The following is a 471,650-nucleotide window of genomic DNA, read 5'->3' as shown; positions in this document are numbered from 1 at the left end:
AATGGGTTTATCAGCCTGTAAAAAAAAATTAAAACTGGAAAGAGGTGAAAAGTGTTTGATGATGAACAAAGGTTATATCAGTCAGTCTGTGAAAAGCCATTACAGACTTAAAGTTGAATAAAGCAGCTTGAGAAGGGAACTTGTTGGAATGTTAATGGGAGAAATGGGAGACAGCCAAGCTTTAAGGTTGCTAAAATTAATGTTCAAATCCGAGGACACCAGGAGGAAGATGAGATTCTGGGTGTAAGTCTCCGAGTATGTGTTGGTGGCGGGGGAACCCTGCCCAATGTCAGCAAATCACATGCGCATTACCCACAATTTTCCGATTTGTGTTGATGACACTTGCTCTCCTGACGAAGGAGAAAGCCTCCGAAAGCTTGCGATTTTCAAATAAAACAGTTGGACTATAACCTGGTGTTGTAAGATTCCTTACATATGACAATGATGAGGAAGCAGGGTATGACAACCAGGACACCTTCCCCGTGTAATTGCTTCATCCTGTCCTATCTTCCTCTGCCCCAAGCCCTGCCAACTCACCACCCGCAAAAAAGTTTCAAAGAACATTTCCAATCTGCAGAAATCACTCCATAAAATTTCCAGACTCTTCAAGCTCACAAACTCCTAATTTCTACCTTGATGAGGTGATCATGGCAGTTGATGTGCCTCATTTATCTCAGTTTAACATACCCAGAATGCAATAGCAGTGCAAATCCAGGAAACTCAGAACTGCCACACCACCAAGGGCAGAACAGACCCACCAGAGGTGGCGGTACAGTGATATACAGTCAGGAGGGAGTGGCCCTGGGAGTCCTCAACATTGACTCTGGACCCCATGAAATCTCATGGGATCAGGTCAAAAATGGGCAAGGAAACCTCCTGCTGATTACCACCTACCGTCCTCCCTCAGCTGATGAATCAGTCCTCCTCCATGTTGAGCACCACTTGGAGGAAGCACTGAGGGTAGCAAGGGCACAAAATGTACTCAGGGTGGGGGACCTCAACGTCCATCACCAAGAGTGGCTCGGTAGCACCACTACTGACCGAGCTGGCCGAGTCCTGAAGGACATAGCTGCCAGACTGGGCCTACGGCAGGTGGTGAGCGAAAAACTTACTTGACCTCGTCCTCACCAATCTACCTGTCGCAAATGCATCTGTCCATGACAGTATTGGTAGGAGTGATCACCGCACAGTCCTCGTGGAGACAAAGTCCCGTCTTCACACTGAGGGCACCATCCAACATATTGTGTGACACTACCACTGTGCTAAATGGGATAGATTCAGAACAGATCTAGCAGCTCAAAACTGGGCATCCATGAGGCGCTGTGGGTCATCAGCAGCAGAATTGTATTCCAGCACAATCTGTAACCTCATGGCCTGGCATATTCCTCACTCTACCATTACCAATAAACCAGGGGATCAACCCTGGTTCAATGAGGAGTGTAGAAGAGCATGCCAGGAGCAGCACCAGGTGTACCTAAAAATAAGGTTCCAACCTGGTGAAGCTACAACTCAGGACTACATGCATGCTAAACAGCAGAAGCAACATGCTATAGACAGAGCTAAGCGATTCCACAACCAATGGATCAGATCAAAGCTCTGCAGTCCTTCCACATCCAGTCGTGAATGGTGGTGGACAATTAAACAACTAACGGGAGGAGGAGGCTCTGCAAACATCCCCATCCTCAATGATGGCGGAGTCCAGCACGTGAGTGCAAAAGACAAGGCTGAAGCATTTGCAACCATCTTCAGCCAGAAGTGCCGAGTGGATGATCCATCTCGGCTGCCTCCCGATATCCCCACCATCACAGAAGCCAGTCTTCAGCCAATTCGATTCACTCCACGTGATATCAAGAAACGGCTGAGTGCACTGGCTACAGCAAAGGCTATGGGCCCCGACAACATCCCAGCTGTAGTGCGGAAGACTTGTGCTCCAGAACTAGCTGCGCCTCTAGCCAAGCTGTTCCAGTGCAGCTACAACACTGGCATCTACCTGACAATGTGGAAAATTGCCCAGGTATGTCCTGTCCACAAAAAGCAGGACAAATCCAATCCGGCCAATTACCGCCCCATCAGTCTACTCTCAATCATCAGCAAAGTGATGGAAGGTGTCGTCGACAGTGCTATCAAGCGGCACTTACTCACCAATAACCTGCTCACCGATGCTCAGTTTGGGTTCCGCCAGGACCAATCGGCTCCAGACCTCATTACAGCCTTGGTCCAAACATGGACAAAAGAGCTGAATTCCAGAGGTGAAGTGAGAGTGACTGCACTTGACATCAAGGCAGCATTTGACCGAGTGTGGCACCAAGGAGCCCTCGTAAAATTGAAGTCAATGGGAATCAGGGGGAAAACTCTCCAGTGGCTGGAGTCATACTTATCACAAAGGAAGATGGTAGTGGTTGTTGGAGGCCAGTCATATCAGCCCCAGGGCATTGCTGCAGGAGTTCCTCAGGGCAGTGTCCTAGGCCCAACCATCTTCAGCTGCTTCATCAATGACCTTCCCTCCATCATAAGGTCAGAATGGGGATGTTCGCTGATGATTGCACGGTGTTCAGTTCCATTCGCAACCCCTCAAATAATGAAGCAGTCCGAGCCTGCATGCAGCAAGACCTGGACAACATCCAGGCCTGGGCTGATAAGTGGCAAGTAACATTCGTGCCAGACAAGTGCCAGGCAATGACCATCTCCAACAAGAGAGAGTCTAACCACCTCCCCTTCACATTCAATGGCATTACCATTGCTGAATCCCCCACCATCAACATCTTGGCGGTCACCATTGACCAGAAACTTAACTGGACCAGCCACATAAATACTGTGGCTACAAGAGCAGGTCAGAGACTGGGCATTCTGCAGCGAGTGACTCACCTTCTGACTCCCCAAAGCCTTTCCACCATCTACAAGGCACAAGTCAGGAGTGTGATTGAATACTCTCCACTTGCCTGGATGAGTGCAGCTCCAACAACACTCAAGATGTTCGACACCATCCAGGACAAAGCTGCCCACTTGATTGACACCCCATCCACCACCCTAAACATTCACTCATTTCACCACTGGCGCACAGTGGCTGCAGTGTGTACCATCCTCAGGATGCACTGCAGCAACTCGCCAAGGCTTCTTCGACAGCACCTCCCAAACCCGCGACCTCTACCACCTAGAAGGACAAGAGCAGCAGGCACATGGGAACAACACCACCTGCACATTCCCCTCCAAGTCACACACCATCCCGACTTGGAAATATATCGCCGTTCCTTCATCGTCGCTGGGTCAAAATCCTGCAACTCCCTTCCTAACAGCACTGTGAGAGAACCTTCACCACACGGACTACAGTGGTTCAAGAAGGCGGCTCACCACCACCTTCTCAAGGGCAATTAGGGATGGGCAATAAATGCTGGCCTTGCCAGCGACGCCCACATCCCATGAATGAATAAAAAAAAACTTTCACTCTTGCATATGCAAATGAGACCAGTAGCTACCCAGCGTTCAGATTGCGAGAAGGCTTAAAAAGCACAAGGAAACTCAGGGGAGTCATTTTAAAGGTGCACAAGTGGCGGAAGCAGCTTCCATCCAAATTTCCTTGCAAAAAAAGATTCCTGCGCTGCTGCTGCAGATAAACTATGCCAAAAACTGAGAAAAAAATTCACCCTGCTGCATTCAGATGAGAAAAAATTGAAAGAAAAAGAGATGCGATCAATATTATGTAGTGCGTCTGAAATAGAGGTAATTGCCATTAATGTTGGATCAGTAACTGCAATCACTGGTACTTTTATCGGTAAGATTTCTCCACATGGGACGAGGCAGGTAAGAGTCTCTATGCCTTTCTTCGCCACGTTCAGCAAGTTTCTCTATCTGGCTATCTTGGTTGCCGACTCTCTTTTCCAGTCTTTTCTGGGGCTATGGTGAAGTTCTGGTTTGTGACAGGGAATAGGAGTCTGGCTCGGAAACCACTGGAGTAGGGCTGATGTGTGCTTTGTCTGCAGGGTCACGCTCACAGTTGCTGGCACTAGGAGAGCTGATGCAGGCACTCTTCAAATCTCTCTGCTCTAAACCCAAACAATGTGGGCACCCGGCGAATCTGAAAGCTAATGAAATAATTCAACCCGCCTTGTGTTCAGCAAAACAATGCTCTCTGCACGTCAGTAAAAGTGATGCTTTATTTAGCATTAATCCCAATCCATCTGTCCACAAGCCCACTGGAACCATTTAACAAATAATTTTTGGCATGGTTCTGTTTGAGTTCAGTATAAATTCTCAGACAGACCTTCATCCTGCACTGACACGACTGGATACTGGTAAGAGCGTTTACATCGCTGGGCAATTCTATCGGAATCGTTTACTTTTTGTAAAATAACTAGAATTTGAATGTTTTATTAATAAAACTTGTGTTTCTCTCTTGTTTTGTGTCTATCAACTATCATATATTTGCTGTTGAAGGCTATTTAAGAAAGTAGGGGTCTTCTCCAATTGCTGCCTGGTAGAATAACTAGATATAGATAACTGTAATGAACAGATTTGGGAATGGGTGTGTGCTTGGGGAATGGGCTAAGGGGTGGACTGTTTTGAGTATGAAATAGGGTGTGTCACTAACAGGTTAAGATTAAACAACCAATAATGAATGCTATAGATCTCAACATTAATACATAGAAGCTAAGACGGAAGTACTCTTGTTATTTTTAATGTTGCATAGAAAATCAATTAAATTTAATTCAAATGAGTAAACAGTTTATGATTCTTCGAATGATACACAAGCCCCGATTTTAACTCGGGACAGGACTTGAGTGGGCAGGGGCAGGGACACATGGGAAACTGTCCAAACCTCAGCAGCATGAGGCCTGGGAGATTTTAACTGCCCACAACCTTCAGGAAGCGATGGCTGGCTGGCAGGAGGCACTCAGGTAAGAGGTTGGGAGGGCCTCTCAGTCGGGGGAGGGGGGTACCCAGGGCTGGGGAGGCCTAAACTTTCCTTGTGGAGCCAGGAGGGGCACTCCTACTCCTACTGGCCCCACAAGGATAGTAAACAAAAGGAAAATCATTTACCTTTTTAGGCCTCTTCTGGTTATCTTTGCATGGCGGGGAAGCCACAATGAATTCCCCACCACAGACCTCCAGTTAAATTTGCAGACGCGCCTCGATAACATCATCGGAGCCCAATCCGCATATTTAAAGAAGGACTCCGCTGGCTTTGGGTGGGTGTCCCTTTCGCCTGCACAGAAGAGCAGGTTATAATTGGAACCTATGGGAAGACAGCTGGACCTAAGTGTGTAATTCCCATGGGGGGCATTTACTGCCTACCCGGTTTCTGCTGGCGAGCAAGATTAAAAATAGCTGTAGAATTTTAGAATCTAAAGTCAATAAAGAATCTAAGGTCTTCTGATGGGCTTACTATAAAATCTTAAACAGCATTTCTACTTTTAACAAGAAATTATATCAAAATTATAAGAATAATAATGGGTACCACAGGAGTAACACATAGGCTGGAATCTATATGTGGTTTATATATATAGAATAACAAATACCAGGCAGTGAGTCACAGTCTGGAATCTAAACAAGGTGTTGAGATAGTTTATATAAAGAATGACAGATACTCAGGAGTGATTACACGGCAGCAATTAATCAAGGAAGAAAACAGAAAATGCTGGAAATATGCAGCAGGTCAGCTGACATTTGTAAAGAGAAAAAAATGCAATTAATCAAGGAGTTTAAATAACATTATGAACTGTGAGAGAGATGCTTGAGATATTTGTACCCTGTGATTATATTATTGACTTTTGCTTGCTTCAGGTTTTTTACAATTTTGGGTAGATTTTTATGCCAACAGCAATTGTCAGTGCATAAAGTAACTGCTGATGTGCTCGTATTGTGTAATGATATTCATACTGTAGGATTAGCCACGGTGACATTATTATTGGAATATTATTGAGAAATAAACTGCAGCTTATTACCAAAAATGTTTTATAGCCAGCAAGTGCTACACCATTACAGTTTTGCTTGGAATATTGTGAACTTCGGATTATCCTTGTAGTTCTGTACTATTGTCTGACTCTATTACAAAATTGATCATTTGCAATATACTGAAAAATCTTTTTTTCAGATGACAGATGATGGAAATTAGTCATGCATTTGGAAAGCTGAAAAGTTCTTTCTGTTCTCACAGTTACAGAACTGTCTCAATGGTAGCAAGTGGCAGAAGTCTCTCGGGTACATGCTGAGGAATATATTGAGATACATTCAGCAATTGGTTTGCTTAAATTTTGGGGAGGGTCAATTTACATGATTTACTTTGAGAGGAATCAAAAAGAGAAAAAAGGAACAATTTATGTTTTAATTCTATTAACAAGTCTCACTCATCTGTTCTGTGGATGTTTGACCTAACTAACAAACAACAACTGGATAGCAATTACTTATTCCTGATTAGAAGTATAAAATATTGCGATTTGGTTCAATAGTTATCAGACAGATGTAATCAGTTTACTCCTTTCTGTTTCTTCTATTAGAGTGGTGCAGAATCACATCCACTCCCAGCAACAATGGCATCTGAACAGAACCCAACTCCCAAGCAGCACCCCACCTCCACAGCTGCCCACAAGGTTAGTTCATTGCTTTCTTTCTACCTATCTATCTATCTATCTAGCAAGCAATTTTGTGTCCTGTCTATTCTTTCTTTTTCCACACCCACTTTGTTCTGCTTAAACTGGGACAATGGGATGATATCTCTGAACTGTATGCTTTTCCATCCAAAAATCATTTCAATTGATTTCCCCATTTCTTATTCCAAGTAGTGAAATGACCGGCCTGAATCTCATTTTATTGCACTATTTCAGATTGTCCTGTTTGAGCAGGAGAATTTCCAAGGTCGCTTCCATGAGTTGAGCGGCCCCTGTCCCAACTTGAAAGAGGCTGGAATAGAGAAAGTTGGTTCCCTTGTGGTGCACATTGGACCGTGAGTATTTGGGGGATTGCAGGAGAATCTAGAGAGCTTGAGGTCAAATGAACAAATATACTGGAGAAATATGAATCAGATTAGCCGCGTAAGGCTGCAAATGTGGGCATTGGTGGGCTACACTGGACAAATTTCTGTAACTGTGCACATATGGCTAACTGGGGACACCACTGGATTAAAATGGAGTCTGGTGACCCTAACTATGCTGTACTTCAATCAGGCTGTTAAGCAAATATGGATAAAGATGGGAAAACCAGAGTAAAAATTATAGATAGTCTAATCTAGACACAACTGAGAACTATATGAAAATTATAGACCAAACTACGTAAGGCAGAGAAATACAGTTGACTATGAGGACTCACAAAGGGTAGTAGAAATCTGGAATTCTCTCCCCCAAAAGGCTGGGACGATTGGAGCTTTCAAGACTGAGATTGATAGATTTTTGTTACGTAAGGGTATCAAGGGATATGGAGCTAAAGCGAGTAAATGGAGTTGAGGTACAGATTAGCCATGATCTAATTGAATGGCGGAGCAGGCTGGAGGGGCTGAATGGCCAACTCCTGTTCCTATGACTCCTGGGTGGGAAGAGGACTGTAAACAATAAAGGCACTTTAAGTAAAAACAAGAAAACAAAAAGAGGGAGAGTGGGTGGAAATTACTTCAAAAGAAAATGAAAGGAGATAAAAGGCCAATGAAAGTAGAACAGAGGGTCATGAGCACAGATGGCAGCAATAAGACTTTGAAAAACACTTTTATCTAATGTGTGGACGTCACAGCTAATTACAGCCGAGTAAAAGCCAGACTAATTCAACAAAAGAGAAGGAAGGTAAGCAATACTGCAAACACCCCTAGCTTGCTCTTGCGCAACCCTGGTGGCCAGTCCCAGAGAGTAATTGGGAGCAGCTCTCCCACCGACCAACTTAGGTGTTTGGGGTGCAGAGAGGCTCGAAAAAGGAAAAGGGGTGAAAATTCTCTCAAAACCAGGAGTGTATAATCGCCCTTCTGGCTCAGTAGGTAAGTGTCATGTAGTATTGTGTCATGGTATTGAGATGGACAGACCAGGAAGGTAGCAGTGAGATACTGGCTTCAACGTCAATGGCCAAGGTCCCGGTCTTGATCATGAGCATGATCCAGTGACCCTGCCTGGAATGTGTGCATGTGTGGACAGTAGGTGAGAATAAGATGGGAAATCACATGTCACACCCCACAGTTGAATAGCCATCTGGTTGGGTAACTGGAAGGCTGCCAGGAAACTACACCCCAGCGCGAGTCAGCACCTTCAGGAAAGGAGAGGAGAAAATTGGAAGCAACAGAAAATTTGCACTGATCTCACAGCCACGAGAACAAGATGTCAAATTAGCAGGTTTAAGAAAATGAAAATATAATGCTGGAAATGCACAGTATGTAAGGTTAACCTACCCTCTCTCTTCCAAATGCTGGCTGATCTGCTATGTGCATTTCTAGCATTTTCTGTTTCTATTTTCAGATTTTCAGGGTTAATGTTTTTTTATTATTTGTTCATGGGATGTGGGCGTCGCTGGCAAGGCCAGCATTTATTCCCCATCCCTAATTGCCCTTGAGAAGGTGGTGGTCAGCCGCCTTCTTGAACCGCTGCAGTCCGTGTGGTGAAGGTTCTCCCACACAGCGCTGTTAGGTAGGGAGTTCCAGGATTTTGACCCAGCGACGATGAAGGAACGGCGATATATTTCCAAGTCGGGTTGGTGTGTGACTTGGAGGGGAACGTGCAGGTGGTGTTGTTCCCATATGCCTGCTGCCCTTGTCCTTCCAGGTGGTAGAGGTCACGGGTTTGGGAGGTGCTGTCAAAGAAGCCTTGGCGAGTTGCTGCAGTGCATCCTGTGGATGGTACACACTGCAGCCACGGTGCGCCGTTGGTGAAGGGAGTGAATGTTTAGGGTGGTGGATGGGGTGTCAATCAAGCGGTCTGCTTTGTCCTGGATGGTGTCAAGTTTCATTAACCCTCATCCAGGCAAGTGGAGAGTATTCCAACACACTCCTGACTTGTGCCTTGTAAATGGTGGAAAGGCTTTGGGAAGTCAGAAGGTAAGTCACTCGCCGTAGAATGCCCAGTCTCTGACCTGCTCTTGTAGCCACAATATTTATGTGGCTGGTCCAGTTAAGTTTCTGGTCAATGGTGACCCCCAAGATGTTGATGGTGGGGGATTCAGCAATGGTAATGCCGTTGAATGTTAAGGGGAGGTGGTTAGACTCTCTCTTGTTGGAAATGGTCATTGCCTGGCACTTGTCTGGCACAAATGTTACTTGCCACTTATCAGCCCAAACCTCGATGTTGTCCAGGTCTTGGTGCATGCGGGCATGGACTGCTTCATTATCTGAAGGGTTGCGAGTGGAACTGAACACTGTGCAATCATCAGCGAACATCCCCATTTCTGACCTTATGATGGAGGGAAGGTCATTGATGAAGCAGCTGAAGATGGTTGGGCCTAGGACACTGTCCTGGGGCTGAGATGATTGGCCTCCAACAACCACTACCATCTTCCTTTGTGATAAGTATGACTCCAGCCACTGGAGAGTTTTCCCCCTGCTTCCCATTGACTTCAATTTTACTCGGGCACCTTGGTGCCACACTCGGTCAAATGCTGCCTTGGTGTCAAGGGCAGTCACTCTCACCTCACCTCTGGAATTCAGCTCTTTTGTCCATGTTTGGACCAAGGCTGTAATGAGGTCTGGAGCAGAGTGGTCCTGGCGGAACCCAAACTGAGCATTGGTGAGCAGGTTATTGGTGAGTAAGTGCCGCTTGATAGCACTGTCGACGACACCTTCCATCACTTTGCTGATGATTGAGAGTAGACTGATAGGGCGGTAATTGGTCGGATTAGATTTGTCCTGCTTTTTGTGGATAGGACATACCTGGGCAATTTTCCACATTGTCGGGTAGATGCCAGTGTTGTAGCTGTACTGGAACAGCTTGGCTAGAGGCGCGGCTAGTTCTGGAGCACAAGTCTTCAGCACTACAGCCGGGATGTTGAGGGGGCCCATAGCCTTTGTTGTAACCAATGCACTCAGCCGTTTCTTGATATCATGTGGAGTGAATCGAATTGGCTGAAGACTGGCTTCTGTGATGGTGGGGATATCGGGAGGAGGCCAAGATGGATCATCCACTCGGCACTCCTGGCTGAAGATGGTTGCAAACGCTTCAGCCTTGTCTTTTGCACTCACGTGCTGGACTCTGCCAACATTGAGGAACGGGATGTTTACAGAGCCTCCTCCTCCCGTTAGTTTTTTAATTGTCCACCTCCATTCATGACTGGATGTGGCAGGACTGCAGAGCTTTCATCTGATCCGTTGGTTGTGGAATCGCTTAGCTCTGTCTATAGCATGTTGCTTCCGCTGTTTAGCATGCATGTAGTCCTGTGTTGTAGCTTCACCAGGTTGGCACCTTATTTTTAGGTACACCTGGTGCTGCTCCTGGCATGTTCTTCTACACTCCTCATTGAACCAGGGTTGATCCCCTGGCTTGTTGGTAATGGTACAGTGAGGAATATGCTGGGATATGAGGTTACAGATTGTGCTGGAATACAATTCTGCGGCTGCTGATGGCCCACAGCGCCTCATGATTGCCCAGTTTTGAGCTGCTAGATCTGTTCTGAATCTATCCCATTTTTTTTTATTCGTTCATGGGATGTGAGCGTAGCTGGCGAGGCCGGCATTTATTGCCCATCCCTAATTGCCCTTGAGAAGGTGGTGGTGAGCCGTGATAGTGCCACACAACACGTTGGATGGTGTCCTCATTGCGAAGACGGGACTTCGTCTCCACGAGGACTGTGCAGTGGTCACCCCTACCAATACTGTCATGGACAGGTGCATCTGCGATAGGTAGATTGGTGAGGATGAGGTCAAGTAGGTTTTGCCATCATGTTGGTTCACTCACCAACTGCCACAGGCCCAGTCTGGCAGCTATGTCCTTCAGGTCTTGGCCAGCTCGGTCAGTAGTGGCGGTACCGAGACATTCTTGGTGATGGACATTGAAGTCTCCCACCCACAGTACATTCTGTGCCCTTGCTCCCTTCAGTGCTTCCTCCAAGTGGTGCTTAACATGGAGAAGGACTGATTCATCAGCTGAAGGAGGGCGGTAGGTGGTAATCAGCAGGAAGTTTCCTTGCCCATGTTTGACCTAATGCCATGAGATTCCATGGGGTCTGGAGTCAATGTTGAGGACTCCCAGGGCCACTCCCTCCTGACTGTATATCACTGTACCACCACCTTTGGTGGGTCTGTCCTGCCGGTGGGACAGGACATACCCAGGGATGGTAATGGAAGAGTCTGGGACATTGGCTGAAAGGAATGATTCTGTGAGTGTGTCTATGTCAGGCTATTGCTTGACTAGTCTGTGGGACAGCTCTCCCAATTTTGGCACAAGTCCCCAGATGTTAGTGAGGAGGACTTTGCAGGATCGACTGGGCTTGGTTTGTCTTTATCGCGTCCAGTGCCTAGTGGTCCGATGCCGGGTGATCCATCCGGTTTTATTCTTATTATGACTTTCTATAGAGAGATTGTACAACTGAGTGGCTTGCTAGGCCATTTTAGAGAGTGATTAAGAGTCAACCACATTGCTGTGGGTCTGGAGTCACATATAGGCCAGACTGGGTAAGGACGGCAGGTTTCCTACAATAAAGGACATTAGTGAACCAGATGGGTTTTTACAACAATCATGGCCACCATTACTGATACTAGTTTTTTTTAATTCCAGATTTTATTTAATTAATTCAATTTAAATTCCCCAGCTACCTTGGCGGGATTTGAACTCATGACTCCGGATTATTAGTCCAGGCCTCTTTTGCATGTTATCTCTGAAAATACAAGCATAGACCTGTCGACGATATTAGTAATGCACACTTAACGTGATCAAGAGCAAAATACTGCGGTTGCTGGAAATCTGAAATAAAAACAGAAAATGCTGGAGAAGCTCAGCAAGTCAGGCAGCATCTGTGGAGAAAGAAACAGAATTAACGTTTCAGGTCGAAGACCTTTCATCAGAACTGGAAGATGTTAAAAGATTTAAAGTTTTTGAGCAAGTACAGAGCCAGGGAAAGGGGGGAGGATGGAGAGGGGAGGAAACAACAAAAGGGAAGGTCTGTGATAGGGTGGAGGGCACGAGTGATTAAATGACAAAAGGGATGATGGTGCAAGGCAGGGAAGGAGGTAATGGGACAGGTTAAGAAGCAAAAGATTGATCAGGAGTAGCTGTAAATGGCAGCAGCAGAAACATTACCAGCACTAGCGGACCAAAAAAATGGGAGCAGTGGTTATGATCTGAAGTTATTGAAATCAATGTTGAGTCCAGAAGGTTGTAAAGTGCCTAAATGAAAGATGAGGTGCTGTTCCTCGAGCTTCCGTTGAGTTTCATTGGAACAGTGTAAGAGGCCGGGGACAGAGAGGTCAGAGTAGGAGCGGGAAGGGGAATTAAAATGGCAAGCGACCGGCAGATCAGGGTCACACTTGCGGACAGATTAGAGGTGTTCAGCAAAGTGATCACCCAGTCTGCGTTGGTCTCCTCAATGTAGAGGAGGCCACATTGTGTGCAGTGGATACAGTATACTAAATTGAAAGAAATACAAGTGAATTGTTTTTTCACCTGGAAGGAGTGTTTGGGGCCCTGGACGGTGGGAAGGGAGGTGGTGAGGGGGCAGGGGTTGCATTTCCTGCGCTCGCACAGTAAGGTGCCGTGGGGAGGAGAGCGGGTGTAGGGGGTGATGGAAGAGTGGACTAGTGTGTCGCGGAGGGAGCAGTCCCTTCGGGATGCTGAAAGGGGAGGGGAGGGGAAGATGTGTTTGGTGGTGGGATCGCGCTGGAGGTGGCAGAATTGGCAGAGGATGATACGTTGAATGTAGAGGCTGGTGGGGTGGAAGGTGAGGACAAGGGGGACCCTATCATGGTTCTGGGGGGGAAGGGAAGGGGTGAGAGCAGAAGTGTGAGAAATAGGACGGACACGGTTGAGGGCCCTGTCAACTTCAGTGGAGGGGAATCCTCTGTTGAGGAAAAAGGAAGAAATATTGGAAGCACTGGTGCAGAAGGTGGTATCGTCAGAGCAGATGCGATGGAAACGGAGAAACTGGGAGAAGGGAATAGAGTCCTTACAGGAAGCGGGGTGGGAGGAAGTGTAATCAAGGTAGCTGTGGGAGTCGGTGGGCTTATAATAGATATTGGTTGACAGCCTATCCTCAGAAATGGAGATAGAGATGTTGAGGAAGGGAAGAGAAGAGTCGGAGATGGATCATGTGAAGATGAGGGAAGGGTGGAAATTGGAAGCAAAGTTGATGAAATTTTCCACTTCAGGACGAGAGCAGGAAACGGCACTGATGCGTCATCAATGTACCGGAAAAAAAGGCGAGGGGGTGACCTGAGTAGGACTGGAACAAGGAATGTTCCACGTATCCCACAAAAAGGCAGGCATAGCTGGGACCCATACAGGTTCCCATAGCGACTCCTTTTATTTGGAGGAAGTGAGTGGAGTCAATAGAGAAGTTGTTCAACGTAAGAACAAGTTCAGCCAGGCGGAGGAGGGTGGTGGTGGATGGGGACTGGTTGGGCCTTCGTTCAAGGAAGAAGCGGAGGGCCCGCAGGCCATCCTGGTGGGGGATGGAGGTGTAGAGGGACTGGACATCCATGGTGAAAAGGAGATGGTTAGGGCCGGGGAACTGGAAACTGTTAAAGTGGCGGAGGATGTCAGAAGAGTCGCGGATGTAGGTTGGAAGAGATTGGACAAGGGGAGAAAAAATAGATTCAAGAAAGAAGGAAGTAAGTTTCAAGGGGCAAGAACAGGTTGAAACGATAGGTCTTCTAGGGCAGTCTCTTTGTGGATCTTGGAAAAGAGGTAGAAGTGGGCTGTGCAGGGTTGGGGGTCTATGAGGTTGGAGGTCGTGGAGGGAAGATCTCCAGAGGAGATGAGGTCAGTGATGGTCTGGGAAACTATGGCTTGATGTTCGGCGGTGGGGTCATGGTCCAGGGGGAGGTGGGAGAGTTGGTGTTCAGCCTCCGTAAGGTAGGGGTCTGTTCGCCACACAACATTGCCGCCCTTGTCAGGGTTGGACCTGAGAGAACAGAGTGCTGCGAGTTCAGAGGAAGGTAGTTAGAGTGAGTGAGGGAAGTAGAGAAATTGAGACGGTTGATGTCGAATTGAGACGGCAGTTCACAATGCAAAGATCAAGAGAGAGTAAGAGGCCAGAGGGAGGGGTCCAGGTGGAACGAGAATTATGAAGACGGGAGAAAAGGTCCGCAGTGTGAAGGGAAGACTCTTGGCCAAAGAAGTGGGCGTGGAGGCAAAGCCGATGACAGAAGAGCTCAGCATTGTGTCAAGCTCGAAATTCATTGAGGTGGGGGCATAAGGGGATGAAGCTAAGGCCTTTGCTGCAGACTGATCGTTCAGGGTCAGAGAGGGGAAAGTCAGGGTGGATAGTGAAAACACGACAAAGGGTGAGACTGGAGGGAGGAACATGTTCATATGACATTGCTCTACCCATTATTTTCATGAAGGTGTCAACCCATTTAAACACCTCAAGTGTATTTGTAGTAGGAAACTGAAATATGAAGGTCATCACTTTACGAGACTCCTAAATTGAATACAAGTTTCTGGACTCTGCAGTTGGTAGTAACACCACTAGACCATCTGTCACCAAATAAATACACTCTGTTGTTGCAAGGTGGATAACATCCATTCATGTCTGACACCAAATCTGGTTTGTTTTATTTCCAGGTGGGTTGGCTATGAGCAGGCAGGCTGCAAGGGTGAACAGTTTGTATTTGAGAAAGGAGAATATCCCCGCTGGGATACTTGGACAAACAGCCGCAGGAGTGATACCCTCGGTTCCATCAAACCCATAAAACTGGTATGTTGGTATTGGTCGCACAACTAAAACAGAAGAAAACTCCAACAGAACGGAATCAGACCATCAGAAATGTGGAACTCCCAAATAGCTGTCTGGTGTGGTACTCAGCCATATAGATAAGGAAGGTAGCAGGTGGAACTTCTGGTCTATGCTGAGTTAGCTGATCTCAGCCAAGGCAGCAGTTGAGGCGATACAATTAGCCTTGGCACTCCGGGCTAGGGAGGAGAAAAATCAGATTGGTGGGGGGTCATGTTCCTCATCATTATTCAACAATCCCAGATGGAAGCTGCACATATGTGGAGATTGGGTGTGGAAAGTGTCAGGTTGACATTTGAGGCTCCTCATGGTTGATCAGCTTGTCAACACTTTCCATCAAAGCTCATGAAAGAAGAATGGCAACTTGAATGAAACAAGGGAGGTCTGCTGTTACTTTTCGAACTGTACCCTAGCATGAATCAGCACTTGCAGGAGAGGAGGGAAAGAAAATTGAAAAAAAATGTAACTGTAGAAAACCTCGAGGGTGCATCCCCTCATAGGCACCTGTAATGAGTTTAACATCAGTGCAGTTGGAGGGACAATGTTAGTCATCCCTTGCACGATGCAGGAGTTAAGGGTCCTCACACTTCAAACATGTTCCACTTGGTCAGATTCCAAAATGGAAAATATTTTCAATGTTGTCCCACAGTTTGGAGATTCTCTTTACTATTTAGCAGGGTAATAGTTAATATGTGCATCCTGCTGTTGTTGTTCTAACTCTACGGAGATTATATTTATTGGGTATTGTAACACTGCAGATTCTGTTCAGGAGTTCTTCAGTGGAAAAACCAAATCTTCACACAGAGGTTTCAACTTCAAGCCTCCCAGCTACCTCCTTGCTGCTTTGCTGATCTATGCACCCCTCAAGTTGAAATCACTAAGCTTTATATAACCTGAAATAGAGATGGCACAGGCTTGATGGGCCAAATGGCCTCCTACTGTGCTGTAACCATTCTATGATTCTATGATTTTATTCACTGTTAACCTCCTTCCTTCTATGGTTCACACAGTCACATGCTAAAACAGATGAGTTATGATGCAAAGTATTAAAATCAGAAAGTCCTTATTGTCTCACAATCATAGTCAAGAAGCCCTTAATCATTTACCTGGACTATTGGAACTCAGGACTATAATTAACCAGAACATTATATAACTAAAGTAAATAACTATACAGTTTTTATGAGAACAATTATTATTTCCACCCCAAAATAAACACCTCCATTTGTTACTGTACAAGATGGGTAGTTCCATCATACCATGCATTACATAACTATATGAAGTTCCTTTTTATTAAGGAGGATAAGGGTTAAAGTGCTAATCACTTTTTGCATACTGGAATTTCTGGCTTGTTGGCAAATAATTCCTTGTGGCATTTTATTTGCCAGTGTCAAACAAATGATGAGAAAATGATAGCCAAATGCAGCAGAAATAGTTAGTGACTGAACTTTACATTCAGTTTAATGGTTAGTAAAGTGGACTAGAAGACACTACAAATGTTACCACTCTGGACAAAAGTTAGAATGGCCTGATGGCCTAGTTAGTAAATGCACCTCCTCAAGTAGTACTAAACCATGCAGATCAGGAAGGTCCCAGCTTCTATCTCTAGTCTGTGATCTTATCTTGGCAGCAATCAGGTTCCAAAATTTGCTTTATTATCCCTAGGCTATAGAGGGGAGAAATTGGGGTTCTCATTCCTGATCTTGACCCATTGACTCTTGCTGGAAAGTATACATATGGACACTGCATGAGGATGGAGTTGAAGTTGACTAATTAAGGAAAACCCAAAAATGTTTTATAAATACATAAAGAGCAAGAGGATAACTAAGGAAAGAGTAGGGCTTATTAGAGACCAAAAAGGTAACCTATGTGTGGAGGCAGAAGGTGTGGGTATGGTTCTTAATGAATGCTTTGCATCTGTCTTCACAAAAGAGGAGGTCGATGCAGAGATTGTAGTTAAGGAGGAGGAGGAGTGTGAAATATTGGATGGGATAAACATAGAGAGAGAGGAAATATTAAGGGGTTTAGATAAATCACCAGACCCAGATGAAACGTATCCCAGGCTGTTTAGAGAAGCAAGGGAGGAAATAGAGGAGGCTCTGACCATCATTTTCCGATCCTCCCTGGCTACAGGCGTGGTGCTGGAGGATTAGAGGACTGCTAACTTTATACTGTTGTTTAGAAAGGGAAGAAGAGATAGATCGAGTAATTATAGGCCAATCAGTCTAACCTCGATGGTGGGCAAATTATTGGAATCAATTCTGAGGGACAGCATAAATTGGCATTTAGAAAGGCACGGGTTAATTAAGGACAGTCAGCATGGATTTGTTAAGGGAAGGTCATGTCTGACTAATTTGATTAAATTTTTTGAGGAGGTAACAAGGAGGGTCGATGAGGGTAATGCATTTGATGTATTGTACATGGATTTTAGCAAGGCTTTTGACAAGGTCCCACATGACAGACTGGTCAAAAAAGTAAAAGTCATGGGATCTAAGGGAAAGTGGCTAGTTGGTTCCAAAATTGGCTGAATGGCAGGAAGCAAAGGGTAATATTTGACGGGTGTTTTTGCGACTGGAAAGTTGTTTCCAGTGGGGTTCCGCAGGGCTTAGTACTAGGTCCCTTGCTTTTTGTGGTATATATTAATGATTTGGACTTGAATGTGAGGGGCTTGATCAAGAAGTTTGCAGATGATACAAAAATTGACTGTGTGGTTGATAGTGAGGAGTAAAGCTGTAGACTGCAGGAAGATATCAATGGACTGGTCAGGTGGGCAGAAAAGTGGCAAACGGAATTCAATCCAGAGAAGTGTGAGGTAATGCATTTGGGGAGGGCAAACAAGGCAAGGGAGTACACAATAAATGGGAGAATACTGGGAGGTGTAGAGGAACAAAGGGACCTTGGAGTGCATGTCCACAGATCCCTGAAGGTAGCAGGACAGATAAGGTGGTTAAAAAGGCATTCGGGATACTTTCTTTTATTAGCCAAGGCATAGAATATAAGAGCAGGGAGGTTATTCTAGAACTGTATCAAACTTTGGTTAGGCCACAGTTCTGGTCACCACATTACAGGAAAGATGTGATTGCACTAGAGAGGGTACAAAGGAGATTTACGAGGATGTTGCCAGGACTGGAGAATTTTAGCTATGAGAAAAGATTGGATAGGCTGGGGTTGTTTTCTTCGGAACAAAGGAGGCTGAGGGGAGATTTAATTGAAGTATATAAAATTATGACGGGACTAGATAGAGTGGATAGGGAGGACCTACTTCCCTTAGCAAAGGGGTCAATGACCAGAGGGCATAGATTTAAAGTAATTGGTAGAAAGATTAGAGGGGAGCTGAGGAGAAATTCTTTCACCCAGAGGGTGATGGGGATCTGGAACTCACAACCTGAAAGGATGGTAGAGGCAGAAACCCTCAACTCATTTAAAAAGTACTTTGATGTGCACTTGAAATGTCGTAACCTACAGGGCTATGGACCAAATACAGGAAAGTGGGATTAAACTGAATAGCTCTTTCTCGGCCAGCATGGACATGATGGGCCGAATGGCCTCCATCTGTGCCGTAACTTTCTATGATTCTATGATGGCCCCAAAGTCAAATAGCCTACAGATGCTTATTGTCAAGATTCACACATCAGGAATAGACACTTAGGTAAGGTACTGGAAGGCTGCTGGCAATTGTGAAACCACACTCTATTATGAGGCAGTGACTTCAGATAGGAAGGGAGAAAAAGGAGAAAATTGAAAATAAAAGTTAAAAGCTAGTCAATAAATGATTCATAGATGTTGTGAATGACTGAACTCCTATTCTGGAAAGGACTTACCCTTTTGTATCATTGCGCCTACAGGATGGGCATGAACACAAGATCATACTTTTCGAAAACCCTAACTTTACTGGAAAGAAAATTGAAATCATAGATGACGATGTACCAAGTTTCCACGCTCACGGATACCAGGAGAAAGTGTCATCCATTCGTGTTCTGAATGGAACGTGAGTATTGGGAGAGGACTTCTAGAAAAACTATTGTTTTGACATCTTTTTACTCCACTTGATATCGAACATATAGGGAGTAATTTTCCAATGATGCATTGGGGACGTGCCACCAGCGTGTTGGGAAATTCTCCCCATTGAGTGATTTCACAAGACAAGTGATTATTTTCTTAACGCACGGTGTAGTGTTGCTCAGTGCCACAGCTACTTTTAGCATGCCTTTCACCAAGAGAACACATATATTGGACAAACACTAATGTGAATAGGGCTGGCAGCTTTTCCCAGTTTCAAATCTGGATGGGTGCAGGTTGGGGGACAGCATCATGGCTCTGGTTCCAACCTCTGCTTTGCTGCTGATGAAAGTTCTCTGAAAGCTTTAATGCCTTCATATCATGAAACACAGAAGTAAAAAAATGGATTTCTATTCTTTTTTTTTAAATATTTTGGATTTAGTTTGTGTTTTAAATTTTTCAGACTTGCCACTTGAAACCTGGACTATCCAGTACAAAACTAGACAGGTGGCAGTCCTAAAGGTGAAAGAAAAGAATGGAAGACAGATTGTGCAAGGCCTCTGGCATGTTCAGGAATTATGTTGATGTCAGGAGTGCAAAGCACTATGTCCATAGTTCTGACAAACTGTTAGAAATGCTAGAAAGACAAGCTTGGATGTGTTGTCTCTGTGCCAGGAATGAGAGTTCTAAATGCAAAGTTTTTCACGTACAGATTTATAGATGAAATGATACTCATAGACAACACACGTGATGATACAGAGGCTTTGGGAAGCCTCACATTACAATTACTGAGCTGAATAGCAGGGTGGCCAACCCTCAGTGATCCATCACTTTGCATTACAATGGTCTGGTTATTATACCCTCAGCTCCAGGCCATTACATCATTGACATCCCATGACCTTTACCTTTAGTTTACATTAACTTCCATTAGCTCAGCATTCCAGAGACTCGCTGACTCTATGGTAGAGATACACGGCCTTCATAAGCTACCTGTCTAACTACATTTAGGAGAAATGGTAAAGCCAACTCCTAATCCACCAGAAGGTCATAACTACACAAAGAACAAACAACTATCTTTATGATTCCAGCTTGTACCAGCTACAAAGGGACCTTGAAGGTCTGGGCTGATTGGACATGTTCCAGATAATACCTGTTTCAGCAGTTTTCTGCAGACTGTCTTTTAATCACAAAATGGAGTCCTCAGTATAAGATGTAAACTAAACATAACCTAACATAGCCACACTAACACTTAGCTCCGATAACACACGCACCAACAATATCAGTTCAATCACCACTATTTTCATTATTACAATCGCCTGGAATTTCCATGGAGGTTCTCTGGTGGGAGATTGGTGGAACCCCTGGAGAAACATTGTAAATGACCATATATGGCATTTCTCCAGGGTTTCCACTGAAGTTACTGTGAGAAATCAGGAGAGCCCCATGGAAATTTTCCCCCGATTCTTTTTTTATTTTGAGAGGTTTTTTATATTTTAGTATCACCCTTATGATTTTCTTTTCTATTTTCCTCCCCTAAAAAGCTCATTAAAAGAAAGACTTGCATTTATATAGCGCCTTTTAAGACCTCAGGGCATCCCAAAGTGCTTTACAGCCAATAAAGTACTTTTTGAAGTGTAGTCACAGTTGTAATGTAGGCAAACACTGCAGACAATTTTGCGCACAGGAAGATTCCACTAACTGCAATGAGATAAATGACCAGATCATCTGTTTTAGTGATGGTTGAGGGAAAAATGTTGGCCAAGACACCAGGAGAACTCCCCTGCTCTTCTTCGAAAAGTGCCACGGGATCTCCTACGTCTACCTGAGAGGACAGACGGCACCTCGGTTTAACATTTCATCCAAAAGGTGGCATCTCCGACAATGCAGCACTCCCTCGGTACTGCACTGAAGTGTCAGCCTAGATTATGTGCTCAAGTCTCTGGAGTGGGGCTCAAACCTATGCCCTTCTGAATCAGAATCGAGAGTGCTACCACTGAGCCATGGCTGTCACCTCATTAGCTCCTCACATGAATCACTTCAATCAGTTGGGAGAATTCTATAGTCCAGTCTACAGATATCTTATTGAATGCCAAAAAATTCTGTGCTTTAGTTGGCCTGCAAATTGATGTCTTGTATTTATTGGTCTGGAGTTCTTCTGCCTTGGAAGGGTTAAATCCTTATTTGGAGTACCTTGACTGGGAAGAAAAGAGTGATTTAATATTTCCAATTTCACCCTCCTTTCTGGACAATGCTGACTCTTGCTGGGGTACATTTCCACCCAAGTGGCCATTTTTCATAAGCTAGACAGTGACTATCAACTGGGTATTTAACCATTCAATATAGTCCTGTCCTCACCTGACCTCCACACAAACACACACATGCCAGCAGGAGCCACTGGATTGTGATAAAGAAGAGGACACCTTGCTGATTTTCCCTCCCTCGCCGAGGATTGGCGAGGCCAACTGTAGCAGCTCAAGTACTGTCCTAGCTGAGATCAGTTAGTTCAGCAGTGACCTTGGGGTTCAGGAACGAGGGGTGGAAGTCTTTTCTTTGGACTTCCTTTGCCTGGGAGGAGGCATGAGTTTTGTGGTATTTCTCTTCTTTCAGTAACTCCTGTTTACATATTTCTTCCAGATGGGTCGGCTACCAGTACCCAGGCTACAGAGGCTATCAGTACCTGTTTGAGAAGAGAGAGTACAAGGACAATAACGAATTTGGAGCCCAGCAGCCTCAGATCCAGTCTGTCAGACGTATTAGGGACATGCAGTGGCACCAGAGGGGAATCTTTCATCCCACTAACTGAATGCCACCTCTGCTCCTAAGCTTCTTGCTATCAGTTTCTCACTGATTTGCTGTTAAATTCCTAATCACAGGTTAAATGAACGCTTCCCCACAGCATTCTGTATGAATGCAACAGCTGAGCCAATTCAATAAATTCTCGCACTTCAAACTCACCTTCTCTATCATGCGTTTTTCTTTTTATACGTTGACTGACTTAACAACAGAGTGGAGCTGGAGGGAAGGATACCAAGATTAGTTTTCCCACAATATTGATCCTGTTGGATACGGACAACACCAAGGTTTTGTGGAAAAGATTCTCTCAATGATTCAGCTGGTTACGGCAGCATGTTACTGAGTCATACGAAGAAGAATGCTTACCAATCTATATTGAATAAGCTAATCTCAGCTGGGGAGAGGGAGACAGTAAAGGGGCTACAATTTACCTCAGCATCCTTGGGTTATGAAACAAAAATCAGCCTGGGTTCTTATTCTTGATCACTATCCGGTGGTCTGTGCGTGAAAGTGTGCATCTGGTGTGGGTCAACTGTGATGCTTCCTACAGTGGAATACCTTGGGCAGGATGTCAGACAGTGATCAGCACCCAGTAAACCAAAGCTCAGTGTAAATCAGCATCTTTGTGAGGGAGGGGGGGAATTACGGCTATCTACCAATTTAAATCCATTTGTGTATCTTGCAATAAGGAAGAGATTTATTTAACCGGTAGGCTATAACTCACTGGCAAACCCAAAAAAGACCAGAGGGTCCCAATGTATTCTGTATATACCATATAACACTATATAGCTGTAGAACTATCTTTTGCAATACAAAAATTGACTATTTACATTGAGTTACGTCAAAACTACAGCACAGAAACAGGCCATTCGGCCCAACTGATCTATGCCGGTGTTTATGCTGCACACGAGCCTCCTCCCTCCCTACTTCATCTAACCCTATCAGCACACCCTTCTACTCCTTTCTCTCTCATGTGCTTATCTAGCTTCCCTATATAATTCCCTATGCTATTTGCCTCAGCTACTCCTTCTGGTAGCATGTTCCACATTCTTACCACTCTTTGGGTAAAGAAGTTTCTCCTGAATTCGCTATTGGATTTATTAGCGACTATTTTATATTAATGACCTCTAGTTTTGGACTGCCCCACAAGTGGAAATATTTTCTCTATGTCTACCCTATCAAACCCTTTCATTATCTTAAAGATGTCTATCAGGTCACCCCTCAGCCTTCTCTTTTCTAGAGAAAGGGGCCCCAACCTTTTCAGCTTTTACTGATAAGTACATCGTCTCAGTTCTGGTATCAGTACTTCATTGTCAGCAAAGCGCTTTGGGACGTCCTGAAGTTGTGAAAGGCACTGTATAAATGCAGGTGTCTTTCTTTACATGTATCCGGCTCTCAATCCAATTACTTCTTACACTTTCTTATCAGTCGAAGGCTTCAGCGATTGGTGCACACCTGCAGTCCTTCACAGTGGGTGGGCCAGTGATCACCTGGGCTGGGGCAATCCGAGGCTTGTGGGGGTGGGGGGGGGGATATGATCAATGACGGACAGGAAAAGACCCTCTGGTCCATCTACCCTGTCCCACAGAATTGGAATGCCTTGTGAATCACAATACATACACTCCCCACCCCACCCAACCCATGTGATCTCCTGCGAGAGACAAAAGACCAGATAAAAATCCAGGCCAATTTGGGAGTGGGGGAGTGAGAAAATTTGGGAAATTCCTCTCCAACCCCCCCACCCCCCCCCAACTTCAGCGATCAAAACTAGTCCAGGAGATCACCCTGGTCCTGCTAATTCTATGCATTATACTATCTACCTTTTGTACGAGGTGATCTCCACTCTGCCCAGAAACAGGTCCAGCTCTCGCTTGAAGGAATTCAGCGAATCGACATCTGCCATAAGAGCTGGCAGCCTGTTCTAGAGGTCCACTATTCTCTGGGAGGAGAACCACCTCCTGACATCTAACCTAGTTCTAGCCTTTGCATAACTTAAGAGTTGTGACCGCTGGTCCTCTCTAACCTATTTAGATGTTGTGGACTTGCAATTGGACAAGTCTGTAACTTGGTAACTTGCAGGTAGACATTGCTGACCCAATAGGGATGAGGCAGAGGCTTGGTAATGTGAGAGGTAGGCAGGAGTGCACCCAGAGATTGCTAACCTTAGAGGGCGGAGGGGACGAGGTTCTGGTAATGTTAGGGGTGGGAGCCAGTGCCACAGCACCTCCTACCTCCACCCCTCCCCTAGGCTCTGAGTTTGCTAATGTCTTCAGTGATTGGTACTGATGGGGCTAGAAGAAGGGAGGGAGGATCCTCATGTGGAGCATAAACATTAGCATAGACTAGTTGGGCTGAATGGCTTGTTTCCATGCTGTACATTCTATGTAAAGTCCTAAATTCAAAATTCAATCTTCCTTGTGAATCTTTTTTGCACCCACTCCAATGCCTCTATACCCTTTCTATAGTATGGAGAATAGAACTTTGCACAGTACTCCAAGTGTGGTCTAACCAAGGCTCTATACAAGTTTAATATAACTTTCTCTGCTTTTCAATTCTATCCCTCTAGAAACGAACCTCAGTGCTTCATTTGTGTATCTGTACCCCTGGATCCCATTGCTCCTCTATCCCATTCAGACTCTTATTATCCAAGCAGTATGTGGCCTCCTTATTCTTCTCACCACAAAGTATCGCCTCACACTTATCTATATTGAAATTAATTTGCCAATTACACACCCATTGTGCAAGTTTATTAATGTCCTCTTACATTTTGATGCTTTCCTCCTTTGTATTTGATCATCAATGCAAAGCTGAGCTATTCAATTAGATGAGTATGTTTTCACACAGTTCATCCTTGAACAGGATTCTAACATTGTGCTAAATTGTTCTTAAAGGGGCTGGACCATTACTTAAAAGATCCAAGGCTGAGAAAAGGTGAAACCCACAGCTGCACACCTTGCTAATTGTTATGTGGCCACTGAGTGTCAGTGTAGGGCTGTGATTAAGAATAATCTGGGCTAGACATTTGTAACAGACCAGAGTGCAGACTGAATAGTTTCAGTTCAGCTCTACTGAGCAAGAATGGTTTATTCAGACCATGTACAATGTATCCTATCATGGGCTGCATACAACCTTCAGAAGAATAGTCCTGAAAATGTCTTCTTGCTCCCCACAAAGGCAAATCAAGCAAAGCAAATCAATCCATCCCTATACTCCACAAAATTCATCCTTGACCAGGTCCCCTCCTTAGGAAGGCATTTCTATGGTCCCAGCAGCTGAGGAACACTGAATGTTCTATTATCGCTTACTAAACCCCAAATAATCCTCAATCCTGTCGCTGGCCAGATATTCATCCAGTTCTTTTTATAAAAGGTACAAATGAACACAACATTAACTGCTTCCGCTGGTGGTTTATTCCACACATCCAGTGCTCTGTGATAAAATGCAAATTCCTTCTAATGATGAGAAAGCTTCTGGTATTAGCAGCAGTTATGGCAGTCCAAACCATACAGCACAGAATTGTCATAATACCCAATATTATTACTATCTGTGGTTTTAGATATGAACTATAGAGAACATTAAATATAAGCTGATAATCCAATATTTAATTTGTCATCCAATTCAATGTAAAACATTTCTCCTTGTTACTGTAAATTTCAGTGAATACAGGAAACATTTCACATCAGTAGCTTTGCTATTTGGGTCTGACATGCAGGAAATTGATGATGAATCTGGGATCTGATATATAGGGTATCAGCAGTGACTGAAAACACTGCCTCATGTTGGGCTGCTTTTCATGAATGTGACCTTCTTTTATACTAGCAATTCTTCATGTGTGAACATAGACAGTAGAGCCTATATTTTCTGATTGATGTTATTTTAACGTCGACAGTAACCTATTTAAAATAAGTGAATTACCGCCAGCATCATAATAACACCGATTGGAAAATCCAGGCTTGAGCGTCAGCAGACTATTCCACTGCAGGGAAAGAAGGCATCAAGCTGAGTTCTCTGCTCACCTGGAGACTGTACATGTACACTTTCCAGCAAAGATCGCTGGGTACCAATCACAGTAGGAACTTTGGTTCATTTATCTCTCTCTGGTCTAGTGGCATTTAAACCTATTAGAGTGCCACAACTATTGCACCACTGAAATCAGCTAACTCAATACAGACTAGAGATCAGAAGTGCTTGTGCACAATGTTGACAGTTTTCCTGAAACAGTCCTCTTTCTCCTAACCTCTCTCCTCATTTTCTTAGTGATAATTTTAAATTGATGAACCCTTTGTTACAGACGACCCAACCAGAAGAGTCTTCCACTATTCACTATCAAAACTTTTCATAATTTTAAAAACCTCCATTAAATTTCCTCTTAGATTTCTCTGCTCCAGTGGAAATGGTCTGACTATCTTGTCTCTCTTCATTACTACAGTATCCTGATGAATCAATGCAGTATGCTGTCTTTAACTTTAATGCCCAAAATTGCACGATGTACTCTAACTATGGCCTAATCAATGTTTTATATATACTTATCATTACTTCTTTACTCTTGTACTCTATGCCCAGATTTTAAAATGCCAAAACACTGTTGGCCTTTTTGATGGATTTACATACCTGCATTTGCACTTTCAGGAAATTATATATTTGACCCCCTGAGTCCTACCTTTCATCCACATCCTTCTATTAAGTGTGCAATAGAAAGATGTTGAAGGATGTGGATGAACGGTAGGACTCAGGGGGACAAATATATAATTCCTCCTAAAATGTATTATGCACATTAAATGGCATCTGCCATCTGTTTACCTCATGGTAAATAAAAATCTGGAATTAAAATACTAGTATCAGTAATGATGGCCATGAAACTACCGGATTGTCGTAAAAACCCATCTGGTTCACTAATGTCCTTTAGGGAAGGAAGCCTGCCGCCCTTACCCGGTCTGGCCTATATGTGACTCCAGACCCACAGCAATGTGGTTGATTCTTAATTGCCCTCTGAAATGGCCTAGCAAGCCACTCAGTTGTAAAAATCTCGCTACGAAAAGTACTGCAGCGGTTCAAGAAGGCGGCTCACCACCACCTTCTCAAGGGCAATTAGGGATGGGCAATAAATGCCGGCCTTGCCAGCGACGCCCACATCCCGTGAACGAATAAAAAAAAACATTCTCACTTCCACCATCATTTGTAAAAATCAATGCAAAATATTTATTTAATATATACGCGATACCTTGACCCTCCACAATTGGACCTCCTTCCTTCACCCCTAAGCAGTCCTATACTTTCTTTAACTATTTTTTTACTTTTTATATGCTTACAAAAGACCCTACTATTTCCTTTTATATTATCTGCCAACATTTTTTATATTCCCTTTTAGCCCTTCTAATCTCCCTTTTCACCTCCCGACTACATTTTCTTTATTCCTCATGATTATCTTTAGTACAGTCAGTCCTAATTTTATCATTTGCCTCTCTTTTAAGTTTGTGTTTAGTTTTAATCTTCTCTGCTTATACATGGAACTCTGTTCTTTGATGTACCACCATTCACTTTACATGCATCTCATTTTTAAAGATTTCCCAATGCTGATCTATTAACTTTTCTGCCCAGTTAATTTGGATTTGATTTCTTTTTATCTTAATGAACTTTGCCTTATCTTTGATTCTTCATTATCCTTTTCTATTCTTACATTGATCCTAACTACGTTGTGATCACTGTCTCCCAATTGTTCACCTTCTCTCATATCAGTTATTTGCCCCACTTCATTTCCCTGAACTACATCAAGCAATGCTTCTTTTCTTGTTGAACTAGAAACATATTTATCTATGAAGTAGTCCTGGATACAATCCAAAAAGTGTTTCACACTTTGACCATATGTATTACCTTTATTCCAATCTACCTTGGGGTAGTTAAAATCACCCAGTATTATTGTCCTGTTCTTACATATTTCTCTGAACTGACTGCAGATCTCCAGATCTCCACCTCTATCTTATCTCCTGTGTTTGGTAACCAAAAATGTACCATTTCCCTTCCTATTTCACAGCTCTATCCATATGGATTCTGACTTAACACAACCCTATGACATCTTTACATTCTAATGCAGGGATAGAATCTTACTAACACTGCTACCCCACTCCCTTTTCTTCCCTCCCTAACTCTCCCGAAAATGTTATAACCAGGAATTTTAAGTTCCCACTCCTGCCTAAACCTAAGCATTGTCTCCATTATACTGTATAAGGACGTCAGGATTATACTATGTCAGGAAGCGGACTTTTTCACAGTAAGCGAATAGAAGAATAATCATGGGAGATTTTAACTACCCCAAATAAACTGGCAAGAAGAGGTAGGTAAAGGGGTACAGGGAGTGGAGTTTTTACAATGTGTGCAGGACTCCTTTCTTACCTAGAATGTAAAAAGCCCAAGAGAGGAAGCGCTGCTTGATCGTGTAATGGGAAATGAATCAGAACAGGTAAGAGAAGTAAGGATAGGGGAACATCAAGGCAATAGTGATCACAATATAATAAGGTTTACGATAAAGATTATGAAGGACATAAGTAAGACAAAGACCAAAGTAATAAATTGAAAAAAGCCTGATTTTAAGGGGATAAAAATGGAACTAGGGAAAATAAACTGGAAAAATTTACTGATAAAGAACAGCAGTGGGAAGCATTTAAAATAGTAATCAATATAGTCCAGGAAAAATAGATCCCACTAAAAAGCAAGAATGAACTAGCCAGTAATGAACACCATGGAATAATAAAGAAATAAGGGCAAAATTGTAACTAAAGAAAAAGGCATACACTAAGTACATAGACAAAGGAGAGAATGACAAAAGGGAATATGAAAAGGTTAGGAAAGAAGTCAAAAGAACTATTAGGAAGGCTATGAAATTAAAGTATCAAGGAATATAAAAAGAAATAGTAAAGTATTTTACAGACACATAAATAACAAAAGAAAAATCAGGATAGGGATAGGACCACGAAGGGATACATACAATAAAACCACAGGTAATGACAGCAAAATGGCAGAAATGTTAACTAATTATTTTGCCTCAGTATTTACCAGGGAGACTAACATGGTGGGCATGACATTAGAAGAAGAGATCAAAAAAGATATAAAGACATTTAAGACAGAAAGGGGGGAGATAATTGATAAACTAATCAAACTTAGAGAGGATAAAACCCCTGGTCTGGAAGCATTGCATCCAAGCATATTAAAAGATGTTAGGGAAGAGATAGGAGAGACGCTAGTACATAAATATAAAAATTCATTAGAAAAGTAAATAGTGCCAGAGGACTGGTAGACAGCTAATGTGATTCCTATATTTAAAAGGGGAGACAGAACAAGTCCAGGGAACTATAGACCAATTATCTTAACGATGGTGGTAGAAAAGATAATGGAATCTTTACACAAAGATGTAATAGAAAAATACTTAGAAACCCTAAATATAATAAAGAATAGTCAGCATGGATTTCAAAAGGGAATGTCATACTTGACCAATCCTATTGACTTCTTTGAAGAAGTAATAGAAAGGGTGGTCAAGGGTAATGCAGTAGATGTAATATGTTTGGATTTTCAAAAGGTCTTCGATAAGGTACCGCATGGTAGACTCATGACTAAGGTCAGAGCTTGTGGAGTTAGGAGACAAGTAGCAGAATGGATAGCAAGCTGGCTAAAACAGAAAACAGACAGTTACTCAGATTCAAAAAAAGTGGGAAGTGGTGTTCCACAAGGATTGGTGCTGCGATCACTGTTGTTCACCATTTACATAAATGATTTGGACTTGAGAATCGGAAGTACAATTTCAAAATTTGCAGACAACACCAAATTGGGGGTATAGTTAATATTGAGGACGACTGTGGCAAAATACAGGAAGACATCAATAAACTTGCGGAATGGGTGTGTAATTGGCAAATGAATTTCAACATAGGTAAGTGCGAGGTGGTACATTTTGGTAGGAAGAATAAGGAGGCCACATACTCCTTAGTAAATACGAGTTTAAATGGGGTAGAGGAGCAGAGGGATTTGGGGGTACATATACACAAATCACTAAAAGTAGTGACGCAGGTTAGTAAGGCCATAAACAAAGCAAACAAAGCACTGGGGTTCATTTCTAGAGGGTTAGAATTGAAAAGCAGAGAAGTTATGTTAAATTTGTTTGGACCTTGGTTAGACCAAACTTGAGTACTGCAAACAGTTCTGGTCTCCAAATTATAAAAAGGATATTGGGGCACTGGAGAAGGCGCAAAAAGATTTACTAGGATGATATCAGAACTGAGAGGTTATAACTATCAGGAAAGATTGTACAGGCTGGGGCTTTTCTCTCTAGAAAAGAGAAGCCTGAGGGGTGACCTGATAGAGGTTTTTAAGATTATGGAAGGGTTTGATAGGGTAGATGTAAAGAAGATGTTTCTACTTGTGGAGGAGGCTCTGTTTACCCAGAGACTAGTTAGAATTTTTTTTTATTTGTTCATGGGATGCGGTGTCACTGGCAAGGCCAGCATTTATTGCCCATCCCTAATTGCCCTTGAGAAGATGGTGGTGAGCCACCTTCTTGAACCGCTGCAGTCCGTGTGGTGAAGGTTCTCCCACAGTGCTGTTAGGTAGGGAGTTCCAGGATTTTGACCCAGTGACGATGAAGGAATGGCGATATATTTCCAAGTCGGGATGGTGTGTGACTTGGAGGGGAACGTGCAGGTGATGTTGTTCCCATGTGCCTGCTGCCCTTGTCCTTCTAGGTGGTAGAGGTCGGGGTTTGGGAGACGCTGTCGAAGAAGCCTTCGTGAGTTGCTGCAGTGCATCCTGTGGATGGTACACACTGCAGCCACAGTGCGCCGGTGGTGAAGGGAGTGAATGATTAAGGTGGTGGATGAGGTGCCAATCAAGCAGGCTGCTTTGTCCTGGATGGTGTCGAGCTTCTAGAGTGTTGTTGGAGCTGTATTCATCCAGGCAAGTGAAGAGTATTCCATCACACTCCTGACTTGTGCCTTGTAGATGGTGAAAAGGCTTTGGGGAGTCAGGAGGTGAGTCACTTGCCGCAGAATACCCAGCCTCTGATCTGCTCTTGTAGCCACAGTATTTATGTGGCTGGTCCAGTTAAGTTTCTGGTCAATGCTGACCCCCAGGATGTTGATGGTGGGGGATTTGGCGATGGTAATGCCGTTGAATGTCAAGGGGAGGTGGTTAGACTCTCATTACCACAAGGATAGTTGAGTTGACGAGCATAGATGCATTTAAGGAGTAGCTGGATAAGCACATAAAGCAGAAAGGAACAGAAGGATATGTTGATGGGGTTAGATGAAGAAGGGTGGGAGGAGGCTCGTATGGAGCATAAACACCAAAATGGTCCTGTTGGGCCGAATGGCCTGTTTCTGTGCTGTACATTCTATGTAATTCACACGAAGGGTAGTGGAAATCTGGAACTCTCTCCCCCAAAAAGCTGTTGAGGCTGGATTTATTGAAAATTTCAAAACTGAGATTGATAGGTTTTTGTTAGGCAAGGGTATTAAGGGATATGCAACCAAGGTGGGTAAATAGAGTTAAGATACAGATCAGCCATGATCTAATTGAATGGTGGAACATACGTGAGAGGCCGAATGGACTACTCCGGCTCCTATGTTCCTGGTTTTGTTATTTAATTTTTTTTGATATCCCTTGCCTCTTCTACAGGAGTGTTTTAATCTCTCATTACCTCATAGTACAATTGTCCTGTTCAGTAAATGCATAATGTTACTGTGTCATCCTATAAGGATGCATTATTATTGCCTTATGCTGTAAATGTTTCATGTCACTGTCCAGACCTATACTTGTGTAATGTTGCTGTCCTGTCTTGTAAGCGTATAATACTGGTATTCTATTAAGGATATAATAATGTTGCCTTATCCTACAAGTGTACAATATTACTGTCTTTCCTCTAGGTCTCTAATGCCGCCTATCCTGTAAGTGAATTATGTTGCTGTCCATATCTGTAATTTTATAGTACTACTGTTCTTTCTTGTAAATGCATTATGTTGCTGTTCTATGTTGTATGTGCATAATGTTCCTGTCTTATTCTGTAAGTATTTAGTGTTTATATCCTATCCTGTAAATATATAATGTCACTATTCTAATGCTGTATCTGTACAAGGTCACTGTTCTACCCTGTACTGGTTTAATGTTATGTTACTATCCTACCCTGTATCTGTATTATGTCATTGTTCTAGCTTGAATGTGTATAATGTCATTTCCTACCCTGTACATGTTTAATGTTGTTGAACAATTTTGCTATACTGCAAGTGTATGTTTATATATGTATAATGTTGCTGTTCTATCTGTCATTACAAACACTAATCTGTTGGTTGCAGCTGTCCGTAATATAATCTTGTCACACTCAGGTCTCTTTAAGCATCCTGAATCTTCATGTTATCAGAAGGCTATACACCATTTCCAAAATTAAAATGTTTTATGCACCAGAGCATACTTTATTCACTCCCTCTGAAGGAGTAGTAATATTTCTACACTGCAGCTGTTGGCAGTAATCCCTCCTATATTGTGATTCTACCATCACCAATCTGTTAAGCCACAATATGAAATAGAAAAGAATTTGCAATAAATTCTAAGCAGAGTCACATTCCTATTACCTTGCTGATACTGACATTCTTGACATGTATAGGCAGAGTAGACTGCAATCACGCTTTTACATGGACCTGCAATCTAATCCTCCCTCTCTTCACATACCTGTGGGACAGATACTGATTATTGAGTTCATCACTCCAGTATTTCAGCTGACCTAGGGGAAGACAAAAGCAGCTGGGTTAGAAATGAAATGAAGCAATTTGAAGAGAAATTAATTTAGAAATGTGCATTTTTATAATACAACAAATTTTAAAAAACATACTTCTCCTTTAAATGGGCACAATCTTTAACAAAAAGTGCCTAGCAATTTTTTTCTGCGTTTGCCAAACACTGCAATAAAACTCATGCCAAAAGATGTCACAGCACTGCAAAAACTGACATTGATGTATAGAAGTTTCAGATGCTGTTGGGTGCCTTTTTGAATGTATAAAAATAGCTGAAAGCTCTCCTAATGGCTTGGTGGATGAAGGCATTGCCTTTGTGTGGTACTCAACCATTCAGACCAGACAATGCAGGTTCAATCCCTGGCTTTTACTGTGTTAGTTGATCTCAGCCGGCATCAGCATCTAGGGATACTACAGTCGGCCTCACGGGAGGGGAAATTTCAGCCAGGCTTCTTACTTCCGATGGCAAACCAATGGTTTCTGCTGGAAAGTGGACGTTGGGTGAAAACAGAATCAAGTCAGCTGTGCTGGTTCAAAATCACGCAGGCCTGGATTTTCCTCCTTGGGTGGAGCTTCAGCAGGATGGAACTTCTGCCAGCCCTTCTGTGCCCACCCCAGCGCAAAACCCACTTTCCTGGGCTGGGGCTTAATAAATTACAACAAGATTCCTGCTGCCAAGTAGGAGCCTGCCAGTGGAACGAGCAGAATCCCGCTGCTGTGGCACCAGAAGATCTAACAAGGGTTAGAAGTGCCCCGAAGATTGGAACAAAGACTCCCATTGAGGGCCTTGGACAATAAGGTAAGTCTCAGGGACTATCTGGAGGGAGAGGAACCTGCTACAAGGCCCTCTCCCTCCAATTGGGTATTTACTGCCACTTCGCAGCTTCCCAGGCCCCTGGAAGTGGTGATGGAAAGCAAGAAAATTCTCCGGGATCTCAGGCCCCCCCCCCCCCATCCCCATCCATCACCATTTGCATGCAGTGGACAGGAAGGACCGAGTAGCGGTGGTCCCAGCAATGGCAGGGGAGGGAAATCCTGGTTGGGCAGCGAGGTGTCGGTGAGCCTCATCTCCGGAACTTTCTGACATTCTCCATTATATCCCGTCTAATATAACGCAGGAGAATTTCCCCCTTCTGTCTAGGATTACACGTGATAAATAGCTGCCTGGGCAAGTTACAGAGTTGCTGCCAAAACCATGCCTCAATAAGGAGTCAGGCCACACAGGAGAGGAGGGTAAGGGGAGAAAATTAGAGGTATTAACAGCAGTACAATATGCCTCCAGCATCAAGCTGTATAAATTATTTTCACACAGCAGTAAAATGTATGAGCCTTGTTCATTCAACACCATATTTGGTTTTTGGGGCTTCTGTCAAGATGTGATTTTTATTTACATCTGATTCAGCAGCTGTTTGACGTAACAGATCATTTAGGAATGTTTTATGCTTCCAGTTCAGTTTCATTGTACTACCAAATGTCAAGCACTTGTTAACAGCCCTGGTGCTGTTATATGTAAATTATTACCAATCACTAACTGGCTTCAGGATCTGATTGAGGATTTACCAAAAAAAACACAAATGAATCATTGTGCTTGCAGCCACCCACATTCTGTATGTTTGCAAGTAGCTGTTCAACAAAGTGTTTTTAGGAAACACATTGTAAAGTACATGGCAGCTACAGGACAATATAGTTCATAGCCCATTACGATAGGAAAATAAAGCCTGCTTTGAAGGACCTTGAAGGGCAAAAATTTGGCAGATGGAATATAATGTGGGAAAATGTGAAGTCATCCACTTTGGGAGGAAAAATAAAAAAGCAAAATATTATTTGAATGGAGAAATACTACAAAATGCTGCGGTACAGAGGGATCTGGGTGCCCTTGTACATGAAGCACAAAAAGTCAACATACAGGTGCAGCAGGTAATCTGGAAGGCAAACGGAACATTGGCCTTTATTTCTAGGGGGATGGAATATAAAAGCAGGGAAGTCATGCTACAGGGTGCAGGGTGCTGGTGAGACCACACCTGGAGTACTGCGTACAGTTCTAGTGCCCTTATTTAAGGAAGGACATACTTGCATTGGAGGCAGTTCAGAGAAGGTTCACTAGGTTGATTCCAGGTATGGAAGGGTTGTCTTATGAGGAAAGATTGAACAGGTTGGGTCTATACTCATTGGAGTTTAAAAGAATGAGAGGAGATCTTATTGAAACATACAAGATTCTGAGGGGACTCGATAGGGTAGATGCTGAGAGGATGTTACCCCGCATGGGGGAATCTAAAACTAGGGGGCATTGTCTCAGAATAAGGGGTCGCCCGTTTAAGACGGAAATGAAGAGGAATTTCCTCTCCCAGAGGGTTGTGAATCTTTGGAATTCTTTACCCCAAAAAGCTGTGGCGGCTGAGGCATTGAATACATTCAAGGCTGAGTTAGACAAATTTTTAATCAGCAAGGGAGTCAAAGGATATGGGGAAAGGACGGGAGAGTGGAGTTGAGGTAAAAATCAGATCAGCCATGATCTCATTGAATGGTGGAGCAGGCTCGAGGGGCCGAATGGCCTACTCCTGCTCCTATCTCTTATGGTCTTATGGTCTCTTTATAATCATACTGTGTGCATCCATCAAGAATGGGGACAAGGTCGATGTATGTACTCCAAATACTTTGCCCTACTCATTCTACCTCCTCCCTGATAAAATGAAGACTAATTGTAATGTCTTATTCCGTACTCTCAGAAACTTAAAACTGTGGAACTTCTCACCTCTTCTACTCTTTTCAACCTTAGTGGTGCCCTGCACCATGGATCTTGGTCTTTCAATGAAGTTTCTCAATAAAAAAAAAGATCTGGTGGAAACAGGAGATGTTCTCCACTCAGCAGGGAAGTAGTGATTGAGAGCGGTTTCATTAAGATGGGTAAGCCCCAAACAACTCTCCCACATCTTTGAGCATCTGACTCAGATCGGTACTGGGGATACCGATGAGCAAATAACCCACCGACCATTCCTTGTCGCCACAGTTGATACTTGGCCTGAGAAGATCAAGAAAGGCACCTTCTCTCAAATAAGAAAAATAAAATTAGATGTTCGCTGCTCACTAGATCCTATGTAATGCCTCTCTAGCCTGCAACACTGACCTTTTTTGTGTTTATCAAAATGAGGGATATCAATGCTGAGGAATAGAATGTTTTCTACTATTGACATCCAGTGTCAGTATCAGGCACTCACAGGCAAGGTAAATATGATGGGTTAGATGCTGACCAAAGCTAAGCCACTGCTCTGCCCAAACAATTTGCTTCAGCCCCAATCTCAGAAAAACAACCTCTATTGCACCAGTATGACATTTCCAGTTCTCATACAAGCCACCCTTTAGCCTATTTGTGTAGAATGCCAACTTAGCATCATTTAGTTTCATACTAGGGTCAGCTTTGTGCATTGGTTGAGAAAATCGTAACTCACCTCACATACAACCCCTACCTTGGCAAAGAGAGGAAACTTTTATCCCGTCAGCGTGGTCTGGATTCAAGCCCAGCTCCCATAGAAAAGAAAGGCTAGGTCCCAATACTTACGGGGAAGCGGAGGAAGCCAAAAAACGGCCGAAGAACCTGGCAGGGCCGGAAACGCAGAGGTTCTGCTAAATTTAGCGGCAGGATCTCATTAACATTCTTTGGATCTGTTTCCCGCCCGGCAGCTGGTAAGAGTGACAGCCTGGCCGGCGGCCGGGAGAGAAAACCAGCAGCAGGAGGCCGCAGCTTGGGGACGGTCCCTGGCAGTTGGGAGGGGGGGGAAGGTCGGCCATCATGACAGGGTGGAGGAATAGCGGACATCACGGCGGGGGTTGGGGAGAGAGGACATCACAGCAGGAGGAGAGAGAGGCCGCGATCAGCAAAGGGGAGGCCAACGGTTTCCTTAAGGGGTCGGGGGGAGTCCTGCTCCTCCTGGCTCACAAGAAGTGCTGTAAAAGGCACTTAACTTGTGGAGCCAGCAGCTCCCACCTCCCTTTCACTGCCAGGTTTCCCAACCCCTGGGAAACCCGCAGAGCAGGAGCGAATTCTAAATTGGGTTCCCAACTGTACTGTGGGAGTCCTATTTAAATATGCTAATGAAATGTCCCGCCTCACCACAGCGGACGCCATGAAACCCACCACTGTAAAAACAGCAACGGGCTCGTGCACGGTCGCATTTCGCACATTTGATGGTTTAACCACCACAACCCCCCCCCCCCCCACCCGACCCTCTCCATCCCGTCATGGTGGGGCGGGGGTTAAAATCAAGGCCATAGTGTTCAAAGTGACAGTGTCATCCACTCCCCTCTGTTTAGACCATTTAAATAACTTGTCAAAATGATGAATTTTATAATTCACATAAAGCCTTTTAAAGCTCAGAGCTCTCTTTAATGTATAAACTCTTTAACAGCTAATAAATGACTGCACAATTGTAATACAATCTAGCTCAGTATTATAGCACTTTGCAGCAAGTGTCAAGTTTGTAAATGAAGTTCAGGACAAGTACTTGTAAGAGATCCTGAATATGGTAAGAACTCAAACATTTCGATGGATCCGCCAACATTTTTATTACTTGTTGACAGCTATATTTAACGAAGGAACCATGGCTATAATTTGTGTTTAAACAGACTAGACATTAAATCCATTTGCACAAGCTTTTAGGGAAATTAATCTCTGTTGGCTTCACAATGTTCCCCAGGCTAATGTTCAAAGCAGTTTCATAGAATCATAGACTGATACAATGCAGAAGGAGGCCATTCGGCCCATTGTGCCTGTGTCGGCTCTTTGAAAGAGCTAGCCAATTAGCCCTGCACTTTCCCCATAACCAGGCAAATTTTCCCCCTTCAAGTATTTATCCAATTCCCTTTTGAAAGTTATTATTGAAACTGCTTCCACCACCCTTTCAGATAGTGCATTCCAGATCATAGCGACTCACTGCGTAAATTTTTCTTCCTCGTGTCGCCTCTGGTTCTTTTGCTAATTGCCTTAAATCTGTTAGAGAAGGAGGAGGCTGAAAATCCTGTAGCACAGAGGGTGGCGCTAAGCTAAAGAGGCATAGTGGTTCCTTTAAGAGGCTGAATCCAATTAATTCAAATGTTGTTTGATTTGGCATAGTTTGCTGAATGTTTTTGATATTAATGGATTCCTTTTGTCTCTGGTCTATCACTAACAGGATGTACTTCAAAATGGGACCATTTTGATTAATTGTGAAGGATACCATTAATCCTCCATTGTGCCAGCCAGGAGATCAAAGAACAGAAACACAAATAACCAACCCGTGCCCCATGCACTTCACTTTCCCAATTTGCTGTGCCATTATATGAGTCGGGTGCTTATAGGGGCTCTGAGATATGAATTTCACCTGTAAAGTTTTTTTTAATCAAAGCCTCATGTTCAAAATTTATTGAAGAGAGCTGATAACTCAAACTCCTTTATTTGTTTTGGAAGCAGAGTATAAAGTTTAGCTAAGCACAGTGTTTGTTATGCTTACCTGATGATTAGGGCTTGCTTCTGCATAATTTTACTTTTTAATAAAGACAAATTATTAGATTATAGCTTGAGCCAAGTGGTCTGACAGTGTGGTATTTTGCACCAGTTGAGAGAGACCTAGGCCCCGATATTAGCAGGGAGGGGAATTGGCAGCAGGGGGGGGCGATTGGGCACATGGGTAACCCGCCCAAAAATCCGTCCGTTCCCCACGCAGTTGCGGGTAAATTGGAGCCACTTAACGTGGCTTCCAGGGTTTGGCGTCCGAAACCTGCGCAGCGGGCGGACTGCGCACCCGCATCACAGGCTGTCAGCTGGAGGAGCTCTATTTAAAGGGGCACTCCTCCAATGGCTGCTCCTGGAGCAAACACCCAAATAGCACAATGGAGCAGCCCAGAGGAAAGGCTGCTCCTAGATTCAGTGATGCCTCACTCCAGGTGCTACTGGATGGGGTGAGGAGGAGGAGGGATGTGTTCTACCCGGCGGATGGGAGGAAATGGCCTGCCTCTGCCACCAAGAAGACGTGGCTCGAGGTGGCAGAGGTCACATCTCCTGCACCTGGATCCAGTGCAGGAAGCGCTTCAATGTCCTAACCAGGCCAGTTAAAGTGAGTACACTTACTCATTCTCCTACATTCCATCTTCTACATTCCATCTTCCACATTGCCGCTCCCAACCCCCAACTCATTCTGCACTGCCAACATTACTCTATCACATCATTCCTCATATCCACTCAATGCTCATCCTCAACCTACCTGCACTTCCTCACCACTTCCTCACCTCCCCAGTACTCACCCCACCACTACCACTCAACCCAATCCTCATGCAATGTCATGGCTCTGTCTCATACTTACGCTCTGATGCATCTCTTTCACGGTCAGTCGCACCCAAACCAATGCATTAGTTGGTTGGCCACGCCCCAATCACTCACTCACGCGTCTCTACTTTCTCCCCTTATAGGAGAAGAGAGCCCACAATGCACGGGAGAGGGCGAGGACCGGAGGGGGGCCGCAACAGGTAGTCGTGCTCACAGACGCGGAGCAAGAGGCGCTGGAGCTGAGCCGCACCTTCAAGTGGCTGTCCGTCGAGGACGCTGAAACTGGCACTCGACAAACGTCCGGTGCAGAATTTTAACATTCAGCACATACAATATCAATTGATGTTAACATGCCTTGCCATCTTCAGTACCTCAACATCTGTCATCATGCTTAATATTGCCTTCTATTCTCTTACAGGGCCTTCAGCGATCGCTGTGATGGCGGAGGACGATTCCCTAGAGGACCTGCCGGCCTCTGAGGGTGCACCATCACATCTGAGCGAGCCATCCACCAGCACAGATACACACATCTCGTTGGTTCTCCATCCGCAGTTAGTTGGGGTCGCACATGGTGAGTTACCACACACATGAGCATGAGCAGACGCTGGTGGCAGGAGCAGGGGCAGCTGTGGAGTGTCCACGTCGGTGGGAGCACTCTTCTCCAGGCTCTGCTCAGCTGGACACAGATGCTGAACCCTGGGGGCCATCCATTAAAAGGAGAATGATCGAGGGGCAGCAGCACATTTGCGAGGTGCCACGTGCACTCTCCACAATTGCGCAGAGGATGGAGGAGTCCAACTCATGCATGAGTGGAATGGTGGCACTGGTAAGGGAGGGCATATCTGAGATATTGTCACAGGGACGTGAGGGCATCTCTGAGATGGTGTCGCGGGTAGCGCGGGAATGTCTGCGATGGAGGGAAGGCTAGACTTCATGGAGCTTCAAGCACGGCTCGCAAATGGATCCATTCAGGCCCTGACAACAGCCCTTCGGACTCAGGGTGAACAACATTCTGCTGCCTGAAACAAGCAGGCAGATGCTCTAGCACTGGCCTTACAAGGTTTCACACATGGCCTCCAAACCGTCATCCAGCAGAGTGGTAGGAGTGGTGTGGGCCTGGCCCAGGGGAGGGATGATGGCGAAAGAGGACATGGAAGTGGGGACGCCACTTAAAGTGCCCCCACGTCTCACCCATTGCCCCCCTCTCAATCAGTACCCACAATGCTGCCTCCTCTCCAGGTGGCCGAGTCTGCCCCTGCACAGGTACAGGTGGAGCAGTTTTTGGAGGGGCTCTCACAGGCACCGAAACCCAGGGGCCTTAGGCCCAAAGCATCTAATCGGTCAAGGCATAAACAAGAGCAACCTGCCACTACCTCTGCTGCAGCCACAGGGAATGCACCACATAGAAGTAGTCGGAAGTGAAAGGCGAAGGTTTGTAAGTACAAAGGGGATGCACAAGGGTGTTTGACGGTTGGTCATGTTTTTTATTTATATTTGCATTTTGTTAAATGCACATTAAATATTATTATTGTCACCACTTTTGCCACGTCTTGGCCATTCTTGACTGGCTTCTGTAATAAGGCCCTTTCATGAGGTTCACCATGAACGCTGACGCCGCCCTCGATGCCTTGCCGGCGACGCCCACATCCCAGGAACAAATAAAAAAAACTCATTGGGTCACTCTACAGTGGGTGTATGTGTAATTGCAGGACTGTTTTGTGCGGGGAGCGGGGAGCGGAGGGCTGATGTGGCCGCTGCTTTGTCCAGGTGGTGAGGACTTCACACTGTCTGACGTTAGGAAAACCGTTCACATATCAGTGACTCCCTGGTCTCAAGAGCAGTCAGGTGAGCCGCTGTTCTGCCCATGGGTTGCTCCTCCCCCTCCTCCTCAATGTGGGTGGCAGATATGGATGGGGCCTCCTCAAGCAGCACCCCTCTCTGTTGTGCCATGTTGTGCATGGCACAACACACGACTATAATGCGTCCCACTCTGTCTGGTGCGTATTGAAGCATTCCCCCAGAACGATCAAGGCACCTGAAGCGTATCTTGAGCAGCCCTATAGCATGCTCAATTGTACACCTGGTAGCTGTCATTATATCGACGCTGTTGCTCAGTGGTGGGGTTCCTCAGAGGTGTCATGAACCACATGTGCAGGGGGTAGCCCTTGTCCCCAAGGAGCCATCCCTTGCGGGTGTTTGGTGTGTGGAAGAGGGGCGGGATATTGGACTCCCGGAGGATGAAGGAATCATGGCAGCTGTCAGAGTATCTGGCGCACACATGAAGGAATCTCTTGCGGTGATCACAAACGAGCTGAGTGTTGATGGAGAGATAGCCCTTCCTGTTGATGAACAGTCCTGGTTCGTGTGGAAGTGCTCGTATTGCTATATGGGTGCAATCGATTACACCCTGCACCTGTGGGAAGCCAGCCACAGCGTGGAATTCCACTGCCCTCTCTGTCTGGCTGAGGTCGTCCATGGGGAAGTTGAGGTAATGCGAGGCCCTGCGAAACAAGCCATCGGCGACCTGCCTTATGCACTTGTGTGCAGACAACTGAGAGACCCCAGCGATGTCCCTGGTGGTACCCTGGACTGATCCGGAGGCGAAGAAGTTGAGGGCTGTGGTGACTTTAACAGCGACAGGTAAAGTGATGCTGCTTGGCCCAGCCGGGAACAGCTCGGCATGAAGGAGGCGGCAGATACCTGCGACTACCTGGCGACTGACTCTGAGCCTCCATATGCGCTGCTCCTCAGAGAGGTCCAGGAAGCTGAGCCTTGGTCTGTAGGTCCTGTTGCGAGGGTAGTGCCTCCTGCGACGTCGCTCTCTCTGTTGTTGCCCTCCGTGCTCTTGTGGAGGTGCCTGTGGCACTGCACTGTGTTGTGGAGCTCCATGTGGCGGAGGTGGATACCATGCCTGGCGAGGCTGGTGATGTTGCTCATCCTCGGATGAAGTGATGAATGCAGCCATGGCGCCCCCCCATCCTGACGGTGTGTGTTTGAGGGGGTCCACAAAGCAGGTAAATATGCACAGCAGAGTTTTGGGTGGAAAGTAAGAATTTTGAGTGGAAACACAAAGGTTTTGAAGCCAAAACTGTGTCTGAAGTGACAGAATGCCCTGCAGCAATAAATGAGGTTTTCTCCCCACCTGTCAAATACTCATTTGCATCTCCCACTGGTTGCTGGCTGAAACATGTCTGTTGCAACGGGGAGTGTTTCCCACAGCACGGGAAACACGCTGAGGATCCTTCAAAATTGCACCCCTGCCAAAATGTCTACTCAATCAGGTACCTCAAGTACTTTAACTATGTGTTCAAATATGTAAATCATCATCCCGCCGGCTTTAATTGCCGGTGGGAGTCCCCCTTTCGGGTGGTGCTCACGCACCCGAACGCATCACTGGGGAACCCGGAAGTCAGCGGGTTGGAGCCGGGCTCCGAACCCACTCCGGATTTTTACAAGACCCCCCACCCCCAACACACCCGCTCCGCCATCCGAAAATAGGCCCCCTAGAGTACACATTGGGTCAGAAATCACGCTCCCCGCAGCTCCAGCGAATTAAAGTAACAAAGATACTTACTGCGGGCTCTGTGGTGTCGAATTGTTTGATTTTGAACTTTAAAAAAATTGTGCGCTATCAACCCAGCCTCTGAGCAGCGTGGAACAGTCTATGAGAATAGAAGCCACGCCCACAAAATCTTTCAGGAAGAGAAGTCATGCCCATAGATTCAGGTGTCATTGCTCAAGCAGACTTCACTCATTTAAAGTTAGTATTCTGGACGTAATTGCAAATAAAAATTTTAATTCTTTTTAATACAGAACATAATAATTGAATTAAATTAGAGAGAGATAGAAGGTAAAAACATCTTTTTTTAAATTTTTTAAATTTTTTTTTAATGACCAAGAACTATGAGTCAAATGAGACTTCACATTTTTAAAAGATAATTTTTAGTTGTTTAGCAGTCATCAAGACTTTTAAAACTTAGTTTAGACCTGGTATTTTTAAGTGTATCTATTTGGTGGTGTAATTAGTTACTTTCCAGCTGGGCAGATGAGCAAGTTTGCAATTTTTCAACGATTTCTTTAATTGTAGCATGAGATGGCCCTTTAATTCTAAGCTGTCAAATTGCTGGTGAACCAATAGGAGCAAGTTCACGATTTCCACGTTTTACTGCGCATGTGCAAATGCGGGAACTTGCTCCTTCAATTCGCCATTAAAAACGGAGAGTGCTGTTGAGCTCCTCCGTTATTTCGGGAGCGATTTCTGGCTCATTATTTCCGATGAGTGCTCCAAAGGTAGAAGAGTTTATTGGTCAACCTAACCCTAACCCTAAACCGAGCCCTAACCCTAATGCAACAGTATCCTAGATATTTTTCAGATAAGATCGAGATTCAATTCATAGGAAACGTAAGCATACCTGTGGAAGCTGACGTTCACGGAAAGTATGAATAAAAAGCATTGTAAGTATCACAAATTGTAACATACACCTCACTGTAAAACTGTCTTATACACCATGCACCCTGCACTGTAACACTGTCTAATACATCATGCATCCTGAACTGTAACACTCTGATATACACTTCACCCCCTGACTGCTCAGTATGCACAAAGTAGTGAGGCATTCAAAGTAGGAAGATGTCAGGTTTAATTACCAAACTTTAGCAAGTAGGGTGATCTCAGTCAGGATAACAGTTGAGGGTCGCAATTGCTCTGAACAAAGGAAGCAAAAATCAGCAGAGGTTCCCACTCTTTATTTTTATCCAGCCACCCCTGCTAGAAAGTGTCTACTTTGCACAAAGACAGGATCAAGCTTGGCTTTGATATCTCCTGTGTTCAAATAGCCAGCCAACACTCACTGTTTAGAATGGGCACTTGTGAGTGTAGTTTCACTCCAAAAAAAGGAATAATGGAAACCAATAAATCATCTGTGGTTTACAATATTCCACCTGAGATAATTACAGGCAACCAGTGTTTGCTGCTGTGATGGTAGATGGATGTGTTTTAAAAAACCATAGAAGGCATTCGGCATTGTGAGGGTTAATTTGCTGATTGAAAGGTGAGTGTAGTTCTGACAATGATTCCCGGTTTTAACTCATATGCTGCACCAAAAATTAGGCCCACCGGCTGACACCCCCCCCCCCCCCCCCCAGATCCGACTGGGAAATCGGCAGGAAGTGGTGGAAAATCGCATTGCCTGGAGGCCACCTGCCGATAGCAGGTAGGTGGCGGGATTGGTTGTTGGAGCTAACCCCTGGGCGTTTAGCGATGATGTCATCGGGACCTGGCATGGATATGTAAAAAAGTGCCCCACCAGCTTTGGGCCGCCTGCTCAGTAGACCATGTTAAAATCAGGAACAGTCATTTCCTGGTGGCTTCCAGGCAAGTAAGTAACCTGGACAATTTTAACTGCCTACCCTCCCGGTTTCCGCCAGGTGCATGGTGTTAAAATCACACCCTATGGCTTTTGGTGCAATGTCACCAGCATTGCCTTTAAGGACACCTAATCCTTCTCAGAGAACCTGTAATGTTTCACTGTCATTAGAATTCTGTTTACAAACTTGTCACTCAGATTCCAGGAGCAGATGGCTGCTAATTACATTAGTGGTACCCTTACAGTTCTCTCTGCACAGCTTTATCTTTAAAACAATCTCTTTAATTTTACATTTTCATGTAAAATGATTTTGGGACATTGAGGACACAAATCTACAGTCAAGTCATTCTAACTACCTCCCCACTTACTAGTCTCCAGTTTTTTACAACTTTATTTTTATATTTCCTCAATTCTTTACACTTTTTTCAATGCATTTTCCATTCTATGGTGGCCCAGAAGTACACTGCAAATGATCCACAGTCTACAAAAAACAGGCACAGTCCAATATCAACAGCTCACTAACACCCCATAACCGCTAGCAACACATCCATCTGTATGGAGATTTCTGTATGTGGCAGCATTTGCAATGGGGCTACTCATACTGGTCTGCCTTGATGCCTCAGTAGATAAATGCAATAGGTGATGTGGTATAGAGCCAAAGGATTCAAGAAAGCCCCAGGTTTAATCCATGGTGTATGCTGATTTAGCCGGTCTCAAATCGGATGGTACTGGCACACGACAATCTGCCTTAGTGTCTCAAAGTTGCTGGAAGGGGAGCGGGGTTATCATCCAGGGTTCCTGGTTATTATTGTTATCCAGTGACTCCTGTTGGAAATTCCATGCATAAAGATTCCAGGTGAGGACAAGAATGAGTTTGGCTGTGGTATCTCTCACAATCACACAGTTTGCCAATGTTCATTATTTGCTGTCATTGAGGATCAATGGTGGAGTTTATAGTCAGTTTTATTTGTAATAAGTATAAAGGAAATAGGGCAAAGATCAATTTTCTGGGGAAGTAGAGGAGAGGGTGGATGGACTAATGCAGAGAGCAGAAGAATACCCAGTGTTGTCATAGATGCAGGAATAAACGACATAGGGAGGAGTTAGTGTTGCTCAAAAGTGAGTTTAGGCAAATTGTCTGGAAATTGAATGATAAAGCTGAGTTTTCTGGATTATTGCCAGTCTTTGGTAAACACAACGGCCTAGAATTTCCACGCCATTTTTGGCATCATTTCAGCATATAATCGAGGCAAGTAACTTTTTGGCATCTAAATGGGGAAGAAGCCATTTATTGCAGTTTTCCGTCTCAAATCGTTCCCTTGCAAATTCCCTTGCATTTCTTCGCCCTTCCCGCAATCCAACTGCCGAGACTTGAGTGAGCTATTATATTATATTATAATGAGGGCCAGTGGCACTGCAACTCCGTATTTCCTGCTTTTGCACTCGCAAAGCATTGGGGTTAGTTCAATTGAGAATGATAAGGCACAGCTATTGCCAGGAGCAGCTGAGACAGGTGGAAGTGAGGAGTTTCTGAGCCTGAAGAGTGTGGAGAGTTTCAGTAGTGATTTCTGCAGTAGGGAATGACTTTATGCAGCTATGTTTTCTTTTGGCATTCTGCCTACACAGCCCTGCCTACATGTTTCTCACTGTTTTTGACAGTATGAGACCTCTAGGAGATTTTCATCCCCCCACCTCCACCTGAGGATCTTCTCAGGAGCAGGTATGGCATTCCCTATGGGCCTCCCCTTGTATGCCATCATCATGGAGGAAGAGGTGGAGCAGGATCAGTCATGTAACATTTAAGGAGGATTAACCCCACCAGATATTATCCCTCCTCCCCCCACCATAAAATATGCAGACAACACAGGTTACCTTAGTGAAGAGATGCATATAAAAAAGAAAGACTTCCATTTACATAGCGCCTTTCATGACCTCAGGATGTCCCAAAGCGCTTTATAACCAATTAAGTACTTTTAAAGTGTAGTCACTGTTGTAATGTAGTAAACGTGGCAGCCAATTTGCGCACAGCAAGGTCCCACAAACGGCATTGAGATAACGACCAGATAATCTGATTTTTTAGGTATTGATTGAGGTATAAATATTGGCTAGGACACCGGGGAAAACTCCTCCACTCTTCTTCGAAATAGTGCCATGGGATCTTTTACATCCACTTGAGAGGGCAGACGGGACCTTGGTTTAATATCTCATCTGAAAGATGGCACTTCCAACAGTGCAGCACTCCCTCAGTACTGCACTGGAGTGTCAGCCTAGATTTTGTGCTCAAGTCCCTGGAGTGAGACTTGAACCCACAACCTTCTGACTCAGAGTTAAGTCCTACCCATAGCAAGACTATGCTTCACCAAGAGACAACTGGGGAACTCTGCCACCTTTTGCAAGAGGAGTCGCAACCATGGTCATCTGCCTGTACTGTTGTCTCTGTGGCTATGAAGGTGATGACCACACTCAACTTTTATGGTATAGATTCATGTTTGGCAGCCCTGGGGCATCTCTGTAATATCAGCAGGGTGCAGTCCAGGCATGCATTTGTTCGGTGATGGATGCATTTTGCATGAGAGCTGGAGAATTCATTACCTTTAGCATCACACCAAGGCAGCAGCAAGATAGGGCCATCCAATTTTACAGGATTGTTCTTTCCCAGGTCCAGGGTGCAATAGATGGCACTCACGTTGCTTTGTAAGCTCCTTTGAAAACCCTCGCAATTACCCCAACAAAAAAGGCTTCCATTCCCTGAATGTACAAATAGTGTGTGACAACAGGCAATGGATCCTACACATCAACACAAGATATGCTGGAAATTGTCATTTATCCTTTGAACTCTGGCCATCTCCTCAGGGAAGAAAATGATGCCAAAAGATGGCTTGTGGGTGACAAAGTCCACCCCCTGTTCTCACAGATAATAACCTGACTAAGAGTGGCCCAAACAGCAGCAGAGGAGCACTACAATGAGAGAGATGCCCCTACAAGTAGCGCATAGGAGTGTTAAAGGCATGATTTCACCGGCTAGAATTATAGCTCTTTTAAAGACTGGGGACCCCAGGCTCCTCAGCCGAGGGTGGTTGTTTGCCACCAACCCACCACCATGCCCCACCCATCCACGCCTCCCACCCGTGAACAGCACTCTTCCTCTTCCTCTCTTCCACTGCCAGGACTTCAATCTCACTAGTACCCTGAGACTCACATAGTAACAATCCTGATGACTGTTTAACTAATTTTTCATGAATGGGTATCTCTGTGCTGGTACTTGCACAGGTAAGATGTCAGGATGGAGTTGGTGAGGATATGGCAACAGCTGTGGATCTGGAAGTGCCCAGGCAGTCATTAGAATGGTTGGCCTCTTCAAGTCACTATGATGTAACAGACAGAAAAGCTTTTTCAGTTGTGCACGCAGTGACATTTATTCTTAAAGAAAGTGCAAATGAGTGTACAGGGCATTGCAATACTTTGAGAAAACACCATGAAGCTGAAACTACATATGATGAGCTTTGCCCAATCTTTACCAATCCTCCTTTGCCAGTTTGCCTCTAACCTTGCCCTCTCCTCCAGGCTCTCCTGTTCATCTGCCTATGCATCTGCCTCCTCTTCCTGTGGATTTAGGGTTTTCAATGATGGTAATCCTCCACCAGTTGTCTTTCTGTGGTGTTAATTGTATGTCATTTTTCCTCTGGAGGTACAGAAGAGAATGTTACAGGCCTGTGAGTGTTATGAAGACCTGCCCGATATGAGGACAGGCATGCATGGGATGGATAAATAGTCTAGAGTTTGCTTGATTACTGTTGAGGATCAAGGAGTGATTTTGCAGAACTTTCCTTCATTAAATTTAATGGTTGGGATAGAGTCCACGGGCATGATTTTTACCTGGAGCTGGGAAGAGAGTGGGGGGGGGGGGGGGGGGGGGGCGGTGGGGGGAGGTAGATTTTCATGCGGGAAACCTGGAAGTGAAGTGAGCGCGCAGGAATCTGCGATCGCATCTCAAATGGAGGCAAAAAAATTTACTTCCGGGTTTCACGACTGGCAGCCAGCCTGATTGACAGGCTGACTGCCTGTCGGGTGGGAAAGCAGCCGGAGAGAGATCAGTGTCCAAGGGGTTGGATTGTGGGGGATGGGGGGGTTGTCGGGGAGAGATCAGTGTCCTTGGGGGTTGGATGGGGGTGGGTGATCGGGGGTGGTGGGGGGGGAAGGTGAGAAATCAGTGATTGGTGGGGGGGAAGATGAGAGGTCGGCGATCGCAGCGGTATGGGAGTGTGAGATGTTGGCGATCGTGGTGGGGGGGGGAACGTGAGAAGGTGGCGAAGATGGGGGGGGGGATCGTGAGAAGGCGGCGATCGCGGGGGGGAGCGTGAGAAGGTGGCGATCATGACGGGGGGGACGTGAGAAGGTGGCGATCATGGTGGGGGGGACATGAAAAGGTGGCAATCGCGGGGCGGACATGAGAAGGTGGTGATCGCGGTGGGTGGGGGGGGGCACACGTGAGAAGTCGGCGATGGGGGGAGGGGGCGGGTGCTCGGCATCCGTGGGGGTCGGCTGATCGCGGGGATCGATCATGGCAGGTAAGCTTGTTGGGCCCGGAGGAAACACTCCTGCTCCTCCTGGCCCACAAGTAGTGCAATAAAGGCACTTACTGGAATGAATTGGCCCTTCTCACCTCCTTTTACCGGGCAAGATTCATTAGCCCCAGGAATCCGTTCTGGTGTCGTTAACTTTAAAATTAAATCTCATTCAGTTAAAAAACGCTACTTAACGTCTCTTAACGACGTTAAGTAGCCATTGACGTTAAGTGCCATGCTAAATACCCGCCCACCAGCACTAATTGGGAACGCGACCTTGTCCTGTGCATTCTTCGCAAGCCTCCAAATGCGCCCATGTTGAACCCAGAAGTGGGCGCGTTGGAGCCAGGTTGTGGTCGCAATTTAAAAAACTGCAATTTTGACCTCCCACCAGCCCCAATCCACCCATTCTTGGGGGTTAAAATTCCCCCCCATGATTGTACATAGTCTGTTGAAGGATCAGGTTTAATACTCATAATGACCTTTTCATATTGCATGCCAACTGACTTACAAGAGTGTTTCTCTGGCACTGTGCAAGTGAAGATTTAAGGAGAATATTTTGCTTTTATCATGAATAAACAGTTATTTACTGTTATACGCCAGAAAATAACAAACTCAAAACAAGGTGATAGGTGCCTGGCATTTCGCTTCTGAATTTTCCCATTAAATCTAAATCCATTGGCATTAACAAAGGAAATCAGCCAAGGACCCCAATGTAAAAATGCTGCTTTCGATTCTTGTCAAGAAGTTAAATTGACACATAATTGGCAGAAGTGGCAGATATTCATTCATCCAAAATTTGCTGAGGTGGCCCAACAACTATTTTGCAAATTCTGATTTACAGACTGGGACATTCAGGTCATGTTAAATAGCATAATCAAAACTAGTGGTGAATTTTTAAGGATGGAGAGGGGTAAGCCACACATTACCAACATAGTAACAAACAATAGTGGACTCAGGAGGATGAGCCACGTACTGAACTCTGCGAAATGAACAGATGATTTTCTGTGATGTTTTTAAAATATCATAGATTCTATCAAATTATCAGAAACACTTGTAAAGTTACCAAGTTTACACATTTTATGGATAAACATTACATTTATTTTTTGGAATTGAAGCACAAACTACAAAAGAAACATTCACCAGTATAAATGTACCCTGGTATTTAATCCAATGGGCATCACAAAGTGTCACAATAAATTCTGACTATACCTCTTCTTGCCTTTCCAAATAAACCATTATCGAGAAAGAAAAAAAGACAGCAGCTCTGTCCCACCCCTCAACAGAATTAGTGATTTCAGCATAGTTCCCTAATGTTCCCTGATTGGCGGGAAAAGGTTGGGTCCAGAACAAATAAGCAGGAGGACGTCTGCTCCTTGAGTGGAAGTTTGTTGATTATAATGTTTTTTCAAGTAACTTGGTCTTTCTCAGTTGTTTATATGCAATTTACTTGGTAAACAGGGTATAGCAGGATTCGTGGTAATGGATGTTCTTTTTTGTCTTGTGCATTTTCATTTGCTATCCATTATGGAGCAATAATCTATTCATTATAATTTGATCATGAACAAATTTCTTAGAAAGGCAAAGGTGAATTAATTAAATGAAGTAAAATACTTTTGAAAAAAAACATTTCATTTTTCCCTGCAGCCTACCAAATACAGGCAGAAAATAGGTTTCCAACATAATAAAAACATAAAAATTACATATTTCACAATAACATGATAAAACTTACATAAAAATTGTTTTTTGTGTCTTTGAATGCCCTCCATTAATTTTTTACATGGAGGTCTCAGGTTTTCTCAAAAGCCTGGGCTTGCAGTTGATATTTTCCCCAGAACTATTACTCTGTTTGCTGTAGGCCCCTACCACTTATACCCCCTGTGCCTGGAGTTTCCAGGATACTACAGTCTGAGCCAATGCAGTATTCAGAATTTCCCAGAATACATCAGCATGATTATTTCTGTATACAAAATTGAAGCATGTGTTTCTTCATGGTGTAATAGGAGTTTTGAGTTTGTTTTTCTGAATGATTTGACAACCAGCTGGAAAATATTTTTTTATACTTTAAAGTAAAATTTCACACCTAAACTATTATGTAGAAAGAGAGGCTGTATGCCAATATTTGTTTATAAGCCCTGCCTCCCTGTAGTACATTATAACAGAAAAACATGAGATAATTGAATTTTTATACAAAAACCTAACAACAATATACACCATGAACTTTAGGACTTTTATCTGAGAGAATTTATGTTTATCCAAGGAAAATTCGAGAATTTTTTTAATGATTGACAACACAACTAGCCATTCATAGCACGCTATAATTTGTTGTTTCTTAGCCAACCCCTCGCCTCTTTCCAAGTCATTGAAAATTGTTGACAGACTAAAGATAGAAACCATTTTCGGCTTGAATATAAAAATAAATGTGTTATCTTTTATGAAAACATGGAGGCAGTGTCAAGCATTTACGTTTGAACATTCCCATCCCCCAGAGAGTTGGTTCTTTATTTCTGCCTCCCCTCCTTTTTATCTTCACCCCACTGCTGTAAGACCTGGCCCCTCCCCTCATTGCTGCCAAGCCCTGTGTGCTCCTGCCCTCCAGTGCTGCCAGATCCTAGGAATCTCCCAGATCTCCCTTCTGTGTCAAATTTTGTTTGATTCTCACTCTTGTGAAGCACTTTGGGATGTTTACTACGTTAAAGACGCTATATAAATGCAAGTTGTTGTTCTGCCATACCCACATTCCCCTGTGCAGTGCCAAACTCAGGACCCCACAAAGATCCCAAAATCCTGGGTCCCTCTCCCCAATGCTGCCAAATCCAAGGATCCTCAAGATCCCCCACACACCAGGACTCCAGTGCTGCCAAACCTCAGAACCACCACCTCAATACATCCAAATCCCAGCACCTCCACTGCAAATCACCAGGACTCCTCCCAAATCTGCCACACAGGATCACCCCTTTCCCCATTGCTACCAAAACCTAGACCCCTTTTCCCAATGCTACTATATCCCACAACTCTTCCTTTTCCCAATGCTGCTACATGCCAGGTACCTACCTTCAAGCTAGTAAATTGCCTACTATCTTTTTGTGTACCTTGGATTTTAAAAAAGATTGGAGATAAAATTCAGCACATAAGTAAAGACAACATTTAATAATAATCAAATCCACTGATTTATAGCTTTCAGAGAAAAATGAACAGAGTTACAAAAATTGATTTCCAAATACTGGTAAAAATCCTAGAATATCACCTGATAAAAATTCAATTTAACTAATTCACTCACCCTAAATCAGTAGCCATAATACATTAAGTGTTACATGGCATAACATCCCTGTTATTATAAAACAATATATCCTCTAACTCAACGTGAGCAATTCCATTGGAGGTCTGTTGGCAGTATTATAAAAATGGTACGACTGCATACATTTCAAGTTGTCCATCACACTGCGCGTCATTCAAATTTCTGTAGTTCATTGGCTGAAATTACATCTTCATGGTACAGTGACAAATTACAACTATATAGGTAGACACCATGCCAACTGGCAAGTATAAAGGGAGCATGGAATCCACTAATTGTGAAATTATAAGAAACACAAATCAAGATGGGCAGTCAGTAACAGGTGCCAATAAAAGAAACTGAATCATTCAAATCATTCAGAATGTTTTTCCAAAATGTTGTTTATGCTATTTTCTTTTCTCACAAACTAAAGTAATCAGAATTCAAAATAGGTGGACAGAAAACCCATGGGTGGGTGGGGGGAAGGGGGTAGGATAGGGAGGAAGTGATATGATCTGCCTCCAGGACTGACCTTTCCATATGAATAGTGCGTGCCTATGCCAATAGGGATAAAGAAAAGAAAGAACTTCTATTTATATAGCCCCTTTCATCCTCAGGACATCCCAAACTGCTTTACAGCCAATGAAATATTTTTTGAAGTGTAGTCACTGTTGCAATGTAGGAAACGTGGTAGCTAATTTGCGCACAGCAATATGATAATGTTACTGACTGCCCATCTTGATTTGTGTTTCTTATTATTTCACAATTAGTGGATTCCAAGCTCTCTTTATACTTGCCAGTTGGCATGGTGTCTATCTATATAGTTGTAATTTGTCACTGTACCATGAAGATGTAATTTCAGCCAATGAACTACAGAAATTTGAATGACGCGCAGTGTGATGGACAACTTGAAATGTATGCAGTCATACCATTTTTATAATACTGCCAACAGCAATACGATAATGACCAGAAAATCTGTTCTAGTGATGTTGGTCGAGGATATGTCTCGGGTGTGCAAGTAGTTGGTGTGGAAACCTCTGAATTCCGCCCCCTTTGTTGGTGGAAAAAATGTAAGTGAAAATAAATTCTTGGTACGCAGGGTCCAGTTCTGGGCCTGGATCCTCCAGTTGGTCCCCACATGCACTGTTGCACAGCCCAGATACACCTGGCCTTGCCAGAGGTGCCAGCTGATGATGTTTGATTGGCCTCTGTTAGGCCAGAGATGTGAGAACTTCCAGAGTTGGGAGTCCCTGCCATCCACCCTCCCCCTTTTGTGCCAATGGACTTTCTTGGGGAGGGTGGAGACTCCATCCCCACAAGGCCAGATAAAAACTCAGACAATGTCCTAACCTGGCATAACTGAATTCTGACCTAACTTGCTGCCCTTCTGCTGCATTCTCAGCATCATTATGGCAGGAGTGAGCCGGAAGGGCTGCAGATTTTCAGCCCCAAGCCTTCTAACATAGTAAACACGTAAAAATATTTCCAATAACATGAATAGACTAACATGTAAAATTGTGTTTTGTACCTTTGAGTGTCTTCATTAGTATTTTTACTTGGAGGCCTCAGCTTCTTGCAAATGACTGGGCTTGCAGCTGATATTTTTTCCAGAGCTAGCACTCTGTCAGCTGATACGAGTTATCAAATACACCTGTGCCTCAAGTCCCAGAATGCCACAGTTTGAGCATATGCAGCATGTAGAATTCTTTTCAGGTAAGGTTTGGCATTTAAACTATTATCAATTGAGTAATTTTTACTTCAGAAAGTGTACCTAGCTCAGAGGTACAGTGAGAAGAAAGGTGTAGGACAGGCTAAATGGCCTGGCATATGTACAGAGCATGATAAGATAGTTAGCATATAATGAATAAAGTGTGTATGTGCAGTGGAGCACAAAGAATTAGCCTGAACTTGGCTGACAGGGAGTCTGAGATAAAACAGAACAAAGACAGCTGGTGTGAAGTACAACTAACTTGAATAAGTGTTAGCTAGGGCTAGAATGATTGTAAGATAATCTTAGAATTAGTTTTAGATAATCATAAGATGAACAATGTGGAGAGATAGTGCCAGAGTTAGTCAAGTAAATGCAGAGGACTGATATAGATAAGAATTCGGGCCCTAGTCCACACAGTTTCACACCAAAACCAGTCACGTGACATCTGGGTTAGTAAGAGTGACAGTTGCAGACAAAGAAACAGTACAAGTAGGTGTGTTTCAAGAAAGTGTTTAATTTACATTAAATATGTAGTGAAATCCTGTTAGGCCAACTCAGCGTTCGGAACAGCCTGGATTGGTGACGCTCCTAGCCCCTGTGAGACTCCTACGGGTGAGTGTATAGATGTTTACCTTATTTGTATTATCCATGTGTGCTATCCAATAAAATATGTCAAGTAGATCTGATTCCTGAGTTTCAAACCTTTATTTGCAGAATGTGGATCACTTTGCCACAAAAGGGTGTGATTACAGCGTCTCTGTTTTCATTTGCTTATATTGAGAATTCAAAAAGAGAATATATTTATTTTTCTCAGTGCAAATGTTGAAACACATTTTTTCTCATCTTGTAAGAGGATTTCTGAGATTCTATCATTTTCAACTTTTTTTTACTTCAGAAAGTTTAGCTGAAAAAGGGAGACTAGTAGAGAGGGAGAGAGATAGAGAGACAAAGGATTATTACAATACCCATGCTTTCTTTTGTTTATACTGAGAATTCCAAAATAATTGTTTACAAAAAGATTTGATTATACAGCTGTTCTAGCTATACTCAGAGCGTACTGTCTTCTGGCCAAAGAAAATTATAAACAACAAAAGGCACAAACAGCTGAAAAAAATGTAATGGCTTTTTATACACTAAGCCATTAAATAAAATTATGTAACAAGTATTGTTTGTAATCATTTTTTTGCTTCTTCACATGAGTGTGTGTGGCAGGGTTATCTATTTATGCAGCTTATATATTTATTAAACCTTCCATTTATTTACTGTTCCAGAGAGATAGGGAATTTATACAGTAGCAGTGCATAAGGAAAACACCATTTTCTTAGGAGCAATGAGAAAACACTTTGCTATTTCCAGGGAGACTTCTTACAAACTTCTTTCACTACAGATGTCCTCCAGCACTTCTACATTTCCATACTTTGGTACCCTCTTCTTTAAAACAGCATAACCTCTAACTCATTGTAAGCAATTGGAGATCTGCCAGTAATATAAAAATGGTATGACTGAGTACATTTCCTGTTGTCCATCACATTTCGTGTGATCTTATAGGGTCATAGCTCCATCTTCACAGCAGAATAATGCATCCTGCATTACATGGAAAATCGGTCCTGTGTTATAAAACAGCATATCCTCCAACATCATAAGTAAATCACTAATAATTCTAGTATGTCTTGTGTATAATGCGCTTCTGTCACACCGTCAAAGTGCCTCAAAGCTTCAAACTGTCAGATCTAAAAGTGTCACACTTGAACGTGTGTGTGACAGTTGCACCTAATTGGCCCAATTATTGTTTTCATAAAACACCAACAAAGCACAACCAAAGAGGTACAACATGTACCAAGCCACAATTAGCTTAAAAAAAAACTACCAATCAAAAATTAACAGTCAACACACAACTGCCAATAGATTAGAAGAGGAACCAATGAAATGGCTCAAATTATTTTTTGAAACTTGTTTGGATGCCATCTTATTTGTCAGTTACCCCTTCATAATTTCAAATAAATGTAAATAAATTTGGAAGAAACATTAAACCAATGCCCTATCTGGCCCCTCAGGTGGGTGTAGAAGATCCCATGGCACTATTTGAAGAAGAGCAGGGGACTACCTCCCGGTGTCCTTGCCAATATTTATCCCTCAACAAACATCACTAAAAAAACAGGTTATCTGGTCGTTCTCACGTTGCTGTTTGTGGGATCTTGCTGTGCGCAAATTGGCTGTCGCGTTTCCTACATTACAACAGAGACTACACTTCAAAAGTACTTCATTGGCTGTAAAGCACCTTGGGATGTTCTGAGTTCGTGAAAGGCGCTATATAAATGCAAGTCTTTCTTTCAAAAGGGAAGGTTATGCTTGACCATCCTTATTGAATTCTTTGAGGAAGCAACAGAACGAGTAGACAACTTCCTTCCAAATTACAAACATGCCCCAGTTTGTTTAGTCTCTCTTGATAATTAAAGCCTCACATCCCTGATGATATAGTGAATCGCTTATGCACCCTCTCCATGGCCTTGACATTTTTCCTAAAGTAGGGTGCCCAAAACTAGACACAGTATTTTAACCAATGATTTGTATAGATTGAGCATTACACCTTTGCTTTTGTATTCCATGATTCTATTCACAAAACCTAGGATCCCATATTTTTAAAAAAGTTTTATCAAGTCCTCCCACTTTTAAAGATTTGGACCTGCAAGTCTCTCCATTCCTCTATTTTTTTGAAGTTTTACAATTTAATTGTATTTCCTCTCCTATTCTATTCTTCCTCCCAAAATGTATCACTTCACATTTCTCCACATTAAATGTAATCTGACATCTATCTAGCTAATCTGTCTATGATCTCCTGAAGTCACTTATAGTCCTCTTCACAGTTAATCACACTCCCTATTTCTGTGTTGTCTGCACATTTTGATATCCTGCCCCCTATAGCCAAGTCCAAATTATTTACGTAAACTGAGAAAAATACTGGTCCCAACACTGACCCCTGGGGGACAACAGTGTTTACATCGCTCCAGTATGAAAAACATTCCTTAATTGTAATGCTCTATCTTCTAACCTTTAACCGACTTCCTATCTATGCTGCCACGTTAATACCATGTGACTTAATTTTATAACAAGCCTCCTATATGGCACCATATCAAATGCCTTTTGAAATTTTATATACACAACAACCACTAAATTCCCTTTATCAATACATTGTCATTTTCTCAAACTAACTCTATTAAAGTTGACTTGCCTTTTACAAATGTGTTGGCTGTCCTTAATGAACCCAAATCATTAATTAACTCCTGCCCTTTATAGACAAATTGCTCCACACCAAATGCAGATGTGCTAGTGTCAGGCAATGCCCTTTATAATGCAAGCCTTTTGTTTGCCACATGTTCACCATTACTGGGCATAAATATAGTCCCATTTCCCTAGATTTGGTATTAATGAACCCCCAGCAGTCTCATATCTCATGGCCATATTTGGCTCTTTCTGACTGCATCACAGGTCCTTATCCATATTAGTGATTTACTGCTTTGTGTCCCAGATTATTGCATTTACAACATTTAAGTTCTTTACCATCTCTCCTCTGTGATCTGCATGGCCAACACAGGTTCACGGTGCAGGTTGATCATCCACTCTGTGATCTTTCAAACTAACGATATACAAATGCTTCTTGGAAAAAGAGTAGGCACCTAATTTCTAATGGTTAGTCTTTCTTGGAATTGCTCTTGGTAGGCAGTCCTACTGCAGAGTTGCACCTTGCCTCTGTATCTGTTGCAGCCAGGTCAAAACAGTAATTGATATATCAAAAGTGTCCAATTCTTATACCCGTAAACCCTTTGAAATACAGTCTAGCATTTGAGAGGTCAATCTGAGGCACTTTACTTACACAGTGAACATCAAGCTTCATAATACATTCACAAAATCATCCAGTGATGTCTCACAAATGCTTTCTAGGTTAGGGCTATCCTGATCACATTATTTTGTGGAACCAAGTGAGGCCAGAGCTGGATAAAGGAGGAGATGCAATGAAGGAGGATGACATGGTTTATTGTATCAAATGCTACAGAAAGGTGTAGGAGGATGTCAAGTGAGGACAAATTATGGCTCAGGATGACACCTGCCACAGTCTATTCACACTCACTATCTAGAGACCACTTGGATGAAATATCCAAGGATGGCTGGTGTCTGTAGAACTGTATCCTAGCAAAAGTCAGCACTTTCAGAAGAGGGGAGAATATGGGCTGGGGAGGGGGGAGAACGGGGTGGGGGGGGGGAAAGAGTACAATCATTGTGAGATGCAAAGTTACATCTATGTGGTAAACACATAGGCCATCCTAACTATGAGTCAGCATTGCAGATGGTGGAGAAGTGTCCTTAGAGTATGTAATATAGTATATTTTACATATGATTTTGATTTTGCAATGAGAGTGAATGCTTCCAGGGGACAGAGGAAACAGTTAGATTTTTTTAACATAAAAAAGAAGTGAAAGTTATATTCAAACGAGTGTTTTTTTCTCACACAAGGTTTGGGTTCCCCATGTGGATTCTGTTTATAGAACATATTTGACTTGTCTTTTTTAAGTTTAAATTCATTGTGATTTAGAAGTATTTTGCTGATTTTGGGCAAACTTACCAATGTAGATTTAGAGCTGCTGTGTGACACCATGTTCGGATGTAACATCATACCACAGGTGGAAAGTTACCTGAAATCAGCAAATAAAAAAGAAATTAAACTTTCAAAAATTGATCTCAAGAAGTGGACGGCCCACCGAAAAATTCAAATTAAGTCACACCTGTTCTGGTTCCTCATAGTGGTTCAGCCAGTGTGGTACACTCTAAACATTCAGACTATGAAGGTCGCAGGTTGATTTGAGCCAACATGGTAATAGCCTCAACCATTATGGAATTGTACCCCAGCAAGATTCTGCACCTCAATGAAAGGTGGGAAGAAAACTGGGGGGGGGGGGGCAGAAAGAAAAAAAACTTGTTTCTTTCTTTCAGTTTTCCCCTTTCTCTCCTGACTGTATTGACTTATACTATGGTACAGCTCCATGGGTCCCATATTTCAATCAGTATCGTCTAAATGATCAATCTTCTTGTGTGAACTATGATCCTGATGTCTGCACAGGTGGCTTTTCCAGCAAGTCACTGGTCTGATGGTAAATAAAAACTGCTAGTTGTTGGTTTATGCCACCACTGAGCATTAATCACCAATATAACCTAACTTAAAACCTAAAATGTACAGATCTGACTACTCCATTCTGTAGTATAATTGCATTTTGTTCTTAAATTTTGCCTTACCATTGAAATGAGATGTTCTTTCTAATTAAAATTTTCCAATCGCTCCCAGTAAATAATACATTTTGGGAGTTTTTTTGTATGTGGTAGGTTGAATTGAATAATACGCACACTCCTCTTTGTGTATTACAGTCCTTATCTCATTGAATACTATCAGTTATAATTAAATCTGACAAAACCTTGATAATGTCGCTCTTCCTGACACCAACCTCAATGTACCATTTTAAATCTGAAACAGGCTTCACAAGCTCCTCCAGTCTGCTTCAGTGGCAAAGCAAGTGAAGCACAAAGAGCCAATTTTTTGTTTCTCTTTTCTAAAGTGTATTTTTTGTTCTCTAAAGATAAAGCCATATAGCTGTTCTCAAATTCCTGTATTTACTGTAGAAGAAGCCTCAGTCAGCGAGTGACCCTGATCCTGCAAGCCTCTGATTAAAAAAAATAAAAGAACTCCAGTTCCACGTTTTCAGAGAGATCCTTTCTTGACACCAGGAGGAAGTGGAAAGCTTCAGTCTCTGCTCATGGCCACTGTACAACAGAGAGCATCAGTCTGCACCAAGAAAAAGGGGACAAAATAAAGACTTTTGGAGCAGAGAAGATCTAAGAAAAAGGACCTTCTCTTAAAAGCCATCCTGGAGGTTTCCTATTCCAGGAATGAGGACTGAAGCCTGGCTGGTTCCCAGATGATACAGTTGGGCAGAGTTTCTGGCTGTTAGCTCCTTGAAGAAGCTCTTGATTTTTCCTCTCTGTAAAGCAGGGCTTCTTGTTTCCCTCCCCGGGGAGGTTGCAGTGTTCCCCTCCCTGCCTTGTGCCTGTCCCTGGCTGATTGTGGGTGCCCGTGTCTCTCCGCTGTTGCCCTTCTCTGAGAGCCTCCCTTGCCTCTGTCTCTCTCTCTTCCACCAAGATGGCGGACTTAGAGGCTGTGCTGGCTGATGTGAGCTATTTAATGGCGATGGAGAAAAGCAAATCGACTCCAGCCGCCAGAGCTAGCAAGAAAATTGTACTTCCAGAGCCCAGGTAAGAAATGCAAAAAAGAAAGAATGAATCCTGAGGAGAAAATGTCTTCAAATCTGAATTTAAAAGATACAGCCCGTTTGTCATGTCAAGCGTAGCACCTCCGAATTACCATCAAAACACAGCAGCAGCAGCTGTCATTTATTGCAAGAATTCTTAACAACAATAAAATATTAAAACCTAAATACGTTATTAACAGAAGCTAAAGAGATCAAACGCGCCTAACCTCGGTGCATATCCAAAGGGACTGAATCGACAGTTAGATACGAGACATTCTCTGCATCCCCACCGTTAATATCCCAATTTGAGTGAATCACAAATTTGCTTTATTTATTTTTTTTAAATTTTAAAATATTTAATTAAAATCAATTTAAAAGAATAACGTAGGTGAAGTGATTCTTTATATTTAAAACAGCATCATGCCAACAGGGTCATACATATTTTTCAATCAACAAATATATTGCCAATGCAAAAAAGGTGTGCAAATCCAAAAAGATATAGGTTGGAATTATTTATTTTGTTCCTGTCTAGCTATCACGTGAGTCTTCTGTCCATCGTTTGCATTAACACATCCCCAGTAAGAATTATATCTGAGAATTTGTTTCATCTGATCAGCAATAATTTGAATTAAAATGCCCAGGTCAAAATGAAAAACAGCTTCACAAAGAAATTAAATTGGAGAAAATGGTTTTCTTTTTTTCCTAAAAATAGCACTAATCAAAATTTAAGATTAGGTGTTCATGCAATGTGTCTGAATCGTGTAAAATATTTTCTTTTAAAAAGCTTATGTAAAGTGAGATTAAATGTGAACACAATATCATGTAAAATCGGATACTAAATTTGGTATATAATATGCAGCAAAATCCATTTATGGAGGAAAAGGTGCTATATAAATTTTTAATTTTTGAAAATAGGCCATTCAGACTAGGAGTAAGGAGATTGTGTAGGTTTTATGGTTCCTTCCTGTCTGATTTGAACAAACACAAGCACGGAGCAGAGCGTGCATTGTGTGTTATGAGAGAGAGTTTGTGGATCCGTTGCTTCTTAACTGTGAACAATAATAATTTGGAAATTCAAATTAAAGCAAGGACATTGGGAAATGAAATGAACCGGGAAATGAAATAAAGAAGTGTAAATACAGTGCATGTGTGTGTGAGTTTGTGTTTGCTGAATGTTTATAGTGTTCGGATTGTTACATACTGTATGCATGTTACATTCAGGTCTGTAATTCAATCTGCCCTTAAAGACTAAATGTTTGAGAAAGAGGAGGTAAACTGATACCAAATTTGCCTAAATTGCTGATAATTGTTCTCTACTACACTTAAAGAACAAAGCTACTTTGTTGTAAATATAATGTTCTGTATATGATTGTGTGTATGTGTGTACAAAATATATATATGAAACTATACACAGATTATGTATATCTGTTACATGTAATGTCTGCTGCAGGACTTAATAAAAATTAAAGTTATGTCATTTTTTTTCCAGCGACCCACTTGTCAGTTTTGATCAAATTTTCAATTCAATTGACCAGCCTTGCAATTTTTGTTCTGGATATAATGCACTCACAGGAAACAAAACGAGTTAGCCGATTTCCAGAGGGGGAATTTGGCTGTTGCAATTTAAAAAAAAAGAAATATCAATTTTAAAAGGGTTTTTTATAAAAAGGCTTTAAATGCGTGTATCAAAGTAAATATGAGGTTGTCTGGATGACATAATCTATTATGCATCATTGGTGATGGTTATAGAAGTATTCTCTCTAATCCATATTTTGAGCCTGCGAGTGAAAGGCTTTTTCAGGTTTTTTTGAAAAAACATTTCTTTCAATCATTAGATTTTTTTTTTACTAAAATGATAGTCTGGGGGGAGGGATAAAATCGTATAATGTTGAATATTACTAAACTAGGAGTTAAGCAAATGTAGATTCCAGGAGTGAACCCCTGTTTATAATATAATTTGAATGACTAAATTACCATTGTGCTTTCACAAGCATGAAAGGCCCTTAATTCACAAGCGCTGCGGGAGTGAGTTTCGAAGAGCTCTCTCGCTAATGAAAGAGGAGTCTGAATGCATCATTCTCCCCTTGCTGTGATAGTTTGCAATACTTATTCTTTGGCAGTTGTTGGGCTGGGTTTAAAGTCAGCTTGGAAGTTCCCCTTTGGTCCAGTGAGAGAGAGCACCGCCAGTGTAGCAGGAAGCAGTATAGATCAGAATGTCCAAGGTTTAGTACCTGTGTGGAGTTAGCTGATATAATTTGGGGTGTTATAGTCGATCTCAGCGCCTTGTGATTAGGGACGCGGAAAATCAGCCAAGGTTCCTACTTCTTGATTACCCGGTGGTCGCTGCTGGAAAGTGTGTGGGGTCAATGATGCCCTCCATGATTGAATAGCATATTGACCCTGTCTAAGCTCACAAATAGCTTAGGCGAGGCACCAACTGGCTGCCGGTGTTCATGGTACTGCACCCCAGCACAAGTTAATGTATTCAGTTTTTCATGGGTCTATGATTCTGCCGCTGGAATGAGAGCCAGATTTAGTGTAAACAGCTGGCTGCTGAATTGGAACACTGTCAGTATTAAAGGGGCGTCAGAGAGCTCACAAGAATGACTGATGTATGAAATGGTGATTCAGGGTTTTCATTTATAGTTGGAACTGGGAATATTGATGGGATGGAACACAGGAAGTTTTACTCTTCATCTAACTTGTGTTTTCCTGATCTCTCAGTCATTGAAGAAGGCAGCTTAGGTGGAGCATTATTCTGCCTTTAGGTACCTGAACTCGGAGTGCCTGATGGAGAATTGCAGAGGGATTTTTACTCTGGATCTACCCCATGGCAGAGGCAGCTTTATTTTTCATTTGAATGTGCTGTACTTGACCTGGGAATGCTTGATGCTAACACTGAGTGTACATGGCTGTTTCATCGGCCAGTACGGTCAACCCTGGCATTGATGAGCACAATATTTCACTAAAAAATAATATATATATTTTATATATATATTATATTTTATATATATATAAAAAGTTCCCCTTTCTCAGCAATTTTCTCTCCTCTCCCTTTCCACAACTGCTGATTGTCCTCCAAGTTATTTACATCTGAGTGTCATCAGTAACTGCTTGACTATGGGGGCAGTGTGTGTGTCATCACAGCCAAGCAAAATTTTGTCTCCATCACATGACCCATAAACTTTTCCCCCTCCCTAACTCAGGGGCACTGAGGTCTGTTTTTGCATCCGTAACACTGACCAGCCAAGTGCCCAACAGCTGGGGAACAGGCCATGGCATTGGGAAATGCAGAACTGGGCAAATTTTAACAATTTTTTAAATATTTGATTTCAGATTTATATATATATATCATCCGTGTGTATATATATATATATATATATATATATTTTTTTTATATATATATATATATATACGGATGATATATATATAAATCTGAAATCAAATATTTAAAAAATTGTTAAAATTTGCCCAGTTCTGCATTTAGATAGGAATTATTCTTCATTGAAGCCTCATGCAGAAATGTATTTATCCACGCCATGCCTGCAAATACATTACAACAATATCTCGGGTTTCTGGAACATCCCTTTAATTACTATTATTATTTGCTCCTTTAAAATAATGAATTTTTTGCTTCCTCTAGCTTTCCCAATGCCATGGCCTGTTCCCCAGCTGTTGGGCACTTGGCTGGTCAGTGTTACGGATGCAAAAACAGACCTCAGTGCCCCTGAGTTAGGGAGGGGGAAAAGTTTATGGGTCATGTGATGGAGACAAAATTTTGCTTGGCTGTGATGACACACACACTGCACCCATAGTCAAGCAGTTACTGATGACACTCAGATGTAAATAACTTGGAGGACAATCAGCAGTCGTGGAAAGGGAGAGGAGAGAAAATTGCTGAGAAAGGGGAACTTTTTTTAAAAAGGGCAGAGAACAAAATCTGCCATATTAAGCTGTCATCTTCACAGTTTATACAAGTGCAATTCTATTCTATTCAGGAGGTGGACAAGAACATTGTAGAGAATCCATTTTTCTGCCCCAGTGGGACATGCCTCTCACATCTTTGCTCACCATAGACTTACCACACCGTTGGGACCCCTGAAACAACACAGCAATTTTGGCTACAACCACCAATTTTCTTAAATAATTCAATTTTTTAAAAAAAGAAGCAGGACTGACTACCATAAATATCAAGTCTGATCTGTTTTTATAGCTTTGAATTGCCTTCTACAGGGATTTTGAAAATTCCCGCAGAGCCAGCAGAATGCAGGGTGAAGCCTATGATGGTGCAAAACTGCTACAGCCTCCCACAGAGAGTTAATTGTGCATTTAATGGCAAAATGGGCTTCTCTCTTGTTTTCAAAATGATTTCCTATCAACCTTCAGCTTGGGAGATGTAAAAGTCATCTTGATAGAATATCTTTCCCTGCAATTCCTTTTGTGAATTTTTTTTGTAGCAGATGTCGATAAGTGGTTTGTCCACTTGTGCCATTGTTGTCTGTCCTACACCCCTAGATTGTGGTTCTACAATGACAGGAACCCACCAGTAAGGAAATATCAATACCTTTGTAATAGATGTAGTGAGGGAAAAATTTGGTTCCAGCTTTGTGGCCCTCCTTTCCCACATATAGAGCCACAGAAGTTTACAGCACAGAAAGAGGCCATTCGACCGAGAGTGACTGTGCTGGCTCTTTGGTGGAGCAATCAAAAACTAATTCCACTATTCTCTCTTCTCATAGCCCTATATTTTCCTCTGCTACAAACATTTATGCAATTTTCTGTGCAATAGTCTCTGCCTTAAGCATTCCCTGCAGCAAAGCATTGCATACTCCAACATATCTCTGCGTAGGAATTTCTATTAACCTCTCACTCTCTTACTGACAATTTTAAATTGATGGCACCTTGTCTCCCTGGCCACAGGAAATATTCCTTCTCTGTTCGCTCTATCAAAGTCCTTCATAATGTTTTTAAAAACCTCTATTAAATCTCCTTTTAACCTTCTTTGCACCTGTGGAAACAATCCCGCTATTTCAAATCCCTTTTCCTAATTATAGTTTCTCACCCCGGCCTCCTCCTGGTGAACCTATGCTGTTTGCTGTTTATGGCTTTAATGACCCTTCTATAACGGGGCGTCTAAAACTGTATACATTATTTTAACTAGAGCCTAACCAATGTTTTGTACAAATTTATAATTTTTTAAAACTCTTATATTTTATGCTGTTATTTATTAAACCCAATATACTGTTGTTTTGTTTTTCTATAGCTTTTTCTCCTTGCACTCGCACGTCCAGAGAATTATGTATTTGCATCCTTAGGTCTCTATTAATCCACATCCTTCAGTATCTTTGCATTGAACGTTTACTCCTGTTCATTGTTTTATCGTCCCAGGTATTAGCTCACACTTATCCTCATTAATTTGCATCTGCCATCTGTCTGCCCATTCCACTAACTTGCCTATGTTTTCCTGAAGACTTTTACATTTCTCCTCGCTGTTTGCCAAACCCTCTACTTTTGTGTTTTCAACAAATTTTAAGATTGTGCCTCTTATGCTCAGGTCCAAATCATCTTTATATACCAATAACAAAAACAAGTCCATCACTGACCCCAGGGGTACACCACTTCCAACCCTTCTCCAATCCAAGCAATACCTATTTACATTAACTCTTTGATTTCTATCCACGTGGCTACACTTCTTGTACCGTATGACTGATTTTTTTTTTAAACAAACCTATTGAAAGATACCTTGCTGAACACCGTGTACACTACACTTGCTGCATTCACTTTATATATTAAATTAGCTACTTCTTCAAAAAACTCTATTAAATTTTTCAAACATGGCTTGCCTTAAAAAGTCCGTGCTGGCTGCCCTTGACTAACCCTTGAATATCTAAATGCTCACTAATTTTATCTTGAATTATGGATTCTGAGAGTTTGCCCCTAACTGACATTAGACTAACTGGTCTATGGTTACCCAGTTTATCCTTCCCTCCCTTTTTGAACAAAGGTGTGCATTGGCTACTCTCCAGTCCAGTGGCACAATTTGCATATTTAAGGAATGAAAAATTGTGGGCAAAGCCTCTGCCATCTCCTCTCTGACCTCTTTCAATAACCTCGGGTGTATGCCATCAGGGCTCAGTGACTTATTCACCTTGAGTTATGCACTGCCATGGCACACAAGGAATGGCACAGTGAGCAAGTGATCTGTTCACAGGGTTATGCCAATGATGCTGTGTGTGTGTGCCCATTAGGAACCTGCTAGGGGACGGGTTTGATCCTTTGTATCCCGGGGGAAGCGGCTTGCTGCCTCTTATCTTCCGAAAGGGATGCGATCAGGAACTGTCGATGTAGACCCAACTAACTGGCACACCATAGTGCACCGTGTTTGCACAACAACATGCTAGGCTGCTGGGCCATTGCAGCTTTCTTGTCTACTACATAACCAAAGGGGAGGGAGCGATTCTGAGAAAATTGTGGGACTTGCCCCTTCAACCAACGTGCAAATTTCATGACAAGTTGAAACATTTTTTTGAAGATTGGCAGAATTCTCACTCATGTAAAACAAGCAGCAACTTGATTTATATTGCTCTGTTAATGTAGAAAATAGGGAGGAGAAAGACAAAATAGGTAAAAGAAATAAAGAAGCAGATGGCGAGCCACGGTGCGAGAGTTACATGGAGTTACATTGAGTCTACAGCATAGAAACAGGTCATTCGGCCTAACTGGTCTATTCTAGCGTTTATGCTCTACACGAGCCTCTTCCCTCCCTACTTTATCTACCCCTATCAGCATACTCTTCTATTCCTTTCTTCTTTGTGTGCTTATCTAGCTTCCTCTTAAATGCATCTATGCTAGTTGCCTCAACTGTTTCTTGTGGTAGTGCGTTCCACATTCTTATCGCTCTTTAGGTAAATAAGTTTTCCCAGAATTCCCTATTGGATTTATTAGTGACTATCTTTTGGATTCCCCCACAAGTGGAAACATTTACTCTGTTTACCCTATAAAACCCTTTTCATTATCTTAAAGACCTTTATCAGGTCATCCCCTCAAACTTCTTTTTTCTAGAGAAAAGAGCCCCAGCCTGTTTAGTCTTTCCTGATAAACATATCCTCTCAGTTCTGGTATCATCCTTGTGAATCTTTTCTGCACCTTCTCCAATGCCTCTATATCCTTTTTATAATATGGAGACCAGAACTGAGCACAGTACTCCAAGCGTGGTTCTATATAAGTTTAGCATAACTTCTCTTTTCAATTCTATCCCTCTAGAATTGAACCCCAATGTTTGTTTGCCTTTTTTATGGCCTTATAACCTGCGTCGCTACTTTTAGTGATTTGTATACCTGTATCCCGAGATCCCTCTGCTCCTCTACCCCATTTAGACTCTTATTATCAAAGCAATATGTGGCCTCCTTATTCTTCCTACCAAAATGCACCACCTCACACTTATCCATATTGAAGTAAGGAGAGATGACTGAAAGGTCAAAAAGATGAGTTTTGAAAAGGTTCTTGAAGTGGACAGAGAAGTTAAGAAGCAGAGGGGTTAAGAAAGGGATTTCCAGAGAGTATGCCACAGGTGGCTGAAGGCTCTGCCATCAGTGATGGGGCAAAGCGAGGGGGGAAACTAAAAAGACCAGTCAGCAGAACGAAAGTTGTGGGTAAGAATATAATGCTGAAGGAAGTTGCAGAGACAGAGGATAGCAAGGCCATGGAGGGATTTTACTTTGATGTTGTCGTTGGCTGCATGAGACCCTTACATTGGTAGCCGGTGGTACTGCTGCGTCACCAACCTTAATATAAAAGCAGCTTAACACTAGAGTAAAGTCCTGGTGGTTACAGATCGGTCAGTGCTGGTGGTTGTGGTGCGAGCAATTTGACATGATGAACTAACAATAGCATATCATACAACATGAAAGTGCATTGGCATAAGTAAGATTTCTCCTATAGCTTATTGATATCAATACAGTAAAAAAGCCCAGCATTTTTGGCCCTATAATCAATAACGAATATCAGAAAACTGAAGGACTTTAATCCTTGGTGGATTTTTATCTTAGTGCAGTGCTCTATTGCTGTCCAGTCAGTGGAGGATTCGATTGCAGCTGGTTAAATCAGATGACTAAACGATATTTAATCTGTAAATAAGTGGTGAAAATGAATTTGATGGCCAGAACTTTACACAAATAATTGGTACATTTGGTGGTCCAGGCCATGCCCTCTAAATGTGTCCAATTAAGAAGGATACGATTACACATTGAGTAATGAGATTGGAGCTGTATGCAGTTGTGCTTTCCAATGCCAGGACCTCAGCCGCACTATTCTGATAGCTGGAGGGATCAGGTGTTACCCGCAGGGAAAGAGGATAAAATCAACCCAAGGATAATGGTTAATGGGGGCGGTGGGGTGGGGGGTGTCATTGTTTGCTAGGAGAGAATAAAATCAGAAGAGGAGTCATTACAGGGGGGGGGGGACAAGCAATTCCCAAGAGGAGGGGCAGGAGCTGGTGTACCTCTTAAGTGGCCAAATACTGAGATCAGCATTGACTAAGACTGCCCCCTTGGTTGGTGAGGGCTTGTGGCATGGGGGCAACCATAGAAAAGTAAAAAGAATGAAAAATAAATATCTCCAATTTTTTTTAAAAAGGAGGTACCATATTTTAGGACAATTACTGTATTATTGAAAGCAAAACTGTGCAGCATTCTCCCTCCCCCAATCAACCATAATTTGTTACTTATTTGTCTTTCGGAAGCTAATTAAAGAAAATCATATGTCGCAGTCAGTAGTAGAAAGTGTGAGAATTCATGTAGTTTGTTGGGCGTTAACATGTTACTCTTTAATGGAAAAATTGGGAGATTTATATTTTTTCTTTTTTCCTAATTTTCAGCATACGCAGTGTTATGCAGAAATACCTGGAGGAAAGAGATGAACTGACCTTTGAAAAGATCTTCAACCAGAAAATAGGTGAGTGAAAAAATTGCACATGTTTCAATAATAATCGGTATATACTGCAGGGGGTTGAATTTCTGAGTTCTGTTTTTAATAGTGTCATACAAATATTAGACATGTTATCAAAGGAGGTGTAAAGTTCAACCCTTTGAATGCATTTTACAGATCACACATTTTGTTTCTCTCGATAATTTTTCTTAACCTTTTTCGAAACTTCTCTCCTGAAGTTGCGACTTTTGCTGGGGGATGGCTCTGCGTGCACTGGCACCTCACCCCAATAATCATTCTTTATGCATAGCTTAGAATGATTTTTTTTTGAAGGTTTCAACCATGCAGAGCAGTACAGTGGAGCCTAACCCACACATGCAAACTTTCTAACAGGAGTCACTAGATAATTGGGCATAGAAACACTTGTTTATTTCCCCCCTCACCACTAGCATGGGAGCACTGAGGCCAATTGTAGTTTTCCCTGACCATTTTCAGCTGGATCAGGATAGCCTAAGAATTGAATCAGGGACCTTTCTGGCCTTAATTAATGTCTTAGGGGCTTGCTAACTTAAACCAACATGTGAGCACCAATTGTTTTTAATTGCCACATATCTGAATAAGGATATTCTGTCACATTTTAACATTGAGTATTGTCAAACAGGGTGAGAATAAAGAGCATTTTGAAAAGGCTGTTTATTGACCAATGCGCTGGAGCCCTGACAAGTAAATTTAATGAATAGGCGCACCAGCATGGTTAAAATGGCAAAATAGTGGGAGAAAGAAATGGTCCTAATTGGACCAATCTGAAGTATCTTCAGTGGTGTTCCCATGTTTACTGACCTACTCACCCAAGGCTGCTGCTTTGTTGCCTCCGGAATGCTAGTTTGTTACTTCCAGCCTGCTGGTTTCTCGTCCCTAGACTGGTGGGTCTGTGCTCAGCCTGCTAGTGTGCTGAGCCTGGCAGCTAACTTCGAGACCTGGATCAGTCCTGCAGCTTCCATTTCTGATGCCAATACTGACTCACTCCCATACATTGCTGCTTCCCTGCTGAATGTCACCAATGTCCTACCAAAGGCCATCTCTATCCTGCACAATTACGATAAATGACTAAATTCTATACTCAAAAATTAACAAAATAACGGCTTTGACATATCCAGGGCTATGGATGATTATTGAGACGCTATGAACTCAACTACTGTGACGCACAGAATGTTTTACTGCTTACTCAGTTGATTTTTACTGGAAAACGTTTCATGGAGACTCAAATGTTCCATCTCAAATCTCAATGTCCTCTTGTCAGAGAGCACTGCTTAGAGCATCAAAAGCCAACAATAGATCTGGAATCACTAATATTAGAAAGCATTGATTATTCTCCAAACTGTTCTTCCAGTAGGGCACATAGGTAGTTTATTCTGTGCCTCAGTTGTTAAGAACAAACACAAGAATGGAACAGGAAAAAGCCATTCGGCCTTGATATAAAACCTGGTCTATTATCAACTTTACCAAACCCATATGTCTGACAAAACGCTCTGTAAAATTTATTCTCTCTCAAAAGCAAATTAAGTAATACTACAGAACACCTATCTAATCTTAAATCCTACAATATACATTCTAGACCTTCTTTGATATGCCATTTCCAAAGACTTAGCAGTCAAGAAACCACAGAGATGGATCCTCAATCCTGTTACTAACCAGACATTCATCCAGTTTTTCTTTTAAAGCTGTTGGTTGACATACCATTAATCTGGGATTCCAACCCACATATCTATTGTTCTGGAATTCTTGTGTTCACCAGAATTTAGCCTTTCGAAGACTATTGTTTGGATAAAGGTGCATTTAAAGATACAATTTCTCAGAAATATCCCAATATATTATTATTTTTCAATTCTGCAAGGGTTCAGTTCTATATAGTGAAAATCTCTATAATTCTGGAGAGTGTAGAGGCATGGACCTTGAGTTTGTGTTTAATATTATCGGGCATTTCAGGGGTTACAGATCAAACAGCTAGATTAGAGAACGAAATGTGATGGAAGGGCTGAAAATGTGTTTTTGGACAGTTTAATATCCCTGATCTTCATATCAAAACCTGTCTGGAAAAGTTGCTTCGTCGTACTTCTCCAAAATTTAGGAAACTGCTCATATGCATTGGAATTTTAGACAATACCAATGGGAAGGGGACTGGTCCATTGCAATTCTATACAGTGCGAGCATTTGTCAAGGAAATTGTTCCTTTGGAATTTTGTATTGAATGAGAAGTGGTTTGATCTGTTGGAATTTTAAATAAAGGAAGTGAATGTGAAAGGGGTTTAGTCCTTTAGAATTTTATACAACCCTCAAACTCTCTCTTCCTCTGACTTTGGCCTCTAGTGCATTTCACCCTCCCTGTTGGTGGCCGTATCTTTAACAGCCTAGGCCCCACACTATAGAATTCTCTCCCTAAATCCCCTCTGTCTCTCCACCACTCTCTCCTCCTTTAAAACCCACCCCTTTGACTAAATTTTTGGTGACTCTTCCTAATATCTCCTTCTTTGGCTCGGTGTCCATTTGTTTTGGTTATGCCTCTGTGGAGCGGCTTCGGGCATTTTTCTACATTAAAGGCACTGTATAAATGAAATTTGTTGTTGAGTGACTCAAATTTTATATAAATGGAGTAAATGGGAAGCGGTTTGTTTAATCTTTTGGAATTCTGTACAATGGAAGTGAATTGGAAGGGTTTGTTGCAATGACATTTTCTGTGGTTGGATCATACACGTCCTAATTTGAAGTTAACTTTACTATTATCTACACTGAATATGTATATTAGAAATTCTAGAAATTTTTAAGGATAAACAAAAGTCGTATAGGAATTGTAGATTGTGTGTAGATATGGTCTTGAGCAGCTTGTTAAACACGTAACTCGGTGGATCTAAAAAAAGAAATCTCTGTAAAGCGAGCCCTGATAAACAAGTTTTGCTGATTTTAGATCCACAGCCCCCTCCTCTCCTATTGCACCTGTGAACGAGGGCCTCGATAAATAATGCAGCTGATGCAGTTCCACAGGCTCCCCACCGTCCATTGTCTCTAAGAAGAAATCTGCAGAATGGAGTAAATGGCAATGTTGCTGTTGGAAATCACTAATGAGATAGCAATTTGCAGAGCTTTACTGTAAGCAGTAATGCGACAAACAGGAAAGGAAAATCTAGAGGAAGAAAGACTAGCCTCTATGTAATAGCAAGAAGTGATTCAGTGGAAATGTTTAAAGTTTAACAACGAGATTTTTGCTGAGATGCATAGTGTAATAATTCATATATATTTGCTAAATTGAGCACTTACTATTTTGCATTGTATTTCTAGCAGAAATGGCGACTGCAATCTGGGCAGTTGCAAGATTCATAATCGTTAGACTTCCTTTGCAATTCATTGAACAGAAATGTTGATTTTCCTAATTACTTAGTATTTCTTCTGCCCTATTTTACAGTCCTAAGTCAGGTTACTAAATAATTGTTTCAAGTTTCGAATCATGTTTCACTCTCCTATGTCACGTTGTGCAATGTTTTGGTCATTACAATTTATCTGATGTTGCTTGTTAATTTTTAATGAAAATGTATCAGAAATTGGTGCACAGAACAGTGCAGTACTGTTCAGGCATGCAAATAAAGCAGGTAGCCCTTTAGCTTGCCTCAGAGATGCTGGGGAGCATTGATAGTCCACAGAGTGAACAACATTTTGCAATTAATGCAGCTGTTGATGGAACTAACTTAACTAACTGTCCTTTCTTTGCACAATCCAGAGTACCATTAAAGCCCCCTCAGTATTGTCATACTATCTGAGTTAGAATGTTCAGTGTGTGGTGGATACACATAGGGAGACGTTGCTTGTGTTTCTGTGCATTTAAAGCCATTTTGTTAAATCCAGTACAGTCAATACTGTACACCAGCACTACAGTATCTTCCTGAAAAAGTTCAGCAGCTGTCTTGGCTTCATTTTAAAATTAATTTTCTCTCTTTATATTCATAAATGTTAGTACATAATCAGTTTCCTGATGCACACTTTTAAAGAGGCAGTGTCATTCTTTTGGTCCTATCTTGTGTAAGAGTAATTGTGTTAGCCTTTACTTTTTGATTTAAAATGAAAATGCCAAGCTCACATTTTTCTGTTAAGTGCTTGGATAAGATTCTGCTGCAATGGACAGCGATTCTGCTGCTGCTAGAAAAGACAAATTTTGCAAGTTATGCGTGGGCTTAATAAAAACATAAATCAAAGCTAGACAAGGGATCTAATTCCTGTATGAGCTTAACACTGTCCATGTTCAAAGTGGACATTATTGGGGAGGTGAGGATAACAGTACAGCTTAATAGAAATTTAGAAGAAATTGATGAACCTGTTTGAAAAACAAGTTTTCAGCACCCACAGAACACAGATGCAGATCACAGATCTGAAGTAAGACTTGAAGGTTGATAACAGCAATAAGCAGTGTTTAGGATTTATTTAAAAAGGTGTTGGCGGGCAATTTCAACATCTGACAACTGCAACAATCTAATTTCAATTTTGCTGCCTAAAATTATGAAACCCAAAAGTCGTGTAGTATGTGAGTATGCATGCACATATAGAATTGTGCTTCTGACATGATGGGTATGCATGCTGTTACTAAGGATTCAGGTGTCTGCACTGCTGATGAGTGTAGCAGTCAGCTTCTGATTTATAATGGTTTTTAAAAATGAATTTTGTGGGGCCTTTCCAATTCCATGGAATCCAGGCTACCTGTGAAAAACATCCACCCCTACAAATGGCTGGTTTCCCAAACCTGTTGGTGGAGTTTCATGTGTGAGATGCTGTAGCTGGCTGTGCTAGTCACTGAATTGACCCAGCAAACTCTCTCAAAACTACATCAGCATCTTTAATCTTGTCAGCATTACATGTACAAATAATGGAAGGCCATCCAGCAACAACACAGGGAGCTGTGCTGACTCAATAGCAGGCTCCACAGAAGGAGCTATTATGGTGGTGGTGGTGGGGGGTGAGCATATAGTCTGAACTGTGTTACACAAGGAGCTGTGTGGACTAAACAGTGAATTGCAGAGGGGTATCTTTTCACAAGGAGCTGAACAACTGCACAGTGTCGTACACGGGGACTTGGATGAGCTGAACCATGCGTTACATGGGAAGTTATATGGACTGAACGGTGTTTAAAGAGCTGTATGCATTGTGCAGTATGTAACTCAGAGTTCTATGGATTGAATAATGCATTACATGGGCCAGTTGTATAGATCGAACAGGGAGCTGTACAGACTGAACATTACCTGGGGAGCTGGATAGACTGATTAATATGCAGTAAGTTGTGTTAGTCTATTGTACAGTAAAAGCTGTATAGGTTGATACATGACAGAGTTACAAGTAAGATAATTTTCTGATGTATATCAGTAAAACTCAAAATAAAATGGAGACAGTATGGAGGAAGGTTAAGAATGGCTGATTTCACTTCCTGTGGCAGCAGATATTTCTATCTTTGTAATTCAGCACTTTCTCCATCTGTAGCCCTGTTTATCTAATGTCCATCTGCAACCTTAAATAAATGATGCAAGTAATGATTTATTCATTTAAAGGAGAACTGGAGCAGCTGGCTTATGGCTGCTTCAGAACATGAAAGCCATAAAAATGTTACGAATGCAGAATTAGCTGTTTTAAAACACCTCTAGCAAATGCAAGGCAGCTCTTGCATGGTTTAAGTGTCTTGCTAATGAGTCTGATTCCTTTTGCACTGCTCACTGAAAAGCCTCAAGCCGTACGGGATGACAGTAATGCAGCGGAGGTCGCTCGCCGTGTAGGGTTATTCACCCAAATTTATGGTATTCAATAGACTTCTAAAAAATCTACTGGAAACAAAATTCAAAGTGGGATAAAAACTGACTGGGGGTAACTTTAACTTTGGGCGATAGTGTAAAACGGCTGATAATCGGATCAGCCGCCCGTTTTACATCCCTAACGAATTTAATTTTCAATGAAGTTAATGGAACCTGTTCTTACATATGTTGTACGGTTTATCATAATTTAATCGCCTGAGGGAAAGTTCTGCACAAAGTGATCAAACAAAACTAAAGAGTATTCATCAACTCTCACGTCTCCATTATCTAGCCCTGACCTGCTGCCTTCCAACTTTCTTGCCCTTCCCCACAAGACAGGAACCATTGTGTCCTGTGGCGTACGCTGTTTCTGCCCTGGATCTTTAGTTGCAAATAAATATTGTATAAAGTGGTACTTCCTTAAGTTCTGTGTAGAAATTAATGGTTTTTCTAAAAATTATGTTTGAAAGTTATTTATCACCCCTATGGAGGTGCCTCTGCCCCACTGATGATTCCTGGACCAGTAGGCAGGCAGCTAATTTGCCAATGGGGCAGTGGAGCCAGGTACCTGCTGCTGGGGCTGCAAAACCAGATGCCTGCTAATGATACTCTGGAACCGGTTGCTGGAAGATGCACAATAACACACCTCCTTCCATTTTATCTTTTTTTTTAATCGTCCACCCTATGGGAGGAGATGCTCAGCCTCCAGTTGCCATTTTGTCCTCCCACCACTGTGGCGACTGTAGGAATACTGTTTAATAGACCTAGATTTGCATTTCCGAGTGCAGTGCCTCTTCTATAATGTGGAAAACAACCTGCACAAATGAGCCTTTTTATATTTCACCACCACACGTACAACATATTATCCATAGCTGTGTAATATAAATCATATCGTATCCTTCATCCCCTCCGAGCTCATCTGGTCCATGAGACCCGCCTCCTGCTCCCTTGACCCAATTCCCACCAAACTGCTGACCACCCAACTTCCCTTCCTGGCCCCCGTGTCAGCTGATCTTGTTAGCGGTTCCCTCTCCTCAGGTATTGTCCCCTATCCTTCAAATCATCACCCCCCTCAAAAAAAACCACCCTTGACCCTTCTGTTCTTGCAAACTACCGCCCCCATCTCAAAACCTCCCTATCCTCTCCCAAGTCCTTGATCATGTTGTCGCCTCCCAAATCTGTGCCCATCTTTCCCATAACTCCATGTTTGAATCCCTCCAATCAGGTTTCTGGCCCTGCCACAGTACTGAAACAGCCCTTACCAAAGTCACAAATGACATCCTATGTGTCTGTGACCATGGTAAATTATTCCTCCTCATCTTTCTCGACCTGTCTGCAGCCTTTTGACACAGTTGACCACACCATTTTTGTCCAACGCCTCTCCTCCGCGTTCAGCTGGGTGGGACTGCTTTCGCCAGGTTCCATTCTTACCTATCCAGTCATAGCCAGAGATTCACCTGCAATGGCTTCTCTTCCTGCTCCCGCACCCTTACCTCTGGAGTCCCCCAAGGATCTGCATCCAGTACTGGATGAGCAGAAATTTCCTCCAACTAAATATTGGGAAGACCGAAGCCATTGTCTTTGGTCCCCGCCACAAACTCCGTTCCCTAGCCACCGACTCCCTCCCTGTCCCTAATGTTTGAGGTTGAACCAGATCGTTCGTAACATTGGCATCCTATTTGACCCTGAGTTGAGCTTCCGACCATATCCGCTCCATCACCAAGACCGCCTACTTCCACCTCCGTTATCTCGCCCGTCTCCGCCCCTTCCTTAGCTCATCTGTTGCTGCAACCCTCATCCATGCCTTTGTTACCTCTAGAGTTGAGTATTTGAATGCTCTCCTGGCCGGCCTCCCATCTTCCACCCTCCATAAACTTGAGCTTATCCAAAACTCTGTTGCCCGTATCCTAACTCGCACCAAGTCCCGTTCACCCATCACCCATGTGCTCGCTGACCTACATTGGCTCCCAGTCTGGCAATGCCTTGATTTTAAAATTCTCATCCTTGTTTTCAAATCCTGCTATGGCCTTGCCCCTCCCTATTTCTGTGACCTCCTACAGCCCTACAATAGAAAAGCTGAATATTTTTTAAAAGGTGAGAGACTAAGAAATGTTGGTAGCGAAGGATTTGGGTGTCCTTGTATGTGAATTGCAGAAAGTTAACATGCAGGTACAGCAAGCATTTAGGAAATAGCATGTTAGCCTTTATTGCAAGGGAGTTGGAGTATAAGAGTAAGGAGGTCTTGCTGCAATTTTATACAGGGCTTTGATGAGACCACACCTGGAGTACTATGTACAGTTTTGGTCTCCTTACCTAAGGAAGGATATACTTGCCTTAGAGAGATTGCAACGAAGGTTCACTAGATTGATTCCTGGGATGAGAGGATTGTCTTATGATTAGAGGTTGAGTAGCATGGGCCTATATTCTCTGGAGTTTAGAAGAATGAGAGGTGATCTCATTGAAACATGTAAAATTCTTCGAGGGCTTGACAGGGTAGATGCTAAGAGTCTGTTTCCCCTGGCTGGAGAATCTAGAACCAGGGGTCATTGTCTGAAGATAAGTGGTTGGCTATTTAGGACCAAGATGAGAAAAAATGTCTTCACTCAGCGGGTTGTGAATCTTTGGAATTCTCTACCCCAGAGGGCTGAGGATGCTCAGTCGTTGAGTATATTCAAGACTGAGGTCTGCAATTCCCTCCCTAAACCTCTCTGCGTCTCATAGAGTCATAGAGTTTTACGGCACGGATAGAGGCCCTTCGGCCCATCGTGTCCGCGCCGTGCATCAAGCCCTGTCTACTCTAATCCCATATTCCAGCATTTGGTCCGTAGCCTTGTATGCTATGGCATTTCAAGTGCTCATCCAAATGCTTCTTGAATGTTGTGAGGGTTCCTGCCTCCACAACCCTTTCAGGCAGTGAGTTCCAGACTCCAACCACCCTCTGGGTGAAAAAGTTCTTTCTCAAATCCCCTCTAAACCTCCCGCCTTTTACCTTGAATCTATGTCCCCTTGTTATAGAACCCTCAACGAAGGGAAAAAGCTCCTTAGTATCCATCCTATCTGTGCCCCTCATAATTTTGTACACCTCAATCATGTCCCCCCTCAGCCTCCTCTGCTCCAAGGAAAACAAACCCAATCTTCCCAGTCTCTCTTCATAGTTGAAGCGCTCCAGCCCTGGTAACATCCTGGTGAATCTCCTCTGCACCCTCTCCAAAGCGATCACATCCTTCCTGTAGTGTGGCGACCAGACCTGCACACAGTACTCCAGCTGTGGCCTAACCAGTGTTTTATACAGCTCCATCATAACCTCCTTGCTCTTATATTCTATGCCTCGGCTAATAAAGGCAAGTGTCCCATATGCCTTCTTTACCACCTTATCTACCTGTTCCGCTGCCTTCAGGGATCTGTGAACTTGCACACCAAGATCCCTCTGACCTCTCTCTTCTCCTTTAAGACACTCCTTAAAACGTACCTCTTTGGCCAAGCTTTTGGTCACCTGATCTAATATCTCCTTATGTGGCACAGTGTCGAATTTTGTTTGATAACACTCCTGTGAAGCGTCTTGGGATGTTTTGCTACTTTAAAGGTGCTATATAAATGCAAGTTGTCGTTGTTGTTGTAGTGTTTAAGAACTGAAATGTTAAGAGTTTCTTGAACTGCTATTACCCTCTTCCAGGACAAGCTGCTCTGCAGTAGACACACTATTTGCTACTGCGCAGTCTTTTCTCAAACACTTGTTAACAAAAGGAAAAACAGCCTTGGATTTATGTTGTGTCTCAGGAAAAATTTGAAGTGCTAAATATATAGTGGATCATTTTGAAGTACACAGACTGTTATTATGTAGGCAAATGTGACAGCCATTTTGCAACAGCAATGCTCCACAAACAGTAATGAGATAAATGAACAGTTAATCTGTTTATATTTGGTGCTATTAGTTGAAGGAGGAATGTTGGCCAGGATACCGGGAGAACTCTCTGCTCCATGGAATCTTTAATATCCACCTGAACCACTGGAGCAGGCAGTAGGACTTCAGTTTAACTAAAAGAATCTTACTGTTGAGAAATACTTTTAAAAATGATGTGCAGTTTCATCACTGTCCATACATAGTGCGTTTGCAAATGAAGTTAGGTAACAACAGTGTCGCTTTGAGTTGCTGGTGGTGGGGGGAGCGTCGCTGCAGTGTGATTTTAGGACAGCTGTTGCTTGTCGCTCACAGTGCATTAACCAGGAGTGAGTGTTTGATGAGTATGATGAATGAGAGAGATGCGTCTGCACTAAACATATAGAACGGTGGCTGTTGATTAGAGGAGGAAACAGGGTTATGTTGTACATATGTGCAAATGGTGCCTCACTTGAAATAAGAAAGGAAACTAGCTGGCCTGGAGGCCTCTACTTCACGATTCACAGGGGCAGTTGTGTGGTGCATTAATTACTAACCACAGACTTCTCCCCACCTTCACAATAGCAGTCTATTTAAATTTGACAGTACTGGTGTCAGATTTTCATTGGGCAGACAGTAAGGAAAATCTGTACTGGATTACACTGGAAGGGACTGCATAACATTTTGCAGTGACTTCACTGCAATAGCTAATTGTTACCTAGTGAGACAAGACCAGGGAACTTGCCAGAACATCTTGCATTACAGCTACTTTGAAATCATTTTGTTCAATATGGACTTTGGATTTGAGCCTATGGTTCCATAGGACGAGTTGTAAACCCTTTAGGATTTCTACTATCTTTTAATGGATTGTATAAGATAAATGGAGATATGTAGGGCTGTTAGTGATTCTTGCAGAAGTCTAATGGATGAATTGCAAATCTATAGGATTATTGATTTGTCACAAATTATTCTGGTTAAAGAACTATCCTAGGATTGTTGCTATTATGTGGGATTCAATGGGATAAGTTGTAAATATAATAGCATTGCTACTGTGTTTCACCCAGTTCTATAATCAATCACCAAGGTTTCTTCTGCCCTGGAGTATTCTATAGTGTGTGAATTGAATAATTTTTATTTCTCATTATTTTTGATATTTTGACCTTCCTAAGTGAATGGGATAGGCTTTCTGTGTGATGTTTTCCACTCTTGCTGAATTCCTGAGCCGACTTTCACCATTCATTAAACTTATTTCACTTGTTTAGAATAAGAACATAAAGCGTGGAGCAAATAAAGTCCATTCAGCCCATCAAGTCTGCATCTTCCACATACCTTGAGCAATCTACTTTATTGTGGACTCCACCTGACCCATTTAATTTCCTGAACGTTCTACTTAAATATTCTTTAATACCCAAAGATAAATCAAGTAAAACTACAGAATATTTATCCATGTTCACATTTCCACCATTCAGCCCTGGCCTACTGCCCTTCACAGATAGATACCATTTACTATTTGCCAGGCCCAATAATGCACTAATATCCACACATTACCAGACAGTGTTATGTGTTTCTAATACGTGCTGACTTGCAAATAGAGATTTTGCTTTAATATATATAAAGGGAAATCTTTGAAACAGAAGGAGGAATTGAGATTTTTATCAAAATAAGTGTGTTTTGTGTACATCTGAATCCTGTTGTATATTTATAAACCTAATGTTGGTAATAGGGATAATAGCTACAGACACAGCTATCACTTAGGAGCCAGTAATACCCTCAAATATTCTTACATTTTTAAAAATTCCTCACTGGTGGGTGTGGCAGAGTTTCTGTAGAAAATCTGTAACCTGAGAATACAGGAAGTACTGGGCCTAGCAGGAAGTAGTGGGGGAAGGGAGGCCTGCGGAGAGGAAAGAGGCCTGTTGCAGTGCTGTACGCCTGACTATTGACCGTTGGAGCGTATCATTAGCATTTTTGTATTGTGTCCAAAATGATGATAGAAGATGAGGCTGTACGGGCAAACAGTGTGTCAAGACGTGTTCTGTTCCTTATAATGCGTTACCTATCTTTCAACATGTTCTGTCAGGTGACATAGATTTTGAATATCTGAATGTTGTATGGATTTTTAGAATTCTCTGTTTGAATTTTCCAGTCCCTCCTTCCTACACCACCCAGAATATGATATTGTATTAATCTGTGTAGTGACAAGTCAGCCTTTTTAAAGCATTTATTCTGGCACCTATGAGTTCCTATCCTGCTGAAACCAATCGTAAGTGCAGCTCTACTGAAGTGACTTTCACACTGATAGTGTGCCATTAGTGGGAGGCAGCAGCTTCTCCCGCTGTTTGTGTCACAGTGTAATATAAAAATAAGTAACTCAGAGATCCAATTCTTAATGTTTCCTGAGAGCATCCATTAGAGGCATGGAAAATATGGGCCTCTTTCTATTTGCCTTCAAACATATCAATGACACACGGGTGTAGTAAAAAGAGGAGAGCATTGCTCAGAGTTTGAGGTTCTCTGATTCATATTGCCCTCCTGGAGCTCCGGCACCAATGTTAAAATGTCTTATGAGTAAGCCTCTGAAACAGAGGGCTGCACTCCCTCTCCTCCAACTCACACATAAAACAATCTGTCTTAGTGACAACTCTTCAACTCACCTAGAATAATCACTGATGGTCACTTTTCCTGGGTGATTTCGCCAGTCTTTAACCCAATGGGTTCATTCAGTTTTATGCATGCAGGAACAGCTGTTACCTGTAGGATTGTAAAGTGTCCATTTTTAAGTAGGATGTCTGGACATTTTGAAGATGTAAATTGTATGCACCTATCCCATCCCTGTTAGTTTTGATCAACAACAACTACTTGCATTTATATAGCGCTTTTAACATAGTAAAACATCTAAAGAAGTTTCACAGGAGTGTATTCAGACAAAAAAAATCACCGAGCCAAAGAAACAGATATTAGGACAGGTGACCAAATGCTTGGTCAAAGAAGTAGGGTTTAAGGAATGTCTTAAAGGAGGAGAGAGAGGGACTTTGGCAAAAGGTGTTAACCTGAGTTTTCAACTTCAGGGTTTAGAAAGTTCAATCGTGAGTTTGCCATGCACTCCCTCAGTACTGCATTGAAGTGTCAGCCTGGATTATGTGCACAAGTCTCTTGAGTGAGGCTTGAACCCATGTCCTTCTGACAGAGGCTAGAGTGCTACCACTGTGTCAAGGCTGACACTTTAAGCCAAAATCTCCTCAGCTGGGGGTTACAATTGGCCCTTAGTTACAGAAGAGAAAACCAACCAGGAGTTCCTACTCCTGATCTGGACACAGCAATCCCTGCAGGAAAGTGTTATGCGTGTTGGATGAGGACTGGATTGGGTTCAGCTGTGATGCCCTCCACAGCTGGATAGTCAACCAGTACTCACTGTTAAAGCTTACATGTAAATAATGAGCTCTTGAATGAGGTATGCATGACAACTGCTATTTGTGGAAATGGACCACAGCATGAGGGTTAGTGCCTTCAGGAGAAGAGAGGAAGTGAGAAAATTGGAGAGAAATTGAAAAAGTCAAAATTTTCAAGGCTGAGATAAGAACTTGTTTGGGGAGCAATGCACGTGAAACCATGTTTTATCATAATGCATTGGAACATCAACATATCAGCACACGCCCTCCTAAGTAAGATCATTTTCTTATCAAATGTATCATTTGAGTTAATCCATTCAGTTCTTGTCATTCTGCTTGTTTTGAAGGGTGAGACATTTTCAACAATTTTTCCCCTTTCCCCTTTTGTGGTTTCTGCCTGGCAAACTCAACATATGTGAGTGTGAGAACAAGCAACTTGCTCCCAGCCCTCTGCCAGTCATGCTCTCAAAATGGCTGAAGAGCAGCCCAGGGTGCCTCTGGCTTTCCCCCCCTCTCTACGTGGAAGTGCCTGGCCTTGGCTCACCATAGTAACGTGGTTTAGACCCAGAACGTTATGGAGGATCATGATTGCATCCTGCAGTCTGTGGCACATCACAGTGAGCTACACTGTAAAATCTTCATTCTGATCAGTTGATTTTTCTTGCCCTAGGATCATTTTCATTAGCAAGTATCTACTAGACTTTCACCCAGTTGGTGTAAACAGCATGTTCTGAGCTCTTTCAGCCACTCTGCTATTGAAAATATTGAACAGCATTTTACCAAATAAATTAATTTTTGATTTTCAGCATGTTTTATGTCTGCACTTAAGTATTCACCCACTCTATATATAACATTTTAGAGAATTAGTTATCACTCATCAGGTGTCAGAGTACAACGTGCAGTGAGCTGATGCTTCAACCTATGAGAAGCTTCAATCGCAGTCCACTCTAGCAGATGCCTGACTTGTTTTTTGTTAAGAGCGGAGGTTTGGCCAGTACTGTGGATGAAGGAGCGGAAGGAGAGATTCTACAATGAAAATGCACTGTCAGGTCAATACCCTGACTGAATATAGCAGCTGTGTTGCACCATAGGACTTTTAAGGCAAAGAGGAAGGAAGGCTTTCCGCGCAGTTCCCATTTTAGCTTTAAAACTTGCTGTAGTCTCCTCCACTCAAAGTGTGTTGTGTAAGCAGCTGCATCAATAATACACCACCCACACAGACTCTTGGCTGCCCTAGTTTCACCATTGTTTAGCGGGGACTGCATACCCTTTCCGTGCATTGCAGCAATACCATATGGGTGCAGATGATTTCACATATCACAAATCAAGACTCAAGTGGTTTACTATTGTCACTTGAACTGCCCTCTCCTCCCTTACCCCTCCCATCCAAGAGCAATTAGATTACTGCTCTAAAGGGTAGTGGAAATCTGGAACTCTCTCCCCAAAAAGCTGTTGAGGCGAGGTCAGTTGAGAATTTCAATACTGAGATTGATAGATTTTTGTTAGGCACGGGTATTAAGGGTTACAAAACTAAGGCGAGTAGATGGAGTTAAGCTACAGATTAGTCATGATCTAATTGAATGGCGGAACAGGCTCAAGGGGCTGAATGGCCTACTCCTGTTCCTTAAATCGCGCAGGGTTTATTTTTGCCCATTCTCTCTCATTCCTGAAGGTGCAGACTCATGCTGGGGGTACAGTGCAACAGATGCTTGCAGTGCTAGTTATTCTTCTGTGAGTCTGTACATTGAATGCATTTAGATTATTTGAGGGGACACCAAAGGTGAGCTCGATCCTGTCCTCTCCCAGTGCCCACACGTGCATACTTACCAGCAGTAGTCACTGACTAGCAATTGCCATTTGTAGCAGCATATGTAGCACCATCGATACTATTGTATTTTAGGTGAAGGACCTAAAGCTATTTTTAAATACTGAATTTGTGATGTAGATGGTTCAGTATTTGCCAGGTTATTTTTGACAATGAATGACAGGAACATTCACTAACCTTCTCAACACCTATTTGTGAAGTACCTCAGGACATTCTATACATTAGAGGCACTATATATAGTATGGAACTTGTACAAGAAACAGCTTGGTTGCTTGGAGCTACAATAATCATGGTCTCTTGTCAAGCTCCTGCTGTACAACCTGTCTGCAAGTTAACTCCGCACCCTCTTTCAGTTTGCCCCTCCCTTTGTTTGTGTTGGCACTTTGTGCTATGCAGTGCTCCCTAAGTGAGAAGATGGGTTAGTGACCTGTTCCCTGGACTCTCCTAATGCCACTTTAAATGGGTCCACTGGGTAGTACCCTAGAAATGCTGTGAGTTACCTCGCCCTCTGAAGTTTTCCCTTTGTGTTTCAATGGAAGCAGCGTTTGCAAAAGGCACCTCCCTAGGAAGTCCCAGCTGAGATCGGAAACTCATTGAGTCCCAACTAATTGATCCTGGAATTACAGAAGAGCAACCACATTCTATCATGCACAATGCTTAGGCAAGCTATGTTTTTATGGTTTCTGCAATCTGATTTTTACTGGTTTAGTATGATTGCATCACTTGAGGAGCATTTATTAAGTTTATTGACGTGGTTGAATGTGATAATATGAGGAACCACCATAGTCTTGAGACACTGATATTCCTGTGAAAGGTTTAAGGTAAACAACATGAGATCTGAATCTTTGGAAATGATCTCTGTGAGGGTTGAACACTAAACATCACAGTCTAGAAAACAGCCAATTTGTACCAATTAGTGGGCACCACCCAGAACCTGGGAATTTTACATTTGACTCCCCCAGGAGGAACAGGATCTGGACAGGAACGTAAAACATTGAGTTCAGCGCACTGCAAATACATAACTGGTTTCAAGGAAACAAACACGGGTGGGTAATGGAATGCTTGACTCGTTAGGTCTGCTGTGGAACCTAAATACATGTGCCATTCATTTATTTACAGTTTTTACCCCCCTTATTTCTCTCATACTTCCTTCCTCTCCTGAAGGCACTGATCCATTCGGAGATACAGTTACACAAGTGTCCAAGTAGCTTTACTCATCAGTGAACTAAACAGTGAGTATCAGCAGGCTATTCGCCTATGGAGGGTATTAAAGCTGAACCCGACCTTGTCCTCACCCGATGTCCACACACGCACTATCCAGCAGGAGTCACTTCTCAGAGATCTGGAGTAGGAGCCACTGAGTTTGTGAAGTGAATTTTGAATTTGTCTTAAGATTTTTATGTCACATCCTGAAACACGCAAAGTCTATAACAGGCAACGAGGCACATATAGACAGACACAGCCATTGTACAAACAAATCCTTTCAGGTCTCATTGAGATGATTTAGTGAGTAAAGGTCCTGCCTGGTGCGGTATTAAACTATACATACCAAAAGGTCACAGCTTCAATTCCTGGTCAGTACCTCAGTGATCCTAGCCCAGGAAGGGGGAAAGAATGAGTAAGGGTTCCCACTCCTGATTGCTATCTAGTGACCCCTGCTGGAAAGTGTGGTGTTTATTGGCAGGTGAGAATAGAGCCGGGCTTGCTGGAACCTATGAAGCTATATCCTGGAATAAAAACAGAAAATGCTGGAGAAGCTCAGCAAGTCAGGCAGCATCTGTGGAGAAAGAAACAGAATTTATGTTTCAGGTCGAAGACCTTTCATCAGAACTGGAAGATGTTAAAAGAGTTAAAAGTATTTGAGCAAGTACAGAGCCAGGGGAAGGAAGGGGAGGGGAGGAAAGAACGAAAGGGAAGTTCTATGATAGGGTGGAGGACACGAGTGATTAAATGATACAAGGGATGATGGTGCAAAGCAAGGAAGGTGGTAATGGGACAGGTTAAGAAACAAAAGATTGATCAGTAGCAACTGTAAATGGCAGCAGCAGAATCAGAACTATATCCTGGTACCTTTAGCAGGTGAGGGGAGAAAACAGGAGAATGGACAAATGTGGGTTCCATGCAGAATGAAAAGTATATGTGGGGGAGGGGAGAGGACTGACTGGGATATATTTGCTGGGCCCTGACTTTGTTCTTATAGTTGAGCAGAATGTTACCTTCCTGCATCCCTTCAATTACAAATGAGGTTATTTACTTTGGTAGGAAGAATAGAAAAACAGATTTTTTTTTAAATGGTGAGAAACTATTAAATGTTGGAGTTCAGGGGGATTTGGGTGTCCTCATACAAGAAACACAAAAAGTTAGCATGCAGGTAAGCAAGCAATTAGGAAGGCAAATGGCATGTTGGCCTTTATTGCAAGGGGGTTGGAGTACAAGAGTAAGGAAGTCTTACCACAATGGTGCAGGGCTTTGGTGAGACCTCACCTGGAGTACTGTGTACAGTTTTGGTCTCTTTATCTAAGAGGTGGTGCAACAAAGGTTCACTAGATTAATTCCTGGGATGAGAGGGTTGTCCTATGAGGAGAAATTGAGTAGAATGGGCCTATACTCTCTGGAGTTTAGAAGAATGGGAGGTGATCTCATTGAAACATACAAGATTCTGAGGGGGCTTGACAGGGTAGATGCTGAGATGTTGTCTCCCCTGGCTGGAGAGTCTAGAACTAGGGGACATAGTCGCAGGATAAGGATCAGCCATTTAAGACTGAGATGAGGAGGAATTTCTTCACTCAGAGGGTTGTGAATCTTTGGAATTCTCTATCCCAGGGGGCTGTGGTTGCTGAGTCGTCGAGTATATTCAAGGCTGAGATAGATAGATTTTTGGACTCTAGGGGAATCAAGGGATATGGGGATCGGGTGGGAAAGTGGAGTTGAGGTCGAAGATCAGCATGGTCTTATTGAATGACAGAGCAGGCTTGAGGGGGCATATGGCCTACTTCTGCTCCTATTTCTTATGTTCTTAAATCTGATAGAGTGCACTGCTTTGTTTGTGACACTTCCTTGCCAGCTACTGCTGCAACAAGTCATTGCAAAACGCGCTGTGTTCAAACAGTTCCCATACCATAGGTGTAAACACAATACAGCTGGTTTAAGTCAAAACAAGTTTGCTCTGTTTAAAGCTTATCCTGTGGGAATTTGTTGCATGAAAAAGATTTGGAAAACTAAACTAGAATGGGACAGGGGTAGTGGGAAACTTAAAAAGAAGCCTGAAGAAAAGAAATAGCCCCATGTGAAGCTGGTAAGCATTGATCAGAAGATCGCTTTCAGCTAACCGGAGATGTCTGTGCAAGCCACTGATTTTCTGAGTTGGTTGGAGGGAGGAAGGGGGCATAGTTGTTTAAAGCCACTGCTTTTAAAGTTATTAGATTGCAGTTAAATTACCAACACTCTGTAGTCTTCAACATGATGGACAGTCAGGGCAATTATTTCAGAAGTGTTTGAATCCTTTTCTCGTGAGGCCAGTCACTTTGGTATTCACTCTGTGTGGAACCCACATTCATTCATCCTTCCTCACTGTCAGAAAACATTGAAGATGTCTATTTATTTTTCCTACTTGTCTTGCATTTCCATCCTGGGGTTTCCCCCAGCAGTGGTTGATGCACGTTTTTTCAGTGTGGTCAGTTAACTGATCTCAGCCAGGGTAGCAGTAGGGGTGCTACAATGTTCTCGCTAACCTTGAATTAGGGAGGAGACTATTGACCAGGATTACCCATCCTGATGACGATCCAATATCCCCTGCTGGAGTGTACATATATGGTTGTCGAGTGGGGACAGGATCAGTCTTGGCTGTAATTCCCCTGCAGTTGAATAGCTTATTGACATTTACTGTTATACATGAAGAACAGCCACTTGGGTGAAGCTTTCAGGTTCTATCGTTTCCTTTTGGAGAGGAGGAAGGGAGAAAAATTGGTGAGAAAATTTTAAAAATTTAAGAAAAGAAGTAATGAGGTGTAAGAAGAAGCAAATATGTAAAAAAAAGAAGAAAAATGTAAAGTAATAATGAGCCGAGAAGAGAAAACAGAAGACCAAGACAGAATTTAAACTTTGAGTAGATGAAAGCCCACGAGAGAAAAGGAAGAGAAACAGATCAGTGTTGCCTGTTGCGTGGCACTTTGTCAAAAGCTTTTCAAAATCCAAGTATTCTGTATCGATCTAACTATCTTTATCCACCTCCTTGTAACCTCCTCAAAAAATTCAGCCAGCTTGGTGAGACATGACCTTTTCTAAGAAGTAACACTGAGAGTCTCTAATAACCCTTCTCTGACTAGAGATACTCAGTCTGACCATCTGATGATCCCTTCTGGCAATGTGTCTATAGCCAAAGTCCAGCTAATTTCCTGGTTCTGACTTGTTACCCTTTTTGAATGCTGGTACAACATTATCCTTGCTCCAGTCCATGGGAACAATCCCAGACTCTAGAGAGCTGTTAAATATATATGCAAGATGATTATGAAATCCACCTTTGGTCACCCCTGAATGTGGTCATTATTGGTTTCTTCATTAGGTCCTGAAATATGGTTCTGACCTTTTCCTCATCTTCCGAGATTTCAATTGCTTACTTCATTTATAAGCAAATTGTGTAAACAGAGGCAAACTTTCATAAGAGTTTATTTCCCTCCCCCCCCCCCCCCCTCAAACCCCAAATTTATTGCTATAAGGGGGTCTGATACAAACCCCTGAGAAGTATAAGGTGTGATGAGATTGTAAGGACAATAAAGATATAATAATAGGTGACCTCATTCAACCCAACAGGTATCAGCCTTGGCTCAGTGGTAGAACTCTCATCTCTGAGTCAAAAGCTCATAGGTTCAAGTCTTACTTCGGAGACTTGAGCACATAATCTAGGCTGATACTCCAGTTCAGTACTGAGGGAGAGCTGCACTATTAGAGGTGGCATCTCTTGGATGAGATGTTAAACTGAGGCCCTGTCTGCCCTCTTGAGTGGATGTAAAAGATCCCGTGGCACTATTTGAAGAAGAGCAGGGGAGATCTCCTGATATCCTGGCCAACGTTTCACTAAAACAGATAATCTGGTCATTTATCCCATTGTTGTTTGTGGGACCTTGCTGTGTGCAAATTGGCTGTTGCGTTTCCCTACATTAGAACAGTGACTACACTTCAAAAGGTTGTCCCTTTACATTATAAGTTTTCAAACTATGGTCTCTGGACTCTAGGGAGTTTGCAGAATCATCGGATGTCTGTATTTGTTGACTTACTCACAGGTTATTTCAATTGTTGTACTTGACACTGTCTTTCAGGTGATTGGCAGTACCTGGGAGTGTGTCAATATTCCTAAGGGGTCTTGCACACACAAAAGTTTGAAAACCACTCCTTTACACACACCAGGAAAGGGCCATCAAGACATATACACTCCTCTACTTACTATTTAATACATTGAATGTAGTGTAGTATAACACTCCTTTCGTTCTAAAACAATGCACCCTTTGACTTACCATGAACATCATTGGAGATCTATTAATTGAAAAAAAGTGTTTAACGGATGAGGGGCTTGAAGAAACAGATTTTGTTACTATGAGGGTTTTTACTATGTAAATTCCCATAAAAGGTAAATAAAATCTAATATTTCTAACTACTGCTGTATCATGTATCCAGGGAGGTGTTAGATCCATCCTCACCATCTGTACAACTGACTCTGAATTGACCTCTCAAGCTACCTTCACAATTTGCTTTATTAGCTTGAAATTTTTACACAATTCTGCAAACGGATTTCCAAACCAACAAAAGTTGGATATTCTCTTCCAGTTGCGATTGTAAATCTAGCTGGATCACATCAGTCAGTGAATCAAAGTATAATTTTTATCTAAGGGCACTAAACAGACTGCTACCAAGAGTCAAAGCTTTGGAGTACTGTGGTTCCTGCAGAAGTATTTCTGTGCTATGCGAACATGAACACCTCAGTGTCAAGCCCCACTATTGTCTTGATCAACTGGGGAAACACAGTATAAGAAGCCTCTATGATTCACCGGGTACCTAGGTCGATTATAGCTGGTAACAAGGACGGAATTCAAGAGGGAAAGTGTTAAACTGCAATATTGGGGCAGCAAGGCTGACTGTTGTGCTATGGCCTGTCCTTCTTTAAAGGGAAGCGATAGTCTAGAGAACATTTTCAATCATAACTACTCTTCTCAGAACCAGTATTAATATTATTTGCTTAAATTGTTTCATGAATGCAAAAAAGTAACCTGTTGAAGACCAGTTGCATTAGCTCTGCCAGGCAGAAAAGGCTGCCTATGGTCTCTCTATGGACTGTCATTATGTTGAATGGGGATTGGCAGAATTGAAAGTATTTCCCACCCAAGTGTACTTTTTTCCCCCTCCTAATTTTCTCCCTTCTTGCCTCAGTTGGTGACACTGGGTTATGGTTCTCTGAGCACCAACTGCTGCTGGCTCCCTAGCCCAACCGGCAGGCTATTCCACCGAGAAGGGCATCATTTTGTTGAGTGGCTGATGCTAGCTGGGGCACAGTTGGCCTCAGCAAGTCTGGGTTAGAGAAGGAAATATTCAGCTAGGATTTTCACTCCTAAATTGCTATCAAGTGAACCCTGCTCGAAAGTGCCCGCATATGTCCACCAGGTGTGGAGAGGCTTGGTTGTGATGCCCTTTTAGGATAAGCAAGTTTCATATTATAATAATATCATCAATCAGTCTGTCACATCAGTAATTGTAAACGGTGCTGGTTGTGATTACAAGGGAGCTTCACCATATAGGAGAGCTTGTTAATAGCAAGAATCTGTAGTGCGTCTTCACAATTTTGATGTTAACTTATTTCTGGTGTTCAAGATAGGGATGTGATTGCTGGGGAGTGTAATATTTTTCAGATTTAACAACCAGCATCAGCATTGGCACTCCCAAGTCAGGTATAGCATGGTTAGATGCAGAGTAAATCTCCATCTATACTGCCTCATCAAGCTCGCCCAGATCAATACAGCAGGTGTTGATGCTGAGTAGAGCTCCCTCTACACATATTCGTTAAGTACTCACCAAGGTCAGGTATAGCATGGTTTGATGCAGAATGAAGCTCCCTCTATACTGCCTCAACAATAAATCTTAATCCCGTGTTCAGAAGAGTGCACCAGTGTTACGTTTCCATTTTCCACAGACCATTCCTTTATCTTTGAGTAAGATTGCCAATAATCTTGAATTAGAGGCAATTTTATGCTGTAGGCCTATGCTCCCTAAAGATTGGATTAAAACTATCTGAATTTCACCTAAGATTGTTGGGGCCAGCTGAGAGAGAAAATTTTCATGCCATTGGTCTGGCTTGGATTTAAGACCAGATTCCAGAGATGAAAAGACAGCATTTAGACTAATTATATTGTTCTGTAACTTTACATGTCATGTATGTATCATGTTGTTTGTTTTTTAAATGCCCAGTGTTATCACAATGGAAGAGACTTTTATTGAGGTTTAGTCAGAAACAGCCCAGAACTGTCTTCTCTGAAAATTAAGGAGTTTAAGCACCACCGCGATGGCAGTTACAGAAATTTCGCACTGTGATAAACACTATGGGGGTAATTTTAACCTAACCCGTCCAGCAGGAAATTGATGGGATGGATCGACGGCCCGTTTTACATTGACTTCAGTGGAAAGTAAAATCGGGCAGGGTGTAAAAAGGGGGGCCAATCCAATCCCGTCAGTTTGCTGCCGGGCGGGTTAAGTTAAAATTACCCACTATTTATCTAGAATACAATAATCCTTGATTTTTTTTAAGCTAATTTTTTTTTTAAATCCAGGAATTTGCAGGGACCAATGGGATTTGATGGATAGGGAGATCTGACATATTTCAAATAATTAAAAAGACTTAATATTTAATATCTATGAATTATCTATATAATTGTATTAAATATCTTACATCTGTGTGCATTTCCTGTCTACAAAACCTTACTTCCTTTTGTCAGCTTTTTACATTATAAATTCCTATGTCCATATTTATAATGGAGACTGGCAATGTAAACTTGTCACATTGTGATTATACTCTCCTGCCAGTGATGACACTGTAGCATCTCAGTTGTACAACTCTCAGCTCCTCAGCCTGTACTGCAGAGCTCCAATCAACTGTACTTCTCAAATTGCTGTACGTTTTGCTACAAAATAAGGACAGAATGTATGACTTTAAAATGGGCATGAAATTACGTTTGCACACGCTGGTCCAATTATCCCTAGCCCTCTAACCCTATTTCACCGTAAGACTACACTTGATCTTGATTCCCCATGTGAAATATTATGGAAGATTAGTACATAGGAACATAAGAAATAGGAGCAGGAGTAGGCCAATCGGCCCTTCGAGCCTGCTCCGCCATTTAATAAGATCATGGCTGATCTGATCCTAACCTCAAATCTAAATTCATGTCCACTTTCCTGCCCGCTTCCCATAACCCCTAATTCCCTTCACTTCTAGGAAATTGTCTATTTCTGCTTTGAATTTATTCAATGATGTAGCTTCCACAGCTTCCAGGTTGACTAATAGCTATATAAATAGTGATTTTGAATTTCTTTCTTTCTGATGTTAATTACATTCGAGGGTTTGCAAGATTAGGGCTGTACAATATTGCCCTATTGTTCAGCAATTGAGAGAAGATTTACAGGTGTTAGAAACAATTAAATCTGATCATGGGAAGGAATCAGAGTTAACCATTTGGGGTGACTGACACCAAGGGTTGTGAGTCTGTTCCAGCCAACATTCTCTGTTTTAAATCTTACTGGTGATCGACAGCTTTATTTAATTATGAAAGGAAACTTTTGAATTCCTTTGTCTCAGTTCAGTCTTCAAATCATGGCGTGGCAATAATGCCCAATGCAAGGCTCTTCAGTGGATCTGTGCTTACCAGACTAAGCTGGGGTGGGTAGAAACTCCATGTAAAAAATGTTACAATTGAATATGTGGACTAACTAGTATTTCCAAATAGATTCAGTGAGTCAAGTTATGTTGTATAATTAAGTGAAATCTGCTTTGTTTATCTTTTGCAACTGTTTAATTTTTACTTTTAACAAACCTGATTCATAGGTAAAAGCCTAAGTCGTTTGGTCTGAGAGTGATATTTCCTCCATTATCTGAAGAGTAGGAGGATACGAGGGGGCTTGTGCCATTTCAGTGAGCAAATTACAGTAACAAAGTTCTCTTTGATTCTGGATAATGATACGTTACCAGATATTGTGTGTATAAGGTCACACTTTGCTTTGTGGGAAGCGAGGGCTTGCTTGTGGGAGTGATACTAGTTGCTGAATATAAGAGATATACCTAGCAATAGCTCAAAGATTGTAACAGTAATTAGCTGCAACACTGTGCCATTTCACAGTCCACTATATACTAACCTAACAAAGTGACTGCATCATTTTAACTGCACCCCTTTAAAACAATCAGACTGTGCAATTTCTCCTTTCTTCCCTCCTCTCTCAAATATTTTGTCGAGGTAAAATTGCACAGGTTTTATTTGGATATGCACTTAAAGTGCCGCAACCTACAAGGCTACAGACCAAAAGCTGGAAAGTGAGATTAGGCTGGATAGCTCTTTTTCAGCCGGCACAGACAAGATGGGCCAAATGGCCTCCTGTGCCGTAAATTTCAATGATTCTATTAGGTACCCGACGCTCCCTGGTAACTCACCCAAGTTGCCATTTATGAACCTGGACAGTGATGCCGGCAGGATGTTTAGCCATGGAGCCCGATTTTTTTCCCATCTGATATCCATGCACGGGCCCTTACCAGTGGGAGTCATTGGACAACAATTAGGTGTTGGAACCTAGGGTCATTTTTTTTTCCTTCGGAGCATAAGAGTGCTGAGGGTAGTAGTAGACACACTACTGCTGCCCAAGCTGAGATGAGCATGCTCAGCATAGACTAGGGATTGAACCTGGGATCTCTCTGGCCTCTAGGGCTCAGTTTCATATTGAGTGATGCATTTATCTACTGAACAATTGGGGGACTACATTTAAAAAAAAATTCTGATCCTCAGTCCTTGATAGTGAGTCAACGCTTGTAATTTTGTGGAATTAACAGCTGTTTAATGTCCATTTATTGTTGTTACCCTTGTTCATTTGGAGTTCTGTTCTCGAGCATTGATGGGAACCTGTCCATAAGAGATCACTGTTAAATTTTCATTAGACTCCTGTCGTGCAGCAAAGCATTGGAAGTCCAAACAGCTCAGAATAGCACTATCACAGCAGGCAATGAAGCAGTGGTTTAGTGATGTTAAATAGAAGCCCGTCAATTACCAGTGCCTGTCTTATTTAAACGGTTTGACTGATGTGCTGTTGCTGGAGATAATTGTCTCTTACTGACCATCGCGGCTGAGCCGCAGAAAGGCAGGTGTAGGAGTGCCAGACAGGTTATTCATATCCATTAGACTGGGACCAGCCAATACTAGGGAAAGGGCTAGCTGCACATTTCTTTCAGTTGTATTCTAGAAGCCAGACTAAAGGATAATACAATTTGGCATTTTATATTTTGAATCGTTCACACTCCTAAAGTGATTCAGATAACATGTTAGGCACAGAAGAATAAAATGGACTTGGCTACAGGGGGAAGCAAAATGTTTAATAGAAAAAACAACTGGATTTAAATCAGGAGTATTACCAGGCTGCTGACCAGTAAAGCTTTTGTTTTAAGTCTAGCTGAGGTAGGTATATATCAGAATGTATTTCATGAAGAAGAATGAATACAATTCATGATCAAAAGGAATCGGAGATTACAAAACAATGTGTCAATTATAGTGCTCCTACTGTCGCTCCAACTGAGAACTGTTAACTCAGATTTTGAATCTTGGGGCTTCCTGGTCTGTATGCTCAACTATTCACTGGATAAGCTTACTATTCTTCAGGTATGAGTTTAGAGTGTCAGCAGACTATCACAGTCAAGACCAATCCTGTTCTTATCCAATATCCAAATATGCACACTTTCCAGCAGGAGTCCTAGGATAACAATCCACCATATGTTTTTTTGGTCAGCCAGGTGGCTATGACTGGAATGGGAATCCATCACTATGTTTGAGAGACTCCAAACCAAGCTACATGTGAGTTTCTGTTTGCCTAATAGCGCTGACAGCACTATTTAGCTTATGGATTATACATTTGAGGACATGAAAAGCGATACATAAATGCAAGTTCTTTATTTTTCCTTTCTATAGCTAGCTCAGCACAGATTAGGAATCAAACCGAAGACCTTCTGATCTGTATGGCTTAGCACAATACTCGAAGTGCCTTTTCCACCATCCAGAGAAACCTAGATAAGAGACTTCGAAGTGTGGACTCCATCAAGGTTGAAAAGTGTAAAAGAGACCAGGTAAATCAGGAAGCAACGAGTAGGAAACACCAAGCTTGGGTTTTAAAAGTAACAGAAAGGGAACACTGAGGGATGTGAAGAGTTTAACACTTTTGAAACAATAAGGTTGAATAGGAATCAGGGCTGGTGAGATTACGAGAAGTGCAATCCTCATTGAGTGGAATAATAACATAGACCATGTTTTTAAGGGAAAGAGTATTATTGAGGGGTATGTGTAAAAATGAATAACATACACACAATAACATTTATATTGCAGGAGAAGAGACCTTCCATTCATTATCTGGGTCTGGAGGAGAGGAGTCAGGAGGTTTGCCTGCAACATTAGGAATTGGGAGCTGATATAGTGACTCAGAATCCTCCAGGGAGATTTACATGGTGTAACCTGACTTCTTGTAGCAAAAGGACCAAACTATATGCAGAGGCTTCACTGGGAGAATCATTACTTTTTCTGCTTGTTGGTTGGGGGTGGGGGGCGGTGGTGGCAGTGGGCGTGGGTGGACAGGCAGCAAGTTACTTCCCAGTAGAGAGTGAATCGACCCGTTTATGTACCTTCAGTAACAGCTGAGGTCTGGGAATTGGTTGTCTGTCTGCCCAGTCTCTGCGGGAAATGGATGAATGTCACCTAATAAGAGGTGAATATTTTTTATAAAATGAAAGGAAAGCTTTCATTGATTTTAAATAATTGGCAAGAATTTAATTTGGTTTTCTCTTGCTTTTGCTAAATCAGTAAAATTTAGATTTTCAGCTGTGTGGTATTTGACCACATTCTGAATGTCAGACTGTCACCAGAAGCATTCTCCATGTTGTGTTGGTGTGAACTGCATGCCGGAGCGTTGGAATTGTGTTTTTTTTTTGCTGAGAGGCATCCTTTTATGAGAACATTAGCCTCTTTTTTGCATTTTCTTTCTTCCCTGTTCCCCCTCTCTTGGGCCAGGCATGATAGGATGCTGTTCTTAATATGCTGCAGGGCCATCCTCTTGTGATGAGTCTACACCCGTGCTTTGGAAACCACGGAGCAATTTTTCCACCCTTGCCCCATGTTCCCAGGAGAGTTCAGCAGCCGCAGTGCAGCTTGAACAAAAGCAGTATGCTCCAAGAGCCAAAAGAGTTTAAAGCAAATTGAATAAACCTTGTGAGAACAGAGTGGGAAGCAGTGTGAAGCTGGCTGCCTGCCCATACAGTCACCTTCAGCTCAGCACTCTCCATCATGTTCAGCTTCTGAGGGCCAGGACTAATGCTGTACAGTTAGATTTTATGTTCTATCTGCATAGTAACCACACATTGCTGTGACCTGCGCATAATCATTTCACACTGAACAGTAGCATCCCAAAAACTGTTTCATAATATTAATAGATTGTACAGAGCTAATTAAAAAAATGTCTTGCCCATCCAAGAGATCGCTCTTAAATAAACATATTTAATTAAAACAGCCTGTTGTTTTCTTTCTGAACACTTTTTGAGCATTTTCTGACATTCTTGTTTCACTGACAGTTTCTGATTACATAAGAAGTGCTGGCTGGAGGAGTTGCTGAGTCTGATGGAGCTGAAATTACAGCAAATAAAGTCATTTACTCAGGGTATCTCAGTGAACTTGTCATTCACATTCTGTGTGTGTTAATTGAGCTCCTACACGCCTTTAGGATCAGTAACTTCTGCCAGCTGATTCTTTTGACTCAGTGTTTTAAAGAACAGAGAAATAGAAAAAAACGAGACTATGCAAGTGTTCAATATTTAAAATCTGTCCTTATAAAGAGACTCTCTCTTTAAAGGAGTCTAGATATTGTAATTCTCTCTTTAAAGGGGTCCTGATGGTAAGAATTAATCTTTAAATGGTCTGATGAATTGTCATTTCCTGTTTGTGAAGTAATTTTGAAAATGCATTGTTTTTTCCCCTAAGTTTTTGAGTTTGTCAAGGTGAGGGTTGTTCGTTCCTGGAAAATGGAACTCTTCCTGTTTCAGGCACCCAGTATCAGCATCAAGTCAGGTGTGGTAAAGCACAGCCACATGCAGAGTAAAGCTTCCTCTTCCCCTTCCTCAACCCCAACCCACCCAACCCCACAAGAGGATTTCTCCTTCAGTGTGACGTTTCTTTCCATTTCCCACACCAGACATCCTGTGGCCTCTCTGAAGTTGTCATTTAGTGCCCAATTAAGGCCGCCTTTGTGTTGTAGACTTGTGTCCAGTAGGAACTGGATTAAGTACTGCCCAAACTAATTTTGCATAGGATTCTTAGAGCCAGCAGACAACCCAGACTTTCATTCTATCAGTCTGGGCTGAATTTGAACCCAGATCCTAGAGATGAAAAGCCTTTGTCTAACCCGCTACGCAACCAGTTCCCCAAGAGATTGTTGTATTTCCATTATCCATGATGGTGGCAGACTGCAAATCTCCTGAAATCTTTGCAAAACACTGGGGGTGAAATTCATATTGGTCGGCAGCGCAAAACGGGCAATAGTGAATCGGAAGTCAGTGGAAAAGAAAATCGTGCGAGCTGTAAAACAGGCTGCTGATTCACTGATATAATATTAAACAGGCTGCTGATTCACTAATATAATATTAAACAGGCTGCTGATTCACTGATATAATATTAAACAGGCTGCCGATTCACTGATATAATATTAAACAGGCTGCTGATTCACTGATATAATATTAAACAGGCTGCTGATTCACTGATATAATATTAAACAGGCTGCTGATTCACTGATATAATATTAAACAGGCTGACGATTCACTGATATAATATTAAACAGGCTGCTGATTCACTGATATAATATTAAACAGGCTGCTGATTCACTGATATAATATTAAACAGGCTGCTGATTCACTGATATAATATTAAACAGGCTGCTGATTCACTGATATAATATTAAACAGGCTGCTGATTCACTGACATAATATTAAACAGGCTGCTGATTCACTAATATAATATTAAACAGGCTGCCGATTCACTGATATAATATTAAACTGACTGCCGATTCACTGATATTATTAAACTGACTGCCGATTCACTGATATAATATTAAACTGACTGCCGATTCACTAACACTGGTTTTGTGCTACCGCCCGAGACCAGTTTCACCTCCACCATTTTTGAAATGGTTTTGGTTTTTCGTGGCAGAGAAGGTGACCGGAGACATTGCTCCCAGGCCTCTGTCAGTGCTGCTCCTGAGTTGTCAACTAGGATGATGGGACAGTAACCCAAGGTGAATTACCTTCTAATTTTCACTCCCCACCATGTAGAATAGTGACTGATTACAGGATGAGATCAGGAACTCACTTTGGGACAAGATTGAAGCATTCAAACAGTGCAAACACTGTTCATATCTTCAGTAAGATAATCAGCATTGTATTAATCTGTTTTAACCCTTTACCACAATCACTATTATGGGAGGGTGCAAAACAAAAGCACAACTTGACAATATTAAATTTCGTATCATTTAAAGTACTTGAGTTAAAAGAAAAATTTGTGTCATTTAAATCATTTTCAAGCTCTAGATTTACTTAGCATATTGGCAATGCTGAGTTTCAGAAAACACACTTAAGTCAATAAGCTTCAATGATGTATGATACTCTTAATTTATCAACTCAAATTGTTCCCAATACTATGACCACCGGTGACAGCACTGTTAACAACCGATACTTCATCTCGATTATACAGCTCAAAATACTCTCCACTGTCACAACCTAAGTTTGGGTGGACAAAATCTGTAATTGTACTGACGTTTTACAGCTCAAGAGGATGCTGCATAAAAATTTCACACACTCACCATTATACTTTATTATAATCCTAGTGACAACCAACACTGCTTGGGTAAGATTTATAAAAAAGGTTGGCATGTTATCGGATTAAGATTTAAACCGAAGTCCATCAAAGGGGAACATTGAACAATCCTGTGAGGAGGGAGATGGATGAGTTTCATTGTAAGTTAATTCTCTCATATAAATTAAAATAAAATGTATTCTTTTTCCTTCCCATTGAAAGAGTTGTCCTAGTTCATCTGCTTGCCCAGGAAGTGGTGGGAGGGTCCTCCAATGTATGTGGTGGGCCCATTAGTGGTTTCTTCTGATTATGTAATGTGCACTGGCATTGTTTTACAAGTACAGAGTGCCACTTCCAGAGCTTCAAACTAAAATAAGGATATTTAACCCTCTAACAAGATGTAAAACAATCACAAATGCTGACAATCTGATTCAGAAACAGAAAATGCTTCAATGGTCGATCAGCAAGATATGTTAAACTTCGGATGTAATCCTTCATCAGAACAAAGATCAAAGCCAAAGTACTACCCTGCCTCGACCTGGTGAGCATTTCCTAGCAGTTTCTGATTTTGACTTTCTAATGTGTGTCATCCAAACTAAAACAAAAAATGCAAATCAGCTCTGTAGGCAAATGAAAAGATAGGTTAATATTTGGGTGCAGACACCTCATCATGAGAACGTCGCCATTTCTGACTAGTGGTCTATACGTGAAACACTGACCTGAGTTTTCTCTTTACAAATGTTAATGGGTTTGATCCCTTTGTGTCATCCCCATGTATTGTCCCTGCAGCAGCCTTACATATTGTAGCGGTCTGCCCACCGTGGAAGCCAGAGTGTGTCTGTGTGCTGTGGTCACTGCAGTTCGTGTGTGCATTTTGTGGCTCTACAGCTGTCCGTGCATAGCAGGTGCTAGAGTCCATACATAAGCTGGGAGTATTACAATTGATCTGTTCACTATGACCGTTAAACTGAGCTACAGTGAAATCTATAATCACGTGGCTCGAGAAAGCGAACAAGCCGCCCAATCAAAGAAAAATGGAAGACTCTTATTGTGATATTTTTAGACTCAGTAATTCTGCATTGTTTAGTGTCATGAGCCTAAAAAAAAATGACGTTAGTTTTATTAATAGGAGATATTGGGGGTAGTTTCAACTTGCTGCCTGGGCGTGAAAATGGTTGTGGATCAGCCACCCATTATAGAAACCACCCGATTTTCCTTTCCATTGGTTTCTGTAACGGGCTGCCAATTTGCAACCTCATTTTTTCCCTTCAGGTGTAAGTTGAAAATCTACCCCGTTGTATTGGGAGAGCTACGATCTGCACATATGGTCTTGTTTACATTAAAGGAGAAAATGCTACCTGGAGGGCCAATCTATGACCTTCTGCGCTTTTTTCCTCAGTTTTCTCTACACTTCCTTCTTCCTCTGCTAAAGGTACTGAGTTTTGCTGGGTACAGTTCCATTGGTATGAGTGGCCTTCCAGTATCATGAATGTAGCGATTTGACATCTGTAAACCTAGATCGAAAAGCACCAGGCTAATTAGATGTGAAGGACACTGGAACCAAGCTGGACCCTGTCCTCACATGATGTCTGCACAAATACACTTATTGATAGGGGATCATGAATAGCAGTCAGGAGCACCTACCCTAGCAGATATTTTGCCCGCCATAGCCTAGAGGCACTAAGATTAGTGCTCCAATTGCTGCTCCGGCTGAAATGATCTAACTCATCGTAGATCGGGCATTGAACCTGGGACGTTCTGTGTCTAGGACAGTGGTGAGGAACTAGAATTAGCCTCAATGCCTCTGGAGTGGGGTTCCTGCTCCTGATTGCTATCCAGTGACCCTGCTGGAACGTATGTGTGTGGATGATGGGTGAGAACAGGAATAATGCTTGGCTATGATGTGCCCCATGGTTAAATAGCCTGCCAGTGTTCACTGTCAAGGCTTACACATGAAGAATGGCTATTTGGGTGAGTTACAGGAGGCCAGACTCTGGAAGCCGACTGCAGCAAGAGTCGGCACCTTGAGGAGAGGAGGGGAGAAAATTGAAAAGAACCTATTGTGAACATCATGTTCAGTCTTCATGGACAGCATTCCTCCCCATCTTTGGTTCCAAAATCCACTGTGTGGAGTTTCTCTTGCAAGATTCTTTTGCAAGACAGTGCAGTCCATTTAAATGACTAGTGAACATAAGTGTGACCTCCCAGAATGGAACTAATTGAGAGGAAACGTTATGAAGTGTATCACACTGGCACACATCTGTTATTGCCTCTCTCATTGTTCAATTAATTCATTGTGTCAGGTTCTTTTCAACTCTATTTAATACACAACTGTCTACATTCAAACCAGCAAGAAATGACCTTCATTGCCTATTGATTATCAGCCCGAGTTATTACAGTTGCACTGATTGCAAAAATAAGCTATAGAGTGGCTGGACAAAAAAGCAAAAGCACTTGAAGTGAAGCAAGGAAGAACTATACAGAGATACATTTGATGTAATACGGGGAGCTGATCCAACATGATCAAATAGGCCCAGGTGGATAAATAGGAATGTGGTTGTTTTTGTAACATGCTCAATGTACATTGTTCTTTGGCTAGACAGTATTATTTTTAAGAGGATATTCTTTAGTCCAGAGAAAATAATTTAACCTTCTCCAACACCCTATGGCTGTAGTCCTTTTGGTGGCTTACCTAAATAATTTGCCACTGGCAGTGCCCACATGGTAATCCTACCACTGCTATCTTAACTGTATACAGGAGGCAAACTTGAGCCCTCGAACAGTGCCCAGGACTTGACCTTTCTTGGGCCCCAGGAGATGCTGTTGGATGCAGAGTAAAATGTGAGCTCCTTCCTACTGGCTTTCTAATGGACCCAAAAGGGACTGGTGATGCACTTCAAAAAAAGTGAGCAGAGCAGTGCTCACTGATTATGAATCTTCACTTAAGCACTTGTTCCAGTGCCCAAGCCTACAGTATTTAAAGAAAAAACTTTTGTTACCCTTTTACCATAATTGTCAGAGTACAATATTTATTGGATAAATTGCCACCTCTTCAGTATTGTTTGGGTTGTTGGAAAATTTCTAACATGTCTGGTGGTACAGCTTAACACATTCATGTGAAATTACTTTGTGCACCGTTTTAACACAGCTGATAAATCATTTTAATGTGGTTGGCAGCATTAAAATAGCACATAAATGCATTAATCAGTATGCTACCAGAGAAAATTAAACATACACAAATCACTAAAAGCTAGTGCACAGGCACAAAAAGTAATCAAAAAGGCTAATAGAATATTGGCCTTTATCTCAAGGGGACTGGAATACAAAGGAGAGGAAGTTATTCTTCAGTTGTAGCCTTGGTCAGACCCCATCTGGAGTATTCCCCCACTTATTTATATGTCCAATGATGTGGAGGCATTAGATTTTAAGATTTTGCAGCATTTTCGTTAGCAGCAAAACACGTGTTGGAATTACAACAGTTTTGGTCTCCTTATCTAAGGAAGGATATACTTGCCTTAGAGGCGGTGCAACAAAGGTTCACTAGATTGATTCCTGGGATGAGAGGGTTGTCCTATGAGGAGAGATTGAGTAGAATGGGCCTATACTCTCTGGAGTTTAGAAGAATGAGAAGTGATCTCATTGAAACATACAAGATTCTGAGGGGGCTTGACGGGGTAGATGCTGAGATGTTGTTTCCCCTGGCTGGAGAGTCCAGACCAGGGGGCATAGACTCAGGATAAGTGGCCGGCCATTTAAGACTGAGATGAGGAGGAATTTCTTCATTGAGGGTTGTGGATCTTTGGAATTTTGTACCTAAAAGGGCTGTGGATGCTGAGTTGTTGAGTATGTTCAAGACTGAGATAGATAGATTTTTGGGCTCTAGGGGATTCAAGGGATATGGGGATCAGGCGGGAAAGTGGAGTTCAGGTTGAAGATCAACCTGATCTTATTGAATGATAGAGCAGGCTCGAGGGGCTGTACGGCCTAATCCTGCTCCTATTTCTTATGTTCTTGTGTTCTTCTTATTACCAACAACCACAATAACTTGCATTTATATAGTGGCATTTATATAGTGACTTGAACATAAGAAATAGGTGCAGGAATAGGCCATCCGGTCCCTTGAGTCTGCTCTGCCATTCAACAAGATCATGGTTGATCTTCTACTTCAATGCCATTTTCGTGCACTGTCCCCATATCCCTTGATGCCTTTAATACCTAGGAATCTATTGATCTCTGTTTTGAATGTACTAATGACTGAGCCTCCACAGCCCTCTGGAGTAGAGAATTCCAAAGATTCACCTCTGAGTGAAGACGTTTCTCCTCATCTCAGTCCTAAATGGCCTATCCCTTATTCTGACACTGTGACCCCTGGTTCTAGACTCCCCAGCTAGGGGAAACATCCTCCCGTGCATCTACCCTGTCGAGCCATGTAAGAATTTTATATGTTTCAATGAGATCACCTCTCATTCTTCTAAACTCTACAGAATACAGGCCGAGTCTACTCAACCTCTCCTCATACGACAATCCTTCCATCCCAGGGAATCGGTCTGGTCAAACCTTCGTTGCACCCCCTCTATGGCAAGTTTATCCTTTCTTAGGTGAGGAGACCAAAACTGTACACAATACTCTAGGTGCGGTCTCACCAAGGCCCTATATAATTGCAGTAAGAAATCTTTACTCCTGTATACAAATCCTCTTGTAATAAAGGCTGACATACCATTTGCCTTCCTAATTGCTTGCTGCACCTGCATGTTAGCTTTCAGTGACTCATGTACAAGGACACCCAGGTCCATTTGAACATCAACATTTCCCAATCTTTCACCATTTAAAAAATACTCTGCATTTCTGTTTTTCCTACCAAAGTGGATAACTTCACATTTTTCCACATTATATTCCATCTGCCATGTTCTTGTCCACTCACTTAGCCTGTCTGTATCCCCTTGAAGCCTCTTTGCATCCTCCTCACAACTCAAGTTCCCACCTAGTTTTATGTCATCAGCAAACTTGGAAATATTACATTTAGTCCCCTCATCCAAATCATTGATATAGATTGTCAATAGCTGGGGCCCAAGCACCGAACCCTGCAGTACCCCACCAGTCACAGTCTGCCAACCTGAAAAAGACCGCTTAGTCCTACTCTCTGTTTTCTGTCTGTTAACCAATTCTCAATCCATGCCAGTATATTACCCAAAATTCCATGTGCTCTAACTTTGTTCACCAACCTCCTGTGTGGGACCTTATCGAAAGCCTTCTGAAAATCCAAATACACCACATCCACTGGTTCCTCCTTATCTATTCTACTAGTTACATCCTCAAAGAACTCCAATAGGCTTGTCAAACATGATTTCCCTTTCATAAATCCATGTTGACTCTACCAAATCCTGTTGTTATTTTCTAAGTGTCCTGTTATCACATCCTTTATAATAGATCCTAGCATTTTCCCTATTACTGATGTCAGGCTAACAGGTCAGTAGTTCCCTGTTTTCTCTCTCCCTCCTTTCTTAAATAGTGGGGTTACATTTGCTACCCTCCAATCTGCAGGAACCATTCCAGAATCTATAGAATTTTGGAAGATGACAACCAATGCACCCACTATCTCTATAGCCACCTCTTTCAAAACCCTGGGATGTAGATCATCAGGTCCTTAGGATTTATCAACTTTCAGTCCCATTAATTTCTCTAGTACTATTTTTTTTACTAATACTAATTTCTTTCAGTTCCTCATTCTTGCCAGACCCTTGGTTCTCTAATATTTCTGGGAGGTTTTTTGTCTTTTACGTGAAGAACAGACACAAAGGGCTCGATTTTAGGATCGTGTTTCCGGCGGGTTCGCAGCGGGGTGGCCCCGAAAATCCCGATATCCGGTCACGTGACCGGATCGCGACGAAATCCCGGCCACTTCCGGGTACCGCGCTGACGTGCGGGGCTGCGCGCGCAAGCCCCGCTGGTGGGAATCCCGCAGGCAATTAAAGCCAGCGGGGTTCCACTTGAGAGTACTTACCTTGCTCGTTGTGGTCAGTTAATGAGCTGAAGCAGCTGTCAAAAGAGGAAGTGTGGGATTTTAGGTTCAAGGCAGTGAGTTTCCCACACTGGGGGAAACAGTCTCCCTCCAACCAGGCGTGTTGCAGCCAGCAGCCTGTGGCAGGTGCCAAGGTGCGCTCCACGGGGGAGAGCCCTCACCCACGCAGGAGGCCACCGCGTCACATAGGGCAACCCCTGCCCTCCACCACCCCCCGCCAAGCCAGAGGACAGACCGACACGAAACCGCAGCCCCAGTCCGAGGAACCACACACCTACCCTGCACAACCCCTCAGACCAACACCTGCCAGTTGGGTGGTGTGTGGAGACCCTCGGAGGACGAAGAGCATGACCAGCACCAGCAGCCTCGCAGTCCACGCCGTCCGCCGCAGAGACGTGGATCCCCCCAACACGGTGTTGTTGGACGCCCACCTGCACAGCAGGAGGGAGGGCTACCGCAGAGAGAGACGCGTCGCAGAGGGCACTACCCTCGCCACAGGGTCCACAGACTGAGGCGCAGCTCCCCGGACCTCTCCGAGCAGCAGTGCACAGGGAGGCGCAGATTCGCTCGACATGTAGTCGTGGAGATCTGCAGCGTCTTTCATGCCGAGCTGCTCCTGGCTGGCCCCAGCACCAACTGCTTACCTGTCGCTGGCAAAGTCACCACTGCCCTCCACACCTTCTCCTCCGCATCCTTCCAGGGTGCAGCCGGCTACACCGCCGATGTCTCTCAGTCGTCTGCGCGGAAGAGCCCTGCAAATACACCTGCACCTACTCTGCAGTAACACGATGGGTGGCATCAGTGGTGGGTCCTCATAGTGATACCCAGGAGCGGGCGTTATTGGACACAACGGACAGGATTCGCGGAGACATGGCAGTGGTGGTGTCAATATAATGTGTGCTGTTTGTTGCTCTGAAATTCAATATGGGTAACACCCATGACAAACCCTCAGACACCCTTGTGCACCCCCTTCATGCTGACGAGACGTTTGCCTTACGCTGCCTACTGCACATATGTGATGCATGCCCTGTGGCTGCAGCACAGGTGGTGGCAGGTTGAGTGAGGCTGGCCGTGAGGGAGATGCACGAGAGGGTGAGTATGGGATGGAGCAATGAGATTGTATGAGGATTGGGTTGCGTGTTAGTGGCAGGGTGAGTACTGGCGAGGTGAGTAGGTGGAGGTAAGATAAGGATGGGGTGTGAGTGGGTATGAAGGGTGATGTGACAGAATAGTGTTGGCGGTGCCGAAGGAGATGTGGGGTGGGGGCAGTGTTGTGGCAGACGGAGTGTAGGGGAAAGACTTCGTGTTCTCACTGCGGCTGACCTACTTAGGTCATTGCAGCGCCGCCTGCACTGTATGCAGGTGGGCGATATGTTGGTGGCGCAGGTGACCCCCTCTGCCACCTCGAGCCAGGCCTTCTTGGTGGCAGAGGCAGACCGCTTCCTCCCGCCCGCCGGGGGGGAAGATCTGTGTCCTCCCCCTCCTCCTCACCCCATCTGATGATACCTGGGGTGAGGCATCATTAAACTGGGAGCAGCCTTCCCCCTGGGCTGCTCCATGCTGCAATTTGTCCCATTGGTTGCAGCATCTGTCAGTGGAGGACTGCCCCTTTAACTAGAGAGCCTCCAGCTGACAGATCGTACTGCGCATGCGCAGCCCGACCGATGCGCAGGCCAGCGCCGTGGACCCCGGAGGAGCAGGTAATTGATTCCTATTAGTGGGTTGCCTGCTACGATCGCGCGGGCAACCCACTAATTTCGCCGAGCGTGTTGGCCACGCTCCTGGAGGACCACCCGCTGGGAACCCGCAGGCCTGCTAAATTCGGGCCCCAAGTATTTGTTTAATTTCTCTGCCATTTCCTTGGTCCCCATTATAAATTCTCCCGTCTCTGTCTGTAAGGGATCCACATTTGCCTTCGCCAGTCTTTTCCTTTTTACAAGCCTATAGAAGCTCTTACAGACCGTTTTTATGTTTCTCTCTAGTTTACTCTCTTATTCTATTTTCCCTTTCTTTATCAATTTCTTGGTCCTCCTTTGCTGAATTCTAAAATGCTCCCAATCCTCAGGCTGGCAACTGAGCCAACCTTATATGCCTTCTGGCAACTTCCTTTGATTTAATACTATCTTTAATTTCGCTTGTTAGCCTCGGTTGGACTGCTTTTCCTGTTGGGTTTTTGTGCCTTAAAAGAATATATATTTGTTGCAAATTATGTATTAATTCTTTAAATGCAAGCCATTGCCTGTCCACCGTCATACCTTTTAATGTAGTTCCCCAATCAACCACAGCCAACTTGCGCCTCATACCTTCGTAGTTTCCTTTGTTTAGATTTAAGACCCTGATTGAGATTTAACTTAGTAAAACTTCCCAAGAACTTCACAGGAGCGTTATCAAACCGAACCACATAAGGAGCTATTAGGTCAGGTGACCAAAAGCTTAGTCATAGAGGTAGGATTTAAGGAGCGCTTTAAAAGAGGTGAGAGAGGCGGAGAGGTTTAGGGAATTCCAGAGGTTTCAGCCGAGGCAGCTGAAGGGCACGGCTGCCAATGCTGGAGCGATTATAATTGGAGATGAGCGAGAAGCCAGAATTGGAGGAACGCAGAGATCTCGGTGGGTTGTAGGGCTGGAAGAGATCAGAGGGGCGAGGGCATAGAAGGATTTGTAAACAAGGATGAGAATTTTTAAATCAAGTCTTTGCTGGCCAGTGTAGGTTAGCAAGTACAGGAGTGATGGGTGAACTGGACTTAGTGCGAGTTAGGATACGGGCAGCAGAAATTTGGATGAGCGCAAGTTTATGGAGGGTGGAAGATGGGAGGCTGACCAGGAGAGCATTGGAATAGTCAAGTCTAGAGGCATGGATGAGGGTTTCAGCAGCAGATGAGCTGAGGCAAGCGATGTTATGGAGACGGAAGTAGGCGGTCTTGGTGATAGAGCAGATATGTGGTCAGAAGCTCATCTCGGTCAAACAGGATGCCAAGGTTGCGAACAGTCTTGTGAAGCCTCAGATAGTGGCCAGGGAGAGGGATGGAGTCAGTGGCTAGGGAACGGAGTTTGTGGCGGGGACCAAAGACAATGGCTTTAGTCTTCCCAATATTTAGCTGGAGGAAATTTCTGCTCATCCAGTACTGGATGTCGGACAAGTAGTGTGACAAATGAGAAACAGCGGAGGGGTCAATAGGTGATCATGAGGCAGAGCTGGTTATTGCAGGTTACTACAGCTCAGCCTGATTCTGCCCTCACGAGCCACATGTGTGTTCTCCATTACAGGTCACTGGATGGCAATCAAGAGCTGGAAACCCAGCAGATTTTTTTTTCTGCCCCTAGTCCAGGGGCACTGAGCCCAATTGTAGCACCTTTACTGCTGCTGAGGCTAAGACTAAAAATTGAACTTGGGACTTCTGATCCTTATGGCATGAGCTACGCCAGGCAGTGTCTTATCTACTAGGCCATTGAGGGAGACAGCAGCCATTTTTTAAAAACCAATTACTCATTTATCCAAGGGCTAGTAGATGTAGAGGAGGGGAAGAGATGGTGTCTAGATGCAACATTATTTTTAGTAAAATATCTATCATACAGTAGGAACTCTATGCAGTCAGTAAATGCATTTTCAACTTGAGCCAAGAGTTTTATGGTGACAATTATAGCCTGGAAAACAGAATCGTATTGCAGAATAGCTCAGGATGGTGATTAGAGTCTAATGGACAATATAATGCAGCTTTAAAATTGCCCAAAGGGCAGCCCTGTGGATTGGATTTATGTCTTTTCCATGTTGACTGTGGGGGATGCAAGTAACAGAACACTATGCTAGGCATTAAAGCTTCATGATTTGAGGCAGTTAAAATGACTGTCTAGAAAGCCACAGTATCGTTCATGATTATCCAGGGACACCTAACTTAAAAACTAATTTTCTCAGCCTCCATTTATAAAAAAGGAAAGACAGAAGTGACAGGAAAAGTTATTTTAAAGTAAATCTCACATTGGTAAAATTGCACTTGTCGTGATAGCAGCAAGGAGAGCAGGTGATGAGCCCATCGATCTAGTCAAGGTCACTGTGCACAGCTTTCTGCAATGGCTTTAATGGGTGAAGGTGCCAACGATAAGCCAAGCAGACCAGGAATGTCGAACCTTCGAACCCCAGCCTGTGCTGATTCAGCTGATCTCACCCAGGGTGTCAGTAAGGATGCAAGAATTGACCTCATTGACCTCAGTGTTCCTGTGTGATGGGGAGGAAAAAGCAGTGTGGATGTGTGCATATCAGGCGAGGGCAGTGTCTGGCACAGCTGTAATGGCCCTATTGCTTTATTTGATCAGCCTGCTGACAATCACTACGTACAAATGAAGAATAGTCACATGGATGAGGTACCAGAGGTGTTGCTAGTGCCAGTGGAGTCAGCCTTTCAGGATGAGATACAGGGAACATAATCAAGAGAAAAAGCAAACAAAATATGTGTACGAGCAATGGGAGCTCTGGCAATTATTCTCCCTCCCTCTCATTAACAGCAAGAGGTGATTCCACTCCTTGTGAATTATCACACGGTGGGGAGGCAGAAGCATTTGAAATTCATATTTGATAATTTGCCTTTCATACGTAGCTGCTGAAAACATCTTGACTTGAATTCCAGCACAAAATGTTGTAAACAACAATTAAAACTTACTGGGGGTAATTTTCCAAGCACTCACCAGCAGCAGGGAGCCCTTTCTGCTAACCCATATCAGAAAATCAAGAGCACATTCCTCGTGATTTTCATCCATTGAAAGCAGTAGAAGTAAATCAAGGTAAATGTGCCCACGATTTTCTGTTTTGCGCTGGTGATGGACAGAGTTCCTTGTCAGAAAATTATCCTTATTGTGTGGTCCTTCTGTCCATTGTTAGATCAAGACATGTGACCAAGTATCCAAATAGCAGTTGACACTCAAAAGATCTCAGCAGTTCCCAATTTCAAGACTGTCAATTGAATCAAGTGTATTATTGATTATCTGCACTAGGGGTCACTAGTACATTTAGTAAATGCTATTTACAAAGCATGCTAAAGCTATATAGGGCCCGATTTTACCAGGGGTGCGGTTTCTCGGCGGGTGGGCAAGCAGGCGCGTGGGTAACGCGCCCGGTGAAATTAGTGGGTTTCCCGTGCGATCGTAGCAGGCAACCCACTAATTGGAGCCACTTACCTGCTCCTCCGGGTTCCCCGCTGGTGATCTGCGCGTCGGGCGGGCTGCGCATGCGCAGTAAGATCTGTCAGCTGGAGGCGCTCTATTTAAAGGGGCAGTCCTCCACTGACAGATGCTGCAACCAATAGCAAAGATGACTGCATGGAGCAGCCCAGGGGGAAGGCTGCTCCCAGTTTAATGATGCCTCACCCCAGGTATCAATACATGGGGTGAGGAGGAGGGGGAGGACAGAGATCTTCCACCCGGCGGGCAGGAGGAAGCGGCCCGCCTCCGCCACCAGGAAGGGCTGGCTCGAGGTGGCAGAAGGGGTCACCTGCGCCACCAACATATTGCCCACCTGCACACAGTGCAGGAGGCGATCCAATGACCTCAGTAGGTCAGCCAAAGTGAGGACACGTAGTCTTTCCCCTACACTCCGTCTGTCAAATCACCCCTCATACCCACTCAAACCCCATCCTCATCTTACCTGCACCTACTCACCTCGCCGGTACTCACCCCGCCACTACCACGCAACCCAATCCTCATACAATCTCATGGCTCTATCCCATACTCACCCTCTCGTGCATCTCTCTCACGGCCAGCCTCACTCAACCTGCCACCACCTGTGCTGCAGCCACAGGGCATGCATCACACATGTGCAGTAGGCAGCGTAAGGCAAACGTGTCGTGAGCATGAAGGGGATGCGCAAGGGTGTTTGAGGGTTTGTCATGGTTGTTACTTGTATTGAATTTCAGAACAACTCACTTCACACATTATATTGGCACCACTACTGCCATGTCTTCGCGAATCCTGTCCGGTTTGTGCAATAATGCCTGCTCCTGGGTATCACTATGAGGACCCACCACTGATGCCACCCATTGTGTCACTGCAGAGTGGGTGTAGGTGTATTTGCAGGGCTCTTCTGCGCAGACGACTGAGAGACATCGGTAATGTCCCCGGTTGCACCCTGGAAGGCTGTGGAGGAGAAGTTCGGGAGGGCAGTGGTGACTTTGACAGCGACAGGTAGGAAGATGGTGCACTGGCCAGCCAGGAGCAGTTCGGCATGAAAGAGGCTGCAGATGTCCATGGCTACATGTCGATTGACTCTGAGCCTCCGTGTGCACAGCTGCTCAGAGAGGTCCAGGAGGCTGAGCCTCGGTCTGTGGAACCTGTGGCGAGGGTAGTGCCCTCTGCGACGCATCTCTCTCTGCGGTAGCCCTCCCTCCTGTTGTACAGGTGGATGTGTTACAGCACTGTGTTGTGGAGCTCCACGTGTCAGAGGTGGACGGCGTGGATGGCGAGGCTGGTGATGCTGTTCGCCCTCCGAGGAGGTCATGACTGCAGCTACGGCGGCCCCCATCCGCAAGATGTACTTCTGAGGGGGTCCGCAAGGTAGGTACATGTCTCCGGACCCCGGGGTAAGTGTGCAGGTTGGTGATTTTGACCGTCAGGAGGAGGGTGGTGGAGGCCAAACTTTGTCCCAAGTGACAGAGTAGCCTCCTGCAATGGGTGAGGGTCTCCCCCCCCCCCCCCCCCTGTCAAATGGACCTTTGCAGCTGCCACAGGCTGACAGCTGCAACACATCCATTCGATCTGGGAGTGTTTCCCCCAGTGTGGGAAACAGTCCCATGTTGATCCAAAATCACACACAGTCCCTTAATCAGGTCAGTTAATGACCTGAAATAGCTAAATGAATACTCTCAAGTGGCATCCCGCTGGCTTTAATTGCCTGCGGGATTCCCACCAGCGGGGGCTGCGCGCGCACGCCGGCGTGTCAGCGGGGAACCCGGAAGTGGGCGGGATCGAGGCGGTATCCGTTCGGGATCCTGGATTTCCCGATTTTCGAAGCCCCCCTGCCGAGAACGCACCCAATAGCGGGTGCTAAAGTTGGGCCCATAGTGTCAAAACCATTACTGCAGCTATCTTTCCTGCACTATGACCATTGGCCACCAATCTAGTTGCTGGTTCATTGTCCAGTCCACAATCTTCTTTGGCTTAAGAGCAGAAGGAGATTTATTAATTAACAGGTCCATCCAGGTTAATCAACAGTTTCAGGATTGGGAGAGGTCTGAGTTGCTATCGATTCTGATTGGCAAATGTCAGACGTGGCTTTTGAGGTGTCAAGGGTCCAAGTCTGTTGCTTTAGGTAATAGCAAAATGCATTAGATCCTGGTCAGGGCTGCTTTGCATGAAATTTGGGCTGCTATACCCATTAGAAGTGATAATTTTATGTCAAGACAATATCCATGCTGTGTTTAGGAAGTTGGTAATGATGCTATCACACATTTTGTGGTAATTTGTGTTGCTTACCATATCTCTCAGAAGGACTTACTGATATCGTCTGTCTGCCTCGTGAGGACTCAAACCAATGCATGCCAGTTGTCTAATGACCAGCTGGTGATTACCCCCAATAGGAAGAGATAAGTGGGTCTTTTTGGGATTGAATTGGCACCAGGATGACACAGTTAGTGATGAGAGATTGGATCCAAGGTGATCCTCCATGGGAGACTAATACGATATTTGAGTCAAATACTCCAGGGACCTGATTATTTCAGAGCCTACCTCGTTGATGGAACAATAGAGTACAGCTGTCACTGGGGTTGGGATACTACCCATTCGGCTGGCTACAATCCTTCAAACTTTTGTCCTATTGGACGAGGCGTTCTTGGCTGGATAAGCTGCAAGAAGCTTACTAATGCTCTGTGCTGTTAAACTACATTTTTTTGTATTGGGATTCCCTAAACCTTGGTTCTTGCTAGCTTGCACCAATATTCTCTGGGCTTGACTAAGTGAGGTGTCTTCCAGTGGGTGTCACAGAATGCTCTCCATATCAGACAAACGGAAACTTACGAATTTTGAATTGGAGACTCTTGGCAGGTGCAATATAATATTGGAAAATGTGAGGTTATGCACTTTGGCAGGAAAAATCAGAGAGCAAGTTATTTTCTTAATGGCGAGAGACTGGAAAGTACTGCAGTACAAAGGGATCTGGGGGTCCTAGTGCAAGAAAATCAAAAAGTTGGTATGCAGGTGCAGCAGGTGATCAAGAAAGCCAACGGAATGTTGGCTTTTATTGCTAGGGGGATAGAATATAAAAACAAGGAGGTATTGCTGCAGTTATATAAGGTATTGGTGAGACCGCACCTGGAATACTGCATACAGTTTTGGTCTCCATACTTAAGAAAAGACATACTTGCTCTCGAGGCAGTACAAAGAAGGTTCACTCGGTTAATCCCGGGGATGAGGGGGCGGACATATGAGGAGAGGTTGAGTAGATTGGGACTCTACTCATTGGAGTTCAGAAGAATGAGAGGCGATCTTATTGAAACATATAAGATTGTGAAGGGTCTTGATCGGGTGGATGCCGTAAGGATGTTCCCAAAGATGGGTGAAACTAGAACTAGGGGGCATAATCTTAGAATAAGGGGCTGCTCTTTCAAAACTGAGATGAGGAGAAACTTCTTCACTCAGAGGGTGGTAGGTCTGTGGAATTTGCTGCCCCAGGAAGCTGTGGAAGCTACATCATTAGATAAATTTAAAACAGAAATAGACAGTTTCCTAGAAGTAAAGGGAATTAGGGGTTATGGGGAGCGGGCAGGAAATTGGACATGAAGCTGAGTTCGGATCGGTCAATGCCCTGTGGGTGGCGGAGAGGGCCCAGGGGCTATGTGGCCGGGTCCTGCTCCGACTTCTTGTGTTCTTTAGATTTGTGGTTGGGATCAGATCAGCCATGATCTTATTGAATGGCGGAGCAGGCTCGAGGGGCCGATTGGCCTACTCCTGCTCCAATTTCTTATGTTCTTATGTTCTTATGATGATTAGTCCTAATCCCATATGTCCTTTTGTTCCCCTTTGCTTCAACCGCCTATCTAACCTGTTCTTAAATGTTGACATGAGCTCTGTTTCAATTACTGATTCGAATCATGCATCTTGCAACCTCATACCCCTCTGTGTATTTTAGTATTGTATGCAAATTTGGACACTATTTCCTCTAGCTCTATATCCAAATCATTGATGTTCACAGTGATCAGAGGCAATCCCACTATAGAACTGTGTGGGACACCGCTACCCACTTTCAACCACTCTGAGAAATTGCCCATGATTCCTACTCAATATTTCTTCCCTTCTAACCATTTTATAGTCCAGTTTGCTACCCGTCCCTTATTCCAGACGTTTTAATTTTCTCCAATAGTCTCCTGTGTGGTATCTCGTCAAATGCTTTCTGAAAGTCCATGTACACTACATCCACTGCATTTACCCCAGGCACCATGGGATAAATTTTAACCCTGGAAACAGAGGCGAGTTGCAGCCGGCACCCATTTGGACCTTTAAACCAGTGACTGACACGTGAAGAAAAGGTGAGTTTTTGCAGCAGAGCAATCATTTCTCTCAGACAAACCTTTGTTTGGGAGTTCTTCGTGTTTAGTCTGAGATTTCTTGGTTCATACTCAGAACTCTTGTGCTTGGAGACAAGGGCTACCCCCTGCAGACGTGGCTCAAGACACCTCTGAGAAATCCAACCAGCGAGGCACAGCAGCGGTACAACAACAGTCACATCACCACCGGGTCTGTCATTGAACAAGCCATAGGAATGTTCAAGATGCGCTTCAGATGCCTGGATCAATCTGGGGGATCACTTCAGTATTCACTGACGAGGGTGTGTAAATAAAAGTCGTGTGTTGCGTCCTGCATAACATCGCTCACCAGAGAGGGTTACAAGTGGATGAGGTCCCATGCACCTCATGAAGCACCCGCACCTGCCATCAATATTGAAGAAGAGGAGGGGGAGGAGGACGATGGGCAACTCATCGATAGAGCAATGGCACACCTGGTTGCTCGTGATGCCAGGGAGTCACTCATATTTGATTGAGATCTTATGAGAATCTAAGTGAAGATGGTGAAGTATTCAGACCACCTGAAACGATCACCACCACTATCACCAACATCAGACTCCCTCACCGTTTGCACAAAATAGTCCTACAACCACACGTACATCCGTTGTAAATGCACCCAATGGGTGGCATTAAGTCTTGCCGTTCATGATGAGGGACATGCAAGGATGCTTTCACGAAAGGGACTCAAGCATGGACATGACGTGGCAGTGGTGGGGACAAGTATTACATTTATTGTGAATATAAAAAAAAACATGAAAAAATGACATTTAGTCAGACACCCTTGTGCATACCCTTGGTGATCACAAAGCCTTCGCCTTCCTCCTGCTACTTCCACAGGGTGCATCCCTTGTGGCTTAGCAGAAGTATTGGTAGGTTGCTCAGGTCCTTGCCCTGACTGCTGAGATGCTCTCAGCCTACACCCTCTGGGTTTTGGAGCCCATGCGGGCACCGCCAAAGTCTGCTCCACCTGCACCTGTGCAGTGGCAGACTCGGCAATCTGGAGAGGAAGCAGCATTGCGGGTACCAGTTGGGGGGAGGAGGGCAATGGGTGAGACATGGGAGCGCTTTGAGTGGAGTCCCCACTTCCATTTCCCCTTTTGCCATCATCCCTTTCCTGTGCCACGGCCACATCACTCCTACCATTCTGCTGGAAAACATCTTGGAGGACATCTATGATGCCTTGTAAGGCCATTGCGATTGCATCTGCTTGCTTGTTTAAGGCAGCAGAATATTGGTCACCCTGAGTCCGAACGGTCGTTGACGGGACCTAAATGGACTAATTTGTGAGCCATGCTTGAAGCTCAATGGAGGCTGCCATCCTCTCCATCGCAGACATCTCCGCACTTACCTGCGCCACCTGTTCAATAATGCTGGAGGTGGACCCCTCCATCCTCTCCGCTACTGTAGAGAGTGAACGTGGCACGTCTTCCAGTACGTCGCAAAGGTGCAGCCGTACCTCGATCATTCTCTTTTTCAAGGATGGACCCTGGGGTTCAGCCTCTGTGCCCAGCTGAACAGAGCTTGGAGAGGAGTGTGCGCACTAATGCAGACTCTCCACAGCTGCCCCTGCCACCAGTGTCTGCTTGTACTCACTTGTGTGTGGTGAATCTCCAGGTGACAACCCAACTAACTCTCTAATTGCACCCACCGAGGTGTGAGTATCTGCACTGGTGCATGGCTCACTATGATGTGACGGTGTGCCCTCAGAGGCATAGAGCTCCTCTGAGGAATTGCCCTCATCCACATTGTGTGAGTCTTCAGCACTCCTTGAAGGCACTGGAAGAGAACATACAGCACTATTAAGAATAACCGCAGAAGTGATGATGTTGCAATGACCATCCTGAGGTGTGCAACAGGTCGATCATTGATAACATCAATTCATGATGCCTATGAAGGATGTTAAAGTTCTGTCACCAGCCGTTTGCGGGTTATCAGTCCCGCCATCTCTGACGACCAGGCATTTAACCGTGCGGCTGAGATCAAACGCCTCTTCCTCTGTCCCTGTCAGGGGTGCTATTTGTGGCGAGCCCCCTCCAATCCTACTCCTCTTGCGTGCATTTTGTGCTCTCTTCTACAAGAGGGGAAAGAACAAACGTGTGAGTGAAGGTGACGTGTTCACCTGATGGATGCAATGCTTTGGATGATGCTGACAATGAAGCAGATGCATCAGAGGGTGACCATCAGACAGATTCATCACATTACATCAGGATTGGGGTGAGTGGGAGTGGTGGGTTCACAAATGGGGAGCTGACGAATTGCACAGAAAGTGAAGGTAAATTGATGATAAGATGTGAGGAGTGATGTGATGGAGTAGGCTTGGCAGGGCAGAGTGTGAGGAGAGGATAATGTGCACCACAGAATGTAGGTGACTGTACTCACTTTTCCAGAGCTGGTTAGGTCATTAAATTGCTTCCTGCAATGTACCCACGACCTTGCCATGTGCTCCTGCTGTTCAGCTCCTCTGCCACCTCCAGCCATGCCTTCTTGGTGGCAGAAGCAGGGCGCTTCTTCCGGTCATCCGGGTATAGTATCTCCCTCATGCTCCTGACACCAGCCAGTAACAACTCGAGATGAGTCACTAAAGCGTGGTGCTGCCGTACACCTGTCTTGCTGCATCTCTGCACATTCCTCCTTTCTCCCTCAAAATCCATTCTTGCAATGGCTCTTTGAATACTCCAGTTCCCAGCACATCATTCAGGTGTGCAGTACACCTGCTGCACAGCTTGGAGACACGAAACCCAGAAGTAACGTTAAGGGCTTTCAATTTAGTCGCGATTGTTCGAGAAAACGCCTGCAAATTTTTTCCTGGTTTCCCACCCGCTTATTGACCCCCCTCCTTGCTGAGATCCCACCAGGTTAAAATTTACCTCCATATCTCGCCTCCTCAAGGTACGTCAAACACTGTTTTCCTTTCTGAAATCCATGTTGGCTGCTTCTAATTATTTTCTGTTCATCTAGATATTTCGTAATTTCATCTTGAAATCAAAAACTTTTCCCACCACAGATGTTAAACTAACTGGCCTGTAATTACGTGGATTAACTTTGTCTCCCTATTTGAAAATGGGTATTACATTGACTACACTCCAATCCTCCAGCACACATCCATTCTCAATAGAGCCCTGGAATATAAGGGGTGATAAAAGGATATAAGGAGCTTGGCGGAAACTGTGCGGTTGGGCAGTTAGAATTGCCTGTGTGACTCACCCGCTGCGTCCCACACTGATTTTCTGGGCTACAATTTTATCTGCTCTTCTGAGCAGGCAAGAGGGACACCCTCTGGTGGGGTCCTTTTTAAAATATGCAGATCAGGCCCCGATGATGTCATTGGGGCCTGACTGCTATTTTAACAGTGGACTTGAGCGGGGAAGTGATTTGGATTTCCTGCCAGACCCACCTAACGGGAAGAGGAGTCAGAAGAGGCCAAAAAGGGAAGTGTTTTTACTTCTTTTGACTTGCCTCTTGGGGCCAGGAGGAGCAGGAGTGCTCTTCCAGGCCCCACAAGGAAGGTTTAGGCCTCCTATGCCCGGCCTCCTACCAATCAATTTATCTGAGTGCCAGGAACCATTCCTTCTGTCCCCGGCGGCGGTCTCCTGCCATCCAACTTTGCACTCCTGCCTGCTGGCCAGTGGTTTTGGGTGAGAAACTGACCTGGGGCATGCAGGTGCTGGAGTTAAAATCTCCCAGGCCTCACGCTGCCGAGGTCAAGATGTTTTTTTTGCCCACCTCGGTCCCTGCCCTACCGATTCCTGGCTCTAGTTAAAGTTAGGCCCTATAATTTCTAGGACCTCTGCTCTCTCTTCCCCCATTTCCCTCAGGATCCTTGTACGTAGCTCTTCAGGCCCCGACACTTGGTCCTCCCTAAGCTTAACTAACTTATCTAATACTTTTATTTATTATAATATCTCTCATCGTACTTTTAACCTATTTAGGATTTACCTCCTCCTCAATATCCTTCTCTTTTGTAAACACTAGTGCAAAGTACTTGTTAAGTATTCCTGCCAATTTCTGTTTATGCTCTACTAAATCATTATCCTCTCAGGCGTCCCATCTCACATTTTGCAATTCTCTTTTTACTGATATATTTGTAGAGTGCTTTACTGTTCTTTTTAATATTTAGTAATGGAGAGATTACCACCCTTGATATCCTGCTCCCAAGCCGGCAATTGAATTGAAGGAGGCATCTCAGAAAATACGGAATGAGCTGTACATAATCTGTAAGTTGACAGAACAATTACAGATGAAATTTGATACCGAGAAATGTTCGGTGTCCCATGTAGGAAGGAACAATGTGCAATACATATACTCCATGAATAGTGTTGAAATAGCAAAGAATGAAGTTGTAAAAGTCCTAAGAGTCTTGGACTCAACAATCAGTGTCCAGCCAATGCAGAGCAGCAATTGACAAAGGCAATAGGATATTGAACTATAAAGCCAAAACAGTAGAATACAGTGAAGCTCAACATAAGCTCGAGGAACAGCACCTCATCTTTCGTTTAGGTGACATCTCTGTCCGCGGCCTCTTACACTGTTCCAATGAAGTTCAACGTAAGCTCGAGGAACAGCGCCTCATCTTTCATTTAGGCATTTTACAACCTTCCGGACTCGAACACTGATTTGAATAATTTCAGATCATAACCACTGCTCCCATTTTTTCGATCAGCTAATGCTGGTAATGGTTCTGCTGCTGCCATTTACAGCTACTCCTGTCCCATTACCACCTTCCTTGCCTTGCACCATCATCCCTTTTGTCATTTAATCACTCGTGCCCTCTATCCTATCACAGACCTTCCCTTTTGTTCTTTCCTCCCTTCCCTTCCCTCCCCCCTTTCCCTGGCTCTGTACTTGCTCAAAAACTTTAACTCTTTTAACATCTTCCAGTTCTGACGAAAGGTCTTCGACCTGAAACGTTAATTCTGTTTCTTTCTCCACAGATGGTGCCTGGCTTGCTGAGCTTCTCCAGCATTTTCTGTTTTTATTACGGTAGAATACAGGTCAGAGGAAGACATGATCGAAATGTACAGTGGTCCTGTCAGACCACACCTGAAATGCTGTGTCCAGTTCTTGTCACTGAGAAACAGTGAAGACATTTAAGCCCTGGAGGCAATGTGAAAAAAAAACACAAGTATGATTCCTGGTCTTAGAGATCTCAATTATGAGGAAAGACTAGGGCATTTCAGTCTTTTAAGGAGATGTGGGATGTGGGCCCCACCTATCATGGCCTCCACCCAGTGGGAATAGGGTGGTAGTGGCCTAAAAATGGCACTACATTAATTACTGTCCCATTTCTGCTCTCAATATGGCCACCGCCATTTCTAACCCATGGTGGAAATGGGCGGCCAGGGTGCGTGCGCCTGCCTGTTTCAGACAGGAGGCCACATTTAATATGTGAATCGGGATCCTACGTGGTTGTCGGACCTCGGTACAAATTTGAGGTACGAATGGGTGGAAGGTGTACCATGCATGCTCTAACCATTGGTACCAGGAATTGAATGGCCTAACCAGCGGTCCTTAAAGGGACATCTGCAGGCCATTCATAAAACAGCCCAAGTTAAGTTTTATTCATTGGTTTTTGTGGGGCCAGGAGGAGCATGAACACTCCTTTTGGTCCCACAAAAATCTTTTGGCCTGCTGGCCTCCTCCCCCTCCCACCTCCCCACCCTTTAGCATGTAACTTCATCCTCGGCTCTACAGAAGAGCTGCTGGAATTCTCCACCCGAACCAGTAAGCTGGTACAGCGCTTGCAGCTTGTCGGAAATAAACAAACTTTGGATAGATGGGCGGTGCAAACACACCTCCCATTGCCTGCCCAAAGCCCATGCAAAGTAAAAATGGCTTCCATGATCTTAGAGGTATACAAGTTTGTAAACTGTGTAGAAAAGGTAAATCCAGAAAATTACTTTAAAATAAATTGCTAGAGTAGGACAAGGGGGGAGGGGTCACAGGTTTTAACTAGTAAAAGGCAAACTTGGGACTGATATTAAGAGGTTTTTCTTCACATGAAGAATGGTGGATACTTGGAATGGACGCCTGGGTAGGGTAGTAGAGAGGAATCATTTAGAACCAAATGAATGCTGCAGTAAGAGCACCTCAGGGTAATTCTGGATGGATGAGATAAGATGGGGAAAATGACCTTCCTCATCTGTAATTATCTTGTGACATGCTTAGTTTGTCTTTTAAGGACTCTGTTTGAGCTTGCTCTGCTGTTACTGTGTAAAGTCCACATTGATCAACCACAAAGCCGGCTAAGGAGTCAAAATGATGCAACATACAAGACAGAACTCAACTGTGCATTTCAGTGCATTAAGGAGAGAGATTTGGATTAAGGGGGGAAATCAGGTGGAACTTTTTCCATACAAAGAGAGGTTAAAAATCATCGCCGTACCAGTAGTGGAAGTTAGCACAGACAGGGGAGCGAGCTTTTCTCTGCTGCAGATTCCAATTTTGTTTTATTATGTTGCTGTGCGGTATACTTTCCAGCCCAAGCCAAACCCAACTTTCTTGGAGTGAGGTTGCTGTTTTTGGCTGAAGAAATGTCACTTTTCTTCATGAACCCCATGCATCCAAAATAAGCACCTGTCTATATATTTATGTGGGCTTTAATCCATTCCATTCCCTCTGCTTATAAAATCACACTTTTAGCAACATGTCAAAGATGGAGGTTAAATTATCTGATGTAAAGAAGTGTTCTTTGTTTTACTCTTTCATGAAAACTAAGAATGTTTAGGAATAGGAAAAGCCTATTCACTTTCCACAGATCAGTCTCACCTACTCATCTTCCCACCATTTCCCTCAATTTCACCTCTCTCCTATCCAACCGTTTCTTGACGTTCCTTGATGTGCCAGAAGTTACTGTCTGCTTCAACCCTAACCCTAGCCCTTCTTTATACCTTGTTCCATAACTCTATAATGCTTTGAGCAGAAAAGAGTCAACTTGGTTTCCCTTCTTATTCCTAACTTCCTAATTTTGAACTTTGTCCCTGTTATTTGAGCCTCTCACTACAGTGCAGGGGTGTCCAAGTGGCTGCCTACTGGCCGAATGCAGTCCACGAGCTCCTATGATCCAGCCCATAAAGTTCCTGCCATTTCCTGTCGTCTTTGCGCTTGTGCACAAACTCAACTCCAGCAGTTTTGGATGACTTTAAAATTCCTGGGCCTCAAGGACTAGAAATGGCTGCTCCCTGATTGGTGGATTTTGACCAATCAGGGAGCAGCCTTTTCTAGTCCTCAAGTTACATGAAATTTTAAAAGTTGAAACTTCCAAGTTTTCAGGCTTCAGAAGAAGGGGAGAATGGGGGGTGGGGGGGTTGCTTGTTTGTGTATATTGGGGCCTTGCTTTTTTGCATGCAGGCTTCATTCTTGTGAGTCTTGACTTTTGTGCACATGGGGTTTTACTTTTATATGTATGGGGAGTCTCACATTTTTGTGTATGAAGCTCATATTATTGCATAATCATATGTGGCCCATCACTGATTTTTGGCGTGTGTATCTGCACCTTAGCTCTAAAGGATTGGACATCCCTGCCAAAATGAACCGTTGCCTGGATCATTTTAGCTAATTCCCTTCATAATCTTGAAAACTTCACTTGGATCAATTCAAAGTCTCTTACAAAGAAAACCAGCCCAACTTCTTTATCCAGTCTTTGAAACTTAGATTCCTGATACTCTGAATCATTTTAGTTATTTCCCTCTATATCCTTTCAAGGGCAGTGATATCCATCCAATGATTAGGTGACTAGAACTGCACACATGGGGTCTTGTACATCAGCAATGCAACCTCGGGGTAGAAAGGGTTGCCATGTTTTACGTTTTGAATTCCTATCCACGTTATCATCCAATGAACATAAAAGGAGTTGGATACAATAAGAAGAGAAAGACAGTGACAACTTACAAATACATAGAGGAACAAATTATATTTACAACAGAAATGAGAGTCCACCAAAAAAAATGAGAATTGAGAGTTGTGATTATAATGTGAGTTTTTTGAATGAGTTGTTTGGGGAATGGGAAGTCTGTAATAATAATCGTTACTTTAGTAACTTTAAATCACTGCAATTATATATTATGTAGAAAAAAACCAAATTCTTATTGAAACTTATAACATAAAACCACAAACTAATGATAGCATTATTGTAAACGTTATGGTTTCCCTGCTTCTCCCTCCTTTCCTATAATATTCATTATAAACCACATAAGATAGTAAGAAGCGAATAACAACCAAGCTAGGGAAAGTACAGGATATTGGGCCCTGTTGCAGAATGATGGAGCATTATACCACATTCTAAACAATCAGTATGTGAGACAGTGACTCATAAATTCATTTAACAGAACAGATGCCCGGGAGACTCTGGAATAACCAGATTTTCAAAATCTTTAGCTCTTAACAGGTTGTGATAACAGAGTTAAAGTTTGAGTTGATGCAGCTCGCTAATCAATTTCCAAGGAAGGAAAGGAATGAGCACGTTTTGATGTCCTGGCCTTCCTGGTGAACTGTGTCTGTGTTCTTACGGGGGACAGTAAGCTGCTGTATGTCCCTGTTTTCTCTCTACCAATTTTCTTTTTTCCCCTCGCCCTGTTGAAGGTGTTAACTAGTTGCTGGGGTAGTTACATGGGTGCCAGCTGCCCTCCATGCACAAATGGCCATTCTTCATGCATCACCTAGAGAGTTACATAGAATTACATAGAATGTACAGCACAGAAACAGGTCATTCAGCCCAATAGGTCCAAGCCAGTGTTTATGCTGCACACGAGCCTGCTCCATTCATCTAACCCAATCAGCATTTCCTTCTATTCCTTTCTCCCTCATGTGTTTATCTAGTTTCCCCTTAAATGCATCTATGCTACTCACCTCAACTACTCCTTGTGGTAGCGAGTTCCAAATTCTAATCATTCTCTGGGTAAAGAAGATTCTCCTGAATTTCCTATTGGATTTATTAGTGACTATCTTATATCTATGGCCGTTAGTTCTGGTTTCCCCCACAAGTGGAAACATCTTCTCTACGTCTACCCTATCAAACCCTTTCATTGGGGGTGATTTTAAACCCCAATAACGGGTGGGTTGGGGGCGGGTGGGAGTTGAAAATAGTTGTTTTTTGGGTCGCGACCGCAACCTGGCTTTATTTCTGGGTTTAACGTCGGCGTGTAAAAGTACAGGCTTCCCACTAGGAATGCAAAGTCCAAAGATTTTGTGGTTGCGACCCAAAAAAACAACTATTTTCAACTCCCACCCGCCCCCAACCCACCCGTTCTTGGGGTTTAAAATCACCCCCATAATCTTAAAGACCTCTATCAGGTAACCCTTCAGTCTTCTCTTTTGTAGAGAAAAGAACACCTGCCTGCTCAATCTTTCCTGATAGGTATAACCTCTCAGTTCTGGTATCATCCTAGTAAATCTTCTTTGCAACTTCTCCAGTGCCTTTATATCCTTCTAATAATATGGAGAGCAGAATTGGTCAAACTACACCAAGTGTGGTCTAACCAAGGTTCTATACAAGTTTAACATAACTTCTCTGCTTTTCAATTCTGTCCCTCTAGAAATGAAACCCAGTGCTTGGTTTGATTTTTTTTATGGCCTTATTAACCTGCATCACTACTTTTAATGATTTGTGTATCTGTACTCCCAAATCCCTCTGGTCCTCTACCCCATTTAGACAATGATTCTTGGCAGGCTAATTGATTGGCACAGCTGAAACTCATCAGGTTCTAACATTCACACATGCAAAGTTTCTAGCAGAATATTGAGCGGTCGGACTCCTCGCTAATTTAATCTGCTCGCTAGTCCAACGGTTACTGTTGTGTCAGCTGAAATAGACTGACACAGAACCTACAGGAATTAAATTTGCCAGGGGTGATTTTCCACCCTTCCCCTCGTTCCAGTATAAGACAGGTAGTGTGCTTTTTCCACATGCCTGACCTCACCACTGCTGAATCAGCTGTTTTTTTGTGTTCAGCTGATTTAAATGGCCTGGTTGTGTGCCAGGCATTTCAACCACCGTGGAATCCATGCTCACTCCAAATCGGGGCCAGGAAGTTTTGCACAAGCCTTGTTCTACAGCAGCATAAATCCGAAATAAATGCTGGCTGTTGTCAACTGAAGACTTGATGTACTTCCCTGAGATTCTAGGATGTTGCTAACTGCCCCTTTACAGATCCTCCGATCTGAAAGGGCAGCTCCACCGCCTCTAATGCCCATTCTCCATGGCGTTTTTCATTCCAGGTAGCTACCAAGCAGAAAACCGGAAAATGATGAAGGAAGCATTATTGTTCACTCCTGCATTGTTTGCATGGCATTTAAACACCTCCCGTTGCTTGGCCCCAGTAAATGCACGTCATGTGAAAACAGGACAGAGGCTTGGCAATATTGATCTCTGCTTCTATTTCCTGCCCCTAGCACCTTGGGAACTGGTGTAAATGGAACATTAAAGGCCAGCAAATGAGTCTTATGATCTTCTGGTCTTCCACAACAACAACAACAATAACATCTTGCATTTATATAAGGTTTTTAATGTAGTAAAAAGCCCCAAGGCGCTTCACAGGAGCGTTATCAGACAAAATTTGACACCGAGCCGCGTAAGGAGATATTAGGACAGGTTGGTCAAAGAGGTAGGTTTTAAGGAGCGTCTTAAAGGGGGAGAGATAGGTAAAGAGGAGGAGAGGTTCAGGGAGGGAATTCCAGAACTTAGGGTCTAGGCAGCTGAAGACACAGCTGTCAATAGTGGAGCGATGAAAATCGGGAATGCACAAGAAGCCAGAAGGAAGCGCAGTGATACAATACGACATCGGGCTGTACTTGTACCCACTAGGCCATCGGGGCAATTGTATTCTTAATGGGGACATCAGTGGTGCTGCAGGCCGATAGCATAAGAGATGAAGGGGGCCATTTTCAATTACATTGCCTGGACGGTAACCTGGCAGACTGAATCGCCTGCGTGTTGTAGAACCCGCCTGATTTTCATTCCATTGAAATCAATGGGATGAATGTCGGAGGGATTCTACAATGGGCGGGCGATTTGCTCTGCCAGGTTACCACCAGGTGGTGAAGTTGAAAATTACCCCTGAAGCATCGGTTGCTCTGAAAAACTGGATAGTCTTATCTTAAGAGCACAAGATCGGGAACTCATCGGAACCTTATTTTCTCATTTTCATGGTGGTTGCATGGTAGAAAAAGCTCATATTTTGAAGCCAGTGCAGTTTTTTTTGTTGAGGTGTATTTTGATATCTATCTTTCCTGTTACTTTGTGTCCATTTCTGGAGTGAATATTTTAATCAGTATCCTCAGTGCTGCATAGTATTGTGTAAAATCAGAAAATACCATAAATTTGCAGCAGTATCTGAAAGAGAAAAGAAAAGTTAATGTTTGGGCGAGACCCTTTATTCAGAACTTGTCACTGAAAAACGATTGGTGTGTTTTATTTCTTGATAACCTAGCCACGTTCCAATGAAAAGGCTACATTCAAAATGTTAACCTATCTTCCTCTGTCAAATGATGTGTGTATTTCCAACATTTTCTACTTTTATATTCAGATTTCCAGCAATCACAGCTTTCCTTTTTATCTCTACTGTTTTATAAAGTCAGCTGTATTCCCAACAGCTACTATCATGATGTGTATCATGAGGCACAAGTGTGAAGTTGCCATGGACACCAATTTTGTTGGGCTGTGAGGTAATTTCTGTACATATTAATCGGATTGTGGGAGAAGCCGATAAGAATTGAGGGGATGGAAGAAGAGGATTATTTTGATGGCACTCCTATCTGCCCTTTCTCAGTTTACAAGTTGTGCTGATTTTAAAAATCGATTGCTGAAGGACTGGGAATGGGATTACAAGCCTGTAAAATGTACTTAGCAATGGGTGTTCTCTGTTGAGCCTGTGCTGGTGGTCGTGCATTATTGCTTAACCAGTCCTGTCAATGTCGCTCATTTTAGGATAAAATATGATGTACTTCACTCTCAAAATTAAATGCAGTTCCATATGTTTAAATGGGGTTTGTTCTCTCTGACTCCTTTTCATCATAGATCTTCCTAACATTTGCCCAAAGGTTTTTCTCCATAGTGATCCCCTGAACATCAACGTGGGCAAGCTTTTAGGCTTTCCTTCTAACTACAGCCTACTAGTGCATCTCATTGAGGTGGCTGGAGGACCTTTTTATTTTAAATGGATTCATGCCTCTGTTAAAATAATGGACAGAGGAATGTCATAAGCGTTTTCCATTATAAATGGAGATATAGGAATTCATAATGCAAAAAGTTGACTTAAAAAGTGTGACAAATATAACTTTGGGAAGTGAAGTGTCACAGACAGGAAGTGTGTGCAGACTTAAGATTGTTAATATACTATAGATAGATAGATGCACTTGGGTGCATCCAGCTCCTAATGTGATCTAATAAATGGAGGATCTATGAGATATGATTCATACCCCTCAAATAAACTGACATGACGGTGAATAAGTTTCATTTAGTATCAACAGTAGGATCAAATTCTTATCCCACAAGTCTTAATAATATACTGTGTTTATATCCTGCATTAAAAATTAATTAATAGGGTTGATTAGGTACAGAGGGAAAAGAGTAGGTTTAATGGCGTGCTATAATCCCTTGTGGACTGTGGTCTGCTTGCAGTGCAGCTGGGGTGCTTATTGCTCTGTTTATTTGGGACACTTATACTTTGCAGAATAATCTTCAAATACCATTTTCCAAAAAGAAAAATAGCTCCACCAACTGCAGCGTGAACAGATGAAATATAGGAACGAGCAAACGGAATTGATGTATTGTAAAAACGATGAAGCCCTCTGGAACATAAAGGAAAGCTTGCATTTATGTAGCATCTTTATTAGGTTGTGGAAACATCCTAAAAGCATTTTTTGAAGGAAAAGTCCTTATTACTGGCGCATATAAAAATTAAGTCTCTTGATTCTCCCTTCTGACCAAAGTAATGGATGTGATTGTGAGTCTATCCAGCCTGCCATTTTGATTGTCTGAGAAATGAAGAGGGTCAGGATTATAGTAGACTGGAACATACACCAGAGATCATCAACACTCTACCATGAACAGAGCAAAGTGCAGGCATAATGGTTTACAGCATTAGTACACAATTTTGGATTCTGTTTGTTATGCTGGGCTCACTGTCAAACTGTTACGTAGAAATCAGGACCAATGAAGGTACTTTTGAAATCATGAGCCAAGACTCACTTATGAGAGTAATCTAAAATACAGAAGCCCAAGAATCTATAGTAAGAAAGGCAGCTACAAGTGAGATTGTCAAATTAGGTAAAGTTTTATACATTGGGCTTCATTTAAAAAAAAATCAGAATAGAATGTTTCACAAACGCAATTTAACACAATCATGATTCCCCTTGTGCTGCTGACTCTTTATCAAGCCTGTCGATCAGAAAGCCACTGCTCTGCGTGTCTGGGATCCACGCCAACATCTAGCAGTTTGGTTTTTGTTTAGCTGGGTGCTGGTCAGATATTACAGATTTGTTCTGTGATCTGTGCAAATGAGACCGAATTGGCTGTGGCACCAACTCCCATCAGGGAGAAAATTAAGGGGATTAAGAAATTATCTTTTTGAATTTTATTTGGCTGAACATTTAAAGTAACAGAGCTCTATTATTGAAAGCGACAGTGCCCCTTTATTAAAAGCTTTCCATTGGGACAGATATAGAAATAAAACTTATTTTCCACCCTTCTCTTTATTCTCACCTGCTTAATTCCTTTCATATTGCTTATCTTTCCCCAACATGGAGGACAGGTAGGTACTCCCAGGTCTTGTCACACAATGCTTGACTGTGATTGCACCTATAATTCCCCTTGCAACATGCTCTCGAATGCCGTGTGTTGCACTGCATGTTTAAATAATTATACACTATGTGTCACACACAGCTCTTAAAAAAAAAACAAAGGGATTTTTTTCCTGTGAGCATCAATACTGATCAGTGTTGGGCTGGTAGAGGGAAGACATTGTCTCGTGCTCTTCTTCATGGTTTCCATCCATCACAGAGTCAGAAACCAGGCTATAAAATGGAGCTTGGATAATTGAATATTACAACTCATTTGGAAAGTTGTCCTTACCTGCATAAGCTCCCATGTTCCCACAACCCCCTAAGCTCTACTGGCTCCCCATAAACCAGCGAATTGACTTCAACATCCTTGTCCTCACTTTCAAATCCCTCGATAGCCTCGCCTCACCCTACCTCGGCGATCTCCTCAGCTATATGGCCTTGTGTACGCTCTCTGCTCCTCTGGCACTGGTTGGCTCCTTGCTCCCTGCTCCTTCTGCTCCATCATCGGAAGCTGGTCTTCGAGCTACTATAACTGTGTTCTCAGGAATTTCCCCCTCTCTTTCTTCCACCCCCCCCCCCCCCCCCCGCCACAACCGCCTTATATCCCTTCACCGTGCCACTTTCCTCCCTGCTTTAAAAAAAAATCTTCTAACAATTCATCTTTAACCCTGCCTTTTTCCCCTCCCCAAACTTTCCATTATCCCTTTTTCCTCTTGCTCAAAAGATACTGTTTTTTTTGTCCCTTCTTAAACATTGAAAGACAACTTTCTAAATGTGAGGGGTGCTATAGAAATTTAAGTTGTTGTTACTGTAGATGAGAAATTCATTTTTAAATACTTTCAAAGGTATAATGCTGACATAATAATTTGGAGAATTTCAGAAATTCAAAAAACAATTCTTGGTTAGAATAAAGACAATGGGCTGCGGTCTTTGAACAACCACCACTGACATCACTGAACTCAATCAATTCAGAAGCAGCAAGGACATTGCACAAATTCTGTTGCTAAGGTAACGGTTTAGGATATTTTAAACAGCTACCCACATACACAGTGAGCAATTGCATTGAATTAGATCAGCACTTCTCATGACTCTCGTTCATCAGGAGAATATATATGTTATATAAGAGCAGTGTTCGATCAAGGTATTGTTGCATTAGATGCAGTGCTGGAAGTCCAGGTTACTTTCAGTACATGTCAAACCATGACAATAGACCAAAGTAAATAATGATTCAAGTGCAAATTTATTTCAATCACCGGTTGTCATTTTCTGGTGTAAGGTTTTTTGATTTCAACATGGTAGGGGTAACCTCCCATTGCATACTTAGTTAGCTCTCCATATAGGCGTTTTACACAACTCACTGCTTCAGAAGTGAAGTGGTCTAATTGCCATGGCTGATTTATTTTTTGTCTGGGAACTTCACTTATAAAATGTGGAGGGATTATTTTGCAGCTTTGTTCTTGACATAGCCTCCTCATTGGATTAACGGGTCGGAAACGGTGTCATTTCTAATGAGGAAAATTAGAATCCCTTAACGAAGGGCAAATACAAATGGTCACAGGCTACACTGTTGGAAGTAAAGAGGTAATATAATCCTTTGTGTTGTATACAGCAGCAGTATTACCTGTAGTACATAGGCAATGTACACATTCTGTACTGCACACAAGAGTAGGAGTATCAGTTGTAAATAGGTGATACATTTCTTCTGTACTCAGGCAGTGTTATTAGAGTAAAAAGATAATATACTTGTTTTTTTTATCAGTACGCAGGAGCAGCATTATCAGGCACAATGCATGAAATGCTCCTTATTCTGTATGCAGGGCAGTGTTAGCAAAAATAAATGGGTGCTGTACTCCTTATCCTCTATGGTACATAAAAGCACCATTTTCTATAGTAAAGAGGTAATGTACTTACTCTGCACATTGAAGATGTGATAAAATCACAGAAATTTCAGTCTAGAATTAGGCCATGTTAGTACACATCAGCATTATCTATTTTAATCTTACTTCCCTGCTCTTTCCTCCCACCCTCGAATATTTCTTTCCTTCAAGTGCTTACCTAATTCCCTCTTCAGTAGATACTTATCATAATGCCTTTCATAAAATATGGTACTCTTTATTCTGGGCACTGGGCAGTATTATCTCTTCTCTCCCCAAAACCATTGTTCTTTTTCTCAGTTATTTAAATAATTAGAAAAGATCCATGTTTTCTCCCTTTTGCTTCCCAGAGGGGATTTCTGCTTTTTTGCTGAACCTGTTGTTGATGTAACGATACCCAGGTTTTTTTTCTCACTGTTAAATCTCCAATGACCAGCACCTGAACAAGTGGTCATTTGCTAGTGAGCGGGTCAAACTCGCTGACTGACTATTGCCGTAATGTCTGAGGCACCCCCTGTGGCCCCACCTCAATCATCAGCCCTCCTTAATGTTACAAAGCAACTCTGCAAATAAAACCATTTTTTTTTATTTAGTGGCTTAAAATGTTTGGTAAAATATAAAATCTTTTTTATGTTCCGCGCCTTGTGCCTCACAGATGTTTGCAATTTTTTTTGCCTTGTCTGGTCCACTCAGGGTACACAGGAGCAGGGTGAAAACTAGAATTTTCTTGCTCTCACACATGCAATTTGTCCACTGCAGTTAGATAAGCCAGCACCCAAGGCCCAGGTGAAAATTCCAGTTCCAGCCCAAGGTTCCAGTCAGAAGGACAGGCCAATGTGAGGGAAACTTGTAAACAATTCCAACATTAAATGATGGTTACATTTATCGATTTTTTTTTGGAATTGTGATTTTTTTAAAATGTTGTGTTATAAATATAATTTCTAGTTGTGTACACTGACCTGATTGAAGAAGGAAAATGGACGCGGCAACTGCAAAATGTGAAGACATTATTTGAACGATTGCTCGGTTTTGTGGTTTGCTGGTTTGTGAATGGTAGCTTTGAAAAAAGTTGAAGGATCTAATTGCTTGGTTTGCTGCTGATTACTTGTTTCTCATTGCTAGTTTTTGCAATTTTGATTTATTTTCATTTAGTAAATTGAATATTTGACTGCTATTTTAGGTAAGTGGTATTTGAGCTAATCATAATCTTTTGCCTTATGGACATGTGACGATGTATGGTGGCTCTTTTCTTGGTCAATAGATAAAGGATCATTGCCCCATGAAGAATTTTTTTTAACTAGTTGATTTCCTGTGGCATTACACATGGGGAGTAAAGACCAAGTGTAGTTTCTATGGAATAATTTACCAAAATAGGCTATTGAAACAAATAATAATTGGGATCAAGAGGGTTAACAGACAGAGAAGGAATTCATGGATATGATAGAAGGCAGGCAAGTAGAGTTGATCTATCATAAAGGGACAGGCTTGTTGAGCTTAATGGCTATTCTAGGTTCCAAAAAATTCTTATGAATAGAAAAGTGGGAGAGGGAGCAGTAGTAAGAATAGGAAGGGGAATTGGAGTAATTTTAACATTGCGTGGGGGAATATGAGCGGGAATCGGACAGCAGCAAGAGTGGCAGGGGATCTGGAGGGGAGCTCAAATTGTTGTAAGATTGACAACAGGAGCTAGAGGTGAAAAATAAGTGCTCTTGGGTTGTGGGTTAGAGCTTGAGCTGACACCTGAGAATTGACTTTTGGTAATATAGCCCACAAGAAAGAACAGTCTGCTCTATTAAAATATATGTACTTACTCATAGAGCACCTCCATATGAGCTTAGATTAAATAGGCATCTGCTGTGGTTCTTTGTACTTGCTGGAGCACTAGAATTGCTGTAAATAAACCAATGTGACCGCTAAAGGGTGGCAAGAGCTGTGATAAGTAAAGGTGAGCTCTCCATTTTAGGATGTATCAGGGAGGGTTAATCCCATTAGGTATGTTTGGACATTCTCACATTGTGACACATATCTTTGGTGCTGTAGCCTGGGCTATGTACGAAATCCCTTCTAAGAAAAGGCAAGCATATTGGCGATTTGCTAACAAATTCCAACATAGGAGTGCTAGAATCTTTATTTAAAGTGTGTGAGTTCCTTTCTCTTCTGCATAGGAAGATTATTGATTCTTATCTTGTCCCTGCTTAATACTGCTTTTCCACATAAATCCATAGCAGACCCAGCAGTGTGACTTAAAGGTTTCCCCAGTTTCTTTCCCATCTCTGCTAAAAGTGTTGACTCATATGGGTGTGCTGTTTCATAGCAGCCTCTAGTGCCTCATTCTTCATATGAGTGTTGGTGGGCTATTCAATTACAGAGAGCACCACCCTCAAGCCCCATCGTCTCACTTGACAAATACACACATGAACTTTTTAGCAGGGGTCACTGGATAGCAATCAGGAGTGGTGACCTCACTGAATTTATTCCTCCCGACCTCAGATGCAATGAGACCAATCGTACTGCTCGAAATGCTTCCCTGGTGCATATCAGCTAACTTAATATTGACGTGGATTGAATTTGGGACTTTCCTGATCCGTACACATCTACCCACTGAACCACTGGTAGAGCTGATCCCTTCTTGTTAATGCGATTGATTTTTCTCCCTTCCTTCCCTTTTTATTGTTGCCCATTTTCTTGCTGCCTGCAGTGTTCCATAGCCCTTAGTGTCGACAGGTAACTCTGGGATCCTAGGTTGCAACCTGTTGCATGGGCTGCAGGAGATTGGCTCTGAGGTGATGCACTTTTTAATTTTTCCCTTGCTCTTGGCCTCATGATGGATAAAGCACATGAAATCTGCACGTCAATTCCCCTCTCCAACTGCACAGCCACCATTGTGAACTCGCCACATAAGAATTTGCAGCTGGGGACACTTGCCACCCATGACATAGTACTTTGTGCACTGCAATTTTGTGTTTAACATTTTTAATAAGATTTAGCTAGCTATTTTTTAACAGTTTTTTTTAGCACCGCCTTCTATGTATCGGATTACAATTGGGGGTCGGATCAGATTGCAAGTGAGAACTAGATCACACGGAAGGGCTGGATTTTACATTGATTCTGGATCACTTGTTGGAACCAATCTCAAGCAGGAACCAGATCACGCACAAAGACCAGACCATCAGCAGAGACTGAATTGCACACACAGGCCATATTACGTGCAAGGACCAAATCACAAGAGAGGGCCTCGAAGGCAGAGAGTGACTCTCCGCTGCATTTGGGGATTTCTGTTCCCAAGGTTTTTTTGGTTCTTCCGATTGTCCGCTGTAGCTTCAGCAGAAGATCTATGGAAACCCTGGAGAAACAGCACAGCTGCTGTTTATGCTTTTTCTCCAGGGTTTCTGCGGATCTAGAGGACCACCACAGAAATTAGCTATAGAACAGTTATAACATTGAGCAAACTTTAGCCACAGCGGCAAATGCAGGGTGCAGTTTTCTCACTGGGATTTCAGAAAAGCATAATGGCGGATGTTTGAAATTTTCATACCATATCTACTTGAACTATGAAAAACACTCAGTAGTATGATTATTAATCCTGTCCTTCCAAACTTGAGTAGTGTCTGGAGAGATCCTTTTGAGCTGTGTAACAGTGGGGTGAAGTACTGGTAATTAGACTAATGCTGACAGCAGTGGAAGCTGTTGAAATGATGGTGAATCAAGTCCATCATGCAAGAGGTGTAATGTACAACACGAGAGTGTATTGGCATAAATATAATTTTTCCTACAGTGCATAGCTTTCAATTCGTTAAACAGACCAAGTTATAAAATTGATTTTAAGTAGGTCACTAATGCCCTACACTAGTCTTGGGTCTACCATGGGCTCCAGTGGCTAAAAATATCAATTTTTTTCTGTTGGTGACGAGGTTAGATTTGGATATGTTGAGATGCTTTCAAGTATGATTGTTCTTCATTGGGATGATAAAAAATAAACTATTTTACGTCTAAATTTTAGCTTTTTATTAGCTCCAATGTCACACAAGGAGTTAAAAACCAGCTTCACTCGCAGAATGAGGACATTATTGGGCTAGTCATTAAATCATAATGGGGCTAATTTTTCAAGTATGTGCATGTGACAAGGAAACTTGTCCACTGCCAGCGCATGGTGTAGAATCATAGACATGCTAGGTTAATATTTCAAACATTGTGGTTGATCTAAATACAGTTGGATGTTGTTGTGATAAAAATAAACCATTTTATGTCTAAATTTTAGCTTGCTATTAGCTCCATGGTACACGAGGAGTTAAAAACCAACTTCACCCACAGAAATCATGTCCCAGCTCAACTCGATAGTGTTTTGAGGATAAGTCAGTTGTCTCCAGGCAATTTGTTTGATGGAGATGCCAAGCTGCACAATTTTAATCACAAATAAGCTGAATGATCAGTTCAGATATGTGCCTGATTGACAGTTTCTTTTGAATTTAACAGACAGCTATTTAAATTTAATGAAGCTCCAGTAACTGTTTTGGTGGTATTTATTATCCTGCACTGTCAATGAGTTTTATCTGGATCCTATGAAGAGACTGTGCTCAATTTTCCTGGGAAATTCCGAGTGCTTTGGGGGTGGGGGCAGGGGGTGCTCTGAAAATCGGGGAAATCCTGTTCAGGTTCGGAACCTGGCTCCAACCCGCAGACTTCTGGGTTCTCCACTGACGCGTCTGTGTGCACGCGCGCCTCCCGATTGCGGAAGTCTCACCGGCAACTAAAGCCGGCGGGATGATACTTAACACAGTTGTTTAGATAGTTTAAGTAGTTGAACTACTTAATTTTCTCCACATTGAGGCAGAGGTGCAACTTTGAAGCATCCTCAGTGTGTTTCCCGTGCTGTGGGAAACACTCCATATTGCAACAGACATGTTTCAGCCAGCAGCCAATGCTTATTTGACAGATGGGGAGAAAAGGTCATTTATTGCAGCAGGGCACTCAGTTCTTTCAGACAAAGTTTTGGCTGCGAGATCTTTGTGTTTTCACTGAAAATTCTTACTTTTCACTCGATTCTTCTGTTCACACATATTTAACTACTTTGCGGACCCCATCAAACTCACACCTTCCCGATGGGGGCACCATGGCTGCATTCACCACTACATCTGAGGACGAACAACGTCACCAGGCATGGCATCCACCTCTGCCACTTGGAGCTCCACAACACAATGCTGCGCCACAAGCACCTGCACAAGAGCACAGAGGGCAACAACAGAGAGGGGTGCTGCTTGGAGGAGGCACCACCCATATCTGCCACCACATGGAGGAGGAGGAGGAGGAGGAGGAGGAGGAAACCATGGGCACAGCAGTGGCTCACTTGGCTGCTCGTGAGGCCAGGGAGTCACTGATATATGAATGGTTCTCCTAACATCAGAAAGTGTGAACAGTCCAGCCCTCACACCACCTGAAAAGAGCAGCGCCCACACCAGGCCGCCCACCCTTCCCTGCACAAAACAGTCCTGCAACGACACATCAGCCCACTGTAAAGTAACCCAATGAGTGGCATCAAGTGTCGTCGTTCATGGTGAACCTCATGAAAAGGCCCTATCACAAAAGCTAGTCAAGAATGGGCAAGACATGACAGCAGTGGTGACAAACATGAAATTTAATTTCATTTTAACAAAAACTAAATATAAATTAAAAACATGATCGTCTATCAAACACCCTTGTGCATATCCTTCGTGCTCACAAAACCCTTGCCTTTCTCTTACGAGTACTTCTACGTGGTGCATCCCCTGTGGCTGCAGCAGATGTAGTGGCAGGTTGCTCATGTTCATGCCCTGACTGCTTAGATGCTTTGGGCCTACACCCTCTGGTTTTGGAGCCCGTGAGGGCCCCTCCAAAGACTGCTCCACCTGCACTTGTGTAGGGGCTGACTCAGCCACCTGGAGAGGAGGCAGTATTGCAGGTACTAGTTGAGAGGGGAGCAACGGGTGAGACGTGGGAGCGCTTTAAGTGGCACCCCCACTTCCATGTCCCCTTTTGCCATCATCCCTCCCCTGGGCCAGGCCCACATCACTTCTACTACTGTGCTGGACAACAGTTTGGAGGACATGTGTGATGCCTTGTAAGGCCAGTGCTAGTGTATCTATCTGCTTGAGTCCGAACGGCCGTTGTCAGGGCCTGAATAAACTCATTTGTGAGCCCTGCTTGAAGCTCAATGGAGGCTAGCCTTCCCTCCATCGGAGACATTCAATCACTTACCCGTGACAGTATCTCAGAGTTGTTCACGTCCCTGTGACACTATCTCAGAGATTCCCTCCCGTACCTGTGCTACCATTCCACTCATGCAGGAGTTGGACTCCTCCATTCTCTGCGCTATTGTGGAGAGTGCGCGTGGCACATGTTCCAGTACCTCGCAAATGTGTTGCTGTCCCTCGATCATTCTCCTTTTTAAAGGATGGCCCCCAAGGTTTAGCATCTTTGTCCAGCTGAGCAGAGCCTGGAGAGGAATGCTCCCACCGACGCGGACTCTCTGCAGCTGTCCCTACCACAGTGTCTGCTCGTGCTCAGTGTGTGGTAACCCACCAGGTGCCAACCCAACTAACTGAGGACTAGGACCCACCGAGGTGTGAGTATCTGCCCTGGTGGATGGCTCGCTAAGATGTGACGGTGCACCCTCAGAGGCCGGCAGGGCCTTTGAGGAATTGCCCTCTGCCATCACAGCGATTGCTGAAGGCCCTGAAAGAAAACAGAAGGTAATATTAAGCATCATCACAGATGTGTCATGTTGCGATGAGCATACAGAGGTGCTGAAGATGGCAAGGCATGTTAACATCAATTCATATTGTGTGTGATGAATGTTAAAGTTGTGACACCAGACGTTTGTCGGGTGCCAGTCTCGGTGTCCCCGATGGACAGGTGCTCGAGGGTTCGGCTAAACTCCAGTGCCTCCTGCTCCATGTCTGTAAGGACGACGATTTGTTTCAGCCCCCCTCCGGTCCTCGGCCTCTCCCGTGCATTTTGCGCTCTCTTCTCCTAAAAGGGGAGAAAGAACAGACATGTGAGTGAGTGATGGTGAAGTGGCCAACCGATGAATGCATTGGTTTGGGTGAGGCTGACCATGAAAGAGATGCATCGGGGGGTGAGTATGAGACAGAGCCATGATATTGGATGAGGATTGAGTTGAGTGGTAGTGGTGAGGTGACTAATGCGGAAGCGAGGAAGTGCTGAGGAAGGGCAGGTAAGTTGAGGATGAGCCTTAAGTGGGTGTGAGGAGTGATGTGATAGATTAGTGTTGGCAGTGCAGAATGAGTTGGGGGGTGGGGGGCAGTGATGTGGAACATGGAATGCAGGAGAATCGGTAAGTGTACTCAATTTGGCTGACCTAGTTAGGTCATTGAAGCGCTTCCTGCACCGGACTCAGATGTGGGAGATGTTGTTGCTGAACGTGACCTCCTTTGCCACCTCGAGCCAGGCCTTCTTGGTGGCAGAGGCAGTCCACTTCATCCCATCTGCCGGGTAAAACAGATCCCTCTCCCTCCTCATCCCATCCAGTAGCACCTGGAGTGAGGCATCGTTGAATCTTGGAGCAGCCTTGCCCCTGTGCTGCTCCATTGTGGTGTGTGGGTGTTTGCTCCAGGAAAAGCCATTGGAGGAATGCCCCTTTAAATAGAGCTCCTCCAGCTGACAGCCTGTGATGCGGGTGCGCAGTCCACCCGCTGCTCGGCTTTCGGATGGCAAACCCGGAAGCCAAGTTAAGTGGCACCAATTGAATCGCGATCTCCTGGGGAACGGACATTTTTTATTGGGCGGGTTACCCATGCGCCCATTCACCCCCCGGCTGCCATTCTGCCTCCACTCTAATATCGGGGTCAATGTATCTGGGGCCCCTGAAGAGTATTGGGCAAGGTAGATAATTCTATAAGAAGGTTGATTAGAATTAGTTTAGAACTGGTTTGTGAACTATATTGTTTTCTATTACGTAAGGAGTTAGCAAGGTTTAATAACTCTGTAGCAATTATATATTATAAGTTTCTGCTCTTTATTTGCTTTACTTACTGTTCAAGAAATTTGTTTGGCAGTCAAAAAATCTATCCTAATGAATGAAAATTCTTGGCTCGTACTGTATGTCTCAGTGCCGGTTTCTGTGCAAGTACAGTACACGCTCGGTGAAAATTTATGTATGTCGTATCAGTTCCTGCATATGTAGCAAAGACACCTGATTAAAGCTCACAAGTGGTACTGTACAGCTCGAATAGAGATCTGTTTCACTCCTGTATAGTACTCACCTGGTGTCAGTATAGAGAAACTGTATAGAGAACAGTTTACTCTTGTCTGATACTGTACAGCTCACATGTCTTTATCAGTTCCTATAAATGTACAGTACAAACTGGGCATAAGGGAGAATTTAATTTACCGTGTGACTTGTGTTTGTCTCACAATCACTGCTGTACATGTAAGATAGGCAAGTTATATACCCATTACAACAAAGAGCCAGTATCTAGAGTGCCAGAAAAGTTGTGTTGCTGATGTTGGAAGATGCTGCGTCTTGCATCTCAGACAAGTACTGAAGCTTTATGCCTCCTGTACTAGCTTTTGAAAGAGCTGTGAACATGTCAGAAATAAAGAAAACAACCGGGATTAATGGATTGGCTTTTACTGCAGTTTTGTAATCTTGACGTTGCAAATGTGTAAATTTGAGTGGCTGTCTTCCTGTGAGCTCCCAGTAGCTCTCTGGCTGTGTTTTTGCAGGCAGCACTTTTGTACTGAAGTCACACAAGTACACTGTGATTAGTGACCAGTGAAGATGCCAGAGACAAGTGGCACTGATCACAAACTGACCATAGGCATTGAGTCCAGACCAGTATTGGCCACATTCACTAGTCCTGGGCCAGGACTGATCCCATGCACTAATCCCTGGCCAGTACTAACCCCACAAACTGATTCTGGACCAGTACTGACCCCTCAATGATTCTGGACCAGTACTGACCCCACAAACTGATTCTGGACCAGTACTGACCCCACTTTTTTTTTCAAAAAATATACTTTATTCATAAAATTTGCAGCAATACATACAATACAGTTGTCATATCACATTCCAAACGTACACAATACAGATCATACAATTTGCAGGTTACATCAAGTACAGTTCAATGAACACATTGGACATAATTACAGTTCATGACACTCTAGGGTGCCTCATTGCATTACACTCAATACAGATTATTGATAACAGGTACGTTACAGATTTTTTACAGGTTCATTACAGATTCATTACAGTTACATTACATCCATTAGAATTTTACATTCTGCCTGAGGGGATTTTTCCCTGATTGCAGGCCCTCGGTATACAATGGCGGGAAGGCTCTAAACGGTTGCCTTTCCCCACAGAGCCTTTGCGGCGGCCGCACCCATCCTCAGTGCGTCCCTGAGCACGTAGTCCTGGACCTTGGAATGTGCCAGTCTGCAACACTCGGTCGAGGACAGCTCCTTGCACTGGAAGACCAGCAAGTTTCGGGCAGACCAAAAGGCATCTTTCACCGAGTTGATGGTCTTCCAGCAGCAGTTGATGTCCGTCTCAGCGTGCGTCCCCGGGAACAGTCCGTGGAGCACAGAATCCTGCGTTACGGAACTGCTCGGGATGAACCTGGACAGATACCACTGCATCTCTCTCCAGACCTTCTTTGCAAAAGCACATTACAGAAGGAGATGGCTGACGGTCTCGTCTCCACCGCAGCCTCCTCGGGGACAGCGCACGGTGGCGCTGAGAGTCCGGGAGTGCATGAAGGATCTGACCGGAAGGGCCCTTCTAATCACCAGCCAAGCTCGGTCTTGGTGCTTGTTTTTTTTTTCAAAAAATATACTTTATTCATAAAATTTGCAGCAGTACATACAATACAGTTGTCATATCACTTTCCAAACGTACACAATACAGATTATACAATTTGCAGGTTACGTCAAATGCAGTACAATGAACACATTGGACATAATTACAGTTCATGACACTCGAGGGTGTCTCATTGCATCATACTCAACACAGATTATTGCTTACAGATTCATTTCTGGTCCATTTCCGATTCATTACAGGTACATTACAGCAATTTGAATTTTACATTCTGCCCGAGGGGGTTTTTCCCTGATTGCAGCCCCTCGGTTTACAATGGCGGGAAGGCTCTAAACAGTTGCCTTTCCCCACAGGGCCTTTGCGGCGGCCGCACCCATCCTCAGTGCGTCCCTCAGCACGTAGTCCTGGACCTTGGAATGTGCCAGTCTGCAACACTCTGTCGAGGACAGCTCCTTGTGCTGGAAGACCAGCAAGTTTCGGGCAGACCAAAGGGCGTCTTTCACCGAGTTGATGGTCTTCCAGCAGCAGCCGATGTCCGTCTCAGTGTGCGTCCCCGGGAACAGCCCGTAGAGCACAGAAACCTGTGTTACGGAACTGCTCGGGACGAACCTGGACAGATACCACTGCATCTTTCTCCAGACCTTCTTGCTGGAAAGCTTTTTTTTTTCAAAAAATATACTTTATTCATAAAATTTGCAGCAGTACATACAATACAGTTGTCATCTCACTTTCCAAACGTACACAATACAGATTATACAATTTGCAGGTTACGTCAAGTACAGTTCAATGAACACATTGGACATAATTACAGTTCATGACACTCGAGGGTGTCTCATTGCATCATACTCAACACAGATTATTGCTTACAGATTCATTTCTGTCTTGGTGCTTGTTGTTCTGGGCCAGTACTGACCCCACAAACTGATCCTGAGCCAATACTGACCCCATAAACTGTAACCCAGGAACGCAATGACCCCTTATGGTTAAAGTGGACAAATAGCTTAATTCTCCAAAACAGACATGCTTCACCTTAATGAGGACAAAATTCAAACAAAATTTGAAAATGTATACTGTGGAGAGGTTGAGAAAGCTGCTTTATTAAGCTTGATGTCTCAGAATCTTTTTGAATGTAGATAGTGGCTGGTCCTACTAAGTATGATGTCTTCTCTGCATTAACATTGAACCCCACTAGAGGAAGTGAGATTAGAGCTGGGGGGAAGGGTGATGAGGTGCTAGTGAGAATAGGGGGGAAGCAAATTCTGGACTAGGGGAAGCAGATTCAGGATCAGGGGCCATAAAATCAAGACCAGAGAAGCAGATGAGAGCTTCATACAATCTGAGTTTCAATCCTGAACCTCAGCAGAATAAGCAAACTCTCATGTCTTTGAGATTTCATCACAAGGCCTTGAATCCACAGCACAAATGATAAGTGAAGCTGCAGCTTAATCGCAGCATCAAACAAGGTAGCGTTGTGCTCAAAGGCTGTGGCCTTCAGGGTTTTTTCAAGTGCAAAGCAGACACTTTGCTTTGCACAACATTCAGACACCTGAGATTTTGCAATGTGGATAACCTCATCACGTCAGAAACCAGAGGCATACAGTAGAAAATGCCCAGAAACAAGAGGCATGTTGCTGTTTCCCCATTTCCTCTCCTTCATAGTTTCCTGTGGTGAATGGAAAAATGTAGTATCAATGGTCCTGAATATCCATGGCTACATTGTAGGAGGGACGGGAAATGGCCCATTTCTTTCTTTCTCTTTAGATTCTGCCTCCTCCCCCAATTTTTCTGGTATTTTGCTTAGGTTATCCTCTTACCTCAGCATCTTCTCTGTGCTGTAAAATATTGCCCATTGCTTAGAAAACAGGCAACCCACCTGCTTTCTGGGTGTTTGTCGCTACCAATTGGGGCTGCCAACTCCAGTTGGACGTACTCCTGGAGGTTTCAACACATGACCTCCCGCCTCCAATCGGCCTGCCTAGTCAACCACCTTTTCCCCTCCAATCTCCAATATTTTCATAACTAATAAACAAAAGTGTTCAAAGAAAATGGGAAAAAAAACACAATTTTTTAAATGCCCCGATCAGTTTTTTTCCTGGGTTGCTCACAGTAGTGTCCAGGAGATTAATCTTTAATTCCTGGAGACTCCAGGACAATCCAGGAGGGTTGGCAACAGTACTACCAGTTGGTGGTAGTATCGGATGATGACTTATTTTCTGATTCCCTTCCTCATGCCCAGATCCTGACCAGCATCACTGCATGAGACAGTGTTGTGGAGAGTAGAAATTCAGCAGCAATAAAACTCAGATTACAGCTTCTGTAATGTAGTGTAATCCAAGAAATGATTGTGTAATTGGGGCCACCTGCTTTTTCTGCTTTAGGAAAAAGAAGTAATTGACTTGATTTGTAATCTTACTGTGTGGTATAAGTGTAATAACTGGAAAAGCGCTGACAGGCACCTTTAAACCAATAGATTTCAAACTTTACAGTGCAAGTATTTTTCTTTCGTTCCTCATACCTAGCTTCTGCTCTGCATTTCTGCAGGTGAAATGTTGCAGAGAGTAGGAGCTCCTCAGGACCACCTGCAAATACTGACACCCCCACTAGAGATTCCCTGCAATTCTTGGCACACTCCCAAGGGACTCCATGTCCTAACTTCCAAAACACAGACCCAGAAATTGCTGGAGCGGCCACATCTCATGGCGAGCGGTGTGAATTCAAATTTTTTTTTCCCTCAGCCGTTAGATCATATTATCTTTACGCCGCAAATTGCTAGAAATGCGAATTGATAATGGCGCAGCAAGGTCAGTGGGGCCTGAACATCTGGTCCAATGGTCTATCTCCTTAACCAATAAAATTTAAGGATAGAGAAAGAAACGAGCGAACAATAGAGAAGGCAATCAGGTGAATTAGAGTCAAATTAGATTCAGATAGAAATAAAGAGGGGGAAAAGAAGAGAGTGGATTAAGAGAGAGAAAAGAGACAAAAAGGAAAAGCAAGAATTAAAAATTTTTAATTTAAAAAACCTCTAGGAACAATTTACTAACTGCAGTAGTGAGACTCCACATTTTCAATTGTTCCCTTTCTGGGCCTCCAAGGTTGAGTGGCATGTCAGGACCATAAATCATGCCGTTAGCAGGATCCTACGCCATGAAATACCAGCCCTAAATGGCTGTGGTGAAATTAATTTGTATTGACAGGGCAAATCCAGCAATGTTGTGACACACAATGGGGAGGCTCACGGTGAGATGGTAATTTTTTTGGTTTTGGCGAGGATAATGGCGGAGCTGCGCAAATTGTCCAGCAATTTGTGGTGAATCTCTTGCCACAAGTTGCTGGGTTTTTTACGCACTAATAATGGTGGGCAACATGAACTCGCCATTATATTTCCAGCAATTTCTGGGCCACAGTGTTACTACCTAAAGGAAAATAGTGCCATCATTGCAGAAAATGCTATTTTTATTAGTATACTGCAAAAGAAATAACGTGCTATTAACACAACAGATAAAGAGAAATACAGAAATCAGGTGAGGCAGACAGACATTTGAAGACCTCACAGACCCTGTTGAGTATCTGAGGAGTCGCTTGGGTTAATGACACCATTTTAAAAATTCATCTCTTAAACCACTGACCAGACGAGGTCAGGATTCCTGTGTAGCTGAGTTCAGTTTGATGGCACATCCTTTCAAAAAAAAGGTTCCCCAATTTTATTTTCCCCCCTCTTCCCATGAAGACACTGAACCTTGCTGGACTATGCCACTGACGATTCTCTGGTACCTTGCCCAAGTGTCGTCTTCATGTGTGAGCCTAGACAGTGAGTATTGGCAGGCTTTTTTTTAACTATGGAGGCCATCACAGATGAGCTTGATCATGTCCTCGCCCACCATCCACATGGGCACCCATTTCAATTGGTATCACCAGATATCAATTAGGAGCAAGAATATTGGCTGATTTTGTTTTCTCCCCTGCTAGCATGGGGTACTGAAGTAATTAGGGTATCCGAATTGCTATCCTGATTTCATGTCCATGGTCCATTACAGAAACAATGACAGAGGAACAAGAACAGTCATTTCACAATTACTTCTGAGAACCAACCAGTGATTGAACCTGGAACTCCCTGGTCAGTATGGCTTTGTGTCACATCTGGCAGGGATTTATCCAATGAGCCATTGGGGCAGTTGATATCACATCCTTATACTGTACACAATCTGTTTCGCTTGAATGACACACTTTAGTAAGTAGCCTACAGTGATTAACTGATTACTTATTCTTGTAATTCATCAACGTGGAGAGAGGATTAAAGCATAAATCAGTGCTTCTTGGTAAACGAATCACCATTGAACGCAGACGAAGTGGACAAAGGAAATTCCATGTGATGGAGCTGTCTAGAAGGTCCCTGCTAATTGTCCTTGAGACTTGCTTGCTAATAATTCTTAATCTTAGTTGTTGTTTACATTGGTCTTAATAGAAGTGGGTGTACTGGTCTCTTTGTTTCTGTAATGGCTATAGACACCAACCGTTTCTCACTGTGGAGTGCAATTAAATGACATTCGATTAGTGGAAAAAGTAAAGTCAGGGTCAAAGGTAAGAGGACTCTTAATCCAGTGAGAAATTATGTATGTATTTGACATTGCAGGAGTACACCCCCACAGATTAATTCTTTCCTCTCCTGACCAATTTCAGCTACACTACTTCAGATTTCAGATGGATGGATGCTAGGAAAGGCATGTGATATATGCCTTAAATAAAAGTTATGGTTTGAACTGCAGTGTTGCAGTTGACTGTCTGCCCTTATTCTGTTTGCCAGTGATATTGTGCAGAAACATGAAAAGACAACTATAGATCATGATGCTACATGTTTTCAACTAGAGTATTTGTTTATTATGGCGAGACTGAGTAGTACAGTGGGTCAGCACATTATCCTTTCACCCCGTGGAACCGAGATTTAAATCCAGTATAAACTGATGAGGTGAGAGCCTCTCCTTTCACTTTCAGCTACAAGGAACCTGCATGAAATAAGTTTCCTTTTTCTCCTGAAGCTGTTGACTCCTTGCAGGAGTCGCCCAAGCGGCCTTTATTCACATCAGGCCCAGACAGTGTGTGCCACAAGCTATTCAACCAAGGAGCAGCACAATCAAGCCTGATGCTGTCCTCACTGATCTCCTCACAAGCACACTTCCATCAGGGCTTCATTGGATAGCAATAAGGAGTGGAAACACTTGCCAGTTTCCCTCTCCCTAAACTAGGCGCTCTGAGGCACGTCGTAGAGCCCCAACTGCTACTCTGGTTGAGATCAGCAAACTTAGAACAATGGGGAATGAACCAAGGACTTTCCTGCTTTGCTACTGACAGGATGAAACTGCCATTTTGTGTCTGTTTTGTAGCGTACCACATTTACAATGGGTCAGGCATCGTTTTAAATAAATTGCTCGCAATCATTTTATTATTTTGTCAGCAGTAGGAAACCATATGTGTTACATGAGGCTATGTATTCTTTATGGATGATTCTCCAAATCTGTGCTATTGGCAGCTGGAACATACTGGACATCATGGGCACATATCCCATTCTGTCCATTATTTTGAATGGTTGGAAAAGTGGCACGCTGCCCACGATATTCCGGCCATTAAAACTGATGAAATGGTCAGAAAATCACTGGTAGCTTGCCGCATTTCTGACCAGTTATGGGAAGTTCGCCTGTGTTTTTCCGATTTATGCGACTAGCGGATGAGGCTCCCCACTGAGCGCAAACTTGTAAAACTACCCCCTTGATTTTGCTCCAGGATTGCATTTGCTGATCTGAAAATCTGCCAGAAATTTAAATTAGCTCTGTACTTCTCATTAGAACAAGTTGAAGAGTGTCTCGGGTGACAGTGCTGCTGGCTTCTCTTGAGATGTGATCTCCAATGTGCAAATAGAACAAAGTTTCATTATGGTCTTAGATCAGCTTCTGTTCAACCGCTATAATGATGTTTGTTTCATATCATCATTATGGAAGGAATAAAAACAGACGAGGAATGTGTTGACACTTTTATACACCAAAGAAAAATCTATAACAATAAGTGCTAATGATCTACTTAACAATATGCTGAGTTTTGCACTACCAGAACAGTCAAGTGATTCTGATAACAAATCTTCCCTCAGCCTCCAACAAAACCTCTGCAGCAATACAGGAAGCATGCAGTAAATAGGAATCTTATAGGAATAAATAGCCTTTCTCTATTGAAGCAACATTATAACCCAGAATATTATAATGAGGGGCCTGTAAATACAGAATCTGAAATTACATTTTTGGAGTAACATACAAATTCTTACCTTGCTCATCTGAAGTTCCTTTTTCTGCTGTTTTGGGATAGGTGTTAATCCGTTTTATCCGAAAGGTTTCTTTCATGGCTGGGGCATTTCATATGGTTTCTTTGTTAGTGTGGGGTCTATAAATACATTTTGTGTTCTATCTAAAATGAAGCTGGATTGATATTTGTTGAGAAATGAGATTGAGATATTTAGCAACACTGATTTGCTTTCAGGGAAGGTCAGGGAGTAAAAATGAGAGTTCCCTAAAGTATGGATTAACCCTTTGGAAGCGATGTCCGTGATAAAGATTCTGGTCTACTCCTGCTTCTATTTCTTATGTTCTTATGGATGGAGCAGGGTTGAGTCGCTGAATGGTCTTTTCTTCCTCTGGGTTTTCTTATAGGATCATACAGCACAGGAGGAGGCCATTCAGCCCAATGTGCCTGTGCCGGTTCTTTGAAAGAGCTATCCAATTAGCCCCACTCCCCTACTCTATCTCCATAGCCCAGCAAATTTTTCCTTTGTTAGTAAAGGATGTGCAAATAATGTTTACATTAATGCTGCCAGGCTATGATTCTGTGATAACTACCTTATTGGACATGATATGGTAAACACTGGTTTACTTTTCCACATTGATATGGTAAATGCTAGCTGACGGTGTTGGACTGTGATATGGTAAATAGTGACTTACTGTACTGCACTGTGATATGGTAAATGTCAGCTGACTTTGGTGGGCTGTGATATAGTAAATATTGGCTGACTATTCTGGGTCTGTAATGATAAATACTGGCTGAGTCCAATCCAATATTGTCAGTGCAGTAGCAGTCTCAGTAATATTGTACTTGAGTAGAAGCATTAGCGTAGGGTGTCACCCACCTATAATGCTGGATAGCTGTGATCTGACCAATGTTATTCTTCTTCCCCATAATATCTGTAAAGGAATCTCGTTAAAGCTGCACTTAGTGAACATTGTGGCTTCACCGTTTACATTACTGCCAGTGATGGCTGTTGGATGTCCTTTTATAGAGTGTTGTAAGTGCTAAACTTCAGCCTGCACAGCAGCAGCAAACATCTCCTAAACATAGAGTTGCTGATGTCATTTCTGTTCTGTTTTATGGTTATGTCCTTGGTGACTGCAGCCATCCCATAAAGTTTATTTAAAGCACTCAGCAACTCTTTTTCTTGGAAGCGATTAGGAAGAGTGTCCAATCAGAGAGTCCAGAAACTTGTGGTGTGTAACATCTCCACAACATACAGAGAGCAACTCTCTTGAACTGGAAAATCTCCAAATCCAATACTACGCAGTAAGTGTGACATTAGAGAGTTTGTTTCCCCTCCTCTGTTGTAGCTGCTGACTCTTGATGGGCTACGGTTCCACAGGTGCCAGCTCGCCTCCAGTATCCTTTCCAAGAGGCAATTCTTCATGTGTGAGTTGAGGCATTGGGACATTTTGACCGTGGAGACATCACAATTGAGCCCGATCCTATCCTTCCCTGACATCCAGACACACTCACTTTCCAGCAGGAGTCATTACTTGTGGATTAGGAGCAGGGACCCCAACCGTAACTTTTTTCTCTGACCAAGATTAGCAAACCAAGCACAGGCTGAGAATGGAACCTGGATCCTTCCTGGTCTTGTTAATTTAGTAACACACTGGATGATGCATTTACTCACTGATCAGCAGAGACGATCAAAGTTTAATTTATTCCTGATTGCTTTCCTGGAACAAGCAATATGTGCTCCTGAGTTTCACATAGAAACATAGAAAATAGGAGCGGGAGTAGGCCATTCGGCCCTTCGAGCCTGCTCCGCCATTCAATATGATCATGGCTGATCCTCTATCTCAATACCATATTCCCACTCTCTCCCCATACCTCTTGATGCCTTTTGTGTCTTGGAATCTATCTAGCTCCCTCTTAAATATATTCAGTGGCTTGGCCTCCACAGCCTTCTGTGGTAGAGAATTCCACAGGTTCACCACCCTCTGAGTGAAGAAATTTCTCCTCATCTCAGTCCTAAATGTCCTACCCTGTATCCTGAGACGGTGACCCCTCGTTCTGGACCCCCCCAGCCAGGGGAAACATCCTCCCTGCATCCAGTCTGTCTAGCCCTGTCAGAATTTTATATGTTTCAATGAGATCTCCTCTCATTCTTCTAAACTCGAGTGAATACAGGCCGAGTCGACCCAGTCTCTCCCCTGGGATGGCAGGACTGTCATATGAGATCAGTCTGGTGAACCTTCGCTGCACTCTCTCTATGGCAAGTATATCCTTTCTTAGGTATGGAGACCAAAACTGCACACAATATTCCAGGTGTGGTCTCACCAAGGCCCTGTATAACTGCAGTAAGACATCCTTGCACCTATACTCAAATCCTCTTGCAGTGAAGGCCAACATACCATTTGCCTTCCTAACTGCTTGCTGCACCTGCATGTTTGCTTTCAGTGACTGTTGTACAAGGACACCCGGGTCCCTTTGTACATCAAAATTTCCCAATCTATCACCATTTAAATAATACTCTGCCTTTCTGTTTTCCCTTCCAAAGTGGATAACTTCAGATTTATCTATATTATACTGCATCTGCCATGTATTTGCCCGCTCACTCAACTTGTCTAAATCGCCTTGAAGCCTCATTGCATCCCCCTCACAACTCACGATCCCACCTAGTTTTGTGTCGTCAGCAAACTTGGAAATATTACATTTGGTTTCCTCATCCAAATCATTGATATATATTGTGAATAGCTGGGGCCCAAGCACTGATCCCTGCAGCACCCCACGAGTCACCGCCTGCCACCCGAAAAAGACCCATTTATTCCTACTCTCTGTTTCCTGTCTGTTAACCAATTTTCAACCCATGCCAGTATATTACCCCCAATCCCATGTTCTTTAATTTTGCACACTAACCTCTTATGTGGGACTTTATCAAAGGTCTTCTGAAAATCCAAATAAACCACATCCACTGGTTCTCCCTTATCTATTCTACCAGTTACATCCTCAAAAAACTCCAGTAGGTTTGTCAAACATGATTTCCCTTTCATAAATCCATCTTGACTTTGTCTAATCCCGTTGATATTTTCTAAGTGTCCTGTTATCACATCCTTTATAATAGACTCTAGCATTTTCTCTACTCTTGATGTTAGGCTAACCGGTCTGTAGTTCCCTGTTTTCTCTCTTCCTCCTTTTTTAAATAGTGGGGTTACATTTGCCACCCTCCAATCTGCAGGAACTGTTCCATAATCTATAGAATTTTGGAAGGTGACAACTAATGCATCCACTATTTCCATGGCTACCTCTTTTAGTACTCTGTGATACAGATTATCAGGTCCTGGGGATTTATCGGCTTTCAGTCCCATTAATTTTTCCAGCACTATTTTTTTACTAATATTAATTTCCTTTAATTTCTCCTTCTCACTAGTCCCTTAGTTCTCTAGCATTTCTGGGAAGTTATTTGTGTCCTCTTCCGTGAAGACACAACCAAAGTATTTGTTTAATTGCTCTGTCATTTCCTTATTCCCCATTATAAATTCTCCCGTTTCTGACTGTAAGGGACCTACATTTGTCTTCACTAATCTTTTTCTTTTTACATACTTGTAGAAGCTTTTACAGCCCACTTTTATGTTCCTTGCAAGTTTACTCTCATACTCTATTTTTCCCCTCTTAATCAATCTCTTGGTCCTTTTTTGCTGAATTCTAAACTGCTTCCAATCCTCAGGCTTGCTACTTTTTCTGGCAACTTTATATGACTCCACTTTGGATCTAATACTATACTTAATTTCTTTTGTTAGCTGTGGTTGGGCCGCATTTCCTTTTAAGACGAATTACTGACAAATTCTGATGACAACTAACGTACCCTTTATCAAAAATTACAATACTCAGAAGTTTAAAATCCTTAATAGAATATGAAATTGAATTACAAAAATCATTGTGTTACGATTCACTACGAGATTGAGAGTCGAATTTACACCCGTAGATCGTATTTGAACATAGGACCATAGGAACAGGAGTAAACCATTCAGCCCCCCGTGCCTGCTCCGCCATTTGATAAGATCATGGCTGATCTGTGATCTAACTCCATATACCTGCCTTTGGCCCATATCCATTAATACCTTTGGTTGCCAAAAAGCTATCTATCTCAGATTTAAATTTAGCAATTGAGCTCGTATCAATTGCCGTTTGCGGAAGAGAGTTCCAAACTTCTACCACCCTTTGTGTGTAGAAATGTTTTCTAATCTCACTCCTGAAAGGTCTGGCTCTAATTTTCAGACTGTGCCCCCTGCTCCTAAAATCCCCAACCAGCGGAAATAGTTTCTCTCTATCCACCCTATCTGTTCCCCTTAATACCTTATAAACTTCGATCAGATCACCCCTTAACCTTCGAAACTCTAGAGAATACAACCCCAATTTGTGTAATCTCTCCTCGTAACTTAACCCTTGAAGTCTGGGTATCATTCTAGTAAACCTATGCTGCACTTCCTCCAAGGCCAATATGTCCTTCCGAAGGTGCGGTGCCCAGAACTGCTCACAGTACTCCAGGTGCGGTCTAACCAGGGTTTTGTATAGCTGCAGCATAACTTCTGCCCCCTTGTACTCTAGTCCTCCAGATGTAAAGGCCAGCATTCCATTAGCCTTCTTGATTATTTTCTGCACCTGTTCATGACACTTCAATGATCTATGTACCTGAACCCCTAAGTCCCTTTGGACATCCACTGTTTTTAACTTTTTATCATTTAGAAAGTACCTTGTTCTATCCTTTTTTGATCCAAAGTGGATGACCTCACATTTGTCTACATTGAATTCCATTTGCCACAGTTTTGCCCATTCACCTAATCTATCAATATCGCTTTGCAATTTTATGTTTTCATCTACACTGCTTACAATGCCACCAATCTTTGTGTTATTGGCAAACTTAGATATGAGACTTTCTATGCCTTCATCTAAGTCGATAATAAATATTGTGAATAATTGAGGCCCCAAGACAGATCCCTGTGGGACACCACTAGTCACATCCTGCCAATGTGAGTACCTACCCATTATCCCTACTCTCTGTTGCCTTTCGCTCAGCCTACTTCCTAACCAAGTCCGTACTTTTCCCTCTATTCCATGGGCTTCTATCTTAGCTAACAGTCTCTTATGCGGGACCTTATCAAATGCCAGGATAAAAGATCCCTTTCTAACCTCCAATCTCTCTCTTTCCTATTTCTCTCTTTCTCAATTTTGTTGATGCTACTATAGCCAGTGCTGTTATGAACTTGCCATGTTTATTCCTCCTAAGTAAATGTCCCATGCTATTTGCTGCTCCTCCTTGCTGCATCCTCACTTTTGAAACAAGATCATTACATCAACTCTTGTGCCAACTCATTCTTTCCCAGGACTTCAAAACTATGGAATCTTCTATGTTGGTCAGTGTTTCCTTCCTCCTACAATCTTAAGGTTTTCAAAACCAAAGCATGACATTATTTCATTGGTACTTCTGATTTGGCTTGCTTTCTCTTTTACACTTTTAAACCTTAGTGCTTTCCTGCATTATAGACCTGGGCCATTTGATGGGGTTTCTCAATGAACTTCCAGACATGAGCTTCTGTACACCAGAATAAATTGGCCTCAATCTCACAAAGTTATTCTTTAACAACAATATTTGCTGTTGGGTATTTTGGAGATGGAAATTAGGCCATCTCCCAACTTTACATCAGGAATTGCATGAGATCTTGTAAGGGTGGATCCTCTGCTCCTCCCGAATGAAGCCAGTAATGTAGAAGAGGGCAGGGTTGGGTGTAAGGACTCCCAACACAGGGAGCTCCCACATCCCCAGCCCCTCAAAGAACTGACACATCATCAGCGGCAGTACTCTACTAGGCCGTGAAAGGGTGGTTGTGGACGCTGCCTAGGTGTCAAGGCTAGGATCGCTACTTGGACCATCAAAGATTTAAGGGGTGGGGCAACGTTTCCTAGACCCAGCAAGGAAAGCTACGGATTGTGGCCTCTGAGGGCTGACTGGCACCCGAGATGTGCCACTAGTGGCACAGGCTCTTGCCAGTGGCTTGCAAATTAAGCAACTTCCCCCTGACCCAGGAAAGTCCACCCAGGTCATTGGTGTAGGTTCCTGGTGGGTGCTTACCGGCAGAGTTTCAGACCTTTAAGTAGTCATTTGCTGTTTTGTTTTTGTTTTTGCTCTTTGGGTCATGGTAGAAGGCTGTTCATGATGATGATGCAGTTTGTTGACTGAAAAATTGCTATTTTCATTTATGTAGCATTAACAGAAGATTGAAACTAATGTAGTCACTAGAATTTGGTTGTGGCAGATATGACACTTGTTTTCTGGCTTTAAGTGTATGGCAAATGTTCCCACATTGATCAGTGTTCTGAAATTTAACAGGTATCACTAAATTTTTCACATCAGCTTTGTGTAATTTGTAGTCTGAGATTCCAACATCCAGTTTGCATAAACCAGGGATGTTGAGGGTTGGCTGGAAGGTTCATGGATATGACTTTTCATCTTCACCGTTAGTGATCTTGCCAGTCATCAGTCTGGAATGACGGGGCGTTTGTTGATGTATGATCTGTTTTGTTGTCAATATCATAAATTGGCAGAATAATGCCTAAGATGCCAAGAATTCAGGATGTTGTAAATTGAGTGAGGCAATTTCCCTGCTGCAGGCCCTGATTCCTTGCTGAGGTACAATCCCAAAACATTTAGTCACTCTCTGGTACCTCACGCAATTGGTTATTTTTAATGTGTGACCCTAAGCAGTGAGTGTCAACTAGCTGTTCAGTAATGGGGGCATCACAGCCAAGCCCAATTCTGCTCTCAACTGAGTTCCACAGTCAGGGCTGCTGGATAGTGAACAGGAGTGAGAACAATGGCTGGTTTTTCTTAAGTAACCCAGGGCTGTTGAAGCTATTTGTAGAGCTCCTGCAACTGTCCTGCTTGACATCAGACTGGGGATGGAGCCTGGGATCTTCCTGGTCTCTTAAGTCTCTGCTACTTACTTGGATAAACTTGGTAAGCCACTGAGGGAGCTGAAAGTTTAAAAAATGTTTGTACTTGCAGACAATTTAAAAAAATTTTGTTCCAAGATTATATTCATCACAGAGATACTCCAGGAGACAATCATTTATCAGCAGTTTCACTGTCTAAATAGTGCAGGTCACAGGCACCATTGTAATAAAACTTTTAAACCATCCATGTAATCAGCATCATAACACCCATACGGCATTGTTTGGTTGTGTTCAGTGAATAAGTAAATTCTATATGAGGAGTATCCCTTATAAAATATCCACTCTGAGTGAAGTTAGTTTAATGACATCTGCTGGCCTGCGAAGATGTGAAAATTACCATAATTGCCGAGCGTCAATGTTCACAACATAAAAATGTTAGTTGTGATATTGGGGGCTGTCCGGCTGTAATGTGAGCAGCAGAGCACTGCATTCCCCGATCCAGAGATAGGGTGACCAAAATCTGAATGATGGAGCATTTCTTTTAAAAAAGCCACTGTGCACAGGACTAAGCAAAACTATTGCTCCAATGGAAAAGTGGATATTTACTGTCTAGTTTTCAATTACCAAAATTAAACCAGGCGGCCAGTCTTGAAGCAGAACTGTCCAGTTCAAAACTGGACAGGTGGCCACCGTGTTTGGAGTGTCTCCAGTCACAATCACAGCTGTGGCAGACATTCAGATTTATATTTACCACCGGGAGAAAGGAAATTGATTTTTCAAAGACGGACCGTTTGATGGACTGCTACACAGCGCAAAGCAATCCATGTTGAGGGGGGAGGAGGCCCTCTGTTATTTTGGAGAAATCACTTGACGAGTTTGGTGCATCTGTAAAGGTACGGATTTGCGATTGGCCGGATTCCAAAGGATGAAGAATGCGAAGTCATGAGTTCCTGCTCCTCGGTCCTCAGTTGGGACCCAGTGTAGTATTGGTGCAGTTACACCTGATCACACCAGGCATACATCATCAAAATTGTTGGAAGTGGGGCCCGCTTGGGAGCCCAGGTCAGGGTTGGAGCCTGGAATCCTGAAAATCAGGGCAGAAATTTAAAAGAAACTTTTAAAAATTGTTTCATTGAAACAGGGGGCTGCTGGAACCAGCCTCATCACCTTTCTGGGAAGCGAGGGAACCTGGCACCTCTACTGGGCCAGCAAACCTCTGCTGGCGTTACTGCCAGGTTCGGTGGGGGAGTGCCCCCAAACGTTATTTACCCCACTCCTGGAATCTCCTCCCCCTGACCCCTTGAACTTCAGTGTCACTGCTGGGATTGCTTCCCGTCAGATTTTCTGGGCCATTGTTTTTTTTTTCTCTGCCAATTATCTTCCCTCCTCTCCTATCCTCCTGAGGGTACTAGCATCTGGTTGGGATTTGTTCCCTTGGCCATTATTAATGTGTGAGCCTCGACAGTGAGTATCAGCAGACTATTTTTCCAAGGCAGTGATCACAGCTGAGCACGATTCTGGCTGTGCCTGACGTCCACACCTGTGCTATCCACCAGTGATTGCAGGATAGCAATCAGGAGCAAGAACAATAGCTGATTTTTCCCTTCCTAACCCAAGGCACTGAGTTATAGCAACCCTGTTGCCAACCTGAATGAGATCAACCCCTTCGAACTGACTGCGGATTGAACCTGGGACCTTCTTGATCTGTATGCCTGGTGCATCTACTTATTAGAAAAACTTGCTAAGCCATTAGGGAATCAAGAACATTATTGTTAGTATCTGCTACAGATATATCTGGAAATAAATGTTTAATGGGCTCCCCCGATGGCTCAGTGTGTAAGTGCACTGTCTGGTGTGGTACTGAGCCATACTGATCCGGAAGGTCCGACTTTTGAATCTTGGCCTATGCTGAGTTGGTGGATATGAGTTGGGGCAGCAGTTGGGTGCAATTTGCATCAGTATGCGTGGTCTGGAGTATGGAGGGAAACATTAGCCTTTGTTTCTGATTGTCATCTAATGACTCCAGCTGGGACATGTGCGCGTTTGTGTGTGTGGTGTGTGTATCTGTTGGTTTAGGACTGGATAAGACTCTATCTTTAATTAACTTGTATTTTTACACAAATCTCCTTCTGTATTAGACGTTCTGGACTGTCAGATGGATTATGTTGCCACCAATTCAGTGTTCTTAAGGAGTCCAGTCAGTTACACAGTAATATGTGGTGATTTTGTGGGAAAATATTGCAAAATAGTTGCTTGTGACACCTGGGGACTTTATCTATTGCAATGTTAGAAGTGCCGATGGCTTTTAGTTGTTTGGTGATAAGATTACAGTGAAGAGTTTTTCACCCGGTGCGGAGGGGGGCGGGCAAGTCAGAGGACCTCCATGTGGGTCTGCTCCTGGGCTTGGCCAAGGTGGTCATCAACAGGTCCAGGTTGGGTGCGACCCGTGCGGGTCGTTCTGACTCCCTGCCTCTCCTCCATGGTTTTGTCCGCGCCCGGGTGGCCCTGGAGAAGGAGTACATGATGTCCACAGGTACTCTTGAGGCCTTCCGCGACTGGCGTATTGGACGTGGGTGACAATATTATTATTTAATTTTATACTTCCTTTGTTTTTCACGGTTTAGTTTTCTATTAGTTTTGCTGCTCCAAAAAGGGGGCAATTTTCTTAGTTTTTTTGTTTGATAACACTGGGGCAACCCAATGTCTCATTGCCCAATCAGAAGAGTAGAAATCTGTTTCCATAGTAACTCATCGTGTTCAGGTGTTTGACCTGGGGGTCTATAACAATTACCAATAATTAGTCCCTGCCCATGAGCTTGGTCCACTTGCCCCCAGCCAGTCTCAGGTGTAGGTTGTGGGTGCAGGCTGTTGCTAGTGTTTGTTGTGCTGGTGTTGCTTGACTGTGGAGATCTGGAGAGACAAGAGAAAAAGCAAATACTTTGCTCTCAATATTTGAGGGGGAGGGAGAAGGAAGGAAAGGAGAAAACAACAACCATATCCTGGAGATTTTGGTGGTTATGTGCAAAGGCTTTTAAACAGGCACTCTCACCCAACACTTGACCTACTGCAGACTTGTAATTTAACAACTTGCATTTATATAATGCCTTTAATGTAGAAAAATGTCCCCAAGGTGTTTCACAGAGGTGTAAGAAAAAACAGATCCACATAGTTGTCCCAAAATAAATGTAATAATCTAAATGTGGCTTGCCTGCTAGTCTTGCCTTCTAGTCTAGTCATTAAATGCATTACCTGGTGTGGTACAGATCCAGAAGGCCTGGGTTTATCTCTGGCTTGTACTGCATTAGCTGATTTCAGCTGGGTCACTTGGGGAGTTACAATTAGCATCAGTACCTCTGAACCACGGAAAGAGAAAAATTTACCATGGTTCCCGCTGCTGATTTCAAGCAGTGACTCCTGCTTGAAGGTGTGTAGGTGTGGACGTTTTGTAAGGACAGGATTGGGCTTGACTGTGATACTCCCTATTTTTAAATATCCTGCCGACATTCACTATCCAGACTCACGGATGACAAATGGCCATATGGGTGAGGGCCTGGAGAGTAGCCAGTGATATTGGAACTGAGCCCTACAAAGACTCAACACCTTCAGGCGAGGTGAACGCTAAAATAATTTAAATGCATGGATAGGTAGGAGTTAAAGAGGGCTACTTATTATTGATGAAACATCTCCCTTTCCTTGCCTATTCAGAAGGTTTCAAGTTTCTGCAGCAGAAGTGTATTCCAGGAATGTAGTTTATGTACTTGCCCTTCCTGCACACTGTTTCATTCTGAGTTTGTGATTGGCAGGACCCAGTGTATGCGAGCAGAGGTCAGTGTGAGTACATAAACCGCACATTCCTGATGTTGGTTTGAGATGGTTATGTCTCTTGATGACTTGAATCCTTTAAACACTCAGTCAATGTTGCCACTTTCATTACAGGCAGACTGTGTCTGTCCTTATCACAGTGGACATTGTGGATCCTGACCGCAGCCATCAGCTCAAACCAGCCCAGCAGTACGTTCTGACAATCACAAATTATCTTTTAGATTTATTTTAGTTCATATGACAAATGCAAAACAAAGGCAAATGCCCATATACAGAGACATTTACACAGACTTGTCATTAGGACAGGCAAATGTGCAGACACGCTTGTGCACAGACTGTAGTGACACACGCATGTATACAGGTGGACACTCTCAAAGACACACAGATGTTGACACGGTATCCACACAGACACACACATACAAAGGCTGACATAAGTAAAGGCTTTCATAGCTAGTGTGCACCCTCTCACAGACTCCCAGAGACAGCTGCACACTGATATATGAATATAGAGATGCACGCAATTATGCAAACACTCCCATGCAAATATAATTTACACACTACAGAGATATCAATGCACAGACATTCACCAATCCACATAGACACCATCCACACATTCAGTAAGACGGTCACTCGCTCACGAGCACGCGAGCGTGTCACACACACACACACACACACACACACACACACACACTCAAGTTATGGGCTTGATCTCTCCATGTTTTTCTCTCTCCTCCAAATATTCATATGGGACAATGTGAGCAACATACCCTCCCCAAGCAGAGTTAACTTAAGCAGAATGTATGACTTCAATATAAATAAGATGGAAATCTTAGGCTAAAAAAAAGCTTAAAACAAATAAAACCCAGGGATAGATGGTATTAATGCCAGAGTACTAAGAGAAACTAGGGAGGAGTTTTATAAGAAAGAACATAAGAAATAGGAGCAGGAGTAGGCTATATGGCCCCTCGAACCTGCTCCGTCATTCAATAAGATCATGGCTGATCTTCTACCTCAACTCCACTTTCCCTGCCCTATCCCATTATCCCTTGATTCACTTACTGTCCAAAAATCTATTGATCTCAATCTTGAATATACTCAACAACTGAGCATCCACAACGCTCTGGGGTATAGAATTCCAAAGATTCACAACCCAGTTTTGTGAGGCAGAGGCAGTTATTCGCCCAGATTGTCCTTCAATAGTGAGATCAGTGACACACACAGTAGATCTCTGCGTCTGGTGCTCTGACCTCGCCGTTGCTAACTTGTTCCAAAATTTGCTGTTTTTCTAATTAGAATGTGCCATAGCGAGACCAGGCACGAATCGGGCACTCAGCGTGATCTAAGAGCTGAAGTGATGGCGCATTCGCCATCCGGAGCCGCACGAGTGCTTAAGTGAATGCAAGTGTAACTTCTTAAATAAAATTTAATCTATAATTGGGCATTGTATTGAACACTGATGTTCTGCTAAAGTGCTCACGTGCCCGTGATAGAAAGATTAAGAAAAATAATTGACTCGGCTAAATAAACTAAATGACGAAATAAACGAATGTGAAAAAACTGCCTTGGTTCCATTGTGATTTGATGCCGATGAAATGATCACAGGATAGTCACCATCACAAAATTATAACAGCTAACTTCCAAGTAAAGGATAAGTAACGCTGTGGAATACAATTTGATTTTGGCTCCATTTTTCACATCAATCATGGAGCAATAAAGCACAGGCGACCAGCACCATTACTTTTAAGTCTAAGTGGCAGGGCTTTGTAAAGTGGTTTAAATGCAGGAAAACACCGATTGCCATTAATTTTACTGCAGGCGGAGCTATGATAATTACCTTCTAACTGTTTTTACCGAGGATAACGGCAAAAGCCCCAGAAAAATATTGAGTAGCATAATTAATGGCATAAGTCACTACCTGCATAATTTCTTCTTTCTTTTGTGCCGTTCAAGGGCCCCTATGATGCAGATGCGCTTTTACAATGGTGCAAATCTCCAATAAAATCTGGGCCATTATGATGGAGTCATTGAACTGTGGGGAGGTACCAGCAGATTGGAAAGAAACTATTAATGCTGCCCATTTTCAAAAGAGCAATAACACACATACTCCATAAATAGTATTAAAATAGCTAAGGATGAAGCTGAAAGAGACCCGTAGATTCAACGCTCAACAGGGGCAGTGTTCTTGGGTTTAGTCTGAAAAATGGGCACTGATCCTTTTTCCCCATCTGCACCTGAATAGCAAGAACCTCCATCTGCTCCAAACATGGTCCCCTGCATCAGAGGGGGCGGGGACTCCCTATGTAAGAAGGCCCTGCTTCCCTGATCTCAATGGGACCGGGCGTAAGGCTGGAGGCTGGTACGCCCACTGAGATGAGGCATACTGACCTCCTGAAGGACCAGCGATGTGGCCTGGATTCCCGAAGATGAGGTTAAAAAAAAAATCCCCCTCCCCCCCCCCCCCCCATTCCGAAGGTGCCTACAACTCTCTGGTGGGGTCAGCTCTGCAGGACACCAATGGGCGCAGATATGGCGTAACTGGAGGGCTCGTGGCCTGTGCAAATTTTGGGCCTTTACATTGTACTTCTAGCAGAGAATGCATGTTGGAAAAAAGATGTTTGTAACTGATCTGATTGCTGCCAGTCTCTCAGCCTTCACTGGTGCTTTCAGTTAATTATGAATGAATCTAAAACTCTGTTGAATTCTTTGGTGTCGTAAAGTATTACTAGAAACTGCAAAGGAATTTCTGAATGGCCACTGTCCACTGAAACACTGAACCCGTAGGATTATTTTTTGTTTGGTTTACCAGCCAATTTTCTTAGAATGTTGCCAAAGTATGGGAGCAAAATAACAAAAATGCAAAAATAAAATAACATTTCCTTGGGCATTAAATCCCAAGAAGCAGCATAATGACCTCCTGAAGGAGCATCAAAGTGGCCTGGATTCCTGAAGATGAGTTATCCCCGACTTGTACCTGGACATACTATCCAGTTTAAAGAAAGAAGAAAAAAGAAAGACTTGAATTTACATAGTGCCTTTCATGATCTTAGGATGTCCCAAAGCGCTTTATAGCCAATGAAGTATTTTTAAGGTGTAGTCACTGTTGTAATGTAGGAAACGCAGCAGCCAATCTGCGCACTGCAAGCTCCCACAAACAACAATATGATAATGACCAGATAATCTCTTTTGGTGATATTGTTTGAGAAATAAATATTAGCCAGAACATTATGGATAACTCCCCTGCTCTTATTTGAAACTGTGCCTTGGGATCTTTTGCATCCACCTGAGAGGGCAGGCGGGGCCCCGGTTTAACATCTCATTGGAAAGATGGCACCTCCGACAGTGCAGCATTCCCACAGTACCGCACTTGAGTGTCTGCTTAGATTTTGTGTTCAGGTCTCTGGAGTGGGACTTGAATAGTGCAGAAGGGAAAACAAAGAGGTAGCCACAACCCAGCAAATTACTCCACAAATCTCAAGAGGGCCTTGACTTTCTGTAGTGCTAATTAATTTGTACATGAGCTCTTTAACCCTGTTATCACCCAGTGATTTTCCTGTGGATTCTCCAAATCTTGAGATACTCAAGCGTAAAATAAAATTTTCCCCCTCCCATTTTTTCTCATCCTTTTTATGGCGATACCCTTTTCCTGGCACCCCAAGTCATCCCCAGGTCACATCTTTATCAGTACCACTCTGTAAGCATACATGTGTGAGAGAAATGTACCTGGACTGTGTTTCTGAGCCATACAGTCCAGGAGGGTCTCAAGTTCAGTGATAGTTTAGAGTTTACACTAAGGTCACTAGATATCAAGGGTAGGACATGGACTTGGATTTGTAACTGCTAAAAGGCAAGGGAGCATGGGGTAGTTGTAAGGGGAGCTGGGTCACAATAGGAGAGATATTAGGGCTGATTTTAACTATTGCCGGAGAATTGGTGGACAGTGAGCAGAATATGCCCCCTGTTCTTTCTGGGCCTGGACCTTATTTACATTCTGCAAGTGAGGCAAACATGCACTGGTTCTGGGAGGATGGGAAATCCGTTGGGCTCCATGCTAGGCTGGCCGACAATCAGAGGCCCGGGGGAAGGGAGGCAACGTAAAGGTGTTCCTCGGGTGGGCCCGCAGCAGCATGGATTTTTTTTTTCTAGGCTGAGGTGGAGCATGCCCACTCCACCTAACCCCACTAAAAAAAAATTAGACATTTCCTGTGAGTGGTCTCCAGCGGTTTCTTTAAGGACCACCAGATAGGCCACTCATCGCCTGGTACATTTGTGCCTTGAAACTGCAATCCAGGTTGGATATACAGCATAGGACTTTGATTTGTTTACATTAAAAGGTTCCAGCCTGCTTCAGGCAGGCATCAGGGCTGCCCTTGTGAAGGCCCAGGCAAAATGGTGGTGGGCAGGATTGGAGCAGGAATGGGACGATAAGTGCAGCATTCCAATTTTAGGGCCGCTTTTGCCCCATGCCTATCAGCCGGATCGGTCTGTTAAAATTGGCCCTTTATGAATGGGTTGTCCCAGAGGCCTGTGCTGAGATCTCTGAATCGTTGTACGCTTAAGTAACTTGGAATTGCAGTCTCAATGCAAAGTGGATTCCAATTTAAAGGGGACTGCGGACTCAGTGGGGGCAGCAAAGATCGTACAAAGAGAACTAGATGGGCTTGCACTTGGCCTAATCGGTGGCATATAAGGTTCAGTTGAACTAATGCAAGGTACTGCACATTGGAAGTAAAATAGCAGGCTTGTGTACTCCATAGTTGGGATACAATTTACCCAGGGGCAAGCTGAAAGAGACCTGAGGTTGTTAATTGGCTCATTGCTCACCCTGTGTCAACGGTGTGAGGCAGGAATAAGCAAAGCAAATAGAATGCTGGGTTATTGCCAAATCAGTACAGCTTTGGTCACTACAATGCAAGGGGGCTGGAGTGCGAAGGATAGCAATAAGGCTGATTCCCAATATCGAGATAAGCTATGAGGAATAACTAGATAATCTAGGGATCTTCATCTTTGAAAAGATAAATCACCGAGGGGACCCTATGGAGATATTTAATAGGATAGAGAAAGTAAACCTGGGCTTAGTTAAGTTGGATGTGTCCCATTGGAGAGAGAGTATGTACTTCATTTCAAGCAAACAGAACTCTACCTATGTGAATTTCTCAGGAGCCTGGTTGGCAAACTCTTAATTATGGTGTTTGATTTATTGCAGGATGGACACAGCACGCTGCAATATCAGTAGTCATGCAGAGAGCTCAGGCGCTGTACAGCCATTCTATTTTGCAGTCACAGAGATTTTAACCTTTAACATTTGAAGTGACTGGAAGTCCTGGACTCCTCAAGTGTTGCAAGTTTTAGTTTATTCATCAATGTATTGTAATAACTATGGGTGTAGGTAAATGATAAACACTATTTATAGTTAACATTATAAGGTGGGTGTCTTGAGAGGTTTGTAAAAATTATTGTTAGCCCCAGGGAAGTGAGAGGTAAAAGAAGTTAACATGACAACAATAAAACATCGATACCTCCTCATTGCACATATTTAAAAGAATTAAAGTGCCAGCTTGGCCCAATGGTAGCACTTCTGAGCCAGAAGTCCCACTCCAGCAACTTAAGTACATAATCTAGACTGGCACTTGAGTGTAATACTGAGGTATGCTGCATTGTCGGAAGTGTTGTCTTTTGGATAAAATGTTAAATTAAGGCTCCTTCTACCTATTCAGGTGGACGTAAAAGATCCCATGGCGCTTTTCAAAGCTGAGCAGGGGTGTTCTCTCAGTATCCTGGACACCATTCATCCCTCAGTCAACACCTCCAGAAACAGATGAACCGGCCATTTATCTCATTGCTTTCTGTGGGACCTTGTTATTTGCACATTGGCTGCCATGTTTGCCTACAAAACAACAGTGATTACACTTTATTAAGCAATTCATTGGATGTGAAGCACTTTGGGATGTCCTGAGGTTATGAAAGATGATATATAAGTAAAAGTTTGTTATTCTTTCTTTTAACAAGCTGGGTTAAATAAAACATTATTGACTGAGTTATAGTTCGAGCACTTGGACTTGTAGACATGGTTTCGTTTTTTAAATTGTGCTCATCAATGAGAATGATGTTAGTGATGGGAAATGGAACATTTTCCATTTCAGGTAATCAATGTCAACATCAGGCACCCCCAGGGTTATATTCATAGCTTCCTCTATACCGCCCCAACAGATAAACCAGGGCAGCAGAACAAGAAGACACAGGTTCAGGGTTGCGAAAGGCAAATTCTGGATAAATGTCAGGAAGTATTTATTTACACAAAGGATGATTGACAACTGAAATAGGTTGTTAGGAGAACTAGTTGAGGCCAGGACACTGGACTCATTTAAGAAACAACTAGAATGGGAAGATGGTAGGGTTAATATTCTGGAAGGATGAGCTCAAATGGGCAGAAAGGCCTTTTCATTCAAACCTATCTTGTGAAGACAGTACCTCTTAAAAAATGGCAAGAAAAAGCAAAAAACAGTTCAGGCATTGTCTTGGTTCCAGATTTATGTTGTCTGTGAGAACTGTGGTGGGATGGCAGGTAACTAATGGGGCAGTTTTGTCTTGGCTGGCATGTTAGGATGAGGTTGGGAGGATCGGTGTTTCTGGTAATACCATACTTTTTTTCATCAGTCAGGTGTCTGACATGCAGTAACCTAATTTGCAAAACATGCTGCTGAAAAATACACACAGATAAGAGTGACTTTGCATGAAGTAGAGTGCATACTCTTTCACCATAGAGTCACACTCCACATAGCTAAGACAGGAGAGCTTAGATGCAGGTTGGCAGGAGCCAAGGCTTAGGGATCTACAGTGTGTGCAGGGTACTGCTGGAATTTAACCAGCTAAAATCGTGACGCTTACCAGCACAGTGCACAGCCAGGGCTACTCTGCCTGTTAAGGCACTGGCTTACAGGGTTATTTGGCGCTGATGGGAAAGGATCCCAGCCCCCGGAGTCAGTTCCATTACCCCTAGCTCACATTAATGTGTGAAGCTTGGTGGTCAATCATCAGTAGTGCCCTGAAGTACTGCCTGGCTCAGGTATTGCAACTGAGTCTGTCACAGAGGGTTGACTCAGTTCTAAACTTCTATTACCAGGTATGTCATCTTGGAGCCTTCTTGACCCCAAAGAAGCCCTGCTTCCCCCCCCCCCCCGGAGGATAGTCACTCTTTGGTTATTATACAGCTAATAGTTCCAAGTTTAAGCCCTCACATTGCAGACAGCATCTATATAAAACTCTTTATGAATGATATGGTGAGCAGCACAACTCACCATAAAATGTGACTGCATTTTCATCATACACATGACAACATCTGTTTTCAACAGTGTGGAAGGACCTAAACATGAGAGCTGGCAACACGCTACTTTCTTTGAAATTCTTGACATCCATTTTGAAGTTACACACTGGAGACTCCCTTGTCACCAATTATTTAGTCCAGGTGAGGCTGACTCTCCCTTCAAGATGCTCAAGGACAAGTCAGTGTAGGAAGGAGCCCTCCTCTCCTGCAACCATTTCCCCCTTTTGACACAAGTCCTCCTCATTGCTTGGTCCTGGATCTCGCATGTGGACTGAAGGAAGCCCTTGTTTGGTATGCCTGGAACGTGTATTTTGCAATATCTTAAAACAGTTAAAGCTGGGAACCCTTAGCATGGCATTTCAAACGTGGATTCCTGGTTTCCTCTGCGTCATTTGAGAACCTGCCAAGCAGAAACCAGCTACATCTCCATTGAAGCCGAGAGCAAGTCAAAGAACTGAAAGCCTGTTACACAGCATCATTAACACAGGCTTGAGAAAGGGATAGCAAGCCACTCGCTTGACCAGGAAATGATGCATGGTGCACACAGAGAGCAGGAGGGACCTGAGGCTATTTAATGATGGGAAGATTCACAGCTGAGTTAGTTCCTGCCTACATTTAATGTTCATGCATGCCATTTCCAGTTAGAGTTGCTCAATAACAAGCAGGGGCCAGTTTTCTACTTCCTACCCCAGGGGTACCTCAGCTGAAATCAGCTAACTCAGCACAGACTAGGGCTGGAATCTGGGACCTTCCTGGCCTGTACAATTCAGCTCCTCACGTTAGGTTCCACATGTACGCTGACGACACCCAGCTCTACCTCACCACGACCTCTCTCAACCCCTCCACTGCCTCTGATTTGTCAGGCTGCTTGTCCGACATCCAGTACTGGATGAGCAGAAATTTCCTCTCACTAAATATTGGGCAGACCGAAGCCATTGTCTTCGGTCCCTGCCACAAACTCTGTTCCCTAGCCACTGACTCCATCCGTCTCCCTGGCCACTGTCTGAGGCTGAACCAGACCTTTCGCAGCCTTGGCATCCTATTTGATCCTAAGATGAGCTTCAGACTACATATCCACTCCATCACCAAGAATGCCTACTACCACCTCCGTAGCGTCGCCAGCCTCCACCCCTGCCTCAGCTAATCTACTGCTGAAACTATAACATTCTTACCTTTTTAGAGTTGACAATTCCAATGTTCTCCTGGCTGGCCTCCCATTTTCTGCCCTCCATAAACTTGAGCTCATCCAAAACTCTGCTGCCAGTATCCTAACTCGCACCAAGCCCCGTTCACCCATCACCTCTGTGCTCTTTGACTTACATTGGCTCCCAGTCCAGGAACGCCTCGATTTAAAAATTTTCATCCTTGTTTTCAAATCCCTCCATGGCCTCGCCCCTCTATATCTCTGTATCCTCCTCCAGCCCTACAATCCTCTGAGATCGCTGCACTCTTCCAATTCTGGCCTCTTGTGCATCCCTGAGTTTAATCGCACCTCCATTGGCGGCTTCAGCTGCCTAGGCTCTCAGCACTAGAATTCCCTCCCTAAACCTCTGCGGCTCTCTATCTCTCTCTCTCCTCCTTTTAAGACGCTCCTTAAAACCTACCTCTTCAACCAAGCTTTTGGTCACATGACCTAATATCTCCCCATGTGGCTCAGTGTCAAATTTTGTTTGATAACGCCCCTGTGAAGCCCCTTGGAATGTTTTACTATGTTAAAGGTGCTATATAAATTCAAGTTGTTGTTGTTGGATAAGATCAGTGAGCCACCATGGGAGCATTTGAAGTGGTTTTATCTGAAATTAAACACTCTTGAGATAGTCCTTAAAAAAAATTAGTAGACTAGTTGAACATTGACAAGCCCACCGGGATTGAGGAATATTATGGCATCATGGCACAGGGACAATAGCTTCCTGTGAATGCCATGTGATAAATTCTGCTTGTTGTCTTGCAAGATAACTTCAGTTTTCTGAGTCCGCTCCAGCAGTGGTGCGCCTCCTGCTGTTGGTACCTATTGGGAAAATTGCAGACGCATTACCTACAATTTTTTATCCACGATAAATGGAAAATCATGGACTGTGCCGATACATACAGACGGCAGGTGAGGTACCTTGGTACTGGCGCTGATTTGTAAAATACGCTCCAACACCAATGGGAGTCATATATTCGGGGGTTTTTTCAAAAGCTATTGCATTCCCTGGAACAATGTTACATTTAAAAAAAAATGTTTCAGCCACTTCAACTACTCCCGTAGGTGAGCGATCACTCTTTAAGTCCCAAAGAGTGCATTCACTTGCCCGTGTATCTTGGTAAATTTGCAGCGTGCCCAGGGAAAGAACAGCGAATCCTCTTCACTTAGCTTTAGCTTACTGGTTTTATCATGCGTCCTTGTGTGATCGTCCTTGACTTTAGAAGGTGGAAGAATAGTACTACACCAGACTGTGACTTAGGTTTTAACTGCCAAGCAAATTAAATTCACAGTAAAAGAATAAGTGAATAGTACAATAGATTTTACTGTAATTAATAAACTTGACTATCTCCTTGAGTAGGTAGAAAGTAACAAATAGTTGCACTAAAGTATGTATTCTTATGTGGTGGCAAAACGTAACAAAATGAGAATGCAAATCTGTATCTGGTGTAGGAGAGTTATGTCCTGTAAACCCAGTCAAAGAAAGCTGTCCTAAGCTTTATTTGATGCAGTTGATGTACAGCAAGATGGAACTGGAAATCACAGTTAAAAAGGTTGACAGCCTTATTGACTAAAGCATTTGATTTATTGCAGGATGTGTACAGTACACTGCATTGTCAGTAGCCATGAAGAGAAATCAGGCATTATATAGTTGTCCTATTTTTTTCAGTGAAACATTTCACTTAACCCTTAAAGTTCCATGTGATTGCAAATCCAGGCTTCCCTTGTGGTGTGAGTTCCAGTTTATTCAGCAGGGTTATTGTAACATGCCCTTGGACACATATTGGTGGGAACATTGTTCATAGCTAACATTATGAGCTGGGTGTACTGAAAGGGTAGTAAAATTTAAACTTAGCCCCCAAGAAGTGAATGAGTAAAATAAGCAATTGCCATAAACCAATATAACGTGACAAAAGAACGCAAATCACCTCCTCGCTGTATGCACGCAACAGAATGGGGTCAAAAAATAATACTGCCCAAGTTTAGTTAGATTAATTGGCTCTTAGGCCATGTTTTTTAAAAATAGTGTTAATCAATGTGAGGGATGTTAGTAGTGTAAAATGGAACATGTTCTACTTTGTAGTCAGCATCAAAGAGTCACAGATCAAGCACAACATGGGTAAGATGCAAAGCCCCAAAAATATACCACCCCAACTCTAGAAGACCATTCTATACTGCATCAATGTGATATTTTTCCATTTTCCACACCAGCCATCCTATGTCCATTGGGAACCAGCTCGGGTCTGCCCAAATTAATTTCATGTAGGACAGAAAGTGCTTTCATCCCAGCAGTCTGGGCTGGTTTTCAACCCAGGACCCAGAAGGCAGGACTAACCCATGCACCATCCAAAACCCACAGCTCACTTTCAGTATCTCGGCCAAAAATAGTTAATGTCAGAAACTGAAGTAGGATTGGGCCGGGGGGCGGATGGTGTCTGGGGGCAGTTGGGCAGGGATACTGAGGTCAGTGCATACTGCATAGTATCTGCTTTCAGTCAGCATGGCGCTCCTGCTGGTGATAATGAGGGCCAAAGTTGCTGTCAGAAATTCCATCATTTACACCAGCATTGCGGCTGACTTAAGTTAGGCTTGTAGAAAAGAAGGGCAAGTTACTTAAATGACTTGTAAAACCAAGAAGTGATGGAGTTCATAGGGTTTGACTGTCCACAAACATCAGCTTTGCCTGAAGCAATTAGAGAAATCTTTTCTCAGCTGTGCAACTAAGAAAGGATCCAGCAAACTGCCTTTCAGCGGGTCCAGGCAGGGAAAATGTTTGCTTCCCACCATCTGTCATGGAGCCCTTACTATAGGATTCACTATGGCCATCACCATATATGTCTTTATAATGGAGGCAAAGCTGGTTCAAGAGGAAATGAGAGAGGCACAAACGATAAGGCTACACCAAAGACCTCATCCCTCTACTCCCTCTTCCCACCCCTTCCCCTCGCCCGCACCCACTCCTCCCCATTCCCCCACCGCCCCCCCCCACACAGTTGTGCCACCAGAATTTCAGGCCCCACATCGATACATTGTGTACACCTACAAGTTGTGGTCCTGATAGGGTAATGGGAAAATGGGAATCTGTTTTAATTAATTCTTTTTAAAGAGATATATACTTTTGTTTAGCGTGTCATCGGAGATAGAATCTGATCATCAGTCCGGCAATAACGAATAAAAGCAAGACACTTCTTTAAGTATTTCATGCACGTTCAAGTGAAGCAGATCGGGTGTAGAGGTTGACCAAGGCCTCATTGATGTGATGACAAAAAGGAGCTTCAATTGCTGGAATGTCTGAAGTATGTGTCCTCAACCCTATGTGGACGAGGCTCTCTCAGAACACACCCAGCGTCAAAATCTAGCACCTTCACTAAAATATTTCTGTTCTATTTTCATTGGGGACCCTTTCTGTAAGATCCTGCCTTGATCTATTCCCACTGACCTCTAGTGGTTTGGCGAGAAAGATGCTTTGCTCAGAATATGCTCGCTGTTTCTTAAACAGTTTGTCTTTTTGGCTTTTAAAGTTAACAGTAATCCCTGTTAACTGGCTTTTTTTTAAATAAAAAAAAGATCATAATTGGCAGAGTAAATTCAAGCACCAGGGGAGGGATATAGTGGCTGCCATGGATATTGTCCATCTTCTCTCCCACCATTCCCTGCCCCGAGATTGCACACCTGGGTGTCACATAGAGCTGCATTTGTAGGTTAGCTGAGACAAGGCAAAACTAACATTCTTTTCCCTCAAGTAAAGCTGATGAGATACAGTGAATTAGGGCTCAAAGTTGGATTTTTCTACCTGTGCTTGAGACGCCTAATGAATTGCATTTTCTTTTAAGATTAATCCAATAATGAGTGAGCTGGTCACAGATTGTACACACTACAGCAATATGCAATAATGTGTTGTGGATGTGGTTGCACTTGCACTTGTGATTCCCCACACATCATGTCCCCAATCTTAGCTGTGTCTTTACAGGGAAGCATCAGGAAGAGGACAGGTTTTTGCTGAGAGAGAGCAGTCAAATCTGAGGGTTGCCCTCAGTGGATGGTCTCTTGCACCTCCCAGTGGTCAGCGAGTAACTTGGCTATCTGTCTTCTTAGATCAGGGGCAAAACACGCTGTGGGCAGAGACTAAAGACAGAAAGGGACAAAATAGCTTTAAAAAATTAATAATAAATCGATGCAATAGAATGATACACGTCACCAAAAATGCAGTGTGAAACAGTGACAAAATTCCTGCTTGTTTTTGTGCTTCAGTTGTGCTGTTTGATGTTAAGTCTGAAACAGGCCTCCTATTTTTATCTCAGGCTCTCAGCAACAGCACTGAAGGCCTTTTCTTTGCTGAATAAGTCTGCCATTGTGTCGCACATTGGTGCATTTGGCTGGGACTGTTACCTTCAGGCCCTCTCAACAGTTGTTTTCCAGTTGTATTCAAACCAATTAATGATTTGTCTGTTAATAAAAGCCTCTGTGTAAATGTATACTTGTTGCTACAATGCTGCGTTATTAGTGTTAAGCAGTCTCCAGGGTCACATCACAAACACCACAGACTTAGATTCTATTACAGCCAAATCTCCGTGTAAAAGCTGCAGTTCAGTCCCTTATAAAGGAGCTGGTTGAATGTGTGGTTCAAAATGTGACTGAATTACATAGAATGTACAGCACAGAAACAGGCCATTCAGTCCAACAGGTCCAGACCAGTGTTTATGCTCCACACGAGCCGCCTCTCTCCCTGCTTCATCTAACCCTATCAGCATACCCTTCCATTCCTTTCCCCCTAATGTGTTTATCTAGCTTCCCCTTAAATGCATCTATGCTAGTAGCCTCAACTACTTGTGGTAGTGAGTTCCACATTCTGACAGCTCTCTGGGTAAAGAAGTTTCACCTGAATTCCCTATTGGATTTATTAGTGACTGTCTTATATTTATGGCCCCTAGTTCTGGTCTCCCCCACAAATGGAAACATCTTCTTTACATCCACCTTATCAAACCCTTTCATAATCTTAAAGACTTCTATCAGGCCATCCTTTAGTCTTCTCTATTCTAGGGAAAAGAGCCCCAGCTAGTTCAATCTTTCCTGATAGGTATAACCTCTCAGTTCTGGTATCATCCTAGTAAATCTTTTTTGCACCTTCTCCAGTGTCTGTATATCCTTTCGATAATATGGAGACCAGAACTGGTCACAGTACTCCAAGTGCGGTCTAACCAAGGTTCTATACAAGTTTAACATAACTTCCCCACTTTTCAATTCTATCTCTCTAGAAATGAAGCCCAGTGTTTGGTTTGCTTTTTTATGTTCTTATTAACCTGCATCGCTACTTTTAGTGATTTGTGTATCTGTACGCCCAGATCCCTCTGGTCTTCTACCCCATTTAGACTCTTATTTTCCAAGGAGTATGTGGCCTCCTTATTCTTCCTACCAAAATGTACCACCTCACACTTGTCTATATTGAAATTAATTTGCCAATTACACGCCCATTCTGCAAGTTTATTAATGTCTTCCTGTATTTTGTCACAGACCTCCTCAGTATTAATTATATCTCTCCAATTTGGTGTCGTCAGCAAATTCTGAAATTGTGTAATTCCGATTTCCGAGTCCAAATCATTTATGTACATGGTGAACAACAGTGGTCCCAGGACCGATCCTTGTGGAACACCATTTCCCACCTTTTGCCAGTCTGAGTAACTACCTTTAATCCCTGCTCTCTGTTTTCTTTTCTGTAGCCAGCCTGCTATCCATTCTGCTACTTGTCCCCTGACTCTATATGCTGCAACTTTAGTCATGAGTCTACTGAATGCACAGTAGGATAAGTAGAGAGGTGATTGGATATTCTTGTCGATCACTGTGGCTACATTCATAAGAGCATAAGAACATAAGAAATAGGAGCAGGAGTAGGCCATACGCCCCTTGAGCCTGCTCTGCCATTCAATAAGATCATAGCTGATCTTCTACCTCAACTCCACTTTCCTGCCCTGTCCCCATATCCCTTGATTCACTTAATGTCCAAAAATCAATCGACCTGAATGTGCTCAACAAATGAGGATCCACAGCCCTCTAGGGTAGAGAATTCCAAAGATTCACAACTCTCTGAGTGAATAAATTTTTCCTCATCTTAGTCCTAAATGGCCGATCTTTTATCTTGAGACAATTCCCCTAGTTCTAGTTGGGACTATAAAAATGTCACCAGTGGAATGCAGCTAATTAGAACTGGATTATTTTAGATTGATATGTGGGAATTTTGCTAGATTACATTTTGAGGTGGGGGGTGGTGTTCAGGGACAAATTTCACAAACTTATTTTCTTGGAAGCTTGCCCTTTGATTATTCACTTCCCTCGGGGGATTAAATGAGTTGGGGAGATTCCATGACTTTTCCACCCAGGAAGTAAAAGTTGTGAAATGTTATTAAGGTAGGCCAATGAAGTAGATAGTTTAAATGGGTTCAAAGGAGAAGTAGAGGGATGATACTATGATCAGGTGCTCCCAGCAAAGAGTGGAGCTTCCAGGGAGCACAGTTTGGGAAATATTAGACTCACAGCCCATGATTTTTTGTCGATTAAAATGAATGGATGGAAAATTATGGGCTGTGAGCCGATGGTTACCTGAGCTGCACTTCCTATGCGACCTGCTTCTCGCTGGAAGCACCAGATTATCCTTCAGATATGTTTCTGGAGAGAGAAGAGATTAAGTTATATGGTGAGAAGGTGGGGAGGCGATCAATGAAAAGGTGTAAGGCTTGTTGGGACTAATGGCCTTTTTCTGTTTCTAAAAGTCCTTTTGTTCATGATGCAAATTGTACAAAATGAGTTGGAAGGAACACTTTTGACCGACCAAGTGGCCTTTAAGAACTCTTCCTCTCCTCCACTCCATTATTTTCAGTAAGTGGCTAGTTTGAAATGAACCAGAAGGTTGAACCAGCGGCACCCATGCAACAAATTTTGTATCCTTCAATGCAAGAGAAAGACCTGGGGTCCACTCAGTGGCTTTCTTCCAATTCTAAACGGGGAGTTATCAAGACAGAATGCAAAAAAAAATGAACAAAAACATAAAGGAACAAAGGTTGGAAAAGGATGGTTTCAGCTCCCTTGTAAATTCTCAAGACACTCTCGGTTCTTAGAGCACTAGAAAAAGAGCTAGCTTCCTCGGAAAATGCCACTGCTACCCAGCTGCATTGGAGCCCATGGCATATTCTCATTGCTGCTGGAATTTTGCAAGGCTCTGTGCAGCAAAGGAGCCTCACTCATAGCCAGCACATAGCAGAAAATCATGGGCATGCGACCTGCGACCTGCGACGTTGAGTCCAATAATGCGCTGGCTGCATGTGAGGCTGTGGTGGTGGTGTGGAATCTGGCAAAATTTACTGTTATATCTGTAAACTATTTCAGAACATGTTCTTAAAAACTATATATAATTTTGATTTTTTTTCCATTAAAGTATCACCTGTTTTTCTGTGCAAGAATATGTTAACAGCTTGCATGTTAACATATTCTTGCATGTTAACAGTTTGCATGTTAACATATGTTTGCAAATGGAGGCCAGTCGTTTCCCAACAGGTAGAAAATTTTTAAAGAACGAGTCTCTCCCCCCTCCTCTCGTCTCTTACAGAGCTGCCATTGGCTGATTACAGTGTCCAGTTGCAAAGGGCTGGGAGCAAGGGAGGTAGACAATAAAAATAGTGCTCCAAGTCTGGCCTGTAGGAGATGTGCAAAGATTTGAAATGGGGAGATCATCATGGGTTCTGGAGCTCATTTTCTGGAAAACTACAGATGCAAACCATACTGTTGGGCAGGGTTAGAGTCTCCAAGCAAAGGTGAAAGCGATGTTTTAAATTCTGGAAGGTACCCTACTCTCTACTGAAGCATTTTTCATCCAGTCTAACCTGATGGCCTGAATTTGTAGAGTTGCAGTTAGCAATCTATGTCACTGGTGGTCACAGGACCTCCCGTTACAGGTGCTTATGCATCAATTGCTCAGATTGATCTCTGCAGTTATTGTCTGCAGGAAATTCAGATGATGTAGTTACAGCTACACAATTGTTAAATGCATGGCAGAATTGGTAAACACACAGCTCCAGTTTTGTACTTACCGCTCCTCCGGGTGAAAATATGGTTTCATCACCTGCAGATGTTAGGCCATGGGCTTGGGTCAGAAAATTGGCTGCCCAACTCTGTGCACCCGATTTGTGGGGTGCCCAATTTTCAAACGGGTAATTTGAGGTCAAATAAGGAGGTTGTGTTACTGGCAAGTCTGGACCTCATGTAAATACTTGCATAACCTGGACTAGGTCTCATACTAAAGAAGAGAAGCTTGTGATGGGCCAACAATTACAAGTGCACCAACCCCCTAGGTGTTTTGGTCACATCTGTCGCCACCTTGGGACATATGTTTATAGACTGTTTTGCATAGAGCTGGACGTCAGACAAGATCTGTCCTTGCCACCTCCACTTCACAAGACAGGCTGCCACAATGTTGTGCCATTTTCTGCACAATCACCTGCAGACAACAGCTGGATCAGGAACAGCTTTTCCTATAGCAATGAAGGTTGTTGCAGCATGAAGCTTTTATGCTGCCGAATTCTTCCAAACCAGCGCGGGAGACATCTGCCTCATCAAGCAGTCTACACTGCACATGTGCATTAAGCAAGTGATAACTGCTATGTGTGTAAGGAGAAACAGTTTTGTCACTTCTCCTGTGGAAAGAAGGCATCAGCTAGACAACATGCACAGTTTTCACCATATGCCAGAGCAAGTGTTGCTCCTGTTCCTTAGCTGCCACATCCATCTTCAAGTATAGTGTGCCGTGCAGCTTAGGCACAAGGGGTGTGCATAAAAAGGCAATGGGTGTGCATAGTGCTTCAAATGGTAACTTCCAGTAGGTGCAAGAGTTCCAACTTAGGTTTGTGCCATGGTTGCTGCACCCTTCAAGAATTATGTACAAAACTGAGGAGCACACTTATCTTCAGCCTGCTTTTGATATCAGCAAACGTCTCCCTCCTTTGCATTGACTCTTAGCAACTTCCCTCCATACATTTGGTACATGTGCTTTTACTGGAGGGTGACCTTCAGCCTTAAATAGAGCCACCTCCTTTGGTGCACTTCTTGCAGCATCGTCCGGAGCAGTGTTGTTCATTGTGTCACTGTGAAAAGTTGGTCCACTTTTCTGCTGCCACCCCTGTAATAGTGAGCTGCAGCCCATTAAAAGGTGCTGCTGTACCTTATTTTGCATTCCCCTGCCGAGCATGCTATCCGCCAAGGCCTCTGGACAAGCTTTTCCTGTGCCAGAAGCCTGTTCAAATTACGAGGAGGGACTCCTGTAGCAAGACTTGGTGGCCTGCCTCAGCCCTGTGTTGGAATTGCAAAATTGGGTTTAATTGTTTTCAGCCACATGCATGTGGAGGCGATTGGGCCCAGGGAGTATCTTTTTTTAAATTAGGTTAAACATAGATTAGAAACCTGCTATTTTAAAATACTGGCTGAAGTTTGGAGCAGTTCCATTCCCACACTTCCTGAATGCGAGAGTGTGAATCCTCTGCTTGTTGGCTCAACACAGTGAACCACGTTGGACTATCAAGAATGTGCAAAAGCAGTAACAGAGGAGACATGAAGAAGCAAATTATTACTGACCCTAGTACATTCCTGGCATCCTGATAAACCAAGAGCTTTGATTTAATTGAAACAACGCCACAGACTGTTGGAGAAAGAATAAAAGAGAAGTGAAATATTTGGCAGTGTCTTGCGAGAATGTTTCTTGGCACTGCGTTCCCCTTGCTCATATCCTACAGCCGTGACCTCTCTTTAACTAAAGTCAGAAAAAGCAGTTTGCTGGGAGTGCTCCAAGACTGGTTTAGGTAAGTACACTCACCACACAAGGGTCTCGGGCTGCCCTGGTCTGTAATGAGCATCAGTGCAGAGAGATGCTGGCTTTAGTTCCAGCAACATTGTGTTTGGTCAGCTCCGTGGTCCCTTTCCTTGACTTACATGTCACCTTACCACAATCCGAAAGCACTTTTAATAAATACATTTTGCAGAGCATTGATTTAAATTCATAGTCATTTCGCCCTCACTCCCCCCTTCCCCCTCCCACCCCACCCGGGAACTACTTCCCTGGTGCCACTGTTGGAAACATCACTTTTCAAAATCTTGATTAGGATTTATTATTTCCAAACATTTCTGATCTTGCCTCCCCCAAACCCTTCTGAAAGCACTGACTCCTTGGATATGGCTGTAAAGGCACTGGGTAGCCTGTGGTACTAAGTGGCCATTTTTCATTTTTGAGCCTAGACATGTTTGATCATGAAAAGCTTCACTGTCCTCACCTCATGTCCATATTAGAGTACGCTCCAACGCGGGCCACTGGGGTAGAGATCAGGACCGAGAACCCTGGATGATTTTCTTCTTTACCCCAGGGAAGCTGAGGCCAATATACCTCCCCTACTTCTGCAAATCAGAGCAGGATTCGCTGTTGGCATGGACTCCGGCTGTGGACCTGCAGCCAACCGAAACTTCCCTTGCATACAGAGTTGCGGTGGGTCATAATCAGAATCTGGCGGTACAAGTTGATGGTGTCACTGTGTTGTTGTGTTTGCATCAACCTCACAACAGATGAATCACAGTGTGAGTGGCATGGTCAAAGGTTCGGATTTAGGTGTGTGACACATTAGACTGCCAATTCTCACTAGGCTGACATATAATGAATGACCACTTGGGTGAAGTACTTTGTCAGTCAGCACCCATGGAACCATATCCACTGATTCAGAAGGGTGGGTGGAAAGTGGAGGGACAAAAAATAAGATTTAAAGCTGTATTTGAGTCATGCATTGCATTTTGGGCTTGTTCATACATTAAGCAAGCTGACTTGAGAGTGAGCAACAACACTCTACCATTTTGTAAAAGTAGGATTTAAAAATTAAAAATATATTTTAGAATATTGGAGATTTCTATTGCTGAGTGGTATTAACACACTAACTCAGTGTTGTTCACTTCACCACATCTCGTCTCCATGCAGTTGCCTTAAAAATATGAGATAAGAATTCCTCTGGCTGCTATGGGCAACAAGTTCGTTAAGAACCTGTTTACAGTTTCTCTACAAATACCAAATAGGGAAATCTTCACAAATGTTGTTACCCATAGTGACCAGAGCAATTCTAACGCTACACCCTGAAGCATCAGACACTTCCAGCCCTTTACCATATTTCATTGAAGATATACTGTTTTCAAAATTGAGAAACCTAGGTGAAGAATGAAACGCCAAGGTGCAGGAAACTAGCAAGGTTGAAAAGAGTAACAGAGAAGATGAGGTAGATCACAAAGTAGTGATTGGGTGATCCCAATCTTGGGTTTCAAAAGACTGTTGATTGTAGCACATTGCCACTTGAAGTGTTAAGCTACATTACAGAAATGAAAATATCCCTTATTGTGTATGTATATATATTATTATAATATATAATAATTTAAAACTAACTCCAGATGGCTGTGTGGAGAATATAATTCATTGTTATCTATGTAAATAATGAGCTACTGCTCTGTTATTATGATTCAGTGAGCGTTAACAATGGCCTACATAGAAGGGAGATTTAAATGTTAGGAGAGCAGGTTAGAGCTTGAAGATTTTTGCATTAAATTTGCTTGATACTGTCCTGACACTGCAGTTTCGTTGTAGCAACTGTGGAAACTGAGAGAAACCAAGACCATCTGTCAGTTTCACAGAGGATCCTACTGGAGTGATGGATCCCATGCCACTGCCAGTTGTGCTAATGGACTATATGTAAACTTTTCTTTTTATGGTATGTGATTGTGAAAGTCGAGAAATTGCTCCATGGGTAAGTGGTGCTGCTGGGGCGAGCTGCTCTGTGAAGCAGTCACCATTGCAGAACGGGGGTGGTGCGGTTGGAGCACTTCTTTGTTTCACAATAATATTTCTGTTAGTTTTCTAATTCTGATAGTTACATTTTCTCCACTTCAATAAATTTATCTTCCTCTCCGTAGATCCTCAAGCTACATATTGGCTGCAGCAGTTAATGGAATTCCTGCAGGTTAGGTTCATAAGAACATAAGAAATTGGTGCAGGAGTAGGCCATCCGGCCCCTCGAGCCTGCTCCGCCATTCAACAAGATCATGGCTGATCTTCTACCTCAATGCCATTTTCCTGCACTATCCCTATATCCCTTGAAATCTGTCGATCTTTGTTTTGAATATACTCAATGACTGAACCTCCACAGCCCTCTAGGGTACAGAATTCCAAAGATTCACCACCCTCTGAGTGAAGAAATTTCTCCTCATCTCGGTCCTAAATGTCCTACCCCTTATTCTGAGACTGTGACCCCCTGGTTCTAGACTCCCCAGCCAGGGGAAACATCCTCCCTGCATCTATCCTGTCGAGCCCTGTAAGAATTTTGTATGTTTCAATGAGATCACCTCTCATCCTTCTAAACTCTAGAGAATTCAGGCCTAGTCTACTCAATCTCTCCTCATACGACAATCCTGCCATCCAAGGAAGCAGTCTGGTGAACCTTCATTGCACTCCCTCTATGGCAAGTGTACCGTTTTTTAGGTAAGGAGACCGAAACTGTACACAATACTCCAGGTGCGGTCTCACCAAGACCCTATATAATTGCAGTAAGACATCTTTACTCATGTACTCAAATCCTCTTGTAATAAAGTCCAACATACCATTTGCCTTCCTAATTGTTTGCTGCACCTGAGTCATGTACAAGGGCACCCGGATCCCTTTGAACATCAACATTTCCCAATATCTTACCATTTAAAAAATATTCTGCATTTCTGTTTTTCCTACCAAAGTGGATAACGTCACATTTTTCCACATTATATTCCATCTGCCATGTTCTTGCCCACTCACTTAGCCTGTCTGTATCCCCCTGAAGCCTCTTTGCATCTTCCTCACAACTCACATTCCCACCTAATTTTGTGTCATCAGCAAACTTGGAAATATTACATTTGGTCCCCTCATCCAAATCATTGATATAGATTGTCAATAGCTGGGGCCCAAGCACTGATCCCTGCAGTACCCCACCAGTCACAGTCTGCCAACCTGAAAAAGACCGCTTAGTCCTACTCTCTGTTTTCTGTCTGTTAACCAATTCTCAATCCATGCCAATATATTACCCCAATTCCATGTGCTCTAACTTTGTTCACCAACCTCCTATGTGGGACCTGTGTGAAAGCCTTCTGAAAATCCAAATACACCACATCCACTGGTTCCCCCTTTTCTATTCTACTAGTTACATCCTCAAAGAACTCCAATAGGTTTGTCAAACATGATTTCCCTTTCATAAATCCATATTGACTCTGCCAAATCCTATTATTATTTTCTATGAGTCCTGTTATCACATCCTTTATAATAGATTCTAACATTTTCCCTACTACTGATGTCAGGCTAACAGGTCAGTAGTTCCCTGTTTTCTTTCTCCCTCCTTTCTTAAATAGTGGAGTTACATTTGCCACCCTCCAATCTGCAGGAACCATTCCAGAATCTATAGAATTTTGGAATTTTCAGGAGCAGCTTGCTCATTAGATACAGGTAACATCTCAGCTGAGTTGGGTCCCATCCCGATTGGCCCATTTTGGGATGAGTTGGCTATCATCTCGATTGGCCCACAGAGCCATACACACCTGAAGGGCCCATGTCCAATCTCTGGTCTGTGGTGAGTCAGCCAAGGCAGTGGTAAGGGCCTGAGCGTCCCATGGTTAACGAGGAGAAAAATCAACCAGGGTTTCTGCTTCTCATCACTATCCAGCTGGAAAGTGTGTGTTTGTGTGTGTGAACGCCAGGTACCTAAGGACACTCACTGACTAGATTATCACATGAAGAATGGCTACATGGTGAGAGATCAGAGGCTGACTAACTTATATGGAACCATTTCTGCAAAATGAGTCAACCCATTCAGATGAGGATGGGAAAAATGTTGTATGTTGTTTTGCTATGCTTGATGCACAACACATTAGCTAATGAAAATCAGACATTAGGGAGTCACACGATAGATGATGATTTGTAACTACCCTGAGATATAGTGGATTAATCTGTTGGAGTTGTTGGAAAGACCAGTGGCAGCAAATATGCCACAGCAATGAGTTGAATGATTTGAAAGTGGAAGGCCCACCACCACCTTTACAGGGGCAACTAGAGATGGGCAATAAATATTGGCCTTGCCAGCGACGCCCACATCCCAAGAATGAATTTTAAAAAAGTAGTGTTTAGAATTTGTGTTCATTAGTGATTAATTACATTTAACAAGTGGTATTTCAGTGAAAAAGTGTTGTACTAGCCCAATGATGGGGGCTCCGATGCCTGGTTCAACCTGAGACAATGGCAGGGGGTGGGAGATGAAATCGGTGCCACGTATACAGAGTTTGTGGCGGGAGCTGAAGATGATGGCTTCAGTCTTCCCAATGTTTAACTGCGCAAATTGTGGCTTACCCAGAACTGGATATTGGACAAGCAGTCTTACAGTACAGAAGCAGTGGATGGCTAGAGAGAGAGAGATGGTGGAGAGGTAGAGTTGGGTGTCGTCAGCATGCATGTGGAACCTGGCATCATGTCTTCAGATGATGCAGCCAAGGGGCAGCATATAGATGAATGATAGGAGAGGGCCAACGGTAGGCTCTTGGGGAGTGGGGAATCTCCAGAGGTAATGGTACGGGGGCAGGAAGAGAAACCATTGCTGGAGATGCTCTGGCTATGGTTGGATTGGTAAGAGTGTAACCAAGTGAGATCAGTCCCACTGAGCTGGACAGTAAAGGAGATGCGTTGGAGGAGAGTGTTGTGATCGATCATGTCAAAGGCTGCAGAGAAGTCGAGATTGTCAAGGAGGGATAGTGCACCTCGGTCACAGTCACAGATGATGACATTTGTGACTTTGATTGATTAAGGCCATTTCAGTGCTATGGCAGGAGCACATATCTGATTGGAGAGATTCAAATATGGAGCTGCAGGAAAGATGGGCACAGATTGGAAGGCAACAACATGTTCAAGAACTTTGGAGAGTTAGGAGGTGGGGCGATAGTTTGCAAGGACAGAGGGTTGAGGGATTTTTTGAGGAAGAGTTAGTGGAGGTTTTGAAGTTGAATGGACAGTACCTAAGGAGAGGGAACCATTGACAATGTCAGCTAGCATGGGGGTCAGGATGGAAGTTGGATGGTCAGCAGTTTAGTGGGAGTGGGGTCAAGAGAGCAGGAAGTGGGTCTCCTGGACAAGATCAGCTCGGAGAGGGCATGGGGTGAGCTAGGAGATAAGTTAGAAAAGCTCAGGGCTAAGGGCTAGGCCAGGATGGAGCCTTGGGGGAGGTTTGGCTTGGTGGGCAAGGGGAAGGGGGGATGTGGCAAAGACAGCTGAATGGATGGTCTCAATCTTAGTGTCAAAGAAGTCCATGAGTGCCTTGCACTTGTTGTTGGAGGTGAGGGTGGAGGGGGAAGGGGAGCGAGGTTTAAAGACATTTGGTAGTGGAGAAAAGGAGCCGGGAGGTTATCTGTGCTTTCTAAGATATTCCTGGAGTAGTAAGTGGTTTTGGCAGAGGAAAGCAATGCCCGATTGTGCTTGATGTGGGCCAGCCAGATCTGGCGATGGATGATTCAATCAGTTGTGTGCCAGATATGCTCCGATCATAACAATTACATTCAGAGCAGAATGAGTGAGGGCAGCAACTCTGAATCCAACCCACAGTGAACAACCCGTCCAACATTTTGGCTTACAGCAACAGCAACAATTTGTAGAAGTGGTGGAGACGTAGGAGGAAGTTGGGAGGGGTGGTGTGGGTTAACCAAAGGCATGGCCACAGAGGAGGCGTTTGAAATTCGGAAGAGGTAGAAAGGCACAGAGATTTAGGAAGAGAATTCCAGAGTGCAAGAATGTGCTGGTTTAAGGCTTTGTCACAGGTTGGTTGAGTGAAGGGAGGAGGGGCATGCACACAAGATTAGAATTTTGAAGTGGATGTATTGGGGGAAGGGAGCCAATGGACAAGCAATAGGATGATTGATATACGGGCCAGGGATAAGATATGGGCTGCAAAATTCTGGATGATTTAGAGTTTGTGTAGAGTTGAGGTGGGGAGGTCATTGAGAATGTTAGAAAATTTTTACCGTAAGCTGGCAAAGACATGGATGAGGTTTTGAACAGCAATGAGGCTGAGTAGAGGTAGAGGCAAGCGATGTTCCAGTGGAGCAAATAAGCAGTCTTGCTGTCTAGGGTTTGAAGCTGAGTTTAGGGTTGAACAGGACACTAAAACTACGCACCTGAGAGTTCACTCTGAGTAAACACCCAGTAGGGAGAAGGAATCACCTGAGTTTCTGCAGGAGTCAATCTGGGTAGCTTCAATGTTGTTGAGTTGGCAGAGGTTCACAGCCAGTATGAGCACAATGTGGCACTACACGCACATGCGCGTGTGCCATCCTGTCCTCCTCTGGGGGAAACTAAGAACAACAGACATTACTGTTATCATTACAATGTTATTACTTCAAAGATTATATATATATATATCTCTCCTGCTCCTCCTGGTCCATAAGGAACCTCACAAAATTGTTTTTACAACTTACCTTACTGGGCCTCGTCTGGCCCTTCCTCATGTTCCCAGCAGGTTTGGCCTGGCGAGAAAATCGCCACTGCTCCCGGCTCAGACCTCAGTCCAAATCCGAGCAGCATTTTTAAAAAGGACCCCGCCGGCTTTGGGCATGTGTCTTTGCCGACTTCAATTTAAGTCGGCCAGATCATGGCGGGAATGTAGTGGGTCAGTCTCCTGCTTAACTGGCCCCAATCTCTGTCTCAGGGTGGGGGTGGGGTGGAATGGGGGTAGGGTTAAAATTCCCTTCACTGAGCCTAGGTATGGTGTAGTACTGGTTCATGTTATCAATTAAAGGTCTTGCTGATGACATTCACTTCCTGTTCACGTACTTTATCTCTGTGTCATTATTTTGAATCATGCTTTTTATTTCAACATGTAACAATGAAACTGCCTGTGTTAACATTTATAATGCAGATGTGTGTGTCAACTGTTATAATGGAAAGATCTTATCTCAACGTGTAAACTTTTTGCTGTCATGGTTTGTTGGTGAACTATTGGAATCACAATTTAGAAAAAAGTTCAGATGCCTTTTTTTTCTCAGCAGCTGAAATTTTTATTGTTCAAAATAAAATAATAACCTACAATTTAAAAATTACATATTTCACAATAATCTGATTACATTTTCCCATGGAATTGTTTTTTGTGGCTTTTAATACCTTTCTTAAAGTTTTTATTTGAAGGCTTGAGGCTCTCCCGAAACCTTGACTTTGGCCTTGAGATTTTTGCCCAAATCAGTGACTGTTTGCTGGAGGCAGATCCTGCAGTCTGAGCTTGTGCAGTATGTACAGTGTCTAAGAATGCATCAGTTGCATTTAGCTAGCCAAATGAGAGAATTCTTCTCTCAGTCTGTAATAAAATTATTTTAGTTCTTTTTCCAAATTATTTAGAGAAAAACTAGAGGACAGATTTCAAAAGCTTTATTGAGGTAAAATTTATGTTGCATTTTTTTTAAAATAGAGAGGTTGTGTTTTTTTGTGTGTGTGAATGGAAGATAAAGAGAACGAGAAAAAAGACACGCTGTACTGATTATACATTTGTTGCAGCTTTTGTGAGTTTTGAATTATGAATAAACTTTAAAAAGCATATTAAGCTGACAGAGTTTTCACTGTCTGGGTGTTAAACCTTCCCTGGACAGAGCACAGAAAGGAAAATCTGGCAGATTGCATGCCGGTAACAGAACCTGCCTGCTTTTCCTTCAATTGAAATGAATAGAAGGAAAATCCAACGGGTTCTGTAAGCAGCATGTCTTCCTCTCTGTTATTTTTTCCTTTCTGCACTCTTTCCAGGCAATGCTTAACATCCAGCCGGTAAGAACAAAAAAAAAACAACCCAGAGTGTCTTTCCTTATTCTAATTTGAGTTCTTTTGTGAGCAAACAGCCTCCAGTTATCACCTAATTACCGCTTGTGTTTTGTTGATAGTTTGAAAATGTAAACATTATAATTATTGATATCTGCTAGAGATAGCAATTGTGAGAGAGAGAGAGAAACAGAGACAGACAAAGAAACACACACCAATCACAAAACACTAAATGTAATGTTTGTGGTAATGTCTTGGAAAATTACAAACCAATCTGCCAGACCTACCTCTATTCCCACCCCCGCCCACTTTAATCAGCAACCCAGCCTCACCGACTCTATAATCAGCAACCTCAGTCCCACCTACTCTAATCAGTAGCCTCAACTCCACCTATTCTAATCAGAACCTCAGCTCCACCTACTCTAATTAGTAGCCTCAGCTCTACCTACTTTAATTAGCAACCTCGGTCTCACCTATTCTAATCAGCAGTCTCAGCTCCACCTACTCTAATCAATAATCCCAGTTTCTGAGTCAGAAAGTTGTGGACTCAAGTTCCACTTCAGGACTTGAGCACATAATTAGGTTTGATACTTCAGTGCAGTACTGAGGGTGTGCTGCATTGTTGGAAGTGTCATCCTTCAGATGAGATGTCTGCCTGTTCAGGTGGATATTAAAGACCCCATAGCAATATTCAAAAAAGAGTGGGGACTTCATGGAGTTCTGGCCAAGATTCCTCCCTTGCCCAACATCAACAGAGATAGATTAGCTGGTCATTCATCTGATTGCTGTTTGAGAGATCTTGCTGTATACAAAATGGCTACCACGTTTCCCTGGATAGCAATGACTGCACTTCAAAATAATTCATCTGAAGCACTTTGAATATTCGTGAGAGACATGATAAGGCATTATATAAATGCAAGTTTTTTCTTACTAAAGTGGAGTGTTTATAGTCTATATAGTTTACACCGAAGGCAGCTTCCTAATATGAGCAGTCGTCATTAGTGCCAAATTCAACTCACTTATACTGTGGGACAGATTCAGCAACACCTTTTGCAACTTCTGATGCCATTGATACAAGTGTGCATTGCTTATATGGGCAATCAATCTGTGGTCATTTATTTTACATGGCCAAAGTACCGTGGCTGTTTCGTTTTTTTCTGTCAGCCAGAGTTCCTTCCATAATGATTTGTTTCCTGACGTCCTTGTTCCATTATCATTGCAGCTTGATTATACCTAAAGCTTCCACATACAGAACATTTTGAAATTGAGAATCTTTCATTTATTTTCTACCTTTAATGTCCATGCCTCACTGACAAAGGATAACGGGAACAATGAGACATTAGTAAATCTTTGACTTCAGTTGCACTGTTAATGGCTTTTGATTTCCAGACAGTATCCAGCTTTTTCAGTTGTCCTGAAGCAGTTGAAATTCTCTGCTTGATGTCTCCATTATGGGCGTGCCCAAGTAGTCAAATTAATCTACTTGTTTTAGCTGGCAATCCATTGTAATTCTGGTTTTCAGGTCTACTCTCTCTTTAATGGTGGACTTTAGCTCAATGTTGTTACAGAGCCTGAAATTTACATCTGCAGTGTCTACTGCTGCAGTGATAGTTTACAGGTCGCCGTCACCACCTGCACCAAGACTATGTTGTCTGTAAATTGAAGATTATCAGTCACGTTGCGTGCAAGACTTATGCCGTTTATTGATATGCTCATTACCATTTGGAGCATTATACAGAACAAAAAAGTAAATGATATGCAGCCTTGACTCACTTGGACATTTGTTTTAAACCAAACCATGAACATGTTTGCTATGCGTACACCACCTTCTGACAATGACACAGACGGGTCCTTCTGACGCGCAAGACTTCATTATTCTAAACAGACCCTTTTACCAGAGGCAAAGGGCTACAGTATGACCGATCATTCATTCACTGTGCAGTAACTCACTGGAAAGTTTACTGAATACAGTCATATCCTATATATCAATTTAATTGACTTTAAGCAGACCTTTGATTTGTTTGATCTGGTTAGTGTGGCAAACTGGTATATTTGCCTTCTCACCGTCCCATTATTAGTTTGGGAGATTGCAGGGTTGTGTTGCAAACAACATCATTTTTTTCCCTATTCCCATTACTTATATGGGCATCTCCTCATCTAATTAATGGACCAGGTAATAACAATTTAGCTGCATTTAATGCATTGTTGGTGATCATTTTGTTTGAAAATAAACTTATCATTTAGATCTTATGTTTGTCCATTTTAGTTTCTCCTATTGTTGACCCGTGGGGATGTTCAGTTCTCGCCAGTCCTTGCACTTGTCATTATTCTGTGATTAACTCGGAATATTGCAACAGAAAACCACAATAAGCTGCACGGGGTGGTTTTGTGTTGAAAGATCAATAACCTTTGTTCGTGCTTATTGATTGGCCTCAGACCCAAAGAAGGAGCTTCCGCCTTAATTACTGAACAATTACAAGAGCGCAGAATGTATTGCAGTACATTGTAAAGCAAGCACAACAATGCACAGCTCCAGTGTGGAGACCAAGGGAGTAATTTCAACCCCCAAGAACGAGTGGGTTGGGGGTGGGTGGGCAGTAAAAATAGTTGATTTTTGGAGCGGGACCGCATCGCAGTTATTCTCATACAAGTTATGCTGTTTGGTAGCTGATTAATGTGGGTACAATTGCGGTGTTGGAAAACTCTTTTGGTGCCTCAGTGTTGCATCGCAGAGAGATCTCAACCGGTTTTTCTGAGGCCTTTCAGCCCATAATCTGTCAAAGTTACATGTTTCTCAAGATCTCATAATATAAATAAATAATTATTTCCTTAAGGCTGTGATTTGCTCCTGGTTACCCATTATTATCCACACTATCCAAGTCCTTCAATTGAAATCCTAATGGCCATTGTCAGTGCCCTCCTGTCTTGAGTCTGGCCAGAAGTGTAGTTCATTGGTGATCCATTCCCTTCGCTCAGAATCTTGGGGCTTGATTTTAACTCGGAGCTGGGAACCCAGCGCGTCCATAGATATTTGCGTGGGGAACCTGGAAGCCAAGTGAGTTGCGATCGCAGATTGAGATGCACTCAATCGAAGGTCCCATGCGCCAGGCAGCCAAACTGACAGGCTGGCTACTTGTCGGAAGTGAAAGGAGCCGTGAATTGGAGAGGGGGGAGGGAGGGAGAGAGGGAGGGAGAGACTGTGGGCCATGAAAGAATCGGAAGGGTGGGGGGAGGTGGCGGGACATGGACGACTTCAGATGGGTCTTTCAGAAGATGGGGGATGTCCACCATCAGAGGGTCCACCAACGGGGGTGGCGGAGTCGGGGGGGGGGGGGTGGGGTTTGGCCGATCGCGGGGGTCCTGTCACACCAGGTGAGCTTGTTGAACCTGGATAAAGCACTCCAGCTCCTCCTGGCCCACAAGCAATGCAATAAAGGCACTCACCTCATGGATCCGGCCCTTCCCACCTGCTTTCACCTGACATGTATCAGAAGTGATGGGAAACCCGAACAGGTAAGGCTAAATTTGTTTGACGTTTCTAATACACAGAAAATTAAGTGCCTCAACTATCACAATGAGGTACATTGCCCCTTTAAGTATCGGCTCGCCAGCTTTAAGTGGGGACGGGATTTCCGGATTTCAGTTGCGTGCGCATCCTGGGTTAAAACCCGGAAGTGGGCGTGTTGGAGCCGGGATGCGGTCCCACTCCAAAAATCCGCTATTTTTACTGCCCACCCGCCCCCAACCCACCCGTTGTTGGAGGTTAAAATTACTCCCTTGGTCTTCATACTGGAACCATGCATTGTTGTGCTTGCTTTACAACATTTAATTGTGGATTCTTTCAATGTACACATTAACATGATACAATATTCTGTAAAACACATCATTTAAGGCCTCCCTCACACTAATACGGAAAGCTTGTAAAGTGCCACCTTGATAATACATCCTTCACTATAACAATCTCTGGTATACCCCAAACCTCTTAACTATAACACTGTGACATACCCTACACCCCTCACAATAACAATTTAATATACCGCATGTCCCTCCCTGTAATGCTCTGATATGCTCCGCACCTTTCACTGTAACACTTTCTGATTACACTCCACTATGTAAAACTGAATGCTCAGATTGTATGTGTGTCGGGGTTGGGGGGGCTGGAGGGAGTTCATGATGAAATCCTGCTTCCTACTGCTCTGTAACTCAGTCGGTTGGAGTTGCTGTACGGGTTTTTTTTACACGTGATGTTTATTCAAATGTTTAACACTATTTCCTGCCTTGGTGACATTCACAAGTGGTCCTCATGGTGTGCTCCTGGGCAGCTGCTATTCTGAATGTAAAGTTGAATTCCATCTGTTTTATGTACATTTCACTGGCAGATGTGACATTTCATTGATTGAACGGAAATAAAGTAAATAAAGATAGGAGTGCAAATAGAGATCGAGAACTGTAGGGACATATATTGGACTTTGTAAATATAAATGCAACACAGTTTTACTGTAATGGAGCACTGGGGGAGTTCTTGCACACAGTGCCATAGAGAGGTGGGATGTGGGATTGTGACTGGTGTTAGCTGAAAAATTAGTTCATCGACAGATTCTAGCTGTGAGATTTTGAATCTTTTACCATATACATGAGATATCCACTTTTGCCAATTATATAAACATGGCGAGAGGTGGAAAGCTGCGTTTGTCACAAAGTGCAGGGAACAGCCAAGTGACATTAATATATTCTTCCTCTCCTCTTTCTTATCCGCTTTTCCATCTTTCTCTTTCTGTGTCAGCCGTGGCTCAGTTGGTAGCACTCTTGCCTCTGAGTCTGAAAGTTGTGGCTTCAAGTCACACTTCAGAGACCTGAGCACACAATCTATGCTGATGCTCCAGTGCAGCACTGAGAGAGTGCTGCACTGTCGGAGGTGTCGTCTTTCGGATGAGACGTAAAAGATTCCGTGGCGCTATTTTGAAGAAGAGCAGGGGAGTTCTCCCCGGTGTCCTGGTCAATATTCATCCCTCATCCAACATCAATAACAGATTAGCTGGTCATTATCACATTGCTGTTTGTGGGACCTTGCTGTACGCAAATTGGCTGCCGCGTTTCCTACATTACAACAGTGACTACACTTCAAAAATACTTCATTGGCTGTAAAGTGCTTTGGGATGTCCTGAGGTTGTGAAAGGAGCTATATAAATGCAAGTCTTTCTTTTTCTTTCTTTCTCACCATCACTTAAATCCCTCCATCCAAAGCAATCTGTTTTTTTTTGCTGTGTCAGGAATTACTGCGGGAGATTGCAATCCTCAGATGAGAGGTCTCCTGCAGAGATGCCCGCTGAGTATTGAAGACTCGGTAAGCTTGGATCTGAGTCATGCTGTCAAGGAATCTTCTTGCAGGTAGAGAGGAGAAACCTGGAGGACAGAAAAAGCCTCAATGTTATCATTGAGTTTCCCTGATTTATTTGTGCAAATTTTTCACCGTTATTTCCAGCAGCTGCAGGAAAAGCCTGCACTTTATTGGGCAGTTTCATGCATCATTTGCCCCATTTTCCATCGTTTGCTCCGTTTCCTTTTCTCACCAATATAAAAGTATGTTGCTGTGCGCTTTGGAGATGGCAGAAGAGCAGCAGAACAGTGCTGCATCTATGCTCGTAGCAGCGGTTTTTGGTAATTTTTTGAGATTTTGTTTTTTTTTAATGGTAGCCAAATACTTTGTAATCTGCTTTTATACTATTTGCTGTGGGGCTCCCATTTCCCTCTCCTCCTCACCAGTTCACACAGGGAACAGTGGGCTTCCTAGTAGGAAATTCCCCATATCAGACAGCACAGGACGCGCACGGCACCGACCCATACGTACCCCCATACCAGAATATACAGGCAGAGGCGCACACACCTGCATTTGTCAGAAAAGCAATGCCTGCAGTTTGCAAAGGAAGCTGTGACTGTACTATTTCATGAATTGCAACCTGACCTACAGCCCACCTCCACCACAGACGCTGCCCTGCTAGTGGCTAACAAGGTCACTGGAGGCCAGAAAAAACAGCCTTCTCCAATCTGGTATCGAAGGCCTCTTAGGCAGCAGTCCATGGAAGAAATATTGATTGTCCTTGGGGCTTCTGTCATGGGAGCCTTCTTTTCAGATGTCCTGGAGCTGCTACACGATCTGTGGTGGACTGCAAAGTTGCAAATCCATCCTCCAATGTACTGTGCATGCTGCTAGTAAGCTCCTCCACTCGAGCTTCCACCTGCACCCCACCACAGTCTCCAATGTCTGCACCAACACTTGATGCTTTGCAAGCATCCTTCTTTTAAAAGCAGAACCAAGAGTTACATAGAAATTACAACTTGGAAACAGGCTACTTACCCCAACAATCCATGTTGGTGCTTAAACTCCACACAAGCAGTAGTCCTAATCCTGATGTGCCCGCCTTGTTCCAATATCTGCTCACCCTCTTCCTTCAAGCATCCATCTAACCTATTCTTAAATATTGATATGATCTCTGCTTCAAACACTAACTCTGGTACAGCCTCACATCCTCTGTGCATAAAAGCTTTTCCTGCTCTAGAATCATAGAAAGTTACGGCACAGAAGGAGGCCATTCGGCCCATCGTGTCTGTGCCGGCCGAAAAAGAGCTACCCAGCTTAATCCCACTTTCCAGCACTTGGTCCGTAGCCCTGCAGGTTACAGCACTTCAAGTGCACATCCAAGTACCTTTTAAATGAGTTGAGGGTTTCTGCCTCTACCACCCTTTCAGGCAGTGAGTTCCAGACTCCCACCACCCTCTGGGTGAAAAAATTTCTCCTCAGCTCCCCTCCAATCCTTCTACCAATTATTTTAAATCTATGCTCCCTGGTCATTGACCTCTCTGCTAAGGGAAATAGGTCCTCCCGATCCACTCTATCTAGTCCCTTTATAATTTTATATACCTCAATTAAATCTCCCCTCAGCCTCCTTTGTTCCAAAGAAAACAACCCCAGCCTATCCAGTCTTTCCTCATAGCTAAAATTCTCCAGCCTTGGCAACATCCTCGTAAATCTCCTCTGTACCCTCTCTAGTGCAATCACATCTTTCCTGTAATGTGGTGACCAGAACTGTATGCAGTACTCAAGCTGTAGCCTAATCAATGTTTTATACAGTTTTAGCATAACCTCCCTGTTCTTATATTCTATGCTTCAGCTAGTAAAGGAAAGTATCCTGTATACCTTTTTAACCACATTATGTACCTGTCCTGCTACCTTCAAGGATCTGTGGACATGCATTCCAAGGTCCCTTTGTTCCTCTATATCTCTCAGTTTCCTCCCATTCATTGTGTATTCCCTTGCCTTGTTTGCCCTCCCCAAATGCATTACCTCACACTTCTCTGGATTGAATTCCATTTGCCACTTTTCTGCCCACCTGACCAGTCCATTGATATCGTCCTGCAGTCTACAGCTTTACTTCTCACTCACTATCAACCACATGGCCAATTTTCGTATCATCTGCAAACTTCTTGATCAAGCCCCCCACAGTCAAGTCCAAATCTTTAACATATACCACAAAATCTCTCTGTCCTAAATCTCTTACATTTAATCTTATATCTATGTCCCCTTGTTCTAGACTCCTCAACCACTGGAAACACTGTTCTATCCACTCTGACCCAGCCCTCCATAATTTTAAACAACTCTATCAAATCACCTCTTAATCTCTTGGTGTTCCCCCAAGTATATTTATTACTTTTATTTTCTTTTAACCAAAATGTACCACCTCACATTTACTGACATTTGAATTCCATTTACCACTTTTTACCCATTCCACCATCTTATCAATATCGCCTTGCAACTTCCTTTGATCCCTGGAATTATTTCCTGTCCCTCATATTTTAATATTGTCTTCAAATTTGGAGAGATCTCAATCCCCAGGTACTTTAGAAGAAGGGCAACACAACCTGATCCTCTGGGCTGCAACCTCCTCCTCATGTGCTACCAGCAGCTGCTGCTACTTATTCCTGCTCTGTGTGCTAACTAATGCAATCCCTTCTGGCTCACTCTTTAACTCCCTCAGAGGAGATGTGTCTGAGCTCATGCCTGTGACGGATTGAGTGGGTGGCAACGTACAGCGTGACGTGCTGGCAGGGCTGGATGTATTGGAGTTTCTGTGCTTTTCCTCAGGCACCTCTAGAGGAGGAAAAGATGAGGAGAGGTTATAATGGTGGCCTGATGAGCAGAGTTCACAATGTAATATACAGTAGAAGGAGTAACATGGAGGTTTCATGATACGGTTTGCTGACAGTTTACACAGTAGGATGAGATGGAAGAGAAGAAGCAGGTCATTAAGAACCCAAAACTAGCATGTTCCTTCTTACTGTCCTGTCTCCAAGCCTCCCTCCCCAGGATTTGAAGTGCTTCTTTCTCAGCAGGTGAGAGGTTTGTGGCCTCTGATTTGTTGCAGCTCTTTCTCTGGTATTATGGGCTGTCATATCCATGAAAATGAATGCAAAAAGTACGAATTATCTTTTGTTAACATTATATTCAGTAATAGCCAAGTGTCAGTGTGCAACCCATAATGAGTATGATGACAGGTGCATGCAGCATTCCATGTGAGGCTTTGTTTGGTGGATGAAAGAACACTTGCAGGTGAAGGTTGGGGTTGTTAAGGACACAATGCCCATCACTGGAAAGAAATTAAAATACTTCAGCACAGTGTGAGGGGAGGTTATTGTAAGTGGCAGGCATGCTCAGTACAGTGCATTCTTGGGTGGCTTCTCTGCCTGTTTTGGTAAGGTCATTAAACTTTTTCCTGCACTGCCTGACCATGCATAAGGTGGTAGAGTTGGCATTTGCTTCCCTAGCCACCCCCTTCCATTAACTCTAGGCAACTGGCCTTGGGATCTTGTGGGACTGTGTGCTGGACAGTGCCCCTTCCCTTGCCTCACTTCCATTGTTCCACCTGACAACCTGTGGTTTCTATATTCTCCTGTAGACATGCCACTTCTTTCATCTTTCTGTTCTGCAAAAATAATTCTCTTGCCCCTTTAAGCTGCGGGAGGTCTTCAATCCTCCTTTTCCTGCCCCTGGCGGGTAAACTCCCAGCCAGAGGCACTTCTAACAACAGGAGCTCAATCAAAAAATTGTAATGAGCTGATCTTAGAAATTACAGTAATTACCTTATTACCTCTGTGGACATGAATTGCACCCTGTCCTATTTATGGTCAGGATGGTTGGTGCCTGATTAGAAAATTCAAGCCGTACCAAGCTGAGGCTGATACGCCACCTTGTGGCCACATATAGAGCTGCACTGACCCAGAATTAGGTCTGTTTACTGACTCAACTAGCTAGAGATGGTACAGAGAAACCAGTGAAAGGAGGTGGGAAGAGAATTATTTCATAAGGCAAAAACATTTTTTTTGATAGAGCAATGAGCAGATTCTTTCAAGTTCAATATGTTCCCGTACAGAGATACAGTCACCTCATTGGGAATTTTTTAGACAACGCTCTATTCCTCATTTTATTAGCCATCTGGGCAAAAGCATTATGTTGGCCACTGAGTTGTGTAACTTTGGCCAAGTGTGTACGATATATTGACATAAGTGTGCTGCCAGAACAGAAATGTGATGTGCGGTGTCATGTCAGCTGGAGGGAGTGTTCTTGTTGACTGCAGGAAGCAGTCAGGCAGGTTGTCAGGAGGGTTCTGCTGTCTATGTCAGTGTCCACGTCTGTGCCTGTTCCTCTGCCTGCATACCTACTGTTTCTCGTTCTTTGCCTGTGCCTGTGTTTGCACTTGGTCTATTATTCATTCCTGTGCCTATAGGTTCCTTTCTCTGACTAACCCTGCTTGTGCTTTTGCCAAAGTGGCTGCCATCTCTGGCTGTGTATGGGAATGACGCACATGCATTGGGAAAATCTTCCTCCCTTTGTTGCAGGTACAGTGTGCTCATAATTTAATTAGCAATCCCAGCGCCAACACATTGAGTTGAAGAATATCCAGATGGGAATATGCCCATCTTCACAGAGCTCACATAATTATTTCAAAAGTGGAGTCCCCACTGACTGACTCAACAGCGAAGGCAAGTATAGGCCTGAGGGAGAATGAAATCTCTCCACTGTTCTCTGTTGTGGGATTTTCTAGTGCTGATAATATTAATCTGTCGCACAGTGAAACCAGAACCTGTAATACATTGCTTGATCTCTTATGGTGTTACATGGCCCCTTTCCCTCACTGTGTCACTGCTGGAGATTATGGATTATGCAGTAATGCAGCCTAGATTTATAAACCTTCAGCAAAAATGTCATTTCCATGGAATTTTTTTGTAAATTATATCCTGACAAACAGCCCACCTTAGGTCTGCCCACTTGTGCAATATAAACAGTATCCCACAACTCTTCATCTCATGTTCATCAACAATGTCATTAATAAAGGTGGGCATGTGAAATTTTCATATTATGCAGGCTTGAAGTATTAAAAACACCAAACAATATTATTAACGATTCTGACTTTTCACACTTTGTTTGTGTCTGGTGAGAGTATTTTGAATTATAAAACACTATATGTCAGTGTTAGTTCTAATTTCCTCAGCAGCGGTGGGAGAAATTTGAGTTCATAAACTGAGAGTAACACAAGCATATTGGCGAAACCTCGAGCCATACTACTGTACATGTAATTTTTCCTATAACACGTTGGCATCAACACGCTAAATAATCCTGTTATATCTCCAGTGAATATCTACATAATAATATTTCTGTTGCTTTTGTGTTGTTGTTACATTTGCAAAGATAGTAGATGAAAGCACCTTTCAGAGGCAGTATTGGCAGCCTAGTGACCAGAAACTTAAAAAGCAAGATATTCGGAGGAGATCAGTTTGTTTTGCCCTTCTTTCTACTTATCGATGGTAATGGCTGTAGAGCTGCTCCTGTGCTTCCTTACACCACAGCCATTGGTGTCATGTTCTGATCTGCATACACGCCCACCTTATGCTGCAGTTTCTGAGGTCCGTTTTCAGACTTCTCCATTTTTGAATGTTCTGGTTGAAACCACGGAATAACTTTATGTGCCAGATTCAGTCTGCCTTCTGTGAAAACAGGGAACCAACATTGTACTTCCTTGTGATTTTGCGATGCAGTAGCATAACCCGCCCACTCTGTTATACTCCAGCAAGGTCAATTTTCATACTGTTCTTTCTGTGGTATTTCCTCTCTGCACTGTACCATTTGCAATTCTGCTTTATGCATTTTGTGAGAGTGGTCAATGTGTGCGCGTTGGGGGCTGGGTGGTGGGGGAGATCGGGGGTATTGAAGCTGGTTATTTCTCTGATTCCCCTCCCTCCCTATGTGGGAAGAGTGTGAAAGGATGTAATGGGCATGAGAGGCACAGCAGGTGATCTACCAAATACAGGATGCCTATAAGAGGAAATGCAGCAATATAGATAGAAGGTTGGTTGGTGGACATTAAACAAAGAGCTCGGGTAAATGGGTGTTACTCAGACTGCAGAAGGATTGAAATTGGTGAAGCCCAAGGGACAATATTGGGTCTACTTTTGTTCTCTGTACATATAGATGATTTGGACTTGGGTATAGAGAACATAATATTGAAATTTGCAACAACAAAGAAGTAGGAATTTTAGCAAACAGTGAGAGAGATTAAAAGACTTCAGGAAGATATAGGCAGGTTAGTGGAATGGGCAGACTGATGGCGGATGTAATTTAATGTCAACAAGTGTGAGATAATACATTTTAGGAGAAAGAACTAGGAAAGGGAGCATATATATTGAATAGAGAGACACAGAAGGGTGTGGATGAAAAGAGATTTAGGGATTCAAATACATCATTCCCTGAAAGTGCGAGTGCATGTAGATAAAGCCATAAAAAGGCCAAAAGCATTTTGAGTTCTATGAGTAGGCGCATGGAGTACAAGAGTAAAGAAGTAATGATGAATTTGTACAAAACATTGGTTATGCTGCAGTTTTGGGCACCCCATTATAGAAAGGATATTAAAGCCATAGAGAGCATACCGACTAGATTCGCCGGGATAATGCGAGGGATGGGAAACTACAGTTATGAGGAGAGACTTGAGATACTGGGGCTATTTCCACTGGTGCAGAGAAGGCTAAGAGGTGACTTAATAGGAGTTTTTTTTTAATTATGGAGAGTTTTGATAGAGTGAATAGGGAAATGGTATTCCCTCTGCTTGGGGATTCGCAATGACTAAGGGCACTGCTGGTGAACACCAGGATTGTTTCACTCAATTATAAATTCTCATTTTACTTGAGAGTGAAAATGAATTTATTAGAAGTAATGTAACAGATAAAGCAACACAATGCCTCTACTCTGCCTGCAGAGGCAGGGAAGGACGTGAATAAGTCAATAGGAATGTACATATTACAGTTCTGAGTTTTGACTTGCAAACAAACATCCTGGAGAACAGGAGATCCTTCTCTCTGTGCTGTAGGATGTTCAAACACCCAGGGAAATTTCTATGATTTTGTTTGTATCATACCACTCCTTTGCTCGAAAGAATATGCCTTATATCACGTGATAGAAGACAGAAACAGCCGATGTTCTTCCGTAGCTAGTCAGTTCCACAATTCGACCAGTGAAAACTGATTAGTTGGGCTAGTGCCAGGAATAGTAGAGATAGACTAGCAACACGTAACCAGGGCATGGACATCATGCTTTAGAGTTTTTGTCCGACAAGACTTTTTTTCTTATTGTTACATTAATGGAAGTGTTAATGTTTCAATTTGAACCATAACGTGAAATTCCTATTTGAAAAATAGATCTTTTGAAGTAGTTTTCTTTAATCTGGCAAACAAATATCCAAACACCTCCCTCCCCCGGAAAATAAAAATTCTGCCCATGCCACTGCCATCTCTCTTTTTATTTAATCAAAAATAATCTTTTGTGTCCTTGCTCCATGATCAGTGGAAGTTGTAAAAGAAAAGTAGCAAATTATTCAGTTCAGATACAAGGCACAAAACTAGCAATCTGCTTGTGCCTGAACTGACCTTGCATCGTATCTCATCTTGTTGCAGATTCCCTACACACAAATGTCTGACACTCAATCATAGAATAAGGCACAGAAGTGCTGTGCATTAACATTTTTTTTAAGAGTACAAGATACTGTTGGTGATGTTGCCATGGAAACACTTAACCCACGCATACCAAATTCCTCCCTCCCCTATTTTAACAACAACAACTTGCATTTATATAGCATCTTTTACATCGTAAAATGTCTCAAGGTGCTTCATAGGAGCGTAATCAGACAAAAACTTGACACTGAGCCACATAAAGAGATATTAGGATAGGTGACCAAAAGCTTGGTCAAAGAGGTAGGTTTTAAGGAGCGACTTAAAGGAGGAGAGAGGCAGAGAGACGGAGCGGTTTAAGGAGTGAATTCCAGATCTTGGGGCCTAGGCAGCTGAAGGCACGGCCGCCAATGGTGGAGCGAACAAAATTGGAGATGTGCAGAGGCACTAACCGATTTAAAATAAATACGGTAACACGTTAAAATAGAGGAGATAAGAACTCGGTAAGAGCGCATTAAGCATCTGTATGATGTTCTTACAGATATTTGTATGATTCTTCCAATAACAATATATTTTGTGTTTTGTTTTTCAGGATTTTTGCTGTTTAAAGATTTTTGTCTGAATGAAATTGATGAAGCTGTTCCCCAGCTGAAGTTTTATGAAGAGGTAAGAGATATATTTTTTTAAAATATCTTAGGACAAAATAGCAGTCATCAAAGAGCATGACCAGGCTGTTGTCCCAACGAGTTTCATCTCTCTCGGGCTCTGTTGTATGGCATCTGGCAAGATCAGCCGAGCAAATGCACCCAAGTCAGGTTGCACACATGCCAGTAATCTGCAGACTATGTTATGCAATCAGATCTTGAGCATCTGCCCGAAGTTTTAGCGCGTGTTTTTTTTTGACAGTGAGTTTCAGTGCCATGTTTGATGAAATGTTTCCTACTGAAAGTAGGAATATGTTGAGTGGGGGACTGGGCGGTGCATTAGGTTAGAACATCTGAAGAAGACGGACAGAAAAAGACCCATCAAGCCTGTCCCATTTAGTCCTGTTGCAACTAAACTTCGTGGCCCTCAATGTTCCCTACTCAGCACCAGACTTGTAATCTCCTAGGAGAGGCAAAAATTTCAGGGGAAATTCCTCTCTGACCCCAGAAGGCGATCAAAAACGAGTTCCAGGAGATAGCTCTACTCTTACATAACCTATACGCATGTCTCCTCATGATCCCTAACCTATCGAATGCAAATAATCTACCCATGTGGACACAGTCTAGTCTCCATCATTTTAAATATTTCAATCAAATCATCCCAAAGTCTACACTTTTCTAGAGTAAAAGAATCAACTCTCTAAGCCTATAGTGATAACCAAGGATTTTTAAACGAGGTATTAATCGAGTGACCATCCTCTGAACGTTTCCCAGAGCCCCTATATCTCCCACCAAATGAGGGAACCAGAACTGGACGCAGTATTCCAGGTGAGGCTTAGCAAAGTTCTTTACAAAGATACGATGATGTTTTTTGTTTTATATCGGATCGTCCATGCTATACTTCCCAATACTTTATCTGCTTTTGCTATAGTCTCTCGGCACTGGTTGCGAACCTTCAAGGACTTGGCTTCTTGTCTCTGTGACCTCGGTTCACGTCCAGGCCAGATTGATGGGATCGAGATGAGGAAAAGTCTCTTCACTCAAAGGGTTGTGAATCTTTGGAGAGCTGTGGATGCTCAGTTGTTGAGTATATTCAAGACTGAGATCGATAGATTTTTGGACATTAAGGGAATCAAGGGATATGGGGATCGGGCGGGAAAGTGAAGTTGAGGTAGAAGATCAGCCATGATCTTATTGAATGGCGGAGCAGGTTCAAGGGGCCCTATGGCCTACGCCTGCTCCTATTTCTTATGCTCTTATGTCCTTATGAAAATGTCCGCTTTGTGTTGGCTGTGAGGATCCTGTGTGAAGTAAGTTTGGGCAGTCTCAGTCTAACTTTCAACGTGCATCTTGATTTGGCACTCATTAGGCGACGGCACTCAGAAATGCCACCAGGAATCTGAAATGGGAAGTGGAGTAATAGGTCGTGCTGGTCTGAGGCTGGTGCTGAGGTATATTGTTGGGACACAGTAAAGGGCGATTTACTCTGCATCTATCTGTGTCGTACCTTACCTGGGAGTGATTGATAGTGATGCTGGGTACCTGAAATGAAAAGTGGTCCATTCCTCCACACTAATACCTCTCGCCTTGATGAGCACAAAGAATTCATTGAAATTTAAAATAAAAATCTGACAAGGTCTGATCATCAGAGATGAGCCCGGTGCTGACCTTGCTGGATGTCTACACTTGTGCACATTGCGGCATGAGTCACTGAATATTGTGGGAACCCTGGCTGATTTTCTCCTTGCTAACCTGAAGCACTAAGAGATCAGTGCTCAGATAACAGCACAGAACCTGGGATCTTCTTATCTGAATGGCTCAGACCAAACCAGAGAAAATCCATCAGTGGCAGCAAGCCTGTTATTTCTTTTCCAGATTGTCTTCCTACAGAGCACTTCTTTAAAAGACAGAGCTTTTACATATATTTTCTCAAGAACATCTTGTTTTTGTGTGCTTTCAGGAACTGCTGTGCAATTTACTATAGACAACCTGACCTGAAAAGCAGTTCTTGTACAGCCTTTATCACGCTATCTGGGCACAAATGCCAACTACGCAGCAATCCCGTACTCTGTGGCCACCTGAATTGCCAACAGACTCCTACTTTTCCTTTTCGTGCAGTGAAATTTCATCAGTGATTCTCTCTTCACCATTACCACCACGCGTTTAATACGCAATCAAGCTGATTTGATTCGAGTTCATGTTTAAATAATGCAGAAAAGATGATTAATACTTTTTTCTCTAATTTTCTCCCCCCCACCCCCCACTCTGGAGGTGCTGACCCCTGCCAGGGTGGGGTTCTATGGACATTGATGCTGACCCCTGCGGTTACATGGATGTCAGTGACCCTTCAGTACAGTGCCTAAATAACTCGTGTGAGCATAGATAGTGAATGTTGGCAAGAAATTTGACTGCACGTAGCATCACACATACAAATTTCTGGCTGGATAACAATTAGAGAATGCAGAGACATTTTGTACTCCCCAGCTTGAGGATGATGTCAATTGTAGTGCCTTAACTTTGACTTAGATCGGCTAACTCAATGCAGAACTGAATTGCAGCCAGACCTTCCTGGTCTCTATGACTCAGCTATACATAGCATAAACTCTGAGTGATTGCAGAGGGGGTGTTAATTAACTACACTTGGAAGGTACACCCCCATTGGCATTACTTGGTGTAGCGCCAAGACATACAAACTAAAAGGTGCTAAATTTGATCCCTGATTGTGCGGAGTTAGCTGATCTGTACCAGTGCAGTACAAGGGGTGCTACAATTGGCCATAGTGTCCCTGGGTTAGGAAGTGCGCTTTGTGTTTGTCAGGTGAGAACAGAATCAGAATCAGAATCAGACTCAGCTGTGATGCTCTACATGGTAGAATAGCCTGCTAACATGCCCTTATATAGTAGGCACTTGGGTGAGGTACCGTAGGACTCACAGCCCAGCAAGAGTCAGCACTTCAGGAAATGGAGGGAAGAAAACCCCTGTGCTGCCCTAGTGTGGGATGTGCAGTCCCCAATGTTACAACTGGATAGCCTGTGGTGAAAGATAGATTACTAGAGCCTGGTCGTTAGTTGCTTCCAAGCCTTTATGCGCAGAGATTCCCCTTACACACACACCATCCCCTAGCTAAGCTCTCCTATAAAAAGGACACAAGAGAGTCCCCAATTGATACCCACCACCTGAATACAGTTAGAACATAAGAACATAAGAAATTGGAGCAGGAGTAGGCCAATCGGCCCCTCGAGCCTGCTCTGCCATTCAATAAGATCATGGCTGATCTGATCCCAACCACAAATCTAAAGAACACAAGAAGTCGGAGCAGGACCCGGCCACACAGCCCCTGGGCCCTCTCCGCCACCCACAGGGCATTGACCGATCCGAACTCAGCTTCATGTCCAATTTCCTGCCCGCTCCCCATAACCCCTAATTCCCTTTACTTCGAGGAAACTGTCTATTTCTGTTTTAAATTTATCTAATGATGTAGCTTCCACAGCTTCCTGGGGCAGCAAATTCCACAGACCCACCACCCTCTGAGTGAAGAAGTTTCTCCTCATCTCAGTTTTGAAAGAGCAGCCCCTTATTCTAAGATTATGCCCCCTAGTTCTAGTTTCACCCATCTTTGGGAACATCCTTACTGCATCCACCCGATCAAGACCCTTCACAATCTTATATGTTTCAATAAGATCGCCTCTCATTCTTCTGAACTCCAATGAGTAGAGTCCCAATCTACTCAACCTCTCCTCATATGTCCGCCCCCTCATCCCCGGGATTAACCGAGTGAACCTTCTTTGTACTGCCTCGAGAGCAAGTATGTCTTTTCTTAAGTATGGAGACCAAAACTGTATGCAGTATTCCAGGTGCGGTCTCACCAATACCTTATATAACTGCAGCAATACCTCCCTGTTTTTATATTCTATCCCCCTAGCAATAAAAGCCAACATTCCGTTGGCTTTCTTGATTACCTGCTGCACCTGCATACTAACTTTTTGATTTTCTTGCACTAGGACCCCCAGATCCCTTTGTACTGCAGTACTTTCCAGTCTCTCGCCATTAAGAAAATAACTTGCTCTCTGATTTTTCCTGCCAAAGTGCATAACCTCACATTTTCCAATATTATATTGCATCTGCCAAATCTCCGCCCACTCACCCAGCCTGTCTATATCCCCTTGCAGGTTTTTTATGTCCTCCTCACTCTCTACTTTCCCTCCCATCTTTGTATCATCTGCAAATTTTGATATGTTGCACTCGGTCCCCTCCTCCAAATCGTTAATATAGATTGTAAAGAGTTGGGGACCCAGCACCGACCCCTGTGGAACACCACTGGTTACTGGTTGCCAGTCCGAAAATGAACCATTTATCCCAACTCTCTGCTTCCTGTTCGATAACCAATCCTCCACCCATGCCAGAATATTACCCCCAATCCCGTGATTTTTTATCTTAAGTAATAATCTTTTATGTGGCACCTTGTCGAATGCCTTCTGGAAGTCTAAATACACTATGTCCACTGGTTCCCCTTTATCCACCCTATACGTTATATCCTCGAAGAACTCAAGCAAATTTGTCAGACATGACTTCCCCTTCATAAAGCCATGCTGACTTTGTCCTATTAAATTATGCTTATCTAAATGTTCCGTTACCGTCTCCTTAATAATAGACTCCAAAATTTTACCCACCACAGATGTTAAGCTAACTGGCCTATAATTTCCAGCCTTCTGCCTACTACCCTTTTTAAATAACGGTGTTACATTAGCAGTTTTCCAATCTGCCGGGACCTCTCCTGAGTCCAGGGAATTTTGGAAAACTATCACCAAAGCATCCACAATCCCTACTGCCACTTCCCTCAAGACCCTAGGATGGAAGCCATCAGGTCCAGGGGATTTATCCGCCTTGAGTCCCATTATTTTACTGAGTACCATCTCCTGAGTGATTTTAATCGTATTTAGCTCCTCCCCCCCGAGAGTCCCCTGTTTGTCCAGTGTTGGGATATTCTTAGCGTCCTCTACTGTAAAGACTGAAACAAAATATTTGTTCAGCATTTTTGCCATCTCCATGTTTCCCACCATTAATTTCCCGGTCTCATCCTCTAAGGGACCTATGTTTGCCTTAGCCACCCTTTTTCTTTTTATATAACTATAGAAACTCTTGCTATCTGTTTTTATATTTTTTGCTAATTTCTTTTCATAATCTAACTTCCCTTTCTTAATCAATCCTTTAGTTACTTTTTGCTGTCTTTTGAAGAATTCCCAATCTTCTATCCTCCCACTAAGTTTGGCTACCTTATATGTCCTTGCTTTTAGTCGGATACTATCCTTGATTTCTTTACTTAGCCACGGATGGCTGTCATTTCTTTTACACCCTTTTTTCCTCAGTGGAATATATTTATTTTGAAAGTTGTAAAATAACTCCCTAAATGAACACCACTGCTCATGTACCGTCTTACCCTTTAATCTATTTTCCCAGTCCACTTTAATCAATTCCGCTCTCATACCATCATAGTCTCCTTTATTCAAGCTCAGTACGCTTGTTTGAGAATCAACCTTCTCACCCTCTAATTGGATATGGAATTCAACCATGTTGTGGTCGCTCGTTCCAAGGGGATCCTTAACTAGGACATTATTAATTAATCCTGACTCATTACACAGGACCAGGTCCAAGGTTGCCTGCCCCCTTGTAGGATCAGTTACATACTGCTCAAGAAATCCATCCCTGATGCACTCAATGAACTCGTCCTCAAGGCTGCTCTGCCCAATTTGATTTGTCCAGTTAATATGATAATTTAAATCCCCCATAATTATGGCTGTTCCCTTATTACATGCCCCGACTATTTCCTGATTAATACTTCTTCCAGCAGAGTTGCAACTATTAGGAGGCCTATATACTACGCCCACTAATGTTTTTTTCCCTTATTATTCCTTATCTCCACCCAAACTGTTTCATTATCTTGATGCTTTGTCCCAATATCATTTCTCTGTATTACAGTGATTCCTTCCTTTATTAACATAGCCACCCCACCTCCCCTTCCTTCCTGCCTGTCCTTCCTGATTGTTAAATACCCTGGCATATTTAATTCCCAGTCGTTGTCACCCTGCAGCCATGTTTCTGTAATGGCCACAAGATCATACCCATACGTAGTTATTTGTGCCGTTAACTCGTCCATTTTATTACGAATGCTACGTGCATTCAGATAAAGAACTTTCAAATCTGTTTTGTGACGCCTAGTTCCTGCTTTTTCCTTTTTTAACACTTTACCTATTACTCCATACCTTCTGTCCCTTCCTGTTACGCTTTCCTCTCTCTCCCTGCTCAGGTTCCCAACCCCCTGCCACTTTAGTTTAAACCCTCCCCAACAGCACTAGCAAACACTCCTCCTAGGACACTAATTGATAAATCATACAATTAACACCCAACAAGTGAGCTCCTGATTTTAATTAATTGACAAGTGAAGCCCAGACGCTTCCCCAAAGGAATAGTTTTTTTTAAATAAAACTATAGGGCTAATAGATCTGTTAATTGGTTCTATTTTAATAGGGTCCTTAGACTTACTCCATGGAACCGTGCCTCCAAATAGCATTCCTTTCCTTTTGCTGGAGAACAAGCAAAGGAGATAGAACTTTTGTGACTGAAGGGTAGATTTTCCAATCAGCAGGAACGGTCCTGCTGGTGCTAAATGGGAAAAAGAGGGCCAGAAAATCAGGACTTCATTAGTCATGCATACTGGTTAACATAGCATATGCATGCCTAATGAAGCTCTCGCACAGAATGTGTAAGAGCTTCAGTAGACGTGTATACTCTATGTTAACAAGGGAACTGCAAGGCAGCCCTCAACTTGCCATTCCCTTCCCCGGCCTCTCCCCCTCCCTTCCTATTATCTCCCCTCCTCTCACCACACACCCCCACATATTGGTGTGGAGGGAAGCTCATGATAAAACAATCATACCTGGATTCTGGATGGAGTGAGCTTGGCCTCGCCCAACTTGACCTCAAAGGCCTTTCTTTGATCTGGATTTTCTTATGTTCTTTCTTTTATTCCCTTTTATTTCTTACTCATTAAGGCACCATTATGAGCTATTAGATATGTAACTGTTCTATTAGATTTCCTACTTGTCTCAGCGAATTGATTTCAAGATTCGTGTCTTTGCCTAAAAATCCATCCAAGGGCTTGTCCCATTTTACCAAATCTTTTCCAGCTGTACATCTCGTTTCATATACTCTCTTCTCTGACCCTGGATTACTGCTTATTCTCCACTCCACCATCAGAGGCTGATGTTTCCACCACTTGCATCCCTGTTCCCTTGAAATCTTTCCTAACACCATTTTGCTTCACTATGTCTCTCACTATCTGCCTTCAAAAGCCTCCTTAAAAACCTATCTTTTGACTGTGACTTTAGTCTCCCCCTCCCCCCGCCATCCCAAATCCCTTTTACTTCCAGTTCATTGACCCTTTGTAAAGCACTCTGAGGTGTTCTTACATATTTAAAGGTAAGTTGTTAAACATCATGGCTTAAATCTGCTGTTTATTATGGATTTTTAAAAATTATTTTTATCTAATGTTTGTATTTTCATATTGACATGCAATGAAAATCCTTTACCAAAAATACATTTTAAAAAAAGGATAAACTCGTTCCAAAAGCAGTACTCTAATGATTAGTAAAGCGAGGCTCACTTGTTTACTGACTCTTTGCTCAATGTACCATCAGGGGTCAAGAGCATTTGAGGTTACACATAACAAGTAGAAAGATCAATGTATATAAACTGCTCATTTTGAGTTTGGAAAAGCATACTGTTGCTCAACAGCACAATATTCTACCTCTCCGTGTTGTAGGGGCTGTGTATTATCCTCGAGATGGGTTGGCCCCCTCATAATCTATTGGCAGATCTAGGTCACAACAGAGCCTCCAGGGCCTCTTGTGGACACTGTTTCTCAATTACATCAGTTTTTTTAACTGGTTTCCATGGCAGAGAATGATTGCTGCTGCCACCTGACAAGGCAGTGGTATCAACACTTAAAAGGACCGTTCCATTGATTCAGAAATGACTTATTCTCCAAAGTTTCTGTGTTCATATTAGAAGGAAAGTTAATGGCCTGGATTTTGCTCTGAGCGGCAACCGAACGGCGCCCGCCGCTCATTAGATTTAAACTTGCCCACAAATGATCCACGGGCTTTAGTGCGGGAACTTCCTTTAATGGTGAGTTGCAGAAAGTGCAGTGTCCTATCCCGGGCATCTGTGAGCTGTGTGAGCGGGGCAAGGATCTGTTCGCCCCCTCGACCAATCAGACTGAAGCATCCTTGACCGAGTCAGAACCAGGAAGTGCAAGCTACAACAGTTAATTCAATATAAAATCAGTCAGAGAAGGGGAATAAAGAGAGGGTAACATATATTGAATTAAAAGACAGAGATAAGAGACAGAAATAAAAAGTAAAAAAAATAGAAATTAAAAACATTTTTTCTTAAAAATCTCCAACAATTAAAATCAGAAGGAATGAGATTCCACATTTTTAAAAGTTAATTTTCAATGCCAGAGAGGTTGTTTGGCAGTCATTAAGACTTACCACGCCATTAAATGTTAGTTTAGACCTAAAAAACCCAGCGTACCTTTGTCTGTGTAGATTAGTTTGTTTCTAGCTGGGCAGTGTAGCAACTTCACGCTGGTCCATTCGTTTCACCAGCGAGCTGTCCTTCCCGCGCAGCTTTCAGGTGAACAGGGAATCTGGTAGAGCAACTTACTGATTTGTGTGTTTGACGGCTCATACGTGCTCGCTGAAAGTTGCTCTTCCATTTGCACTTAAACAATGGTGAGTCCTGTTCGGCTCTCTGTTATTTTTGGAGCAAATTACCTTATTTCTTGCCTGTGTTGATCCTGCCCTCATAGGTTCATTTTGGGTATACATGCAATAAAAGTCCTCCAGGCCAAGGTTTGCATTTTTAATTAGGGTTGGTTTTTATTTCAGGAGCAGGGATCCACAATTTGGTCATTAAAGCTGTGAGCAATGGGGAAGTGGAGAATGCCAGGATGAGGAACTCACTTACTACATTTTACAAAATTCAAACGTTTGGCCCTTGTCTTGTAATAATACCAAGTCAACTCCTGCATTCTAGACTCCAAAATCCTGTCTCAAAAATATCAGGCCTCAGCTTTCAGTCATTGGCTCCCAGCTGTTTGGTCTCAGCTCCAGACATGACAACTTAGAAAACTAGCAAAAGTTATCCAACTTCAAAAAAAGCTGACACAGCCCCAAAAAAGATGGCAATTCAAAAACAGCCCTGAATATGATGTGAAAACTAGTAATTATGCTGAATTACACAGAAATTTCAACACTGAAATAGGGGATTGTTCGGCCCAATCAATCTGTGTTTGTGTTTATTCTCCACATGAACAGTATTCTTAATCCAATATGCCTGCTCAGTTTCCTTATCCCTTTATTCCCCTTTCTGCAGTACAAAGGGATCTGGGGGTCCTAGTGCAAGAAAATCAAAAAGTTAGTATGCAGGTGCAGCAGGTGATCAAGAAGGCCAACGGAATGTTGACTTTTATTGCTCGGGGGATAGAATATAAAAACAGGGAGGTATTGCTGCAGTTATATAAGGTATTGGTGAGACCGCACCTGGAATATTGCATACAGTTTTGGTGTCCATACTTAAGAAAAGACATACTTGCTCTCGAGGCAGTACAAAGAAGGTTCACTCGGTTAATCCCGGGGATGAGGGGGTGGACATATGAGGAGAGGTTGAGTAGATTGGGACTCTACTCATTGGAGTTCAGAAGAATGAGAGGCGATCTTATTGAAACATATAAGATTGTGAAGGGGCTTGATCAGGTGGATGCGGTAAGGATGTTCCCAAGGATGGGTGAAACTAGAACTAGGGGGCATAATCTTAGAATAAGGGGCTGCTCTTTCAAAACTGAGATGAGGAGAAACTTCTTCACTCAGAGGGTAGTAGGTCTGTGGAATTTGCTGCCCCAGGAAGCTGTGGAAGCTACATCATTAAATAAATTTAAAACAGAAATAGACAGTTTCCTAGAAGTAAAGGGAATTAGGGGTTACGGGGAGCGGGCAGAAAATTGGACATGAATTTAGATTTGAGTTTAGGATCAGATCAGCCATGATCTTATTGAATGGCGGAGCAGGCTCTAGGGGCCGATTGGCCTACTCCTGCTCCTATTTCTTATGTTCTTATGTTCCTTCAACCTCTCATCTAACCTGTTAAATGTTGATGTTGTCTGTGTTTCAATCACTAACTCTGGCAGTGCATTCCATAGCCTCACAAACTCTCTCACAAGCTCCAATCTTGCCTAAATCCACTTGGAATGACACCAGATTTCCTGTAAATAGAGCCAGGTGTAGACTTTATCCAGAAAGACCTGCTGTCTCAAAGGGACAGGTTAATATTGTTGAGAAGCTTTTTGAATTAAAAATGTTTTTGCTGCCTCAGTACTTACTGCAAAATGTGGTTAATTTTTTTTGAGTTACTGAAGGAGGCCGTGTTCAGTAGTGCGGATTTCCGCCTTTTGAAGATGGCTTATTTGGAGGTGGACGGGGAGCACCAACCACAAAGCCCCTTGACAGCTGCTGAAGAAGTTTGTCCGGTCCTCTACAGAGCCACCACCAACTAGTTCCCTACAAAATGGCAGGAATCCTCCTTTCACCTGTCCATACCATAGCTCCGTCCTACATCGAATACAGAATAGAGAATCCCCATTGTCAAATCTGCATCTTCCTCCTATTCCCAAACCATCAACATACACACCCACACTTGCTTTCCCTGTTCACCTATGTTAAAAATGTACAACCAGAACAATGATAGAGTTCCAAAAGTGATTTATTGCAAAAAGTTGTTTCAGTGACTGTCTATTACTTATCACCACAACGCATCTCTCATAGCAACGCGGCTGCCTATTTTAGTGCCCTTTCTAAGTGAACTTCCACTGACAGGAGACTAGGAAGAGGGCTAAGATGTGTCTCTATTACACGGTGCTATGAACAAAGTGGCCTTTGAGCACGGACCCCGGATGGTCTCTGCTGCTGTCAGGAGAGCCTGGCCCAGCTTGCCTTCAGGCTCTTAGGCAGTCATGGGGTTGAACGGAAGAGTAGCGTGGAAATGCATCTTGAGAAAAAGCAGAATTCTCCATCCCAGAAAAAGCAGAATTCTCCATCCCAGCCCTGTTTGAGGGCCCCATATTACCATGCTCTCCCCTTTTGGGCCAGCTCATCAGTAACCATGCCCAGTGTGCCGTAAATTGTTGGAAACTTCTGGGCAGATCCACCAGTGATTCCAACAAACTGCTGTGCTCAGATAGCTGGGCCACAGAGATCTGGTGGGGTGGTGGGGGAAGGATTACCATACACTTTGGTATGGGGCTCCCTGCTCCTCTTCCTTTATCTGCTGCTGCTCCCACTTCTGTTCCTGTCCACCCATGCTTTGTGACTCACCATCGGTGCTCCCCTTTTGATGCCTTTCTATACTTTTCAGGGAGGGTGTATTTGAGCAGATGCGTGGATAAGGTATGTGCTGTGATGGGGTGCTAGGTGTACTGCTGCTGCTACTACTTCTCATGGTGCTGCTTTCTGGAAAGTTCAGGAAGAGCCATCTCTGGAAGCCTGAGAAGATCCTGCATAGACACAAAAAGGATGTGTTATAAAAAGGAACTGAGAATGGGAGTACCTAATTTTCATAAGTAAGCTCATCACATGGTGACAGTTTCTCTGACAGGATGTAATATTGCAGTGTTCTGGAAGGAGTCTTGTGATACAAACCCCGTGTCAGAACTAACCCTCCTTCATACCTCCAGCTTCCTCCAGGCTGCGTAACCTTTGCATAGAAATGGTCGCTTCTCAAATGAGTTGAGGTGCCTGATGGAGGCTTCCCCCCATCCCATGGTGTTGCGCAGCCGTCAGTTGTGGTCCGATACAGTTACAAAGGCCATTGGCAGAAATATGGAGCTGATTAGACAGAGAAGTGGATCCTGCGGATGAGGTGACACGCAAGCTTTGGAGCGGTAAGCAGTGGGCATGCTTAAGCTGGGGGAAATGAGTAGTCAAGGAAGATGTAGAAAAACGAAAACAGGAGGTTTTCAAAATCTGTGCAAAAGAATACTGACTTGGGCAGAATACACTGAAGAACACACACCAATCACCTTTTCTTTGGCAAAAAATATAGCCAGCCATTGACCTTCTTTGCCTCTTCTGATTTGGTTAGTGAATCTTTTTCGGCACTGCATCCCCGAGCACTGTATGATAATACCCGTGTTCAGTTGCTCTGCCTCGCATTCCATTCTGCTGTTTTTGACACTTTCCTCCCCTTGGGAGGATACAGCATGGCCCTCCGTTGCTTGACAGCCTGCAGCAGCACTTCCATGGAGACCAACTATGATCTTCACTTACCTACTTCCAGGAACTTCAGGGCCACAAAACCATTGATGACCAGCAATGTATTGAATGGAACTCCTATGGCACCATGCCCCTTTAATCAGCCTCCTGCCTTCAATGCCCAAATTTCACCCGGACTTCATATCAGCTGTGTGCCATTCACCAAATAAGCGCCTCCAAGTGCACCCAAAGTCCACCCTCTATATGCTGATTCACATGTAAATTCCTTCCCCTGGGCACAGTATACTTCTGATTGCTCCGGGACAGTATCTGCTCAGGAAAATTAGTCCTTAAGCCTGATAAATATTCTAAGCTGCTAAGCACAGTTGCATCATGCAGATGACGGGTGCCTTTTTTGCTGAAGCTTCTCAATTCATCAAACTCCTGATAGAAAACAGGCAGTAACATGCAAGAGGCCAGCACTTGTGCTGTCTTGCTGGATTCCCGAAATTGCAAGGAATTATTGATGACACTCTTAGCCATATGGGTGCTTACTCCCAATTCCACCCTTTTCATGAACAGAAAAGGGTCCTTCTCTATCAGCTGATTTGTGACCACAGATGCCAAATCATGCACGTTTAACATCAAATCATAGCTGTTGCTATGATCATTCATTTTACACCAGTCCAAGATTCTGCCATTATTTGAATGGCTGCTAGGGGACCAAGGGCTATCCACTGCAGCCAGAGGTGATAAGCAATATAATCAGACACCTGCTCCTACCAGAGTCTTGGTGGAGCAGCCCATTGGCGTCGTAGAGCAAAGGCTGATTGGTGGTGCTCCAGTATCATCTGGCAAAGGTGTCCAAAGTTATTATAGTATGCTGAATTTTACAGTTTTGCTCTGTAAAATGGGCTTACCATGAAGCAGACTGCAGAAGACACACAACATCTCAGAACGTGACCCTGACCTAGAACCAAAAGTCATGTCTGCTGCAACAACTGGTCTATCAGCCAAAGTGATAAGGCACTTTCAGTTAACTGCATGACAGAGCAGTCATTTTCATGTGCTCAGTACCCTAAAATAAAGCATCGCCTTCAGTATTACATGAGGACTCTTGATTACAACTGCATTTCTTACCAACTATCTTAATCCACCTCCTGGCAAAAGAACTGTTAGCACACAGTACAGTATTAAAGATCACAAATTTTATGAATCCTAATAGTGTATGGTGCAAGCGTTCATAGTGGTGTCTCCGGTACTGTCCCTGCGTAATATTGTAGGCCGGGGGGGAGAGTATGAGGTGATGCTGCCAGTTCACCCTCTCTTCATTTGTAGGACAATTTAAAGAGAGCAGCAGAACTTTAAGAGCTGCTGTTCCTGAAATCCATTCCTCCAGCCTTTCTAAATTACCAGAACATAATGCACTGTGTGCTGGAGGTGCCAAGCTAAAATATTAATGAGCTTATCTTGCATGATTGCAGATCAGCTTGTTTCACTACGGTCCCATGCAGCGCCCAGAAGCAGTAGTCCCGTGGCTGGGTTTGCATTATCAGCCTCCTTAAGTTCAGGAATGCCTCAAGGGGGATACAGATGTTGAAGGCACACGATTTATTTTCCAGGTGGAGTGAGTTTATATACATTGATACTGAGCATGATACACAGTGATACTGAATCTGATTGATGATAATACCGAGTGTGATGCACAGTGATGCTGAATCTGATTGATGATAATACCGAGTGTGATGCACGGTGATGCTGAATCTGATTGATGATAATACTGAGTGTGATACACAGTGATGCTGAATCTGATTGATGATAATACCGAGTGTGATGCACAGTGATGCTGAATCTGATTGATGATAATACTGAGTGTGATACACAGTGATGCTGAATCTGATTGATGATAATACTGAGTGTGATGCACAGTGATGCTGAATCTGATTGATGATAATACTGAGTGTGATGCACAGTGATGCTGAATCTGATTGATGATAATACCGAGTGTGATGCACAGTGATGCTGAATCTGATTGATGATAATACCGAGTGTGATGCACAGTGATGCTGAATCTGATTGATGATAATACCGAGTGTGATGCACAGTGATGCTGAATCTGATTGATGATAATACCGAGTGTGATGCACAGTGATGCTGAATCTGATTGATGATAATACCGAGTGTGATGCACAGTGATGCTGAACGTCATATATGAGGACTGATAATGTTCTGGTGCAGCAGAGTCTGGAATACTGTGCATCAAGTGCTGGTCTTATCTGCGGGGCAAATAACTGATCTAATTCTGTGTACTTTCATGGCTTAGTGCACAACGCATTGCAAGTGCATTAGTAGGGCTAATGAGAGAATTAAGTAAGTAGTTAAAGGTAAATGGGCTGCATTAGGGAGATAAATCTTTCAATGTGTTTTGATTTTCTTTTTAACTTTAATAAATATTTGTCAGCCTTGCTTAGAGGCTGCAAAACAGCAAAAAAGTTGTGGGATAGGGGAATGACAGACAAGGAGCAACCCTGTGTTAAAGGACTAAGCAGAGTCTGTAGTCATAGATGAAGTCGCACAGTCTGATCCCTGCTTGATGGCTGGCAAAGTGGATGTGCTGTAACATGAGGTAAATGCAAGAAGGGCACACTAGGACACCCTCCTCACAAAACCGCAGGGCACCATGCCTAGCAGAAGGTGGCGGGCGGGCTGTATGCTGCATACATATTTGTGTAACCCAGGAGCAGATACAGGAGAAAATGGTGTACTATAAGTAACCTGGCAAAGGCTACCCAATAGTATCATGTACCATTGGTGCAAGATTGCATTTCACAAAGTGTCTTGTATGTATTTTCAACCTGTCTTGTACGTATTACTCACCTATATCAAGCTTGCTCGCAACCTTTGATTACATGTGATGCATACCCATACTTCAGCAGGGCACATATACAAGCTGCAACTTACATTGGGAAATCTTGCCAAACTGATACTTTCCAAGGGCTTCACACATCAAACCATTGCAACACAACTGTGATCACTTATTGACACACAGAATGGGCTTCAGATTAGGCATATGACAGCCCAGCATTGGCCTTTTATACTTTGGGATGTGCAGCAGTGCTGTGACAACGGATAGCTGTGTCATGCTATTCAGTGGGAAAGGAGATGAAAACGTTGGCCATGTTGGATGATGGATCAGACAGCTGACAATAACCGACAAGCATAACATTGAGAGAATTGTCGTCTCTATGTTGCTTGATGCAGATGACAAAAGACCTGTCCCTGGCACCCTGCTGACAAACAGGAAACTGAGGTAGTTGTCCGTAATCATTAGAAGTGCAATTCTGAACTTGTTCTGAGGCCTGCCGATCTCTGGCATCTTTCATTCGTTTTGAATCAAACTAATCCATGAAATACTCTGAGGCACTTGAAGCAGCACAAATAAATTGGGCCCTCAAAATTTGTCTGAAATAAATATGAAAAATTGAAATATCAAAAATATAGAAAAAATCTGAGAAAACACCACGTTACTCTAAAAATGTACTGTAAACATTGAAAATATACAGCTTTATGATGCTAGGTGCTATTTTAAGTATTTTTGCATGAAATCTGAGGCTTCATTGAGGTTTGCTCATGACTTGTGGCTACAACTGCTTTACTAGTGCGTTATTGCCACTCTGCGCAATTGGAGTACAGCAGGCCTTAGACGTCTGCCCAGTTAATTTGGCAAGCCGATGCCTGTAGTGGAACAGTGCTACTGGAGTACAGGAGCATTATCAGCCCGACACTCTTACTAATCTTGATAGGCAGTGACACAGAATGAATCCCCCACTATCAACATCCTGAGGTCACCATTGACCAGAAACTTAACTGGACCAGCCACATAAATACTGTGGCTACAAGAGCAGGTCAGAGGCTGGGTATTCTGCGGCGAGTGACTCACCTCCTGACTCCCCAAAGACTTTCCACCATCTACAAGGCACAAGTCAGGAGTGTGATGGAATACTCTCCACTTGCCTGGATGAGTGCAGCTCCAACAACACTCAAGAAGCTCGACACCATCCAGGACAAAGCAGCCCGTTTGATTGGCACCCCATCCACCACCCTAAATGTTCACCCCCTCCACCACTGGTGCACCGTGGTTTCAGTGTGTACCATCTACAAGATGCACTGCAGCACTCGGCAAGGCTTCTTCGACAGCACCTCCCAAACCCGCGACCTCTACCATCTAGAAGGACAAGGGCAGCAGGCGCATAAGAACAACACCACCTGCATGTTCCCCTTCAAGTTGCACACCACCCTGACTTGGAAATATATCGCCGTTCCTTCATCGTCGCTAGGTCAAAATCCTGGAACTCTCTACCTAACAGCACTGTGGGAGAACCTTCACCAAACGGACTGCAGCAGTTCAAGAAGGTGGCTCACCACCACCTTCTCAAGGGCAATTAGGGATGGGCAATAAATGCTGGCCTTGCCAGTGACTCCCACACCCCATGAATGAATAAGAAAAAAACAATGACATACAGTGATACTTAAATGCTGAGTACAATGTACAATGATAGTAACTAAGACACATAGTGATGCTGAGTGATATAGAGAGAAACTGGGTGTGATGTATAGTGAATCTGCACGTGATACACAATATTACTGAGCATGATACACAATGATACTGAGCGTGATACATGGTGATACCAATTTAGGACATATAGGGGTCAATAATATGATGGCACCCAAAGTTCTGATGCTTATCAGGTGCTGGTTCCCCGAATAATCAAAGGCAAGCCTCAGGCCTACTACATGTGCAATGTGCATAGCATGCCAGAATGCATCTTGGAGCCTACACGCTGACAGTATATAAGGCTCATTAGAGCTAACAACGTTGTTAATGAAGGGTCTTACTCATAATGTGATCAGGTGGCATTAGCAGCACCTAATAAACCCATTGCCTGTATAAGATTAATGCTATTAGGGAGGTCTGTTCCCCCTGCTGTTATTGCTGTATGTCGAAGCTATTGATTGTTTCTGTATTATAGGGGTCTTTTTGAACAAAGGAAGTTATTGAAACTTGTTGGAACCTTCCTGATAGCTACTTAGAGCCGTATCACATCTTTTGTCATTGATTGTAGTTGTTAGAGAGCTCATTAGCAGTCATCTATGGGTATTCCTATGAGGATACTTCTATCTGCAAGTTCTGGAGGAAGAGGATGAGAGGAGGTATATCCAACAGGTGAGATGCATTTGGACATGTCCTTATGCTGCAACTCACTTACACAGGGTCAGGGTTTCTTATCTGGATTTGTCTGAAAAAACGTGATGGAGCCAACTGATTCCTGAAGGAAGCCATCATTGCACTCTGCACAGCCAGATTTGGAGACCACTTCCAGCACAGAGATGACTCTGTCAGTAGCTGCCAAAGTTACAGCTGCTTTGAACTTTTATGCGGCATGTTCCTTCCAGGCAAGTGCAGCAGATCTGTCACATCTCCTAACCATCATTATATAATTGTGTCAAACAGCAAACTGACTTCATTGTTTGCCAGGTCCAAGAAAGAGACCTCTATTTCATTTGGTAATGTTCCCACAAGTGCAGGATATAGTTGACACCACTCGTGGCCATACCTGCCCAAACGTAGTGCCATTCAGGTACAGAAAGAGTTACCAATCCATCAATATACAGGTGGTTGCCGAACCAGAATTGTGTGCCTGAATGTTCGTGGCAACTCCCATGATTCATTTATGCTGTGGACAAAAGTTTGTGCCGCCATTGAAAGGACTCGAGGCATTTCATAGCCCCAGGTGCAGCTTTGAACGTGTATCAGGTGGTAACTTGGTGTTTGGATTGGTAAATTACATTTTAAGTGAAATTTTAATGGATGCGAACACTTAAAGAGAAGTGGCAGATTAGGGGTTCACCAATTCTTATATCATTTGAAAAAGCTAAAAAAGCTTCGCAAAATGCTGGCAGCTTTAGTCAAGGCTGAAAGGGAAGAAGAGATAGAAGTGAAAAGAAACCCAATGTGGAGACACAAACCAAAATCTGTAGTTAACTGATAGAGCAGAGCTGATTTATTTAGATGGTGCCCTGGACTGGCAAACATGGGCACTCCCTTCGCAATCACCTTATGCCAGGAAAGAAGCAGAGGCAGATGTGAGGCTGCAGCTGACTGTTACTGTCAGTGGTTTTGCCAGCCCTATTTTGTGTGTTACTTGCTGGATTCCATGCAGCAGATGGCACAGCTCTGCATCTGACTACCTGGACTCCGTGAAGACAGCCCATGTGCATTGTCAGGTAGGTGTGCCAAGAGCTGCAGAAATTTTCACCTTCACCGTGCGCATTGTAATCTGCTAGAGCAGATCACACATTGTCGAACCCGCCTGATTTTTATTCCATTGAAATCAATGGAATGAAAATCAGGCAAATTCTACAATGGGCAAAAGATCCAGCCCGCCAGATTGCTGCCCAGTCGGTGAGGATGAAAATTTACCCCAAATGTTGGGTTCAGGTTACAAGTGAGTATATTTCAATTTGTTATTGTTGACGATTGTTACGTTGCTACAGGTTGTTACTGGGCTGTATGAGGAGTGCTTTCTAGTGTCTGCTGGGGCTGTTCTCTTTTTCAGCCTAGGCTTTGCTTTCCCTCAGTTCAGACTCTGTTGTCTCTCAATTTGATCTTTCCTCTGCTGCAACCTGGCCTCTGTCCCATTCTGTACTGGTTAATTAGTTGATTGGGTCCCAGCACTCATGGCGTGAAGTACCACTACTGTAAAGATTTGTTCAGTTTATGTAAAATGTCCAGAGTTTCCACCCGAAAGGACTGATAAAACAGCAATAGAAAGATGACCAAAATTGGAGCTGCTTTAAATTGCTAGTTATTTTGTGAAATGTAACACAACCTGCATTATTCCTGTGAGAATACTCACATGGAATAAAAAATAAATTGTATCTAAGATTAGAATAATGTTCCGTTTACAAGACATTATTATGATAATTATTAATATTTTTCCATTGCAGATAAAAGACTATGAAAAGCTGGACTCTGAAGAAGATCGTTTATGTAGAAGTCGACAAATCTACGACAAATACATAATGAAAGAACTACTGTCCTGTTCACATGTGAGTTTGCTTTTATTTTTAAAAAGTACAGATTTTGTAAACGTTATATTTAGGACCTTACACAAGGGTCTGAATTCTGCATTTGTATCACGTGCGGGGTATGTAATTCCTCATTTATACATGGGGAGTCAGTAACTGCATTTATACTAGACATGGGCGGGTCCCTGTGAAGTTCAATCTAGATTGGTTCGGAACTAGTGCAAATACTAGCCAGAAGTGTAGTGTGCCGACAGCTGTACCATTGATGGCACTGCTTTCACCCATCTTTCCCCCCTCCCTCCCCCCGCCACACCTTGGAATTCTTGCTTTAATCCCCTTTGTCTTGCTGCATCTTGGCCTACCTTCAAAATCCTCCTTGAAACCTACCTGTTCAACAAGAACTTTGGCTATCTCCCCTAGTTCCCTTATTATTCTTCTTTAGGTCTGACCCCCATTCTGAAGCACCTTGGAGCATTTTTCTATGTTAAAGGCGATATATCAATGCAAGTTATTGTTGACTACAGCAATTTTCTGTGGTCACCTTGGTTCCATAATTATTGCAGCTTTAGCCTTGTACAGGGTGCTAGCATAAGGCGGAACCAGAAAATTGCAGCACAGGTGAAAGCTAAAGAATGCAGCCATTTAAACGGAAGCGGCTGCATGGGGAGGGCAAAATTCTTATAGCTTTTAGAAAGGCTCAAAAGGCGTAACAGCCCATTGGTAGGGTTTGGCAAAGCTGAAGAAGAGGAGGAGAGAAAGGATTGTCAGGCAAAGGTGAAGTGAAAAAGAACACCAATTTGAAGAATTGATGCTGGCAACTGATGAAGCAGCCCAGCTCTCAACCCTCTGTTTTATGGGCAAAATTGACATTACGCTGCATGAGATGGCACTCCAGGGTACACTCTCTATAGGACAATAGTGCTGTGTGCGTAGAATAAGTCTGAGGCATAAAAAGTAAAGGCTGAAGTCAATTTGAAAGTCACTGACAATGTGATGGAGTTTTTATCTGCAGCTGATGTGGCAGTTGCTACTATCTCTGTGGTAAATGCCCCTATGTTCATTCTTCTTTACCCCAGAACCTCTTTATATCATCCTATGGTCTCCTATATTCTAGTTTGGCAGACCCCTAATTTGATTATATTCTCTCTCTGCAAATTCTCAAGACTGGCCAAGCTGACTAGGCAGCTATGTGGAAAATGCTGTTCATTGTAGCTAAATGTCTACAAGGAGTGCTCCTCCCAACCCCACATTAAAGGACCCGATCATCGGTCCTGACCCACACCCTCATCGCCACTGCTCGCGGCCCCTATCTCCACTCTGCTCCCAAATCGATCCCCGTGATCCTCGACACTGACCTATGCCCCGACCCATGCCCCCCACCCCGATCCTCGACCCATGCCCCCCACCCCGATCCTCGACCCATGCCCCCCACCCCGATCCTCGACCCATGCCCCCCACCCTGATCCCCGACCCATGCCCCCCACCCTGATCCCCATCACAGACCCCAATCCCCGACAACACTTACCTGAGGGCAGTGGCCCAAACTTGCAGTCCACTTTACCGGCGGGCTCTTTAGACTTCATGGGGAGCATTAAAATGAGCCCAATATCTGGACTCACCATTAAGGCGTGAAATATGCCCCCACCCCCATCTCCCCGCCACACTCCCAAGAAAGGTCGCGGCCCAATTTCAAGGCCAGGGTTTTCTACATAGTGATTGAATACAAAAGCAAGGAAGTGTTGGCGAATCTTTACAAGATATTGGTTAGGCTGCAGTTGAAGTGCTGTTTAAAGTTTTTGGGCATGCAATTATAGAAAATTGGAGCCAAAGAGGTGCATTGTAGATTTACTAGAATAATACCAGGAATGAGAGGGTATAGTTGACAAGCTAAGAATTTATCATCTGGAGCAGAGTAGGTTAAGGGGAAACTAATAGAAGTATTTGAAATTTTGAACGAGCTTGAGAGGGTAAATAGTGGTAACAATGAGACATACAGTTAAGTTAGTGCTAGAAGCATGGATGTCAGAAGATCTTTTTTATATTCATCGGGTTTTTAGATGCACTAGTATGAGCGAGATGCTAATGTAGACTCACTACTTGTCTGTTGCAGCCTTTCTCCAAGCGAGCTGTGGATCACGTGCAGACCCATTTGGCCAAGAAGCAGGTGCCGCCCAGTCTCTTCCAGGTAGGTCCTGATTAGAAAAGGTTTAAATGGCACATCTGCCTAAAAGCAAAAGACAGCCTATGGGAGCCATGTGGGCCTCTGTGCTTTAACATACATTCAGTAGTTCCTCTGCTAACCATCCTGACATGACTTCTGATATTTTATTCTAACTACTGTAAAATATGTTGTGTATGTCATCCTTAAGACAGGGTTTAATGACCTGCAGATCTAGGGTGCAGTTTTTACACTGTCACCCTAACATTGGGACTTAGAAATGTGATATTTGGTACCTATAGTCCTACTGCCCATTAGGCACTGACTGGTGCCTGGCATTATGAGGTGCTGAGGCCAGCTCGACACCCGATGCCCAGTGCAATCTGAAAGCACTTACAGCACTGAGAAATTACACACGTTGTATGCTCTGGGCTTATTAAGGTCCCGATTGGGCTGGGCACTAATGCAATTGGAGTGTCTGAGTAGCACTTCAGACGCCTAGTTCCCGTATAAAACAGATTCTTCAAGGGGGCTCTTCCATTATGTTGGGTCTTTGCTTTTAAAATGATCGGATTCATTTGAATTTGCTGCAAATACTTTCTATGTATTTTTCCATCTATCTTCGTGCTTCTATGCTGTCTAGCTGTTTTGAGCTGAGACAAACTTAATGCCAGCTTTTAAAGCTGCAATCCATCTGGAATCTCTCCTTTTTCCCCCCAGGGATATTTCATTGTGTGCTCCCTGTATGGGTATCCAGTGGGCTTCACTAGTTACATACAGGTTTTAGTGGAGGAGGATGCCAGACATTCAGTTGCAGTGCATTCTTATGCTGTCATCTGTGTGTACGGGGCCAGAAAAAGAGAAGGAAGTGATGCCTTAGTTGTACAGAGCCTTGGTCAGACCCCATCTGAAATACTGCGTTCTGCTTTGGGCACTGCACCTCAAGAAAGATGTAATGGCCTTGGAGGGGGTACAGCGTAGATTCATCAGAATTATACCAGAGCTTAAAGGGTTCAGTTATAAAGACAGGTTGCATAAACACGACTTGTATTCCCTTGAATTTAGAAGGTTGAGGGTGATCTAATCAAGGTGTTTAAAATGTTAAAGGGATTTGATAGGTTGTTACAGAGAAACTATTTCCTCTGACGGGGGAATCCAGAACAAGGGGGCATAATTAGAGCCATTCAAGAGTGAAATCAGGAAGCACTTTTTTACACAAAGGGTAATGGAAATTGGGATCTCTCTCCCCCAAAGGCTTTGGATGCTGAGGCAATTGAAATTTTCAAGACTGAAATCAATGGCCCAGAATTTGCTGTTAAAGTAACGGTGAGGCTAATGGTGCTCACTGTTATTTATGCACAAATCCCACAGCAACGTCAGACGAGGGGCAGATGCGCAGTTAAACGCGAAAATCCGAAATTTGCTGTCTGTTAGCTTCGCGAAAACGGCATCTTGTTGTTTACCTCACCATTCAAATGCATTGAACAGCGTGAAGTTCCTGTATTTGCATGGTGGATACAAACCAAACTCCCCACAGGTTAGGGCTTGTCCATTTCAGTCTAAGTACCCTTTTTAACGGTGTGATGAGTATTAATTACTACCAGTCAACCTCTCTGGCACTGAAAATGAACTATTACAAGTGTAGAGTCTCATTCCTTTAGGTTTTAATTGTTGTTGGAGATTTTTTAAAAAAATTTAAATTAATATTTTATTTTTACTTTTACTCTCTTTTTTCTCTCTCTCTTAATCCAATCTTTCTTTTCCACTCTTTATTTCTGTTCCAGTACCTGATTTGATATTGAATTCATCATTCTAACTTACACTTCCTTGTTCAGGCCTAGCTTTATTTAACAGTGCTTCAGTCTGATTGGTTAAGGAGATACACAGCTGCTTGCCCTGTTCACACTGATCCCAGATGCCCTATAGAGGACGCCGTGCCATTTCCATCTCGTACATCCAGCAATTTCCAGTGCAAGATGTCATGGAGATTAAACGGGCAAGGGCAAGTTTAATTAATGGCGGGCGCTGTTTGTTGACTGGCTACAGCAAATTCTGGGCCAATAGATTTTTGTTAGGCAAGGGTATTAAGGGATATGGAGCAAAGGCGGGCAAATGGAGTTGAGGTACAGATCAGCCATGATCTTATAGAATGGCAGAATAGGCTTGAGGAGCTGAATGGCCTACTCTTGTTCCTATTGCACCCAGCAATATCTGGCAGGGTCAGCACTGGGGTCATAGGACAGCCGAAGAGCCGCCCTGCTGCAATTGCAGCAGCAGATCGCAGGACTTGGAATTTCGGGGCCTTGCATTCCTCCCTAGCTTTTTCATTGACTGCACAATACACACAGAGTAACAGCTGATATTCATGTCCTCCTGGGACTGTGTGTTTGTTTATGACCAGGTACGTTGTACGGCCACCATAGCAGAGGAACCAATATTTAAGAGCCGGACAAGCTGTGCTGATAACTGAAGAGCCAATACTTGTTTGCTAACAAATATCAATTGACCAAATCAAACTAAATTACATTTCAGTCATATTTTATCACCCAAAGAGAGACACATTTGTTTGGGCCTAATCTGTTACTGCTGTTCCTAAAAATTCTTCCATTTTTATAATGCAGGCATTGTTATAATGCTACAACAGTGCTGTGAATGGCAATGATCTCCTGTACGAATGGACTACAACTCTTGTTTGAATTGCATTTATATCAGTGCTTCCTCACCCCCAACTTTTAGCATGTCTTCCCCTCTTCTCCTATGCCATACACCATTCACTATCCAAAAGGCTCGGGAGGTGGGGTCAGTTCCTGGAAAATTCCCAGTGCAGGAGAGCATTTATGGATAAACTTTTTCCCCAGATTACCACTTTTCCTCCCTATAGTATCATGCATGGCCTCCAGCCAGCACTGCTCCTTCCTTCCCACCGACTCCTCCGCACCCCCCACAGTGGCATGGCTGGAGGACTTTCCAGTCCAAAGTCACATCCCCTATTGTGTTGTACTGTGTTTTAAAGCATTGTGCATCAATTTTTGCTTTTAAATGCTGTGTAATGTCCACCAACTATAAAGATTTTTTTACTAAGCTTAAAGGGACGTAGCTGGAGTTCACAAACTTCTATATTTTTTAGTAAAGTGCCCATGGACGGTGCTATGGTTCATTATTTCACAGATGCACAGCCACCTCCTACAACATGAGTACAACCTGTGGACATTCCAGCTCCAGCAATCTGTTCACGTTCAATTTTTAATTGTCATTTCTTTCTACCAGCCATACATAGAAGAGATCTGTGACAGTCTACGGGGAAAAATTTTTCAGAAATTTATAGAGAGGTATGTTCAGTGCAAGTGTACTGGTCTTTACGAAGCTAGATGCTGGGTGCATGGTGTTTATAGAGGGTATGTGCTGTGCAACTGCTGTTAATAGGGAGTTACGTGCTGTGCAAATGCTGCTTATGGAGAGTTATGTGCTGTGCAAATGCTGCTTATGGAGAGTTATGTGCTGTGCAAATGTTGTTTATCGAAAGGTACATGCTGTGTGAATGCTGTTTATGGAGAGTTGTGTGTTGTGCTAATGTTGATAAAACGGTACTTACTATGTGAATACTGTTTCTGGAAAGGTACACACTGTGTGAATGCAATTTATGAAAAGTTTTATCCTATGCAAATGCTGTTTATAAAAGGGTATGTGCTGTGCTTATGCTGTTTATAAAAAGGTACGTGTTGTGCAAATGCTGTTTATGAAAGGACATGTGCTGTGCCAGTGCTGTTTATTACAGTGAACGTGCTGTGCGAATGCTGTTTATACCGGCGTACGGCTGTGCAACTGCTGTTTATAACAGGGTACGTGCTGTGCCAGTGCTGTTTATAACAGAGTACGTGCTGTGCGACTGCTGTTTATAAACAGATATGTGTTGTGCCAATGCTGTTTATAAAAGGGTACGTGCTGTGCCAGTGCTGTTTATAAACAGATATGTGTTGTGCCAATGCTGTTTATAAAAGGGTACGTGCTGTGTGAATGCTGTTTATAACAGGGTATGTGCTGTGCTAGTGCTGTTTATAACGGGGTACATTCCTTGCCAGTGCTGTTTATAACAGGGTACGTGCTGTGCGAATGCTGTTTATAACAGGGCACGTGCTGTGCGAATGCTGTTTGTAACAGGGTACGTGCTGTGCGAATGCTGTTTGTAACAGGGTACGTGCTGTGCGAATGCTGTTTGTAACAGGGTACGTGCTGTGCGAATGCTGTTTGTAACAGGGCACGTGCTGTGCGAATGCTGTTTGTAACAGGGTACGTGCTGTGTGAATGCTGTTTGTAACAGGGTACGTGCTGTGCGAATGCTGTTTGTAACAGGGTACTTGCTGTGCGAATGCTGTTTGTAACAGGGTACGTGCTGTGCGAATGCTGTTTGTAACAGGGTACGTGCTGTGCGAATGCTGTTTGTAACAGGGTACGTGCTGTGCGAATGCTGTTTGTAACAGGGTACGTGCTGTGCGAATGCTGTTTTTAACGGGGTACGTGCTGTGCGAATGCTGTTTATAACTGGGTACGTGCTGTGCGAATGCTGTTTATAACAGGGTACGTGCTGTGCGAATGCTGTTTATAACAGGGTACGTGCTGTGCGAATGCTGTTTGTAACAGGGTACGTGCTGTGCGAATGCTGTTTGTAACAGGGTACGTGCTGTGCGAATGCTGTTTGTAACAGGGTACGTGCTGTGCGAATGCTGTTTTTAACTGGGTACGTGCTGTGCGAATGCTGTTTATAACTGGGTATGTGCTGTGCGACTGCTGTTTATTAAAGGGTACATGTTGTGCCAATGTTGCTTATGGCGAGGTATGCACCGTGTGATTGCTGTTTATAGAAATCGTGGAAATTTATGTGGGTGAGGATGGGATTTGGTATGGCTGTAATCACCTACTTACACTCATTGTCCAAGTTCACATGAAGAAGGTAGCAGAGGATGATGCTGCCTATGTAGTCCAGTTTGAGTCACTTGCTTCAGACGAGAAAGAATAATGATAGAAAACTGATGAGAAATTATGCAAAATATATACAAATCAGATGGTAACAGATTCAAGGCAATTTCTCAGCCCCCTGGTTCCAACCTTTGACTGCTCAAGCAAATTTGTAGCTAGCTCCTTGAATGACTTAGTGAGTGAAAGCAATGGCCAGTGTATTGTAGATATAGACAAGGAAGGCAATATGTTTGATTTCCACTCTGTGGTTGGTAACCTAATCTTAGTTGGGGCAGCTGTTGTGTTACAGACCGCTTCAGCACCCCTGGGCTAGTAAGGTTAAAAAAAAGGGTTCTTTCTCCTGATTGCTATCGGTAACCCCCGCTGGAAAGTGCATGTGTTGACATTAGATGAGTAAAGTATTGGGCTTGGCTGGGATGCTCTCCACAGATGACATGCTACCTGGTGACACTCACTGTTTAGGTCACAGATGAAGAATGTTATTTTGAGCAAGTTACCAGAGAGGACTTGATGCCCATGGAATTGTTCCCTAGCAAGAGTCAGCATCTTTAGGAGAGGAGGGGAGAAAATTGGAAACATTTTTTAAAAAATACTGTGGACTTCACCGCCAGGATCTTCCTTGATCTCAGATGTAACTGTCCTTTTATGGGTTTATTGCCTCGGTGTCTCAGATACAGCAGCAGTTTCTGCTGTGATCCAGGGACTTCTCACCAATTTTCATCTTTGATTTCTTTCACAGTGACAGGTTCACTAGATTCTGCCAGTGGAAGAATGTAGAACTAAACATCCATGTAAGTACACCATTTACTGTTTAAAATATGGAGCATAAGTTGCTTTTAACATAAGTGTTCATGACCTGCAAATCTGAGAGTTTGACTTGTGAATTGGTGACAGTGCTATTTTGCTGTCCAGTATAAAAGTCGTGCATGTATATACTTATTTTATGTACAGTTTTTGAGCTGTCCATCCTTCGGATAAGATGCTAAACTGAGGCCCCATCTACTTGTTCAGGTGGATATTAAAGACCTCCTGGCACCATAAAAAGTTGTTCTGACCAACATTCCTCCTCAACCAACACTATCAAGAACAGATTAATAGGTCATTTATCTCACTTCTGTTTGCAGGTCCTTACTGTGCACAAAATGGCTGACGTGTTTGCCTACATAACATTAGTGACTACACATCAAAGTAATTCATTTTATGTAAAATGATTTGGGACATTCTGAGGGAAATGATGAGGTGCTATAAAATAATTTTTTTCTTTACTGGTACTATTGTGCTGACTGTTTGAGTTTTGTCTTCAGAGAGCAGTAGCAAGCTGAGTTCGAGCTGTACTTGCTGTAAGCTCCTTCAAGACACAACTTCCTGCTGCTTATGTGAAGAAGTGTCTTAAATTTAGCACGAGTCCTAATCCTGCGTCCAGTTTCTCTCCTTATGCTAGTACTGATAACCCATTTTTTTACTGCCTGTGAGGCACCTGATTTCTTATATCAACAAGGTGGCCATGTGCCATAGGATGGTAAGGTACAGGTTCTTTGCTGCCCTGATCTCAGGATCGGCTGGCCTTTTTAAAAGGTACTTGTTTGAGAGAGAGAAAGAAAAAAAAGTTTGGAGGCTGAACAAAGGTGGGTGAATGAGAAGGATACTGATTATTTGCTTTTCCTCATGATCACTGTCCTGGAATCAGCTTGGTTGATTTTTGGAACACGAGGTGAAAGACCGAACTGAAGTCCATGTAAAGCACAATGTGGCACCATGGCCAGGTACCTATAATGTATGCAGTAGCACACAGTTTAATTCTACTGGGACAATGGCAGGGATGTCCAACTTTGAATCCCCTTGTTGTCCTGCCACCTCTCCCATCCTGAGCTATCATGATAATCCCTAATATACCACAGTTACATTTTTTTTGGTCAACCAGGTGTCTGACACACATGTAAACCTGTGTCTTAAGAGTCTCCAAACCAAACTAATACGAAATCCACACAGGTAGAGTTTCTGTGTACTCTATAACATGCAAACATTTTCTTCCCTTAGGGACACATCTCATTTGCTTAAGTCCAAAGAGTTTGGGCGTAAGTTGGCAACAGTCAAGGCTTAGGGACCTGCAGTTGTGTTCAAGGGTGGTGTTGCGGTTTAACCAACTAAAACTGAACAGTTTACCGTAGAGGATACTGGTGAGCTTCCAGTTGCTTGCCCAGCCATGATTACCCTACATGTTAGGGTATTGGCTTGCAGGGTTATCTGGGGCCAAATGGGTAGAATCCTAGTGTCCAGTGACAAGTCCACCCATCTTTTGCCATGAATGAGCCAAGCTGGCTGGTCAAATGCTAATAGTACTCTGGAGTACTGCAGATCTGTCTAGCTCAGGTAACATATTACTGAGTTTGTCACAGAGTGTTCACTTGGTTCCAATCTTCCATCATTTGGCATAATAATTTGAAGCCAACTATGCTTACCATTCCAAACCCACCCAAGGAGGATAGTCACTAGGTGGTCATTAGACAACTGACAAGTGTGGATTTCAACCCTCGCTAGATAGGTAGAAGATACCAGGAACTCCTTTGCAGCTTAGTGAGTAGCACAACTCACCATAAAATGTGTGAGATCATAAATACTGTCTATGCCTGATAGATGATATGGAGTCCACACCTTCTAAGTGGATCGGTTTATTAAGACCTTTGACCTGCACAGCACACTCCACTGACTATTCCAACCTCCATGCAGATGGGTCCTTTCTCCAGCCCATTTGGTCAAATGCTAAGTATAGTGCTCATTCAAGACTCAGAGGTTGCCTTTACAGATTTGTTTAAGGGTACTGAACTTTTATGTTATTGTTTAGCCCAAAGGGACCCTTTAAACCAGAAACGAAGACAACTTTATCCAACCGAAAAATAATTTAGGATAATTTCTGTGTAATTGCACACCCTTGCAGATGAATGAAATCCACTGATCCTGTCTTATCTCCTAATGATCCTCTTAGCCTAATAAAACATCGAATCATAATCTGTTTTCACAGCAGCTCTTGACTGCTGTGAAGAGGTTTCAAGTTTATTTGGAGGCTCTTTCCATTCATCTAACAGATGTACTTCCTTTCACAATACCCATAGCAGAAATCAACTTAGTGAATGAGTGGCTAGCAGACTCTGCCTTCAGTTTGTTTATGACTTTTGCTAAAAAGGCAAGACAGTCCATGACTACATCATCTGCCATCACACAAACCTGGTCCCAGGCTTTGTGGTTAGCTTTGTGGTCTTCACCACATGGACTACAGTGGTTCAAGAAGAAGGCCCACCACTACGTCCTCAGGGGCAACTTGGGGTGCGCAATAAATGCCGGCCTTGCCCATGTCCTGAGAATGAATTTTAAAAATATTTTCCTTGTGGGTGAGGACCTTTGCACAATCACTTGTACCAAAGCCACTCCAACTTGATGGACATCCTTTGTTGACAGCTAAGAACTCTTGATGAAGAAAGTAACCAGCCAGTTTCCTAGCAACATTGGACAACAATGAATGTGCCAAACCTTTCACAACTACGTGATCAATTGTTGTGCCACTCTTACGCCTATTCTGATGACACGTAATTGGTGAACTTTGGAAATGAAGCAGGGAGCACCACTTATAAAGGAATATGCACCAGCTTTGATGCTCAAGGCCTGACAATTTCCAGTCACTTATATGGAGCAATGAACAGTCAAAGAATAATTCTACAAGATCGTTAGAGATGTACCTATAATGTTGCGGAACCATGATGCTCAACAAATACAGCTTCTGAGGAAATGTGCGTGGATCTCACAAGCTAAGCACCAGGCAAGTTTAGCCAAGTACATCTCGACTTCAACTGCAATTGGGCCTGCTCAGTGATCAGAGGCATTGCTTGGGCCCTGTTTGTATCTGAGCCCATAAAGCTCTTCAGTTGCTTGCGAACCATGGAACTTAAAACGACGGGTCACTGATCATCCACATGTTTCCTGTAGAGCACGGTTATGAATCTGTTCCTAGAAAAGAAAAAAATGTGACCTTGGGCTTGGCAAATAAAGGCTAGACCTTTGAGAAGAATGCATAAACTTCCATGATGGAATGACCGCTGAGTCGTATCAAGGACAGAAACCAATACAGTGCCCAGATGAACATAAAGACCATCTATACTCATGACTAACGGTCTTATGAGCACGCAAGTTTCCATCCCCTCTCTAACCCAGATCCCAACCTAAACCTTTTGAAGGGCATCCAAATGGGGACCACAGCAACAGACAGTGGAATTTGCTTCAAGATTCCCATCGGGCTGCCCCTCAAGGGCACATGACCATTACCTTGCTTTTGCCCCAGTTGCAACCATGTGCTTATTGAGGAGGAACCTAGCATTACTATCTAACCTGGTCTTCCACTGAGAGATTGCCCTCTCTGGAAAATTATTTTGCAGCCCATCCGTCCTGCAGAAACATTCTGTTGTTTCATAGTTAGTGGGTTCACTGACAGGCTGTTCCTAGCCCTGTCAATTAGTCCATTTTTCCCAGGATGAGAAGTACCTTTGTTAAGGGGGGGTCTCTCTGACCAGTTTACTCCCAGAGGAGGGACCTCACCATTTTAGTGAGCACTTCACCATAAGGCCCAGACCCTCATAGCTCAATCATTGATTCACTACAGATTTGATTTGGCAGTAGAATTAGACTGGTCCAAAGGGTGTCAGAGAATAGGAACCCAATGCCTGAGACTGGGTTACCAGAGGCACCTCTGAGTTGAAGCGAGCACCCAAGGCATATCCAGACTACATCACTGGTGTGTTACGAGCCCCCTCCATCACACAGGTGCTACGAGCTCCAGTGGTGGGTGTTATGAAAGAAAGGATTGTAGTTATTATTGCATCTCTCAGAAATGCCTGAAAGCAGTTCACATATGATGAATTACTTTGTTATGCAGGCAAACAAAACAGCCATTCGTGCACAGCAAGATCCCATAAACATTAATGAGCTGAATGACCAGTTAATCCTTTTTCTTGTGGTGTCTGTTAATGGAAGAATGTTAGCCAGGACACAAAGAGAACTCTTTGAATAGTGGCATGGGATCCTTCATATCCACCTGAACCCCCAGAGTAGGCAGATGGGGTCACATCCAAAGGACTGGCACCTCTGACAATGCAACACTTCCTCAGTTCTACACTGGAGCATCAGCCTAGATTATGTGTCCAATTCGTAGGGCTTGAAACCACATCCTTCTGACACAATAGGCACAAGTTCTGTTAACTGTGCCAATCTGACACTTAAGCAAATGCTATGCAGTTGCACTCGTAAACATCCATACGCTGCTGCACACGAATATCTTGGGTCGGGTCATCATTTTGCTCTAATATCCCACCGCCATCACTATAATTCTCTAATATCCCACCACCATCACTATAATTCTCTAATATCCCACCGCCATCACTAAAGCGGTATAACACCCCATATTTTTCAACATGTATAAATACAAGGTTTTTTTTAATACAACAGTCTCTGATATCACATGTGCTTATGAATCTCTCATTATTAATTATATAAAGAATTCTCTCTAACACTCCTCTCAATATTATACTCTAATAGAACACATATTGTTTATGACTCCATCAGTAATAAGGAAACAATATAAAGGATCCTTTCTTATAACACACCCCTCACTGACACTCTCTGATGTAAAATATGTCGCTTATGCTTCCCTTACAAACAGATATATCATATAACATCTTTTCTGTGATATACTTCCTTTCACAGTACCTATGTGCACACAGGTTTAGGGGTATAGGTATAACCTACATACAAAACTCCACAAGCATCAACTTTTCCTCTAAATAAATTGCGTCTGATAGTTGTATATATAATGGCCGATTTTAACTCCCTCCACCCAGTTGAAACCGGGCGGTAGCAGAGTTAAAATCTTAGTGATGGACGCCTCACTTCCTCACGCCTCATGCTGCCTTATACTCTCCCATGTTTTCATGGGTGGCTGAATCTTGAAATCGTGCAAATCGGGGTCCAGTGATGTACATAAGACTCCGATGGCGTTTTAACAGACTACAGGTTGGAGCACTCACCACGGCCACTCCGCTCAGTAAAATCTGGCAGAACAGCTGAAGAGGCCTTTCAAGGCAAGTGCTAAAATTATTCTTGTGAGGCCAGAAGAAGCAGGAGTGCTCTTCCTGGCTCCACAAGAATAATCTGGGCTGTTGCAGTCAGGGCACCTGCTTGGGGTGTGCAGCTCGCCGCAATACAGTCCTTGAAATGGACCAAGCCGCCCGTTGCAGCTCTCGGCGGTCGCCCAGAAATTCAAAACCACCCTATAGTGTGATCCAGATAAATATTGCTTCAAGAGCCAGGTAAAAAATAAATTAAGTGTATACTCAACAAAATTGTGGCAAGATTAGATAGGATTTTTTTTTGCATTACAAGTTGTAACTATTTATACCTATCGCAATCAATGGGAGGGAGTTACATTAGTGATACATACCTAACCCAGCCCCTAATTGAGTCAACATATCCCCAGATTGATGGTTTATAGTAAATCTGAGCCCACTGATTGCAGCTACAGGGAATAATATTTGCATTTATTGAAACATGATGGAAGTGGGAGTTGTATTCAAGGGATTTTGCAGTTGGACAGCAATCAGAGCCTGGTCTTAATGCTGAGGTAGTTGCAGCAAATCAGCAAGAATCGCAGATTTTTCAAAGGTTGTTTGCCCCGAATAAACCACTAATTTGTTTCCTTTTACATTGCTTTGAATACAGGGACTAACATATTTCATTATATGCTTATACTAAAGATTTATTGAATAATTGATGGCTTATAATATGATATGTTCCACGTCATCACTGGCCATGTCCTGTGTCCCTTCACGCAGTAACACCCTCTGTTCTACATCCCGTCCTGCAGTAATACTTTCTGCCCCGTGTCATTTCTTGAAATAATACCCTCTCTGCTATATCAGAAGTATAATCCTGTCCCTCATCACTTCCTGTAATAATGCCTCCCTTTTTACATCAGCTCCTGCAGTAATACTCACTATCCTAGATCACTGCCTGCAGTAATACCCTCTCTGAAAGAATAAAGTGCAAGTTCATTAAAAAACATGTCTGAACAAAGTGTATAAATTTGCATAAAACATTGAAAACGAAACACATTTTGTCAAGGCGATTGTTGCTGAGATCGCACCTATTGAATGGCATGCCGGTGTGTTTGTGCCAATCAGTGCACTGAAGTAATGGTATTTCATTTACTTTGCAGCTAACCATGAATGACTTCAGTGTACATCGAATAATCGGAAGGGGAGGATTCGGGGAGGTGTATGGATGCAGGAAAGCTGACACTGGAAAAATGTAATTTTATTCCTACTTTCAGTATTTCGTTCTAAGAGCTTCAGTTTTAAAACAAGATCGCACACAGGTTGGAGTGTGTTACATTGAGGATAATAAGTGGACTGGTGTGTGTGACTGGATAACATCCAGGCTGAAGTTGTTTCATACAGATTAACACATGGGCTAGAGTGCATTAAATACAGGATAATACACAGGCTGAAGTGTGTCGCACACAAAAAAACATAAGGTTCAGGGTGTATTACATTCGGGATAATACATAGGCTAGAGTATGTCACCTACAGGGTAATACACAGATTGGAACATACTGCAAAGCTGTCAAATACAAGCCGCGTGACAGGCTTTTTTTCTCTCCAAGGCTGCTTCCCAACTGAGGAGTCAAAAAATAATCTGTTCACTGACCTGATACATCATGCCACTACCGCTGACTAACCATCTGCCTAGTGTGACCAAAAGCATGTATAGTGCCACCGTTACATGTTTTTAAAATGCGCTCTTCCTTTCCCTGCCCTCCCCTCCCCCCCCACACGGCTAAACATTTTCTATTGGACAACTCAGCCAAGATTGAGGACCAGCAGCATTTGGCAATAGTGAGTATGTTCTCTCATGGCGCAGTGTGTTGGTATGCCCAACGTTTCCCCAATGTCCTCTTCTATGTTACCGATTCTGAGTGTACAGTCAGTTTCATTCACATTCACGCTATCTGAACTGCTTTAAAAGAAAAATAATTTGCTTTAGCAAATGTGAAAGGACAACAGCAGTGTTTAACTTGAACCCCAATTTTATCTCCAGCTATAAAATTCAAGATCAACCACTTTTGCAATGGGAGTGCTGCAAGTAAGTTGGTTGCTTTTCACAATGACTTCAATTGCATTTAGAAGGGGATGTGAACACTTAACAGTTGTGACAAGAAAATTATAGTAAAATTCATCTATGTGTGGGAATTTTATGTAGACAAATGATAGGAAGCTGGAGTTGACAATAAGAAATCAATACTATTAGATGATAAACTTCCATTTTGCGCTTTAGGATGTTATCTGACCATTTGAAATGGGTTACAGACTTGTACTTTATATCCAGGTACCTATCTATGGAAAAATGGTATCCAGCACTCCTAAAAATATCATCACATTTTTCCAAGTTGTAGATGGTTTGTCCAGGAAAGAAGAGAATCTGTTGGTGCCCCACTCAATAGCTTCTCTCAGGTTGACCAATGAAATTTTGTGTGATACATCCATGCTTCTTTTTGTGGTGACACACTTGTTTCCTCACTGGATTCTTGATAGTAACCATTGAGATGTCTGCAAGGTACAGCCTTGTCCTTTCAAATGAAGAGTGTGGCTGCGGGAGGTTAACTTGGAGAGAGAGCAAGCAAGAAAAAATTGGAAAATTGATTACAAACAAAAGAGCATTCCTCCTTTTGATGTTCACTGAGTTAACATAAGAACATATGATATAGGAGCAGGAGTAGGCCACATGGCCCCTCAAGTCTGCTGCGCCATTCAATCAGATCATGACTGATCTTCTACCTCAACTCCACTTTCCTGCCCGATCCCCATATCCCTTGATTCCCCTGGAGTCCAGAAATCTGTCCATCTCAGCCTTGAATATATTCAACGACTCAGCAACCACAGCCTCCTGGGGTAGAGAATTTCAAAGATTCACAATCCTCTGAGTGAAGAAATTCCTCCTTATCTCAGTCTTAAATGGCCGACCCTTTATCCTGCGACTATGCCCCCTAGTTCTAGTCTCTCCAGCCATGGGAAACAACCTCTCAGCATCTACCCTGTCAAGCCCCCTCATAATCTTATATGTTTCAATTAGATCACCTCTCATTCTTCTAAACTCCAGAGAGTATAGGCCCATTCTACTCAACCTCGCCTCAAAGGACAACTCTCTTATCCCAGGAATTAATCTCGTGAACCTTTCACTGCGCTGCCTCTAAGGCAAGTATATCCTTCCTTAGATAAGGAGATCAAAACTGTGCACAGTACTCCAGGTGTGGTCTCACCAAAGCCCTGTACAATTGAAGTAAGACTTCCTTACTTTTGTACTCTAATCCCCTTGCAATAAAGGCCAACATTCCATTTGCTTTCCTAGTTGCTTGCTGTACCTGCATGCTAACTTTTTGTGTTTCTTGTACGAGGACACCCAAATCTCTCTGAACACCAACATTTAATAGTTTGTCACCATTTAAAAAATATTCTGTTTTTCTATTCTTCCTATCAAAGTGAATAACCTTACATTTCTCCACATTATACTCCATCTGCCACCTTCTTGCCCACTCACTCAACCTGTCTATATCCCTTTGCAGACTCTTTGGCCCCGATTTTCAAAGGAAATTGCGGGGACAGGGGAGCTGCAAAAATCGGGGAAATCCCGAGTGGGTGAGGAAGCCAGCTCCAACCCGCCGACTTCTGGGTTCCCCGCGTCTGTGTGTGCGCACGCCTCACGAATGCAGAAATCCCGCCAGCAATTAGAGCCGGCGGGATGATGGTTAAAGAACCAAATGTACCTCATTGAGGTACTTAAGGTACTTTATTTCTGACGTAATAGATAGTTAAAACAATTTTAAACTTAACTGGGCGGTTTTCCTATGGCTTCCGATTCACGCTTGGTGAAACCAGGTGTGAAGGGCCAGATCAGGCAAAATTAAAGGAAATAAATTAAATAAAAAACCATTGCACATATTAAAAAAACAAAACAAGCATACCTTTCCACCCTTCTCTGATGTCCGATGTCTCCCTCTCTGATGTCCCACTCTCCCCCCAAAGTGTCCCTCTCCGATCTCCCTCTCTCCCTCCTCTGATCTCCGCCCCACCCCTCCACCGATCTCCCACTCTTCCCCTCCGATCTCCCCCTCTCCCCCCTCTGATCTCCCCCCCCCCCCCCCACCCGTCCACCGATCTCCCACTCTTCCCCTCCGATCTCCCCCTCTCCCCCCTCTGATCTCCCCCTCTCCCCCCTCTGATCTCCGCCCCACCCCTCCACCGATCTCCCACTCTTCCCCTCCGATCTCCCCCTCTCCCCCCTCCGATCTCCCCCTCTCCCCCCTCTGATCTCCCCCTCTCCCCCTCTCCCCTCCACCGATCTCCCACTCTTCCCCTCCAATCTTCCACTCTCCCCCCATCATCTTTCACTCTTTCCCCCCCCCTCCCCCCCCCGATCTTCCCCTCTCCCCACTCTCTGTTCCAGCGCCAGATGACCTCTCGCTTTCCCTCTTTCTCTCCCCCGCCCCCTCGGCATTGCAACTCCTGTCGGCAGCCGGCCTGTCAATTAGGCTGGCTGCAGGGCGCGAAACCCGGAAACAACTTTAATCACCATCAATTACATTGCAATCGCATCGAAAAAGCTAAGGTTTTTTTATACGGGTTTGTCACGCGCACCTTCCCCCCCAACCCCCAGTTGCCAACCCGCCACCATTTCAAAATTGAGCCCTTTGTATCCTCCTCACAGCTTACTTTCCCAGCTTTGTATTGTCAGCAAACTTGGATACATTACCCTCGGTCCCTTCATCTAATTTATTAATGTAGGTTGTAAATAGCTGAGGCCCAAACACCGGTCCTTGCGGCACCCCACTAGTTACAGCCTAGCCTGCTTGAAAACGACCCGTTTATCCCTACTCTCTGTTTTCTGTCCGTTAACTAATCCTCTATCCATGCTAATATGTTACCCCCAACCCCATGAGCTCTTATCTTGTCTAACAACCTTTTATATGGCACCTTATCGAATGCCTTTTGAAAATCCAAATATACAACATCTACTGGTTCCCCTTTATCTACCCTGCTAGTTACATCCTCAAAAAACTCTAATAGGTTTGTCAAACACGATTTCCCTTTTATAAAACCATGTTGACTCTGCCTAATCATGTTACGATTTTCTAAGTGCCCTGTTACCGCTTCCTTAATAATGGATTCCAGCATTTCCCCAATGACTGATGTCAAGCTGACTGGCCTCTAGTTCCCTGTTTTTACTCTCCCTCCTTTCTTGAATAGCGGGGTCACATTTGCTACCTTCCAAGTTAAACTAGGAGTGCTCTTGGGGATGTCTGTGGCATGAATCATCCTGTGATTTCAGTTTGGCAAGTCACACGGAGGTTAGAAGCCTGGTTCATCTTGTCTTTCTGGCTGAGGAAGGTGATGTGGGCCCATTTTGATTAAAGTATAGACTGGTTTCTAAATATTCTGCCTGCCCTCCTGAAAATCAGGCAGATCAGTTCTTATCGCCTAAATTATGGGACAAAAGTATCGCAAAATTATGTAACCAATGCCTATAATTTTCCAAACGGTAACATTTTTACTCTTATTGTTCAAGACCAGAAAGCTGAATTAGATACTGCAGTTTAAAAAAATCACCCCTGGTGCAGATAAATTAGATAATTTTGCCCTGACAGAACAAAAAGAGTTTGGATAGTAGCCGGAGATTCAATTAAAGATGGATAACTCAAAAAGAGAACACCAGCTACATAAAAATTGAATAACATCTTGCTATATAACTTTAAAAAAAATTAGATTAGACCACTTCATAATAATTGGCAAGGTGTCTTTTCATAATTTATGAACAGGATGTAGATTTGTAATCTTTTTTCGAATGTACTTATAAAGATCACAAATATAAGTAGAGATGAGGGGGGCCATTCAGCCCATCTAGCTGATGCTTCCATAAAAACCTACAATCCACCCCCATAACAGCATCCAACTTCTTTAATGATTTCAAAGTTTGTACCTCCATTGCCCTACCCAGAATACCATTCCAGGTTTTAATCACTCTTTGTGTGAAGAAGTGCTTCCTGACCTCAATCTGAACTTGCCCTTTACCACGTCTTATCTATATTTCTTTGTCTTGCAGTCATAGTTTAATTTGAAATAGTTCTCAGGATTAACCGCTTCTATCCCACTTAGTATTTAATAAACATCTATGAAGTCTCTTCTCATATACTTCCTTTTAAGGATGAAGAGTCTAAGATTTTAGCCTTTCCTCATAACTTGTTCCTCTGACACTAGGGATAAGCCTTATCACACTTCTCTACATCGCATCTATATCTTCAGTGCTTCCCTTGTGCCTTGGTGACCGAAACTGAATGCAGTATTCCAAGTGGGGTCTGACCAGAGCACTATAAAGCTTCAGCATGACAGTCTCAGACTTTTACTGTACTGATAAAGCTCAGCATTCTACTAGGGAGGGTTTACTTAGTTCTAATCTTCCATGGCCACCTACGTCATCTTAAAGCCAACACAATCCCAAAGAGACCTCATTTCCTTCTTTGTTTCCCCCACCCCAAGGAGAAGAGGACAGCATTTTAATAATGTATTTATCTTGTTCCAGGGTCACTTTTGGCTCATAACTGAAAGCAGTTTGCCTCTGTTGTATGTTCTGGTATAGGTATGAATAGTGGAAGAATCGATTGTGCTCAGGTTTCTCACCTCCTTTGCTTTCTCTCTGTGCCTGGATGCTCAGCTTGAGTCATAGATCCATTCCCTAACCTGTGTATTTTTTATTGGCAAATCATGCTGTTCTGCAGCATGTCAGATTGTGTAATTATCCTGTTTCGTTTGCTATTTTCAGGTATGCCATGAAGTGTTTAGATAAAAAGCGAATCAAGATGAAACAGGGAGAAACGTTAGCCCTTAATGAACGAATCATGTTGTCACTTGTCAGCACTGGGGTGAGTCCAAATGCAATTTCATTTTTATAAGCATGTTGTTTGTGGCAGATGGAGCATTTTTTGGACTTGGCACTGGTGAAGATAATAAGCTCAAGCTATCACATCTCAATTTGGCCAAATATGAGTGTCACCCGCCCAGCAACTTTGGAATGATTCAGACCTTGTTGACTGGGTGGCACTATGAATTAAAACACCATCCTGCACCACTGTCTGAGGCTGAACCAGACCATTCACAACCTTGGCGTCCTATTTGACCCAGAGATGAGCTTCCGACCACATATCTGCTCCATCACCAAGACCTCTTACTTCCACCTCCGTAACGTCGTCCGTCTCCGCCCCTGCCTCAGCTCATCTGCTGTTGAAACCCCCATCCATGCCTTTGTTACCTCTGGACTTGATTATTCCAATGCTTTCATGGCCGGCCTCCCATCTTCCACTATCCATAAACTTGAGCTCATCCAAAACTCTGCTGCCCATATCCTACCTCGCAATAAGCCCCGTTCACCCATCACCCCTGTGCTCACTGACTTACATTGGCTCCCGGTCCGGCAATGCCTCGATTTTAGAATTCTCATCCTTGCTTTCAAATCCCCCCATGGCATCGCCCCTCCCTATCTATGTAACCTCCTCCAGCCCGACAACCCTCTGAGATCTCTGCGGTCCTCCAATTCCGGCCTCTTGCGCAACACCAATTTTAATCGTTCCACCATTGCCGGCCGTGCCTTGAGCTTCCAAGGCCCTAAGCTCTGGAATTCCCTCCCTAAACCTCTCTACCTCTCCCCTTTAAGATGCTTCTTAAAATCTACCTCTTTGACCAAGCTTTTGGTCACCTGTCCTAATATCTCCTTATGTGGCTCGGTGTCAAATTTTGGTTGGTAACACTCTTGTGAAGTGCCTTGGGATGTTTTACTACGTTAAAGGCGTGATATAAATGCAAGTTGTAATTGTTGCATTTGGCTCCAGTGTAGGCAAATGGATGAAACTCTTCCTATTTCCCTTGGTAGTACATCACTTAGAATGCTTTCTTTCCCCTTATAGAATCTGGCTTTGAATCCACTGCAATCTATAAGGTGCCACACAACAGGTTGTTACACAAGATTCGGGCTTATGGGATTGGGGGTAATATATTAGCGTGGATTGAGGATTGGTTAACGGACAGAAAACAGAGAGTAGGAATAAACGGGCCATTTTCAGGTTAGCAGCTTGTAACTAATGGGGTGCCGCAAGGATCAGTGCTTGGGCCTCAGCTGTTTACAATTTATATCAATGACTTAGATGAGGGGACTGGTGTAATGTATCCAAGTTTACTGATGATACAAAGCCAGGTGGGAAAGAAAGCTGTGAGGAGGACGCAAGGAGGCTGCAACGGGATATAGACAGGTTAAGTGAGTGGGCGAGAAGGTGGCAGATGGAGTATAATGTGGGGAAATGTGAAATTATCCATTTTGGTAAGAAGAATAGAAAAGCAGAATATTTTTTAAAAGGTGTGAGACTAACAAATGTTGGTATTCAGAGGGATTTGAATGTCCTTGTATATGAATCACAGAAAGTTAATATGCAGGTACAGCAAGCAATTAGAAAGGAAAATGGTATGTTAGCCTTTATTGCAAGGGGGTTGGAGTATAAGAGTAATGAGGTCTTGCTGCAATTATATAGGGCCACAACTGGAGTACAGTGTACAGTTTTGGTCTCCTTACCTAAGGAAGGATATACTTGCCTTAGAGGGAGTGCAACAAAGGTTATCTAGATTGATTCCTGGGATGAGAGGGTTGTCCTTTGAGGTGAGATTGAGTAGAATGGGCCTATATTCTCTGGAGATTAGAAGAATGAGTGGTGATCTCATTGAAACGAATAAAATTCTTAGAGGGCTTGACAGGGTAGATGCTGAGAGGTTGTTTCCCCTGGCTGGAGAGTGTGGAACTAGGGCTTATAGTCTCAAGACAAGGGGTCGGCCTTTTAGGACCGAGATGAGAAAACATTTCTGCACTCAGAGGGTTGTGAATCTTTGGAATTCTCTACCCCAGAGGGCTCAGTCATTGAGTATATTCAAAACTGTGATCGATGGATATTTGCACACTAAGGGAATCAAGGGATATGGGGCTAGGGGAGGGAAAGTGGAGTTGAGGTAGAAGATCAGCCATGATCTGATTGAATGGCAGAGCAGGCTTGAGTGGCCGTATGGCCTACTCCTGCTCCTATTTCTTATGTTCTTAGGTTCCAATCTCTGATATCCTTTAAGAGTCCTTTATGAAACTAGCTGTGTGTACTCAACTCCATATCCAATGCACCTATGTTCACAATAAAAAAAGGAATACTCATGCCTCAGGACCAAATAACAGTAAGCTGACAGTCTCAGATTTCCCCAGTACTGTCGTTCTTCACCATTCTCAGCACAAATAATTCTCCCAGAGTAGTTTGTTAAAAAATGAGAACCTGTATAGTTTTTGCTTAGGTGTGTAACTGCAAACTGTCTGATGAAAACTGTCTAAAGAAAAGCACTACGTCATGGAGCATGGATTCTCTTGGAATCTCACCCTGTTCTCCAGTTGGAGAAAGGCACTTTCCCACCCCCACCTCCTCCAGTGAAAGGTGAGTCAACTTTCTGTGTAGCCAGCACGATAGTGTCACTGGCAAAGCCCACCTTGACCCATGTCCTAGATGACATACGTTGTGTGCATTGGGGGGAGGGGGGGGATGGGCATGGAGAAATTAATTCATCTCCAGTTTTCTCTCTCTCCTGAAAGTGGTAACTCCTTATGTGGGGTACGGCTTCATAGACACCATGGATGATGTGGAAAGCATCCCAGCTTAGCCTGATCTGGTCTTCATCCCAACACCCATATGTGCTCACATTCAATTAAAATCAATGGAATAACAATTGGGAGTAGAAACCTTGGTTGGTGTTTCTCTCCTTCCTTGGCCAAGGACAAGGAAACCTAGTGAGGCGCCCCAACTCCTGTCCTGGCTGACAGACCAAGGATCAAACCTGGGACCTTCCTAATCTGTATGCATGGTTGAGCACTGGCCAGTACATTCTCCAACAGAGCCATTGGGAGAATAAGAATCTTCAAAAGGACAGGAGAAAAAAGATGACTGCTGTTCCCAATGCAAATACAAAAAAACAGACCTCTCTTGCTAGGAGACAGCTCCCCAAGGTGTTGTGGACACAAAGAATTTACACTAAATTTATGCTTTGTACAGATTAACATGGCCATTGCTGCAATTTGTGGCATCTTTGCAAAAATATATTTGTTTTCAGCAATTTTCCTGTATAAATGAGATTAACAGTCTAATTCTATCAAATAACCTTGAGGTAATGAGCATCAAGTAGGAGTTGTGATATTGCAGCGAATAGGAACTGTGATGTTGTATTTTTTGAATTAATATTTGTATTAATGTCGCTGTTGGATAATGAGAACATAAAGCCAGATGGCAGCTAAAGAACTTTATTGTCTCAATTCCTGTCTGGGAATGTGTGTGTGTGAATTGTGAGGTCTCAAAGAATAAAGTAATTTCCCTTTAGGACAATGATACATGCATTAAAGCACACGTTGCTCGTATTCCCTGCAGCAAGTTGTACATTTAGCTTTTCTCTCTTGAAGGTGCTGACTGTTGCTGTGGTATGGTTCCACAGGGTGTTGGCAGCGCTTCACTACTTCAGATGAATACCCACTCTTCATGTATGAGCCTAGACAGAGTTTGTCGGCTGGGTGTTCTGAGCTGATTTGCACGTGTGCACTTTCCTGTAAAGGATCATCAGATCAACATTCAGAAGCCTGGCTGATTCTTCCCCCTTTCTCTAGCTTAAGGAAATTGCAGCTAATTGTAGCACCTCCATTGACATGCCCTGTTGAGATCAGCTAACTCAGCAAAGATCAGGGATCGAACATAAGGCCTACCTGGTCTGCATGGCTCAGTACCACATTACCTTGTGTATTTGATTAGTTTATAAGTAATGGCTGAATTTTCCCTCCGACTTTGTCAGAGCTACTTAGTTATTAATTTAGGTGTATATTTTCTCCTCTTTTTTTTTCTTCTTCTGTCTGCTGTAGCCTCAACTTTCTGGTGCAGAGAGAGTGACTAGGCAACCTGGTCCAAAGGTCCCATTAGCACTGAAGTGAGTTGGCTACTTGGAAGCATGTGGTATTGACCTGTGACTTCTTTTTCCTGGGATGTGGGCATTGCTGGCAAAGCTGGCATTTATTGCCCATCCTTTATTGCCCTGAGAAGGTGGTGGCAGGTCTTCTTGAAATGCTAGCAGTTTGATACAACTGAGTGGCTTGTTAGGCCATTTCAGAGGGCAGTAGGGGCCAATACGCTAATTAATTGCATCACTCAGCACTCCTGCTCCTCCTGGCCCATAAGCAGTACTGGAAAAGCATTTACCTGCTCCCACCTCTCTTCAGCTGCCAGGTCTCCCGAGCCCTGGGAAACCCGGCCCGCAACCGTAAAATTTAAATGGCTGCCAAAATCTGAGGAACGCAGCCTCATTTAAATACTGACTGCCTCTCCAGAGTGGGTTACTCGTTCACCCTCCAACCTGCCATGGTAAGACCAGAAGTAGGCACGTTTGCAGCGGGTTGGGGTCAGTTTTCACATTTTTAGCAATTTAACCCCTGTCTCCCTCCCCCCACCGCCCCCGCCCCTCTCCTCTCCTGCCCATCTTGGGGTGGGTGGGTTAAAATTACCAGCAGTGTTTTTAATTTATTTTCCAGTCGTGGTCTTTAAAGTGTTAACAAGCTGGTCTGGTGAGTGATTTGTGCGGTCACTGGTTACTCTGGCACATGACATTGTGAGTGTCGCACTGCTGCTGTGTTAAATTATTCATGCTTTATTGCTCCACTGCAGTAAACTGCACTCATTGGTAACAAAGTGGCTCTCTAATGCTCTTGGTAGCCAGCATCACGTCTGATCAAACTGTCTCCCATAATTATCCAAAAGTAAATGGTGTATGAAGAAAACTAAATTATTGTGGCTGTTTCAGAATCACTGAGCAAGAGGTGAGCCATGTAAGAGTACTGTGGAATATTGCTTCAGTTCCTGTTTAATAAAAATTAGAAGATCTCAACAAATTTACTCACTTCTCATTAAAATGTTCATGAAACCATTTTGAAGAGGCAGCAATCCTCAGATAAGCATTAAGCATGAAAGAATAATGTTTTGTACTGACATGCCGCCATTTTAACATATGTTTGCTTTTCTTATTAAAGTTAGTAAACACAGCAAAATATGGAATCAAGAGAGCAAAGAAAATGAATCACCGGAGGCCAACTGCTTTCTATTGATTCTTTAGTTGGAAATCCTCTTCAAAAATGTTGTACCCAACTCTTTAAGACATTGACTGCTTGCTGGGGTACAATTTCACAGGTGTATCGTCCAGAAGACCTTTGTTCATGTGTGAACCTAAACAGTCATTTGGCTATTCAGTCGTCAGGAACCCAGTGCTGTTCTCATCGTGCTGGGGTCGCTATGTGGCAATCAGGAGTGGGCAAATCTGATTGATATTTCTCATCTCTAGCCCAAGAGAATTGTAATTTATGGAAAGGAAGAATGACCTTGTATTTATATAGCATCTTTCGTGTCCTCAGGACATTCCAAAGTGCTTCACAGACAACAAATTAATTTTGAAGTGTCGTCACTGCTGTTTCATAGGCAAACGCATGCAGCCAATTTGTGAACAGCAAGGTCCCACAAACTGCAAAGAGCTAAATGACCTGTTAATTTTTATTGATGGTGTTGGTTGTCCAGAACACCAGGAAAACGTCCCTTCCCTTCTTGGAATAGTGCCATGGGATCTTTTACATTTATTTGAACTGACAGACAGGGCCTCAGTTTAGCATCTCATCTAAAATACAGCACCGTTGACAATTCAGTACTCTCTCAACCTTGACTATGCACTTGAGCCCTAGAGTGGGCCTCGAGCTTCTGCCTCAGAGACAGAATGTTGCCACTAAGCCACGCTGACACCTGTAGCACTCCAAATGCTACCTGTAGCTGAAATTAGCTAATCCTTACACAGACAAGGGTCGAACTTTGACCTTCCTGGCCACCTAATAGAGTTGTTAGCAAAATTAAAGCCCGTGGGATTAAAGGGACAGTAGCAACGTGGATACAAAATTGGCTAAGGGACAGAAAGCAGAGAGTAGGGGTGAACAGCTGTTCTGGAGGCAAGTATGCAGTGGTGTTTCCCAGGGGTCGGGATTACAACCACTGCTCTTTTTAATATATATTAATGACCTGGACTTGGGTATAGAGGGTATAATTTCAAAGTTTCCAGATGACACGAAACTCAGAAATGTAGTAAACAATATGGAGGATAGTAACAGACTTCAGGAGGACATAGACAGACTGGTGAAATGGGCAGCCGCTTGGCAGATGAAATTTAACGCAGATAAGTGTGAAGTGATACATTTTAGTAAGAAAGAATGAGGAGAGGCAATATAAACTAAATGGTACAATTTTAAAGGAAGTGCAGGAACATAGAGACCTGGGGGTGTATGTACACAAATCTTTGAAGGTGGCAGAACAAGTTGAGAAGGCTGTTAAAGAAGCAGATGGGATCCTGGGCTTTATTAATAAAGGCATAGAGTACAAAAGCAAGGAAGTTATGCTAAACCTTATAAAACATTGGTTAGGCCTCAGCTGGCGCATTGTATTCAATTCTGGGCATCACACTTTAGGAAAGATGTCAAGGCCTTACTGAGGGTGCAGAAGAGATTTATTAGTGAGGGCTTTCAGTTATGTGTAGAAGCTGGGGCTGTTCTCCTTAGAGCAGAGAACGTTAAGGGGAGATTTGATAGAGGTTTTCAAAATCATGAATGGTTTTAATAGAATAAATAAGGAGAAACTGTTTCCAGTGGCAGAAGGGTTTGACTTACAGGGAGAGGTTAGACAGACTGGGACTTTTTTCCCTGGAGAGTAGGAGGTTAAGGGGTGATCTTATAGAAGTCTATAAAATAATGAGGGGCATAGATAAGGTCGATAGTCAAAATCTTTTCCCAAAGGTAGGGGAGTCTATAACGAGGGGGCACAGATTTAAGGTGAGAGGGGAGAGATACAAAAGGGTCCAGAGGGGCAATTTTTTCACTCAAAGGGTGGTGAGTGTCTGGAACGAGCTGCCAGAGGCAGTAGTAGAGGCGGGTACAATTTTGTCTTTTAAAAAGCATTTGGACAGTTACATGGGTAAGATGGGTATCGAGGGATATGGGCCAAGTGCAGGCAATTGGGACTAGCTTAGTGGTATAAACTGGGCGACATGGACATGTTGGGCCAAAGGGCCTGTTTCCATGTTGTAACTTCTATGATTCTATGAACCAGAGAACACAGATTTAAGGTGGTCGGCAAAAGATCCAGAGGCGACATGAGGCAACATTTTTTTACACAGCGAGTTGTAATGATCTGGAATGCACTGCCTGAAAGGGTGGTGGTAGCAGATTCAGTAGTAACTTTCAAAAGGGAATTGGATAAATACTTGGAGAAAAAATTTACAGGGCTATGGGGAAGAGCATGGGAATGAGACTAATTGGATAGCTCTTTCAAACAGCCGGCACAGACACGACGGGCCGAATAGCCTCCTCCTGTGCTGTACCTACTATGATACTATGGGCACTGCAGTTATCAACGGAGCCATCGGGATTCTTAAGTATTTGTTTCTTAACTTCTTTGCCCCTAATTTTAATCTTCTCTTTACCTCCTGTTTTATTTTCTGATATGGCTGATAAGCAGTAAATATGCTTTGCTGATAACATTGAGTGAATAAAAGGTCTAAGCACATCCATTCCTGTGTTGGAACATGCTACTGATGGATGTTCCATGTCACAGCAAATAGTATCTATAGGCTTCTATGAATAGGTCGGGGGGAGCGGGGAATGAAGTGATAACATATTCACTGGCTGGAGTCGAGTGGCACACGGTTATGTTTGTTGAGACATTCTCTGAAGTTTTGGTTCTTCTGTACATCAAGGAGGCAAAAAATTACATTCTGTAAAATGCTCATTAAAACTGGTACCTTACCTAAGTGGCCATTTTTCCTATGTAGGCAGTGCTGGCAGGCTTTTTTTTGTTTGTGGGGACATCACAACTGAGCCCCATGAGTTCAGCAGCAAATAACAAATGTTTTAGTGACTTTAATTATGAAATGGGGCTCCTTACTTCTTTTGACTTCTGAAGTAGTGTTTCAATAACTCATTATCACTCCCGAGGGTAGATTGCCTCTTTTCCCATATGTTACTGGTGTTCACGGTTCTCATTTTATGTTTCCTTTGATGTTTCTTTAATGTGAAATCAGCATTTTAACCTGGTCCTTGCCACTTCTAAGTAAGTTAGTGATGTATAATTGTGTCACGATACAAAGATAAATGATGCACTAGGCAATTCAATGCTTGTTAATGGCCCACGCTCACTCCGATTTTAAAAAAATTGAAGAGTTTATATATAGAATAATATACTGTTTGGTTCTCCATTCTCCTGTAGGCCTATTGCATATGTGCTCACGGCCAGCTCTCTGTTTTCCAAATCTGTATCCAATGAGCCTACTGGATAGCACACACAATAATTGTATCAATATAGGATGCAGTTAGGCATTGCTATCTTTATAGCCAGGACAAGTATAAAAATCCCTATTGTTAACCCCCTTTTTTTAAATCTGTTTTTCTCCAACCTCTCATTACCATTTTCTCCACTGCCTACCTGCACTTTTATATATGTACACACAGTCACTTTTAACTTGTTATAATCATTATACTACTATCTATGCCTCTATCGGTTGACATAAGTAAATAATACTTTTGCACACAGCTGCAAAGTTTGAGCAATAATGCAGATCGAAGTTTGCACACTCTAAGGGAGACAGTAAAACTCCATTATGGAAAATATTTGCAGACCTATTCATAGTGCTTTACAAAGTATAACAGCTCCACCTGCTGTAAGTGGCTACCATACTACAGGCTAGCCCCAGCCTATAGAAGGCTGCCCCATTTTCATGAACACTTTTTTAATTATCTTAATCGCATACCAGTTTAATGCCTGACAATCTGTCAGAGACTGTGGCAAATGGACACATTTTTCAATGTCCCCTCCCAGCAAAACAAATCAAATCTCTAGCATTCAGCGATGTACTTACTAATTAAAGAAAGAAAGAAGAACTTACATTTATATATCACCGTATCAGATCCTGAGGACATCCCAAACCACTTTAAAACCAATTAATTAAATTTTGAAGTGCAATCACTGTTATTTTTGGCAAATGAGGCAGCCAATTTGTGCACAGCAAAGTCCTACAAGTTGCAAATGAATGAATGGCTAGGTAATAAGTTTTTGGTAATGTTGGTTGAAGAAGGAATGTTGACCAGGACACAGGGAGAACTCCCTGCTGTTCGTCAAATAGTGCCTAGGAATCTTTTACAGTCACTGAAGCTGGCAGATGGGCCCTTGGTTTAACATCTCATCCAAAAGGCATGTCATCTGACAATGTAGCACCCCTCAGCAATGCACTGAAATGTCATCTAGATTATGTTCTCAAGTCTATAATGGGGCTTGAACCCATGACTTTCTGTCTCAGAGGCAAGAATGCTATCTTCTGTCTCAATTATTTTTGGGTATGCACCCAAGTCTTCTGCAGAGTGCCTACAGCAACTGCAAAAAGCAAAGAGTGCCTGTAGCAAGGGAAAGCTTGGAAAGCAGGAGATGCTGGCTACATTATAAACGATGACCATCTCATGACATTCTTAATAGACTGACACTCAGTAAAATAATTATTTACTCTTAATGAGTAACACTATAGAATTGTCTTTTTATTATGAACATATATATTTACTTTATGTGAAGCTTCACCATCAGATGATTATCTTCCTTGAGGGGAGACAAGCAGGTTCTCTTGGGATCAAGCTAGTGCCAAGTTTATGATAATCTGATACCTGAACCAGGCAGGTATGCAGTGCTCTCGAGCTGGGAGTACAGCCTTTTAGAGCTCAGCACTGGATACTCGTGTAAAAACAACTGAGTAGACATGATTACGTAGACATGCAAGCCCTAATACACAGAAAGTTCAAACACCCCTGTGCACAAAAATTATAAGACTCCATAGACAAAAAAAAACTGTCCATACGTAAAAAAAGCAGCACCATCCACGTACTAAAAGCTAGAACCCCCATACACAAAAAATTCAAGCCCTCTCAACCTTCCCACCGTCCACACTCCCAATCTTCTCCCGCTGTCCTTTCCCTCCCCAAAAGTTCAAAATGTAGGGAGTTACAGCTTTCTGGGCTGGAGGACTGATTCACACAAAATTCGGTTACCAGAGAGCTAACTGTAGGTCAATTTGACTTTAATATGAGAAGCAGGAGCTGAATGAAAGGAGCTCATAGGACGGATTTGGTCCACGGGCTGCATGTTCGACACTCCCACTGTTGGGCTCTGTTAAGGACTGACCAACCAGACTGGCTCGATGATGGGATCTAGAAGGATAGATCCCTAAATACTGGGATTCCTACCACTCGTTTCCAGATCATTCTACAAGCCAAGATCCCTTTAGGGTGGCCCTTGCTGGACAAACAAAAAGGAAGATTACCAATGCTCCGTGCTGGTACAATTTGGTGAGGCCCATTCCGCTGCCTTTGCACTGGTGGACTAGGCCTATTGGAATTATGGCGCCTTATGTCAGAAAAGAATGGAAATACCAAATCAATATCAGGTTGTTGCACATCATCACCTGCTCCTGAGGTAATTTATCAAGCAGTCCTATATTTACCAGTTATTTGAAACTATGATAAACACTGAAACAGATTGTTAGGGACAGCTTAGCGGGGAGTCCTTCGAAGCCTCACAGAGGAGGCTTTTCAGCCCTCTAATCCTCCCTATAACCTGCACAATGAAACATAAACAGAGGCAGTTCTGTCCTTTCAGACCTCGCTAAAGAGGCATAGAGTGGCCTCTATATTACAATAATGCTTTGAATTGTGACGCATGGGCTCCAAGCAGTGAACAACACGATCAGATGTAAGCCTGCTGGCCTACATTTAGACACTTGTAGCAGAGACCCAGTATTTCCTGGGCCTTCAAGTTTTCTATTGATGCTCAGAGTTCCCTCATCTGCCTTTTAAGCTTGTTGAGCCAGTTCAGCGCATCAGTTTGCTTAAATCATAATCCAATTGCAAGTCAGAACACGAACATGCTAATATGGGGGACTGGCTCAATGTCCTATTAGTTTAAGCTCAATGTCAGTAAATCTGCTCATTTCTTTACTGGGTGTCACTAGAAATAATTTATCTATTTATTTGCCTTCAGATTACAACACTGCATTTATATTGATCATTTATACATGCGCAATGGTCAAAAGCTTAGGGGGCCTACTGAAGATACATTGATTTTCTATTTGTGTCTGGTCCCTCAATGTTTTATTTATTTGAACTGACCCAACACTGTTGATACAGTACAGCACAAAACCCCAAAATACTCTATTTATGGTTTAATTGCAATGCTGCTGTGCTTGGGGATATATTAGCTGCACTTTATTTATCAACAAAGTGAATAAAAACTGGACCACATCAATTCAGAAAATAAACAGTTGATTTGTCACCTTTAACTTGATGATAGTAACAGGCAATTGGTAGTGATGAAAGGGCTGAAGGGTGGCTGGTTTATCAGTGTGCTGCTATTTGTTTTTTATTATTTTATATTTTTAGAATGTGGTTTGATTTTCATTGTTTCGAAGTCTCCCCATTGCATCTGCTGTTGCCCAACTGAGAGGGCGGGACAGGGCAGAAGGTCTTAATTGTATGATCAAGGAGGAACACAGCTGACATTATTAAAAGGAAGAGGAAGAGAGACAAAATAATGTTTAGGTCCATCGATTACTTTTAACTTTTAGCACCCATGAGAAATTTTTTTAAATTGAAATCTTGTTCTATTTTTGAATTTATGCAAATTTTTTACTGCAGGCCTCAGAGGATGAAGAGAAATGTCTCCTTAAAAGTAGTTCCCATAAGATTGTTTGCTGCATTGTATTAAGGAATCTGTCTGATCGCTTATTTGCTGTCTCTTTTTCTTCTTTTTTCCCCCAGGACTGCCCTTTTATAGTCTGTATGACCTACGCTTTCCACACACCTGACAAGCTGTGCTTTATTCTCGACCTGATGAATGGTAAGTCAAAATGCTCTAATCTTTGTGCACTCGGATGACACCGAGATTAGCTCCGCTCAATTACAGATCAGCTGGAGGCACAATAAGGCAGGAGAGATGAGCTTAAAACACATTGGTTGTATGGATGAGTCTATCTCTGCTTTTTTGTTTTGTTCCTCCTTTATATAATTCAGTGAACGTTAAAGCTCACCAACTTTTTATTAGTGGAGCTGTGTCTTATATGACAACCTATTTTGAGTGAATTTTGTGCTCACGGGTGATAAATGTAAATGTTGCAAAAAAGAACATTTTTTCACTTTTTGCATCGAATGTCATTATCAAGCACTCTCAGGTCAGATATGGCACAATTAGATGCAAAGTAAAGCTTCCTCTGCACTGTCCCATCAAACACAACCCAGGTTAGCAGAATAAATCTCCCTTTATGCTCCCCCACTAAGTACTCTAAGGTTAGAGTGTAACTGGCTATGCTACCTAATCCTTTCTATGTCAAGAACCTCACAACTCAGTGTTGTCACAATATTGCCATAACTTTTTAAAAGCGATTCAAACCCATTTTTAAGTCACTTCCTGAGAGATTGGCTCCTCAGCTCGTCTTCTGAACCTGAACAATGCATTTTTAGTCAAAAAGATAGCAACATTTTGCTTCCTGCTGGCTGACAAATTTATGAACGGTTTTAACAGTAAAAATGACCCCAGGTAGGATATGTTGTTGTGTACAGCATTCCGAATAATAAATACATGAGAAGGTAGGAATGAGAGGAAGTTGTTCAGCCCATTCAGTTCATACCTGACCCACTCAGACCATTTTCACAACCACTGGCAACACGACAATATCCCTCTACTACATGTTGAATTAGGAACTACCAATCTCCTTTTTAACATAAGAACATAAGAAATTGGAGCAGGAGTAGGCCAATCGGCCCCTCGAGCCTGCTCCGCCATTCAATAAGATCATGGCTGATCTGATCCCAACCACAAATCTAAAGAACACAAGAAGTCGGAGCAGGACCCGGCCACATAGCCCCTGGGCCCTCTCCGCCACCCACAGGGCATTGACCGATCCGAACTCAGCTTCATGTCCAATTTCCTGCCCGCTCCCCATAACCCCTAATTCCCTTTACTTCTAGGAAACTGTCTATTTCTGTTTTAAATTTATCTAATGATGTAGCTTCCACAGCTTCCTGGGGCAGCAAATTCCACAGACCTACCACCCTCTGAGTGAAGAAGTTTCTCCTCATCTCAGTTTTGAAAGAGCAGCCCCTTATTCTAAGATTATGCCCCCTAGTTCTAGTTTCACCCATCTTTGGGAACATCCTTACTGCATCCACCCAATCAAGACCCTTCACAATCTTATATGTTTCAATAAGATCGCCTCTCATTCTTCTGAACTCCAATGAGTAGAGTCCCAATCTACTCAACCTCTCCTCATATGTCCGCCCCCTCATCCCCGGGATTAACCGAGTGAACCTTCTTTGTACTGCCTCGAGAGCAAGTATGTCTTTTCTTAAGTATGGAGACCAAAACTGTATGCAGTATTCCAGGTGCGGTCTCACCAATACCTTATATAACTGCAGCAATACCTCCTTGTTTTTATATTCTATCCCCCTGCATACCAACTTTTTGATTTTCTTGCACTAGGACCCCCAGATCCCTTTGTACTGCAGTACTTTCCAGTCTCTCGCCATTAAGAAAATAACTTGCTCTCTGATTTTTCCTGCCAAAGTGCATAACCTCACATTTTCCAATATTATATTGCATCTGCCAAATCTCCGCCCACTCACCCAGCCTGTCTATATCCCCTTGCAGGTTTTTTATGTCCTCCTCACTCTCTACTTTCCCTCCCATCTTTGTATCATCTGCAAATTTTGATATGTTGCACTCGGTCCCCTCCTCCAAATCGTTAATATAGATTGTAAAGAGTTGGGGACCCAGCACCGACCCCTGTGGAACACCACTGGTTACTGGTTGCCAGTCCGAAAATGAACCATTTATCCCAACTCTCTGCTTCCTGTTCGATAACCAATCCTCCACCCATGCCAGAATATTACCCCCAATCCCGTGATTTTTTATCTTAAGTAATAATCTTTTATGTGGCACCTTGTCGAATGCCTTCTGGAAGTCTAAATACACTATGTCCACTGGTTCCCCTTTATCCACCCTATACGTTATATCCTCGAAGAACTCAAGCAAATTTGTCAGACATGACTTCCCCTTCATAAAGCCATGCTGACTTTGTCCTATTAAATTATGCTTATCTAAATGTTCCGTTACTGTCTCCTTAATAATAGACTCCAAAATTTTACCCACCACAGATGTTAAGCTAACTGGCCTATAATTTCCAGCCTTCTGCCTACTACCCTTTTTAAATAACGGTGTTACATTAGCAGTTTTCCAATCTGCCGGGACCTCTCCTGAGTCCAGGGAATTTTGGAAAACTATCACCAAAGCATCCACAATCCCTACTGCCACTTCCCTCAAGACCCTAGGATGGAAGCCATCAGGTCCAGGGGATTTATCCGCCTTTTTTGAATACTTCCTCATTCACTTGGTGCCAAGTATTCCAGAAGTTGATAGCTTACAATCGGCAAAGTTCACTTAACAAAGCTTAATGCACGCACACTATGTTCTTGTGTGCACTACTTTTAGACAATCATGAACCCAAAAAATAACACTCACACAGGAAGGTAATACATTAAGTGTCTGGACATGAACTTTGCGGATTGCAAGTTCTACCTAATATCTCTTAAATGTGAATTAGTTAATCATTTTCCACCTCAGTGTTTTGACTTCTTCTTCTTAAGATGCAGTCTCTTGCTGGGTTACAGTTCAACAGGTGTTGGTAGCCTTGCAGTGCTTTGTCCAAATAGCCATTCTTTAAGTATTGTAAACAATTTTACAACACCAAGTTATAGTCCAACAATTTTATTTTAAAATTCACAAGCTTTCGGAGGCTTCCTCCTTCCTCAGGTGAATGTCAAGAAATCCTCGAACCTCTCACATTTATAAATCACAGAACAATACCTGGTGATTACAGATAGTCTTTTCAACTGCCCGTTGCCAAGGCAACCAAAGTGTTCAGACAGATAGGTGTTACCTACAGGGCCACCGAATATACAAACGGCCAGAACAAAAAAAAACAGAGAGAGGCAGAAACATAGAAACATCCGGAAGGAAAAGACAGCAATTGACCCGTTATATTAAAAACAGAAAACTTTTGTTCGCTGGTGGGGTTACGTGTAGCGTGACATGAACCCAAGATCCCGGTTGAGGCCGTCCTCATGGGTGCGGAACTTGGCTATCAATTTCTGCTCGACGATTTTGCATTGTCGTGTGTCTCGAAGGCCGCCTTGGAGTACGCTTACCCGAAGGTCTTTCTTTAAGTAGACAGTGAATATCAATAGGGTATTCAATCACATAGGAATCACAGCTGAGCTGATCCTCTTGTGACATTACACATGCATGCTTTTCATCACGGATCACTGGATAGCAATGAGGCATGGGAACAATGGTTAATTTTTCTCCTCCCTAGCTCAAAGGCGATTAGGCTAATAGTAGTGTACCAAATGGTGTCCCTGCTGAAATCAGCTAATTCAGCAGAGAGCAGGGGTTGAATCTGGGACCTTCCTGGTCTTTGTGACTTATGTATTAACTCATTAAGCTATCAGACTCACTTAGTAATTAATTCTTGTTTAATGAAGCCTGCCATTAGTGTCAGCTTTTACATAGAATTACGTAGAAATTACAACATGGAAACAGACCATTCAACCCAACAGTCCATGTTGGTGTTTATCTTCCACATGAGCAGTAGTCCTAATCCCATGTGCCTGCCCCGTTTCCATTTCTCTTTTTTTCCCCCTTTCCTTCAACCACTTACCTAACACATTCTTAAATGTTGTCATGGGTAGTGAATTCTACAGCCACACAACCCTCATAAAAAAGTTTCTCCTCTCTATCCTGAATGTCTTACATTTAATCTTATATCTATGTCCCCTTTATGTAATCCCCTCAATCAATGAAAACTGTCTATCTACCCTGTCCAATCCCTTCATAATTTTAAAACACTATAAAATCATCCCGTAACCTCTTCTGAACAAATAAAAACAAGGGCAATTAGGGATGGGCAATAAATGCCGGCCTCGCCAGCGACACCCACATCCCATGAACAAATAAAAAAAAATGAGTTTGGCTCATTTGGTAGCATTCTCATCTCTGAGTTAGTTGATCATGAGTTAAAGATAGACTCCAGGACTTAAGAAATGTCATCTAAAATGACACCTTGGTTCAGTCATGAATGCTGCATTGCCAAAGGTGCTGTCCTTTAGATGAGACATGAAACCGAGGCCCTGTCAACTGTTCCAGTGATTCAGGTGGACATTAAAGATCCTGTGGTATTATTTGAAGAAGAGCAAACATTTTTCCCAGTGTCCTGCCCAACATTCCTCCTTCAATCAACATCATGAAAACAGATCAACTGGTCATTCATCTGCTGACATGTTTGCCTGCAAAACAACAGTCAGGGTCCTGAAAAACAATTTATTACATGTGAACCACTTCAGTAAGTGACAAGGCACTAAATAAATGCAATTTTTTCTTCTTTCTTCCTTTACCAGACCAGACTACAGCAGGTTACTTAGTTAACTAAATCATTGTGAAAGCAGCAGTAATGGAGCAAACTAGTCGAAGATACTGGATCATTGGTGTAGGCCTGACAGACTGCTGGGCGCACTGTATGTTTTAGTAGATCCAGAATCATGTTGCTGACTGCTTGTCCTATTTCTAGGTGGAGATTTGCATTATCATCTTTCACAGCACGGAGTGTTCTCAGAGAAGGAGATGAGGTTCTATGCTGCAGAGATTATGCTGGGCCTTGAACACATGCACAATCGATTTGTAGTGTACAGAGACCTGAAGGTAAAATGGAATTTCTACAAGCATAAATATTCTATTAAATTATATTTAACATAAAAACAGATAATACACAGCCGCTTGAGTCAGTTCCTGTACATTTTTGCTTGAAAAATAATAAATATTTTAAGGGCAATTTTTTTTTTTAAAACTGCAAATGCTAGAAATTTGAAACATAAACAGATGATGCTAGAAGTACACAGCAGGTCAGAAAGGACAGGCTATTGACATTTTGTGTGTGTAAATTTTTTATTAGAACCACAGACTGAAAGATAAACAGGAATTTTAGTATGGTTGAGAAACAATATACAGAAAAGGGGGAGAGGGAAAGAATCAACAGATATGTCAATCACATGAGGAAAGTAAACAGATGGAAAGACCTGCATATTGCTTAATAGAGGACTGTTAGGGGTAAATTTTAATGTCAAGCTGGGTGGAGGGGGGGGGGGATTTCCGGATGGGAAATCTGGAAGTATGGGTTTCCCAGACGTCCTTACGATTTTGATGTAAGGACGTCTTTCAATTTTTTTCAGTAGGTTTCCCGCCCGACAGCCAGCCAGATTGAGAGGCTGGCTGTCAGTCGGACGGGAGAGCAGCCAGGGAGCGGATGCCAACAGGTAAATCTTAGATCATGGGGTAGGCCAGTCATGGTGGCTAGGGTCGGAGATCGTTGGTGGGGGTGGGTGGGGCGGTGGTTGGCCGATCGCGTGTGTGAGATTGTGACGGGTAAGCTTGTTGGGCCTGGAGGAAACACTCCTGCTCCTCCTGGCCCACAAGCAGTGCAATAAAGGCACTTACCTGTTAATCTTTGCCTTCTCGCCTCCTCTTACATGGCATGAAGCAGAAGGCCCGGGAATCCCGGCCCCCGGGAGTTAAAAATAAAAATGCTGTTAAAATGACAGTCCGCAGCCTCCTTAAAAGATTTTACTGACCAAGCTGCCTCCTGAGAGTGGATTGGTCACCCGCCCCTCGACCCACCTCTGTTAAAACTGGAAGTGGGCGGGTTGGCGTCGGGTTTTACGTTTTTACAATTTTTTTACCTTCCCACCCGCCCCCAACCCTTTAGATGCTATAGAAAAAATCATCCGTGAGGTGACGCTGAAACATAAAAGGTATAAAAGAATGTGCAAAGAGAGGAGGGTGAAAAGACATGGGAGAGGTCCACAAACAAAAGGATGAGAAAATAAGCAAAACTAAAGAGGAAAAAAGGAAAAGCTACAAATGCAGCAGATCTGAAATCTAAACACAGAACACTTCCAGAACACAGTGGGTCCACTCGTCCCGAGAAGAGAAAGTAATCTGGTCAGCACCATGTGCTCAAACCCCTGGCAGCACTGTATTCTGATAAAGGGTCTCCACCACTTATATCAAAATGCCGATCCCTCCCCCTGGATACAGACAGGCCTCACACATTTCACAAGCACCCCCTGCTGTAAAGAAAATGAAAAATATACCAAAGATCTTGCAATCCAGCACAAAAGGACCCTGAGTTGCATATTTAAGCAGCCTTATGCCTGTATCAAGTGGGTAGGCTGCTCGCCTATTTACAGGCCCGCCTGAATCTGGCAGGCTTTGGGTGCCAGCGGAGCGGCTGAGGTTCACCTGCTGGCTGCCTGTTTTTCAGGCGCAAAAGGCCGTGAGTTGAATTTCTTCCCCGGTGTGTTTTATATGGTATAATATTCCTGTCTTCATAAAAAGTTGCATCCTCTGAATTACAATGACAGCAGTATAGGGGATTTGTTTTTGTATATATTAAAGCCTTACCTCTAAATGACTGCAGTTACAACTAGGTGTAATTACAAGTAACTACAATTACTTGTGATCCCACAGGGAGTACTTCAGCTGTGGCCTTAAATGGACAGGCCAGTAGTTAAACGTTATTACAACCATGCTGCAGATTACCTGTGATCAAACCCATGGGAGTTCTGCTAGTATATCATATATGCAAAAGCTTGCATCTACCATCACATCACATTACAGATGCAAAACAATCTTTTTTTAAAAAAGAGAAAACAAGTCAGTAGTTGGTCCGGAACATGAAATTTACAAGCGCTTCCAATCTGCAAGGTGGCGATACCAAGCAACAATTAAACATTAATTGACCTGAGGAAGTATTTACTGAACAACAGTTAGAATTTGTGGCCTCAAAGATACATAACTCCACCTTGGAAGCAGAATAATATTCTTCTCCTGGGTTGCTTGCTGCACTGTCCTGGAGATTAGTCTTTAATTCCTGGAGACTCCGGAGCAATCCTGGAGGGTTGGCAACCCTAGTTGGAAGGGATGGTTTGAAAACTTTTTTTCTCTACGGAGAACAGACAGAGCAACAAGCTTTCCTGCTTTAATTTGTCACAGGCCTCCGGAGCTCACTGAAAGTAAATAATCTGACAAAGTGCCATCCTATGATAACCACATGGAAAGGGGGGAGCGGAATGGCAGCTGAGGAGTCAGACACCCCAGTGCTTGTTAAATGATCAATTCATTTCATTCTGTTTTATCCCTGGGGTATGAAGAGGGAAGCTTGACATCAAGGCCTCTTTCAAAAAAGAACAGTTAGATATTTGAAAAGAATTATGATCAGCTTTTACATTTTTATGTTGTGACCTATGCTACTTAAAGCAGAAATTAACTGTTACAATAAATGGGCCCACATTTCTGAGATTTTGCGTTTACCTATTTTTATTGCTGTTGATTTTTAAAACATTTTTGTTTGAACAGTTGAGTCATGATATTATTGAGGCATTTGTTTGGAGGAAGTTACTGATCCTGACAGTGTGATGGGACAGCATAAATATCAGTAGAGATACAGTGAGTAACACATGGTGCTGACTGAGAGGAATTACTGAGGCAAGGAGAATAAGGCAGCTTGGCAGAAGACACCAGTACTTCAGCTAATGCCTTCCACAGCATGTCTATAGGCAGCATAGGTACCTCAAAGACCTCTCGGAGGAGCCCTGTGTTCAAAGAGTGTGATTGTCCAAGGCTGCCATTGAATATTTGTGCAATCTTCTTCGCGAAGATCTTCAGCCATATTCCACTGTTTGAATGGCTCTGTCTGCCGCTATGAAAGTGGCCACTGCCCTGCATTTTTTGGCACTCATTCCTTTCAAGGTGTCACAGAGGATCTGGGCCACATCAGCCAGGGAGTGGTCAGGCAGCCATTCAACAGGTCACGGACGTGCTCTTCAACAGAGCTGCAGAGTTCATGCATTTTAGCATCAGACCCAGGCAGCAAAGAAAGAGAGCCAGGGAGTTCTACCACATTGCTGGATTGATCAGGCGCAGGCTACCATAATTGGCACACATGTGGCATTGAAGGTGCCAGCAGAACAGCTGCTAACATTCGTTAAACAGGAAGAGGTTCCATTCACTAAATGTTCAGATTATCTACGATGTGAACCAGAAGATCCTGCATGTGAATACCAGATATGTATTCAGCTGCCACAATGCCTATATTTTACACCACTCAGCACTCCCTGATCTCTTCCATGACGACAACCATGTCCAAGGATGGCTACTACAGCTTTGACGCATGACTCCACTGAGGCAACCGAGAACATAGGCAGAGAATATATACAACCAGGCCCTTGCAGCAACAACAGTTGTGATGGAAAGGTCCATATGACGGTTGAAGAGCAGATTTCGCTGGCTGGTCAGATCCAGCAGAATCTTGCCGTACACTCCCCAAAGGGTCACAAGGATTGCCATAGCAGGCTGCGTGAAGGCCACCAATTCTGCTGTGGTGATAAGGAGCCAGTGCTGTCCGAGGAAAGGGAGCTGGAGGCCCCAGCAATTCAGGAGCATGAACAGTCGGAGGGTTCATCCCTGGCTGCAGCAAAGGGCATCCAAAATCCGATTGTGCAGGAGGTGGTCAACCATTCATTGGCTACAGTGGCATACCGCACCCACACCTTCTGTGTCAGTTGCCAAAAAAGTGATCTGCCTTGAAACCGCTGCTAACCTAAGCACATGACTATTGAGTAGCCCTCAATGCCCCAACAGGATTGTACCAATATTCATCAACTCAGTATAAATGTCCACACCAGCTGAATGTTCCCTTTCCTGAATATCTTTAATATCCATGAGTAATAAAATATGAGATCAGTGCAAAAGGTGCACTAATAAAAACATATTTTCAAGTTGAAACAAACATACATCATACTCCTTATTTACACCCTGATTCCCCTTGGTGATTAGGCATCACTTGCTGTCCCCTCATCTGATACAACTTCTAAACACCACCTCAGGGCCAGGCTGGCAGGAGATGGGTGGCTCCGCATGCTGAACCGAAGGGTCATGGGACTGAGGTGGCCCTCGACTCATGGCAGCTGGCTCCTGACAGGGAGCTGCTGCTGGCTGCATCTCTGAAGCCAGCTTCTGAACAGCCTCTCATCCGCAACCATCTGTATTATTTTTCTCTTGAAGGGGAACCACTGGTGTCCTGGCATGTACTACTGTGCTGAAAGACGGCTATATCAGGCACATAGACTTCAGCCACGTCCATGCCACTGGTTCTGGATCTTCATCCCCACTGATCAGCGTGATGACTGGTCTCATGACAGCAATGAGATCGTTGGAGCCCTGAGACACAACATTGGCAATAGTGTGGAAACCAGGATTCATGCTGCACTTCAATCTATCCCCTGTGGCTTGCAGAGATGCAGTCTGTGCTTCTATGCAGGTGGAGGCTCCGACTGGTTCCTGGCTGCCTCTGATCTGATGTCAATGCATTTACCACTTGCTGCATTGGTACCTGATAGGAAGACCAGGCTTCCGAGACGTTGCTGTATATTAGAGATTTGGACTCAACAGTCACACCTGACAATTGCCACACGTCCTGAGAGATTGTCCTCCGCCTGCACGTATGTATGATGTTCCTCAGACATTCTATGATGTTCCTTAAACATTCTGTTTTTGAGGTGAGTGCTTATGAGTTCTGGGTCTCATGGCTGTGAAGCCATTGTTGGCCTTCTCGGCCTCCACTGGGAAAAGAGCACATCCTCGCCCACCCCTCTATTTCCCCCATGCTGGATGATTCTGCAGGTGGAACTCCCTGAGCTGGTGCCTCGGAGAGATGAAGCAACTTCCGTGGGTGAGAAACCTGGGTGGTTTCGGAATGAGGTAGACGAGGTAGAATTATTATGCTGGCGCTGGCTCTGGCCTGGCCTGTTCTCTGCTTTCCTCCTCACTTCCGTTTCCTGCTCCGTTGCTGAGGATGGGTTTCGGTTCACCACCTCCTTTTCCTTAGAGTCCTCTTCTACCATTCGAAGCCTCCGGCGCTGAGCCTTTCAGGCATTATACGGCCACTTCTCCTGCAACAAGATAATTAAATGAGGGTTAAGCTTGCAGTTAAGGAGTGTGTGGCAAAAGTAATGAGGCAAGAGTGAGTTGAGTGAGGAGTGGATTTGAGTATGTCCGAATGGAGCGCAAGGTGTTTTAGGGTTGTGCAAGGCAGTTGTGTGTTAATGGAGGTATGTGGCCATTGTGCAGGATAGGCTGTTGTAGGCACTCTTAAGCAGAGTGGAGTGTGAAGGGTCAGTCGTGTGAGTGTTGCTTTAAGAGGATCGAGAGTGTGATGGTGCCCAGAGTGAGCAAAGAAGAAAGAGACAAAGGTCTTTGGACCATACCTTGCTTGCCCTGGTCAATCTATTGAACTTCTTCAATGTGAAGGAGTTAGCATTGAGCACTAGGACCACTCCCTCTAGGTGGCAAAGCTGACACTGCTGGATGGCTTGCTGCCTGGCGCACCCAGGAGTCTATCCCTCATGTCTTCCATCTCTTCCAGGAGAGCTGGCAGGTCTTCATTCAACGTTCACAACCCTTCGGCGAGATGCTGCCCTGTTGCTGGCCTGTGACTGTTCTTGGTTCTGGCAAAAGGCACCAGGAGGGTAGGAGATGCCTTTAGTGGAAAAAATGCAAATGGGTAGAGTAAAGAACCTCCGCAGCCTCTCCTTGCTGATCCCAAATGCTCTAATGAAGACTATAGACTTCACAGAGGCTGCGCTACTTCTGCACTGAAGTTTACTGGGGCCTAAGCTGCTCGCTGCACTTTTAGAACGGAATTACCCAGAACGTAGCCATTTTATATGCAAATTAACTTTCCCAGGAAACTTGCTTGCAACTGTTTTTGGTAGTGAACAGCGTAATTTAATGGTGCAATGGACATCAACGAAATCCAGGGTGTAGTGTAAAAGAAGAAATGAATGAGACCATTATTAAGCACAGATACCCTCACCAGTCCCCTCAAGGGTACATCTCCTCTCCTACCATTCCACTGTTCCATGTTACATTTTTTGCAATGTTTAAGTGACAAGTGAAAAGGCTGCTGCATTGCCAACTGCTGATAGCACGTTCACAAGGGAATGCCTGCATACACCGGGTGAAAAGGCATTGCGAGTTAGTCCGTAGTGTGAAATATTTATGTTCTTTGCAAAGGAGAAGCTTGCGCACAACCAGAGGCAAAGGACTTCCACAGGTGGAGGAAAGACGAACATCAGGCCCCTGAGTAGGGATAAGGAGGAAGATCTGTAACTCCTGGGCAGACACATCAGGGAGCTTGTGGGCGACGGAGAAGTTGGAGGAAAGCTGTCAGGTTCTGGTTGGTAATGAGATGGAGTGCTTATAGTACTGTGAGTTTTTTCTATCCTCAGACATTCTGATTATTTGAAAGGCTTCCTATTATTGATTAGTCATACTTTCTAATTCACAACTCAGAGTGCACCCTCCTGAAATGAATGTCCTTTTCTGTCCCTCACAGGTGCTGAACACTTAACAGACAGAATCATCTGGCATCTCCAGAGGGCCATGGCTCCACCTGATTCACCCACTCCAACATGGCACCTTACTTATTCAAGCACCAGCCCAGATACACCCACTTGGGAGAAGGACACATAACAAAGTGATTTGCAGAGAACCAGTGAACATGCAGAGCTAGTAGGGCATGATTAGGAAACAGCCATTTCTCACCAGAGGGGCAGAAACAATTGCCCTCGACCAATGGTCGGAAAGACCAGGATCTCAAGGGCTCAGTCTTTAAAAGGTCTCATGAACTGCGTCAGCGTGTACCCATGGCTCAGTTGGTAGTGCACTCCAGAGACTTGAGCACAAAATCTAGGCTGACCCTTCAATGCAGTATTGAGGGACTACTGCACTGTTGGAAATGCCGTCTTTCATATGGGATCTACCCTCTCAGGTGGACGTAAAAGATCTCATGGCACTATTTCAGAGAAGGGGAGTTCTCCCCGGTGTCCTGGCCAATATTTATCCCTCAACCAACACCACTAAAACAGTGTATCTGGTCATTATCACATTGCTGTTTGTGGGACCTTGCTGTGTGCAAGATGGCTGTTGCGTTTCCTACATTACAACATTACTACACTTCAAAAACGACTTCATTAGCTGTGAAGCATTTTGGGAAGTCCTGAAAGGTACTATTTAAATGCAAGTTCTTTCTTTCTTTATGTACAGGCAGTGCAGACAGTCCGTTCTCCTGTGTTGTAGATGATGCTAAAGTTGGAGCAGTCCACAAACCACATCTGCCACACCATGAAGGAGGTATGGCATGAAGTGAGGATTACTCTGGTGACTGTGGCAGTCCAGGAGATCAATGTCAGGAAGAGGACGTAAGGGCTTCAGGAGCAGCAGCAGTGACTGCTTCCATAGATACCCCGAACAGCACCCTAGCTCAGGGTTCTCAGGACTGATTGCCTGTCACAGTGCACCATCCACAGGATGCACTGCAGCAACTCGCCAAGGCTTCTTCGACAGCACCTCCCAAACCCGCGACCTCTACCACCTAGAAGGACAAGGGCAGCAGGCGCATGGGAACAACACCACCTGCACGTTCCCCTCCAAGTCACACACCATCCCGACTTGGAAATATATCGCCGTTCCTTCATTGTTGCTGGGTCAAAATCCTGGAACTCCCTTCCTAACAGCACTGTGGGAGAACCGTCACCACACGGACTGCAGCGGTTCAAGAAGGCGGCTCACCACCACCTTCTCGAGGGCAATTAGGGATGGGCAATAAATGCCGGCCTTGCCAGCGACGCCCACATCCCGTGAACGAATAAAAAAAAAAAAAAATTGGGACTATTCAGTCTCTTTTGCAGACCATTAGCCCAACTGAGCCTATGCCCAGAACTACGGGACTGCAAGGTGTGGTCACAGATGTCGCTGCTTCTCGTGGTAGTGACAATGCAACCATGTCAGTGCAGCCCCTTCCACTGACAGTACAGGAGGAAGTTTATGGTTTGGGACCGATAGGCATTGGACACATAAACGACATGTCACAGTAAGCAGGTCCTTCAAGACCATTAGCTTCAATGAGACTCAAGGGCTCCATTGGTAAAGTCCCAGCCACAAACCTCTCAGCCTCCTGACACTGAGGTAGTACCACATAGGAGGAAGAGATTAGGATAATGCATGAAAAATGTTTTAGGGGTAAAGAGTAGTCACAGCGATGAGACATAGCAGTAGAAGTAGGACACAATGAAGGGACTAGATGGTACTAAACATGTACAAATCTGGAATAAAGCATGTTTGCGTATTTTTTTTTAGTGATGCCTCCTGTTATCTCTTCTAGAGAGGATATTAGAGGCATTACAGGATTGCAGAGTGGTTATCTGAGAGCATGTCAAGGTATCATGAAGGGCTTTATTGAGTCAGGAAGATGGAGGGCACCCTCTTTCTTGGAAGAAATCGGTGATGATGTCCTGCCTAATGGCATAGGCTGCTGGCAGTGGGGTGCCCAGGCCCACCTTGTCTCTTCCCTGGGCGTCTTCATCCTGAGCAGCGCATTGGTCCCCGGCACCTTCCTCTTCACTTTCTGGGCTTGGAAAGCCCAATTCCTTTGTAATGACCAAATTGTGGAGGATGCAATAAGTCACTACAATTATGGAAGTCCTTGCTGGACTATACTGTGAAGCTCCCCTTGACCTGTCCAGGCAACAAAAACAGGACTTGAGAATTCCAATGCTCTGTGATCCTAGTGGCGCCCAAGGCCTCTTTGAACTTTTTACTGGCCTCTGTCCTCAGATGTCGAAAAGGAGTCACCATCCAAATCTGAAGTGAGTACCTCTGATTGCCTGTCACAGTGCTCTGGCTGACCAGTGCAGGTATTCTGACTTGCCTGAAAATAAATATATCTGACTTCTCCTTAGGTAGCGCATTGACATGCAGAATGAGGTGGCTAACATGACTCACTATCCAGACATCCGGACAATAAGGGAATGAAATCCTTTCCTGTTAATTAAGTTCATGGAAGTTTCACAAAACTTTCCTCGTTTTGGCAGAAGGCCTCTTTGCTCATTTTACTTGTCAAGCCACTTTTACACCGCCTGAAAACGGGCGTTTTTTTTCTATGGAAAATCCATGCCATAGTCTACATTCATTTCAGGTAAGAGGAGAGACAAGTGTGTGACACACCACACCTGAAGCTGTGGTTATAAAACAAATAAATCTGCTAAGAAATGTGAGTCTAACAACTCAGGTGAATTTGGAAAATTACCCCACTCCCCACTGTATCCAACTTGGTAAATTGCTGTCAGGAGAGACAGTGAGGGAGGATGAAGTTGAAAAATTGGAGAGCGAATTATGCCTCACTGCTGTTGTGCACATACTGGTGGCTACATTGACTTGACACTCTTGGTTGATCACTGCTGTGTGAGATGGGACCTAAAGACAGAGAAGAAAACATACATAATGAGGAAGAAAATAGAGAAAAGATAATTCCACTTGATTTATGTTCATGTATTGTATTCAAACCAGAATGAAAGTGTTGAGATCGTTGTGTGGTTTTACTGTGAAATTAAAATGATTCAGATCAGTGCACCCTGTTATTTTGTGTTTTTTACAGCCAGCAAATATTCTACTAGATGAACATGGTCACGTGAGGATATCAGACCTTGGACTTGCCTGTGATTTCTCAAAAAAGAAGCCTCATGCCAGCGTGTATGTACTTTTTAACCTGTTAATATGGACGTCATTGCTTCCTAGAATCTTGAACAAGACCAGTCTTGTGCCTCTCCACCACCTCTCTCGACCCCTCCACTGCCTCCGATTTGTCACGCTGCTTGATCGACATCCAGAATTGGATTAACAGAAATTTCCTGCAACTAAATATTTGGAAGACTGAAGTCATTGCCTTCGATCCCCGCCAAAAACTCCGTTACCTAGCCACCAACTCTATCCCTCTCCCTGGCCACTGTCTGAGGCTGAACCAGACCGCCCACAGCCTTGGTGTCCTATTTGACCCTGAGATGAGCTTCCGACCTGATATCTGCTCCATCACCAAGGCCACCTACTCTGTAACATCGCCCGTCTGCACCCCTGCCTCAGCTCATCTGCTGTTGAAACCCTCATCCATGCCTTTGTTACCTCTAGACTCGACTATTCAAACGCTCCTCTGGCCAGCCTCCCACTTTGTACCCTCTGTAAACTTGAACTTATCCAAAACTCTGTTGCCACAGCCTAACTAGCACCAAGTCCTGTTCACCTATCACCCCTGTGCTGACTGACCTACATTGGCTCCTGGTCTGGCAATGCCTCGATATTAAACTTCTCATCCTTGTTTTCAGATCTCTCCATGGCCTCGCTCCTCCCTATCTGTACCTTCCTATAACCGTCCAAGATCTCTGCGTTCCTCCAATTCTGGCCTCTTGCATATCTTCGATTTTCATCGCTCCACCATTGGCGGCTGTGCCTTCAGCTGCCTAGGCCCTAAGCTGGTATACAGTTCCATGGGCTTCAGCAACTCTCCAGAACCTTGTCTAAGCAGGCTATACATCCAGTCCTCATCCAGGATATACATCCTTATCCAATGTCCACACATGCACTTCCACCAAGGGTTACTGGATAACAATCAGGAACAAAAACACTAGCAGATTTTTCCCCACCCGAGCCCACAGGTGCCAAGGCCCATAATGCCATCAACCAACCTGAGATCATCTAACTCATCCTAGACGGGGGATGAAATTTGGAGCCTATCTGGTTTGTATGACTCATTACCTCACTATGTGGTGCACTTCCTCTTTGAGCCAGAAACAGGGTCCTTTTTTTATACCATTTTTGATGTTGCTAACAAAAATATGGGGTAGATTGAGATGTGTAACCAGAGGGGTTTATGTCTGTTTATGATGTTTAAGTTTAGTTTGTTTCTATTGATGTAGTGGGACCCATGGATACATGGCTCCAGAGGTTTTGCAAAAAGGAACGGCGTATGACAGCAGTGCAGATTGGTTCTCTTTGGGCTGCATGCTCTTCAAACTCCTTCGAGGGTAAGTCATGAAACAACAAATGCTGTATAAGAATAAAGATGTAGTGGTAGTCCTGTCTGTCTCATTGGTGCCAAAAGTAAGTTACTTGAAAAGAGCTTTGCAGATTGTCACCAAATTTAAGTTGCATATGCGCTGTACTTTCCTTTTGAAGTTGGGTTTGATCTGATAAAGATAAAGAAAGGAAGAGTCACCATCTGGTATTTCTTTCCCATAAATATAGAGGAATAAGAAGCTGCCAGCATTTATTGGAGTTTCACATTCTAACTTGCAGTTTTCACCCTTTTTATGCATACGCGTACAAACCAAGTTGGCAGCCTAGCTGTCTGAATTTATAAATATATTTTCATATATTGCTCTGTAAAAAGGACGAAGCAATGAATCTGCAGGTATGTATTTATTTAATCATTTAGGAACCAATTGGATGTTGCAGTGGGGAGACTTTAAGGTCATACTGAATGGTCATCATAATTATATTATGATCAATCAAATCCCAGAAAAAAGCGCTCTTCAGACACGGCACTTTGTGCTTTAGGGGAAGATTTTTCTCTGTGTGCTCGGTGTCGTAAAATCATAAACACATTCTTCATAAATGGGTTTACAATTTTGCTACAGCTAGTGCACTGGGGAAATCTCCCCCCTGTATGCACTTCAAGCGTGATGCCATATGCAACTATTATTAAAGAGAGAGATAGATTGTCTATGGATGTACAAAGAAGAACGTAGTCTGGTTCCTCTTGTTATTTTTTTTCTTTTCTAATTTGACCCTACACAGAATACAACTCTGACATTCATATAATATACATGTTATATATAATCTTCTGTAGACGCTACTGATGGGCTTTCAAGAAATCCACCTTTCTGTTTCATATATTGCTTCACTGAAACAGATCAATCTCGGTGAAGCAGAGTAAATATTGTGTATTTCCATCGGGCATCATTTTCCATCTTTTACTGCCAGAACACTATAAAACGTGTTTATTTACACAGATCCAGTAACTTGCCTCCACTTGTTAGAGTGGTAAATTTTGTATCCTTTTAGCGGACTTTCCAGTTGGCCTAATTCAGATCACCTAAATCAAGCTTTTGTCTTAATGGGCCACATATGTGCATAACTTGGGGTGGTGTCGGGTGGGGTGAGGGGGGAGCGGTCAAATAAAATTTAAATCCATGTTCCCAATAATTTGCATATATCTCTAGTTGCTACTACCAGTAGCTGTTGGTATATTGATATCAATGAGGCAACAGCACTAAAAACAGCCCTTTCCAAATCTATAGGCTCACAAAATTCAAACAGCAAACCAGCAAATAAGAAATGTAAGTTGTCTGGGCTTTCGGGGCTGAGCCAAGACTCGGAGGCCACAGGTTGCACATCCTCAGCCTAAATTACAGTGCTGAGAAGTATGGAACTGAATTTTGGGTGTTAGTGGCTTAAAGGCATGCTATTAATGCCAGGTGCCTCCAAAATGCCCTTATTTCACAAGTGCAATGAAATAGAACAATACTGTTCTTTTCAATAATTCAAGCAAATTTAATTCCCTCATGAGTTCATTTTTATGAGCAAATAAATGAGAATAACCAGGGATAGTGGGAATGGTCTTTCTCAGGTCCGCACAGTCACAATTCTGGGAGCAATTTTAACTAATTCTTCCCCTCTATTCTCTTCAAAAAGAGAGCCTGCCTATGAGGCATGATCGAATTCTTTATAAATATGGTAGGGAAGGCTGGGTTTCAGCAGGATCCTGTGCAGCAGAAGCAAAACACACTGTTTGATGTTGCCCTTTAAAAAGCTAAGCAGAGTGATCCAATAAAGAAAAAGAGATGGCATTGACAGAAGCATCCCGTGGGATGGTCCAATTCGATTGATGTGAGCAAGGCCTTGAAGTGTCCTGGAGTAAAAGTCAGAGAAGCCAGAGAGATCAGAGAGGAAAGAAAAAATAAAAAAGTCCTCTTGCTATTAGACCCTTGGTCAGTAGAGCAGCAGGAGAGTAATTTAGGCAACACGTCAGCCACTGAACCTTTGGAGTTAGATGCATGCCCTCAAGTGGGATCTCGTGCAACAGGACTGCTGCCTGGTGGTTCAAAAGACAAATTACATTTTTGTTTTTAGAATAAACTCTAACTCATTCAGTATTTGGAGTGGTATGCCTACACGATATATTGCTAAAGAAAATATTTTTTAGGAACACAAAAAGGGACAACAAGCCTTTTCATAGATCAAACCCAGCCGCAGTAAATTTAGGCTATTCAGGAAACGCTGTGAGTGAAGAAAAGTTCAAATTCCACACTGATAAAGTATATTCACTCATTTTGTTAAGATAGCAAAATCTGTGATAGCTCCCCAGAGGGCTTTTTGACTAAAGTCATCATCCAGTCTGTTACTGAGCAATGCAGACTCGAAGGTCCTAGGTTCAATCCTCAGTCTGTACTGAATTAGCTGATCTCAGCTGGGGTAGCAGTTGGGGCACTACAATTTACCTCAGTGGCCTAGGCAAGGAAGGAGAAAAATTAGCCAGTGTTCCTGCTCACGATCATTGTTTACTGGCCCCTGCTGGAAAATGTGTAAATGTGGCTGTCAGGTGAGAAAAGCAATGGCCTAGCTGTGATGCCGCAACCCTGCAGTTGAATAGCCTGCCGACACTCACTGTTTCGGCTCACACTTAAAGCAAGGTACTGAAGGGTTGCTGGTGCCCATGCAACTATAGTCCAGCAAAAGTCGTGCATTCAGGAGAGATGGGAAGTGAATTTGAGTTAATAAGGAAAGAAAATCCTGTCACTGGAAGAGGAGGCTACATTATGGTCTCATTTTTTTTAGTGCTTCAATTTTCTCCCTTTCTCTCCTGAAGGCACTGTCTCTTGCTGGGGTATAGTACCAACAGTTTTGAGTGCCCTTTGGTATCTCACCCAAGTGACCATTCTTCATGTATGAGCCTAGGCAGTGAGTGTCACCAGGTAATTCAACCATGAGCACATCACAACCAAACTGATCCATACATGGGCACTTTTTAAGCAAGAGTTATTGGACTGTGATCAAGAGTAAAAGCCCTGGTTGACTTTCCCCTCCCTAGCCCAGAGGCACTGGGGCCAATTTCACTGCTGAGATAAGCTAGCTCAGCACAAACCAGGACTGGACTCTTTATATTCCTGGTCAATATGGCTCATTTCCACACTGGGCAGTGTAGCTATCAACTGAGTCTATGGGGAGCTCATGTCTATAGCTTCATGCTTTAACCACCTCTCTGTCCCCCATTCCTGTGTAGAACCAGCTGGAGGCTCTACTGTAATTCTTTAGAGGCTCACAACACTTTCAATTTTAATTACCCAATGCAAAAAAACTTGAATGTACTGTATTGAAATGGGAGAATGAGGAAAATAATACAAAAATAACACACGCGAAAGGTAAAAGCAGTATTTTTGAGTCCTTTCCTTAAAACAATAGTCAAAAATATATACAGCCACACAGTGGTCCTCCTTTCAAGTTCCATGTGATCCTTGTCATATCACAGGATGCTATCCTTTCAGCCTCCAATCTCCCAACAGAAATTTCTGGTATTAACATTTGAGTTGCTAAATTTAGAGACATTACAGACTTTCCCTTTCCTTTCGTCCCCTTTCCCCATCATTCCCATATCATTGACCATCTGTTAGCAATATTCCAGTCAGTCTGTTAGGTGTCTAATAATAAACTGCATTTTTTCTCCCATTAGGCACAGCCCATTCCGGCAGCACAAAACGAAAGACAAGCACGAGATTGACCGCATGACGCTCACAATGGTAAGAAAACAGATCTCTCAACAAAAACATCATTCACAAATGAGACAGTGAAACAGGAAGATTGGATTAGACACGCTGCTGAGCTGCTTCAGGATTCTGTCGAAGAGCTGCTGGAACATTACATTCAGACTGATTTAATCTGTTAACTTGGGTTAATAGGAAATAAACATTTATAGTCAACTTTGATCATTTGATTTAATATTTGTTTTTTAAAATAATTCTTCGGCAGCTTGGAAACATCAGCCAATGGGGCTATGAATTCTGTACCCGCCCTTTCCATACTCACTTAACCTCTTCTTGGGTGAAGTTTCTCCATGTATCAGTTGAACAGAGGAACACCTGTAGACATGTTGAGAGTGATTTCCATTTCCCCTTGGAACTGTTTCTTCTGTTGGACCAGTGAAGGAGTAATACTGACAGCACTCTATAGAGAGAGGAAGTAGTCCAGACCCTAAAAAGGCACACATAGAAGAGTACACAGTTGGCCCCTCTTGCTTTTATGTTACGTCAGTGGACAATGTTGTATATTAATACTGTTATTGAGAGCAAGCTATGGTATTATTTTTTCTTTAAAGTGGTATCAGGACCAGTGGCACAATGTGTGGAGGTTTTTATTGCAGATTCTCACAATGGGAATTTCCTGACCTCTGCCAGACTACCTTGGGAGGTCCCAAGTTAAAATGAGGCCGTGTATACTACACAGAAGGAGAATAAATTGTGCAGACAAGTCACTCAACGTCCTCTTACTTCATAATACATAGAAACTGTGTGACGTCTGTGTGACCCTGGCAGAGGCCTAGGAAAACATCATGTGCCTGTCCTGTTAGTAAGAGAATGGTGGATTGCAATGGAGCTTGGGGGTTGAACCTGAACGGGAGGGGGAGAGAAAGAAAAGTATTGGTGAGGGCTAAATACATAGTAGTGTACGTCAGCTGTTTTGCTTGGAAAGGGATTCATAATATTTTACAGCACTAACCAGGTAAAAGGTAACTTATTATATACTGGTGCTGAATGGGTTAATTTGTGACTCTTGTAGGCTAGCAGTGTGCAATGTGTTCAGAGATTGGGCTTCTGATCAGCACGATCTGGTTTCCAGTAGAATTGGCAAATCAGCTGATTTGGTTGCCTCAGTAGTCAGCCCTGGTCCAGTGGTAGCACTCTTGCTTCTGAGTCAGAAGATTGTGGGTTCAAGTCCCACGCCAGAGACTTAGAATCATAGAATGATACAGCACAAAAGGAGGCCATTTGGCCCACTGTGCCTGTGCTGGCTCCTTGAAAGAGCAATCCAATTAGTCCCACTCCCCTGTTCTTTCCCCATAGCCCTGCAAATTTTTCCCCTTCCAGTATTTATCCAGTTCCCTTTTTAAAGTAATTATTGAATCTGCTTCCACCACCCTTTCAGGCAGTGCATTCCAGATCATAACAACTTGCTGCGTTAATTTTTTCTACCTCATGTCTGCTCTGGTTCTTTTGCCAATTACCTTAAATCTGTACCCTCTGGTTCCTGACCCTTCTGCACTGGTATCAGTTTCTACTTATTTACTGTATCAAAATCCTTCATGATTTTGAACACCTCTATCAAATCTCCCCTTAACCTTCTCTGCTCTAAGGAGAACAACCCAGTTTCTTTAGTCTCAACACATAACTAAAGTCTTTCATCCTGGTACCATTCTAGTAAATCTCCTCTGCACTCTCTCTAAGGCCTTGACATCCTTTCTAAAGTGTTGTGCCCAGAATTGGCCACACTACTCCAGCTGGGGCCTAACCATTGTTTTATAAAGGTTTAGCATAACTTCCCTGCTTTTGTATTCTATACTCTATTTATACAGCCAAAGATCCCGTAAGCCCTTTTAACAGCCTTTTCAACTTGTCAAGCCATCTTCAAAGATTTTTGTACGTTCTCCCCCAGTTCTCTCTGTTCCTTTACCCCCTTTAAAATTTTACCATTTAGTTTATATTGCCTCTTCTCATCCTTCCTACCAAAATGAATCACTTCGCACTTCTCTGCATTAAATTTCATCTGCCAAGTGTCTGCCCATTTCATCAGTCTGTCATGTCCTCCTGAAGTCTGTTAATATCCTCCTCACCGTTTTCTACATTTCCAAGTTTCTGTCATCTGCTACTTTGAAATTATGCCCTGTATATCCAAAAAGAGCAGTGGTCCCAACACCAACCCCTAGGGGACACCACTGCACACTTTCCTCCAGTCTGAAACCGTTCACCACTACTCTGCTTTCTCTCCCTTAGCCAATTTCGTATCCACACAGCCACTGCCCCTTTAATCCCATGGACTTCAATTTTGCTACAAGTCTATTATGTGGTACTTTATCAAAGGCCTTTGGAAAGTCCATATACACAACACCAACCACACTACCCTCATCACCCCTTTCCGTTACTTCAAAGAACTCAATCAAGTCAGTCAAACAAGATTTGCCTTTAACAAATACTTGCTGGCTTTCATTTATTAACTTGAGCGCATAATCTTGGCTGACACTTCGCTGCAGTACTAAAGTAGCACTGCACTGCCAGAGATACCGTCTTTCAGATGAGATGTTAAACCAAATCCTCTCAGGTAAATGTAAAAAATCCCATGATGCTATTCAAAGAATAGCAGGGGAGTTCTCCTGGTGTCCTGGCCAACATTTATCCCTCAACCAACACCACTATAACAGATTATTTGGTCATTCATCTCATTACTGTTTGTGGGGCCTTGGTGTGTGTAAATTGGCTGCCGCATTTGCCTACATTACAACAGTGACTACACATCAAAACTACTTCATTGGCTGTGAAGTATAAAGAGCCGGCACAGGCTCGATGGGCCAAATGGCCTCTTTCTATGCTGTAACCATTCTATGATTCTAAGTACTTTGGGAAGTCCTAAGAACGTGACCGGCGCTATATAAATGTAAGTAGTTCTGCTGCTGATTTTCTCAGCAGCGGTGTTTAATATCCAAAAATCCTGATTACATTGGAGCAGCTGAGAGCACTGTGGTGAACTTCAATTCTACGTATACCAAAGCCCTGGACTTCAATAGTGTTTAATTTTTCCATTTCCCCCCTCAGAATGTGGAATTACCAGATTCTTTCTCTGCGGAGTTGAAGTCTCTTTTGGAAGGCCTGCTACAGCGAGATGTTGCCAAGAGGCTGGGATGCCTGGGACGAGGGTAAGCTGTAGTTTTATGCTTTTCTTATGCTGTGGAGCAGATTAGAGGCCAGTAGCTGTATGTGTTGAGGATGTGGATACTCAAATGTTTAATACATCATGGAGCCCCTTCCTCCCAGGGTTGGTCATCTGGCTTGGTGGTGATGAAGGACTGAGGGACATGCCAGGCCATGATGTTACAGATTGTGATGGAACACATTTCTGCTGCTGCTGATGGCCACAGTGCCTCATGGATGCCCAGTTTTGAGCTACTAAATCTGATCCTAATCTATCCATTTCGCACAGTGGTAGTGACACACATCTTAATGGAGGCTGTCCTCAATATGACGGTTGGACTTGGTCTCCACAAGAACTGTGTGGTGGTCACTTCTACCAATACTGTCATGGACAGATACATCTGACAGGTAGATTGGTGAGGACAAGGTCAAGTGGGTTGTTGTGTTGGTTCTCTCACCACCTGCCGCAAACCCATTCTGGCACCAATGTCCTTCAGGACTCAGTCAGCTCGGTCAGTGGTGGCACCACCGAGCTATTCTTTGTGATGGACGTTGAAGTCCCCTACCTGGAGTATATTGCATTAGGGATATGTGTGGTCCTTTCCATAGGTTCTGGAGGAAATATCTCAGACACATTTGTTAATCTTATACAATTATACCCTCAGTGCTTCTTCCAAGTGGTGTTCAACATGGAGGATAGCTGAGGGAGGACGGTAGGTTGTAATCAGCAGATTTCCTTGCCCATGTTTGACCTGAAGCCATGAAACTTCATGGGGTCGGGAGTCAATTTTGAAGATTCCCAAGGTCACTCCAACCCAACTGCCAGTGGGACAGGACATACCCAGGGATGGTGATAGAGGGGTTTGGGACACTTGCTAATCGGTATGATTCTGTGAGTATGAAATACAGCCTTAAATTTACTCCCAGATGTGTGGTATTATTGCAATAAGAGACATTCAATTCAGTTAAATTGCTTCAGAAGTTAGGAGAAAAAAGCAACCAGCCAACTCAGCTTGTCACGTTGCTTAGGTCCAGTCAAATTATGTTCATCTTCCTCTTGCCTCGATCAAGACCTGATCCATCTAATCCCTGTTGAACTCTTAAGCTGTCCATTCAATATGTTTGGTTGCTAGGTGTTCCACAAGTTAAATTAAATAACAGAATTTTTATAGAAGGTTGTGTAAATATGTGATCTAGTTCCACTAATAATTGCAGGGGTCTATTTTTCAAGGATCACCTTTTATAGTATATCCCTGACCCAACAACAAACTGTAGGATATTCATAATAATGTTTGATAAGATAATATAAATGTTGATTTGTCAGAAGAAATGTTCTTCAAAGTTCTATAATGAGTAAAGTATCCATTGTATCTTAATGCCAGGGCTAAAGATATCTTGTTGCTCAGTGCCAGGATTATTGTTGGTATCTTAACATAGAAACATAGAAAATAGGAGCAGGAGTAGGCCATTCAGCCCTTTGAGCCTGCTCCACCATTCAGTATGATCATGGCTGATCCTCTATCTCAATACCATATTCCCGCTCTCTCCCCATACCCCTTGATGCCTTTTGTGTCTAGAAATCTATCCATCTCCTTCTTAAATATATTCAGTAATTCTTGCTGCTTAGTGCCAAGGTTACTGATGATATCTTGTTGTTTGGTGACAGGTTTATGGATGAAATCTTCTTACTCATTGTCAAGACTAATAATGAAACTTCCTTGTTCAGTGCCAGGGTTACTGCTGATGTCTTGTTGCTGAGTGCCAGGGACACTGATAATATCTTCTGATGCAGTGTCAGGGTTAATGATGATACCTTGTTGCTCAGTGCTAAACTTAATAATATCTTGCTATGTAGTAGCAAGGTTAATGATCAACTATTTTGCTTATTGCTGAGATTAGATATATATGCCTAAAATGACTATATTATCTTGGTGCTCAGTATCTTTGTTACTGATAATACCTTGTTAGTCAGTACCTATGTTAGTGATGATACTTTGTTACTCAGTTCAGGACTAGTGATACCTTGTTGCTGAGTGCCATGTGACTGATGATAACTTGTTGCTCGGTGCCAGGGTTAATGATTATACCTTGTTTAGTGCCAGGGTTAATGATTGTGCATTGTTTTCAGTGTCAGGACTAATGATTATATCTTGTTCCTCACTGCCAGTGTTACTGATATCTCATTGTTCACTGGCAAGCTTAATGATTTCTTGTTGCTCAGTCCCAGGGTTACTGATGATATCTTGTTGCTCAGTTGCAGGCTTAATAATTATAACTTATTACTTAGTGCCAGGTTTAATGATATCTTCTTGCTCAGGGCCAGGTTTAATGATTATATCTTATTGCTCCATCCCAGGATTAATAATTTCTTGCTGCTCACTGCCAGGGTTACTGGTGATACCAGGACAAGTTGATAAGGCGGTTAAAAAAGCATACGAGATCCTGGGCTTTATAAATAGAGGCATAGGGTACAAAAGCAAGGAAGTCATTCTCAACCTTTAAAAATCACTGGTCAGGCCTCAGCTGGAGTATTGTGTCCAATTCTGGGCACCACACTTCAGGAAGGATGTCAAGGCCTTGGAGAGGGTGCAGAAAAGATTTACTAGAATGATACAAGGGACTTCAGTTATGTGGAGAGACTAGAGAGGACGGGATTGTTCTCCTTAGCGCAGAGAGGTTTAGAGGAGATTGAATAGAAGTGTTCAAAATAATGAAGGGTTTTGATAGTGTAAATAAGGAGAAACTGTTTCCACTGGCAGGAGGGTCGGTTACCAAAGGACACAGATTTAAGATAATTGGCAAAAGAACCAGAGGGGAAATTAGGGTAATTTTTTTACGCAGTGAATTGTTATGATCTGGAATTCACTGCCTGAAAAGGTGGTGGATGCATATTCAATAATCTCTTTCAAAAGGGAATTGGATATATACTTGAAAGGGGACAATTTGGAGGGCTATGGGGAAAGAGCAGGGGAGTGGGACTAATTGGATAGCTCTTTCAAAGAGCCTGCAGAAACACAATGGCCTCCTTTTGTGCTGTATGATCTTGTTGCTCAGTCCCATGGTTACTGATGATATCTTGTTGCTCAATCCCACGGTTACTGATGATATCTTGTTGCTCAGTCCCAGGGTTACTGATGATATTTTGTTGCTCAGTCCCAGGGTTACTGATGATATCTTGTTGCTCAATCCCACGGTTACTGATGATATTTTGTTGCTCAGTCCCAGGGTTACTGATGATATCTTGTTGCTCAATCTCACGGTTACTGATGATATTTTGTTGCTCAGTCCCATGGTTACTGATGATATCTTGTTGCTCAGTCCCAGGGTTACTGATGATATTTTGTTGCTCAGTCCCAGGGTTACTGATGATATCTTGTTGCTCAATCCCATGGTTACTGATGATATTTTGTTGCTCAGTCCCAGGGTTACTGATGATATCTTGTTGCTCAGTCCCAGGGTTACTGATGATATTTTGTTGCTCAGTCCCAGGGTTACTGATGATATCTTGTTGCTCAGTCCCAGGGTTACTGATGATATCTTGTTGCTCAGTCCCAGGGTTACTGATGATATTTTGTTGCTCAGTCCCAGGGTTACTGATGATATTTTGTTGCTCAGTCCCACGGTTACTGATGATATTTTGTTGCTCAGTCCCAGGGTTACTGATGATATTTTGTTGCTCAGTCCCACGGTTACTGATGATATCTTGTTGCTCAATCCCACGGTTACTGATGCTATTTTGTTGCTCAGTCCCACGGTTACTGATGATACCTTGTTGCTCAGTCCCAAGGTTGATGATTACGTCTTGTTGCTCAATGCCAGGTTTAATGATTATATCTTGTTGCTCCATCCCAGGATTAATCATTTCTTGTTGCTTAGTGGCGGTGTCATTGATGATATCTTGTTGCTCAGTGCCAGGATTAACTATTATATTTTGTTGCTCAGTGCCAGGCTTAATGGTTCCTTATTGTTCTGTGCCAGGGTTACTGATAATATCTTTTGTCTCTACAGAGCGGTAGAAGTGAAAGAACATCCTTTTTTTAAAGGCATTGACTGGCAACAAGTCTACTTGCAGAAGGTAAGAAATGGCTCATTTTGTGTGTGTTTCTACAAACAAGTGAAGTAAGCAAGGTGGAGTATTGCTGCATGTTGAATCATCATTGCACAGTGCCATCGAGTGGTGAGATTTGCATGCCACCATAGGAAAAATTCAGCTTGTATATAAAGTTTACCTTTCTGCTTCATTTCTTTAATTGTGTCACCTGCTTTGCAAATTATTTCACCCTCTCTTTAGTTACCTGTCCCTAACTCAAGAAGGCAAACAGGCAACCTGTTCCTCAGCCAGTATCTTGCATCTGCTCGACAGCTCCCCAAGAACCTGAGGTCAGGAACTGCAGTGGGATCCCACGTGTAGTCACGCAATAGCACAACACTTTTATGCATGACCAGGTTACAGTTAACTTCCCGTGTCACATCAGCTGCATGAACTCTGTGGAGTCACAGGAGCTCAGTACATCTTACCAGTTCTAACACCCAATTACAGCTAACTCACCATTTTCCCTTTCCTTTTTGCTGAGTTCCCTTTCTGGCTGGTGAAGTGCATCTGTTCAACTGCAGATTTCTCACTGTGTCCTAAACCCTCACTCTCAATGCAGAGATTTTCTATATTTTGAAATACTTCTTTTACTGATGTATTCATCAGTGATCTGTACAGGAAGTGTAGAAAAATCACCAGTGGCACACCTATATAAGGGGATGGGCCCATTCTGTGTAGGTTTTAATTGAGTCAAGAGCACAAGTGTTCTCCAGCTGTGAGAAATCAATTACGAACTGAGCCAATGCCGGTGCTATGGGAAGACTTGGAGTTACGAAGGGGCATGTAATGGATGTCCCTGAATGTCCTGAAAGGCACCGTAATGAATATTTCAGCAGATACTCCGTCATTCGATGTTGTCATCAAGCACCGGGACCTAGCAACGTTAGGTTTGAGATCTGGATTGAAGCAAGGAAGGAAACTCATGGTCAATGCACTTAAGTTTTTTAGCCATGAGTGGTATGTGCGTTCATCTGGGCATCATGTAAACTAACATCATCGGCCTGGCTCAGAGATCACTCCAGTGCAGAAGCTTAAGGATTTCTCTCGAAAGTCTGGTCTACTTTTGCCACCTGAAATACCAACTCATTTAGTGGAAAGTAATCTGATATTGAACTTTTCCTTTCCTGGAAATGGATTTGTGTCCCTCTAGGAATTGTGTGGAATGCTCATTGTTACCTAAGAGTCCATGGTTACGAAGTACTTAAAGGCCAATGGACCCAGTTAAAACAGGCCCCAGGCATGACTAACTGACTTGCAGTGGAGGTTGGGTATGCTCAGCTAACTGGAAAAATATTCTCCTTAGCCTTGGCTTGTGGGATGTGTATACATTCCTCAGAAGCTGCACAACTCTGAGCACTGGATGACATCGCTAGATGACATTGCAGAGCAATTTCCTGATTGTTCATTGGGTGACTGGTGCCCTTTGCTTCCACTCCAAGATTCACCAATTACATGGCATTGGCATAGGGTTCAGAGCAGAACAACAATTGATCATATTATGGTGAATAGCTTGGCATGTCCTTTGCTTTTCAGTTGTGTTGTTCAGCATCACTGAAAAGCTTTAAACCGTGACCAGTTACTTTCTTCATCAAGAGAGCAACTCTTGTCTGTTTTGGACAAGATGCTGAATTTGAGACAGAGGGTGACTGCCAAGTCAGAGTGGATGATGTCCTCTGTGCTATGAGCGATCAGGCCAAGGCACTCAGCTACAAGAGGATATTGCCGACCATGATGCCTGGATACGTGTGACTACTAATAGCGTGAACTTAATGGCAAATGATAAGGCCAGTAGTGTTCTCGCTGTAGCAGCTGAAATCAAGAAAAAATTGAAGCTACAGTCGGCTAGCCACTCTTCCACTAAGCAGTATCCTGTTAAGGTAACTGCAAAGGGAAGGAAAGCTCTTAGGCAAAAGCTGGAGGCCTTCGAATTGGCACTTGAAACCTCTTAGGACAATTGAGTTACTACAAAGATAGATTATGCTGCAGCATGTCGTGAGGCCAGAAAGGTCATTAGAGAGGTGAAGTGGGATCAGTGGGTTTCCTTCAACCACAAGGGTGAGCAATTACACAAAAACTATCCTAAATTGTTTTTCCATTGTTTCTAAAGCCTGTTATAATTTATTGATCGAAATTTTTCATCTGGACTGAGAAGTCCAGTGCTCTTTAATAAAGCCATGAGGGAATCCTCGGCATTTAGAATTTAGTATGCTGTATTGACCATCTTGAACAATGGGCTAACCAGTGAGACAAGATGATGGGTACTCCCAAATGCAGCATTATGGCCTTGCATGGTTCAAGAAAGATTTCGAACGTATTGATTGTTGATTCATATCAGTACTTGGGGGTCCTGGTGGATGTCAGCTTCAGCCTGGACAGTCTTCTGGAACCGCACTGAGAAGGAGTGAAATATATTTTGATCTTTCCTGTCTATCTTCAATGATAGCAAAGTTCCAACACAGATTAAGTTTATGGCATATGAAATGTGTCTAAACAGTTCTCCATCATGGTTCAGAACTCCTAGGCTTACAATGAAAGGGCTTCTTCCAGCCCATGGTGAGAGATCCCAGGCATCTCTCAGGTGGATTTGTCACAGAAGGGATGCAGGAGGGCTCTTGTCTATACTGACCTGGTACTGTGTAGCCTGAGTGCAGGTCAGCCTCACAGTGGCCACATCTTTGCCAAAGACCCTCTCATGAGAGTTTGGCTTATGCAGATGATGAGTCAGCCTTGTACACGACATTGGACTTGAATGACAGGGTGACTGGCGCAACACAAGCTGCTTTGTGTAGGTCCTTCCACTACACTGAAGGCAGATCTCTGTCATTTCACTGACGAGGAAACTGAGACTTGGGACAACAACTGCGGGAAGGTTTTACTGGAGGCTGAATGTAAAAACATGAGCTTGTGTTCCAGTGCTCAGTGCCTACTCTGACTGGGTTGCACAGAGGGAAGAAGCTGCTGCTCTATAATGGAACCACCATTTAATGGGGTATATGTCCACGCTGTGATCAGGAGGATGGTGCAATTCACTCACACATTTTATGGTGAGATGTGTCTAACCATTCCACTTATGAGGAGCTTCTAGTACCTGCTGTCCACCTACCAAGGGTTCAAACCCATTCTTATCAGTTTTTGAATAATAACTAGCAATTGTCCTCTGGTTTGGAGGGTAGAGTTAAGTAAGGTCTGTTTGGAATTCAGATGACTCAAAGGATTCATGTCTGGCAACTGAAGTTTGGATCCATTCAGTCCTCCATGGCGGACTTGATAATCCAATACGTTGGTCAGACAGGTCTGCAAATAATACAAGACATTGTTCATGATTGACAAATCAACCTGGAACACTAATGGAAACTGAACATTGAGACTTGTTATGGAGGCTAAGATTCTTCCCACTCAGCTCCAGATAACCCTGTAGGCCAAAGTCCTAATGAGTACAATGGTCATAGCTGGAGAAGCAGTGGGAAGCTTACCAGTGATCTACTTTGATAAGTTACCCAGTTTTAGCCGATTACACTTCAGTGGTACCACTGCGCACACTTGAGAGTCCTTAAGTATTGGGTTTGTCAACCTGCATCCAAGCTCTCTGGACTTAGATAAGTAAAATATGTTCCTACAGGGAAAGAGTGTAGACTCTGTTTTGAACACCTGGAACCTCCTACAAGTGGTTATAGATTGATTTGGAAGTTCTCAAATATGGTGATGAGCGTTTGTGTGTGCCAGTTACCCAACCAATTAAAAAAAATAGCAACTATCAATTTTGACCAAAAATATACAATAAAGCTTCCTTTACACTGTCCCATCAAATTCTCCCAGGTAGGATACAGCACAAGTTAGATGTACATTACCTCATCAAGCACTCACAGGTTGCAGCACGGATTACATACAGGGTAATGCTTCCTCTTTTTCCCGAACAGTATTCCTTAACCCTATCCTCAGACAAGTATCCCCATTTGCCATACTAGTTTCTATGTGGCCTTTCTGAATGAGATTGACAATTTAGGGGGAAGATTTCCTATGTGCTCATTTCTGACTTTGCTACTCCTAGCCCACAGACAAGATCTTGTCAGGTTGTGAAACAGTTTTGTGCTGTGGTCTTGTGCCAAATGAAAACTGGTGAGACTGTCTCAAACTCATTTCACTAAGAACGCTTACAACTGACAGAGAAAAGAGACTTTTATGCCACCAATTAGATTCAAACTAGGTACGAGATATGAAAGGACTGTATTCTAGATGGCTATTACATCGGACCCAATTCTAAGCTGTGATCTTTATTTCGCAATGTCTTCTCACCACCGAGAAGAATGTTATTGAGTGGTTACTGGCATAAAAATCTGATAGTACCAGATGTCATGGTACCACAGCTGTGGTTCTGATTATAGTAGATCTAGCATAGTGCAGTGCTAAAATAACTTCATCTGTTTCTCTGTTTAAAGTATCCACCACCACTCATTCCTCCCCGGGGAGAGGTGAATGCAGCTGATGCATTTGACATAGGATCATTTGATGAAGAAGACACGAAAGGCATCAAGGTACTGTGCGTGTTCTCTAATTGTTTTCTTCTCTGGCCATGGTGCTGGTAACCAGAGTACAAGTAGTATCTGTGGAAACATTATATACCAGTGACACGGAAAGTATAAGTGCAACGAATGGCATTCATGTAACGAGCAAGTGCTAGTGGCAATCGTGTAGCAATCAATACCAGTGGCAATCCTATAACCAGTTGATGCTAGTGGCATCCATGTAATGAGTGGGTGTTCATGGCACCTGTATAGCTAGTTACACCAGTGTAATTAGTCACAATTGTGCAACTACCTGGTGCTGGTGGCACCTGTGTAAATAGTGGGTGCTGGTCCATCTGTACAACCACTTGGTATTAATCACATTTGTTCAACCAGTACATACTAGTAACACCTGAGTAACTAGTGGGCAACTTAACAAAGACAGTGTTAGTGACAGCCATGTAACCAGTGGATACTATGCACTCGTGTAATGAATAGATGCTGGTGACAGCTGTGTTTTTTTTTATTCGTTCATGGGATATGGGCGTCGCTGGCGAGGCCGGCATTTATTGCCCATCCCTAATTGCCCTTGAGAAGGTGGTGGGTGAGCCACCTTCTTGAACCGCTGCAGTCCGTGTGGTGAAGGTTCTCCCACAGTGCTGTTAGGAAGGGAGTTCCAGTATATATATATATATATATATATATATATAACTGAGTACAATGGGCACGTTACTCTTGATTGGTGACTGGTCCATGTGTGACTGGCATAGCCTATCTGTGGATTTTGGCCCATTTCTGACAGTGTTCTTCCTCTATCTCTAAACTCCAGTTTGATTTTGGATATTTCCTATATCTGGTACAATAGAACCTCAGGTATTGGGCACCTTAGGGCAGGAAGAATATCTGTAAACTGTGAAATGCCTATTACTCCAGAGCTTTTAGCATACACCAAACTTATGAAAACATAATTTTAACAGTTTTGTTTTGGTAGAACATGCTTTCAGATAGTAAATGTCGAAAGTTATCAAAGAAATAAAGTAAAATGTACTGTGGAATTGTACACTGAACAAAATGCATTACTGTGTATCATGACAAATGTTTATAAGGAGTTGAAAATACAAAATGACCAGATTTAAATACCACCAATTAATAGTGTAAGGGAAGGGAGACATCATTAAACTTTCAATCATTTTCATAACAAAAGAGAATACACTGGAACAAAGCTATGTTAATGCTTCATTTTCTAATATTGTTTCTCCCTCCCTCTGTAATTTTTTTGCCACACTTTTATCCTTTCCCTCTTCCTTTTCCCCTTTCCCTTCACCCTATTTTCTATTGCCCTTGCCCTCCTCTCTTTCTCTTCCTCTTTCTTGCTGTCCCCACCAATACTTTCTCTCTGACTTGCTTTCTTTCCCCTGCCACCTCTGTTAATTCTTGCTCTCTCTACCATGCACATCTCTTCCCCCCATTCTTCATCTCCCTCTCTCTCCCTCCATCTTTCCGATTTCTCCTACATAGCTGTTGGATAGTGACCAGGAGCTGTATAAGAATTTTCCTCTGGTGATATCGGAGCGTTGGCAACAGGAGGTGGCAGAAACTGTGTACGATGCAGTCAATGCTGACACTGATAAAAATGAAGCCAGGAAGAGAGCGAAGAATAAGATGCTTGGTCATGAGGAAGGTAGGAAAGTTTGTTTGAGATATTTCCAACTCAGATACATCATAAAGCATTCTCTATTGTACTGAAATAAAAACTGAAACTGCTGGAAATACCCAGCAAGACAAAGACAAGACAAATTGACATTTCAGGTGTATACCCTTCACACACAAAGTGTGGACTTGTCTTTTCTTTCTACAGATGCTGACTGACCTGCTGTGTACTTCCAGTATTTTCATTTTTTATTTCCGATTGCTATCATTTGTAGTTTTCTTGTCTTTTATTTCTCTCGTGTGCTACTAGTCTCCTGACAAAAGGATTGAAATTGCATGCTTTAACATGAAATTCTGCTATTTTAACAAAGGTATTAAACTAGCACATAAAAGAAGTTCATATGAATGTACTAATGTTATTAATGATAATACACAGTGTAATTTGAACCCCATAATGTTGTCATATTCTAAAGAAAAATGTTCTACTTTCTTGTTGCTCCACTATGAAATTGAATTCAACAAAATCTCACTAATTACACCTGGTTTTCTAATTTTGCCTCATTTTCCATTTTGCCTCTTTGTGCAACGCTGAAGCCACCATGTGTGTACACGTACACACACACACACACACACACACACACCCGTTGACGGTTGGGTATGCAACAAGCTGGACAGGATACAATTCCATGATTGTTGCACGTGAATTTAATGTTCCTTGAATCAACAACACATGTGCAATGAAGAAGGATATGAAGGGCAATGCCAGCTTTTTGTATCCCTCAGACGCAGCACATTTTGTGTCTGAAAAGTATTTCACCTGTTGACCAGGTAAGATGTGTCACAACTGCAGCTGTTGTATTTGATTAAAATATTACTCTGGCAATGGAATCTGCAGCTGTCTGCTGTATAATGGATACAGTTGGGATGATAGCAAAAAGCAGGAAAATGCTATACTATTTTATGACCATGCAGGAAACAAGGGGACATATGAGTGGCTGGTTCAGAAATGGATGGGGCTTAATTTGTAGTACATGGAGCCTTAAAAGCACAAAAAAGGAAAAATCTTAGAGAGGAAATCAATGGCATCCCATGCTTGCACTGAGCAGTAAAACCCTAATGCTCAGTGTCATGGAGTAGGAGCCTGCATGCATGATCCAGCTTTCTGCTCCAGTCTGCGTCAGGCAGGGGCGATGGAATGGCCTTGCATTCGCAAAGGAAGAAAGGGAAGATGTCCTGCCTGAGTGGTGTCTCACATCTTTTCTGAATGAGCTAAAGATGACTTTGACAGAGCAGGCAGTGGGCCTGTCCACAGGGGTAGAGCCGTGCTTACAGGCAAAATGAAAGAACTAGGGATAAATTACATTAAGAAATTCAAATAAGGGAAAATTAGTTCTTCATCTCCATCCTAAGGAAGACCTAAACTAACATCACCTTTTATATTACATGCAGATTATGCCCTAGGGAAAGACTGCATTATGCATGGGTATATGCTGAAGCTGGGAAACCCTTTCCTGACCCAGTGGCAACGTCGTTATTTTTACCTCTTTCCAAATCGGCTGGAGTGGAGAGGAGAGGGCGAGTCACGGGTAAGCAGTGTTGGACTGGCTGAAGTGAGGAGACTGTTCTGTGAGTAAGCGTGTCACTGTCAGAATAGCACCGGGAAAATGGAGGTTGTACCAAGGTTAATGTCTTTCGCTCAGGATCTTTGAATGTTGAGTTTATAGGGCTCTGAAGGTAAAAAGTAATAAGGTAGGATTAACAGGGGTGAGTTTCTGCTTATCCAGCCCATGAATTTTCATTAAAAATAATGTGCCAGGAGCGCCAAAGTGGGAAATCTCCCCTTATATCCCATAAATGGACTCATTTGATAACAAGAGTAACAAAGCCCCAAGTGAATTATAGTCAATGCCATGCATGGGGTATCAATCGCTTTCTGTGGCTTCTCATCATATATTCTGTCATGCGATGTTAACAAGGAATTTAAATTAAAATGCTAAAACTTAATATAAACTTTGATATAAACTTAAACTTTAAATGAGAGCTATTGGAGAGATTTTCCACATAAGCACGGCCTGTGAATCCAGCGAGCACATAAAGAGAAATTACTGAACCATAGCCCATGATTTTTATCCATTACTGTTAATTTACAGAAGATCAGAAACTGTAGATGCGCGAATTCCTGATAGTGTGTGTGCCAGGAACGCCAAAGCAGAAAATCTCCCTTAAATTGCTACAAGGATTGCATTAGTGGTTCCAGTAACTTCACGTGAACTTTTTTTTGACAGTGTGGCCTGTTCTTGATTGTGGCAGCTCTGCATAAATTATGATAACTAATTCAGAGAGATGGCATCATTGCATGTCGTACAATAGCAAAAGTTACTACTTCATTCACATGACTGATTTTGAGTTTCTGGCTCACCACACACTTTTCAAATTTCTTCAGGCGTTGACTTAAAGAGATGCTATTTATAAACAAAGTGAACAAATGGGTGAAATCGGCCTGGATCCCTGAATACCCCAAATTCTTTTTTTAAAGACAAAATCAAGATCAGCCCCTTTACACAGGGGGCCAATGGAAGACTGCATGAGGTCTTTGGGGGGAGTACTTGGGTAACTCTCTCCTCCGCCCCCAAAGGCAGTTGCAAAAGATGCACCCAAAATGGTGCATGCGCCACTGGTCCCGCAAACTCTGGGGGACTCGGTGCTGGAGGGCACCAGCGGGTGCAATGCTGGCATAATCACCAAGATTGCATCCCACAGATTTTCACAGGCATGCTATTTACCGGGCTGCTATCGTCAACCAGCTTTGCAATGTCTTCAAAAAATTCAGCCAACTTTGTGATACAGGGCATCCATTTCCAAAAGCCACGTTGGGATTTCCCAATAACCTTCCCAAATGATCAAATGGCGCATCTCTAATGATCCCTTCTGACTTGCTGCCCTTGGTCTTTTAAAGATTGTAGCACACTGTTAGTCACTTCTGAAGCCTCTTGAAGCAGTATTTCATCACCAAAGTCAGTCACTACAATATGGTGATTGAGGAATGTCATTCCATCCATCTTGTTCATTCAGTGACCCTACAGTCCCCTCATTTCAGCATCTCGTTGGTCAATAAACGATTCCAGGGTTTTTGTTCCACTATTCTATCCAGGAGATCATTCCATGTATTGATCACTCTTTTGTGGAAAAAAAAAACCTTGCAATAACAATTCTAAATTTACCTTTTACTAGTTTGAACCTCTGGCCCTTTGTCCCACTTTTGCAATTTAATTTAATTTTCCAGATTAACTTTTTTCATACTATTTATGATCTTGTATACCTCTATAAAATCATCTCTCAGACACTTCTCTTCAAGGCTGAAAAACCGAAGTGTCTCTAAATGTTTCCTCATAACGCAGACCTCTAAGATTGGGTATCTCCCTTGTGTCTCAGTGATCAGCACTGGGCACAGTACTCAAGGTGCGGTCTGACCAGAGCACTATACAGTCTGATCATGAATTCGTCACTTATATTCTGTTGTTTTGGCTAAATAAAGGAAGAAAGAACTTGCATTTCTCTAGCACCTTTCACATCCACAAGCGAATTGCTTTTGAAATGTAGTCATTGTTATTATATAGGCAAACATGGCAGACAATTTGTGCACAGCAAGGTCCCACAAACAGCAGTTAAGATGATTTAGTAGTGGTTGAGGGATAAATTTGGCCAGGACACCAAGAGAACTCCGTTGCTCTTCTTCGGGTAGTGCTGTGATATCTTTTATGTCCACCTGAACCGTCAGATGGGGCCTTAGTTTAACATCACATCCAAAAGACAGCAGCAGCAACAATGCAATATTTTGTCAATACTGCACTGAAGCACCAGCCTAAGTTATGTGCTCAAGTCCATAACTTGAATGGGACTTTAGCTCACAAACTTCTGACTCGGAGGCGAGTGCTACCACTGAGCCAAGCTGACAATATAGTTCAACTTTCTATTGGCTTTGTTGATTACTGTTCTGCATTGGTTGGACAAGTTGAACTTGATGTCTGCTAAAACTCCTAGGACTTTTTCAACTTCATCCGTAGTTATTTCAACACCATTCATGCAGTACGTGTTTTGTCTATTTTTCCTTCCTATGTGCATTGCCTTACATTTGTCTATATTAAACTGGTAGGGTTTACCATTTGCCACCTGGGATGTCACTTCCTCAAAGAGTTTGAGGCGGTTGGAATCAAGCAGGAATCCTTCTGTATCCATGTTAACTGCTGTTGATTATTATTTTTTATACAGATAATCTTCAAGTTTACCCCTGATAATAGATTCTGTTATTTTATGCAGGATTGAAGTAAGATTATGGGTCTAAAGTTGCCTGTGTGTGATTTGACGCCTTTTTTGAATATGGGCATCACGTTGCCCTGCTTCCAATATAATGGTACCTTCCCATTACCCAGTGAGTCTCTCATTGCTTGTTAAGAGAGCCCACAAGGACAACTGGGTGGTAATGGAAATGTCAGACTGGTGCAGTAAGGTGCACACTTCTGACATTGGGGCAGTAGGAAAGGAACTTTGCTCTGCATCTAACTAGTACTCTACCTGACCTGAGATTGCTCAATCAGACTGTGTAGAGGGAGCTTAACTCTGTAGCTAACCCATTCTGTACCTGACTTGGGCAACGTAGAGTGATCGTCACTCTGCATCTGACCTGCAATGTACCTGACCTGTAATGCTTAAAGACGCAGCAAAGGTAAAATGTATGAATCACAGACATAACGGGCTATAAATTGGGCCGCGAAGCGCCTATTTGGGCCGCGAAGCATCCGGAATGCACGCGCACACTTCCAGCGCGACATGCATGGGACACCATCTTGGTAAAGGCATTTGCACGCGCACAGATAATGAACGCCGGCAGCATGTAAAGCAGGGAGAATATGCAGTAGATCAGTATGTAACGCTGATTTAAAGATACAGATGCGATTTTGGAACTCAACGCTCCAGCCAACGCACTGTCTTAACCTCACACAACTGAACAGGTTGTAAATACCATGGAGGACCCCTTATTTAAAGGGATCATGCAGGAATTACAGGTTAGTTGCTGGATTATTGCTTCTGGCTGCTGATGCATTTGTACCTGTTTTTGGAGGTCTCCTATACTTGAATACTAGGACAAGGGGACATAACCTAAAAATTAGAACCAGGACTTGCAGGAGTGAAGTTAGGAAATGCTCCTACACATAAAGGTTGGTAGATGTTTGGAACGTTCTTCTGCAAACAGCAGTTGATGCTAGCTCGATTGTTAATTTTAAATCTGAGATTGATAGATTTTTGTTAACCAAAGGTATTAAGGGATATGGGGCTACGGTGGGTAGATGAAGTTAGATCACAGATTAGCCATGATCTCATTGAATGGCAGAACAGGCTTGAGGGGCTTACTCCTTTAACTATCTTCCTATGTTCCTACAATAAAGTTTCATTATTCTACAGGGAGTGGGCTGGCTAGCTGACTGGCAACAGCAAGGGCATTGGCAGAGTGGCAGGGGTTGGGACAGGAATGCAGTCATCCTGAGAGAGGACAGCAGGTTAATGTTTCATGAAGCCACTGCCACTTGCTGCCTCCTGTTATGCGCCACCTTCTCCTGCAAGAAAGCGGGACGTGTGTCGGTGAGTGTCCTGCAAGATGTTTGGGTGATGTGCCTGTCATGGTTGAATAGCTGCCAGTGTGTGTGACCTGTGAGTTGTGGGTGTGCGGCTTGCAACAGTGATAATGTGTGAGGGTGAGAGGAAGCATCTGATTGGAAGAGTTGAGTACTGATTGAGACAGTTTGTTGGTATGTGTGTGATGGGGGGGTGGTGCGTGGAGAAGTGGATGTAGCTAGTAGTGCAGTTGGTAAGAGATGCCACTTGACAGTTGACCTCGCTCACCTTGGCCACTCGTGTCAAAGCATTGAACTTCTTCCTGCACTGCATCCATGTCCGTGGTGCTATGTGCCTGGCATTGACTTTGTCCCTTACTGCCTCGGGAACATATGCCTGGAGAACCTCTTGCCCCCTCTGTGGATATAGGATGCCCCTCCTTCTGTCCACCTCTTGCACCAAGGCCTCCAGTGCATCTTCAGAGAACCTTGGTGCACACTCTCTCACAGGCCTGGTACAAACTCAGATCGGCAGATTGGTGAGATCTGGTGTGCAGATTGGAGGATGTGAGATTTAGTAATGCGCGACCTTTATTCAATGTTTAAACATAACTCAACAGTTTGTAAACATAAGGATGGGACCTGCATTTGTGTTTTATGTGTGCGATGTCTGATCTCCGTTCAGACTCCGTGCGGACCCATATCTTATATTTTGCAAATAAGAGGTGCAGGCTGCCTTTAACAGGTGCGGGTTGCCTTTAAGAGTTGCGAGCCACTCGCGATATTGGGGCCCCCTGCTAGTGAGCAGCCACTCAACAGCGCAGCTAGGCCTGGCTGCTCGCAGATATCAGGTAAATCATCAGGCAGCAATATAACCAATATAACCCCCAACATCCCTCACCATAATGAACTCAAAAAATTCCCTGGAAAAATAGAGCGAGAAACCCAAAATAAATGATTAACTGCTGTGGGCAAACAGCAGTGTGTTTGCGCAGCGTAACCTTTAACCCCGTCATGACAGACGCAGTGTACCTCAAATCAATAACAGATGTTCAGCATGCAGGTGGAATAAATGGCGCTTATTGCAAGATTGTTGTACTCTGCCTCAAATCTGAGGATTCCAATGTAAAAATAAAAGGCGGATGCTGGACATCTGTTGAAAATAATCCACTGATTTGAGGTACACGGCAAACGTGCATCTGTCTCGTCTGAGTTAAAAGGTCGTGCTGCATAAATACACTGTTGTTAGTGCACAACAGTTAATCATTTATTTTGGGTTTCTCCTTTTTGCATTTTTCCAGGAAATGTTTTGTGTTCATAGTGGTGAGGGATGTTATTTCTGGTAAACAGACTTTTTACATTTACTGTGTTGTTAAGCATACAGGTCAGACACAGCACAAGTTAGATACAGTGTAATCCAGGATCCCTGTACGCAGTCTGATCGAGCACTCCCAGGCGAGATACAGCGTATAGCCTGCTTCATTTGAATGTACCAATCTATACATATATATATGTGTATTTTTGTTCTTTTACATCTTTTTGTTTAAATAAAAGTTTAAGTAATGGTTTCTTTTTCATGATGGAAAACATAATATCTTCCCTGTTAGATAACCTTTTCGATACTACAAATGTCAATACCAAATCTCACGTGTTTATCACACAGTGGTATTATTTTATTGCCATGATGATAGGCCACTATTGGAAGTTTCAGTCTATGAGGAGCACTCTCAGGCTCATGTGACTGCATTTAAAGTTTAAACATTTTAATTTTAACAGGGTTTCATTGCAGTGAGTAGATCAGTGCATCAATGCTCTATAAAGTGAGATCTAATCAAACAAAGGATTTGTCATGTTATTTTCCATCTAGGATGCCTGGATTATTTATAAAAGACGTAGGCTGGTAAGAACAATGCTATCAAACTATAGCATCTACCCTGCTCTCCCATGCTATAGTTGAAGTTTTATGAGTGTATTGTGGGGATGTCACGATGAGCTTTATTAACATATAGCTAGTCTTTATCATCCTACATTGTCTCTCTGTCTCTCAGTCTCTCATCCTTCCCCTCTCCTGCAGCCAGCAGCTTAGCCATTACAAACCTGATTATTCAACTTGAGGAGTGCTTTTAAATGTTATATTTTGTTTTTAGTTTCTCCAACATCACCTCAGCCCTCCTTCACTTGGGTAGGGAGAGCAACTTGGGCTGTGATTGCCATTTTTCCTGCGGCAGGAACCCCTATTTACCACATGGCGGTCTTTCTGGAAGATTAGCTGAAAACTGACGAAACTCAATCAACTTGAGGCACTTAAGTGACTGGGGAGCAAGCCGCAGGAAGTAGGGTTACACTGGGCACCGAATCCATGGTCATTACCACCCTCCCCGGTGGCCCAAGCTTCCAGTACATGGACTCCTCTTGGTGGCCTACCTTCTCTGAGCGAACAGTTGTCCTAGTGGCCCACCCTCCCTGTGCAAGGACTCTCCCTTGTGATCCAGTGTCCCTGTTCCTGATACATTTGATCGTGACATCCCTGCTGTGGTGGTTGTTTTTGTGAAGTATTGTTTTTTTATTCTGTTTAGAAAATTACCTTGACCTCTGTAAAGGGCAACACGATCAAAGCACTGTTGCATAAGAATGCAAGTTTGAAATATCTGCAGTTAGTAATGCTCAGGAGGTACCAACATGACACCATGTTTATGCGATGAGTAGGCCCAACCAAGTAGTGCATGAACAATAATCGGGAATGTGATATGAGAGCTAGGCCCTGAGAGAGTAAAAATATATTACATTATTCATAGGTTCATGTTTTTTTTAAAGGCTCCTTTTTTTTCGCCAACCTTCTCTGCCAATTTTCTCCTGCCCCCTCCTGTCCTGATGGTCTTGATGGCTTGCTGGGGTAGTCGTGATAGTGTACATTCAATTAGCACCTAAAGCCCCTTTTATCTTGACTAATTTCCAGATAAATCAACCTTGCCTGGTTCCTGCAGGTAGCCTGTCTCCTAGCTTTCATTTTGAAACATTGCAAGGAAACATCCACTTCAATTTTAACCGTAACTATTTAAAAACAAACATAAATTACAGAATTCCTCGTGTCTATCAGTGCACTTCCAGCAGAGATCACTGAACAGCAATCAGGAGCAGAAACATTGGTTAATTATTCCCTCCCTAACACAGGGAGACTGAACACTGAAGCCAGTTGTAACACCCTTACTGAACCAAGGCTGAGATCAGTGAACTCAGTGCAGACCAGGGTAGCTGCCTCTTTTAAAGCCAGTTCACCTGTATCCACGAGTCTGCTGTATTGCACTCAGAATCTTACATTGCCAAAAAAAGCAGGGATTGAAATGCAGTGTGGAATGGTAGGTTGTGGGATTGTGACTCCCACAATAGTAAGTTCTTCGGGGTTTTGGAAGTTGTCTGCAGACGTTTCACTCAAGATTAAATTGGTGGGAATGAGTCCATGATATATTGTACATGATCTGTGGAAAAAGCTGACTTGATGAGCCAATGGAGTTTTCTCATTATGTGCTTTCTTAGGTTCTTCTGTTTCCAAACTAAATATATCACTGTGAGAATATACTGAATGGAGGTCAAGTGCTACCTGGGGTCACTATATAAGGGATTCTTTGATAAATAAGCATTGACAAAGGACTGGGAGCAGATCCCCAGTCCATCTACATGATCAGGGAAGGCCCATAACATGGTGAGACTGCAGGAGAGGAAAAAACTGATAAGTTACACCCCTCCCCACCCCCCCCCCCCCCCCCAAGTACACTACATTGTTTCCACTACTTGGCAGAACCATACTTTATAGAGATAATATCTCTCAGTGACAGTCAAACATGAGTAGAATCTTGTCCACAGGCTAGTCTATCTCCATTCTTACAGGGAAATACCTCGTTGGGATTCTGCAAAGTGAATCACTCCTATATGTTTCTTAAACACAACTTTTACTGAATTGAGAGTAGATCATTGATTGACGTAGCTGCTGGTTATTGGTGTAATCTGGTAGAAACACTCCTTAATACTGTGCTGCTATGCAAGCTGGACATTTCCTACTTTGAAAGTTTGATCATTGGTGGCATGTGGTAATACTTCACATTATACAGCACCCTGGAGTGCTGGGAGAAAGATTCAACTTGTCCAATCAGGTGAACCAATTTCATCAGCACTGCTGTCAGAGGCATTGAGTGCAGACCACAGGAGAGGAGAAATTCAGATGGAGGTTTGTCCCTGGACTGCGCTGTCACGCCTCCTAGTAGTCAGCACAGAGCATCATTGATGGAAGTATAGCAATGGGTCACCTGCCCATCCTCTCAGACCAGAGTGAGGAAGACCAAAGAGGATTGGACATGGAAAAGAGAGATTAATGCTGTAAAAATAAAAAATCGGCACCACAGTGGCATCATGTACAGTACGCTGGTTAGCACTCGTAATTCACAAACATGATCAGTTCCCAGTTTTGCTCATACTTTCAGGTAGTAAGTGAAGCCACATTCCCCACAGGGAAGGGAGAATTCCTCTGGCCTCTATTGCGTGTCTCCGAGCAGCCAGTTGCAGAGCAGTTTCAGCGGAGACCTGCCAGCAGGTCACTGCCACCCACTCATCCAGCCAACGGTGCCTGAAATGGGACACCTGAAAAAGGGGAAGGGGTGAGAAACACAAAATATGTGTTTCTATCCAGCAAAAAAAAATCTTAAGAGTAAAACCTGCCCTTTATTGGCAATGTGACATCACTGAGGTAAGGATAGGCTATGAATCTAGCACACAGGAATTTAATTTTTGCCTAATTTGGATTCATAAGCATATATTGCTGTTTTTCTTTTTATAAATTGTGGTGTGCGTATGCCTCCATTAAAATTTTTCCTTTGTGATAACACACCAGTAGCTGGGGGTAACTGTAGTGAAGGTACCTGGTTTGACTCGTGTTTGCCGTTTGTGGTTTAGTGGTATGTTTCCAGCTTGTGTTAGTTCTAATCTGGTGGTGTAGCAGAGTATGCAACATATGCTTGGCACTCCAGTGATATGACAGGAGTACGACAGGCTGTCCAATGGGGGCAGTATGTATCCGTCCTATGGCAATCTAATGGAGTGTGTTATGTGTACTATTCCTGGTAGACTAGAAGGGAAGGTGTGTGTCCAATCCTGGTAGTCCCCGATAGAGTTTGATTTCTTAAAAATATTTACACAGTGGCATTGGAGTAGCATTGAGTGCTCTAACAGGAAATACAACACTATGGTTCAAAGGTCCTCACTTCCATTTCCACCTCCCCCCCCTCCCCCCCCCCCCCCCCCACCTCCCAATTGAAGATCTCAGGAAAGATTGAAATGACGGTCTTTCACTGCTGTTTTTGTACACCTCTTACCTAGTGGCCTGGACAGCCATCCATTTCATGTGTGTAGTTGCCTGCCTTGCCCAGCCAAAAGTAAGATATTTACATATGACAGGTGTCTTTATGCGACAGGATAGTAAGCCACAAATTAGGTTTAAGTCTGGTCTTGATTGTGGCATCAGGGGAGTGTATCCAGCAAAGGCCTGGTGTTTCTCCACGCACAAATAAATCTGAATCATATTGCCAGGGGCTACTCTCACCCACCCTCTAGAAGCCACTTAAAGAGACCCTGTCCATGATCTGGTTCCACAGCCCCCACCACACATCTGTCAGCCTCTCGATGCCTTAAAGAAGGATGATAAAATATTTTTTCTTTTTGTAAAATATATTTACACAGGATATGTCTTTATTAATGATACTTATATAGGATAACAATTTGTGAAATGTATTTTTCCAAGTTGTCCTAAGTTTTCCAAGCCGGGACCCTACCCAAGGCTCAGTAACAGAGTGCAGCAGCGCAGGCAGAGTTGATACAACACAGCAAAGACTGATCTGAAACAATCAATAAGGAATCCTGTACAATGTAAGAATTTTTAGGACAGTGAAGGAACATTAGCAACTCCATCAATGTACTTTCTTACCATACCAGAGAGCAACGAGGCAGAATCCCCAGTGTCAGAAGGAAGAGCGATAAGCAATGCCTTGATAAGCTAGTGCCCTCGAGCCATAAGAAGAGACCCCTTGGAGCTACTAAAGATATTTAACAAGTTATAGAAAGTAAACCCAAAAAATTGGGTGTAGCTTTCAACTTCGGCGGGGGAGCGGTGAAATAGGCGCTAGCGGAAGTTTGTAGAAAAGAAAACAGGGCAGAGGGTATAACGTGGCCAATCCGCTACCGCCTGTTTTACCCCCCGCTGCTGTTGACAGTTCCGCCTATTATTTTCAGATATGCCGGGTCCAAGAGGGTGCAGGTTCAGGGTTGTGAAGCGGAAATTTAGGATAGACGTCAGGAAGTGTTCCTTTACACAAAGGGTAATTAATAGCTGAACTGGGTTTTCAGAAATTGAGGCCAGGACACTGAAATCATAGAATCTTACAACACAGAAGGAGGCCATTCGGCCCGTCGTGCCTCTTTGAAAGAGCTGCCCAATTTAGTCCCACACCCCAGCTTTTTCCCCATAACCCTGCAAATTAGTCCTCTTCAAGTGCATGTCCAATTGTCATTTGAAAATTCCTATAGAATCTGATTCCACCACCCTTTCACGTAGTGCGTTCCAGATCGTAACAACCCTCTGTGTGAAAAAAATTTCTCCTAATTTCTGCTCTAGTTCTTTTGCCAATTGTTTTAAATCTATGACCTCTGGTTACTCCTTATTTGCTCTATCAAAACCTCTCATTATTTTGAATACCTCTGTTAGGTCTCCCCTGCTCTAAGGAGAACAATCCCAACTTCTCCAATCTCTCCACATAACTGAAGTCCCTCATCCCTGGTATCATCCTGGTAAACCTCCTCTGTACCCTCGCCAAGGCTTTGACATCCTTCCTAAGGTGTGGTAACCAGCATTGTACACAATACCCCAGCTGAGGCCTAACCAGTGACTTGTAAAGGTTTAGCATGACTTCCTTGCTTTTGTATTCATTGCCCCTATTTACAAAGCCAAGTATCCCATACGCTTTCTTAACCACCTTAACAACTTGCCCTGCCACCTTCAAAGATGTGTGAATATGCACCCCCAGGTCCCTCTGCTCTTGCACCCGCCTCAAAATAATACCATTTAGATTATACTTTCTGTTCATGTTGTTCCTGCCAAAGTGCACCACTTCACACTTATCCGCATTAAATTGCATCTGCCATGTGTCTGCCCATTTCACCAGTCTGTCTACGTCCTCCTGAAGTCTGCTTTCTATTCACTACATTGCCAAGTTTTGTATCATCTGCAAACTTGGAAATTTTGCTCCCTATACCTAACTCCAGGTCATTTATATATAACAAGGAAAACAATGATCCTAATACCGACCCCTGGGTGACCCTGCTGCATACTTTTCTCCAGTCACCACTACTCTCTGCCTCGTAACCCTTAGCCAAATATGTACCCAAGTTACCACCATCTCTTTAATCCCATGTGCTTCTATTTTCTGAATAAGTCTGTTATGTGGTACTTTATGAAATGCCTTTTGAAAGTCCATATATACAACATCTACTGCACTACCTTCATCAATCTTCTCTGATACTTCATCAAAGAACTCAATCAGGTTAGACACAATTTGCCTTTAACAAATCCGTGCTGGCTGTCCCTTATTAAACCATGCTTCTCCGAGTGAGAATTAATTTTGTCCTTGACAATGGTCTGTAGTAGTTCGTCCACCACTGGCGTTAGACTGATTGGCCTGTAGTTACTAGGTTTATCCCTCTCCCCTTTTTTGAATAGAGGTGTAACATTTTCAACCTCCAGTCCTCTGGCATCACTCCCATATCCAAGGAGGATTGAAAGATTGTGGTCAGAGCTTCTCCTATCTCCACCCTAGCTTCCCTCAGCAACCTAGGATGCATCCCATCTGGATCGGGTGACCTGTTAACTTTGAGTGATGCCAACCTATTTAGCACCTCCTTTCTATCCATTTTTTATCCTATCCAATATCTCTACTCCCTCCTCCTGTACTGTGACATTAACTTCATCCTCTTCTTTTGTGAAGACAGATGCAAAGTATTCATTCAGTGCTTCTGTCATGCCCTCTGCCTCCACAAGAAGATTTCTTTCTTTGTCCCTAATCGGCCCCTACATTCCTTTAACTATCCTTTTACTTTTTATATGTTTATAAAAGATTTTTGGGTTCCCTTTTATGTTACCTGCTAAACTTTTCTCATTCTCGCTTTGCCCTTCTTATATCCCTTTTCAATTTCCCCTTGCACTCTTTGTATTCTGCCTGGTTTTCTATTGTATTCTATGCCTGACATTTGTCATAAACCTCCTTTTTCTGTTTTATTTTAACCTCTATTTCCTTTGTCACCAGAGAGCTCTAGCTTTGGATGCCCCTATCATTCCTCCTTTTGGGAATATGCTTGGTTTGTACCTGAACTATCTCTGCCTTGAAGGCCTGCCATTGCTCAATTATTGTTTTCTTGGCCAATCTTTGTTTCCAGTCCACCTGTGCTAGGTCCCTTCTCAAATCACTGAAATTGGCTCTCTTCCAGTTGGGATTTCACCTTTTGATTCTTCTTTGTCCCTTTACGTAACTACTTTAAACCTAATTATATTATGATCACTATTACCCAGATGTTCTCCCACTGAAACACACTCCACTTGCCCTACTTCATTCCCCAGAACTAGATCCACCACTACTTCCTTCTTCGTTGGGCTAGAAACATACTGATTAAGAAAGCTCTCCTGTGCACATTTTAGGAATTCTTCACTCTCCTTGCCCTTTACACTGTTATTTCCCCATCTATATTAGGGTAATTGAAGGCCCCTACTATTACTGCTCTATTATTTTTACATTTCTCTGTAATTTGCCTACAATTTTGTATTGAATCTGCTTCCACCACCCATTCAAGCAATGCTTTCCAGATCATAACAACTCCCTGCGTAAAAAAAATTCTCCTAATCTCCCCTCCGGTTCTTTTGCCGATTATCTTAAATCTGTGTCCTCTGGTTACTGAACCACTCGCCAGTGGAAACTGTTTTTCCTCTAGCTTTTCGTGATTTGTGTAGCTGGATACCCAAATCCCTTTGCCCTCCACAGTCCCTAGTTTCTCACCATTAAGAAAATATTCTGATTTGTATTTCTTAGATCCAAAGTGGATGACCTCACACTTCCCCACATTGAACTCCATCTGCCATAGTATTGCCCACTCGCTTAGTCTGTATATATCCCTTTGTAAGTTCCTGCTCCTATCCACATAACTTACTGTGCCTCCTAATTTAGTGTCATCTGCAAACTTGGATATATCACTCTCTATTCCTTCATCCAAGTTGTTAATATGTATGGTGAAAAGTTGAGGCCCCAATAAAAATCTCCAGGGAACACCACCTGTCACATCCCACCAATCAGAGACCGTTCCCTTAATAAATGCCTTCTGGAAGTTCATATAGACAATACCCATAGACACACCCCTATCCACTATGCTAGTGACCACCTCAAAAAATTCAACTAGATTAGTCAGACATGACTTACTGTTCACAAATCCATGCTTACTCTCTCTGATCAGCTCATACTTGTCCGTGCTCAGTCACTCTATGTTTCTGATAATAGATTCCAGTAACTTCCCCACAACTGATTGGTTTGTAGTTACCTGGTTTCTCCCTGCCTCCCTGCTTAAGTAATGGAGTGACTTTTGCAATTTTCCAATCCAAAAACACAATTCCTGAATCTAGAGAGATTTAGAAAATTATGACTGTTGCATCTGCAATTTCTTCACGTTTCTTTTAATAGCCTTGGGTGGAAACCATCAGGCCTTGGAGGTTTGTCTATCTTAAGTCCCATTATTTTTTCTATTACCATTTTTTAGCTTATATTAAATAGAAGTTTACAACATGGAAGCAGGCCCTTCGGCCCAACATGTCCATGTCGCCCAGTTTATACCACTAAGCTAGTCCCAATTGCCTGCACTTGGCCCATATCCCTCTATACCCATCTTACCCATGTAACTGTCCAAATGCTTTTTAAAAGACAAAATTGTATCCGCCTCTACTACTGCATCTGGCAGCTCGTTCCAGACACTCACCACCCTTTGAGTGAAAAAATTGCCCCTCTGGACCCTTTTGTATCTCTCCCCTCTCACCTTAAATCTATGCCCCCTCGTTATAGACTCCCCTACCTTTGGGAAAAGATTTTGACTATCGACCTTATCTATGCCCCTCATTATTTTATAGATTTCTATAAGATCACCCCGAAACCTCCTACTCTCCAGGGAAAAAAGTCTCAGTCTATCCAACCTCTCCTATAAGTCAAACCATCAAGTCCCGGTAGCATCCTAGTAAATCTTTTCTGCACTCTTTCTAGTTTAATAATATCCTTTCTATAATAGGGTGACCAGAACTGTACACAGTATTCCAAGTGTGGCCTTACTAATGCCTTATACAACTTCAACAAGACATCCCAACTCCTGTATTCAATGTTCTGACCAATGAAGCCAAGCATGCTGAATGCCTTCTTCAACACCCTATCCACCTGTGACTCCACTTTCAAGGAGCTATGAACCTGTACTCCTAGATCTCTTTGTTCTATAACTCTCCCCAACGCCCTACCATTAACGGAGTAGGTCCTGGCCCGATTCGATCTACCAAAATGCATCACCTCACATTTATTTAAATTAAACTCCATCTGCCATTCATCGGCCCACTGGCCCAATTTATCAAGATCCCGTTGCAATCCTAGATAACCTTCTTCACTGTCCACAATGCCACCAATCTTGGTGTCATCTGCAAACAAATTGTCTAAGTTCCTCCCTTGACTTATTTTTAGGTTCCCTTGTACCGCTGGTACTTTGTCCTCTTCCTCCATTGTGAAAATGGATACAAAATACTCATTTAACAAGTCTGACATTTCTTTATTGTCCATTGTCGTCTCACCTGCATCTGTCTTTAATGGTCCCACATTCCCCTTTTGCACACTTTACCTTGATATATTCATACAAACTTTTGCTGTTAGTTTTGATATCCCTTGCAAGTTTTTTCTCATATTCCATTTTTGCACCTGTATTACTTTATTTGTTGTTTTTTTATAGCTGTCCCAGTCCGCTGGATTTCTACTTCTCCTTGCATTTGTGTAAGCCTTTTCTTTTAGCTTGATACTGTCTCTTACCTCATTTATTGACCGTGGTTACTTAACTACCATGCTTACCAAGTGGAGTCTTTGTCTTTTAGTGGTATGTACTGGTTTTGTATCATACCAAATACTTCTTTGAATACTTCCCTTTGCTTGTAGGTTTACCCATCAACAGTTCACCCAGTTTTCTGTGATCAATTTATTTCTCATCCCTTCGAAATTTGCCTTAGGTAAATTTAAAATCTTAGTTTGTGTCTCTCCCTTCTCCCTCTCAAACCTAATATCAAATTCATTCATAATATGGTCACTTTGCAATATGCAAGTAGTGCCTAATCTTCTGTTTCAGATTTGTCAGATTAGCGATGAATACACAATGACAGAAAAGAAATTGCTAGGCAGTTTGCCTTGATCTAATCCTTCAGTAGAGCCTAGAGATGTGTGGGATAGATGCTGTTCGATCTTTTTATGGGCTGTGCCATTTACTGTAACATACAAGCTTTGCAATTCCTTTGGAGACTGGGAAGTAGTAAACTAATTTGAAATAATATATCTGATAAATTAGAATGGTGATATTTGTGGGTTTTTAGACTAATTTATTTTCTTCCCAGTCATACACTGTAGACACGGGCTCACAGGAAGAGCAGGTGACCGTTGACATTCCCACAGCCTGCATCTGATTTCACCTGATGACTTTTCTACTCCTTTCCCTTCCAGTTACTTAGTCTCTTAACCTGTGCTTGATATTGCACATGCTGACCAAGCATAAATCTGTCTCTTGGGAAGGGGGTGGGCAAGGCAGAGCATTATCGCCAGCCGACTCTCACAGTCTGTGCCACTTGCAAAGCACAAACACATTTCCAGTACCAGGCTGACCTTTAACATAGCACTAAACAACCACAAAAAAGCACTGAGCTTCACCATAAAACTGGACTCAGATGTCAACTCTTCATCCAAAATCCCTCTTACTTTGTGCATTTGTTAATGTGTAGCCAGTAGTGTCATTAGTTAGGCACCTCTCTTTCTAAGGTGGTTTCTCCCATAGCCAGTGCGCTTGTACCTTAGGTAATAAGCAGTGATAAGATGCTAGAACAGAGCCAGATATAACCCACAGTAAAAAAAAATGTTTTATTTTAAGGAAACATTTGAGATTCATCTCTGAATGAATTTAATTCTTCTTTTCTGTTTTATTAATCTAGCAAAGCCTGCTGACAATGGAGCAGATAGTGTCGGTGGAAGAGACTCAGATTAAGGATAAGAAATGTATCCTCCTGCGGATTAAGGGTGGAAAGCAATTTGTGCTGCAATGTGAGGTAAGCGGTTCCTGCAAGATAGGCATAGAGATGTGTGCTCTGTCCCATCAAATTGAAGAAGGTTGGCATTGGTGCAAAGGACATAGAGAGGAGGTGCAAGGCATTCATTCCCCACCCCCACTGCCTCCAATTTGTTTTTATTTTACAAATCATTGTTTTAACCCACTTTTGTTCAAGAAAAGAGCTGAATTGTGACAATCTCAATCAATAAGGGAACAAAACTGACTAGTTGTTGGGCAGTTTGTGCTAATCCATTAGACTACACCTTATACAGGTCTGGTTCCAGCCACGGACTATAAACAAAAGATAGTATGAAATAGAAAGATTACATTGCTGCACCCAGATATGTAGTCGTGGGCTTGAACATATTATACATCTGTCCTGATTAGATGAGGGTTTGTGAAGGCCATTTATTTTAAAGAAATGTAACTGGTAGCATATGGGTCAGTGCCATAGCTGTGTGGGTTGGACATTGCTCTTTCACTTCTGGGACCTAGGGTCAAATCCAGCTCAGACTGATGGGATGAAAGCCTCTGTCTACTGTCTGAAAGGGCACTGCATGAACTGATTTGCCAGTCTCAATTCAGTTTCGAATGGGCATGGGCCCACAATCAAAATTACTCACAGTTTGACACTCAGCAATCCCATTCAGAGGGGCTGCAGGGATGGGTGATGCACAGAATGGAAACACTGGTTGAGACAGAGGGAGTTTCACTCTCCATCTGACTACCACAATACTTGATGGACAAGTGGATGTAAAATGTAAGAAAATGTTCCATTCCCCAGGATGTCCATTCTTCACCCTGACCAACACAAAAATCCTTTATGACAAAGTTGAATTACATACTTAACACACTGGACAGAAGGGAGCATTCTCACCTTGGGTCAGTGTAGTGCACCACAACTAAAGGCTGGGTAGGTTCTCTTTTAAGCAAGTCAGTTTCTTTTGAGGGGAAAATCAAGCTGGGCTTCCAGTCCTTATATATAGCCCCTGTTATAAAATGCCCATGTATGAGCTTTGGGTGAGGACAGGATCAGGTTGGGCTGAAATGCCTCCCAAATCAAATACCTGGCTAATATTGTCTGTCCAAGCCCCCAAATAGAGAATGACCACTTTGGGGAAGGTACCAGAAGACTGTCATTGGTCGTAAAACCAATACTCCAGCACCAGTCAGTTAGGAGAAAAATGGAGAAAATTGGGAAATCAAAATATGTGCAACGTCTCACACTGACTTCTCTGTGCTGTTCTTTGTGGGTTTTTTCCAGAGTGACCCAGAGTTCATCCAGTGGAAGAAAGAGTTAACAGAAGCTTTCAACGAGGCTCAGAGGGTGCTGCGGAGAGCCCCTAAGATGCTGAATAAGTCACGTTCAGCGGTGGTAGAGCTGACCAAACCCCCTCTCAGCCACAGGAACAGCAACGGGCTTTAAAAGAGAGCACTTGTGTGTGAGTGGGGGAACAGAAACAAGAGACCTGAGGATGGTTTTGTGCAAACTACTTCTATATCACCTCGTACGTGGTCCAGCGTGTTGTTATTAGTTAATTATATGATCCCACAAAACAGGGTATATATATTATATATACACGTATATATATATCTATATCTATATGTATATATATATATATATATATTTATATATAAATATATGTATGTATACATGTATGTATATATGAATGTGAGACTTTCGGAACATTTTGGCTGTGTATTTTCTATTGGAAGTATTGATGAACGAGTGTAGCATCTGTTAACTGCAACCACAGTGACCACTGCGGTTCATGAGCCAACTCCACAGGAATGGACGAGAGGATGTTGCCAAATAATTTTGGAGAATTTATTTTGTCATGTGTCATTGCGCCCTGGTGGTGTTCTTTGCTTCATATCAGAGGGTTGGAGGAACATTGACATACAAAGCAAGTGACTGACTGGACCTTTGTTTTCAGTCACTGATTCACTCTTTTTTTTGCTCCTGGACTGCAACATATCACATAGAACATTGACACATCATCGGTGGTCCATCCGTCGCCATGGTTTCTCTGCTCTCAAAATGCTGTTTTGTGACATTATCTGTCACCATAGCACCTTGTGCCAATCAGTATCACGGTCGTCTGACCTGGATTTGGTTCGCTGTTTCAGACTCGCTATCTTGCCACATATCTGTTTACCAGCTGCTGCTTTCTGTACATACCCAACATTGGGTGATTGTAGACATCAGTTGGATGATGGATTGCTTTGTTTGCATGGTTACCAGATGCCAATTCATTTCCTGGTTGCCAAAGCAGTTACATTTGATTCTTGTTACACAGTCTGTGATAAACAATGGTGTGTTGGTGCTTAATTCCCCTCAGCCCCACGCCCCTGCTGATTGCAATGTTTCTATGATAACAAGAGAATGATTGCTACCACAATGGATCGCCAGGTTTCCAACGTGTTAATAACCTCTATCTCTCAGCTGTCGCTAAACTTTCATGGCTACTTGGATGTTGCTTTGTGGCCTGTTTTGTTGCTAGGGTTCAGTGGTTGCTAGATGACAACACAGTCACACTTCATTGTCGAATTTCCATGGATAGCGAATGACAATACATGGCTCAGTGTGTTTTGCCAAATGTCTATGGTTACTGGATATATAACTATGGTTACTGATTCATGACCCATCGTGCTTCTGTGATGCCTGGTTCCAGCCATGGACTATTCTGCTACTGTTGGGCAATTTTCAATTACTGTACTTAATTAGATGCTGATCTACAGACCTAGCCTGCTCCTGGTTTCTGTGTTTACAGATACTGACCCAGGATAACGGGACACCATTCCATTGTTAGATTCCTTGTCACAGTTTGGAGGATTTTGAAATCATTGCGTTGATGGGACATTAACGTGCGCACCAACCCGCACCTTTACTCCAGTGAGACGAAAAAGTTTAAGAATCCCTACATTCTACAACACTTCTGATCCACACAGCACATGATTTGTTTTGTAAAGTCTTTGTCCCCTTCCCACCGTGAAGTGCAAAGTGCCAATGGACTTTACAGATTAAGGAAGATTTAAAGAAATGATCTAAGAGAAAAGTAAAATATTTATCATAGATATTACTGTGCAAGTGTACATAATGTTTAAGAACTAATATACCAAGAATCCGTGGTAACAACTTGAGAAAATCTTTAAATGGTGATTGCGTAGCATGAGTTGCTTTATCGATATGTCTTCTATGAACAGTGACAACGTATTGTTACATCTTAATAACTGGTCAGTCGCAACAAGGGTCAGCTATTAATCCGAATTTAGGGAGCAACATCAACGCTGAAATTCATTTTTTTTTTGTTGCATTTTGTTTTAGCTACAGTACCACTAAAATGTTTAAACCTCATATTTTGACTGTAAAAAACACAAAGTTGATGTGTATAGTTTTTTCTGGTTATATTTTTGTTTAGGACTACTGCATTTAGTGCGTACTGAAAAATAATAATAACAAGGACAGGATTGGGCTCAAAATTTGCCACAACCATTGCCATGGTCTGCTCCTTTTAACAGAAGAGTCAGAGAACAATGGAACAAAACTAGCTGGTCTGATACAATTCTGTAGTGAGGCCTGAATGATTGCCAAACGGGATGATGTCATAATAGATTATGCCTGTTGCTAAGTGGGATGATGTCATTGGCTTCCTCTTTGAATCAGTGATGGATACGTACCCTGCCTTGTCAGAAGGGTGTATGGAGGTGGCACTGTTGAACCTAAGCAAGGGTACAAGATAGCCATTTTGAGTTAACCTGATTGGTTGGTTTACACTGGTGCTTATGATACAATAAGAAAACCGATATACAGCTCCCGCTCTTCCAGGAAAACGTTTTACCACCATTTTAACAGGTTGTTTCTCCTCCCTCCCCCTCCCCCACCCCGGCAATTTTTTTACACTTGTACCTGTCCTATTTCATGGCACCACCTGGTGGAAAGGCAACGATGGTGAGCAATTACGCAGACCAGCGGTCATTTTATTTTTCTCAGAGTTCAAAAATACTTTAGGACTTTTCATATTGAAGTAACATTGTCACTTTTCAGCCTCATAACTGAAATCTTGGTGCAGTTCATACGTTTCTAAAAGAGAGATTCACAGGGTTAACCTATACGGGCCTCCTTACAAAACAAAACAAAATTTACTACTTAAAGTGCTGTACGCAAATGAAAAATAATACGGTTAACTGATTTAACCAATTAGTTGCCCAAATCAATAACTCATTAATTCTACATTGTTGTAGGAGTTATCTCTAATAATGCACTTTGACTTTTGTAGTTTTATTTTCTGTTCAAAAATTTACGTATTTTAACAGAAGCTTTTCTGATAATGACATGGGCTTTGTCACCGTAGTAACCCCATAATTCTGTAACGCTGAGGTACATTTTTGTCATTACCACCTGAGCAGAGAGCATAAAGGAAAATTGGACAGGAAAGATTGCAGGTCCCGAACAGACCCTGCCTGATTTTCCTTCCATTTAAATTAATGGAAGGAAAATCAGATCAGGTCTGTAACCGGTGTGCCATCCCCACTGCCCAATTTCCCTCTCTACGCTCCACAAAAAGACAAAAATCTATCCCACTTTCTTTCAAACATTGCTTAGTATGATTCTTCTATTAGACTGCCATAAACAATGCACATTATGGGCATGATTTGACCCCGAGACGGGAAGGGGGCGGAGGGGTCAAATTGAGGCTGGGAAACCCGGAAGTACTAGGAAACCCAGAAGTACGGGTTTCCAAGACACCCATACGATTTTGACGTAAGGGCATCTTTTATTTTTTTTTGTGGGTTTGCCGACGGACTGACCGGCCTGATTGACTGGCTGTTCTCAGTCGGACGGAAGACCAGCCAGGGAGAGGACATGCTTAGGTAAGTCTTCAGGTACGTCTTTGTTTGTATGGATGGGGGGCATGGGAGGCACGGGGACATGAGTGGGAACGGGGACATGGGTGGGAATGGGGGCATAGGTTGGGACAGGTAATAGGTTGGCACAGGGTCGTCAGTCATGGGGGGAGGGATCAGGGGTCAGTCACGGGGGGGGGTGCGGGATCGGGGATCATTGCGGGGGTCTGCGATTGTTGGGGGTTCGGGGGTCTGTTGGGGGGGATCGGGGTTGGGGGTCTGCAATTCGGGGTCGGGGGTCTACGATCGGGGGTGGGGGGGTCCGCGATCGTTGAGGGGGGGTCACTGCAGGTAGGCTTGTTGGGCCTGGGGGAAGCACTCCTGCTCCTCCCGGCCCACAAGCTGTGCCAGAAAGGCACCTACCCGTTAGTCTCGAGCCTTCTCGCCTCCTTTCACGCGCGTGAAAGAGAATGCCCAGGAATCCCGGCCCCCCCGGGATTGAAATCAGAAACAGTGGGAAAATAGAGGCCCAGAGCCTCCTTGAAAGGTCCGACCGCCTCCTGGGAGGGGGTTGATCGCACGCCCCTCGTCCTGCCCTGCGAAAACCAGAGATGGGCGAGTTGGGACAGGTCTGAAATAGTTGCAATTTTGAATGCCCCTCCAGTCCCAATCCACCCGTTTTTCACTGTTAAAATCACACCCTATATCAGTATTATATATCAGCCATTGACCAACTTTGTGTCAGAGACCTGAAATAGTCATCAGAGGTTAGCACCATGACTCAAGATGGTCTAATAATGTGCATTGGCTGAGATTGTTAAAAAAAAATCTTTCATAAACATTAAAAGCATAAGCAAGATAGAAAGGGCTAACTATTGTGATGACATAACCCAATAAATAAGTGATCAATACAAAACCTGTGAGTGCCAGTTGCAAATAATTTTATCCGATGGTAGAGGGAAGTTACTTATTAGAAGCAGATGATCTTGTCACTCAGGAGCATTCTCCTCTTTGAATCAGTTTTGGATTCAACCATGTTTGAGAACTTTTGGCTTTTGAATTAGTGAAAGATTCTTAATGCATGTTCTATAATGAGTGTTACAGGGAGGAGTAAGTTGTAGAGAAAGTGTTTTATTTCATCTCCATATTAGTGAGCAGTGCCCATTCTACCAGTGAATGTTACAATGAAGAATGTGTTACAGTGAGGTTTTATATGATACCTGCATTAATGAAATATTCTTAATGCATATTCTGTCAGTATTATAGCGAGAGATATATGACCAAGAGGAGGCTACAAAAGAACATAAGATCATCAGAAATCATGGAATGATAAAATGCCATTTTGGCCAATCAAGCCCTTGTTTCTAGAGGCCATGTTCAGTTTGCTTTGTGATGCATCCTACCCCAAACCATTCCCTCTCTTGAGGAAAGGTTTCTTTCTATCCCCAAAGTTAGTACTTTGTGGGAAGAAGAATAAGGAGAGGAACTATTCATTAAATGGCTAAAGAAGGAGAAGAGCACAGAGATTTATGGGTTCAGGTGCACAAATCTTTAAAAGTGCGATGATCAATTTATAAAGCAACAAGGAAATTTGAAATCGTAGGTTTTGTAAATAGGTACTCAGAGTATAAAAGCAAACAGGTAATGCTAAATATGTACAAATTGTTGGCTAGACCGCAGTTAAAATATTGTGTCCAGTTTTGAATGCCTTTATGAAGGATGTCAAGGCCATGAATAGAGAACAGAAGAGATTTACTAAAATGAGAAACTTTAGTTATTGGGAGAGACGAGAGAAACTGGGGCTTTTCCCACTAGAATAGAAAAATTTTAAGAGGCATTTGTAGTGCCAGAAAATCCTTTTACTCTTCATGTTACCCTGGGGCCAGCGAAAGATAGAGTGTAAAAGTGACATCATCTTAAATGTAAATATTACGATTTTCCCACGTTTTCCTTCCATCATCTCCTGAAGGCACTGACTCATGCAGGGGTAAAGTTCCACAGATGCCAGGATCCCTATAATATCTCACCCAAATGGCCAATTAGCAAGTGGCCTTTCTAACCCCTTATTTATTTATTTGTGCAGTATGCTTTATTCCCCTTTCTTTCTGCATTGTTTTTTGTGTGAACATGCCCTCACCTCCATGTGTCCTTCTTCCACCTTCCTAACCAGGGTACTGAACAGCCATGGCTCTGAACATTTTCAAACATAGCCAGTAAGACTTCAGGATAGGAGGTGTAATTTAACCTGACAAGTTGAGGCAGCCAGCAGAAAGTTCATGGTGACAAGGGGCCAGCCAAGGATAGAAAGTACCTAAAAATGCTGTGCATAATTTTATGAATGAAGTGGATTTACCTCAGGAGCAATATTCCTCAGTAATTAATAGGTAAAAGGCATGTTCAGAAAATCTCACCACAACCATAACCCAACATTTTCTAGGCTATCCTAGAGTAAAGGACAGGGCCTTAGTGCAGATAAACAGTAACACGTCTTGGTTGAAGTAGCCACAAGTGTTTCTTACCTCTGAAAATGTTTGTATATATTTTTTATATAATGATTCCATATTTATTGCATTTTATGCATCATTAACAAAAGCAGAATGTTAAACAGTGAACACCCAAATGGCTGCCAACTATGTGCACCCTCAAATACAAAGTTGTTGAGTAAAATCACATTTCTGCTGGCTCTATTTACACTGTCCCCCTTCCCACCATATTTGCAGGTGGACTATTTGATTGTAATGTTTTATAAACCACTATAATATGGGAAATCTCACTGAACTAAATTTTGTTCATCTTAAGGATGATTTTTAATTGTTGTGCTTAGCATATGCAGTAAGATTATTGACAAGACAGATTCTTGTTTAGGCTTTGTTTTTTGCGATAAATGGGCTAATGTAAAATCTGTAAAAAAAAAACCATTTTACAGTATTTTTATATTTTGTTAATGTGCCTTTTAGACAGTACTGCCAAGTAATAATACATTTGCCATGTGACCACAGCCCAGGTAACCCAGCTGAAATGTTGAGGTACAGCTGCAGGGCAGGTAGGACCTACCAATGACTTCATTCTGTGGTTTATTGATCTTGCCAAGGGTGCATACCCCGATAACGCTCACTAAGTTACCACTGTTTACTTACCCATGAAGCAGTCTGGTAACATGGGAGGGAAAAGCATTGTTCTCCATGTTTAAAGAGTAAAAGTATCATGACAAGTGTGAAATATGTAAAGGCAGGTTTGTAAATATTCCTTAAATTACTTCCATTTGAAATGGCAAAAGAATTTACAGATCATTAAAAGCATCTGCAGAGAACATGAGAGCGTTTCCCCTTCTCAGTACAGTAATCAACCGGCAGTGAACTGTAACTTGGAAGGGTGCTGTAACTCCTCTTTTGTAACCAGCTAAAGAACTCTGAGATGTGTCTTTCAATACCAAAATTCACCAACTTTCTTACCAAAGAAATCTGTTTGAAAGTTAGTGCAGTGATAATGATAGGTACATATCAGAATCACACTGACAATGACGGGTAGCACGTTGGTCAGGAGAAGGTCTCTTCATTAAAAAGTGACTGCCAGGCACCTGGGCCAATAGGGGGCTCATCTAAGGCGCCCATCTGACCCATAGGCCAGAAAGTGGGAGGTCCGCTGCCAGTCCAGGGGTTGCTAGTGCCCCCTACCCTCTACCCCCCGCCCCCCCAGAAAGAAAACCCAAACAACACTCAAGCCACGATCTAGACATGGACCCCAGTTGGTGCCCTCATCGACCCATTATTTGGCCGGTACTTCTAGTTTCACTTGGTGTACCAGCTGCCAATGATACACCTGGCTAATGCAAGGCTAGGTACGTGAATTCATGGTGTTGAGATACCCAGCCCTGCTCCTGCTTTGCTGCTGACCTTGTTTGAGGCGGGCTTTAGCTTCACTACAAACAAGACCCAGTGGAATACCCAACGTAAGGTCGGGACCTGGTGTATCCAGGTTCCGAACTAATGTGCGGTCCTTCCAGCGCATTCCCACTAGGTATACAGCAGGAGTGTACCGAAAGAGCAGTGGATTTCCAGCCCCCGTCTTTGTAGATGTAGAATTTCTCAGTCACAATCGTTAATGCTGTTGTATGCATTGATGTCATAGAATTTGGTGATATTCTCAGTCTGTACAAACCAAAAATGCAGCCAAGTACCCCATATACAGTTTGTACAATATTATACTGCAGCAGGGAATGATCTCACAGCTATGATCCAATCTTGGGATTCCATTGGTTATAAACTGATTTAAGTTTCACTTTTGCGATGTCTAATATCATCGAAACCCCTCACTTGAGCTTACATTCTGTATCCCTCAGATATATATTGGTTTAAATTATCATTTTAAGTTTAATGTTTAGAACGCAACAACTTTTTTACTGAGAAAGCAAGGTGGTAAACCATGGCCCATAGTGAAGGATATCAAATAAAGGGCAAACTGCAAATGCTGGAAAATGTAAAATAAAAACAGAAAATGCTGGAACTACTAAACAGGCTATCTATAATCTATAAATAGAAAAGATAGGTTATTTCAGATGTGTGTTCATCATCAGTGCAGAAAAGAACTGGAGAAAAAATGAGGAAGTCGTGATTGGGTTTCATCAAGCTCGGGTTTTCAAAAGCAATTGTTGCATGTAAAAAAAATCTTGCGTTACAATAGGTCTGTGAGGTTCTGTCGTGCTATTGACCCCACTGGTCAGAGTGCTGATCTTCCAGTTCTCCCTCATATTGAGGGTGACTCTCATTTCTGAACAATCATTCAAGTTTCTAATGTACCCACACTTAGCTCATTACTATTTACTGCTATACTGTGTATGAAACAGAATAAATGAAGAGTCCTTGATAACCCACATCATCTTTGGGTCTAAAGTAGCCATTGAATCCCCAGCAAATTTAGCTGCATCTTGTGCCATTGTCACTTGGATCCTCATTACATTTTCCACAGGTTGGAAGGTTCAGTAGTGCTCCTGGTGCACTGAAAAACAAAATAGTGCTGCATACACCCTCACAACAATGTTCAATTGGCTGCCCTACAGTTGATGGGGAGAATGCTGTGGAAGCATTTTATAAGCATGCATTACAGAGTAGGGGATGATGTGATAGAATCAGATCTGTATTGACGAAGGACAAGGAAAAATAACCAGCCACTATTAATAGGCCCCTTCTGCAGTATCTCTGTTGATTTTTAATCTGGAAGAAGCTGATTTTAACAGACATGGGGCTGGTGGAGAAATGTAATTAAATGTGTCATCTTTAACTTGGACTCAAATCACATTGCACACACTCTACAACAAAGAGTTTTATTCTTAAAAAAAAAGATATCTCAAAAGCCAGTCTGGAATAACTCCCACTCATATATATATGTATAACACATGGATGCCAACTCTCTCTTGTTTGGAGTGAGTCTCATTCATTTTGGTTTTAAAAATGTTTTGACATAATTCATTCCTATAAATAAGCACATCCCCATCTGTTTGAATGGGTTTGCAACCTATTTCACTCTTTTTGATCCTGTAATTCTCACTCCTAACATTCCCCACTCAGCTACTACATCTGTCATACCTAGCCATTTCCTCACCCTGCAGGCAAAAAGACTAATGTCAGTAATTGAGGGATCCTGTTGAGCAGTGAGGTAAGCTTGCACCTAAGCAGCAAAGCTCCATCAGCTGGATAAGTGGACAGGTCCTTCTGCTGAAATCTAATTTAATTGCATACATTGTGAAATTGATACTGGCAGGCCACAGCAATGAAGTAGTGGTTTATGGCATCACCTTGTGGTAAATTTTGTGCCTTTTTGAGTCTCTGCACAATGAATAATTTGATTTTCATTAGCTCCGTGTTTTTTTTTACTTTAAAATCGTATTTTTTGCACCAGTTTTCAGGGACGTGAAAGAAGCTGCTTTGCATTAATGAGGCTGTCTGAATCGGGTTAATTCCTGTACTTTATACTGCTGAAGAAATGCTTTTAAGGATGTACTGAGAGTTGCAGCATTTCTAGTGGTGGCCTACGTGGTTTAACAGTTAAGTGCTTTAACCCCCGTTGCTGAGCCCCAAGTTTCACAAATCAAGTTCCAGGAAGCCAAGTGTAAGTTGAGGGGAGGGGTGTTTTGGGGAGGGGGTATGTCAGCCATTGTGCATGAGCTGTTTTGATCATGATTCCTATGGTGTTTGACAAATGTGTTTCAATCGATTTCTGAGCATGCATAAGCTCGATCCTGGAGATCTGGCCATGCTCCAATTCATGCCCATGTTCTAGAGACAATCGACCTGCAGCACAGTGGAGACTCCTCGAAAGAAACTCCAGGAAATTTGGGCTCAGGGATTGTGCACATTCTGATGTTTATCATGGAAGGCTGTGATTGGATTTCCACACAGAAAGTGGCCAGTTGATAACCAAAAAGATTGTTTCCTTTCAAACAAATGATAGGATGACCATCGGCAGTGTTTCACTTAAAGAGCATAATAAATGCAAAAGTAAATTGTGTAAAAGCTGATGGAGCTTATATATCCTCAAACTTGCCCATCCCCTAACCCTTTGCTGTTTAATCTGGTCAGTTATACTAACAAAAGGTGGAGAGCACCAGGACTGGAATGATCCAGGGTTGGGCTTGTCTTCGGTCATATTCAGTGGGACACATGCGTCAGACCATACGCGTGGTACAAAGCCCACATTAGCCCCCACGAAGATATGCTGCATCTTCAACTTCTATACAGTGCTTGAATTTTAAAAAAAAGAAAAAAATGTTTTTTAAGCTTTTGTTTATTGACTGAATCTTGTTAGTATTATATCAAACTGATGTATATATTCTAAAAAAAGGAGCATCCTATATACAGAATGTCTGACCTCTTCCCTCCCTCTCTTCCCCTATCCATCTACCCCTCAGTCTTCAATCTGTATCTTTTCAAAAGGATTCTACCGTATTGTGTCACGGACGCAGCTGTTTGTTTTTGGTGCCATGAACTCGGCTAAGCTGCCTTCAATGTAAAAGTTGGAATCGGTGGGGGGGAAGGGACCAGAAAGACATGTTATGTTATTTATTGTGAACCTGTCCTTTCGACATCATTGTGACATTCTGACATTCCAAACTGAACTCTCGTCTCAATCATTACTGTGCATGTGGTCATGTTACTGCTTCTCTGATTCTTTGCCCCATCTGAGATTTTCAGGTATTTTTATGTACTCAGCTGTGGAAATTGATCCCCAAATTTAAATGGCCATTCTCTCCACTGGTGGATCAGTTAGTAAAAGCAGCATGTAACTCAGCCATACAGGACAGTAGTTCAGTTTACTGTCTCTGCAGAATAACCTGATCTGGGTGGCAATTGAGGCATTGCAATTGGCATGAAATGAAAACTAGCCAACATTCCACTCTTAATTGGCATCCAGCGACGACCTGAAAGTAGGCATGCGTGAGCGTTGTGAGAACAGAATTGGTCTTGATTGTGTTTCCTCCTGCTGTGTAGGCTCACACATGAACAACTACTTGGGCAAGGTACTAGAGGGCTGCCAACACCTAATGGAACCATATCCCAGCAAGAGTTAACTCTTTCAGGAGAGGAGGAGAGAAAAGTGGAAGAAAAAAATATTCTATTCTTCCAAGGTGAAACATGGCATTTATCACAACAGTGCCTACTTCTTCCTACCTGACTAGAGTGCCATAAACCTGCCCCACTGAGGTGGTTTTATAATGGCAGTATTAATAACATTTGGATTTATAAAGCACCTTATTGCATTGAAATGTCTCAAAGCACTTTACCAAATGAATTACTGTTGGAGCACAGTGACTGTTGTAGGATTTCACTTGTGGCTCGGTGTACAGAATTAGATCAGCTATTCCTTATATAGCTAGCAGGGTGAAAATAATAATGTATTAGAGTGTTACGGTCTGCCTGCAATGCAATTCTTCACACTTGCTCCATGAATCACTTATGCCAAGATTGAAGTTAGGCAACAATAATCCTGCTATCACCTCGGAGGAATTTAATACTTCAAAATGGTGGCCAGGTCACATTTGGAGAAAAGTGAAGGTCGATCTAATTGGCATTATGGACAATGGTAAAGCACTCTCCCTCTTTAAAAACTGAAGTTTTATTTCATTTAAACTGCTCCCACACTTGTTGCATAAACAAAATGGATCCTGGGATCTGTGCTAAAACTGTGTTATTCCACTTGTTACTCGGAACTCACTCGACATTTACTGTCGAGTTCTTATTTGTGAATAATTTGAGAATTCTACTCATCTCCCCGGTAACCTCGCGGTTTTCCGTCAAAGCTCTCTGCAACATTCCATTTCAGGATCTGCTAACACAAGGACCTTGACGAGGAGATTTACATATTGCATGATTCATTGCAACACCATGTCATTCATTTATTTGAATTTTTCAGCAGAATGTGGTTGAAATTCCCATTTGCCCATACTCCGCATTAGCACTATTGCAGTTTTTGTTCAATTGAGTTATATAAATTTAGGTAAATCACATTCATTTTTGTTTACAGCAAGTGATAGCAGGATTTTTATTTCCAATTAACACTCTAAATGGACTTTGACACATACAAATTTTGAAAGCGGTGTCAGTGAATGTTATTTACACAATTTGTTCCAAATGTTACGTGGGTAGACTGGAGAAGCTGGGGTTGTTCTCCTTGGAACAGAGACAGTTGCGAGGAGATTTGCTAGAGGTATTCAAAATCATGAATGGTCTAGACAGAGTAGATAGAGAGAAACTGTTCCCATTGGCGGAAGAGTCAAGAACCAGAGGACATAGATTTAAGGTGATTGGCAAAAGAACCAAAGGCGACATGAGGAAAAGCTTTTTTACACAGCGAGCAGTTAGGATCTGGAATGCACTGCCTGAGGGGGTGGTGGAAGCAGATTCAATCATGACCTTCAAAAGGGAACTGGATAAGTACTTGAAAGGGAAAATTTTGCAGGGCTACGGGGATAGGGCGGGGGAGTGGGACTAGCTGGATTGCTCTTGCGTAGAGCCGTCGCGGACTCGATGGGCCGAACAGCCTCCTTCTGTGCTGTAACCTTTCTATGATTCTATGTATCAGTGAGCACTCTGGGAGTATATTATTCTGTTAATCACACAGCAGCAAGAGACTGGAACTGGGCATCTTTCACATTGTAATTTCAATCTATTATATCTGACATAATTCACAGGTTTTTAAGTGCAGATCAATAATTTTATAAGAAGTGAAAATGGACAGTTTCTCCATCTCGGTGTATAAAATTTTACAATGATTACAAATATTGCCCAGATTCCTTCTAATAATAGCAGCAGCATCTAGGAAATATTTGTTTGTGGAGGAGCATCCTATAATCTAATCTACCAACAGTATTAAAGATCAGGCCAATAAATAATTCCCCAGCTCACATTAATGAGATGCTTCTTTTCCTAACTACTTCATATAGCCAAGTATTTGAAATCCTACATAACACTATAAAATCAGTAAAGGCCAAATCTGTACAAGCTGGCAGTACTAAAGGTTATGGGACAGAATCATAGGTTATAGGGTGGTGGTGGGGTCAAAGATCATGCATTGGAGGAATCGTAGAAATTTCAGCACATCTGGCCCATCATCCCTGTGCAGGAGCTAGCTCCACATCAGAGTTAATTTCACTTTAATCAGTGTGTGTGGAGAATCACAGCTTCATACCCATACTCTATCACTCATTTGAACATGTTGGATGTTGAACATCATTCAATCACTGCAACCTCCACCTACCACAGAATGTGTATTGCTGAGGGTGAAATTCCCTGACCCTGAAATTCCCAGAGGTTCACTGTGCCTGGGGATGGGGTCATTTGCATAACGGGAATGAGTGCATAATGCCTGGACGGAGAACCTGCCCCAAGCTGCCAGTCAGAATGTCAGTGCGGTGCCATACCATGCTTCTGCTCCCAGTGGTGCAAGTGAACCGTCTGAGACCAATTACCTGCCAGTCTCTTCGACACCAGCTCCAAGCTGGCGAGAGTTGTGCTGAGACCTTTTGAGGGTGGAATTCCCAGGAGAGCCTGGACACTCCCCCAAACACACTTTCTTGACATGAAGGAGTGGGGGGGGGGGGGGGAGAATGGGTGGAAGTTCCACCCACAGCCCCTCTCCCATTGGAATTTAAAAGGCTAGTACAATGAAGGCAAAATCCCAGGATAACCATGTTCTACCCAACAGCTCCCCCCGCAGGTGGAAATCAAGCTTTTTGTTCTCTTCAGGCCCAGGAATTTTGTGGTCCCTCTTATTAAAATACTTCTCACCTATCTCTTGATTGTACATCATCCCTAAGTGATTGCTGAAGTACACCGACACTCTCAAACCAGGCAGTTTCAAGAGCTGCCACGGTGAAGACTCTCCCTCTGATTTTTGTTCCCTCCCAGTTGTGCAGTATCTGACCTCCACTTACTGTTCGTTGCCAATTTATTGAGTGGAAGGTCCCAGGCTTAAACATGTCCAATAAAACTTTCTGATCTACCTCAGCCTGTCATTTCCTGTTATGATACATCTGAACATGAGGGAATTTTGCAATGAGCGAGTCAGATATCAGCACCCGCAGCACAAATGTTTATTAACAGCATCTATTTGAATCCAGCCCAGATCAAAGGGAATGAAAGTCTCTCGGCTATCTGTTGTGAAAGGAGTTTGGGCAATTTCTAGTGGGCATGGGTTCACAACACAAAAGAGTTCAGCACAAATTAGCAAAGCAGAGACACCACAAGCATTGCTGATTTGAGAAATGAAAATGTTACATTGGTGCAATAGAGGGTGTTCTTTTGTAATAGAGTTACAGTACAGTATTGATGTATATATAATTTTTTTAAAACTTGAATTTATATAGCACCGTTCACGACCTCAGGACATCCCAAAACACTTCATAGTCAATGAAGTACTTTTGAAGCGTAGTCACTGTTGTAACATAGGCAGACACAGCAGCGAATTTGTGGACAGCAAGGTTCGACAAACCAAAGATTAATGACCCAGATAATTTGTGCTTTAGTTGTGTTTGTTGGCTGAGGGATAAATGTTGGCCAGGATAACTCTCCTGCTCTTCTTCAAATCGTGCTGTGGAATCTTTTACATCCACATAATGAGGCAGACAGAGCCTTGGTTGAACGTCTCATTCAAAAGACATCAGCTCTGATAGTGAAGCACTCCATCTGCACTGAAGTGTCAACCTAGATCATGTGCTCAAGTCTCTGGAGTGGAGCTTGAACCCGCAATCTTCTGACTCAGAGGCAAGAGTGATACCACTGGGGTCAAGGCAAACAGGAGCTTTATATCTATCCCATGTTATACTTAACCTGGGAGTGCTTGTTGAGTGCTGTAGAAGGAATTCTTGTTCTACTTCTAACCTTACTTGAGAGTGCTTGACGCTAATACCAGCATGAACTATTGGGTATTTTGTGGCATTCTGTCACTAGATACCATGACGACGGCATCAGGCCTAATATGGTTCCAAAAACAAGTAAAAACCAAGCCATTGATTAATGATTGAAAGATAACACACTGGTCTACAATGGAAGTTGTTTTAGGAGAGGCTTCTATTAGTACTTCCTCCCCTTCCCCCATTTTCAAAAAACATAGCTTCAAATATGAAACCTGTGTAGCTGGGGGAAGGGTGCAGTTACACTGCCCTCCCAGAGTTTGGATGTCTGCAGATAGTAATTCTTCACTGAATTATGTGTGTTTCCTTTTCATTTCATGCCTCAGCTTCCTCATGCCCTACCTAACCTGACCCACATTACTCTGTAGCTTCTCCAACTCCACTCAGCCCTCATTGGACTCATACCTTGCACGAGAAAGAAAAGAAAGAACTTGCATTTATAAATGGCCTTTCATGATCTCTGGACATCTCAGAGCTCTTCACTGCCAATGAAGTACTTTTGAAGTGCAGCCACTGTTGTAATGTATGAAACGCAGTAGCCAATTTGTGAGAGCAAGGGTCCCACAAACAGCAATGTGATAATGACCAGATGGTCTGTTTTAATGATGTTTGTTAAGGGATAAATATTGACCAGAGAGAACTCCCCTGCTCTTCTTCAAGATAGTGCCATGGGATCTTTTACGTCGATTTGAGAGGGCAGATCTCATCCAAAGGATAGCATCTCCGACTGTGCAGCACTCCCTCACCACTACACTGATCAAGCTAGAATTTTGTGTTCAAGTCTCTGGAGTAGGACTTGAACCCGCAACCTTCTGACTCAAAAGCAAGATTGCTACAAACTGAGCCACAGCTGACACCGAGACCCAGGAGATGCTCCCTCGACCCAACTCCTGATCACTTAGCTACCTCTCTTAAGCCCAATTCTTGCTAACACAGTTAACTGCTCCCTTCTGACACTGTATCTGCCTTTCAAAACTGCTGTCATAATTTACTCCTTAAAAAGCCCACCCTCAACACCTCCATCTCTTTAACTACCATCCCCTCTCCAGCTTTCCCCTCCTTTCTAATGTTCTCAAATGCATCGTCGTCAGCCATCTCTGTGCTCGCTTCTCCCATCAATCTCTGTTTAAATCCCTTCAGTCTGATTTCCATTTCAACCAAGACTGCAGTGGTCCTCATGTGTGACTGCAATTACGGTTCATTGTCCCTCCTCAAACTCTCCATGGCCTTCAATATGGTTGATCACACTATCTTCCTCTAGTGTCTGACCTTCATAATCCACCTCCAAAGCACCACCCTCACATGATTCCATTCCTATCTCTCCCTATGTAGTCAGCATAGCTCCTGCAATGGCCTTTCCTCCCATATCTGCAGTCATTTCCAGTATACTCCAAGGTTCCATGCTTTGCACAACCCCCCAATAGTCATCTAAATGCTGCCATTTGGCAACATTATTCATAAACATCTGATTATCTTTCATATATATGCAAATAATACCCAGTTATACCTCTTCAACCTTACCTTTAATTTCAGCTATGTTAGTATGGTGTCTGACTGTTCACAAACTTTCTGCAGTTCAACATTACCAAGATCAAAGTCATCCTGTTCTGCTTTCACCGAAAAACAAGCACTTTACTTCCTGATCCCAACACCCTTCCTAGTTGATCCCCCAGGATGAATCCAACTGTGTGTAACCTCATCGGCCTGTTCATCCCTGAGCTGAGCTTTAAACCCAATATCCAGTCCATCACTAAAACCAACTACTTTTTCCTTTGAAATAACATGTCCTTCATACCTCACCACAAAAGTTGATAGAACCCCTCTCCATGCCTTTGTCATCTCCAAGCTTCACTTCTCCAATGTTCCGCTTGCCAAGCTCCATCCCACGTTATATCCAACTCTTCCAGAACTTATTTGCCGACATCCTATTCCACAATAAATTGCATTTGCCTATCTTTATCAATGTCTACCGGCTTCCCATCTGCCAGTCCATTGGTTTCACAATCCTTGTCCTCATTTACAAATCCCTCCTTGGCCATTCTGCACTCTACCTCTTATACCCTCCAGCTTCCTGACTGATCTACTGGGCATCCTACCCTCCCTGTATTCCAACCTTCAAACAATTTGCCCCGGGACTCTGCAGTTCTCTTTGCAAATCAATCTGCCTTGCCCACATCTCTTCCACCTTCAAAAGCTTTCTTAACACCTGCCCCTTCAACCATAATTTTGACCACCTTCCTCAAGACTTTCCCCTACTCCTGCTCAGGTCGAACTGCCATGTTGTGATGAACCTTCAGATGTTTTTGCTACATTAAAGGTATTATATGAATGCCGGTTACTGTAGTATATTTCTGTCCATTCATTCTGCAGGAATTCTGGAGAGGGGAAGGCATCCTTTCTTAGGGCAGAGTCCCAAACAAGTATCTAGTTGATTATCAACTGGATTCAAACATTTGTGTCACGTATCAGGTCATTGGGGATGATGAGCGGAGCACTTGTTTATGTGTTTCTATGTCAATGCCATGCTGGGAAGTGATTTATGTTGAATTTGATACATAAGAAAGCATGGAACGAGAACAGACCATTCAGTTCCTCAAATTCACTCATTCCACTGAGTAGGTGTGTGACAGACACAAAGCCCTGTCTTTAAATCATACAATTACTATTATATCTTTTTCATGTGAATTTTGGATTGGTCAAAATGATGTGATTTTGAAACAAAACAACTAGCTACACTTTGAGAAGAATTCTTTTGTCCTTGCATGGTAAAAGTGAGTCAAAGTTCAAGGATGTAGCTATTAATTTCACGGGGAGGTAAGCTGTTTGTAACCAGAATCCAATCAAATCAAATTTTTTTGGCTAGTACCTCAGGCTGTTCAAATGGTAATGTGTACTAATTTTTCACTATGGTAGCAGAGGAGCTTGTTTGAAATTGCTACGGTCACTAAGAGGGTTTCATGACAGACGATAATTCCAATGTACTTTGTTTCAGTCCTAGTCTAGTAAACAAACAGCAAAGGGGCTGTTGTCCACATCCCATCCACTCAAGTGATAGAAATAATTAATTGTATAATTACCAGGCTGCTGAGAAAAAAATTGAAGGGTTTCTTCAAAGGAACATGCCTAGTGTGAAAGAACTGCTTTGTTCTGGGGAGGCAAAGGCCAGTGTAGCAAAGTATAAGTGTGACTGGCTTTCCCTATTCAGCAGCTCATTTCAACCATTTGTTTCTGCATCACATGAGTGAGACAGAACTCTAGGAGGCAGAGATGTACCATTATTATGATCATTAAAGAAATTCTAAAAGGGAATCTGATTTCAAGCTATTATTTGGATATAGGAAGTTTAAAGTAGTATGTAAATCAAGCTTTGTATTGCAAATTATCTGCTGTATAATCTCTTCTGTGTAATTAAATATGGTGTAAATAAATTTGATCATTAGCTTTAGCCTGAACATGCAGTCTGATAGCGTGATGTTTTCTTCCTTTTCGGAGAGTGCAGGAGTGCATGGTGGCCTTCTTGAAACGTTGGTGCCTCGGTAAAAGAATAATTGTTAATTGTATGGTACCATCTATAGCATAATTGAAGGTGCAAGTTTCAGATCGTAGGAGATGTGGAAACTGAATTTTGCTGTGAACATGAATAAAGAAAGCTGGGAAACAGCCAGCTGTGACGCTAGCAGCAGTCCTCAGGTAAGTGATTAAAAAGGACCGGGAAGGGGGGGTGACCGGGTTGGGAACTGGCACAATTGGGTCAGGAGGTAGCCGTGGCCAGAGGGGAGGCAGCGGTGGCCTTGGGGGAGGTAGCGGCCGCAATTGGGGCACTTCTGCTCCTCTCAGTTCCACATTCAAGTAAGTAGATTTTAAAAACTTACCTTTTTGGTTGAAGCAAGGGCCGCCTGTTAAGCCCCATGTAGGCCTGGTTTTCCTGAGTGCAGCCTCAGGGAAAACCAATCTTGCAGTGGGGACCTCGTACAGGCGTGAAGCCCCTTATTTGCATATGCAAAGGGTCTATCGGCTGTTTCAGGTGTGGGCACTGAACGCCGATTTTTTTACCTTTAGGCAGGTGGTGCATTTCTGGCTCATAATGAGCATGAACTTCCTGCCCATGACATTGGAGGCTTAGAAGGCCGTTTAGCTGCGCGGCCAAATTTCTACGTCTTACTCTAGGCTTGCAATATAAAGAAACGCCGCTTGCGTAAGGTAAGGATCAGTCACAGATACTGGTGCGGTTCCTACGCCCAAAGAAAAGTGCCACTTAAAATTTGCTTTGCCTGCTGAACTGAGTCAATGCTTTCTCAACAATGCCAACATTCCATCTCAAGAGCAGAAATAACAAACTATGAAACAGTCGATGTTTATTATTCAGCAAAATAGCACCGGAACTGCAATTTTTTGAGACTTGTTTAAGCTGTGCTCAGTTTTACAGTATGTTACAACAGGAAAGTGATTAAAGCTGTATAGAAACTTTTTCTCAGCCTCATTGAGCCTGAAATTTTGTGTTTTCTTGGGGTGGTTCCAGCATAGGGGGACCGGAATTTTAGGCATAAGTCAGATACGCCACTTACACCTATTCTAAAATAGACTAAATTCCGCTGGTATTGGGTGTTGGCAAAAGAAGCACCTGGTGTACGTATGCAAAAACAGGACAATGAAGGCAAAACACATTGTCCCCAAAATTATGCCTTTTATGCCAGAATTGCACCTGACATGTAGAAAAGAAGGGTGATTTATCTGCATGACTTGTCAGACCAGGAAGTTGTTGAATTCACAGGCTTTGACTGTCCATAATCTTAGTCTGAAGCGAATCTTTTCTCAGCTGTGCTGCTAAGAAAAGATTCTGCAAACTGCCTTTCAGCAGATCCAGGCAAAAGAACCAAAGGGTAGTTAAGGAGAATTTATTTTTGAATTACATGTGAAGCTTACTTTTCCCCCTATGAGCAGTTCTTTACACTTATCCGTAGTAAAGCCCATCTGCCATTGTTCTCCCCATTTACAAATTTTATCCAAACTCATTCGGTAATCTCGGAGTTGCCGACTCTAAATTCACTGCACCTCCTAGTTTGGTATCAACTGCCGATTTGACCACTTTGCATGGAGTTTCTGAATCCAAATAATTTTTGTAAATTAGAAACAGTAGTGGTCCCAAAACCGAGCTGTGAGGCACCCCACTCAGTACTGTCCCCCCGCCCCAGCGTAACTCCTTGAATGAGTACTCATTGTTTTCTTCCCATCAGCCAATTTCTTATCCATTCCCTAATGTTTTTAGTTTAACTAATAGCTTTTCACAGAATTTTGACAAGTGCCTTTTGGAAGTTTAGGTACACTACATTGCAGGCTTACCACAGTCCACTTGGTTTGCCATTTCCTCAGTGAAGTTTAGGAGGTTGGTCTGGCAGAATCCTTTCCCTCTAAATCCATGTTGACTGTTGTGTACTTGGTTATTATTGTACAAATAATGTTCATGTTTACTCCTGATAATCAATTCAATTATTTCATATGGACTGAAAATAAAACTAATGGTTCTGTAAGTAGCCTGCGACTGTTTTGTCCTCCTTTTTGAATATGGGCACCAGGTTAGTTGGTTTCCTGTCTATTACTTCCCCAGTTTCCATTAATTTTCGGTGCCTTGCAGATCTCTTAAGTAGTCTCTTTCTGGAACAAATACCATTATTCTCTGAGGAGATATTTGTATTTGACAATGGCGGGCATCACAGCCCGGACTGACTGGCCTCACCTAACAGTTGTAAACAATTTTACAACACCAAGTTATAGTCCAGCAATTTTATTTTAAATTCACAAGCTTTCGGAGGCTTCCCCCTTCGTCAGGTGAACGATGTGAAATGACGTTCACCTGACGAAGGGGGAAGCCTCCGAAAGCTTGTGAATTTAAAATACAATTGCTGGACTATAACTTGGTGTTGTAAAATTGTTTACAATTGTCAACCCCAGTCCATCACCGGCATCTCCACATCACCTAACAGTAACATCGGTGCACTTTCCAGTAGGAGTCACTGGGTAGGGACACTGATTGATCTCCCCACCCCCAACCCAGAAGTGTTGAGACCAATGGTAACCCCTCAAGTACCCCCGTCTCCCAGCTAAGATGAGCTAACACAACACACACTAAGAATTGAACCTGTACCCTCCTTTTCTGTCACTATGACAAAGGACTTACATGTACCAACTGAGCCATGGTGGGGAGCTGGTTATTTCTTGTAATATTAAACTTCTCATACTTGTTCTCGAATCCCTCCAGGGTCCCTAGCTCTGTAACCCCTTCCAGCCCTGCAACCTCCGAGATCTCTGTACTCCTCCAATTTTCGCCTCTTGCGCATCCCCAGTTTTCATCGCTCCACCATTGGCGTCCGTGCCTTCAGCTGCCTGGGCCCTAAGATCTGGAATTCCCTCGCTAAACCTCTCCATCTCTCTCTCCTTTAAGACGCTCTTTAAAACCTACCTCTTTGACCAAGCTTTTGGTCACCTGTCCTAATATCTTTTCATATGGCTTGGTGTCAAATTTTGTTTGATAATAGCTTCTGTGAAGCACCTAAGGACGTTTTACTGTTAAAGGCGCTATATAAATGCAAGTTGTTATTATCACATCTAATAAGGGAAGCACCACATTCAGCCAGCAAAGTATTGCTCTTTACATTTTCCTGCCTCTGCATTATTTTTGGTGTGGAGATGCCGGTGATGGACTGGGGTTGACAATTGTAAACAATTTTACAACACCAAGTTATAGTCCAGCAATTTTATTTTAAATTCACAAGCTTTCGGAGGCTTCCTCCTTCCTCAGGTAAATATTTTTGGTGACAGACGAGGTGTCGCTACCGCTTTAAGACACTGCCTTCTGATCGCCTTCTGGGGATCTTGGCAAAATCCACCACAAGGAGGAAGAGAAGCAGCGATGGTGGGTCGGCGGGGAAGAGGCTGTTCGGGGCCGCGGTCCCTGCCCTTCTCTCGCAAGCTCTCCTACTTTGACGGCGAGTTCGAGAGGCTGCACCGGCGGCGGCTTCTCCCCGGCTCCGAATCCGAATGGTGCCGGGTGCTAGAGCCGTTGCTTCGTTGCGGGGCTCCTCCGACAGGCTCCCCGGGTCGCGGTGGAGGCGGCCGCGGCAGCGGCAGGATTGCGATCGCCGCCGGCGTCCTCCTCTTGCTCGGCTGCCTCGCTCTCTGCAGCCGCTCCTGCGCCGGTTTCCTGAGCTTCTGTGGCCGGGCTTTGCTCATTCAGGTCGGTAAGCGCTTCGCCCTCATTTCACAAAGGATGGCACTCAAAATACTTTTAAAACAAATATTTATTGCAATTGGGCCAGAGTTGATCTGAGGGGCAGAAGATCCTCAACACAACTGATCTGGACCCCGCACACACTGGGGTAGCAGCAGCTGGTCCCGCACTGGTCTGACCCACTGTTCCATTCGCCCCTCTAACCCTACTAACTTGTTCTACTTTGAACTTGAGGATAGTTAACTTCCCTTAAGGGGAAATGCATTTCTATTGTGTGGTTTTCCCCTCTACCTACCCTTGCTGCTGTGTGGCATCTACTGAACAACTTTAGAATTTCAAAAATGGGGGGAAAAAATTGTTCATTTTTTGTCTTTGAGATGTCGAGAATTTAAACATTGGATCCACGTGGCCATTAACTGGCCAGGACTCCCAATTGGTTTGGGGCCTCAGTTTAAAGTGAAGACAGGTTTTGGGGTTATAAAACAAATGTTACAAGATACTGGTCTGTTTGAATTATATAGTCTGTCTGATTAGCTGTATACTTCCAACATTTTCTATTTTTATTTCAAATTTGCAGTTCTTTTTTCTTTTTTACCTGGACTTTTGATCTACTAGGATAAGCAGGTGGATCTGACAACTGCTAAAGCTTTCTCTGCTTAGCTTAGGGGATATGTGTGTCAGCTGGTGAGCTGTAGATCAAATAGATCAAGAAGGTTATAGGTTCAGTCTGTACAATGTGCATGATTAATTTGCAGAAACAAAATGTCTTGTTACTCTATTCACTGGATTCAGGATATCACTAATCAGGACTCTGTACCCAGCTATCATATCCATAACCAACTAGGGCATTGTGTCATTTAGCAACTTACCCAGAGTAGCTAAAGTGGACCCAATGCCCTGACTGAAGCCACTGATTGCAGGTGATCACAGACCTCGACTTATCAAGAAGGGGAGTAAGGAAAAACCCGGGAACTACAGGCCAGTGAGCCTAACATCAGTGGTAGGAAAATTATTGGAAAAAATTCTGAAGGACAAAATTAGTCTCCACTTGGAGAAGCAAGGATTAATCAGGGATAGTCAACATGGCTTTGTCAAGGGAAGATCATGTCTGACTAATTTGATTGAATTTTTTGAGGGGGTGACTAGGCGTGTGGATGAGGGTAACGCAGTGGATGTGGTATACATGGATTTCAGTAAGGCCTTCGATAAAGTCCCCCACAGGAGACTGGTCAAGAAGGTACGAGCCCATGGAATCCAGGGTGCCTTGGCACTTTGGATACAAAACTGGCTTAGTGGCAGAAGGCAGAGGGTGATGGTCGAAGGTTGTTTTTGTGACTGGAAGCCTGTGGCCAGTGGGGTACCACAGGGATCGGTGCTGGGTCCCTTGCTGTTTGTGGTCTACATTAATGACTTGGATATGAATGTAAAAGGTATGATCAGTAAGTTCGCTGATGATACAAAAATTGGTAGGGTGGTAAATAGCGAGGAGGATAGCCTCAGTCTGCAGGACGATATAGATGGGTTGGTCAGATGGGCGGAACAGTGGCAAATGGAATTTAACCCGGAAAAGTGCGAGGTGATGCACTTTGGAGGGACTAACAAGGCAAGGGAATACACAATGAATGGGAGGACCCTAGGCAAGACAGAGGGTCAGAGGGATCTTGGTGTGCAAGTTCACAGATCCCTGAAGGCGGCGGAACAGGTAGATAGGTGGTAAAGAAGGCATATGGGATACTTGCCTTTATTAGCCGAGGCATAGAATATAAGAGCAAGGAGGTTATGATGGAGCTGTATAAAACACTGGTTAGGCCACAGCTGGAGTACTGTGTGCAGTTCTGGTCGCCACACTACAGGAAGGATGTGATCGCTTTGGAGAGGGTGCAGAGGAGATTCACCAGGATGTTACCAGGGCTGGAGCGCTTCAGCTATGAAGAGAGACTGGGAAGATTGGGTTTGTTTTCCTTGGAGCAGAGGAGGCTGAGGGGGGACATGATTGAGGTGTACAAAATTATGAGGGGCACAGATAGGATGGATACTAAGGAGCTTTTTCCCTTCGTTGAGTGTTCTATAACAAGGGGACATAGATTCAAAGTAAAAGGCGGGAGGTTTAGAGGGGATTTGAGAAAGAACTTTTTCACCCAGAGGGTGGTTGGAGTCTGGAACTCACTGCCTGAAAGGGTTGTGGAGGCAGGAACCCTCACAACATTCAAGAAGCATTTGGATGAGCACTTGAAATGCCATAGCATACAAGGCTACGGACCAAATGCTGGAATATGGGATTAGAGTAGACAGGGCTTGATGGCCGGTGCGGACACGATGGGCCGAAGGGCCTCTATCCTTGCTGTATAACTCTATGACTCTATGACTCATTGTTTGAGATGAGTCTGTTGTCACAATATTGGGATTGTGTGTCTGTGGTTTTATAAAATCATTTTAAAATTACTCTTTCTTAAACCAATGCTGAGAATATTGGCCAGAATTTAAAGGGGGGGGGACTATATAGATAGCTCAGTTACAAGCTACACATCAGTTTTGTTATTAGGGATTTTAGGCTGAGGGTGGTGCTAGTAACAGGGATTTCAGCCACAAACCTAGACAGGTACTGGTATCAGGGATTCAGGCCCACATAGACTGATCCTTGGCTGGATGCTGGTGTCGGGGATGTTGGCACCAGATTTACATCCATGTCGGTATCAGAGATTTCAGCCCCTGACTTAGGCTCGGTCTGGTTCAGACATCCAGGCTTAAATTGATGCTGTTAATGGGGATCCAGACCCCACTCATGCGATATCGGTGATTTCAGTTGCAGGTTCAGTAATAACACATCCTGGTTCCAAGCCGAGGCTGGTGCTGGCATCAGAGATCCCAACTTCAGGCCCTGGCCAGTGTTGATATCAGGGATCCTGGCTCCAGGCCTACGCTGGAGGTGGTATTTGGATCCTGGTCCATGGCCTAGGCAAATGATGGTATCGGGGATCCTGGCTCCAGGTCAAGGGCAGTGCAAGTATTGTGTTTTCCACCTCAGACCTAGGTTCCTGTTACTCTGTGAATCCCATTCACCTAATTTGAGAAGAAAAATAGTTGGGGAGGGAGCAAGTTTGAATGATGGAGAATTTCTAATGCAAACACTTTTCTTCTTGTCTTTAGATGCTACCTTACTGGGACTGGACATTGTACTCCAACTCTGACTGCCTGATTGGGAATCCTTATTACTTTGAGAGAGGCCTTGAATCCTTGCAGCTCACAGACTGCATCAATGTGAGATCTGAAGCAATGTGACAAGAATTTCTAAAATTATGCCTTGAGATCCTTATAAAGTTGGAGTGGGACCTCCACTGAGAGAGTTCAGATCTTATTCATACCTCAAATGACACTGTCACTAGGATTCCCCCTTGAGGCCAAGTTTCACCATTGTGGTCAAGCTATCAAGGGATGGGATTGAATAATATTGGGGTCTCTTCCGTCATTTCTCAAACAATGTCTGCCTACTGGACTGTCTCATGCTCCAAATGGAGATGTACTATGTTGATGCAGAGACACATTGTGCAAGTAGAAAATGAAGAACACAAAGTCCTTTTGACCTATGCTTATATTGGTGATTAAATCACCATTGCAGCAAAATACAAATGATAATTTGATTTATTTAATCTGTGGTAAAATATTTCTAAGTCATTATAATGTTTGGAGACTAGGAGCTTTCCTGATGGCTCGGTGGGTAAAGATTCTGCTTGGTGTACAAGTGTGCTGTACAGACCAAAAAGGTCCTGGGTTTAGTACTCAGTCTTTGCTGAGTTAGCTCATCTCAGCCAGGGTGGGAGTTAGGGCAATATAATTGGCCTTAGTGCCCTTGTACTAGGAAAAGGAAAAATCATAAGAACATAAGAAATAGGAGCAGGAGTAGGCCAAATGGCCCCTCGAGCCTGCTCCGCCATTCAATCAGATCATGGCTGATCTTTGACCTCAACTCCACTTTCCTGCCCGATCCCCATATCCCTTGATTCCCCTAGAGTCCAAAATTCTATCCATCTCAGCCTTGAATATATTCAATGACTCAGCATCCACACCCCTCTGAGGTAGAGAATTCCAAAGATTCACAACCGTCTGAGTGAAGAAATTCCTCCTCATCTCAGTCTTGAATGACCGACCTCTTATCCTGTGACTATGCCCCCTGGTTCTCGACTCTCCAGCCATGGGAAACAATCTCTCAGGATCTACCCTGTCAAGCCCCCTCATTATCTTGTATGTTTCAATGAGATCACCTCTCATTCTTCTAAACTCCAAAGGGTATAGGCCCATTCTACTCAACCTCTCTTCACAGGACAACCCTCTCATCCCAGGAATTAATCTAGTGAACCTTCGTTGCACCGCCTTCAAGGCAAGTATATCCTTCCTTAGATAAGGAGACCAAAACTGTATGCAGTACAGGTGAGGTCTCATTAAAGCCATGTACAACTGTAGTAAGACTTCCTTACTCTTGTACTCCAACCCCCTTGCAATAAAGGCCAACATGCCATTTGCTTTCCTAATTGCCTGCAGTGCCTGCATACTAACCTTTTGTGTTTCTTGTACGAGGACACCCAAGTCTCTCTCAAGACCAACATTTAATAGTTTCTCACCATTTAAAAAAATATTCTGTTTTTCTATTTTTCCTACCAAAGTGACTAACCTCACATTTCCTCACATAATACTCCATCTGCCACCTTCTTGCGCGTTCACTTAATCTGTCTATATCCCTTTGCAGACTTTGTGTCCTCCTCACAGCTTACTTTCCCACCTAGCTTTGTATCATCAGCAAACTTGGATACACTCTGTCCCTTCTTCTAAATCGTTAATATAGATTGTAAATAGCTGAGGCCCAAGCACCAATCCTTGCGGCACCCCACTAGTTACAGCCCGCCAACCTGAGAATGACCTGTTCATCCCTACTCTCTGTTTTCTGTCCGTTAACTAATCCTCTATCCATGCTGATATATTACCCCCAACCCCTTGAGCCCTTCTCTTGCTTAACAACCTTTTATGTGGCATCTTATCAAATGCCTTTTGAAAATCCAAATATACTATATCCATTGGTTCCGCTTTATCTACCCTGCTACTTACATCCTCGAAAAACTCTAATAAATTTGTCAAACACGATTTCCCTTTCATAAAACCATGTTGATTCTGCCTAATCATATTATGGTTTTCTAAGTGCCTTGTTACCATTTCCTTAATAGGGATTCCAGCATTTTCCCAACGACCGATGTCAGGCTAACTGGCCTGTAGTTCTCTGTTTTCTCTCTCCCTCCCTTCTTGAATAGCGGGGTTATATTTGCTACCTTCCAGTCCACTGGGACCGTTGCAGAATCAGCGTTTCAACTCCTGGTCACTATCCAATGACCCATGCTGGAAAGTGTGCATGTGTCGACATTTGGTCAGGACAGTGCTGAGCCCTATAATTGCATAGACTGCCTAGGCTCATGCATGGATAGTGGCTACTTGGAGGACGCCCATCATCTGTGAACCATACTGTGATGAGGTTTGGTGCTTTTGGAGGACATTTGAAAAAAAACCATTGTAGAAGAAAGTTGTTTGTTTTAAGCAGTAAGTATCTGGCCTGATCTTGGGGAATTATTTGCCCTCCTGCTTTAAGTTGTTTCAGATTTTTTTTTTGAAGCCTTATGTGTTTGTGTATCTATTTGTTTAGGTATGCCGAAGATACCCAACAGTGGAATCTCTGCACAGAGCGGATCCAAAAATTGTTCTCCAGAATTACCTGCGTCAGAACCTGCCCCTCATAATAACAGATGGGACAGAACAGTGGGTTGCACAGACTGAGTTTACCGTGCCATTCCTAACCCAGGTCAGTGAATAAGGAGTTTTTTTGTTTACCTCTTTCCAACATTACAACAGTGACAACACTTCACAAGTATTTTATTGGCTGTAAAGCCCTTTGAGATGTCCCAAGGTTGTGAAAGGCACTATAGAAATGCAAGTTTCTTTCTTTCTTACTTCATGAATCAATAGAGTGGACCATTACACAATGTACTGTGGGCACAGGGGCTACTCCACAATCACCAGTAATACTGCATCATGGTCAGCTGAAGTTATAACTACTGGGCTAGTGCCTGACTAAGATTCAAACTGTAGTCTCCAGGTGGGTCAGTTGCCTCCTGAAAAATGTTTTATTGTTGTATTTGACAATGAGTGCTCTATAATGAGGTCTTGTGCTGCACCGTGCTCCGTCCCAGAAACCTCTAGCCAGGAGTCCTGATTTACTGCTGGAGCTCCCAGACTTTGTGTTCACAAGTTTGGGTCTTAACCCCTACATCTACAGTTAACAAACAAGGACGTTAACACATCCGCACATGCAGGATTAATGTGTTCATCTGTTGACTAGATAGTAGATGCAAGGGTTTGTTTAGGCTTATATCCAGGATGAGAAAAGGCCAGAAGGCCCAAACGTGCCATCCTTCAGCTGATTTCATGCCCATGCGCCAAATATCATCTCTTTCCCCCCACCCCCCCCCCCCCCCCACCCCAGGCAAGGCAAAAAAAGAGGGACTTGTAGCCAATTCAGGAACTCTCAGTGAAGAATTACTTTCTGACCCACATGGGCGATCAGGCAAGCAGAGGAGGTCGCAGATCAACATATTATTTCCCAGGATAATTTACCGTTACTTTCCATATGTTATGGTCACCTCATTCTCCAGAAATCCATCTAATGCCTTCCTGAGGAACTGTAAAGAATCAGTCTCCTCCACTCTCCACCATTTCTGGAATCCTGTTCCACTGGTCAGTCACCCTCTGGGAAAAGTAAAACTTCTAGATCTCCAAACTCACCCCCTGCTTCCTCAGATTGTGTGGCTGGCTCTACTAGATGCCATCAGTGTAAATCCTTCTCAGCACTTGCTCCAGAGTCACAGTGTCCTTCCTGAGGTGAGGGGAATCAAAAACAGTTAATGTCCAAACTTGTGAACCTTGTGGTTGATGTGGAGGTTGATGCCTTCAGTTGTTAACTCTGGTAGATGCAGGGGCTAAAGCCGTCTCTTGTGAACTTTGAGGTTATGAGCTTGAAATCTGTTTGATATTTGAATTGATCTCAGTGCTCATGTTGTTTTCTCACCAGGCTGTGAGGTGCCCCACCTGGGTAGGAGGGGTGAGGTGAAGGAGCAACAAACCCAAATCTCACCTTGCAGTGATAGTGACTCCTATTGGTCCAGCATGGGCAGTCCAATCATCACAGTTGGAAATGTGAAATTGGTGCGCGTTGGTTCCAGCGGGAGGAGACTAGATGGGGTGGGATGAGCGCATGTGGTGGGTGGAGGGGGGGGTGAAAGAAGAGATGGATACCGCAGTTCATGGCATGAGGGGGAAGCTGGTGAAATGGGTAACAATGAAATTGGGAAGGTGGGGAGCCGACAGGTAACATTAAGACTTGGGCATATGGTACAAGTTCCTGAGGAAATTGCTGTCTCTTTTTCAGTTGTACAATGGTCATCCAGTGCTGCAGAACACAGTGGTGTGCAGTTATTGGGACTCCCTTCACTCGCTGGAAAACAGCCCTGGTGCCTTCTTAGAAAAGGTTCATCAACAGAGGCCTGCCCAGTGGGCGATTCAGTGGTAAGACATAGGGCTTCTGCAATAATTGGTAAATGCAGTGTTAGATTCTCCTAAACCTTTGCCACAATTTCATCAAAACTCAACGCCACACAGAAATGCTTGTCTTTTAAAATTTTGCATCCAACACATTTGAAGGTGTCACACAAACTACATGTTATACTTGCTCATGGCAACAAATCACATCAAACAGTTAGAGAATCTTCCAATAAACAAGTAACATTAAAAAATTAATTTTGTGCTGATTTCTTCGTACCTTGATAACCTGACGTTCCCCAAAGGGTGGCATGGGGGATTTAAAAGCAGCTGACAATCTAAAGCATCATGAGGCTAATGAATTGTTCCCTTCTGATCAGTCTAAGGAGGAGGAGGAGGAGGAGGAGAAATGAAACTGCTGCTTCAGTTTTTTTTTCACAAACATTCCTGAATAATAGCAAATAGCCTTTCGGTGCCTTGGGATGTGCATTCTCCATAGGGAATGGTTAAGCAGGTAGAAAAATTGTGCAGTTACATTTTGTTGACTTAAATTAGACACCGTTCCACTTTAGCAGCAGACATCTTTCCTCAAGACTGTCCCTTTGTGCTTTTCGGGAAGGTTATCAAAATACAAACAATCTGCTACTTATATTGTACATTGTGCATTACATGGTATAATGGTCCTGTTGGAAAACTGAATCCTCTGACTTACATAGAATGTACAGCACAGAAACAGGCCATTCAGCCCAAAAAGTCCATGCTGGTGTTTATGTTCCACGTGAGCCTCCTCCCTCCCTACTTCATCTAAACCTATCAGCAGATCCTTCTATTCCTTGCTCCTTCGTGTTTATCTAGCTTCCCCTTAAATGCATCTATGCTTGTTTCCTCAACTACTCCTTGTGGTAGCGAGTTTCACGTTCTTACCACTCTCTGGGTAAAGAAGTTTCTCCTGAATTCCCTATTGGATTTATTAGTGACTATCTAAGATTTATGGCCTCTAGTTCTGGTCTCCCCTGCAAATGGAAATATCTTCTCTACGTCTACCCTATCAAACCCTTTCATAATCTTAAAGACCTCCATCAGGTCACCTCTCAGTCTTATTTCTAGAGAAAAGAGCCCCAGCCTGCTCAATCTTTCCTAATAGGTATAACCTTTCAGTTCTGTTATCACCCTAGTAAATCTTTTTCGCACCTTCTCCAGTGCCTCTATATCCATTGTAAAATATGGAGACCAGAACTGTTCACAGTACTCCAAATGTGGTCTAACCAAGGTTCTAAACAAGTTTAACATAACTTCCCTGCTTTTCAATTCTATCCCTCTGGACATGAACCCCAGTGCTTGGTTTGCTTTTTTATGGCTTTATTAACTTGTGCTGCTACTTTTAGTGATTTGTGTATCTGTAACCCCAGATCCCCCTGCTCCTCTACCTCATTTAGACTCTTATTATCCAAGTAGTATGTGGCCCCCTTATTCTTCCTACCAAAATGTAATACCTTACACTTATCTATATTGAAATTAATTTGCCATATACATGCCCATTCTGCAAGTTTATTAATGTCTTCCTGTATTTTGTCACAGTCCTCCTTGGTATTAACTATACCCCCCCCCCCCCCCCCCCCCACAATTTGGTGTCATCCGCAAATTTTTGAAATTGTACTTCCGAGTCTAAATCGTTTATGTAAATGGTGAGCAACAGGGGTCCCACCACCGATCCTTGTGGAACACCACTTCCCACCTTTTGCCAGTCTGAGTAACTACCTCTAACCCCTACTCTCTGTTTTCTGTTTTGTAGCCAGCCTGCTATCCATTCTGCTACTTGTCCCCTGACTCCACATTCTCTGACCTTATTAATGTGTCTACTATGCGGTACCTTATCGAAGGCCTTTTGAAAATCCATATATATTACCTCTACTGCATTAATGTGAGCAATCTTTTTACTGTCTATCAGTGTGTGAAAGCTGGATGAAAATACTTTTTAGTTTCCCCACCACATTAATATGTATTTTGAGATCACCAAATAAAAAAGTGAACGGGGGGGTTGAGGGAGAGGGGGTGGGGGGGTCGGAGGGGGGAACTGGGTGTTCCACTCTGTCCAAGTTCAAATCCAGCCAAGTCTGATGGTATAAAAGTCTCATAAGTAGTCAAGAATGAGAAAAGCCCATTAGATCCATTGATGCTCATCCCTCTGGTATTCCTAACCAACCTAGCTTAGAATCCAACCACCTTATCTGGAAGATTATTCCAAACAATAATCACTCTTTTGAGTAAGGACATTTTCCTAATACCTTGACATAATTAAATTTATGTCCTTTTTGTCCTTGTGGCCTGGTGTGGTACAACAATAATAACACTTTGCATTTATATAACACCTTTTACATAAACAAAATGTTCCAAGGCACTTCACAATGAAAATAGACAGCTGAACGGATGCCAAGGAATAGAGGGAGAGGTTCGGGGTTGGGGGGGGGCAGGTGATCAAAACCAAGGTCGAATAGATGGGTCTTGAGAAGGCTTTTATAGGAAGAGAGAGAAGTGGAGACGTAAAGGATTTAGAGAGGGCGCTCAGAGTGTGGGGCCAAGGCAGCTGAGGACTCTGCCACCAATGGTAGGCGAAGGGTGGGACGTGCACAAAAGGCCAGTCAGAGGACTGAAGGGGGGAGGGGATGGTTTATAAAGCTGGGGGAGATCACAGAGATTGGGTGAGGCAAGGCTGTGGAGGGATTTGAATGTGAGGATTTGGATGATCTTTAAGTAATACTCTGGATTTACTTTATACCATTTAATAGTTGATGTACTGAGATGAGGTTCCTCCCCTTAAGTCTGTGATGAGCTAGTTCCATAACTCTGCATTGTGCCTTTTGTGCCTAAATGCCACAAACAGCAGAATGCAGAGCGAGTCTTCCATAGTTATTTCTCATTCCTGGTTCATTTGACTGTTACTCTATTTCTTACACTTTGAGAACTTACATTACTGAGTTAATTTGCCATAACAGCTGCTGAACTTCTCTCTGAACTGAACTGAACTGAGCTCTTAACTTCTAATTTCATCTCCTGCCGAAACGTCTTCCTGTTTCTGAAACTGTTCTATTTATGGTTCCCTTCAGTTTTTCATTGCCTCTTGCTTCTGAAAAACTTGGATAAAGTTGCCTCTATTATTTGTGAACATCAAAAAACATTTCTGGAGTCTCTCCTGTCCATCATTTCTTCATCAGGATTGGAGTGATTTTCGTTTTAAACAATCCATTACAAACTTTACAGCCTTGTAATGTAGTTTTCGCTCCAAATTTCTTGACTCTGCTAACTCATAACTTTTCAGTTGTGTCTTTACACTCCGCTAAAGTTGGCAATCCTCTTTGGGGGGGTGGGGGAGTGGTGGTAGTGGAGGAAGCAATTTATTACTTCAACATATCCCTATACGGTTAAGAAGGCTCTTAATCATAGTAGGTACAGCACAAGAGATAGCCATTCAGCCCATCGTGCCTGTGCCGGCTCTTTGAAAGAGCTATCCAATTAGTCTCATTCCCATGCTCTTTCCCCATAGCCCTGCAAATTTTCTCCCTTCAAGTATTTATCCAATTCTCTTTTGAACGTTACTATTGAATCTGCTTCCACCATCCTTTCAGGCAGTGCTTTCCAGATCATAACAACTCACTGCATTAAAAAAATGTTTCCTCGTGTCGCCTCTGTCTGTTTTGCTAATCACCTTAAAATCTATGTCCTCAGGTTACCAACCTCTCTGCCACTGGAAATAGAGTAAATAAGGAAAAACTATCAAAACAGTTCATGATTTGAACACCTCTATCAAATCTTCCTTTAACCTTCTCTGTTCTAAGGAGAATAACTCCAGCTTCTCCAATCTGTCCACGTAACTGAAGTCCCTCATCCCTGGTACCATTCTAGTAAATCTCTTCTATACCCTCTCTAAGGCCTTGACATCCTTCCCAAAGTGTGGTGCCCAGAATTGAACATTATACTCAAGCTGAGGCCTAACTAGTATTTTATAAAGGTTTAGCATAACTTCCTTGCTTTTGTATTCTATGCCTCTATTAATAAAACCCAAGATCCCATATGCTTTTTAGCAGCCTTCTCAACTTGTCCTGCCACCTTCGAAGATTTGTGTATGTGCACCCCAGATCTCTATGTTTCTGCATCCATTTAAAATTGTACCATTTAGTTTATATTGCCTCTTCTCATTCTTCCTACCAAAATGTATCACTTCACACTTCTCTGCGTTAAATTTCATTTGCCATATGTCTGCCCCTTTCACCACTCTGTCTATGTCCTCCTGAAGTCTGTTATTATCCTCCACATTGTTTACTACGTTTCCGAGTTTTGTGTCATCTCAAACTTTGAAATGATGCCCTCTATACCCAAGTCCAGGTCATTAATATATATCAAAAAGAGCAGTGATCCTAATACTGACCCCTGGGGAACACCACTGTGTATTTCCCTCCAGTCTGAAATACAACCGTTCACCACTACTCTGCTTTCTGTCCCTTAGCCAATTTTGTATCCACGCTGCCACTGTCCCTTCAATCCCATGGAGTTTAATTTTGCTTACGAGTCTATCATGTGGTACTTTATCAAATGCCTTTTGGAAGTCCATATACATAACAGCAACCGCACTACCCTCATCAACTCTCTCCATTACTTCATCAAAGAACTCAATCAAGTTAGTCAATCATGAATTGACATGGCAATTTGTCTCCCAAGATTGAGTGTTCAATATCTCTTTAGTGCATGCAACAGAGAATCTTTAATAGTAGCATTTCCGTTTTATCAGTGCTGTTAAGCAATTTATCTATTCATGTTATTATCCAGGAATTTTGTCCTCAGGATTTAACACCAGTTTATACACCGGTGTTATTGCAAACACGTACAGAAAGTACTTTTTGATTGGGTCCATAAGGTTTGGCCATTTGCTTAACATTAGTAGCAGTATTATTTAAACCATGGGTTATTTTTTAAAGAATGCCCAAATAGCAAATAAAATGGAGTTTTTAACCCTCTGCCATCTGATTCATTCCTAACATATACACACACTTAGGTGATTGCTAATTGGCTCTTTGAGTTATCAGTTATCATAACCAGACTTCCCTCGGATATCTTGAGACTCTGCCACTCTACACTACGCTCTGCCAGCTCCTACAAATCTTCCATTAACGTCTGTTAGTCACAGTCCCACCATCTCAGTTTGGCTTTCCACATTGTTATTTGTCAGCTGCTGCTCGATCCGTCATCTTCTGAGGGGTCCCAATCTTCATCCACACAACACATGCCCTGCCGATGGCAATCTTCTCCTTGTAAGTTACTATTTTTGCAGATAGACCACTCCTCTATTGAGGTATATTACCCACTCTAGGGCCATGTCTCTCTTCACATTGTGTTTCACATGAATGCTGTCCATTATACAATGTATAATTGTGCATTATACATGTTTTGGTTTTTGTATTCCCCTTTTACTCTGTGAAACAGCGGCGATCTCCCTTGAATTGGCAGATTGACTGGACTTAAACGGTACGGTGAACTGGCTCGGATTGAGGATGAATTTCACACCAGATGGTGTTGCAGACTTGTGATTCGTGTGGGCTGAGCTGAGGCTGTTGGAGCTAGTTTCAGCCACGATGTTTAACCATTGAATGGTGACCTTAGATAAGACAGTTATTTCTACACAGGAAGAATTGCAACAAAGCAGCGGCGAAGGTGATCCGTGCATTTTATCAGCGACCCTACTTCCTCCCTCCTGTAGTGGAATTGGCAGAGTCCAACTGGTTGCTGATGGCATCGCGAGGAGAGGGTGGCGGGACAGAGGACACATTTATAAAGGTAAAACGATGTTTGCTTTTGTTGGACAAGGATGTGAATGAGTGGTTGCACGAGCATTGATGGGCCTGAAACTTTCTCACCCCTTTTATATGTTTTGTTTCTGGATGGGATCTGCTCAGACACTTCTGTAACTATTTCTGGATCTTAGTTAGATGGTCACAGGCTGGTTTATTTCTTTGATAATGGTAGTTTCTGAGCTCAGTCATTTTGGCAACTAGAGCAGCCATGTGGATGAACTGTAAGCTGAGACAGAAATGCTAAGAACCTTGTCATTTCTTTGCACAGGTGAGAGATCATGACGGGGACCTGCTGATGTGGATCGCTCAACTTCAGGGGGTCTTTGAGGTTCAGCTCTTACCCAAGGACATATGTGCTGGCCTGTGTACCCATTATACCCTGCAACTTTCACCTGGAGAGACAGGTATGCAGAGTAGCACTGCAGACAGTGTGGTTTTGTGTTGTTATATGTATAGTTCAGATTCCTATTCTTTCTAATACAAAAGTGTAGTGTTACGTTCCGGTAGTAAAATACGCTACCTTACTGATTGGAGATGTTGCTAACAAATTCTTGAGTCTGCTAGTAAGGCGAGATGAGTTTCAGCGTGTACCTGATGATGACCTAAAGCTCCATTAAGTGTGAGCCTTCCATTACCTGCAGCTTTAGGTCATCACCAGGTACAACAAAAAATTTATTTATGGCAACATCACCAGTAACCATTCAGTATGTTGATCATGGCTCATTGCAGCATCTCCTACTCAAACTCATTCTTTCCCAGGGCCTGAAGATAATATAACTCCTCACAACCCCCTCCCTCAAGTCTTCCTCTTACAGTTTTGGATCTTTTATACCACTTTCACATTCAACAGCTTCCATTATTTATTTACATTTTTATTTTGGATATTTAGTTTAAAAATGAATCCCTGAAATTCAGACTTTTATTTTTTTGATCTGACACTTTACCATTTACTGCCATGTAGTGTGACTGAGGTAATATCAGTCTGTTGCAAAGCTACACATGATTTGATGGGAGGATTGCAACTGTAAGATTTATTGGACTTATAAATCTTGACTCGTGAATGTTATTAACTGTTCCCTTGCCTGGCGCACAACTGGGCCTTACGGACCAGGACGGTCCCAGGTTTGATCTCTGATCTGTGTTGAGATAACTGATCTTAGCTGGAGCAGCAGTTGACACGATGCAATTGGCCTCCGTGCTATTGAGCTGGGGAGGAAAACATCAGCTCGTTTGTGATCGCTATCCTACTATCTCTGCTGGAAAGCGCACGTGTGGACATGGGGTGAGAACAGGATGGAGTGCGGCTCTGATGTCCCTAAGGCTTGAATGGCCTGATAACGGTTACTAATTAGGCTCACACATGAAGGATGACCACTTGGGTGAGGTACTTAGGAACAGGGGTAGGCCATTCTGCCCCTCGAGCCTGTTCCAGCATTCAATTAGATCATGGTACTGGAGGCTATGGAACAGTAGCCCAGCACAGGCTGATGCCTTCAGGAAAGGAAGGGAGAAAATTGAAAGGTAAAGAAAGAAGGGGAGCATTCATGGAGTGTTTGGTTAACTAAATGTTTCTTAATGTGTTTTTTTCTCACCCAGTTGCTGTACCACTTCAAATGTGGGAGGTGCAGTATCGACCTTTCAGTTCCACTGCCGTTGGACTTGCTGCAACAGGAAACTGGCTTCAAGACCCCAGGTAATGATGGCAGAAGTGATTCCACAAGACAGTATCCTGCTTCAGGGAATCTAGGATTTGGACAGTGGCCGAGCTGGTCTGAGCTAGCGCTGTATCTTTGGAGCCTGGGTCGGATCGTCTCATTTTATTTGCCCTGATGTATCACTGTTTACAGAGTGTTTTAATTCCTCATTTTTGTGGGGTTTCTGGAAGGACAGCGTTATCATAATGCTGGGCTGCTGGTTGAGGAGGGGATATCTAGACTTCAAGTAAGCATCAAGGACATACCCTGAATTGATTCAGAGGATAGAAAAAAACAGGTGCTGCAATGGGTTAGATATTTTCCTTTATCACTAAAAGCTGGTGCACAGGTACAAAAAGTAGTCAATATGGCTAATGAGCCTTTATCTCACGGGAGCTGGAATACACAAGAGAAGAAGTGATGCTTCCGTTGTACAGAGCTTTGATCAGACCCCATTTGGAGTACGGCATTCAGTTTTGGGCACCGCACCTCAGGAAGGACATTGGCCTAGGAGGGGGTATAACACAGATTCACCAGAATGATATTGGGGCTTAGAGGGTTAAATTATAAGGACAGGTTATGTAAACTTGACTTGTATTCCCTTGAGTTTGGAAGGTTGAGAGGTGATCCAACTGAAGTGTTTAAAACGATAAAGGGATTTGATAGGGTAGATAGAGAAAAACTATTTCTGGTGGTGGAATCCAGAACAAGAAGGCATAATCTTAAAATTAGAGCTAGGCCATTTAGGAGTGGTATCGGGAAGCACTTTTCATGCAAAGGGTAGTGGAAAACTGGAACTCCCCACCCTCCATCCCCCTCCAAAGGCTGCGGATGCTGGGCCAATTGAAATTTTCAAGATTGAGATCGATAGATTTTTGTTCGGTAAGGGTATCAAGGGATATGGATCAAAGACTGGTAAATGGAGTTGAGGTACAGATCAACCGTGATCTAACAGAATTGCGAAACAGGCTCAAGGGATTGAATTGCCTAATCCCGTTCCTGTGTTTGGTTGAAGAACAGCACATGAACTATATTCCGTCGGCATGTATTGCTTCAACTGTTTATATCTTAAGTACTTATTTGGAAAGAGAAAATTAAGTCCTTTCCTCCTGACGACAAACATCAAAATGCAGTAAAAAAAACTTGCTGCCTCAAAGGCAGACTGGAGGAGGACAACACAGGGGAAATGGATTAGTTTTTAAATGGAGTCAGAGGGCTGCAGATCTCTGAAGAAGAGGAGGGCTGCTAATCTCTGTAGTAGGGAGGAGGAGGGCTGCACATCTCCATAGGATGAAGGAGGAGAACTGTGCATCTTTCCTGGAGACTGGAGGAGGAGGTCTACAGGGAGAAGGTGAAGGGGGAGCTGCAGTTCTCTGCAATAAGGAGAAAAAGAGCTGCATGTTTTTGTACAGATATGGAGAAGGGCTGCAAAGGAAGGAAGATGACTGCAGACCTCTACAAGAAGGAGAATGCGGACTGCAGTTCTCTGCAGGAAAGAGAAAGAAAAGAACTGTATGTCTCTGTTTGGCGGAAGGGAAAAGGGCTTCAAATGTGTGCAGGAAGGAGATGGGGATTACGGATAAGGGGAGGAGATGAGCTGCCGATCCCAGGAGAAGGGCAGCTACAAATCCCTGCAGGAGGGAGAAGGAGGAAGGGGACTGCGGATATCTTCGAGGGAGGATCTCTTGAAGAACAGGCCTGCTGATTTCTGCGGGAAAGAATTAGAAGTGTTCAGCTTCATCGAGTTGTCTGGGCCTTTTGGATAAATGAATTTGATGAAAGTTTTTGAGTCGAGGGAGAGCTGCACTGGATCTGACTTAAGAATGTTCTACAAGTTCACTAGGTACAAAGCAGACTAATGTTTTATCTCCCACCTCTGTCATCCTTTGCTTGTCTTGACGAGTATTCAGAAGTAAGGTGGATCCAGGAAATAGGGCTTTGATGTGGGAGGGTAGATCAAGGACAAGAATTCAGCCATAGATTGAGGATCTGGGGACAGAGCTTCAGTTGCAAGATGAGAGATTCAGTCACCGGAAGAGTGATCTGGGAATAGAGGTTAACCATGGACTGAGCGTTCAGCCGTACTTAACATCTCGCTGACTAAGAGGACGTTAATCTTTTGGACTCTTGAGTTTGATACACAGTTTGCTGCTCAGCAATGAACCCTTTTGTTGCGATAATAGCCTAGATCTCATCCTGCACAAACAATCTAATCAGAGCTCCTGTAACACAGCAGGAGTTCTGATAGCTCTCTATTAAACCACAGAACGGTGATCTTAAACAGAACCTTGTTATGGATGAACCTGTGAATGAAAGAATCCAGTGATGACCTTTGTGCTGAATTTTGATGATGTATTCCAAACATAGAGCCAAGCTAAGTTTTATCCATTATGTGATTTCTCATAGACATCAAAAGATGGATATGAAACTGCTGTTTTCAAAAGATTGTAAAACAAAATAAATATTTTTTTAAATTGGGATTATTAAATTGTGCTAAATTGTCTGTTATTTAGTATTCTGCACTTCGCGTCGGCTTTACATGATGACTTGGTTGGATTCAATAATGTGTCACGAGGGGCTGAATGTACTGGTTTTGGATTTTGAGCACTATTTTCTCATTAAACAACCTAACGACAGTTTTTGGAAGAGGACTGAGCCTGTTATAATATGAATCTTTCTATGCTTTCTTTTGTTGTAGCATCCATGGATCTGGGAATTAATAGTTATCCCGATTGTGGTAGTACTATTGGATTAAGGATAGGCTCACACAACACTCTCTGTCTCTTTGGATCGAGAGAAATTTTCATGCAGACCAATGATTCGACTGTGGAAACTATATCTAGTTTTGTACATAAATTTAATTAGTTATAAAATATGGCAAATTAGACTAATACTAGCTTATAACACAATTATGATTTATATCAATTAATCACAGCTCTCGCTAGCCTCTTTCCAATGTTTATAATAGTCTCTTAGAATTAAACAAAAGTGTTCAGTACTGGCACAGTGAATTATATAGTCCAGTCTTCTTGTGCTCCTTGATAACAAAATGTTGTCTGGAGCCTTAGGTAGGAAGTTTAATGAGGAATATAAAAACCAGATTCACAGAATTGTTTAAACCGAACAACCATCAGAATCCAGCAAGAACTACAGATTCTGCAAATAGACCCAGCTTTTATTCATTAATTTCTCTTAAGAAGGAAAGTGGTTGAACTTTAAAGATATAACAAGACAAAAACTCAGTGGAATAACGCTTTGTAGTTTTGGGACAGTCACTTTCACGCTTACCAGTTAGCCAGTTTTAATATGTAATTATAACAAAATGACATTGAGTTTGATGATACACAGTGATCAATGCAATTTCTACATTACAACAGTAACTACACTTAAAAAAAAACGCATTTAATTGGTCATAAAGCACTTTGGGACGTCCTGAGGTTGTGAAAGACGCTACATAAATGCAAGTCTTTTTTAATTCGTATAAACAATTTCTAAAGTCTGAGTGGAATGGCTGGGACCAATTCACAAAGCCACATTCCATTAACTCCTGCATAACATCAGACCTGATAATTATACTAAGCACTTTAACCTAATCAGTCTAATTTACAAGATGTGGAGATGCCGGTGATGGACTGGGGTTAACAATTGTAAACAATTTTACAACACCAAGTTATAGTCCAACGATTTTATTTTTAATCCCACAAGCTTTCGGGGGCTTTCCCCTTCCTCAGGCGGTGTGGAAGGGGAAAGCCCCCGAAAGCTTGTGGGATTAAAAATAAAATCGTTGGACTATAACTTGGTGTTGTAAAATTGTTTACAATAATTTACAAGAATTAAGGTGGCTAAACCCTTTTGAACTACAGAGAAACAGTCATCTTTTTAAGTCGTAGGTATTTTATGTCCAAATAAAACAGGATGAATTTCACAATTTATGACAGTGTTTGCTGTTCAGTGCAAAAAAATTATTTACCATAGATCATGCTTTATAGCTTTTTTTAAAGTTCTGAATATTGAATTTGGAAACTGTATTTTTTGTTTATTTGCAGCTAGTCAGCTGTGGGTCTCAGAAGGTTGGGGCTGTGGCTGATTTATCTGTGTGACTGAGCAGTACAAAGTGCTTTTTCATAGCATGAGCACTTCTGATGATATTTCCATATGTTCCTGCTATAATTCAACATATTCTTCTGTTCCTTTTCTCCATCAAATAAAAAAAGATATGTTGATAGGATGCGATGAAATAAGGTGGGTGGAGGCTCGTGTGGAGCATAAACACCAGCATAGACCTGTCAGGCCGAATGGCCTGTTTCTGAGCTGTAAAAATTCTATGTTATTAAACAAGCCTCACAGTGTATTTGGGCATAAATCTGCACATTCAAAATGCAGAAACTGCGTCCATCACAGGGAAGATGAGCATAGCTGTAGTGTCTAAAGGTTAAAAGGCAACGGTGTAGTTTTGGAATTCTGACCCCCCCAGCCCATCATCTGTGGTTATGGCAGATGCATCAACTAAAAGGTAATAAAATCTGTTGGCAGCATTTTTGGATGTTTTAATAAAACTGCCTCCACCCTCTCCTTAATGTATTATACATTCAAAATCTCGAGGCAAACAGGTAGCAGAATATTGCACAACGTCTGCTTGACAACTGGATATATCTGCATTATGAAATGTGAAGCAGAGTTTTTTTTAAAACAGATTCTTAGAAAGAAAAATGTGGTGACTGCATACAGTGCTTTGGAGTGTTAGGATGCAGGTTCATCACTATGATCGCCCCAACCTAACCCTTCCAGTCTCTTTCCCACTGGGCTGTGTGCCACTTGTGTGTCACGTGGATGCCAGATACCTCACCATGGGAAGTGAAGGAAAATCACTGAGGGACCACTATAATCTATTTTCACACATAAGTTCACTATACCACACATAAGTTCCTTACCACACGTAAGTTCACGATACAATGGTACGTTCCCTGCACCCGAATGGTGAAGCCGAGGATCCTCAGATATTGAACCTTGGGTCACGTTATAACGAAGTCGACGCTGCCTCGGAGTCTTGTGGCAAAGAGTTATGCAATATCGGGCCACTGCTGGTGTCGCAGCGGCCTTCAGGTAAGTGGGTCTGGTCTGGGATCAGGGTTGGTACAGCGATTGGGGGGCTGGGAATCGGGTGGGGGTGGGGATGATCGGGAGTCAGGATAGGAGGTTGGGGGGAGGATCGGGATTGGGAGTGGCGGCCATCGGGATGGAGATAATCGGGTATCGAGAGGATGATCGGGGTTCGGAGAGGAGGCTGGAAGGGAGGGGAGGATCAGAGGTCGGGAGCGGTGGCAATCGGGAAGAGGGGTTAAATGTGGGGATGGGAGGAGCATTCCTGCACCTCCTGGCTCTACATTCAAGTAATTAAATGTAAAAAAAACCTTCCATGTAGGTCTGGTTTCTCTAAGTGCAGCCAACCCAGGCTGCCTCAGGACATACCAGTCTTGTAGAGGGGGCCTCAATAGGTGCTGGGCCCCTTATTTGCATATGCAAAGCGCCTATGTCTGTTTCAGGTGTGGGGAAAGAATGCCTTTTTTTCTCCTTTCCCAAGTGTCGCACCTCCAGCCGGAAATGTACACACGCTTTCTGCCTGCCATAGTACAGCTTAGTCGGCCAGTTAGCGTCAGAAAAACAAACACTGCACAGCCAAATTTATAGGCCATTGTGTATTGTACCTCCAACTGCAATTTGTTATTCTTGCATAAGGTGGCAGCATTTCCGTTACAGTTTAGTAACTGAAATCACCAATTCAAATTGTTTTTTTTCAATATTAGCAAATTTATGTTTGAAGCTAATTTTGGCTCATAGCCACTCGGAGTGGCATTAGAGAAGTTTGTGATGTGGTTGACACACTATACAGCAGATTTGAAGTCTATTTTGAGAAGAAGCTCCAACTGCATTTATAAAGGCAGTCAGTTTGAGGCAATAACTTGATTAGAGATAGTGCACCAAAGGCTGAGCAAGATTAGGAGGGAAATTAGGGGAGCTGGCACAAGGTGTAGTTTTTAAGGAGACTTTTGAATGGAGGGAAAGATTTAGCAAGACTTAGTTAGGGAGAGAATTAGTGTGAAAATTAAATGGCTGAAGTTTGTGCCACCAATGGTGTAGCAGAGGGAGAGGGGAAATACACGGTAGACCAGAGTTGGAAGAGCAGACGGTACAAACAGACACATAGGACTACAAAAAGTTATGGAGGTAGAGTGCAGTGAAGCCATGTATATTGTAGTTGATCTGTTGAGGGACAAAGAGCCAATGGAGAATGGCAAGCACAAAGGTGATAGGTGAGCAAGACTTAGTGTGGAATAGGTGATGCACCAGAATTCCGGATTAGTTGAAGTTTATATAGGGTGGATCTAAGGTGGAGTGCATTGGAGAAGTGAGACTGGAGGTCACAGGCATGAATGGGAGTTTCAGTGACAGTGAGGTTGAGGGAGGGATGGAAGTGAGTGATAATTCAGAGGTGCAAATAGGTAATTTTGATGATGGACTGGATAACATCATGGCTTTGACAGAAACATGGCTCACGTACGGCAACACCTTGCCCCCTTACTGAAGCCTCCCTGCCTTCATCGTCGCTGGGTCAAATTCCTAAAACTCCCTACTTAACTGGATTGTGGGAGTACCTTCTCTACACGGACTGCAGTGGTCCAAGAAAAAGGCTCACCACCACCTTCTCAAGGGCAACGAGGGATGGACAATAAATGCTGGCCTTGCCAGCGACTCCCACATCCTGAAGAATGATTTTTAAAAAAACACCTGCTCTGCCCAAATAGCTGTGGTGGCGGTGTGGCCCTTATCACCAAATCACACCTGGTCTCTTCCCCCTACTCCTCTCGTTTAAAATCTTAGTTCTCTACCACCCCCTACAAGCCCCGCCTCGAGTTTCTCACCAATATGCCGTCACTCCTTTCCTCCCTCAGCCCTGCATTGAGCGAGTCTTCATCCTTGGAGATTTCAATCTCCATCTGAACTCACCTTGTCCTCTCTTCTCTGATTTCATTGCCCTCCTGTCCTCTATTAATGTCTCCCTCCATTTAAACAGCACTATCCCCTTGACCTTCCATCTTGCATGGCCTCTACTCCCATCATCAAGTATTCTACAAGTAAGTCAGTAGAAACAGAATTGTTATCTCTGAGAAGGGAGGATAGTAAATTAGAGGAAGATAAGTGGAAAATGGCAGGGATACTTAACAAGCACTCTGCATCAGTGCTTACAAAAGAGAAGGATATTGGGGAGGAGGTAATTCCTGAATCGGTTAAAAGCGAGATGAGAGATATAATAAATAAAAAGAAAGTATTAGAGAAGTTAGCTAAGGTAAAGGAGAATAAAGCGCTGAGACTTGACAGGATACATCCAATCATCCTGAAGAAATGGGAGCAGAGATAATGGAGGGACTAGAAATTCTTTTCAGGGTTCAATTGGGAGTGGATGTGTGCCAGAGGATTGGAGAATGGCCGTTGTAGTACCTATTTTCAGAAAGGGAGATTCAGCTAACCTGGGTAATTACAGGACAGTTAGTTTAACATCTGTGGTAGTGAAAATTTTTGAATCTTTAATTAAAGATGAAATTACTAAATATCCAAATGAAGAGAAAATAATTAGAAGCAGCCAACACGGATTTCAAAAAGGAAGATCGTGCTTGGCAAACCTGATAGAGTTCTTTGAGGTGACAAATATAGGGGAAATGCTGTGGATGTGATGTACATGAACATTCAAAAAGCCTTTGACAAGGTACCACACAGGAGACTTGAAGAAGATTAAGGGGTATGGAATTAGGGGCAGGGTAGCAAATTGGATTAAAAACTGGGTGGAAGGGAGGAAGCAAAAAGTAGGAGATAAGGGCAGTTTCTCAGATTGGTTGGAAGTGGGTAGTGGTGTCCCACACAGTTCTGTTCACTGTGTACATCAGTGAGTTAAATATAGGACTAGAAGGAGTGGTGTCCAAATATACAAAATATATTAAAATAGGAGGCATAGCAAATAATTTCAAGGACCAAAGGAAACTGCAAGGGACTATTGATAAGATGGAATGGGCAAAAGAGTGGCAGATAAAATTCAATGTCAGTAAATGTGAGGTGTTGCATTTTGTTAAAAAAAAGTAATCATTATAATTTGAATGGGGAAGGTTGGGTGATGTGGATGAGCAGAGGGATTTGGGTGTTCAGGTTCATTAGACATTAAAATCAGTACCTCAAGTGGATGCAGTCGTCTAAAAACGCTAATGGAATATTGGGTTTTATGGCAAGAAATATAGAATATAAGTCGAGATATAGAAACATAGAAAATAGGAGCAGTTGTAGGCCATTCGGCCCTTTGAGCCTGCTCCGCCATTCAATATGATCATGGCTGATCCTCTATCTCAATACCATATTCCCACTCTCTCCTCATACCCCTTGATGCCTTTTGTGTCTAGAAATCTATCGAGCTCCTTCTTAAATATATTCAGTGACTTGGCCTCCGCAGCCTTCTGTGGTAGAGAATTCCACAGGTTCACCACCCCCTGAGTGAAGAAATTTCTCCTCATCTCAGTCCTAAATGTCCTACCCCATATCCTGAGACTGTGACCCCTCGTTCTGGAACCCCCAGCCAGGGGAAACATCCTCCCTGCATCCAGTCTGTCTAGCCCTGTCAGGATTTTATATGTTTCAATGAGATCCCCTCTCATTCTTCTAAACTCGAGTGAATACAGGCCGAGTCGACTCAATCTCTCCTCATACGACAGTCCTGCCATCCCAAGAATCAGTCTGGTGAACCTTCGCTGCACTCCCTCTATGGCAATTATATCCTTTCTTAGGTAAGGAGACCAAAACTGCACACAATACTCCAGGTGTGGTCTCATCAAGGCCCTGTATAACTGCAGTAAGACATCCTTACTCCTGTACTCAAATCCTCTTGCAATGAAGGCCAACATACCATTTGCCTTCCTAACTGCTTGCTGCACCTGCATGTTTGCTTTCAGTGATTGGTGTACAAGGACACCCAGGTCCCTTTGTACATCAAAATTTCCCAATCTATCACCATTTGAATAATAATCTACCTTTCTGTTTTTCCTTCCGTAGTGGATAACTTCACATTTATCCACATTATACTGCATCCGCCGTGTATTTGCCCACTCACTCAGCTTGTCTAAATCGCCCTGAAGCTTCTTTGCATCCTCCTCACAACTCACGATCCCACCTAGTTTTGTGTCATCAACAAACTTGGAAATATTACATTTGGTTCCCTCATCCAAATCATTGATACATATTGTGAATAGCTGGGGCCCAAGCACTGATCCCTGCAGTACTCCACCAGTCACTGCCTGCCGCCCCGAAAAAAACCCATTTATTCCTACTCTCTGTTTCCTGTCTGTTAACCAATTTTCAATCCATGCCAGTATATTACCCCCAATCCCATGTGCTTTAATTTTGCATACTAACCACTTATGTGGGACTTTATCAAAGGCCTTCTGAAAATCCAAATAAACCACATCCACTGGTTCTCCCTTATCTATTCTACCAGTTACATCCTCAAAAAACTCCAGTAGGTTTGTCAAACATGATTTCCCTTTCATAAATCCATGTTGACTTTGTCTAATCCCATTGATATTTTCGAAGTGTCCTGTTATCACATCCTTTATAATAGACTCTAGCATTTTCCCTACTCCTGATGTTAGGCTAACTGGTCTGTAGTTCCCTGTTTTCTCTCTCCCTTCTTTTTTAAATAGTGGGGTTACATTTGCCACCCTCCAATCTGCAGGAACTGTTCCATAATCTATAGATTTTTGGAAGATGACAACCAATGCCTCCACTATTTCCATGGCTACCTCTTTTAGTACTCTAGGATGCAGATTATCAGGCCCTGCGGACTTATTGGCTTTCAGTCCCATTAATTTCTCCAGCACTATTTTTTTACTAATACTAATTTCCTTTAATTCCTCCTTCTCACTAGTCCCTTGGTTCCCTAGCATTTCTGGGAAATTATTTGTGTCCTCTTCTGTGAAAACAGAACCAAAGTATTTGTTTAATTGCTCTGCCATTTCCTTGTTCCCCATTATAAATTCTCCCGTTTCTGACTGTAAGGGACCTACATTTGTCTTCACTAATCTTTTTCTTTTTACATACTTGTAGAAGCTTTTACAGTCCACTTGCAAGTTCCTTGCAAGTTTACTCTCATACTCTATTTTTCCCCTTAATCAATCTCTTGGTCCTTTTTTGCTGAATTCTAAACTGCTCCCAATCCTCAGGCTTGCTACTTTTTCTGGCAACTTTATATGACTCCTCTGTGGATCTAATACTATCCTTAATTTATTTTATTAGCCATGGTTGGGCCGCTTTTCCTTTTGTGTTTTTGCACCAGAAAGGAATGTATAATTGTTGCAATTCATGCATTTGTAATGGTGAATCTATTTAAAACCTTAGTAAGACTGCAGTTGAAGTACTGTGTATAGTTTTGGGCTCTATACTATAGGAAGGAAGTTGAAGCAATAGAAAGGATACAGCAAAGATTCACTAGGATGCTGCCTGGTATAAGGAAATACAAATAAGTCTTGAAAATGAGAACTGTTTTCCCTAGAGCAGGATATTAAGGGGTAATTTGATAGAGGTGTTTGAAATTATGGAGGGGTTGGAGTGAGTAGATAGAAACAGATTGTTTCCAGTAGTTGAGAGATCTAGAATGGACACGGATATACGATTAAATGTACGATTAATGGCCAGCAATGTAGGATCAGACAAATGAAGTTTTGCTTGATTTACTGTGTGTGGTCTGTGGAAGGAACAGGCTGGATGGGCTGACTGACCTTGTCTCATTCCATGGTTATGTCCTTAATCACTGAGACTGTTAGATGTTTGAAACCTCTGAACCCAGCTATTTTAGATAGAAACTATTTGAACTTGATTTTTGAAAGTCAAAGGAATTTTATCATTCCCTTCCTGCTCAACAGATTTTGGTACCCAGCTTTGCTAATGGTCTCAACAGAGAAGGCTGGACATACTGTACTAAAATGTTATCAGCCTAAACTGAAATTAAATAGCCTGTGAGAGGTGCTAAATTTCATATCTGTAGAGAATGTGTGTCCTGCTGCTATTATTTGCATTGACAATTGCCATGAATTTTAAACAGGACTTTAAGTAAATTTGCAGGGCTAGAAAAAATGCCTTAATTCATTCAAATGGTAACACCTAGCAATCGAATAACTCTGAAGGGTACAAGTTTAAAATGACATAAAGTACATTCCCTGCTTCTTCAGACAAACAAAATGATGTCCTTGTTCTACCTATAGGGCTGTTTAAAAATACAAGTACATCAGAATCTGTATAATCAAGGGGTCCATCCTCTTCAGTACTAAAGCATAGCATTGCAAGTGACTGTTCATTCCAGGTGACAAAATTTTTTGATCGTAAACCATGCAAAATGGTTGTATTAAACTGTAATCATGACTGCGTTTAAGGGTAGCATTATTTGCTTTTTATTACTACCCTATAAATTTTACCAGTCTGCATAATCCGTGTAAGTTTACAGGGATATGGGGAAAGAGCAGGGGAAAGGGACTAATTAGATAGCTCTTTCAAAGCCGAATGGCCTCCTCCTGTGCTGTACAAGAGGAGGCCATTTGGCTGTATGGTAAGAGATTTAAGCAGGAGAAACCTTTTTACAGCAGAGTTTGTGTCATGCAAAGCCCAACATAATGAGCGTGGCCCTAAGATGCTGATGTTCTGCACAGAACGTTTGTGTATACCTGTACCACGATATAATCCATGTGCCTTGAGATCTCAGCCACAAATTCCTAATACCCCTGAATTATTGCTGGGAATGTTACATCCATATTCCCACCTCCAGTTTAGAATGGTACAGGATATGTTCCAGTCGAGTTCCCTATTGTCTTTCCTGTCTAATCAACAAAGGTTGGCCCCAGTATCATCAAACCGTACAGTTCCCTATCGCACGTGGACAGGTGGAGTAAGCAAACGGGCACCTGAGCGCCCGCCACGCCACCCAGCCAAAATGACGAGTCACGCAGGCGCAGTGCAAGGCCGGACCGAAGCGCGGCGGACGAGCGAGAGAAATAAAAATACGCGCGTCTCGTGACGCAATCACGTTAATCGTTTTATTTAAATAATTTGGGAAACAATATTTCGCTGAGCGGAGCTCGCGTGAGATGGCCGGATAGCGGCGGCGGCGGCGGCTCGAGCGGCACCGGCAACAACATCATCTTCATCAACAGCCATAGTAATAATACGACAGGAGCAGCGGGAAGCGGGGTTAAGGCGACCGTCTGTAATTCATGAGGTAAAGTCAGGCTGGTTTTGTGAAAAGTTCATGTATATGTGTACAAAATACGAAAATGAATCAATGGTAATTAGTGATTGAGCGCTGTCCGTTACCGCTCTTTCGCTCCTGATTTTTTAAAAATGTTTTATATATAAACAAATGCTCGCACCCGGGGGCAGCCAGGCTCGGGGAATTGTCACTGCCACACACCGAGCTATCCCTTCACTGACTCTGGGTGAGCTGAGTCGAGTCGAGTCCGGTCCATCTGTCCCAGGCTGTGGGTTTTAATTTTTAGTTAGGGGCGAAAAAGAATTAAAAGATTGTGAGCTCAAGTCACTGGAAAAAAACACGGTGGCTTTTTTAACCCTATTTTTAGGGGCTGCAGCATCATCATCGCAGGAAATAGATTTTTAAGATATCCTGCTCTTCTCCGTGTCACAGTGCCGTGGCCGGCACGAAGATAGTGAACTGTACTCGTGCATTGCGATTGATGCACAGAAAAGTGACTGTGCTCGTGCATTGTGTGATCGATGCAAACCTGGATAAGCGGTTGCACTCTTGTAACATAACAGATGTGCAAAACCATTTGGGCAGTGTGCTGGCGCACAAGATAAATGGCTGCATTTGAGGGACACAAGGCAGAGACTATATTGGTGCAAAATCACTCGTGCAGCCTAATGGTGTATAAGGCAAGCCTATTTCAGATGGGTGAGTGTGGTGCCATCAGAGCCACATTAAGAATTCTTGGGACCCTAGGCACCAAGAACATTCACCCCCCCCCATCCATTAAAACTTTTCAGCAGCATTAGAATCCACACTTAACAAACTGGCACCTTGAGGAGAAACAAATGGGCAATGACAGAATTCGTGTCGTAAGGCGTTATTTGGATTTTTCTGCTCACCATTGGCATCGCACTATATTTGCACCACAAATTGCTGGGCTGTCAATAGGATAACATTGCAGTGGGCTTCCAAGATTGAGTGTCATAGCAGGACCACAAATCATGTCATTGACAGGGTCCTCTGCGACATTAATTACCTGCGCTAAATGGCTGTGGCGGGAATAATTCATAATAACATTGTAAATCCAACAATTTCACGATCGCCATTAAGTTCAATGGGGAGCCTCACGACAAGAACGAACTTTTATCGGCTTTAGCGAGGCAAACGGCAGAGCTGTGCAAATCGTCCAGCAGTTTGCAGAGAATCAAAATTCGTGGCCTATCTCTTTTACTCCGCAAATTTATGGATTTTCTATGAATTAATAATGGTGTATGCTGTTAATGTGTTGTTCTAATGACTCCACTTCCCAGCAAATTTTTGTTGCCATGCTCACCCCAATGTTATCTTCATTAACTGTCATTCTCACACATGAAGCATAAATTGTGAGCTGTGAAGGAGACGCCATGGTCACCTGCCTTGCTCAAAGGCTCCAACCTCATCTTCCCGGTGCTAGGAGCATGTGATGGCTGCAGGGTGCAGGGACGACCCCTCTTCATCTAACCCTTAGTACGAGAGTGTGGGAATCCTCTCTGATTACTAAAAAATCAATAGGCAGCACTGTTTAAGAGGGAGTTGTGTTCACTGGGCCCCTCGCAAGGTCCTCATATTTGGCTGGTGCCCCTGGGCACGGCCCCAAGCCCCGTGTGTTAATGCGCCCCTGATTTGCATATCTGCGGGAGAAGGGAATAAAGAGATACTACGGCAGGGTGAGTAGAGGTAATTAGATTGAAAGGAGGCATAGCCCAGTTGGGCTGAATGGCCAGTTTCTGTGCTGCAGATTCTATTTAAATAGCTTGGACGACCGATCATTCCCCCAGCACACTCCTCTTGGGAGAGTGCCACTATTAAGTTTTGATTGACCCACCCAGATTACAGTCTTTTAAGATATATATATACCTGTATTTTACAGGAATAGTCTATAATATTGTGCATCTTTTGCGGTGCCCACCGGTCAGAAAAGACTTCGAGCGAACCGGTGAACACCACATGTTCATACTTGATGGCCACCCAGCCGCACAATAAGGTAATCATTGTAATTGTGCAGAGTGATGGTGACTGTAATTGTGCAAAATGATTGGGATAGGCTGCAGGGATCAGCAATCCAGTGTTTCCAACAATGTTTTTAGAACTTTTTGTTGAATGCTTTGTTTTTAGAACTTCTTTTGAATTGTTAGTACAGATAAGTGAGTTTTGTTATAAATATTTTTGTGTGTTTGAGAGGCGGTGAATTTTTTAGATGATATTCAGGTAGATAGTTTGCATGTATATTTTTTTCGTTGAAAAGAATAGTTATAGGTCTGATACAAGATAGTTTTTCCTAGCCTTCTGGTATTCTTCTTAAATCATACCTCCGTGTGCAGTTTTTTAAAAATCTACTGGCAAATTAATAAATATCAGGTTTTTTTTTATGATGTGGAGATGCTGTTGATGGACTGGGGTGGACAAATGTAAGGAATCTTACAACACCAGGTTATAGTCCAACAGTTTTATTTGAAAATCACAAGCTTTCGGAGATTATCTCCTTCGTCAGGTGAGTGAGTGAATGAGAGGTTCTCAAATCGCATATCTTATATTAGGCTGGGACACCATCACACCAATCAAAGATGTCGTTGGTGTTCAGACAGGTTAGCCACGGAAAACAGTAGGTCCCAGTATACTGAATACACAATGGGTCAAATTACACAGACAAAGAGAGAAAGAGACCCGAAAGGCACAGAGAGAGAGAGAGAATGTCCAGTTGTATTAAAAACAGATAACTTTTTTTTCCTGCTGGTGGAGTCACATGTAGCGTGACATGAACCCAAGATCCCGGTTGAGGCCGTCCTCATGGGTGCGGAACTTGGCTATCAATTTCTGCTCGACGATTTTGTGTTGTCGTGTGTCTCGAAGGCCGCCTTGGAGAATGCTTACCCGAAGATCGGTGGCTGAATGTCCTTGACTGCTAAAGCGTTCCCCAACTGGGAGGGAACCCTCCTGTCTGGCAATTGTTGCGCTGTGTCTGTTCATCCGTTGTCGCAGTGTCTGCATGGTCTCGCCAATGTACCATGCTCCGGGGCATCCTTTCCTGCAACGTATGAGGTCGACAACGTTGGCCGAGTCACAGGAGTATGAACCACGTACCTGGTGTGTGGTGTCCTCTCGTGTGATGGTGGTATCTGTGTCGATGATCTGGCATGTCTTGCAGAGGTTGCCGTGGCAGGGTTGTGTGGTGTCGTGGACGCTGTTCTCCTGAAAGCTGGTTAATTTGCTGCGAACGATGGTCTGTTTGAGGTTGAGGTTGGGTGGCTGTTTGAAGGCGAGTAGTGGAGGCATGGGGTATGTAGAAGGTGACAGCTGAGTAGGGGGGTGGGCAAACTTCAGAAATTTGCTCCACAGTGCCACCTACTTGCCAAAATCTGCATCTACATGGTGACAGTTGACATAAAATAATATTGACATAGTAATTTACAAACGTAAATGTTGACTCAAAAGTGACTTAAAATTATGACAACAGGGATTAAGGTTTGTGCACAGGAAGTGCATGCCTTATGCAAGATTTCTAATAATATACATAGATATAATTAAAAGACTTACCTCTAGTATGCATCAGTACCATTGTACCTTTCAAAAGCATCACGCCTGCGAAGCATCACTTGTGCACATGCAGAAAATTGTGATTGGTAACTTAATAGATAAGTGGATATTTCAGTCAATCAAATATCTAATCGACTGAATATAAACAAAAGTAGCAAAATGTATCTATGAGGAATGAGCAGCCAGTAGAAAACCGATTTAATCAACTTAATTTTTTTAAAGTCACCTGGCCAAACATAAGTCCACAACTAGCAACTCCTAGCTACAAAGCTATCTGTAGAAAAAAGCCATACAAAGAATCATGGTCCTGCCTCTCTCTCTGGCCTGAGTCATGTTTCCACCTCAGATGTAGCTGTCAATAAAACCAATAGCTTTATAAAAATCATATGATGTTTGAATTGAATAGAATGACATGACTCCTTGATCTGTACCAAACACTTTGAATGACCTGTTAAACAGGTCCCCATCCAAGTACAGTGGCAGCAATCAAACCATGCACACCAAGGTCCCCTGATCTGTGCATGCATGTCTGCCTTGTCCTGAGTTGTGAATATCAACTAGAATGTAATACATTTACTTTGCAGCTTGAAAAATCAGCTTAAAGTACCTAACTTTAACATTCTGCATTGTGACCAACAAGAAACAATCCAATAAATAATCCATCAAAATGTTTAATTTTTTTTCCAGTATAAGATGAAGATAAATTAGAAGAGTATGTATCCTTACAAAGTCTAGAAGTTAAAATGGGATTAATTATTTCAAATATCTCACTATTCCTCCAAATTTACTTTTTTTTTCTCAGCTTATTCCTGTTTACATTCAGCTAATTCACATGAATTTTTTTACATCCAAATAATCTCATTTCCCTCAAACTCTCTTCTAGAGATGGTTCCTCTTTTTCCCTGCATCCTCAGTTTTATTTTTCTAATTGGAAATCTGAAACGCATAACTACTTCCACTTATGTAGTGCCTCTTAATGTAAAAACAAAAGTTTCAAGGCACTTCACAAATGGAACTGGACAGGGAAACGGAGAGAGTGATGTGGGGGGTGGGGTGCGGTGATTGGGGGTGACTGAAAGCCTGTTCAAAAAGATGGACTTTGAAAGGGGGAGAAAGAAGTGGAAGAGGGCAATCCTCTTTTAAAGAACTACTTTAACAAATTGAGTGAAATAGTGGCTATATTTCAGTGTTTTAGGAAGAGCGCTCAAATCAGTAAATTTTAAACAATTCAAAAAAGTAATTGAGGATGGCTTGGTTTACTGAAATGGAACATACTATTTGGCTTTGCAGTTTTGAGTTCTGGAATGTGAAGGGGGCAACTTGAGTTTCATAAGGGGAATAAAATCTTCTAACCACTTAAAAAAGCAAGAATCCTGTAATTATATATGTATGGGTGTTGCTTGAAAGATCACAGATAAGCCTGGGATCTTGTAGAAAGGGAACAGGAAATGTTCCATTTAGAACAATAGTTTTGTGGTACAGCCCCTCCGTCATGCAAGCAGATACTTGGGAAGACAAAAGAATAAATCGGGTCACAGATTTGGTAAGTGATAACCTAAGTTTTGAACCAAGGAAAGTTGTTTTTATATTGATTTTTGTGTTGTGCTAGTGCTGCCAGCTCCCAAAGCAGAGGTCTTTTGCAGCAACCCCATCGTACAATTGCCTGATTTGCTACGGCCAGCTGCCAGAAGACTCTTTTTAATTTTACTGGATCTTTTTTGTGACTGACCGTAGTAAATTTATCTAGTTTAATTTGGAGTTGCTGCCAGCTGCACAAGGCGGGCACTTGAGCCAGTGGCACAAGCATAGCAGCAAACCGACATAAAAGCAACATTACTAATTCACCATTCCTCCAAGAAAGCTAGCTTGTGAGAATGGTAGTATTACATAGAGTCCACAGCACAAATAGGCCGTTCGGCCTAATTTGTGTATGCCGGCGTTTATGCTCCACACAAGCCTCCTCCCACCCCTCTTCATCTAACCCTATCAGCATATCCTTCTATCCCTTTCTCCCTCATGTGCTTATCTAGTTTATCCTTAAATGCATCTGTGCTATTTGCCTCAACCTCTCCTTGTGGTAGCGCGTTGTACATTCTTACCACTCTTTGAGTAAAGAGGTTTCTCCTGAATTCCCTATTGGATTTATTAGTGACGATCTTATATTTATGACCTCTAGTTTTGGACACCCCCACAAGTGGAAACATTTTCTCCACGTCTACTGTATCAAACTCTTTCATTATCTTAAAGACCTCTATCAGGTCACCCCTCAGCCTTCTCTTTTCTAGACAAAAGATCCCAGCCTGTTAGTCGTTCCTGATAAGCATGTCCTGTCAGTTCTGGTATCATCCTTGTGAATCTTTTTTACATCTTCTCCAGTGCCTCTATATCCTTTTTATAATATGGAGACCAGAACTGTGCACAGTACTCCCAAGTGTGGTCTAACCAAAGTTCTATATAAGTTTAACATAACTTCTCTGCTTTTCAGTTCTATCCCTCCAGAAATGAACCCCATTGGTTTGCTTTTTATGGCCATACTAACCTGCGTTGCTACTTTTAGTTGGATTTGTTTATTTGTACCCCTAGATCCCTTTTAGACTGTTATTATCCAAGCAGTATGTGGCCTCTTTATTCTTCCTACCAAACGCACCACTTCACACTTATCTGTATTGAAACTCATTTGTCATTTACATGGCCATTCTGCAAATTTATTAATGTCGTCCTGTATTTTGTCGCATTCTTCCTTTGTATTAACTACATCTCTCAAGTTGGTGTCGCCCCCAAATTTTGAAATTTTACTTCCGATTCCCGAGTTCAAATCATTAATGTAAATTGTGAACAACAGTGGTCCCAGCACCAATCCCTGTGGAACACTACTTCCCACCTTATGCCAGTCTGTGTTGCTACTCACTGTTTTCTGTCTTGTAGCCAGCTTGCTATGCATTCTGCTATCGTCCCATGACTCCATATGCTCTGACCTTAGTCATGAGTCTTCTATGCGGTACCTTATTGAAGGCCTTTTGAAAATCCAAATATATTACATCTACTGCATTACCCTTGTCTACTCTTTCTGTTATTTCTTCAAAGAATTCAATAAGGTTGATCAAGCATGACTTTTCCTTTTGAAATCCTGCTGACTGTTATATTTTCGGTTTCTAGGTGTTTTTCTATTACATCTTTGAGTAAAGATTCCATTATCTGGTCTATAGTTCACTGGACTTGTTCTATCTCCCTTTTTTAAATATAGAAATAAAGTTAACTGTCTGCCAGTCCTCTGGCACTATTCTCTTTTCTAATGAATTTTTATAAACATCTAATAGTGCCTCTGCTCTCTCTTCCCTAACTTCATTTAATATTTAATAGTGCCATTGATAATAGCAAGAGAGATAAAAGAAAAATAAGTATCAGTATCTTAATACCTATTCTCATTAGATCAAAAATGGGGCAAATCAAACTGAGAAAATTCACAAGGTGTAGTAATATTATTTAGGCATTTTAATCAACCTGGAATGATTGAAAATATTTGGAAATTGACACATGTTATGACTGCTTTTACCTAATTGAATCTTTTCAATTAAAGATGTTTCACAGTGCATTTAACTCCAAAGGGATAATGAATAATGATATTTGAGGAGATGTGTAAATTGAGGGGCAGGTCTAGTTAATATGTCTTGAGGTGTTTGGTGGCTTCTCACTTTAGGAATAAAGAAACAATAGCCAGAAATTGCTGGAGCGGCTCATCTCGGGACAAGTGCTATGAATTTTTTTTAACCTCCACTCTTCGGGTCGTATTATTTTTGTGCCACAAATTGCTGGAAATGTGAATTGATAATGGCATGGTGACGTCAATGGTGCATTTGGGACCTTGTGAACGTCTGGTGCAATGATCTATCTCCTTAACCGATGAAATTTAAGGTTAGACAAAGAAACAAAGCAAACGACGGAGAGGAAGTAAGGTGAATTGGAGCCAAATTAAATATAGAAAGGGAAATAAAGAGAGGGAAAAGAAGAGTGGATTAAGAGAGAAAGAAAAAAGACAGAAAGGAAACGTAAGAATTTTTTTAAAAAAACCTCTAGGAACAGTTTGCTACCTGCAGAAGACGCCACAGTTTCAATTGTTTCTGTCCTGGGCCTCCAGAGTTGAGTGACATGTCATAAATCACAACATTAACAGGCTCCTTACAACATGAAATACCAGCCCTAAATAGCTGCGGCTAGATTTAATTGTATTCACAGCTCAAATCCAGCAATCTCCTGACACTCACACGGAGGTTGATGACGAGCTCCCGTTTTTGCGAGGCTAATGGTGGAGCGGCGCAAATTGTCCAGCAATTTGTGGCGATTCGTAACTTCTTCGCTACAAATTGCTGGATTTTTTTATGCAGCAATTATGGTGGGTGCCATAAACTTGGCATTATTTTTCCAGCTATTTCTGGGCCATTGTATAGAGAAGATAGCGATGATCATTGTGTGGAATTTTGCTGGAAAATGTATCGTCAAACTTGAGCCAGTCAAAAAGCAGAACAGACTTGAGTGTTGCACTGGTATGAGAAAAATTTGCATTCGAAGCATGGAAAATTAAGCATCCTCCTACTAAGGTACAAGACTATAAAAACCCTGCATTTTGATATGGTGAAAGTAGAGCTGTTTGCAAGGTGGTAAATATAGGTGTCTATTAAGAAATGAGAAACAATTTGGTACTCATGGGGAAGACTTAACAAGTTATATTAACAAAATAATACCATAAATGGGGAAAAGTGGATGGACAAGAGGAAACAAAGCTGAGGTCTTGTGTTCTGGGGCATTGAACAACTGCTGCATCCAACCTCTCTTGTGCCTTTTCTGCAAGAAAAGTTGCCTAAAATAAGTGATTTTTTAAAAAATGGAAAATGCAATTAATTATTATAAAACTCACACATAAGGCGCAATTTTAAAGTAATTATTTACAGACAAATAAGCCATTTCAGACTACACAATCCACTTGTATACTGTGACTTCAGCTGGCGGTTGATCTCTTAATTAAATCATCTCTGCATCATTTATTCTATATTCGTATTGCTGTCCTTTGTTTACTAATTGTATTACATTGAAATGTGTTGATTTATCAATAATACATCTATCTTCACGTTACAGTATATTTGTCAATATCTTTTACAATTTCATGCAAGTTAGATGAGAGTGTTAAATCATATACAAGATGTTTCTTTAATTGATTTTTGATATTGGCAATCTTGAGGTTTGCAACATGAAAACCAAAATTTTTGCTTGTTATCATTGAGTGAATTTGATAAGCACACTCGGTCATGGTGGGAACATTGTAGGGATCGAGTTAAGTCGATTGCATGGTTGCATAATATTCAGTTACTTCTTCAAGGCTGTTTGACTGGGGAGGGGGTGGGGAATCATCAACAATTGTCCTCACACATTCAATTTCGAGTAGGGGTCACTGGATAACAGTGAGGAGTGGGACACTGTTGGATTTTCCCCCTTTCTAGTCCAGGGGTGCATAATAGTGAGGAGTGGGACACTGTTGGATTTTCCCCCTTTCTAGCCCAGGGGTACAAAGACCAATTCTAAGAGTCTCCTTAATGTGATTAGTAATGTGGCATAGACCAGGAATTGTGAGTACACTATTTTATTTTGAGACTTCGAACCTATGCAAAGAGCATAAATAAGTTCTTAAGGGAGATTTTTGGATACCACTTCCCTCTCCAGCTTCAGTGAACCTGCACCCTCTAAGGGAATTCGCAACTATAGTTTCTGATCCAGTCAGCCAACTCTTCCCTTGGTTTTCTCCCTCTGTAGTTTGGATAAACTTTTAACTTGATGCATTTTTTTCTCCCATGGGAAGTCTAAGAACATATGTTTGAATTTAGTAATCCAGTGGGCATGGACTGCTAAGTGAAACATATTAAAAATATGGTTCAGTTTGAATATTATGTTCACCTTGAGAATGGTCATACTGCATGTTAATGAGAGGGAGGGAATTGGACTTCCCAAAGATCTTCCTTTATGCCAGTAGTTTGAACATGTTAACATCTGTAAGTAATGTAGGTTTGTGACAACAATTATGTCCAAGTAGACCATCCCTTTTAGGGGGTCAAGATGTGGAGTCTGTTCTTTTGACAATTTCTAAGGTTCCAAAGCCATCACCAGCAGTAATTGGTAAAGCGGGTATCCTTGCTGCTGTTCCCAACCCAATTCAATTGTTACATTTCACATTAAAACAAGGCAAATATATTACTCCTTGTGCCTGGAACTCAAGCACCTATAATTTGCAGTTAATCTATTATTTTTAATTTTTTGAAGAAAATTTATTAAGTGATATTAGTTTCCACAAGGGTTCAGTTAAGCCAGTGTGTGACTGAGCCGTACAAACCAGAAGATCCCTGTTTGATTCTTGGTCCTTGCTGAGTTAGGTGACCTCAACTGTTTCAGAAAGGAACTTTGTTGGGGGGGGGGTCGGTGGTCAGCCGGGATCGGGGGGTCCAGCATTGGGGTTGTGGGGGGGTCGGCTGATCACAGGGTCATGTCGCGCCAGGTGAGCTTGTTGGGCCTGGAAGAAGCATTCCTACTGTTCTCCCACAAGCAATGCAATAAAGGCACTCACCTCATGGATATGGCTGTTGGAATATCTGTCAGTTATGGCTTCTTATATCCTGGTCTTCATTTACATGTCAGTTTAGTATGTGATGTTGATTATACAATTTGATATATACTTATCTATTCACCACAAGCATAAAGAACATTATACATACAATAGGATAATAACACTGAGATACTTTTTATTGTAAAATCAGAACACCTAGCAAAGTAGACAGGAGTTTTCTGAAAAGTTTAGCATGGGGTTGTTGATATAAAAATTTCAATTTACTTAAAGGTGGGTGATTTAGTATAGAAGTTTTCATCTTAGCAAGTTAGCTAACTTGGCCAGCCATGTATGTGCAGTAAAGACAGCATTCCTACACGCAATACTTTAAAGTCTGCTGTTCCTCATATTATTCTTGAATCCCCATTTAACTAGGTTGTCAGCATTGCTGCTCACCTATGATTCAAGGCATATCATTGTTTTCATGGTAGGTCTCGTTTGAGTGTCAACTCTTCAGCCACACAATTCTCACTTCTGTGAGACAACAGGGTCTTCTATTGGCCTAGTTTACACAGAATAGATGAGTCGAATAGGAACCCAAAGATAATGGAGGTAATTTTAACAGTTACATTGCCGTCTTGGCTCAAATTGATTAATTCGGAGTGGTGTATCATTCAGTGGAACTATAGTTACAAAGCTGTGCCTTGTTTGAAGGCATCTGATAGTGGATACATAACCGAGGATGGCAGGTGAGGATCTTCTAGTTGTTTTAAATCTTCACCTTGGCAAGGCATTTTCTACCAGATACAACTGAACCATTGCTGGCAAGTAGATAGTTTCAGGTACAGGAGTGGGTAGTAAACAGCTAATAATGCGCTGCCAGGTTTTGTTCAATTCTGCATTAAGCTTCCTAGCATGGATGGAGCAGCTGCAGACTGAAGCATTATATTTGTGCTTTGAGAAATTTGGTCTAAGAGATATCAAAAGAAACAAAGAACTTGCATTCATATAATGCCATATCACATCTTCAGCATTTCATATCCAATTAATTACTTTTGAAGTACAGTCACTGTTATGTGCTAATGCAGCAGCCAATTTGTGCACAGCAAAATGTCACAAAAAACAAATGAGATGAATGACCAGTTGATCTATTTCTAATGCTGTTGATTGTGGTGCCATAGCCTTTGCAATTGATCTTGCGCATAGAGGTCTTTAAGATTATGAAAGGGTTTGATAGCGTAGATGTAGAGAAGTTGTTTCCATATGTGGTGGAGATTAGAACTAAGGGCCATAAATATAAGATAGTCACTAACAAATCCAGTAGGGAATTCAGGAGAAACTTCTTCACCCAGAGAGTGGTAAGAATAGAATCATAGAAGTTACAACATGGAAACAGGCCCTTTGGCCCAACATGTCCATGTCGCCCAGTTTATACCACTAAGCTAGTCCCAATTTCCTGCACTTGGCCCATATCCCTCTATACCCATCTTACCCATGTAACTGTCCAAATGCTTTTTAAAAGACAAAATTGTACCCGCCTCTACTACTGCCTCTGGCAGCTCGTTCCAGACACTCACCACCCTTTGAGTGAAAAAATTGCCCCTCTGGACCCTTTTGTATCTCTCCCCTCTCACCTTAAATCTATGCCCCCTCGTTATAGACTCCCCTACCTTTGGGAAAAGATTTTGACTATCTACCTTATCTATGCCCCTCATTATTTTATAGACTTCTATAAGATCACCCCTTAACCTCCTACTCTCCAGGGAAAAAAGTCCCAGTCTGTCTAACCTCTCCCTGTAAGTCAAACCATCAAGTCCCGGTAGCATCCTAGTAAATCTTTTCTGCACTCTTTCTAGTTTAATAATATCCTTTCTATAATAGGGTGACCAGAACTGTACACAGTACTCCAAGTGTGGCCTCACCAATGCCCTGTACAACTTCAACAAGACATCCCAACTCCTGCATTCAATGTTCTGACCAATGAAACCAAGCATGCCGAATGCCTTCTTCACCACCCTATCCACCTGTGACTCCACTTTCAAGGAGCTATGAACCTGTACTCCTAGATCTCTTTGTTCTATAACTCTCCCCAACGCCCTACCATTAACGGAGTAGGTCCTGGCCCGATTCGATCTACCAAAATGCATCGCCTCACATTTATCTAAATTAAACTCCATCTGCCATTCATCGGCCCACTGGCCCAATTTATCAAGATCCCGTTGCAATCCTAGATAACCTTCTTCACTGTCCACAATGTCACCAATCTTGGTGTCATCTGCAAACTTACCAACCATGCCTCCTAAATTCTCATCCAAATCATTAATATAAATAACAAATAACAGCGGACCCAGCACCGATCCCTGAGGCACACCGCTGGACACAGGCATCCAGTTTGAAAAACAACCCTCTACAAGCCAATTTTGTACCCAATTGGCTACCTCACCTTTGATCCCATGAGATTTAACCTTATGTAACAACCTACCATGCGGTACCTTGTCAAAGAATGTGGAATTCGCTACCACCAGGTGCAGTTGAAGCGACTAGCATAGATGGATTTAAGGGGAAGCTAGATAAACACATGAGGGAGAGGGGAATATAAGGTTATGGCGATAGGGTTAGATGAAGAAGGGTGGGAGGAGCCTCACGTGGAGCATAAACACTGGCATGGACCTGTTGGGCCAAATGGCCTGTTTCTGTGCTGTACATTCTTTGTAATATAAGCTCTCTTTTGAAAGACATGTAACAAAACAAACCTGCAGGGGCCCAATTATGTTTTCATTTAAAGTATTTGATTGAGTTGGTTGGGGGCATGATAAGAAAATCACTAAGTCTCCCTGAGATATTCTTTTTGCATCTTTAAAAATTATTCAGCTTCTTTTGGAAATATCTGGCACCGGCTGAAGATTTAAGCCTTGATTTTAACTTGGAATGGGGATCCGGGGGCTGGGTAAGTGTCAAACCCTCCTGACCTTGGAAGGGTGAGGCCACGTCTGCATTCCCCCGGTCCATTTCCTGACCAAAAACCGGCATGAAGCAGCAGCTGGCTGGCAGCAGGAGCATAATGCCAGGCAACAGGAGGCCGCTGGCGGGATTGAAGGCACATTCCCTGGCACTTGGGTAAGGAGCAAGCATTGCCACAAGCCCAGTCTGGAAGCTGTGTCCTTCAGGACTCGGCCAGCTTGGTCAGTGGTGGTACTACCGAGCCACTTTTGACGATGGACATTGAAGTCCCCCATGCAGAGTATATTCTGTGCCCATACTATCCTTAGTACTTCCTCCAAGTGTTCAACATGGAGGAATACTGATTCATCAACTAAGGGAGGACAGCAGAATAGTACTCATCAGGAAGTTTCCTTGCTCTTGTTTGACCTGAGGCCATGAGACTTCATGGGGTCTTGTGTCAATGTTGAGGAGTCCCAGGGCCACTCTAGTACTGCAGTACTTTATAGGTGTTCTACTCAATTGTGGTAATAGTTATTATGAATCTTTCATTACTGAATTACCATGTTCCCTATCCAATGTTCCTTGTTACAAATGGGAGAGGATTTTCAACCTCTTGAGAGCGACTTTTGCAGTCAGGACATGCTTGAATGTATTGGTGCATTTTTCTTCATTTTAGTGGTTTCTTCATTGATTTTATTGGTTTCTAAGACGCTTAGTATTAGTGTTACTGATGGTTTGCTGAAAATGAAGGATATCCTGTTTGCTCTTGTGGTCCGATAAGTCTCAATTAATCATCTCTACCATTGTTTATATTTTTAAATTGCTGTTCTCCAGTTCAAGAAATTTCAGCTGCAGGGATGAAAAGATGTTTGGAGCTAATCTGAAATATTCTGATCCAGAATGACTAAAAAACAATTCGAATATCCCTTTTTTAAAAAAATAATAGATTTCTGTTTTTCTGGGTGGGCGGTGGAATTAAGAAATACATTGTCAGAAGTGGGGGCTGTTTGCTTTCCTGCACAACCAGTTGGGGCATAGGGTGAGAAAATATTTATAAGAGCAAACAAACTGACAAAATATCACCATGTTTCTACAGCTACCACGCAGTCTGTAGATGCAGCTGCTAGGAAAGACTAGTTTCCTGTTTATTACACTTTATACAGGGATTCTCACAAGACATGTGTGAGTGTGTATGTATGTGTCTGTCCTCCAACCTTTTCGATTTAATCCTTTGTCCATCACAGGGACACTTGGCTGAGTGGGCATCCTTTTATAGTCACAACACTTGAACTTAAGGAACCTCTGGTTGTGTGAGTTTTCTAATTTGACTTTAATCATACTGCTGAAAACATGACTGGTGCCTATGAGAAAAGTTTAAATGTATATGTTATTAACAACTTTGTGACATTCTCAAATGCATCCTTTGGTTAAAGTTGTGTTGTCCAAACTTCAGTCCCATTTATTTTCACAGCACTTCAGTCAGGTTATTGATTCAAGTATAAAAATTTAAAAAGTAGTAGTTTTTGTTACAGGTCTATCCATAAATGTTCCAAGAACAAAAGGCAGCAAATGCTGAATAGCAGAAATCACTAACACTCTAAATATATTATTCATACAGTGTTAGACAGAAACTGGCCTTTGGGCTCATCAAGCCGGTGCCGGTGTTTCTTTATATGAAGCACCAAGACACCATGATTTTGGTGTCCTGGCAGGGCGAGCACCAAGAATTAGGGATAGAAACAGGAGTGCAGCTGCTGGCCTGTGAGGCATGTAGCTATGGTCCGGGCCACCAACAGCAGCTAGAAGAGCCCAGAGATAAGAACATAAGAAATAAGAGCAGGAGTAGGCCATATGGCCCCTCGAGCGTGCTGCACCATACAGTAAGATCATGGCTGATCTTCTACCTCAACTCCACTTTCCCGCCCTATCCCTTGATTCCCTTAGTATCCAAAAAAAAATCATGTTTGGGAAGGGAAAAAAGGGGCCACCTGCTGTGAAGTGCGTCTTTTTGGCTTGCTCCTGGACCTCCCTGAGATCTTCTGATCTGAAGAGGGCCCTGGTGCAAGCGCCATTGCCAACTTCTTGTGGCGCTCCTGTGCCTGACCATGCAATGAGATGAATTATGTTGTGAGGAAAAGGAGGCAGCTGGGCCAGAAGCACCCTCTCCTGCCACATTGCCCTAGCAATGACTATTGTTGAAGCAGACCTGGGTCAGCCCATTTAGAAAATCCTTGGGAAATCCTGGAGCAAAGTAGAGAGGGTGAAGACCCAATGTAACTGTCACCGCCTTCTTTTCCTCCATCAAGTCTAGGACCTGAACATTCTCCAGGTGTCATGAAGAGGAAAATTGAGTCTAACTCTTAATGTTTTATGTAAGTAGTGGGTTTTGGTTTAATAGCTGGAAGTATAAAATTGTGACTAATGGACAGGGTAATGTAGTGTGTAGGTCCTTTTTGTTGCAGTAGAATCTACAGAGTAGTGTTGCTGTTTGATCTTTATAGTGGAGGGTTTGGGCCACTGCAATTTTCCAGCTTTGACCAGGAGCAGTTAATGCTCATCCACAGCACAGGAAATGTTGTATTAAAACTACCTCATGTTAGCAAAGCCTCTGAAATTCAGCAGGAAGGAAGAACGTGACGCAGTTTCTGTGTACATCACATTTTATGAAATGGTGGTTAACCCTTCTATTGCCATACAAGATTTTATTTGGCAGTAAAAATGGGAAGTTTGAATGCAAGTTGTTGTTGGTGAGACAAAAAACGAAAGTACCTTACCCCTGAAATTTTTGCTTAGCTGAAGAGTTCTCACTAAAATGATTCTGGGAAGGAAAACATATTAGAGTGGTTTTGTTTTTGAAGAACTAAAATTGATAATTAGAAAAAAATGTAATCAGGTTTTATTTCTGGTTTAATGGGTTGTGCCAGTCTTGTATGAATATCAAGAAAGTTAAAATTTACATCAGGTACATGGATAAGAGAGCCAGTTGAGGAGAGGAAGGGTTGTAGAAGAGTTTTAGTATCTTGCACAATATCTTCAGAAAGGAAACCATTTTATAGCCCTTGTGCTTTTCTGGGGCTTTTATTTTTAGTAGGTTTTAGTTTACTGGATTGAATGATGCAGTTTTAAACTTATCTATTTATATACCTATTCAGAATGCCATTTAATGAAAATTAATTAATTTGTGTTTTAGACAAAAAGGCTGTTTTATTTATGGCTTTGATAAGTGATGGAAGATAACAACAAAATTAGTTTGCTGGGAGCATCTAGACCTTTCTTGCTTCATGTATTTAGACAGTGTTTTGCATCTTGTCATCAGATCTTTCAACAACATAAGCGAATCAACAAAACTGAGACCTTTTCTCTTCTAGATTTAAACTGGTCAGCAAAAAACCTATCGCTCTTGATATTATTTGTTGCTTCTTACATAGCAGCATGTCACTTAAAATGACTGAGTTTGCTGTGGCTTAATAAGCAAAAGCTTCATGACAACCTGGGGCGACTGTATTACACAGAAGATGTTAATTAGGTCACTGACGTCACCTCCGAGACTCTGGTTTGAATCTAGCTCAGACTGATAGGATGAAAGCCTTATCTCTCTGCTAGCTATAAAAGGATGTATTACAAAAGGATCCCTCTGTTCTCTGCCTGTGCAATAGTGAAGTCTGACTTCCATTTTGTTTAGCACTTCTGAGTAGTCTTGTAGTCAGAGGCTAATTGATTTTATAGTTAAAATTGCAAATACTTCACTAAAGTCACCCCACTCCTTTAAGAGCACTGACAATCTGCACATGTTGGTTGTGCAGCACATTTGAGATTTTTTAAATTAATGTCATGTTAGAGAATTTTACGTGCCAGAAGATAAGTGAAAGCACAAGTGCCTCAAATAACACAACAAATGGTACAGCCAAGGGGGTGGTGGAGGCAGATTCAATCGTGGCTTTCAAAAGGGAACCGGATAAGTACTTGAAAGGAAAAAAATTGCAGGGCTATGGGGATAGGGCGGGGAGTGGGACTAGCTGGATTGCTCTCGCATAGAGCCGCCACAGACTTGATGGGCCGAATGGTCCCCTTCCGTGCCGTAACCTTTCAATGATTCTATCTTACCTCAACTCTCAGCTATTCACCAAAGCCACTAGGCTATTGTGGAAGCTTGTTTCTTTATTGCAAAAAAAAAAGCCAACAGAACATAACTTTGTGTGATTAGTAGAGATGTCTTGGTGTGTACCAGCATATCCAAGGACATTTTGCAATGTTATAGTACCTTATGTCGAGGGTTGAGGGGACCCGTATCCTAACTCGCACCAAGTCCCGTTCACCCATCACCCCTGTGCTCGCTGACCTACGTTGGCTCCTGGTCTGGGAACATCTCTATTTTAAAAGCCTCATCCTTGTTTTCAAATTCCTCCATGACCTCGCCCTGCCTACCTCTATAACCTCCTCCAGCTCTACAACCCTCTGAGATCTCTGCGCTCCTCCAATTCTTGCCTTTTACGCACCGCCGAGTTTAATCGCTCCACCATTGGTGGCCGTGCCTTCAGCTGCCTAGGCCCTAAGCTCTGGAATTCCCTCCCTAAACCTCTCCGCCTTTCTACACCTCTCTCCTCCTTTTAAGACGCTCCTTAAAACCTTTATCTTTGACCAAGCTTTTGGTCACCTGCCCTAATATTTCCTTATATGACTCGGTATCAAATTTTGTTTGATAATCGCTCCTGTGAAATGCCTTGGGACGTTTTACTACGTTAAAGGCGCTATATAAATGCAAGTTGTTGTTGTTGTTGTGTGTCATAGAGGATTACAAATTTTTTTGTGGGAGTTGCTGAGTAAAGCAGGACTTTCCCAGCACTGGTTTGCAGGTGCAAGGCCAGCTGCTAGCAGATGACTCTTGTTTCCTATTTTGTTGCGTTCAATTTATAACCACATTGTGATCATTACTCATCTTAATCAGTAAAACAACTAATCAGTTTGTAACTTTTTATTCTTAAATGGCCGTTCCACTTTTTTGATGTGACTATTTTCCCCTGTTATTGGATAGTTCTATTGTTGTTGTTCAGTGAGTCGCAATGAGCTCATCAAAGTGCATTGAGCATTTAGTATTCCAAATAGTCTCTTAATTTGGTGCTTAGTGAAACAGAAGTAGCTTCTGTTTCTGTGAAGCTTGTTCGGTGATATACCGAGTCTCAGCAGCTCGTTGGTAGTTTCATGATGTTTCATTTATCCGTACAAATGTCAAAACCACAAAATTAGCAGTGGCATTGCAGCAGCCATACAGTCATATTCTCGCATTACTATAGCAACCCTGTATGCCTGCTGTGGAGTGTGCTGGTTTAGGCCCTGGAATAATATTTAGCATTCTCTTGCCACATGAGTCTCATTTTTAAAAAGCTACTTCATAGGTAGGCTTCTATCTAAAGCATTTACTAATTTTACAGCATTCATTTTATAAACTAAAATCAAATTAATTTGATGAGCTGTTGCTTTGTTGATCAGTATGTAATCCAGCATTTAATGGAATGGCTGCGTATTAGATATTGCATTGTGCATGTTATTTCTCCAGAATGTTTAACTGTGGACATGCTTCTGTATATGGATTATTGTTTTTGATTGTTATTAGTATTTCAGTTTGCTTATGCATGGTGTTGTATATTACATGTTACAGTAAGTATCTTCTATTTGTTTTCCCTGTATTTACAGTACACACTGCATGAAGGCTGATATTAGTATGCTTATCCTGAGGGAGCTGAATGCCATTTGTACAGGTGATGGACTCCATGTATAATGCTGGTACCCATCTGAGATGCTGGACAAATTAATAAACCCTCGTCTGCAACAGTGTAGCTTGCTTGCTCTTAGAAAGCAGCTTCTTTGCTTAATAAATGTACAACTTGTTTAGTTTACTATGGAGTTGACAATGAATCATATAAGGGCTGATTTCTCAAATGCATGGTACTGGTGGGGGCCTTACAATTCCACTCCTCGGTCTGTCCATCTGTCTGCATACATTGGGAAATCGCTGACTATGATTTTCTGTCCATTTCAAACTAGTTCTCTCACAGCCAAAGCTCCCTCCCAATCCATCCAGACAGTGTGTGCTCAATTTTTTCATTTTCTCGCCCCCCCACCAGTGATCTCAGTCCCAGAGACGCCCTTCCCCTCCTCATCGAGCGCGTCCGCAGATATTCCGACAGGCAGCCAGATTGACAGGCTGGCTGCCTGCCGGAAGTGAAAGGAGCCACGAATTGGACAGGGGGGATGGAGGGAGAGAGAGATTGTGGGCTGTGGAAGACATCGGGGTGGGGGGGGGGAGAGGAGGTGGGATGTGGACAACATTGGTTGGGCCTTGGAGAAGATCGAGGTGGGGGGGGGGGGTGGGGGGTTGGCCGGTCGAGGGGGTCCAATCACGCCAGGTGAGTTTGTTGGGCATGGATGAAGTACTCCTATTCCTTCCCCACAAGCAGTGCAATAAAGGCACTCACCTGATTGATTCGGCCCTTCCCGCCTGCTTTCACCTGATGTGAATCGGAAGCGATGGGAAAGCCGAACAGGCAAGGTTAAATATGTTTGATATTTCTGATACACAAAAAATTAAGTGCCTCAACTATCGCATTGAGATACATTGCCCTTTTAAGTATCGGTCCACCAGTTTTAAATGGGGACGGGACTTCCGGATGTCTGTTGCGCGCGCATCCTAAAGCGCCTGGGTTAAACCCAGAGGTGAGCATGTTGGAGCCAGGATGGAATCCCGCTCCAAAAACCAACCATTTTTACAGCCCACCTGACCCCTACCCGCCCGTTCTTGTGGGTTAAAATCACCCCCCTGGATATCCTCCTTTGGGTGCTTCGTAATCCTGCAGCTGCCCTCCTACTTTTCCCAGATCCTGCCGTACTTAAAATGACTACTTTTAGTGCTATTGCTTTTGTTCTTTTCTGATTTATTCTTTTCATGATGTGGAGATGCCGGTGATGGACTGGGGTTGACAATTGTAAACAATTTTACAACACCAAGTTATAGTCCAGCAATTTTATTTTAAATTCACAAGCTTTCGGAGATTTTCTCCTTCCTCAGGCAAATGTTTCAAGATCTCCTTGAAGCCTACGCATGTATTATTGTTCAATATGTATAACACCATGTATTATTGTTCAATATGTATAAATGCGTAGGCTTCAAGGAGATCTTGAAACATTTGCCTGAGGAAGGAGAAAATCTCCGAAAGCTTGTGAATTTAAAATAAAATTGCTGGACTATAACTTGGTGTTGTAAAATTGTTTACAATTTATTCTTTTCACATGCCTCTCTCCTATTTCTGGTCCACTCCACTGCTGACTTCCATCTTTGAGGGGCACCATTGGTCACAGCTTTTCATCTGAGAGCTGTGAACATTGGGCCTGTTGCCTGACCTGACCTGCTACTGCCTTCCTGGCAGCTTTTGCTGTAAATCAAGCCTCTCACCCCAACCCGACCTGTTCGGGCCACTGCCTACTGCTCACCCAGTTTTGATCCTAACTAGCCCCTGTGCCAGTAAGCTGTCATAATGCCAAGTTCCCATCCATGACACGGAAGTTGACTTTAATTTCCTAAACCATTTGTATTATCTTTCGCAACTTGCGACAGTCATGGGTACATTTCTTGGAAAGGCAAACCAATCAAGTCACTCAAACTACTTTTTCTTCAGTCAACTAACTACAAATTTAAAATAAAATTTGTAACATAATAAAAACAAATTTACATATTTCACGATAACAGCCTAAATGTAACTAAGGGGAGGAATTTCCTCAGAGCTGCTCCAGCCGCGCTACCGTAATATTGTCATAAGTTTGGCTGAAACCCTGTTTAAATGAAGTTATGGCAGAGAGCGGGAACAGCTCCAAGGAAATTCCCGGTCTAAGTGCATCTTCTTTGAATGCCTTTTTCTTGAAGACTCGGTCGCTCTCAATTTTTATCTCAAAAATGTTGAGTTGGATTTGATATTTTTGCCCAGTGCAATGTCTTTGTCTTTGTCTTTTAGCTGAAGGGATATGGCACTAAGTGCCATATCCCTTCAGCTAAAAGACATTGTTTCTCGCAATTCTTTGAATAAAAGTTAGAATGAATTTTAAAAGCTTTGTTCAGGTAAAGATAAAATCGAGCGTTTTTTTCAGTACATAGAAAGTATGTGTGAGAGAGAAAGGGAAAACATGGAAACAGGTGAAGACCACTTTAAGTATGACAGAGTATTGATTGTACATCGCCATTTGTTTGTTAATCTTCAAATTCCAAAAATAGTTTATTTATTTTCGGTGGAAAAAACAATATGGAAATTGTGTATAACCGCATTCCAGTTTGTATGTTTTTGAAAATGATTTGAAGACAAATTGGATAGTCAATTTAAAAAAGTTTGGGCTAAATGTTTACACAAAATGTTCAGCAATTTGTGGTGATTTGCAACTCATGGCCTTTCTCTTCCTTACCACAAATTGCTGCGTTTTTTATGCACTAATAACTAGCGCCGTCAACTCTGTTATTTTCCCAGCAAATTTGGGGCCAATGTATGTTAGGTGATTATTGATTACTGAGATAAGCTAATTAATTGTTTATTGTTCTCAGTCTTTAGGGAATCAACTTCCGTGACTGCCTTATTAGCATTTTAACCATTTTTTGCCTTGATAATTTGTGAATACCCATTGCTGTAAAACCCAGCATTCAAATGGTTTCTGTGGAAAAATGGTCAAAAAAAATCTCAATGTGACAACCTCCTCCAGACTTGATTTTGCTCCCACACCCTTTGATTTTCAGACTCTGACCAACAATGCATCCCATTCTCCCTCTGCTCTACCATTGGTGGCAGAGCTTGCAGCCATCTCAGGTTTGCTATCTGGAATTCCCTCATGAGACCCCTTCAACTCTTTATTTCCATCTCCTCCATTAAAAATCTTCTCAAAACCGTTTCTCCCAACCCTTCAATCACCCCTCCTAAACTTTTCTTGCTGGCTTGGCATCTCCTTCTCCTTATTACTACTTTGTAAAGTGGCTTTGGATGTTTGTACTTTAAAGGTACAAATATGACTGCAAGTTGCTGTGTCTTTTTTTTAGTTACTTATCTAGCTTTAATAAATTGCATCTCATTGTTCAATTCAGTAAGCCTTTTTGAGATGTAATTAAAAACTGCAAATGCAGGACATTGGAAATAGAAAAACAAAATGCTGAAAATGCACATCAGGCCCATCAGCAATCAAAAGAGGAAAGATAGGTTAATGTTTCAGGTGGGAACGTGCCATCAGAACGCTAAACTGGCTTCGCTCTCAGACTCTGATTGATCTGCGTATTTCCAGCCTGTTCTTTTTTTATTTCAGTAAATGGCCTTGATGAGCCTCGATTATTGATAAGGTTTGCATGTAGTGATGTATCTGATTGATAGGACATTAGAGTAATGTTGTTTCCATAAAAGCATTATGATTAAGAAGCTCTATATTGCAGTGTAGAATCATAGAAAGTTACGGCACAGAAGGAGGCCATTCAGCCCATCTTATCCGTGTCAGCTGAAAAAGGGCTATCGAGCTTAATTTCACTTACCAGCACTTGAAGTGCCGTAACCTACAGGGCTACGGACCAAGTGAACATCCAAGTACTTTTTAAATGAGTTGAGGGTTTCTGCCTCGATCACCCTTTCAGGCAGTGAGTTCCAGGCCACCACCACCCTCTGGGTGAAAAAAATTCTCCTCAGCTCCCCTCTAATCTTTCTACCAATTACTTTAAACCTATACCCCCTGGTCACTGACCCCTCTGCTAAGGGAAATAGGTCCTCCCTATCAACTCTATCTAGTCCTGTCATAATTTTATATACCTCAATTAAATCTCCCCTCAGCCTCCTTTGTTTCAAAGAAAACAACCCCAGACTATCAAATCTTTTCTCATAGCTAAAATTCTCCAGCTCTGGCAACATCCTGGTAAATCTCCTCTGTACCCTCTCTAATGCAATCTCATCTTTCCTGTAATGTGGTGACCAGAACTGTACGTAGTACTCCAGCTGCGGCCTAACCAATGTTTTATACAGTTCAAGCATACTCCCTGCTCTTATATTCTGTGCCTCGGCTAATAAAGGAAAGTATCCTGTATCCCTTTTTAACCACCTTATCTATCTGTCCTGCTGTCTTCAGGGATCTGAGGACATGCACTCCAAGGTCCCTTTGTTCCTTTACACCTTTCAGTATCCTCTCATTTATTGTGTACTCCTTGCCTTGTTTGCCCTCCCCAAATGCATTACCTGACACTTCACCAGACTGAATTCCATTTGTCACTTTTCTACCCACCTGAGCAGTCCATCGGTATCTTCCTGCAGTCTACAGCTTCCCTCCTCACTATCAATCACACAGCCAATTTTTGTATCATCTGCAAACTTCTTGATCAAGTCCCCCACATTCAAGCCCAAATCATTAATATATACCACGAAAAGCAAAGGATCCAGTACTGAGCCTTGGGGAACCCCACTGGAAACAGCCTTCCAGTCGCAAATACACCCGTCAACCATTACCCTTTGTTTCCTGCTACTGAGCCAATTTTGGATCCAACTAGCCACTTTCCCTTGAATTCCATAGCGAAAATTCTCCAGCCCTGGCAACACCCATGTAAATTTCCTCTGTACCCTGTCTAGTGCAACCATATCTTTCCTGTAATGTGACCAGAACTGTACGCAGTACTCAAGCTGTGGCTTGAGCTATTGTAATGGCATCTCATATTATTGTGCAGGTATGTGTTAACACACTAATATCTTACTGTCAGACTAAGATTCTCTTACTTGAGTGTTGCCAATTTGTTGTTAAATGTGAGGGAAATGTATTAAATTATAGTGTTTGTGCCAAGATTGCTGAAGTGGAGATATCTGATCTCTCCATTTATTACCTGACCCAGAAATGGTTTCTGCTATCAGATAACTTGTTCTCTGTCTTTGAAGAGAGACAGAAACACAACACTGAATCCTTTTCACAATTTTAGGTTGTATTTGCTTCCTCTGTTCTTTCCACCAGTATTTGATTTATAATTTCCAGAAAAGCTGAAACTTCTATAATTTTAGTCAAAAAAAGCATAAATAGAACTCCTATTTTATAATTACCATTTCAGTGTTTTTTTAAAAAGCATGGATAAAGCACTTGGAGGACATAAACTGCATTGGAGGAATAACATTTGCGTAAAAATGAAAGTTTAACACCAATTTTTACCGTGAAACATGTTGACTTAGTTCAACATCATTTAACAAGATGACTTAAAAAGCATCCTCAAAGTAATTTTTCATATTTTTACAAGCTAAGATTTATTTTGTTCCCATTGCTCAATATTTCAATGTTTTAAGTTGTTCAGGTCTGATGATCTTTAATGAATATTTTGCACATTTTGTATTAAGATTTCAGGAAAGCATAATTCACTTGTCCACTTGAACTGTAGAGCATCCAGCAGTACAATTTTATAGATTTTGTCCTTTCAACCTGGGGGTTGTCAGGAGAGAGCATTTTGAGCTATATAACACTAAGGTAAGAAGCCCTGGTGATTACACGTCTGTTACTGCTAATGTTAATGTACATGGTGAATTCAGAGGATTTGCACAAAAATAGTAAAAATGTATTGGGTGTGATTTTTTTTTACCCCCAAAAACTGTGTAGGTACAGTACTAAAATGCTAAATAAGCCATATGACAACACTGTTGTGATTCATTAAAGGAAATTCTAGAATAACATTTTTAAAATTTAAAGTATTCCCTTTTTCAATAGAAGGAAATGCTAAATTCATCTTAAATTTATTTTTACTTATTTTTAAAAAATGTCAAATTTGCTGTTGGCATGAAGACCTTCAAGTAAGGTCCTCCCTCCTTGCTAGGTTGCTCCAGTGACATTAGTTACAGGGAATGTCCCAGAATGGGTCCACTGGGAGAGGAGTGTATGTGACTTTATATTGGCCCAAGGGGTGCACCAGAGCTGACCGAGCCTGGGAATCTACCCTATGTTTAGAGAAATTTGCATATCCAGCCTGTACTGGGTTGCAGCGGTCCTGTGGCTCCAAAGAATTTTCTCAGCATCATACCTGCCCTCTTTAAGTCTTGTAGAGGATCTAATCTACTTCTCCCTGACTTTCTCAGTGAAAATGATGAGGAACTGGATTTAGTGCAGTCAAAGCTTTTTTTTTCCAATCCAAGTATTTTGAGTAAGATTATATTTGATGAATTCTGTTTTGCCTTTTCATTGATATTGGACTAGTGTCACATGTACATGTGGGTAGATTTTAATTTAACCAATGGAAATTGTAGCCAGACTGATGATAACAGAGGAGGCAATGAGTACAGTATTTTTTTAAAAAATCACCCTGAAGAGTAGTTTTAGTGCAAGAATTAAAAATGAAGCAAATTGTTTACCAGTGCACCAATAACTTATGGTTCCACAATCTTAAGGGAGTCTTCACAGAATCATAGAAAGTTACGGCACAGAAGGAGGCTATTCGGCCCATCGTTTCCGTGCCTGCCGAGAAAGAGCTATTGAGCTTAATCCCACTTTCCAGCACTTGGTCCGTTGCCCTGTAGGTAACGGCACATTGAGTGCACATCCAAGTACTTTTTAAATGAGTTGAGGTTTTCTGCCTCTACCACCCTTTCAGGCAGTGAGTTTCAGACCCCCACCACCCTTTGGGTGAAAAAATTTCTCCTTAGCTCCCCTCTAATCCTTCTGCCAATCACTTTAAATCTGTGCCCCCTGATCACTGACTCTTCTGCTAAGGGAAATAGGTCCTCCCTATCCACTCTAATTAGGCCCCTATAATTTTATACACTTCAATTAAATCTCCCCTCAGCTTCCTTTGTTCCAAAGAAAACTTATAACATCCCTAGCCTATCCAATCTTTCTTCATAGCTAAAATTCTCCAGCCCTGGCAACATCCTTGTAAATCTCCTCTGTACCCTCTCTAGTGCAATCATATCTTTCCTGTAATGTGGTGACCAGAACTGTATGCAGTACACAATCTGTGGCCTAACTAGTGTTTTATACAGTTCTAGCATAACCTCCCTATTCGTATATTCTATGCCTCCGCTAATAAAAGAACGTATCCCTTATGTCTTCTTAACCTCCTTATCTAACTGTCCTGCTACCTTCAGGGATCTGTGCACATGCAGTCCAAGATCCCTCACTTCCTCTACACCTCGCAGTATCCTTTCATTTATTGTGTATTTCCATGCCTTGTGTGCCCTCTCCAAATGCATTACCTCACACTTCTCCGGATTGAATTCCATTTGCCACTTTTCTGCTCACCTGAGCAGTCCATTGATATCTTCTTGCAGTCTACAGCTTTCCTCCTCACTATCAACACACGGCCAATTTTTGTATCATCTGCAAACTTCTTGATCATGCCCCCTACGTTCAAGTCCAAATCATTAATATATACCACAAAAAGCAAGGGACCTAGTATTGAGCCCTGCGGTACCCCTCTGGAAACAGCCTCCAGTCACAAAAATGCCTGTCAACCATTACCCTTTGCTTCCTGCCACTGAACCAATTTTGGATCCAACTTGCCACTTTCCCTTGTGCTTTTACTTTTTTGACCAGTCTGCCATGTGGGACCTTGTCAAAAGCCTTGCTAAAATCCATGTAGACTACATCAAATTTGTTGCTCTCATCAACCCTCCTTGTTACATCCTTAAAAAATTAAATCAAGTTAATCAGACATGACCTTCCCATAACAAATCCTTGCTGACTGTCCTTGATTAACCTGTGCCTTTTTAAATGACAATTTATGCTGTCCCTCAGAATTGATTCCAATAATTTGCCCATCACTTAGGTTAGACTGACTGGCCTACTCGGTCTATCCCTTTCTCTCTTTTTAAACAACGGTGCAACGTTAGCAGTCCTCCAATCCTCCGGCATTACGCCTGTAGCCAGGGAGGATTGGAAAATAATGCTCAGAGCCTCCGCTATTTCCTCCCTTGCTTCTCTTAACAGCCTGGAATACATTTCATCTGGGCCTGCGATTTAGCTACTTTCAAAGATGCTAAACCTCTTAATACTTCCTCCCTCACTATGTTTATCCCATCCAATATTTCACACTCCTCCTCCTTAACTATAATCTCTGCATCGTCCCCCTCTTTTGTGAAGACAGACGCAAAGTATTCATTAAGAACCGTACCCACATCTTCCGCCTCCACACATAAGTTACCTTTTTGTTTTCTAATAGGCCCTACTCTTTCCTTACTTATTCTCTTGCTCTTTGGGTTTTCCTTGATTTTACTGGTCGGTATTTTTTCATGCCCACTCTTTCCTTTCCTAATTTCCTTTTTAATTTCACCCCTGCACTTTCTATAGTCTTCTAGGCTTTCTGCAGTATTGAACTCTCGGGATCTGAGATAAGCTTCCCTTTTTTGCCTTATCTTACCCTGTATGCTCCTTGTCATCCAGGGGGCTCTAGATTTGGCAGTCCCACCCTTTTTCTTTGTGGGAACATGTTTGTTCTGAACCCTCACCATCTCTCCCTTGAATGCCTCCCACTGCTCTGACACTAATTTACCTTCAAGTAGCTGTTTCCAGTCCACTTTTGTTAAATCATTTCTCGGCTTAGTAAAATTGGCCTTTCCCCAATTGAGAACTTTTACTCATGTTCTATCTTTGTCCTTTTCCATAACTATGCTAAATCTAACTGAATTATGATCACTTCCAGCAAAATCCTCTCCCATTGATACTCCTTCCACCTGCCCAGCTTCATTCCCTAAAACTAAGTCCAGAACTGCCCCCACTCTTGTTGGGCTTGCTACATACTGGCTAAAAAAGCTCTCCTGAATGCAATTTAAGAATTCTACACCCTCTATACCTTTTACACTGACTGTATCACAGTTAATATTAGGGTAGTTGAAATCCCCTACTATTACTGCCCTATTGTTTTTGCACTTCTCAGAAATTTGCCTACATGTTTGCTCTTCCTCGCCCTCTGACTGTTTGCTGGGAATGACCTATCGACCCCCCAGTGTGATTGCCCCTTTTTTGTTCTTTAGCTCAACCCATATGGCATCATTTGATGATCCTTCCAACATACCATCCCTCCTCACAGCTGTAATTGTTTCTTTAACCAATATTGCCACCACCTCCTTTTTTATCCCCCTCTGAAAACCCTGTAACCATTTCTGCCCCTCTTTAAGCCATGCTTCAGTAATAGCTAAGATATCATACTTCCTCGAGTCTTATTTCATCTGCCCACAAAAATAGACATATTTAGTAGGATCCATGGTCCAGCACTTATTAACAAGTAGTTTATTAGAAAGTTATTTTTGTTTCCAATTGTCTCTCTTGCCTGTTGATCTCCATGTCTTGTGATCGCAGAATAGTTTCTTGTTGGAAAATTGCTGATCCTACTAAGGAGAAAGAGTTGCATTTATATAGCACCATTCACGACCTCAGGATGTCCCAAAGTGCTTTGCAGAAGTTGAAGTACTTTTGAAGTGGAGTCACTGTTGTAATGTAGGAAACGTGGTGGCCGATTTTTGGATGGCCGAGCGGGTTCGTTGGGGGCAGGGGGGCTCCGAAAATGGCGGAATCCCGGACCGGGTTCGGAGCCCGGCTCCAACCCGCTGACTTCCAGGTTCCCCAGTGACGCGTTTGGGTGTGCGCATAGCTCCTGCATGCAGGACTCCCACCGGCAATTAAAGCTGGCGGGATGATAATTTGCATTGTTATTTAGGTAGTTGAGGTACTTGAGAGACCTCATTGACTGGAGATTTTGGCAGGGGTACAATTTTGAAGGATCCTCAGCGTTTTTCCTGTGCTGTGGGAAACACTCCCTGTTGAAGCAGACGTGTTTCAGCCAGCAGAAAGTGGGAGATGCAAAGGATTATTTGACAGTTGGGGGGAATACCTCATTTATTGCAGCAGGGCACTCTGTCACTTCAGACAAAGTTTTGGCTGCAACACCTTTGTCTTTCCACTTAAAATTATTAATTTATACCCTAAACTCTGCTGTGCAAACACATTTACCTACTTTGTGGACCCCCTCAAACTCACACCTTCAGGATGGGGGGACACCATAGCTGCATTCATCACTTCATCCGAGGACAAGCAACATCACCAGCCTCACCAGGCCCGCCGTCCACCTCTGCCACGTGGAGCTCCGCAACACAGTGCTGCGCCACAGGCACCTGCACAACAGCAGGGAGGGCAACAACAGGGAGAGCGGCGTCGCAGGAGGCACTACCCTCACCACAGGGTCTACAGACCGAGGCTCAGCTTCCTGGGACGCATTATAGTCATCTGTTATGTCCTGCACAACATGGCACAACAGAGAGGGGTGCCGCTGGAGGAGGCCCCATCCACATCTGCCACCCATAATGAGGAGGAGGCGGAGGCAGAGGAGGAGGAGCAACCCATGGGCAGAACAGTGGCTCACCTGGCTGCTCGTGAGGCCAGGGAGTCACTGATATGTGAACGGTTCTCCTAACATCAGACAGTGTGAAGAGTCCAGTCCTCACCACCTGGACAGAGGAGCAGCCACACCAGCCCCCTCCCCACCCCCTGAACAAAATAGTCATGCAACTACACATACACCCACTGTAGAGTGACCCAATGCGTGGCATCAAGTGTGGGTGTTCATGGTGAACCTCATGATAGGGACTTATTACTCAAGCCAGTCAAGAATGGCCAAGACGTGGCAGTAGTGGTGATATCAAATATAAATAAAAAACATGCCAAACCGTCAAACACCCTTGTGCATCCCCTTTGTGCTCACAAAACCTTTGCCTTACGCTTCCGACTACTCCTACGTGGTGCTTCCCTGTGGCTGCAGCAGAGGTAGTGGCAGGTTGCTCTTATTCATGCTTGACTGATTAGATGCTTTGGGCCTACGCCCTCTGGGTTTCGGTGCCCGTGAAGGCCCTCCAAAGACTGCTCCACTGCACCTGTGCAGGGACAGACTCGACCACCTGGAGAGGAGGCAGCATTGCAGGTACTGGTTGAGAGGGGGGCAACGGGTGAGACGTGGAAGTGCTTTGAGTGGCGTCTCCACTTCCATATCCCCTTTCGCCATCATCCCTCTCCTGGGCCAGGCCCACATCACTCTACCACCCTGCTGGACGACAGTTTGGAGGACATGTGTGAAGCCTTGCAAGGCCAGTGCTAGTGTATCTGCCTGCCTGTTTAAGGCGGCAGAAAGTTGCTTACCCTGAGTCCAAAGGGCCGTTGTCTGGGCCTCAATGGACTCATTGGTGAGCCGTGCTTGAAGCTTGATGGAGGCTAGCCTTCCCTCCATCGCAGATATTCCCGCACTTACCCGCGACACTATCTCAGAGATGCCCTCATGGCCCTGTGACAGTATCTTGGAGATTCCCTCCTGTACTTGTGCCACCATTCCACTCATGCAGGAGTTGGACTCCTCCATCCTCTGCGCGATTGTGGAGAGTGTGCGTGGCACTTGTTCCAGCACCTCGTAAATGTGCTGCTGCCTCTCCATCATTCTCCTTTTAAAGGATGGCTCCCAGGTTTCAGCATCTGTGTCCAGCTGAGCAGAGGCAGGAGAAGAGTGTACCCACCAACGTGGACTCTCCACAGCTGCCCCTGCCACCAATGTCTGCTTGTGCTCACGAGGCCGGCAGGTCCTCTGAGGAATCGTCCTCCGCTGTCACAGCAGTCGCTGAAGGCCCTGTAACAGAACAGAAGGCAATATGAAGCATGATGATAGATGTTGAGTTGCTGAAGATGGCAAGGCATGTTAACATCATTTGCTATTGTGAGTGCTGAATGTTAAAGTTCTGTCACCAGTCGTTTGTCGGGTGGCAGTCTCAGCGTCCCCAACGGACAGGCACTCAAGGGTGCTGCTCAGTTCCAGAGCCTCCTGCTCCGCGTCTGTGAGGACGACCTGATGTTGCGGCCCCCTCCGGTCTTCGCCCTCTCCCGTGCATTCTGGGCTCTCTTCTCTATAAGGGGAGAAAGTAGAGAGGCGTGAGTGAGGGATGGTGATGTGGCCAACCGCTGAATGCATTGGTTTGGCTGAGGCTGACCATAAAAGAAATGCATCAGAGGGTGAGTATGAGACAGAGCCATGACATTGTACGAGGATTGGGTTGAGTGGTAGTGGTGGGATGAGTACTGGGGAGGTGAGTACGTGCAGGTAAGTTGAGGATGAGCTTTGAGTGAGTGTGAGGAGTGATGTGATAGAGTAATGTTGGCAGTGCAGAATGAGAGGGGGGGTGGGGGCGGTGATGTGGAAGACGGAGTGTAGGAGAATGACTAAGTGTACTCACTTTGGCTGACCTAGTTAAGTTATTGAAGCGCTTCCTGACCTCCTCTGCCACCTCGAGCCATGCCCTCTTGGTGGCAGAGCTAGGCCACTTCCTCCCGTCCGCCATGTAGAAAATCCTCCTCCTCCTCACCCCATCCAGTAGGACCTGGAGTGAGGCATCGTTAAATCTGGGAGCAGCCTTTCCCCTGGTCTGCTCCATGCTGCACTTTTGGTTGGTTGCTGCAGGAGCAGCATTGGAGGACTGCCCCTTTAAATTGGGCTCCTCCAGCTGACAGCCTGTGATGCGGGTGCGCAGTCCGCCTGCTGCGCAGGTTAACAATGGGGAAACCCGGCAGCCATGGTAAGTGCCTTCAATTTACCTGCGATCGCGTGGGAAACAGACCGATTTCACTGGGCGGGTTTCCCACGCGCCCAGTCGCCCACCCCCCCCCCCCCCCCCCCCCACCCCGCTGCCATCCGGCCTCCCTGGTAATATCGGGCCCGCGGTGTCCAATTTGCACACAGCAAGGTCCCACAAACAGCAATGTGATAATGACCAGAAAACCTGTTGGTTGAGGGATATGTTGACCAGGACATCAGGAAGCACTCCCCTGCTCGTCTTCGAAATAGTGCCATGGGATCTTTTACGTCCACTTGATAGGGCAGAAAGGGCTTCAGTTTAATGTTTCATCTGAAGATGGCACCTCTAACAGTGCAGCAGTCCCTCAGTACTGCCCTAGATCGTGAGCCTAGATTTTGTGCTCAAGGTCTTTGGAGTTTTTCTGGTCTGCATGACTCAGTAGCACATCATGTGGTGCATTTACCTACAAAGTGAGCAGGGTGGTTTAAAGTATTTTGTTTGAAATTTGTGAAATTGGTGCTGATGATGTATCAACAAGGGTGAAATCACATACTGTCAATATGTGAGTGGAACCCTACTATAGATAGTGTTTGTTGAAGAGTCAGGGAGATGACTTCACTTTTAGCTTTCTTGTGTGCAACTCCTCTGGGACAAAATTCTTGATCATTGTTTTCTAATGCGGAAATAGGAGCTAAATTTGTGGAAGATCTGTGCACATCTGCTCTATAATAGCTTTCAGTTTCAGCGAAAATGTGCTGTGTGAGAACAGATAAGGAAAGGGTTGGCAGTGAAAGAAAATGAAAATCACATGCATGAGAATTGGAGTCTTTTGAAAACATTGAAATCTGTGATCACAGATGAATGAAGTTCTGCTTGCTTTGTTCTGTTTGTTCAAATAAGCAGCTTCTGAAAAATAAACTTTGTTCACAGTAATAGTTTTCAAATTTTTCTGTGTGGGGGACTCGCTGGAAATATTGAGGCACTCCTGGGGCCTCCATGTTCTAAACTCCAAAAACAGAACATTACCTTCCAAAACGAAAATAGTGCTATTGTTGCAGAAATGTTTCTTATTAGTATGCTGCCACAGAAGTAGAACCATAGAACCATAGAAAAGATACAGCACAGAAAGGGGCCATTCGGCCCATCATGTCCGCGCCGGCTCGATGAACAACCAGGTGCCCATTCTAATCCCACCTTCCAGCACCTGGTCCGTAGCCCTGCAGCTTACAGCACTTCAGGTGCAGGTCCAGGTACTTTTTAAAAGAGTTGAGGGTCCCTACCTCTACCACCAATTTGGGCAGCGAATTCAATACACCCACCACTCTCTGGGTAAAAAAGTTTTTCCTCATGTCCCCTCTAATCCTTCCGCCAATCAGCTTAAATCTATGTCCTCTAGTTCTTGAACTCTCCGCTAGGGGAAACAGGTACTTCCTGTCTACTCTATCTGGGGCCCCTCATAATTTTGTACACCTCAATCAAATCACCCCTCAGCCTCCTCTGCTCCAAGGAAAACAACCCCAGCCAATCCAATCTCTCCTCGTAACTGCAATTTTCAAGCCCTGGCAACATTCTTGTAAATCGCCTCTGCACTCTCTCCAGAGCAATTATGTCCTTCCTGTAATGTGTTGACCAGAACTGCGCACAATACTCCAGCTGTGGCCTTACCAGCGTTTTATACAGTTCCATCATTACATCCCTACTTTTGTATTCTATACTCGGCTAATAATGGAGAGCATTCCGTATGCCTTCTTCACAACCTTATCTACCTGTACTGCCATCTTCAGGGACCTGTGCACATGCACTCCAAGGTCTCTCACTTCCTCTACCCCTCTCAATATATTCCCATTTACTGCATATTCCTTTTTTCTGTTTGCCCTCCCGAAGTGCATTACCTCACACTTCTCCGGGTCGAACTTCATTTGCTACTTTTCTGCCCACTCCACCAACCCATTGATATCTTCTTGGAGTCTACATCTATTATCTTCACTATCAGCTACGTGGCCAATTTTTGTGTCGTCTGCAAATTTGCAATCATGCCCCCTACATTCAAGTTGAAATCATTAATATATACCACAAACAGCAAGGGACCCAACACTGAGCCCTGTGGCACACCACTGGAAACAGATTTCCATTCGCAAAGACATCCATCGACTTTTACCCTTTGTTTCCTGTTACTGAGCCAATTTTGGATCCAATTCGCCACACTTCCCTGAATCCCATGGGCTTTTACCTTTCTGACCAATCTGCCATATGGGACCTTGTCAAATGCCTTACTGCCATGTAGACAACATCCACTGCGCTACCCTCATCAATCCTCCTTGTAACTGTGCTAATAAGTCAACAAACAGAAAAAAATACAGATATCTGATGATTGACAAATCCAGTGACTTGGGGCACCTCCGAGGATCCCCTAGCATGTGGGACCCCAATTTGAAAACTTATGGTTTGCAAACTACTTATTCTCAAGTAAGGCAGATTTAGTGTATTGTATACTTTAATTAGGGCTGCATAATCAACATCAGAAGCATTTTTTTAAGAATGGGAGTTAGCAAAAGTGAGTTACTTTTTCAGAGCAAGAATCTGAGGACAAATAAATGAGCTTCAAGTGGAGCTAGAAACTAATCTTGAATAGTGCATATGTAGAACAAACTCCCAACAAAAGCAACTGTTTAAATGTGCATTTATACTCTAGAAAGTAAATTGAGAGTGAGTTGTTTCTGAGTTTGCTTTGGGTTTGGAGAGCTGATTTACTAGATGTTTCTAACCCAATCTTTACTTCCTGGTGATTAAAACTGTTTTAATTATTTTTACTTTCTGACATCATAATATTAATGGGTTGCTGAAATACAATAAACAATGAAATAAATTGCTAATTTGCCAGTATTCAAAATTATTAAGTGGTTTAACATTTTGTATAAATTTTATACCATATATACAATGGGTATTGTAAACTTCACCTACAATTCAGTGCTTTTGACCCAATCTGCAGAAGATTCTGTTGACATTGCAGTCTGGGATATGTAGTTCAGGTCTGAAACCATAAGCTGCTGCGGGTTTCACTTCCACTGTGTGATCTGCAGTGAGAGCACTTGGGAAAAATGACTACACAACTTCAGCTTTACTGCAAAATTGAAACCACCACTTCATCCTGACGCTAAAATTGGTGTGTAAATCCACCCTCTATTAACTCTTTCAAAGAAGACTGGATATCTGGTTGGAAACAAGATTAAAGGTTATAAATAAGAATGAACTGTGATGATAAAATACTGCACGGATTGAATAGTGGAGATAGATATGTTTTGAAATTTGCTTGGTTTACCTTTGGAAATCAAGATATGCACAACTGTCCCTCAGGAGATTAAAAGGTTAGCTAGTGTCCTTGATGGAGTTGATTGTATATGTGTGGAAGGAGTACAGTTGGTGGACCAAATGACTTTTTCCTATTACATGCTTTAGGTTTTAAAGAAAAGAAAGAACTTGCATTTGCATAGTGCTTTTCACATCCTCGGGGCCTCCTTAAGTGCTTCACAGCCAATGAAGTACTTTTTGGAACATAGTCACTGTTGTTATGCAGACAAACATGGCAGCCGATTTGCTTGCAGTAAGGTCCTACAAACAGCAATGAGATAAATGACCAGATAATCTTTTTGCTGACATTGATTGGGAGATAAAAGTTGGCCAGGACACTGGGAGAACTTCCCTACTTAAACCTATCTCACTTTAAACATCAATACGTTTTAAGCTTTTTCAGTAATGATAGACTCTTCAATTTGAATTGTATACGTTTGTTACCATCCACATACACCCCCAAGAGTTAATAGAGGGTGGATTTACACACCAATTTTAGCGTCAGGATGAAGTGGTGGTTTCAATTTTGTAGTAAAGCTGAAGTTGTGTAGTCATTTTTCCCAAGTGCTCTCACTGCAGATCACACAGTGGAAGTGAAACCCACAGCAGCTTGTGGGTGTAGAAAACATTTACCATGATGGTACCAGAGATGGGGCATTAGTTATGAGAAGAGACTAGAGAAACTGGGACTCTAATCATTAGAATAAAAAGAGCAATCTGATAGGTTTTGATAAGGTAAATAGGGAAAAACTATTTCCACTGGTCAGTGAGCCAGTAACTAAAGGGTGTAAATTTAATATCACAAAAGAGTGAGAGGAAAGGTTAAGAGAATTTTTTTATATGCAGAGTGCTGTTAGGACCTGGAATGTTCCACCAGAAAGAGTGGTGGACACAGAATCTGTAGTAGCTTTTAAAAAGGAGGTGGATACATTTTTGAAAAGAAAAATTTAAAAGGGTATGGGGAAAGAGCAGGAGAATGGGATCAAGTGGATAGTTTTTTCAGAAAGCTGGCTCAGATGTGATGGGTTAATTGGCCTCCTACTGTGCTGTTATATTCTATGACTATGTGAATTCAGCCAATAATAGAAAGTACAGAGGAGAAGTGAAAAAGGAAATATGAGTGGCAAAGAGAGAGCATGAGAATAGACAAGCAGTTAACATAAAAGGGAATCCAAAAATCTTCTATAGGTATATAAACGGGTAGTCAGAAGAAGAGTGGGCCGATTAGGGACCAAAAAGGAGATCTGCGCATGAAGGCAGAGGGCATGGCTGAGGTACTAAATGAATACTTTGTATCTATCTTTACCAGAGAAGAAGATGCTGCCAAAGTCACAGTAAAAGAGCAGGTGGTTGAGATACTGGATGGGCTAAAAATTGATAGAGGAGGTACTCGAAAGGCTGGCTGTACTTGAAGTAAGTAAGTCACCCGGTCCGGATGGGATGCATCCTAGGTTTCTGAGAGAAATAAGGGTGGAAATTGCAAAGGTGCTGGCCATAATCTTCCAATCCTCTTTAGATATGGGGGTGGTGTCAGAGGACTGAAGAATTGCAAATGTTACACCCTTGTTCATAAAAAGGGTGTAAGGATAAACCCGGCAACTTCAGGCCAATCAGTTTAACCTCGGTGGTGGGGAAGCTTTTAGAAACGATAATCCGGGACAAAATTAAGTCATTTGGACAAGCGTGGATTAATAAAGGAAAGCCAGCACAGATTTGTTAAAAGCAAATCGTGTTTGACTAACCTGATTAAGTTTTTTGATGAGGTAACAGAGAGGGTTGAAAAGGGCAATGTGGTTGATGTGTATATGGACTTTCAAAATGCGTTTGATAAAGTGCCACATAATAGGCTTGTCAGCAAAATTGAAACACATGGAATAAAAGCGGCAGTGGCAGCATGGATTCCAAATTGGCTAAGTGACAGGAAACAGAATAGTGATGAACGATTGTTTTTCGGACTGGAGGACGATATACAGTGGTGTTCTCCAGGGGTCGGTACGAGGACCACTGCTTTTTTGATATATATTAAGACTTGGATTTAGGTGTACAGGGCACAATTTCAAAATTTGCAGATGACACAAAACTTGGAAGTGTAGTAAACGGTGTGGAGGATAGTAACAGACTTCAAGAGGACATAGGCAGGCTGGTGGAATGGGCGGACACATGACAGATGAAATTTGAAGCAGAGAAGTGCGAAGTGATACATTTTGGCAGTAAGAATGAGGAGAGGCAATATAAACTAAATGGTACAATTCTAAAGGGGGTGCAGGAACTGAGATACCTGGGGATATATGTGCACAAATCTTTGAAAAACCCAGCTGCAATAAAGTTTCAAATAAAACAAACCTGCCCTCATCTAGAACTCCACTGACAGAAGGGTATTTTTGAGGTTTTTGCAAACTACATCTATATCTAATGGAAATTCTATGTGCTAATCAAAGAGTATGAGTATTAAGGAAAAGTCCCACTCTACATCCACATACCAGCTCCTTGGTGTCCCCTCCTGTAACTAACAAAACAAACAAAAGTTGCTGCAGTTGCACTAGCTCTGAAACTGAATAGTAGTGTACAGATCTTCATGTTTTAAATGACCATCACTTTGGATTTTTCTGTTGTACTGTAGTTGATAGGCTGCAAGTGGAATGTTGTCAGATTGCATAGCATAGAAATTGTCCTCTGAAGACAGAAATTCAAAGTGGCTGTGTCTGGCATGTGGAAGAACGTTAATGATTCAGTGGAAAAGACTTACCAGGAAATGTATTTCAATGTCAAAATTATAGTAATTTGTTAATGGAAAAGGCAACTTGTGAGGAAAATGACCATGAGTGGACTTGGGAGTTTGTTCATTAACTTGCCTTCACATGCAGCACAGGTGAAATCATAGGTGTGCAAACTATTTTTTTCCCTAATTTTCATTATGTTGATAATGTTCAAATGAGCTTATATGTCCCAGTTTTCTGAGGTTCCACCAGCAGCAAATAAGTAACACACGGTCATGCAGCTTCCAGTGAGCAAAGTCATGGGAGATCCAGTAAGTGTGTCTCCTGCTTCCATAGCCCAGCTGCTAACGCTATGCTCAGTGCCTTGCTAGTTTATGGCTGCTTTGGATCTTCAGCCCCAGCTCACTTGAATTTTTATGCCTCCCCTGCCTGCCTTGCAAATTTTACTCAGACCCTGTTGTTTGGCCTCAGAATACTTTTTAAAAAAAACTCTGGGCTCTAGCTTTGCCTGCCTGCTCTCCATTTTTCTGCTATTCTAGGTTTGTTGGCTGGGCTCTAGTTACTCCTTCCTCTCGCTGCTTCGTTTGGCTCCACTCCCCACCTACTCTTCTGCTAGCCTGACCCTTTGCTGTGCCTATACTTGCAAGCTATCACTCTGTGCTTGCGATTCTCTGCTGCTGAAGCTCTGCACCTCAAACTAGTGGGACCTCTGGTTGATTGAGTCTGCTCTGTGTCCATGCTGTGGTCAGAAAGGACAGTGGCAATGCGCTGACATATTGAGTTGTACTGCTTACTATTCTGCTTGTGGGAAGCTCATGGTGTTTTCCTAGGGATGGCCTAACTCTACAGGTTAATTGTCTAATGACAAGTTAGTGACTATCCTTCTGTGGTGTGAAAGGCAAGCGGGGCTCCTTTGGGGTTGAAATGACTCAAAGACAACATACCTAGTGATTGAAGATTGGAACTGAGTCAACCATCTGTGGCAGACTTGGTAGTTCACTACCTGAGCCAGGCCATGCTGATGGTTCTTTAATGGGATTTGGAGGGGTGGACCTGTGATGAGGAACTGGCATTCTCCCTGCAGGTAACCCTGCATACCAATGCCTTAATGGGTAGGATAGTCCTGCTAGACCAGCAGCAAGAAACTTACCAGTGCTCTGCTGATAAGCTGCAAAGTTTTACCTGGTTAAAGACTTGCACTTCGCGGTCCTAAGCTTTGACTCTTGCCAATCTGCGCCAAAGCTCTCTGGACTCTGGGGGGAATGGAAATATGCACTCCATATCATGCAAATAGAAACTCCAGCTGTGTGAACTTCTTAGTAACTTGGTTTGAAGATTCAAGCATAATGTGGTTTCTTCACATGTAGAAAAATATATTTCCTCACTGACCAAAAAAAAGTTGATTAAATGATTGATATCTAGTTTTAAAACTCAAACTAAAATTTTCCTGTCTTTTGGTTTGAATGTTTTCCTTTACTGCTTGCAAAGGTGCAACTCACAAACTAGAAAGTAGCTCCAGAACTGGTCAACATGTACTTATGCACTACTGTTTAATTTATTCAGTTTTAGAACCATGCATTGATTCTAATTGGAGGATGAAAAACCAATTTATTTAACACCCTTGTCCTGTATTTGGTGTAACACAACAGCTTGTACAAGATGAGGAAGTGGTTTGGTGTAACAATTACACTAGTCAGACACAGATGTTTGTGAACGGAGGCGTTAAACTGATATTTTTGGCTATAAAATTACATTTGTGAAAGGAGAAGTATTAATCGCCCACTGATCATAGTATGGTGCATTTGGCCCATCGTGCCTCTGCTGGCTCTTTGAAAGAGCTATCCAATTAGTCCCACTCCCCTGCTGTTTTCCCATAGCCCTGTAAATTTTTTCCTTCCAAGTATTTATCCAATTCCCTTTTGAAAGTTACTATTGAATCTGTTTCCACCACCCTTTCAGGCAGTGCATTCCTAATCATAACAACTCTCTTTGTAAAAAAAAGTTTCCTCATGTCGCCTCTGGTTCTTTTGCAGATCACCTTTAAATCTGTATCCTCTGGTTACCGACCTGCTTGCCACTGGAAACAGTTTCTCCTTATTTACTCTATCAAAACTGTTCATGATTTTGAAAACCTCTATCAAATCTCCTCTTGACCTTCTCTGCTCTGAGAACATTCCCAACTACTCCAGTCTATCCACATAACTGAAATGCTACATCCCTGGTACCATTCTAGTAAATCTCTTCTGCACCTTCTTTAAGGCCTGGACATCCTGCCTAAAGTGTGGTGCCTAGAATTCAAAACAATACTCCAGCTGAGGCCTAACCAGTGTTTTGTAAATGGAGTACAAATTTAGATTTCTTTTTGTAATGTTTTATAACTCTCTTTCTTCTCCAGTCCTTCTGATTTTCTAAACTGCACAACACCTGTAGCCAAGTCCATCTATTCCCAGACCTTAATCCACACCACTGGGAGAGGTAAGAAAGTAGAGCAGTGGTTACTTGCTCTCCAATTACCTTTCCTTGTGAGAGGCCTCTGTTCGTTCCCCAACATCACTGTGGTGAAAGCTGGCAACTCAGCTGAAGGGAAGATCAGTTTTGTGATCTCCAATCACTGTGATGCAGCTCATTGTTGATGTACCAAGTTGTCCATAAATTTATGTTCCCAAATATATATTTTTTTATTTACAGTAAAACTTACCTACTTTTAAAAGTAAAATAATTCCTTTCTCTAAATTGCTCTCCGATATGATCCTCTATTCTGCTGATTCATTCCTGAGAAATCCAACTCTTAACATTGCGATTTTTCACCACAATGGAAGTGACACTTGGGGCTAGAAATTGAGCCGTGTAGCGCCCGTTGTTTCGGCGCTATGCGGCCTCTTGAAGTGCCAAGATGGCGTCTTGACTGCGCACGCACGTTTTTAACGTGACGTGCGCCGGCCGCCATCTTCGTATAGGTAATAGCACATGCACAAATGCCGAACGCCGGCAGCATGTAAAGTAAGGAGAAAATGGATACAATCAGCGTGCCACGCTGATTTAAAGTGATAGACACTATTTTGGAACTTAACGCTCAACTCAACACACAGTCTTAACTACGACGATCTGGACATGTCTTAGAGTGCCCCCCACCAGCGCTATTCAAAGGGACCATTCAGGATTTACAGGTTAGTGGCAGGATTATTGCTTTTGGATGCTGATGCATTTGTAACTGTTTTTGGAGGTCTCCTATACTTGAATACAAGGATGCGGGGACATAGCCTAACATTTAGAGCCAGGACGTGCAGGAGTGAAGTTAGGAAACACTGCTACACGCAAAGGGTGGGAGAAATTTGGAACGCTCTTCTGCAAACGGCAGCTGTGCTAGCTCAGTTGTGAATTCTAAATCTGAGATTGAAAGATTTGTGTGAACCAAGGATATTAAGGGATATGGGGCTAAGGCGGATATATGGAGTTATACCACAGATCCACCATTGAATGGCGGAACAGGCTCGAGGGGCTAAATACCACTGCCGCTTGCTGCCTTCTGTCATAAAAGCGGGATGTGTGTCTGGGTGATGTGCCTGTCATGGCCAGTGTGTGTGTGCAAAAATGACAGTAAGGAAGAAATGTCATCTTCCCTATGTTTAAAAAATAACAATTAGTTTATTGTACTGTAAACAGCAAGATAGAGGGTTATTTTTGCAAAATAATCTATTCAAATACATTGTACGGTTTTAAATACAGTAAGTTTCCTGTTATTAGACTAGACAGTTGGAGATGAAAGGTTTTATCTTTTAAAATTTCATGTATACCTAAATGAGCTGTACATGCAATTGGTAATATTGAAAGATATGTTCTAAATGTGAGAATTTGACCGTTAACCCTCTAAATGTTGTTTGTCTGAATATTGTGTGGTGAGCTCCATAATACCTTTGCTATTGGCAACACAGTCATTTCACAGTTTCAAAATAAATGATCTACAAGTCCATGAAGGTGATCACATGGAGAGTAAACTTACAGATTCTTCTAAGAGCCATCCTTGATTTTTCTCAGAACTTTGACCACTAATGTTGCATGTAAACATTATTCTTGGGGGAAGAGAAGTTTATTTGTGTTTTTAATTACATGACTCAGCGTTAACATTTAAACAAGGTATCCATTTAATAAGATACTCCGAATAGTCATATGTTCATTTAGGTAGTGACTGACTCAGCATAAGTATTTAGCAGTGACATTTAGATGTCATGTGCATTTAACCACTGCACTCCTACTCATAAAATAGAGTTATCATTAATAGTATCATGGTGTGGTACAGCACAGAAGGAGGCCATTCGGCCCACCGTGCCTGTGCCAGCTCTTTGAAAGAGCTATCCAATTAGTCCCAGTCCCCTGCTCTTTCCCCATAACCTTGTAAATTTTTTCCCCTCAAGTAATTATCCAATTCCCTTTTGAAAGTTACTATTGAATCTGTTTCCACCACTCTTTCAGGCAGTGCATTCCAGATCGTTAACCCTCTAAATGTTGTTTGTCTGAATATTGTGTGGTGAGCTCCATAATACCTTTGCTATTGGCAACACATTATTGCGTTAAAAAAAAATGTTCCTTCACGTGGCCTCTGCTTCTTTTGCCAGTCACCTTAAATCTGTGACCTCTGGTTACGAATCCTTCTGCCATTGAAAACAGTTTTCCTTATTCCCTCTATCAAAACCGTTCATGATTTTGAACACCTCTATCAAATCTCCTCTTAACCTTCTCTGCTCTAAGGAGATAAACGCCAGCTTCTCCAGTCTCTCCACATAACTGAAGTCCCTCATCTCTGGTACCATTCTAATAAATCACTTCTGCACCCTCTCTAAGGCCTTGACATCCTTCCTAAAGTGTGGTGCCCAGAATTGAACACACTATTCCAGCTGAGGCCTAACCAGTGTTTTATAAAGATTTAGCATAACTTCCTTGCTTTTGTATTCTATGCCTCTATTAATAAAGCTAAAGATCCCATATGCTTTTTCAATAGCCTTCTCAACTTGTCCTGCCACCTTCAAAGATTTGTGTACATACACCCCCAGGTCTCTCTGTTCCTGCACTCCCTTTAAAATTGTACCATTTACTTTATATTGCCTCTCCTAGTTCTTCCTGCCAAAATGTATCGCTTCACACTTCTCTGCGTTAAATTTCATCTGTCATGTGTCGGCCCATTTCACCAGTCTGGATATGTTCTCCTGAAGTCTGTTACTATCCTCCACATTGTTTACTACATTTCCGAGTTTAGTGTCATCTGCAAACTTTGAAATTATACCCTGTATACCCAAGTCCAGGTCCTGAATATATATCAAAAAGAGCAGTGGTTCTAATACTGACCCCTGGGGGACATCACTGTATACATCCCTCCAGTTTGAAAAACAACCATTCACCACTACTCTCTGCTTTCTGTCCCTTAGCCAATTTTGTATCCGCGCCGCCACTGTCCCTTTAATCACATAAGCTTTAATTTTGCTGACAAGTCTATTATGTGGAGCTTTCTCAAATGCTTTTTGAAAGTCCATATACACAACATTAGCCCACTCCGTTACTTCATTAATGAACTCAATCAAGTTAACAAACACGATTTTCCTTTAACAAATCCTTTACTTATTTATGATTCATTTATTAGCCCATACTTTTCCAAGTGCCAATTAATTTTGTTCCGAATTATTGTCTCAAAGTTTCCCCACCACTGATAGGCTGACTGGCCTCTAATTGCGTTTATCACTCTCCCCTTTTTTGAACAGGGGTGTAACATTTACAATCATCCAGTCCTCTGGCACCACTCCCATGTCTAAGGAGGATTGGAAGATTGTGGCCAGAGCCTCTGCAATTTCCACCCTTACTTTCCTCACTAACCTAGGATGCATCCCATCTGGACCCGGTGACTTTTCTACTTTGAGTACTGTCAACCTTTTAACTACCTCCTCTATTTATTTTTATCCTCTCCAATATTGCTACCTCCTTTACTGCTGCATTGGCAGCATCCTGTTCTCTCGTGAAGACCGATGCAAAACATTCATTTATTATCTCAGCCAAACCCTCTGCCTCCACAAGAAGATCTCCTTTTTTGTCCCTAATCGGCCCCACCCTTCCTTTGATTACCCTTTTACTATTTATATGTTTCTAAAAGACTTTTGGGTCCCCTTTTATGTTAGCTGCTAATCTATTCTCATACTCTCTCTTTGCTTCTCTTATTTCCATTTTTGGATCTTCTCTGTACTTCCTGTATTTAGTTTGGTTCTCTACTGTGTAATGAACCTCACTTTTGTCCCTTTTTCTGTTTCATTTTAATCTCTATATCTTTAGTCATCCAGGGAGCTCTCTCTTTGGATGCCTTTCCTTTCCCCCTCGTGGGAATGTCTACTCTGTACCCAAACCATCTCCTCCTTGAAGGCCTCCCATTGTTCAATTACTGTTTTGCCTAGCAATTTCTAATTCCAATCTACCTGGGCATGATCCCTTTTTAACTCGCTGAAATTAGTTCTCCTCCAGTTAAGTATTTTTATGCTTGAGTGTTCCTTCTCTTTTCCCATATCTATTCTAAACCTGATATTATGATCACTGTTTCCCAAATGCTCCCCACTGGAACATGCTCCACATGCCCCACTTCATTCCCCAGAATTAGATCCAGCACTGCTTCCTTCCTCGTTGGGCTGGAAACACACTGATCAAGAAAGTTCTCTTGAACACATTTCAGGAATCCCCCCCCCCTTTTTGCCCTTTACACTGTTACTATCCCAGTCTATATTGGGATAATTGAAGTCCCCATTATCATTACTCATCGTTCTTACATCTTTTTGAATTTTCACCGGAAAATTTGCTCCTCTATCTTCTTCCCACTATTTGGTGGCCTATATTATACACCAGTAGTATAATAGCTCCTCTATTGTTCCTTAACTCTAACCAGATAGATTCTGTCTTTGACCTCACAACTACATCTAGTCGAGCCTGACTATTCCTACAGTAGAAAAAGCTTAATCTGATCATTTACTCTAATTGTGGAGCTCGATATGTTTTTTATGATCACCCATGTGGTTTGCTGGGATAGGTGAGTTTGTGATGTTTATGGAGTTGCTGCTAATAATAATAGCATCTGTGTTCAACTTGATTTAAAGTATTTGCTGGTGTGAGAAAATCTGGAAGAAAACAGGAAGGTCAAGGACAATGAAGCTGACATTGGAACCCCAAGTACTCCAACATATGTCTGTTTTATTCAGGCCTTTTCTTTTGGAACACCTGATGTACAACATTCCAAAAGCAAAGTGAGGAAGACACTTATGTGAAGAATAGCCCAGCTCTGAGGATTTTCTTCATCTGGTGCTGTGTAATAAAATTACAAGCTGCCAAATAAAAAGGGGGATAGGGGGCTCAAAATTAGTAGTGCCCATTTAGGGTTATATAGGGGGAACCTGGAGTTATGTATGAAACCGACAGCTTACTAAGATATTCAAAAAACATACTTTGTCTACTGTTACTGGCTTGCGGGAGCTGGTACAGTGATCTTTCAAAACAGTCTATAGAGCATTGTTACTATTGTTTTATTAATTTGTGTTATGTAGGTAAGTTTCTGAAGTAAGTTTTTTAACTGGAAATTGAGCAAATATATAAATGAAAATTGCTGCATCTGTTTCCGAGGTCATATTGTTGTATCATTAAAATGTATGAGACTATAATAACATCTTCTCATCTACATGCTGCCCCTTGGCGATATCATCCGAAGACATGACATCAGGTTTCACATGTAGGCTTATGACACCCAGCTCTGTCTCACAACCACCTCTCTCAACCCATTCACTGCATCTGTGTTGTCAGATTGCTTGTCCGACATCCAACCCTGGATGAGCCGAAATTTCCTTCAGTTATACATTGTGAAGACCAAAGCCATTGTCTTCGGCCCCCACCACAAACTCCATTCCCTAGCCACCAATTGCAACCCCCTACCTAGCCACTGTCTCAGGCTGAACCAGACTGTTTGCAACCCCGGCATCCTATTTGAACCTGAGCTAAGCTTTCGACTCCATATCCTCTCCATCACCAAGACCGCCTACTTCCATTTCCGTAACATCGCCCATCTCCGCCTCAGCTTATCTTCTGCTGAGACCCTTTTCCATGCATTTGTTACTCCAGCCTCAACTATTCCAATGCTCTACTGGCCGGCCTCCCATCTTTCACCCTCGATAAACTTGAGCTCATCTAAAACTCTACTGCGTGTATCCTAACTCGTACCAAGTCATGTTCACCCATCACACCTGTGCTAGATGACTTACATTGGCTCCCAGTCCACCAATGCCTCGATTTTAAAATTCTCGCCCTTGTGTTCAAATCCTTCCATGGCCTCACCCCTCCCTATCTCTGTAACCTCCTACAACCCTCTGAGAACTCTGTGTTCCTCCAACTCTGGTCTCTTGTGTATCCCCCACTTTTTTCGCCCCACCATTGGAGGCCATGCCTTCAGCCGTCCAGACCCTAAGCTCTGGAATTCCTTCCCTAAACCTCTCCACATCTCTCTCCTTCTTCAAGACACTCCTTAAAACATACCACTTTCACCAGGATTTTGGTCACCCGTCCTAATGTCTCCTCCTTTGTTCGGTGTCAATTTTTGTCTGATTACGTTCCTGTGAAACACCTTGAAACGTTTTACGATGTTAAAGGCACTATACAAATGCAAGTTGTTGTTGATTCTTTGAGATTCCACAAAGGCATCATATAACTGTCTGACTCTGACCTCATTGCTGCTCGGTCTCCTACTATGCTACGTGTATACATGCATCACTGACTGAAAAATGCACTGCACCATAAACTTCCCAACACTTCCATTGCGTTGCTTCCTCTGACCAGGTTTGACGGCCACGATCCCGCACAACAGACTCACTATAGGAAAGTACTCTTCATGCTGCAGAACACAGTGCATTAAGTTAACATTTTTCCTGTTATATTAACTGGAACCAACTCCCCAAAAAATCACCTTTTTAAAAACAAAGTTACAAAGAACTTTTATAATCTTTGACTGTGAACAGTGCCATGGGAGATCCACCAGTTTTGATTTAAATCTGTAGTTTTATTGCTGTACTGCAAACTGTGGTAAGATTTAAAAATTAGTTAATTGTTTGAGGGCAGCAGATGTGCTTTTGACCTTGAAAAGAACACTGTGTACAGGACCACTGAGAAGGAATTTACATCTCCAAATACATAGCACAGGTTTTCATTTTGTTCTAGTTTGATTCTGAACAGCTAATTATGTGCATTTGGGCTATTTTTATCATGGTTTGCGATGATTTACTGAGAACAGGGTTACATATATTAAAAGGCTATTTAGGTGTTGCAAATTTTAAGTAACATTCCATTGTGCTCCATTTCACAAAACAAAAATTATGCTTTGACATTTTTTAAAACAGAAAAATAGCTTGCAAGTAAACTAGAATCTGAACTTCCGAGAAAAAAGGAACATAGGAATTGCTAGACGATAAAAGACCAAGGTCCATCAAGTTCACCCTCTACCATCCTGGTAGTCGCATGATACAATCAATCTCTATCAATTAGTCTACAACAGACCCAGACATGAGGTGAGGAAACCCCTAGTGGTGGAAAGCTTTGGGAACCATAGATCCAAAGTCACCTGTTCCTCCCAAGTATGCTACACTTACCACAAGTTACTCATATACTGTATTGCAAAATATTATTTTCTGAAGAAATCTATGTAATTTGCAGTTGAATAAATCAATACTATCTGCTTCCACCATCTCCCAAAGGAGCCTATTCCATAGATTTATCACTCACTCGCTGAAATAATGTTCCCGCAGGTTAGTTTTGAATTTACCCTCCTTCAAGTGCAGGAATGAATATATTTTGTAAATGCTGTTTAGACACAAGGGTAGTGGTTTTCTAAGTAATTTTGCAGTAATAGTTTCCTCTTAGGTGTCAGCCGTAGCTCAGTGGTAGCACTCTTGCCTCCGAGTCAGAGGTAAGGATTTAAGTCCCATTCCAGTGACTTGAGCACAAAATCTAGGCTGACATTTCAGTGCAGTACTGAGGAATTCTCCCGGGTGCTCTGGCCAATATTTATCCCTCAACCTATAAACTTCTGAAAATCAATAAGATCATTTTCAGGGAAATCTGCTTTAAATCGAGCCTGAGCTTTGCGCTGTTTGTGTCTTTCTTTTGCTCCCTTCCTTCCTCCCTCCCTTCCCCCCCTCTCATTCCCCTCTCCCCATTGAGTATAATGGGCCTATACTCTCTGGAATGAGAAGTGATCTCATTGAAACATATAAGATTCTGAGGGGGCTTGACAGGGTAGATGCTGAGAGGTTGTTTCCCATGGCTGGAGAGTCTAGAACTAGGGGGTATAGTCTCAGGATAAGGGGTCGGCCATTTAAGACTGAGAAGAGGAGGAATTTCTTCACTCAGAGGGTTGTGAATTTTTGGAATTCTCTACCACAAAGGGGTGTGGATGCTGAGTCGTTGATTATATTCAAGGCTGAGATAGATAGATTTTTGGACTCTAGGGGAATCAAAGGATATGGGGATCAGGCGGGAAAGTGGAGTTGAGGTCGAAGATCAGCCATGATCTTATTGAATGGCGGAGCAGGCTCGAAGGGCCGTATGGCCTACTCCTGCACCAATTTCTTATGTTCTTTTGTTCTTAACCAACATCACTTTAAAAAAACCCAGATTATCTGGTCATTATCACATTGCTGTTTGTGGCAGCTTGCTGTGTGCAAATTGGCTGCCGTGTTTCCTACATTGCAACAGTGACTACAATTCAAAAGTATTGATAAAGTGCCACAAAATAGGCTTGTCAGCAAAATTGAAGTCATGGAATAGAAGAGGCAGTGACTGCATGGATAGGAAAGTGGCTAACTGACAAGAATCAGAGAATCGCAGTGAACAGTTGTTTTTTGGACTGGAGGAAGGTTGGTACGAGGACCACTTTTTTTTAATATATATTAATGACTTGGACTTGGGTGTACAGGGCACAATTTCAAAATTTGCAGATGACACATAACTCGGATGTGTAGTAAACAGTGAGGAGGATAGTAACAGACTTCAAGAGGACATAGACAGGCTGGTGGAATGGGCAGACACATGGCAGATGAAATTTAAAGCAGAGAAGTGCGAAGTGATACATTTTGGCAGTAAGAACGAGGAAAGGCAATATAAACTAAATGGTACAATTCTAAAGGGGGTGCAGAAACAGAGAGACCTGGGGGTATATGTGCACAAATCTTTGAAGATGGCAGGACAGGTTGAGAAAACAGTTGAAAACAGTTGGGATCCTGGGCTTTATAAATAGAGGCATAGAGTACAAAAGCAAGGGAGTTATGTTGAACCTTTATAAAACACTGGTTTGGCTCCAGCTGGAATATTGTATCCAATTCTGGGCACCACCCTTTTAGGAAGGATGTGAAGACCTTAGAAAGGGTGCAGAAAAGATTTACTAGAATGAGGGATTTCAATTACGTGGATAGACTGGAGAAGCTGGGGTTGCTCTCCTTAGAGCAGAGAGGGTTAAGAGGAGATTTGATAGAAGTGTTCAAAATCACAAGGGTTTAGATAAAGTAAATAAAGAGAAACCGTTCCCATTGACGGAAGGGTTGAGAACCAGAGGTCAAAGATTTAAGGTGATTGGCAAAAGAACGAAAGGCGGCACGAGGAAAAACTTTTTTACTCAGCGAGTAGTTATGATCTGCAATGCACTGCCTGAAAGGATGGTTGAGCCAAACTGTTCCCATTCTATTCTACCCCAAGCTGTTTTTGTTACCTATTGCAATGCTCTTCTTGCGAATATCCCATCCTCCACCCTTGGTAAACTTCAGTTCATTTAAAACTCTGATGTCCGTATCCTATCCTGCACAAAGAACTGCATGCCCTTTTACTCTGCGCTACTTTGGCTCCCAGTCCCCCAAAGCTTCAAATTTAAAATTCTCATCTTTATATTTGAATCCCTCCGTTGCCTCATTCCTCATTTCTATAACCTTTACTAGATCTACAATTTCTCCCCCCCCCCCGCCCCAGCCCCCTCCCGCCAGCAGTGCCAAACTCTTGGTTTCTCTGACACTGGCCTATTGTGCCTACCTCGCACCCTATGCCTCACCGTTCGTTGCCGTGCCTTCAGCAGCCTAGGATCTACACTCTGGAATTTTCCCCTAAACCTCTCCACCTCCTTTTTGTCCTTTAAGATCCTCCATAAAATCCACCTGTCTGACCAAGCTTTTATTTACCCCTCCTAACATCTCCTTTGGCTCAGGCTCCTTTTTCCACCTTGTGCCTTTATGAAATGCCTTAGAACGCTTTCTCTGTTAAAAGCTAATATAAATGGAAGTTATTGTTTCTGTAACACAGTCCTGTATTGAGGGCATCCAGGCAGAATCTTCACTTTCGGTGTGTTTCTACTGGTAAGTCGCCATCTCTCTGACGCAGTGGCTCAGAATTTGGTTGGGGTTGCCACAGAAATAGGCCATGAGATGCTGCAGAATTCTAGGAGCCCTCACTATCTTGTTGTATACCTCTTTGTGGCCCCTATTCAAAGCTGAAGTCTTGATTTATAACTGAGTCCTCTGAAGCAATGCTGATGACCAATTTTACATCACCATACTGTAACAGCAGGCATCGCTATTAAGCAGTCAATGCAGGAATTAGAAGCATGTCATTTGGGATTGTGCTTTACAGATTAGCCTAATTTTCTCTCTGGAAATTACACCAGCAGCATTTGCCGCCTCCGTTTGATGTAAAGGGCGTTTTTGGAGGTCAGTTCGAATTCTTGATGGACTAATTTAAGGAACACCAATAAAACCTTCACACTATGGAGGTAGCACACCCATTGGGAATGTCCACCGTCAGGTTCATAAATCAGGACAATATCCCTTTCTGCAACAATCATTTGGTTTAGTTTCTTGGGGCAAGCTTATCCCTAAATGGAGACCACTCTAGCGCTCCACACACACAGGTTTTTACTGGAGCAGGAACTGAGGCTCGACCCTGGAGTGAAACGTTGGGTCTTCTCTTTCTTGTCAGAAGTCCAGGTGGGCTATTGTCTTTAGTATCTTGCAGCAAGCTAGGAATTAATTGCATCAGATGTCTGTGTCCTAGATACTATTCGAGCAGGCTACCTTGTCCTTTTTATTAAGATGCCTCTGGATTTCGGGGCATAATAGATGAGACCGTTTGTGTTATAAGTTGGGTTTCTTCTGACATTATTTGTACTGTCAGTCTTGGCTCAGATGTAGCAATCTCACCTCTTGAATCAGAAGGTCATGGGTTCAAGCCTCACTCTAGAGACTTGAACACATAAGGCTGACACTTCAGTGCACTGCTAAGGGAATGCTGCATTGTTGGAAATGCTGTCTTTCGTATGAGATGTAAACTGAGTCCCTGTCTGCCCTCTCAGACAGACGTAAAATATGTCAGATGCACCAGAGCAGGAGAGTTGTTCCAGTGTCATGTCCAACATTTATTCCTTCAACACCACCAAAATCATATCTGGTCATTTATCTCACTGCTGTATGTAGGGACCTTGCTGTGTCCATATTGGCTGCTGCATTTCCCTACATCACAACAGTGACCACTTAAAAAAAAAGGACTTTATTGGCTGTGATGCGGTTCAGAACTTTCAGTGGTAATGAAAGGCGCTATATAAATTAAAGGTTTTTTTTCAAGTTCTTTTGTTACTCATAACAACAAAGCAGTTGCCATGGGATGAGTTATACCCCCTTTAATCTGAAACTTATAAACTTTGAGTATGGTATTGAATATGTTAGCATGCCATAGGACGAAAAATGACCCTTTTTTCAAGTTACACACTGGAAAGATTTATGTAATGCATTCTATTGGATTCCATTATCATTCCAATAGCAGAAAATGTCACACTGACAAACCCATCTATTTCAGACCAAACTACAAATTGTATTATTTGTAAGATAGAAATTTATACAGAAGCAAAATAAATCCAGAAAAGTAAAAATAGGTTATTTAATCCTCATTAATACTTAAAGCCATTTTCTGAAATCAAAATAACAAAGCCTTTTGAAATTCTTGAAGCCCTTTTTTGGAGTCCTTTAATTGGATCTTAGATTAATGCAATATGGACAGTTCAGCTCCAGGTTCAGCTAAGTTAACTAAAAATATAGTACAAAGCTAGTTCCAATGGTTTCTGATGCCTCAAGAATGGCAGATTGAGCTGGACTATGGCATAGACAGTTCAGAGAGTGGGCCATGCTAAATTTTCTGATAGGAGTCCCTCCCTTCATTTGAATAGGTTACTGGAGAATGAAAAAGTTGCCAAACAAACTTGACATGCAGGGAGCATAAAGTCTGGCGAATCAGCTTTTACAAGAGCTGCAGCTTGGCCATTAAAGGCAAGTTGTGGGGCTGAGAGAAAAGTGCACTAGTTGTTTAGAGTGGTACAGGGAAATTGTGGGCAACACAGCTTGCTTTAATGCTGAAAAGATGGAGATCTTGCTATAAGAGGTGTACCAAAGAAGGGTGCTCTTCTTTGGGACTGAAGATCACCCTCCAGTAAAAGTACAGGCACACACTGCATGGAGGGAGATCACTGATCAAGTCAATTTCATGACACGTGTCCCTTATACCTGGCTTCAAATGAATAACAGGTCTATTTGCGTCAGGGGGAAAATGAAGTTGTGCACTTAATTTTGCACACATTTCTTGTAGGGTCCATCGAGCATGCCATGATATGACCTGGGATATGCCTATTCAGACTGACTAGTGGCCTAAGAGACAAGTGAAATTAACAGCTAAATTTCACAACTGTGATCTAGGCCCCAGACTGCCCTTGAGCAATATCATGTTAAATCAGCTAGTAATTCATTAAAAAAAAACAATTTATTGCCATTAACCAAGGAATACTCTCTTTGAGTTCGTACAATAAAAACAGTAAACACTAGAAACACTTAGCAGATCAATCAGTATCTGCAGAGAGAGTAAACAAGTTACCTTTTCAGGTGTAGGTAGACCCATCATCAGAACAGATTGCTTGCTGTATTCTCGATTTGTTTGTACTTGCTGAAAATTCAGAATACAAGACTTTTTTAAAGAACAATGCAGTCTTTTTTTTATTGTAAGTGGCTATCATGGTTCTGGATATTTGGGGGAAAAAGTTACTTTAAATGTTGTTTTAAAAGCATATGATATTCCTGCAGCTTTTAAAAAAAAATTCTGAGACAGTAGGTAGTTAAGATGTTAATAAGCTAGTGTTATTGCTGTTTCCTCACAGAATGTAAATAATGAGAAATTTGGCAGATTGTGAATTGATAAACACCCCACACCCCTTGTGTTTGAAGGTTTTTGATCTCTTTCTGACTCTGAATAATCAGAAACAAAGCAGAATGACAGACACTTAAAAAAGAAATCTAGCTTTTGCAACAGAGAAATTGCTGAGATAGAAAGGCTCCAGAAAAGGCAGGCTCAAAAAGTCAGAATACTGTAGAGTTAATCTGCAAGTCTAGCAAGACAACCCACTGAAGCATTGTGTGTTCATTATTTTTGTTACTACGCAGAGATAAATTGTATCAATTTTAACCAAATGAATATGATCATAACTATTGCTTTGTATATTCGCCTTACTGTGGATTAATGCAGCTTAACAAATTGAACCAAGCCTTGCCTCATCCATTGTTAACTTGGTTCACCTTTGAAGAGATTGAAGTATATGTGCAAACGACATGAATATCTGGTTCAGGTCACAAGGAGAGGGATCCATTGTTAAACTCCCACATCACAATTTTATGCAAGTAAATATAGGGCAGTACGAGTCAATTCCCATAAAAGTATGGTGCTCGGACCGCTTACAGAAGTGACCGACACCATTGAACCCAAAAAGGTGTCTACAGACATCCCAAATTTGTAACCATGGCATGGCTTTTGTTTAAATATTGTGTACTTTTAGTGTAATCTAGAACAAAAATGTGCTTTTAAACAATACTGTCAGTGTATTTGGACTATTGCCATATCTGCAATTTCACCTAGTAAAATTTTATATCACAGCTTAGTTTTTTCCCCTCACATGACCGTTTGAGATAATCATCACCACTTCTTGAAAAAAGAATCATCCTTTCTTGAACATAAAAGGGTGACCTAATTATACTATGTGACAACAGGGTGTGTGCTTTGTCTGAGACTTTTTCCCAGAGGTTACAATTATAATTTGTCTATGCAATTTCAATTACCATTAGGATGGAAAGTATATAGAAGCATCAGATCTTTTTAACAATCTTTGTATAATTTTATCATACATGCTCTCAATTATTTTGTTTATTTTGCTGTAGCTGTTGTCATCCAAAAACAGTTTTTCAGAGCCAGATGGAGAGAATAGCATGCACACAATTGCTGCTATTAAGTGGTGAAGACTGAACCACGCAGCACAGGAGTTGCAAATTGTTTGGTCAACTTACTTGCACCAAAGTGACAACCTACCTCGTCGAAAAAAGGTTAGGAAGATAGCAATTTATAAATTAAGAAGCTATGCTTGACTGTTTCTTTCTGTTTAGTAGACCATAGCTGGGCAACAGGTGGTAGATGATATTGTGAGCCTTTTGTGGTGTGTTGTATGTGGAATTTGTGGGTGAGGGAGATAGCGATAAATTCAACTACAATATCACTATCTCCTAATAATGTTCTCATCCACTTCCCACAAAGTGGAATTGAATCCTGGCAATAGCCAGGTGAGATGGATACTGGAAGCAATTCTGTGGGGTAATAGGAGGAGGAAAGTCGAAGTAGACCATTAGGATTTTTCAAGATTGTAGGAGCTAGAGGAAGAAAACTAAAGACAAACTGTGGAGTGAGAAAAGGTTATTTTACAAATCAAACTTATTCTATTCAGACTTCATAAGCTGGAATTTCCTCTGGTATATAGCCTGAACTCGGGTGCTATAATGACTTAAAATGAAGGGAAATGGGGCCGAGAAGCAAAATAGCCTTGGAGGAAAATCCAGACCCACGTACATTTATTCTATTGTGGACGTCCTTCACAATTACGCTTACCACCACCTGACGTGCCTACTTTAAGGAACACTAAGATTATAGAGATATTGATAGCTCGGAGTTTTGATGTTTTTCAATGAAAAATAGGGTAAGAATCAAATTATTAGTAAATGGGAGGGGGCAAAAGAGATACAGTCCATGATAGAGTAAATATTCATGAACGCTGTATGGAGCAAGCTTAATGGACTGAATGGCCTTTTCTTGCTCCAGACTTTATGTTCCCTCTCTACTTTGTTATTTTTAAAAAGTTAAGTAATGCAAGTAAGATCTCTATTACCTCAATTCCCCTTCTGAACAGATATCAAGCTCCTTTTTAAAGTTGTCCATTGATCCTAACTCTAACTTGTTTGGGAATTTATTTCACGTTCCCAGTATCCTGTTGGGGGTGGGGGGGGGGGCAATATTTTGCTGATCTTGAACCATGTTGCACTTGTATTCTCTAATCTTATGTTTGGTGTCCAAGGTAAATTAGCTCGCGAACTTAGTTCCCTATGGCCAGGAGTCATGCTACTTACTCTTTGAATTCTTTGTAAAGCATCTATATTCTTTTTGAGGTAGGGTGATCAAAACTGCACGGCATACCCCTGAATTAGCCTCACCATTTGATCTGTACAATGTACAACTTGTTCCGACTTGCAATCCAGTGCCCTCTAGAGGCACTGGTTTGCCTTCTTCTAACTCCTTCACACTGATCAGATACTTTTCAGGGTATTGTCAATGGTTACTCTCAAATCCTTTTCTGGATCAACATCTGCCATTGGTAATCCTTTCATTTTATTTTTACTATTTCTGCTTAACACATTCTTTACTAACTTCTATATGTATTATTAATCACTTACAAATTTACTATGGCTGGAATGTTTCTATAATTTTTCTTTGTACCAATTGATGTGAAGAATCCATTTAATATATTTACCATATCCTGATCATCTAATTTTTCCCAATTTATCCTTTAATAGTCTAATCTATCCTTTGATCTTCCTTCTAATCTTAACATAGTTGTAAAATGCTTTTAGTTCCCACTTGTCCTTTGTGATGTCTTTCTCTCTCACTTTTTCTAATACTTTCTTTACCTGTCTCTAGTTGCCCTTTTTTTGAAACCCACCTATACTTTTGTTTCATTGCATCTATATAATTGAATGTTTTGAATCTAACACATGCCCGTCTTTTAGTACCCTCAATGTGTTACACCTCAGTGAGTCGTGCAAAAATTAGTAATTAGCTGAAATGAGGATTTAATCTGATGTCGGGACCATGGGGACAGGTAGGCCCAAAAGTTAGCTGAACCAAATTTAGTATTTAAAAATATTTAACTGCTATATATTCTGGGTATCCAGAGGCAGGGAGGGCAATGAGTCGGTGACAGAAAACAGGATCAGGAGGCCTAGCAGGGTAAAAAAATATAAAAATATTTTAAAACGATTTTAGAAATCATGTAAAAGAAGTTACTAAGAAATTAAAATGAATCGTTAAAAGTTTTTAAACCATATACGCTCACTATTACATAGTGTGACACCAGGCTGGGTGAACCTGTGACAGGCAAGGTCTGCCACCCTTAACATTGAAATCTCATCCCACCGCCTCTTACAGCCATAACTGACACTACAGGCAGTATAATGTGTTTGTCCATCGGGGTAAGGTGCCTGTGAAAGTTTTCAATGAAACACGTGCCCCACATGTTGAATTTAATATATAATAGATAGCTAGAGATATAGGGCACAATTTTAACATTGAAAAACGGGTGGGTTGGGGGCAGGGTGGGGCATTCAAAATCGCAACCATTTCAGACCCACCCCCGACCTGCCTCCAAACCGCCCACTTTCGGTGTTCAAGGAGGCGGGACGAGGGGCGGGTGACCAACCCTCTCCCAGGAGGCAGGTAGGTGACTAAAAGCTTTCATGGAGGCTGCAGGCCTCCATTTTTGCAAAGCTTCCAATTTCAACCCCTGGGGGCCGGGATTCCCGGGTCTTCTCTTTCACACCATGTGAAAGGCGGCGAGAAGGCCCAAAACTAACATGGAGGTGCCTTTCTCACACAGCTTGTGGTCCCGGACGAGCAGGAGTGCTTCCCCCAGGCCCAACAAGCCTACCTGCAGCAACCCCCCCCCCCCCAATGACTGCAGGCCCCCGCAATGACCCCCAACTCCCTCCCCCCGCCCCCCCAACGATCGCGGACTCCCGCGATGACCCCCGATCCCGACCCCCATGGCTGACTTCCCATGCCACCGCCCCTCAATCCATATAATCAAAGACTTACCTGAACTTACCTGAAAACATCCTCTCCCTGACTGCACTCCCGTCCGACTGAGGTCAGCCTTTCAATCAGGCTGGCCAGTCGGACGGCAAATCAACAAAAAAAAAGACGTCCTTACTTCAAAATCATAAGGACATCCGGGAAACCCATACTTCCGAGTTTCCCGTCCGCAATTTGACCTTCCCGGTTCAGGGTCAAAATCATGCCCATATTATCGATAGATTTCTATAGATAGATAGAGGTATACTATTGTAATGTAGTAGGGTTACTAATGATTTGTTTTTGTGCTGATGGTGGCTAACAATGCTGATGCCACTGCAGTTTGTTGTTGTCATGTGGTGACTTTTACAATCACGGCTTATTTGTTGTGATTGAAACAATTGATTAGTAGGAAATTCTATGGCTTCTAACTTACTGTATTACAATAATTAATTTGGGGGACTGTATTAAAATATTTCTTCCTTTCTCTCCTTAAGACAATAATTCATTGGTGGGATACAGTTCCAAAGGCACCAGCAAATTCAATGTTCACTTATAAGCTGAAATAGTGATTGTTGGCAGGCTGTTCAATTATGGGAAGGCATGATAGCCAACCCCAATACTGTTCACACTTGGACAGTCACATATGCACAGTTTCCAACAGGAATCATTACCTAACAATGAAGAATGGGTACCCTAGACTGAGGCCACACAGACCAATTATAGTGGCCCTTCCACCACCCCACCTGAGATCAACTGATCAGCATGAACCTGGAATTGACCTTCTGCTCCGTATGGCTCACTACTACACCAGATGGCACCTTTACCTACTAGAACATAATGGGAGCTGTACATTACTCTTTTTTAAATGTTTTCTCCATTTTTTTTTCCTTTACAGAAATAAATCTGACTTCCTTGATTTTAGTCTTGCCTGCCCGGCGTGCTGGTTGTTAAAATGGCGTTCAGAGGGGGTTTGTGCAATGTTCGCGCCCCTTGTGATTTTAACTACCAGGTTTTGGGGAACATGGAGGCCACCCACCACAGGCAGGTGGGGGCCTCATAAATACTGAAATGTCAGGGCACAATGACATAATTCAGACCCCAACATAATTTTAACATTGAAAACGCGAATCATGCACTGCCTTGGAGCCACTAGCAAAAGCTAGTGTCAAACAGCATCGGTTTAGAAGTATTAATTTTTTTCAATTTTTGCTAGATTTATTATGGCCCAGGAAGAGCAGGAGTGCTACTCCTGTTTTCAGCTGTGGGTCAGTGGTAGCATTTTTTGCCTCTGAGTGAGAGGTTGTGGGTTCAAGTCCCGCTCTAGAGAGATGAGCACAAATCTAGGCTGCCACTTCAGTGCAGTACTGAGGGAATGCTGCACTCAGAGGTGCCGTCTTTCGGATGAGACGTTAAACCGAAGCCCTGTCTGCCCTCTCAGGTGGACGTAAAAGATCCCGTGGCACTATTTCGAAGAGAAGGGGCGTTCTCCACCGTGTTCTGGCCAACATTTATCCTTCACCAGGCCAAATATAGAAAGTACAGAGGAGAAGTGAAGAAGGAAATAAGAGGGGCAAACAGAGAGTATGAGAATAGACTGGCAGCTAACATAAAAGGGAATCCAAAACTCTTCTATAGGCATATAAATAATAAACAGGTAGTAAGAAGAGGGGTGGGGCCAACTAGGGACCAAAAAGGAGATCTACGCATGGAGGCAGAGGGCATGGCTAAGGTACTAAATAAGTACTTTGCATCTACCTTTACCAAGGAAGAAGATGCTACCAAAGTCACAGTAAAAGAGCAGGTAGTTGAGATACTGGATGGGCTAAGAATTGATAAAGAGGAGGTACTCGAAAGGCTGGCTGTACTTGAAGTAGATAAGACGCCCGGTCCGGATGTGATGCATCCTAGATTGCTGAGGGAAGTAAAGGTGGAAATTGCAGAGGTGCTGACCATAACCTTCCAATCCTCCTTAGATATGGGGGTGGTGCCAGAGGATTAGAGAATTGCAAATATTACACCCTTGTTCAAAAAAGGGTGTAAGGATAAACCCGGCAACTACAGGCCAGTCAGTTTAACCTCGGTGGTGGGGAAGCTTTTAGAAACGATAGTCTGGGACAAAATTAATAGTCACTCTAACAAGTATGGATTAATAAAGGAAAGCCAGCATGGATTTTTTAAAGGCAAATTGTGTTTGACTAACTTGATTAAGTTTTTTGATGAGGCACAGAGAGGTTGATAGGGCAATGCGGTTGATGTTGCGTATATGGACTTTCAAAAGGCGTTTTATAAAGTGCCACATAATAGGCTTGTCAGTAAAATTGAAACCCATGGAATAAAAGTGGCTGTGGCAGCATGGATACGAAATTGGCTAAGTGACAGGAAACAGAGAGTAGTGGTGAACAGATGTTTCTCGGTCTGGAGGAAGGTATACAGTGGTGTTCCCCAGGGGTCGGTACTAGGACTATTTCTTTTTTTGATATATATTGGACTTGGACTTGGGTGTACAGAGCACAATTTCAAAATTTGCAGATGACACAAAACTTGGAAGAGTAGTAAACAGTGAGCAGGATAGTAATAGACTTCAAGAGGGCGTGGAAAGGCTGGTGGAATGGGCGGACACATGGCAGATGAAATTTAATGCAAAGGAATGTGAAGTGATACATTTTGTCAGGAAGAACAAGGAGAGGCAATATAAACTAAATCATACAATTCTAAAGGATGTGCAGGAACAGAGATCTGGGGGTATATGTGCACAAATCTTTGAAGGTGGCAGGACAGATTGAGAAAGCAGTTAAAAAAGCATACGGGCTTTATAAGTAGAGGCATAGAGTACAAAAGCAAGGAAGTTATGTTGAACCTTTATAAAACACAGGTTCGGCCACAACTGGAGTATTGTGTCCAATTCTGGGCACCGCATTTTAGAAAGGATGTGAAGGCCTTAAAGAGGGTGCAGAAAAGATTTACTAGAATGGTTCCAGGGATGAGGGACTTCAGTTATATGGATAGACTGGAGAAGCTCCGGTTGTTCTCCTTAGAGCAGGGAAGAGGAGATTTGACAGAAGTGTTCAAAATCGGTAAGGGTTTAGATAAAGTAAAGAAAGAGAAACTGCTCCCATTAGCAGAAGGGTCGAGAACCAGAGGACACAGATTTAAGGTGATTGGCAAAAGAACCAAAGGCTCCATGAGGAAAAACCTTTTTATGCAGCAAGTAGGAATTGGATAAACACTTGAAGGGAAAAAATTTGCAGAGCTACAGGGGAATGGGACTAACTGGATTGCTCTTACAAAGAGCCGGCATGGGCCGAATGGCCTCCTCTGTGCTGTAGCCATTCTATGATTCTAGGATTCAGCCAGATTATCTGATCATTATCTCATTGCCGTTTGTTGTGGGGCTTTGCTGTGCGACAATTGGCTGCCACATTTCTACATTACAACATTGACTTAACATGGTCTAGGCTTGGGAGGAGTCCGTTGGGGTTTCTTTCCCGGAATGCAGCCTGGGTTAAAATCAGGACTTCTGTTTCATTTGATGACTAAGTATATTTTTGTATGGTTGCACCTGGAACACTTGCAGTAGAAGTTAATTCATTGGCTAGTTCCCAAAACAGGTGCATTTTTTGAATAAATATTAGTAACAATAGCTAGTCAATTTCTCTCCACTTCAGAGAATTCTGATGAAGAGAAACCATGAAAAGAAACAAATATTGCATGTAGGAGTGAGATACACTGGTAATTTTCAACACATCATTGTATAGTTAGGGTACCTGATGGTTGATAGTATGATACTATTTTACATACCCAGTAGCCTCCCCGCCCCCCGTTCCCCAACAAGAAGTATAACTACAGGCTATGCCCCATGTCTGGAAAAAAACTTAAACAAGCAACATTCTTTTATATTCCAGGTTTGGACATATTTAAAATAAATTTATGAAACAAATTGCCTTCATTGTTCAGCAGCAGTTTGCATTAGAGATTAGTACTAGATTCAGCTGTTTTTAATGGCGTGTTTTGTGTTTGTTTTTTCCTCCCCAGGTCTTTGTGTCTCCTGCATTTACATGGGGAAGAAGACAGTAAAATGCCAAAATGATCATTTTACAACACAGAATAAGATGGTGTAAATGCTGCATCTATAAGGTATGATAATGTAGAGGTGTTAAATGTAATTATTTGTTTAGAGCATGCACAAGATAAAGATTCATACTTTAACTCTTCCTTGTAGAGAAGAAAAAAATTATTACAATATTTGCTGTTTACAGCGTGCATATGTGTATACCACTTTCAATTTCACAGCTAGAAATGTATGGGTCAAATAGTTTGATTTCTAAATGTAATTGAGAATTTAAATGATTGGTGGATGTTGTATTTGAATTCAGCATAGACTCATAGAATCATAGAAAATTTATAGCACAGAAGGAGGCCACTCGGCTCATCATGTCCCGCCGGCCGAAAATGAGCCACCCAGCCTAATCCCACTTTCCAGCACTTGGTCCGTAGCCTTGTAGGTCACCGCACTTCAGGTGCGCATCTAGGTATTTTTTAAATGAGTTGAGGGTTTCTGCCTCTACCATCCTTTCAGGCAGTGAGTTCCAGACCCTTACCACCCTCTGGGTGAAAAATATTTTCCTCAGCTCCCCTCTAATCCTTCTACCAATCATTTTAAATCTATGCCCCCTGGTTATTGATCTCTCTGCTAAGGGAAATAGGTCCTTCCTATCCACTCTATCTAGGACCCTCATAATTTTGTACACCTCAATTAAAACACCCCTCAGCCTTTTCTGTTCCAAAGAGAACAACCCCAGCCTATCCAATCTTTCCTCATAGCTAAAATTCTCCAGTCCTGGCAATATCCTCGTAAATCTCCTTTGTACCCTCTCTAGTGCAGTTACATCCTTCCTGTATTGTGGTGACCAGAACTGTACATAGTACTCAAGCTGTGGCCTAACCAGTGTTTTATGCAGTTCCAGCATAACCTCCCTGCTCTTATATTCTATGCCTCGGCTAATAAAAGAAAGTATTCCATATGCCTTCCTAACCACCTTATCTACCTGTCCTGCTACCTTCAGAGATCTGTGGACATCCCACTCCAAGGTCCCCCACTTCCTCTACACCTTTCAGTATCCTCCCATTTATTGTGTACTCCCTTGCCTTGTTTGCCGACCCCAAATGCATTACCTCACACTTCTCCGGATTGAATTCCATTTGCTACTTTTCGGCCCACCTGAGCAGTCCATTGATGCCTTCCTGCAGTCTACAGCTTTCCTCCTCACTATCAACTGCACGGCCAATTTTTGTGTCATCTGCAAACTTCTTAATCATGCCCCCTACATTTAAGTCCAAATCATTAATATATATCACAAAAAGCAAGGGACCTAGTACTGAGCCCTGCGGAATCCCACAGGGATTCCCACGGCAATCTTCCAATCACAAAAACGCCAGTCAACCATTACCCTTTGCTTCCTGCCACTGAGCCAATTTTGGATCCAACTTGCCACTCTCCCTTGGAGTCCATGATCTTGTACTTTTTTGACCAGTCTGCCATGTGGGACCTTGTCAAAAGCCTTGCTAAAATCCATGTAGACTACATCAAATGCACTATCCTCATCGACCCTCCTTGTTACCTCCTCAAAAAATTCCATCAAGTTAGTCAGACATGACCTTCCCTTAACAAATCCATGCTGACTGTCCTTGATTACTCTGTGCCTTTCTAAGTGACGGTTTATCCTGTCCCTCAGAATTGATTCCAATAATTTGCCCACCACCGAGGTTAGACTGACTGGCCTGTAATTACTCAGTCTATCCCTTGCTCCCTTTTTAACCAATGGTACAACATTAGCAGTCCTCCAATCCTCCGGCACCACACCTGTATCCAGTGAGGATTGGAAAATGATGGTCAGAGCCTCCACTATTTCCTCCCTTGCTTCTTTTAATAGCCTGGGATAATTTCATACGGCCCAGGTGATTTATCTACTTTCAGAGGTGGTGATCCCCTTAATGCTTCCTCTCTCACTAAGTTTAGTCCATCCAATATTTCACAATCCTCCTCTTCCTTAATTACAATGTCTGCATCGTAAGACCACAAGAGCATAAGAGATAGGAGCGGGACTAGGCCATTCGGCCCCTCGAGCCTGCTCCGCCATTCAATGAGATCATGGCTGATCTGATTTTTACCTCAACTCCACTTTCCCGCCTTTTCCTCATATCCTTTGACTCCCTTGCTGATCAAAAATTTGTCTAACTCAGCCTTGAATGTATTCAATGATTCGGCCTCCACAGCTTTTTGGGGTAAAGAATTCCAAAGATTCACGACCCTCTGGGAGAAGAAATTCCACCTCATTTTTGTCTTAAATGGGCGATCCCTTATTCTAAGACTATGTCCCATAGTTTTAGATTCCCCCATGAGGAGTAACATCCTCTCAGCATCTACCCTAATGAGTCCCCTCAGAATCTTGTATGTTTCAATAAGGTCTCCTCTCATTCTTCTAAACTCCAATGAGTATAGGCCGAACCTGTTCAATCTTTCCTCATAAGACAACCCTTCCATACCCGGAATCAACCTAGTGAACCTTCTCTGAACTGCCTCCAATGCAATTATGTCCTTCCTTAAATACGGGCACAGAACTGTACGCAGTACTGCAGGTGTCGTCTCACCAGCACCCTGTACAGTTGTAGCATGACTTCCCTGCTTATATACTCCATCGCCCTAGAAATAAAGGCCAGTATTCCCTTTAACTTCCGGATTACCTGCTGCATCTGTATGTTGACTTTTTGTGTTTCATGTACGAGGACACCCAGATCCCTCTGTACCGCAGCATTTTGTAGTATTTCTCCATTCAAATAATATTTTGCTTTTTTATTTTTCCTCCCAAAGTGGATGACTTCACATTTTCCCACATTATATTCCATCTGCCAAATTTTTGCCCATTCACTTAACCTGTCAATATCCCTTTGCAGACACTTTGTGTCCTCATCGCAACTTGCTTTTCCACCTATCTTTGTATCGTCAGCAAATTTGGTCACAAGACACTCTGTTCCTTCATCTAAGTCATTGATATATATGGTAAACAGTTGAGGCCCCAGCACTGAGCCCTGCGGCACCCCACTAGTTACAGATTGCCATTTTGAAAATGACTCTTTATCCTGACTCATTGTTTTCTGCTAGTTAGCCAATTCTCTATCCATGCCAGTATATTACCCCCAACACCATGAGCTCTTATCTTATGCAGTAATCTTTTATGTGGCACCTTATCGAATGCCTTTTGGAAATTCAAATATACTGCATCCATTGATTCCCCTTTATCCACCCTGCCCGTTACTTCCTCAAAGAACTCTAATAAATTTGTCAGACACACGATTTCCCCTTCATAAAGCCATGTTGACTCTCCTTGATTGTATTATGACTCTCCAAATGTCCTGCTACTACTTCCTTAATAATGGATTCTAGCATTTTCCCAATGACAGATGTTAGGCTAACTGGTCTATAGTTACCTGCTTTCTGTCTCACTCCCTTCTTGAATAGGGGTGTTATGTTTGCAATTTTCCAATCCGCTGGGACCTTTCCAGAATCTAGTGAATTCTGGAAGATTACAACCAATGCATCCACTATATCTGTAGCCACTCGTCCCCCTCTTTTGTGAAGACAGACGCAAAGTATTCATTAAGAACCATACCAACATCTTCCACCTCCACACATGGGTTACCTTTTTGGTCTCTAATAGGCCCTACTCTTTCCTTAGTTATCCTCTTGCTCTTTATGTATTTATAAAATATCTTTGGATTTTCCTTGATTTTACTTGCCAATATTTTTTCATGCCTTCTCTTTGCTTTCCTAATTTCCTTTTTAATTTCACTCCTGCACTTTTTATACTCCTCTAGGCTTTCTGTGGTATTGAGTTCTCGGTGTCTGACATAAGCTTTCCTTTTCTGCCTTATCTTACCCTGTATGCTCCTTGACATCCGGGGGCTCTAGATTTGGCAGCCCCACCCTTTTTCTTTGTGGGAACATGTTTACACTGCACCCCTTGAATCTTCCCCTTGAATGCCTCCCACTGCTCTGACATTGATTTACCTTCAAGTAGCTGTTTCCAGTCAACTTTTGCTAAATCACTTCTTAGCTTAGTAAAATTGGTCTTTCCCCAACGGGAGAACTTTAACTCCTGTTCTATCTTTGTCCTTTTCCATAACTATGCTAAAACTAACTAAAATGTTGGTTGAAATGAAATGTGGGTTCTAGGAAAATATTTTGAGGTAGATATAGTATTATATTCTGGTCTTGGGTTCACCTCTACTTCTGATGACAGTATGATCACCTGTTTCATTTCTACCTATGTATATGTACAGTATTTTAACTGTAATTTAGTCCAGAGGATTCTGATGACTTCAATTATGAGGATTAACTTCAAGTAGTTAATACAATCCTGAGAACCCCTAACATTGTTTTACATCTTTTGTTCTCTCCTAGAAATTCCTTTTATATATCAAATATACTATGTCTTTTATCTACCTAAAAAGAACTGGGAAAAGGTAATTGAAGTGAGTTATTATTTGTAAAAATAAAAGCAGCACTGGAAAATTTGCAGAACAGACATTGTACTGATGTTTCTGACAATAAAGACATTGCTCCTCTTAATGGAAATGATTTGCAAGACTTTGCAAGAACAATAAAGTTGGCTATTTTACTGGTAGTATTGGAAAGACTAATGTAGGAGAAAGAGTAATCACTTGGAATAACATTGGACTGGAGGGAAAGTCAAAATTATCTTAGGTGTCAGTCTTGCCTCAGTGGCAACACTCTCGCCTCTGAATCAGATGGTTGTGGGTTCAAATCCCATTGCAGATACTTGAGCAGATAATCTAGACTGACACCTTAGTGCAGTACTGAGGGAGTGCTGCAGTGTTGGAGGTGCCATCTTTCAGATGAGACATTAAACCGAGGCCTTGTCTGTCCCCTCAGGTGGATGTAGAAGTTCCCATGGCTCTATTTGAAGAAGAGGAGGAGTTCTCCCTGGTGTCCTGGCCAATATTTATCCATTTAGAGGCCTAAGAGTATTAGACTTGATATTGAACATGTCCAATCAATGCATAGCAACAATCAACATTTGTTTGAATATTGGCACCACATTGGCCTGTCTCCAAACTATTGGTACCTCTCCTGTGTCCCTAGTGTCAATGGTCTGAGTTATAAGGAAAGATTGGTGAAATTTGGGGTTTCCGGTCTGGAAAGGAGGTGTCGGAGAGCCATATAAGATGGTTAAGTGGAAAAAGTAAATCCAGAATATTACTTTAAAGTAAATTATGAAAGTAGGAGAAGAGAACATAAGTTCAAACTAGTAAAAAGTTAATTTAAGACATATAGTAGGAAGTTCTTTACACAGTGATCAATGCATGGAATAGACTTGTATAGAAGAGTCATGAAGATGAAAACCCACATTTAAGAAATAATTCTCCACATCCAACAATTACATTTGCAACACTGAAGGACATTTACCATTAGTTTCAGGTACCAAACTAAGCGCATTACTGTCTAAAAGTACAAATGAAAAATATGCAGGATCATGTAGAATTTAACAGCAGATTCACTTCTCATGGAAAACAAGTTGATAGTTGATGGCAAGCAGGTATTGCTACAGTTGGTGTTGGTAAACCAAGCTTTTTTTTAAAAAAAGAATGACCTTATGAAGGAGCTTGGGTAATGCTACAGATTACTATCTTCATTTAATTTTCAACTAACTAGCGTTGACTTATTTTCATTAGTTTAAATTCAAATTGTCCAGTAAGTTAGATTGTTGGTTTTGAATATTTGATTGGATGACCAAAGATGAATTGAGCCAAGATTTTTGCATGCATTCTTCCAGCTTAAGTTGTTATGGATAAAGATTTGTTGGTGACAATGCAATTGGCTTCTATCCATTGGGAACAGGCTTGAGAATCCCTGATCTTCTCAAATAGAACAACTTGACCCTCAGAATACTGACTGTCCTTCAAAACAGTTTAAAACATACATACTTTCTGTGGCACAAGCACAGCAGAAACATATTTTTCTGCAAGGCTAAAATACTATTCATAATTCTCTACCTTCTATACTATACCGAAAACTAAGAACAGGTAATGCTGGAAATACACTGTAGGTTTGTCAGCGTGTAAAAACAGAGGACAGGTTAACATTTTGGTTGGAGACCTTTCATCAGAACATCTTTTTTATAAAAGGGAAAAGAAACATTGTTCATGTGTTTTGGGAGTTTGCAAAGGGTACTGGGAAATGTTTTTGAATAGACCCCTGTAGAAAACCCTAGCATGCTTCTTAAAAAATGGTTGTTACTGCAAGGAGCCAGGAAGCTTTTTCATTCTAGGAAGTGCTTCCTTCCAGTTATTTATCTTCTGATCCTTGTGTGAGTCTGTATGCCTCCATTAAGAAAAGAAGATTAAACTTAAGAAGAAGTCCGTGAAGAAGATTCGGAGAACCATCAAAAAAGACTGGAGCTCTGCAATACTGACTGAGTTGTCGAATATTTTCCTCATACTTTGGTGTTTCTTACTGTTCAGTAGAATGATGGGCCATGGGTTCACATCTCTGATTCACCACATAATAAGTTCCCTTCACAAATTTCCCTTCACAGGGAAAATCCAAGGGTGCATCACTCTGGATCACCCTATGTACTTCCTAACATCCAGCAATAGAGTGACACTCAAGAGAAGCCTTGCATACTGTGACCTACCCAAGGAATGCAGCATAGTACAGGGTGACTGAAAGAGAGGAGGGATAAGGAGAGAAAATGCTAAGTAACTTTCTGTTGAAAATAGTCCAAGATTATTTGAGGATTTTTGATAGCCCTTTCTTTGTCAGTTTTAATCAGCCAAATGGTTGAAAAGGAAGCTGTCATGAATGTTTGAGGAGGAAACATTATGGGACACCAGACTGGTAAGGCACCATAGCTGTTGGTTGGTACCCACCTGCAGATGACTACTGCACCATGTCTGCCAACGCAGGTGCTCCTATCTGAACTTGTCAAGATGCCAGTGCATCAGAAGGCTGTGCTTCCCACGAGAAGTCATAAGAGGCGTGCCAAATGTTTTCACCAGCTATGGAGCCTACATTAACCTGAACCACCACACTACCAGTGGCACTTTCTACTTGGCAGGTTCAGGCAATATAGTGGGATATGTGTCACAATAGTCAATCTGCAGCCAACGATACATAAAGCAGCCAAGTTTATCTCTTTCCCAGTGGACACATCCCATCAGCGAGAAGTGATGATACAATTTTATAAAGTGGCTGGATTTTCCCAGGTTCAGGGGCCCATTGATGATGCATGTGTCACCATATATGCATCATTACAGGAAAGGATTTCACTTCCTTAATGTGCAGTGATGCCAAGCGTATCATCATGCATGTTCATGCCTGCTACCCTGAAAGCGGTCATGATTCCTTCATCTCAGGATAGTCAAGTATCCCAGCACTCTTCAGAGGCCCAGGACAGGAGTCTAGTTGGCTGCTCGGGGACAAGGACTACCCTCTGCAGTTGTGGCCCATGACCCTCTTATGGAACCCAAGAACCCCTAAACAACATGAATGTAATAAGATGCAGTGTGCTACAAGGATTACTATAGAATGGACAACTGGCATTCTTGATGCTTGATTTAGGTTTCTTGACTGATCGGGGGTGCACTCAGGTGGATGTAATAGATCCCATGCAACTATTCGAAGAAGAGTAGGGGCGTTCTCCTTGGTATCCTGGCTAATATTTATCCCTCAATCAACATCACTAAAAAAAAACATGGTTATTTCATTGCTCTTTGTGGGACCTTGCTGTGTGCAAAATGGCTGCTGCATTTGCTGAATTGCAACAGTGACTACACGTCAAAATTACGTCATTGGCTGTATAATGCTTTGGGACATCCTGAGGTCATGAAAGGTGCGATATAAATGCAAGTTCGTTCTTTCTTTCATTCCAGTATAGTACAGTAACCAGAGTCTTCAGGATCATTATGGCTTGCTTCATGCTCCACAGTTTTGCCATCAGAAAAAGTCTGAATCTGACTGACCTGGAGTAAGATGGGAACGATGACCTTGGGCAGAAGGTTCAGCAGTCTGAAGCTCTGCAAGATGAAGATTACGACCACAGTTACGAACTGTTGTCAACTGCCAGCTAGATATGGGACCAACTCATAAAGGGCAACTTTCAGATAAAGGGGGTCCCTCATGTATATCCCTTAGGACATGGTGTGGAACATGGGGAGGGCAAAGTGGGTAGCAGGGGTAAACATGCATCAATTTCGCTTCAGTCTGTGACTCCTCTCATCTTGGCCGAACTGGTCAGGTCATTAAACTTCTTGCAGCATTGATTTGCCACTTGAGGTTTGTGGGAGGTGACACTTACTGCCAATGCCACCTCCTTCCACTGGCTCTGGATCATGCTCTTTGTAGGTTTCCTTCCCTCTTTGTAGGTTTCCTTTCCTTCCCAGCTGTGAGTTCCCCTTGACCTTATCTCCATCAGAAGGATTCCCATCACAGAGTTAATGGGCTTGATATTACCAGGGCTGCGGGTTCGCGGCGGGGGGCACGCGCCCGGCGAAATCAGTCTGCCCCGCGCGCGATTGCAGCCTAATTGGATCCACTTACCCGGTCTTCCGGGTTCCCCACTGCTGAGCTGCGCGTCGGGCGGACTGCGCATGCACAGTAAGGTCTGTCAGCTGGAGGAGCTCTATTTAATGGGGCAGTCCTCCACTGACTGATGCTGCAACAAATAGGAAAAATTACAGCATGGAGCAGCCCAGGGGGAAGGCCGCTCCCAGGTTAATGATGCCTCACTCCAGGTATCATTGGATGGGGTGAAGAGGAGGTGGGGGAGGACAGAGATCTTCCCCCGGCGGGCGGGAGGAAGCGGCCTGCCTCTGCCACCAAGAAGGCCTGGCTCGAGGTGGCAGAGGAGGTCACCTGCACCACCAACATATCACGCACCTGCATACAGTGCAGGAGGCGCTACTATGACCTAAGTAGGTCAGCCAAAGTGAGTACACTTATTCATTCCCCTACACTCCATCTGCCACATCACCGCCCCCACCCCACATCTCCTTCTGCACAGCCAACACTACTCTGTCACATCACCCCTCACACCCACTCAAACCTCATCCTCATTTTACCTGCACTTACTCACCTCGCCAGTACTCATCCCGCCACTACCACTCAACCCAATCCTCATACAATCTCATGGCTCTATCTCATACTCACCCTCTCATGCATCTCTTTCACGGTCAGTCTCACTCAACCTGCCACTACCTGTGCTGCAGCCACAGGGCATGCATCACATATGTGCAGTAGGAAGCGTAAGGCAAACGTGTCGTGAGCATGAAGGAGCTGCGCAAGGGTGTTTGAGGGTTTGTCATGGTTTTTACTTATATTTAATTTCTGACCAACTCACATCACTACTGCCACGTCTTTGCGAATCTTGTCTGGTTTGTGCAATAATGCCCTTTCCTGAGGATCACAATGAAGTCCCACAACTGATGCCACCCATTGTGTCACTGCAGAGTGAGTGTAGGTGTATTTGCAGGGCTCTTTTGTGCAGACGACTGAGAGACGTCGGCGATGTCCCCGGTGGCACACTGGAAGGATGTGGAGGAGAAGTTGTTGAGGGCAGTGGTGACTTTGACAGCGACAGGTAAGAAGATGGTGCTCGGGCCAGCCGGGAGCAGCTCGGCATGAAGGAGGCTGCAGATGTCCTCGACTACATGTCGAGAGACTCTGAGCCTCCGTGTGCACTGCTGCTCAGAGAGGTCCACAAAGCTGAGCCTCGGTCTGTGGACCCTTACAGAAGATGGAATACAGCTTTAAGTAGCTATAGAAAGACACCAGCAAATTTCAATAGCTTCCCTTTGTACAACAAAATTTAAACAATGCAGAAACAAGCAGTTTCTAAAAATACAGCAATAACATCAATGTACCTTTAACAATGAAAACTGAAGTGAAGGGAACAGGCCACCCTAGCAGTGCTTGTTTAATACTGATGATATGCATATCATCAGTATTAAAGAAGCTGCTTATACCTCCCTACTGTATTATGGGGAGCATCCCAATTTAAATAAAATTGTAGATAGTAATGTCTTGCATGCTGTTTTGTACAAAAGGCCAAGCGCTCAAAAGGCTTGAGAGTTCTATTTTGGCCAGTTATGTATATTGGAAGCTTAGTAGGCCCCAGACCTTCATGCCTGATAATAAAACTTGGCATGCATCAGTGCTTCAGGTACCCCGATGTCCTAGTCGACATTCCTCCTTCAACCATCACCACCAAAAATAGACAGACTGATCATTCATCTTACTGTTGTTTGTGGGGCATTGTTGGTACAGAATTGTTGCCACATTTACCTATGTTCCAATAGTAATTGTACTTCAAAAGTAATTCATTTGTCAAACTCTTCAAAATATTCTGAAGTAGCAGGGTATTTTATAAATGTTGGGATTATTATTGCCACTTATCTGGGTATGTATTAACTACCAAAACTCCAGTGCTTCCAAATTGTCTCAGTCTCATTGTAATATGTCCATGGAAGGAATACTAGTGCTACGTATTCCAGAGAAAGATAACTGCATTACATGTCCAGGGGTAGAACCCAATGCCCTTCAACTGCATTCTGATTTTATGTGGTGCTACTTATTTGCAAGAGTTGCCAATGCAACTTGAACATTCCTATGAGGAATAAGCTGTTGTAAATGGTCCGTTTGTAACGTTGTCATAAAGTTATGTTGAACTTGCATTGCTGCTTTTTCATGAGTTTTCCTCGCTGCTTTATTTTTACTGTTACTAAACCAGATATTCAAGATCATCATATCTAACCGCATATAGTGATTCTTCACATTTGGATAATACACATTAAAATAATATAATTGTAAAGCCTATGCAGGATTGATCATGTAACAATTTCTTTAGATGTACTTTCCAAATGAATAAATAAGAACAAAAGATAACTGGATAAGATCATTCGGCACAACAAGCCCCTCTATATTAGATAGATCTAACGCCCAAGCTAAGTTCAAATAATATTGAAATGTCACACCCTATAAAGGAATGAGATCTATTCCTTAGTGATTTGCGGTCTTTTGGACCCTCTGACTCCCAAGATTATTCATACTTACCACCCCCTCCCCCAAAAATGGAGAACATGTGTTTATACATGAGAATCAATCATGTGTTTATACATTTTTTTAAACCCTGCTTTATAATTAAGAGCAAGGAATTCAGCGCAGATGAACAGCAGTCTAATTGGCATGCTTGTAAGAGGGAGACATGGGCCTCAATATTTGTGGGGAGGGAGCGGCGCGATGTCAGCAACTGGGAAACCCAGAAATACGGGAAAGGCGGACGATTGAAGGGGGGAGGTCTGAAGATTGCAGCAGGTTTGCTTGGGGGGCCAGGGGGGGGAAGCACTCCTGCTCCTCCTGGCCCACAAGCAGTGCTGGAAAAGCACTTACTTGCTGGATCTGGCAATTCTCGCTTCCCTTTAGCTGCCGGGTTTCCCGAGCCACGGGAAACCCAGCCTGCAACCGTTAAATTTAAATGGCTAACAAAATCTGAGGCACGGAGCCTCATTTAAATATTATAATTACCAACCTGCCTCTCAAGAGTGGATTACTCATCCGACCTCCAATCCTTCCCAGATAAACCGGAAGTAAGCGCGTTCGCGGTGTGTTGTGGTCGGGTTTCCCATTTTTAATAATTTAACTCGCCTCCCACTCCTCTTCTGCCCGTACTTGGGGGGGGTGGGGGGGGGGTTAAAATTATCCCCATGAAATCAGAGTGAGAAACCAGCTCTTTGTAAGTGCTTTGTGCAGTATCATTCAGGCATTGTTGTCATGGCAACACCTATGCTGTTTTTGGTTCTCACAACTTGTCTGTTCTTGCTGATTTGTTCAATGGAGTGATTTGGGCTTTATTAACATGTACTGTATACTTAAGCCTAGAGTGTGATAACTGTCTGAGACCATGCCAATTTATTGTTATTTATTAATACATTTTTTCAGCAGATGCTGGAAGGTGTGGCCTCCAGTGTTCTGAGAGTGTCACAGGGTGGATTGTATTTGCCAACCTTACAGCATTATACTGGAGCATCAACTGTTTCAGGCTTCTGCTATACTCCTGTTCTCCCACATTGGAAACAAAATGTATGTGCTTTTTTATTTTAATTTAATCTAATTTTGCCACCTGCACAATTATAAACCGGGTGCGATAGGGTTTGATTGGTACCAGCTGACCATTTCTGAAAAGCAGCTTTTCTATCTGCTTCACAGATTTCAAGTTGTTTATACAGAGCATTTGAAAGCTAGCTCTCCATATGCAACATTGCTTGGGAATTGAGGGTCCAAAGGGCTTTCAATAACCCAGTCTAGCCTTTCCAACCACCCAAACCCAACTTGGAGGATAGGACCAAAGGGCTATAAACACACCAAGAAACCCATTTTGCTGCAGACTTTGAGGGTAGGACTTTCTTTCTTCTCTGAAAAGTTGGTAAATGAGCCGATGTGCACTGCTGCACCGTTGCATCTGGTCAAGCTCGTGAATACTGAACGTTCTTTGCATTTTTTGAACATGTCTTTTTGTTCATTATATTTAAAGATAAAATAAGATTTGCAAATTTTTAATGCAAAGTATCCAGTAACCTTTGACACATATTACGTCACAAATTTTCTTCGCGTAAGGTGAAAAAATAATTGCAAGTTTAAAATTTATTTTCTTTGGTTTTCATGACAGAATTTTGTTGCAGCACTCCAATTGTTGATCAGATACTAATCTCAAGTTTAGAAGAGACAGTGACTTTCTGAGACAGACTTGTGGCAAAGTGCTTCAGAAATGTAATCTCCAACGAGTACATTGCAGGGAGAAGGTCCAAGTTCAGGCAGCATCTGACACTTGAGCCCATTAGCCTTTGAGCACTGTTAAGTCTATCCATTCTCTATGCACAGTACAGGTGTGGGGTTTAAAGCAGGGTCAGTGTCATCTCAGGAGCTGTTGACAGGAGCACAATGGCCCCATTTATGCTGCTGGGTTTTGTATGTTATTAGGTATAACAGTGTAAAGTGTGGATTTAGGTTACAGCTGGAGTCAGTTTGAGGGGAGGCTGTCTGTTCTTAGCAGGAACACAAGATAATAAATACAGTAGCAAACTGTTCTCACGTTTATAAAAGGAAATGCATATTTAAAAACATTGCAAGTATGAGTGTTTAATCTTTTTATGTTCACAAGCTGTATTCAGCTTTGTGCAAAGAGCAACCAGGTAGCATAGCATGTACTTTAAGCAGGAAAATAGATCAGGAATTACATTTGTGTCTAGGGTTTTATTGTGATACCTAATTTGGCTCAAGCTATCCTCAATTAAAAAGATTCAGCTACAGTTGACCCTCTACAGGAATACAGTACAACCATGGTTGAAAATATCATTCAACTGTTAGCTCACCTCAGATATCAAGGACTGAACAGAAAATAATTTGATGTATTATTAACTGTTTTATTCATATAATTGTGGAAATTACAGCATAACATAAGGCCATTTTGCCCATCACAGCTGTGCCAGTGCAAGTCTTTAAACAGAAATTGACGGATTGATCCCAGCATCCACCCGATGAAAGCATCGGAAGCCTGAACCATTTTGATGATTGGGCCCTATTACCATATTTCCAGCAAGTTTCCAATACATTCGGAGCAGCTCGCCAATTAGGGGAGCGGGAAATCCGGCAGCTCCCCCGCGGAGTTGAGACAGTCTAGCTAAATTAAGCAGGTGGTGATCCCGATGCTGATTTTGTGAGGCCATGAGGAGCATTAATGCTGGCTTTGTCAGGACCCTTAACATTTTGATGGCATTCAGCTTTGCCATCATTATTTCCTTAACCCATCCACAAACCATGGGTGGTACATGTCTGGGTGTGGCCAATTCACAGCGTTATTTAAAGGGATTAAAGTCTCATTTAAAGTGCTGCAAAGGCTAAGGAAACATTTCGCTGGTAGTTACTAGTGTTTTTGACAGTTTTTTTTTCTTACTTAAATGATTTTAAAGTGCTAGTAGTGACTGTACAATCTTCTGAAATCTCAAGGGGTTTCTGGTAACGCACTTTTTTCTACATGGGGATCCTTCTGGCAATCCCACTCTTGCTCGAGGAAAAGGAACAATAGCAACAGGACAAAGGAACGAATGCGGCTGCAGAGAGATCCAGAGGAGACCCAGGACAACGTACCTGCACTTATCTGAGGAACAATGCATAAGGCGGCTTTGCCTCTTTAGGGAGACTGTCACAGGGTTGTGTTGTCTTCTGCAACAAGAACTGCAACCCATTGCCACAGCTAGCACTGCATTGTTTGTTCAAACAAGGTCACTGCAGCCCTGAACTTCTTTGTCTCCAGCTCCTTCCAGGCTACAACAGGAGATATTAATAACATCAGTCAGTCTGCAGTTCATGCTCACATCAAGCAGGTGACTGGTGCCATATTTGCTAAGGCAAACACTTTCATCACTTTCAACATGGACACAGCAGGATAGGACCCAGGGTTCACCCAGATTGCATGCTTCCCCCAAATCCAGGGCATTATTAACTGCCACCCTCATCGGGCTGCGGGTTCCTTCAGACAAGCCTACTGCTTTCGTGAATTGCATGGGCTTGCATTCCAATTAGTGTATGATCACCAGCAGCACATAATGTAGGTCTGCGTACTTTGCTGGCAGCTGCCATGATGCATTTATATTGTAGTAATCCTCCATCCCCTACTCATTGCCCCTGCAAAGCAAGCGAGAGACTGACTACTTGTGGACCAGGATTATCCGTGAACTCGGTTCATGACTCCTCACAGGAACCCACACTTGGCAGCCAAACTGTACTACAATAAAATCCAGAGGTTAATTAGAGCCCTCATCAAGCAGACCGTTTGAGAACTCATTGCTTGAGAACTCCATCAAAAGTTGGCTGGGCAGGTCTGATAGCTTCCTCCAATGCAGCCCAGAAAGAATGTCCCATATGATGTTATTTTTATATTCTGCATAACTTTGCTCTGCAATGAGGACAACATATGGAACCACCATTGGACAAGGACCTTCAGCAAGATGAAGGAGATAGCACTGAAGACACAGAGGATGGCAAAGAAGCGGGAGCGCTCCAACAGCTGCCTCTGCCATCAAGAAGGCCTGGCTCGAGGTGGCAGACGAGGTCACCAGCAGCAGCAACATCTCCCGCACCTGGATCCAGTGCAGGAGGCATTTCAATGACCTATCTAGGACAGCAAAAGTGAGTACACTTACTGATTCTCCTACATTCCGTGTTCCACATCACCGCCGCCACCCCGCCCCCCGCCAACTCATTCTGCACTGCCAAGACTACTCCATCACATCACTCCTCACACCCACTTAAGACTCATCCTCAACTTACCTGCACTTCCTTACCTCTCGATTTGTGACCCCACCACTACCACTCATCCCAATCCTCATCCAACGTGATATCTCTGTCTCATACTCACCCTCTGATGCATTTCTTTCACGGTCAGCCTCACCCAAAGCAATGCATTCATCTGTTGGCCACTTCACCATCAGCGCTCCCACATCTCACCGTTGCCACTCTCTCAACCAGTACCTGCAATGCTGCCTCCTCTCCAGGTAGCCGAGTCTTCCCCTGCACAGGTGCAGGTGGAGCAGTCTTTGGAGGGGCCCTCATGGGCTCCAAAACCCAGAAGGTGCAGGCCGAAAGCATCTAAGCAGTCAGGACATGAACATGAGCAACCTGCCACAACCTCTGCTGCAGCCTCAGGGGATGCACCACATAGAAGAAGTAGGAAGAGAAAGGCCAAGGTTTTGTGCCAGACGGTCATGTTTTTCATTTATATTTGTTTTTTGTTAAACTCACATTAAATGTTATGATTATCACCACTGCTGCCACGTCTTGCCCATTCTTGTCTGGCTTTTGTGATGGGGCTCTTTCATGAGGTTCACCATGAACGATGATACATGATGCCACCCAGTGGGCCATTTTACAGTGGGTGTATGTGTAGTTGCAGGACTGTTTTGTGCAGGGAGGGTTGGCGTGGCTGGTGATGTTGCTCGTCCTCGGATGTAGCGGTGAATGCAGCCATGGCGTCCCCCACCCTGTTGGTGTCAGTTTGAGGGGGTCCGAAAAGTTGGTAAATATGTGTGAACAGAAGAATTGCAAGTGGAAAGTAAGAATTTTCAGTGCAAACACAAAGATCTCCCAGCCAAAAGGTTGTCTGAAAGAACTGAGTGCCCTGCTGCAATAACTCACCTTTTCTCCCCATCTGTCAAACAAACATTTGAATGTCCAGCTGGCTGCTGGCTGAAACACGTCTGGTAGAACATGGAGTGTTGAAAATCGGACCCCTGCCTCAGTGTGCACAAAATTAAGTACTTCAAGTACTTCAACTGTCTAACTAACTGTCTTAACTGTCAACCCGCTGGCTTTAATTGCCGGTGGGACTTCCACATTTGGGAGGCACGCACGCACCCAGACGCGTCAGTGGGAACCCGGAAGTCTGTGGATTGGAGCCGGGTTCCGAATCCGCTCGGGATTTCCCTGATTTTCGGAACCCAACGCACACGCACTTGGATTCCAAAATCGAGCCCATAGTGCCTATCTTAAGCGATCATAGTGCCTAGCTTGAGCGATCTGACTAAATGAGCTCTTACCTACTCCAGTGCTTCTACGAGATGCTCTTCCAATGGCTTCAGCACAGGAGTTGGTCGGCTGCTGTTGGTTGCTGAGTGAAAATGGCTGTCTGGAATTTTCACACTGCTGCCGGCAATTAAATGCTGCAGCAGCGCCAAATTTCTCTCCCCTCCTTCTTAGAGGTGAGCCTCTAAGAGAATAATAGAAGGCCCAGGAACTCGATGGCATTGAAGAGGAGAAGGAAGAGGGCAGAAGGTGAGAGAAGTGCTTTGGTAGAATGGAGAGGGCCAGCATTACCTGGGGAGAGGGAAGTCTCGAGAGGAAGGGGAGAACACCAGCTTGTACTGAGTTTGGAGGGGGAAAGATTGTGTCTTCGAACTGGGGGTTCGGTTGAAGAAAAGTGCCAGCTGGAACGGGGGGTGCGGGTAGAGGTGAGAAGAAGAGTTTTTTTTTATTCGTTCATGGGATGTGGGCGTCGCTTGCGAGGCCGGCATTTATTGCCCATCCCTAATTGCCCTTGAGAAGGTGGTGGTGAGCCGCCTTCTTGAACCGCTGCAGTCCATGTGGTGAATGTTCTCCCACAGTGCTGTTAGGAAGGGAGTTCCAGGATTTTGACCCAGCGACGATAAAGGAACGGCGATATATTTCCAAGTCGGGATGGTGTGTGACTTGGAGGGGAACGTGCAGGTGGTGTTGTTCCCATGTGCCTGCTGTCCTTGTCCTTCTAGGTGGTAGAGGTCGCAGGTTTGGGAGGTGCTGTCGAAGAAGCCTTGGCGAGTTGCTGCAGTGCATCCTGTGGATGGTACACACTGCACCCACAGGAGTGAATGTTTATGGTGGTGGATGGGGTGCCAATCAAGCGGGCTGCTTTGTCCTGAATTGTGTCGAACTTCTAGAGTGTTGTTGGAGCGGCAGTCATCCAGGCAAGTGGAGAGTATTCCATCACACTCCTGACTTGTGCCTTGTAGATGGTGGAAAGGGTTTGGGGAGTCAGGAGGTGAATCACTCGCCGCAGAATACCCAGCCTCTGACCTGCTCTTGTAGCCACAGTATTTATATGGCTGGTCCAGTTAAGTTTCTGGTCAACAGTGACCCCCAGGATGTTGACGGTGGGGGATTTGGCGATGGTAATGCCGTTGAATGTCAAAGGGAGGTGGTTAGACTCTCTCTTTTTGGAGATGGTCATTGCCAGGCACTTGTCTGGCGCGAATGTTACTTGCCACTTATGAGCCCAAGCCTGGATGTTGTCCAGGTCTTGCTGCATGCAGGCACGGACTGCTTCATTATCTGAGGGGTTGCGAATGGAACTGAACACTGTGCAATCATCAGCGACCATCCCCATTTCTGACCTTATGATGGAGGGAAGGTCATTGATGAAGCAGCTGAAGATGGTTGGGCCCAGGACACTGCCCTGAGGAACTCCTGCAGCAATGTCCTGGGGCTCCAACAACCACTACCATCTTCCTTTGTGCTAGGTATGACTCCAGCCACTGGAGAGTTTTCCCCCTGATTCCCATTGTCTTCAATTTTATTAGGGCTCCTTGGTGCCACACTCGGTCAAATGCTGCCTTGATGTCAAGGGCAGTCACTCTCACCTCACCTCTGGAATTCAGCTCTTTTGTCCATGTTTGGACCAAGGCTGTAATGAGGTCTGGAGCCGAGTGGTCCTGGCGGACCCCAAACTTAGCATCGGTGAGCAGGTTATTAGTGAGTAAGTGCCGCTTGATAGCACTGTTGACGACAGCTTTCATCACTTTGCTGATGATTGAGAGTACCATTGGTTGAGGTATAGTGGGGGTAATTTTAACCCCAAAGAATGGTGGGTTGGGGGCGAGTGGGAGGTAAAAAATTCAGATTTTTGAAGTGGGACCGCAACCCGGTTCCAATGCTCCCACTTCCGCAACTGCAACCCAGAAGTCCTGTCGCGACATAATGCCGGCAGGCGGATTGTAAAGGCGCAATGTACTTCATTACGATAATTTTTTGTGGATTATAAAGGTAAAACGTATTTAACCTTACCTGCATGGGTTTCCCATCGCTCCTGATTCTTGTCAGGTGAGATGAGGCGAGAAGGGCTGGATTCATGAGGTGAGTGTTTTTATCGCACTACTTGTGGGCCAGGAGGAGCAGGAACGCTTCATCCAGGCCCAACAACTCACCTGGCGTGATCGGACCCCCGTGACCCACCCCATGGTGGACCCCCCCCATGGCCTCCCCCCTCCGATATCTCTGACCCTCCCCAACTCCGATATCACCCACTCCCCCAATATCTCCAGCCTTCTTCCGACCGGGTTCCCCACGCGAACATCCACCCACGCGCCTAGGGCCCCAGCTCTGAGTGAAAATCATACCCAGTGTCTCTGGACTGGGTTTGGAACGGCCGAGTGTCTCTTTAAATTATGGCAGGTGGGTTAGATGTGGAAAACTGAATGTTGCGGTAACCAGCAACAGCCTCTGGCTTCAGCTTCATTAGTTTCCCTGTTTGCCATCCCACCCTAAATCTGAAAGTGTGAAACCTTGGGAGTCCTGTTTGACCCCAAGCTGAGGTTCCAGTCCCATATCCAGTTTTTTGTAAACATCACTTTCTTCCTGCACATTGTTTGCGTACAACCCTAATCCTCCTTCACTGTTACCAAAACTCTAATTCACATATTAATCAGATTTATTCCCTATTTCTCAAAAGTCCAATTATTCAGAACTCTGCAATCCACATTCTGTCCTACACAAAGCCCCAAAACCCATCAAACCTGTCCTTGTAAAACTCAGCTGACCCCCTGTGTCCCAATGAATTGATATAAAGGTCCTTTTTCTCAGTATCAAACCCCCCTCTGCTGTCTATCTGAGCAATCTTTTCCATCCATAAGATCCCACATGCACCCTCCACTCCTTTAACACTGGATTACTGCTTGGTCAAACTTTTCATGACTGCAGCCCTGCCCTCTGCAAATCTCTCTTTCTGCCTTCAGAAGCCACCCAAACACCATCCTCTTTGACTGTATCTTAAGCCCCATCCCCCAAATTCTTCTTTACCTCCATCTGCTCAGTATCCACATTTTTTCCTCCTTGTCAAGCACTTGAAGACATTTTCTTTGAGAAGGGAATAACAGAAATGCAAGTTGTTTTTTTACTCCTCTAGTTGAGATCAGCAAACTCAGTAGTCTGGGGATTGAACCTGGGATCTTTCTGCATTGTACACTGGATAAACTCATTGAGCTATCAGAAGAGCTCTTGTTGCTGCTTTTCTGTAGAGTAGGAAGTAAAATTGGCATGAACCCCTGTGCCTTCTAATGGATGAATGTCACCTGTCTGTCTTCTTGACGTCCTAAATGGGGCACTGATTAATATTTTTTGAAAAAGTGACCAGAAGCCCAGAAAAAGCATTGTGTTAGAGTAAACTATGTTAAGCATGAAATTGAGTTTCATACTCTATTCTTCATTGTCTGTCTGTTTCTGGGGAAGAAGTTTGATGATGACTTGTGAAGAGATTTATAGATAATGTTGAACATGTTTACAGATAATAAGCCTTTTGTAAAGAGGGGCTAATCGTTATTTGGTAGTTAATTCACCTGACACACGTAACACTAACCACAACCATCAATGTTTAGTGAACTACATACAGTCTATGTCCCAGTGTTACTCTGCATAATACATGACAGTTTCAGATGTCAGAGAGAGAAGGGTGGGGGATGGAAAGGGGAGGAAAGCTGCTGATGTTGGCAGATCAATATGAACAAATAGACATGTCTTATCTATTTTCCTGTGGAGATAAGTAATGCATTCAGCCTAGTTTAAATGTTTACACACTGAATCATTTTGCTGTGAAAGAACAGATAAGTGCGAAGCATGCAATCAGTTAGTGGTGTTCTCTAATTCTTTATTAAAGGTTTTTAAAAAATTAAAAATATGCAAATTCTGAAGTTTGCTAATTAAGATCAAGCTTTGTGTGTAAACTAACCTGTGAGAAATTTGCAGATTGAATTTAGCTCTGCAGTTTAAGTGGAAAATGACTTTGGGTTTTCCTATTTCCTCTGTTGTTCCTGTTTCTGCACTATGCAGATTGAGGATATCACAAAGAGCATGAAATGTAGAGTTAGTGAGTCTGAGGGGCCGATTTTCGGATGGTCGAGTGGGGGCGGGGGGGGCTCCGAAAATGGCAGAATCCCGGAGCAGGTTCAGACCCCAGCTCCAACCCGCTCACTTCCGGGTTCCCCAATGAGGCGTTCGGGTGCGCGCGCAGCTCCCGCATGCGGTACTCCCATCGGCAATTAAAGCCGGCGGGATAATAATTTAGATACTTATTTAGGTAGTTGAGTTACTTGACAGACCTCATTGACTGAAGATTTTGGCAGGGGTGCAATTTTGAAGGATCCTCAGCGTGTTTCCTGTATTGTGGGAAACACTCCCTGTTGGAGCAGACATGTTTCAGCCAGCAGCCAGTGGGAGATGCAGAGGATTTTTTGACAGTTGGGGGGAATACCTAATTTATTGTAGCAGGGCACTCTGTCACTTCAGACAAAGTTTTGGCTACAATACCTTTGTCTTTCCACTCAAGATTATTAATTTATACCCTAAACTCTGCTGTGCAAACACATTCACCTACTTTGCGGATCCCCTCAAACTCAAACGTCAGGATTGGGGGGCGCCATAACTGCATTCATCACTTCATCCGAGGACAAGCAACATCACCAGCCTCGCCGTCCACCTCCGCCACGTGGAGCTCCGCAACACAGTGCTGCGCCACAGGCACCTGCACAAAATAGTCGTGCAACTACACATACAACCACTGTAGGGTGACCCAGTAGGTGGCATCAAGTGTGAGTGTTCATGGTGAACCTCATGAAAGGGACTTATTGCACAAGCCAGTCAAGAATGGCCAAGATGTGGCAGTAGTGGTGACAATATAATATTTAATGTGAGTTGAACAAAAATCAAATATAAATTTTTTAAAATGACAAACCGTCAAACACCCTTATGCGTCCCCTTTGTGCTCACAAAACCTTTGCCTTATGCTTCCTACTACTCCTACGTGGTGCTTCCCCTGTGGCTGCAGCAGAGGTATGGCAGGTTGCTCTTGTTCATGCCCTGACCGATTAGGTGCTTTGGGCCGACGGCCTCTGGGTTTCGGTGCCCGTGAGGGCCCCTCCAAAGACTGCTCCACCTGCACCTGTGCAGGGGCAGGACTCAACCACCTGGAGCGGAGGCAGCATTGTGGGCACTGGTTGAGAGGAGGGCAACGGGTGAGACATGGAAGTGCTTTGAGTGGCGTCCCCACTTCCATGTCCCCTTTCACCATCATCCCACTCCTGAGGCAGGCCCACATTACTCCTACCAACCTGCTAGACGAATGTTTGGAGGACATGTGTGAAGCTTGGAAGGCCAGTGCTAATGTATCTGCCTGCCTGTTTAAGGCGGCAGAAAGTTGCTCACCCTGAGTCCAAAGGGTCAATGGTGAGCCGTGCTTGAAGCTTGATGGAGGCTAGCCTTCCCTCCATCGCAGACATTCCCGCACTGACCCACAACACTATCTCAGACATGCCCTCATGTCCCTGTGACAGTATCTCAGAGATCCCCTCCTGTACCTGTGCCACCATTCCACTCATGCAGGAGTTGGACTCCTCCATCCTCTGCGTTATTGTGGAGAGTGCGCGTGGCACCTGTTCCAGCACCGCGCAAATGTACTGCTGCCCCTCGATCATTCTCCTTTTAAAGAATGGGCCCCAGGGTTCAGCATCTGTGTCCAGCTGAGCAGAGCCTGGAGAAGAATGCTCCCATCAAGGCGGACTCTCCACAGCTGCCCCTGCCACCAGTGTCTGCTTGTTCTCACATGTGTGGTGACTCACCATGTGCAACCCCAACTAACTGAGGAGGGGGACCCATCGAGGTGTGTTTATCTGCACTGGTGGATGGCTCGCTCAGATGCGACAGTGCCCCCTCAGAGGCCGGCTGGTCCTCTGAGGAATCGCCCTCCACCATCACAGCAGTCGCTGAAGGCCCTGTAAGAGAACAGAAGGCAATATGAAGCATGATGACAGATGTTGAGTTGCTGAAGATGGCAAGGCATTTTAACATCATTTGCTATTGTGAGTGCTGAATGTTAAAGTTCTGTCACCAGCCATTTGTCGTGTGGCAGTCTCAGCGTCCCCGACGGACAGGCACTCGAAGGTGCGGCTCAATTCAAGAGCCTTCTGCTCCGTGTCTGTGAGGACAACCTGATGTTGCGGGCCCCTCCGGTCTTCACCCTCTCTCGTGCATTCTGGGCTCTCTTCTCCTATAAGGGGAGAAAGTAGAGAGGTGTGAGTGAGGGATGGTGACGTGGCCAACCGCTGAATGCATTGGTTTAGGTGAGGCTGACCGTGAAAGAGATGCATCAGAGAGTGAGTATAAGACAGAGCCATGAGATTGTATGAGGATTGGGTTGAGTGGTAGTGGTGGGATGAGTACTGGGGAGGTGAGTAAGTGCAGGTAAGTTGAGGATGAGCTTTGAGTGGGTGTGAGGAGTGATGTGCTAGAGTAGTGTTGGCAGTGCAGAATGAGTTGTGGGGTGGGGGCGGTGTTGTGGAAGACAGAGTGTAGGAGAATGAGTAAGTGTGCTCACTTTGGCTGACCTAGTTAGGTCATTGAAGTGCTTCCTGCACTGTATCCAGGTGTGGGAGACATTGCTGCTGCTGCTGACCTCCTCTGCCACCTCGAGCCACGCCTTCTTGGTGGCAGAGGCAGGCCATTTTCTCCCGTCCACCGGGTAGAAGATCTTCCTCCTCCTCCTCACCCCATCCAGTAAGACCTGGAGTGAGGCATCATTAAACTTGGGGGCAGCCTTTCCCCTGGGCTGCTCCATGGTGCTGTGTGGTTCTTTACTGCAGGATCAGTCATTGGAGGAGTGCCCCTTTAAATAGGGCTCCTCCAGCTGACAGCCTGTGATGCGGGTGCGCGTCAATTTACCCATGATCGCGTGGGGAATGGACGGATTTTATTGGGCGGGTTTCCCACGCGCCCAGTTGCCAACTCGCCTCCCTGGTAATATCGGGGGCCCGAGTCACTGTTTACAAACCTTGCCGTGAATCTGAAATATTTTATGTTTTTCAGTATCTTATTTATTTTTCTCCTTTTTTTCCCCTTTTTTTCAGTAATTTTCCCCCTTTCTATCCTCTTCTATTTTCTTATTGGGATGTGGTTCCACATGTGCTGGTAGCCTACTGGTACCTTGCCTTTTTGGGCCTTGGCTATTCTTTGAGGCTGAAAGCTTACTAATAACAGATTAGCTGAAATTATGTTTTAATATCCTTGGTATGTGATTGAGGAGACTGTTTTTGAGTTGATTAAGGCATAGCATTTAATTCTATTTTGCTTCCCAGTTCTCTCCCTAGGAATGCTATTACCAACTCTACTGTGCCGGTGCTGAACTCAGCATTGTTTTAACCCATCTGTTACTAAAATAACTTCAGTTATGATAAACCAGTTAATACCTTCATTAAAATAATTGACAACGGAATGCCATATGAGCACATTAACACTTATGTTACAAATACTGCACAGCATGATTTGAACCCCAGAATATATAGGCTCAGAATTTGCTGGAGCGGGGCATCTCGCGGTGTGCCCCACCCTTCAGCTCAGAAAAACTTTTGTGCTGCAAATTACCATTAGTGCGAGCTCAACAGGGAATCTGGGAGCTTGGTGAACAACAAAACCAACAGTCTATCTCCTTAACCAATGAGATTAAAGGATTGAGAAAGAAACAGAAGAACGCTAGAGAAGGAAATAGGGTGAATTAGAGTCAAATCAGGTACAGTAAGAAATAAAGAGAGGGAAAGAAAGATTGGATTAAGAGAGAGAGGGAGAAAAAAGACAAAGGAAAAGTAAAAAAAAATTATAACATTTAAAATTTTAAAAATCTCTAAGAACAATTTACTACCTTCAGGAATGAGACTCCACAGTTTTAGTTCCCTTTTTGGGTAGAGTGGCAGTGCAGGAACATATATCTCATCATTAAAAGGGTCCTTAAGCTGTTACGTACCAGCCCTAACTTTTAGTGGCAAGTTTAATTGGTAATTAATGCGCAAATGCAGCAATTTCTTGAAACTCATGAGGAGATTGAGGGCAAGCTGCCATTTTTGCAAGGCTAATGGCAGAGCGGCGCAAATTGTCCAGCAATTTGTAGCGATCGCAACTCACGGGGTATCTTTTCCTCGCCACAAATTGCTGGACGATTTACACACTAATAACAGCGTGCGCATTAAACGCACTGTTATTTTGCCAGCAAATTTTGGCCCAATGCTTAATTATAACCTTGGCCCTGAAATTACACTGTGGGATACTAGCATACGAACAGATAGCACATTCATCTGAAATTTCCCTCTCTGTCTGCTATTTTAACATTATTCATCTGATTAAAATAAACTAGTAGATCTCCTGTAGCATTGAACATGATGGGTTAGAGCATTTGCTATTTTGTAACAATAGGGGTGTTTATGCCGTATAGAGGATAACATCAGGGCCTCTGATCCTCTGGCTGAATAAGTAAATTACATTTTTATTAAATGGTATGCTGAGATTTTCATTGGTGCTTTGGGGATTAAATTGTATAGCTCTGTCTATTATTCAGTAAAAACTTTAAATGAGTGGCATTTTTTATTTATAATCCGTAATAAAAAAAATCTTACATTTGCTTGCACTTCCTGTCTGCGGCACTTAACTTCCTGTTGACCTATTTTTTGTCACACTTTTTGTGTCAACTTTTTCCATTATAAATTTCAATGTTCACATTTATAAAGAAAAATACCTATGTAAACACCTCACTCTCTGACATTTTGAATTGTGCTGTTTTTCGAATGATACTCTGAGGTGTGACAGACAAGCAGTAGACACAAAGTAATGATGTGTATAAAAATTACATTGTTTCTTTGCAGTTTTGAATGGTGTATGTTGGGTTCTTAGCTTTAATTGCAATATACAGTTGATATTTTCTTTCTTCTCCTTTCCCCGCCTACAACTTCTCATCTCCTTGTGCCACACACCTCCAACCCAGAGGTAGGGAAGAGGGAGGAGACCTGTTGCCATGCCTCGGCCAAGATCACTTTGTAGCTAACTGTGAGGAAATGTGCAAGTCTGGCCAGGGTTGATAACATTTTTTCTCCTCCCTTGATGTGATTGCTTGGCTTAGATAAGCAGCACATCCTGTTTACATTCTATCATCCCTTGACAAGTTCTGTTACTTTAGGATTCTTCGCGTGCCTTCATGTACAAGGGGCATCCACTCCAGTTGTCAGAAATTTGTATTTAATTCAGCATTTTATCGTGAGCAGTGGCACTATTTTTGTTTCATAAAATGTATTGTTCCCCAATTTTTAAGAGCAACATCATTCAGTTTGTAAGCATGAACTTCTCCTTAATTGCCATTAATACTAGTGTATGTTCAGAAAACAGGAGAGATGCTTACAAAATGGGTGAGACAGTGATGTTTTTGTTCCCCGCTATATGGAGTCAGTAGACCCGAACACATTTGGTTGGAAGGTAACACTACTATGGTGTCCTTTGGCAGCTCTGTGCATTTGTAATGGAGACTTACACCACCTTTAATCAAAGTGTGCATGATTTACACAAAGGGCTGCTGTAACTAACGGAAATGCTACCCATTTAAATACCAGCTGCTCCATCATCACACTTTAACCTGCTCTCAATTACCTTCCAAAACAGATATAATAATTGAATCAATTTACATTATACATACCTAGAAGGTGACACTGAAATGTACACTAGTTGTTATTCATCTAGTCTCACAAAGATCCCAAAGATAAGAATTGTTGAGGAAAGCCATTCATAACTCATCCTTCACTGGAGCCTACAATCCGATATCACAGCATCCACCTGTCTTTGAAATGATTCCAGTGTTTTTGTCTGCACCGCCTTAACCTGCAGATTATTACAGACATTAATTACCCTTTGTGTAATGCTTCCCGAAAACACGACGTCAGGTTCCATATGTACGCTGACAACACCCTACTTTACCTCACCACCACCTCTCTCAACTTCTCCACTGCCTCTGATTTGTCACGCTGCGTGTCCGACATCTAGTGCTGGATGAGCAGAAATTTCCTCCAACTAAATATTGGGAAGATCGAAGCCATTATCTTCGGTCCCTGCCACAAACTCCGTTCCTGACCACCGACTCCATCCCTCTCCCTATCTGAGGCTGAACCAGACTGTTCGCAACCTTGGCATTCTGTTTGACCCTGAGATGAACTTCAGACTCCATATCCGCACCATCACCAAGATCACCTACTTCCACCTCTGTAACATCGCCCGTCTCTGCCTCTGCCTCAGTTCACCTGCTGCCGAAACCCTCATCCATGCCTTTGTTACCTCTAGACTTGACGATTCCAATGCTCTCCTGGCCATCCTCGCATCTTCCACCCGTCATAAACTTGAGCTTATCCAAAACTCTGCTGCCCGTATCCTAATTCACACCAAGTCCCGTTCTCCCATCATCCCTGTTCTCGCTGACCTATATTGGCCGGTCCGGCAATGCCTCGATTTTTAAAATTCTCATCCGTGTTTTCAAATCTCTCCATGGCCTCGCCCCTCCCTACCTCTGTAACCTCTTCCAGCCCTACAACCCTCTGAGATCTCTGCGCTCCTCCAAATCTGGCCTCTTGTGCATCCTCGATTTTAATCGCTGCACCGTTGGCGGCCATGCTTTCAGCTGCCTAGGCCTTAAGCTCTGGAATTCCCCCTCTAAACCTCTCCACCTCTTTACAACCTACCTTTTTGACCAAGATTTTGGACACCTGTTCTAATATCTCGTTATGTGGCTCGGTGTCAAATTTTGTTTGATAACACTCCTGTGAAGTGCCTTGGGAGGTTTTACTACATTAAAGGTGCTATATAAATGCAAGTTGTTGTTGAAACTGATTCAACAGGAACTGATCAGATACATATGTAAATGGGGATCTAATGGTCACTTGCAAGTCCATCCAGTTACTGGCTAACTGAACCTTTTTCTTTTGTCAGGTCAATAGTTTATCATTATAGTCCACAAGTACAACCAGTGTTCAGATATTGTGTAAATGATGATCCTGTAGTATAAAGACGTATTGGTTTTAAAATCGTGAGTGAATGAGTTGCATACTCTGAGTGAGTCTACATCTGCGTACCTGATAGAACTTCCTTTGTGCCCTTTTAAAAAAAATCGATTTCTTTCATCCTTCTTACAACCCCTAAAATTGATCAAAACAAGAGTAATAAGATATTGAATTGTATGGTTCTTGATTGCACTCATCATTCATCTTTTCAGAAATGAATTGAGCTCAGAAGGACAATGGAAAAATCTTTGACACAATTTCACATAAAATTGATGTTGAATTGCAGCACCAACACATCGCACTGGGCAGTTAAATCTGATCCTCTGCACCACCAGATTTTTCAGCCACATTGTTGGGGAAGGTGCTGATTAGAAGCTAGATACTTTCTCCTAAGGGAGAGAGAGTTTAATTCCTGAGAGTAATTTGCTCACCTATCTCTTGGCTTTAAATGGTTCACGGCAGGGGAGATCATAAAGAGATTCATAGCTTCCAAAGATATGTAAATTTTTTTAATATAGGTGGATATTTCCAACACAGCATTTCAACACAAATAATCATCTGAATGTTTCCCCACCTACCATCATTTTGGGCACTGTTCTTAGCTTCTATGTAAGAGCACTGTGAAGAAAGGCATTCAGAGTTTTGGACTTTCTGATCCTCATATCATTCTGCAGATCACACACAGCCTGTATTTGGTGTCTTACTGCAGATCGGTGGAAATATATTACAGAAAATACAGAGTAACCTTATTTCAGTGGGGACGATTTGCCCAGGAAACCAATTATTTTGCATGTGAAGTAATACAGAGGATAAAGAAAAACTTTTCTCCTATATAAATCTACATGTAAAATCAAGGAGAGAGATGAATTTGAGAGTAAGGTTAAGAAACTAGTCATGATAGCTATAATAATAAAAACAAGATTGCAGGAACTTTAGGCATAATGTGAGAGGGCTTTATAAACCGGTAGGAAATAGGTAGTGAGGGAAACAGTAGGAGCTCTGAGGATCCAAGGGTGTTACAAGCAGGATTGTTCCTCCAGGCCCCACAAGGAAATCTTGGGTTTCCCTTTTCCTGAGCTTCAGATTAGCATAACATTGTAATTTGCAAAACCTATCTGTTGGGTTTTTAAATTTGATTTCAGGATTATTGCCCTGACAATTAATTGGTTCAAGAATCAACCACATCGTGTGGAACTGGCATCTCTTGTCGGCCAGACAAGGCACTGGGTACAACAATCTGGTCATTCTTAGAAATTGTTCTGGTGCTAACTCACAAATTATCAGAATTACTAATTCAGTTTCCCAACTTGCCATAGTGGGATTTGAACTCATAGGGCATCATTTTAGCACCCGCTACCGGGTGCGTTCCTGGCGGGGGGGCTCTGAAAATCGGAGAATCCTGGAGTGGGACCGGAGCCCGGTTCCAACCCGCCCACTTCCGGGTTCCCCACTGATGCGCCGGCGTGCACGCGCAGCCCCCGGTGGCGGGAATCCCGCAGGCAATTAAAGCCAGCGGGGTTCCACTTGAAAGTATTTATCTTGCTTGTTCAGGTCATTAACTGAACTGATTAAGGGATTATGTGAGGAGGGGTGGGATTTTATAGCAAACTGGGACTGTTTCCCATACTGGGGGAAACACTCCTAGTTCAAATGGACCTGTTGCAGCTGTCAGCCTGTGGCAGCTGCAAAGGTCCATTTGACAGGTGGGGGTGGGAGACCCTCACTCATTGCAGGAGGCCACTCTGTCACTTGGGACAAAGTTTGACCTCCACCACCCTCCTCCTGACAATCAAAGTCACCAACTTGCACACTTATCCCAGGGTCCAGAGACATGTACCTACCTTGCGGACCCCCTCAGATGTACATCTTGCGAATGGGGGCCGCCGTAGCTGCAGTCATGACCTCCTCAGAGGGCGAACAGCATCACCAGCCTCGCCATCCACACCGTCCACCTCTGACACGTGGAGCTCCACAACAGAGTGCTGTGACACATCCACCTGTACAGCAGAGAGAGATGCGTCGCAGAGGGCACTACCCTCGCCACAGGGTCCACAGACCGAGGCTCAGCTTCCTGGACCTCTCTGAGCAGCAGTGCACACGGAGGCTCAGAGTCACTCGACATGTAGTCGTGGACATCTGCAGCCTCCTTCATGCCGAGCTGCTCCCGGCTGGCCCGAGCACCATCTTCTTACCTGTTGCTGTCAAAGTCACCACTGCCCTCAACAACTTCTCCTTTGCATCCTTCCAGGGTGCCACCGGGGACATCGCCGACGTCTCTTAGCCGTTTGCACAAAAGAGCCCTGCAAATACACCTACACCCACTCTGCAGTGACACAATGGGTGGCATCAGTTGTGGGTCTTCATAGTGATCCTCAGGAAAGGGCATTATTGCACAAACCAGACAAGATTCGCAAAGACATGGCAGTAGAGGTGCCAATATAATATGTAATGTGAGTTGGTCAGAAATTAAATATAAGTAACAACCATGACAAACCCTCAAACACCCTTGTGCATCCCCTTCATGCTCACGACACGTTTGCCTTACGCTTCCTACTGCACATATGTGATGCATGCCCTGTGGCTGCAGCACAGGTAGTGGCAGGTTGAGTGAGGCTGACCGTGAAAGAGATGCACGAGAGGGTGAGTATGGAAAAGAGCCATGAGATTGTATGAGGATTGGGTTGAGTGGTAGTGGCGGGATGAGTACTGGCGAGGTGAGTAAGTGCAGGTGAGATGAGGATGAGGTTTGAGTGGGTATGAGGGGTGTTGTGACAGAGTAGTGTTGGCAGTGCCGAAGGAGATGTGGGGTGGGGGCGGGAATGAGTAAGTGTACTCACTTTGGCTGACCTACTTAGGTCATTGGAGCGCCTCCTGCACTGTATGCAGGTGCGTGATATGTTGGTGGTGCAGGTGACCTCCTCTGCCACCTCGAGCTAGGCCTTCCTGGTGGCAGAGGCAGGCCGCTTCCTCCCGCCCGCCGGGGGGAAGATCTCTGTCCTCCCCCTCCTCCTCACCCCATGTATTGATACCTGGAGTGAGGCATCATTAAACTGGGAGCAGCCTTCCCCCTGGGCTGCTCCATGCTGTAATTTTTTCTATTTGTTGCAGCATCAGTCAGTGGAGGACTGCCCCTTTAAATAGAGCTCCTCCAGCTGACAGATCTTACTGCGCATGCGCAGTCCGCCCGACGCGCAGATCAGCAGTGGGGAACCCGGAAGACAAGGTAAGTGGATCCAATTGGGCTGCGATCGCGCGGGTGGCTGACTAATTTCACCGGGCGCGTTACCCACGCGCCCAATAGCCCCCCGCCGCGAACCCGCAGCCCTGGTAACATCGAGCTCATAACCTCTAGGGTTGCTAAGCTAGGACCATAACTGCTACACTATAGTACTCACATCCAAATTTTAGCTATTGTGATTTACTAATTTATGGCGCCTTTCCATTATTGGAGTGCCGTTAACTCTCATCATGCAGTTGATGGTTCTGGCAAATCCTAACTTCCAAAAGGTAATGTCAGATACCCAAAGATGAACAATGTTATCATTGCAGAAAATACTTTTATTACTTTGCAGCAACAAAGATGTAAGTCAACAAATAGAGAACACAATCCTTGGAATCCCCACATGGAACCCCTATGTTTGGGACTTCGATTTGTAAACCTAGGTTTATATTGCAGGGCACATACAAAACCAATAGCTGGGTAGGTATAAAATTCCTACGTGTGCAGTGCAAAGTTGCGTCCACTACTTTGCCAGTCTGAACACACACTTTCCCTGATGTCAGGGAAAGGCTCATACAGTGGCAAAAGCACAATGCTAGCTTATACCTGTGGCCTGAAATATCAACCTGCCCACGACTGGACCCAAGATGGCAAACCTGATCCAAGTTTCCAATGACAGATGCTTTGCTGCATCTGCCTGATGGACTGTTTGCAGGTTTTTAATGAGCTGCCTCTAATGTATCAAATTATTGACATGCACTATAGATATTGCTGTAGCTGTTTTACTCTGTGTCAAGCAAGTGAAGTAAATGTTGCCAGGGAAAAGCTGACACAATATTTACATATACTTTTAATGCAGTACTTTCATTGATCGGAGAGATCCTCGACCCATCTGAAGGCGACTTTTCATAGAACTCTGCCTGTAGTTACAGCCAAACTGTTCAATGGAGATCTGTGTTAGTGAGAAGCTGCATCTCTCAGAGGGAGGAAGGGAAAGAAAAAAATAGTGTTATCACTTGGCTCGATGAGGACTTCCAGATAGTACAGGAGTACTAACCCCACTTAAAATTGATCCTAAACAGGGAAAACCTCACCACTGCCATCTTTTACCAGATGCCAGCATTCTAACTCAGGAGCAGTGGATCCACACAGTCTGGCAAAGTATTGTTTTTTTCTGCATAAAAATTAATTGTAATAGCTAGTTATGAAGTGATCATATTCAGCAGAATAGCATCATAATTGCAATATTCAAATACTTTTTTCAGCTGTGTTTGGTTTTTCACAGCCTATAGGAATAGAACATAGAAAAGTATTTAAAGCTATTCTGGAACATTTTGGTTAATGGCTGATCAGGAGCTGTAAGCTTCTATTGGCACATTCCGAAAGAGGAATGATGGCAACTATTTAAGACTCTGGTTCATATGCGCAACCCTACTGTTAATACAAGGAACAGCAACAGTGAACACCCTACAAAGGGGGAAAAAATCTGTAAGACCGACAGAAAATAAGTTTTTTTTTTGTACTTTTGTGATCATCAAGGTGAAGGTTGTTAGTGCTCGGGAAAAGAATACTTGACTCCATTTTGGTCATCCATTTTCAGCATCAGGTACTCTCCAGTATAACATTGCTACAGGTGTGTGTTCAGCCTAACCTCAGAAGTGCCCCCCTCCCCTTTCCCCTCAGTGCACCAAATGCCATTTTTGAGTTTCCCATAGCAGCCATTCTGATGTTTCCCTTGAATGTGATTGCCAGTTATGGACAATTTTGTGCTGTGGAAAAAGATTGCTAACATTTTATATTACTAACCGTCAGGAACACAATACTCCTCGTGCCCGTAGCACTTGACAATATAAAAAAGGCAACGTCAGCTAATGTCCAACACCTGTTTTTTCCTACGTCCCGTAAATGGCACTAGGAGCATGAAAAATTAGAACTTTTTCGTGACCCCCCCCTTGCAGGCCCCACAATCACCAGCCGCAGGTACCTGCATCAGCACTGTTCTCCCAGTGCAATGTGGATCCTATTTAAATTAGTAAGAAAGGCATGCATTTATATAGTGCTTTTCACAACCTCAGGACGTCCCAAAGTGCTTTAAAGCCAATTCAGTACTTTTTGAAATGTAGTCACTGTTGTAATGTAGGAAACGCAACAGCCAATTTGTGCACAGCAAGGTCCCACAAGCAGATAAAATAAAATTAGGAGCTTATGGTTAGGTTTTCAGGTTTTTACTTGGGTATTTTTCTCATACTCTGTGCCGTAGACCACTCCTACAAGTGAGTCCTTACTCACTATGAAACAATATATGGTAATGTAATGCTCCTCGGGGTTCCACAGAAACTCTTGTCACTGTATTCAGCATATTAGATATTTCATGAGATCACTTGTGACCTCTTAGTATTTATTCTACTGATTTACATAGTCTATCTAGCTGTGGTTTAGGCTAATAACAGATTAGGGCTGCCAATATCAGGGGACATTAATGTACATCAGAAGGCTATCATAGCTCATGTGTCAATTACATGTCTTTCACATTCCAGTGATATATACTATCATTAGGACTGTACATTTATTGCATGAAGTCATGGGAACCTGTGATAGTTTAGTGAGTGAATTTTATACAGCTAGAAATGACTTGTTATTAGCAGACAAACGTTTTAAATGTTTATATGACTTTCCGTTGTCTGTTGGTTTAACGGTAGAGTTAACCCGAACTCCATTCAAATAACACAAAAGAATGTCATACAAATGTATTCAGTGTTTGCTTTGATCAACAACAGTCATTTCTAGCCTTCAGTGTCCCCTGATTTTCTGAGACATTGATGAAAATTTATGGGGCTCTTCTGATTTCACATACTCTGCAGCTTGTGAGAAAGATACAGCCCTAACAATGTATAAATGAAGAAAGATGACTGTTAGCATTGCTAGAGTTGCAAAGTACTGTGTTAGCACTAAATGTTCTCTTATATATTCTTCTTCTTCTTTCAGGGTTGTAATGAAAGCCTTACTGAAATAAGCAAAAGCACACGTGGAAGCTGAACAGCAGTGCACACCTGTGCAGAAGTTAAACCATCCAATATGCGCATCAGCATGAGAAGAATTGTTCTGCTCATCTGCTGTGCCATTGCTACAATGATGGTCTTTCACCTGGGTCAGCACATGTGGGAATGCCAGCAAATACTAAATGAGAACGGGGGTTGGTTCCATGGCAGGCGAACACACGGCATGATGAAACCAGAAAAGGAGGAATTGGTTATGTACAACTCAAAAAATATTGAATACCGCTACAGTAAAAATATGCCCCTAATCTTCATAGGCGGAGTGCCCCGAAGTGGGACAACATTAATGCGGGCCATGATGGACGCACATCCAGAAATCCGCTGCGGTGAAGAAACTCGAATCATTCCACGTGTACTGGCCATGCGTCAGGTGTGGTCTAAATCGGAACGTGAAAAGATGCGCTTGAATGAGGCAGGAGTGACGGACCAAGTCCTAGACTCTGCATTACAAGCATTTATATTAGAAGTAATTGCAAAACACGGTGAACCTGCAAAATACTTGTGCAATAAGGACCCTTTCACGTTAAAGTCTTTAAATTATCTGTCCAAACTGTTTTCACAATCTAAATTTATTCTGATGATCCGAGATGGCCGGGCATCTGTGCACTCGATGATTACAAGAAAAGTGACGATAGCTGGATTTGATCTTAACAGTTACAGAGATTGTATAATCAAATGGAACAAGGCTATTGAAATTATGTATGGACAGTGTGTGGGGGTGGGGCCCTCCAGGTGCCTCTCTGTTTATTATGAACAGCTGGTATTGCACCCTAAAAAGAGTATGGAAAAGATCATGAAATTTCTGGATATTCCGTGGAACGATGCTGTTTTGCATCATGAAGAATTAATAGGAAAAGCAGGAGGAGTCTCGCTCTCAAAGTATGTTTGTGCTTTTATTTTTTGCTGGTTTTCTCTCCTCCTCCTTTTCTGAAGACATTAACTTCGACTGGGATATGGTCTTGCTTCCCTTCATATGCAAGTCGAGAGCATGAGTAGTACTGGCAAACTTTTTTGAGTGGTGGACATCATGGCTGAGCCTGTTCTCACCCAATATCCACTGACACCACTTGCCAAGAAGGTCACTACATAGCAATCAGCTGCAGGAGCCTTGCCAAATTTTCCCTCCCAGCCCAGGGGTTCCAAAGCCAATCATAGCATCTCCACTGCCACCCCAGCATAGGGCAGATAATTCAGGACAGACCAAGAATTGAACCCATAACCTTTTAGTCTGAATGACTTTGCTTTTATTCTTGTTGTATATTTTCATCAAAGTAAAGGAAAACTGTGGCGAAATTAATTTTTTTTCAACTTTTAAATTCTGTGATCACATAAAACACTTCCAGGATAGAAATGGTTGTAATGCAAGGTTAATTTTCTATTACATTGGATTGTATGACTCATACCTAAGCTTGGAAGACTGCACTAAAATACTAATCCAGTTTTTCGTAATCTCTCCAAGCAAGATGCAGCATTTTTTTGTCTCCACCAGTTTTCAGTTCTTACACTTCCTCTCCTGAAGGTAACAATTCATGCTGGCATATTGTTCCATAGGCAGTAGCTGCTCTCTTGTACCTTGCTGAAATCCCTATTCTTCATGTGTGGGCCTGGCCAATGAGTTCAGCTGGCTGTTCAACCACAAGGCATCATACTCCAGTCCAATTCCATTGCCAACTCATATCCACGTACAGACTTACCAGTAGGGCTCACAGAATAGTGATCAGAAGTGGGAACTGTGGCAGATGAAATTTTCCTCCATTAGCTAATGCCACCTAAAATTAACTGATCAATTATTTCATGGTGCAGAATGACTACTATGGTTGCTTATATGACAACGGTCACTTGAAACAAAAATTGCACTTCATTGTGTTAAAGCACATTGATAAATTTTGATATGAAAGGTACTATAGTGAAACTGCACAAATAGACACTTATTGACAGTCCCAAATAAGCTACACTTTGAAACCACGGACACTCGCAAATTACGAACTACGGACAGCCTGCAATGCACCAAGTCCGTTTACAACTTAAAAGACAGGAGAACAGGTCAGTACAAGGCTGCAGCGAGTGAAAGAAATGGCTTTAGTGGAATGGAAATCTCTCCCTAGCATCCATAGCGGCAGTGAATGCTTACACAGATCCATCCCAGGGATAGAGCGATTTCTCTGCCACTGTGGATGTTGGGTAAAGAATGCCCCATTCCACAAAAGCCAGGAACTGCCGGCCGGGGGAGTTGAGGATCAAGGACACTGAAATTGCAGGAAGGAGAGCAGGCCTAGGGACTTTGGGGGAGAGGGGGAATGAGGACTGGGGGGAGAGATGGAGACTGGGGGCTGGGGGTGGGGAGGAGGGAGACTGGGTGTTCGGGGAGAGATGGAGAGAATGGTTTCCCCTTTTCCCCGCCTTTGGCTTCCCCTCTTCGCCTGCTCACGGGTGGCCTCCTGATTCTTGGAACTTCTCGCACAATAGCTGCTGGCGCAAAACCACAAATAAAGTTTCTCAAGTACAGGGGACCAAACATTTATACGGTGATTGCAATAACATTTGTAGAAGTCTTGTGATCTGATGTCATGTTGTCAGAACATCACATGGTCAAACCTCCAGGAATGCCTCCAATCAGAGTTGGCAACCCTACTGCACCGGTATGTCAGGTACTGATGAGTTGCTAACAACCCCGTACCCACTCCCCAGCACTTCAAACATTAGCAGCAGCAGCACATGTAGGGAGGGGGTCCCGGAGAGGGGTCTGCAGGACATTAATCTCACCCCCCCTCCCCCAATTTGGCTGGGATCTCACAGGCACTCCGGTCCTACAACAACCTCCTCGCCCTATGCAGGCTGCCAATGTACAAATCCCAGGATCAGGACATTTCTCCCTCACTGGAAAAGACACCTGGATGGCAATGAACTGGGAAACCCAACAAACAGAAAATGAACTGAAATAACATTCTGCTGGCAGGGCTTCAGAAATAAGCATGACAGTGGGAAAAAAAGGAACACTGCAGGAGATATAGCCAATCCTGGGATATTTGGCTCATCCGGTTAACTGTATATACAATAACCATTTTGAAAATAAGGACACCTGCAAATAAAGGACATCTGATGCAAGTCCCTTCATGTCCCTAATTTACAGGTTTCACTATAAATAGAAACATTACCATTTTGACTTGGGTTGAGACTGCCCCTTTTGTTTGTGGTAGATCTTATCCCAAATTATAGTGCTTTTAACACACTTTTGCCACTAGACTCCTCATGATTTTATATCTAGGCAAGGTGTAACATGTGAACATTCAGCATTTTGTCCTAGCAATATCTTTATTCCTCTTTTTAAGATCAAGTAATTGGCTTTCATTAGTTTTGCACCATTTACAGGGTAATGGAGTAGATTAAAATATTGCCCAAGCTTTATATTGGAAAAATCTTGAAACCTGCTGTAATTATTAGTTGTATTTAATTGTGAACTCACATTATCCCATTTTGGTCTTCAAAGTGAAGAATGAATATAATTGGGGCCCCTATCAAGTTCCTGAGTGAACTTCTGCTTTGCCAGGCAGTTTATGATCTTGGGCCAGTGGGACATCCATGAATATCCAAGTTCCTCTACAAGCTTTTCCTGACAGATGTACAATCCAAATTATAAAAAAAAGTTTCAAGATATTTATTACTTTTGAAATGAGTCTAAAGTACTCATAAAAAATGTTACTGTAATTAGTCAAATCTGTGTGTTGCTTTTTAATTTTACTTTCTAATACTATCCTGTGGATAGTAGTCTTGGTAAATAAGGTGTGGAAAAATGGTTCTACTTATCCTGATACATAGGATCAAATAGGATTAATGAGGGGATGCTGTGTATCTTGTCATTTATAATGCTTTGAATATTTTAGAACAATGCAAGATGGAATTAAAATCTGATTCGGTGTTCTCCCTGCACATGGTGTGAATGGGGGCTTACAGTTTACTCTGATAAACTTAGGCGTATGCTCTAATTTAAGAAAGTGGATGCGGACTACTTGTGGTCTGTACTTTTGATGGTACTTACATCTGCAGTGTACTCTGAGATAAAGTTTGGGAGTCTATAAAACGGCTGCCACCATCAGCAATCTTTTTTTTAAATGTAAAAACTTTTTGAGCAACATAGGAAAGCTAAAGTCAAGCCTGGAGTATTCCTTTAAAACTCCCACCTGGATCCAGTCAATCTGATTCGGGTTACTAACTAGGGGTTAGTAGTAATATACGGCTAATCTAATCATAGACTTGGTATTTAAAAAGCTCTCCACTTTTTTCTTCCTCTTACAGAATAGAGAGATCCACTGACCAGGTTATAAAGCCAGTTAATCTTGAGGCTTTGACCAAATGGGTGGGACACATTCCAGAAGATGTGGTCGAGGATATGGCCCGGATAGCACCTATGTTAGCCAAACTAGGATATGGTCCCAATGCCAATCCGCCAAATTATGGAAATCCTGATGCACTAGTAATTAATAACACCAAAAGGGTATGTGCGAGAAATATTTTATTCAAAATATTTATTTGTATCTTTGTAAACATTTTATATTTTTCTGCAGGAAACCTACTTCTAGATCTCTGTTTTGCTGCTGTTCAGTCAGTTGCAAAGATATGTGTGAGAATGGCCTATGGTGACTTGTTCCCCAATTTGATCCTCCCCCTCTTGAGGTGGACAGTTCTCCCTATTTTCTTCCCATTTTTCCACTTCTCCTCTCCTGAAGGTACTGACTGCTGCAGAGTGTCCATTCCATTTCTCAAATAGCCATTCTTCATGTGTGAGTTTCGGAGACTGTGGGAGGACATCAAAGCCAAGCTCGTTCCCGTCCTCACGTCATCCGCTGGTACACCTTCCAGCAGGATCACTGGATAGGGTTTAGGAGTGGACAACTTGATTGTTTCCCCCTTTCTCCCCTGGAAACAATGAGGCAAATTGTGTGCCCCAGCTGCCAACATACCCTCTCAACTGCCTCCACCTCAATAGATCAGCTAATGCTGCATAAATTGGGAATCAAAGATAACCTCTGTTGGATGGATCTACTGAGGGAAAGACTACGGCCTAGAAATTGGCCTGCACAACGCCCGTTTTTCGAACGCTACTCGGACTACTAAGGCTTCAATATGGTGGGCAGGAAACATGGCACATTTCCTGCTGGAAGTGTGCCGCCCGCCATATTGAGTAAGGACAAATAAGAGGCATCCTTTACCCATGCCTGAAGCAGGTGCAGGGCCCTTTGCACATGCAAAAAGGGGCCTATCGCCTGTTTGAAGCCCCCTATCCAAGATTGATTTGCTCCGGGGCAGCCGGTGCCAGCCCTAGAGATCGCCTGCAACAAAGAAGGTAAATAACGTACCCCTGCTCCTCCCGATCCCAAATTTAACCCCCCAATCGGCATCCTCACCCAGATAGAAGTTCCTACTCTCTGGTAGAACATAAGAAATAGGAGCAGGAGTAGGCCATTTGGCTTCTTGAGCCTGCTCCACCATTCAGTAAGATCATGGCTGATCTTTGACCTCAACTCCACTTTTAGGGTAACAGGTGTTTATAGCTGAGAAGTTGGATGGGCGAATGGCTTCACAACCGCTGTGAAAGGGACTTGTGTTTGTTTCCCTTTGGCTTCAAATAAGCCATATCACAAGAGGGCAGGTGGCACAGTGCTGAACACAGCCTCCAGATGGGGCAAACCAATTTGGTAATGGGGCATCAAACAGGTGTTAGGCCCCTTATTTGCATATGCAAAGGGACTAACGCCTATTTCAGGCCCAGGACACCTCCTTTGATGCCAATACCAATATGGCGAACGGTGCACTTCCTGCTCAGAATGTACACACGCATACCTCCCGCCATATTGGATGGTTTTGTGCATGTTTTACTCCTGTAAAAACAAAATAAAAGTGAAGTGGAAAGTGCCATTTACAACATCTATGGTCTCATGTCTGTCCACTCTGGATATGCCTGTCCTGTCTGAATCATGCAGGAGCTAAAGAATAAAGAGTGCTACTGGTCTTGACCACTGTTGAATTTAGTCCCGATGCTAATATGATTTTGTTCAAATTTTCCACAGGTGTTGCAAGGTGACTTTAGAACACCTGCCAATTTAAAAGGACCTTCTCAGGTAGGACAACTGTATTTTGTAATCTTTTTCAGGCAATTGTTATTAAACTAGGTGGGTTCAATTTTCAAATTGCTGACCAGGCATAAAACTGGCGCTTCAAATCTTCCGCCTGTTATAGAAACAACCCGATTATCATTTCCATAAATGTTTCTATAATGGGCGCACAATCTGCAATGCCAGTTTTACACCGGGCAGTAAGTTGAAAATCTACCCCTGCCCCCCACGCACCCCCCCCCCCCCCCCCCGCCCCGGTGTCTCTGGTATTTTGTTGCAAAATAAAGTGAGAAATGGACCCCCAATAAGAGTGACAATGGACATCTGCACTTCTTATTACCAGAAAATTCTTCACTTGTTAGCTGCCTGTCAGATTTCACAACACCATAATTTTGTTCATCAGCTGTTGCTTAAATTACACCTAATTGAACAAGTAAAGGCAAATTGTCAGGAAGGTACACTCCCTTGTCGAGTTCATCAGCTCATGTCCCATTGTTTGAAGGTGTTGTTTTTTTAAATTGCATATTTTATTCCCTTCTCTAATGGTCTTACTAGCTTGCACAAAATATGCAGCTGAGGGCAAATACTGTTCTGAAAATGGCCACTTGGAACGCTCAGCAGTAACCCACAGCGATTCTCCCTCATTCCCTTTGGAGAGCTCCCAGCCTCTGAATAAGCATCTTCTCATTACATGTGCTGGATTGAGGCTACCATCTCAGCATCCTAAAGCATTTTGAACAAAAGCTAATGTTTGATTCTCAATATTTATCACCTTTGCAGTAAAGAAATTCTCACTACTAAGTGTTTTAAATTTACATTTTTGCTAATTTATATTTATGACGAATGACTACTTTCCTGGCTTATTTTGATTCTTTGTTGGCATTATATATAATATATTTGTGTTGCCCACCTTACCAAACACCACACTTATTAAAGTAAATTGTACTTTTTCAACCCAGTTCAAGTCTATAATCCCGATTTTAACCTAACCAACCTGGATTTGGGGCGGATGCCTGTTTTAGACCCCGTCCGATGTTATGCTCTGTTGAAATCAGTGGAATATAAAATCAGGCATCTAACCCGAACTCTTCCCATTCATGCCAGGCTGGTTAGGATAAAATCAGGGCTATTATGAAACAGAAACTAACAAGTTCATACATGCCAAATTAAAAAGCTAGCAAAAGCTAACCAACAGCTTCACTGAGACAGCCCGCAAAAAGCCAACAACCCAAAAGGAGTTACAAATATAGGCCTAAGATGTAAGGCTAAAATTTTAGAGCCTCTGTTTCCAGTGCACAGATCAAAGAATTGGATACAGAAGTCAGCATGCTGAATCATTGTACTCCCAATCAAGGGAGATTGCAGCAGAAGTGGAGTCTCCAAAAAATTACTTAATGAAAACATGTAGGTTCATTGAAAGTGCAGGGTAAACAAGTTTGTCATAATCTAAATTGAAGGTATATCCAGTCACAAAAATGTTCCAAGTCCAGGCCGGCAGCAAGGTAACTCACCTGCGAGCAGCATGTACAGGCAAATTGAGGGCAACGTGCCCAGATTTTCCATACTCACTGACAGGCAAAGTACCTTGCTGCTGGCTCAAGCTTGGAAAATAACCGAATCAAGGTCAAGAAATAACATCCTCTGTGACTATGACTGTGGTGCATTATCCCGCCTCATCACCCTTGACCTCTTTGCAGCCTTTGACCTGTTTGACCACACCATCCTGCTCCAACACCTCTCCTCCATTGTCCAGCTTTTTTTTTCTTTCATGGGAAGTGGGCGTCGCTGGCAAGGCCAGCATTTATTGCCCATCCCTAATTGCCCTTGAGAAGGTGGTGGTGAGCCACCTTCTTGAACTGCTGCAGCCCGCGTGGTGAATGTTCTCCCACAGTGCTGTTAGGTAGGGAGTTCCAGGATTTTGACCCAGCGACGATGAAGGAAAGGCAATATATTTCCAAGTTGAGATGAGATGGTGTGTGACTTGAAGCGGAATGTGCAGGTGGTGTTGTGCCCGTGTGCCTGTTGCCCTCGTCCTTCTAGATGGTAGAGGTCGCGGGTTTGGGAAGTACTGTCGAAGAAGCCTTGGCGAGTTGCTGCAGTGCATCCTGTAGATGGTACACACTGCAGCCACGGTGCGCCAGTGGTGAAGGGAGTGAATGTTTAGGGTGATGGATGGGGTGCCAATCAAGCGGGCTGCTTTGTCCTGGATGGTGTCGGGCTTCTTGAGTGATGTTGGAGCTGCACTCATTCAGGCAAGTGGAGAGTATTCCATCACACTCCTGACTTGTGCCTTGTAGATGGTGGAAAGGCTTTGGGGAGTCAGGAGGTGAGTCACTTGCCACAGAATACCCAGCTTCTGACCTGCTCTTGTAGCCACAGTATTTATGTGGCTGGTCCAGTTAAGTTTCTGGTCAATGGTGACCCCAAGGACGTTGATGGTGGGGGATTCGGCGATAGTGATGCCATTGAATGTCAAGGGGAGGTGGTCATTGCCTGGCACTTGTCTGGCACGAATGTTACTTGCCACTTATGAGCCCAAGCCTGGATGTTGTCCAGGTCTTGCTGCATGCATGCACGGATTGCTTCATTATCTGAGGGGTTGCGAATGGAACTGAACACTGTGCAATCATCAGCGAACATCCCCATTTCTGACCTTATGATGGAGGGAAGGTCATTGATGAAGCAGCTGAAGATGGTTGGGCCTAGGACACTGCCCTGAGGAACTGCAGCAATGTCCTGGGGCTGAGATAATTGGTCTCCAACAACCACTACCATCTTCCTTTGTGCTAGGTATGACTCCAGCCACTGGAGAGTTTTCCCCCTGATTCCCATTGACTTCGTTTTTACTAGGGCTCCTTGGTGCCACACTCGGTCAAATGCTGCCTTGATGTCTCATTGGGTTGGCCCTCGCTTGGTTCCACTCTTACCTATTCAATCATAGCCAGAGCATCTCCAGCAATGGCTTCTCACGCCGCCCCCACAATTACCTCTGTTGTCCCCCAAGAATCTGTCCTTGGCCATCTCCTCTTCCTCATCTACATGCTGCAGACATGGGGCCAGCTTCCATGTGTACGCTGACGACATCCAGCTCTACCTCTCCACCACTGCACTCAACTCCTCCACTGCCTTTGTATTGTCGGTCTGCTTGTCTAATATCCAATTTTGGAAGAGCTGCTATTTCCTCAAGTTAAACATTCGGAGGACTGAAGCCATCTACAGTGAATGATCTCAGTCACAGCACAATTATTATTAATCACACTAATCATTTTTATTCAGTCCAATTAAAATTTTAATCACCTTGCTGTGTATCATTTGTTTTAATCATATTGCAATTAGTGAGAGTGCCTGCAGCTTTCAGAGGGAGCTGACACTTTGCTACTAAGTGGAACATAGGAACAGGAATAGGCCATTCAGTCGCATGAGCCTATTCCACCATTCAGTTAGATCATGGTTGATCTGTACCTTAGCTCCATTTACCCGCCTTGGTTCCATATCCCTTAATACCTTTACCAAACGAAAATCTATCAATCTCAGCTTTGAAATTTTCAAATGACCTAGCCTCAACAGCTTTTTGGGGATGCTTCCTCTGTGATTCTGGAAGATTTGATATAAAGAATCAGGGGTTTTTAAAAAGAAGATTTTAAATTATTTAAAAAGCGAGTCTGCAACCAGCCACTGTTGGTTGTCAGTGTTCTCCCTACACTATGATGTGGAGATGCCGGTGATGGACTGGGGTTGACAATTGTAAACAATTTTACAACACCAAGTTATAGTCCAGCAATTTTATTTTAAATTCACAAGCTTTCGGAGACTTCCTCCTTCCTCAGGTGAACGATGTGGAAATGAAATCCTCGAAATGAAATCGCATTTATAATTCACAGAACAATGCTTGGTGATTACAGACAGTTTTTTCAACTGCCCGTTGCCAAGGCAATCAGTGTGCAGACAGACAGGTGTTACCTGCAAGGTCTCAGAATATACAAATCACCAAAAAAAACAACAAACAAAAAAAAACAGAGATAGAGAGGTAGAAACATAGAAAAGACAGCAACTGACCCGTTATATTAAAAACAGATAACATTTGTTCGCTGGTGGGGTAACGTGTAGCGTGACATGAACCCAAGATCCCGGTTGAGGCCGTCCTCATGGGTGCGGAACTTGGCTATCAGTTTCTGCTCGACGATTTTGCGTTGTCGTGTGTCTCGAAGGCCGCCTTGGAGTACGCTTACCCGAAGGTCGGTGGATGAATGTCCATGACTGCTGAAGTGTTCCCCGACTGGGAGGGAACCCTCCTGTTTGGCGATTGTTGCGCGGTGTCCGTTCATCCGTTGTCGCAGCGTCTGCATGGTCTCGCCAATGTACCATGCTCTGGGGCATCCTTTCCTGCAACGTATGAGGTAGACAACGTTGGCCGAGTTCCATCAAGTTCCATCCCACCATCAAGCTCACCATGGACTACTCCTCAGAATCAGTTTCTTTCTTGGACACACGAATCTCCATCAAAGACGGGCACCTCAGCACCTCACTCTACCGCAAGCCCACAGACAACCTCACGATGCTCCACTTTTCCAGCTTCCACCCTAACCACGTCAAAGAGGCCATCCCCTATGGACAGGCCCTGCGAATACACAGGGTCTGCTCAGACGAGGAGGAACGCGATGGACACCTACAGACGCTGAAAGACGCCCTAGTAAGAACGGGATATGACGCTCGACTCATCGATCGACAGTTCCGATGGGCCACAGCAAAAAATCGCATAGACCTCCTCAGGAGACTAACACGGGACGCAACCAACAGATTACCCTTTGTCGTCCAGTACTTCCCCGGAGCGGAGAAACTACGCCATGTTCTCTGCAGCCTTCAACATGTCATCAATGACGACGAACACCTCGCTATGGCCATCCCCACACCTCCACTACTCGCCTTTAAACAGCCACCCAACCTCAAACAGACCATCGTTCGCAGCAAATTACCTAGCTTTCAAGAGAACAGCGTCCACAACACCACACAACCCTGCCACGGTAACCTCTGCAAGACATGCCAGATCATCGACACAGATACCACCATCACACGAGATGACACCACCCACCAGGTGCATGGTTCATACTCCTGTGACTCAGCCAACGTTGTCTACCTCATACGTTGCAGGAAAGGATGCCCCAGAGCATGGTACATTGGCGAGACCATGCAGACGCTGCGACAACGGATGAACGGACACCGCGCAACAATCGCCAAACAGGAGGGTTCCCTCCCAGTCGGGGAACACTTCAGCAGTCATGGACATTCATCCACCGACCTTCGGGTAAGCGTACTCCAAGGCGGCCTTCGAGACACACGACAACGCAAAATCGTCGAGCAGAAACTGATAGCCAAGTTCCGCACCCATGAGGACGGCCTCAACCGGGATCTTGGGTTCATGTCACGCTACACGTTACCCCACCAGCGAACAAATGTTATCTGTTTTTAATATAACGGGTCAGTTGCTGTCTTTTCTATGTTTCTACCTCTCTATCTCTGTTTTTTTTTTGTTTGTTGTTTTTTTTGGTGATTTGTATATTCTGAGACCTTGCAGGTAACACCTGTCTGTCTGCACACTGATTGCCTTGGCAACGGGCAGTTGAAAAAACTGTCTGTAATCACCAAGCATTGTTCTGTGAATTATAAATGCGATTTCATTTCGAGGATTTCATTTCCACATCGTTCACCTGAGAAAGGAGGAAGTCTCCGAAAGCTTGTGAATTTAAAATAAAATTGCTGGACTATAACTTGGTGTTGTAAAATTGTTTACAACTCCCTACACTAGGGAGCCAATTTGCGCACAGCAAGGTCCCCCAAACAGCAATGTGATAATGACCAGCTAATCTGTTTTAGTGTTGTTGGTTGATATTGGCCGTGACAGTGGGGAAAACTCCACTGTTCTTCAAAATAGTGCCATGGGATCTTTTACCTCCACCAGAAAGGACAGACAGGGCCTCAGCTTAAAGTCTCATCCGATAGACGGCATCTCCAACAGTACAAAACTCCCTTAGTACAGCCATGTGTGAGCCAAGATTTTATGTTTAAGTCCCTGGAGTGGGACTTCAACCCACAACCTTCTGACTCAGAGGTGAGAGTGCTACCATTAAGCCACAGCTGACACTTTGTGATAGGGAGCAGAGGGAGAAAGAATGGGATATTCATTAACTATTGGCTGTTTATAAAACTACATCCAGAACTGCTTTAATCTTTTCAGCTCAAGTGCTTCACCTTATCAAAGCTTCTGACCCAGTCAGAGTCCTGTATAATTTGCACATCGTTCTCCCTCTTGATCAATGGCAAATAATCCCTTCTTCCGCGTGTGGGAGTCATACATCCCAATAGCGCAAACGCAGAATAACTGAGCCATACTGATTCCTGGGACAACCTTAAAAGAGCACAGTGTTTGAATTTATGCTGTTGTTTATGGACAAGCGAATACTGCATCAGAAATGTCACCGGCCCAAGTAAAATGTGGACATTTAGCATGTGTACAAGTTATCAGACTGTCCCAAAAATACACTTGTGTATGTGCACAGCATACAGAAAAGAACCTGAGAAAGTTCATGTCTTAATTTTATAGCTTAGAAAAACTTATGTACCTCAAAGCAATGTGGCATTTCATTCTGTGACTTTGTTTTCTTCTAGGCAAAGCTGAATATTTCAGCAACAGGATTTCGGTAGTAACAAGGCAGTGGATAAAGATAGGTATGTACACTCAGTCCATTAGTACTCATAATGCAGCCTAAGGGCCACTTATAACCACACCTTCACTTGTGGCCTTCGACAGACTTGCTCTCCATGTGCTACTGGACCCCCATTCACAGCCAGCCTGGCTGTAAAATTTTAACTGATCTGGAACTCTGTGCCATTTCTGCTCCTTTTTTGTTATCCAGAAAAAGATGACACAGATGTCAGGAGGCAGTGTTATCCCAGCTTCCGTACACGAAGTGAAAGGTCCCTATTGGAATAAAACTGTTCCATAGAATCATTGGGGTTGAAATTGGTTTAAGTCCATTTTTGGCCACAAAATACACTGCACTCGCAGCACACCCGATCACTTGGACGCAACTAAGGCCCCAAATCGATATCCCTGACTAATTTAAATAGATTAGGCAGGCTGCCAGCCCTTCCCGTGCTGTTCATTGGCAGCTCGCCTAATGGGGAGGCAGCAATATCATGCATTGCTTAGCGATGGGCAATAAATGCTGGTCTTGCCAGCGACACCCACATCCCATGAACAAATAATTTTTAAAAATGTCATTTAAAGGCAGCCTGTACCTCTTAAAAGGAAGGTGCGTTTTGGTTACAAGCAACTGTTACTGAAGATTGCTGATAATGGCTGGCAGAGGAGAAGCTGCAAGGGCCCCCCAGTTTTCTGATGCTGTAATCGAGTTATTAGTGGAGGAGATCGGCAGGAAGAGGAAAATCTTTTTTCCACCAGCCGGCAGGAAGATATCCTGGCAAGCTGCCGGCAAGAATGGGTAGAGATGACAGAAGCAATTGTTTACAACTCCCTACACTAGGGAGCCAATTTGCGCACAGCAAGGTCCCCCAAACAGCAATGTGATAATGACCAGCTAATCTGTTTTAGTGTTGTTGGTTGATATTGGCCGTGACAGTGGGGAAAACTCCACTGTTCTTCAAAATAGTGCCATGGGATCTTTTACCTCCACCAGAAAGGACAGACAGGGCCTCAGCTTAAAGTCTCATCTGATAGACGGCATCTCCAACAGTACAAAACTCCCTTAGTACAGCCATGTGTGAGCCAAGATTTTATGTTTAAGTCCCTGGAGTGGGACATGGCTGTAACGCAAAACAAAGTTTAGTGACCTCACAAGGCTAGCTAAGATTAGCCTCCTAACTCATATCTCTCTGAATAGCCCTGCACTACCTGTAGCCCCAGCACACACAACCCACTCCCCCCCCACCACCCCACCACCGATTCCCAACACTTTCCCCCAATCACTGCAGCACATTTCACTCCCTCTCCGTCTGCTCCAACTGCAGCACCCTGCAGCTGCTACTCTCTTCACCATTACTTCCTTCACCTTCCCACACCTCTGCCATCTTTCATACATCAACAACACTCTTCTACCCTGACGTTCATGTCCTCAAAACATCTCACTACTCTTTCACACTGAGACATTCCCTTCTTTCTTGCAGGAAAAGCTTGCATGCAATAAGGGAACAGGCAATCACAGGAGGGAGGACATAAGAAATAGGAGCAGGGGTAGGCCATACGCCCCTTGAGCCTGCTCCGCCATTCAATAAGATCATGGCTGATCTTCTGCCTCAACTCCACTTTCCCGCCCTATCCCCAGATCCCTTGATTCCCTAAGTGTCCAAAAGTCTATTGATCTCAGTCTTGAATATACTCAATGACTGAGTATTCACAGCCCTCTGGGGTAGAGAATTCCAAAGATTCACAACCCTCTGAGTGAAGAAATTTTTCCTCATCTCAGTCCTAAATGGCTGACCCCTTATCTTGAGACTATGACCCCTAGTTCTAGACTTTCCAGCCAGGGGAAACAGCCTCTCAGCATCTACCCGTCAAGCACTCTAACAATTTTATATGTTTCAATGAGATCACTTCTCATTCTTCTGAACTCCAGAGAATATAGGCCCATTCTACTCAATCTCTCCTCATGGGACAACCCTTTCATCCCAGGAATCAATCTAGTGAACCTTCATTGCACCGCCTGTAAAGCAAGTATATCCTTCCTTTGGTAAGGAGATCAAAACTGTACACAGTACTCCAGGTGTCGACCCATCAGAGCCCTATATAATTGCAGCATACCTCATTAGACCTCATTACTCTTATACTCCAACACCCTTGCAATAAAGGCTAACATATCATTTGCCTTCCTAATTGCTTGCTGTACCTACATGTTGATTTTTTGTGATTCGTGTACAAGGATACCCAAATTCCTCTGAATACCAATGTTTCTGAGTCTCTCACCTTTTAAAAAATATTCTGCTTTTCTGTTCTTCCTACCAAAGTGGTTAATTTCACATTTCCCCACATTATACTCCATATGCCACGTTCTCGCCCACATACTTAACCTATCTATATCCTCTTTACGTCCCCCTCACAACTTAGTTTCCCACCTAGCTTTGTATCGTCAGCAAACTTGGATACATTATACTCTGTCCCCTCATCTAAGTCATTGATATATATTGTAAACAGTTGAGGCCCAAGTAGTGATCCTTGTGGCACCCCACTTGTTACAACGTGCCAACCCGAAAATGTCCCGTTTATTCCTACACTCCATTTTCTGACCGTTAACCAATCCTCAATCCATGCTAATATATTACCCCCAATCCCATGAGTCCTAATCTTGTGTAACGACCTCTTGTGTGGCACCTCATCGAATGAACTTTTGAAAATCCAAATATATTACATCCACTGGTTCCCCCTTATCCACCCTGATACCTAGCTATTCACTAATGCCCTTTAGGGAAGGAAACTTGCCGTCCTTACCTGGTCTGGCCTATATGTGACTCCAGACCCACAGCAAAGTGGTTGATTCTTAATCGCCCTCTGAAATGGCTAGCAAGCCACTGAGTTGTACAATCTTGCTACAAAAAGTCACCACACGAACTGCAGCGATTCACCACCTTCTCAAGGGCAACTAGGGATGGGCAACAAATGCTGGGCTTGCCAGCGACGCCCACATCCCATGAACGAATAAAAAAAGTTACACCCTCAAAAAAAACTCTGAGATTTGTCAAACACTATTTCCTTTTCATAAAACCGTGTTGACTGTGCCTAATCATGTTATGATTTTTTAAGTGCCCTGTTAGTACGTCCTTGATAATGGATTCTAGCATTTTCCCTACTATTGATGTCAGGCTAACTGGCCTGTCGTTCCTTGTTTTCTCTCTCCCTCCTTTCTTGAATGGAGGGGTTACATTTGCTACCTTCCAATTCATGGGGACCATTCTAGAATCTTGGAAATTCTGAAAGATCAATACCAATGCATCCACTATCACTGCAGCCACCTCTTTCACCTGCTTTTAGTCCCGTTAATTTCTCCAGTACCTTTTCTTTTAAATCTTAATTACATTAAGTTCGTCACTCTCATTAGACCCTTGGTTCCCCACTATTTCCGGTATGTTTTTTGTGTCTTCTACTGTGAAGACAGATACAAAATATTTGTTTAACATCTCTGCCATTTCCTTATTCCCCATTACAATTTCTTCTGTCTCTGCCTCTAAGGGACCCACTTTTACTTTCGCTAATCTCTTCCTTTTTACATACTTGTAGAAGCTCTTACAATCTGTTTTTATATTTCTTGCTAGTTTACTCTCACATTCAATTTTCTCCCTCTTTATCAATTACTTGGTCATCCTTTGCTGATTTCTAAAACCCTCCCAATCCTCTTTTTGGCAACATTGTAAGTCTCTTAATCTAATACTATCCTCAACTTCTCTAATTAGCCACGGTTGGATCACTTTTCCCATGGAGTTTTTATTCCTCAAGAGAATATATATTCATTGAGAATTATGAATTATTTCTTTAATGTTCGCTATTGCTTATCTACCGTCATATCTTTTAATCTAATTTCCCAATTTACCTTAGCCAACTCGCCCCTCATACCTATATAATTGGCTTTGTTTAAATTTAAGACCCTAGTTTCTGACTTAACTACATCACTTTCAAACTCAGCATGAAATTCTATCATATTATGATCAGTTTTCCCCAGAGGATCCTTTAGTATAAGATTAGTAATTAACCCTGTCTCATTACACAATACTAGATCTAAAATAGCATGTTCCCTAGTTGGTTCCTCGACATATTGTTCTGGTAAACTGTTTCATTCCATGAACTCGACCTCCAAAGTACTTTTGCCAATTTGGTTTGCCCAGTCTATATGGAGATTAAAGTCCCCCACGATTATTGCATTAGCCTTGTTACATGCTCCTCTAATTTCCTGATTTATACTCTGTCCAACACTATAACTACTATTAGGGGGCCTATAAACTACTTCCACCAGTGTTTTCTGCCCCTTGTTATTTCTTGGCTCCATCCACATGATTCGACTTCCTGATTTTATGAGCTAAGAACTTTTCTCACTCCTGTCTTTATCTCATCCTTTATTATCAGGGCTTAGCCCCCTTTTCCATTTTGCCTACCTTTCCTAAAAGTCAAGTACCCTGGAATATTCAGACACCATTCATCCATGTACTGTTTCCACTGGAAGAACTAGTGATGGACATCATGGGTAGGAGGCATGTCAGGAGCGTGGCGTCTAGCAAGATTGGAGGAGAAGTCCCGCAGGTCTGGAAGCTCCACAGAACCCTCAGAGAGCAGAGAAAAATGAGGGGAACACTAAGAAGAGGAGGCGTCACTCAACTTTACATTTGCTGACACCAGCTCAGAAACTGGCATCCTACATAGTTCAGAGAGTAGGCTGCACAAGGAGCAAGGGCAGGGGTTAGGATGGCCCAGGAAGCAGCTCACCGGAGGGAGAGCTCACATCCGAGCCCTGCTGTAGGTGGGCACAGATGAAGACATCGAGGGCCCACCATACATAAAAAGACTGATGGCCATACACACGGATCTTCTAAGTTCACTGGGCTGTCTGCCTGCGAGCTCGCACACAATGTCGGAGAGCATGGAGGAGTCCAGCTCTAACTTACTTGCTGTCATCGTGCACGGCATCAAGACCATGCAGTCAATCATGGAACGAGTGGTCAGTTCAGTGAGCATTGCAGGGGGCCACACAGTGTTAGAATCTCTGCTGGCAGCTCTGATAGCGTCAATGGGAGCTCAAACTTTTGAATTCTTGTCTCTGGGGTCCAGTATCTCTTCTGGCTTACAAAGTCTAGAGGAGAAGATGGATAGGGGCTTTGAGGGTGTCCTAGCATGTCTGCACTGTGATCTCACGCAGAGCAATGGAAGTGTTAAGGCTCAGCTCCCTGAGAATGGTATTCACTCCATTGGAGAGACACATGCTGAAGACGACATGCCAGCTTCCCCGCCAACCTTTCAACCAGCACCCTGTTGGTGCCAGCCAGCCAGCTGGGCCAGACTGCCCCAGCCGAAGCCAAATTACAGCAGTATGCAACCAGGTCTTCAACGGCCAGAGCTCCTCAAGGTTGCCCATCAAGTGCCCTCAGAGGAAATTCAGCAGTCTTCCATCTCCCAAGCTGTAACCACCTCGTAAGAACACTAGAATCTGTAAACGAGCACACGCCAAGCATTAGGGGTTTGTATATGGGTGATTTACGTACGAACATATGAAAATGATGGACGCGAAAGATCCACTGGTCCATCTAGCCTCTCCCTACCCACCCGGAGCCAAGTAACCTTCTGGGAGGGGTGAAAAATCAGATAAAAACCCAGGCCAATTATGGGGAAAAAATTTAGAAAATTCCTCTCTGCCCCCTTTAGGCAATCGAGACTACTCCAGGAGATCACATTGACTCTGATTTATAGGGTATGAGGTGATCTCCACCCCAGTCAGAAACAGGTCCAGCTCTCCCTTGAAGGAATACAGCAAATCAGAGTTCACCATATGAAACGGCAACCTGTCCCATAGGTCCACTATTCTCTGGGAAAAGAAGAACCATCTAGCATCCAAACTAGTTCTGTCCTTACATAACTTGTAAGCATGATGCCTGGCCCTCCCTAACCTATCCAGTTGAAATAATTGGTTCACATAAACACAATCTAATCCCTTCGTTATTTTATAAACCTCAATCAAATCGACTGAGTCTATGCTTTTCTAAAGTATACAGACTCAGCTCTGAGCCTGTCTGGGTAACTAAAGTGTTTTAAACTGGGAATTAATTTTGTGGCCCTTCTCTACAACTTTCCAAAGCCTTAATATCCCCCACCAGGTGAGAAGACTGAAACTAGACACAATATTCTAACTGAGGCTTTACCAAGGTCTTGTGCAAGGACAAAATAGTATGCTTTGCTTTGTAGTGAATTGTCCTATGAATACAACCTAGAACCCTATTTCTTTTAGGTATAGCTGCACGCCATTGGTCATTAACCTTTGGAGAGTGATACACTATAACAACCAGATTTCTTTCTTTCACCACTGGCTTCAATTTGTAGATATGCATGATTCAAGAACTAATTGTCAAATCAAGACTGGAGTAGTGAAGTAAAATGTTTTGATTTGGTATTGCTGTTGATCTTTATAATATTAGTGATGTAACAGGAATACCCATGAAGTTGTACTGTTTGAAGGCACTGATATGGTGGGTGTTAGCACTGAGTCTGGGGAAGGAGCTCAGGAGAATCTCTCCTCAATAATTTGCTGCCTTACTGCTCTAGCAGCTCACAGCTCTACTGGACTGTGCTTTTCTGGAAGGATCGGTGCTTGGGCCTCAGCTTTTTACAATCTATATTAATGACTTAGATGAAGGGACTGAGTGTAATGTATCCAAGTTTGCTGACGATACAAAGTTAGGTGGAAAGGAAGCTGTGAGGAGGACACAAAGAGTCTGCAAAGGGATATCGACAGGTAAGTGAGTGGACAAGAATGTGGCAAGTGGAGTATAATGTGGGGAAATGTGAGGTTATTCACTTTGGTAGGAAAAATAGAAAAAGAGAATTTTTTTTAAAAGGTGAGAAACTATTAAATGTTGGTGTTCAGAGGGATTTGGGTGTCCTTGTACAAGAAACACAGAAAGTTAACATGCAGATACAGCAAGCAATAAGGAAGGCAAATGGTATGTTGGCCTTTATAGCAAGGGGGTTGGAGTACAAGACTAAAGAAGTCTTGCTGCAATTGTACAGGGCTTTGGTGAGACCACACCTGGAGTGCTGTGTACAGTTTTGGTCACCTTACCTAAGGAAGGATATACTTGCCAACGAAGGTTCACTAGATTGATTCCTGGGATGAGAGAGTTGTCCTATGAGGAGAGATTGAGTAGAATGGGCCTATACTTTCTGGAGTTTCGAAGAATGATAGGTGATCTCATTGAAACAGATAAGATTCTAAGAGGGCTTGACAGGGTAGATGCTGATAGGTTGTTTCCCCTGTCTGGAGTGTCTTGAACTAGAGGTCATAGTCTCAAGATAAGGGGTTGGCCATTTAGGACTGAGATGAGGAGAAATTTCTTCACTCAGACGGTTGTGAATCTTCAGAATTCTCTACCCCAGAGGGCTGTGGATGCTCAGTCATTGAGTATTTTCAAGACTGAGATCGATAGATTTTTGGACTCTAAGGGAATCAAGGGATAGGGCGGGAAAGTGGAGTCGAGGTCGAAGATCAGCCATGATCTTATTGAATGGTGGACCAGGCTTGAGGGTTCATATTTCCTATTCCTGCTCCTATTACTTACGTTCTTCTGCATCCTCCGATTCCTCGTCCCCTTCTTCATCTTCCTCCTTCACTTCTTTCTCCTCAGGAACCTCCAAGGCAACATCTCTTTTGTATTGCAAGGTTCTGGCGTATATAGCACATGATTAGGAATCTTGACACTCGCTCTGGGCTGTACTGAAGCATTCCTCTCAAGCTGTCCATACAGCGGAACTGTTATTTCAGGATGCCAATGGTTTGCTCAATCAGAACCCTTGTTGATGCATGGCTCTCATTAGATCAGTGCTCCGCGTCTGAGCCCGGATTCCTGACAGGTGTCATGAGCCAGTTGGTGAGGGGATAGCCCTTGTTCCCCAGCAGCCAGCATGACACAGATGAATTAGGTAGAACAGAGGGGTTATTGAGGACTAGTGCAGTATGAAAGTTTCATGACTAATGCCAGGAAACTGGGCACAGACCTGCATTATTTGCTGCCTGAGGTGACAAACAAGTTGAACATTTAGCAAATGGAAGCCTATCCTGTTGAAAAACAGTGTTGTTTCCTGATGGGGAGCACGCAGAGCTACGTGTATGCAGTCTATGATGTCCTGCACCTGCGGGAATCCAGCAGTGCGAGCAAATCCCAGTGCTCTTTCTTCCTGCTTGTCAGCCTTCATGGGAAAGCTAATGAACTGTTGTCACCTCACAATCAGTGCATCAATGACCTGATGGATTTCCGTTTGCAGAGCAAACTGACTGATGTTGCTGATGTCACCAGAAGCAGTTTGAAAGGAGCCCGAGCATAAAGGTTTAGAACCACGGTGACCTTCACTGCCAGAGGCAGTGCAGTGCATGCCCTAGTGAGGGGCTCCAATTCTCGTTCCAATGGGTGGCATAGGTTCATCTGTTGAAATGCAGACGTCTTACCCACTGCTCGTCTGTGAGCTTCAGATATGATGTGTATCTACTTGTGTAAGTGTGTGTATATTTTACCCCTTGCGTGTTTACGGCAATTTTCATTTTTTTACTTAATTCTATACTAATTTGCTCCCCACCTGTCTTCCAAAGTGGTTGACTCCATCTTGGGATACAGTTCCATGGATGCTTGAAGCCCTCGTGTCCATTGTTCGAGAATGAGTGTCAGCAGATTATTCAACCATGGGGCATCACAGCCTAGCCTAATCCTTTCCTCACCTGCTGCCGATACAGTCACACTTCGGAAGAGGTTGCTGGATAGTGATTATGAGCAGGAACCCTGGCAGATTTCACCCATCCTGCCGAGGGCACTGAAGTAAATTTTAAAGACCCAACCACTACCCTGGATAACTCTATACGTGCCTGAGATCAGATTTGGGACTTTTGAGCAGTTCAGCTACTCACTGTGCAAACCCGCTGTGCTATGGGTGGGCATGAGGAGAGCTCCATGCCCACCTGTCTCTGTCACCTCCTCCAGCCCTACAACCCTCCAAGATCTCTGTGTGCCTCCAATTTTGGCCTCTTGCGCTTCCCCAATTTTCATCGCTCCACCATTGGAGTCCGTGCCTTCAGCTGCCTAGGCCCTAAGCTCTGGAATTCCCTTCTTAAACCTCCCCGCCTCTCTACCTCTCTCTCCTTCTTTAAGACGCTCCTTAAAACCTACCTTTGACCAAGTCACCTGTCCTAATATCTCCTTATTTGGCTCAGTGTCAAATTTTGTTTGATAACATTCGTGTGAAGCGCCTTGGGACGTTTTACTATGTTAAAGGCGCTGTATAAATGCAAGTTGTTATTGTTGCAGTTGATCAGACACTGTGGCCCCAATATTAACTCCCCCTGCCTGGCAGAAACCAGGCAGGAGGCAGTTAAAATGAAGGGAACAACTTACCCCCTCCGACTCACTGCCTTCCCTCTGTGTCCCGATGTTAGCTTGCTCTTTTGAGCAAGCAAGCAGGAGATCCAGAGGAAGGCAGCAGGGTTGTCTTAAAATATGCAGATCAGGTCACAATGTCATAGTCAGGGCCTGTTCTGCAATTTTAGTTGGAGGCCTGATTAGGGGAGCAGTGACGGCTTCCCTGTCAGGCCAAACCTGCAGGGAGGTGGATCATAGGCCAGAAGAGGTTTTAATTTTTTTTTTAGGTTTCCTAAATGGAGTTAGATCACAGATCAGCCATGATCTTATCAAATGGCGGAGCAGGCACGAGGGGCTGAATGGCCTACTCCTGTTCCTATGTTCCTTGTGGGCCAGGAGGAGCAGGAGTGCTCCTCTGGGCCTCACAAGGAAGCCCTGGTCCTCCCTTGGCCCTGGCTTTCCCCTCCCCCCCACCGATTGCCTTCGCCACCCCCCCCCCCCCCCTTACCACTTAGCTGACCGCTGGGGACCATTTATGCAGCTCCCCAGCTGCAGTCTCCTGCCTCCGATCTTCCGCACCTGCCTGCTGGCCAGGTAGTGAATCTAGCTGGGTTCGGACAGGACTCCGATTAAAGTTATGGTAATCAGGCCCGGCCATTACATTGGGCCAAGCCTCCACATCCTCTGGGGCACCAACCCACTTTGGGGCTTGCATGCACCGTACCTACCCCCCTTTAAAAACAGGGCCTGTGGCTATGGAAAATCCCAGTGATTGAAACAGAAACAATCTGAAACAGATTGTACAAATGTCTGGGGAACAGGAAAGGGAAGAAAGGTTTACGATATTTTTGCAGACTGTTTAACTAATGTAATACCTTCTGTTCCAGGGGCACCAGATTATCTGGCAGGCAAAATGGAAAATGAAGAAATGACTAAAAACTGTTTAAACTGGAAGCAACAAAACCTGCTGATACAACCTCATTTCCATCCTAAATATGGTGTGTCTGATGCAGGGAATGTACCAGTGACAATCTTCTGAATCTTGACTTTTTGTGAAGAAAGTTATCTTAAGGGTGCTTTTTTCTCCAAAGCTAACTTTGTTTAATGTTTCCAAGATGAAGTCATTAGTGCAATGATTGTGTGTGTGTTCAGATTGTTGGTAATGTTGCATCGCAAGTCACCTGTGTGATGGTTGTTTCTCATTATTTGGATTGTTCTCTCCATTGTGCATTTATTGAGTATAACAATTTGAGCAGTATTTTAAGCTGTTGTATTATTTCCTATCACCACTATGACAATCAAGAATGTGTAATTCTTAAGGTTTTTCCTACAAAGTATGTCTAATAATGGATACCGAGGAGTGTACTTGTCAATGAATTAATGCTACTCAATCATAAAAAATGAAAACTGACAGCTTACACAAAGGATATTTGGTGTCTGTCAGTGAAATATTCAAACAAAAGGTTTAGATACCAGTTTATAATTAACAGCCAAACCCTGAAATATATGTTTTAAATTCACAGCTAACTGATGAGATTTATTTATAATATATTGAAAATAGTGATCTTTTTTAAGGGGCTTCTAGGTAAGTTTTCCCTCTTTTTATGATTTTTGACTGCTGTGACTGGGAGTCCAGGACTGCCTTGCCTGAGAAACCCAACAATTTTGCATGGGGCTCCCAACTTGACAAGCCTCAGATGAGAATCTGAGCTGAATAGGACTCAAATCTGCATCCATCTAAACTCTGGTACTGGGTGGCACACTAAACCTGAGTGCATCCACCTTGATACTTTTAATAAGTAGCATTGATGGAGGCTGGTTCCCTTAATGTTATAAATGTCATTGGAGTAGTACCACATGGCATAGGATGCTACACAGTATTGTGATGTATCCTGTATAACCTGCAAGATCATGATCCATTATCCTCTGTAGTAAAATGCACTTCAAAGTTATCTGCGTATTATAACTTGGTTATGTTACTAAAAGCAAACTTGTTGCTGAGGATAAAAATAATTCTTCATTGGGGAATCTTGCTTAATATCCAGCGGTTCTGATTTCCTGATTGATGTTCCTTATTCAACCATCACCATCAAAAACAGATTAATTGGTCACCTCTGTGGGATCTTGCTGTACATAAAATGGCTGCCATATTTGCCTCCATGTCAGAATCTGCATTTTAAATCAATTCAGATGTTTCTGAGAGACATGATAAGGTGCTATATAAATGCATCTTTCTTTCTGTTCTGGCTTCATACTCTGAAGATATTGCTAGAAGATCAAGAAGGTTCAGTTGAGGTTCATTGCTAAATATTTGTTTTTATCATGGTGGAATTTCATTTTTTGTAGTACCAACTGAATTATAATTGGTCCGTAAGTTTCTCCCCTCCTCCCCATCACTCAAATATACTTGCTTTATTACTGTTTAATCTGGACTATATTAGCCTACAAATACTATCTGTCTTTTTTTGTGTAGTTTAAATCTATAAATACAAGATATAATCAAAACATCTGACTTCCTTCTTGCCCACCATTTCAAGCCAAATGGAGTAAAAGCTGCTTGTCCAATACTAGAATTTTCTTATATCTTCAGTTTTTGAATTGCACCTCATTTGCCAATTTTCAGTTGTCTCAGATGTTGACTAAATTCCCAAAATATATAAGGCCCTGACTGCCCCTTGCTTTCCTCTTCCTCTGCCTTCTCTTGTCCATCCTACTTAAAGAAGAAAAAAAATTGTCCTCTTCTGTTTTGGTGGTGCAGTAGGTTAGAGACTGGCCTTTCACCTGTGGGATCTGAGTTTCAGTCCAGCCAGACTGATGGGATGGAAGTCTCCTCTGTCTCTTAGTTGTGACCAAACATCGGACTTTCTAGTGTGCATGGTTCAGTACCAGACTGGTGCCTATACCCATGGAATTAGCATGCACGTTGTCCTTGTATTGCTCCCCAACAATGTGCTATTGTGCACATTGTGTCTTCCCCATCTTTACTTGCCTTAAGGAAACTTCTGTTTTGTTAATTCCTCACTCCACTGCCTTTGAGCCAGAGCATTAAAAATTACAGTGCTATTTCTGCATCAGTTACAAAAAGAATGTAAAATTAGATTAATTTTTTTGTGTTTGTGTTTTTCTCCACATGATCAGTTAGAAATATTGACCTATTCCTTTTAAATGCTTGTCATTGTCAGCAATGATTGTTACATTTTTTTTTAGAAGGTTCTCATTGAAAGAGAAGAAATTCTTTCATCCAGAGTGGAGGAGTTGAAAACTGGGAATAATTTTGATTATGTGTAACAAAGGTGTACTTTAGTAATTTGAACTTTACATCTTTGTACTTTGACAACAAAAGTGAAACCGTAAATAAAAAGTTTGATTGCTGGAGTTGCTTTGGAAAATGGCATGGGATTTTACTGCATCGGCTGCTTTGATTAACAATGTACTACAGTACTGATTCCTGATGTAACTATCAAATTAGAGATACCATTTGGGGAGAAGAGAATCTTCCCAACACCATTATAAAGTTTCATCATTTTTGGCTGATAGTTCACAGTTCTTTAGTGCAGGACACTCTGAAGTACTGTGTCAAAATAGAAATAGGTTTCTTCTGGTAACAAAAATTCATATTTTCAAATATTCT

At 43.0% G+C, this 471,650-nt stretch overlaps 4 protein-coding genes across 6 annotated transcripts; all 4 read left to right on the top strand.

Annotated features, from left to right (window-relative positions):
• Nucleotides 1–4,187: 4,187 nt before the first annotated feature.
• LOC137342188 (beta-crystallin B2-like) lies at nucleotides 4,188–21,768 on the top strand. Its single transcript, XM_068005938.1, has 6 exons — nucleotides 4,188–4,289; nucleotides 6,492–6,584; nucleotides 6,819–6,937; nucleotides 14,670–14,802; nucleotides 18,681–18,823; nucleotides 21,469–21,768. The coding sequence occupies exons 2-6, from the start codon at nucleotides 6,525–6,527 to the stop codon at nucleotides 21,635–21,637; spliced, it is 624 nt and encodes a 207-aa protein (XP_067862039.1). The 5' UTR covers nucleotides 4,188–4,289; nucleotides 6,492–6,524; the 3' UTR covers nucleotides 21,638–21,768.
• Nucleotides 21,769–59,325: 37,557 nt separating this feature from the next.
• On the top strand, nucleotides 59,326–303,350 carry grk3 (G protein-coupled receptor kinase 3). Its single transcript, XM_068005936.1, has 21 exons — nucleotides 59,326–59,901; nucleotides 68,773–68,849; nucleotides 196,866–196,939; nucleotides 216,231–216,332; nucleotides 218,422–218,496; nucleotides 221,737–221,798; nucleotides 224,183–224,234; nucleotides 230,699–230,790; nucleotides 236,353–236,452; nucleotides 248,512–248,590; nucleotides 253,371–253,501; nucleotides 263,352–263,446; nucleotides 264,664–264,771; nucleotides 268,476–268,542; nucleotides 271,606–271,706; nucleotides 275,710–275,776; nucleotides 280,231–280,326; nucleotides 281,815–281,977; nucleotides 283,396–283,532; nucleotides 299,848–299,961; nucleotides 301,228–303,350. The coding sequence occupies exons 1-21, from the start codon at nucleotides 59,789–59,791 to the stop codon at nucleotides 301,387–301,389; spliced, it is 2,067 nt and encodes a 688-aa protein (XP_067862037.1). The 5' UTR covers nucleotides 59,326–59,788; the 3' UTR covers nucleotides 301,390–303,350.
• Nucleotides 303,351–323,108: 19,758 nt separating this feature from the next.
• On the top strand, nucleotides 323,109–341,037 carry LOC137342185 (uncharacterized). Its single transcript, XM_068005934.1, has 7 exons — nucleotides 323,109–323,446; nucleotides 326,588–326,698; nucleotides 329,124–329,279; nucleotides 330,903–331,039; nucleotides 336,688–336,838; nucleotides 337,124–337,259; nucleotides 338,452–341,037. Exons 1-7 carry the CDS (start codon nucleotides 323,123–323,125, stop codon nucleotides 338,550–338,552), a joined length of 1,116 nt encoding a protein of 371 aa, XP_067862035.1. The 5' UTR covers nucleotides 323,109–323,122; the 3' UTR covers nucleotides 338,553–341,037.
• Nucleotides 341,038–350,647: 9,610 nt separating this feature from the next.
• LOC137342184 (protein-tyrosine sulfotransferase 2-like) lies at nucleotides 350,648–471,398 on the top strand. Of its 3 annotated transcripts, XM_068005931.1 has the most exons (9): nucleotides 350,648–350,850; nucleotides 352,745–352,858; nucleotides 404,852–405,013; nucleotides 411,837–411,938; nucleotides 445,732–446,681; nucleotides 450,096–450,294; nucleotides 451,868–451,918; nucleotides 458,576–458,635; nucleotides 468,907–471,398. In XM_068005931.1, the coding sequence occupies exons 5-8, from the start codon at nucleotides 445,822–445,824 to the stop codon at nucleotides 458,609–458,611; spliced, it is 1,146 nt and encodes a 381-aa protein (XP_067862032.1). In that variant the 5' UTR covers nucleotides 350,648–350,850; nucleotides 352,745–352,858; nucleotides 404,852–405,013; nucleotides 411,837–411,938; nucleotides 445,732–445,821; the 3' UTR covers nucleotides 458,612–458,635; nucleotides 468,907–471,398. The 3 variants fall into 3 exon arrangements, with proteins under 3 accessions (XP_067862032.1, XP_067862033.1, XP_067862034.1); XM_068005932.1 differs by lacking the exon at nucleotides 352,745–352,858; XM_068005933.1 differs by lacking the exons at nucleotides 352,745–352,858; nucleotides 404,852–405,013.
• Nucleotides 471,399–471,650: the final 252 nt, after the last annotated feature.

Source organism: Heptranchias perlo, chromosome 25 (genome assembly GCF_035084215.1).
Source record: "Heptranchias perlo isolate sHepPer1 chromosome 25, sHepPer1.hap1, whole genome shotgun sequence".
In the NCBI taxonomy this organism is placed as follows: domain Eukaryota; kingdom Metazoa; phylum Chordata; class Chondrichthyes; order Hexanchiformes; family Hexanchidae; genus Heptranchias; species Heptranchias perlo.
Note: the sequence above shows the minus strand (reverse complement) of the source record. Positions and strands in the feature narration are given on the sequence as shown.

Coding starts and splice junctions, on each gene's coding strand:
- LOC137342184 (XM_068005933.1), top strand. CDS start 445,822: ATGCGCATCAGCATGAGAAGAATTGTTCTGCTCATCTGCTGTGCCATT. Junction 446,682..450,095: donor GGAGGAGTCTCGCTCTCAAA/GTATGTTTGTGC, acceptor TTCCTCTTACAG/AATAGAGAGATCCACTGACC. Junction 450,295..451,867: donor TAATTAATAACACCAAAAGG/GTATGTGCGAGA, acceptor AATTTTCCACAG/GTGTTGCAAGGTGACTTTAG.
- grk3 (XM_068005936.1), top strand. CDS start 59,789: ATGGCGGACTTAGAGGCTGTGCTGGCTGATGTGAGCTATTTAATGGCG. Junction 216,333..218,421: donor AACTACTGTCCTGTTCACAT/GTGAGTTTGCTT, acceptor TGTCTGTTGCAG/CCTTTCTCCAAGCGAGCTGT. Junction 248,591..253,370: donor TATTCTCGACCTGATGAATG/GTAAGTCAAAAT, acceptor TCCTATTTCTAG/GTGGAGATTTGCATTATCAT.
- LOC137342188 (XM_068005938.1), top strand. CDS start 6,525: ATGGCATCTGAACAGAACCCAACTCCCAAGCAGCACCCCACCTCCACA. Junction 14,803..18,680: donor CCATCAAACCCATAAAACTG/GTATGTTGGTAT, acceptor TTGCGCCTACAG/GATGGGCATGAACACAAGAT. Junction 18,824..21,468: donor ATTCGTGTTCTGAATGGAAC/GTGAGTATTGGG, acceptor TATTTCTTCCAG/ATGGGTCGGCTACCAGTACC.
- LOC137342185 (XM_068005934.1), top strand. CDS start 323,123: ATGGTGGGTCGGCGGGGAAGAGGCTGTTCGGGGCCGCGGTCCCTGCCC. Junction 336,839..337,123: donor CAGAGGACACATTTATAAAG/GTAAAACGATGT, acceptor TTCTTTGCACAG/GTGAGAGATCATGACGGGGA. Junction 337,260..338,451: donor ACTTTCACCTGGAGAGACAG/GTATGCAGAGTA, acceptor TTTCTCACCCAG/TTGCTGTACCACTTCAAATG.